The sequence below is a fragment of the Natrix helvetica genome, assembly GCF_964273705.1.
Source record: "Natrix helvetica genome assembly, chromosome: 2".
NCBI lineage: Eukaryota > Metazoa > Chordata > Lepidosauria > Squamata > Natricidae > Natrix > Natrix helvetica.
Window position 1 is genome coordinate 10,150,056 of NC_138552.1, and position 522,905 is coordinate 10,672,960.

At 44.5% G+C, this 522,905-nt stretch overlaps 5 protein-coding genes across 10 annotated transcripts in view; 1 reads left to right on the plus strand and 4 right to left on the minus strand.

Moving 5' to 3' along the window:
- Window positions 1–4,027, plus strand: part of CTIF (cap binding complex dependent translation initiation factor) — a 175,437-nt gene extending 171,410 nt beyond the window's left edge. For 2 of the 3 annotated variants that reach the window (XM_081942537.1, XM_081942538.1), the window contains exon 12: window positions 1,627–4,027. In XM_081942537.1, the coding sequence (XP_081798663.1) occupies window positions 1,627–1,842 (216 nt within the window). In that variant the 3' untranslated portion in view covers window positions 1,843–4,027. The remainder of the gene's footprint in view (window positions 1–1,626) is intronic. The other variant, XM_081942539.1, reaches the window with a different exon arrangement.
- Window positions 4,028–40,427: 36,400 nt separating this feature from the next.
- SMAD7 (SMAD family member 7) lies at window positions 40,428–94,500 on the minus strand. The gene is made up of 4 exons (XM_081942557.1): window positions 92,501–94,500; window positions 90,555–90,608; window positions 80,518–80,592; window positions 40,428–43,112 (listed from the first exon to the last, which is right to left on the minus strand). Exons 1-4 carry the CDS (start codon window positions 93,207–93,209, stop codon window positions 42,574–42,576), a joined length of 1,377 nt encoding a protein of 458 aa, XP_081798683.1. The 5' UTR covers window positions 93,210–94,500; the 3' UTR covers window positions 40,428–42,573.
- Window positions 94,501–190,118: 95,618 nt separating this feature from the next.
- DYM (dymeclin) lies at window positions 190,119–477,983 on the minus strand. Of its 3 annotated transcripts, none has more exons than XM_081942534.1 (17): window positions 477,836–477,983; window positions 454,736–454,929; window positions 411,511–411,563; window positions 407,502–407,595; window positions 404,646–404,779; window positions 396,840–396,912; window positions 382,654–382,779; window positions 380,290–380,432; window positions 330,851–331,033; window positions 329,299–329,477; window positions 326,127–326,252; window positions 320,475–320,588; window positions 318,709–318,803; window positions 276,500–276,602; window positions 253,837–254,019; window positions 242,124–242,237; window positions 190,119–190,791 (listed from the first exon to the last, which is right to left on the minus strand). In XM_081942534.1, exons 2-17 carry the CDS (start codon window positions 454,873–454,875, stop codon window positions 190,642–190,644), a joined length of 2,010 nt encoding a protein of 669 aa, XP_081798660.1. In that variant the 5' UTR covers window positions 454,876–454,929; window positions 477,836–477,983; the 3' UTR covers window positions 190,119–190,641. The 3 variants fall into 3 exon arrangements, with proteins under 3 accessions (XP_081798660.1, XP_081798661.1, XP_081798662.1); XM_081942535.1 differs by lacking the exon at window positions 477,836–477,983 and adding an exon at window positions 465,053–465,161; XM_081942536.1 differs by lacking the exon at window positions 477,836–477,983 and adding an exon at window positions 464,462–464,484.
- A 2,438-nt stretch (window positions 477,984–480,421) lies between these two features.
- Window positions 480,422–493,193, minus strand: LOC309388152 (UPF0729 protein C18orf32 homolog). Its single transcript, XM_081945215.1, has 3 exons — window positions 493,061–493,193; window positions 489,118–489,366; window positions 480,422–481,567 (listed from the first exon to the last, which is right to left on the minus strand). Exons 2-3 carry the CDS (start codon window positions 489,334–489,336, stop codon window positions 481,493–481,495), a joined length of 294 nt encoding a protein of 97 aa, XP_081801341.1. The 5' UTR covers window positions 489,337–489,366; window positions 493,061–493,193; the 3' UTR covers window positions 480,422–481,492.
- Window positions 493,194–505,985: 12,792 nt separating this feature from the next.
- On the minus strand, window positions 505,986–517,171 carry RPL17 (ribosomal protein L17). 2 transcript variants are annotated; one of them, XM_081945213.1, is made up of 7 exons: window positions 517,109–517,171; window positions 515,340–515,392; window positions 515,210–515,250; window positions 512,676–512,810; window positions 511,562–511,660; window positions 507,665–507,856; window positions 505,986–506,076 (listed from the first exon to the last, which is right to left on the minus strand). In XM_081945213.1, exons 2-7 carry the CDS (start codon window positions 515,377–515,379, stop codon window positions 506,029–506,031), a joined length of 555 nt encoding a protein of 184 aa, XP_081801339.1. In that variant the 5' UTR covers window positions 515,380–515,392; window positions 517,109–517,171; the 3' UTR covers window positions 505,986–506,028. The 2 variants fall into 2 exon arrangements, with proteins under 2 accessions (XP_081801339.1, XP_081801340.1); XM_081945214.1 differs by lacking the exon at window positions 517,109–517,171 and adding an exon at window positions 516,983–517,006.
- Between the last annotated feature and the right edge of the window lie 5,734 nt (window positions 517,172–522,905).

A 522,905-nucleotide genomic window follows, 5' to 3' on the forward strand; every position in this document is an offset into this window, starting at 1 on the left:
AGAAAGGAAAATGGAGCAAAGCTCATTTAACAACTGTCCCGCTTAGCAACAGAAATTTGTGGCTCGGTTATGGTTGTAAGTCGAGGACTGCTAGTATGTAGAAAACCAACTGAAGGGGGCATTTGTTGATATCGTATACATGTGATACCTGCGTTATTTGATGTTTACTACGGTTCCTTTATTTTTCCTTTTAACTGGCATATTGTAGCCAGAACTTGGAGAAAGACCTCAAAAGTCCAGTGAGGAAATTCATACTGTAAATTGCTTTCTAAAAAAAACAAAGAGCAAAGTCCACATTGTATTGTTCATTCTAAGTCCCTCAATCTCAGTATCCAAAATGTAACGGGAGATCTGACTCTTAATAAACATGTACCAGAGTTGACCGAGGTCTGCTTGGACCAATGTGAGGAGGGACAATTGCAAAGTTTGTTACGTCTCCTCCTTCCTCCCTCTACCCATCCAAAGCATTCAAACGGCAGAATTCATAGCACACATTTGTTGGCCTGGAAGACCCCACCCCCACCCCTCCATTCTTTTCTTAACTCTCCCGCCAGAGCTCTGTGCCGTGGGCAAAACGTTAAAATAAAACATCAGAAAAACTCTTATTTCTATACACACCTCTTCGCCTGGTATCCATTCTGATGACTCTCCTAGGGAATTTCTCACCTTTCTACCATCCTAAACTTTTATGTTATTTGCCTCGGGTTTTTAAAATGGCAGTTTACAGGGCCATGTGAAGCATAGACCATGGGTGTCCAACCATGGCTATGTTCTGACCGAGGCTTCCTAAGAGCCTGAAGCAAACTCCTTGTCCCGACAAAAAACCCTTCTATTAATTGACTGAATTCTGCTCATTCGCATCCAGCAAAGTCTTTCAAAGGAGGATTTACAGTCACAGACCTTATCTGGCTTGGAGAACTGCCAGGCCCATATCTGCAAAACTTGGCAAGGAGTCACGAACCAATTAAGCAAACTAATTGTCTCCTGCAAACTCCATTCCCCTTTCGCTCCTCTTATTTCCTCTGGGAGGGGCCATTCATTGTCCACCTGTGGCCTTACTCCCAAGTCAACCCCTGTTCTTTAGCTGTTCCCTTCATCTGGCAACTCTGCGCATGCGCACACTGGGAACAGGCTCCAGCTGTTCTTCTGCACCACTGATATCTGACTCTGAAGACAGCTGATAACTGGCATATGGCTCTGGCCCCCTCTCTGCTTCTGACACAGAGCCCTCAGCAGAGCCTTCCCCAGACTCCAGGACTAGCCCATGTTCCTCCCTCCTCACTGTCCAAGTCTGCTGCTAGCTCTGCAGGCCACTGGCGAGCCACAACAGACCACTTTAAGACCTTTGCACTTCAACTCCCAGAATTCCACTTTCCAGGAATTGGTCCCCAAGTCTTAAAATGGCAAAGGTTAGACACTCCTGGCATAGAACATAATTATTTCTAATAGAGCCGTGTGCTTCAAAGCAATAACTAAATCAAGCATGTGCAAAAGGAAGCAGAGCCTTCTTCTCTGCCTCTCTTCTTCCCATGGGGGGTGGGGGGTAGAACGGAAAGAAGAATGAGACATGGGGGGGGGAGCCAACCGGTCTGCGGCTTTTGAACGCCTTTCTTTCTTCCTCAATAGTTGCAAAGTGCCGGCCGGCTGCTGGAAGAACAGCTTCCCGAGCTGATGACGGAACTGCTGGCCATCGCTCGCGACAAGATGCTGTGTCCCTCGGAGTCCATGCTGACCCGGTCCTTGCTCCTGGAGGTCATTGAGCTGCATGCCAACAGTTGGAACCCCCTGACCCCCACCATCACGCAGTATTACAACAAGACAATCCAGAAACTGACAGCTTGAAGGCAGCAACTCGGGCACAGCCCAGTGCCCGGAGCAAGACACGCACTTTAAAAGAAACAACACAAAACACACATTCAGAATATCCTAAAAGGACGCAGGAGCGCTCGAGTTACAGGGATTGGAGAAGGAACGGCGTGACCGTCCGGTGGTCCGATTGCTAAAGAGACAGCCCGCAGCATGTTTAAGAATACGTTCATCGGGGCGAAGCATGTCTTTTTTTTTCCCAGTCGCGTCCTCAGGTGCCGCCTCCTCCTCCTTCCCTCTCCTCCTTCCCGCTGTGGTTTTGTTGGAAAGTTTCCCTTTTATGCAACCCGTGGCTCATCGGCTCAACGTCCCACCAAGCTATTGTTGGGGGCTCAAGAGGAACACGGCCCGGTTGAATAGCGACTCGGAGAGCAAGAACGGATGGTCTTCAAAGCATTGTAGCAGCTTGCATTGGCCAACTGGCGGGAGGCAGGCCACGGCAGATGTCTTTGGGGGAGCTGGGGGGGGGACGACAAAGACAGACCTGTTCCAGCCCAGATGCTGGTAACTGACAGCTTTTGTCAAGCCGAAAGGGACGTCCCCTCTTCGTCCCTCCTGTCTTCAAAGGTTGGTCTCCTCCTTAGCTGTCCTCTGTGGCGCCCCACCCCGAAGCCTCCTTCTAGATTAGACATTGAGAAGCGATAATTTTTTTTCTGCCGTTCCTTTTTCCTGGGGGGTTGGGGGGGGAAGGTATTTGCATTTGCACTGAATATTATTTCCCTTTGTGGGTTTTTTCCCCATTCTATAAATATATGTGTATACATATATATCTGTATATATATACATGCACATATTCTTATATCAGTGCTTCCCAAACCCGGGTAAATAACCCACCCGTTGGGTAAAAGTGGTTTTTCTTTTGGATAAAGGTACACAACCCCATTAACTCAATCACAAAAGGGACACTGAAATGGATGGAAAGGGTGTGTCTTTTTTAACCTACCTTGGGCTGAAAGGACTTCCGATGCGTGGTTTTTGGGAATGAAAAACAATTTGGGAAGGACTGCATTAGGTGAACTGATAGCCAGCTGTTGCGTTTTTGGAAAAAAGGAAAGTCCGTGATGTGAGATTGCAGAGAACATGCAAGGGTCTTGAAGGGAAAGGAGGTCACCAGGCCAAACATCACCCAAGAAGTATTATTGCCATTAAAATGTCTTGCCAACAGGTTTGCAGTGAAGAGTCGGATTCGGTACAGACTCTGATATAATTCTCTTCCACAGGGGCCTCCAACCTTAGCAACTTTAAGCCTGGCAGACTTGAAGTCCCAGAATTCCCCAGCCAGCTTTGCTAACCTTGGCCACTTTAAGACTTGGGGACTTCAACTCCCAAAAAGTGGAATTCTAGGAATTGAAGTCCAAAGGTCCAAAGATTTGGGAGGAACGTGGGCCAGTCCTGGAGTCTGGGGAAGGCTCTCATGAGATCTCTGTGTCGGAGGCAGAGAGGGGGACAGGGCCGTATGCCAGTGATCAGCTGCCTTCAGAGTCAGACATCAGTGAGGCAGAGGAACAGCTGGAGCCTGTTCCCAGTGTGCGCATGCACAGAGTTGTCACACGAAGGGAAGAGCTAAAGAACAGGGGTCGACTTGGGAGTAAGGCCACAGGTGGACAATGAAAGGCCCCTCCCAGAGGAAATAAAAGAGGAGGGAAAGGGGAGTGGAGTTTGCAGGAGACAATTAGCTCGCTTAATTGACTCGTGACTCTCCGAGACTCCTTGCCAAGTTTGGCAGAGATCGGCCTGGCAGCTCCCCAAGCCAGATAAGGTCTGTGACTGTAAATCCTCCCTTGAAAGACTTTGCTGGATGCGAATGAGCAGAATTCACACCTTTGCTGGCTGGGGAATTCTGAGAGTTCAAGCCTGCCAGGCTTAAAGTTGCCAAAGTTGGAGACCCCTGCTCTTCCACATATTTTCTGGGCTATACAGGTAGTCCTCAACTTGCAACCATTCAAAGTTACAACAGCAGTTTACAAAAAATTGGGAGGACTATTTTTCACAGACACAACCATTGCAGCAGCATCCCAGGGGTGGTATACAGTTAGCTTCCCTACCGGCTTGCAAATGTGAGTGTGCACATGCGCTTTGGGACAAAAAAGGAGCCTAAATGGGATGCCATAGAGCTGGGCACAGGTGGGCGGAGCCACCTGCGATTTCCGCTACCGGTTCGGGCGATATACCACCTCTGCAGCATCCCCCTAGTTCAAGGGTGTCCAAACTTGGGAACTTTAAGACTTGTGGACTTTAACTCCCAGAATTCCCCAGCCAGCCGGCTGGGGAATTCTGGGAGTTGAAGTCCACAAGTCTTAAAGTTCCCAAGTTTGGACACCCCTGCCCTAGTTACGTGATCAAAATTTGGATGCTAGGCAACTGGCCTGGGTTTACGACGGTTGCAGTGTCCCAGGATCACGTGATCCCCTCTCACCAGCAAAATCAACGGGGGGACCGACCCAGGTCCACTTAACGACCGTGTAACTCGGTTAATAACGGCAGTGATTCAACTTATCAACTGTGGCAGGAAAAGTCCTAAAATGGGAGAAAATACAACTACCTTGCTTAGCAATGGAAATGTTAGCATTAATTGTGGTCGTACGTTGAGGGTTTACCTGCATTAGCTTTTTTGCAAGGTTTTTGACCCAAGTGTAAAAAGTCTGGGAATTTCCCCCACACACACATTTCTGAATATCTTGAACCAGCTCTCTACCGTTACATCTAGTCCAGAGGTGGGGAAACCATGGGATTCTGGGAATTGAAGCCCACAAATCATAAAGGCGGCATGGTCCCCCACCCCACCCCTCATTTAGTCAATGTAAAAAAAGACCCCCTCTGATGGCCTTGCACAACTCTGCATTCCTTAAGTCAGGGGTGTCCAAACTTGGGAACTTTAAGACTTGTGGACTTCAACTCCCAGAATTCCCCAGCCAGCCTGGCTGGGGAATTCTGGGAGTTGAAGTCCACAAGTCTTAAAGTTCCCAAGTTTGGACACCCCTGCCTTAAGTAATTTCATTTTCGATAAGTGTTATTTATTTATTTTTAATAAATGGGGACCAGTCTCATCACAACACCAGTATTATTTATTCATTTAGATCAGCTCTGGCTGGGGGAATTCTGGGAATCGAAATCTCCTCATTTTAAAATTCCCCAAGGGAAAGAAACACTGATCCGAATGAAAAACGGCAGCTCCTCAGGAGCATTTAAGGCTTTAAATTTAAAGCTGGAAAATTTAATAATATTCCGGACTGAACATTTAATGTGGAAGGGGAAAATATGGTCACCCTGCCATCTGTTTTCTAAAATATCTGAATGACTGTTTAACTATTAACCTATGTAATATCAATATATCAGCTCTGCTTTGCTTAACACACTTGGGTGTTTCTCATATTAATTATAAATATATGGATTGGCTTGAATTGTGCAGAGAAGCACACAGGTGGTCCTCGATTTACAACCCTTTGTTTAGCGACTGTTAAAACAGCCCTTTAAAAAATAGTGACTTACAACCAGTCCTCACACTTATGACCATGGCAGCATAGTCATATGATCAGAATTTAGATGCTTGGCTACCCCCATGTTTTCCACTCCGTTGGAGGGTCCTGAGATCATGGGGTCGCCATTTGTGACCTTCTCTGATAAGCAAAGCTGGGGGGGGGGAGCCAGATTCGCTTAACAACTGAGGCAAAAGTGGTCCTTGCTTAATGACCGCATGGTTCACTTCTAACAACTGCAGTGATTCGCTTAACAACCCGTGGCAAAAGAAGGTCATAAAACTGGGCGCGGCGCCCTGGACTGCCTTGTTTAGCAACGGAAATTCTCTTCCTCATTGTGGTCGTAAGTCGAGGATCGCCTGTAACTTAGATGGAGACAAAAACCGAGTGCCAATTATTCTGAGAATTGACTTGCAGCAAATCCGCTGATGGTGAAGATTGGGGAGTGAGCAAAACTAATAGTAATTAAGTTGGGTTCGTGTATGAAGGAGGGATTTTAATACACCGTGGTTAAAGTTATGATAGGAGCTATACTGTCGTAGCCTAATATTAATTCAGGGAGCTCAGTAGGAATGAGGAATTAAGACTTGAAGTTCTTCAGTCATCCGATGGATAGAAGGTGAGTTGTAAGTATGTGTTAGGTGGAATTTCTGGAGTAGGAAAATGTTTCTTGTTAAGAGGTTTTTTAAAAATCCAATAATTTTTACTGTGTTGTCTTAGCCTTGGAATTTAAGGTGAAAATGTATCAGTGTTTCTCCCCCCACCCACCCATCCCCATCATGTCAGAATTTTAGTTTAAGTTTGCTCAACAAGCTGACTTGTTAAATGTTTTTTTTTTCTCCATATGAAGTGAATGGTTAATGTGAGAATACGCTATTGAGGGAAAGAATACAGAATTAACAGAGTTGGAAGGGGCCTTGGAGGTCTTCTAGTCCAACCCCCTGCTTAGGCAGGAAACCCTACACTACTTCAGATAAATGCCTGCCCAACATCTTCTCTAAAATTTCCAGTGTTGGAGCATTCAGAACTTCTGGAGGCAAGTTGTTCCACTGGTTCATTGTTCTCATTGTCAGGAAATTTCTCCTCAGTTCTAAGTTGCTTCTCTCCTTGATTAGTTTCCACCCATTGCTTCTTGTCCTGCCTTCCGGTGCTTTGGAGAATAGCTTGACTCCCTCTTCTTTGGGGCAGCCCCTGAGATATTGGAACAGATGAAAGATTCAATGACACAGACTTTGCATAGATCAGCGCTTCTCAACCGTGCCAACTTGAAGATGTGTGGACTTCAACTCCCAGAATCCCCCAGCCAGCATAGCTGGCTGGGGAATTCTGGGAGTTGAAGTCCATAAGTCTTAAAGTGACATGGTTGTACACCCCTCATCTGGTGATAAACGGATCTGCTGTCCTTTCCTAACTCTAATTTAGAAAACGGATCTTTCCCTTTCTCTTCCTTTGACCCCTGACTTCATTGTAAAATGGTCCCACTCATCTGCAGAATTCGATCTGTCTCCTAGCCTCTCGCCCAGGCCACAAAGACCCGCGCTCCTAACGTTTACATTAATTATTTTTTCCACAACAAAAACTAATTCCGATTATGCTTGTGGGCAGCCATTTGATTGCTCAAATCGGCCCCAGGATTTGCTCAACTATGTTTAGGCGTGTAGAATATCCATGTATATACATCAAACACGGTCACGTTTGCAGATGATCCACGAAAGAAAAGTGTTTGCTTTTGAAAAAGGTGGCATCTAGAGGGTATTTGTGATAAATCAGCGTCTGGATTGGATTACAAGGCTTGGTGCTACAGGAGTGGTACTAAATATCAGTGTTATCAGTGTTCAATATGTGTCATTTAAAGATGATTTGGCTTCTGGTCTTGTTCTTTTACTACTCTGTGACAAGTCCAGCCAGCAAATATTTTAATGCTCCTAATTATAAATAAAGGTACAAGTAGTCCTTCACCTATAGCTGTTCATTTAATTTAATCAATAAATTAATTTAATTTAATTGGAAGTTACAGCTGCACTGAAAAAAGTGACATGATCTTTTTTTCAAACTTTCGATCTTATCCCAATGATCTGATAGGTGTCCTTGACTTACAACGATTGGTCATTTAATGACCAAAGTTACAATGGATGGATACACACGCACACACACACACACACACACTGGTAGCACAGTGGTTTAGAATGCAGATTTTCAGGCTAACACTGCCGACTGCCAGGAGTTCAATCCTGACCAGCTCAAGTTTGACTCAACCTTCCATCCTTCGGTGGTCAATAAAATGGCGACCCAGATTGTTGGGGGCAATGTCCTGACTCTGTAAACCGCTTAGAGAGGACTGCAAAGTGGTATATAAGTCTAAGTGCTATTGCTATTCCCATTTGGACGTATAACTTTACGATCATAGTGACTCAGGTAAGGACCATTGTAAAAATGGTCGTAAAATTGAGTCTGGTTATGTGGTGACTTCACTTACAGCTGCAATATCCTACAGCCAAATTCTGGGCTCAATTGTAGTTGTAAGTCGAGGACTCACTGTGTTTTACAAGCTCTTCTTTGACTTTCCATTTCAGCTTCTATTTTTTCTTAGCCCGGGGAAAAATTATCTCCTGTAAAAACACGATTTCCTCTTCTCTTTCTACTTTTTGCAAAGGCGTCAAGTTCCTCCTGTTAAGTAGTCTCTTCTGATTTGATTAATGATGGCTTTGGGGTTTTGTTGATCTCCCTGGCTTTTGCTGTTCAGTTTTGTGTGACTAGCAGGTAGCCAAACTTGAAAAGCTAAGCAGAGTTGCGATTAGAATAAGAGACCACTAGGAGATCACAGGGTAGTAGTAGGAGATATCCTGATGGAAGGGCATGGCAAGCAGCTTCCCTTTTGTTACCAGGGAAACTAAATAGATGCATTTACAATAGTCACGAGCTCAACCTGAGATCGATTCTTGTTTCTTTTCCCCCTTTGAGTGCTCTTTGATTAAAAAAAGGTAAGGTGTGAATAGCAGAAATTAATCAGTAAAGGGGTGAGATCCTGGGGATGGTTTGTAGGAATCACCCCAGATCATTAGGAGGTCTTTCCATTGGGGACTGTTATTTCTCTCATCAGATCATTAAGATTAAGAGGCTCTTCCAGAAATGAATGAATGTAACTTAGAATATAAGCCATTTCCTTCAACTTAATACTTTTGATTCAGAATTGGGACCAACGTGAATTCTAATTTGGCAAGCAAGCCATGGTTCTTTTTTTTTTCCGCCAAGATCCCATTTCAGGCAGCCCCAGATCCCTACATCTTGGTTTTCTTCCAAGAATGCTTACAGTCTTCCAACAGTGTTAAGTTTTAAGGAGTCAAATATTTCCCTTACCGGCTGGGTAGACTTGGCTCCTTGGCTGTTTGAGGTATTTCACCTATGAGGAACTGATGGCTTAATTTTGCCTCAGAATTATGGAAGGGAGAGAAAACAGGTCCTTTGGGGTGTCCCATGGAAGTCCATAATGGATTAGAAGCCATTGTTTCATTGGATGCACCTTTCCCGATTCTCAACTGAAGCTAAAGGCTTGGGAAAGAGAGAGAGGAACAAGGACTAGACATAATGATGGGAATAATTCCATAATTTAATGAAATTATGCCTGAAGTGATATGCTAGGTGATGTCTTTCTGTCGCCAGACGTTCTCTTGGTCACTGCAAAGTTTGCCAAGACCTTATTTATCATGAGTAACAGTAACAGAGTTGGAAAGGACCTTGGAGGTCATCTAGTCCAACCCCTGCTCTCGCAGGAGACCTATACTATTTCTGATAGACTACTGTCTAGAGAGGCTCTGGAAGGTATCTCAAATACAGGTAGTCCTCGACTTACAATAGTTTGTTTAGTGACCAAAGTTAGAATGCCACAGAAAAAAAGTGACTTTATCATTGTTTTTCACTTGTTAACGTCTGCTGCAACTTCACATAATCAAAATTCAGGTGCTTGGCCATTGACTGACATTTGTGATGGTTGCAGTGTCCTGGGGTCATGTGATCACCTTTTGCAACCTTCAACGTCAAAGGGGAAGCCAGATTCACTTAACAACCGTGCCACTAACATAACAATTGCAGTGTTTCACTTAACAACTGTGGTAAGAAAGCTTGTAAAATGCGGCAAAGCTCACTTAACAAATGTTTCCCTTAGCAACATAAATTGTGCGTTCAATTGCAGTCATAAGTCGAGGACTACCTATACTTCAGAGGACCAGAATTGATGGCCTAGGCTAATGTAGAGCATGTGCTCCTTGGCCCAGTGTATTCTGGCGGTATGGCGAAGCAAAATAACAGAGTTGGACGGGACCTTGGAGGTCTTCTAGTCCAACCCCCAAGCAGGAGACCTTACACCATTTCAGACAGATGGTTGTCCAATCTCTTCTTAACACCTTTATCCTCACAGACATATTTGGATATTTGGATGTCATGGGGAAGAGCTTTTTCTTAAATGTTGGCCTTTCTTACTCAGAATGTTAATCTGGAATGATATACAATACAATACAATACAATAGCAGATGTCCCATCTGTTCTCTGTTTTCACAGTGCTTCAAAGAAGCACTTGCGTGTTTTCTCGTGTGCTTCCAGAACAATTTCGGTTCCACAAGAGATTTGCGTGAGCAGGTGAATGCGATACCTGTGTGGCTGATCTCTTGCAAAAGATAGATCCCCAAAAGCTGTGAATTAGCCCCATTGGGTTGATGAATCAGATCTAAGAGGGATTCAGATCTCTGCTTGAAGCTTTTAGATTCTTTAAAGTGGGGGAAGGGCCCACATTTTATGACTTTTAACAACGTTGAGCGAAATCTTATACTTGCTGAAGCCAGTAAAGCTCTGGTCTGTGGAAATTGGAGAAAAATCCTTTTTTTTTCCCCTCCTCAAAAATGGACAGGTTGATAGAACCGTTTTCCTCAACCTCGGACAAGACAACTTGGCTACAAAGGTGTATTTCTAGCCAGCATTTTGCAAGTTGTCCTGGCACTTCTGCACTGCACTGCAGAACTACCTGCAAAATTAGCAGCGGCACCAATTTACTGATTTCATTGCTAGGTTTGTACAGTGGCGTGTCCTCTCCCCCAAGGGGTTTAGGATGGCGGTTTTCATTCCTATTGAGGTCCCTGTGGATGTATACTCTGGTTTGATATCAAAACTATTTAATGGAAACTCATGGCTAATCATCAGTACTTCGCCAAACTCCATACATCTAGAGCTATGGTGTCCAAGCTTGGCAGTTTTAAGATTGGTAGACTTCGACACTCAGAATTGGGGAATTCTGGGAATGAAAAGTCCACCCGTCTCAAAAGTCTACCAGTGTTAAAAGTTGCCAACCTTGGATGCCCCTGCTCTCGAGTCTTCAGAACAGCTAAGCTGTGTCAAAATCCTGTGTCAAAACTGTTTTGAAAGTGATTTTCCTTAGGATGCACAGGTTAGTGCTAAAAACGGTGATCTTTTTTTAAAAGAAAAATGTGAAAATGTATTTATTTTGTTTGAAAAATCAACCTTAATTTAATCCTTTATTGTATTTATTATTATTATTATTATTATTATTATTATTACTTTGCTTTCATAAGGAAAGATTGTAAAGGGGGGGAAATGGACGTAGGAGGACCTAGAGGTTTACTAATGAGGGAAGGGCGCAGAGTTGGGTTCTTTGCTCCTGCTATTTTTGGCGTTAAGACAGAATGCTAAGGAAAAAAAAAAGAAAAAAAGACAGGACATTTTTTTTTCGTGGCAATTCTGTTTCGTTTATGGGACATCCTGAATCGCTGTATGCTGTAAAATACATCATCTGAGTAATAAAACTTTCAAACTCAATTGTTTGCCATCTTTGTTTCGGTGTCCTATCATTTCTTGTGGTCTGAAAGGAATACTTTATTTTATTTTGGCCTTAGAATGACATACAGAAGAAAGACTGTTGAGGCCCCCTCCAAATCAAGAGATACATGTTGAGGTTCTTCTAAGCCGGGGGTGTCAAACTCAAGCCCCGTGGGCCGATCAGATCTGGCCCATGGGGCCAGTCTGGAAATAGCAAAGGACCAGTCCACGGTGCCTCTCCTAGCAAAGATACTCTCCCCCCACAACCAATTTTTGGTCTCCGGAGTGCTCCCGGAGGCCTTCCATGCCCAAAATGGGGCATCCAGAGTACTCCAGGAGGCAATCCTTTACTCAGCAGGTTATAAAAGGGAGGAAAAGTAAAATATTTTACCTTTCAGACTTGCAGGATTCTGCTACTATGCCTATTGTCAATAATGTATAGTTCTAGTCTTCCTATGGAGTCAGTTTCTTGATCTGGTCTCTCATAAGTAGATCAAGTAAGTATTAAAAAAATACAAAATCACAGAAATGTACGCCTCCCTATTTTTAGAAGTTTATAAAACCATGTCTGCAGAGGTGCAATCCAATGTCGCGCCCACCATGGCCCCACCCACTATGCGGTCATGGCTACACCCACCCACCCCACCTGGCCCTCCAAGGTCAAACACAACCCTGACGCATCCCTCAATGAAATTGAGTTTGACATCCCTGTTCTAAGCACTTTCCTTGATTGTTCCGCACCTCTAGAGCTAGTCCTTGACCTACAACCATTTGTTTTGTGACCGTTCCAAGTTACAGTGGCACTGGAAAAAGTGACAGGTCTTAGGACCAGTTTTCACACTTAACAACCATTGCAACATCCCTGCAGGATGGGTGTTTGGCAACTGGCCTGTATTTTGCGATGGTTGCCGCATTCTGGGATGCTGGGGTTGTCCTTTGCAACCTTCTGACCACCAATTCAGTGAGAGAAGCCAGATTCGCTTAACGACCAAATGATTCACTTAACAGCCGCAGCAATTCGTTAACAGGCCTGGCAAAAAAGATCATAAAATGGGTCACGACCAGTGGTGGGTTTCAAAAATTTTTAGAACCTCTTCTGTAGGTGTGGCCTGCTTTGTGGGAGTGGCTTGCCAGCCATGTGACCGGGTAGGAGTGGCTTGCCAGCCATGTGATTGAGTGGGAGTGGCTTGGCAGTCGTGATGGTGGGCATGTCCAACTTGTAAAATGTGGTGAAACTCACTTAACAACGCTCTTGCTTAGCAACCAAAATGTTGGCTCAGGAACTCTGGCATTAAAGTGTGCAAGTCTTAAAGCTGTCAAGTTACAAGACCCTTGCACCCCTAACCCTTTAGAAAAAAAACCCAGGGGTGTTCAAAGTTGACAGCTTTAAGACTTGTGGACTTCAACTCCCAGAATTCCTCCTCCAGTCATGTTGGCTCAGGAACTCTGGCATTTGAAGAGTGCAAGTCTTAAAGCTGTCAAATTACAAGACCCTTGCACCCCTAACCCTTTAGAAAAAAAACCCCAGGGGTGTTTAAACTTGACAGCTTTAAGACTTTAAGGTTTAGATAGGATGCTTAGAGGCGGGCGGGGCGATTGGTGAGCCAGCCAATCAGTGAGCGGTGGGCGGGGCAAGCGTGGTGCGGACAGGCGGGGGGAGGGAGCTGGAACCAGTTCTAAATGGCACGGTAGATTGTGGAACCTCTTCTATAGAAGAGGTTAGAACTGTCAGGAACCTACCCCTGGTCACAACTCAACTTTAATAACTGCCTCGCTTAGCAAAAATTGAAATGTTGAGCTCTGTTGCGTTCGTAAGTCGAGGACTAACCTGTACGGGTATTCTCTTCAACCAGATCTATTCTGTTTGCTCCACTTAGCCCAGATGAGGCGCCACCAGTCAGATGGGGTTGATCAGGATTGCAACCAAGGCAAGCTCCATCCTCACCATACCCTCTCATTCACTTCTCCTGCCATATTGTACTTGTCTATTTGAGCAGCTAATTATTCTGGCTTTTTTTTTTTCTGGATTCAAAAGTTCAGCCAGTTGGATCTGATTAGCACTTAAATGTAGATCATCAGGGGAGCTTAAAAACTGAGACATGGTGAAAACACAGCTCAGAAAAAGGCCAGGTAAATCCCTGTTGCCAAGGAAATAGGAGTCGTCCTGAAGTCATCAGACCATTGACCTCTCTTCACGTAAAAGGTTATATTGACCGCACTCTTGTCTGCAAGTAATTTACACATCAGATCAAATCTTGGTTCCTTTATAAAAAAAAAAGGGGGGGGGGAGAAGAGCTTCCCACCAAAGCTGTTTTCTACACAATTTCCTTAGAGCAGGGGTGTCCAAACTTGGCAACTTTAAGACTTGTGGACTTCAACTCCCAGAATTCCCCAGCCAGCAGTGCTGGCTGGGGAATTCTGGGAGTTGAAGTCCACAAGTCTTAAAGTTGCCAAGTTTGGACACCCCTGCCTTACAGGTATTTCTCAGCTTTCAACCTTTTGTTTAGCAACCATTCAAAGTTTTGATAGCACCAAAAAAAGTGACTTACAACTGATTCTCACACTTCTATCTTGTCCTGTTGTGAGTCAGGACGCATGTAAGTTTCTCTCATTTGCAACTGAATTGTTTTTTTTACCCTACTAGACTGATCGAAAGCTTGATCCAAAACTGAATCTACTCTCCCATTTACACTTTTGCACTGCACTCTACATAGGGTTACCCCTAAAAAGTGGAAGCTTCAGCCGGTAGATAGATGATAGATGATAGATAGATAGATGATAGATAGATAGATAGATAGATAGATAGATAGATAGATAGATAGATAGATAGATAGATAGATAGATAGATAGATAGATAGATAGATGATAGATAGATGATAGATAGATAGATGATAGATAGATAGATAGATAGATAGATAGATAGATAGATAGATGATAGATAGATAGATAGATAGATGATAGATAGATAGATAGATAGATAGATAGATAGATAGATAGATAGATTGATAGATAGATAGATAGATAGATATGGATAGATGATAGATAGATAGATAGATAGATAGATAGATAGATAGATAGATAGATAGAGATAGATAGACAGATAGACAGACAGATAGACAGAGATAGATGATAAGAAAGATAGATGATAAGAAAGATAAAATAGACAGACAGACAGACAGATAGATACGATGGATGGATGGATGGATGGATGGATGGATGGAAGATGTGTGTGTGAGAGTGAGTGATAATAGATAGACATGATGATGAAGATGAAGATAGATACTGTAGATGATTGATAGATGTGTGTGTGTGTGTGAGAAAGATAATGGATGGATGGACGAACAGGCAGGCAGGCAGATATGATGATGGATGGAAGATGTGTGTGTGTGTGAGAAAGATAATAGATAGACAGATGAAGATAGATACTGTAGATGATTGATAGATGTATGTGTCAGAGAGAATAGATGGATAAATAGAGAGAGAGAGAGAATGATGATGATGGATCAATAGATGGATGGATGGATGGATGGATGGTAGATGTGTGTGTGTGTGTGTGTGTGTGTGTGAGAGAGAGAGAGAGAGAGAGAGAGAAAGAAAGAAAGAAAGAAAGAAAATAAAGATGAAGATATTGTAGATCATTGATAGATGTGTGTGTGTGAGAGGGATGACACATAGATAGATAGATGATAGATAGATAGATAGATAGATAGATAGATAGATAGATAGATAGATAGATAGATAGATAGATGATAGATAGATAGATAGATAGATAGATAGATGATAGATGATAGATGATTGATAGATAGATAGATAGACAGACAGACAGACAGACAGACAGACAGACAGACAGACAGACAGACAGACAGACAGACAGACAGACCAACCCCCTCCATGTTCAAATGCTAAATAGAAGGACAGCAGAGCAGAGATTCCTTCCCTCTGATTCCTCTCAGGGACTTATCCTACCTTAGTCTTTCTTAGGGGGTACAGAGCAGATTATAGGCTCACGGGCTCTGCCTCTCCCAACAACTTACTAGTTTCAAGTGTGGGTCCACTTGGGACAATGGTCTCAGCTCTCACGTCTGTCAACTTTCCCAGGTTTTTTGATTCTACCTCGGCAGCAAGGCATGTGAGGAACTCTCTTGTTCTCTCTCAATGGAGGACTTGTGATTTGACATGCCACGTTTTGCTTTTAGCTGAACCAGGACAAGAACCAGGGTTCCCCTTGCCAACACTTAGCTGCGTGGCCGAGAGCCTGTTACCCTGCCTCTGTGGCTGCTTCCTCCTTCGGCGGCCTAAGTCAAACTAGCAGAACAAGGGCAGAGACGCACAGTAAGACAATGTTCAAATTAAAACATAAGTGGCAGTAGCAAAATAACAGAGTTGGAAGGGACTTTGAAGGTCTTCTAGTCCAGCCCCTTGCTCAAGCAGGAGACGCTATACCCGTGATGGTGGCACGCGAAGCCATATCTGTGAGCACATGAGCCATTGTCCTAGCTGGCTCCAGCGCACATGCGCACGCTGGCCAGCTGATTTTTGGATGGCGCGGCCACGCTGCCCTTCCCTTCCCAGGAGTCTCCACAAGATGCTAGGTAAGTGCAGGGAGACTCTGGGAGGGTGTTTTCGGCCTCAGGAGGGGTCTCCGGGGGTGGGGGGGGGGTTGTCTCCTAGAAAGCCTATGGAGCCTGGGGAGGGCAAAAACGTGCCTACCGGGTCCACCAGAAGTCAGGAAATGGGCTGTTTCTGGTTTCCGGAGGCTTCAGGGAGGCCTGCTAGGTCAAAAACAGGGCGCAGGGGGGCATGCGCACATGCATGGGGCAGCGGTTGTGCATGCATGCGCAGGGGGTGGGGCGCGAGGGATTGAATTATGGGTGTGGGCACACATGTGTCATAGAGCACGTGGGCTTTTAGCCCCTGAAGGAAAAATGGTTCACCATCACTGCCCTATACCACTTCAGGCAAATGACTGTCCAATCTCTTCTTAAAGATTTCCAGTGTTGGGGCATTCACAATTTCTGGAGGCAACTTCTGTTCCACTGATTAATTGTTCTAACTGTCAGGAAATTTCTCCTCAGTTCTAAGTTGCTCCTCTCCTTGATTAGTTTCCACCCATTGCTTCTTGTTCTACCCTCAGGTGCCTTGGAGAATAGTTTGACTCCCTCTTCTTTGTGGCAGCCCCTGAGATATTGGAACACTGTTATCATGTCTCCCCTAGTCCTTCTTTCTATTAAATGAGACATACCCAGTTCCTGCAACCGTTCTTCATATGTTTTAGCCTCCAGTCCCCTAACCATCTTTCTTGCTCTTCTCTGCACTCTTTCTAGAGTCTCATCCAAGAGGCTTCAGAGGCAAATTGATCGACTGGAGAACAGCAAAGGGGGCCAATTGATCTGCCTGAGCAAGAGATTAGAATAAGCTGATGGCCTGTTTGCGGGACAGAGCAGGAGGCTCTGAGACATAGGCCAGTGATTAAGAGTAAGCAGACTCCAAATTTTTGTGAGAAAGGGACAGGGGGATCGGAACTCATGCAGTCTTTTCAGAGATGCTTCATCACTGGAAATTTTAAACAGTGGTGGGATTCAAATAATTTAGCAACCTGTTCTCTGCCCTAACGACCGGCTGGGTGGGCATGGGCGTGGCCAGCAGATGTGACAGGCAACACTTGGCCTCCTGCACACACACACACCCCGGGAGCAAAACCAGGCTGCAGAGGGAGGGGGCACCACCCCTCCCCCATACCTCATTTTGGGCCTAGTAGCCTCTGCAGCCTCCTGGGAGAAAAATCAGGCATCAGGGGCGGACGCACCGCCCCACCCCCCTTTTGGGGCCTAGTAAGCCTCCCTGAATTTACCTGGGAGTCAAAACGGACGTGTGGGGACTCCTGGAAGGGGCAGGGCAGGAAGGGGCGAGGCCAGCCAGCAATTTAATAACCGGTTCACTTGAACCGGACTGAACCGGCTGAATCCCACCACTGGTTTTAAAGATGAGGCTGGACATCTGAAATAGTATAGAATCTCCTGCTTGAGCAGGGGGCTGGAGTAGAAAATCTCCAAGGTCCCTTCCAGCTGTATTCTGATTCTGAGGTAGCACTACAAATGAAGATAAATGGAACAGATAAGAAGATAAATAGCTTTCTGTACTTATTAACTGAACACAGCTGTTTCCCCATATCGGTCCAACAAGTTCCTATCAATTATCTTTACTTATTCATTTTCAACTTTGCATCCTATCTCTCCGTACATGCGCTACGAAGATGCTCCAACGTTTGCAACCTACCAACCTTTCACCCTCGTCTAGACACAGCAGAAGAGCCCCTGCCTTTCTTTAATGGGCCAACGAAGCCTCCTGTGGTCATTCCGGCTGGGCACAGGAGCCAGCCAGATTTCCAGGAACAGATGGTGGGATTTTTCTGACGGCACCGAGACCACAACCTGGCAGCTCCTTCCAAACTGCCCCGGTTAAATTATTAAAGATGCAATTTCCTTTCAAGTTTCCAGTAAAATCTATCTTTGCATTGTAATCCTGTACATTACTGTCACAGCAGAGTGCACTGCGAAACGGTGTCTTCTTCTGGAGACGGTTTGCTAACATTTTATGGGATTACAGAAGATCACTTCTATCCCCGGACACAGAGAAGCCACCCCTGTTCAGCCAGAGGAGCGGACTCAATTCGTCTGCTCTTGTTTATCAAGGACCAGTGGGAATGGATCTCAAGCTTTAACTAGAGTCCTTTTTTTTCCCCAAAAAAATGACACACGGCAGAAACATACTGTGAATATGCTCAAACCGTAATTGTTCTGACAGCATCTTGATTGCCACTCTTTGACTAGGAAAATTCAAACCAAGCACTGCCTTTTCAGATGATGGACCTATTTCTTAAGTGCTTGAACGTTAATGAATAACCACAATCTGGGGTGGATTAATAACTAGGTTAACTAGGTTAAATGGGCTGTGCAAACGCAGCCGATAGATCTTAGGGCAAACTCAGCAACTTTTAACACACCTGAACTTCACGCTGGCTGGGGAATTCTGGGATTTGAAATCCACCCCCTTTTACATTGCTGAGGTTCAGGAACACTGCTCTGTAGGCAGTCCTCAACTCACGACCACGCTTGGGAGCAGGATTTCCATTGCTAAGCAGGGCAGGCGTTAAGTGAGGCGCACTCGATTTCACGACCTTTTTGCCACCATTGTTAAGAAAAGGACGGTGGTTGTTGAATGAATCACAGGGTTGTTAAGCGAGTCCAATCTCCCCCACTGACTTTACCTGTCGAAAGCTGGCTGGGAAGCTTTGCAAATGGCAATCACACCGATCCCTGGATGCGGCAACCATCATTGGCTGCCAACCATCTCAATTTTGATCACATGACTCTGGGGATGCTGCAATGTCTGCAGCGAGGACTGGCTGCAAATCCCATTTCTGGTGCTGTTATAACGTTGAGGAGTCACTAAACGAATACAGGTAGTCCTTGACTTACAACAGTTCATTTAGTGACCGTCCAAAGTTACAACAGCACTGAAAAAAGTGACTTATGATCATTTTCCACAGCCACGACAGAGATGAGTTGCTCATTATTTTACTACTCATTTGGGTACACTCCCGCGCGCGAAACCTCTGCGCAAGTGCAGAAACGTCCAAGCAGGTGGGTGGAGCCTCCTGCCGCTGCTATTACCGGTTTAGCCGATCCGGGCCAAAACAGCAAGCAAAGTCAGATTCACTTAACAACCAGGTTACTAACTTATCAGCCTCCATGATTCACTTAACAACTGAAGCAAAAAAAAAAGGGCAAAACTCACTTGACACATGTCTCACTTAACATTGGAAATCTTGGGCTCAATTGTGGTTATACGTCAAGGACTACCTGTAGTTACAAGTCAAGAACTCTCTGTAGGAGCAATTGGCATAATGAGGGGGTGGTTTGCAGGCCCGATAGAATTTAGACTCACATTGATTGGCAGCTAAACACCGCAACAGCATGGAAACTGTGATACGGAATTGGAATTGTTGCCGCCAACTTGTTGTGGCTAATTCGCAGCTGGACAACTCGCCACTGGACAAGCGTTACACTAATATCAAAGAAATATCGGAATAAAATCATTTGTAGAAGGATGCCCAAGGAGGGACAAAAGAAGGCGCGAATGACAAAAATTAAAATAATTTTTACAATTATTTTAAATTATTGAATGGACTTGTTGAATTGTCCCGTAAAAAAATTGTCCTGCAGCGAGATGGCTGAGACAAATTGGCCGCGGTGAGTTCACTGTGGCCAGTTGCCTGCGGCCAGTTGTTGTAGTGGGAGTGAAATTAACTTTGAACGGTCACTAAATGAACTCAAGGATTACCTGTATTAAATCCTTCCAAACAGTAAGAGACCCCCTTCCGCCCGCTAAAAAAAACCCCTGGCAGAGTCAGGACAAATGCTGACCACGATGGGCTGCAACGTGGCTCGAATTCAAGACTTATGTCTAATTCCAGGTGACTTCAGGGATTTCAGAATCGCCCCTGGGGAATGAATGGATGCTCCAGGTAGCAAATTTACAGGAGGGGAGAAGGTCAAAAGTTAACCAAAGCATAATTCATAAAGGAAACGCTTCTGTTGGAGCTCTCAGTACCAATCCTCCCACCCTCCCTCGGCAGAGCTCTGGAGTGCCAACGCAATGGCCTTTTGTTCCAGCATCGCGCCAGCTTCAGGGAAAGCATGAAAGACGGTCATTGTTGTACATTACTCTTGACTTCGGGACAACCAGTGTCCACACGTGACCTCTGGATTCAGGGCGTCCAGTTTTGGCACTCCTGGCCTTCAAAACAATAGGAAAAGAAAAAGCGCAAGAGAAACTGTGGCTTTGGGAGAAGGGACTCAGCCATTTCCCTGCCCTTCTCACAGTTCCCAAGGCCTTTGCCAGCACATGGGCGCATTTCACTCTCACATCAGTCAGTTGGAGGTAAAAAGAGAGGACCGCATAACAGGGGCTAAAGGAGGTAGAAACAAAAGGGGGGAGGAGAAGGAGATGGAATTCCCTGCAAACAAACAAACAAAGGTCCAGGCACACCTGTCCACCTGTGATTTGCTCCACCTCCATCTCTGCCATTGTCTCATCTCCTGCAGTCCTTACAAAGAGAACAGAAAGGTTTTAATCCTAGTAGCAGAATGCAAACTGAGATCAGCCTTTTGCAGGATCTGGATTTAAAGCTGCAAAATCCAGACAATTTAATGAGGTTAAGCTCATAAATGCTGCCAAACCTAGACAATTGGCAATTGAAGAACTGCTGTTTATTTGTTCACTGTTGTTATTATTGTTTATTATTATGGAGCAGCTTATCGGCCTGCTCAGTCACAAGGTAGGTGGCTTTCGTATTATTATTTAAGATATTATTTAAGATTATTAGTGTATCAGATGCAAAAGCCACTCTGTAATTCAAATATTCCTTGACTTACCACTCCCAACTGAGGCCAAAATTTTTGTTGCTAAGCATGACAGTTGTTCGGTGAGTTTTACCCCATTTTACAACTTTTCTTGCCACGGTTGTTAAGTGATTCACTGCAGTTGTTAAGTTAGCATCACTTCTGACAAGCAAAGTCACTGGGGAAGCCAGATTCACTTAACAACCGTGTTTCTAACGTAGCAACTGCAGTGATTCCCTTAAGAACTGTGACAAGAAATGTTGTAAAATGGGGCAAAACTGAGTATATGTCTCACTTAACAACAGTAATTTTGGGCTCAATCGTGGTCATTAGTTGAGGATACCGGTAGTTTACCTTCCCAGCTCAGAGAGTACCAAGGACCCCTCATTTCAACCCTGAGTTACTGTATAAGCAGCTTTATCGATATTTTACCTCAATAATAGTAAACCATTGTCTGGTCATATTTTACAGGTATAGGTAAATTTGTACCTGTAGAGTACAGATGCTCCTTGACTTACGACCGTAACAGAACCTGGCCATCATAAATTGTGAATGTGAGGAAAACATGTTCTCCAGGGGACTAGAAGAAAAACAGAACTATTTATAGTTTCAAAGAACTGGCAAATCTGTACTTTAGAATGATGACTTCACCTTGAGGGATTATATGAAATGGTCCTTCATTAAAAAAGCGACAAATCCTTATTTACTGAGGCTACGTGCATTCAAGCTTATAAACCCTCATAATGTGCCCTACCCAAAGGGGAGACATGAACAATTCATGTTTCTAATTTAGAATCATAGAATTCAAAAGGGCTCCAGGAGGTCATCTAGTCACTACTCCTGACAGGTGGATCTCCAGATTTCCCTTCAGCAGACCAATCACTTTTGGGGAGAATTTGTTTCAGTGTGGTTCTCTTATTGCTAAGAGATCTTTTCTTATACAGGTAGTCCTCGACTTACGACCACATCTGAGCCCAAAGTTTCTGTTGCTAAGTGAGGCGGTTATTAAGTGAATTTCTCCCCTTTTTACAACCTTCCTTGAATCACTGCAGTTGCTCAGTTAGTAATACCATTGTAAAGTCTCGTTTCCCCTTGGACTTTGCCTATCAGAAGGTCGCAAAAGACCCCAGGACACTGCAACCGTCATAAATACGAGTCCATTGCCAAGCGTCTGAATTTTGATCATGTGACTATGGAGATGCTGCAGCAGTGGTAAGTATGAAAAATGGTGGTAAATCACTTTTTATCATGCTGTTGTCACTTTGAATGGTCCGTTACAAGTCAAGAACTACCTGCATTCAGCTGGAATCTGGGTTTTATACAGTAGAACAGTGATGGCTAACCTTTTTTGTCATCGCATGCTGTAAGTGCACCCCCCCCCGCACCCACAATACAATGTGCGCACGATGTCCCCATGCGCCCCAGCTCCCTTCGCCCATTTCAGCTTCAAGGTTGGTGCAGGAGGCTTTCCAGGCCCAAAAGCCCCCTGCACCAACCTGGAAGCCAAAAATGTGGGGGCATGAGCCCTGGGATGGGGTGTCGTGCGTGCATTGCATTATGGGTGCTCCCCACGTCCTGTTTTAGGCCTGGAAGGCCTCCTGCACCAACCTGGAAGCCAAAACGGGGCACAGGAGCACTGTGTGGGTCCCCAAAATGCAATGCAAGCACCCCCCATCCATGCACTAGTCCCTCTGTGCATGCGCGTGTGCATCCCTCATATGCTCCGCGGCCCCTGCGCATGCGCAGCAGAGACATGAAGACCGACTGGCCGATGGGAGGCACGCTCGCATGCACGGTGGTGTTGGGCTGGGCTGACGGGTGGCGTGCCTGCAGAGAGCACTCTGCGTGCCATCTATGGCACCTGAGCCATAGGTTTTCCATCACGGCAGTAGAACCTCTGGTCACAACCATAATTCATTCTATACCTTTGTCCACAAACCGATTTGGTGTGACCCGAACCAAATTAAAACATAAGTGGCAGTAGCAAAATAACAGAGTTAGAAGGGACTTTGGAGGTCTTCTAGTCCAGCCCCCTTCTCAAGCAGGAGACTATACCAGTGATGCCAAACCTATAGCACGCCTGCCATAGGTGGCACATGGAGCCATATCTGTGAGCACACGAGCCATTGTCCGAGCTGGCTCCAGCGCACATGCGCACCCTTGCCGGCTAATTTTTGGCTGGCCTGCCCACGCTGCCCTTCCCTTCCCTTCCCTGTATCTTCTGCTGAATAAATCACGGTTCCTGACGGTTTGGATGAGTCTGCCTTCAAACTTCAAAAAACCCGAAGAGTTGAAGGGAAAAAAAAGGTAGTTCACACCTTTAAAATGTTCCCATGCCTAGAATTAAAGAACTTCATTTAAAAAAAAAGCCTAATCCGGAATATCTAAACCAAACTAAGATTTCCAAGATTACTCAGAAGGAATAAATAAACTTGCTTAATGATCGGACCAATAGCTTCTCTTCCACGGATCTTGTGGATTGCAAACTCCTGCGATCCCTGTCAAACTACATTGTCTGGGATTGATGGGATGTGTAGTCCTCAATTTACAGAAAACACCAGACCGGGGTAGATTTGGCACAGATCTCCTCATAGTACAGCTTTGGGCATCCTTTTGCCCTAAAAATAAATAAATAAAAGGATTAGGTGAACTGTCTGATGCAGGCACCCGGTGTAATTTCCATGAGAGAATCAAAACATGAAAGGGTTGGGCTGCAGCTTTCCCTCAACCAAATTCCCTTTCTCAGCTGGTTTTTGTTTGTTTTTGTTTTTTTTGTTCCCATTTTCTTCCTCACCAGTTAATGCAACCGGAATAAGCCAGGCGGTGAAGAAGCCTTCAGCAGGCGAGAGACACTTAACCCTTTCCTCAGCCGCTGGAGAAGTCCGGCTGATCCCCCCCTTGAAGTTCCTGTTCCCTGGAAAATATGAATTTGGAGCAGCAGATGCATTATTCAGTTGCGGCTCCCCCCCCCCCCCCATCCTGAATGCAGCAGGCAAGCCAGAACTTGGCTTCCTCCCCAGAGTTATGAGTAGAGAGAACGTTGTGGGACCAGTGGGGAAATTCAATGTTATTTACCACCGGTTCTGTGGGCGTGGCTTGGTGGGTGTGGCAGGGGAAGGATACTGCAAAATCCCCATTCCCTCCCCACTCCAGGGGGAAGGATACTGCAAAATATCCATTCCCTCCCCACTCCAGGGGAAGGATAATGCAAAATCCCCATTCCCTCCCCACTCCAGGGGAAGGATAATGCAAAATCCCCATTCCCTCCCCACTCCAGGGGAAGGATACTGCAAAATATCCATTCCCTCCCCACTCCAGGGGGAAGGATACTGCAAAATATCCATTCCCTCCCCACTCCAGGGGAAGGATAATGCAAAATCCCCATTCCCTCCCCACTCCTGGGGACGGATACTGCAAAATCCCCATTCCCTCCCCACTCCAGGGGAAGGATAATGCAAAATCCCCATTCCCTCCCCACTCCAGGGGGAAGGATACTGCAAAATCCCCATTCCCTCCCCATTCCAGGGGAAGGATACTGCAAAATCTCCATTCCCACCCCCTTCTGGGGCCAGTCAGGGGTGGTATTTGCCAGTTCTCTGAACTACTCAAAATTTCCGCTACTGGTTCTCTACTGAATTTCACCCGTGTGGGACCCTCCCTCAGAGATGGAGCACATAGGTACGAACCGAAGGCTGCAAATTGGGGCCAGGGCCGTCAGATAAACCTTCCAGAAGGGAAGATTGACAGTCTGTACAAAGAGGCCTTGCCTTGCCTCATCCATGCTGAGGATCAAAGCGCCTCCTCAGCCATTTTATGAGAGAGAGAGAGAGAGAGAGAGGAGAAGGAAGCCCAGCCGTAATGAAAATAAGAGCGGTAATTATGAAGATGTTCCTTTCATAGAATATTAGTGGTTTTTTTCATCTTAGGTGGGAATGGGCGCTTTAATGTACTGGAATGAGCCTGAAAGTTTGCTTGCCAAGAAGTAGCAACTGAAGCCTCAGCCAATGCAAAGTGTTTCTTCGCCTCCTTCTTGGTTTAATGGTTGCACTTTCCTCAGTTCTCCCTGCGACTGTCCCTTTTGTAGCAGGTTGTCCAGCTGATACCTGCAAAGGCATGGCACCAGGGGTGAAATTCAGCAGGTTCTGACATGTTCTGGAGAACCGGTACTGGAAATTTTGAGGAGTTTGGAGAACTGGCAAATACCACCTGTGACTGGCCCCAGAGTGGGGTGGGAATGGAGATTTTGCAGTATCGTTCCCCTAGAGTAGGGTGGAAATGAAGATTTTGCAGTTTGCTTTCCCTACAGTGGGAAGGGAATGAAGATTTTGCAGTATCCTTCTCCTACAGTGGGTTGGGAATGGGGATTTTGCAGTATCCTTTCCCTAGAGTGGGGTGGGAATGACGATTTTGCAGTATCCTTCTCCTACAGTGGGGAGGGAATGAAGATTTTGCAGTATCCTTCCCCTAGAGTGGGAAGGGAATGAAGATTTTGCAATATCCTTCCCCTAGAGTGGGGAGGGAATGAAGATTTTGCAATATCCTTCCCCTAGAGTGGGAAGGGAATGAAGATTTTGCAATATCCTTCCCCTAGAGTGGGGAGGGAATGAAGATTTTGCAGTATCCTTCCCCTAGAGTGGGAAGGGAATGAAGATTTTGCAATATCCTTCCCCTAGAGTGGGAAGGGAATGAAGATTTTGCAATATCCTTCCCCTAGAGTGGGGAGGGAATGAAGATTTTGCAATATCCTTCCCCTAGAGTGGGGTGGGAATGGAGATTTTGCAATATCCTTCCCCTAGAGTGGGAAGGGAATGAAGATTTTGCAATATCCTTCCCCTAGAGTGGGAAGGGAATGAAGATTTTGCAATATCCTTCCCCTAGAGTGGGGAGGGAATGAAGATTTTGCAATATCCTTCCCCTAGAGTGGGGTGGGAATGGAGATTTTGCAGTTTGCTTCCCCTAGAGTGGGAAGGGAATGGGGATTTTGCAGTATCCTTCCCCTGCCACACCCACCAAGCCATGCCCACAGAACCGGTAGTAAAAATCTTTGAACTTCATCACTGCATGACACCTTCGGCCCTTGCAAGGATTTCTGCGTGTTCCAGGTGGCAAAGATGCAGTATCCGTTCTTATAAATAAGTAAATAATAAATAAGACAGTTTGGTGTATTGGCTAAGGTGCTGACCTAGAAACCAGGGGACAGGGAATTCTTGTCCTGCATTAGGCATGAAAGCAAGCTGGGTGACTTTGTGCCAATCAGAACAAACTGAGAGTTCTAGTCCCGTCTTAGGTAAGGAAGCCGGCTGGGTGACTGGGCCAATCACCAGCAGACTGAGAGTTCTAGTCCCACCTCAGGCACGAAAGCTAGTGGGTGACTGGGCCAATCACCATCAGACTTTGAGTTCTAGTCCCACCTTACGCACAAAAGACAGCTGGGTGACTGAGCCAATCACCAGAAGACTGAGTTCTAGTCCTACCTTAAGCACGAAAGCTAGTGGGTGACTGGGCCAATCAGCAGCAGACTTTGAGTTCTGGTCCCGCCTTAGGCACAAAAGCCAGCTGGGTGACTGGGTCAATCACCAGCAGACTGACAGTTTTAGTCCCACCTCAAGCATGAAAGCCAGCTGGGTGACTTTGGGCCAGTCCCTCCCACTCAGCCCAACCTACCTCACAGGGTTGTTGTTGTGGGGAGGATGGCGCATTATGTATGTTTATTGCCTTGTGTTACTGATAAAGTAATGGAAGCAGGGTAAAAAAAAATTAAAGGGTCACTTAAGAGGCACAGGAATAAGAAAACAGTTTTGGCTTGGAAGCACCTTTTTCTGTAGCTTAGCTATTGGTTCATTCATTCCCACACATTGGGTGGGAATCCTGCCTATTATAATGCACATAATTATCTCTGGTGAATTGCGTGTGCATTATAGAAATCGTGGGTGGCAAATAAAGCCCATGAAAATGAGCACACCAGATTGCTGGAAAGGAGGGAGGAAGGAGGAAGGGAAGGGAAGGAAGATTGTGCCGAGTGTGCCGAAGGGAAAAATAGGTTAAAAGAAGAGCGCCTAACAAGGAACCTCGGTTTACCTCAGGTACCCTGTGGTGCCACGGTGGAATAATCAAGGGTATAATACTGAAAGCTTTCAAGAAGGAAAGATGATTGGGGTAAAATTGCGCAAACAGCAGGGTTGCTTGTGGTGATGGTGGTGGGGAAATATGCAGCCGACAGCAAGATTGAACTGGAAGCTTTGAAAAACAATCAAACCGAAGTGGATCCTCCTAATGAGGCCTTGACAAAGGCTCTGAAGCCAGACGTTGGCAGGATTTCTGGAGCATCGAAAAGGTCTCCACATGTGCTGGATTTCAATTTTTTTTTTTTACATTCCTAGCCTGCACAGTGATGCTTGCTAGAGATAAGAGAAACTGAGGACCGAAACAGTCTGGAAGACCTAAGATGGCAAAAGGAAGGCCTCGCCAAGTGGACAGTAGTATTTTTTATTTTATTATTTATTTATTAATTCAATTTATAGGCCGCTCCCTCTCCACAAAGGGACTCGGGGCGGCGTACAATCAAATATACAAACAAATGACGAGGAGGAGGTATATACAAAAACATTTTACAATACATAAATAAATAATCATAAGTTAAAACAACACAGTAAGATTAAAACAATTAAAATACCCCAAAAATCAGAATTAATTTAAAATTGTCCAGGGGGATTGGAGAATGTAGTTATAATTCAAGCCAGGCCGGCTAGTTGGAACAGGTGGGTCTTGAGTTTCTTGCGGAAGGAGCGGAGGTCGGTAGTTGTCCTAATGTCGGGGGGGAGGTCATTCCAGAGGGCTGGGCCCATCACAGAGAAGGCCCTACCCCTCGGCGCCGCCCTCTGGCATAGCTTAGTGGACGGCACCTGGAGGAGTCCCTCTCTGTGAGAGCGAATTGGTCGTAGTAGATGCCGTTCACAAGAATGGGGGGGAAAAACCTTACATGGAGTAGCACAACGGAGAAGTAACAGATGGAGATATATCAAGGAGAGAACCAACCTACTGTAGAACTAAGGAGAAAGGAAGGCGATTTGACTTGGTCAGTGGCTGATCAGGTTACGTAGGTTGTAGAAATAGACCCATTTAGGATAAATAGAAGTAAAATAGAGGAAGGGGCCATGGTCTAGAACCTTTAATGTTGCTTAAAGCAGGGATTTTTCGGTTTTCTGTGTTATTTAGCCTTCCGAGAATCTGGTGAAACCTGTTGAGCCTCCTCAGAATAATAACTTCTGAACAGCTTGCCTCCAGAAGTTGTGAATGCCCCAACACTGGAAGTCTTTAAGAAGATGTTGGATAGCCATTTGCCTGAAACGGTATAGGGTTTCCTGCCTAGGCAGGGGGTTGGACTAGAAGGCCTCCAAGGTCCCTTCCAACTCTACTATTGTATTGTATTAATGTGGCGCGAGGCATAAAGTGAAGTACACAAAAATAGATTGTATGGCAAAGAAAGCCAGCTATGCTCAAGGACGGTAATCACAAATGTATTTACTTAGTTGTTTATTTACATTCCATCTTTGTTATTTTTATAAGCAACTCAAGGCAGCAAACATATCTAATATTCCTATTTCCCCCACAACAGCCATGTGAGATGAGTTGGGCTGAAAGAGAGCGACTGGCCCCAAATCACCAGGCTTTCATACCTAAAGCAAGACTAGAACTCACAGACTCCTGGTCTCATCTCATCTGGTGTCATGTCATCCAGCCAGCTTTTATGCCCCAAGCAAGACCAGAACTCACAGTCTCCTAGTTTCTAGCCTGGTGCCTTAACCATCAGACCAAACTGGTTTGCCTTGCGTGTATGAAATGCAAAAGTGTGTTGATCATGAGACCTGACTCGCTTTCCAAGAACAAGATGTGTTACACAATCAAATGTCTTCTGTAATCATTATTTCAGAGAGTGAGATTAATCTCAAGAGATACTTTGGAAGTTAGAAGCCATCAATTGTTTTGCTGCCTACATTCATTGCTGAATTTCACAAAATGAAATTTTTACACTGCCATAGTTCCCAAGGTGCTTTTTTCAAACGGCTACTGGACTTTTGTTTTTCCTTGAAGACATTTTGCTTCTCATCCAAGAAGCTGCTTCAGTTCTGACTGAATGGTGGAGGATGGAAGGATTTATTCCTCTGCCATTCGGTCAGAACGGAAGAAGCTTCTTGGATGAGAAGCAAAACGTCTTCAAGGAAAAACAAAGGAAGTCCAGTTGCCTGTTGAAAGAAGCACCTTTGGGACAACCATGACCTGGATGACTGAGAATCTCCATAGATAGTTACAGTACCATTAAAAAGGGCTTTGTTCCCATGACCGCCATCTTGACTTTTTTGAACCATCTTCTGCCTGCAAACATCCCTGCATCTGGAACAACATTTTCACTCAGCTCAATGGCAAAGAGGGTTGGATAGTGAAGTGGAGCATGAGACTCAAATCTGTGGTCGTCTCTTCCCTAGGAGGTCTCCCTAGCGCTCAAATCAAGCGAAAGATTTTAATATTTTTTGTCCGCTTGGCTTTTCGCTTCTCCTTAACGCAACAACTCTTTAGTCACAGTTCTGGAATGTTTATTGCTTTCATTTCAGGGATCACAGTGGTATTTTTATTGTTTTCAGGACGCTTTTTCCAGGCACCCAGCATGGGAAAGGCAGGATAATAAAATACTTGAAACAAATAAATAACTGATAAAAGAACAAGGCCGCAAATGAGAACACTTCCCTGGCATCTGTCCTCTGATCTCTGACAAGGAAGCCATCTGTAGTGACCCTGCCGGGGTTTGTAACTCCTTCCCTTTTCAGGGTACCTCAGATTAAGCCATGAGGATTCCAGAACAGGACAAACTGTGCCAGACAGCAGGTAAATGCCCATCAAATGCTGAAAATGGAAATCAAGTAATATTCCTAAAAGTAAAATTAGCTACACCAGTCAAGAATGATTGCAGGAATTGGGTTTGTCTAGTCTAGTGAAAAGAAGGATTAGGGATGACACAATGGCAGGGCTCCAATATTTGAGGAGCTGCCACAAAGAAGGGACGCGGTGGCTCAGTGGCTAAAACACTGAGTTTGTCGATCAGAAAGGTCGGCAGTTCAGCGGTTCAAATCCCTAGCGCCACATAACAAAGTGAGCTCCCGTTACTTGTCCCAGCTTCTGCCAACCTACCAGTTCGGAAGCACGTAAAAATGCAAGTAGAAAAATAGAAACCACCTTTGGTGGGAAGATAACAGCATTCCATGCGCCTTCGGCGTTTAGTCATGCCAGCCACATGACCATGGAGACGTCTTCAGACAGCGCTGGCTCTTCGGCTTTGAAACAGAGATGACCACCGCCTCCTAGAGTTGGGGACGACTAGCACATATGTGCAAGGGGAACCTTTACCTTTACCACAAAGAAGAGGGGATCAAGCTATTATTCACAGTACTTGAAGGCAGGACAAGAAGAAATGGATGGAAACTAACCAAGGAGAGGAGCAACCTAGAATTAAGGAGAAATTTTCTGACAGTTTGGCAATTAATTGAGAATTTGTGGGTGCTCCATCAATGGAAGTTTTTAACAACAGATTGGACAACTATTTGTTTTAAATGGTATAAGGTCTCCTGCTTGAGCCAGGTTGGTCTAGGAGACCTCCAAGGTCCCTTCCCACTCTGTTTTCTGTTATTCATAGTCAACTCAAGACTGCTTTTCAGTTTAATTCACAAGCTGTTGATTCTCTACCATCCATCTGCAAAGCCATTCCAAGTTGGAGAGCAGATAAATCGGAATGTTACAATCTTTAAGATGCTTAGATTTCATCTCCCAGAATTCTCCTGATAGCATGCTGGCCTCGGTTCCTAACTACGAGGATGTCAAAATGATGAAGGATGAGTTGGGATATCATGATGTAAGCCAAGTCCTTTTTTACCTGCATTAGGTTGTCAGGATGACACACACAAATACATAAAGGGTCTGTTGTGACCTAGGCTTCCCAAGATCATGAAGCCGACTCCTCATCCAGATAAAACCCCTTTTATTTAGTTTAAAGGGAATTCCTCTCCAACAAAGTCCCAGCCAACAGTCTTTCATGAGATTTCACAACTACAGACCTTCATCAGGCTTGGAGAGCTGCGAGGCCGATATCTTCTGAACGCCACTCTGTAGCAGACAATCCTTGGCAAGGAATTAGGAACAGATCTTCACTCTAATGCATTAACTAATTGTCTCCTGCAAACTTCCCTCCCCTTTTGCTCCTCTTTATTCCCTGGGCTTTTACTCCTGAGTCAGCCCTTGTTCCTTAGCTGTTCCCTTCGTCTGGCAACTCTGCGCATGTGCACACTGGGAACAGGCTCCAGCTGTTCTTCTGCCTCACTGATCTCTGACTCTGAAGGCAGTTGATAACTGTCAAATGGCCCTGGCCCCCTCTCTGCCTCCGACACAGAGCCCTTATCAGAGCCTTCCCCAGACTCCAGGACTGGCCCATGTTCCTCCCCAACCTCCTCACTGCCGCTGGCGAGCCACAACATGGTGGAGTTCGCTTAAGGGAATCATAAATACAGGGGTGAGGAGAATCCCAGCTAATCAGAAGACTATCTTCAATATACTTATCATTGTCTATTTTGAAGAAGGAAATTGAACCAGTTTGGTCTAATGATTTTTATTGCTGTCATCCTTAAAAAAAAAAACCCATTCTTAAAATTTAAAAAAAAAATCATTTAAAAACGCTGCCTATGCTAAGCACTAAGGAAATATTTTAAATGTTTATGATGTGGAAAGCGAAGCAGGAAAGTACTGTTGACTAAATGCTGATGTGTGCCAAGCTCATTAGCCCTTTACTTTAAATCTCCAATTTCCTATTTCATGCTAAGAAAGGTATTTCATAAATGTACACAAAAATACGGGTAGGATTGCAAGATACGCGTTCCGTTCGGAATCTCCGTGTTAATCACGTCTTAGAAGCTGGATTGCTTTTGAGAAATGGTTCCAGTAACCAGGTTACTGATTTTGAAATGGCTCTAATGTGTCTCTAAAGCAGTTTTCAATTTTTAAATTCTAATTAGGAAGCCTAAGCTCTTTGAGAATGCATAGAAAGCTTTTTAAGAAAGCAATGAGGTTGCATTGCCTACTACACTCTAGTCTACACCATATACACAGGAAGTAGAATTCACACACACATACACACTCCTCTTTCTGTTGTAATACAATACACACACACACAAACAAACATGTATGTATACATACTCTGTGTGTGTGTGTGTAAACACACACACACACACATATAGATGGTGTGTGTGTGTGTATGCATATGACCTTCCTTGCCACAGTTGTTAAGTGAATCATTGCAGTGGTTAAGTTAGTCACATGGTTGTTAAGTGAATCCGGCTTCCCCATTGACTTTGCTTCTTGGAAGGTTGCAAAAGGTGAACACGTGACCTTCATAATTTTCAGTTCTGTTGTAACTTTGAATGGTCACTAAATGTATTCTTATAAGTCCCTGTAAAAGTCTGGGTTCAGACACATTAAAAATTGCTATTTAGGTACCGAACATTAGAATTTTCCTCTCCTCTCCTTTCAGTTCTCCTCCGCCGCTACCTCTCCCTCGTCCTTTCTTCCTTCCTTCTTTCTCCTTTGTCCTTCCTCACCTCTCGTCTCCCCGCCCTTCCCCTCCCCTCCTTTCCCTTCTCCTCCTAATCTATCCCTCCCTTTCTCCTTCCTTCCTTCCTTCTCCTTTATCCTTCGTCATATCTCCTCTCCCTGCCCTGATCTTCCCTTCCCCTCCTTGCTCTTCCCTTCCCCTCCTAATCCATCCATCCATCCATCCATCCATCCTTCTCCTTCCTTCTTCCTTCCTTCCTTCTCCTTTATCCTTCGTCATATCTCCTCTCCCTGCCCTGATCTTCCCTTCCACTCCTTGCTCTTCCCTTCCCCTCCTAATCCATCCATCCATCCATCCATCCATCCATCCTTCTCCTTCCTTCTTCCTTCCTTCCTTCTCCTTTATCCTTCCTCACCTCACTGCTCCTCTCCTCTCCCTACCCTGCCCCTCCCCTCCTTTCCCTTCCCTTCCCTTCTAATCCATCCATCCATCCATCCATCCATCCATCCATCCATCCATCGCTGTCAGAGTCCTCAAAACTTATGCTTTCCATTTTTTGGCACCCAGTTGAATGACTGCCACTTTCTCAACTTTAAACCTCTCATTTTTAATGGAATAAAAATCCATTTCCCATCACATCAGGCATGCAAGGAGGCCTGTCCAAGGAACCTCCCGAGCTGTGCTGAAACCACACCCTATCCCAAGTTACTTGACAAGACGGCCTCTCCTCTCCACCCTCCCCTCCTCGCTCTTGGTGCCTGAAACCTGTTCCACGACCAGCTCTTGACAATCTTTGTCTCAGGTGGTTTATCAGCTGCTTTCTTTGTGCCTATTTTTACTGCACTCTGCAATTATAGCTCAGCCAAGCTCCAGTGAGAAAGCCCCACCGTACTGTAATTTACTGAATGGGGATATATCATTAGAAGATTTAGTGCTGATTATACTGGAGTCTTGGTGGAAAGCAAAGATTACGGTCCCCGACGACATGAAAAGCGGGATGTCAGAAGTTGAACGCAAATCTGTTTCTCAAGAAGGTTGCGTACGGCTTGCCAGAAGCACCAGCTCAGTATCACTTCTTTTTTTTTGCTTCCATGAAGATTTGAGCCATGCAGAGCAGGAAGGAAATCTAGAAGAAAGCTGGTGTCCTGGTTTATGTATTGAACAACAGAATAACAGAGTTAGAAAGGGACCTTGGAGGTCTTCTAGTCCAGCCCCCTGCTCAGGTTGGAGACCCAATATCATTTCAGACAAATGGCTGTCCAGAGTCTTCTTAAAAGCCTCCAGTAACACAACACTCACAACTTCTGGTGGCAAGTTGTCCCCCTGGTTAATTGTTCCGACTGTCAGGAAGTTTCTCTGTAGTTCTAGGCAGGTTCTCGCCCCGATTAGTTTCCACCCACTGCTTCTCGTTCTGCCTTCATGTGCTTTGGGGAAGAGTTTGACCCCCTATTCTTTGTGGCCGTCCCTGAAATATTGGAATACTGCCAGTATATCCGTTGCTAAGCAAAGTGTTGTTAAGTGAGTAGCGTCCGATTTTATGACTTTGATTTGCCACTTCTGTGTAGTGAATCACGTTTGTTAAGTGAAACCACCTTCCCTCATTGACTTTGCTTGTTGGAAGCCAGCTGGGAAGGTCGGAAAAGATGAAACCAGAGGTGGTATTCAGCAGGTTCTGACCAGTTCTGGAGAACCGGTAGCAGAAATTTTGAGTAGTTCGGAAAACCGGTAAATACCACCTCTGGCTGGCCCCGCCCCCATCTATTCTCTGCCTCCCCAGTCCCAGCTGATTGGGGGGGAGTAGGGATTTTACAGTATCCTTCCACACCCACTAAGCCACGCCCACCAAGCCACGCCCACCAAGCCACGCCCACATAACCTGTAGTAAAAAAAAATTGAATCCCACCACTGGGTGAAATCCTGACCCCAGGATGGTGCAGTCATCGTAAATCCATGCTGGTTGGCAAGTCATCATGTGACCATAGAAATGCTGCAATGGACATAAGTGTGAGGACCACTCGTAAGTCACTTTTTATCTCAGGGGTTGCCACAAATATCTCAAGGGTTGCCACAAAGAAGAGGGAGTCAAACTGTTCTCCAAGGCACCTGAGTCGAACAAGAAGCAATGGGTGGAAACTAATCAAGGAGAGAAGCAACTTAGAACTAAGGAGAAATTTCCTGACAGTTAGAACAATTAATCAGTGGAACAGAAATTGCCTCCAGAAGTTGTGAATGCCCCAACACTGGAAGTCTTTAAGAAGATGTTGGATAGCCATTTGTCTGAAACTGTATATGGTTTCCTGCCTAGGCAGGGGGTTGGACTAGAAGACCTCCAAGGTCCCTTCCAACTCTACTATTGTATTATTATTTAAAAGTACTGTTGTATCTTCAAACAGTTGCTAATGAAAGGTTGTAAGCTGAGACCTACCTGTAGCAGGACAATTTTTATGTCCCTGCTTGATGAAAGTGGTTGTCAACGACCAGAAAATATACCATTTGGCCCATGAATATTATCGGAAGGGATAGAGACATAGAGGAGAACTTCACTACCAAAGATGGTCTTGCCAAACTTCTAGTTCCCTTCTGAAGTCAAGTTGGACAAGCAAAAGCCCAAAAGATATCTCAAATATTCCCAAACCAAGAGGTTGGGAAGGGGAAAAAACCTCCAAGAAAAAAAAAAACTAGGATTGGAACTCATCATCTTAAATTTTATAAGGACAATTTGTTATGCTGTAAGGAAGGTCCGTGGTGGCTCAGTGGCTAAAACACTGAGTTTGTCGATCAGAAAGGTCGGCAGTTCAGTGGTTCGAATCCCTAGTAACGGAGTGAACTCCCATTACTTGTCCCAGCTTCTGCCAACGTAGCAGTTCGAAAGCAGGTAAAAATGCAAGTAGAAAAATAGGCACCACCTTTGGTGGGAAGGTAACAGCGTTCCGTGCACCTTCGGCATTTAGTCATGCCAGCCACATGACCACAGAGACGGCGTTCGACAGCTCTGGCTTTTCGGCTTTGAAATGGAAATGAGCAGTGCCCCCTACAGCCGGGAACAACTAGCACACATCTGCAAGGGTAACCCCCTTGCAGACATTTCATTAACAAACTAGGTAACATCCTCAGTACTGTTGCCTTGTTTGGATAATGAAACCTCTGCAAAAAAACAACCCAAGCTCAGAAAGTACCAAGAGTCCAACTCCTTGACTTAAACCTTTTTAATTATTGTATTACATAATTATGATTTCTCACTTGTTACTTGTATGTACACTGAGAGCTTATGCACCGGAGACAAATTCCTTGTGTATCCAATCACACAGTCCTTGTCAGCCGTTCCAAGACGGCTCCACACCCATTTGCACTACTGGGGTGATCCTGCGGGCACAGATCAACCTCCAAGTGGCCTCAATGTCTAAACACCAGCTGTCTGCAAGGAATATAAATCCTTCCGTTCCCCACCATCCAGTCAGAATTGAAGAATCTTCTTGGATGAGAAGCGAAACGTCTTCAAGGGAAAACAAAGTCCAGTTGCCTTTTGAAGAAACACCTTTGGGACAACCGTGGCCTGGATGACTGAGACATTTAGGATTGGAATTAAACAAATCAAGATCACGTGAAGTGTTAATACCACTTATATAATGCCTTGGTAAGGCCACACTTGGAACACTGCATTCAGTTCTGGTCGCCACGATATAAAAAAGATGTGGAGACTCTAGAAAGAGTGCAGAGAAGAGCAACAAAGATGATTAGGGGACTGGAGACTAAAACATATGAAGAACGGTTGCAGGAACTGGGTATGTCTAGCTTAAGAGAAAGAAGGACTAGGGGAGACATGATAGCATTGTTCCAATATCTCAGGGGTTGCCACAAAGAAGAGGGAGTCAAACTATTCTCCAAGGCACCTGAGGGTAGAACAAGAAGCAATGGGTGGAAACTAATCAAGGAGAGAAGCAACTTGGAACTGAGGAGAAATTTCCTGACAGTTAGAACAATTAATCAGTGGAACAGAAGTTGCCTCCAGAAGATGTGAATGCCCCAACACTGGAAGTCTTTAAGAAGATGTTGGATAGCTATTTGTCTGAAATGGTATAGGGTTTCCTGCCTAGGCAGGGGGTTGGACTAGAAGACCTCCAAGGCCCCTTCCAACTCTGCTATTGTATTGTAAATGTGGAGATTACTGGCTGTCTCTTTCTCCCATATGTGAAACAGAGGTGGATCTTTGCCCATCCTTGTCTACAAGCTGTTGTTTTCAACTCGAGACAGTAGCTTTGACCTCAGAATGCTTCCCAAATGGGGCATTTTTTTTTAACAGGATGTTTTTTGCCCAATCCAAAGAAACTGTCTCAAACCTCAAATGCCCATCACAAGCCCCAAAAGGCTGTTTCCACTGTTTGGAACTCAAAATGAACTCTCCGTTTGAGTTCAAAGCCTTTCGAAAATCAGCCCGGATGTTGTGGAGGTGCTGAGTGTGTTATAAGCCTCACTACAGGTAGTCCTCGACTTACAACAGTTCCTTTAGTGATCATTTGGAGTTTCAATGGCACTGGGAAAAGCACCTTATGACCGTTTTTCATACTTACGGCCGTTGCAGCCTCCCCGTGGTCACGTGATCAAAATTCAGATGTTCGGCAACTGGTTCATATTTATGACGGTTGCAGTGTCCCAGGGTCATGTGACTACCTTTTGCGAACTTCTGACAAGCCAAGTCAACGGGGAAGCAAGATTCGCTTAACAACCTGGTTACTAATTTAACAACTGCAGCGATTCACTCAACAGGTGTGGCAAGAAAGGGCGTAAAATGGAATAAAGCTCACTTAACTGTCTTGCTTAGCAACGGAAAATTTTGGGTTCGATTGTGGTCGTAAGTCGAGGGGAGCCTGCTGGCAAATGCTGTGCCAGTTCAGGCTAAGGAAGGGGGGAATTTTGCAATTGATCTGTTATCTTCTTTAGTCTCTCTCATCTGACCCCTCCTTTCTCTTTAGGTCTTTGATGTTTGGATGTATTTGTCAAATTCGGAGGAAGAGACGATTGCCGTGCCTTGAATTCCTTGTGACAAAAGGTCCGTCCTCCTCTCATCTTGCCAAAGGAAAAGATGGGACAGGATGATTGAAGAATTCCTGATAGGAAACAACTCAAATTGAACTGAAAGCCTTAGAGGGAAATTTTCACAACCGTTCTTCCCAGCATTCCTTGATGGCAATATATGTCAGGTTAAATATTCCTCGGGCTTTTGAACTCCTCTTATGGCCACCTTCAAAACCTCAAAGGTTAGGTTTATGCGCAGTGCCCTAAACCCAAGTTAACCCACATTCCAATATTTGAGGGGCTGCCCCAGAGAGGAGGAGGGTCAAGCTATTTTCCAAAGCACCTGAAGGTCAGACCAGGAATAATGGATGGAAACTGACCAAGGAGAGATTCAACCTAGAAATAAGGAGGAATTTTCTGACAGTAAGAACAATCAACCCATGGGACAGAAGTTGCCTTCAGAAGTTGTGGGAGCTTCATCACTGGAGGCTTTCAAGAAGAGACTGGACTGCCATCTGTCAGAAATGGTGTAGGGTCTCCTGCGTGGGTGGGTGGGGGGTTGGACTAGATGATCTACAAGGTCCAGGGAGGGGTCCGGCCGCCATTACTACCGATTCAGCAGTAATTTTTTTTTGCATGTGGCCCTCCTGAGCTCTGTTTTCACTGGCAGAGGGTTGCAAGAGGCCATCACAGCCAAAAACGGAGCTCGGGAGCCAGAGATGGTATTCAGCAGGTTCTGACCAGTTCTGGAAAACCGGTCGTGGAAATTTTGAGTACTTCAGAGAACTGATAAATGCCACCTCTGACTGGCCCCGCCCCCATCTATTCCCTGCCTCCCGAGTCCCAGCTGATTGGGAGGGAATGGGGATTTTGCAGTATCCTTCCCCACGCCCACCCAGCCACGCACATCAAGCCATGCCCTGCCCACCAAGCCACACCCATAGAACCGGTAGTGCAAATTTTTGAATCCCACCACTGTTGGGAGCCTGCTTTCGCTGGCAGAGCGCACAGGCCACCACAGAATCCCCCGACATGAGCCACGCCCACTCTGTCCCTCTGAGATCAAACACAACCCTGATGCGGCCCTCAATGAAATCAAGTTTGACACCCCTGGCCTAGTGGGATGTTCCTTCAGCCAATCTTTGCGGCTTTAGAGGTTGTCTTGGGTTACGATCTCAGGTGCATCCCAAATTTCCATTTACTAAGCAAAATAGATGAGCTTTCCTCCATTTTGCGACTTTTCTTGACCCGCTTGTTAAGTGAATCGCTGGAGTTATTAACTTATTAAAATGGTTGTTGAGTGAATCTAACGACAGTGCCATTATAACTTCGGTCCCTAAATGAATAGCTAAATCAAGGACTACCTGTAGGATCGTTTTATCAATTGATCTTGTTCAATATTAAATGGCTAGGTTGCATCTTCTATTTGTTCATGTGTAGTTGAGGAAAAGGAGGCCTCCTTCCCAAGGCTGAACGAGGACTGGCCCCAAATAACCCAGCTGGCTTTGTGCCTCGGGCAGTAGTAGTAAATCTCCAGGTTACTACCACTGCACTAAACTGGCTCTTCACAACTTTTAGAAGATTCCTTTAATTAGGATCTGAGCAGCTCTGGAGTCTTTACAGAAGCTGGACAACACGAAAACACAACTGCTCTAACATCTGGCTGACCTTGGTTGTCCTTTAAGCAGGTTTTATTGTGTGATACACCTTTACGATGCTAGGGATTTGCAGCCTTTTGGACGACAGAGATTGCAGTAACCTCTCGAGTTCAAAAAGTCACAAGAGGAAGGAAGAGCCCAGAAGCTGAATTTTTGTCTCCTGAAAATAAATGTCAGTCAACCCCAGAGGGAAAAACAAAAGGCATTCTTGCATTTCAAAGCTGGACTACAAATATGACGAATAGCCTTGAAAAATAGCCTTATCAACGTATCTTGACTATTACCTGGTTGTTTTAGAAAGAATTGCACAGACTAAAAAGCTTGGGCAATATCCGATGACTTTTGCTTCCTTTACAAAAATAATAAGAAGTATTTTTCCCAATTTTTTAAAGAAAAAAATGCAAAAAAAAAGTCTTGTGACAAAAAGTAAGTTTTTTTTTCTGAATACACGTAGTCCTTGATTGACAATTGAGCCCAGAATTTCTGTGGCTAAGTGAGACATTTGTGGGAGCTTGGCCCCAATTTTATGATCTTTCTTGCTGCTATTGTTAAGTGAAACACTGCAGTTGTTAAGTAACACCGTTGTTAAGTGAATCTGGCTTCCCCATTGACTTTGCTTGTCAGAAGGTTGCAAAAGCTGATCGCATGACCCCAGGACACTGCAACCGTCATATATGTGAGTCAGTTGTCATACATCCAAATGGAAATCACGTGACCATGGGGATGCTGCAATTGTCACGAGTGTGAAAAACAATCTTAAGTTACTTTTTTCAGTGCCACTGTAACTTTGAACGGTGACTGAACATGCCGTTGTGAGTCCGGGTCTACATGCCGTTGTGAGTCCGGGTCTACCTGTATTGTCTACCTTTTCCTTAAGTTTTCCTTGTATAAGGGTTTACAACAGGGGTGTCAAACTCGATTTCGTTGAGGGCCGTGTCAAGGTTGTGTTTGACCTCGTGGGGGAGAGTGGGCGTGGCCAGCTCAACGTCACTCGTGTCAGGGCGCCTGTAGCGGCACGAGCACTTTGCTGCGAAAACGGGCTCCCAAACTCCCTTTTCACTAACAGAGGCACCTTGGGCCACTCCTTTGCTGTTTCCAGGGTTGCGGGCCAGATCCAAGCAACCCGTCGGCCATATTTGGCCCGTGGGCCTTGACACCCCTGGTTTATAACATTGATTTCAGTTCCAAAGTTGATGAGAAATGGAAGTCCTTGGAGATAACCATCCATCTCTCTCTCTCTCTCTCTCTCTCCCTCTCTCTCTCTCTCACACACACACACACACACACACACCGCCATCACCTAGCCTGGTGTCCCCTTTGGTCACAATTTCCATCTTGTACCAAGCTGAGTCCACTACCCTTTCAAGCAAGAGGCTACAAAGCAGCACACCATAAGAGAGAAAAAGGCCACCAATCATTAATTTTTTATCTTTTTTTTTTTAATTTGGCATTTTGTTATTTGCATTTATATTAAAGCAAAGTGCATCTTTTCTTATTTTTCTTGTTTATACACATTGCACAATACATAAATAATGATGCTTATAAAACGTCTTTGTATTTACAAGTAATAATATATTTATATATAACATAAAATACATTTTTCTTTAATAAATCTCAGGGTTCTTTTTTTTTTTTTAAAGAAGTCTGTTGTTATTTTTTTTCCCCAAAGCACTTCAATGCTAAAATTCCAAGGACGTTGCTTTTCTTCTTCACTTATTCCTCTTTTTTTGCATTTAGAAAAATAGCTTATGTTAAGGTCTAAACGTGCTCATTGAGCTAAGAACAGTGTAAAATTATCATACTAAGTGTATGAATCGAAGAAAAAATACTAACATACTAACCAAATGACTGCAGTTTCTGGAGGCAAACAGTTATTATCTTAAAATCTGATCAAAACAGGAGACAGGGAGTAAATACTGAATTTCAGCTTTGTCCATTGAAAAGAGAAGAGGAGGATACGAAGTCTGACTTCCAAATCCATTTAAAAAGCCCAGGCCAAATAATTTTGGGGGAGTGTTTACAGGCATTGTAAGTGATAGCAAAGCACAGAAAAATGGCTATTTCTTTCCCAAACCTGGGAAGCTCCCCCCCCGCCCCCCATCCACAAGGTCAGTCAAAAAGGTTAAAGTTGCGCGTAGATATAATAGAGAGGAAGAGGATAAAGAAACCTGTTAGCTAAAATCTTGCATTTCTGCATTCACTCCCCAGTGTGACTCTTGCGAATTGTGTCAAGTGGCTATTGGACCACCCTCCTGCCTGACCTTCCTCATACCAGCAAGGAGTTGGTTTGCTTTATTTTAATACTTTTATTTATTTCTATTTCATATTTTCTTAAACCACTCATCTCCAACCCCTGCATCTCTCTTGCAACAAAGCAAGGTGGAAAGATCCGTGGGTTTTAAGTTATTGGAAGGCAGGCATCCCGTCGAACAGGAATTCTGATCCAGAATCATTCATCTGGTTCTAGAATGGAGTGCAGGTAGTCCTTGACTTACGACCGCAATTCAGCCCCAAAGGTTCTGTCGTTAAGCAAGACAGTCTTCAGTGAGCCTGTTGGGCCCATTCAGCGACTTTTCTTCCCACTGTTGCACAGCAAATCGCTGCAGCTGCTAAGCTAGTAACATGGTTTGTTAAGTGAATTTGACTTCCCTGTACGACTATGCTTGTCAGAAAGTCCCAAAAGGGGGAATTCACATGACTCCGGGACCCTGCAACTGTCATAAATAAGAGTCCATTGCCAAGCGGCCAAATTTTGATCACGTGGCCATGGGGATGCTGCAACGGTCGTTAAGTGTGGGAAAAAAATAGACATCCCCCCCAGTGCCGTTGCAACTGGTCACTGAACAAATGGTTGTAAGTCAAGGACTAATTGTAACGGCTTGCAGGAATCTGTCCTACCAACTCCTTGCAAGCCAGATAAAACTCCAGACTTTTCTGTCCATCGATAATCACGGAAGGAAAGCAGATCTTGGTGTATATTATGGGAATTCTAAGTGTGGATTGATAAGTTCTGCTGAAATCAACAGAACACCCCAAGTGTGCAAAGGTGTGTATTTATTGGGGGGAACACGCAGGATTCTTCTGGAGGGAAGCGTGTGAGCCTTACAAAGGGAGGCGAGAAAGATCACACGACCTGAATTCAAGAAAAGGTACAAGTGAAGATGGGAAGCTGAAAATCCTGTAAATTGTGATTGAATCACAAATCGAAAAGAAATCAGAATAAGACTCTCTGTAACCGTGTCCAACTTAAACCTTTCCCAACCTTCTTCCTCCCCGGGAATCTCCTCCTCTCCTTCTGGGTTGTTGGTCATAGACATTTTTTAAAAAGTATGTCCACCTCGTCCACCCACCCCAAAATAAAAATACAGAGAAAAGGAGGGAAGGAGGGAGAAAGAAAGAAAAAAGGAAGGAAGGAGGGAAGGAAGGAAAAAAAGAAAGAAAAAAAGAAAGAAAGAAAAGAGAAATCTTCCCATAAGCTATTTCTCAAAACAGAACAAACAAACAAAAAACGTTTGCACACCATAGCAAGCACTCAAAAGGAAACGTTTTAGCAGCAAAGTCATTATAAAATGTCACTGGTTGAGCAGCGGTTCCTAAGCGTGGACACCCTGGAAGAAGGGTGGACTTCAATTCCCAGAATTCCCTTGCTGGCTGGGGAATTCTGGGAGTTGAAGTCCACACACACACACCACTCCCTTCAAGACGCCGAGCTCGGGAAGGCCTGCGGTTGAGTCGCCTCAAAGTCATCGGTTATTAAAAATAATCTCCAGCCAGCACGGACAACTGCTGATGAACTGTCTGGTGTAGCACTGGCCCCAACCTTTCACGAAGCTGATCTGCACCGTGAAACCCGTCCAAGGTTGCTGCATAAATTCGTGGTCGTTGGGCCGCTGCAAGCTGTACGCTTTCTCGTAATCGAACGCTTTGATGGAAAAGCCCGGAAACACTTTGTGAACCAACAACGTCCTGGAATCCGGGTTGTCCAGTGTGGCCGACTTGATAAAAATCGGGTAACTGCTGCGGTTGTAAAGCCATACGCCGTCGACTTCCTTGCTCAACTGGATGCCATAACCAATCTTGGCACGGACCTTCTGCACTAGATGGTTTTTATTGTCCGAATTGAGCTGTCCGAGACAGAAGCCGTTCCCCTGAGGTAGATCGTAAAAGATATCCAGGGAAGGTTCTTGGACCGAATACAGGCGTCCCACCCGAGTCTTCTCTTCCCAATAGGCCACCACGCACCAGTGTGAGAGATCCCCGGGTTCCTGTAGAACTTGAGAATCTAGGAGAAGACAAGAGAAAAGAGAGAGAATACCTCAGGTTAATCGCACAAAAGAGGCCAGCGTTTGGACTGAAACAATTGAAGAGGCCTGAATACAGGAAGTCCTCGACTTATGACAGGCCTGAATACAGGAAGTCTTTGACTTATGACAGGCCTGAATACAGGAAGTCCTCGACTTATGACACACCTGAATACAGGAAGTCCTCGACTTATGACAGACCTGAATACAGGAAGTCCTCAACTTATGACAGACCTGAATACAGGAAGTCCTCAACTTTTGGCCAGAGGACCCATCCAGAAGATACCTATCACCCGGTTATGAAGTTCCAAGCCCCCCCCCCCCCGAGTCCCATGACACCCCACCCCAATGTAGGACATTTTTGCTGAAAATCAGCATTTATTTCCAGTCTGTGACAAAAACACCCAAACAGCTGCCGTGTTTTCTTAATAGATATTGTGTTTGCTTAATGAACACTGCAAAAAGTCATAATATTGAGAGAGAATATCTCAGGCCAGTGTTTGGACTGAAACAATTGAACAGGCCTTAGGACAGCTGCTTAGTGACCAGAGTTATGATGGACTGATTCAGAAGGTACTTGTTACCCGATTCTGAAGTTCCAAGCTCACCCCCCCCCCGGTCATGTGACCCCCCCCAACTCCCCAATTTAGGATGTTTTTGCTGAAAATCAGCATTTATTTCCAGTTTGCGACAAAAACAAGTGCGGTGTTTGCTTAAGAGATGTTGTGTTTGCTTAATGATCACTGCAAGAAGCCATAATATCGGGTCAGTCGCATGGGTGATTTTATGGCTATCATGATGTATGTCCATAATGGGTATGATTGTTATCATCCTAAATCAAGGACTTCCTGTACAATGAACTGAGGGTTTTTTTGCACCCATAAACATGATTTGCTTAATGATAGAATAACAGAGAATACAGAATAAACTTGTAGCAGCGCCACTGTGATAGAGACCTTAACGCCATGTGTGTATTGATGTCATTATGTCAGTGAGGTTGGCTTTACAATCGCTCTGATTTAACGGACTTTCGTGAATAACAGACCCTCTCTGGCCCCCTTCTGTTACAATGAACTTTATACTTCTCAAAACCTTTTGAATCAAAAGGGATCGAAGTGAGAAATCTTGAAAGCATATCTGTTTTCAAACTGTACTTCGGCAACTTTTAACATTTTAAAAACACGTTTGTAAAAAATAAATAAAATCCTAGCATTTCTGTTTGAACTTGGCCAGAGGTTTACCGACTCCCTGAAAGTTCAATGGCGTCTCCACATCTTAGAACAGTCCTTCTCTCCTTTGACGACTTGAAGATGTGTAGACTTTAATTCCCAACAAAACTGGCTGGGGAATTCTGGGAATTGAAATCTACACATCTTCCAAGTTGCCAAGGTTGAGAAAAACTGCCTTAGAAGTTGTTTGCACTGTCACTTTCAAGCCTTAAAGAGTAATATTTGGCCAATGGGTCTCTTTAAGCTGATGGAGACTTCATGGCCTTACTCCCAAAGTCATAACTGATCCAATGTGAATATGGATTTGGGAGTGAACAGACTCCAATTCAGGTGACCTCTTAAACTCCCCTTAAAAAATGGAATTCTATACCGAGGGAAGAACTAAGAACATTTCTTTCTTTGCATCTCCTTTCTTCCAATTGCCAATGATTTATATTATTCATGGACCCCGGCCAGCCAAATCAGTTGTGAAAGTAATAGGCGAAGATGCTTTAAAAACTGCTTTATGCTGTGATACCTTCTATATACCATAATTCTCCCACCCACCCTGCAATCCCACCCACCCCTCTCTCTCCCCCCTCTCTTGGCAAGCCCTCGCTGCACCCTTTCAGTCCAAGCCAAGAATAAATCAATGGCAGATAACATCTTATCAAAGATCTGCTGATCAACCACAGATGTCTTTTTGTGATGTCAAATGTGTGTAAGCAGAACTGACAACACACAGCCTAACCCACTGAACAGATTATACTTTTCTTAAAAGGGAGTCCCCCCCACCCTCCATTTCCTTCGGCGTCCTTAATTTTCATCTTGCTATATCGCAAGTCATTAAAGGGCAGTTAATCAAAATTCTATCCAAACTGGAAAACGAGACCAAGATATCCCTTAATATGCAGGTAGTCCTCGATTTGCAACCCGAGGTGGTATTTAGCCGGTTCGGACTGGTTCATCCAAACCGATAGCAGCAAACTGTGTGTTCGCTGCTACTGCTTCCTCCCAGGCTCCAAAACATCCTATGTAGCCTCATTTTCGATGCCACGCACATACATGCACGCCCTCGGTGTCAGCACTGGTGAGCTAAGCTGTTGTTTAGCTCAGGTGAGGCGCAGCAATCTGCTATGCCGCGCGAATCTGCTGAGCTAAAAAAAACCAAGGTAATATAGGACAGGGAACGGCGGGGGGGCAGGCCACAGGTGGCATTTGCCGGTTCTCCAAATTACTCAAAATTTCAGCTACTGGTTCGCTAGAATACCATCTCTGCTCACGTTAAAAGAAGAGGCAAAACAATTATTACAAATTTTCCATGATGGATCTCAAAGGCCAATCCTTATTCCATATTCTTCCTCTTCAAATCCGGAGGCATCTGATTATTTTATACAGCTTTTTAAAGAACCAGGAAGATACAGGAGCTTTGCCAATGTTTGCAAGGATAATTTTACTGGAGGAACGAACAAGTTGCCCTCCTGCAAATTTTTAATCCACAGAGTGGCCAGTAGCCTAAACATTTCCGAGTTTCCTTTCGTTATTTATGTATGTATTGTCAAAGCAGGATGGATCAAATTTCCATCTAAAAATTATTTAGCCGAAGACAGAAAATGAAAATCGGTTGTGCCTCACAAGTCAAGGAAGTCCAATGTAGCATGCTTGAAAATCAGGCCAACGAAGCGAAAGAAAAATCAATACGACTTCTATCCTAGACAATCACAGTGAGCTCCACGAGCAAAGCTATGCTCGTTTTATTTATTTATAGCATTTTTGCCCTATTTTTAGTCCCGGAGATTCACAGAACGTCTGACATAGAAAAAATAAAAATGGCTGGGCTTTCACGCAGCTTAATAGTCTGGTCTCCAACCACGGCAACCTTAAGACTTGAGGACTTCAACTCCCAGAATTCCTCAGCCAGCTTTGGGTCTCCAGCCTTGGCAACTTTAAGACTTTGTGGACTTTAACTCCCAGAGTTCTTCCCAGAGCTTTGCTGGATGAATTCTGGGAGTTGAAGTCCACAAGTCTTAAAGTTGCCAAGGTTGGAGACCCCTGGTCTGGAAGATACCGCACCAAAGGAAAAGAAGCAGGAGGGAAGAGGACATTTAAAAAAAAAAATCCAAGGTGGAGAGTTTCAATACTGAGCTATGAAATTTAGGATTATATCAAAGATTTCTTTACATTCCTTCTGGGGAATTCTGGGAGTTGAAGTTCACATCTCTTAAAAGTTAGAAAAACATGGATTTAAATGAATTGGTAGGTCACACAACGTAGGCTCTCACTATCCCACTGAAACCCAGGATGGGAGAACGGAACAAGCCATGCAACAAACGACGTTTTTGCATCAGTTTGCTTTTCACCACATTCTCCAAAAATTCTACACAACGGTTCTTGCAACCTGGATAGGGAAACCTTGGTTCAATTTTACAACTATTCGGGGAGGCATTTTTTCCCCTTAAAAGGGCGGGGGGAAGTCTCTGCTTTCATGCCAAAAGCAACGGACTGCAGACAAAGAGATCGGCAGGCATGAAAATAAATTTAAAAACTGGGTAGGTTCTATGGAGATTCTCAATCATCCAAGGTCACGATTGTCCCAAAGCAGTGGTAGGTTTCACATTTCCTTACCACTGTTTCGCCGCAGGCGCATGCACCCCTTCCGCGCATGCGCTTTGATCACGCATGTGCCTTCCACGCATGCACCCGGCCTCAAAAACGTGCCTAAATTGGATGGCATAGAGCCGTGATGGCGAACCTATGGCACGCGTGCCACAAGTGGCACGCGGAGCCATTTGTCAGGGCACGCGAGGCGCTGCCCTGTCAGCTGGCCAGCGCGCATGCGCGCCCTGGCCAGCTGAGTTCACCTTTTTAAAAGCTATTTTTCGCCTTCCCCAGGCTCCAGAGGCCTTATAGGAGCCTGGGGAGGGCGAGAAGAGCCTCCCCCGCCCCCCCCCGAGGCTTCAGGGATGGTCCATTTGCTCGGAGGGTGGTTTTAAGCGCTCCGAAGGCTTCAGGGACCGTCCGAGGCTTCCCTGATGCCTTCGGAGCGCTTAAAACCACCCTCCGAGCAACCCAGAAGTCACTTCCGGTTTGCTCGGAGGGTGGTTTTAAGTGCTCCAAAGGCTTCAGGGAAGCCTCTGGACAGTCCCTGAAGCCTCCGGGGGGCCTCCGGGGGGTCGGGGGAGGCTCTTTCCACCCTCCCCAGACTCCTATAAAGCCCCTGGAGCCTGGGGAGGGCAAAAAAAATGTAAAAATTGGGGGGGGTCGCTTGTTTTGCGCGCATGCGCACTGGGGTGGTTGCGCGTTGCATTATGGGTGTGGCACGCCCGCACTCGACCCCCCCTGCGCTCCCCCCACTTGTGGCACGTGAGCCAAAAAAGGTTCGCCATCACTGGCATAGAGTCACGGCACCCGCAATTTCAGCTACCAGTTTGGGTGAACTGGGCCGAACCAGCTGAATACCACCTCTGTCCCATAGGTGTTTTTTCAAAAGGCAACTGGTCTTTGTTTTTCCTTGAAGACATTTCCCTTCTCATCCCAGAAGTTTCTCCAGTTCTGGGTATATTTTACCCAGGGTATAAATAGGGTATTATTTGTGCTGAAGGCTTTTGGGAACTGCCATATTGTAGGAAAGAAGATTCTCCAGATTGATTCTCACCTTCCCAAACCTGCGCTGATGTTGCCCCCAGCCACCCTGAGACAGACTGGTGTCGGTTAAAGAGACGTTTTTGGATTACCTTAACAGCTGGAGCCTAGATAAATTGCAGGGCTCCCTCTGGGGTGTGTGCATGTGTTTGTGCAGAAAGAGAGAAGGAGACAAACTTGTATTATATAGTTCCTTTAGAACAAAGTGGCACACCTCACAAGACACTGTGGGAGGGCTTGAGATTTCTTTCCCAAAGAGTGACCTATGATGATCCTCAACTTACGACCGTAATCGGGATGAGGATTTCTGTTGCTAAGCAAGGGGGCTTGTCGAGTGAGCCATGCCTGATTTTATGACCTTCTTGCCATGATTGTTAAGGAATCCCTGCTTAAGTTGTTAAGTGAATCCGGGGAGGCCTTATTTTCGGGGAAACAGGGTATTATAGCTAAAAATACCAGCTTAGGGTGATATATGACTCACCTATTAGTTCCATACACCTTCCAAAATATTACTCAATCGAAGATCAGAGGGAAAAATATAACGTCTAGATGTGGTGTAGAAAACAAGACCTCCGGTCTTCCTGAAGATTTTAAGAAACCCAAAGCTGTGGTAGTGCTACTTTAACGTCCTCTTCCATTCATTCACACTAACTCAATATGACAGGACTCACTCTTTGATTCAATGAACATCAAGGTGAGCTTTTATTTTTATTACAAATCCTTTACTACCTTTGAACTCCTGGAACTGGGTATGTTTAGCTTAAGAGAAAGAAGGACTAGGGGAGACATGATAGCAGTCTTCCAATATCTCAGGGGCTGCCACAAAGAAGAGGGAGTCAAACTATTCTCCAAGGCACCTGAAGGCAGAACAAGAAGCAAAGGGTGGAAACTAATCAAGGAGAGAAGCAACTTAGAACTGAGGAGAAATTTCCTGACAGTTAGAACAATTAATCAGTGGAACAGAAATTGCCTCCAGAAGTTGTGAATGCCCCAACACTGGAAGTCTTTAAGAAGATGTTGGATAGCCATTTGTCTGGAATGGTATAGGGTTTCCTGCCTAGGCAGGGGGTTGGACTAGAAGACCTCCAAGGTCCCTTCCAACTCTACTATTGTATTGTATTGTATTGTATTGTATTGTATTGTATTGTAATATACTGGAATGGTTTTCCATTAGTATCCCATATTGAGAGCTATGGTGGCCTGAGAGCCACCAGTTAATTTCAGAAATATCATCGGCCTTCTCTACTTCCCTAAAAAAAGTGAAAAATAAACTAATAGCCTTCTAGCCCAAATCCCTTCCCCACCAAAAATCGCCACTCTCATTTTTCTTCCAACGGCCAAATGTGATTGCTCCTTCTTATCTTGATCTCACTCTTTCCACCTCTCCTATAAATGCTTTCTTTTGAGGAGATCTGTCTCCTCCATTCATCATGAGAAGCCAATGAGCTACCAGAACCTATGAGAGGGGTGGGTGCAGAAAAATTAAGTTCTTAATTATAATTATGAGTTTCAATTGTACACCCATAACTACCATCCTGTCTTTGGATGCATAACAATCGGAGGGAGGGGGTGCTCCTAACCTTTTACTAGCGGTTCACTGAGAGGGTTTTGCACGCACATGCGCAGTTCACTTGAAAATTGTTCTGTGCATGCGCAAACATGCCGGCAACGGCAGAAGAGACTGGGGAACCGGTTTGTGGGTATAGCAGGCCTGGGTCGCAGTTGGTTCCAGCAACCCAGGCCGCCAAACCACTACCAGTTTGGCCAAACTGGTAGGAACGCACTTCTGATACTAATGCCTGGGAGTCAACCTTGAAGTATGTCTGGCTTTACCAATGTTGTTGTTATTGCATCCCTATGTAGAGAACAGGTAAACGTGATGTGGATGCCTCTTGATTCTGCCCCCTTTGCTCAATAATGTCAATTAGCAAGGAGGAAGGGCATGTATTACAACTTGAGGAATGCGTTAAAGCAAGGGTCTCCAACCTGGGGTTAACTTTAAGACTTGTGGACGTCAACTCCCAGAAGCAAAGCTGGCTGAGGAATTCTGGAGTTGACGTCCACAAGTCTTAAAGTTGGAGAGCTCACAGAGAGGGACTCCTCCGGGTGCCGTCCACTAAGCAGTGCCAAAGGGCGGCGCCCAGGAGTAGGGCCTTCTCTGTGATGGGCCCAGCCCTCTGGAATGACCTCCCCGCCGATATTAGGATTACCACCGACCTCCGCTCTTTCCATTCAAAACTCAAGACCCACCTTTTTCAACTAGCAGGCCTGGCTCAACCATAGTTCCATTTTATTCGCCCTGGCAATTTTTAAACTTATAATCTCTATTGGGGTTTTAATTTAACTTATTTTAATATTTATATGTTGTTATAATATTGTATTGTGTTTTATACCTCCTCTGTACAATGTGTACAATGTGTAATTTTTATAATATGTGTTTTATTTATTGTACACCGCCCCGAGTCCCTTTGTGGAGAGGGAGCGGCTAACAAATTTAATAAAAAATAAATAAATAAATAAATAAATAAATAAATAAATAAATAAATAAATAAATAAATAAATAGGTTGATGGAAATAAAGAGGTGGGTTTAGCTTCTTCCTCTTTATTTGACAGGACTGATGATCTGCCCCGTCGCAAGGGACTTGAACTGGCCAAAGAAAATTTCCAACAACAACAACAAAAAAAGCTGAATCAGAACAAGGATTAAAAGTGCAGAAAGCGAAGCTAAGTCTTCAAAGGGGAGCCAAGACAAGTGTCTACAGTCAAACATCAAAGCCATGTTCATGCCCAAGATAACAACGGCACATGGCCGTTCGGAAAATTCGGAAGCTTGGCAACCAATTCATATTTATGATGGTTGCGGTGTCCCCAGGTCACTTTTTGCAACCTTCTGACAACCAAAGTAAACGAGGAACTGCCGGGATTCACTTAACAACGGTGGCCAAGAAAGAGAGCAAACTGGGGCAAAATTCCCTTAGCAAATGTTTCACTTAGCAACAGAAAAGTAGGGGACACGGTGGCTCAGTGTCTAAGACGCCGAGCTTGTCGATCAGAAAGGTCGGCAGTTCGAATCCCTAGCGCCGCGTAACTGAGTGAGCTCCCGTTATTTGCCCCAGCTTCTGCCAACCTAGCAGTTCGAAAGCATGTAAAAATGCAAGTAGAAAAATAGGGACCACCTTTGGTGGGAAGGTAACAGCGTTCCGTGCGCCTTTGGGTGTTTAGTCATGCCGGCCACATGACCAGGGAGACATCTTTGGACAGCGCTGGCTCTTTGGCTTTGAAACGGAGATGAGCACCGCCCCCTAGAGTCGGGAACAAGCAGCATGTATGTACGAGGGGAACCTTTACCTTTAGTGGGGATGTAGGTCAAGGACTACCTGAATTTCAAAAAGCCGAGCCGTGACCCACCGAAGGGGGAAAGGAAAGGCGGTTGGAATTAAATAATTAGGCTGGCCGTATACCAAACAGCATAGAGGCCATTTACAGTAAATATTATGAATGGATCTGGCTGGGTTTCTTCATTCTCTCCCTCCCTCGCTCTCTTCCAAAACCTCTTTTCTTTTTCCTGAGCTAAGTAGAAATTTGGCCTTCAGACACGACAGTACTCTGTAATTTGCATGGCTGATGAAGTCTATAGCCTGCGACAGAGACATGGAGTCAGTTGGCTTTAGTCTAACCACTAGAGACAGGCAGGGCAGCCTTCTTTGGTGTGTGCGTTTGTGTTTTTTCTAGCTATAAAGCAAACTCATTCACGGTCTGCGTGGCTCCTGCCTGCTGGCTTTTAAAAGAAAATACAATTAGGCTTCAAAAAAAAAAAATTCTTCTCCTCCTCCTCCTCTCTCCCTCCCTCTTGCATTCTTCCTCTTTGGATTGTTTGCAACAGCAGTAATTGATTACTTGTCATAATTAGAGGGCAGCAGTGACTAATGAAGCATTTATGAATCAATTTTTGTTGGCTTTTCAAATGTTCTTGCAGACATGTATGGAGACTGGGGTCTCTCTATACTGGGGCCCTCTCTAAGTACTGTACACATAGACGGTCCTTCCCCCCAAAATAATTCTAGGCACTCCGTGCTTATTTACACATTATTGTAGTTCCATTAACCTGTAATCTAAAGCATTTACGGGTTGCTTAAACATTGCAGAGAGAACATGTTCCATCTGATCCTTATATTTGGAGATATAAAGATACCAAGTTGGAGGAAACATTTTGGACTTCCATGCAAGATGAAAAAGAATTAATATTAATTCCTAAAAATAATTTCCCCAATCACCTGGAATCTCAGACTTCTAGGCCAAAATATCTAGAAGGTAAAAGCTGGTTGGAATAACAGAGTTGGAAGGGACCTTGGAGGTCTTCTAGTCCAGCCCCTGGCTGAAGCAGGAAACCCCAAACCATTTCATTCAGACAAAATCTTCTTAAAAGCCCCCAGTGGTGGAGCATCCACAACTTTTAACTTCTATCAAGAAACTTATCCTTAGTTCTAGGCCGGTTCTCTCCTTAATCAGTTTCCATCCATTGCTTCCTCATTAATTTTGCTTGTCAGAAGGTCGCAAAAAGGGATCACACAACCCTGGGACACTGCAATCGTCACAAATATGAATTTTGATCACACGATCATCATGGAGATGCTGCAAAGGTTTGTAAAACTGTAATAAAATGATCACGGGTCATTATATTCAGTGCTGTTGTAGCTTTGGATGGCCGCTAAATGAACCGTTGCAAATTGAAGATTATCTGTCTTGAGGAAGGCAGAAAAATCCAGAGTCCAGCAATGTACAAGTGGTTTTACTGACCTCTGGAGAAAGTAGACTCTTCACAAATATCAGTAGAGTTTCAAGAAGACGTCAATGGATTTCAAAACAAAGGCCAGCAGGCAGTAAATTTAAATTTAAAGTACTACTCAATGCCATTGAGACCTAATCATTATTCTTAAGAAAAAGAGACTTCCATTTCTAAAGCCAACATTTGACAACTTTGTTCTGAATGAAACAGTGCTGTTGTAACTCCAAGTGGTCGCTTAATGAATGACTGTGAAGACTGCTGTACCTATGGGCCATTTCTTCTGGTGCCTATCAGCTCCCTTGCTCCACCTGATGTTTTACATTTCTGAAACATTCTTCTTTAATTAAAGGTAAAAGCCAGCCTCTCGTATCAACTTACATACCTCAAAACTGGTCCCTCAAGCTGCCTTAGCAAATAATTTCAAAGAAATAAATTGTGCAGGGTTGCAACCCAGCATTTGAGTAAAAGAGCACCGTTCACCTGTCTCCTAAACATCAAAGGTGAAGAGGAGAAGGAAGAAAAGCATGTGAATGTACAAGTGAGACAGGAGTGAAAGCCAGCAACCGTCTTAGGTGTGTGTTGTGTAGCTGCTTGTGTTCCCACAGTTGCCAGGTTGTCAATGCGCCCCCCAACCAATTCTTCAAATGCCAAGCAGCCCCAAGAGGCTCAGCATTTTTAAAAAAAGATATTTTGTGACCCATCATCTGAAGAGCCAAACTAAACACCATCTGAGAAGTTTTTCTCCCGGTTTCATTGAACTTGGAAAACTGAACTTGGAAAACACAGCAGAGCAGCGTAAGTCACTGCATTTTAAAACGGTTCGTTCCTTATCTTTTAAGAAAAGAACAGCCGGAATACGGCATTTGTGTATGAAGTGAATTCCGAAAGGTTTTTCTCCCTTGGGAAAATGCAACTGATAAAAATCATCTTTCCAGATCATCAGGCAAAAAGGCTTCCTAAGCAAACAAATAAATCTTGTGGCTTTTTAGTCTGCTTTTGAACTTTCGCAGGCTTTTTTTGCAAGCACCGAGCTGTTGCCGCCCTGACCACATTAAGGTCCCAGAATCGTGAAAAAAGGGGAAGGTATCCGTTGCCCCCCCCCAATCCTTTGCATTTGACAGATGACATTTCTAAAACTTTATTCACGATGCTTGCCAAAATGTCTATATTAAGGCAGCTTGTAAAAAAGACAGCCAAATCCGTCCCCTCTCCTTCCTAAACGGAGTGTAGCAATACCAGATTAATGCCAAATATTTAGCAGTGTTCATTTTTCCTCCTTCCCCTGCAGACGGCATTCCTTCCAGCTATGCTCCGATTGCACATAAGGGTGGGAGCAAAAACAGAGAAGAGAGAGAGAGGCGGCTCACTTTAACGGCTGCAACACGGGATCAAAACCTCTCCGCTTATAAGACCCCCAAAACTCAAGGATTTGCCCCAAAGCCTCTGAATTAAAACCAAGATCTCCAAAACTCAAAGAGTTTCGCCCCGAAGCCTCTCAATTAAAACAGCATTATTATTATTATTTTCCCCTAGAGAAAGCAAGGAGCCTTTTCCTTTAAAGATGGGTGGACAAGTTATTTCTGCACAATGTTTTTGGGGGATTCTTGTGCCTTATGGATCAAGGATGAGAAAGTGGGTCAGACGACACAGCTTGCTGAACGCTTACCAAAATTGCCAACCCGTTAAAAAGTTCTGTTCCCGGATTTGATAGAGGAAAAATACCCCCTGCTCTACCCCGCACGCCCTCTTTCTCCGTCAGCCTTTCTCCCTCCCTCCCTCTCCCTCCCTTCCTTCGTGCTTCCTTCCTTTACAACCTAATACCCTGTGTCTCCTCTGGCCAGGCCTCTACTTAGAGGCAAAACCAGCATTCAGCGCCAGTCTGGAGACAGACTGCAGACTGCAGAAGTTAATCATTACTTTTGTCTGCCTTCATAATCTAATCACTTCTGTGCTTCAGCGTATACAGAAAAGGCCATGTCTCTTTCTCTCACACACAGACACACACAAACAGACAGGCTCAACCGCCTTCGCCAAGCTGGTGCCCTCCGGGACGGCTGTCCTGCAGACCGGGAATCGTGGGACTTGCAGTCAGAGCACCTCAGGAAGGGCATCCAAATGAGGAAACAGGGATTTGGCCAGAAAATCCAATTTTTTTAAACTACCAGTTCTGTGGACGTGGCTTGGTAGGCAGGGCAGGGGAAGGATACTGCAAAATCTCCCTTCACTCCCCACTCCTGGGCGAAGGATACTGCAAAATCTCCATTTCATCCCCACTCAGCCAGAGGTGGCATTTGCCGTTTCTCCAAACTACTCAAAATGTCCACTACCGGTTCCTCCAGAACCTGTCAGAAGCTGCCGAATTTCACCCCTGCAAATTCGCTTCCTTTCCCCCAACTGGGAGGCTTGGTCCTTACTCCGCCACGAGAATGAAAAAATCAAGGGGGGAGAAAAAGGCTCTTCCTAAAAATAAAAGGGGAGGTTGCATTTATGATTATTTCTCCAACCCGTTGGCACACCTCCTGAACGCAGGGAGTTAACAACACTTAACGAATCTGACATCTTCGAAAGTAATTAATCCTCCCCGCATTCCTGGGAGGCTAATGGCACAAAACAAGGAATGGCGAAGGGAGAGGAATGACTTTTTAGTTTACTTTAAAAAACAGGCTAGACAGCACTTTAGCCTTATTACAAAGCTGTCCTAAAGAAGACAAGCTGGCTGATCTTTTTGCTGCTAGTAAAAACAAGACATAAAGAAGACTGTTCATCTCCAGAGTCATCGGTTATCTAGGGCTAGGATAACCCATGTGATATTCCACCTCCCCTCTTCGGTTTTTTAAAAAAAAAACTACAACAGAGGTGGTATTCAGCCGGTTCGGATTGGTTCACCCGAATCGGTAGTGGAAATCGCGGGTCCATCCGCCCCCATATCTCCTGGCGTTTGCCCAAATTCAGGTTCTAACCATCTCATTCTCTGCCATCCCTGTCTTCCTTTGTCTTCAATCTTTCCCAACTTTGGGGTCTTTTCCAACGAGTAATTTAAAGGTAAAGAGACTAGCAAATAAAATACAGGTAAGTCCTAGGGTTACAACAGCAATTGGGAATGGAATTTCCACCCCAGTGCCTTTTTAAAAACATAATGTAACATGACCAAATTGCTCAGCAATGGCAATTCCAGCACTCTCCGTTGGCTGTTGTTTAAGTGACGACCAAGTGAGTTATTAAGTGAGGACTGATGGGAGGAGGCAGGAATCTAGGCACGCCGGCCAGTGGATGAAAGCTATAGGCAACAGGCTTTATTACAGAGTGCAAAGAAGTGGTGAGTGTGTTGACTAAGTCTTAAGATTTATATGGCTGTTGAGTATGAAGAAACTTGTAAGTTGACCAATTCTACAGTCACTGCTATAGATAGACTGGCTAAACAAGTTCCTCCCAGAGGAAAGTTTCAAACCAGGAATTGCTAATTTATAGTCCAATTTCTTAGCCACTCAATTTCACTAGCTCTCGATTACTATTACGGCATAGTAAGTCTCATTAAACTCAATGGGGCCTATCTATCCAAGGAGATTTCAGAGGATTGCATTAAAAATGTCCTAACGTAGTTGGGACATGTGAATTTGCCATGTTCTCTTGGGCTTCTCATCTCGTTGACCTACTTGATGACAGTCAAATGAGAGCAGCCTTCAAACACAGCAATAGCACTTAGACTTATATACCGCCTCACAGTGCTTTAGAGCCCTCTCTAAGCGGTTTACAGAGTCAGCATGTTGCCCCCCAACAATCTGGGTCCTCATTTTACCGACCTCGGAAAGATGGAAGGCTGAGTCAACTTTGAGTGGGTGAGAATCAAGCTGCTGGTAGCCGGCAGCCAGCAGACGTAGCCTGCAGTATTGCACTCTAACCACTGCGCCACCACTGCTCTTTTAATCTTTTTTTTTTTTATCTTCCCAAATGACTCAAGTTAGGGTCTGCCGTCAGCGAGAATGGTCCATACGTCCACAATCACAGAAACATATATTTTTCTCTCTGCAGTTTTCGCTTTTCAAATCAACATGTCTAGTGAAAGTGATAAAGGCCGCCTTCCCCATAAGGCAAGGACCGGCCCTTTAAATGTTCTTTGCTTTGTGGTTCAGCGGATCAACTGCATTTATCTATTCTGACAAAAGATAACATCAAACAAGGTATCTCCAGCAAATAACTGAGACACAGAACTCAACCTACATCCATAAATGGCAACCAGAAGGAAACTATTTTATTTTGCTGCTATATATTTGGCTAAGGAGGGACATCTAGTAAATGAAAGAACATGTCAATAAGAAAAAACAATCTCTTTCAGCCATCTAAAGTGCATTAATTTGAGGAAGTCTGGTTTAGGTAATTTTCAAATATTCATCCTTGGGTAATCTTTCTATTCAATCAGGTCTGCTATGGAAATCTTTGATACCCTTAGTATTGTTAATTTACTATGGAAATATATCCATCTATCCATCCATCCATTCACCCATCTCCCACTGATCCTTAGGAGGTAAAGGAAAAATTGCCCTGAACTCTTCAACACAAACACACCCATCTATTCTGGAACAGTGTTTTTCAATCTTGGTGACTTTAAGATGTGTGGACTTCCAAATTCCAGATTTCTAGTACCTGGAGAATTCTGGGGGTTGAAGTCCAGACATCTTAAAGTCATCAAGATTTAGATGCACTGTTCTAGAATATGAACCTGGGAGACGGTTGCAGTCATGTGATCCCGGGGTCATGTGATCTCACCTTTTGCGGCCTTCTGGCAAGCAAAGTCAACGATGAAGACAGATTCACTTAACAACCATGTTACTAACTTAACCACTGCAGTGATTCCCAGTGGCAAGAAAGGTCATAAAATGGAGCAAAACTCACTTAACTACTTTCTCACTTAGCAACAGAAATGTGGGACTCAATTTGTGGGCGTAAGTCAAGGATGACCTGTATCTTTTCCCGCTATCTTGAATGTATTGTATGCACTGGAAAAGAATGTCTTTGCCCTTCCTTGATGTGTGTTAGGATTCCTCTGGAATACTTTATAGATCCTGCTGAACTTGTGATCTTGCTCAAGTTCTTGTTATTTGTCTATCAAACTTACTGAAAGTTCCAGCGCATCAAAGAGTATCTGTAAATTAAGTCCACCCACTTGCCATTCCAAGTGATACAGCCCGAGGCCATCTTTAAAAGCAATAAAGTGAAAGCTCTTTAGACATTCTCGGCTCAGGTTGATTGGGCTTCCAAAGTTAATGAGCTTCTGCCCAAGTGAGACTACGCAACTTGCCATAAAATGAATCTGGAGCTCTTTAGAAGGCGGATATTAAATTACCAGGCAACAAACCTCCATTGAAACTTGATCGCTGCCTTGACTTGGAAAAAAATTTGGACAAGAAAAAAAATATTGAACCTCTTATCAACAGAAGGGAGTCTGTGATGAGGGTCTTCAAACAAACTACAAGTAGTTATCGACGTACAAATGTTCATTTAAACGCCGTTTGAAGTTACAACGTCAGTGGGGGGAAAAGGGACTTATGACCGCTGTTCACACATGCAACCATTGCAGCATCCCCATGATGACGAATTTGGATGCTTGGTAACTGGTTCATATCTATGATGGTTTACAGTGTCCCAGGATCATGAGATCACCTTTTGGGACCTCTTGACAAGCAAAGTCAATGGGGAAGTCAAATTCACTTAACAACCGTCTTAGTAACTTAACCGCCGCAGTGATTCACTTAACAACTGTGGCAAGAAAAGTTGTAAAATGGGGCAAAACTCACTTAAACAACTGTCTTGCTTAGTAACAGAAATTTTGGGCTCCATTATGGTCATAAATTAATGACTACCTGTACCATCAGGATTAATCCATACGTGCTTATCAGATACCTTTTTTATACACATGCACATTCTGTACATAAATATTCTGTTCAGATAGATCTATTTATAGGTATAATCTTGCTTAATCTGAATAAACGAGAAAACACTCTTTTTGAGCAAGCTAGGAGAACCCGCCTGAGGAAACCATTTCTGTTCTCCAAATAGATCTCAAAACCTCCTACCAATGGGTCTTCAGTCAGCCACATTTTACACGGAAACTTCTTCTCCAATGTAATAAAAAAATAATGATTAATGATAAAAATGTAATTGACAATGATTAACAACGGAAAAGGAAAAATCTGTCAAGCAACCCAAAAGACTACGCCTAATTCTCACTTGCTGGCATGCAGTAGGTCACTAGATCGAATGCAGTCAACAAGAGAGATCCATGTTTTCTTCCTTGCGTTTGTATACATTTAAGTGGAACTTAGCCTTAAATTCCTGCCAAATCAGAATTGCGGCTGATGGTTTTTACATTTTTTTAAAATCACGCCAGGAAGAAAAGAGAACAACCAACTGGATGAAAATGTCAACTTGTAGGAACTTTTGGAACAGATAAAGCAAAATGTAGTAAGCATTATGAATTAAAGAGCGACTAACTTCACGTTTGCAAAGATTTGTCTTCTGTAAAAATGATTTAAGTATTTATTTAGACTGCCTTGACCCACCCACCCCCAAACGGGGGTTTAACATTTTAAATGTTTCTTAGGCAGCTGTGGGCAGGAGTAACATCTCTTCTATATATGGAACTTTCCAGAAACAGGAGGAATACTTCCTCATATCAGTTGGAATGTCTTTTCCTCAGTTCTCCTATAGTCTTCTCCTTTTTTGTCTACCCCATATTATAAATCAGGGGTCGGCAACCTTAAACACTCAAAGAGCCACAAAGGTCCTAACCGGAAGCCCCCCGTTCAATTCCGGAGCCGACTGGAATTCTCTATGGTTCCCCCACCATAGAGTCTCATCCTAGCGTGGAGTCCTTTTTCATCTACCTGTCCTAACTGGAGGCCCTATCAATTGTGCAGCCGACTGGCAACTGGGAGCCGCAGCAGAGGGATAAAAGAGCCACATGTGGCTCCAGAGCCGCAAATTGCTGACCCCTGCTCTAAATGGATCTCTCGACAGACTGGATGATCAGAGCTTTTTAAAGTTTGTTTGGGGCTTTCTTTTTCCTATCACATTCACCCCTCCTAATTTTTTCCCCAGTGTATCATTTTCAAATCCCAGAATTACCCAGTCAGCATGATTGTTGCTGAGAATTCTGGGACGTGAAGGTCATGCATGTCTATCTGAAGATTGGTTGACTTGGTGAATCTATTTGAAACACTGAAAATGGGACATATATATACACCAGCTCAAGGGTGGATCATATGTACAAGCTATACAAATAATAATATTTACAAAAGTGTGCTGGAAAAAGAGAAAGTGAATAGAAAAGGATTTTATAAACTTCATTCTTTAAAGACTCCCAACAAGTAAGAAATATTCCCTTTGTTATTCTCACAGAAAAGATTGCTTCAACAAGGTCGGCAATTCAGCGGTTCGAATCCCTCGTGCCACGTAACTGAGTGAGCTCCCGTTACTTGTCCCAGCTTCTGCCAACCTAGCAGTTCAAAGCACGTAAAAACGCAAATAGAAAAATAGGGAAAACCTTTGGTGGGAAGGTAACAGCGTTCTGTGCGCCTTCAGTGTTTAGTCATGCCGGCCACATGACCACGGAGACGTCTTCGGACAGCACTGGCTCTTCGGCTTAGAAACGGAGATGAGCACTGCCTCCTAGAGTCAGGAATGATTAGCACATATGTGCGAGGGGAATCTTTACCTTTACCTTATGTACATTTCATTCAGTCTAAAATTATGTATGGAGAAATTGCAGACCTAACAGTTGAAAAACAAGACGCACAATGCTAAGGTGTAGACTTTCAAATGAAGGAAGTTTCAAAATTGTGCCCGTGGGTATAGGTGGAAGGGGAAAAAATAAAATAAAAGAGCACCAATGAAACAAGCCAAGCCAACTCACTTTTTGTTCAAAAGGCCTATCTAACTCTGTGGCGTAGTGGTGCCTCGCTGTGTTTTGACAACACCTTCTCATACTGACAACAACTACAACCCCAGGCTTTCATTATTGTTATGAAAACAAACCAAGGCCAAAAAAATGAAAGAGGAAAAAAAAAAAGCCAGATCCCCCCCCCCTCCCAAAAAAAAACACCCTCTTTGCTGTCTTCTCCTACAGCAACCCTTCTCTGTGTAGAGAGCCAGTTTGCTATAGGAGTAGTGAAGATGCTGACGTAGAAAAACCAAGGGATTTCTAGCTTTAGGCATGAAAGCCATCTGGGATCACCAGTTTTAATCCTGAGTTAGGCAAGAAAGCTGGCTGGACAATGCCCAGCTAATCACTTAGAGCAGGGGTGTCCAAACTTGGCAACTTTAAGACTTGTGGACTTCAACTCCCAGAATTCCCCAGCCAGCTGCTGGCTGGGGAATTCTGGGAGTTGAAGTCCACAAGTCTTAAAGTTGCCAAGTTTGGACACCCCTGCTCTAGAGATTGTGAGTTCTAGTCCTGCCTGAAGGCTGGATGATTTAGGGGCCAATCGCTAGGTAGTTCTAGTCCTGCCTTAGGCACAAAAGCCATCTGGACAATTTGGGGCCCATCGCCGAGAGACTCTGAGTTCTAGTCCTGCCCTAGTCCTGAAAGCCGGCTGGGCGACTTTTTGTCTCTCTCAATCAGTCCAACCCACCTCACAGGGTTGTCACTGTGGGGGAAAAGAGGGGAGAGGAAGATTTTGTATTCATTTATTTTATTAAATTCACACATCGCCCATCGAACGACTCCGAACACTTTAGATACAGTGTATTATGCATGCTCGCCATCTTGAGTTACTTATGAGGTAATAAAATTGGGATAAAAATAAAATAAAACACTAAAATAAAAACTAAGTTACTTGGCTAGGAAAGACTACGTTTCTGCTTTGTGTTCACTCAAAGAAGGAAGTCAGCTCCGTAATCCAGGCAAGAAAGCATCTGGTTCTTGATGTATATGAATCTGGGAAGCCAGTCAAATTAGATGCAAATGCAAAATTAAAAAGATAGCAATAAGTAATACTCTCATCACAATCTCATTCTTCCACGTATCGGCAACTTGCCCTCAGTATCAGTCAGATCCAGGCATCCGGAACAACTGGGTTTGAACAGATAACCAAAACTCAACAGAAACTATGAGGACTAGGATATTGGTTGTCAACTCATTCATTCCAAAGGACTCTATTTGTCTTGCGCTCCAGGGGAGACTGGAATTACAGTACAAAATCAACCAAAGGGCCTAAACTCATCTGTGTGCAATAATTGCATGAAATTAAACAGCAGTTTGCATTTCATTTTTGTGAACCTAGCCAAATTATCACTGATGCGCATGCTGGTGCATTGGTTTTGGCTGAATTCTCATTCTGAAAGCTTCAAACTATCAAAAAGGACATTTTTTATCGTCTCTGGTGTTCTTGAGATAAAGCCAAGATTTTTTTTTCAAAAAAAAATATTCAGAGATTCTTAAAATAAAGACAAAACTGAAACCAGAAGTCTTCCTTTTAGGTTTGATGGACAAAGATCTTGAAAGAGAACTTGGAGTTTCATTACTATTTATGTGGACAGAAGAGAAAACCTTATATGCAGAAAGGTGGAAAGAGACACTAATTTGCACCATGGAAGAATGGATGATGAAACTGATGAATTGGCCAAGATGGCAAAACTGACTGCTTTAATTAAAGAGAGGAATGTGTCTCATTTTACTTGGAAACCGCTTATGGACTTCGTGCTCGAAACTGGGGTCTGGGGGGAATGAAACTTTGATTTTAGGTTTTGATGACTTTGTTGTTATTGAAATGACCTGAAATACTGAGAAATATAATGCAAAAGAGGTTGAGGGTGTAATTTTTTTTTGTACTTTATCCTACTGAGAAAAATTGGAAGTCACTCCCCCCCCCCTTTTCCCTTTTCTTCCAAATATCTCTTTAACTTTTCACTTTTATTTACATTTTATCTTAATCCATTTCAATTTTTTTAAAAAAAAAAAGCTTCAAAGAATGGGAATACCTGGAGAAAAACTTTTGGATTCAGACCTTCAAGTTGTGAAAATCGAGGATCTGCAGACAGGATTTCACAAATGTTGACTATCACAGCTAGACTATGAATTTTCAAAACAAATTCATCCATCTGATCGTAGACAGAAAACAGAAAACTCGCTCCATCTGTGACTAATCTTAGCCAGGCCATTTCAGTTATCTCATTCTTATCAAAGGTTAGTTTGGAATTTATCTCTAATGTGGTTTAAACTTCTCAGCAGATCTGCAAACACTTTCTTAGACATCTCACTGGAATCCAAGGCTAGCTGGAAAATGTTAGGATCTGGGAGAATGTATTGTTGTGTCCATCTGAACCTACTTCTCTCTCTTTTCCTAAGTAGTCAGAATAATAAAATCCTACCCAAAAAAAAAGCAGGAAGATTTAGGATCAAGGTCACTGCTTTGCCGATTAAGATGGAGACAAAGAAATGCGATTACATGATCATTAGCAAAGAAGCAATAATCCTCCTCTCCAAATTTGCTTATCAGAGGGGTTAATTGCAGATTTTTTGCAGACAGAGGCCAAATCCACCAAGATCTCTATAAAAGTAACTTGTAGTGTGTGTGTGTGTGTTCTGATACCGAAAAAAGCTTTCAAACGAATTCCTGGGGGGGGGGGGGGGAAACAACCAGAAAGAAAAGCAGTATAGTTCCATGCTTTTCAAGGCAAATGAGATGAAAAAGAGATGGATCCCACCCACACCCTCCTCTCTGCAAGGTTAAAAGGGTAACGAAGCACCAAGCAAATTTTTATGAAGTCTTTCCTTTCTCTCTTCCTCCCCGCCCCCCCCAAATCTGGCTCCACCGCCATCGTCGTTCTCCCCCCCCTTCTTGAAACCAAGATAATGACGCTGGGTGGGAACCAACTTTTCAGTCTCAGCAGTAACTTTTTAACGGCCTTTTGGGGGAAGGAAGCGGAGAGAAAAATGCAAAGGGGGGGGAGATTTCTCAGTAAGCTGAGACAGGAGGCGGCGGGCAGCGTTCAAGCAGAGGTGACTCTGTTATTCAAATATTTTTTGAAATAATAAAAAATAAAACCAAGCCTTTCGGACAGGCTCTCTTGCACTCTTTTTGGGAACAGCGGGGCTGTTAAGTGGTTGACCTCCCTCCTTCGGCCTTTTGTGATGCAATATCCTCTCTTTTCTCCATTTTTTAAGAATGGGGTGAAAGTTAATTTTATGTCTTTAAGCAAACATAACCCCCCCTCCTCCATTATCTCCTTAGATTGCTAACCCTCTTAACACGCTACAGGCCAGGCCCAAGAATTACATTCTAATTGCAAATAATAATAATAATAATAATACTGTTTATTTTCTTTTGACCCCCGAAATAAGCACTTGGTCTTATTTTTGGAGAGGTCTTATTATTTTTAAGGTGCAGGAGGGCTCCTTAACCTCAACCCGCAGCCTGTGGATCAGCTGATCCAGAGAGGGCCAGAAGTTCTGATTCGGTTTCTCGCACACTCTTGCCAGCCCTAGTGTCACTGGGTCTGCCGCTCTTTTGGCGGCCGCCACTAAGAGAAGGGGCACGGTAGCTAGAGTTTGCAGTAGCGGCCTCCGCGAGGCCATTCCACGTGGATGGCAGGAGCATGTGGGCACATGGGGCATGTTCCCCCTCAGGAAATGGCGGGGACTGGCTGTGTTAAAATATTTTAGGGGAGGGCTTATTTTTAGCGCATGCGTTCAAAGGCCTGATTGGGCTTATTATCCAGGGAGGGCTTATTTTCGGGGAAACAGGTTAAAACATGACTTTTTTGGGGGGGGGTCATTTGTTGGGCAAACTCTGAAGAGGCTAATGCTTGCCCCAAAATATTACAGGCTGAAGATTTGCTAACCTCTACGTTGTGTACCTTCATGGCTTTCATTGATGGATGGCCTATGTTTTTCAGATGCCTGTAGGTTTTTGATTAACCAGTCACTCAGGTCCACAAGCAAGGTTTAGGAATATGCCCTCTAATTCAGAAGGCTCATCGTGATTTGAAGAAAAATAAAAAACCAAAAGACTTACTAAATTACCACATCAAGCCACAAAACAGCCCAACCCCATTTTGTGTCTCTGTGCTGCCAGCTAAAGACATCTAGGGAGCAAATGTAAAAGCCAAGATGGCAGCTTCCATAGAGTGGCTGCCATCTTGATTTTTGACTTATCCCCTGTACTTCCGACTCTCTCTATACAATGATTGCACCTCTTTGACCATCCAAAGTTTGCACACTTTTGCATTAAAAGTAAAAGTTCCCCTCACAGATATGTACTAGTTGTTCCTGACTCTAGGGGGCGGTGCTCATCTCCGTTTCAAAGCCGAAGAGCCAGCGCTGTCCGAAGACGTCTCCATAGTCATGTGGCCGGCATGACTAACCGCCAAAGGCGCATGGAACGCTGTTACCTTCCCACCAAAGGTGGTTCCTATTTTTCTACTTGCATTTTTACATGCTTTCGAACTGCCAGGTTGGCGGAAGCTGGGACGAGGAACGGGAGCTCATTCTGTTACGCGGCGCTAGGGATTTGAACTGCCAACCTTGTGGCCACTGAGCTACCACATCCCTTTTGCATGAAGCGATGGTTAATTTCATCTTTGTTCTTATTGAAGAGATGGATTTCCTAGTCCCGGTCCTTGGTGCTTTCTGTGTTTGGTTGCTTACTTGCAGACATTGCATTATCCAACTAGGTGACATAATCAGTGCAGTAGCAAGTGGTGTTACCTTGCTGGGAAATGAAACATATTCTAAAAAAACACCCAAGCTCAGAAAGCACCACGGACCCCACAATTTTACTCTGAGCTACAAATATCCTTTTCTATTGGTTATTGAGTTTTAAACCATGGGTTTCACACATGAACTGCCAAGCTCGGTGTGTCACCCTAAGCCCAACCAAACAAGCCACACAATGTTTGAGTCATATGGGATGTCATACATAAGCTGTTAAATTCGCCTAATCTGTCTCTCCTCCACAGTTCAGCAGAGGTAGAGATTGTATCGGCAGAATGTCTCGCAACCACGTACCAAGGTTAACCTTGAAGGACATTACCTTAAGGCCCAGGCAACTGACAGCAGAGCCCCATGAATGCAGCTATTCAAATGTGACCGAGTTAAAAAATAACCAGAGAGTTCACAGAAATCAGTCCTTGCATCGTGGAGTGACTTGATTACAGATTTTTTTACATCTCTTGTTAGCTGCTTTAACCTGGAAGATTTGAATGTGATCTAAAGTTGTGAAATGGTGTTGCAGCAGGCACAGCTTCCCGTCACACAAAACAGTTGAATATGGAGCCCGCCCGCCCGCGCGCGCACGCACATACACACACACACACCTAGACTTGACAACCCCCAAAATATATATTCCATGTAGGGCATCCTGATTAAAATTCCCTTGCACGAAGCTGCAGACAATGTGGCCCCACGTGATGAAATGACTTACACATCCCCTGCAGTTTATAACACCAAACAAAATTAAGAATACACCCAAGATTGTTAATGTTGCTTAAAAGAACTAATTAAAAGCCAGCGGCTAAAGATCCCAAGAGCTGCCAAGCTTTTTCGGTTCTCACCATTTTGCCAAGTGTCCTGAAACAACACCAGCATTCTTGTTTTGAACAACGCAGTTCCTGAACGGGTGGAAAGGCTGTTCCCCCGCGACACCTTAGAACAAATTCTATGTAAGAAAAAAAACAAAAACAGAAAACCCCAACAACCAGCAGCAGCTGGCCGGTAAAATGCCCAGTTATTTGGGTAAAAAGTTAAGGAAGTCAATATGAACTTTGCTTTCTTCCTATGCCACGATTTGAATGAAAGCCAGGTAACTGCACTTAATATCATTGAACTGAAAATAAACTGCAAAGGAAACTATCTGAGACACTGGGCAGGAAGCCAACCTGCCTTCCATGGGGCACATTCAATCCGATTCAGAAACGTGGCCCTGGCTGGCATGACCTTTGTTGGGGGGTTGTTATGACTCCTTCCGGAATCTTTGGGGAAACCTGATGCCCAACAGTTAGGCATCAGTACCGAAAGGCTAGATTCCTGCAATTCTTCAACACCAACCAGTAGCGGTGGCAGCGGGAGGCTCCACCCACCTACCCGGACATCATCACGTCCCGTTTTTTATGCTCTTCACTTGTGCGAAAGGTCCTGAGCACACGCTCATATTTGCGAACCGGTAGCGAAGGTAAGTTGATTTCACCCCTGGGCTGGAGGCTAAAACATATGAAGAACAGTTGCGGTATAATGAAAAGTTTAGTTTAATGAAAAGAAGGACTAGGAATGACAGGATAGCAAGTGTTCCGATATCTGAGTGGTTGCCATAAAGAAGAGGGAATCAAACTATTCTCCAAAGCACCTGAAGGCAGGACAAGAAGCAATGGGTGGAAACTAACCAAGGAGAGAAGCAGAACTAAGGAGAACTTAATCAGAATGGCTTGCTGTCAGAAGCTGTGGGTTCTCCAACATTGGAGGTCTTTAAGAAGAGATTGGAAAACCACTTGTCTGGAATGGCATAGGAATAGCACATGTCCTGCTTGAGTGGGAGTGGACTAGAAGACCTCCAGGGTCCCTTCCAACAATTCTGAAATCCAATATTTAGACTTCAGTCAGCCAGCCACCAGGGCAGTTGCATACCACAGTCCTCAAATCAACACAACATCCACCATTACCATCCTGGAGATCCATCAATGGTCGTAGGCTGCTGATACAGCAAAGCTGAAAATCCTGGCGTAACCTCAGCTACTCGGGAACAAGAAGTCAAGAAGATTAGCACTTAGTAGAGCAGTCCCATAGGCTTTGGGAAAGATATTCAGATACCGGGATGTGTCTATGCATAAAAAGATGAAGAATTGCAAAAGCCATGACATTCCCAGGGGCACTGTGAGAAACTCAGAAAGGAGCAGAAGACAACAAATTGAGACTTTGGAACTTTGGTGTTGAAGAAGACTCCTTACCCCTACCTTGGAATATCATGGTCAGCCAAGAAAACCAACAAATGGATCATCAAACAGATCAACTCAAAAGTTCTCGCTAGAGGCACGAAGGACCAGGTTTGATTTCATCCCACTTTGGAGACATTTATGCGAAGAAGACCCAGCTCTCTGGAGAAAGCTCCGCAGAGGGCAACCAGAATCAAAGTGAGAACTGAAAGGTCAGGTCAGGACACACTAGCTAAATTCAAAGTTACCTGTTGCAACTCAAGCAACTAATTACAGACAGAAATTATAAAGCACGGAAGAATTGACTGGAAGCAAAATCCATCCGAAATTATCCCTGCAGCTTTGCATAACTAATGAAAGAAACAATGGAAGTTTCTTTGTGACACAGAATATGCCACATAAATGCATTTAGAAAAAAAACCCATGGCTGGCATTCCGGGATGGCAGTCGAACTTATTAAGAGAAACTGCAGGAAATTTCCATTGTAAATTGAGTTTATTCCATAGCTTTTGAAGAAGCTTTGAGAAGACCAAGGCTGGAAGGTTGAGACTGACTACATAATATGATCTTCTGCAGCTCAATGGATTCCAGATGGGTTGGATTTCCTTCATCCTCCAGCCACATAATTACGGACCGTAAGAACGAGGAAAGCTGAGAAAAAATTGCTTCGTGGATTGTGGGTTCTTTTTTTGACTTACTGGCAATGTTTAAAATCTCAAGATACAAGTAGCGCTCAATCCCCAATCACTCATTTAGTGACCCTTCAAAGTAACAACGGCACTGAACAAAGTGACTTATGACTGTTTTTCATACAACCGTTGCAACATTCTCCATAATCGAAATTCGGGTGCTTGGCAACTGGTTCATACTTGTGACGGTTGCAGTGTCCCAGGAATTTTGGGCTCAATCGTTGTCATAAGTCGAGGACTACCTGTATATTCTGAGTTCATCAAAGGCCATGTAGCTGCATGATAAACTTTACAGTCTTCCAGGTGAAACTATATTAGGGAGAAAGTAGAAATATATCTATTTTCTGCCAGTCACACGGCAACTTTCTTAACCTCCGACTCTTCAGGATATCGCCTCGATTCCCAGAATCTTTAGCCATGCCAGTTGCATAATTCCATAAGTGGAAGATCACACATTTGAATGCAATAAACGGACTGTCACATACTCAAGTTCTCCTTTTCCCCAATTCAATAATAGCAATAGGCCTAGTTAGCACACCTATTACAGCTTCTCCTGCATCAACAGGGGGCAGTGGTTAGAATGCAGTACTGCAGGCAAACTATGCCCACAGCCAGATGTTCGACCGTCTCAAGTTTGACTCAGCCTTCCATCTTTCCCAGGTCTGTTAAAATGAGGACCCAGATTGTTGGGGGCAATAGGCTGACTCTGTTAACTGCTTAGAGGGGGATGCAAAGCACTATGAAGAGGCTTATGTGCTATTGCTATGAAAACCACACCAGTGAACAATGGGTTCGCTTAATGACCGCAGTACTCGCTTCATCACTGCCACGGAAAAGGCCACCAAATCAGATCAAGTACGTGTCCAACCTGTTTAATGACCATTGACTTACAATCATAATGGGCAGGCTCCATTGTGGTTATAACTCAAGGACGATCTGTGTTCACACTATTTAAACCAGGGGTGGGGAACGTTATCCACTTTATGACTTGCCAACTCCCAGAAGTCCCCAAGTCCTAAAGGGGACATCATTCCCTACCTCTGAATGGAAGTGTTTTCCATCTTACACAACCAGCCACTACTTGGTTTTATTTTAAGCAGGATGGAAACCTGCCCCTATTTTCTTGAGGAAAAGGGAAACTGGGAATCTTAAGTACTGGTGAGACAGCAAGATACTGGATCCTTCTTTTAGCTCCCTCCTCTGTTCCTCTCTTGCTCGTCTCTCCAACCGCAGCTATTTAAAATTATCCATCTGACTCAATTGCCAACCCTTACATGTCGGAGGAAACCATCTCAAAATGCTGAAGTTTTCACCACTTCCTCTGGGTATATTTTATTTAGCTGGCAGATGCATAAATAAATTCAACGCTCCCAACTTTAGGACGGTGGGTGCTAAGACTTTTAAAACACACCTCTATATATCGCTGCACCAGGATCTTCGAAAAAGAAGCTTGCAGGGTCAGCAAATGCTATGAAGAAGCTTGAAAAAATTAGGAATGTGACATGTGGACAGGCGAAAAGCTGCATTCGAAAACCACTCACCAAGTTTTTACATAGCTCTTGATAGCAAGAGCTGTTTTTAACAAGAGTATGACTCCTGGCCCCCCTTTCTCTCACTGCAGGTTAAATCCAACAAATTCCCACCAAAGGCTGGCCTTTATTATTAATGGCTTCTATCCAGATATGCCATGAATTTTAGATACCCAATGAATTTTAAATTGGTTGCAACTAACTTCCACTGCTTCTACGGAATTCGAGCTATAATTCTCCACACTTACCTAGGAATCATGAAGCGTGGCCAAATATAACAACCTCCCATGCCAAGCTGGGATATTTTAAATCCCACTCTTAGTTACAAGCAACTTTAATTGGACCACAGCCAATACTATAAACAATTAAACAAAAATATTTTATCAACGGGGGTCTCATACCAGCAGGGGTGAAAAAGCCAAAATGGAATTATGCCTGCTCAACTGACACTTTAAAAAAATGTATTCCTTTTTAATGTGTCACGACACATATAAAAAGAAATAGGACTTTATTTGCACTTTTGCCGTCTTGATTTCTCCCCACTCCTTGCAGGCACCCATCTCATAAATTTCAATGAAGATGAAATCAAGAACAGCTGCAGTGGATTAATACAATCACTGAAAAATAATAATAATAATAATAATCAGAACTGGGGATTCCTTATTTAAATAACTGTTCATCAAGTTCTTCAATTTGCTTTGTTAACCCCCCAAAGGAGTATGTTAATATTTCTTCCATACTAGGACTAAAAGTTAAAAGCCCCAATATGATTCACTTTAAAAGGGAATATAGGGAGTCCATATTTATGTTGCTAAGTGAGGCATTGAAGTGAGTTTTACCCCAGCTTACGACTTTTCCTACTACAGCTGTTAAGTGAATGGCTGCAGCGGTTAAGTTAGTAACACCGTTGTTAAATGAATCTGGCTTCCCTGTTGACTTCTGCCTGTCGGAAGGTCGCCAAAGGTGACCCTTGGACACCGCAACCGTCGTACATTTGAGTCAGCACCTGAATTTGGATCACATGATCATGGGGATGCTACAATGGTCGTTTAAGTGTGAAAAACAGCTCTAAGTCACTCTTTTCACTGCCTTTGTAACTTTGAACGGTCATTAAACAAATTGTTGTAAGTGAAGGACTACCTGTATTAGCAACTCAGGGTTGAACTGTGGGGCCCTTGGTGTTTTTCAGAGATCACCAAGGATGCTATAGTTCACTTTCTATTTGTTGCTACTTTGCCGGATCCCTGGTCGTGACAAGGGAACCAGCGACATGCACCGTAAAATGCAACTCCCAATTAACTCTGGTGGAACACCAGTTCAATATCCTTACTATAGGTCTTCAATGTGTTCTTCTAACACTGTCCATGGAATCTGTGGAACATCCAAAGGTGCTTTTTCAAGAGGCAACTTGACTTTCTGGTTTTTCTTTGAAGGCGTTTCGCTTCTCGTCCAAGAAGCTTCTTTGGCTTTGAAGAACCAACCAGAAAAGTCCAGTTGCCTCTTGAAAAAGCACCTTTGGGACCATCATGACCTGGAGGATGGAGAATCTCCATAAGACAAATCTGTGGAACATTTTTACAATAAACCAGGGGGGATGTCTGTTCTACACTTCGCGCAATCTTTAAGTATAGTCTGTTATGGAAGTAACGCTGGAGGAAGAAGGGACAAAGTAAAATGAAAGTTCAGAACTCAAGAATCTACATGAAATGACTCGCCCAATTCCCAGTCTCTCTTCATACTGCTGACTTGGTTACGCTGTCACGATCAGAAGATGTATGGAGGTAATTCCTGCACTCTTCCCTGGCCTGGTAGGCATCCTGCCTTACTTCAAAGACACGGCTGCTCTTATCTGTCTCTGATAACCTTGTCCTTTTGTGGACCGACCTATTTTTTTTTTTTTTAGATAAGCCATTTCAGGTTTCTGCACACAGTTTCTTTTGCAAAAATCCAAGCAACAAGAAGAGAGCATCTCCAGCTCACTTACTTTAGAGAGTGGCTTACTTATTTGGGCATGGTGGATTTCCATCAATCTATCATCTATCTATCTATCTATCTATCTATCTATCTATCTATCTATCTATCTATCTATCATCTATCTATCTATCTATCTATCATCTATCTATCTATCTATCTATCTATCTATCTATCTATCTATCATCTATCTATCATCTATCTATCTAATTTTCTGGAAGAATTATCTTGCCCTTTTTCCCTTCTTCCCTATATCTCCCTTCTAAAGAAGTATTTATTTGACCGAAGGGTTTATTAGGTACCATGTTGCAGAGTCTTAATTCTTTTCAGTTTGTTCTTAGCATCCTGGCGCAAGATACCCTTACTGTCAGAAATGTTTTTAGATGAAGTGTTGAGTGAAGTATTAGTCACTCTAAATGCCTTATTCAGGATGTCTTCTTGTGGACTCAACTTGGTACACTGATGACTTACTCTCTGGAAACAAATACTGTGGAGGTAAGGCACCCCAAACACCCTTTGAGGTGTGTGTTCTGTTAAGAGCCTGTTGTGCCTTAAAATGACTTCTACTGTATGACGCTGCGGAGTTGCCATGGTAATGGCGTCACAGTACCACTCAAGGGGGCTCCCCGCTCTGGTAAGGAGGAAAACCCAACGTTTTGGATTGCGGAGACGTTCGTGGAAGGAGGGTTGGGATAAATAAATACCTGGACGGTGCCGTGTTATCAGCTAGTACCAAATATAGAGATTTGAGAAAGGGAAAATATAAGCGAAGACAAGGGGGTCTTTGTTTATTGCAAAGGTATCAGTTGGTGTTAACATGAAAGGGAAGAGAAAAGGCTGAGATATAATTGACATTTGTATGAGTGACATCATGTCACGCTGAATCTAAGAGCTGGACACATAGCAATCTCCACTACCCATGTGGTAGCTAAGAATGGAAAGAAAAAAAATAAGGAAATTATGGTGAAGAGACACAGACGGGCAAAGGAGATGAATGTTTATCTTTTCATAATGGGCCCAAGCAAGGATCAAAAGCCAGACAGGATTTTTCCAGAATGACTTTCCATCTCGTAATGAAAGACAACCAACCAACCAACGGCTCTTCAGAAGTTTCTTATTTAAAAAAAAAATGTGAATGGAAGAATAATTAAAGCTATGCAATGCGTGAGCCGATCTGTAATAAGGGACACCAGCTTGCAATAGATGACATCATGAGACATAGAGGTAGTCCTCAATTTATAACCATTCATTTAATGACCGCTCAAAGTTACAAGACTGAAAAAAGTGACTTATTACCGTTTTTCACGCTTACAACCATTGCAGCAATTATGATCACATCATCGGAGACTGGGCAACTGGCATGTATTTATGACGGTGTGATCCCCTTTTGCGACCTTCTGACAAGCAGTGTCAATGGAGAAGCCAGGTTCACTTAAAAACTGGGTTACCAATGTGACAACTGCAGTGATTTACTTACCAACTGTGGCAAGAAAACCCCACTTAATTGCCTCACTTAGCAATGTAAATTTCGAGGCTCAATCGTGGTCGTACGTTGAGGTCTACCGGTAGTTTTTTTCTGCCTTAACAAACAATGAGTATTTTAAGAGCAAGGCATTATGCTGGATAGAGCAGGTGCAACTTTCAAGCTACATGAAACCAGGGTTGAGGTTTTGCTATCTCACAAAACAAGTGGGGGGTAAGATAAAACAATTGTGCCCATGGAAAGCTTAACTCATTTACATTGACCCAGCTTTATTATCCTCACTTCCAACTGTCCTCATTTGCCCACGGTGACATCACTGCCTGTCGCAATACTCCCAGGTTACTTTCCCCAGAATCTCAGTCATCTTATTAATATAGTTCCAAGGAACAGTAGCAGGTGATGAACTCAGATATGTAAAAATATTTCTAAAGGAAAATCTCCCACCTATCCCAAGTAATTCTGACAAGTCTTTCCTACCCCCCAGGGAAATATCAAGTTTCAACTCAATTTCCTGGTGACTAGAGAAGATTCAACTGGACTCCCCTCTCTTCCAAGCTGCTAAATAACTCAAAAACGAGACTGGGGTGTAATTTGAAATACAATGGGAACACGCCACTGGAAATTTAAGCATTAACACGGAATGGCTGCAAACAATCTTGATAAAATAACTGTCGCCCATTCAGGCATTGCTAAAATATTGAGCGTTCCTCTGCATGCACCAGATGGCTAGATAACCTTCTTGCAACCTTGCTTGGGAATAAAACCCTGAATTTACGTTTGCAGGAGAAAAGGCAGGCTAGCTTCAAACAATGCACAGGGCACAGCTTTCGTGGGAAAGCAAATATGTGTAGACAGGCATTACTGGTCTATGAGTCAAAGACTCAGAGGATGCAAAGCTACTTCAGAAAGCCATTGGAGAGTGGTTGGCGAATACAGTTAGTCCTCGACTTTCAACCGTTCGTTTAGTGACCGTTTTCAAATTTACAAGGGCACCGGGAAAAAGTGATCGACGACCATATTTTTACACTCGCGACCACTGCAGCATCCTCATGGTTAGTTAGGTGATCCACATTTCAGATACTTGACCCCTGGCTCCTATTTTACAGCGGTTTGCAGTGTCACAGGGTCGCGCGGTTTCCTTGTGCGGCCCTCCCACAAAGCAATGTCAGCGGGGAAGCCCATTCCCCTCCCCAAAATTATTGCAGTGAATCGCTTAACGACTGTGGCTATGACTTTCTCCAGGTTGGAATCCATCACCAAGGTGGCCATGGCTCTGAAATTCAGAAAGTGGCCTGCTTTTTTAAAAAAATCAGGATAAGACAACCTCCCCCTTCCCCCCCCCAAGCGTGGGAGGTCACTGCAACCTAGGAATCTCTCCCCATAGCACTCCTCTGGACAGCACAATAAACATGATCCATTCCTGCTCCTAAGACATAAAGCAGGCATTGAATTAATGAGGGAGGGAAAGGCTAGCTTTAAAGAGAGTGATTTACCCCAGGAGGAGAGGATTAAGGGAGAAACAAAGTTGGGGGAGGAGGGGAGAAGAGAACAGATCCAAGCCGCAAATTCCACCCCTCTTTTTTTTCCCCTTCCTCCCCCCCATCCCCCGCTTCTCCTCAATTTGAGGTTTTAACCTTTTGGAAGATGCTCCATTAAGAAAACAAGAGTGAAATTGGAATTCAGTTTGGCTGGTCTGCCCAAGTTCCTTCTCCTCCCACCTATTTCCTTCCCCATTTATTTTTCCAAGCGCCCCAGATGACATGAAAGCACACCGGGGAGTGAATTAAAGGTCATTGCTGCTGGAACCGGTCCCTTTCTGAAGACCCCTACCACGACAGGATTAAAATTCTGACATCCCTCTCCTCCCAATAGGCACAGGTAGTCCCCGACTTGCAACAGTTCGTTTAGTGACCGAAGTTACAACGGCACTGGGGGAAAAAGCCACACAAGCGCGTTTCAGACTTACGACCATTGCAGCAAGCATCCCCCGCGGTCACATGTTCGAAATTCAGATGGACTCACGTTGATGACAACTAGCACCCCGGGGTCATGAGATTACACTTTGGGTGACCTTCTGGCCCACAAAGTCAATGGGCAAACCAGATTCATTTAACAACCGTGTTAGTAGTTTAATAAGGGCAGTGATTCACTTAACAGCGGCGGCAAGAAAGGTCGTAAAACGGAGCAAAAGTGACTTAACAAGGGTCTCACTTAACAACAAAGTTTTTGGGCTCAATTGTGATTGTAAGTCACAATTCTGGGAATTCTGGGAGTTGAAGTCCACAAGTCTTAAAGTTGCCAAATTTGGACACCCCTGTTGTAAGTTGAGGACTACCTGTATATATTCTGACTCCTTTTCATTTCCCCAGAGCCCCAGGCCCTCCCCCCCAAAACAAACTCCAATTTTCCAGTCTTCCCATCCTGAACTGAGCTCCATTCATTAGCCGGAAGTCCACAGCTTCTTCAACCAAGCCAGGATGGAGCACAGCAGCGAACGGAACAAGTGAAGGACAAGGTCAGGTTGGCTATTTTCAAAAGCAGCTGGGCTCTTCTGCTCGTCCTTCCAAAGCAGGTCATCCACACACACACACCCTCTGGACCCCGTCTTCCCAGCCACTCCACTCAGCCCCATCAGACAGAGCCCGTTTCTTCCTACTCTCAAGCTTCCTCTTTCCAATACGCATTCAAGATGGACAGGGGTGTGTGTGCGTTTTCATATGTATGGGTGTAAGGCTGTGGGTGTATGTGAGTGTCTATACACATACACACATGATATATATGTATGTATATATACAGCATGTGCATATGTGTGTTATGTATGTGTACACTTTTGAGAGAAGGCAACAGAATTTCATTTTTAATGTTTGCCAGTGTGCCCACAGTAAAAAAAATGGCAATAAAAGTTATCTGGTGGTCTGGTTGGTTGGTTTGCTGGTCTGTGTCTGTCTGTCTGTCTGTCTGTCTGTCTGTCTGTCTATCTATCATCTATCTATCTATTCATTCATCCATCCATCCATCCATCCAGTCTGTCTATCTGTCTGTCTATCTATCATCTGTCTGTCTGTCTATCTATCTATCGATCGATCCATCTATCTGTCTGTCTGTCTATCTATCATCTCTCTCTCTCTCTCTTGTCCATCCATCCATCCATCCATCCATCCATCCATCCATCCATCTATCTATCTTTGCTGGCTGGGGAATTCTGGGTGTTGACGTCTGCCAGGCTTAAAACTGCCACAGTTGGAGACCCCTGATTTAAGGAATTGTTGGTGAAGAGACAGCATCTGATCTAGAGCCAAAACAAGATGCCTTTTCATTTCCCAGGTTGGCATCTGTAGCAAAGGCAACCAAGGAATCTTTGTCAAAAGATCTGGTTACAATTCCGAACGCGGCCAATTCAGAAAAGGCAGTTTTCTACCCACTTCAAAAACATATGAAAGGGGGGGGGGGGGAGGAAGCAGGGGAAAGGGGGAGAATGTTTACTTTCCTGTAACCCATCCCCTATTTAAACTTCAGTAAGTTATTACAACTTTTCATTGCCGATAAAAGTAGCCCAGATCTCTGATAACCGCTCATTAAAAAAAATCCTGTTCAAATACACTTTCCAGCAAGCTATCTTAAGGGTGCAAAGACAAAAAAGAAAGAAAGAAAGCCAAGAGTCAATGAACGTTTAGCCCTTTAAAGAACTCCTATGTAAAATCTTGGTCAGTGCAGATCAACAACAGTTCCAGATTTTAAAACAGAAAACTCAGTTGTCTGTTTTAAACCTGTCTTCCACTGAGGACCTGTACACTGCACAAGTCAAAAAGAGGGCAGTGAAAATATTTACAGACCCCCTCGCATCCTGGACACAAATTGTTTCAACTCCTACCCTCAAAACAATGCTATAGAGCACTGCACACCAAGACAGCTAGACACAAGAATAGTTTTTCCCAAACACCATCCCTCTGCTAAACAAATAATTCCCTCACCACTGTCAAACTATTCACCAAGGCTGCAATACTACTACTATTAGTCTACTATTAGTTCCCATCATCCATCTCCTCCCACTTATGACTGTGGGACTATAACATGGTTGCTTGTATCCTTACCATTTATATTGATATTGTTTCCTGATTGCTTATTTGTACCCTATGACTATCATTAAGTGCTGTGCCTTATGATTCTAGACGAATGTATCTTGTCTCTTTATGTACACTGAGAGCATATGCACCAAAGGCAAATTCTATTTTATTCTATTCTGTTCTGTTCTTCTACTTATTTTTCTAGCTAGGGAAACTTTCAGATTTATCAGAATTTCCTTTGTCCGTTAAAACAATCCATCCTCTTCATTAAACATAACTGCAATATTATCATGAACCATATTAGGTTGGGTTGGGTTCATTCTAGGTTCTCTACAAGGCCAGAAACACCCAACCGACAGAGACCGTGCAGAATCAGAGAGAGAAGAGATCAAACAATTACAAGGATGAAAAACTTTCAGAGAAAACATCTTTATTATTATTTCCCCCCCTCCCCTCCCGGAAAGTTATCTAAGACTTCTCTCTTAAGAAAGCATTCTGCTACCAAGCGAGCAATGTGATTTCCTGCTGCCCACCCTCCCCCCCCAAAAAAATCCCCACCCTTCCTTTTTCATCAGCAGACCAGACAATCCGAGATGTTTATCAATTCACAAACCTTTTAAAAAGGGGCTCCTTTTAAAAGCTAATCTTCGTTTGCTTATTTCATGTGGTATCCTGCGAAACTCAACCCCACCCTGTGGCATATTTCATTTCCCCCTCCTCTCCTTTTCAACTCGTTAAGCATTCTTATTGTAGAGCCTGATTCTTCTTTTTTTGGGTAGAGTTTTTTCCCCCCCTTAAAACTTTCTTCTACACTCTGTTTCAAGAAGGTTGGAAGGGAATATATGTTTTTAAAAGCAGGGAGGGGAAAAGCCTCTTCCCTCCTCCCTTTCCTCCTGATTAATTCTTATTAGCTGCCTTTGAACACACAGAATCCTGTCCTCTCAAATAACACACTGAGGGTATATATTACATTTGGGGGTGGGGAGCAAACAAGATTCACATAAACACAAGCACGCTGAAAGCAATTCTTAAGACTGAAAAGCCCCCACATACAAAACAGACACACAAATGTTGAGCACACTTACTGGGGTGGGGGGCAGGAAGGTGGGTGGGTGGGTGGGAAAGGATAGTCTTCCCACATTCCAGTTGTAAACTAATGAATGGGAGGACGGCTCTTTTATAAATCCAACACAGATTCCTCGGCCAAAGAAAACTTAACTTTCAATAGAGGCGCAAGTCCAAACGAGTATTTTTTGGGGCATTATGCAGAAAGCTATTAAAAAGGTTTGCAAGCTGCTTCACACCAAGAGAAAAATGGGAGAACTACAATAATGCCTTCGGTGAGATGGAGGGCTGGTAATTCAAGGGTTCCTCTCTATTGTAGTTTCTCAACCTTAGGTATGTGGATTTCACCTCCCAGAATCCCCCCAGCCAGTATGGTGTTGGGGGGAGGGGAAATAATAATTTTAAGATGTTCTTTTTCCACATTGTCCTCCTCCTCCTCCTCCTCCTCCTCCTCCTCCTCCTCCTCCAGAGATCAGCCATTCCCAGATTAAATTGCAAGCCACCAAAACGCCTTACACCCAAAACCTTAATCACCAGAAGCCAGCCTCAACTTGCAAACTTGCAAAAAAGCAGGAGCCTGCTCTGGCACACCCTTCAACAGTGGACAGTATATAATTTAGCTCCCTGTGCATAAATCACATAGGCAGACGTTGCCTTCAGCAAACTGGTACTGCCAGCCTGCCAGCATCTTTTGTCTACTCTAGGCTCAGATACAGCTCTCAACAAGGGAGGACAAGATAGAAGCTTGCAAGAAATGCGATCTATGACCAACTTAATTCCAACAGCTGGTAAAACTCGGTCTTACAGCCCTGCAACCTGAGGCCAGCCAGATGTTGCGGAACTACAGTTCCCAGCATTCCCATGAATGGGGCTATTTTTGTTAAGGATACCGGGAAGTATAATTGTTCAATGAAACAAAATTGAAAGAAGACAGACCACGCTACAACAACGACAAAAAAAAGCAAAACCTCACCCATTTTCCTGACCGGTATATGACTAAAGTGCAACACATTTAAAAATGCTACGAAATCATCAAAATCTGGAACATCCAAGGTAACTTATTCTCTTGAGGCTAGATTATCATACACATTCTTATAAACTGGAAGATTTTCAGCTACGAGCCTGTGGGGGAAAGTGTCTTCCAGCAGAAAGGCAAAATAATTGTGGTCTATTTGCAACCTTTCATGAAAATGCAACAGAGGATTTCAAATCACCAGCAAAATGCAGACTGATTTATGTCTGAAAAACAGGGGAAATTCTGCACAACAAAATCCATTCCACATCTGCTCCTTGATGAGATCCATCAGTGTGCTCACACACTTCATTAGCTTGACTTTCTCTTCATTCCCAACACTGGTGAACATACAACAGCTGTCCAACCCCTGATGTCCACAGATGGTACAGCCACTTCCAAATTTTCTAACCACCGCCCCGAGGGAAAACTCCTGCTAAGATTTTCATTCCTGGAAAAGCATTTAGGTCTAGTCTACCAGGCAACAGAGGTTACATGAGGATGCTGCTTACAACACAGATTCACAACTAGGTGGCAAAGAGCCATGAAGAGGAATGTTTCTCAACCTTGTCTACTTTAAGATGCATGGACTACAGCTCCCAGAACTCCCCAGCTAGCGGGGAGATTGAGCTCCACCCATCCTAAAACCAACACAGTGAAGAAACACTGCCATAGAGTAGCGTTTCCCCATCTTGCCAACTTTAAGATAGTTGGACTTCAACTCCCAGAACTCCCCAGCCAGCTGGGAGGTTGAAGTCCACCCATCCTAAAGCCAACACAGTGAAGAAACAATGACGTAGAGTAGCGTTTCCCCAACTCACCAACTTTAAGATACAGTAGTTGACTTCAACTCCCAGAATTCCACAGCCAGGATGGCTGGCTGGGGAATTCTGGGAGTTGAAGTCCACCTATCTTAAAGTTGCCAAGGTTAGGGAACATTGCTCCAGAGGTCCAACCTCCTTTTTTTACAAGAACAACATACAAGAGAAGGGGCGCAGAAGAGATCTTGAGTCTTACCTGCGAGCCCCTCAGGGGCCAGAAAATTAGTTCCCCTCGTTTCGGTGGAAGAAGGCACAGACTCTGGACAACTCGCTGCAAAGACAAAAGCGAATGGAGAAATAAGTATGACATGACACTACCCCCCCCCCATACTTTCAAGCCCAATGCAAGGAGGTCTCTAGCTAAATGAAGCACATTCCATAGAGTTTACTAGGAAGCGATTACTAATTTGTCTGCACAGAGCTATGCTTCATGCAACATCCACCCTCCTCGGTCGTCACCACCACGTCTGCTCTATCATTAGTCAAAGAGAGGAAGATTATAGACTGGATGCTAGTCATCCTCCCTCCCAATGCAAAACCCCTTCTTCGGTTCAACTGGTTTTGTTTTCTCGGTCAAACCTGGCGACCGAATTCCCGTTTGCTGAACCGAAGCTGAAAAACCCAGAAGGAATCTTCTTTAAAAAAAAAAAAAGCATTTATTGAATTTTCCAACATTTAAAAGACAAAACACAAACATACACTTATCACAGCTTTTCCATATAGGTATGTAAAGGTACCAATACCTTTTGTAACAATCCTATTTACAAAAATGCTATCTCAATTTCACTATACTGTTATATCCTTATTTAAATTATCATAACATCAAATCAATATCATATATTCCTTATATCTTTTATGCTCTATATATTATACTTGAACATTTTATATCCTAAATTTTACTTTCACTCTCAAGCCAGGAATACCATTGATTCCAAATTTGATAGTACTCAGTTTCTTCCCTCTCCTTCATTTCCATAGACAAGTCTATCCATTTCTGCACATTCATAAATTTTCCCAGGAGGAATTTTCGTGGCTACCCAATGGCCTTGTCAATTGAAAAACTCAGCTAACCCATAATGGAGAGCATGTTGCCAAAGATGTTTCACTCCTAAAAAAAATAATCATTATCTTTTCTCATTACAGGTAGTCTTCGACGTACAACCGTTCGTTTAGTGTCCGTTCGAAGTTACAATGGCACTGAATAAAGGGGACTTATGACCGTTATTTCACATGACTGTTGCAACTGCCCCGTGGTCATGTGATCAGAATTCAACCACTTGGCAACTGACTTGTACATGTGGCAGTTGCTGGGGTCAAGTGATCCCTTTTTACGACCTTTTGACAAGCAAAGTCAGTGGGGAAGCCAGATTTACTTAACAACCGTGTTCCTAATTTAACAACTGCTGTGATTCACTTAACAACTGTGGCGAGAGGCCGTAAAATAGGGCAAAACTCACTTAACAACAGAAATTTGGGGCTCAATTGTGGTTATAAGTTGAAGACTGCCTGGGTTTCGCTGAGAATTGCCCCCTCTCCTTTTATGTTAAAGTATGATCAACTTATTCTCTCTATTCCTATTTCAAATATGCTTCCCCATCAAATCATTTGAAAGCGTAATCTTTTAAAACTGAGGCCAGGAAAAATATATAAATTAAAAGTTGATTTATCTATCACTGTGCCCAGCCAAAAACCACTGGCATTTGGTCAATATGGCTACGTAAATTTGAATGACCCGTCGGAAAAGAGATACGTACTTTAGAACGACCTATTTTTAAACAACCGAAAATTATTTTTCCGATAATTGCATTCCTTCTTTCAGTTATGGAAAGAACCCACTTTTTTTTTAATGCCCGTGACATTCCATAATCTCCTTTTTATCAGAGTTAAGTATAACCCTGAACAGGAATATACAGTTGAACAGGATGCACTTAATCAAACTGAAAACAATGGAACATACAGGAAATTGAGTTACTTGTGCAATACTGTAGACTTTCTCAATGTGTGGCATTTCAGTGGTCTAAGGAAACAGCTATTTTATAATTAAAACTTTAACAAAAGGGGGAAAGTAGCCATCAAGACAAATGCTTGGGTTGGAGACTTCCCTTAACCAAGGATGTAGGCCTCATTGAGGCAGTTTGGGTAATACCATCTCACAACAAGGGGTAAATTAATGAGAATGAAAGTCAAAAATCTTCCGCTAAGAATTCCTTAAGCAGCAATGTGTGCCAAGAAGAGAGCAACTACAAAGGGGTGTGTGTGTGTGTGTGTGTGTGTGTGTGAGAGAGAGAGAGAGAGAGAGAGAGAGAGAGAGAGAGAGGGAGGGAGGGAGGAATTTAGGCTCCTCCTCTTCGGACGTTGTGTGATGTCACATGTACAAAAGGGGTGGGGCTTATATGATGATGCTCCATCCTGCATCTTGGCCATTCTCCTCTCCCGAGACACCTGAGGCTGCATTTAACTTTGCACTCTTCAGCTATTTCATCACTTGTAACCCCCAGCCAGCACAATGTCACACACACACACAAGGTATTTGTAAACACATTTAAAATACTGGGGAAGGTCAGCCGCAGTCTCCCTCTCTCCTCTAGGCATGCCAAGACCTTTTCTTTAACGAAGTGAAAGAAATTTGGAGACCCAAATGGCACAGAGCATTCAAACTCGCAGAACCAATATAGAACTGCTTACTTAACTATTCACAAATAGTCCTCGACTTACAACAGTTTGTGACTGTTCCAAGTTAGAACTTCACCCCCAAAAAACAACTTATGACCGTTTTTCACACTACCATTGCTGCATCAAAATTCAGATGCTTGGCAACTGACTCATATTTATGACGGTTACAAGTGTCCCAGGATCATGTGGTCATCTTTTGTCACTTGGGTTGCCTAGCACCCAATTTTGACCATGTAACCTGGGATGGCTGGAATAGTTGTTAAGTGCAAATGACCTGTCATGCGTCAACTTTTTTCAATGCCGTTGTAACTTTAAATGGTTATTAAAAGATTGGTTGTAAGCCAAGAACTACCTATCACTTCCGCCCAAAATGAGGATTTGCTTTGGGTTTATGATTCCTGATTTGCATAGAAAGAGCAAATCAGTAATCAAAGTATAAAAGTCTCACTTACAAAGACTGGTTTTACATATGCAACTTTACATGAAATCAATTAAGAGTACTATTCTGAATACCTTGAAGAACATCAACTGATAACTTTCATGGTTAAATCGGCTAGGACAGATCCTAATGATACAAAGAGGACTTTCACCTAAGTAGATCTATTAGATCTGGGCTGCAAGATCTGTAGATCACTGGAGAGCAAGCAAACAATAAAGAATGTTGTTTCTCTGCTTTGCCCTGGTTTTTGACCAGAATTTAGCAGCCAGATACAGCAGCCTTACACATGAGTAACACAGTGCTAGATCAGCTTTTAACAATCAGCTTTTGCATCAAAGCGTAACCAATGAAAACACCCCAAACCATCAAGGTGAAAACAGTGAAAGTGAAAACATGAAATAACAGCATGACAAGATTTCACCCATCCTGAGAAAAATGGAAATGCACAATAATGTGGTAATACATGCACCAATTTTGTCTCTCTGCCCCTTTCAAGAAGACCACACTGCTTATCTCTTTGGTCATCTGTGCATCGTTATAATAATTTACCATCCTGCTTTGCTACTTATCTTGTCTTTTTTTTAAAAAAAAAATCCTATATGAATTGCACGTATTTGAATATTGTATTCAATTAACCTGAGATTTTACAACCTCTTTAAAAGGTTTTAGAACCCCCTGATCTGGGGAAAATACCCCATTTTTATTTATCTCACAAGAGTTGGTTATTGGCTTTATATGGTGTCCTCCAGTTGCCATTTCAAGAACAGGATTTTGTAGTGACTGCAAAACAACAACTAACATCAATGAGGTGAAAGCCTATTTTGGTAAAGAAAAATCACCAAAACAATGTCAGACAACATTTTGACTTAATTCAATGGGTTCGTTATTGGCTTACAGCAAGCAGAATTAAATCTAATTGTGCATTTCTAATTTTAATACTTTCTTTGCTTCCAGCAAAAAGTGACCTCCAACCAAGAGAGATACAGGTGTTTCTCAATTTACAATAATTCATTTAGTGACCGTTTAAAGTTAAAATGGCACTGAAAAAAGTTACTTATGACTATTTTTCATACTTAAGAAGGTTGCAGCATACTCTCTCGGTCACGTGATCTAAGTTGTAAAATGGAGCAACTCTCACAACTAATGTCTCGCTTAGCAAAATAAATTTTGAGCTCAATTCTATTCATTAAGTCACTCCTATACACTGCACTCTGTTAATATACAGACAGATGAGGCTATATTTCACCAAAAAAATCCTGATTTAATCACTGGGCAGTCCCTTATTGGTATCTGAAAACCATCCTGTTTAGACGTCACAGTTGCTAATATTAACCTCCTTAAATTAAGTGTTATGGCTTTCTTAAGAGTTCACAAGAAGTCATCCTGAATAAGGTATTTAGGGTGACTAACACTTCACTCAACACTTCATCTTAAAACTTTTCTGACAGTAAGGGTATCTTGCGCCAGGATGCTAAGAACAAACTGAAAAGAATTAAGACTCTGCAACATGGTACCTAATAAACCCTTCGGTCAAATAAATACTTCTTTAGAAGGGAGATATAGGGAAGAAGGGAAAAAGGGCAAGATAATTCTTCCAGAAAATGAGAGAGAGAGAGAGAGAGAGATAGATAGATATGCATTTACTTTAAAACACTGTTTCTCAACTTCAGCAACTTTAAGATGCATGGACTTCAACTCCCAGAATTCCCTAGCCAGCCATGAAATCCACCCAACTTAAAATCCCTGAAATTGAGTGAGTGTTGGAAGTTTGGAACTGCTAAACTCAAGAGTGTAGCTGCAGATATTTGGGGTTCAAATATCCTGACTCAAAAATATAGAACACGTCAACAACTTTTCAGATTTACTATATGTCCATTCCTGAAGCTTTGGAAACCGGGGTCTTCAAAAGGTAATCTTAAAAAAAAAACCAAAAAAAAAAAAAAACCCCAAAAGGGCAGCTTTGATTGCAGCCACATCTTGACATTTCTGAAAAAACCCATCTAGAAATCTTAACTTTTTTCTCCCTATCTTAATGCAAAATTCACCTTTTGTATTCGCACGCCAAATGCAACTTTTGCATCAATGGCTAATTAAATCCACACCATTTAGATAGAACTGGTGTCTGGCACAGTTAAAAATGTGTGAGCTAACTGCTACAAGGCCTTCATCGATAGAGCCTGGGACGGGCTTTTCCTCCATATGGTTAACAGTGCTCTATAAAAAGAGAAAAACAGCTCCGGAAATGAACTTTGAATCTTCAAAACAGGCTTACTACTACACCAGCCTGAATCCTCTTCCTATGCAGGAGAAAAGAAAACTCTGAATTCAAACCATTTCTTTAGCAGCACACTTTGGGTTTCAAGCACCCAGGGGGAGAAAAAAAAGAGACCCCCTCGCAAAATTTGCAAGAGAATAAAAGACATACAATTTCCTTACTTGCTCTCCTCACAATGGCCTTGATTAAACAGGAAGTTTGATGAGAGTCAGAGGTTATAATAACCACCTGCAGTGACAGACTTATGAATTATTTTTGTCTCCTATTCGGGGCTTCACTGCCAAATGGGTTTCTAGGAAGAGAAGGAGTTGTCCGGACGCTCCATTGCTTTTTTTACACTTCCGACTGGCTCTATTAATCACTTCCCATTAGCCGATATGCAGAACTTTTGCTTTCACAAAACCAGCATTGTCAAGGTTTGTGGTTTCTTTGACTGTTTACACACCATTCATTGCTGAATAAATATTGCTCTCCAAGAAGCAGGGCCTGCTTGTAGGCAGGAGGGAGGTTTAAACACCTGCTCGGAGGTTTTATCCTAGCATCTTTACCAAAAACAAATATGATAGCCATTATTTTTTCCGCATTGTGGCTGGCTGCAGGCCATATTTTTTTTTCTTCGAATGTCCGTGCAAAGGCAGCTGTTGCTAAAAAGGAAAATTTTAAAAAAAGAGGGGGGTTTCCTTAAAACCTCCAAAGTTTAACCACTTTTACATGTAAGCCTTGGACAGCAAAGGTGACTATCAAAAAAGTAATGGGGAGCATAACCCCAGACGTGCCACTAGAAGCAGGGGTGAAATCCAGCAGGTTCTGGAGAACCGGTAGCGGAAATTTTGAGTAGTTCGGAGAACCGGCAAATGGAAATGGAGATTTTGCAGTATTCTTCCCTTGCCACGCGCACCAAGCCGCGCCCATAGAACCAGTAGTAAAAAAAAATTTGAATTTCACCACTGACTAGAAGGCAAAATCATGAAACTTCATTTCACTTGGCCATATCATGGGAGGGAATTGACTGGGAAGAGAAATGATGCTTGGAAGAATTAGCGGTACCAGATGGTGGGACACTATCAAAGGCGGCACCAGCCAGAGCATAGAAAAACTCAAAAGAAATAGCGCAAGATCAGACGATGTGGAGGGACCTTGGGCCATTGTATCACCAAGACTCAGACACAACTAAATGGAGAACATCCTTTTCCACCTCCTCCTCCTCATCATCTGTAAAACCAATATAACAGCTAAAATGTGCGTCTAGGAAAGCAGGTTCAAATCCATTCCGTCATGCTAGATTGAGGTTGAGGTTAAAACCTAGGCAAGCACCCCTAAAATTATAAAGCTATCAAAGATGTGAGAAGGTTATGTATGCCCCCTTTTTTGGTATATTTTCATACATTTGTATTTCGTATTCCAAGCACAAATGTTTGGGATTAGTTCTTTAGCGGTCAACAGAAATCACCACAGCAGAACTGGATTGAGAAGAAATAAGCGCAGGATGAGATGAACATCTCTTGGGGTTCCCAAGGAATTCTCCTTCCCCTACAGAGCTCATCAATGTAATCCAAAACTTGGATTAACCATTACCAAATAAATTAGTTGCAGGAAGTACCATCTGATCTTAGATGGCCATCAGCTCAATGTAGGTGGAATCTTAAGGAATCTCAGGTTTTTACCCAGAAGGTTCATCAAGACCACCTACCAATAGTAGCTCAACAAAAGGAAAACTTGACCTCTCTCCTGCTTTGCATTCATTTGGTTTCAGATCTGGGGTGAATCACAGTCAACTGTGATTAATGCAATAAATCCTATTTTTAGCAAACCACGACAATCAGGCCAAGATACCCCTTTTCTGAGTGCACCAAAATTGAAATTAGTATCCTTTGCCTCTCTCTCTCTCTCTCTCACACACACACACAGAAATCTCCTCCCCAAATTCTCTTCATCATAGCAGCCTTGTTGCAAGCCAGAAATTATTTGTGATCTACTATATAAATCACACAAGGAACTACCAGAAGATCCAGATCTTCCAATCCCTGAGGCAGAGTTGCTTGATCAACTGCAATGCTGCTCCTGCCCAACAGAAAGTTCACAACGCCACAACAATGTACAGCAGACACACTTCAAACTTGTTTCAAGATCAGCAATCTTAATGAACTACAACTCTCGTTATCCACCGCAAACCTTGCCAATGGCAAAGGATGCTGGGAACTGTAGTCTAGCAGCAACCGCCTTTGCTATATTTAGGCCTGTCCAGCTTTATAATCTTTCACCTTCGGTCACCTTTTCACCTCTCTCCATAATCCTATGTAGGCAGATGCTAACCCACCTTTAAGAGAAGACCAAAAACTGCTTGCAAGTATTCTCATTTCACAAGTGGGGGTGAAGAGGAAACCATGGATAAATGGTATATCCTAAGCCAGATCTCTTAAAATTGAGGGTTCATCTACAACACGGAAATGTCACAACAGGCCATGAGATCAGGATCATGAAGAAGTCCCCAGTGAGGTTGTATACAATAGAAAAGTTTGTGGAACTCTATTCTGCAAAAGCTCAGTTGACACCTTGTGCCAAGACAGATAAAAAGATTTTCTGCAAGTGATCAACAGAACAAATGCTACCCACTCACCTAATAAAAAAATAAAGGGATGGAAATAAACTTGTTCCCAAAATTGATGCATTCAAGATGGGTCCTACAGCTACCAAAACTATCACCAAATACAGGTAGTCCTCGACTTACAAGAAGTCTTTTAGTGACCATGATTTATGGCCCTTATGACTGTTACAGCATCCTCACAGTTGCATGATCAAAATTCAGACGCTTGGCAACTGACTCATATTTATGACAGTTGCAGCATCCCGGGGTCACATTATCCCCTTTTGCCACCTTCTGACAAAGTCAACGGGGAAGCCAGATTCACTTAACAACCATGTTACTAACTTAGTAACTAAATTCACTTAACAACCATGTTACTAACTGCAGTGATTCACTTAACAAACGTGGCCAGAAAAAATAGGGCCAAACTCACTTTTAACAAATTTCCCACTTAGCAATTATGATCATAAATCGAGGACTACCTGTATTCAATAAACACATCATTTTTCCTAAGCCCAACAGTCAATAAAATTAGCTCATTCCTGGATCCTTTTTCTGGTCATTCAACAATGTGAGCAATCATTGGGAACTTGATAACCCCTAACTTGTTTCTTAGAAGGACAGATCAGCACTTCCTTCTCAAACTGTTTCATCGAACTGTAATCTTCCAGCCTTCCTACTGGATAAACTTGGCAGAAGCAGCCCCAGTTCTCATATCCTTCCTGAACACGGTCCCTTATGCCAAAGAACTCACAATGTACCATAGTATCAAAGATGGGTCACTCTGTCAAGAGCACCCAATGTTTTTCAAGGACCACGTTTAAATTGGGCAGGCTTAATCAGATCCCGAGAACAAAGCCACCGTTGTCCTTTTTTTTGGGATGAGTAAGGATGAGAAAGGTAGGTGACAAGCATGAGTTTGTAAGAGGATCTTTCGAAGCTATGCCCAACTTACCGCCTTCCCTAACATTAGGGTGCAATCTGTGCGGACAACCCCTCTGTAATCTCTATGTTTGCTCCATTAATTGTCAGAAGAGATACGAAGTGGCTTTGTGGAATTTTATTTCTCCTCCCTTTGACTGCATCCACATTTCTGAGTCCCCCCCCTCCCCACTCTCTCTCTCTCCCTCTTTTCCACAATGCCAGCCTATTTATCTAGCAGAGGGTGAGCCCGCTGCCAGCCAAGTTTATGCAGACAACCGCAAGAGCGCTTGGTGCCAGCCTCAAACGGGCTTCTACCTTGGCAGCTTGCCACTCAATTACAAGCAACAAGCATGCCGAGCAAACTGTGCTAAAAACATCCGTGCCTCTGCATTTTTTTAAAAAAAAAAATACTTTATTTGGGCCCAATGAAATGCCAAACAGACGGTTTCAGGGAATGCTGCTTACCTGAAAGTTCACTTCTTCTAGGATTAGTCATTTAAAAAAAAAATTAAAATGTTCCAGATATTATAAAAATAAAGTTGGCAGAAAGCTATGAACTTTCTTTTTGCATCTTAACAGATTATGAATTTTCTTTTCATTTTCCAAAGGAAGAGTCTGAAGCTGCAATCCTAGTCACTTAAACCTGGCAGAGGAACTATCTGAATTTACTTCTACAGCCAGAAATTCTCATAGATGATTTAAATAATTCTCCTGCATAGTGCAGAAGACTGAACTAGATTATCTTTTGAGGTCCCTTCCAACTGTAAAAAGCCATATAAAACTGCAGATGCCCTATGGCAAGAGGACCTGATTAACTAAAAAAAAGGAATAGCACCAAAGACACATCTAGAAAATCCAATTTAACACGCTTCTTCTAGAATTTATAGACTTTGACTGCAATCCTAGATCTATAGACCCAGGCATGAGCTCTTTAGAAGGTGGATTTGTGACAGTAAACAGGAATCTACAAGAGCCGTGTGAAAAGAATTCAAGACAGCGCTTTTATATTCAGCAGTCAAGCTCACTTATCATAATGGGAAATCCTTCCGATTAACTTGGCAAACCCACAGCAAATGAAGTGCTAAAAAGAGCAAAATAATAGCAGCAATGCAGTCATAAAAACTCAAGAGTTTGGAATAAGGGAGGACAACGACAGGAAAGAGAGAGAAGAAAAAGAGAGAAAGAGAAAAAGAAAGAAAAAGAGAGAGAAGAAAAAGAGAGAATAAAGAGAAAGAGAAAAGAGAGAAAGCAAAAGAAAGAAAAAGAGAGATAAAGAAAGAAAATTAAGAAACCACCCAACGCTATTTTTACTTAGTTTAAAAATGCAGTCTTACTTACCCGTTGGTTTGAGAAAATCCATTGGGTATCTGGAGTAAGGAGGAGGGGGAGACTCTGGAATTAGAAAAGTACAGAGAAAATAAAATCAGAGCCATGAGAAGGAGGGGGGAGAGAGATAGGAACTTATGATAAGAGAGGCATTCTTGTAACAAAACTGTTTGTCTTAGCCTGGCGCTTGGAGGCAGGGCAACTTGGCGGTAACTGCCTTGATATTTAACTGCCAGATAAACAAAGGGGCCTCACTGGCGCCAGGCTCTTGCGCTATCTCTGCTCCTGTAGCTGTCTCGGCAGGGGCTTTCTGGGCTGCACCTAGAGCTCCAGTCCTGGAAATCGCCCATTGATCCAGCAGCTCCCGATAATCCCAACCGGCTTACTTGCAAATGCAATTTAACAAAAAAAAATGGGGAGGGGAGGGGGGGCAGGACAGGAGGGGGGGGGAGGAAAATAGTGGGGGAGGCACGCAATACAGATGCATTGTTCTCCCTGCCTGACCCCCCACCCCTCCAATTGAAAAATCCGCCTGCACTGTTGGCCATAACACAGCGCCCAAAAAAGTTTGCAAAGGAGGGGGGCAAGGAGGGAGGGAAGAGGAGGTGGCTTTAGTATTTTTTTTTTGAATGAAGGGGAGGCAAGGCTCCCCCACTAATGGGGTTTAAACCTACCAAAGCAAGCTTCCCCCTTTCCAGATCATGAACTTAATCCCCCCGTTTTGTATTTAAAAAGGGAGGGGAAAAGACCCTTTGCAATTTCAATCATGCTGCGGGGAGATTTCTCTTTCTCCTCTCTATCCCACTTCTCCCCCCACTTTTTTTTAATTTAAAAAAAAAAAGCAATGGTGGAAACTAAAGGCAACTTGGCAAGAGGAGAAAAACAAACAAGATTGAAGGCCTGGAAATTATGTGTTCGCTTTTATATAGTTTTGAGGCAAAAGAGAGGCCCAAAGTAGGCGGGAGGGCACTGAGGATGCAAGGAGCCAGCCAAGTGGTTGGGAGGCTTTTTTGCTAAAATGGCTAGATTTGTGTATTAAAACTAGAAAATCGTGGAAGGGTTCTCCTTTTTTTTTTTTGCAAAAGCCTTCAGGTTTTTTGTTTTTAATTACACACACCCTGGCTTTTTTCTTGCACAAAACCCTGCAACTTTGCCTGCCTGGCCCCTGGTTGCATCACCATTTTAAAAATAATTTACTGTCCAATTCGGAAACATTTCTTTCCCCAAAAAAAACCTAACACATAAAGTTGCATAAAGTCTTCATCCCTTCCTCCTCCTAACCAGGATCTTTAAATGCACACATCTAGAGATTGTCTCAACCATCCCATCAGGGTTGTCCCAAAGGTGCTTTTCCAAAAGTCAATTGAGTCTTTTTTTTTTTAATTCACCGACAAAAGTGTCCAAGCGCAAGCCAATTTTCAGAAGGGACCCTAAAATCAGGACTGTCCAATTGTGCCTCCTATTCTCCTTTGCGAAATTCCACTTGGGATATTTTTTTTAAAATTAAATTAAAAGCCTCTTTGGGGGCATATATTTAAATTTTTCTATGTCTTCTCCAGAGAGGTTGGTGGGACACACACACACAGAGAGAATCTGGCTGGGACAAAACTCACATCCCAAACTTTGATCTTTCCTAACCTATAAACTGCCTTTCCCCGCACTCCTAAAGTGATGCAGGTGCAAGAGATTTAAGGATACGATCCTGGCATCCCAGGCTGGCTCACCTGAACTCCCTAATGTTAGAACCCCATCTCACCAAGGGGGAAACCCAGAGGAAGTTTCCAATCAAGGCAGCTCCCACCCACCCCCATCTCAAGTCTCAAAGAGGGTGGTGGTCTTTGTTTTGCAAACTGCGGGCATTTTGGGGAGGGGGTGGGAGGGGAGTCAGCGTAGGCAAGAGACCCCATGCAAGCCGGTGGTTTTTTGGGGGGGGGAGGGAGGTGCTGCTCCGCACGTACCTAGTTCGCAGAGTCTGCTCAGGTGGTAGGGGTTGCAGCAGGCTAAGTCCAGGTGAGTTTTCCCGTAAGATTCACAGCCACAAAGCCGCTTGACTTCCGAGCCAGGCCGGAGATCGGGCCATCGGAAGATTTTGCAGAGGAGCAGCGGGAGAGAGTACCAATGCTGGCCCAGTTTGGAGTCCACCTTGGTGGGCAGCAGGAGGCAGGAGGTCCGGGTGCCCCCGCGGGATTCGACGGCTTGGAGCAGGGTCTCCAGGTGCTTCTCCTTCAGCCGCTTCAGCACCGAGTGGGCCAGCGCTTTCAGTTCAGCCTCCGATCCGCCGTGCGCCTTGGCCGCTTTCCCCGGCTTGCCCAAGCAGCAAATCCGGCTCCCGCCTCCTCCTCCGCCGGCCCCATGAGGCCGCCCGTCCGCAGCGCCTTCTGCGACCTCGCCGGCGCCTTCCTCCCCGCCGGGCGCCCGGCTCCGCCAGAGTCTTCGGACGAGCACCGATCGTTTGGTCCTGAACATGCGGGACGAGAAGAAGGCTCCCCGGCTAAGAAACGGGCATGTCGTCCGCAATTCATGAAGGAGTCGGGAGCCGAGTCCAGGCAGCCAGGAGAAGGAGCCTGAAATGATCGGGACGAAGAGGGAGCTGGCGGGCGGCGGAGGGGGCGACGAAGACGGCGCTGCTGCTGCTGCTGGAGCGAGACCCAAAGCGAAGTGCAGCATGCGCCGGTCTCTTAGCGGAGGCTCGGCTGGAAGGCGCCCCTTCCCCTTCTCAAAGACGCCTCCGAGGGCGGCAGTTTATGGGAAGGGGGCGCCTGGAGCAGCAGACCCCGAAACGCGGCGGCGGCGGAGAAGCCCAGGATCCGCCCGCCCGGGAAAAACCGGCATGCCAAGCCGGGACTCCTCTGCTCGGTGTCGGTGGGTGGGTGGGTCGCCAAACCGAAGCGGGGGGCTCAGATCGCGCCCGGCGGAGGTTCTCTTCCGAACCCTTCCCGCCGCCGCCCCCCGCCCGTCCTCAATCCTCGCTCGTTAGATCCTCGGCGGCGATCCAGGGAGATCGAGATCCCCTCCAAAAAAAAAACCAAAGGGGGGGGGGGGGGAAACCAAGCCCAAAAAATGAAAGAAAAAGAAGTCCGAGAGATCGCTCAGGATCAGATCTTGGGGATCGAGGCAAAATCTACCTGTTTCACACGCACAAAAAAAGAAACCCACCAAAAGAGGCACCAGAGCGAAGAAGCCCCCTTTGGTGGCGCGGTCAAACCCGACGCCCGGTATCCAAGGGCCCCCAGCAGGCTGCCCAGCGGTCTCCCAGAGCTTCTCCGGGCCGGAGCCCCGTCGCCTTTTCCGTTAGCCGGGGTCTCCGAGGAGGAGGGAGGACGGGGTAGGCGCGCGTGCCTCCTCTGCCGGGGCGCCCCCTTCTCTTCTTCTTCCTCCTCTTCTTCTTCAGCCCTGGGAGTCGCCGGCTCCCTCGGGACGTGTCCGCCCTTCGCGCGGCCCGCTTTGATCTGCCTCCCGGCCCGCCGGACGGAGCCGCGCTTGTTTTGTTTCCTCGCCCGTAGACGGAGAGAGAGAGAGAGGAGAGGGGAGGCTGGAAGCGCCGCGATCTCCTCCTCCTCCTCTTGCAGCTCTCTTCTCTCCGCCCCTCCGCGCGTCTCCCCGCCGGCGCCTTCTCGCGGGCAGCCCCAGCAGCCGGAGGAGGAGGAGGGCAAGGCGGAGCGGCGTCCAAAGGGACCCCTGGCCGGGGACGGACGAACCAAAGAGGGGGGCCTGCGGCAGACTTTGCAGTCTTGGGGCAGCGGACGCTGCAGTGCTCGGTGCTCAGCAACTCCTTCTCTCCCTCTCTCTTCCCCCCCACCAGCGTCGGCTTAGCTCGCCCGCCGCCTCCGCCTCCTTCCAGTTTGTGCAGACGGGGAGGAGGAGAGGGAGGCGCGCTCCCGCCCGGCGGAATGGAAGAGGAAGGATTGCGGGCGTCGGGAAAGGGGGAGGGAGGGAGGGAAGGAATCCACCTCTCTCACTCTCTCTCCTTTCGCCTCCCCCTTTTTTTCTTCTCCTCCTCCGGCCCCCTCCCCACTTTCTGGCTCGGCTTCCCTCCTTGCCTTCCTTCCTTGCTCCGCTCCTTGCCTGCCTGCTTTCCTTTTTTTCCTCCCCTCTCCCACGAAGGTGCTTTGCACGACCTCCCCCCCGCTCGCCTCGGCTCCTTTTCTTCCCCCTCCCTCCTTTTTTTAACCCCCCCTCTCCGGATTGAGTGGGTGATGCTTGCAATTTAAGCAGCCCCTTGTCTTTCTTTGCAAGGGGCTGCTGGAGGAAGAAATCATTCAGGGCGGGGGGGGGGGAGGTTGTTGATTAGGCGAGCCGCTTCGCGAACGGCAAGAGGGCAAAGGGGGAGTGCAACGCAAAAGGGAGTGCAACGGGCCCGGCCGATCGTCCTCTGCGCTCTGGTTTTGCAGCAGCCGGCCGGCCGGCCCCAGCCAATCTCGGCCGCGCTCCCTCCCTCCCCTGGCTGGCTCGCTCGTAAGGCTGTGCAGCGGCGCTTCCCCGACGCGACCGCCCCGCCTCCTCCTCCCTCCCTCCTCTTCGCTGTGGTCACGTGGGCGTCTAGACACCCTGTCGCTTTTTTATTTAAAAAAAAAAAGAGGCTGTCTTGCGCGAAGACGGCGTCGAGTTTCTGAAAGCTATTCCCCCCCCTCCTCTTCCCTCCCCTCCGTGCAATTCCTGAGAAGGGGGAGGGGGAGGAAAGCCGTCGGGCTCGGAAAGAGGGAAGGAAGAAAAATCCTTAGGAGGAGAAGAGACGCATATGAAAAGCAGAAATTCCCCGGCGGGAGTCGCTGGGTCGTTTCTAGACGCTCACCTCACTTTGCTTTTTCTTCACTGTTTTCGATTTTCTTCACTATTTTCTTCCCACTTTTTCTTCCCTATGAAGAACGTCACGATGGGTTGGGGAAAAAAGTTTTGCAAAGTCTTGCTGACCTTTGAATAAGTCTAATAAATGCAGAAGATTCCCCCTCCCTCCCCTCTCTCTTTTACGGCCAGTTGCTAAGACACTTGAGCTTGTCGATCAGAAAGGTCGGCGGTTCGAATCCCTAGTACGGGGTTGGACTAAATGACCTCCAAGATCCCTTCCAACTCTGTTACCGTTTACTGTTTTTTTTTATTCGTTCGTTTGTTTCAAAAAATAGTTTTCGTTCTCCTGCTTGATGCGGAAAAGAGGGGGGGACTTATTGAAACTTATTTTATTTTCAGAGGCAAATCAGCAACGGGGTCTTGTGGCCCCCTTGAAAGATGAATCCAAATATTATGGCACGGTTTTTTTTTAAAAAAAATTGTAGGCAGAACTTTCGAATCCCTGTGTGAATCTCTTAATCCGCACCGGATCAGGTTGCTGGGGATTTCTGCGCCGGGTGTGTTTGGCGCTTTGCTGGATTGGGGGAGTGGAGGGGGGGAGATCGCTTTACCAAGCCTTTCCGAAGGATCCCCTTGAGATTCACGGGGCGCATCCTGACAGGCTTGACTTGGAACGCGGAGTTGGTGTAGTAGAAATGACCATGCAATAGAGAGAGATCGTGTGAATTTGTTCCGGGTTCTATTAACCTGTCCATTCCCCCCCACACACACACCATAAATTGCCCTGAAATGGAGCATGTTTTTCCCCTCTTGCAGTAGATGCTTTCACAATCCATTTTGAAATTAATAGTCTCTTCACATTCTCGAAAGCCTTGTGGAGGCCCCAATATATTGTTTTTAAAACTTGGAAACTTTAAGATGGGTGGACTTCAATTCCCAGATTTCTCTCACGCTGGCTGAGAATTAAACAGAATCTTTAAAAAGTTGCCACATTATGTCTGGGCAATTCTGGGAGTTGAAGTCCACCCATCTTTAAAATTGCAGATTCTGTCTGGGGAATTCTGGGAGCTGAAGTCCACCCATCTTTAAAGTTGCCGATTCTGTCTGGGGAATTCTGGGAGTTAAAGTCCACCCATCCTAAAATTGGCAAGTTTGAAAAGCAATAAAGATAAATACTTTGGCCACCTGATGAGAAGGAAGGGCTCACTGGAGAAGAGCCTAATGATGGGAAAGCTTTTTTCTCCATTATTATGGTAGTTTCACAACTTTGAGAAGGCAACAGAATTACTTGCCCCTCCTCGCTTTATCTGATGCCGGCATTTAACTTAATTCAGATTCATTAGCCTTCTTACTTGATGCTTTTTCTTTTAATGCAGAAAGCTTTCTGGGGTATTACAGACTGGCATGTGTAAGCTGCAGCAGTTCTGAAATTAAAAATAATCATAATTTGCTCTGCTTTGTAATGCCATTCCCCTTTATTATACAATTGAAAAATGATGATGGTTAATATGGAGCCAGACAAACCTTGGGCCTCCCCATGCTTGTCTCCAGAAATGACTACAATTCTTGGATTTGTGGGCCAAAGTGGTATTTCCAGACTCTGCTTCCCAAAGGGGCATGCTTCTGGAAATCTTAGTCCACAACTACCTTTGAAGAGTTAATGACAAGTGATAAACCTAGGTTAATTTGCAATGTAATTCAACGTTTGGCAGACAGCTGGAGCCGAGGAACTGTTAAAGTAATTGTCTAACTAACGGCACTAGGGTGTGACAATTGGAGTATAAACCAGAAAAGTAGACATGTCAGAGATATAATCCCCCCTTCAATCTCTGGCACCACAAAGAAGCAAGGAAATAATCCTTCTCCCCATCCCCGATTAAAATCACAATTCTTGTTACAAGGATCTGAGAATCTGTTCCATTAAACTAGTAGTATTTTCTCCTAAATCAACAGAATAGAACAAGGCTGTGTCCTCTTCAATGGCTAGCTCGCATCTCATAATGGGAGCTGTTTTGCCTTTAAATTGTGGCAATGCCATTCTTTGACCAATTAAAGGTTTGCAAAATCAATGCAAGGGGTTTTGTGTTTCTAAGGTTTTGTATTTCTAAGGTCCCCAACCAATTTTTGGATGAAGGGGGGGGGGGAGGGACATGGGGAAAAGATTGATTCCAATTTTTCCAACTTAATCAGACACGATGGTTAAAAATCCAGGAGGCGATGGGTTACTAGGCTTAAAGATTCAATCTCTGGGTTGCTGTGAACAAGCCCCACCAGGAAATATATTCCTGTCTAACTTCTGCAGGTATCAAATACTTTGATGATACTTCGATAAATACTTTGGCCACCTAATGAGAAGGCAGGGCTCACTGGAGAAGAGCCTCATGCTGGGAAATATTGAGGGCAAAAGAAGAAGGGGACAACAGAGAATGAGGTGGACTCCAGAGTATGGTAGAGGACAGGAAGGCCTGGAGGAACATTGTCCATGGGGTCATGATGGGTCGGACACGACTTCGCAATCACCATGAGACCATGAGTTCTAGTCCCACCTTAGGCATGAAAACCAGCTGGGTGACTTTGGGCCAGTTACTCTCTCTCAGCCAAAATCACCTCACAGGGTTGTTGCTGGGGGGAAATAAGAGGAAGGAATAATGCTTTGCTGTGCCTGTCATTCTGACTTTTTTTGACCCCCTTCCCCTAGGCCTGTGATGGCAAGCCTATGACATGCATGCCACAGGTGGCACGCAGAGCCCTCTCCTGCGGGCATCGCCCCAGCTCAGCTCCACCGTGCATGCGCGTGTGCCTCCTCTCCTGCTGGCCAGCTGATTTTTGGGTCTCTGCCACGGATGTGTGGGGGGGCAGGGGACATGCAGGAGATGCACATGCATGTGGGGGGGTCCCACAGGCGTGTGCAGGGGGTGCGGGGAACGCGGGGGAGCGCAGCGCCCTCACACAGCTCGTTTTTACTCCCAGAAGGCTGCAGAGAGGCCTACTAGGCTCAAAACGGGGCATGGGGGAGGTTGTGCATGCATGCGCTGAGGTGCGTGGGGTCACATGCGCATGGTGGGATGCATGGGGGGATTGTTGTACACCCATTGCATTACGGGTCCGGGAGGGCGCATGTGCACTGGCACCCCCAGGCGATGACCAAAAGGGGACCTTTGAAAAGATGTTTCTCCTCAGTTCTAGCTAAAATATTCTGAAGTGACTGATCACCTCGAGACCAGACAATAGTTCAGAAAAATGTCTGAATAGTTCTCAGCCTCAATATATTATTTAGGAAGATGCTTGGAAAATTGATATTATTCTTTTGTCAACTTCTTGGACAAAAATGAGACAAGCATAGGTTCCATTAATGGACCAAGGATATTGTAATATTGAAAGCAGCCAGCTCTTTCCTTTTGCTGACATGCCTCCTAAAAATTTGGACAATCATCTAAGGCTTTTTTTTTTTTTACAAAATTCAGGGCTCTTAAGTTCCACTGTCTTCCAGAGGGATGCTCATCTTTCCTATTAGATCAATGCTATTTAAAAAGACTTCCTTTGGCTGAGTCTAAGGTTTAATTTTACCCTTCTTGTTTACAGGGTAATCCCGGGACTTCCCATCCTATTTTGTTGGAAATGTGCCTCTCACTGAGAGTTGAAAAATAATAACTGGGATCAATATATTTTTTTAAAGATCAAGGCAATCTTAAAACAAGGCGGAACTTCTAAAAAGATACCATCCTGCAGTTTTCTTGACAAAGAAACCGAAATAGTTTGCCGTAGCCTTCTAATTTATTTAATCGCTTGTCTGTTTCAATAATTGGCAGTTTAACCTTTTGTACTTGTTTTTACAATGTCGTTAGCTACCCAGAGTCATTGGGCAGTGAGATGGGTAGCATATAAATGTAATCTACGTATATATATGTAGGAAGTTATCACCCAGCCCTCTCCCAGAAAAATGAAATATCCTAGGAAATATTGAAAAGGCAGAATATTATATTTCCCTGGATGTGAAAAGGAAGAAACATGTTTTAAATTGAGAATGGCTCCCTGTAGCTTCCTGCCTCCACCCACTTTATCAATGGGCCATTAAGAAGGCCAAGCCAGTCCCTTTACATAATAAAGAGTTCTCCCCTTCAGCTCCAGGTGGATGGGATTAAGGCATGATAATATTGGCCCTTCACCCAACTCCCCACATGGCATCTGAACTCAACCAAACCTGGATTCAAAACTCAGCCTAGAGCAGCGATGTGGAACCTTTTTTTGGCTCAAGTGAGACCAGTGGGGTCGTGTGCAGGCGTGCCGCACCCATAATGCAATGTGCGACCCCCCAGTGCGCATGCGCGCACTACAGGCGCGACCCCACATTTTTACATGCTTTTTTCACCCTCCCCAGGCTCCAGAGGCTTTATAGGAGCCTGGGGAGGGCGAAAACAGCCTCCCCCGCCCCTCCGGAGGCCCTCCAGAGGCTTCAGCGACCGTCCGGAGGCTTCCCTGATGCCTTTGGAGCGCTTAAAACGACCCTCCGAGCAAACCGGAAGTCACTTTCTGTCTAGTGAGAGGGAAAGTTTGTCCAAAATGTCTGTATTTTCTATATTGTAGAAGCAGCTACACACACACACACACACAGAGAGAGAGAGAGAGAGAGAGAGAGAGAGAGAGAGAGAGAGAGAGAGAGAGAGAGACTCCATTCAGAATTAGATTGAAACTATCTCCTTGACTTAACTCCACACAAAGCTTTTCCTAGGTTGATTTTTGCCCTTGCACAAAAGCCTAAGCAGTGATATCTCCCTTTTAATCCCATGGGGGAGGGTCAATTCCCCTCAGGCATTTTGAAGAGTAGCAGAAAAGATCTTCAAAACTCAAACCCTGTGACTCAAAAAAAAAATGATGCTGCCCAGTTGCCCAGTAAAGCAGGACATGTTGCACTGGTGGTCTCTGATAGGAGTCCCTGGGCTCATTGTGTGTAATTAAAAAAATATATTAAATAGCTTGTATTGCACACTAGCTAAACTCAATTTGGCCTCACTAAAATAAGAGCTAGGGCAGGTTCAAGAACTATCCCTTTGAAATGGGCAGCCTGTAACTTAAAGGAAAAGCATGGCTGTGAAGAATTTTGGGACTTCTGCTTGCTTGTAACCTGTCTGGAAGCTCATAGAAAGTGATATCAAACATCTGAAAATAATTGGCATGGTAAATTGGATATTGTAAATTTCTTTCCAGAAATTATGCCCTGGTTGCTAGACCCTCATGGTTGAAAGCTCTCTGGGAGCCACCAAAGGGATCCTTCACAATGCCTTTCCATCAGAAAAATTAAGCCTCCCTGATCTGACCAATTTTTATCTTTTGTCAAGAACATGTGCGTTCCACTCACATGTTTTGAAAAAAAAAGGAGGGATTGTAGGAAGTTATCACCCAGCCCTCTCCCAGAAAAATGAAATATCCTAGGAAATATTGAAAAGGCAGAATATTATATTTCCCTGGATGTGAAAAGGAAGAAACATGTTTTAAATTGAGAATGGCTCCCTGTAGCTTCCTGCCTCCACCCATTTTATCAATGGGCCATTAAGAAGGCCAAGCCAGTCCCTTTACATAATAAAGAGTTCTCCCCTTCAGCTCCAGGGGGATGGGATTAAGGCATGATAATATTGGCCCTTCACGCAACTCCCCACATGGCATCTGAACTCAACCAAATCTGGATTCAAAACTCAGCCTAGAGGGTTGCCCTTGCATGGGCCCATGGGAGTCTGGCAACCAATCAGAATACATTTCTTACACAGGAACAGGAAACAGATAGGTGGGGCCGAACAGATTATAAAAAGCCCTGCAAGCCCTTCTTCTCTTCTCTTCTCTTCTCTTCTCTTCTCTTCTCTTCTCTTCTCTTCTCTTTCTTCTCTTCTTTTCCCTTCTCTTCTTCTCCACCAACATTGAAGCATGTAATCACATTTTCTGTTCAGGACTCAAGCCATGTGGTCCTGTCCACCATTAAAACCATCTTTCCAAGCAGCCTCCATATCTCCAGTTTCTTTTTCCCCACTTGGAGCCGAACCCAGAAGGACATTTCTTCCAACATATATAAAAGCCAAGTACCACTCACTCATCATGAACTCTCCAGAACCATGTAAGAACTCTTGGCTTCTTGGTGCTCGCTAAGAAAGGATTTTTCGAAATGACCATCAGATCATTCGTATTTTTTTATATAGTAACACATTGATGCTAAGGAGTTCTACTCCCCCTCCCCATCTGAAAAGAACTCTGTTCCAACTGCCAGTTGCCTCATATTCCATTACCTCAGTTCAAACTGGCAGACGTTCCACTCCTTCACTCAGGAGCGGTCATGGGCTCCTTACAGTACTAACGTCGGTACCTCACCAAAATGTCTATGCCTTCCACCCATGGAACTGCTTCCGGACTCAAGGCGGCAGGAACAATATTCCCTTATGTGTTGCAATCACCAACCAGAACTGAGCCAATGCATTGTGAACTGGATTTCTCCTGCATTGCCTTATCACATAGTTTTGTCGCGAAGCACGGGTATTCAGCTAGTAAATAAATAAATATCCTCCTCCTGGATAATAATTTATTTTTTTTCTAAAACTTCTCAATCTTCCTTTCGACCCTTGATCTTCCTTTATTTAATTACAGGTGGTCCTTGGCTTCCAACCATTCGTTAATAACTGGTCGAGGTTCCAATGGCACTGAAAAAAGTGACCTGTGAACATTTCTTCACACAACCATTGCAGTCTCCCCATGGCCATGTGATCAAATTTTGGACACTTGGTAACTGGATCATATTTATGACGGTTGCAGTGTCCCGGGGTCATGTGATCACCATTTGCAACCTTCTGACAAACAAAGTCAGTGGGGAAACCAGATTCAGTTAACAACTGTGTTACTAATTTACAACTGCAAGGATTCACTTAAGAACTGTGGCAAGAAAAGGTTGCAAAATGGGGCAATATTCAGTTAACGACTGTTTTGCTTAGCAACAGAAATGTTGGGCTCTATTGCCATCGTTAAATCAAAGACTAAAAGTAAAGGTAAAGGTTCCCCTCGCAGATATGTGCTAGTCGTTCCCGACTCTAAGGGGAGGTGTTCCTCTCTGTTTCAAAGCCGAAGAACCAGAGCTGTCTGAAGACGTCTCCGTGGTCATGTGGCCGTCATGACTAAACACCAAAGGTGCACGGAACGCTGTTACCTTCCCACCAAAGGTGGTCCCTATTTTTCTACTTGCATTTTTACATGCTTTCGAACTGCTAGATTGGCAGAAGCTGGGACAAGTAACGGGAGATCCCTCCATTACGCAGCGCTAGGGATTCGAACTGCCGATCTTTCTGATCGACAAGCTCAGCATCTTAGCCACTGAGCCATCACGTCCCACAACTCAAAGACTACCTGTATTTAATTCATAAGGTGCCCGATTCCCTCACATTCCTGGTGCTTTCTTTAAGTTCTCCCCAAATGCAGCTCTTCAAGTTTATGACATCAAGATTTCAGGGTGGGGTTTTTTTTTTCCCCTCTGTGCTTTTTACTTCATTTCTTGAACTGGTCTTCTTATTCTGTACAAAACCGCAAGCCCTAAACTATGGTTCATTCTCAATGTATCCTGATGCCAAGCAGAAATTTTGGTCATCATCTTGAAGACTATGGATTTTGCTGTCTGCTTGTAGTTTGCAATGTTTATTTTAGTTAACACCAAAGACTTTAGAAATAATCCTTGACAGCCTGTATATTTTGGGCAGAACTGTTTACACATTTCCCAAAGCGTGGCTTTGCTCCCCGTTGAAAATGTCTTTGTTTTGTTGCTATTTCAACATATCATTACTCCAACACGTAAATCAGGATACACTCAAGATGGATTTTTCTCAAACTCCTCTGAAGATCGATTATTAGGAGACTTCTATTGGTTTTCTGTTTCATTAGTACAGCTGGATCTCTTTGGGTTAAAATGTAATGACTTTTTACCTCTGCAAGAGCGGGGAGGTTACGGGCATAAACATTTCCCCTGCCAACAAGGAAAGGAAGGTTGGCATTTTGAGAATTCCCACTGAATTGCCAAAAAAGCCAATAAAGTCCCTAGGCTGAATTAACAGAAGAATAGAATCAAGATCACGCTTAATAATAATACCACTTTATAATGCCTTGATAAAATCACACTTGGAATACTGCATTTACTTTGGTCGCCACTATAGAAAAAAGATGTTGAGACTCCAAAAAGAATGTAGAGAAGCGCAACAAAGATGATTAGGGGACTGGAGACTAAAACATATGAAAAACAGTTTTAGGAATTGGGTATGTCTAGTTTTAAAGAAAAGAAGGACTAGGGGAGACATGATAGCAGTCTTCCAATATCTCAGGGGTTGCCACAAAGAAGAAGGGGTCTTTTCTCCAAAGCATGTCAAGGGAGGACAAGAAGCAATGAATGGGAACTCATCAAGGAGAGAACCAACCTAGAACTAAGGAGAATTTTTCTGACAGAACAATTAATCAGTGGAACAACTTTCCTCCAGAATACAGATGGGTTGCTTACCGGTTGGGCGAACCGGTAGTGGAATGTTGGCCTCGGTTGCATAACCGGCAGCAACCCAGGCTGGCCACGCTTCCGAACTGCTTCCCCGGTTGCCACAGCATGTTTTTTTGGCATTTTTAAATGTTCTGTACATGCGCAGACCTATTTACAGGCAACTGCGCACCAAACCTGCAGTAACGCCGGCAGCAACCCAGCCCTACTCCCGAAATTGTGGATGTTTCAAACACTGAAGTTTTTAAGCAGAGATGGAAGTACCTTTTGTCTGAAATGGTATAAGGTTTCCTGCTTGAGTTATGGGGATGGGCTAGAAGACCTCCAAGGTCCCTTCCAGCTCTGTTATTCTGTTAATTGCTTGTCTGCCTCTGAAAAAGAGTCACAGTATGGACTGTTGACATTGTAAGTAGCTTCTTGCACTGAAGTGAACACATGCCCAGGAAGAAATTTTCCATAGAAATCCAATCAAACTTTAGATTTTAAATGTGTTGCAGTGATGGTGAGGGAGGCAATGAAACAGCCTTCCGTACTTTCTGAGCATCATGCATGGACCAGCAGAACATTTGTGGATGGTGAAAGGACTTCTGAAATCTATCTCAGTATAAAAGTAGACCCTTAATAGCACAATGTACATCTTGGAAACAGCCTTGGAGATTAGATTATCCATATCTTGAGTTTTCTTAGCCAAAACATCATTTGGAGAACTTTTGGTATTTGGAGTGAACTTCAATTACTGGAATATAAGGATTAAATAATATATTTGATCAAACCTGGTTGACCCTTTCTGTTCTTGCAGTTCTTAGATTATTAAATGAAAGAAGGAAGAGGGGATGTCTGGCTGAATCCAAGGAGAAAGAGAGAAAAAGAAAGATAAAGCGGGTATCAAACTCGTTTAAAAAAAAAAAAAGCAGTACTCCATCCTGAAGAAGCTTTAACCCCAATAACGTGAACAACTACAGTCCAGTGGCCAACTATTCTCTTCAATCAATCAATCAAACCTTTATTGTCAACGCACAACATGTGTACAATGAAATTGAATGAGTCTCCCTTGGTGCAGCCCACCCAAGCACACAGAATAAATCTCCATCAATCAATAAATCTTACTCTTCCTGAGTAAGATGGCCTGGAATAAGCAGCCCTTATAATTCTTATATGATTATTGAGATCCAGTGCAACAGCAACAGTGACTAACAAGCAAGTACTGGAATGCACAACATCAGAAATGTCACTAGAAGGCAAAATCACGAAACTGGGTGTCACTTACTTTGGCCCTGTCATGCAGGGGGATTCACTGGAGAAAGCAATTGTGTTTGGATGGGAGTTAGTGGCAAAAGGAAACCAGGCTCTCAAAGAACGCAGTAGCTGGACACCATCAAAGCTGACACCAGCCAGAGCATAGAAAAGCTCAAAGAAACAGTGCAAGAATGGAAGATGTGGAGAGATCTGGCCCATGGGATCACAAAGAGTCAGACATGACTGAATGGACGACATCATCATCATCATCATCATCATCAAGAATGGCCATTGATCTGATGACCATTCTTTAGATTTTTTTAAAAAATGAGGTTGGAGTGGCATCCTTTATGCCCACCATGACAGTGCTGGGCACCATGTTGAAGATCTACATCACAGGGCAGATTTTCTAGAACAGGGGTCCCCAACCCCCCCGGTTTGTGGACCGGCTTCGGGCCGCAGGATCTCAGGAACCAGGCCGAGCACACCAGGCCTGTATCTGCGGGATGCAGGCAGCATATGAAACCAGCCCCCCACACTCCCCCAGTCCACGGAAAAACCTCTCTCCATGGAACTAGTCCCTGGTACCCAAAAGTTTGGGGGCTGCTGTTCTAGAAGACCTTTCCCAGGAACTCCTGCCAAACTAAGCGAAACATTTGATTTAACCATCAAAAAGAGGGATTTTTGGCTTTCTAAGAGTTGCCTAGAACAGGGGTCTCCAACTTTGGCAACTTTAAGTCCGGTGGACTTCAGCTCCCAGAATTCCCCAGCCAGCTGGCTAGGGAATTCTGGGAGTTGAAGTCAGCCAGGCTTAATATTGCCAAAGTTGGAGCCCCCTGGCCTAGAACCATCTCTGTGATCTCTTTAGCATTGGGTGAAGATCCTCACGGCGCAAAGTATGTTCTGTACATTTTAATGTGACTTTTGCATTCTGGATTCCTCTGAGCCAGGCTATATAACGGGTTGAATTACGGGAGGCCGTGATTTGTGTCTTCTCTTTCTTTTGTTGCTTTTAATCTAATGGCTTTGCGCTCCGTTTCAGCATCCAGATTATTTTTATGTTTATGTATTGCAAATCACCCAGAGAACTTTTAAGTTATACGATCGCCTACTAATGTTGCAAATAAATAAACAAAACAAAACAAAAGTTTGCTAATGGCCCTGTAGAAGAGGTACAATCTTGCCAACACGTGCTTCTAATAAGAACAAGAGAACACATCCACATTTGAAATGCATTTTTGCACCGTTTGGGTAGGTGGCAAGTTGTAGATTTGGATTCTGTTACAGGAAGAGATTCACAGTCTCACGGAGCTGGGAAACTATGAGTCTTATGATAGGTTATCATATAACCTATCAAAATACAATTTTATTATATGTTTCAATCGTGGAGGATAAACCCCAAAATACAGTCCTCAATTGGCTGAATTGTGTTTTTACTATGCATTTACACATGCTAAATGCACCTCAATAAGTACATTTTAAGACCTCTGAAAAGGTGGCTCAGTGACTAAGATGCTGAGCTTGTCGATCAGAAAGGTCGGCAGTTCAGTGGTTCGAATCCCTAGCACCGCGTAACGGAGTGAGCTCCCAATACTTGTCCCATATTCTGCCACCCTAGTAGTTCGAAAGCATGTAAAAAAATCAAGTAGAAAAAATAGGAACCACCTTTGGTGGGAAGGTAACAGCGTTCCGTGCGCCTTCGGGGTTTAGTCATGATGATCACCTGACTACGGAGACATTTTCGGACAGCCCTGGCTCTTTGGCTTTGAAACAAAGATGACCACCGCCTCCTAGAGTTGGGAACGACTAGCACATATGTGCGAGGGGAACCTTTACCTTAAGACCTCTGAGCATTTCATGACATCAATTTTAGGATTAGCCCTGTTGGTCCACTGGGCAGTCTTATAATCAATCAACACATGGTGTTAAATTGGCATTCAGGGTAGTGTGGTTGCCTAACCCATGGATTATTATTTCAGGCAGTCCTCGATTTACAACGGTTCATTTAGTGACTGTTCAAAGTTACTAAAAGATTGTTTTTCATACTGACGATCATTGCGGGCACCCCTATGTTCACATGATCAAAATTCAGACACTTGACAACTGATTCATATTTATGACGACTGCAGTGTCTTGGGGTCATTGATCTCCTGGCGCGATCATCTGCCAAGGAAGATGAATGGGGAAGCCAGATTCACTTAACAACCGTGTTGCTAACTTAACAACTGCAGTGATTCACTTAGCAACTATGGCTGGAAAGTTCATAAAATAGACCAAAACTCACTTAACAACAGAAATTTTGTAGCAACAGAAATTTTGGACTCTGTTGTGATGATAAATTGAGGACTGCCTATATTCATTAGTAATCTGGGAAGCCGAATGGGGGATCTTCATACTGAAGGTGGTTGAATAATTCACACACACACACACACACACACACACACACACACACACACACGTCCTGCTCCCTTCTTTGCCCTCTTGTGATAATGATTTTATCTGCTCTGGGTTTTTGTTTTTTTGTTTTACGATTGACGACTTTAATGCTTTTATGTTGTAAGACGCCCAGAGTCATTGGATAAAGGACGGGAGGCAAACCTATTTTATAAGAAACAAATACATAAAATAATAAATTATATGGGTGTTGGTGATAAGAATAATTTTAAAAAAGCCAAAACTGGCCTTACAGTGAATCTACAATTGCTGATTTAAATTTGTTGCATCCTTGTCCCTCCACTCTTCCTTTTCTAAAGATACTCATCAATTTTCTGCAGCTCTCATTTAAATATTAAATAGCCCATTAAATTGCTAGACGTTGTGGCTGCAGAGATTCACAATGGAGCAGGTTGAGTCTATGGTCTTTCCACACCTTATGGAGAGAGACCAGCTAACAATAAGCAGAAAACACAATTACTGTCCTTTAATGTTGTTAACTCTGCCTGAGCTTAACTATTAAGTAGGAATATCCTGTTTTGTTTTCAACCTGGACATAGACTGGGAATTGATGGAGGAAATGGCCTATTGGTTTAGGCCTGTAGGCTTTCTAGTGTCCCTCTTACTGGAGTCATGGTCATCCCCAGGAGACACAACAGCTCCTCCAAACCGCCGCTGGCTATTCATAGACTATTCTAAAAACATTTCAGAGACTATAAAGCCCCAGTGGGCTCAGAAATTAAAATTCCCTCCTTGATTTCTAAAACTAGATGAAGTTGGGATCCTGTTTTCCTGGCTCGGTTTTATTGGTGTCTGTGGGTTTTTCAGATTAATAAAGTTGGAAGGGACCTTGTAGGTCATCTAATCCAACTCCCCCCCCCCCCCCGCTCAAACAGGAGACCCTACACCAGGGGTGTCCAAACTTGGGAACTTTAAGACTTGTGGACTTCAACTCCCAGAATTCCCCAGCCAGCCATGCTGGCTGGGGAATTCTGGGAGTTGAAGTCCACAAGTCTTAAAGTTCCCAAGTTTGGACACCCCTGCCCTACACCATTTCTGACAAACGGTGGTGCAATCTCTTCTTGAAAGTCTCAAGTGATGAAGCCCCCACAACTTCCGAAGGTAACTTCTCTTCCAGGGGTTGATTGCTCTCACTGTCAGAAAGTTCCTCATTTGTAGGTCGAATCTCTCCTTGGTCAATTCCCATCCATTATTCCTTGTCTGGCCTTCAGTTACCTTAGAAAATAGCTTGACCCCCTCCTCTTTGTGGCAGGCCCTCAAATATTTTAACCTTGCTATCATGTCTCTCCTGGTCCTTCTCTTCACTAGACTAGCCATGCCCAGTTCCTGCAACCGTTCTTCATATGTTTTAGCCTCCAGGCCCCTAATCATCCTGGTTGCTCTTCTCTGCACTTTCTCTAGAGCTTTTTTCTAAACTTTTTTTCTGTTGTTCTGTTCTGTTCTAAACACTTTTCCTGTTGTTGCTTGCTTGCTTATTTGTTTATTTTACTGTATAGTTTGTGTTAGCAGTATACAGGTATGGTTGTGTGGAAGTCCAAGTGTACAACTTTTCCAATTTGATGAAGAGCAACTGTCTAGACTAGTTGTTGAGTTCTGGGCGAAGAATGGAGATGAGGCCAGAGTGATTTCTAACAGCTCTTCATTCAGTACTGCCTGTGAGGCAACTGAACTCCCTGGCTGACACAGCTCCTTTTATATGAAACTGTTCAGCTGAATATCCAATCAGAAGAGAGTATCTTCCCGCTCCAACAGAGGACCAAAATGAGGACTTCAACTGACAACTATATACTATATAGCTGGGATAACGAACCTATGGCACGCATGCCACAGGTGGCACGCAGAGCCATTTATCAGGGCATGCAAGGTGTTGCCCTGTCAGCTAGCCAGCGTGCATGTGCGTGCTGGCCAGCTGAATTCAGACTTTTTTTGAGGCCATTTTTCGCCCACCCCAGGCTCTAGAGGCTTTATAGGAGCCTAGGGAGGGCAAAAACAGCCCCCGGAGCCTTCAGGGGCCTTCCGGAGGCTTCCCTGAAGGCTCTGGAGGGCAAAAAACAACCCTACGAGCAAACTAGAAGTCACTTCCGGTTTGTCTGTAGGGGTGTTTTTTGTTCTCCGGAGTCTTCAGGGAAGCTTCTTGAAGGTCCCTGAAGGCTCCGGAGGACTAAAACCAGCCCTACGAGCAAACCAGAAGCCCGTTCCTGAATTTCCGGTTTGCCCATAGGGCCAGTGTTTTGTGCTCCGGAGGCTTCGGGGAAGCTCCAGGGGGACGGGGCCTCCAGGGGGGCGAGGGAGGCTGTTTTCGCCTTCCCCAAGCTCCTATAAAGCCCCTGGAGCCTGGGGAGGGCGAAAAAAGCATGCCAAAAATGGGGGGGAACACTGGTCATTCATGCATGTGTGCTGGGGGTCATGCACATTGCATTATGGGTGTGACACACTCGCGTACGACACCCCCTGTGCTCCTCCCGCTTTTGGCACATGAGCCAAAAATGTTCACCATCACTGCTATATACCACACATAACACTAGTGTTTGTCCACTTCGTTAAAGTTTCAAAGGTCTGGACTTTAACTCCCAGAATTCCCTGGGTTGAAATCCATGCTGGCTGGGGAAGTCTGGGAGTTGAAGTCCAAACCTTTTAAAGTTGAGAAAAACTCGGTCTAGATTCTTGAGTGAGAGCAAAGGGAAGAACCGAAAATTACTTGGAAGGTCAGGGAAATAGGATTCTATTCTGGTTTGCTCATTCTTCAAGTCTTCTTTATTGCCCCTTCTATGCCAGGAAAGGGAAATATAGAAAGTTGCCATTGCTTGTAGGTATACATGTGCACGCACACACCCACGAAGCAAAAGACTTAAAACTCTGCCCAGGCTTGAGGTAGGTCCCTGGTGATTTAGTAAGCAGCAAGGAAGGCAATTTGGCTGTCATTCTGTGTAATGAACCGAGGGAAGATAGTCTGAAGATGAAGAGGGAAGATTATGGAGGACAAGAAGGGCCTGCAGCAGCAACTTTGCAGACAAGCCAGCCCTCCCAAGGGGGATTGTGTGGCCCAGAAGTCTGGAAGCGAGTGATCTCCGGCAGAGAGTTGGTTTTTCTCTGAATCCAGCCTTGCCCTGGCGGGAGGAGATCGGCCCCAAGCTTTGCAATGGAGGCAAAAATAGCCAAGTCCAAGGTTTAGTTTAGTTTAGTTTAGTTTAGTTTAGTTTAGTTTAGTTTAGTTTAGTTTAGTTTAGTTTAGTTTAGTTTAGTTTTAGTTCGGTTCAGTTTATTGTCATTGCATATGGTTATGATTCAGTGGGGAAATTCAATTTTTTTTACTACCGGGCATGGCTTGGTGGGCGTGGCAGGGGAAGAATACTGCAAAATCTCCATTCCTACCCCACTTTGAGGCCAGGCAAAGGTAGTATTTGCCGGTTCTCCGAACAACTCAAAATTTCCGCTACCGGTTTTCTAGAACCTGTCAGAACCTGCTGAATTTCCCCCCGGCTATGGTTTTCCCAGTTGCAATGTATGCGTGTGAAGTTTGGACCATAAGAAAGGCTGAGCGCCAAAGAATGGAGGCCTTTGAACTATGGTGCTGGATAAGACTCCTGCGAGTCCCTTGGACTGCAAGGCGATCCAACCGGTCAGGAGATCAAGGAGATCAACCCTGACTGCTCTTTAGAAGGCCAGATCCTGAAGATGAAACTCAAATCCTTTGGCCACCTAATGAGAAGGAAGGACTCACTGGAGACGAGTCTAATGCTGGGAAAGATGGAGGGCAAAAGAAGAAGGGGACGACAGAGAAGGAGGTGGCTGGATGGAGTCACAGAAGCAGTAAGTGTGAGCTTAAATGGACTCCAGAGGATGGTAGAGGACAGGAAGGCCTGGAGGAATGTTGTCCAGGGGATCGCGATGGGTTGGACACGACTTCGCAACTAACAACAACAAATTGTCATTGCACATCATACAGCGAAATTAAATGCCACCTTCAGTGTACATTATAACGATAAAAATAAAAACACAAACACACATCCTTCACATGTTATATAATTGAAATTGAAAACCCGATATTGCATTAATATTGCACTATACCGTAGAATTCAATATAGTTACTGCCCTCGGATAGAAGCTGTTTTTCAGCCTATTTGTCCTGGTTTTTATTGTCCTGTACCGGCTGCCGGATGGTAATAGTTCAAAAAAAAGAGTGCCCACGATGAGATGGATCTTTAAGACTGTTTTGAACTTTCTTAAGGCAGCGGGAGCTGTAAAGCTCTTCCAAGGAGGGCAACCAATGATCCTCTGGGCAATGACGTTGACCCTCTGGAGTGCTCTCCTATCTGCCAGTGTGCAATTGGCAAAGCATACACAGGTGCAGTAAGTTAAAATACTCTCTATGGTGCAGCAGTAGAAGATCATCAGCAGTTTTTCATTCAGTTGCTGTTTTCTGAGAAATCTCAGGCAGTGTATTCTCTGCTGGGTCCTTTTGACCAGGGCTGCAATGTTAAGCATTGCATCAATGGAAAGAGAAGGAAAACCCATTGAGAAGGTCTCTGGATTAGTTCATAACTTCAAATGGTGGTTAAACGAATGGCCATAAATCGGGGACTACCTATAATTAAAAGGGAATAATACAGTTAAATAATAAATAATACCTTGGAAGAGCCTGGAAGTTGAAATTGCTGGCCACACCAACTCCTTTCTCTTTATATCTTTTTTAAAAGGACACAGTCAATCCGGAGTTGGGGGCACCTGTCATGGCATATACATAACCTTGGTTATTATTTTCCATTTTAAAAAGACGCTTTCCCAGAAACAAACAACAAAAAAGCCGCTTATTCTGCAGCGCAGTTCCTGGATGCGAGGATATGTAGTCCTCGACTTATGACCTTAGTGGACATCAATTAAGGTCGTTAAGTCGAGGACTACCTGTATTTTAAGAGTAAGCACATACGCTGCAGTTCGCTGGAGTTCTGCAAAGGGAATTCCAGCCCTTAAAAATAAACCCCATTTTTGGTAGATGGCATGCAAAGACGCAGTTATTAAATTTGGTTTAATCAAATCATAATTAAACCCCAACTCCCTTAGGTATATAAAACCAAAGTGCTGAGTTTGGGTTTGAACTAGGCTTAACATCTCCATGAGAAAACAGAAGCATCCCATTTTGGAATTTTTGATGGAGTTATTTAATTCAAAAACCACTTTCATTTAATTTATCCCACTTACCAAGTGCTTACTACAGGATATTTCCAAGCTAATCATCTGGAAAGACACAAAAAAAATTGGCCAGCTCCCAGGGGCTGAATAAGCGATGCCTATCTGGAAAGGCAGAATTGTTAGGTGAATCACGCCGGGTGCTTACGGAGAACTCAAAACTAATTTTATTTTTATTTTTTAGTTCATGGGAGACAGAAAAAGGCAGTTTGTGCCTAGAATCTCTTTGGTTGTGTACCTTTCCTCTCCATGTACAACACCCAGATCCAAATACACATTTCCCATTTTTAAAAAAAGCTTTGGGATTCTTCAGAGGAAGCCCAAGGCTAAATAGACCTGTATGCCTTTCCTTACAGACCAAGCTTTGCCAAAGAAAATGAGGCATCATCACGGTTGGAACTTTTATCTCCCAAGGATTAAAGGAATAGCTGACTAGGATGAGTTGGTGTTTCATTCCTAATAACAAAGAGGTGAACATTCAGACGGTTGGAAGGCAGCTTTGGAGAGCGAGGAGGTTCCTTAGATGTGGAGGATGTCCCTGTTATCCTGAGGCCTTTCCAGGAAGCCCATCTGCCGACATGCCACCGTGGCATGCCAACTACTGTACAAGGAAGGACGTCGAGAGGGTAGAATTTGGGCAGCCCCTGAAGAAAGAGAGTCCCGGCGTCTAGACTGGCTTCAGCAGTGGCTGAGGGCTGTTTTTCCTAATTAAAAACAAGAAGCATTAACCACAGGCCCTTCTGAAAGCAGCCTTCAAAGGCTTTTACTGGAGTGCTTAGATTTCTTACCTTTCAGGGGAATCTAAGGCAGTCTCCCCAATTTGCTAGCGTCTCCCAAAGGATCGACTTTAATTCCTAAAAAATTCCCAAGCAAACTTGGCCCGAGAAAATCGGGAATGCTGCAATCTGCAGCTCAGTTCTCCTAGGAGCAGCCAGATCAGGAAAGGATGATCAACTTGCTTGGGCTGCAATCTACTAGGACTTCCATGGATGTCCAACCTTGGCAGCTTTAAGACTAGTGGACGTCAACTCCCAGAATTCCCCAGCCAGTCGGTTGGGAGTTGAAATCCACAAGTCTTAAAGCTGCCAAGGTTGGATACTGCTGATGTCTGCCATCCTTTTGAAAGAAGATTTTGCAGGATTCACAGCTCTACACAGCGTGCTGAACATTCCCCAAAGTGGAGACCTTCCCATCTACTATTCCCATAATCCCCTAGCCTAGCCTGCCAATTTTTCAGATGCCTGCAAGAGCCAATCCAACATACAAGTTGGAAAGGCTGACATACGGAAGAATGGAGTCTTTATCCTAACAGCTGTCCTGCACTGCAACCTATTATCACCCCTTTGCCTTGCAGAGAATGGGCGTTGGTCCTTACCTGATACACTCATTTTCTGGTAGAGTAGAGACAGCAGCCAGACTGGGTATGCTCCATCCATTAACCAATCGGACTGAGTCTACACTTATGATGTCATCGGACCCTTGTGGCTCCTCCCCAGTTTCAGATGAAGGAAAACTGTAGACTCAAGTGAGAATTGTGAGCAAAAAGTGAAAGTCCATAGTCACTGTATCTCTCTCTCTCCTCCGCACAAGGAATCCCCTCGCGTGACACATAACAGGGCAGGGCTGGCTGCTGTCTCTACTCTACCAGAAAATGAGCTTATCAGGTAAGGACCAACGCCCATTTTCCTGTTATCGTAGAGACAGCAGCCAGACTGGGACATACCAAGGACTGGGCTGTCCAGTAGGGTGGGAAATTGTAAAAAAGAAAAAAAGTCCGTTAGGGCACAAGCACTTGTTACGGCACCCTGCACCCAAAGGCTGGGTCAGACGACATATGAAGACTGTGGGAGATGCCCAGGTGGCCGCCCGGCAAACTTCTTCCAAGGTGGCTTGAGTGGACCAAGCCGCAGATGTCGCAGCGCTGCATGTAGAGTGAGCCGTAATGTCTGCAGGGACCTGTATGGATTGAAGTTCATAAGACAGTTTAATACAGGCTCTTATCCAGCGCCCCAGACTAGACGATGAAGCCTTGGTACCCAAGGAGGCCTGGCGAAAGGAGATGAAGAGAGCTTCCGAGTGGCAGAACGAGGCAGTGCGGTCGATGTAGATCTTGAGGGCACGACGTACGTCAAGAGTGTGCCACTTGCGCTCCCTCTTGTGATGGGGAAACGGACAGAAATCAGGTAAGGTCAACTCCTGACCTCAGTGGAAACAGCTATTGACCTTCAGTATGAATGTCGGGTCCACTTCTAAGACAACTTGGTCTGGATGGAACACGCACAAGTCATGCCTGACTGAAAGAGCAGCCAAATCAGAAATATGTCTGGCTGAGGTTACAACCACCAAAAACAGCATTTTAAAGGACAACAGTTTCAAAGAAGTGGATCTCATAGGTTCAAAGGGCGCAGAAGTCAAAGCCTCTAGGACACGAGGTAAGTCCCAAGTCAGATATCTATGTATGGCAGGGGGACGCAGGTTGGACGCTCCATGGAGAAATCTCCGGATCAAGGGGTGAGAAGGTAGATGTTCAGATGCCAGGCCATCCAGAACAGAGGCCAGAGCGGCCACCTGCCAGCCTAGCATGTTAGGTCCCTGATCAAGCCCCCTGTGCAGGAAGTCCAATATCTGCGGAATGGATGCCCTAAGTGGGTCAACAGTCTGGTTGGAACACCACAGAGCAAAAGTCCGCCACATGGCGTCATAAATGCGGTTAGTAGAGCTTCTGCGTGATGCCTGAATGGTAGCAATGACGTTGAGGGAGATGTTATCGGCTGTTAAGGCTTGCAGCAACTGGGGGTCGGGATGACAAACTGACCCTTGGTGTAGAGACAGGAGAGACCGTGGGATGTGCCATGGGGTGGAGATTGACAGAGTTACTAGGTCGGCATATCAAGGCCGGCGTGGCCAATTTGGCGCTAGCAGCAACAGTTCTGCCTCCTGTTCCAGCATTTTTTGAATTACCCTCTGAATGAGGGAAAGGGGAGGAAATGTGTACAGGAGACCCCTGGGCCACTGGCATCTGAGAGCGTCTACTCCTTCTGCCATGGGGTCCATGAACCTTGAGTAATACCTGGGTACCTGGTTGTTGTCTGCCGTAGCGAACAGGTCTAGGACTGGGAGGCTGAACCGTAGTGTCAGTCGATGGAAGAGGTTCGGATGGATGTTCCACTCCACCTGATCTATCGTTGTCCGGCTCAGCCAGTCTGTTGGACATTGGAGACCCCTGAGATGTGTTCTGCCCTGAGAGATGACAGGTGAGATTCCGCCCACTGGCACAACAGGTTGGACTCCTGCATCAGGGACCAGGAACGAGTTCCCCCCTGTCTGTTTATGTGTGCCTTGGTCATGGTATTGTCTGTGAGGACTAATAAGTGTCGGGCCTGAACTCTGTGGTGGAAGTGTCAGAGGGCGAGGCGAAGCACCCGCAATTCTAGCCAATTTATGCTGTTTTGTCTCTCTTTGAGGGACCACTGACCCTGAGCCACTAGGTCCTGCATGTGTGCCCCCCATCCTGTCAGACTTGCATCTGTCGTAAGTGTGAGATGGCACAGCTCTCTGAACAAGGTCCCTTGCAAAATCGCCGGGGACTGCCACCATTTGAGAGAGTGTAGTACCTGTCTGGGAAAGGGGACCCGGAGAGGAGAGCTGCCCCTGTCGGCCTTTTGATGTGGAAGCATGAACCATTGAAGGCTCCTGTTGTGAAACCTGGCCCACACAACAATCCCGAAGCAGGATACCATCTTGCCCAAGACTTGGGAGAGAAGAAGAAGGGATGCCTTGCATAGACGTAGCACCTTCCTGACAAGTTCCCTCAGACTAGGAGCACCCTCTCGGCCAGGGTCTCTATCAAGACCCCAAGGTGGAGAAGGCGAGTGCTGGGAACAAGGTGACTCTTTTTGAGATTCACTCCAAACCTGTGATTCCGCAAGGTGTGAATGGTGAGGGCGAGATCTCTTTCTGCCTGAACCGGAGACCTGGACAACAAGAGGATGTTGTCCAGGTAACAGAGAATCTGAACTGTGAATGACCTGATATGGGCAGCCAGTGCTGCCAGTACTTTTGTGAATACCCTGGGGGCAGAAGATAGACCGAACGGTAGAGCTTGGTACTGGAACTGCCTCCCCCCCATAGGAGAAGCGGAGATATTTTCGGTGGTCTATGAAGATGGGGATATGAAGGTAAGCTTCGGTCAAGTCTACTGATGTGAGAAGTCACCTTTCCTGACCGCCTGGAGGATGGTGTGCAGAGAATGCATTTTGAACCGCCGATAGATAATGTGGCGGTTCAATGTTTTTAGATCTAAAATTGCTCTCCATCCCCCGGAATTCTTCGTTACCACAAACAGGCGGGAATAAAAACCCTGCCCTTCCTGATGGGGAGGAACCAGTTGGATGGCCCGGATCTCCAACAGGTGCTGAATGGCCTGTTCCATCAGTGCCCTCTTGCGAGGACACCGAAAGACCAGGCATGGCACGAAGTGTTCCTGGGGGATGGAGAGAAATTCCAGTATGAGACCAAATTTGACAGTTTTGAGTACCCAATTGTCTGTTGTGGTCTCCTCCCAGCGGTGGGCAAAGAACACCAGGTGGCCAGATAGTCATTTCCTATGTGAAAAATGGCGGTTGCCTCCTCCACTGTAAGATTTCTTGGAGGGGAAATGCTGTGCATTTCTATTGGACCTGTCCTGGTGACATCCCTGTCTGGGAGTGTAGGATTGGCGTTGAGGACGGGGGAAGGAAGGTCCCCCATCCGCCGGTCGAAAGGGCGACCTCCTATAGAAGGGAGCGGGCCGACTGTCCTGTTTCTTGTAGATGGATGAAAGGACCTTGCGCTTGTCTTTAGATTCCGTGAGGTATGGGTCTAAGAGAGTACCAAATAATTGGGTGCCACTGAATGGGGAGGCTGCTAGGCGCCACTTGGTACGGACATCCGCCTGCCATGGCTTGAGCCAAAGCAGACGCCTGGCCATGACTGAAGAGGCCATGGCTTTAGAAGCGAATCTAGCAGCATTAAGGGGAGAATCAGCTGCAAATTCAACCGCTGCCCTGATCTTGTTGAGATCCCTATGTGATCTAGTGTCAGTAGGAGCGATGCGCTCCTGAAGCTGTTCAATCCAAACCAGGGCCGCCCTTGAGAAAAAGGAAGTGGCTGTAGAGGCCCTAACAGCCCAGGCCCTAGCCTGATAGTTTTTGACTAAGGTTTGATCTGACCTTTTCTCCTCAGGCTTGAGAACCTCCTCAGGGGCTCCCGAGACCACAGTAGGTGAAGACAGGGCTGAAACCGGTGCATCCACTGGGGAGCCTCGAACAATTTGGTGAGGTCTGGTGCAATGTTATAGAGACGTTTGTCAAGGTTGGTCGGCTATGGGCCTGTGCCTGGAGACTCCCACTGCTTCTGGATGACGTTCAGGAATATTTTGGGAACAGGGATCACCTCTTTTTCCACTGTGAGTTCAGTGAATGGGGTACTGGGACCCTCAGTTGAAGCTGGTTCTGCCGGTTTATCCTGTGAAGTAGAAGCTGAAGCAGAAGATGGTAAGTTAGCAGTTTTAATGGCCTTAAGTAGAAGGGACTTGAAACGATCAGTTTTGAATAATCCAGTAACAGCAGGGGTGTCAGGGGTGAACACCTTGTCATCAGACAGGTCTGAGTCCCGCAGGTTATCTTGTTCCCCGCCAATTGAGGCCTGAGAAGTAGAGGCAGAGGGATGAGGTTGCTGAGCCGCAGCAGAAGATTTATGCTTATGGCCATGTGATGGAGCAGGTTGAGGTTGCTGTTGTAGGTCAGCAGCCATGACCTGTTTAATGGTTTCAGCAATGATGGTTGCCATATCAGCAGGAGAGGTGTACATGGTGTGGGGGGGGGGGGGCAGAACCATGTGTAACCGGGAGGGAAGCCTGTTCAAAGGTGTACTCCCTATTGAGAGGGACATCAAAGAAATTGCCTCTGTTGTCAGGTTCCATTGAAGACGAGGACTCCGAAGAAGACAATTCCCCTTCTGAATAGGCCAGGGGGCAGTCAGGGCCCATGGGTGGCAAGAGAGGTGGAGCTGGGGACACCACTTGGTGATCCTCAGAGGGAGGGAGGGAGGGAGGGCTGGGCAGTTAGATTATGTTGTTGTTTTTGGCCCCTCTGAAATACTTTCTCAAGGGCCTTCTGCCTGCGCTCTTCTGCCCTGGTAGTCTCTTTAGAGACCTTGGGTTTTACTCCCGAGGAAGGAGCCTCTTTGGCTTGCCTCTTCTTGCTGCTCTTTGCCCTGCCTCCTCTAATCCTGCATTCGTATCCATAGCTGGATCAGCCATTTCCACAAACATAAATCAACACCCCAATAAGATAGGCAACGGTCTCACCCGTTTGCTAGCCAGGCACTCCTGATCCTGTCCACCTGGGGTGATCCCGCGTTGCTGGACACTCCAAACGGCTGCTGTAGAGTTCTCGCCTAGAGTTGGCTGCCGATACTAAGTATGGCCAGGCGATCTGCAGAATGGCCACCGGACTCGCCTGGAACCGCTGCGTGCAAAACGGGCAGTCGCACGTCCCTCCAAGGGCCCAGAATCAAGGAGCGCCGCGGGAAAACAGCCATGGAGCCGTAGCTTGTGAGCTGGCCGATCTGATTGCAAGGCAGGCTTCCTGAGTGAACTCGTGGCCGCAGGCAATCAGAGGGCTGAGGAGAGGCAGCCAGAGATCAGTTTCGAATTTCCCTCCAATTTGTAGAATAAAGGATTATTTAAGGAACCAATTTAAAGGAACAACAATTTTTTTGGGAAAAATTCACCAATTAAAGATATAATTAAATAATTTGGAGGAGATATCAATTCTCACAGCCAATCCAGGTTGGACTGAGTCTGAAACTGGGGAGGAGCCACAAGGGCCCGAGGACATCATAAGTGTAGACTCAGTCCGATTGGTTAATGGATGGTGCATATCCAGTCTGGCTGCTGTCTCTACAATCACAGGAAAATTTCTGTCGAGTTGAACGGCTTGGTTGGTACTAAGCTGTCCCTTGAATTTCCAGATCCAGGGATGATAAGCAGCTAAGGACTTTAACCCCTTGCTCAAGCAGGAGACCCTATAGAACCATGATGGTGAACCTATGGCACACGTGCCAGATGTAGCACACAGAGCTATCTCTCCGGGCACGCGAGCCATCGCCCATTGCTCTTCTAGGTTCCGGTGCGCCGGCCAGCTGGTCTTCAGGCATGCAGGAGCGCCGGAAACTGGAAGAGCAATTGCCTGGTGCGTATGCATGTGGCGGGAAGATGATTTTCCAGTTTCCGGAGCATGCATGTGCCCTGGCCAGCTGATCTTCACATGGGCACCAAAAACCGGAAGACCAGGTTGGCGGTGCACAAGTGCACACTTGAAACTGGAAGATCATCTTCCCGGCACATGCAGGCACTTCCGGTTTCCGGCATGCACACATACGCTCCCGTTTCGGCACTCAGTGCCAACACTGCTATAGAAGATGGAATCCTAAGGCTGGAAGGGCCCTCCAAGGTCTTCTAGTCCAACCCCCTGCTCCAGCAGGAGACCTTATCATTCCAGTCAAATGGCCGTTTAGTCTATTTTTGAAAACCTCCAGTGATGGGAGCACCCACATCTCCAGGAGTCAAGCTACTCCACTGATCAATTATTCTCCAAAAAAACCTTATTCTTACTTTAGGTTGGATTTCTCTTGAACAATCTTTCACCCTTTACGTCTTGCCTTGCCCTCATGGTAATATTCTTCACTCTTCACAAATTTCCTGAAGCTAGGCATAATGTTGACTTTTGGCTCCCAATAGACTTTCGTCCCTGAATTTATCCAATCTGCTTTTAAAGCCATCGAAGATATGTAAAAGCTGTAATGAATTCCACTACTTAATTGGAGGCTGGATGAAGAAGATATTTGGTTGGTGTCTTCTCCAGCGACTTCCAATCAGCTCCGATGGATAGTCCCCAAAAACAAAAATCACCCTACGCTGTATTTGATGTCTCTCTCTAAGCTGCAATTCTGCAGCCACAGCTGTAAATAGAAGATGAACAAAGGAACGTGTTAAAAAACGGCACTGAATAAATATACAGATATATAGAGATGATAGAGATGATATAGAAATAGGTGATATAGAGATGTCGATGATAGATAAGAGAGATTTTTAATTGATATAATTAAAAAGAGATTATAATATAGGCATAGACATAGATGTAGATGATAGAATATGCATGCTATTATGTATTATTCATTCTGTCTATGAGGGAAGTCAGAAAGATCAAGATGGCAGCCACTAGTTTAAGCCCCACCCCTTTTTATACACTTGTAACAAAGGATGGGGAATTCTGGGAGTTGGTCGACAGGTCTTAAAGTTACTCAGGTTAGACACCTCTGATCTAGGTCAAACCTTAGAGAAGAAAGTTAGTTCAGCCAGTCATAAGCTGCTTTCCAGAATTGTGTTAAGGAAAAGGCAAAAATGTATAAAGCCTCACCTATAGTATATTCCAACCTCTGTAAAGAAGAAATGGGATATTTGATAAATACATGTTTAAAAATCCTCTCCTCTCTTCAGTATGTTTTCTACAATGCTGCCTCTCTTGTCCCCTTCTGATTTCAACTCCTTTCAATTCTGTCTTCTTATAAAAATGACCGTTTAATTAAATCAGCAATGAATTACTTTTGACGCTTGCTCAGAGCCGTTTGTCAAGAGAAGGAATCAATTAATTCAAAGCAAAGGTTAAAAGGAAATAAAATCATAAGGATTCTGATGTTGTAGTTATTAAAAAAAAACAGGAAAGCAAAGCAAAAACCTCTGAAAACACCCACACCCACCCATAATCCACAGACACAAGCACAATTTATACTTGATGGTAGGAAAAGGCTGGAAGGCTGTAGAATATTTTAAAAGAGAAAGCCAGACAATTATTATCTTCTAAAAACCCTTACCAAAACCAGGATATTAAGAATAAATGATTTCATCTATTCAAAAACAAATGTTTTCCTGGACTGGTCAACTTTTAATCAGCACCGTCACTAAGAGCAAAGCAACATTGCAATGCTTGTAATTGCAATTAAGGGATTCTTCATCTACTGCAAAATATGCGTAGCTCAGATTTTCCACGACAATTGAATTAAACCTGTTCAAAGAGTCATATAAAAGGCAGTTTCAGAGAACCTGTTAATCAAAATAACTACGGTACAGTGGTGGGTTGCTAACCAGTTTACTACCGGTTTGCTCATGCTCGCGCATGTGTGACCGCGCAACTCTTCTGCGCATGTGCAGAAGCATCCGGATGGGTGGGTGGGCGGAGCTTCCCACCACCACCACTACCGGTTCAGCTGAATCGGGAGCAACCCAGCTCTGCTACAGTAGCTAACTGCCATAAGGGCGATGACAATTATGAGAGCCAGAAATAAGGAAAATGAGAAAAAATAATTAGAAAAGCATATTACAATAATGCTAACCCAACTATATAAATTAACAATCAACAGTGTACACTGTCCATAATATAATAATAAATAATAATAATAATAATAAATAAATTTAATTTGTTAGCCGCTCCCTCTCCACAAGGGACTCAGGGCGGCGTACAATAAAAGCACATACATATATACATATAAACATACACATACACACATACACATACACGGAGGAGGTAACAGTCATTAAATACATACAATAATAATAATAATAAAATTAGCAATTAAAATACCCCAAATTAAGAATTACGAATTTAAAAAAGGCTGTCAGGAGGAATAGGATAAAACTACGGTTGAGCCAGGCCAGCTAATTGGAAAAGGTGGGTCTTGAGCTTTACACGGAAGGAGCGGAGATCGGAGGTAATCCTGATGTCAGGGGGGAGGTCATTCCAAAGGGCTGGGCCCATCACAGAGAAGGTCCTGCTCCTGGGTGTCGCCCCCCGACACTGTTTAGTGGATGGCACCCGGAGAAGTCCCTCTCTGTGCGAGCGGATTGGTCGTAGGGATGTATGGGGCAGGATGCGATCCCGCAAGTAACTAGGTCCTGTGCCATGGAGCGCTTTGAAGATCGTAATCAAAACCTTGAAACGCACCCGATAGACCACAGGAAGCCAGTGCAGCTCGCGCAGGAGAGGTGTTACATGGGAGTACCTAGTACTCCCCATAATCACCCGCGCGGCCGCATTCTGGACCAACTGTAGTCTCCGAGTGCATCTCAAGGGAAGCCCCATGTAGAGAGCAAAGCAATTGCAAAGCAATTGTAATTAAATTCATACACAGGTAGTCCTTGAGTTATAACAGTTCATTGTGCCATGTGACTGCACCTGATGTTATGAGCTTACCACGTGGCTGCTCTGATTTTCCCATCTTTTTTGTGGTGGTTGTTAAGCAAAAGACATACTAAGCAAATCCACTGTCTGCCATGGGCATTTTTTTGCCAGAAACCAGAAGTAAATACCAGTCCTAAATCACAGTTATGTGACCATGGGACATTGCAAACGCCTGTATATGAGGACTGTTTGCTAAGCCGTTATAACTTTGAATCTGGTTCATAAGAAGCCCTGGGAAAGTCTATCGTAACTTCGAACAGTCGCTAAGCAGCTGGTTGTAAGTTGAGGACCACCTGTATGACTTTATTATGCTCATGTTGTTTAATGATTCCTTTTAGTATTCTTCTCCTGAGGAAAGGGTCCACATGCAAGCCTATCCATTATTCCCTAAAGTGAAAAAAGAATACTCTCTTAATTTAATATAATATTGGGGTATTTGCTCCACCCCACCCTACACATCAGACTCTTTTAAATGTAGGATTATGATATCTTGCCTGCCACAATCCTATTGTACACTAGGTGGAGCAAGGTAAGTGGTGGCCATACCTCTTTGCAGCCACCTAGTGGCCCTCCATGTCTTTGCAGCTCAGATCTGATTGCCCTTGCACATATTTTCAAGCTGGTTGTTTCCTGGTGTGGGAAGTTAGCACCCACCCCTCTCCTGGAAAAATGAAATATTTTAGGAAATATTAAAAGGACATAACATTTCCCCTGAAAGGGAGGCAGAAACTCAGCCCCTCACCTTTGTCAATGGCCATTAAGGCCTGAGCCAGTCAATTCTACATAACAAAGGTCTACCTCTTTCAGGCAGAGCCATAATAGGAATCCCAAAGCCCTTTCATTACATCATCACCTAGCAAGAGTCAACCAAGCCTGGGACTCAGGACAGCCTACAGAGTTGCCCTGCATGACCCCATGGGAGTCTGACAACTAATCAGAATACAAGCTCAAATTCAAAAGCCCAGAGAGGGCATAAAACCCAAGACATCCTCAAGATCTCCTCCCTTTTTCCTTCGCCCAAGATCTTCAATGCATGCGATCCTGTTCATCAACACACCTTCTTTCCAAGCAACTTCCATGAATCCAGTGTCTTTTTCCCCAATTGGAACTGAACTCGGTGTCTTCCAACACTGGATTTGGACAATTTCTTGAGCCCTAAATTATTATCCTTTTGGGGGGAGGGATTTCAAAGAGAGAAAACATTCAGAAGTATCCAGAAATCTTGCATATTTCCAAGATTTAAAGATTCAACATTTTAAGGAATAGATAGCCAGGAACTTTCTCTATAGCACATTTCCTGAAATTCTCTTATGAAAAAGCTCACAATGAATGGCCATTTCATAATAAGTTTCCAAGCGCTTTTCATATTATTTGAAAAGCACGGCAATCAATATGCAGGTTTGACTGGCTTTTTGCATAAAGACAATCATTGTCTTCGTTTCTGCATTTCCTTGCAGAGTTGAGATTCTTGAAGAATGCTTCAGGATCATGTTGGAAAGGTCAGGGATATAAATTATTCTTGCATATAAACCGTGTCTGAGTTAATTCAAACTTTTAAGGCGTGTCCATGACATCTTCCCCAGTTGGTAGATTTTCTAGCTTCTTCAACAGCTTGTTCTGGTTTGAGTTATGTCTTATCTGATCAAGAGTTCTGAAAAACCTGACAGCTTGCACATATATTTTTCTCTGTTATAATTCTGTTATAATTAAAAAGTAGTATTTAAGCTATCAAACCTTTCTATGTACCTGGATGGACATGGCTGTGATTCTGCATTCTGGATGCAGCATTCTGGAACAGCATCCCTGCATCCAGGGATGAAACGTTCTGAAGTCTGCTACCAGTTAGGTTTGTGTGCGCATCTATGCTTTGCTTTACTTTTTCAGTACTATTGTAACGTTGGTCACTAAGTGGACTGTTGTAAGTCGAGGACTACCTGCACTACTGGTAGGAGTAGCAAACTACTCAAAGAAATAGCAATAGCACTTTTCGACTTATATACTGCTTCATAGTGCTTTACGGTCCCCTCTAAGTGGTTTGCAGAGTCAGCATCTTGTCCCCAACAATCTGGGTCCTCATTTTACCGACCTCAGAAGGATGGAAAGCTGAATCAACCTTGAGTCAGTCAGGATCGAACTCCTGGCAGTCGGCAGAATTAGTTTGCAATACTGCATTTTAACCACTGGCATAGCAAACCCATTTCCCTTTTCATAAGAATTATTTTTGAGCATATCAAATTTAAAATATTGTGCAAAAGTTTGTGGGATGTTAAATTCGCTTTCCTTGGTATTGATATGTAGACTGACCTCTTCAGTCTGGTGGACATTGTGTTCTCCAGATTTGCTGATATGATTTAATTAGAACCTTCATTAATTCTTGCGTACACATTACCAAATTCAACCTGAAGCTAGCTATGAAGTTATTTGCATCAATGGTTGGGACATTGATGATTGAAGAGTATGTGGGCAACCTACAACAGAGATACTCCTTGAAAATGAGTACATAATTGATGTAAGACACGAAGCAGTATGACAACATTTCTTATCTTGTCCTCTTTAGGAGAAACACTCCATAATAACTGAAATAACTATATCAAGTTAAGTCAATCTTTAAGCTTATTGTTAAATCTAGAGTTGTAGACTATACAGCAGCATATTGTGTTATCTTTCGAGTTTTAAAGCATGGAGACTTTTCAAGAATGAGTAATAAACTCATGCCCCAGATCCTGTGTTTAAAATCCGGAGAGTCCATTTATTTTCAATCACGTAAAATTATCTTTTCTGCCATGGCCTAGATTTGATAGAGCTAAAACTCAGGAAGAGTTTCAGCAGAGTATCAACATTACATTGAGATCCTTATCCACAGTATAAATTTTCTTTTCCAAGTTGTCTTAAGATATGCAATGACTTGAAACCACAAACAAAGCTGCAGCTGTTCAAGATCAAACCATATGAGTGAAAAAAAAAACCCTAAAATTTCAGGTACCTCAGAGGTTACTAAACTGGAGCTTCTGGGCCATTCATTCTGTTTAGTTAGGTTTAGGGTTTAATGGATGCAGTGGTGAAATTCAATTTTTTTTACTACCGGTTCTGTGGGCGTGGCTTGGTGGGCATGGCAGGGGAAGGATACTGTGAAATCCACATTCCTTCCCCACTCCTGGGGGAAGGATATTGCAAAATCTCCATTCTCTCCCCACTCAGCCAGAGCTGGTATTTGCCAGTTCCCCAAACTACTCAAAATTTCTGCTACCAGTTCTCCAGAACCTGTCCGAACTTGCTGAATTTCACCCCTGCATGGATGTCATTAAGTATTTCAGATTTATGATGCAATTTACCAATATCTTTGAAACAATAGATATCAGCCAACGAATGTGTTGATTCCTTGTTTAACACAAGCAACTAACACAGGGGTGACAAACTCGATTTCATTGAGGGCCACACCAGAGTTATGTATGGTCCTGGAGGGGGGGCAGGGGAGAGGGACAGGGGCATGGCCAGCTTGACATCATTCATATCGGGGGCACTTGTGGTGGCCAAGTGCTAAGGCAGGACTTCTCTCAGACCCTCACTCACTCATTATAATCTCCTCTCAGTCCTTCCCTTCCTATCTTCCTTTATTCCTCCCTCCTTCCTTTCTTCCTTCTTTTGTTTTGTTTTTAGCATGTTTTGCTAGCCCTGTGGCCCTCCTGAGCTCCGTTTTCACTGGCAGAGGCACCACAGCAGTGGTTCCAGATCCCGTTGCAACTGATACGCTGCGCACGGGGCCGGGCGCCTCTGCCCTGCGACACCCAGTTGCTTGGTGGAGGTCGCACAGGTGGCGCACTCTGTGTGCCCGTGCACAATTGGCTGGTCGCATTATAAACAACTATGGAACGCGGGTGGGCGGGTGGGCCAAACGAGCCACCGTACCGGTACGGTAGCCGCCGCTCCTGGCTGCTACTGATACGTCCGTATCGGGCCGTACCGCCCGAAACCCACCACTGCACCATAGGCCGTTCCTTTGCTGTTTCCAGGGCAGCCCCACAGGGCAGATCTAAGCACCCCGCGGGCCAAGTTCAGCCCGGGAGCCTTGAGTTTGATATCCTTGCAAAAGAATCTTGCCTGCTGTTTTCAAATTTGGGTTATTCCACAGCCTCATATTTTCATGAGATTTCGGATGAAAGTATGTAACCTGTTCCCTATTAATAACTAAATGTACCCAGCCGGAAATAAGAATCTGCTGAGTATATCAGAATTCTAAAATGCAGGTAATCCTTGACTTACAACCGCAATTGAGCCCAAAGTGCCTATTGTTAAGTGAGACGTTGGTTAAGCGATTTTTGTCCCTGTTTTACCACTTTTCTTGCCATCGTTGTTAAGTGAATGATTGCATTTAAGTTAGTAACACAGTGGTTAAATGAATTCGGATTCCGGATTCTCTCCAAATTTATCTTGCATTTTTTAAAAGTTTAAAATAAAATAAAATAAAATAATAGACACAGGTAGGCTGCAAAATATTGGCTTCTAATGCACCTTTACACTTTACATTTCCTCCCCCCACCCCAACTTGGCACTGGGAAAATCAGAAGTGATGTTTAGATGCAACGGAGGGTTATTTTCTCAACAGTCTGCAATCAGTGTCACCCTCATGTAAAGAAATGTTGCAAAAGGAACATTTTGGGGAAATTACGGGGCATAAGAGGAAGGAAGAATTGCATAAGCTGCCGAAGTCTAAATCTGCTCTTGTCTCTGATTTGTTTTGTGAATGTCATCTATGCTTCTTATGAGCATAGGAGTGTGATGGCTAACCTTTTGTCATTGTGTGCTGAAAGCGCATGTGCCCACACCCATAATGCAATGCATCTGTGACCCAAAATGGGGTGCGGGGGGGGGCTCGTGTGGTGTCCCCACTCCCCGTTTTGGCTTCTAGGTTGGTGCAGGAGGCCTTCCAGGCCCAAAATGGGGCATGGAGGGCCTCCCTCATGCTCCATTCTGGGTCTGGAAGCCCTCCTGCACCAACCTGAAAGCCGAAATGGGGCACGGGGATGCTGTGGCACTGTGCAAGCCCCCAAAATGCAATGTGAATGCCCCCACCCCCGCACATGCGCTTCACCCCTGTGCATGCACATGCATGTCCCCCGCATGCGCCCCAGAGATCCGAAGACTAGATGGCTGGTGGGAGGCACACATGCATACGCGGTGGAGCTGGGCTAGGGCGACAGCTGGTGTACCTGCAGGGAGGGTTCTACGTGCCACCTGTTCGCCATTATGGGCAAAGGATTTTCCCTTTAATGTTTTGTTCCATTTTGTAGGTCAAAAAGGAGCTATAATTGAAGTTCTGTCTCTTTGTGTCACAATATATATATCAAAAGTTTGTATTTCACCGTTTAACTTACCGGTATTTTTGGAATTCCAGAGTCTTACTTGTGAGCATGCTTGGTATTTCATTCATTCATTCATTCATTCATTCATTCATTCATTCATTCATTCATTCATTCATTCATTCATTCATTCATATTTTTACCCCACTTTTTATTATAAGTAACTCAAGGCAGTGAGCATGCTGTAATACTTCTTCCTCCTTCTCTTTTCCCTACAAAAAACAACTCTTAAGGTGAGTTGGGCTGAGAGAGAGTGACTGGCCCAAAGTCACCTTGCTGGCTTTGGTGCCTGAAGTGTGACTAGAACTCATAATCACCTGCTAATTGGCCCAAAGACACCCAACTGTCTTTCATGCCTAAGGCAGGACTAGAACTCAAGAGTCTCCTGGTTTTTAGGCCAGCATCTTACCGGTGAATGTATTATAGTATATGTGTGTGACATACTACTGGGATACGGAGGCCTCCCGATTAGAACACAGGACTTACTTTTTACAGACACTCGTTTCCGTTTCAAATCCTATCTTTATACCTGCATATAACCACCGAGTGAATGAAAGCATTGTGTACTCACTAAAGGTTTATGATGCATGTACTGTATGCTTCAACTTTTGTCTGTCAGTTGTATGTTTACACTGATTAGACAAGTAAAATAAATAATCTACGAGGACATTGCAGCAAAGCTACCCTTAGCCTTGTGTGTGTGTGTGTGTGTGTGAGACCCAAAGTTCAATGCCATCAAGAAACCAATGACATTAAACTATTCCTTTGTTGTACATCTGACCTTTTTAGCTTGCTTACTCAGTGTCTGGCTGCAGTCATTGACGAAATGTACTTTGCTTTAATTTTTGGGAGTGCCGAGAGCAGGGATGGGCCACCATAGACAGTCCTCGACTTACAACCACAATTAAACCCAAAATTTCTGCTGCCAAGCGAGACAGTTGTTAAGTGAGTTTTGCCTCATTTCACGGCCTTTCTCACCAGTTGTTAAGTGAATCTCCGCAGTTGTTACATTAGTAACACAGCTGTAAGTGAATCTGCCTTCCCCATTGATTGTGCTTGTCAGAAGGTCACAAAAGGGGTTGCCACAAAGAAGAGGGAGTCAAACTATTCTCCAAGGCACCTGAGGGTAGAACAAGAAGCAATGGATGGAAACTAATCAAGGAGAGAAGCACCTTAGAACTGAGGAGAAATTTCCTGACAGCTAGAACAATTAATCAATGGAACAGAAGTTGCCTCCAGAAGTTGTGAATGCCCCAACACTGGAAGTCTTTAAGAAGATGTTGGATAGCCATTTGCCTGAAACGGTATAGGGTTTCCTGCCTAGGCAGGGGGTTGGACTAGAAGACCTCCAAGGTCCCTTCCAACTCTGCTATTGTATTGTATTGTATTGTAAAGGGGATCACGATGTGACCCCAGGATACTGCAACCGTCCTAAATACCAGTCAGTTGCCAACCCTTTGAATTTTGATCACGTGAGCTTAGGGATGTTGCAATGCTCATCTGAAAAATGGTCTTCAGTGCCATTGTAACTTCGAACGGTTACTCAATGCATTGATATAAGTCAAGAACTATCTGTATGGCTCCTTCATCAGTAGACTTCAACTCCCAGAATTTCTGAGGCAGCTCATAAAAGGTCCATAGTTAATAATAACAACAGAAGGGACCTTGGAGGTCTTCTAGTCCAACCCCCTGCCTAGGCAGGAAACCCTACACCATTTCAGACAAATGGCTATCCAACATCTTCTTCAAAACTTCCAGTGTTGGAGCATTCACAATTTCTGGAGGCAAGTTGTTCCACTGATTAATTGTTCTGTCATGAAATTTCTCCTCAGGTCTTAAGTTGCTTCTCTCCTTGATTAGTTTCCACCCATTGCTTCTTGTTCTACCCTCAGGTGCCTTGGAGAATAGCTTGACTCCCTCTTCTTTGTGGCAACCCCTGAGATATTGGAAGACTGCTATCATGTCTCCCCTAGTCCTTCTTTCCATTAAACTAGACATGCTCAGTTCCTGCAACTGTTCATGTTTTAGCCTTCAGTTCCTCACCCCTGGTCTGGTAAAAGGCCTGCCTTTTTTTTTTTACCCACAGAAAAGACTCAATGGTCGAGTCATTCCGACTTAAGGTGCTTCTAAGTGAGACTCTAAGGTTCAATCACCCAGCTTCAGTTAAATGATGGGCGTCAAGTCTCCACCTTCTCCTTGAAGCCCTGTTTTCATAACTCTTTCCAGTGAGCACGGATCAGTCGCTATGTCAGCTGTTTCTGGAATCACCTTCAGACACCAGACGGCTATAAAACTCTGCAGAGGCGTACCCTTTAGCTCACTCAGGGATGTCACCTCCTGAGGAAGACACCATGTTCTTGCCAAAGACATTGGTCTGGAGAATTTTGATTACCTGTATGCCATACATGAAAAGAGCCCCACCGTCTTACATTCTAACCTCACCTCCAAGGAGAAGCAGTTCATTTATTTTTTCTTTTTGCAATGTCAGGTAGCTGCATTAACATAATTCCAAGACACTTCTGCCCTCCACCCCCCCACCCCCACCCCCCCAATACAGGAAAAAACAACAACCCCAACCCTACCATTTAAATAAAGTCAGGCACTGTGAAATTTTATCACATTAAGAAACGCCACAGATTATAATTTATTGCTCTTAAGATAGATCTTAAAATCCAACCAAGTTTGAGAAAATTGTGCTTCTTGCAAGTTTGAGAAACTTATGGTTCTTACTTTTGAAATTCATTTAGATGGAGTGGCTGCATTTCAGCTTCGGAATGCAGTGGGAAATTATACAATTGTTGGGAATTGATTCCTGCTAAGGTGGCACATAAGTAGCAAAATCATTCTGCTGAATTGTCTTTAAAAAGGGGTTATTCTTTCATTTGTGGTGGTGATGTTATAAAATTACACCCTTTTTGCAAAATAATAATACAGTGAACCCACTGTTTGCTGTGCGACTTTTTTGTGAAAACAAAGGAAATGCTGGTTTTTGGAAAAAACATTAATTGTGCTCACATTTTACAGGGTGCTGAATCCACTTGTCAATGTAGGCTGGTTGGAAAGTGAACGAAATGCAGTCATGTAAGGAGGGGGGGGGCTGGCCACTGAAACTTTGGAATTGGGTCATTAAGTATCCTTGGGGAGAAGGCCATCATAAGTCGAGGATTACTTGCATCATCACTAAATAAAGAATGGAGTACTCTCTAGGGCTAAGCCTATTGCATTTCTTTTCAGGACCAAACTAACCATAAGCTTAAAAATAAAGAATTGACCAACTTTTAATTGTAGCAGCCAAAACAACAATTGTGCAACACTGGGAAACTTCAGATAACATAACAGCCGAGTTATGGATTAGTAAAGTCTCTCAAATTGCAGCGTTAACAAAAAAATCACAGATAAAGAGTCATGGGACCCCGCAGACTTCTGTGCTGCACCTCACATTCCCTGGCTGAACATTTTCTTCAAACTGCAATGTTATCGTCGCCCCTCCCTGGATGTGATTCAGTCTATCAATATGCTTTGAGTCAGCTCCATGGCAATCTATCTACCCTCAGAGGCTGCAGCACCCGTGCAGGAACTCGTGCAGGAATCCATGCAAGGACACAGTGGCATCTCCCCATCACCAGCTTTACAAAATTGTAAAGGTGGAGGGCAGAGGGGTGTCAGGTTTTCCTTCCTTCCCTCCCTTTATCACTCCTTCCTTCTCTCATCCTTCCTTCCTCATTTCTCCTTCCTTCCTTCCCCCCCACTTTCTTCCTTCTCTCGTCTTCCTCCCTTCCCTCACTGTCTTTCCCCTTTCCTTCCTTTTCTCCCTCCTCCTACTTCCTTTCCCCTTCCCTCTCTGTCCCTCCCAATTCCTTCTCTCCTTCCCCTTTCCTTCTTTCCCTTCCTTCTCTCCCTCTTCTTCCTTCCTTCCCTGTCTTCCCTCTTCCTTCCTTCCTTCCTCCTCTCTTTCCTTCCTCCCTGCTCCCTCCCCTCCTTCCTTCTCTCCCTTCCTCATCCTTTTCTTCTCTCCTTCCTTTCCTTCTTTCTGTTTCTCATCCCTTCCTCCCCTCACTCTTCTTCCTTCCTTCCCTCCTCTCCTTCCTTCCTTCTTCCCTGTCCCTCCACTTTCCTTCTCTCCTTTTCTCCCTCCCCTCCCCCTTCTTTCCCTCCATCATCCCTTCCTTCTCTCCTTCCCCTTTCCTTCTTTCCATTTCTAATCCCTTCCTTCTCTCCCTCTTCTTCCTTCCTTCCCTGTCCCTTCCCTTCTCCTTTCCTCCTCTCCCCTTCCTTCCTTCCTCCCTGTCCCTCCACTTTCCTTCTCTCCCTCCGTCCCTTTCTTCCTCCCCTTCCTTCCTTCTTTCCATTTCTAATCCCTTCCTTCTCTCCCTCTTCTTCCTTCCTTCCCTGTCCCTTCCCTTCTCCTTTCCTCCTCTCCCCTTCCTTCCTTCCTCCCTGTCCCTCCACTTTCCTTCTCTCCCTCCGTCCCTTTCTTCCTCCCCTTCCTTCCTTCTTTCCCTTCCTCATCCCTTCCTTCTCTCCCTCTTCTTCCTTCCTTCCCTGTCCCTTCCCTCCTCCTCTCTCCTTCCTTCCTTTCTCTCTGTCCCTCCACTTTCCTTCTCTCCCTCCCTCCCCTCCCTCCTTCCTTCCTTCCCTCCCTTCCTTATCCGACATTCCTTCCTTCACTCACTTCCAAGCTCCGTTTCCCCTCCCCCGCCCCAAGTCCCGGAAAACAGATTTCAGAACCTCAAAGTGTGACGGGGAAGGAGGAAGGAAGGAGCGGGGGTCTCTCCCTCCGGGCAAAAGAGGCGGATGGAGCTCTAGTTGCAGAGCCGCCTACTCCACCGCCCATCGTTCCCTGCCTCCGGCCGCTGCCTTGCACCAACAACCCCTTTCACCACGCCGGCTTAGCTCCCGCGCCGCCTCCCCGAAATGACCCGGAGGAACCTCCACCTCCCTCCCCCGTGCCGGGACTGGGGCACCAAGGCCGCCGGGCCTCCCGGAGCCTCTGCCGCCGCCCACACGGGAGCTCCGGACCGCCCCGAGCGAGCCGGGCCAGGAGAGCGCGGGGCTGCCCCGGCTGTTCCCGGGCGACCGTCCCTCCCTGCCTCCCTCCCTGGGCTGGCTGCCCTCGCCCGCCCTTTGCTCGGCTGCTCCGTCCCCGCCCCAGCGCCGGCGGCGGCTCCTCTGATGCCGATGACTCAGGCGGCGGCCGCCGCTCGGGCGATGAGTGGCTGCCGAGCCGGAGGAGGCAGGGCGGGAGAGCCGGACGGGGCCAAGCCAGGCCAAGGGCGCAGGGCGGCGCGGGCCCCGGGGGCGAGGGAGACGGCAGGCGCCGTCCGGGCCCGCTTGCGCAGCTGCCGGGCGCCCTCCAGCCCGGCGGGGGGCGGGGGCGGCTGCAGGGGGACGGGACGGGGAGCGGGGGACGCAGCCGAGGGGCCAGTCCCGTCCTGTGAAGACCGCCCGCACGGTCCCCGGTGCGAATGCTGCGCCCTCTTTCAAGACCACCTCGCAGGCTGCCTCGAAAGGGAGGGGGAAGGGCGGAGACCCCCTGGTTTAATCTGTGGTTTTAATGTATAATGTTATTTAGGTTTTCACGTGTATTGTGCTTTTATGTGTCTGTCAGCCGTCCAGTTATCTCATGGTAAGATGGGGTGGGTGGAGATAGATATAAAGTAGACCATAGACAGATTAGATAGTATACATATTTGAATACACGTGTGTGTGTGTACATACATAAATAAATAAAATTTATTGGCTACCCACCTTACTATGATACAGAAATTATTTATTATGGATGGATGGATGGATAGAGATAAAGATTAGATAGATAGATGATAGAGATAGAGAGAGATAGAGAGATGATAGATATAAAGTAGACAATAGACAGATTCGATAGTATACATATTTGTATACACGTGTGTGTACATATATAAATAAATAGAATTTATCAGCTACGCACCTAACCATGATATAGAAATTACGTATTATGGATGGGTATAAGAGAGAATAGATAGATAGATGATAGATAGATAGATAGATAGATAGATAGATAGATAGATAGATAGATGATAGATAGATAGATAGATAGATAGATAGATAGATAGATAGATAGATAGATAGATAGATAGATAGATAGAGGTAGGTAGGTAGGTGGTAGGTAGGTAGGTAGGTAAGTAGACAGTAGACAGATTCGATAGTATACATATTTGTATACACGTGTGTGTACATATATAAATAAATAGAATTTATCGGCTACACACAACCATGATATAGAAATTACGTATTATGGATGGAGATAAGAGATAAGAGAATAGATATAGATATAGATGATAGATAAGTAGACAATAGACAGATTAGATAGTATACATATTTGTATACATGTGTGTGTATACATGTATAAATAAATAGAATTTATTGCCTACCCACCTTACCATGATACAGAAATTATGTATTATGCATAGACGGATGGATATAAATACAATTCCGTGCATTATTGAACACCCATCACCAGGCACCCTCCGAATACGCAAGCAGACCCTTCTCGGATTGGGTTACCATGGGTTGGGTTACCCTGCTGGCTGGGGACCCTGAAAGGAAGGGCTACCTTAACCCGGCCAACCTGGCGCTTCTCCCCGTGACAACGTGGAAAGGCAACTCCTCCCTTATGGAGGGGTGGGGGGGACCCGCCCTGGAAGACGCTTTCCCGGCCCTGAAGGAGGTGGCGTTTTTGGGGCCCTTTTTTTGGCCTGGCTTCGAAAGCCTCGGAAAGTCGTTGGGAAAACTCCCCAAAGCCCCTGAGTGGGTATCGGGCTTCAAAGCTTGGCAGCCTCCAGAGAGGCCGAGGCAGCGCCGGTCAGCCTCCTTCGGGGTCAGAAAGTTGGGGGGGGGGGGAAGGAGGGAGGGAAGGATCGGGCTGGAGATGAAAAACCGGTTCTGCCGCTCGGGGATTGGCGGAAAGCGGCTGTGACGCCGCACCTTGGCAGATGCTGAGTTGCCATTGGCTAGAAAGAGGGAGTCGCAAAACTCTCAAGCTAGTTTGTCAAGCTAGGCCTCTTGGAAAGGTGTGGACTTCAACTCCTAGAATTCCCCAGCCAGCGAGGCTGGCTGGGGAATTCTGGGAGTTGAAGTCCAGACCTTTCCAAGAGGCCTAGCTTGACAAACACTGTATTAAAGGCAAGCACTGACCCCCACGGAGGTGGCGCTGGTGGAGTTTCCCAAAATAAAATAAAATAATAAAGCAAAGCAAAGTAAAATAAAATTGTATAATACAGTACAATACAATACAATAGTAAAGTAAAGTAAAATAATAAAATAAATAAATAAATAAAATCTAAAATAAAATAAATAAAATAAATACAATAAAATAAATAAAATAATAATAAATAAAATAAATAATAAAATAAAATAAATAAAAATAGGCCAGATTACCTGAAATGTGTGGCTAGGGAGAACCTAAAAGTAGATTTGGCCTGAAACAGAAGCAAATCTGTCTTTCAGCAGGATGGGGGGAAACAAGGGAAGCTTTACTCTCACAGAGAAATGACTCAGCTCGGACTTTGGTTCTATTTTTAGGGTGAATTACATAGTAAAAAAAAACGTGTCTGCGGTGATGGGGTGTGGGTGGGAGCCGCCGTTTCATCTCCCTCTTGCTTTGAAAACTCAAAAGTGGTTTCAGTGGTGGATTGATAACCTGCTTTCGCCTCACATCCCACTTGGCGTGCTGCAGGAGGAAGCTCTTTGCGGAGCAGCCCTTGAAGAGGGTTCAATAACAATGGGGTAAACGGCAGCAGCTTGCTTATTTCCTCAAAACAATTCAGAAACCCCCAGATAAATAGGTATCCTTGGGCCCATCCTTGAATTCTGGAAGCATTTCATCTGATTGCTTTGGGACTTTCTTCCCAAGAAGATGGACCTGAGGCTAAGAGACAGGGGTGAAATCAACTTCACTTTGCTCCCAGTTCGCAAATGTGAGCGCACGCACCACCTCTATGCATGCGCAGGACCTTCCCCGCATGCGCAGTGTCAAAACAGGACGAGCCTGCTATTGAGCCCGCCTGCAAAGGCAAGTAGAACAGCGAGGTATTTCCGACGACTCATTGCGCTAGCCGATAAAGATTAGCTGGAAAGCAGGACTTCCAATGATTCTAGCTAATATAAATCGTGCGTCACAGCTGATCATCGGAAATACCAGTTTGCCTGAACTGGTAGCATTTTTTTTTACTACCGTTTCAGGCGAACTGGTAGCATTTTTACTACCAGTTCAGGTGAACCCGTCCGAACCAGTAGCATTTCACCCTTGCTAAGAGGGCTAGAAAGGTAGTCCTCAATGTACACAATTGAGCCCAAAATTTATGTTGCCAAGTGACACATGTGTTAAGTGAGTTTCTCCCGCACGTAACGACTTTCCTTGTCATATTTGCTAAGTGAATCACTGCAGTTGTTAAATTAGTAACACAGTTTGTTAAGTGAAACTGACTTCCCCATTGACTTTACGTGTCAGAAGGTTGCAAAAGGGGATGGGTCAACCGTCATAAATGTGATTCAGATATCAAGCATCCAAATGTAAATTATGTGAACATGGGGGAATGCTGCCACGGTTATAAGTATGAAAAATGGTAAGAAGTTGCTTTTTTCAGTACCGTTGTAACTCTGAACGGTCACTAAATGAAATTGTAAGTCAAGGACTACCTGTACTTCCATTTGGTCAGACAAGGATTTTTTTGCATAATGAGGGTTTTAAAATTAAGCTAAATTTTATTTTACCTGGTTATGTGTCTTTTCACTGGCCATTGTTAAACCTTCAGTTTTACAGGTAGCCCTCAACTTACAACTACAAATGAGCCGAAAATGTATGTTGCTAAGTGAGGACATTTGTTAAGTAAGTTTTACCCCATTTTACGACCTTTCTTGTCACTGTTGTTAAGTAAAACCCTGCAGTGGTTAAGTTAGTGACATGGTTGTTAAGTGAATCGGATTTCCCCATTGACTTCTCTTGCCAGAAGGTCACAAAAGGAGATCACATAACCTCCAGGACACTGCAACCGTCATAAATATGAATCAGGGTTGGCAAACATCCCAATTTTGATCACTTAATACAATACAATAGCAGAGTTGGAAGGGACCTTGGAGGTCTTCTAGTCCAACCCCCTGCCTAGGTAGGAAACCCTATACCGTTTCAGACAAATGGCTATCCAACATCTTCTTAAAGACTTCCAGTGTTGGGGCATTCACAACTTCTGGAGGCAACTTCTGTTCCACTGATTAATTGTTCTGTCAGGAAATTTCTCCTCAGTTCTAAGTTGCTTCTCTCCTTGATTAGTTTCCATCCATTGCTTCTTGTTCTACCCTCAGGTGCCTTGGAAAATAGTTTGACTCCCTCTTCTTTGTGGCAACCCCTGAGATATTGGAAGACTGCTATCATGTCTCCCCTAGTCCTTCTTTTCATTAAACTAGACATACCCAATTCCTGCAACCGTTCTTCATATCTTTTAGCCTCCAGTCCCCTAAACATCTTTGTTGCTCTTTTCTGCCCTCTTTCTAGAGTCTCCACATCTTTTCTACATCGTGGCAACCAAAACTGAATGCAGTATTCCAAGTGTGGCCTTACCAAGGTATTATAAAGTGGTAAACCTGACCACTGGGAGGCTGCAACAGTCAGTGTGAAAATAAGTCGCTTTTTTCAATGCTGTTGCAACTTTGTATAGTCACTAAATGAATAGTTGTAAGTGAAGAACTACCTGTCTATTGTTTTATTGTTTGGGGCTGCCTTTTTCTTTTGCTACAGGTACTGCAGGAGGGTAAAGTAATAAAGTGAGATAAATGGAAACCCAAGCTGGGGACTGGAGGTGTGGACTGGGAGAATGAGCAATGAGTAGTGATCCCAGTCCTGAAGAAACTCCTTGTGTTCTGTTAAAATGCAGTCATGGATGCAATGCTTAAGGTGAAGCAACCTCAGTTCAATTTCTTTGCATAACCTCTGTCTCGTATCGCCTCCCCAGTTTCAGTTCCTGATGAGTATTTTTTAAAAAATTGATCAACCTATTGATCTTCCCATTTTATGAGCATGGTGTAAGTGCCCATTGTACAGTTAGAGCTGGAGAGAGTACTTTGCATATTTAATGATGCTATGTAAATAACATTAAACCTTCGAAACATGCCCAGGGAGTACTGCAGTTAGTCATAGGAAGACGGGACATGACATCGATGTCAGTATGTTTAAGGAAAGGAGAGTCGTTACACAGGTAATCCTTGACTTACGGTATAATAGAGGATGGAATTTCCGTCGTAAGTTGTGGAGGTCATTAAGGGGGTCACCATGAGTCCATGCCCAATCTTTTTGGGTGGCAATCCTTCAGTAAATGCTGTGGTTGTTAAACCAATGTATTGGGAAAAAACTTTGCAATTTGAAGTCGTCTGACTATGACTGGGGTGGGCTTCAAAAATTTTAGCAAGGTGTTCTCTGTCCAGTTGCTGGGTGGGTGTGGCTATGGTAGGCGTGGCTTAGTCAGCCTCCTGCACCATGGCGGAGAGGCGTTTTTGCCCTCCCCAGGCTCCGGAGGCCCTCTGGAAACCGGAAACGGACCCGTTTCCAGCCTTCATGAACTTCCAGTAGGCCCGTTTTTCGCCCTCCCTGAGCCTCCGTGCACATCCTGCACTTACCTGCATCCAAAACGGGCCGCATAGGGACTCCTGGGACAGGAGGGGAGAGTTGGGCGAGGCCAGCCAGGAGTGGGGCGTGGAGGTTCTCCGAACTGCACAGAATCTTAGCTAGAGGTTCTCCCGAACCCCTGCGAACCTCCAGCAGCCCACCCCTGGCACAGCAGCTGTCGGAACTTTGAAACCAGGTCTTAAGTGACTCTGGGGTGGTTCTGTCTTAACTTTGAATAACACTAAGTGTACATCAAGTACTTATGCCCTAAGTCCTTGGACTTACAGGTATTCTTTGACAAATGACCGTAATCGAGCCTGCCCGCTACGGTCGGATGTCATAATGGTTGGTTTTAATTTTGCAGTGGTTGCTAAGCGAATGCCGTGGTTGTGAAAGCAAATGTTGTAGTTAGTAAGTGAACACACTGCCGTTGTTATATGAATGCTGCAGTTATTAAGCAAAGCAATGGTTCTTTAAGGGCACAGTTTTGCTGAAAATGGGAAGTCAATCCCAGCTTTTGGCAAAACCGTCATTAAAATTCAGTCCTTTGACTGCAGGACGTTACAAATGGCATTACTGTGGTGCAATGGTTAGAATGTAGTACTTCTGTTGCCTGCAGTTCGGCAGTTCAAATTTCACCAGGCTCAACTGTTGACTCAACCTTCCATCCTTCCGAAGTGGGTAAAACGAGGACCCAGTTTGTTGGGGCCAACAGGCGGACTCTGTAAACCGCTTAGAGAGGGCTGTAAAGCACTGTGAAGCGGTATATAAGTCTAAGTGCTATTCCTATTGCTATAATGTGGACGTGTTAGTGAACACCCAAACTTCAATCAATTGGCCTCGGAGGGAGACCAACAGTTGCCACTTCAAATCCATTTTGTAAGTCCCCTTTTTTTGGGGGGGAGGGTGTCAATCATAATTTTGAAAGCTAGCTAAGTGACCAGTTGTACCTGTATTCTGATACACTACAAAGGTTTTGTGCATTTATTTCATCAGGGCCAAAGATCTGTGGTGACCTCCTTGGGAGTCATAAGACGAGCAATTGAATTAATAAACTCTGTTGACTGCCGGAAGTCTCACCCTATTTTTGGAATTCCACTTTTTTTGCAGATTGGAGGAATCAAAACATTTTTTTAAGGAGAGATTCTAAGGTAGATGCACCCTCACCTGCGCATCAAATGAAAATTAAAAAGGTGATCTGAATTAATGTTGCATTCTGTGAGCAATTGAAAAGCTAACCCACTAATCCTATAAAAGGTTGATGTGTTGTTTTAGGCAGAATACAAGTACTTCCCGAGTTACAACAGTCCATTTAATGACCATTAGAAGTTACTATGGTACTGGAAGAAATGATTTATGACTATTTTATGATTGTTGCAGCCTCCCCATAGTCATATGACGGTTGCTGTGTCCTGGGGTCATGTGATCCCCTTTTGCATCGATGTGACATCAGTGGAGAAGTCAGATTCACTTAACAACCCTGTTACTAACTGCAGCTGTCTAGTGAAAAGAAGGGCTAGGGATGACATGATAGCAGTGTTTATATATATATATATATATATATATATATATATATATATATATATATATATATATATGTGTGTGTGTGTGTGTGTGTGTGTGTGTGTGTGTGTGTGTGTGTGTGTGTATGTATGTTTGTGTTGTATTTGTGCTGATAAATAAATAAAGGGAGACTAGTATAGATCTATTTCAAGCTATTTAGCTCTCATCAGCTAGCCATGCCCTTACTGGGATTAAATAAGCTGATGAGTAAGGGTATGGCTAGCTGATGAGAGCTAAATAGCTTGAAATAGATCTATACTAGTCTCCCTTTATTTATTTATCAGCACAAATACAACACAAACATAGCAAAGGCAACATTAAAAATAAAAATATGGTTTTCTGCCTGGATGGTTTTCTGTAATGAGCCGAAGGACAGAAAGGGGAGTAGTGAGCTCCCTCCCATATTTGGTCATACCAGGGGCTGTAACACAAATATATATATATATATTTGGCCCATAGGTTCCTCTTGGCTTCTGGGTGATCGTTAAGAAAGTTCTTAGATCATTAGTATTTCTTATACAGTATTAGATTAACATGCTCTGATGCTAAGGAGTTAGACGTTCTACTCCCCCTCCCCACCCGAAAAGAACTCGGTTCCAACTGCCAATTGCCTTACATTAACACACTCTGATTCTAATTGTTTAAGCATCAATTTATCACACCTGACCATATAGTTTAATAGTGAAGCACAGCTATCCAGCTAGTACTTGATATTTGCCACAAAGAAGAGGGGATTAACCTATTTTCCAAAGCACCTGAAGGCAAGGCAAGAAACAATGGATGGAAACTCATCAAGGAGAGAAGCAACCAGGAACCAAGAAGAAATGTCCTGATAATGAGAACCATTAATCAATCAAATGGCTTGCATCCAGAAGTTGTAGGAGCTCCATTCCTGGAGGTTTTAAAGAAGAGATTGGACAAACATTTGTCTGGAATGGTATAGTGCAGAGCTTGGACTACTCCAAGGTCCCTTCAAAAGCTGCTATTCTGTTATTATACTGTTATTCTGGTCTTAAGATGTGGGAATGCAGCTAGTAGACTCACTTCTAACAGTTAATTTAATTAACTGCTTTAGGATTATCTGTGAACCCAGATATTTTCCCATGTGGCTCCTTTGGTATGCACTACAGCAGGGGTGTCCAAAGCATGGCTGGCTGGGGAATTCTGGGAGTCCACAAGTCTTAAAGTTCCCAAGTTTGGACACCCCTGCACTACAGGGATTGCAATTTGGTCCAAATGTTGCTTGGAGCTGAAATCACAAACACAGATCCTAGTTTCAGGGCATTTATTCTGTCAACCAGATTTGATCTCCCGACTTAATGCAAGGAGGGTTTTTTCATGTTGAATTTTGGCCTCAGGACACAAACTAATTATCTTTTCAATTCTCTACAGAGGGAAAATAGTCTATCAGGGCTAACATTTCATCTCTGCCAACATGGATTTTGAGGATGCCAAGAAATTACTTTTTAAATATATATCCTTGCTGGGTTGCTTTCATCATATATTTTATTTTTCAAATGCAGTGGGATGCTTTTGGAGGTTCACGGGATCGTACAACTGTGTTTCTCAAACTTGGCAACTTGAAAATGGGTGGACTTTGACTCCCAGAATTCTTCAATTAGCAAGGCTGTCTGCAAAATTCTGGGAGTTGAAGTGCAGGGTGCACGAAGGGCGAAAAATGGGGCCTCCCATAAATTTGGGAAGGCCGGAAACGGGCCTCCGGAGCAGAGGTGGGTTCTAGCTTCTGTTACTGCTGGTTCACTCAGGGATGCACTTCGCGTGTGTGCTTGATGTGTGCTATGCGCGCTGCACAGAAGGGAAAAAAATGCTTTTGTGCATGCACAGTAGCAAAATACAAGATGCACTGCCAATAGAACCAGTTTGGGCGTGTGTCCGCCCAAGTTACTACCTCCTCCGCCAAACCGGGCCAAGCTGGTAAGAACCCACCTCTGCTCCGGAGCATGGGGAGGCTGTTTTCACCCTCCCGGAAGCTTGAGAAAAGCCTCCCGAGCCTGGAGGGGCAAAAACGCCCCGCCCCACCATAGTGCAGGAGGCCAACTAGGCCACCCCCACCATGGTCACGTCCACCCAGCAACCAGGCAGAGAACCCCTTGCTAAAAATTTTGAAGCCCACCCTTGCTCCTAGGGACCTTAAATGTGTTTTTTTTAAAGCAGGATCTATTTCTAGGCGACATTTTCTCCAGTGTGTGAAAAAGCTATTGTATTTTTCAGACCTTCTTTTGAAGGCTGAAGCTGCCCAGCACTTTCAGTCATTCTTCTGGGTTTCCAGGGAAACGTCTAGACTGAAGCAGTTGAAATAGATACCCAGGTTCAAATTTCTTGGCCTTTCAGTATTGCACAGAACTTTGGATGAACTTGCAGGAAGTCAGAATTACCTGCATTGGCTTCAGGCCAGAAAAGGAACACACAGTAAACACCCTTAAGCTTTTGCAAAAGGAATTATTGGATCATTAACCATCTCAGCAGACAGGATGTGAACCCATGAAATCATATTACGCGTTCTTTCGCATTGCACAAGCTTGTCGCATCGCAAAAGCTTTTCCTTTCCCCTTCCACCCTGTCTGAGAAAAGGAGATTTCCCTACATACTGAAAAAACCCTCATGAATTTTTTCTCGAAATCATAATGATAAAATGACACCCAGTAAATTAAATTGCTGAGGATGCAGCTAGACAGCCACATGGGTGTGTGTGTGATAAAAAGAACATCTGCTAGGTGCTAATTAATCAAGCTGATTAAGCCTCAATTTGCAGGTTATCTTGGCAACAGGGTAGCTACTGAAAATGAGCTTTCATGCCAAGCCAGTCTGCATTGTAGTTACCAAAAAAGCATCAATAATATAACATAATATAATAATATGGGTATGAGTTTGCATGTGTCTGTATCTCTCTGTCTCTCTCTCTCTCTGTGTGTGTGTGTGAGAGAGAGAGAGAGAATGAGAGAGAGTGGAAGAGAGAGAGAAAGAGAGAGAGGGAGAAGGAAGAGAGAAAGGGAGAGGGGGGAGGAAGAGAGGGAAAAGGAAGAGAGAAAAAGAGAGGAAGAGAAAGAGGGGGAGAAGGAAGAGAGGGGGAGGAAGAGAGAGAAAAAAAGAGGAAGAGAGAGTGGAAGAGAGAGAAAGAGGGGGAAGGAAGAGAGAAAGGGAGAGGGGGGAGGAAGAGGGAAAAGGAAGAGAGAAAAAGAGGAAGAGAGAGGGGGGAGAAGGAACAGAGGGGGAGGAAGAGAGATAGAAAAAAGAGAGGAAGAGAGAGAGAGTGGAAGAGACAGAGAAAGAGGGGGAAGGAAGAGAGAGAAAGGGAGAGAGGATGAGGAAGAGAGAGAGAGAAAAAGAGGGAGGGAGGGAGGGAGGGAGACCAAGCTGATTCTTTTGATGTGGTATGGAAAGAATTAAGTCGCTCACACAACAATCAGCCTTTGCCTATTATGTCAACCATCCAACACAATCTTAATGCAGCTTCGATGGCTTAGGAAACGGCCTACAGTCGACTAGCTCTGAATTGTCTTTCTCCAAATCATTTCCAAGGAAGGGAATTCCAGAATAAATACTTATAGAACAGGAGCCTTCAATCTTGGCAACCGTAAGACTTTCTTAAAGACTTGTGGACGGCAACTCCCAGCATTCCCATGCTTGGAATTCTGGGAGTTGAAGTCCACAGGTCTTAAAGCTGCCAAAGTTGGAGACCCCTATTATAGAAGGCATTGTAGGAGGAGACCCCTATTGGTGCAGGGTAGCCAAAATTCAGGAGGCACCCAGTAGCCACTTTTCTGACTAACCCATTTTACTAAGAAAGGAGAATATTGGTGCTCTCTGAGCTCGGTTGCTTTCTTGCAGATGTTTTATTTCCAAACTAGGTAACATCACTAGCACTGATGACGTTAAACATCTGCAAGAAAACAACCGAGCTCAGAGAGCACCAAGGACCCACTGTTGGAAGAAATGTCCATCTGGGCTCAGTTCCAAGTGGGGAAAAAGACACTGGGAATATGGAGGCTCTTTGGAAAGATGGTTTAATGGTGGACAGGATAACATGCCTTGGAGCTCCTGGGTAAAAAGGGAAGAGTTGCTGAGAGTCCCTGGGTTCTATGCCCTCTCTGGGCTTTGAACTTCCTGGGGCACAGGAAGAGTATCCTGATTGGTTGCTGCCAGAGGTCAAAGCTAGCTTTGTAGGTTGTCTGTGTGCTACGTTTGGTTGAAACTTGGAGGGTGGTGCAATGAAGGGCAATGAAATGGCTCTACCTGAAGGGGGTAGATCTTTGTTATGTAGAATAGACTGGCTCAGGCCTTAATGGCCTACTGACAAAGGGGACGAATTTCTGTCTCTCTGAGTTTCCATTTCTCTTTTTAAGGAAATATTCTTCCCTTTTAATAGTTCCTAAAATATCTCATTTTCCTAGGAGAGGGGTGGGTGCTAACTTCTTACACCTTTATTTTATTACACCTACACCTACACTTTATTAAAAGGCAAACCCTTTTGAATCCGATGAAGTGCGTCTGCAGCTCATTGGCGTTTCCACCTTTTAATAAAAGGTGTTAGTTGGAAAAAGGATATTTCCTGGAAGTGTTGGTGTTTTTTTTTTAAACTCATAGAAGGGTAATAAAGATGTAGCTTGCAGCTTCTCTATTCTGAAATATTCTGAATGCCACAGGCTACCCCAAGAGACTCTGAGCACGTATTCAGGCTGGCAACTGTGATAGTCTCCAGAGAATTCAAACCATCCAAAGCCAGATGTGTAATCAAGAGGTTTAACTGTGACCAAAATGGCCTCTACTGCAGCAAAGAGATTTGAGGTCCTTTTAAGTCTGTCTGTGTGTCCATGAACATGTATGTTTACACATGTGCAAGATGTCCCATGTCGTTCACATGGGTTGAGTCTCCCCCTCACTGTTAGCCACGCATGTCGTCCTTGGTGAGAAGTCGCCTGTCCTTTGCAGTTTAGCAAGATTCTCCGTTTGAGCCAGCATTTGTAAAACGATATTTCTATATTTACTTAAACATCTATTTAAAGAGAAATCCTTCATAATTACTCACCCCCAGATAGATGATACTGTTTTGGCTGTGTTTATTTAGTTTCTATTAGCAATTGGCAAAATGTCTGCTCTGGTCTTAAAAGAAGATCTAGATGAATAGCCACTTGATCGTAAAATAAAGAATGTCCGTTCCTTTTTAATTTTTTTTTTTTTCAAAAGAGAAACTTGTGGGAAATGGCATGCAGAAGTCCACGGAGCATGGAAAAAAAAAAATCTCTCACAGGGATGGATGGATGAAGAGAAGACGCTAAAATTCTCAAATGGATCAAGTGGCATTTTAAACTGCCTAGTCGGAGGGTTCAGGCAATCGCTGAGAGAGGCCCATCTTCCTCAACCTGGTGCCCCCATGATGAGTAGGGACCACAGCACCCAGAATCCCCAGCCAACAATAGGAATCTGCTTTCCATTTTGCAATGGAAGGCAGGTGTGGACCTCGAAAGGGCCCATCTTCTACAGATGGACAAACCGTTGATATTTGGGGGGCCTAAATTTGTCTTTTTGGGGAGCAGGAAGTTGCAGCTAAGCAACCCAGAGCATGACAGAGATGTAAACAAAGTGAAGAGAGGATATTTATTGAGCGATGGGAGTTATTGGTGGGGTGTTTTGTTTTAAAAAACGATCGAGTCTATTTTAAGAGATATATCCGTGATGGCGAACCAATGGCACATGTGCCCAAAGTGACACACGGAGCAATGTCGCCTGGCAGACACACCATCTCCTGTCCCTCTTCTGGGTTTCTGGAGTGCATGTGCGCGCAACGATCAACTGGCCTTGGTGCGTGTGACAGTGCCAGAAAGTGGAAGTGCTGGTCTTCCATTTTCCAGCGTGAGCATGTGTGCTAGCCAGCTGATCGTCGTGCGCACATGTATGTCAGTAACTGGAAGACTAACTGGCTAGTGCACATGCGCCTGCCAGAAACTGGAAGTTCATTTTCTGGTGCGCATATGCCCCCTGGGAAGCTCATCTTCTGGGCTGCGGCCCAAATGAGTATGCAAGCTCCCCAGTGGTGGGTTTCAAAATATTTTAGAACCTCTTCTGTAGGTGTGGCCTGCTTTGTGGGAGTGGCTTGCTGGCCATGTGACTGGGTGGGAGTGGCTTGCCAGCCATGTGACTAGATGGGCATGGCCAACTTGTAAAATGTGGTGAAACTCACTTAACAACGCTCTTGCTTAGCAACCAAAATGTTGGCTCAGAAACTCTGGCATTTGAAGCACGCAAGTCTTAAAGCTGTCAAGTTACAAGACCCTTGCACCCCTAACCCTTTAGAAAAAACAAACCCAGGGGTGTTCAAACTTGACAGCTTTAAGACTTGTGGACTTCAACTCCCAGAATTCCTCCTCTCGCTCTTCATCTTAATGAAGTGTGGATGGGCAGGGGGGAGGGAGCTGGAACCGGTTCTAAACGGTTCTGTAGATTTGTGGAACCTCTTCTATAGAAGAGGTTAGAACTGGCAGGAACCCACCCCTGAAGCTCCCTTATTGGCACTTGATGCCGAAAAAGTTCACCATCACTAATATGTATTATTGTTTTCCAGTCCCATGTCAAACTGTAGATCACATTGCAACCAGCTGTAAGCTGAGGGCATGTACCGGTCCAATATCTTATTTGTTTAAAAAAAATATAAACAATGCTGCACTTCTAGATGGCCTAGACATTGGAATTTGAACACAGATCTTTTGAACAATTATATTTTATTGCATTTTGCGAATCTAGTTGAAATGTTGATATAGATTGCTGGTCTATGTATGATGTGCCATATGCTAAATAAATATTTTCCAAGATTTATCATAACATGCCGTAAAACGCGGACAAATGATGACAAAACATTGCAAAGAGCCGTAAATGCCAGCTGTTTGCTGAGTGTGTGGAATGCAGCCATGTGGCCAGGAGGGGTGCTGGTGGTGGCCAATGGAACTTTGCAACTGGGTCATAACTATCCCAGAGTGTCCGTTGTAGCTTTGAATGTTCACTAAGCTAATAGCGGTTGCAAGTTGAGGACTAGCTGTATGGTAGGTGCTCTGCCTTTCAGCCTTTTCTGTTTTCCTCTAGATATCTTAAGGCAGGGGTGTCCAAACTTGAGAACTTTAAGACTTGTGGAGTTCAACTCCCAGAATTCCACAACCAGCATGGCTGGTTGGAGAATTCTGGGAGTTGAAGTCCACAAGCATGGCTGGCTGGGGAATTCTAGGAGTTGAAGTCCACAAGTCTTAAAGTTTCCAAGTTTGGACACCCATGCCTTAAGGCAAGTGTTTGCCTTAAAAATATGTGGAAATAGGTTTTTTTCCATATCGCAAAGAATTTATGAGCCTGGAGAGTTAGCTTTGGGTCTTTTCCCAGAAGGAAGCCGAGAGATGTGAAATGTGCATTACTTGGAGATTGTGTCACAGTTTGGTGTGCAATAGAATAGTACACGCATCTTTGGCAGGCCCACAGAGTCTGTCTGTGGCAAAAAGAAGAACTGGGCAAAAGAGAAGAAGGGGAGATGAAGTCATGGTGACTTTCACCCTGTCCCTCCCCAGGAGGAGAACCTCCGATGAAGCACTTCAAGGAAGGTTGTTGAAACAGATGAAGAAAGAACAGGAAAATCTCAGCCTTCAGTCCTGCCACAGCTAGAGACAAAGGGAGAGTCATCCATAAATCATACCGGAGTCTCTTGCAAGATTTGAGAGTTTGGCCAAGAGAGTTTTGGTGTGTCTGAGGAGTGGGGCAGCCCTTTAGGATGGGGTTCCTTGGATAGACCAGTCATCAGTGGAAGAAGTAGGTTTGTAGGTGAAAAGGAAAGTATTTCCTCCTGATCTTTTTCTTTTCTTTTTCTCTTTCTCTCTTTCTCTTTCTTTCTTTTTTCTTTCTTTCTCTTCTTTCTCCTTCCTTCCTTCTTCCCACCCTCTCTCCTATCTCCTTTTCCTTCCTTCCTTCCTTCCTTCCTTCCTTCCTTCCTTCCTTCCTTCCTTCTTCCCACTCTCTCTCCTACCTCCTTTTCCTTCCTTCCTTCCTTCTTTTTCTTTCTCCTTCCTTCTTTCCTTCCTTCTCACCCTCTCTCCTACCTTCTTATACTTCCTTCCTTTTTCTTTTTTCTTCTTTCTCCTTCCTTCCTTCCTTCCTTCCTTTTTCTTTTTTCTTCTTTCTCCTTCCTTCTTCCTTCCTTCCTTCTTCCCACCCTCTCTCCTACCTTCTTCTTTTCCTTCCTTCCTTCTTTCCATCCATCCATCCTTCCTTCCTTTTCCCTACTTCCCTCCCTGCCTCCCCCTCCCTCTTCCCCTTCCTCTTTCCCTCCCTTCCCCATTTCCCCTTCCTTCCTTCCTCCCTCCCTCCCTCCCTTCCTCTCATTTCTCCTTCCCTGCCTCCTCCCTCCCTCTTCCCCCCCTTCCCCCCTTCCCCATTTTCCCTCCCTCTCTCTCTTGTTTCTCCTTCCTTCCCCCTTCCCTCTCTCCCTCCTTCCCTGCTTCCTCCACCCTCTTCCCCTCCTCCCCTCCCTTCCCCATTTCCCCTCCCTCCTAGGATGTTAGTCCTCAAAGGCAGGTTGCCAAGGATTTTTTTGATGCTGGCGGTCATTTGACCAACCTGCTCCAGCCAGCCTGACTCTCCTGTCCCCGTTGCCCCCCTGCCATTTCAGGCTGCTGCTAAGATGACACATTTGGAACGGGCTCCTTTCCGTAGCAGCTGCCATGGCATGTACTTGGAACCAAGCAGAGATACCAAAAGTTCTGTCCCAAAGCTTTGAATATATTAGCCTCAGGTCTCTGCACTCCTTCCCTTTTCTTACATCAGCAGCTTCCATAAACTTGGACATTTGACCACTCAATTTTATAGCTGTCCCAAACGCTAGCATTACACAGTCATGCTCTGATCAGATGCCCACCAGGAGTGCCCAACCTCATGGGCTCAGGGTGCTTTTGGCTTTTGAGAAAGGCCTCCTCCTCCAAAGTTGGCGCCAAATGAAACCTCCATTGGATTTTGGTTCCATTTCTATCTAAAGGTAATGAAAATTAGAAGCTGCTACTAGGATTATTCCACTCATGGATTGAACAGAATGACAGAGTTGGAAGGCACCTTGGAGGTCTTCTAGTCCAACCTCCTCTCAAGCAGGAAACCCTATAACTTTTCAGACAAAGGGTTGCCCAATCTCTGTGTGATATGGAGATGGGCACTTGGTCTATCTACACCTTCTCTATTTTACTGAAAAATGAGAAAGCATGCAGGTCCATGGCCTGCTTGGGATGACCACAGCATATAGATGCTTTTTTAAAAAGTCGTTCTTTTCATTTAGGTCTGTTTTCTGGAACCTCCCTAGACAAGGCATTGTAGTTTTCCTGGCAAGTGGTTTGCCCTTGCCTTCTTCCTAGGGCTGAGAGAAAGTGATTGGCCCACGGTCACCCAACTGGCTCTGTGTCCAAGGGGGGACAAGAACTCCCAGTCTCCTAGTTTGTAGCCTGATGCCTTAACCACCACATCAAACTGGCTCTCATATAGAGGACTTGTAAACAAAAGAGAGAGAGAGAGAACTGAAATAATAGAGTATGAATTAATAAAAAGGAGACCAGAAGTGAATATTTTTTTCCATAAGTGTTCCACAATTTGTTTAAAGCAGAAAAGCAGATCAAGGGTTCTTTCCCCCCGATTAGGTTCTCATCATGATTTTTGCTAACGGAATCAGAATTCAGAGGATGCCACTATTAAGATGAGCATACTCAGAGTTCTCTTTCAATAAGAATAAAAAAGGCATTAGTATCCTTCCAGATACTTTATGCAGAGCCTTAGCTCTCTAGAGAAGGTTCTAATGCTGGTGAAGATAGAAACAAAGAGAAGACAATCAGCAACAAGGTGGATGGCCCAAGTTACAATGGTGACTGATGGGTGCACTGTTGAAAGACCTGAAGGGTCCAGATTAGGACAAATCACGATGAAGAAAATCTATCAAAAAGTCTAACCCTAACCCAGCCAACCAGCCAACCAACCAAACAGCCAGCCAACCAACCAGCCAGCCAACCAAACAGCCAGCCAACCAAACCAGCCAACCAGTCAGTGAACCAAACAGCCAACCAAACAGCCAACCAAACAGCCAGCCAGCCAGCCAACCAACTAACCAACCAAACAAACAAACAAACAGCCAAACAGCCAAATAGCTAGCCAAACAACCAACCAAACAGCCAACCAAACAGCTATCCATCCAAACAGCCAGCCAACCAACCAGCCAACCAGCCAACCAAATAGCCAGCCAGCCAGCCAACCAACCAGCCAGCCAGCCAGCCAACCAACCAACCAACCAATCAACCAACCAACCAACCAATCAACCAACCAACCAACCAACCAATCAACCAAATAGCCAATCAAACATCCAGCCAACCAAATAGCCAGCCAGCCAACCAACCAACCAATCAACCAACCAACCAATCAACCAAATATCCAATCAAACATCCAGCCAACCAAATAGCCAGCCAGCCAGCCAACCAACCAACCAATCAACCAACCAACCAATCAACCAAATAGCCAATCAAACATCCAGCCAACCAAATAGCCAGCCAGCCAATCAACCAGCCAACCAACCAACCAACCAACCAAATAGCCAATCAAACATCCAGCCAAGCAAGCAGCCAGCCAGCCAACCAACCAGCCAACCAACCAACCAACCAACCAACCAATCAACCAAATAGCCAATCAAACATCCAGCCAACCAAACAGCCAGCCAGCCAACCAACCAGCCAACCAATCAACCAACCAACCAATCAACCAAATAGCCAATCAAACATCCAGCCAACCAAACAGCCAGCCTACGAAACAGCCAACCAATCAAAAACCCAGCAAACAGCCAGCCAACAAAACAGCCAACCAACCAAAAAGCCAACCAACCAAACAGCAAACCAAACCAAACAGCCAGCCAACCAAACAGCCAACCAAACAGCCAGCGAGCCAGCCAACCAAACAGTCAAACAAACAAACAACCAAACAGCCAACCAACCAACCAACCAACCAACCAACCAACCAACCAACTGTATCATACTTGTCTTTAACAGAATAACAGTTGGAAGGGACCTTGGAGGTCTTCTAATCCAACCCCTGCTCAAGTAGGAGGCCCTACACCAGAGGTGTCCAACTGGCAGCCTGTGTGGGTCTTCTGGAGGCTTAAAGATTCCCAGTTTCTGAGTCTCCCTTTGTAGAACTATGTTTTCCATCCTGATCATGCTCCTTATCCTTCCTTAAACGGAAGAATGTCAAATTAAGGTGGTCACTTCTGCTGCCTTCAGCATCTTGGCATTCTTGGTTCACTACAGCAGTTCTGTTTCTGTCTTTAATCAATAGACCACTTTGTGTTGCCTTCACTTCATCTCCAGGTATTTGTGACAATCTCTGGCAGACATAATGCTTCTGAGTAGATAGTGTAGGCTTCTTAGGAGCTTCAGGTGAGCTCATATTGGTGCAGGTTTTCCTTTCCCTAAAATTAAGCGTTCTGTGAACTCCTGCACTTGTCCTCAGGAGTTGGCATTCAAAACTTTTTCGCTTCTCACCTTTCAGAGATACGTTTTTTTTTTTGTAGGATAGCAACAAACGTCTCCTCGAGATCCAGAACAGATGTTTCAGTGCAGCCCTTATGAAATGAAAATTTGGAAATGACAATTCAAGCTGCGGTGGAAGCTGATAAAGCCAATTAGGAGGGCAGAGAATTTTCTTGTGTATTTCCACCGAAACCACTTCAGTAAAGTCAAAGCCCATTTCAAACTTTAAAGCTATTCATGGGATGCCAGCATTTTAACTACCTGTATGTAAATAATCTACCACGAGTCTTCCCTTAACCCGAATACTGTACATTCAAGGAAGCTGTCTCAGTGAATAATCAGAGGAGCCGAAATATTTAAAGTATTTACAAGGCGATGGCACCAACCCAGCACAGATATAAGCAGAGGGATGAATGAGCACATCAGAGTATTGGTTTCCTTATCTCAAGCATCTCACACACAGAGAAAATACACCCGAAACAGAGAGAGCCTCATAATTCTGCTCAATAAACTCCTACGGATATCATTTGGGCTAGCTTGGAAAATGACACACTGTTTTCTGTTAGGCGTACCTGACTCAGTCTTATGTGGAAATAGAAGTAACTTGGCGTGAGTAGGGAAGAGTGGCTGTACGAAAATGAGGATCTTTGCTATTGTTGCAACACCGTCGCATGAATACGCGAAACTCTTAGTAGTCTGTTAAAGACCTGTGGCTCATAGCTAGGCACGCAATCGTCGAAGGCGAATCTCACCTCCCCGTTTTGAAAATTGTAATAGATTCTTTCCGCATGGAAGCATAGCAACATGGACTCGGTTAATATTTAGTATCCAAATTCAGAAATCAACAAAAATGCTTGTTTGGTCTCACTGACAGCAGCACAGCACAGAGACTTGGGTAAATGGTTTGGACAATGGATCCAAGGAGGCTCTATTAACCTTAGAAGTGTAAAACAAATTCCATTGGGGTGTATTTGCTTTCGGCGTTATTTACTTGTTATTAAATACTGTGTTGTACCTTGTGTTTGAATTTACATACCAACAACTCCTTTCTGGAATAAGGAATTTTATAACTGCAACACATATTTAGATGATAGATAGATAGATAGATAGATAGATAGATAGATAGATAGATAGATAGATAGATAGATAGATAGATGATAGATAGATGATAGATAGATAGATAGATAGATAGATAGATAGATAGATGATAGATAGATAGATAGATAGATAGATAGATAGATGGATAGAGATAGATAGATAGATAGATAGATAGATAGATAGATAGATAGATAGATAGATAGATAGATAGATGATAGATAGATAGATAGATAGATAGATAGATAGATAGATGCTAGATAGACAGACGATAGATAGGTAGATGATAGATAGATAGATAGATAGATAGATAGATAGATAGATAGATAGATAGATAGATAGATAGATGATAGATAGATAGATGATAGATGATAGATAGATAGATAGATGATAGATAGATAGACGATAGATAGGTAGATAGATAGATAGATAGATAGATAGATAGATAGATAGATAGATAGATAGATGATAGATAGATAGATAGATGATAGATAGATGATAGATAGATGGATGGATGGATAGATAGATAGATAGATAGATAGATGATAGATAGATGATAGATAGATAGATAGATAGATAGATAGATAGATGATAGATAGATAGATAGATAGATAGATAGATAGATAGATAGATAGATAGATAGATAATGTTCTGGCCTCGGCTTCCTGATACAGTAAAAAGCACATGTTTAATCCCCAAAACCCTCTTTTTATTTCAAAGGCTGTAAATTATCTTCATTCCCGTAATGAGTCCTAAATAGTCCTACAGTAGACTGCCAAAGTCTTTTGGGATAAGGCTGATAAGCACCCATCTTTACCTTCCTTGAAACGCTGCCAAAGACCTAATTGGCAATTAGTTTGGCAAGGCCACATGAAGCAAAGTCAAAACGGAGCTTCAGAAGGTAAACTGACCGGCATGAACCAAGTTGTTTCCTGCAAAGGCTCACGTGCCTTTGCTCCTTCTTCATGTTCTATGGGAGGGGCCAATCACTTCCAAGCCTTACTTCCGAGTCGTCCCTTCTGTCTTAACTGTTCTTGCCTTCTGGTAGTTCTGCGCATGCGCGCACTGGGAACAGGGGGAGCCTGTTCCTCTGCCTCGCTGATGTCCAACTCAGGAGGCTCCGGAGGCAGCACATAACTCCCAGATGGCCCTGCCCCCCCCTCTGTCTCCAACACAGAGCCCTCGTCCGAGTATCCCACAGACTCCAGGACTGGCCCATGTTCCTCCCCAACCTCCTCCCTGTCCAACTCTGCTGCCAGCTCTGCAGGCCGCCAGCAGACCATGATAGATGATAGATAGATAGATAGATAGATAGATAGATAGATAGATAGATAGATAGATAGATAGATGATAGATAGATAGATAGATGATAGATAAATAGATAGATAGATAGATAGATAGATAGATAGATAGATAGATAGATAGATAGATAGATAGATAGATAAATAGATGATAGATAGATGATAGATGATAGAGAGATAGATAGATGATAGATAGATGATAGATGGATAGATAGATGATAGGTAGATAGATGATAGATGGATGGATGGATGGATGGATGAAGATGATAGATAAACAGATAGAATTAAAAATTGATAATATATAATATTTTATTTTAATATTTTACTTTTACTTAGTTTGAATACCCAAAACATCTAACAAGTCTATTACAACATGATTTAAAACCAATATAAATATAAACTGTTAAAAACATTAGTTCTTCTGGCTAGTTGGTCAGTGGACAAAAACAGAAAGATTGGGATAAACTAGGATCCATAACCATAGTTTGAAGTTGGTCAGAATCAGGTTGTTCCGACTTCCATATCTGGTGTGTTCTAGTTCAACATATAAAAAGCCTGCTATTACAAAGCTTCTCTGGTAAAGAAAGCCAAAGTCTCAAAATCTAACGTAACTGAATGCAATAAATAACAAAATATTATCTCAAAACTAAGATCTTACTACTGAAGATCTTTGACATCTGCTTTTGGGAAGAGCTGATCTCAATCCCAATTTTATAATGCAGTTTTTCCTCCTCCCAGATTTTAATATGCATTTAGAAATGTGGCTTGATTGAATACGGCTATTAAAATACCAAACTTGGTTTTTACTGGCGCTATCAGCACGAATCAGGAAGTGGGAAGTTTCTGGGTCAAGAGGCCAACATTTAAAAAATGACTGTTGAAAGGCAGGATCAGAAGATGGTGCCAACCTGCCAGCCAAGATTTTACTGGTCTGATAAGAATGGCAGCGTATTATAGTCTGCAATCTGCAAAAATAAAAAAATTGACATTGGTGTTTCTCTCTGTGTGAGTCTGGAAAGTTTTACCCATATTTATGAGGTCTCCACCGGCACAACCTTATGCATCTATGGCTAGGTTTATATAATGCATTTTAAACAAGTCCCTTAAAGCTGTTATGCATCCGAAGTTTAGCTACTTTCAACCATTTTTGTGGTTGACGAAGCTGTCCAAAATCTGGCCATTTTGTAAATTCATTTCACTATCTTATGCAAATTCATGTTAAGTATGGGGAGATTAAAACAAACAAAGAAATAGGATTCTCCCACCAATATAGGAACCAGATCACAATCAGGCAGTGATTCAAGAACACCGTACCTGATGATTTGATTGTATTTTATTTCAAATTTATTTTTATTTTATTTATTTTATGATTTTATTTTATATTATTTTTTATTATTTTATTGTATTATCTTATTGTATTTTATTATTTTATTTTATTTTATTATGTTATATTATGATGTTATGTATGTACGTTTGGTGTTATTATATATTTTTATGTTATATGCTCCATTGTACGCCGCCCCGAGTCCTACTTGGAAAGGGAGCGACTAATAAATCCAAATTTATTATTATTATTATTATTATTATTATGTTATGATATGATGTGATATGATATGATATATGATATATGATATGATATATTATTATATTGTACTGTACTGTACTGTACAATACTATACTATACTATACTATTGTATTGTATTGTATTATTATATTATATTATATTATATTATATTATATTATATTATATTATATTATATTATATTATATTATATTATATTATATTATATTATATTATATTATATTATATTATATTATATTATATTATATTATATTATATTATATTATATTATATTATATTATTATATTATATTATATTATATTATATTATAATATGTTATGTTATGTTATGTTATGTTATGTTATGTTATGTTATGTTATGTTATGTTATGTTATGTTATGTTATGTTTGTTATGTTATGTTATGTTATGTTATGTTATGTTATGTTATGTTATGTTATGTTATGTTATATTATATTATATTATATTATATTATATTATATTATATTATATTATATTATATTATATTATATTATATTATATTATATTATATTATATTATATTATATTATATTATATTATATTATATTATATTATATTATTATACTATACTATACTATATTATATTATACTATACTATATTATACTATATTATATTATTCTTATTCTTATTATTATATTCTTTTTATTTTATATTATTTACCAAATTTCTACACTGGCCATCTCACCTGAGTTACTCTGGATGGTTTAACATTCAATGGAGTTTTTAAAAAACTTCATTAAAAAAAAGATAGTTTAAAACGGAATTACAAGGGTGTTGAAGTTGTATTCCTTTATTACATTATACCAGTGATGGCTAACCTTTTCTGGACCTAATGCCCAAAATGTGTGCGTGTGAATGTGCCAAAGCCTCCAAAGTACAATATGCCCCTGTGCATGTGCTCCTCCCCCCGCTGACATGCTCCTCCCCCCTTGCGCATACCGCCCTCCCGCACATGCCTCTCTCCTGCATATGTACCTGTGGTGCCCCCACACGGCCCCACCCCTGCATGCCCGCCCCCTGACCCCCTTGAACATGCTCATGTGCCTCCCATGTGAGCCCTGCCCCCCACCCATGCTCCCTGCATGCACCTGCCTCCTTCTGCATGCGTGGCAGAGACCCGATGATCAATTGGTTGGTGGGAGGTACGCATGCATGCACAGTGCAGCTGAACTGGGGCGACGGCTGTGTGCCACCTGTGGCAATAAAGTACCGGTAGGTTGGGGGATTAAAAATAAATAAAAAAATCTTTTTGCAGGAAGAGAATGGCAAAGTCCTCACTGTTAGGAAATATCAGAGCACAATTCCTCCCTCCGGTTTCCTCCGATGTGCCTCACCAATTAAGTCTGAACCTGCTGAGGTTTCCAACTGAGACTAAAATCCTTTTGGAAGCTGAACTTTGCATGGCTGGATGCAGAAGGAAGCATGACCTGGAAATAATTCGGTTGCCATTGCTTTCCTGGGTGCAGCCTCCCAGAAAGCAGAGAAACAGCAGCTGGCAAGCAGATTGGGATAAACGAGCATCTGTGCTCTCCGAATAGGCCTTGGATGGCAGAGTCCCTTTGGGTGGCTCTATGGGTCATTTATTGGGGTTTACGGAAATGGTGCTGAGGACTCAAGCACAACACATATTCCAGATAACAGTTGGAAGAAATATCCATCTCGTTCAGTTCCAAGCTGGGAAAAAGACACTGGAAACATGGAGGCTGATTGGAAAGATGGTGTAATGGTGAAGCAGAAGCACATGGTTGGTTCTGGGCAGCTGACCACATGGAGTTGAGAGAGAGGGGTATTTATACCTTCTCTTAGGCTTTGCCCTTGAGCTTCCTGTTCCTGTGCAAGAACATGTATTCTATTGGCTGTCGTCAGACTCCCATAGGGCCCCGTAGAGGTCATGTTTGTCTGAGCTAACATTGGTTGGAGTTTGGGCTGATGCAATGAAGGGGCTTGTTGTGCCATGTGGTGAACTCTGCTGCTAGATAGGTTAATCCTATTATGTCCTGGAGGGTCCTGTCTTAATCCCAGCATCCTAGAGCTGGAGGTCTTTTGTCTTGTAGATAGGCTGTCCCAGTCTTTCTTAATGGGCACCAAGTATCTGCTGGGGGCAGGGAACTGCTCTCTGTCCTTAAAACATATTTCTTCTTTTATCACCTAGGGAAATGTAATATTCTGCCTTTTTAATATTTCTCAAAATATTTCATCCTTCTAGGAGAGGGGTGGGTACTAACTTTCTACATAACTTAGGAGCATCCATGTTTGGCTCTGGTGTTCAAGGAAGGAGGCTAATGATCACGCTGGCTGGGTAATTCTGGGAATTGAAGTCCACAAGTCTTAAAGATGCCAAGTTTGAAGACTCTTGTTCTAGGCTAGCAAGTTGATTCTCTGGATCAGGGGTGAAATGCTACCAGTTCAGGCCGGTAGTAAAAAATGCTTTAAAAAGTAAAAAAAAAAAAAAAAGTTCCAACGATCAGCTATGCTACAATCAGCTGTGCCGCGCGATCGTGGGAACTTTTTAAAAGTTTTTAAAGCATTTTTTTACTACCTATTCACCGGTAGTTAAAAAATGCTTTAAAAAAAGTTTTACAAAATTCCGACTCAGCTGTGCGACTATCAGCTGTGCCTGATTGTCTGTGAGGTTCCTGCTTGTTCCAGGGGCCACTTTGTGTGAAGCCCAGCTGCTTTTACGTTGTGGGATAGCCATTTGTGCAGCTTTTGTGTTATTTTTGTGTAAAGTGTGATAGTTGGGTTTTGAGCTCTCTGTGACTCTGCGAGGTTCCTGCTGGTCAGACTCCAGTCACATCCTGAAAAGCCACGCCCACCAAGCCATGCCCACCAAGCCACGCCCACCAAGCCATGCCCACCAAGCCACAGCCACAGACCCAGTAGGAATTTTTTTTGAATTCTACCACTGCTCTGGATGGAGGAGATTTGGCTCCAGCGTTACTGCAGAAGAAATATTGAACTGCCACGTTAGTATAGAGCAGTGATGGTGGCACGCGGAGCCATTTGTCAGGGCACGCAAGGCGCTGCCCTGTCAGCTGGCAAGCACGCATGCGCGCGCTGGCCAGCTGAGTTCACCATTTTAAAAAGGCATTTTTCACCCTCCCCAGGCTCCAGAGGCTTTATAGGAGCCTGGGGAGGGCGAAATGAGCCTCCCTCGCCCCCCCGGAGGCCACCCAGAGACTTCAGGGTCCGTCCAGAGGCATCCCTGAAGCCTTCTGAATGCTTAAAATGACCCTCCGAGCAACTTCCGGTTTGCTCGAAGGGTCGTTTTAAGTGTTCCGAAGGCTTCAGGGAAGCCTCTGGACGATCCCCGAAGCCTCCGGAGGTCCTCTGGGGAGCGGGGGAGGCTCTTTTCGCCCTCCCCAGGCTCCTATAAAGCCTCTGGAGCCTGGGGAGGGCGAAAAAAGCATGTAAAATTGCGGGGGGGGCGCATTGCATTATGGGTGTGGCACACACGCACACGACCCCCCTGAAAAAAGGTTCGCCATCGCTGGTATAGAGATTGTACACTAAACCAGAAGTGGATGCCTTCTGGTTTTTTTGACCCAGGAAACAGAGTGTCTTAGGACAGCTGTGTCTGCAAGGGTGCAGAGTTCTGATTCTCATAATATGGGTCCCAAATTGAATTATGATCAGGGCTCTGCAAATTAAAAATAACCTGTTTTCTTAAATGCAGGTAGTCCTCAATTTACAAGCATTCATGTGGTGACTACCCAAAGTTACAACAGGACTCAAAAAAGTCACTTAGACTCGGACTTCGCACTCAGGGGTGAAATTCAGCAGGTTCTGGAGAAACGGTAGCGGAAATTTTGAGTAGTTCGGAGAGCGAGCAAATACCACCTCTGGCTGACCCCAGAGTGGGGAGGGAATGGGGATTTGGCAGTATCCTTCCCCTGCCACGCCCACCAAGCCACTCCCCATCCACGAAGCCACTCCCACAGAGCAGGTAGTAATTTTTTTTTGAATTTCATCACTGCAACCACTACAGCATCCCCACGGTCACATGATCAGAATTTGGGCAATTGACAAACGGCATGGATTTACGACCGTTGCAGTGTCCCGGAGTCATGTGGGTCACCGTTTGCAAACATCCCAGGAAGGCTTCCAACAAGCAAAGTTAATTAATAATAATTTATTAAATTTCTAGACCGCCCCCTCTCCCCGGAGGGACTCGGGGCGGTGTACAGGAATAAATTTAAAACATACAAACAATCATACACATAAGTAAAAATCAGATTAAACAACCCCTGTACAATTTATAAAAATTAGAAAACAGACCTTAAAACCAATCTTAAAAAATTTAGAAATAGGACTGAGGTGGAATTAGGCCAGGCCGGCTAGCTGGAATAGGTGGGTTTTAAGTTTCTGACGGAAGGAGCGGAGATCCGTAGTCATTCTAATGTCGGGGGGGGGAGGTCATTCCAGAGGGTCGGGCCCATCACAGAGAAGGCCCTTCCCCTAGGCGTCGCCCGCTGGCACAGTCCAGTGGACGGCACCCGGAGGAGTCCCTCTCTGTGTGAGCGAATCGGCCGGAGAGTTGATGGAGAAAGCTGAATTCGCTTGACAGTATGATTCACTGAACAATGGCAGTGTTTCACTTAACAACCATGCTGACAAGGTAAAATTGGGCATGACTCGCATAACCATCTCACTTAGCAATGGAAATTCTGATCCCAATTGCGGTCGAAATTTGGAGTCTATCTGTCGTTGGGGCTTATTCATGAACAACCATTCGTCAATTATCCCAATTTTTACAATGTACCACATACTGTGTTAGATTGGGTAATGAAAGGCACAAAAGGCTAAGATAACAGCAGCTCTTTATTTGGTCAAGCACAGGCATCCACTGAGTGAGAGGTCTGGCAGCTCCCTTTTTAAAGGGGAGCTCGCCAGCGCTTCAGCCAATCAGGTCTCTCTCTGTTTCCCCCTGAAAAGAGAGGACCTGACTGGAAACTACTATTGGCCTTGCAACAACTAGAGGGGGGAGTATCTAATACAATAATGCAATAATACAATAGTAGAGTTGGAAGGGACTTTGGAGGTCTTCTAGTCCAACCCTTCCTGCCTAGGCAGGAAACCCTATACCGTTTCAGACAAATAGCTATCCAACATCTTCTTAAAGACTTCCAGTGTTGGGGCATTCACACCTTCTGGAGGCAACTTCTGTTCCACTGATTAATTGTTCTAATTGTCAGGAAATTTCTCCTCAATTCTAAGTTGCTTCTCTCCTTGATTAGTTTCCACCCATTGCTTCTTGTTCTACCCTCAGGTGCCTTGGAGAATAGTTTGACTCCCTCTTCTTTGTGGCAACCCCTGAGATATTGGAAGACTGCTATCATGGCTCCCCTAGTCCTTCTTTCTATTAAACTAGACATACCCAGTTCCTGCAACCGTTCTTCATATGTTTTAGTCTCCAGTCCCCTAATCATCCTTGTTGCTCTTCTCTGCACTCTTTCTAGAGTATCCACATCTTTTTTACATCGTGGCGACCAGAACTGAATGCAGTATTCCAAGTGTGGCCTTACCAAGGCATTATAAAGTTGTATTAACACTTCACGTGATCTTGATTCTATCCCTCTGCTGATGCAGCCTAGAACTGTGTTGGCTTTTTTGGCAGCTGCTGCACACTGCTGGCTCATATTTAAATGGTTGTCCACTAGGACTTCAAGATCCCTTTCACAGTTACTACTACTGAGCAAGGTATCATCTATACTGTACCTGTGCATTCCGTTTTTGTTGCCTAAATGTAGAACCTTACTCTTTTCACCATTGAATTTCATTTTATTAGATAGTGCCCAATGTTCAAGTTTGTCAAGATCCTTCTGTATCTAATATACTGCATTTCTATCTGATAATCGTTCATTCTATCTGATACAGTCTTAAGAGTTGAATGTTACAAGGGGAATTCGTTTGTGGAATATTTCTCTCCGCTGTAAGTATGCAACAGGTTGTAGTAGGCAGAACAAAGGTCTAATTAGGACATCAAGACAGAGTTCTCTATCACAGATGTCTGCTTGGGCGTGGTGGGGTGGGACTAGATGACCTACAAGATCCCTTCCAACTCTGTTAATCTGTGTCTGTATCGGATGCTCTCCAGATGCATTGACTTCTATCCCTAGAATTTCCCACCAAAGTGGCAGCTGTTAAGAATGGAAGTTGGTCAGATTTGAAAGGAAGCATAGGAACAAGCCATCTTGCTTCTTTGTCCATTGAACCTTTCCCCCAAATTCCTACTTGGGGAATTTGCTCTTGGCTTCTACCGAGGCTCCAGGCCATCCCAAGATCTTCATTCATAAAATTTCTAACCAAATTAACCAGGAATAGGCCAAACTCATCGCACATTCTCCATCCTCTTTCACTAACACAGCTGCAAAGAAAAATCCAGAAGTGTTGCTTCTGTTTTTTTGTTTTTGATTTTTTTTGTTAACCGCAGTGTATTGTGTCAGCCAGTTTGACAGACTGTGGTTTATATTAAAAAAAGGGAATTGAAAAGAATGGCTTGCTTCAAAGTTAAAGCTTTTGATTCCTTCTTCTAAACATCATCTCCACATGTTTCTCCTCCATTATGCTCCAAACTGGAGTGAAGGCAGTTTTCCATACAATGCAGTATCTCTTCTACAAGATTTCTTGCTTTCTGAGGTTGCCCTAATTCTCCCATTCCTCTCTCTTCCTTGAGTAATATTTCCTAACAAATTAGCTTAGTTTCATAAAAGGACTTCCCTGTCAAATCTCAGCTTTGCCTACTCTGCCTCAATGGTTTGCAGAATCACCATCAACCATGTCCATAATGCCTTCACATATCTAAAGGTTGTTGCAGGGGGGGGGGAAGCCACATCTGGAGATGTGAATATTACCCAGTTCTAGATCTGGCTAAAGAGATTCAGAATGGTGGCAAACCATGCTTACCATGGTATGGAAAACAGCCAAAGGGAATAGAAACAAGCTGCCATTTTGAATTCCCATGATGCCTTAGAACTGTGATGGAGAACCTATGGCACATGTGCCCAAAGTGGCACACGAAGACATGTCACCTGGCACGCGCAGCCTTGCCTGTTTGTCTTCCAGGTTTCTGGCACGCATGCGCGCGGGATGATCAGCTATCCTTTGCGCGTGCGGCTGTTCTGACCCTCCTCTCCACGCCTGTGAATAAACCAGAACACAGGCTTGGCTGTTTGCCACTGTTTAATTACTGAGATAACAAATCCTTTGGCTGAGGGCCCAGACAACTCATGTTCAATAGAGCAACCCAGATAATTCAAATGAAGCAACGCAGATAGTCCAAACGAGCAGACACGGCTAGAATACATAGATTTTCTTAACTACTAATTCAAATGTCCCCTCCCAACGCCTCACCTATAATCTCTCTCGGGAGGGGCCAATCCTCAACCACCTGTGCTTAATCATCTTCTGTGAGTCTGCCTACGGAGTTGCTGCTTCCGTTTCTCAGCCCTTTTCAATCTAGCATCAGGGAGAAATTGCCTTTGCTCCTCCCCACTGCTCCATACCTCAAGTGCCTCCTGGTGGCCAACCAGCCTCTCTGGTCCCTGTTCTGAGTCTGAACCCTGCACAGGGTCCTCCACATCGTCCAGGGAAGACTCATATGGTTCCTCGCTATCCGTGTCCATCAGCAGCTCAATCAGATCCTGCTGGGCCACAACAGCGGCAGTGCCAAAAACCAGTACATGCATGCATGCCAGAACCCGGGTGTTAGATTGGGTAATGGATAGGCACACATAGGCTTAACAGTAACAACAGCTCTTTATTAGGTACAACAAGTGAGAACAGTTAGAACAGTAGTTAGAACAAGTATCTAACACCGGGAGTTCAGCTTTTCTGGAGTGCGATCCCTTTTCTGGAGTGCGATCCCATTCTGGAGTGCAGTTCTAAAAACCTGCCTGTGCATGTGCGCCAGCCAGCTGATCATTGGGTGTGCATGCGCACTAGAACCTGGAAGTTTAGCTTTTCTGGAGTGGGGCCCTGATGAGCACGCACACGCACGCAACGTTTCTTCATGACCTCACCATCCTAGAACAAGAGGTCTCCAAACTGGCAACTTTAAGGCTTGTGGTGGCTGGGGAATTCTGGGAGTTGAAGTCCACAAGTCTTAAAGTTTCCAGGTTTGGAGACCCCTTCCCCTAGAAGAAAAGCACCCCCCCCCCTGTGTCCCTCCCGGATGTTTCATTCCTCAACTCCCATTAGCCTCAGCCAGTAGCTAGGCTAATGGGAGTTGCAAGCTAGTAGCAAGGAACTGTATTTAGTCCAATGCAAAGCTTGTGGAGGGCACCAAATTGCTTACCTTGTTTGAGAATCATGTTTAAATTCCTTTATTATTTGTTATTCCCGGGGTTACTTTAAAGTTTAGCTGCACTGCCCTTTTGTCCCATCACCAGAAATGACATGCAAGCATTTATGGAAAGTCGAAACAGTAATAACATCACCTTCTAGAATAGAATAGAGCAGGAAGGGACCTTGGAGGTCTCCTAGTCCAGCCCTCTGCTCAAGCAGGAGAACCAATACCAATTCAGATAAGTGACTGTCCAGTCTCATCTAACCTCCAGAGATGGAGCACTCAGAACCTCTGAAGGCAATCCGTTCCACTGGTTAATTGTCTTCACTGTTAGGAGGTTTCTCCTTAATTCCAGGTTGCTTCTCTCCTTGAGTAGTTTCCAACCAGGGGTGGGATTCAGCTGGTTTGGACTGGTTCGGGCGAACCGGTGACTCCGATGATCAGGTGGGCCCGCCTGCCCACCTCTGCGCTTTCCTTACCTACTGTATATCCTCTCAGCTGATTCACGCAGCAAAATGGATTGCCACGCTTCAGCGGTGTTACTCCCCAGAAGTAACGTGGAAGGTAAGTTTTGTTAAAACTCTGCACCCACCCCAGAGCACGCAATCCCCATCCCACCACTGTTTCCAGCCATTGTTTCTTGTCCTACCCTCCAGTGGTTTGGGAGAATAATTTTGTGAGTCAGAAATGTGACAGCATCAAGAAGTAAAGCAGAAAGCAATTTGTTGCATGTACAATACATTCTTGGAAGAATGGGTGGCTGGAATACATTTCTCCAGCTTTTTATTCCCTCCACCCCAGCTACACATCCCTCCCCAGCAGCCCCCTTTGACAAAGAACATAGGGTTACAATCTTCCCAGAACGTGTTTCTCCTCTCTATGAATTTCCCCATGCTTAATCTGTTTCCCCATCTTTTGCCCAGTTCCTCTTTTCCCAGACCAACTTTCGTCCCTTGCAGCATAAGGATAATAAATTGAGGCAAGCGGTTCATTAATGTCTCCACTTTATACTAGATGGTGTGGTTAAAACTGTTAACTAATCTGCTTGCCCAAACTGACTCGCTTATCGGAATAGCAGACCCTTCCTGTTTTCCAGTCTTGAATTCTTTACTTTTAATGTCCCAATGTCCTACTGAACTTTTAAACCCACATCTCTCAAAAATTGCTTTCTTTGCAAAAGCAACTCTGTCTCCAACAGTTTCTTACAATTTGACCCCCTCTTCTTTGTGGCAGCCCCTCAAATCCTGGAACGCTGCTATCATGTCACCCCTAGTCCTTCTTTTCTTTAGACTGGCCAGACCCAAAGCCTGCAGCCATTCTTCATATGGTTTAGTCTCCAGGGCTCTTATTAATTCCCTCCCACAATGACTTCAGGGCAGGATTTTCTGCTTCTCTTATGAAATCACTTCTCCCTGTTATGTCATTGCAAGTGTTCCCGTATGGGATAACCTGCTACTGTTTGCTGCAGCTTGAACCTGCTGGTTCACCACCTACCGTATTTTTCGGAGTATAAGACGCACCTTTTTCCCTCAAAGAAGAGGCTGAAAATCTGGGTGCATCTTATACACTGAATACAGCATTTTTTGCCTCCTGAAACCCCGCCCCTTTTGCAAAAATGGCCATGCATGGCCTTTAGGAGGCTTTCAGAGAGCTCCTGGGGGCTGGGGAGGGCAGAAATGAGCGAAAAACCGGCTGTTTTTTGCTCACTTTTGCCCCCACCCCCAGTTCCCAGGAGTACTCTATAAGCCTCCTAAAGGCTATTCATGCCCCTTTTTGACAAAAAACGGGCCACTTTTTTGCTCTTTTGACCCTCCTCAGGAGCACTCTTCAAGCCTCCTAAAGGCTATTCATGTCCTTTTTTTGAAAAAGAAATGGGCTGTTTTTGGGAGGTCTGCAGAGTGCAAAAACTTTTTTAAGTTTAATATATAAAAACCCAAATATCACTCACTCATCCCGAAATCTCCAGAACCATAAAGCCCACAAACTTGAAATTTCCTCTTGCCTTCTAGGTGCTCGCTAAGAAAGGATTTTTCGAAATGACCATCAGATCATTAGTATTTCTTATACAGTAATTAACACTGATGCTAAGGAGTTCTACTCCCCCTGCCCACCTGAAAAGAACTCTGTTCCAACTGCCAGTTGCCTCACATTCCGTTACCTTAGTTCAAATTGGCAGAAGTTCCACTCCTTCACTCATGAACGGTCTGGGCCTCCTTACAATACTAAGCATTGGTATCTCACCAAAATGTCTACACCTTCCACCTATGGAATTGGTTCCAGACTCAAGATGGCGGGAGCGATATTCCCTTATGTGTTTCATAAGAGATGAGCACCGCCCCCTAGAGTCAGGAACAGCTAGCACATATGTGCAAGGGGACCCTTTACCTTTACCTATCAATGGTAGTTTGTCCTGGATTGTCTCAAACAGCTCCCAGTGATGGGAACTATAACCCTGATGCTTAGAGCCTGGCCAGAAAAGTTGTTAGCTGTTGTTGTTTTGACTTGCATTGAGTTTTCTGTTTGGCTTCCCTCCCCTCACACACACGTATACACACACACACACATACCTTTGTTTACACTTGTGTCTTGGCTCACATGCTTGACTCTTCCCAAGGCACTTAGGTTGTTTACTTGGAATAAGCTACTTTATGGATCAAGAGAGCTAATCCTGGCTGAGGCACGTCAGATCCTCTTTTCAAGAAAAACATGGGACATTTATGATGACGGTCCAATAGCCTCATCTTTTAAGATGCATTTTTATCGATTGATTTGTACTCCTCCTTTATTCCAGGTAGTCCTCGACTTACAACAGTTTATTTAGTGACCGTTCAAAGTTACAACGGCACTGAAAAATGTGGCTTACAATCATTTTTCACAGCTACGGCCTTTGCAGTGTCCCCATGATCATGTGATCAAAATTCAGATGCTTGGCAACTGATTCATATTTGTGACGGTTGCGGTGTCCCTGGGTCCCGTGCAGTGGTGGGTTCGGGATTCCGTTCCAACTGTACTTGGAGTCACCCACATGCACGCGCATGCGTTGTAGCGTCAAATGATCCTTCCGCAAGCCTCCGCGATCCTCCAGCTGCTCGGTGGAGCGTCGCGCAGGTGCCGTATACGCCATGCACATGCGCAGAAGCGCCATAAGCTTAAAGCGCAGGTAAGGAGCTCAGGCGGGTGGGCCCTCCGGAGCTCCGTACCGTACCGGTACCCGGTGCTCCGGGCAGGATCCAGTACGCCCGTACCTGGGCGTACCGCCTGCAACCCACCACTGGTCCCGTGATCCCCTTTTGTGACTTTCTCACAAGCAAAGTCAGTGTGGATTCACTTAACAACCGAGTTACTAACTTATCAACTGCAGTGATTCACTTAACAGATATGGCAAGAAAGGTCGTAAAATGGGGCAAAAACCCACATTAACAAATGTCTCGCTTAACAACGGGAACCTTCGGCTCAATTGAGGTCGTAAGTCGAGAACTTACCTGTATTTTTACAAACAACTCAAGGTGGTGAACATATCCTTCTTCCTCCTATTTGGTCCCTGGCCCAAAGTCACCCAGCTGGCTTTCATGCCTAAGGCAGGACTAGAAATCTCTGTCTCCTAGTGATTGGCCCAAAGTCACTCCGTCAGCTTTCATGCCTGAGGCGGGACTAGAATTCCCCATCTCCTGGCCATTGGCTTTCATACCTAAGGCAGGATTTGAACTCAAGGTCTCCAACTTTCTAGCATGGTGCTTTAACCAGAATGAATGAATGAATTCTGCCAATCCTTATCCCACTATAGGTAGTCCTTGACTTTTGACCGGTTGCTTAGTAACCCTTCAAAGTTAGGATGGACTTCAAAAAAGAAACTTGTGAACCAAGTATTGATTTCTGCTTCTCTGTCACCGCAGCCACACGAGAGCCTTTTGGCCAATCAGCAGTCTACATTTCCAACCCCCTGCCATGTTGCTCATGTGACCTCAATTTTGCCATGTACTTCTGTTCTCCAGTAAAAAAATTCCCCGGGCTCACTTAACGACGGTGGCATTCACTCAACAACTGCAGTGTTGTCTTATAACCAATGTATTTACTTAATGGCTGCTGCAAAAAAAAAAGGTTAAAAAAAAATCAAATGGTGACTCTCTTTAGGACCATCACGACTTACAACCGAACTTGCGAGGCCAGTTATGGTCGTAAGTCCAGGACTACCTCTAGATGCCTGGCAAGGTGAGCACCAGGGTGCCAACACAGAACTTGGCTTTGGCTGCCTTTCCTTTCAGAAGTACCTTTGGATTTTGTCCTGGAGCCAAAGAGGCATGCATTAGCAAAATCTAATTTTATTCCATCGGTTCGTACCTCAAAGCCGTGTTAGCAGGAAACATGATTCCCTTCAAACTGTCTTGGTTAATGGCTGATTTGCTTGACTGACTTGCAGGGTAATTACACCTCTCTAGTCCAGAGATCTTTAAATTGCATCCAAGCAAAATGAATGAATTCTGACCCACTTCCTGCTTTTCAGTTCACTGGGGCATTTGTTCATTTAAGTCGTCTGCTGCTCCGGCAGACACCAATTCCAGAGTCCTCTTTACTGTACAGATATTTGGCTGTGTGCGCATGGTGGTTTGGTAATAGATAATTGGGTATGCATCCTATGTTAGTACTGTACAGGTAGTCCTCGACTTACAACAGTTCACGTAATGACCGTTCCATTCACAACGGCACAGAAAGATATGAAGAACAGTTGCTGGAATTGGGTAGGTCTAGTTTAATGAAAAGAAGGACTAGGGGAGACATGATAGCAGTCTTCCAATATCTCAGGGGTTGCCCCAAAGAAGAGGAGGATCAACCTATTCTCCAAAGCACCTGAAGGCAGGACAAGAAGCAATGGATGGAAACTAATCAAGGGGAGAAGCAACCTAGAACTAAAGAGAAATTTCATGACAGAACAATTAATCAATGGAACGACTTGCCTCCAGAAATTCTGAGTGAAATGGTTTGCTCCCTGAGCAGGGGGCTGCATTACAAGACCACCAAGATCCCATCCAACTCTTGTTATTCTGCCATTCTACACTTTCTCTATTCCATTAACGGAATGCAACCAAACCAGGATGGATTAAAACCTCTGGATTTTTCCAACCTTGGCCACTTTAGGATATATGGACTTCAACTCATCTTTACGTGACCAAGGTTAACAACTACTGCTTTACTCCAACCGCTTGCCAAGGGCAGGAATCCTCAGGCCATCCCAGATAAATAGTTGCCAGGTTTTGTTTAAAGACCCACATTGACCGAGTCCCCACAACACCAGCATTATTATCTGTTGTTGTGACCCCGTGGAAAAACAAAATCTGGTTTTTCAAGTTATCTTAGCACATTCTCTCTTTATTTTTGCTCTCTTGCCTCACTGCCTGGATCCAGCACTTAAAAGTGGTGGTTTGAGGGAGGGAGGGGGACGACAAAATAAGTGGCGTGGAGCTATTATTTTGGAAACTGTGTTTTTGTTGCTGCATTTTTCTGTTTGGCAGCCACATCACACTTCGGTCTCATATTCTGTTTGTGTTCTATTACCACGCCGTGATCTTTTCAACAAGCACAACTGCCAGAATTTTCCACTTCCTGTGTTCGCAGTGTCTGTTCAAATATGAAATGACTGAACGAAACAGGAGGCTGATATCACATTTAACTGCCAGTCGGTTTTGAGAAAATGAATTCAAAATCTGAAAAGAAAATCATTTATAATATATACCAGGGGTGTCAAATTCAAGGGCCAGGGGCCGGATTCAGCCCACGGGGTGCTTAGATCTGGCCTGTAGTGCCGCCCTGGAAATAGTGAAGAAATGGCCCGCGGTGCTTCTCCCAGTTAAAATGGAGCTTGCACAGGCCCTGCACAGACCTCTCGCACTCCGATTTTGCTGGCAGAGGGTTGCAGGAGGCCGTCGTAGCCGAAAACGGAGCTCAAGAGCCCGTTTTCACTGGGAGAGCGCTCTGGCCGCCACTGGCGCCCTCGACACAAGTGATGTCATGCTGCCCACGCCCCCCCCAGCCCCCCGAGGTCAAACACAACCCTGATGTGGCCCTCAATGAAATTGAGTTTGACACCTCTAATATATAGGTATCTCAACATCTAGGAATATACAGGTAAGTCTCGACTTACAATCATTTGTTTAATGACCGAAGTTACAACAGCACTGAAAAAAGTGACTTGACTATTTTAGCGTCCTCACCATCAGGTGATCAAAATTTGAACACTTGCCAACTGGCCTGTATTTATGACGGTTGCAGTATCCTGGGGTCATGGGATCACTTTTTTCCGACCTTCTGAGAAGCAGTAAATGGGGAAGTGGAATTCACTTAACAGCAGTGTCACTAACTTAACAAGTGCAGTGATTCAGTTAACAACTGTGGTAAGAAAGATCGTAAACTGGGGCAAGACTCCCTTAACAACTGTCTTGCTTAGCAACAGAAACTTTGGGCTCAAAAATTGAGGACTACCTACAAATAAATGCCTTGGTAAGGCCACACTTGGAATACTGCATCCAGTTTTGGTTGCCACGATGGAAAAAAGATGTGGAGACTCTAGAAAGAGTGCAGAGAAGAGCAACCAAGATGATTAGGGGACTGGAGACTAAAACATATGAAGAACGGTTGCAGGAAGTGGGTATGTCTAGTTTGATGAAAAGAAGGACAAGGGGAGACATGATGGCAGTCTTCCAATATCTCAGGGGCTGCCACAAAGAAGAGGGAGTCAAACTATTCTCCAGGGCACTTGAGGGCAGAACAAGAAGCAATGGGTGGAAACTAATTAAGGAGAGAAGCAACTTAGAACTGAGCAGAAATTTCCAGACAGTTAGAACAATTAATCAGTGGAACAGCTTGACTCCAGAAGTTGTGAATGCCCCAACACTGGAAGTCTTTAAGAAGATGTTGGATAGCCATATGTCTGAAGTAGTGTAGGGTTTCCTACCTAGGCAGGGGGTTGGACTAGAAGACCTCCAAGGTTCCTTCCAACTCTGTTATTCTATTCTATTCTATTCTATTCTATTCTAATCTATTCTATTCTATTGTAAAGGAGGTGATAGACAGACAGACAGACAGACAGACAGACAGACAGACAGACAGACAGATGACAGATGGATGGATGGATGGATGGATGGATGGATAGATAGATAGATAGATAGATAGAAAGAAAGAAAGAAAGAAAGAAAGAAAGAAAGAAAGAAAGAAAGAAAGAAAGAAAGAAAGAAAGAAAGAAAAAAGACCTATTCCCCAGGCAGGAAGCCAAATTGTAAGAGACTTTTAAAATTCTCTAGTCAAGAATACATTAATACATTAAGATTTCCATTTCCAGAATTCCCAGGCAGCCTTTTAAGTGAACCATTTCAATTGTTAAATGAATCATGTGGTCATTAAGTGAAGCTGGCTTTCTCCATTGACTTTGCTTTGTCAGGAACCGGCTAGGAAAGTCCCAAATGATTATCACGGGGACCGCAGCCAAGTACTCAACTTTGAACACGTGACCACGAGGATACCACGGTAGTCGTAAAGTGAGGACCAGCTGTAAGTCGCTTCCCCCCGCCCCCCAGTGCCTTTGTAACTTCACTAAATGAATGGTTGGGAGTATCTCTACTCAAAGGTATCTTCTAAAGCAGGGGTCTCCAACCTTGGCAACTTTAAGGCTTGTGGACTTCAACTTCCAGCTTTGCTGGCTGAAGAACTCTGGGAGTTGAAGTCCACAAGCCTTAAAGTTGCCAAGGTTGGAGACCCTTCCTTGCTCTAAAGCTTTTCTGAAATATCTTCAATTTTTCTACTTGCTTGTCAATTTTTGACACACATAAGGAGTGGGACACAACGGCTCAGTGGCTAAGACGCTGAGCTTGTCGGTCAGAAAGGTTGGCAGTTCGGCAGTTTGAATCCCTAGCACCGCGTAACGGAGTGAGCTCCCGTTACTTTCCCCAGCATCTGCCAACCAAGCAGTTCAAAAGTATGTAAAAAATGCAAGTAGAAAAATAGGGACCACTTTGGTGGGAAGGTAACAGCATTCTGTGGACCTTTGGCATTTAGTCATGCCGGCCACATGACCGCCGAGACGTCTTTTAACAGTGCGGGCTCTTTGGCTTCGAAACGGAGATGAGCAACACCTGCTAGAGTCAGGAATGACTAGCACATATGTGCGAGGGGAAACGTTACCTTTAAGGAGGGGAAAAAGTTGTCATTCTGATTTAGACTTCTGCTTGGCTTAGCATGACTAGGAGTTGACCGCTCATCTTTGAAGCCCTGAAATCTACCCAAAGTTTGGGATTATTATTGGCCAAAATGACAAAGTCATGAAAATGGAATGAAATCAGCCTAGCAGAATTTAAACTAACCCACCCACCATAACATGCAGACTGACATCACCGATATTTATTGTTGATTTATTGTTGAGCATACACAAATAACTTGTCATAAGGCTCTGTTGGGAATGGGGTGGAGATCATTGTTTAATACAGTGTTTCGCAACAACTTTGACAACTTGAAGATGTGTGGACTTCAACTCCCAGAATTCCCCAGCCAGCAAATTTTTGGCAACGGTTTGTGGTTGTTTATAGGACTGTCCTCAAGACTTCCAACAATACTGGCTTGCAATTGTCTTCTTCAGGAAGATTATTTTCCCCCCACCCCGCAACTTCCCTGTCTCGTGCACAGTCATGGGGCTTCCTGTATGTCCCCCATCCAACCACTGACCCCTTCGGCCCTTGCTTAGCTACCTACACTGGAGGGTGCTGCCCCCTGCTGGACGTAACGCATTGCAATGTTCTGAAGGAGAAGTAGCAAGTTCTGTAACGGTCCAAATGGGGTCAAAGAGGATTAAAGGTGGTTCTTGCCATAGGGGAAAGTTGTGCTCTTCACAACAACAATACAGCCCTAGGTGAGGAATGGTATGTTTTAGAACAGGGGTCTCCAACCTTGGCAACTTTAAGCCTGGCGGACTTCAACTCCCAGAATTCCCCAGCCAACTGGCTGGGGAATTCTGGGAGTTGAAGTCCACCAGGCTTAAAGTTGCCAAGGTTGGAGAATCCTGTTTTAGAAGGCATGTAATTTTCTAACCTGTCCAGATCCCAGGTTGGCTGTCAACTAATTGTCTAAATGCACCAGCTATTATAATTATATATTCATATAATATATATTATATATTAATATTAATTAATTAATATATTAATTATATATTAATACCACTTTATAATGCCTTGGTAAGGCCACACTTGGAATTCAGCATTCAGTTCTGGTCACCACGATGTAGAAAAGATGTGGAGACTCTAGAAAGAGTGCAGAGAAGAGCAACAAAGAGGATTAGGGGACTGGAGGCTAAAACATATGAAGAACGGTTGCAGGAACTGGGTATGTCTAGTTTAATAGAAAGAAGGACTAGGGGAGACATGATAGCAGTGTTCCAATATCTCAGGGGTTGCCACAAAGAAGAGGGAGTCAAACTATTCTCCAAGGCACCTGAGGGTAGAACAAGAAGCAATGGGTGGAAACTAATCAAGGAGAGAAGCAACTTAGAACTGAGGAGAAATTTCCTGACAGTTAGAACAATTAATCAGTGGAACAGCTTGCCTCCAGAAGTTGTGAATGCCCCAACATTGGAAGTCTTTAAGAAGATGTTGGATAGCTATTTGTCTGAAATGGTATAGGGTTTCCTGCCTAGGCAGGGGGTTGGACTAGAAGACCTCCAAGGTCCCTTCCAACTCTGCTATTGTATTGTATTGTATTACTGTATAAGCACCATTGTTGGATGTTGATTTTAAGCAGTGGTAGTGGGGACACACACACACACACACACATTAAAGGACTGGAAACAAAGTCCTATCGAGGCAAGTTGAAGAAGACGGAAGTGGGTGTCTATTACAAATCAAGTTGACAAGAAACAGCAAAAAAAGAAGAAGAAAAAAGCATTGCAACACCCTGATGCAAACTGTGTCCTGTCGAGCTGCAATTTTGACACTGGACATCAGAATCTAAGTCATGGGGTTTGTGTCTGGACATTTCAACACCTGTTTTGATCTTTGCTTTCTTTTGCTGCCTCGGGAAGGCCTGGATCAGGGGGTTTCCAACCTTAGCAACCGACCGGGGAAATGTGGGGGCTGAACGCCACATTATCTTAAAGTTGCCAAGGTTGGCTGCACTGAGAATGAGAGAACATAGAAGTAGCACTGCATGGACTGGGGCAAAAGCCCATGGCTACTTCTCCATCATCCCCTAATACAGGGTTACGTAAGATTAGCTCGAGAGCCAGTTTGGTATAATGGTATGGTCCAAAGTCCCTTCCAACTCTGTTATTCTGGTGAGCGTCAGGCTAGAAACTGGGAGCTGGGAATTTTAGTTCATCTTGGGCAGAAGCCTTCTGGGTGATCTTGGGACAGTCCCTCTCTCTCAACCCTAAGAAAGAGGCAATGGCATCCTACTTTCCCAAGAAAACTGCAGGGACTTATCCGGGTAGTCTCCATCAAGACACAATTGAACAGAAAGTAAAAAAACAACCACCCCAAAACCTAATAGAAACAATGGTGCTTGAAATAAAATTGTTGGTGATCCTGGAACTGGGATGGGGAACTGATGGGCCTTGAAACTTTGCTGTACAGGTAGTCCTCGACTTACGACCACAATTGAGCCCTAAATTTCTGCTGCCACACTTTTAAGTGAATCACTGCCGTTGATAAGTTAGCAACCCGGTTGTTAAGTGAATCTGACTTCCCCATTGACTTTGCTTGTCGAAAGTCACAAAAGATGATCAGAGGGATGCAGCAACAGTCGTAAGTATGAGCAAGTTGCCAAGCATCTGGATTTTGACCACATGATCCGGGGGATGCTGTAAAGGCTGTCACTGTGAAAAACAGTCCAAAGTCACTTTTTTTCAGTGCCGTTGTATCTTTGAACCATCACTAAATGAACTGATGTAAGTAGAGGACCTAATGCTACCCTCTGAAGTAGCCAATGTGAAGGATATTGGGAGGAGGAAGAGAGGAGGAGAGAGAGGAACCAACTTTGCTCCAGATATGTGGGGGAAAGAGGATTTGTATATAAATCTACCCTCAATATTTATTTGGGCTCCAATTTGGATGGTCACAGTGAATGATGTGAAGATGAAGAGGTGAAGGTTCTAAACCAGGGGTGTCCAAACTTGGGAACTTTAAGACTTGTGGACTTCAACTCCCAGAATTCCCCAGCCAGCAGAGCTTAAAGTTCCCAAGTTTGGACACCCCTGTTCTAAACAACGCATTAGATTCACAACTTATTCATTAGAGATGAAGGTTCTCTAAACCTTGAGGGAACGAGGGAATAGAAGGAGAACCAAAAGTAGACCTATAGACTGGGTGAAACCAGGCTTAAGAGCAGCAACTGTTGAGAGGGATCTTGGAGTCTTAGTGGACTGTCAATTAAATATGAGCCAGCAGTGTGCGGAGGCAGCCAAAATAGCCAATGCAATCCTAAATTGCATTAGCAGAGGGAAACAATCAAGATCAAGGGAGGTACTAATACCACTCTATAAAGCCTTAGTAAGACCACAGCCAGAATACTGCATCCAGTTTTGATCACCACACTATAAAAAGATGTGGAGACTCTAGAAAGAGTGCAGAGAAGAGCAAGAAAGATGATGAGGGGACTGGAGACTAAAACATATGAAGAACGGTTGCAGGAACTGGGCATGCCTAGTTTAATGAAAAGAAGGACCAGGGGAGACATGATAGCAGTCTTCCAATATTCAAGGGGCTGCCACAGAGAGGAGGAGGTCCAGCTATTTTCCAAGGCATCGCATGTGAAGCCACATGCACTCAAATAAATTTAACCTGGTGCCTGCATTTTTTCCCCTTGACATCATACCCTAAACCAGAAACTCTGCGGCGAAACCATCAGGGTTTGGGTAACACACCTCCACAAAGATTTTAAAAAACAAAAATCCCAAGTGCAAATGCTCTTCTCCCACTGACCTAGTTGAGCTGTGAGGGAACCTGGCAGCTCAGCCATTGGGTGCAGTTGGATTTCAATGTCCAAAACAGAGCTTGCTTGTTTGGTTGGCCCAGTCGATCTCGAGGTAGGTGGCTGAGCCTCGGAAGCCGGCAGAATAGAATAGAATAGAGTTGAAGGGATCTTGGAGGTCTCCTAGTCCAACCCCCTGCTTAGGCAGGAAACCCTGCATCACTTCAGACAAATGGTTATCCAACATCTTCTTAAAGACTTCCAGTGTTGGAGCATTCACAACTTCTGGAGGCAACTTCTGTTCCACTGATTAATTGTTCTATCATTATCTATCTATCATCTATCTATCTATCTATCTATCTATCTATCTATCTATCTATCTATCTATCATCTATCTATCTATCTATCATCTATCTATCTATCTATCTATCTATCTATCTATCTATCTATCTATCTATCTATCCATCCATCCATCGTCTGTCTGTCTGTCTATCTATCTATCTATCTATCTATCTATCTATCTATCTATCTATCTATCTATCTATCTATCTATCATCATCTATCATCTATCTATCACCTCCTTTAGAATAGAATAGAATAACAGAGTTGGAAGGGACCTTGGAGGTCTTCTAGTCCAACCCCCTGCCTAGACAGGAAACCCTACACTACTTCAGACAAATGGCTATCCAACATCTTCTTAAAGACTTCCAGTGTGGGGGCATTCCCAACTTCTGGAGGCAAGTTGTTCCACTGATTAATTGTTCTAACTGTCAGGAAGTTTCTCCTCAGTTCTAAGTGGCTTCTCTCCTTGATTAGTTTCCATCCATTGCTTCTTGTGCCTTCAGGTGCTTTGGAAAATAGTTTGACTCCCTCTTCTTTGTGGCAACCCCTGAGATATTGGAAGACTGCTATCATGTCTCCCCTAGTCCTTCTTTTCGTTAAATTAGACATCCCCAGTTCCTGCAATTGTTCTTCGTATCTTTTAGCCTGCAGTCCCCTCATCCTCTTGGTTAATCTTAGGCAAAAGAGAGCGTCGCAGCCCTCCTGCCCACCCCCGGCAAGCCGGGATCCCTTCCTCATCCGACCCGAGTGTCTGAAGGGGCGCGCGGGAGTCTGGCCGCCGGGCTGCCCTTCCCGCACGTCCCCCTCCCCGTCCCCTTTCCTTCTCTCTCTCTCCCTCTGCCCGGGCCAGCGGCTTCTGGGGGCCGGAGAGCATACGTGACTTATCGGAGCTGACCGAGAGAGGCGGCCAGCGCCGGCGGAGCCCGTCAGAAAGGCTGGGAATCTTTCCCACAGTGAGACCAGGAAGAAACGCAGACTTCCCGTCTCCAAGTCCTGTGGCTTTCAGATGCCAATCTCCTCCAACCCCCACAAGGAGCCCGGGCAGGACAAATGACCCCGGAGAACTACTGGCGGTCCCTGCCTAGGCGGCTCTGGGTGTGTGTGTGTGTCTGAGGGTGGCTGTGGAAAAAAAGAAACACGGCTGGCTACTCAGGGTGTGTGGGTGTTGTGTGTTGTGGGTGTTGTTGTTGATGTGAGGGCGGTCTTGATCTAGCACAGGGGTGTCCAAACTTGGGAACTTTAAGACTTGTGGACTTCAACTCCCAGAATTCCCCAGCCAGCTGTGCTGGCTGGGGAATTCTGGGAGTTGAAGTCCACAAGTCTTAAAGTTCCCAAGTTTGGACACCCCTGATCTACCAGGACAAGCGTCTCCTGTACTAAAGTGGAGACTCGGGGTTCTGCTGCTGCGTGGGTTTAACAGATGAACAGAGTTGGAGGTCATCTAGTCCAACCCCCCAAAAAAAGCAGGAGACGACCCCATTTCTGACAAATGGCAGCCCAGTCTTGTAGGAAGTTAAAACCCACCCCTCTGCTAGAAAACGGAAATATCCTGGGAAATATTAAGAAGGCGGAAAATTATATTTCCCTGGATGTGAAAAGGGAGAAACGTATTTTTAAAGACAGAGGAGCTCCCTGCAGCTCCCTGCCCTTTGTCAATGAGCCGTTAAAGCCTGAGTCTAGTCTACTTTACATAATAAAGGTAGGATTAGCTTCTACAGAAACTCACCACATGGCACCTGGGAACACAACCAAACTTGGATTCAAAATACAGCCTAGACAGTTGCCCCTGCATGGCCCCATGGGAGTCTGACAACCAATCAGAATACATTTCTTACACAGGAACAGGAAACAGAGGGGTGGGGTGAACAGAGTATTAAGAAACCAGCAAGACCCTTTTTCTCTCTCTTTTCTTCTTCACCCAACATCTGGAAGCATGTGATCACCTTTTCCCCCAGGGCCTCAAGCCATGTGATCCTGTCCACCATTAAACCATCTTTCCAAGCAGCCTCCATGCTTCCAGGGTCTTTTCCCCCACTTGGAACTGAAATTGGACATTTCTTCCATCAGTCTCTTCTAGAAACTCTCAAGTGATGAAGCACCCACAACGTCCGAAGGCAGTTTCATCGACTGCATTTTCATCTGTCCGTCGGCCCAAGTGTCCAAGGGCAGCACACAGAACATGGAATCAAAGGGATCATGGAAGGGGGAACCCCTGAGATCTTAATAACAGAATAACAGAGTTGAAAGGGTCCTCGAAGGTCATCTAGTCCCGCTCAAGCGGGAGACTAGACTCTACACCGTTTCTGACAGGTGGCAGTCCAGCCTCTTCTTGAAAGCTTCCAGTTTATGAAGCCCCCACAACTTCTTGAGTTTAACCTTTTTATTGAGTTATAAAACATTGTAAAATAGAAAAATAAATAGAAAAGCAGTGGGGAGGAAAAGGGGGAAGAGAAGTGAGGAAGGATAAGAAAAAGAAGCAATGACTTCTGATTCTCTCTGTTGCAGTAAAATAAGGCATTAACATCATCTGAAAGCAAGCTATCTAGGCCAACACCCTGCCCAAGGCAGAAGATCCTATCGAAGTAATCCTTGATCCTATTCATTTAGTGACCATTCAAAGATACGACGGCACTGAAAAAAGTGACTAAGGACTTTTTTTTTCACACGACCATTGCAGTATCCCCAGGGTCAGGTGATCCAAATTTGGAGGCTTGGCAAAGGTTCATATTTATGATGCTTGCAGTGTCCTGGGGTCATGTGATCATATCCATGATGGTTTACACCGTCCCAGGATCATGAGATCACCTTTTGGGACCACTCCTCTACTCACAATAAAATCCCTTATGCCACCAGGCTTGAAATCTTGGGCTTGGACGATCTGGAACTGCGCCGCCTGCAGTCTGACCTAAGCATAGTACACAAAATTGTCTGTTACAACGTCCTACCTGTCAATCACTACTTCATGCTTCAACCACAATAATTGCACGGGCAAACAATAGATACAAACTCAAAGTAAACCGCTCCAAACTCGATTGCAGAAAATACGATTTCAGCAACAGAATGGTCAACGCCTGGAATTCACTATCTGACTCTTTTGTTACATCCCCAAACCCCCATAACTTTCACCTTAACTGTCTACCTTGGACCTCACCCCATTCCTAAGAGGTCCGTAAAGGGGGCGTGCATAAGTGCACCAATGTGCCTACCATCCCTGTCCTACTGTCCCCATTTACCTGTATTTACTTCCTTTGTTCATGTTTATGTTCATACTTATGCCTGCAATCTTGTACATGTTTAACAAACTAAATAAATAAAACAAAACAGATAAATAAAAAAAATACATTTGTTTAAGAATCATCCTATGAAATTATTTTCCTCTTCCCTCCTCATCCTTTTGCTCCTCTAGTGCTGCGTCTAAAAGAGTCAGGAAGGATTTTGTAATTTTTTTGTAATTTGCACATATTACTTTGGATGGGGAGCCCAGGAAAGGGACACTTTAAAAAACCAAGTAATTAATTTCTGATGTAGAATATTGCTTACTGGATTGGTATTTGTGGCGCGCCAGGTAGGCAGTAAAATTTGTGATTCGGTGCCAACTAAAGTCCTGTCCATCCATTGATGCCAAATTAGTCTGTTTCTTTGGCTTTCTTGTTCTCTCTTTCACCCCAGTCTAGCAGCTGCTACATAATTCAGCCGCCAGGGAGTGGCTCTGCCCTCTTTGCTTCCTGATCTGGAGTAGCAGTGGGCACAGGACTGGCACCAGGAACAGCTGGCTGATGGACAATCCTGGACGTCAAGCTGTTATTTGGCAAGGAGGGTGAAGCAAACCTGCTTCCATACTTGGGGAGACACAATTTTTTCCCTTGCAGAAACCCCAAATTCTGTTTGAAATTAACCTCACCCGGGCCGAAGCTACATCTGTTCGCTTGGAAATACTTTTTGCCAAGAGCAAGGAAAGTGTGTGCCTTTGTTATAGTTATGTCTTAATGGCGACTTTTAAATATAACCTGTGTTCTATAATGACGTCTTGTAGGTCACTCTCCAAAGTCACTTTTATGTGAGCTGGGCAGCTCTACAAATGAGAAAAATAAATACATTTTTAAAAATCAAAATGTTATAATAGCAGGGGTGTCCACATTTGGAAACATCAAGACTTGTGGAGTTCAAATCCCAGACCTCTGACTGGAGAATCCTAAGACCCCAGTTATGGCTGTCTGGGGAATTCTGGAAGTTGAAGCCCGCAGGTCTTAAAGTAGCCGAGGTTGGACACTCCTGTGTTATGATGAGGAGGAACAGCAGCAGCGGTGGGTTTCATATTTCGTGACCACTGGTTCGCTCCTGATTGCACCCGCTTGCTTCGTGCATGCACCCTGCCTTCTCTGCATGCATGCATCTGGCCTCAAAAAATGTACTTAAATAGGAAGCATAGAGCCGGAGCGGGTGGGTGGGCCCACCTGGGCGGGTTCACCCACGATTTCCGCTATCGGTTCATGTGAACCGATCTGAACCGGCTGAATACCACCTCTGAACAGCAGGAATAGCTCAGGTCTTTGTAGCTGCCTCCAACAACATCTGCACAACTACCAGATTTTTCGGAGTATAAGATGCACCAAGGTTTTGAAGAGGCAAATTAGAAAAGAAACGTTTTTGCACTCTGCAGACCTCCCAAAAACGGCCCGCTTTTTGTGAAAACGGGCCTGGTTTTTTTTTTTAAAGGGCATGCATAGCCTTTAGGAGGCTTATAGAGTGCTCTTGGGGGCTGGGGGGGGGACAAAGTTGAGCACAAAAAGGCCAATTTTTTGCTCTTTTCTGCCCTCCCCAGCCTCCAGGAGCACTCTGCAAAGCTCCCAAAGGCTATGCACGGCCATTTCGGTGAAGGGGGCGGGGTTTCAGGAGGCAAGAAAATTGCTGTATTCAGTGTATAAGACCCACCCAGATTTTCAGCCTCTTTTTTGAGGGAAAAAGGTGCGTCTTATACTCTGAAAAATATGGTATTTCAGCCCCAGTGCCTCTCTATGGCTGGATTTTGGTGCCGAGAACCATCTCAGCTACACTAATTTTGAAGAACCTGAAAAATGGCTCACGGGCTGCCTCTCCCTCGGCACCTTTACATAGAAAAGGAGGGAATGGGCAGCGTCTGACAGGTTTTTTCTCCCATAAAAGAGTGTGGAAATGTTGGTGCGTCTTATGCACCGAATACAGCCATTTTTGGCCTCCCGAAGCCCCACCCCCCATTTTTGCAAAAAATGGGTGAAAATGGGCAATTTTTTGTAAAATCTGAGGCTGTTTTTCACTCTTTTTTGCAGAAACTGAGGCTTTTTTGCCTTGCCTCAGCCCCCAGCTGCACTCTGCAGGCTTCAACAGGGCTGGGACAAGGCCAAAATGCCCCCGGTTTTGTGAAAAATAGGTGAGAAATTGGTGTTTTTTTTGCAAAAACGGAGGCTTCTTTGCCTTGCCCCAGCCCCGCTGAAGCCTGCAGAGGGCTGCTGGGGGCTGAGAGAAGCCAAAAGCTTTTTTTTCTTATTTACCTCTTCGAAATCTTGGTGCGTCTTATACACGGGTGCGTCTTATAGTCCGAAAAATATGGTATTTGCTTAACCAAGCCCCCCCCCCCCCCCCAAAAAAAAATAACGGTTGCAAGATTGGGCACAACTCACTTTAAAAAAAAAGCCTTGCTTAACAAGGGGAATTCTACTCCCAGTTGTGACCGTATGTTGAGGACTACCTGTAGTTGATGAAGATGAGAGCTAAAACATTCAGAAAGTCCAGTTGTTCCAGAAAGGACAAATACAACTCATAAGTTCACTGCTAGTATTTTTTTTAAAACTCCAGGTAGTCCTTGATCTACGACCACAATTGAGCACAAAATTTCTGTTGCTAAGCAAGACAGTTGCGAAGCGAATTTTGCCCTATGATATCAATTGTCTTGTCACAGTTGTTTAGTAACACGGCTGTTGAGTGAATCCGGCTTCATTGACTTTGCTTGTCAGGTCGCAAAAGGTGATCACGTGACCCCCCCCCCAAGACGCTGCAACCGTCATAAATATGAGTCAGTTGCCAAGCATCTGAATTTTGTTCCTGTGACCCTGGAGAGCTGCCAGGGTCGTTAAGTGTGAAAAAGAGATGTCACTTTTTTTGGTTACTAAATAGATAAAGGAAGAGTCTACCAGCATCATAGAATTAGATTAAAATTCAACGAAACTTAATTATGGAATGAATTCAGTGTGTCATGGAACAAAGTGAGGAAATCCTTAGAAGATTCAGACTGTTAGATTAATATTTCTCAAACTTGGCAAGTTTGATGTGTGGACTTCAACTCCCAGAATTCCTCAGCCAGACATGATGGCTAGAGAATTATGGGAACTGAAGTCCAGGCCTCTTAAAGTGGCCAAGATTGGGAATCACTATGTTACAGACCATTGCTCTCTACTGAGAATTGGTCATTTTTTTGTCACAGTTGCGTTTTCCCTTGTGCTCAGGGTTGCCTGCAACCAGTGTCAACTCCTAAAATTGTCATGGTGAGAGAGGGGAGGGGGGAAACGCATTCCACGCATACTTTCGGCTAAAGTCAGATCTCAGATTACTGCAGCAGGCTTGGGAGGGGGGCACCTCATTGGGGAATATGATTTATGACACAGACTGAGGGGAGGGAAGGAACAGGGGTAAAGTTCAGCTATAATTCAAATGAGGTTCAGAACTGACTGCAATAAGGTCTGGCCAATGGTGCTCCTAATTAATGACTAGTTTTGTATTGAAATTTGGCTTGATACTCATGAATCAATTAGGGCATTTTTAGGAAACCTGACAATCAGACTGGCTGGGATTGATGGGTACTGCAGTCAAAATCATCTGAAAAATGCCATTAGAGAAACTGCCCTACAGTGGTTGGGCAACTGTGAGCTGGAAGGTTTGCTGGGTAAGGAAGGGGAGGCCTAATCCAGTCCTACCTGGAGTACCTGTGCAATGCACTTTTGCCTTGCTTGGACAGTGGTTTACTATTCCTGCAAATTCTTATTCCATTGCTTTGGCTGCATAGACTTAACTGCCTCTTTAATAACCTGTTCTCCCTGACCTGCTTTGATCCATCTGATTTATAGCAAAGCCACTTTGGTTGGTGCAGGAGGAAGGACACCTTGCCATAACTGCTTGACATGCCAGCTTTCTGCATTTTCATAGCTTGCCTTTCACCGAGGCTTCCCAAGAGCATGAAGCAGACTTCTTGTCTAGACAAAAAACCCTTTTATTAATTTCCTGTGAATGCTGCTCATTCACATCCAGCAAAGTCTTTCAAGGGAGGATTTACAGTCACAGACCTTACCTGGCTTGGAGAGCTGACAGGCCGAGATCTGCAAAACCTGGCAAGGAGTCTCGGAGAGTCACCAACCAATTAAGTGAACTAATTGTCTCCTGCAAACTCCACTCCCCTTTTGCTCCTCTTTTATTTCCTTTGGGAGGGGCCATTCATCATCTGGCCTTACTCCCAAGTTCTGTACCCCTGTTCTTTATTTTTTCCCTTCTCCTGGCAACTCTGGGCATGCGCACACTGGGAACAGGCTCCAGCTGTTCATCTGCCTCACTGATGTGTGACTCCGAAGGCAGCTGATAACTGGCATACTGCTCTGGCCCCCTCTCTGCCTCTGACACAGAGCCCTCATCAGAGCCTTCCCCAGACTCCAGGACTGGCCCATGTTCCTCCCCAGCCTCCTCACTGTTCGATTCTGCAGCCAGCTTTGCTGGCTGCTGGCAGGCTACAACAGCTTGCTTGTCTGGGGATGGCCCTCACAGTTGTGATATTTTAAGGTGAGATTACATACACACACACACACACACAGAGGGAAGGTAGCAAATGATAACCACAAGAGTTGGTATATTTCTTAAGTGAGTCTTAACCCCATTTTACAAACTCTCTTGCCAACGTTGTTGTGTGAGTCACTGCAGTTTTTAAGCTAGTCACACGGTTGTTAAGTGAATCCGGCTTCCCCATTGACATGGCTTGTCCGAAGGTTGTAAAAGAGGATCCCAGGATGCTGCCAACCATCATAAATATGACCCAGTTGCCAATCGTCTGAATTATGATCCTGCGATCATGGCAATGCTGCCACGGTCGTAAGTGTGAAGAATGGCCATAAGACATTTTTTTCAGGGCCGTTGTAACTTCGAAAGGTCACTAAATGAACGGTTGTAAGTCAAGGACTTGATTGTAATTTGAGTCATTATAGCAATCATAAGCAAATGGTTTAGGAAAAAAAAAATCTTCAGAGACCAACATGTCCCACCTTCCATTGAATCTTTAATCCTTTCATTTAATCTTTACACCAAATAGAATCCAGTTCTGTTCCATTTCCAGAGCGTTATTCTGCTGACGGACAATGTCCAAACTCTTTTGCAAAATTTCTTTCCAATGTTTTGGAAAAGGTTGTTCGTAGAAGTCCAACATAATCGCATCCAACTGGATGAATCAATAATCGAGATATGGCAAATTTAGTTTAAATAACTAAACGTTCAGCGGGGTTTATTTTAATTCACTCGGGTTTTGTGAAGATACTGCTTGGATGATCCTTTTTAATGATGCATTACCTTGCACGAGGTTTGACCTACACGCAGACTGGGGATGGACCCCCCAAAAGGAATCCGCCCAAAAATGAATTTTAACACAACAATGCATAAATCAGACATTAATTCTCCATAAATTTTTTCAGAGGGAGTCAACTTGCCTGAGCCAGAAAGAGAGCATTTCGTGAGAGTACAACTAAGAGAGAGCCTTTATTTCAATTTCAATGGCCGCCCAATATTCTATTCCCAACACAAAACATATTCCGCTTTACAAAACTGCCCAGAGAACAAAGATAGATTTACAATGCCATTTCCCCATGTTGTGATCTGTAAAGGTTCAAAGCAGAGATTACATAAAGTTACCGTGTTTTCTCATGTATTTTGAAAACCTCTGGCTTTGTACATATTGCCACACTTGATTTGGGTTCAACAAAAAAAGAGAGAGAAGATGCTTTGAACGAGATCGGCTCCCGGTTGGGAAAATTTGTCTTGGTTTGTTTCAAATCTCGTATTGATGGTTTTTTTTTCAACCTGGGCAATTTTGGAATAGAATAGAATAACAGAGTTGGCAGGGACCTTGGAGGTCTTCTAGTCCAACCCCCTGCTTAGGCAGGAAACCCTGCATCACTTCAGAGAAATGGTTATCCAACATCTTCTTAAAAACTTCCAGTGTTGGAGCATTCACAACTTCTGGAGGCAACTTCTGTTCCACTGATTAATTGTTCTATCTGTCAGGAAATTTCTCCTTAGTTCTAAGTTGCTTCTCTCCTTGATTAGTTTCCACCCATTGCTTCTTGTCCTACCCTCAAGTCCTTTGGAGAATAGTTTGACTGCCTCTTCTTTGTGGCAACCCCTGAGATATTGGAACACTGCTATCATGTCAGATATTGGAATTCTGCTGTCACCTAGTCCTTCTTTTCATTAAACTAGACATACCCAGTTCCTGCAACCGTTCTTCATATGTTTTATCCTCGAGCCCCCTAATCATCTTCGTTGTTCTTCCCTGCACTCGTCTCCACATCTTTTTTATATCATGGTGACCAAAACTGGACGCTGTATTCCAAGTGTGGCTTAGCAAGGCCTTATAAAGTGCTATCAATACTTCACATGATCCCTGTTCTATCCCTGTTTATGCAGCCTAGAACTGTGTTGGCTTTTTTGGCAGCTGCTGCACAATGCTGGCTCATATTTAAGTGATTGTCCACTTACTAGGACTCCAAGATCCCTTTCACAGTTACTACTGTTGACCACCTGTACTGTACCTGTGCATTTTGTTTTTCTTGCCTAAATGTAGAACCTTACTCTTTTCACCATTGAATTTCATTGTTAGATAGCGTCCAATGTTCAAGTCTATCAAGATCCTTCTGTATCTTAAGCCTGTCTTCTGGCTTCTTGCTATTTGATTATATTTCTTTAAAAGAACTTAAAAGAAATATTATCGGCGGCAAGTAATCTATTTCAGAAGATTGGTACTTCTTTCATGGGATCTTCTATTTGCTTCAAGTTGGAACCAGTATGATGTGGGGGGAAGGTGCTTATGGGGATATCCAGGCATTGCTCATCTCTTAGGCAAAGGAGCCATTGGCACCCATGGGCCAGTCCCTCCCTCTCAGCCCCACTCACCATTGGGCTCTCTGACAAGCAGTGGAATAACCAACCTCTTGTTGCATTGTGTGCCAATAATGAGGAGAGTATGCAAAGAAAAAAAAAAGGGGGACACGGTGGCTCAGTGGTTAAGCCACTGAGCTTGTCAATCAGAAAGGTCGGCACTTTGGCGGTTCAAATCCCTAGTGCCGCATAACGGAATGAGCTCCCGTTACTTGTCCCAGCTTCTGCCAACCTAGCAGTTCTAAAGCATGTAAAAATGCAAGTAGAAAAATAGGAACCACCTTTGGTGGGAAGGTAACAGCGTTCTGTGTCCCTTTGGCGTTAAGTCATGCTGTCCAACCCTCTGGAATGACCTCCCCCCCCCCGACATTAGAACCACTACTGACCTCCGCTCCTTCTGACAGAAATTGAAGACACACCTGTTCCGACTGGCTGGTCTGGCATAATTTATAACGTCTACCTCCTGGCATACACATTTTTTACTGGTTTTTAGAGGGATAGTCTCTTTTAAATTTAATCTTACATGATATTGGGATTTTAAACTTTGTATATTCTGATTTATTTACTTAGCTGTACAGTTTTGCATATTTTTTATCCTCCTCTCATATACGTATTTATGTATCTATTTATTATGTTTTAATTTGTTGTATTTTGATACGGACTGTACACCGCCCCGAGTCCCTTTCGGGAGAGGGGGCGGTCTATAAGCGCTAAGAAATAAATAAATAAATAAATAAATCCACATGACCACGGAGACGTCTTTGGACAGCGCTGGATCTTCGGCTTTGAAACTGATATCAGCGCCGCCCCCTAGAGTCGGAAACGACTAGTATGTACGTGTGAGGGGAACCTTTACCTTTATGCAAAAATTAGCCGACATTGCAAATGCAGAGAAGGACCACAAGTTTGGTTTTGATGAATCGGAAAGCAGTTGTGGCAACAGGGCCACCAATGTTGCCTGTAATGATTTAAACAAACCCTGAGAGGACTGCCAGCCATTGCCAAGGCACCTGGTTGCAGAAAATGTATTTTAATAACAACAGAAATAAAATGAAATGCAACTAACAAATAATAAACTCTGTAGCATTTGCAGCATTCACAATAGCTCGGAATCTTCCTTCTAGGTTCCGTAATCTTGACTGAGCCCATTTTGGAGGTTTAATTTTGTGGAAAAGGTAACCAAAAAGGAGATATCATCTATGAAAACACATTCTTGGGAGCTGCTTTTGTGTTTCCCCTGTAAAATGAAAGTTAAGCTAGGGAGAATTAACTGGATTGTTTGTTTTTAACTCTCTCTCGTCTTAAGGGGAAACCTTAGCCATATATCACTGGAAAGAATTCCCAGGGATGGTGCTTTATGTTGTAAAAGTCAGGAACAAATATATGGACCTGTCTCGGATTGCAGTTTCCATGCTTCGCAAAGCTTTTGTATTGCTCCGTGGAGGACATTATATCAAACTCTAATTTCTGTACAGATCTCTTTATTTGGGCCTGTTCCAGTCCTAAGCGAACTGCCCCACACTTGAAGCACAAAAAAAGTTCTTACACCAGAGAAACCATTCTTCTCGTAATAGAAATGTGTGAACCCCACCCCCCCTCCCGGCCTCCAGTGGTTTTGGAAACCTGAGACCAAGGTAGCCTTTTTAGAGCAGTGTTTCTCAGCCTAGCAATTAAAGATGGGTGGATTTCCACTTCTACAATTGCCCAGCGAGCGCAGCTGAGAAATTCTGGGAGCTGAAATCCACCCATCATTTAAGATGCCAAGATTAAGAAACGCTGCTCTAGAAGTTAAGGCTTCAGATCCCATTCAATTTTGAAAGGGGGGTTTTAGAGCACCCACCCACCCTCACCCACCCCCAACGTGTGGCCCGTGGACTGGCAGGGGGTCTCAGCATGCCAGCAATGTGGCTGTTCGAACAAGAGAAACCCCCATCTGTGGGATGCAGGCAGCACATGAAACCACGGCCTATTCCAGGGGTGTCCAAACTTGGGAACTTTAAGACTTGTGGACTTCAACTCCCAGAATTCCCCAGCCAGCACCCCTGGCCTATTCGGTCCATAGAAAAATCTCTCTCCACAGATCCGGTCCCTGGTCCCCAAAAGGTTGGGAGGGAGGTGCTGTTTTAGACCATAAACTCACATCTTGTCTGCAGCTTTTTAAAGCGGCTGCATCTTTTCTCGGGCTGATGGGGCTTCCGCTGCAGGCAACCTTAAAGATCCCGGAAACAGCCAACGCTGCTTTATAGAGCTGCAGACAGCCGCTGCACTGGCACTTCCTTCGCACTCCAACAATTTCTCCCCCAATGTGCCGCGCAGCCCAGCCTTCTCCCGTACAGCCAATAAAAGTGAAGAATTCAGCAATTTCAATTCGCACCAGGTAAAATATTCAACGGTTTTAATTTGTCATTTTAAGTTGCCCCTTTTCAAACACTGGATTTTCCACAGCTTGCAGTCAACAGTCATTTATTCGAAGGAGAGGGTTGCAGGACATTTGGCTCCTTTCAAACACCGTGTCAAATACGTCACCTGTTATCAGTTCGCCTTCTGATTTTTAAAAATCACTGCTCCTATTCCCCGCCACTCCAAGCCTGTCTCTGTGCAAAACTGAATAAACTCAATTGCTACGCAGTTTACTTTATAGCTGGAGAAGGAAGTAAATATGATTGCATTTTAAGCAGCATTTTTTTTTACAGAATAGACAGATGGGAAGGACAACACAGGTCAGGAGGTTTAAAAACCAAGCAAAATAATTTGTGAAAAGATATTTAAATGGGGGTGGGTGGGTTCCTCTTTCCCATACATTGCCCGTCTCCCATGTCGTTTTTATTCTGTATGTCCTATTTTTTTCTGTAAAAGAGTATCGTGGGCAACACAATTGTTGATCTTTTTTGTTCCTTAACTTGGCAGCCTGGCATAGGGCTGTGGTTTTGTTTTGTTTTTGAAACTAACAATCACAAGCTCTTATTGTGTGTTAATGCTAAGTGCTTTTCCCTTTTCTCTCCTGTAGCAATCCTGTTGTCAATTCTCTTTAAGGTACACAACATGGGCCATTTATTTTGAAATGTGCATACCTGCAAATTTCTATCAAAAACAATTTATCTGAAAGAAGTCTAAGAAGTGTGTGTTTCTGTGTGTGTTTCGGGGAAGGTTGAGAAGCAACAGTGAAACTCTTTGGAGAAATCGACATTTGTGTAATAGCACTTTTGAAACCATGGATCGTGAGCTGCTCTTAATCTTTTCAGACTTTTCTAGATTTGCAGAGCAAGAGGTGGTAGTTTTAGTGCCTTCCAAAATGAAGCATTTTTTTTTTAAAAAAGAAAAAAAAATATCAATGCCACAAGATTAATGTAGACATTTCAGTTACACCCAGTGTGAAAAAGGTACCAAGGCTGCAAAGATCAAGTTGGAAGCCCACAGCAAAACCTCAAAAGGTTTTTGCAGATACGCTTAAGAGTAGACAGGAAGAAAATCAGCTCGCAAACGCTGAACTTCCCAAAAACAAAATATATTTCGTTTACATTATTTTGTTTTGTTTTGTTTTTTGTTTTCAAAAGCTGATTGCTGTTAATATCTCAGTTCTTCCATCCCAATGACCAGTGTTGATGGAAAAACAATAAGAATCACCCCATCTCTTGGCTTTACAAACAGAGAGATTAAAAATTAGCATACAGTCTTAATGGAGTCCATGTGGTATTCCGGCTTCTAACGTACTCCCAGGAAAATAATAAGTGGGACTATACAATAGTAACAAGCATCCTTCTTAGGAAATCTCAGCTGGAAGAGGACTCGTTTTAGGGCAGGGGGCTGGCAAGGTAGGCTTGCGTTTCCTTTTGGCTTTCAACCCGAATCCCTCGTAAACAGCTGGATATCTTGCGGGTTCCAGTAAAGAGCCACGGCAGAGTTGTAGACGAGAGACCAAACGTACGGGATGAAGAACTCTTCGGGCTGCTCTTCCTCGACGTACTTGAACTTCAGCTCTGGGAATTTCTGCAAAGGGGAGAAAGAAAGAAGAGCGTCAAGAAGAGGGGAAGGCCTCAAGGAGTGGAGAAGTTGAAGAGCGTCTACCTATGACATCATGTTTGGGGGTGGGATCGCAAGCCTTAATGGATTCCTCTTTAGCAGGGGTGTAAAACTCAAGGCCCGGGGGCCGGATCCAGCCCACGGGGTACTTAGATCTGGCCCGCAGGGGATGCCCTGGAAACAGCAAAGGACCGACACATGGTGCCTCTGTCAGTGAAAAAAGGCTCCCAAGCTCCATTTTCACTGGCGGAGGTTGCAGGAGGCCGTAGTAGCTGAAAACGGAGCTCGGGAGCCTGTTTCCGCAGGTAGATCGCTCGGGTGACCACAGGCACCCTTGACAGGAGTGATGTCAAGCTGGCCACGCCCCCCCAAGGTCAAACACAACCCTGAGGCAGTCCCCTCAATGAAATCGAGTTTGACACCCCTACTCTTTAGGAAGGAAATCGTAGAAGATAGGATCGCACAGCTGGAAAGGACCTTGGAGGTCTTTAGGACCAACCGACTGCTCTAGGCAGGAGACCTTAACCAGGTAGTCCTTAACTTACGACCGTTCATTCAGTGACCATTCAGATTTACAACGGCGCTGAAGAAAAGTGACTTATGACCGTTTTTTAGAAAGAGCCGTAGGGTGCGCAGTGTTAGAGTGCAGTACTGCAGGCTACTTCTGCTGATCACCGGCTGCCAGCAGTTTGGCAGATCGAATCTCACCAGGCTCAAGGTTGACTCATCCTTCCATCCTTCCGAGGTCTGTAAAATGAGGACCCAGATTGTTGGAGGCAAGAGGCTGACTCTGTAAAAGCTTAGAGAGGGCAGTAAAGCACTGTGAAGCGGTATATAAGTCTAAGAGCTATTGCTATTACTATTTTCACTCTTAAGGCCATTGCAGCATCCCCACGGTCACAGTCACACCCTCAAAATTCGGACGTTTGGCAACTGACTCATAGTTATGACAGTTGCAGTGTCCCGGGGTCACGTGATCCCTTTTTGCGACCTTCGGACAAGCAAAGTCAATGGGGAAACCAGATTCTCTTAACAACCATGTTACTAACGTGAAAACTGCAGTGATTCACTGACCAATCGTGGCAAGCAAGGACGCAAAAGGGGGAAAAACCCGCTTCACAAGTGACTCGCTTAGCCACAAAACTTTGGGGCTCAATTGTGGCCGTAAGTCGAGGACTACCTGTACTGCCCTGGCCAAACGGTTGAGGGAAGACAGGACTGTGTAATGTGCCAACCACCTGTAGGGGATTTATGTTCGTGGGGGGGGGGGGGAGGAAGAGTTTCACTTAAGGATTCTCTTGCTCTCCTAGTAGGTCTCCCCCCAGATTGATGGAGGAGGAAGGAGGACAGACCAGCCTTGAATTACCTGCATGGCTCCAGTTCTCGCTCAGTTGCTGAACTCCAGCTTTTGTGACTCTGCCCAAACTCTTGATTTGTTGATATTGTTTCCCAGTTGCTTATTTGTACCCTATGACTATCACTAAGGTTTGGACCTTACGATTCTTGACGAAAGTATCTTGTCTTTTTATGTACACTGAGAGCATAGGCACCCAAGACAAATTCCTTGTGTATCCAATCACACTTGGCCAATAAAGAATTCCGTTCCGTTCCATTCCATTCCATTCCATTCCATCCCATCCCTTCCCATTCCATTCCATTCCATGTTTTCTATTCATTATTTGTCAAACACTCCCAGAGCTGATTATTCACCGCGTGAAGACTCTTCCCATCTTGCTCTTCCCTGGTCTGCAGCCAATGGCTCTGAGAAATGGCCGGGTTCTCCAATGGAGACCCTGTGATAGTGCAACCGTCATAAATGTGAGTCAGTTGCCAAGCATCTGAATTTTGAGCACGTGACCGTGGGAATGCTGCAACGGTTGCAAGCGTGAGAAACTATCGTAAACGATTTTTCGGCACCGTGGTAAGTTTGAACGGTCATTAAATGAATGGTTGCAAGTTGAGGACTACCTGTACGGGATGAAAGCTCACCATTAGGAGATTTTTCTTGCACAAGAGAAATTGGCAAAAGCAGCTGTCTCTTCGTCAAAACGGTAGAATGAGACTTCAAAAAAAAAAAACAACAATCCCTACAACCTATTCTTTCTGAACCAAAACTTTCCCGCAGAGGTGCTGTCGTGCGTGTGAGTCATAAGCACTTTGGGTCCAGACAAACTAGGCCAGTCTTAAAAGTCCCAGACCTTTGGGATGCTGTTATGACTTCTTTAATCAACCACAGAGATTTCCCCTGTCTCAGATGTCTGACTTGGTGGTTGGGACAGGAGCGGGTAGCCAGACGGGTCCAAAGTTTACCAGACTGTCTGAGCCACCGAGATTGTGATCGGATGAGCATAACCACAGGAAGTTCTAGCAAAGAGATGCAACCGAGAGACAGACATGGCTTTCCTGCTTCGGTGCATCTGAAAAGTATGAAAACAAAAGATAAAAATCTCAAAATTAGTTAAGAAAAAAAAATGTCAAATGCAGCAGCTCTGCTCACAATACGGACTCCTATAACTTGGCACCTTCCAGATACGTTGGAAATGACTTCAGTCCTTGAGTAACCTGGGGGCTGCTGGTTTTGCAGTGGTCCTGGGGTGGAGAGGCCCGATTTGATGCAGCTTAGAGTAAAAATGACCTTGGGGTATGTTCAAGATTAGATTAAAGCCTACGCCTGTGATGGCAAACCTATGGCATGCGTGCCAGAGGTGGCATGCAGAGCCTTCTCTGCGGGCATGGCAACCGTCGCCCCAGCCCGGCTCCACCGCGCATGTGCGTACGCCTCCTGCCGGCCAGCTGGTATTCGGGTCCCTGCCGTGCATGCACGGAGGATGGGGCGCATGTGGGGGATGCGTGCGTGCATGTGGGAGGGCATGTGTGTGGGGGGGCTCATATTGCATTTTGGGGCCTTGCGCAGCGCTCCTGTGCCCCGTTTTGGGCCTGTAAAGCCTCCTGCACCAACCTGGAAGCCAAAAATTGGCGAGGGGGGGCAGGGCATATGGGTGGGGTTGCGCGCACATGCGCAGGGTGCATGGGTGTTGCACATGCATGTGCAGGGGTGGGGCATGCGGGGAGTTGCACGTGCATGCATGGGGGGCATGCAGGGGAAGTCGTGCACACACTGCATTATGGGTGCGTGTGGGCATGTGTGCTGTTGTGCAAGTGCATGTGCGCACTTTTGGCACATGAGAAAAAGGTTAGCCACTATTGGCCTCCACGAAGTCCAACCCATTGGAATTTGGGCAGTGAGGTTTTAAGTTTCTACAAAGGAGTCTCAAAGGCGCTAAAGGAAGATTTCGAAAATATGAAAATTGAGACGTCATATTAAGAGACAAACAAGACGAGTCTTAAACCACACGAGCCGGAGGAAGTGCTGCTACAGGTAGTCCTTGGTTTACAAGAGTTCCTTTAGTGACTGTTCGAAGTTACAACAGCTCTGGAAGAAGTGACTTATAGGAGGTTTTCACACTTATGATCCTTGCAGCCTCCCCATGGACCTATGGTCAAAATTCAGGCCCTTGGCAACTGATTCATATTTATGACGGTTGCAGTGTCCCGGAGTCATGGTGGGCTTCTGACAAGAAAAGTCAATGGGGAAGCCAGACTCACTTAACAACGGTGATAGCAACTTAACAACTGCAGTGATTCACTTAACAACTGTGCCAGGAAAGGTCGCAAAATGGGACAAAACTCACTTACCAAATGTCATATTGTATTGTATTGTATTGTATTATTATATTGTATTGTATTATATTATAATATAATATTGTATTGTATTATTGTATTGTATTGAATTGAATTGTTTTATTATATTATATTGTACTGTATTGTATTATATTATATTGTATTGTATTGTATTGTACTGTACTGTACTGTACTGTACTATACTATACTATTATATTATATATTATATTATATTATTATATTAATTATATTAATTATATTATATTATTATATTATTATTATATTATATTATTATATTATTATTATATTATATTATATTATATTATATTATATTATATTATATTATATTATATTATATTATATTATATTATATTATATTATATTATATTATTATATTATATTATATTATTATATTATTATATTATTATATTATTATATTATTACATTACATTACATTACATTACATTACATTACATTACATTACATTACATTACATTACATTATTACATTACATTACATTACATTACATTACATTACATTATATTATATAGATATATACTGTGATGTAGGAATATGATGGCTTGGTTGAATATATTACTCATTTACAAAAAGGGAAACAAGAATGTTTGAGTATGGAAAGTCTTAAACTGATCCTGAAAAACACAAAGATTGTCTAAATGTCTGTTTGTGCCTCTCACGTACTGTTGTCAATTGCAAATTCAGAAGGTCCTCAATCTGCATAAGGATCCTCTCACTGTCCTCTTAGAATACAGATAGTCCTCAACTTACAACAGTTCACTTAGTGAACGTTCAAAGTTACAATGGCACTGGAAAAAATGGCTTATGTCCATTTTTCTCACTTATGACCGTTGCAGCATCCCCCATGGTCACATGATTTACATTTGGATGCTTGACAACTGTCTCATATTTATGACGGTTTGCAGTGCCCCGGGGTCATGGGATCCCCTTTTGCGACCTTCTGACCAGCAAAGTCAATGGGGGGGGGGGGGGGGGAACCAGATTCGTTTAACAACCATGTTACTAATTTAACAATTGCAGTGGTTCACTTAACAAATGCGGCAAGGAAAGTCATAAAATGGGGCAAAACGCACTTAACACATTTCTCACTTAGCAGTGTAAACGTTGGGCTCAATTGTGGTCATAAGTTGAGGACTCCCTGCAGTAGGCATCATTCCATTACTAACCTTGTGGAAATATTCAGCTGTATAATGTATATAACAGGGGTGTCCAAACTTGGCAACTTTAAGACTTGTGGACTTCAACTCCCAGAATTCCCCAGCCAGCAGAGCTTCTGGGAGTTGAAGTCCACAAGTCTTAAAGTTGCCAAGTTTGGACACCCCTGGTATATAAGTAATATATCTAGATAATATAACGTGGGAAATAACAAGACTTTCTCTTATATCATCATAACAAACATCCCCAGGTGAACATGAGAAAGGCTCCTTTGCAATTGCATTTGTTCTCCCTGACCTATGGAGAAGCTTTGTCCTGTGGTCGGCAAAATCGACAACTTGGTTAATCTTGAACTTCAATCTGTCCCATTATGAAAGTCCTATTTACAACAAACAATTATAAAGTCTTTTCCCGCCCTTGTGAAATCTTCATACCTTTCCGCGATTAATTCCAAGAGAACCTATTGGCCTGGTTCATTGGCATAAGGATCTTTTTAAAAAAAATTGCTTAAAAGGTAAAGGTTCCCCTCGCACATATGTGCTAGTCGTTCCCGACTCTAGGGGGCGGTGCTCATCTCCGCTTCAAAGCCGAAGAGCCAGCGCTGACGTCTCCGTGGTCATGTTTGCCGGCATGACTAAACGCCAAAGACGCACGGAACGCTGCTACCTTCCCACCAAAGGTGGTCCCCATTTTTCTACTTGCATTTTTACAAACTTTCAAACTGCTAGGTTGGCAGAAGCTGGGACAAGTAATGGGAACTCACTCTGTTACAAGGCGCTAGGGATTCGAACTGCCGAACTTCTGATCGACAAGCTCAGCGTCTTAGCCACTGAGCCACCAGACCCCTTTTAATTGCTTACATGCCCCCAACTCATTGTCAACTCTTAGCAACTTGGTTTTCTTAATGATGATTGACTCCAACCTGGTCTTTTGTTAGATTTAGAAGACTTAGGATAACTTCATTGTCACTTTGAAGATACACTAATCGGCATACATTAAAATGAAACTTCGTGGCATACTGCTCTCAAAGGGTCATCATTTCTTTGGAGTCTTTGGGAACTTCCCATTGCTACTCTGATTGACTCCATCTATCTTGCTGTAAGTCATCCTCTTCTCCTCTTTCCTTCCAACTTTCCTAGAATTAGAGCCTTTTCCAAAGAGACAGATCTTTGCATAAGGTGTCCATAATTTGAGCCTGCTAATTTGTGCCTCGATTGAGAACTTTGGATTGGTTTGTTCAACGATCCCTTTCTTTGTTTTTTTGACCGCACACAGATTTCTCACGAGTCTTCTCCAACGGCAAAGTTCAAAAGCACCAACACTCTTCCTATCTTGCTCTTTTAAAGTCCAACTTTCCCAGGGAATACGATGGTTCGCCCAGTTCTGATCTTGGCAAGTACAGAACACCTGGTCATTTTAATATTGTTTCCAAGACCTTCATGCCCGCCCCACCAAGGGCAAGTCTGCAAGGGCTATTTCTTAGGATATTCAGAAGGAAATAAGGTACAGAAAGGGAAAATTGATATACGCTGGAAAAAGCTGTAAATTTTATTTATTTTGAGTAATTCAAGCCAAATCATTCAATTCTCATACACTTGAATTTCTGGAGACTCTAGAAAAAGTGCGGAGAAGAGCAACAACGATGATTAGAGGACTGGAGGCTAAAATATACGAAGAACGGTTCCAGGAATTGGGTATGTCTAGTTTAATGAAAAGGGATGACATGATAGCAGTGTTCCAATATCTCAGAGGTTGCCACAAAGAAGAGGGAGTCAAACTATTCTCCAAGGCACCTGAGGGTAGAACAAGAAGCAATGGGTGGAAACTAATCAAGGAGAGAAGCAACTTAGAACTGAGGAGAAACTTCCTGATAGAACAATTAATCTGTGGAACAACTTGCCTCCAGAAGTTGTGTGTGCTCCCAACTCTGGAGGTTTTCAAGAAAAGATCGGACAACCCCATTTGTCTGGGATGGTACAAGGCAGTGGTTCTCAACCTGTGGGTCGGGACCTCTTTGGGGGTCGAACGATCCTTTCACAGGGGTCGCCTAAGATCATCGGAAAACACATATTTTCGATGGTCTTAGGAACCGAGACACCAATTTTACGGTTGGGGGTCACCACAACATGAGGAACTGTATTAAAGGGTCGCGGCATTGGGAAGGTTGAGAACCACTGGTATAAGGACTTCTGCCTTGGGTGGGGTGTTGGACTAGAAGACCTCCAAGCCTGTGATTATATGAACTATTAGATAACCTGGATGTCCACTGCACCTTTAAGTACTGTCCTCCCCCATTACAGTACCCACAAACAGCATCTCCCCCCCATCCTCCACCTTCGACAGAGAGTCGCCGCCACAAACACAGGGAGATGTTTCCGTTGAAGTGTCTACATGGTATGCAGCCATGCTTGCCTGATAATATCTTTATGCCTTTTTTTGGACTTAAAAGACGAGACATCAGCCATGGAAAAACTCATAGTTAAGAGAAATGAAGCAGAGCAGTGGAAATTTACAAGGCAAAGTAGCCGTCACCCGCTTTCATCTGCAGACATGCTATGGGGCTCATTATAACCTGAATGCTAAATGAATTTAAAGGACCAGCCGCATGGTTATCTCTCTCCCATACAGATATATTCAACCTCCCTCCCTCCAATAAGTCTTTCTTTAAGTAGCTTATAATTGATGCTCCTGGGACATCCTTAGGGCACGCCGTATTGGGAAGCAAAGCTACAATGCCTCCTTTGCTTTAAGAAAAGACACTGTGGTCATCGGTGAAGGCCCCAAGGTGTTTGGGGGGCTGTCGGCAAGACTTTTGCTGTGGATTTTATAAATTATTCCGACCGTTAAGGAAAGTTGCGTAAAATCATGATAGCATATGTCTTTGAAGAAATATTTGTTTGTTTCTTTTATCTTCTTCTTTTCCTGTTTGTCAAGAGGCTATCAGCTTCCTAAGCCTAACTACTCTCCCTTCTCTCTCTTCCATGATGTGAACAGAAGACGATCAGCCTTTGAGGGACTCAAATAATTGTATTTTCATGTTTTTTGGGGGGGGCACCAGAGTTCTGTTCTTGCCTCTTGGCTTATTTCATCCAGTTAGAGCATCCACATCACAGATGATGCATGACAAACATCCCCTCTCCCGGTTCTCGGCTCTCTACCCATCCATCTTTTTTTCTTTTTTGGTAATCATTTTGTATTTCTTGTTGTGTTCTTTTTCACTGTTTATTTTATTGTTCTACTAGTGGATAACCCGGCGTTGCCCAGGTATTTATTTATAGGGGGAAATTGCCCAGATGAGACATAATATCTAATGTTGGATTTTTCCCTTTACCAGAGGGAGCCCCCTTGTGGAGTACTGTGAAGCCCTTACCATGGCAACTCCACTGTGCTGTACAGTAGAAGTCATTTTAAGGCACAACAGGCTGTATCGTAACAGAACTTGAATCCAAAATGCACACTATCACTGTCAAAAGAACTGTGACTTGACACTATAGATATAATTCAGTCCTTTTCATTTCAAGCGGCCCAGGCGTTCCAGAGTTATGCTGGAAAACACACACACACACCTCTCGAGGGGTGTTAGGGATGTCATTGTTGAAACCTGTCCAGAGTAGCTCCAGGGTGAGACAGGCGGCAAAAAAATAAACAAAGAAAGAAAAACTAAAAGCTTCTGATATGAAAAGAACCATCCAAGCTGCAACTAGATGGTAAAGCAGAGGACAGGAAAAACAAATGAAGCCCCTTCCTAGCCCACTTACTTCTACAATTGACAGACTGATTGATATTAATATGATAGCAGTACCTCAGGGGCTGTCAAAAAGCAGAGGTGGGTCACCCTATTTTCCATAGCACCTGAAGGCAGGAGAAGAAGCAATGGATGGAAACTAATCAAGGAGAGAAGCAACTTAGAACTGAGGAGAAATTTCCTGACAGTTAGAACAATTAATCAGTGGAACAGAAGTTGCCTCCAGAAGTTGTGAATGCCCCAACACTGGAAGTCTTTAAGAAGATGTTGGATAGCCATTTGTCTGGAACGGTATAAGGTTTCCTGCCTAGGCAGGGGGTTGGACTAGAAGACCTCCAAGGTCCCTTCCAACTCTGTTATTCTGATTTGTCCTACATACTGGCATCAAACATGGATTTGTGTATCTATTCCATTTTGTTATCTCACCTCCAGACTCAACAGTTGTGTTGCTCAGTATGATCAAGGACAGATGGAAACGGTGACTGAAGCCTGTGAGAAGCAATGGGTTAACAATGGAGCCCATCACCGTTTTCGTTTGGGAACAATATCCAGGGTTTTTTTTTTCTTTTAAGGGGCTGTTGGTTTTGCTTCTCAATATGCCGAACCAGGAAAAAAAGACTCCATGGATAGTTAAACTCATTGTGAGAAGGAACTTTCCAAAGACCTTCTGGCAATCTGGAAATTTACAAAAGGCTCCAGCCTTCCCCTGCATGTTCTTCAGTTATTATTTATTTATTTATGACATAGGTTCTTGCCGAATCTACAATACCCAGTTAAAATATCCAGGAAGAATAAAACCTGCAAGAGAATTAAAATATCCATGGGAATTTCAACATCCACAATTCAGTCAGTATCCAAGTACATTAAGATTGACTGACTGACTGACTGACTGACTGACTGATGATGTCAGCCTTGGCACCAGGCTAGAAACCAGGGGACTGTGAGTTCTAGTCCTGCCTTAGGCACGAAAGCTAGGAGGACGACTTTGGGCCAATCGCCAGGAGACTGTGAGTTCTAGTCCTGCCTTAGGCACGAAAGCTGGGTGGATGACTTTGGGCCAATCGCCAGGAGACTGAGAGTTCTAGTCCTGCCTTAGGCACGAAAGCTGGGTGGATGACTTTGGGCCAATCGCCAGGAGACTGAGAGTTCTAGTCCTGCCTTAGGCATGAAAGCTGGGTGGATGACTTTGGGCCAATCGCCAGGAGACTGAGAGTTCTAGTCCTGCCTTAGGCATGAAAGCTGGATGGATGACTTTGGGCCAATCGCCAGGAGACTGAGAATTCTAGTCCTGCCTTAGGCATGAAAGCTGGATGGATGACTTTGGGCCATTCGCCAGGAGACTGAGAGTTCTAGTCCTGCCTTAGGCATGAAAGCTGGGTGGATGACTTTGGGCCAATCGCCAGGAGACTGAGAGTTCTAGTCCTGCCTTAGGCATGAAAGCTGGGTGGATGACTTTGGGCCATTCGCCAGGAGACTGAGAGTTCTAGTCCTGCCTTAGGCACGAAAGCTGGATGGATGACTTTGGGCCATTCGCCAGGAGACTGAGAGTTCTAGTCCTGCCTTAGGCACGAAAGCTGGGTGGATGACTTTGGGCCAATCGCCAGGAGACTGAGAGTTCTAGTCCTGCCTTAGGCATGAAAGCTGGGTGGATGACTTTGGGCCAATCGCCAGGAGACTGAGAGTTCTAGTCCTGCCTTAGGCATGAAAGCTGGCTGGATGACTTTAGGCCATTCGCCAGGAGACTGAGAGTTCTAGTCCTGCCTTAGGCACGAAAGCTGGGTGGATGACTTTGGGCCAATCGCCAGGAGACTGAGAGTTCTAGTCCTGCCTTAGGCATGAAAGCTGGGTGGATGACTTTGGGCCAATCGCCAGGAGACTGAGAGTTCTAGTCCTGCCTTAGGCATGAAAGCTGGCTGGATGACTTTAGGCCATTCGCCAGGAGACTGAGAGTTCTAGTCCTGCCTTAGGCATGAAAGCTGGGTGGATGACTTTGGGGCAATCGCCAGGCGATTGAGAGTTCTAGTCCTGCCTTAGGCATGAAAGCTGACTGGGTTATTTTGGGCCAGTCACTCTCTCTCAGCCCAACTTACCTCACAGAGTTGTTGTGGGGAAAATAGGAGGAGGAAGGGGAATTAAGTATGTTCACTGCCTTATGTTATTTATATAAAAAAGGTGGGATAAACATAAATAAATTGGTTGGGACTGCAGGGAATGCCCATGTAGCAAAGGGAGAAAAGTCATCACACACACACACAATCCTAATTTTATTTCTATGGGGACAGTAGCAAACTGAACAATAAACAGCATTTATTGAATGTGAACATTATTTAAGCTATATTTAATATGAATTGTTTTACTGTAATTTTATGTACGATTTAGTTTCATATAATGGTAGCTGTATGCAGTCGTATGAGATGCAGGCGAACAGATAAATAGAAAATTCATTTTAATTAACCTCAAAGGAACACCTGCGTAAAATAGAGAAATAAATCCATTTACTAGCTCCCTTTCCATCAGCAAAAGAACGTCTACATGCTTTATAAGACACGACATTCAATGATACTCTGAATGGAAGGTCCCTAATAAGAAGGTTGAAGGTAGATATCTTTGATATCAAAAACAGAAAAAGGAAGAACTGTGCATTTATGTAACAGAGTAAATTGGTGCTTTGTCATTTTGGGAAGGGAATTAAAATAATTTTGCGACAGGTTTATGCCCACAAGGAATGATTAAGCTATGTGACCAAAAATGTTCAGGAGGACTCTGTCTCAAGACAGATATATTGAGAAACAGTTGACGAAAATGAGAAGATGCCATTAAACAAATGTTGTAAACTACTGACAAAAAAAATGGCATAAATGGAAGTTTTAGTGCCCAACCTTGTTTAAACATTTGTGACCCCGCTAAGCACACAAAACGATTGACATTTCTGGAAGATAAGTAAAATCTCTTGGGGTGTTTCTGAGTTTGGGGAATTAAAAAATAATCGTTATGAAAAATACAGCCCCTGCCCCGACCGCCTCATCCTATTGCAGAAAGGAAGAGGAATATATTAAGGAACTATGGGAGACAACTTTTATTGACATGAAACTGAAATGAATTTCTCCCTTGTGAGGGATTTGTGTGGAAGAGCTGCCTAAGCTTTCTCAGCAAAAACATCCTTTTTTGAAAGTCCCCGTTTCCTCGCTGAAGTGCAAATATTTTGCACCGTGAATGAAGATCAACGCCTTGACTTAGATAAAGGATCCTTAGGAACTTCCTGCTCTGAACCTTGGCATCTCAAGGGGGGGGGGGGAGGAGGAAAGCATCTTGGGTACCAAAGGATAATGAAAGGGTTGATGCTCTGTAGATTCATTGTCTGATTCAGGATAAAGTACTTCAAATGCAGGTAGTCCTCAAGTTACAACAGTTCATTTAGTGCCCCAAAGGTGCTTCTCTCCCCCCCCCCCCTGACCCTCTAGGCAACTAGACTTTCTGGTTTTTCTTTGAAGATGTTTTGCTTCTCATCCAAAAAGCTTCTTCAGTTTTCATTTAGTGACTGTTTGAAGTTACAACACTGAAAAAAGTAACTTAGGACCAATTTTCATATTTACGACCGTGGCGCCATCCCCATGGTTGCATGATCAAAATTTGGATGCTTGGCAACTGACTCATATTTATGACGGTTGCCATGTCCCAGGGTCCTGTGATCCCCCCCCTTTTACGACCTGATGATAAGCAAAGTCAATGGGGAAGCCAGACTGAGTAACAACTGTGTTACTAAGTGAACGGCAGTGTTTCTCTTCATTGTGGCAAGAGAGGTTGTAAAATGGGGCAAAATTCACTTAACAACTGTCTCGCTTAGCAGTAGAAATTTTGGGCTCACTTGTGGTTGTAAGTCTCGGACTACCTGTAGATCACATAAATTCTTACCACATTATACACTGTCAGAGTTTAGGTATTATCCTCTAGGTCAGCGATGGCGAACCTTTTTTGGCTCGCGTGCCACAAGTGGGGGGAGCACAGGGGGGTCGTGTGCGGGTGTGCTGCACCCATAATGCAATGCACGACCCCCCCAAGAGGCTTTATAGGAGCCTGGGGAGGGCGAAAAGAGCCTCCCCCGCTCCCCCGGAGGCCCTCCGGAGGCTTCAAGGACCGTCCGGAGGCTTCCCTGAAGCCTTTGGAATGCTTAAAACGACCCTCCGACCAAACCGGAAGTGACTTCCGGTTTGCTCGGAGGGTCGTTTTAAGCGCTCCGAAGGCGTCAGGGAAGCCTCCGGACAGTCCCTGAAGCGCCTCGCGTACCCTGACAAATGGCTCTGCGGGCCACCTGTGGCACGCGTGCCATAGGTTTACCATCATTGCTCTAGGTCACTTTTTGCTTTCTTTACGTATTTTGTTTGTTTTAGAAATGACATTATTGGGTCTTTGAGTCTGTCTCAGTGGTGGGTTCTGGATGCGTCTTAGCGCCCCCGCGACACTCCAGCTGCTAAGCGGAGCGTTGCATAGGCGCTGTATGCGTCGTGTATGGAAGCGCCAAAGTCTTAAAAGACCAGTAAGGAGCTCGGGCAGGCGGGTGGGCCCTCCGGAGCACCGTACTGGAATGGTATCTGGTGCTCCAGGCAGGATCCGGTACCTCTGTACAGGGGCGTACCTCCTGCAACCCACCACTGGTCTGTCTTGACCCCTGGTGACTGCCAGGACAAGTCCCTGCAAGCTTTTTTTGGCAAGATTTTGGGAAGTGATTTGCTTTTGACTTCTTCTTCCTGGGAGTGTCCTAAAATTGCCCAGCTGGCTTTGTGTTTAAGGCAGGGCTAGAACTCACGGTCTCCCAGTTTCCGGACCATTTTCTTTAACCATTGCACCAAATTGGGACCCGTTATTGCTCAGTTGCTAAGTTGTGACCGACTCTTGGTGACCTCCTGGACGGATTCCCCTGTCCTCCAGTCATGTTCGTTGTATTGATGACCTATCTAACTATCTCATCCTCTGCTGTCCCCTTTTCCTTCTGCCTTCCATCTTTCCCAACATCGGGGTCTCTTCCAAGGAATCCTCTCTTCTCATTAGGTGGCCAAAGTATTTGAGCTTCAGCATCAGTATCAAACTGGTAGCATTTCACCCCTGCCTCGCTCTATGCTTTGATTCCGCTGACAATGTTTCTTGGTACGGTTATGATTTTGCGCATAAAGAACAGAAAAGACTAATGAACAAAGTGAGATAGAATTATTGGGAAAGTCAGCAATATAGTGCTTCCAGTGCAGGGTATTAATTTAAAAATGCTCTGCTGCGTAATTAGTTTTTTGCTTGCCTCCCGGATAATAATTTTATCTGTGCAGGCACCCCTGCTCTCTTCCTCTTCTGATCTGAGAGATTTATCTAAGCTAATGCTCCATAATAACCTTCTCTCACTCACATGTATTTCTCCTTTCATTGCCCTCCAAATTACCCGACTACGAACTTCACTGTAATCCCCTTCTTAAATACAGTGAAAATAAGAGCTTTTCCCTCGAATCGGCTTTTTCCATAAAATCAAGCACCTTTTTCATCCATGCTGATAATTTTGTTTTTTAAAAATCTTTTCTCAACTAAGAGGACCCCAAAGTTATAGCCTTCTCTCATATCTGAGCTAATCCTTTTCTCTACCTCTTTCATTTTCTCGTTTATAGGTAGTCTTCGACTTACAGCCATTCATTCGTAGTGACGATTTGAAGCACTGAAAAAAGCGACTTACAAATGGTCCTCACACTTAACGACCGCTGAATGGGTTGCTTGGCAACCGGCATGCATTTATGATGGTTGCAGTATCCCGGGGTCATGCGATCGCCATTTGTGACCTTCCCAGCTAGCTTCTGACAAGCGAAGACGGTAACCAGACTTGCTTAGTGACCATATGATTCACTCAATAACTGCAGTGATTCGCTTAACAACTGCAGCAAAAAAGGTTGTAAAATCAAGCATGACTCACTTAACAATTGTCTTGCTTAGCAATGGAAATTCTGGGCCCAATTGTGATTGTAAGTTAAAGGCTACCTGAGGTGTGATGAAAGGGAAGTAAACATAACATTGTGCTTCTATATTTTTTCCTAAACTTTTCATTATTGTTTTGCCTGCTGCTGCGTCTGCTGTTTCGTATTTAAACTAACTTGTTATATCTGTACTAATCATCCACCCAGTTTGCAAGATTATTCTGGAGCTCTGGGGATTTTTTTCTGTATTCTTTCTCATCCAGGGGTGTCAAACTCAAGGCCCGCGGGCAGAATCCGCAAGGTGCTTGGATCTGGCCCTAGAAACAGCAAAGGACTGACCCGCGGTGCCTCTGCCAGTGAAAACGGAGCTCAGGAGGACCACATGCAGCCTTCCTGGGCTCCGTTTTCAGCCGCGACGGCCTCCTGCAGCCCTCTTGCCAGCAAAAATGGAGCCTGGGAGGGCCACCCATGGCTCTCTTGAGCTCTGTTTTCGCTGGCAGTGGGCTGCAGGAGGCCATCACGACCGAAAAAGGAGCCTTGTTAAGTGATGTTGAGCCCCCCCCCCCCCCGAGGTCAAACAAAATCCTGATGCGGCTCTCAATGAAACTGAGTTTGACCTCCCCTGTTCTAACCCAATGGGAAAATGGGCAGAAATAATGCAGAGAGGCCTGGGACCTGTGCAAATACATTCCCAGGCCTCTCTGCATTATTTCTGCCCAAATTCTCGTTGGCTTAGAAAGAATAAGGAAAACAGCCCCAAAAGACAAGACTCTTCTCATCAGAAACCTGAATTTAAAAAAGAGATTTTTGCGGGGAGCAAAATGAAATGAAGACTGCTCTGTAAATTAAGCGTAACACATTTAGAGTGCTGCATCCCCTTTTGGTCGCCGTATTATAAAAAAGATGTTGAGACTCTGGAAAGAGTGCAGAAAAGAGCCACAAAAATGATTAGGCGACTGGAAGCGAAAACATACGAAGAACGGTTGCAGGAATTGGTATGTCTAGTCTAATGGGGGGGGGGGGGGGGAAAGGACTAGGGATGACATGATAGCGGCCTTCCAATATTTGAGAGGTTGCCACAAAGAAGAAGGGGAGTCAAACTATTCTCCAAAGCACTAGAGCAGGGGTGTCCAAACTTGGGAACTTTAAGACTTGTGGACTTCAACTCCCAGAATTCTCCAGCCAGCATAGCTGGCTGGGGAATTCTGGGAGTTGAAGTCCACAAGTCTTAAAGTTCCCAAGTTTGGACACCCCTGCACTAGAGGATAGGACAAGAAACAATGGATGGAAACTAATCAAGGAGAGAAGCAAGCTGGAATTAAGGAGAAATTTCATAACTGAGGACAATTAACCAATGGAACAGCTTGCCTCCATCACTGGAGGCTTTTAAGAAGAGACTGGCCAGCCACTTCTCTGGCATGGTATAGGATCTCTTGCCTGAGCAGGGGGTTGGACTAGAAGACCTCCAAGATCCCTTCCAACTCTGTTATTCTGTTATTCTGTTCTGGGGGATGAAGATGAAGAGAGGTTTGCTGACTTGCTGACTTGTTTCTGTGTTTGCACAGTTCCCAGGCCTCCTTGCATTATTCCTGCCCAACTTCCTATTGGGTTAGAAAGAATAAGGAAAACAGCTCAAAAAGACAGACTGTTTTCATCAGAAGCCTGAATGGGGCTTGGAAAGAGGCATTTGCGGGTAGCAAAATGAAATTAAAACTGCTCTGTAACTTATCCCAATGTGAGGACTTAACGTTCAGTAAAAAAAAAAAAAAGGCATGAAATGAACCGTAGCTGGAATCTTACCGCACAATGCTGAGTTACAGAGTCTGTGAAAAAGTTTCCCTGGTCTCTTAAGCACGGATCAATTTTTGGTGGCAGAAATCAAGAAAGCACCTTCTGGGACGATGAGGTACCCAGGCCCTGCAGTGGCGCTGTCCGAGGCCCAGAATGATCCAACGCAAGCTACTTCTGAATCACGGCTTCGGAAGAGATTGCCCAAATCCCCTTCTCTCTCAACAGCCACGGTGACGGCTCAGTGGCTAAGACGCTGAGCTTCTTGATCAGAAAGGTCAGCAGTTCAGCGGTTCGAATCCCTAGCGAAGCGTAACGGAGTGAGCTCCTGTTACTTGTCCCAGCTTCTGCCAACCTAGCAGTTCGAAAGCACGCAAAAAATGCAAGGAGAAAAATAGAGACCACCTTTAGTGGGAAGGTAACAGTGTTCTGTGCACCTTCGGTGTTTAATCATGCCGGCCACATGACCACGGAGACGTCTTGGGACAACACTGGCTCTTTGGCTTTGAAACGGAGATGAGCACCACCCCCTAGAGTCAGGAACGACTAGCACATATGTGCAAGGGGAACCTTTACCTTTAACCTTCTCTCTCGCCCTCATTTCCAACACTCCATCATCCTCTCCTTTAATGCCGCCACATGCACCTCCTATTCCCATGTCAAGATCAAAGGACGGATGGAACTTGGCTACACAGGAGAGCTGTGGATGATGGGATGTGTGTATGAACTAATCTGGGGGATGAGCATGCCAGAGACCGTTCTCCTACCACATCTACAGAGATTAAGAAAACATCCCTTTTGCAAGCTGAAAGGCTCCTTTTCTCATTTAAAAATAGCTTCTGTTTTAGGGTTGTGTTAAAAAGCCCTTTTCATGTGGAGAGGAGCTGACCGAGAAGCTACAGACACCATTCTCCAGGGAGTATTACAGCAAAGAGACCAGCGAGCCACTGCCCACTGGGTGAAAGGCAGGGGTGGGCTGCTGGGGGTTTGCAGGGGTTCGGGAGAACCTCTAGCTAAGATTCTGTGCAGTTCAGAGAACCCCCAAATCCCACTCCTGGCTGGCCCCGCCCACCCCACCCCGCCACTCCCAGGAGTCCCCATGTGGCCCATTTTGGATGCAGGTAAGTGGAGGGCTTGCACAGAGTCTCAGGAAGGGAGAAAAACGGGCCTACCGAAAGTTCAGGAAGGCTGGAAATGGGCCCATTTCTGGCCTCCAGAGCCTGGGGAGGCCGTTTTCGCCCTCCCGGAGGCTTGAGCAAAGTCTCCGGAGCCTGGGGAGCACAAAAACATCCCCGGTGCAGGAGGACGACTAGGCCACGCCCACCCAGCAACCGGGCAGAGAACCCCTTGCTAAAATTTTTGAAGCCCACCCCTGGTGAAAGGTGACGGCTGGCACTCACCCCAGCACCCATAAAGACCCCCTCTGCTGCCTGTTTCACCCTGGAGGGGGGAAAACAAGGGAGCCCCCTCTGCCTCAGTATGCCAAATCAAGAAAACTCCTGTCCTGCTCATCATCAGAAGAAAAGTCCCTCGGCCTCAGGAGTCCATTTTGGCTGCAGGAAGAAAGAGCTCAAAATGGACTTCTCTCCCTTTCCTTGTCAAAGTCTCCTGAAGCCTACGCCAAGTTCTTCCCCATTTTGCTTCCAGCGGAGACCTCCCCCCCAAAGCAAATGTCTGGGGCAAGTCATTGCAAAACTTCGCAAAGGACGACATTCTCAGATTTTGGACGTTTTAATCTGAGCAAGCCAGACCTGTAAATATTACAGAACGATAACAATCACTTAAGAAACTAGAGACAGACTTGGTGTCACCAGCTGTTAACTTTCTGATCAGGCCAGCTTAGGAAGTGGGCCCCTTATCTGTCTTAGTTCAGGACATGCTGACTAACGCCCCGAAGGAGGCAACAGACCCTTGGCTCCATAATCTTTGTGTATTGGAAAATATACCCGGCTGCCTGACCCGATTCGCTTCTAAGTAACCGAAGAGACCCAGAAGCAAATAGGGACTTGCTGCCTGAGTTCAGAAGGGCAGACGTCAAGATCGGAGAAAAATCAAATGTGGTATTTCTGTTTAGAGAAAGGAGACGAGAGCAAAGTCTCTGAGAGTTCATTTTTTTCTGAAAGAGGCAACAAGCAAAGCACAAAAAACCAAAAACCTGATAGCGATGGAAGAAGAAGAAGATGCCTTAAAGGAGGGCTGGGTGTGTTTTGTTAGTTTGCCATGACTGCGTCTTTCCAGAGTCCCCAGTGCAGAGTCATGGGATGCTAGCAACTCTCAATGTGGAGCCCCACAATGACCTGCGAGATAAGAAAAACTGCCTTTATCCGCCCCAGTTTTATATCCCAAGGCCCTTCTGTCCTTGGGGACCTTGAGACGTTAGGAGGATAACAGAATAAACTGAGCGGAATGGATGAAATAGCTCAAGCGTTGCTCATCACTTCTTTGACTACAACTGGAAAGTCAAGAATGGTTTGAAGGCAGACCTGAAGGAGGTGTGAGATTCAGCTCGCATAAAACTGCTCTTAGTTCAGTCACCGGGTTATGGTGGGAGCAGAAGTTACGATTCACAGAATTTTGGCTTCCAAGGTTCAAGCCCTCCAGTTAGCAAATTTGAGGGCTGGTTCCAGTTAGTGTTAATGGGAGGTGGAGCGAGAACAAGCCCAGGACCCTTGTTTTGGGGGGTCCTGCGGGGTTTTGAACTCTCTCCATTCCCTCCATTCCTCTCCATTCCAATACTTTGGCTGCCTAATGAGAAGGAAGGACTCACTGGAGAAGAGCCTAATGCTGGGAAAGATGGAGGGCAAAAGAAGAAGCGGAACTGTTGCAGAAAATGACAGGCTTAGACTTCTCAGGATACAGGAAAAGTTTATTTGGCAGCCAGGTTCAGAAAGCAAGCACATAGCTAGCATTGGAAATTCTGAACAATCTTTATTATCGAAGCACGCATTTTTATACATTCTCAAAGCAGCGTAACAGGGAAACACTTAACTCATTTCTTATTGGTTACCTTGAGGAAAAAACCTTATAAGGAGATGGGGGTCTTACTTCTCCTTTTGTTACAGGTAAGGGCTACGTGTCATTAACGAACTTTATTTGAACCTTGTGGTTTTGGACTTTTGACATAGGGACTTTTACTGGAACATGTTGTGGTAGAAGGTTAATGACATTTCCCTGTCCCTTTAAGCAAGTTTCCAACTGTCCCTTTTTTGCCACGTCTTCATTCTTATATTTTTAATCCATATTTTATTCCACTTTAGAATGAAGCAGTAGGCGTGAGCTTAAATGGACTCTGGGGGATGGTAGAGGACAGGAAGGCCTGGAGGAACGTTGTCCATGGGGTTGCGATGGGTCGGACACGACTTCGCAACTAACAACAACCATTCCTGTTTAATATCTACAGGAAGCTGCTGGGTAAGAGCATCCCAATGATTAGGATGAGGTATCATCGTGTCTGATAATGTCCAGCTTTATATCTTCTCTACCCTTGGCTGCCCCCCAACCGATGCTATTAACATTTTGGACTGTCTGGATGCTATGGTGATTTAGTTCAACCCTAGCAACATTGACTGGAGGTCTGGATTTCTGGTTCAGAAAGGGGCTGCACTGATCCAAGAAAATCACGATATAGAGATTGTAGAAAGAGTGCAGAGAAGAACAACAAAAACGATTAGGGGACTGGAGGCTAAAACATACGAAGAACTGTTGCAGGAATTGTGTATGTCTAACTTATTGGGGGGAAAAGGATTGATTAGAGAGTGTTCCAATAGCCAAGGGGCTGCCACAAAGAAGAGGGGGGGGGGTCAACCTATTCTCCAAAGCACCTGAAGGCAGGACCAGAAGTAATTAATGGAAATTAACCAAGGAGAGATCTAACCTAGAAATAAGGAGAAATTTCCTGACAGGGAGAACAATCAATCAGGGGAACAGCTTGCCTGCAGAAGTTGTGGATAAAGAGGATTTTAAGAAAAGACTGGACTGCTTATACAGTCTCCTGCCTAAGCAGGAGGTTGGACTAGAAGACCTCCAAGGTCCCTTCCGACTCTGTTATTCTGTTAAAAACAAGGTGCAGTGTCCTAGTTCCTGTTTGAGGAATAGGTAGCAGTTGTGAGCAGGAGATCTTTCACATCGCTTTGCTGCACATAATGGTGGCCGTTCCTTGGATGGAGAGGCTCCCATTCACTCATGCCTTAGTCCAGGGGTGTCCAAACTTGGCAACTTTAAGACTTGTGGACTTCAACTCCCAGAATTGCCAGCCGGCTGGGCAATTCTGGGAGTTGAAGTCCACAAGTCTTAAAGTTGCCAAGTTTGGACACCCCTGCCTTAGTCACTTCCCAAGCAGATTACTAAAATATGTTTATCCCTTGCAACTTCCCATTCCTACCCCCTTTCCTTGCAAATCTCATTCCCCTTTTCCTTCAAACGCCTCGACCTTCAGACACTTAAAATTATGACATGGCATTTCATACACTTCCTTGCCTCTTGCTTTGCCAAGATCTCTTCTTAGTCATTACAGTGTCTCTCAACCTCAGCGACTTGAGAGTGGGTGAACTTCAACTCCCAGAATTCCCCAGCCAGGGTGAGGCCTTTAATCTGAGCCCAAACCAAGGCTGTTTCCTTCAACTTGTCAAAGATGGATTGCAAGTTTCTTTAGAAAAGTGAACATTTCGTCCAAGCATGTTTCTATTTAAAATATTTATGTCTAGCTGACTAGGCACTTATCCATGTCAGCTCAGACAATTAGCCACAGAAAGTCCCTGCTTATAAGGACAGTATGGATTATGGAAAAACGTGAAGCACAGACCTTCCATTATACTCTGAGTGCCAATCAAGCAGGAATTTAATGCAGAGATAGAGCATTACATGAAATCTTTACTATAGGATGCACAAAACTTAAGTTTGGCATGACTTTGAGCCCTCCTAAAACGAGAACCTCTTGTAAGGAAAGATGTCCCAGAGTGACTACAGAGTAATCCTTGATTAACAACATTCCTAAGTGACTTAAGACCGGTTTTCACACTTATGACATTGGCAGCATTCCCATGGTCACATGACTACAAAGGTGCTTGGCGACAGGTTCACATTTATGGGGGTGCAGCGTCCCGTGGTCATATTTTGCAAGCTTTTGATCATCAAAGACAACGGGGAAGCCAGATTCACTTAGCAACCGTGTTGCTAATTTAACAACTGCAGTGATTCACTTAACAATGGTGGCAAGACAGCGGGTAAAACGGGGCAAAACTCACTTAGCAACTGTCTCACTTAGTGACATAGATTCTGAGCTTAATTGTGGTTGTAAGTCAAGGACTACCTGTGGTTCGGGGTCTGTTCTTGGGGTCAACTACCCCACTCCAGTTTGAAAAGGATGGATTGGAGGCTCTTGGGAAAGACGTTTAAATGAGCTCCAATGAAGTGGCCCAATGACAAAGCAATTTTTCTCCTCCGTTTCTGTAGAACTGAAGTCTTACAGCCTCTGGGATGACTCAGTGTCTGGCCATGAAAAGGGGACCCAGTTCTGGCCAAGCCAGAACGAAACTGAATGCCAACAAGATTGTGAAGTAATGATGAACTCTGCAAAACTCCATTATTTCTGCTTTTCCTAGCTTTGGAAAGACGATGACTATCTCTGCCAGGCCAGTTTTCTTCAGAAAAGGATCAGCTAAAATTTTAGTTGCAGCCTATTTGCAAAATCAGATGGCGGAGAGAGGTCTAAGAGATGCAACAGCACAGACATGCAAATTTCAAAACAGAATCTCAAGAGTTTGTAACATTCAGCAATTGCTAGATCCATTTGCCTGCCTGACCTCTGCTTGGAGCCTCCTTCCAGGGCAAATCACAGAACAAACTGTCCCTTGCTCCTTCCCAAAAAATTAAAATGTGGATTTCCAAGAAAATGCTATATATTTCATATGACTGAACAGATGTTATAGGTTAAAAACACAAACCCGCCTTGCTTAAATTAAAAGGATGTAATTTTATTCCTGACTATGGTCTTACTTTCTATGATACTCATTTTTTTAGGGTGCCTATGCATTCTTAAATATGTGTAGAGACATATGGTCCATGGTGCTTTTTATACAGGCAGTCCTCAACTTACAACCAAAGTTACAATGGCACTGAGAAAAGTGAATTATGACCGTTTTTCACACTTATGACCGTTGTGTGGCATCCCCAGGGTCGCATGATCAAAATTCAGACACTTGGAAGTAGCTCATATTTATGACAGTTGCAGGTGATGTGATCTACTTTTCAAACACTCTCGCAAGCCAAGTCCAATGGGGAAGCCAGATTCTTTCAACGACCATCTTACTAACTTAACAACTGCAGTGATTCACTTTAACAACTGCAGTAAGAAAGGTTGTAAGATGGTGCAAAACTCACCCGTCTCACTTAGCAAGGGAGATTGTGGGCTCAATTGTGGTAACAGGTTGAGGACAACTGTTAAGTTGTCTCTTAACTGAATGGCTACTTTAAACCAATGCATTTTTCCAAAAACAGATTAGGCTACTACTGCTTTTCCCCACAAAGCTTCAGCACCTCTCTATGGCTCCCAAGAAGAACTAAAAGCTGGTGAAAATGTTGGTTTCTTGTTCTAAATCTTTGTACAGCTGACGGTACAAGAAATTGAGTTTCTTCAAGCTTAAAGACACTCACATTCACCCACCCTTGTTAAGCTACAAAACGATAAATAGTTTTGTGCTGGTTGAAGGGTTTTAAAAAGGAACTATGAACGGGTGTCTAACCTTGGCAACCGTAAGATTTATGAACTTCAACTCCCAGAATTTTCCAGCCAGCCATGCTGGCTAGAGAATTCTGGGAATTGAAGTCCACAAGTCTTAGATAGATACAGATTAACAGAGTTGGAAGGGACCTTATAAGTCATCTAGTCCAACCCCCCGCTCAAGCAGGAGACCCTACACTATTTCAGACAAATGGCAGTCCAATCCCTTCTTGAAAGCCTCCTGTGATGAAGCTCCGAAGGCAACTTCTGTTCCATTGATGGATTGTTCTCACTGTCAAAAAATGTCTCATTGAAAGTTGAATCTCTCCTTTTGTCAGTTTCCATCCATGATTCCTTGTCTGGTCTTCAGGTACTTTGGAAAATAGCTTGACCCCCTCCTCTCTGTGGCAGCCCTCAACACTGCTATTATGTCTCCCCTGGTCCTTCTCTTCACTAGACTAGCCATGCCCAGTTCCTGCAACTGTTCTTCATGTGTTTTAGTCTTCAGTCCCCTAATCATCCTGGTTGCTAGAGTCTCAACATCTTTTTTATAGTGTGGTGACCAAAACTGGATGCGGTACTCTAGGTGTGGTCTTACTAAAGCTTTATAGAGTGGTATTAGTACCTCACTTGATCTTGAAGTTTCCAAAGCTGGACACCCCTGATCTATGGATACATTGCACAGAAAGCTCTGGTCTTCTAAATACTGTCACCTATGGAATGAAGATACCTCTTTTTCCCCTTTCTTCAAAGGAATTTCTTGTATATACATGTAATTAAAGGTCTGCGAAGAAGAGAGCTCTCTTTTTACCTTATTTGGGTATGTTCAAGGATTGGGATGTCATAGCAACTAGAATCTAGGCATAATCAACCTTAACTGATCCTTTAGGAGAAGTTCCCATCTGCCACTAAATCAATGAAGGTTTCTGATTCTTGTATCGTAAGAGACATTTGGTTAGAAATATCAGATGAAAAGGACCCGAAGCAGAACTCGGAGAAAGTTATGGATTCGAGTTATTATTTACACAAAGACCATACTGCATGCAGCTATCTTTAACAATTTTGTATTGAGAACGTCATTCACTAAGCCCGAACAATTCTTAATGCCCTCCTACAATTTCTCCTATTGTACATTTACCGTTCATTGCACTTATAATGCAATACTATTATTACTCACGTCATTTTCTTTGAATCAATGAATCAATGTTCTTAATAACTCCAGGCTCGGAGAATCAACTTTTCCAAAATTGCAATAAGTTGAGCCTTTCTAAAATAATCTACAGAAAAGTTTACGTACTCAAAATTGCTGCATGTTATCCTGCAATGTCAAAATATCAGCCCCATGATGCTGCTGTCATTATATAAGATGTAGCTAGGAACGTAGGGATACTTAAAATGGTTTTTCTTCTTCTTTTTTTTAAAGAAAAACAAGAACAAAAAATTGCTCAATGAATCAATGCTAAATATGTCAAATGACCTAACTATCCTGTAATAATATAAAAACCGCTAGGAAGGGTGGAAGAGAGAAAATTTGCTTCTTGGCTACTTCCAAGCAATATAATTGTTAAAATCTTGGTTGCAAGCACAGTTTTAAAACCTAGACCCGCGAACCGATGATACGCATGAGAGCCCTTTCTGCAGGCACGCCAGCCGTCGCTCCACTCCAACTCCACCACGCATGTGCTCGTGCCTTCTGCTGGCCAGCGGGTCTCTGCCGCGCATGCGGCCAGTGCATGCAGGGGACGTGCATGCACAGTGGGTGCGCATGTGTGTGGGGCACTTGCATTGCATTTTGCGGCCTTGCGCAGCGCTCCCATGCCCCATTTTGGCTTCCAGATTGGTGCAGGAGATCTTCCGAGCCCAAAATGGGGCGTGGAGGGCACGGTGCATGCATGGGGGCGGGGGAGCACACGAGGGGTTTTTTCACACGTGCATGTGGGGGGTTGCATGTGCATGCGGTGGAGCATATGGGGGGGCGCACACTTTTGGCACACAACGACAAAAAGATTTGCCATCACTGACCTAGACTGTAGTGAAGGCACATTTTGCTCACATTTGAAAAAAAGTCCCTTCCTATTATTGTACTAAACAAGCTAATTAGAGTTAATCACCCACAGCTCTATATGATTAACTGGTCTGCAAAGAAATCAGTCATACAGATGCATAGTCCTTTGCAGCCCCTTTTAAGTGGTTTACAGAGTCAGCCTATTGCCCCCAACTCTCTGGGTCCTCATTTGACCCACCTCGGAAGGATGGAATGCTGAGTCAACCTTGAGCCTGGTGAGATTCGAACTGCCCAATTGCAGGCAGTCAGCAGAATTAGCTTGCAGTACTGCATTCCAACCACAGCGCCACCAGGAGTCTTAACCACAAATTCAGAAAACACAGGTAAACAAGTGATAGGGAAGGAAACTTGTTTGCTTAAATTTTATCTTAAAAATATCCTCTCAGTTACATATGAATTACACGGCCTGATTAATGTAGGAATGGCAGGTGGAGACAAGAAGAAACTCACCATCTGGATTTAGCCAAGTTACTTGTATTTAAGGACTTGTAATAATGGCTGTATTGAAAAATGAGAATATTTCTGTGCTGCCTTGCCAGGAACATTATGTGAAGATATTCAGGATAGTTATGGAACACAGAATAACTTGGAAGGGACCTTGGAAGTCTTGTAGTCCAAACCCCTATTTAAATAGGAGACCCTATTTAAGTGATGGCGAACCTGTTCGGCACTGAGTGCTGAAAAGGGAGTGCGCGTGCGCGCATACTTCTCTGGGTTGCAACCCGGAAGAGGAGCTGCCCAGGGGGTCATGCCTGCACTGGAAAGTGAACTTCCGGTTTGTGGCGCGTGCATGCACGCCAGCCAGCTAGTTTTCAGGTTACTGGTGCGCATGCCGATCAGCTGGGCGGTGCGCATGCTCACGCTGGAAAACAGAAAACCAGCTCTTCCAGTTTCCGGCACTGGCGCTCGCACGAATGCCAGCTGATCGAAGGCATGCCAGAAACCCAGAAGAGGAATGAGTGATGCTGAGCGTGCCAGGCAATATGGCTGTGTGTGCCACTTTGGGCATGCGTGGCATAGGTTCGTCATCACGGCCCTATACTCTTTCAGGACAAATGGCTGTTCAATCTCTTTTTTAAAACCTCCAGTGATGGGAGGACAAACAACTTCTGGAGGTAAACCTCCATTGATTAACTGTTCTGTCAGGAAATGTCTATTTCTAGGCTGGATCTCTCTTTAATCATCTTCCATGCATTATTCCTTGTCTTTCCTAGAAATTATGCATTAGTAATAATTATGAAAGAGGTCTCCATTTAACAATAATCACCTCATTTGTAGAAAAATGTGGCCTCCTACATTTTTCTGGCTTATTTATTTATTTATTTATTTCTTAGATTTTTAGACCGCCCCTCTCCCAGAAAGGGACTCGGGGCGGTGTACAGTCAATACAAATAAAACCAGTCATAATAATACATTTGGAGGGGGAGATAGGCTGTACTAAGAAATAAATATATTCTAATCCTAAAAACATCACAATTAAAACCCCAAACCCTATTAAAATAAAATAAATCCCCGGGAGGTAAAACTAAGAAAGTGCCAGGCCAGCTGATTGAAATAGGTGAGTCTTTAACTTTTGCCGGAAGGAACGGAGGTCGGTGGTAGTTCGAATGTCTGGGGGGAGGTCATTCCAGAGGGTTGGGCCCATCACAGAGAAGGATCTACTCCTAGGTGTCGCCCGCTGGCATTGCCTAGCAGACGGCACCAGGAGGAGCCCCTCCCTGTGTGAGCGGATAGGTCGCAGGGACGTGTGTGGTAGGATGCGATCCTGCAGATAACTAGGTCCTATGCCATGGAGCGCTTTAAAGATGGTGATCAATACCTTGAAACGCACCCGAAAGGCCACAGGTAGCCAGTGCAGCTCGCGCAGGAGAGGTGTTACGTGGGAGTAACGTGTACTTCCCATAATAACCCGCGCGGCTGCGTTCTGAACTAGCTGCAGTCTCCGGATGCGTCCCAAGGGAAGCCCCATGTAGAGGGCATTGCAGTAGTCCAGGCGAGACGTCACCAGCGCATGAGTGACCGTGCGCAGGGCACTCCGGTCCAGTAGGGGGCGCAATTGGCGCACCAGGCGAACCTGGTGGAACGCCCCCCTTGCCACGGCTGCCACATGGTCCTCCATTGACAGCCGGGCATCGAGGAGGACGCCCAAATTGCGCGCCCGCTCCACGGGGGACAGTTGTTCGCCCCCTATGGCCAGCGATGGAGTCAGCTGGCTGAACCGAGGTGCCGGTACCCACAGCCACTCGGTCTTGGAGGGGTTGAGTTTGAGTCTGTTGTCCCCCATCCAGACCCCGACGGCTTCCAAACACCGGGACATCACTTCGACAGCCTCGTTGGGGTGGTTTGGGGTTGAAATATACAGCTGAGTATCATCAGCGTAAAGATGGTACTCAACCCCAAAACCACGGATGATCTCACCCAGCGGCTTCACATATGCGTTGAACAGGAGAGGCGAGAGGACCGACCCCTGTGGCACCCCACAAGTGAGTGGCCTCAGGGACGACCTCTGCCCCCCTGTCAACACACATTGCTTCCGGTCGGAGAGGTAGGAGCTGAACCACCGCAAAACGGTGCCTCCGACTCCCATCCCCTCCAACCGGCGCAATAGGGTACCATGGTCGATGGTATCAAAAGCCGCCGAGAGGTCTAATAGGACCAGGATAGAGGAACAACCCCTATCTCTGGCCCTCCAGAGATCATCAACCAACGCGACCAAGGCTGTCTCAGTGCTGTGCCCGGGTCGGAAGCCGGACTGGCGTGGGTCTAGATAGTCGGATTCGTCTAGGTGTCGTGGAAATTGCTGCGCCACCACATTCTCAACAACCTTCGCCAAGAAGGGGAGGTTGGAGACTGGACGATAATTAGCTAGCTCCATTGGGTCGAGCGAAGGTCTCTTGAGCAAGGGTCTCACCACCGCCTCTTTCAAGGCGGTTGGTAAGTATCCCTCACCCAATGAGGCGTTCACCAGGCCCAGGAGCCAGCCTCGTGTCACCTCCCAGGCTGCCAGTACCAGCCAGGAGGGGCACGGGTCCGTTAAACATGTGGTGGGTCGCAGCTGTCCACGCAACCTGTCCAAATCCTCGGGGGCAACAGAGTCAAACTCCTCCCAGAATGGTCTCTCAAGACTCGCTGTTGGCGGCTTGTCTGGTCCACTGACGGAGGTCCACCCGCTCCGGATCTGATCGATTTTGTCCTGAAGATATTCCCCAAACTCCTCTGCTCTACCCTGTAAGGGTGTCTCCCGCGCCCCCTGCGATAAAAGGGAGCGGGTCACCCTAAACAGGGCGGCAGGGCGGTTATCCGCGGATGCAATAAGAGCAGCACAATGTCTACGTTTGGCCGCTCTTATTGCCACAAGGTAAGTCCGCAAATAGGCTCTTACCTGTGTTCGGTCAGATTCGGAGCGTGAGGACCTCCACCTGCTCTCTAGACGTCTCCTGTGGCGCTTCATCACCCTAAGCTCCTCAGTAAACCAAGGAGCCCGGGTGGGTCGATGCCGCAGGAGAGGTCGCAAAGGCGCAACCCGGTCCAAGGCCCCAGTCGTCGCCCTATTCCAGGCAGTCACTAGGTCCTCGGAGCGGGAGCGGGACAAGGCTACAGGTATTGGCCCAAGCTCCGTCTGGAATCTATCAGATTCCATCAGGTGCCTGGGGCGGTACCAGTTTATAGAGTCTGGTTCCGCCTCCTCGTGGTGGGGGATAGCGCCAGGGAAGTCCAGCCGGAGGGATGAGTGGTCTGACCATGACAGGGGCGTGATGACTAAATCCCCTATTCCCAGATCACTCGTCCACTGTTCAGATACAAAAATGAGGTCCAGTGTGTGGCCCCCTTCGTGAGTGGGGCCCTGCACTAATTGGGTCAGGTCCATGGCCGTCATGGAAGCCATGAACTCCCGAGCCACCTCGGAAGCCGCTCCCATTGACGGCAAGTTGAAGTCCCCCATGACCAAAAGTCTGGGAGTCTCAACTGCCGTCGCTGAGATTAGCTCGAGGAGCTCGGGCAGGGCTGCTGATGCATAGCGAGGAGCCAAGTATACAATCAGCAAGCCCCACTGCCTCCCTGGGCCCCAGTTCACACCAAGGGACTCACACCCGGGTATCTGAGGGACAGTGAACTCCCTCGGCTCTAAACATTCCCGCATAACCACCACCACCCCACCACCCTTACCCAGGGCCCGAGGCTGATGGAATGCACGGAAACCCGGTGGGCACATTTCCACGAGGGGTAAACCACCCTCGTGGCCCAACCAGGTCTCCGTTATCCCTGCAAGGTCTAGCTCCCCCTCTGAGATCAACTCATTAATGAGGGGGGCCTTGTTGGTGACAGACCTTGCATTGCAAAGCATCAGCCGCAGGCCCTGGCTCTGTAGCACCTGTCCACCTAGACTGCAGGGGTTGGTACAAGCGACCGGGCGTAACCAGCAGCCGCGGTCTCCCAACCGACCTTGGGATCTTATCCTGTCCTCGCATCCCCTCCTCCCCGCGACCGTTGTAATAGGACAACCCTCTGCTTTAGTGACCTTTATATTCCCCCCCTCCACCGCATCCCCGTCCTTCCTGGACTCACCTGTCTGTCCGGCGCTGGCTTTCCTCCCGGTCTGATTAGCCCTCCCCCCCACCCTGGGCCCCCCTAAAAAAGATAAAAAACATTTTACTAAAAATCCCCTTAGCTTCCGGTTCCTGCACCTCTCGGGGTCCACGAACCCGTCCTCGAGGCGGGCCCTTGAAAGAGCCAAGGGCCAAGCCTGCGAGAGAGGGGCCTCCCGCAGGCGGAGCAAGTCTAACCTCGAATACGTTATTATTGACAAAATTCCAGTAGGGGCTAAGGTGCTGTAGATGGTAAAAAAGTCAATATGGGGGGGAGGTAGAAGGCATTAGTCCCATAAGTCAATATCAATGTGGGGGGTAAGAGGCATTGTCCTGGATAGTTCTTCAGTAATGAGTGGGGGGGGGGGAGTAGATGTCTAGATGATAGAATTAGACGGATGTGGCGATGATGGTAGAAATGGTAGAAAAGATGGTAGAAAAAATGGGTGATAGCCCCAGCAGTAAAGTTGGTGATAACCCTCCATGGTCTTAGATGGTCCTAGGTGGGGATAAGCTCAGGAACAGAGATTCAGGGTCCTTGGTGGGTGGGTGGGGGGGCAGTCTTGGCTCCAAATAACCATACTGGCTCCATATTGGCTCCAAATAACCATACGGCTTAAGGAAGTAGAGACATAACGGGGATGGACCAAGACAATATGGCCTCTAGGTTCTTTCTTAGAAAATGTCTCATCTCTCTGGACTATTTTGTCTTCAAGTACGGAGAAGGAAAGCATGTAAATCTGTTTTTAACAGCCAGGAGAGTTTTGAAAACAAGATTTTGGACCGTTTTCAACAACGTCCATGATGGATGATTACCTGGAATGACAGACTCGTTTGTTTAGCCTTCATTTTCGCTGGTTTTATCCTCGTGGGGTCTAGACTGAGCGAGGTCAGTGGTTGGCACCAGAGAAGGCCTGGTCTTTAGAGACCTCTGTAAATCCCAGGAAGCGGCAAAGAAGACAGACAGATATCTTCACTGGGTCACAGAGGAGCCGACTGAAAAAAGCAAATGTTAGGGAGATGAACTCAAGTGCAGGAGGAGAGGTTGAGCTACAACAGCCTTCGTTTTTCCACTGAGTCATTCCAAATAAACAAGCCAAAACTTCAGCATGACTGTAAAATAGCTGGGTTTCAGGAACAGATCATAAGACGAGATGAAAACTAAATGCGGCTCTTTGAGGGAAGAAAAACATGGGCATTAATGCCAGCTAGGAAGGATGAAATAAGAGTTAAAATTACGAACAGTTAGCAATGCCCTGAACAGCAGGCAGACAAAACAGAAATGAGCATTTTACCTATGTATTTGTAGCCTGCCTTTATTAATTTTTTACAAATAACTCAAAGTGGCAAATGACCTAATACTTCTTTCTCCTCCGATTTCCTGCCCCCCCCCGCAACAACAACCCCATGAGGTTGTTGTTGCGGGGTGACTAGTCCAAAGTTTGAACTGAGTGACTAGTCACTAGTCCAAAATTTGTCTGAAATGGTTTTGGTTTTCCAGCTTGAATGGGGGGTTGGACCAGAAGATCTCCAAGGTCCCTTCTAATTCTGTTAGGGCAGTGTTTCTCAAACTTGGCGACTTTAAGTCCTGTGGACTTCAACTCCCAGAATCCCCCAGCCAGCATAGCTGGCTGGGGAATTCTGGGAGTTGAAGTCCACAGGACTTAAAGTCGCCAAGTTTGAGAAACACTGTGTTAGGGTTACCTAACTGGCTTTCGTGGCTAAAGCAGAATTTGAACTCAGGGTCTCCCTGTTTCTAGCCTGGTGCCTTCACAATTAGAACAAACATCTACAAGAGGAGTGTGCAATAGGTTGAAAATAGTTGAGATGATGCAACAAATGAGGTCGGTGAAGAGGATCGGAATTTCAATTGTTTTATGGGAGACCAATGGTCAGTGCATATTTATTTCAAAACTAGGCTGCTTGGATACAAGAGTAGAATCAAGATCATATGAAGTGTTAATACCACTTTATAATGCCTTGGTAGGGCCACACTTGGAATACTGCATCCAGGTTTGGCCGCCAAGATGTAAAAAAGATGTGGAGACTCTAGAAAGAGTGCAGAGAAGAGCAACAAAGATGATTAGGGGACTGGAGACTAAAACATATGAAGAACGGTTGCAGGAACTGGGGATGTCTAGTTTAATGAAAAGAAGGACTAGGGGAGACATGATAGCAGTCTTCCGATATCTCAGGGGCTGCCACAAAGAAGGGGGAGTCAAGCTATACTCCAAAGCACCTGAGTGTAGAACAAGAAGCAATGGGTGGAAACTAATCAAGGAGAGAAGCAACTTAGAACTGAGGAGAAATTTCCTGACAGTTAGAACAATTAATCAGTGGCACAACTTGCCTCCAGAAGTTGTGAATGCTCCAACACTGGAAGTCTTTAAGAAGATGTTGGTTAATCATTTGTCGGAAGTGGTCTAGGATTTCCTGCCTAAGCAGGGGGTTAGACTAGAAGACCTCCAAGGTCCCTTCCAACACTATTCTATTCTATTCTATTTATTCTGTATATATATTACTGATGCCTTTGAAATGTCTTTTTTTGGACATGCTGATTTTTTTTAAAAAAGTGGGGAAGCTGTATTTTAAACTAATTTCTTTCATTGACTGAAACTCTGTTTCTTCCATATGTTTCTTTCCCATTTCTCTTCCCTCATTCATCTTTATGGTATATAATTTAGTTTGGATTGAGAGTATGGCTAGTTTAATGTCACCCAGTGAGTTTCCATTCCTGAAAGTGGCCTTGAAATCTGTGTTTCCTTGCCTAACTCCACATTTTAATCATTGCACTACATGCCAGAGTCTTGGTTTTATTGGTTTTTTTTTTTAATGATGTGTTATGAATCCAGGGTAAATCAAATCTTGAGTTAGTTGGGAAAGAGTAAAGTATGCACAATTCTTCCTTCTGGCAGGAGCAGCTCAACAAAACTCATATGTAACTCAAGAACTCCCAATGGGCTCTTCTTAAGAATAAACCAAAGCTTCTCACTCTGATGGGGTAATGGGTGAATAAAGTAGCTTTTGATTCACATATAACAATAAATTGTGGACAAAGCCATCAAGTTAGCCATTGCAGCTGGCAGGATGATCCAAATTAAAGAAATAACAGAGTTGGGAGAGACCTTGGAGGTATTCTAGTCCAACACCCTACTCAAGCAGGAGAGCCTATAGTTGTTCTGACGAAGGCTTCCCAAGAGCATGAAGCAAACTCCTTGTCCAGACAAAAAGCCATTTAATTAATTGACTGTGAATTCTGCTCATTCACATTCAGCAAAGTCTTTCAAGGGAGGATTTATAGTCACAGACCTTATCTGGCTTGGAGAGCTGCCAAGCCGATATCTGCAAAACCTGGCAAGGAGTCTTGGAGAGTCACAGTCCAATTAAGCTAACTAATTGTCTCCTGCAAACTCCACTCCCCTTTCGCTCCTCTTTTATTTCCTCTGGGAGGGACCATTCATCGTTCACCTGTGGCCTTACTCCCAAGTTGACCCCTGTTCTTTAGCTTTTCCCTTCGCCTGGCATCTCTGCGCATGTGCACACTGGGAACAAGCTCCAGCTGTTCCTCTGCCTCACTGATGTCTGACTCTGAAGGCAGCTGATAACTGACATATGGCTCTGCCCCCCTCTCTGCCTCTGACACAGAGCCCTCGTCAGAGCCTTCCCCAGATGCCAGGACTGGCCCATGTTCCTCCTCAACCTCCTCAACTCTCCGAATCTGCTGCCAGCTCTGCTGGCTGGCCACAACAATAGTACTATTTCAGACAAATGGTTGTCCTGAGTAATATCCTAATGTTGTAATTGCTCTTGAATACCGTAATCCAAAATTCTAAGGAAATATGATTTATCGCTGCGTACAAATGCAGCCATACCTGGCAAGAAAATGAAGATAAGCTATCTTTCTCAGGGGATATATATGTAACAAGGAAATGTGGTGAACTCTAGTAGTTTGATGAATCAATGGAGTGACAGATGCATTTGAGTGTCTGTCTAAAAAGAGAAAAGCCTACAAGATTCAAGAGTCCTAATAAGGGACTAGCACACGGAAGCAGGGGTGGGATTGAAAACTGTTAGCAACCGGATCTCTGCCTGGTTGCTGGGTGGGCGTGGTCATGGTGGGCATGACCTACTCAGCCCCCTGCACCACGGCGGGGGTGGTGGTGGTTTTCACCCTCCCCAGGATCCGGAGGCTTTCCTCGAGTCTCCGGGAAGGTGAAAACGGCCTCCTCTGGAGGCCTGAAATTGGCCCGTTTCCAGATTTCCGGGAGGCCCATTTTTCACCAAAACGGGCTGCATGGATATTCCTAGAAGGGGTGGAACGGAATGGGTGGGGCCAGCCAGTCCTTTCAACTACCGGTTCGGCGAACCAGATGTAAAATTAGCATCCGTTTCACCCAAACAGATCCAAACCGGCTGAATCCCACAGCTGCACGGGAGGCCCTGCCTACTGTTACCATCTATCTCCACTTCCATCGGTGATGAGCTTGAAAGGCGTTTCCGAGACAAAAGTCAGCGTATTAACTTCAGTATATTAACTTCATATTTAACAGCTTTGCTGGACACAGATTTTGGATTTCTTTGGAAAGTAACAAAAGGACTGTAGTTAACGTTACACCTTATGGGCTGCATTAGAACATAAGCCACTGAAACAATTCCCTGTTGGCACAGCTGTGTTCTCTGCCAGACTCTGAGGAAACTATTTTAGATTTGGAGCTCTCTGGCATATAAACGTCAGTGCCAAATAAATGATAAAATCCCAAAACATTTCCCAGTCCTTTATTTTTCATTTAGAGTATATTTTTACTGCTTGCCTAATTTATCCTGAAAACAAAGGCTACACACATCAGAGAATGGTTTGCAGATGTTGAAAATAGCATTTCGCTTGTATCTGGGGAAGCATCATGTATGTTTGCGTGTCTCTTTGTGGTTTTCTCTTTTTCTCCTTCCCTTGGAACCGAACTCTGAAGGACAAAATGCTTACATAGATATGTATATTCTGAAGAGTGCCAAACCTATAGGGCTGCCAATCACGCGTGGCTTGCCAGGAAAAGTTGTGATTTATACACATGTGCCATTCATGAGTAAATACTGTTTGCACGTACTTAACACTCAGAAAAGATAGCCAACAAATTGAGCTGTAATGCACACTGTGGCAAATGGCTTCCCAAACTACTCATCCTATGTTATCATTTTAGGGAGCAATTTTTAAAAAACTCATGACTGGTAAAACAGGGATTGGTTTATAATTTTGAATGATTTAAGTTTCATCTTTGCACAGAAACCTACTTGTTTTCATATAGACAAAGTTTCTAGAGCCGTGATGGCAAACCTATGGCATGCGTGCTACAGGTGGCACGCGGAGCCATGTTTGCTGGCACGCCAGCAGTCAGCTCTGGTGCACATACGTGTGCTGGCCAGCTGATTTTTGGTCTTCAGGAGGGCCAGGGGAGGCCGTTTTTGCCCTCCCCAGCCTCCAGAGGCTTTCCTGAAGCCCGGGGAGGGCAAAAAATGACCTCAACAGGCCAATCAGAAGTTGGGAAACAATCCATTTCTGGCTTCCGGAGGGTGTCGGGGGGGCTGGGGGAGGCCGTTTTCGTCCTCCCCAGGCTTCAGGAAAGCCTCTGGAGCCTGGAGAGGGGTTGCAACCCCCTGGGGGGGGGGTTTGCACGTATATGTGCAGGTGGGCAGGGAGGATTGAATTGGTGTGGGCACATGGACACATGCAGTTCGCCATCACTGTTCTAGAGCATTTTATTGCACCAAAATTGCAACCTTTCAGACTCTGTAAAACAGAATTACCAGGCTCAGAATCCATGGGCTACATATAATTTGAACCAGTGGTGGGATCCAAATTTTTTTACAACCAGTTCTGTGGACGTGGCTTGGTGGGCATGGCGTGACTTGGTGGGCGTGGCAGGGGAAGGTTACTGCAAAATCCCCATTCCTTCCTGATCAGCTGGGACTCGGGAAGCAGAATAATTGGAGCGGGGCCAGCCAGAGGTGGTATTTACCAGTTCTCTGAACTACTCAAAATTTCCGCTACTGGTTCTCCAGAAATGGTCAAAACCTGCCGAACACCACCTCTGATTTTGAACCCATTTTTATTTCCACCCAGAGTTGAAAAGAACCATGATGAGTGAATATGAATAACTCAAGCTCAATCTTTCCCCGCGATCATATTGGCTTTCTTCAACCTTGTCTTAACTAGGAGTTGCTTTGCTGGTGCCCTTTATTAGGAGACATTAGTACAGTGGTTCTGAAGCTTAGCATCTTTAAAATGTGTGGACTTCAATTCCCAGAATTCACCAGGCAGCATGGGGGAATTCTGGGAATTGAAGTCCACGCATCTTAAAGTGGCTAAGCTTCAGAAACACTGCTTTAACTAAACTCTAGATCCAGCATCAACAAGATCACCTGTTTCACAGAACCACTTGCTTTGGCAGCTGAGGCCTACTGGCCCAGTACAGCCAAAAAATCCTAGGTTTGCTAAGAAGGCAAGCGGTGGTGACACCATTCCACTTTCAAGGAAAAAAATATCACAACACCGAAAAAACCCAACAATTTTGATCCACCTCCAACTTCTGCATCAAAATGGTCAGGAGCATGACTTCCTTGTTCTTGTTCTTGTTTTTATTTAGAGGTAGAGAATAAATAAGGGACGCGGTGGCTCAGTGGCTAAGACCCTGAGCTTGTCAATTAGAAAAGTCGGCAGTTCAGCGGTTCGAATCCCTAGCGCCACGTAAAGGAGTGAGCTCCTGTTACTTGTCCCAGGTCCTGCCAACCTAGCAATTCGAAAGCATGTAAAAAGGCAAGTAGAAAAATAAGGACCACCTTTGGTGGGAAGGTAACAGCGCTCCGGCGTTGAGACATCTTCGGACAGCGGTGGCTCTTCGGCTTTGAAACTGAGAGGAGCACCGCCCCCTAGAGTCGGGAACGACTAGCACATATGTACGAGGGGAATCTTTATCTTTACCTTAGAAAATAAATATCAGGGCAAACGTGCTGAATCTCCTTTTTTTTTTTTTTGCACACTCAAAAGAACAGGGCTCCTGCCAGCCACATGACAAGGGAGACATCTTCGGACAGCGCTGGCTCTTCGGCTTTGAAACGGAGAGGTGCACCGCCCCCTAAAGTCAGGAACGACTAGCACATATGTGCGAGGGGAACCTTTATCTTTACCTTAGAAAATAAATATCAGGGCAAACGTGCTGAATCTCCTTTTTTTTTCTTTTTTTTTGCACACTCAAAAGAACAGGGCTCCTGTCAGAAGAGGACTTCAGAGCGCAAACGAAGCCAGAGAATGCACTCTGTAATTTCTGAAGCTGAGAGCAAACCAGATTTCGTCAGTGAGGTTTGGCAACCGAAGGCATTCTGTAACTAGTTTTCATTTCCTGATAAATGAACGGTCCGGTGGGAAAAGCCAGGCCGAGGGTTGTTTTTTTTTTTTGCAATTGTGGAGACACCACTGAAAGACTCCCTGACGGAGCCAGACTGCCGAGCCAAGCAGCACCTAACTGAGGAGGAGGAGGCTTGGAAGGCCCAGATCTCATTAAAGCTCTTACCGAAGAACAATATGTGCTTTTCACGCATGTGACAGCCTTTAAAAAATCCAGAGGGACCGAAATCCACTTCCTGTATGGCTGTGCTGAGCCACTGCACTGGAAGAAGGTGAATTAGTACCGGCGAGCTTTTAGCTACGCTTCTTAACGGAGGCATTTTAAAAAAAAATAAACCTCATACTAGGGAAAACAATTTTGAAATGTTAGCAATAAATAAATAGATAAAATCAACGTTTGGGGACGAAAGAAACTTTGGATCCTTTTTTTTTTTTAAGCCTGCCAAAAATGCAGACGAAGCTTCCAATTGGAAAGAGCAGATAGCTAGAATGCATTTTAGGAATGTTAAAAACTCAGTTTTTGGGGAATCTAACGTAGTAAATCATTAAAACCTCACATTCAAAAAATGACTGTGAATGCATCAAATGCCATTGGCCTGCCCGTCCACCCTAGCCTGAAAAGAGGAACATATTATAAACAAAAAACACTGCCACAACTTCAGGTACTTGATGACATAGGTCTCTAAGTTTAAACTATTCCACGTATGACAACAATACCAGCAGGTGCATCTGAAAAGAATGCATGTGCACTAACTCAGTGAAAACATGTTTATTTTCTGCCTCACAGCACATATAAGAGTGGCGCCGTGGCTCAGCGGTTAAGATGCTGGGCTTATCCTCTGGAAAGCCGGCAATCTAGGTTTGAGACCCAAGTGCCATGAGATGGGATGAGCTCCTGTTACTTGCCTCAGCTCCACGTGCCAGTTGCCAGAGTCTGAATATTGTTCATGTGAGGATGCAATGGTCATAAGTGAGAGGACCGTTTATAAGTCACTTTTTTCAATGCCGCTGTAACACTGAATGGTTGTTAAATTAATTGTTGTGGGTTGAGGTCTATTTAGTGTAAAGATGGTAAAATATGCTAACGATGATGTCTTCAACAAAATAGCATGCCACTTAACACCACTGTGAAGAACCAGAAGTTAATTGCCACATCAGCAATTATCTTTGCTGATAAATTAACAATTTATTAATGTATTAAATTTCAAATTAACAATTCCTTTAGTTTGCTGTTTGGCTAACTGGTGCTAATTAGGAAGATATTTCAGCTAGGAAGAACTATCATAGTTAAGGATCTTGATGTGATGCTGAGCCTTAATTATTTATTAAATTGATTGACATTTATATAGATTTATATTCCTAAAATACAGACTCTACCATGTCACGAATAGATTTTGGTTTGTAGGCCTAGGAGCATGGCAAAGAGGATAATATGATGTAACTAGAAGGCAGCTTACTTTTCTGATTTTAAGGAACAGATCCAGGAAATGAATTTGTTATCAAGCTGGAAAGTCTCTGTGATGTACAAATTGGAAGAGGACACTGTGCAGTGGCAGAAATCGGTCTATATTTAAGAATAAATGCAAGGACTGCATTAATTTTATATTGTTATCTATGGTCATCGCATGGATTATTTTTTCTTTTGCCATGTTCAGTTTCTTAATCACTATAATATATTTACGATTCCTTTTTTGGGGGGTGTACAGTCTAATCACGATATACCTTTTTTTCCTCCATTGGGGATGCAGGGTTTTTGTTTGTCATTTTGGTACTTCATTATTTCAAAATAAATAAAATGTTTTAAAAGGGCATCTCTCTCAGGAATTTTATAAGCAGAGGATGCCAAACGTAGGCACCCCCTTTCTACACCCCCCCCACAAAAAAGGTACCCTTTTATTATTATCACATTTTTCGGAGTATAAGACGCGCCACGATTTTGAAGAGGCAAATTAAAAAAAAAATGTTTTTGCACTCTGCAGACCCCCCCAAAACGGCCCTTTTTTGCGGTTTTTTTTTTGGTCAAAAAAAAGGCGTGCATAGCCTTTAGAAGGCTTGTAGCATGCTCCTGGGGGCTGCCCCCTTCCCAAAATGAGCAAAAAATGGCCAGTTTTTCACTCATTTTGCCTTCCCCAGCCCCCAGCAGCACTCTCGAAGCCTCTTAAAGGCTATGCACGGCCATTTTTGCAAAGAGGATGGGATTTCCGGAGGCCCAAAATGCTGTATTCAGTGTATAAGACGCACCCAGATTTTTACCCTCTTTTGTGAGGGAAAAAGGTGCGTCTTATAGTCTGAAAAGTACGGTATATCCAGCAATCGAAGAAAACAATTATTTTACATACAGTATATTTCTCTGGAATGTTTTCCTAAGCTATCTTTGGTCATGGCCATCATAGCACATTGCAGTTACCAACTCTGTAGGCTGAAGGAACAGTATGGCAGGCGTTACCCGTGATACTTTACCATTTCATTGGGAGAATTTTGTACTCAGATGTGAATGTTGGGGGGGGGGGGGAAGGGTGCATCATATTTTATATCCTTAGTAGAGAATATTTATAGCTCAGGGTTGAATTGTAGGGTCCTTGCTGCTCTCTGAGCTTGGTGGTTTTTCTGCAGACATTTCATTACCAAACTAGGTAACATTATGAGTGCACTGATGATGTTACCCAGTTTGGTAATGAAACATCTGCAAGAAAACCACCAAGCTCAGAGAGCACCAAGGATCTCACCGTTTACATTCATTCTGAGAAATAAACAAGTCAACAAAAACAAGACTCTTGTGGATTCTTTCCTGGTTAACACATTTATTGAAGAACAAATGGTATGCAACTAAAGCCCTGATGTGGGAAAAGCTTGTAGCACAAAGTATTTGTGCTTTTTAGCCGTAATAATAAAAATCCTCCTTATAGTACACCGATGCGTGGGTTTCTCCAAAGCTATAAAGAACCCAATTATTTGCTTGCATGAGTCAGGTGGTATATTAACTTGATTAAATATAAATAAATAGGATATTTCCTAAAGATCAAACTCCTGTTCCTTGGTAACCATTAGCGGCGGTTAGCTGCAGCTATGCAAAATGCTAAGCAACTATTCCTCACATTCTTGGATGGAGGACAAAAATAAGGTTGTTAAGTTATAAAGAAAAATGTTTTATAGAGCGCTCCCTAAAGCGGAAAAGCTGGGCAATTATGTTCTGTCACAGAACTCTGTGGCTTGCTTTCCATAAAAATTGGATACAACATGAATGAGCTTTTATGGCAGAAATTCAAGGAATTCTCGCTAATGGCCTTTGCCCACGTTGAGAGGGAAAAGTTGGGTTTACACTCCTTTTTCATCAGGGACCAAAGGGTGCTATTGAAGCATGAGAGAACTTTTTTAAAATAGCTTTAAGGCTAGAAAGACAAGTAAAATAAATCGAGTCATTCTTTCTTGCATTAGTCAGCATTTCTGCCTTAGTTTTCTTCCTCCTGAATGTCACATTCCCCTATCACTGTCTGATATCTCTTCTCCATGCCATAGATTTCTCCATCTCCCGGTGTCAGCTGGGGAATTTTGGGAGTTGAAGTCTGCAGTTGTTGAGATGGAGGAGTGCTGACAGAGATAATGTATGTATTAGATTTTATTACCTTATAAGTAATTTGAGATGGTGAATATGCCTTCTTCTTCTTCTTCTTCTTCTTCTTCTTCTTCTTCTTCTTCTTCTTCTTCTTCTTCTTCTTCTTCTTCTTCTTCTTCCTCCTCCTCTTCATCATCATCATCATCATCATCATCATCATCATCATTTAATGACCCCATAATCCCTTGCAGAGAGGAGTGTGAATAGAGCTAGCAGAGCATTTAATGGCCAGATGCCCTTCCTGTCACCAATGCGGAGTTTTGTTCAGCAGATATATTCTCATTGTGCCCAAAGAGAGAAATATCTGCCTCTATCTAGGATCAAACTCACAGCCTTCTGATTGTGAAGCGAGAGCTCCATCTCTAGGCCACCATACCACCCAGGTGGTGAACATGCCTTACTCCTCCTATTTTCCCCCAACAACAACCCTGTGAGGTGGGTTGGGTTGAAGTCACCCAGCCAGCTTTCATGCCAATGGTAAGACTAGAACTCACCATCTCCTGGTGTCTGACCCAAAATCACCTAGCTGGATTTCATGCCTAAGTCGGCACTAGAACTCACAGCCTCCTGGTTTCTAGGCCGGCACCTTAACCGCTACACTGGTTTAATTAATATGCTTAATGTTTTGATCTAAACAAAATAAGGAATATTGTTTAACTCCAGAACTGACGGCAGCTACAATATAAAAGCAAACTCCAGGTGCTTTGAATTCTCTGGTTATTCACAATTTTAAAATAAATTTCCTACAGCCCATCTGGGCGATTTCTCATTCTCCATAGTTATATTTATTGAAATACGCACTAGAGTATTTTGAGGGCTTACTGATACCTGGGGTGAGGTAAGAGTGCAAATCCCGCGTTTCAAGCATTAAGAATAATATATAAATAAGGTCATTTCAACACATGCGATCTCGCTTGCAGAATTACACAGAGGTTAGGGATGCCATGATAAACACCACTGCTGTGAAATCAAGCAATCCTTTGACCAATCTTAAACGTAACTAGGACCTTATGTGGAAAAATAACTTCTCTTTCTAGCAGCAAAATAAACTAATCCTTGCAATGAACGAGACTTTAAAAAAAAAAGAAACCCTTTTCAGGAAACTTTAAACTTCCCTGATATTTTTAAGTCAAGAAGAGATATTTTATCGGTTATGTTGATGGCGTTTTCAGTAATTCATTCTGTGGATATTTCATAGAACCACCTGCCAAAATGCAATTGCTTTAATCTTTTTTTGGAAGGTTTAGATTTCAGCAATAGGGTGTACTGAGTATTATTACAGTAATAAGGGGTCACTGAGTTCAAACCACATTCAGCGAAGAAAACCAAATTAAGATTATTTATACCCAATGCTTATCTAGGGTCTGCGTTAATATATCCTATGAAGATCTAAGACAGGGGTGTCCAAACTTGGGAACTTTAAGACTTGTGGACTTCAACTCCCAGAATTCCCCAGCCAGCCATGCTGGCTGGGGAATTCTGGGAGTTGAAGTCCACAAGTCTTAAAGTTCCCAAGTTTGGACACCCCTGATCTAAGAGTTTTCCTTACAAGACCAGATGACAGGAATCGAAGCTCATCAGATCTGCCTGCCAGCTACAGCTAAAAAAAGATAAAAAGAGAAAGATTTCCCCTCATCCCATCCCCTCCATGGCCAAAAAAAGAGAGATTATGAACTGCCCAAAGACAATGTGTAACCAGAAGGGTCGGGGGGGGGGGGGAAATCCATCTAGTAGCCCTCTTCGCATCCTGTCTAGTCCAGTGTAGACATATCATTCAAGAACGGGTAGTCCTTGACTTCCAACCACAACTGAGCCCTGAATTTATGTTGCTGAGCGAGACATTTGTTAAGTGAATCTTGCCCCGTTTTACGACCTTTCTTGCCACAGTTGTTAAGTGAATCACTGCAGTTGTTAAGTTACTTAACAACGTGCGTTCACATTTGCGAATCGGTAGGGAAGGTAGGAAGGTACGTGGTGGCTCAGTGGCTAAGATGCTGAGCTTGTCGATCAAAAGGTCGGCAGTTCAGCGGTTCGAATCCCTAGCACCGCGTAACGGAGTGAGCTCCCGTTACTTGTCCCAGCTTCTGCCAACCTAGCAGTCCGAAAGCACGTAAAAAGTAGAAAAATAGGAGCCATCTTTGGTGGGAAGGTAACAGCGTTCTGTGCACCTTTGGCATTGAGTCATTCCGGCCACATGACCACGGAGACGTCTTCGGACAGTGCTGGCTCTTTGGCTTTGAAATGGAGATGAGCACCGCCCCCTAGAGTCGGGACTGACTATCACATATGTGCAAAGAGAACCTTTACCTTTACCTTTAGGGAAGGTAAGTGAATCCCACCGCTGGTTGTCAGTATGAAAAATGGTCATAAGTCACTTTTTTCAGTGCCACTGTAACTTTGAATGTTGTAAGCAAAGGACTATCTGTACTCACAGATTCGGGAAAACCAATCCAGATTCTTCTTGAAACCATTTCACAAACCAAGCCAACCGAGCATTAGATCGACATGCCTCTCAAATTAATCTTTCTTTCTACACATTTAAATCTTAGCCGCCTATTCTCAAGCTTATCTTTCAAAATTCAAAATTGTGGTTTTTCCCCCATGAAAAAGAAGCAATATTTTTCTGTTCCTTGGCTACAATTGTTTGATGATTATAAATGCTTGCTTTTGGAGATTCTCACTCACAGACCAGGCATCGTTATCTTATCCGAAGGAATTGTACATCCATGCCGTAATATTCATTTTGGGATTAAGAATGTACTAATTCTAAGATCCTCCCTTTGGTTATTCATCCCTGTAGCTAGTTTTGGAGGGGTTTCCCCCCAACCCCTATAAAATTTAGTGCATTTGTAGCCATCTGCTAGGGGTGGGGGGAGCCAGTATTTTGGACTGCTGGAGGGAAAGAGGATTTGCATACAAATAAACTGAACAGAGCACAATTTTCCCCCTTCCTGTTTGAATTTTAAGGGACAGATTTCAATGCTCTGCTAAGAAAGATTTAACAAACATGAGCTATTCTATGCAACACTTCTTTTAAAAACAACCCTGAGCAATGGACAAATAAAATTGGGAAACTCAACGGGGGGAAAACCATTTATAAAATAAATGTTTTCTCTTCAACTAGATCAACTGGCAGGAAATGTCTTTCAAAAGCATTTGAATGCGATCTCTTTAAAGGCTACGTGAATCTCATAAAACGCAAACATCAGCTTCCAGTTAGAAAACGTCTGGCATTCGGAACAAGTTAACCCACATATTACCCCCAAAAGAGGGGGAGGGCAGCTATCTGCCTAGGCTCCACAAAAAATGCCGAGATAACTCCCAGACAGGGTTTCACTTTCCTGAGTCCCAAATGCTCAATCCAGAGATCCTTCCACCCAAAGGAAGGAAGGAAAGAAGGAAGGGGGGAGGAGAGAGAGAGAGAGGGAGAGAAAGAGAGAGAAAAGAAAGCGAGAGGGAGAGAGAGAAAGAGAGATAGATGAAAGAGAGAGGCAGAGAAAAGAGAGGGCGGGAGGGAGAGAGGAAAGAGAGGGGGAAAGAGAAAGTGGGGGGGGAGAGAAAGAGGCAGGGAGAGAGAGAAAGAGAGAGGGAAGGAGGGACAGATTAGAAAGAGAGAGAGAGAAAAGAGAAAGAGAGAAAAGAGAGAGAGGAAAGAGAGAGGGAGGGAGGGAGAGAAAAGAAAGGGGGGAGAGAAAGAGAGAGCGAAAAGAGAGATACAGGAAAGAGAAAGAGAGAGAGTGGGAGGGAGAGAAAAGAGGGAGAGAGGAAAAAGAGACGGGAAAGAGAAAGAGAGAGGGAGGGAGAAAAAGAGAGAAAGAGAGGGAGGGAGAGATTAGAAAGAAAGACAGAGATACAGGAAAGAGGGAGGAGGAGAGAGAGAGAGAAAAGAGAGAGAGAGAAAAGAGAGAGAAAGAGAGAAAAGAGAGAGGGAGGGGGAGAGTAAAGAGAGAGAGAGAGAGAGGGAGGGAAGGAGAGATTAGAAAGAGAGAGATAGAGGAAAGAGAAAGAGGGAGGCAGAGATAAGAGAGGGAGGGAGGGATGGAGAGAGAGAGAGAGAGAGAGACAGACAGACTCTGAACTTTGGAAGTGGGGAAAAAAGATAACAGGGAAGACCCAATGCGTGCTTGGACTAATCGCCCACATCTTAAAGTGCCTCCTTTTCATAATCTTCTGCCATTAAATGGAAACCCTGCAAACGTGGGCCGCCTTGTCTAGGGAAGGAGACAGCTCTATCTTTGAACGCTGCCACCTCCCCAGCCCGAGACGGGGGCCTATTAACGTGGCTTTATCTCCTCCTCCCACAAGGTGAAGGGAAAATCTTAAAGAGCTGGAGATTTCAACACCTGCCGTTTTATCTCCGGGCTCCTGCTGCTATCATCTAAGGCGGTTAATTACCCAGTTTGGACTTCTCCTGCAGGAGACGGGCAAAAAAACAGCCAGCAGCACTTTTAAACTGACAGCTAATTATGTTGCACTTATCTCGAACAGCAGTCAGAGCAAGAGGCGGCCTCACTTCCCAGTTCTCAAGACCTGGACTTGCCAAATAAAGGCCTCTTGCTCTTTGCAGGTGGGCTCCTCGACTTACGACCGCAACCGAGCCCAACGTTTCGACGGCAGCCAAGAAAGGTCATAAAAGCAAGGCAAGACGCACTCGACGACGTCTCACTTGGCAACAGAAATTCTGGGTGTTCGACTGTGGTGGTAAGTCGAGAGGGCTACCTTGTACGCGGTTAGGTATATTTGAACTTGCGGCCTTTTTCGCTACAGTTGTAAAGTGATTCACAGCAGTTGTTAAATTAGTTGGAATAGAATAGAGTTGGAAGGGACCTTGGAGGTCTTCTATTCCAACTCCCTGCTATGGAAAGATACCCTACACCACTTCAGACAAATGGCTATCCAACATCTTCTTAAAGACTTCCAGTGTTGGGGCATTCACAACTTCTGGAGGCAACTTTTGTTCCACTGATTCATTGTTCTCACTGTCAGGAAATTTCTGCTCAGTTCTAAGTTGCTTCTCTCCTTGATTAGTTCCCACCCATTGCTTCTTGTTCTACCCTCAGGTGCTTTGGAGAATAGTTTGACTCTCTCTTCTTTGTGGCAACCCCTGAGATACTGGAAGACTGCTATCATGTCTCCCCTAGTCCTTCTTTTCATTAAACTAGACATACCCAGTTCCTGCAACTGCTCTTCATATGCTTTGGTCTCCAGTCCCCAATCGTTAACACAGTTGTTAAGTGAATCTGATTTCCCCATTGCTTGTGAGAAGGTCACAAAAGGTGATCACATGACCCCAGGACACTGCAACTGTCATAAATGACAGTTCCTGTGACTTATGTTCATTTAGTGACCATTCAAAGTTCCAACTGCATTGAAAAAGGGTGACCGTTTACACACTTTTGAATGCACCCCCGTGGTCATACAATCAAAATTCGGAGGCTTGGCAACTGACTCATATTTACGACGGCTGTAGTGGTTTTAGGGGGGGGTGTCATACGATCATCTTTTGCGACCTTGCGACAAGCGAAGTCAATGGGGAAGCCAGATTTGCTTAACAACCGTGTTGCTAACTTAACAATTGAGGGATTCACTTAACATCTGTTAATGCGGGCAAAACTCACTTAACAAATGTCTCACTTAGCAGCAGAAATGTTTGGCTCGATTGTGATTGTAGGTTAAGGACTACCTGTAAGTGATTAGGTATATCTGAACTTAAAGGCTCGTAGTGGGTAGAAGGGTCTTCTGAAAGAATTGCACAAGAGTTTTTTGCAGAATCAAAAAATTGCAGCAGTTCTCCCCTTAAGGATTTGTAATAATCTAGACAGCATACTAAAAAGCAGAGACATCACCCTGACAACAAAAGTGCGTATAGTCAAGGCTATGGTTTTCCCAGTTGCAATGGATGGCTGTGAAGGTTGGACCGTAAGGAAGGCTGAGCGTCAAAGAATGGAGGCCTTTGAACTCTGGTGCTGGAGAAGACTCCTGCGAGTCCCTTGGACTGCAAGGCGATCCAACCGGTCAGTCCTAGAGGAGATCAACCCTGACTGCTCTTTAGAAGGCCAGATCCTGAAGAGGAAACTCAAGTACTTCAGCCACCTAATGAGAAGGAAGGACTCCCTGGAGAAGAGCCTCATGCTGGGAAAGATTGAGGGGAAAAGAAGGAGGGGACGACAGAGAAGGAGGTGGCTGGATGGAGTCACTGAAGCAATCGGTGTGAGCCAGAGTGGGTTCCTACTGGTTTGGCCGAGTAGGTAGTAACTTGGCTGCCCACACCTCCGAACTGGTTCTATTGGCACAGCCATAGGTGTCACCATCTTGGGTTTTTTTCATTACTGTGCATGTATGCATGTGCGTGCCCGAAGCACACCTCTGAGTGAACCAGCACTAAAAGAATCGGGAACCCACCCCTGGCATGAGCTGAAATGGACTCCAGAGGATGGTAGAGGACAGGAAGGCCCGGAGGAACGTTGTCCACGGGATCGCAATGGGTCGGACACAACTTTGCAACTAACAACCACAAATGATCCACCATTGAGCTGGAACATTCAACAAAACGTACAAACATCACACACCTTATATGTTCAGTGGGAAAGCGAGTGGACGGTCAGACATCCAAGTCTCCTTAGTTACATTTGCAGTATATAAACATTCTCTTCTCAATTATCTAAACAAATGTAAGTCCTTGTTATCTTAACTTACAGTGTGTTCCTGTGTACGATGTTACTCTAAATAGCTTATTTGAACCTCCTGCTTCTCCTAAAGGGGCAACTGTTGATTCCAAGAGGTTGTTTTGGGGTACACAAATAGTCCTCCACTTACAACAGTACCTTTAGGGACCGTTTGAAGTGACAATGGCACTGAAAAAGGGACTATTTTCCACACTTAAAACCACTGCAGTATCTCCATAGTCACGTGATCAAAATTCAGAAAGCGCATGCTTGGCAACCGGCATGTACTTATGACAGTTGCAGTGTCCTGCAACGACCTCTTGTCCTGACAAATGAAGCCAGTGGCGAAGCTGGATTCATTTTACAACCCTGTTGCTAACTTAAAAACTGCCACGTGTCAACCCTGAAGTTGGCCTGAGCGAGGCCATTTTCTAACTTCAAGGTTGCCACACAGGAGCTGAGGGCCAGGGAGGGGGAGAGGGTTTCTAGCCAAAACAAAATACTTTCTCTTGGGAACCAAGGACGGAAGTTCCCACAGGTGGTCGGAGAGAAGCAGACTGACGTTACCAGGCAACCGGATGATACGATGATTGGACTACGTGACTGACTGCTTGATGAAGGGGAAAAACTTTTACTTTTAACTTGGTGAAAACCGCGGGAATATTCAGACTCGGTTTTCACCAGCCCGTGCCAATATGATCTTTCCAATAAACCAGTTCTTTGAGGAATCTACCTGCCTTGGAGTCCTATTTATCATGAGAGTATTACTTGGAACCCTGACGCAGTGATTCACTTAACAACTGTGGCAAGAAATTTCGTAAAATGGAAGAAAACTCATTTAACAAATGTCTCACTTATCAATAGAAATGTTGGGCTCAATTGAGGTCGTAATTGTGGTACTCAATTTTATGAGGGTAGTAAGAGAGTTCCTATGACTAACGTAGCCTGTATCCTAATCTAATGGGGATGCAGCTCTCTCTCATAATAAGCAGCTACTGTTCTGACCCAGGATTCCTTCAAAAGCAAGAAGCAGAGTCTTGGTCCCGGCAAAACCCCTTTTATTTACACGACTGTGAATTCCTTTCATTCACAATCAGCAAGGCTTAGCAAACAGTCTTTCAGAGGAATGTTTATCAACACGAACCTTATCTCATTTGGAGAGCTTCCAAATAACTAATTTCCAAACACAGGGCAAGGCAAGACTTGGCACAGAGTCTCTTATAATCACAAACAGAACTTTCCACTTTTGACACAACCGAAGGAACAAATAGTTTCCTGCAAAAGCCCACTCCCCATTCCTTTTGTTTCTTATGGGAGGAGCCAATCAACTCCAAGGTGTGGCTTTACTCCTAAGTCGACCCTGCTTTCTTAGTTGTTCTTGTCTTCTGGCAGCTCTGCGCATGCGCACACTGGGAACAGGCTCCAGCTGTTCCTCTGCCTCACTGCGGTCTAACTCCCTCTCTGCCTCCAATGCAAAGCCCTCGTCTGAGCTTTCCTCAGTCCCCAGGACTGGCCCATGTTCCTCCCCAACCTCCTCACTGTCCAACTCTGCTGATAGCTTTGCTGGCCGCTGGCGGGCCACAACAGCTACCGAGATTGGAAGATGATTTTTGACCCAGCTCTTCCCTAGAGGTCCAGCTACATGTATTTTTATATTGCACAATAACAGAAGGTGGTTGATTTGCCCACATAAATAGTTCCTGCGCAAGCTGAATCCCTCCAAGACTGAGTGGCTGTGGTTTCCGTCATCCCGATTTGTGCATCTTGTTCCATCTTTGACGATAGGGGGGGAAATTTTAGCCCCCTCAGAGAGGGCCTGCAATCTGGGAGTCCTCCTGGATACGCGGCTTAGTTTAGAAGAACACCTGACGGCCGTGACCAGGGGGGCCTTTTACCAGGTTCGCCTGGTATGTCAGTTGCGCCCCTTCCTGGATCGGGATGCTCTGTGCACAGTCACTCATGCCCTCGTCCTTTCTCGCCTGGACTACTGCAACACTCTCTACATGGGGCTGCCCTTGAAGAGCACCCGGAGGCTTCAGCTGGTCTAGAATGCAGCCGCGCGGGTTATCATGGGGGTACCTAGGTGCTCCCACGTTACAGCCCTTTTAGGCGGCCTGCACTGGTTGCCGGTTGTTTTCCGGGTGCGATTCAAGGTACTAATTATGACCTTTAAAGCGCTCCATGGCTTAGGCCCAGGGTACCTGCGAGACCACCTACTGCCACCAGTAGCCTCCCACCGTCCAGTACGATCCCACAGAGTTGGCCTCCTCAGGGTGCCATCGGCCAAGCAGTGTCAGCTGGTGACCCCCAGGGGGAGAGCCTTCTCTGTGGGAGCGCCTTCCCTCTGGAATGAGCTGCCCCCGGAGCTTCGCATAATCCCTGATCTCCGGTCCTTCCGACGCGCCCTAAAAGTTGGCTTTTCCAGCAAGCCGGCCCTTTTATCTAATTTTTTAAATGTTATTGTTATATTAATTGGGTTTGTTTTTTGGGATACTTATCTAATTTCCTTTTAACTTTTGTGATATGTAGTTTTTAATGTTGTACGCCGCCCTGAGTCCTTTGGGAGAAGGGCGGCATATAAATCCAATAAATCCAATCCAATCCACAATGGTTCATGCTTGAATAGTTTTTGGATTAGATTACCTTCACGCTTTCTATTGGGGGCTGTCCTTGAAGGTGTCCCCGAAACTTCATTTCTGATCCCCACTTTATGAGCATTATGAGGTAAGACGTTTTATATCAAAATATATTTTACTCTTTATACTGTTTCCATCTTCCCTTAAAATATTAACAGAATCCACAATGGTCAGAGAATCACTGCCTTCACTAGCCAATTGATGGTCAAGCTGAAACTAAATTAATCAAGTAAAAATAGCCAACAGGGGAAAATCCCCTTCTCAAACTTCCTCAATCCCCCAAATAAATTACTCAGACCCAATCTACATATCGAAGGATATGGTCTGCAAACACAGAATTAATTAAATTAGAAATCCCAGAGGAACGGCATGTTCACAAGAATAAACATACGTGTACACCCCCACACACACACCCCGATCAAGTCTCACCCTAGAATCAGCGTGCAGACATTTCACACTCCCCCTATTAAAAAATCTGCTGCTGTACCCCATTCTCTGCACCCTGTCCTTAAAAGCAAACTGTTTTGCTTTTAGGAATAAATATTTTTTCCTTTCCTCACAGCTCTCTGGATCTCATTTTTTATTTATTCTTTTGTAATCCTGGCTTGTTGTTTTTCTGATACCAGGAACAATTATACTCTGCTCATTCTCAATAAGCGGTAATGACTGTCTATTCTAGCCCAATTCTGGGGCCTTGGTGGCCCAGCCGTTAGAATGTGCAGCATTGCAAGCAAACTCTGCCCACTGCCAGGAGTTCAATCCTGACTGGTTCAAAGTTGACTCAGCCTTCCGCCTTTCCGAGGTCGATAAAAATGAGGACCCAGATTTGTTGGAGGCAATATGCTGACATTTTAAACCCCCCCAAAGAGTGCTGTAAAGCACCGTGAAGCGGTATATAACTCTAAGTCAGGGGTGTCCAAACTTGGGAACTTTAAGACTTGTGGACTTCAACTCCCAGAATTCCCCAGCCAGCCATGCTGGCTGGGGAATTCTGGGAGTTGAAGTCCACAAGTCTTAAAGTTCTCAAGTTTGGACACCCCTGCTCTAAGTGCTATTGCTGTTGCTAATTCAAAGCACTAGCTTTAATTTATAGAGCCCTAAATAGTTGGAGGCCCTCTCTCAATGTCATCTACCATAAGAATATTAGAAGAAAGATCTCTTTTGGATATATGATGTAAAAACAAGGAAGGAAAGTTTCTCTGTGCAAGAAATTTCAGGAAACTGAAAAAGAGAAAAGTAGTCTTAAAATTGGTTTTGCCACACTCACCCGGAGCCTGTCTTTGGGTAGGGCGACAGCTCCTTGTTTGATAATCTCAAGAACCCGTTCCACTGACAGGGCAGCTCCAGGATGATCGATCCGTGAGCTAAAGAAGCTGATCACCTTGAATGAAACAGGAGATAAAGACAATAACATGATTTAATGAAGCAGCGCCAGGAATCTGCCCGCCACATTAAAAAACAAAATGTGAAAATCTGCACAACTGGGTTATGGTGATGATTGAGTAGTTTCCTAATGGGAATTCGGCAACTATATAGCTGAATGCCAGATTAAAACTAAGACTAAATATTTATAAACCGAATGAGCCAGCATTTAACTATTGTTTCAAATCTGCTTATTTGAGAATTAGGATCCATATATATATATATCTGTACAGCAATGGTTCTCATCCTCTTCTTCACCAAGGACCTTCTTTAAATACCTTTTGTGGCAATGGTGAAATTCATTTTTTTTTTGCTACTGGTTCTGTGGGCGTGACAAGGGAAGGATACTGCAAAATCCCCATTCCCTCCCCACTCCAGGGGAAGGATATTGCAAAATCTCCATTCTCTCCCCACTCCAGGGGAAGGCTACTACAAAATCTCCACCCCCACCCACTCCAGGGGAAGGACACTACAAAATCTCCATTCTCTCCCTACTCCAGGGGAAGGATACTGCAAAATCTCCGCTCCCACCCACTCCAGGGGAAGGACACTGCAAAATCTCCATTCTCTCCCCACTCCAGGGGAAGGATACTACAAAATCCCCATTTTCTCCCCACTCCAGGGGAAGGTTACTGCAAAATCTCCATTGTCTCCCCACTCCAGGGGAAGGATACTGCAAAATCCCCATTCTCTCCCTACTCTGGGGCCAGCTAAAGGTGGTATTTGCTGGTCCTCCTAACTACTCAAACTTTCCGCTATCGGCTCTCTAGAACCTGTTAGAACCTGCTGAATTTCACCCCCGTTTTGTGGCCACTGACATAGCCACGGATCCCCAAGACTTAAGACATAAATCATAATATTCCTTCAAGTCTTTGTAGCTCTCCTGTGATGACATTGCGCCTCCCCTCCAGGCGTACGCGGGCCACAGGTTGAGAAACATGTATAGCATAGAGTTCAGGTAATTAAGTTGTAAATACTCCACAGTGGTCCCCATTCAAATCTTACCATTATGTATATTCTACTGCCTTAGTCATTTAGTGCATACTTAGCACTATATACCAGTTTCTTAAAATAATTACTTTGCCACAAAATTACTTTTATGGGAGTTGTTGGGGGGGGGAGTCAAGCCTCCAAATGTTGGTCATTCGAAAACACTGCATTCACAAAAAGGTATGAAAGGCCAGGGCCACACATGAAAGTCTAATTAAACTGATTTATCAGTTTAATTTAACCATTTATCTAAAATGGTATAGGGCCGTGATGGCTAACCTGTGGCACGCAAAGCCCTCTCTGCGGGCATGCGAGTCGTCGCCCCAGCTCAGCTCCACTGTGCATGCGCATGCTCTTCCTGCCAGCCAGCTGATTTTCGGGTCTCTGCCACGCATGCGTGAGGGGCGGGGCACATGCAGATGATGTACATGCATGCGTGGGGGGTGGAGAAATCATGCATGCATGCATGAAGCGGGGGGGAGCACTGGGGGGGTGCAGTGCCCCCACCCTGTGGTCCATTGTTTGGTCCCGGGAGTCTTCAAGGAGGCTTGCTAGGCTCAAAAATGGGGTGCAGGGGAGGGTTGTGCGCGCATGCGGGGGGGAAGTGGAGCATGGGGGGTGTTATGTGCTCATGCGCAGGGGGACGGGGACGCGGAGAGGGGGTGTTGCGCGTGCATTGCATTATGGGTGTGGCAACACGCATGTGTACGCTTTCAGCACGCAACAACAAAAAGGTTAGCCATAATTGGACTAGAAGACCTCCAAGGTCCCTTCCAACTCTGTTATTCTGAAAGGGATCTCAACCAGTCCAACAATGCCTCTAAATATACACCTTATCTTGAGAAATCAGGTAGACAGGAATACTGCCCCTGCCACTGAACCTGCTAACATTCCTTTAATAATCTCCTTCAAGGACTTGGAAATGGTTTGCTGCTTGATTCCTTTGTACTCCAGTGGGTTAGACACCCACCTGGAGCCATTAAGCCTCATTAGGCCTCTGCAGCTATTAGTAAAACAAAAAGAGAGCTGATGGTCTGATTATTCAGGGATTCAAATGAGACACACCACTCCTGCAAGCAAACTACAGGCGCTGCCTCCCTAATTTGGAGCAGGAGCACCCAACAACTCTTTGGAGAAAAAAGTGCAAAGCAAATGAAAGATTCAGTAGGAAAAAAAAATGTTTACTCAGTAATGGAATCACTTTGCTGATACTAATAATTTCTTACTGCAATTCCTAAACATATTTCTTTCCAAAATGTGAAAAGCAACCAATTAGAAGTAGACTTTTTTTTTTACACTGCACTTGCAATAAAATGAATTTCTTAAGGGGGAAATAATATGCCTTTTTAATCTGTTACGTTGGTTTCAGGTTCCAAATACTTTGCCATGTTTTTCTCTAGGAAAGGGATTGGCAATGTTGGACGAAATGTCCTTCTGGGTTCAGTTCCAAGCAGGGAAAAAGACACTGGAAACATGGAGGCTGATTGGAAAGATGGTTTGTTGATGAACAGGACCACGTGGGTTTGAGAATCAGGGTTATTGATACCCTCTCTTACACCTTGCCCTTGAGCTTCCTGTTCCTGTGCAAGGAATGTCTTCTATTGGCTGTCATCAAACTCCCATGGGGCCATGTGGGGGTCATGTTTGTCTGAATCAAGTTTGGTTGAACCTTGGGCTGATACAAGGTCCTTATGAGATTCTGCAATGCAGTGAGCCCTGTTGTTGATAATCCTATTACCATATTTTTCGGATTATAAAATGCACTGGAGTATAAGACTCACCAAGATTTTGAACAGGCAAATTAAAAAAAAAGTTTTTGCACTCTGCAAACCTCCCAAAAATGGCCCATTTTCCATTCATTTTTGCCCTCCCCAGCCCCCAAGAGCACTCTGGAAGCCTCCTAAAGGCTATGCACGGACATTTTTGCAAAGGGGGTGGGGTTCGGGAGGACAAAAATGCTGTATTCAGTGTTTAAGACGCATCCAGATTTTCACCCTCTTTTTTGAGGGAAAAGGTGTGTCTTATACTCTGAAAAATACGGTATATCCTGGGGGGCGGGTGTTTCATGTCTTAATCCCATCACCCTGGAGCTGAAGGTCTTTTGTCTTGTAGATAGGCTGACCCAGTTCTTCTGGGGCTATTAAGAAAGGTGGGGGCTGCTTTCCAACAGCATTTCTCCTTTAGGGAGATATCATATTCTGCCTTTTTAATATTTCTCAAAATATTTCATTTCATTCTTCTAGAAGGGGTGACTTCCCTCAGCAACCATGGGCCTCTTTATGACCCATGGACTTCAGCTCCCAGAATTCCTGAGCCAGTCATGTGAAACTTTTTTCCCACACTTATGTCAATCACAGCATCCTGTGGTCATGTGATCAAAATTAAGCCGCTTGGCAACTGGCATATATTTATGATGGTTGCAGTGTCCCGGGTCATGTGATTTGCAACCTTCTAACGAGCAAAGTCAATGGGGAAGCCAGATTCACTTAGCAACCATGTTACTAACTTACAATTGCAGTGATTCACTTAATGCAGGTGTGGCCCTCCGCCCTTTCAAGGGCCCACCTTGATGACGGATTTATTAATCTCGAGAGGTGGAGGAAGCGGAGATTTAGGGGTTTTTTAGTTAATTGTTTTTTAAAAACTTTTAGGGGTAGGGATTCAGGGGTTGGGGGGCGGGTGGGTCAGGTCAGGAGCGATGAGAGAGCCAGGTCTCCAGGTGTGGTCGCGAGCAGAAGGAGCGGAAGGGAGGAGGAGGGGGAGGATATTGTTCCTTTACAGGGCTCGCTGATTTCAACGGTCGTAGGGAGGGGCAGATACGAGGACAGATTAAGAACTCATAGTCGGTTGGGAGACCGTGAGTGCTGGTTACACCCGGTCGCTCGTACCAACCCCCACGTTCTAGGTGGTCAGGAGCTGCAGACCAGGGCCTGAGGCTGTTGCTATGCAATGCGAGGTCCGTCGTTAATAAGGCCCCCCTCATTCACGATCTAATTTTGGAGGGGGAGCCGGACCTCGCGGGAATAACGGAGACCTGGTTGGGCCACGAGGGAGGTTTACCCCTCGTGGAGATGTGCCCACCACGCTACCGAGCATTTCACCAGCCCCGGGCCCAGGGAAGGGGCGGTGGGGTAGCAGCGATTATCCGGGAGGATTTAGAGCCAAGGGAGTCCACTGTGCCACAGACGTCCGGGTGTGAATCCCTTGTTGTGAAATGGGGCCCTGGGAGACAGTTGGGCCTGCTGATAGTATACCTGGCTCCTCGCTATACATCAGGGGCCCTGCCTGAACTCCTCGAGCTGATCGCATCGGTGGCGGTTGAGACCCCCAAACTCTTAGTGATGGGGGATTTTAACCTGCCATCGGTGGGAGAAGCATCCGAGGGGGTTCGGGAGTTCATGGCTTCCATGACAGCCATGGACCTGACTCAATTGATCCAGGGCCCGACACACGAGGGAGGACACACCCTGGACCTTGTTTTTGTCTCTGGCCAGTGGTTGAGTGATCTGGGAGGAGGGGACTTAACCATCACTCCGCTGTCATGGTCAGATCACTCACTCCTCCGACTCGACTTCCCTGGTGCTACCCCCCGCTGCGGGGAGGCAGAACCAGGAAACACTAGATGGTTCCGCCCCAGGCGCCTAATGGAACCAGATAGGTTCCAGACGGAGCTTGGGCCACCTCCTGTAACCCTGACCCGCCCCTGGGTAGAGGACCTGGGAACGCTTCGTTGAGTGAGGGGTCTCTCCCGGCCTCTTTGAAAGAGGCGGTGGTGAGACCCTTGCTCAAGAAGCCTTCCCTGGACCCTATGGAGCTGGCCAATTATCGTCCTGTCTCCAACCTTCCCTTCTTGGCGAAGGTTGTAGAGAGTGTGGTGGCTTATCAGTTTCCACAACATCTGGAGGAAGATGATTATCTAGATCCGCGCCAGTCCGGCTTCCGACCCGGGCACAGCACGGAGACGGCCTTGGTCGCGCTGGTAGATGATCTCTGGAGGGCCAGAGATAGGGGTTGTTCCTCTATCCTGGTCCTATTAGACCTCTCGGCGGCTTTTGATACCATCGACCATGGTATCCTGTTGCGCCGACTGGAGGGGTTGGGGGTCCGGGGCACCGTTTTGCGGTGGTTCGGCTCCTACCTTTCCGGTCGGACGCAACGTGTGTTGGCAGGAGAGCAGAGGTCGACCCTAAGCCCCCTTACTTGTGGGGTGCCACAGGGGTCGGTCCTCTCGCCACTCCTGTTCAACACATATATGAAGCCGTTGGGTGAGATCATCCGTGGTTTTGGGGTGGGATATCATCTGTACGCTGATGATACTCAGCTGTACATTTCCACCCCGAACCACCCCAACGAGGCCGTCGAAGTGATGTCCCGGTGTGTGGAAGCCGTACGGGTCTGGATGGATGACAACCGACTCAAGCTCAACCCCTCCAAGACGGAGTGGCTGTGGGTACCGGCTCCCCGGTTCAGCCAATTAACGCCATCTTTGGCCATCGGGGGCGTTCAACTTGCCCCCGTGGAGCGGGCGCGCAATTTGGGCGTCCTCCTGGATGCCCGGCTGTCCATGGATGACCATGTGACAGCCGTGGCAAGGGGGGCGTTCCACCAGGTTCGCCTGGTGCGCCAATTGCGCCCCCTACTGGACCGGGATGCCTTACGCACAGTCACTCATGCGCTGGTGACGTCTCGCTTGGACTACTGTAACGCTCTCTACATGGGGCTTCCCTTGAAATGCACCCGGAGGCTACAGTTGGTCCAGAATGCGGCCGCGCGGGTAATTATGGGGAGTTCTAGGTACTCCCATGTGACACCTTTCCTGCGCGAGCTGCACTGGCTTCCTGTGGTCTATCGGGTGCGTTTCAAGGTTTTGATAACGATCTTTAAAGCGCTCCATGGCTCAGGACCTAGTTACTTGCGGGATCGTATTCTGCCCCATACACCCCTGCGACCAATTCGCTCGCACAGAGAGGGACTCCTCCAGGTGCCGTCCACCAGACAGTGCCGAGGGGCGGCGCCTAGGAGTAGAGCCTTCTCTGTGGCGGGCCCAGCCCTGTGTAATGACCTCCCCCCGGATATTAGGATCACCTCTGACCTCCGCTCCTTCCGTGTAAAGCTCAAGACCCACCTATTTCAAGTAGCTGGCCTGGCTCAACCATAGTCTGAACATATCGCTCCTGACGGGTTTTTTATTTTTGTAATTTATTTAATTTACTTAGGGATTTTTAATATTGTGATTTTAATTGTCTCCATTCATTTGTCCACCTCCTCTTTGTATACGTCTTTGTATACGTCTATATTATATGTGTGTCTGTCTATACTTGTATTTTTATGTTTTTATTGTACGCCGCCCCGAGTCTTTCGGGAGAGGGTGCGGCTAAGAAATAAATATTTTTTATTATTATTATTATTATTATTATTATTATTATTATTATTATTATTATTATTATTAACGACTGTGGCAAAAAAGATTGCATTTTTTTTTTGCGGGGATCAATTGTAGTTGTAAGTTAAGAACTGTCTGTAGCAGCTGCTCAGGATAACCATCTCCCTCGTTTTAAACACAGCAGGTCCTGTTAAATCACCATTGATCATTTAAAAATAATACCTCTGCATTGTGAGTATACAAACATAATCACAAAAGTGAACAATTGACAACGGTAGCAAAAGGTTTGATTTTTCTTCACCACTTATTTAGATTTCCCTTCTAATCTCAGAGACCTTTTGTTGTTGTTGCTTATCACAATGATTAATCTAGCAGGAAAATTCTCAATACAGCAAAAGAAATAGCCAACTTTCTATTATATGCATGACTTCAGTCCAGCTTTTGCAACCGCCTGCAAGAAAAAAAACCCATCACATTTGCCAGAAAAGGAGTTCATTTAGTTCTGGAATAGACTTCAGCAATAAATGAAAACAGAATTCATACTAGCCTTGGTTATCAAGTGACCCAGATGTTTTTTTTTAATCTGCACAATATTAGAGCTATTGCAGCTCAAACCCACAAATCTAAGCAAGCGTAATTTGTTATTCTTCTGCAAATGTTAAGCCCAGCTTTAGGAATATAAGATGCATGGTGTATCTTGATCTTTTTTCTCGGCATCATTTGAAGATCATGGAGAGAAAGAGAGAGAGAGATATGAAAATGATCAGTCTTCCTTGCTCTCTTCTACAGCAAAAGGGGTGGTTAAAATCTCTTCGGCAAGGGATTACTTTATTTTATGGGTAGTCCTTGACTTACAACCATAATTGAGCCCGACATTTCTAATGCTAGGCAAGACTTTTGTTAAATATGTTCTGCCCCATTTTGTGATCTTTCTTGCCAACATTGTTAAGTGAATCACTTTACTTGTTAAGTTAGTAACATGGTTGTTAAGCGAATCTGACTTCCCCATTGCTTGCCAGAAGGTCGCAAAAAGTGATCATTTGACACCCGCCCCAGGATACCCGAACTGTCATAAATACATGCCAGTTGCCAAGCATCCAACTTACGAGCATGTGACCATGGGGATAATGCAACGGTCATAAGTGTGAAAAACAGCCATAAGTCACTTTTTTCAGTGCCGTTGTAACTTCAAACAGTCACTAAATGTAAATCGAGGTCTACCTGTACCGAAGAGTAGACTTAGAGACGCCCTCTAGTTTAGTTATTGGCTGTACCCTGTTGTGGAGGTCCTCAATTGGGCAAGATGGATTGACCATTTTTTAATCTTATTGAGATTAAAAGAGACTTGGAAGAACTCCATTTCCCATCCTGCTTCTGCTGTGAAGTCTCTAATTTGGTTCCTTCTACTGAAGAGCTCAAAGATGGTTCTATGTTCTAGTTTGGCAAAAGAGTCTCTATTGTGTTCTGGAGGAGACAAGATTGGTCTCTGGATTTTCCAACACCTTTCCTCACGTGGAGAAAAAGGATTCCAAGATGTTCCTCATGACCATGAGCCTAATCTACATATATAAAAAAGGCTCTGTGTTTGTGTGTGTGTGAGTATGTTCCAGCATAACTCTGGAACGCCTCGAGCAATTTCAATCAAATCTGGTACAAAGATGACTTACTCTCGGGAAACAAATACTGAGAGGGTAAGACCCCTTAAGACCCCTCAGTGGGGGTGGGGTGTTGTTGTTCTGTTAAGATACAGCCTGTTGTGCCTTAAAATGGCTTCTACCGTACTGCAGTAAAATGGCTTTTACTGTACAGCGCAGTGGAGTTGCCATGGTAATGGCTTCACAGTACTCCACAAGGTGGGGCTCCCTCTGGTAAGGGGAAAAAATACAACATTAGAAATTATGTTTGGTCCGGACATTTTCAACAAGGTTTTGATTATTTTTGAGGACAAACGTATGGCCATGATCAATAAAACATTACTGCAACTCGGCCTGCCTGTACCACTACAAGACCAACACGACGTACTTCACGCACATTACATACGAGAAAAGAACTAAATAAATACTGTGGCAACGCCGGGTTATCAGCTAGTTTAAAAAAGAAGAAGAAGAAGAAAAGAAGATGGCGAGGCACAACACCAAGGTACTATGGAAGATTCATTCATTATCAAAGGTCCCTTAAAAAAAGAAGTGCTTTGCTGGTAACTCACACTTTGATCATGCGACCATGGGGATGCTGCGACGGGTAAGCCTGAAAAGTGGTGATAAATCACTTTTTTCAATGCTGTTGTAACTTGGAACGATGACTAAACGAATGTTTGTAAATTGAGGACTACCTGTAGAATGAACCTGTGATGGGGAATATGAAGACTATTGGGCCAGCTGAGTCAGTCAGTAGAGCTCCGAGGAAAAGGATGTCCTCCTAATCCAAGTCCCTCTCTTCCCTGAGATGGCTTCCTCTTTCATTGTCTTCTTCTCTTCTCCATCCTTCCCTCTCAAGGAGAAGGTGGGTGGAGCTAATCCGGCCGACATTCCTTCATTACTGCTAGCAAGATCCATTCTGCTTTGCCTGCAACTCCACTCTTTAAGGAAGGCTACCTCTCAGGTGCAGAGAACATAACTTCTAGGGCCTTTGCTGCCATGGGTGTAATCCTCAAGGTAGATAATCCCCTTTGGTGGTCATCCTGAATTTCATAGCTAAATGTCTATGGGGATTCTCAATCATCCAGGTCATGATTGTCCCAACTGTCCAGCTGCCTCTTGAAAAAGCACCTTTGGGACACCCTGTCGTGGGTAAGACAGGGAAAGATGGCTGCCCACTTGTCTTGTCCAGATGATCACAAAACAGAATACTGGGAGTAAGTATTCCATTAGGTTTTTTTCCTACAGAAAGCAGGGACAGAGGGTAACAGAAGGCAGTTCGTTAAATCCTGTATCAAGAAGGGAGGCACATCTGGCCTTTATTCATGCCCTACTTCTGCAATCCTTATTTGTATGTTCCAGGACAAATTAGATTCATGGTTGGGCAATCAACCTTGACCAGAAAGATTAATCGCTCTGTACACTTTTCGCTTCCAGGTCCAATGTGAAGTGCTGATGTTGATGTTTAAAGTCTTAAATAGTCCCATCCAACATACACTATCTTGACAATCCTAAACCCTAATTTCATTTCGTCTTTTCTATCATCCAAGGCATAGCTGGTGGAGAAGATCTTCCTAGTTGTGAGATGATGGTCAACCCTGGAGCCACTTTGTTAAAACATCTTCAGGGTTGCCACATCTGGGCTTTTACTTGGAACCCTGACAATGATGGTGTCCATTCAGTTGCATTCAACTCTTGGCGATTCCTATGCACCAGGTCTCTCCATGTCTCCTGATCCTGCATTACTTCTAGGCTCTGGCTGGTCTCAGCTTTGATGGTATCCAGTCACCATTTTCCCTTTACTGCTAACTCTTCCAATCATAATTGTTGTCAGACCTGGAAGCCATCTTTTACCCTTGGGACTCAGTCCTACCACATTTTCTACTGTGGGAGGGGGCGATATACAGAGTGTGGGTGATATATAGTCAAAATAACATTCTTTCTCAGAGAGTCAAGGCCGTCTTGCCCTGCAGCTGCGATGAGGTGACTGGGAAGCACCTTTAGTTTTGGACGGTGCCTGATTGGACCATGTGATGGACATGTGGGTGCTGGGCAGGGACTTGAACTTTCTTTTGAGTGGGGAAAATCTGGACACTTTCAGATTCGGGTTTTCCCAGATGTGCCAATATGACATCTCTAATAAAATGGAACTTTGAAGAAACTCCAGCCTCGGGAGTCTTCTTTCGTTAGGGCTGTTACTTGGAACCCCGAAAATTGCTTTCTCCAGTGAATCCCCCTGCATGACATGGCCAAAGTAAGTGAGACTCAGTTTCGTGATTTTGCCTTCTAGTGACATTTCTGATGTTATGCATTCCAGTACTTGCTTGTTAGTCACCTTTGCTGTCCAAGGAATACCTAGGAGCCTTCTCCAATACCACAGCTCAAACCGACTTGTCCTGTCTTCCTTTTTTAAGGTCTAACTTTTACAACCAGACTTGTGATATATGCTTATTACACACTGGATTTCCCTAATAATGGGTTTTGGAAAGCAGTTTTTAAAAAATATTTTTTACAGGACTTTGGAAGGCCTGGCAAAAATAACTAATATTATTACTTTTTCTTTTCTGTTATTCAGGACTGTAACACTGTTCCTACGCTGGCTTTAATATAACAACATTTATTTCGATGCAAACCTCCCATGCTGATCACTTGATGAAAAGTTTGGGAAAAATATTTTAAGCAAATGCATATGAAAACATTGTTGAACAGCTTTTCAGGAAAAAAATGTATAAATTCAGTTTATCAAATAATGACAACTGACAAACTGCATTATTGAAACGTCTTTGCCAAGAATTCGTTAATAAATTCTGACTTCCAACATTTAGCGTAGATCCAGCATTTTTTAATCATTGTTATATTTGCTGATTAGCTTTTTGAGAGTATTAAAATTTATTTTTGTCTGTTACAATTCCTCTGAGCTTATTGAATAAATAAGCATGGATTTATTTCTTCCAATAAACTGATGTTCACAACTGTGTTTGTAATAAAATAATATTATATTCCAAGAGAGTTTGGCTGGAGGAAGAGCATTTTTTGGCTCATTTATTTTAAAATGTGCCTAGATTATTTTTTATATGTTTCTTTTGGTGCCCTTTGGCAGACAAAGCAGCGTATTCTCATATCAAAGCAACAACAAATAAAGAGATATCCGCTCCTGCTATAAAGCTGATATAATCTGAAGCTTTATCAACTACGTCTGATCTTTTCTCATTTTTCTGCAAGGAAATGTAGAGGCATTTTTGCCAAAGTAGGTTTTCCCATTATAAAAAAAATATTTAAATTATCCTTTGCGAGGAGCTCTCGCACACACAAGCATGCACACACACAGAGGCACACAGATATACAAGAATATGACATGCATCTATTTATGGAGTGGGAATAATCCAGAATTGTTTTTTGACGGATCTATCAGGAACTTGGGCACTGCAATTAATATAATGGGAGAACTGTGTATCTTATGTGTCAATATCTATATCTATTCTGCACGAAATAAAAATAGCTATTTTAAATTGTAAATAGCATTTTCAGAGAGGATATTAAAAACATACCAGATCTATGTTCTGCATGATATCCTGGAAAGAGGGGTGAGTTCGAAATTGCTCAAAGAGATCCCGCTTATATAGCAGGGCATACACTAAATTGGAGTTATGATGGAGGGAATTTGTTAAGCAGGAGTTGATTATTTCTAACATCATTCGAATGACTTCTTCAATCACGTTCAAATCCTGGGCCTAAGAGAAAGAAACAAAGGTATTTCTAGTCAGGACAGGTATTAACAAACATAAAACAGATATCAGAACATTTCATTACTTTTCCCCTAGGTTATCGCTCAAGAACAAATAAATTAAATTTTTAGCAGAGCACATGATTTTGATGGAACATAACACATATTTAGTTCCATATTTGATTCTCAGCAAAATCAAGTTGCCTGGCAATTTAAATAATAAATCATCCATATCAAAAGGTTCGACAGATGGACTGATTTTTTTTAAAATGTAAGCAATTGTACTGTGTTCCCCCGATAATAAGACAGGGTCTAATTTTCTTTTGACCCCCGAAATAAGCACTTGGCCTTAAATAAGGCCAAGGGAGGTCTTATTATTTTTGAGGTGCAGGAGGCGGCAAGCATGGTCACCTCATGGCTGCTGCTGTGTTGCAATATTTTCAGGGAGGGCTTATTTTGGGGGGGAAGAGCTTATGTTAGCGCATGTGCTCAAAAGTCCGATTGGGCTTATTATCCAGGGAGGTCTTATTTTCAGGAAAACAGGGCATGTGATCTTTTAGATAGCTTTAAATGCAACAAATGCAAACAAATATACATGAATCCCATCAAACTGTACAGTTCTGGGGAAATTATCAGGATTTTCTTGATAATGACCCAGAAACAATCCTAACGTAATTGTTATTATTTTATACCAACTATCCTAGGGATCTTTTTAGCATTCAGCAATCTAAATACTAAATCATGTTTGTGTGTGTGTGTGTGTGTGTGTGTGTGTGTGTGTGTGTGTGTGTGTTTCTCCAGCATAACTCTGGAATGCCTCAAGCAATTCCAACCAAACTTGGTACACAGATGACTTACTCTCTGGAAACAAATACTATAAGACACCCTTAATACAACGCCGGGTTATTATAATGGTAGCAATGGGGTAAAAAATTGGCAATGGCAAAACCACTTCTGAAATCTTGACAAGAAAACTTCAGTTGCAAGGAGTAAATACTGAAAGTACCAAATAAATAAATAAATAAATAAAATTAAGGTTGGGGGGAAATGCACAAGCTGGAATGGCCTCTTTGGCAATCATCAAAAGACAGAACTGTGATAGACGTGACAGGTCCTTTGTTGCTCTCTGAGCTTAGCTGTTTTCTTGCAGGCCATTACCTAACTAGGTAACATCATCATGCTAGGCTAGCCATTCATTCCCGTAGTTATACCCAGTGGCGAACACCATTAACGTTGACACCAGCCAGAGCACAGAAAAACTTAAAGAAGTAGTGTAAGATTAGAAGATGTGGAGAGACCTAGCCCACAGAATCGCCAAAATGCGGCTACGACTACATGGATAATATCAGTCTTCCATCCTTCTGAGGTTGGTAAAATGAAGACCCAGATTGTTGGGGGCAATAAGCTGTCTTTGTAAACTGCTTAGATCAGGGTCCCCAACCTTTTGGACTTCAGGGACCACTAAATTCGTAATTTAAAATCCCGTGGACCACTAATATGATCTGCCTAATGACCGGCTGGGTGGGCTTGGCTAGGTGATCGTGTGACTAGGTGGGCATGGCCAACTCGATGTCGCTCACGTTGAGGGGCACCTCGCCAGCCTCCACTTGCTCCTCCCCTCCCAGCCACTCCTCACCTGCCCACCCGGGCTCCTTAGGGCCCCAACAGGAAGCAGTTGTTGGAGCTAAGCAGCCACCATGACAAAGAGTTGGCAAAACAGCTCAGTTCAAATTTGACCTGACCGAGAAGGAGGCTCAGTAGAAGCACCTCACTGAGGACTACGAGCATAGGCTTTCCAAGCAGAGGGAAGACCTGCGGGAGTGCAAGGCGAGGTACCGGTGCCTGGAGGATCAGCGGGCTGAGATGGTCAGCCAGTTCCAGGCCATGATGCAGTCCCACTGGAATGAAGCTCTCCGGCTGTTTGCCACCAGCAGTTCTTCGCTCCAGCCTTCACCCAAAGCCCCACATCAGGAGGCTGAAGCAGACCCCAAGTCAGAATTTCTCCCCCCCTCCGACCCGCACAAAAATACTCCGAAAGGGGAGATTCTGCAGCAACATAAATGTTCATTGCAAGTATCCGGCCCAGGGGCTGTAGTTTTGAGGACCCCTGATTTAGTGCAATATAAAAAATGCAAATAATTTTTCTGCAGCCCACCAAAATTGTCTCGCGAACCACCAGTGGTCCACGGACTACTGGCTTAGTGACTGCTGGCTTAGAGAGGGCTGTCAAACACTATGAAGCTTTATATAAGTCTTATTGCTATCATCATCATCACTTCAGATGATTCCTCCTCAATAGAAAATAGATTCGATCGTTTTCCTGTCAGATTCATAAATAACCTTCCAAAATGATCATTATAATAACTAACCATTGCATTTAATAATATCCTTGGTGGCAGCAGGAGCTGCATGCAAAGAGGCTATAGAGATGAGAAGGGAGGTTTTACCCCCTACTATGCAGAAGGAAATGAGTGGGGTGTTAGCAGAGTAACCCTTTCTTCTATCCCCAATGTAGATATGTAGCAGAGTGCTGAGAAGAAACAGAGTTAATTTATTCCACCCTTTCAGCTAGCTAATAGTTTACTTTTGGACTTTTGGGAAACGGGAAGAAAGAAGCTAGAGAACAAGCAGAAAGTCAAGGACAAAATGTATATAATAATGGTGAAATACTATCAACAAAGAGTAGCGTTCTTCATTGTCTTAAACTATCAATACAAAGCTGAGACATCTCTGGATATAGACATGGCATTAAGGCAGATATAAACCATGTTATAAAAACATTTCACCATTACTAAAAACGTTTGGTTTTCCTGAGCAGTAACTTTCGTACCCAGCTGCAAAACAACTAAAGTACGGAACTGGGATTTCTCCTCAAGACAGAGGCTTAAGTAAGGAAGAATTTAGCAATTATCCTTCAATGCAACAGCTGCTCTCCATGTGAAAAAGATATTGTACTAGCCTAGTTATAGTTTTTGTACATCATAGCTTAGACTTCTGAAAGAATTGTGAACATTCCCCTTGTAAAAACTTTCACTTGGCTTCTAATTCCGAAATAGTAATAATACTATCTAGGTGCCAGCCTGCCATGATTTGGGTGACAAATTCTATAATATCAAAAATATTTATTTACAAAAGTAAGTTCTCTAGAAGTTACAAAGGAAGATGTGAAATCCTTCTCTAAAAAGAAACCACCCAGAATTTGGTACAGGGGAAGGAAGGAAGGAAGGAAGGAAGGAAGGAAGGAAGGAAGGAAGGAAGGAAGGAAGGAAGGAAGGAAGGAAGGAAGGAAGTTAAGAAATAAATAAAAGAGGGAGGGAGGGAAGGAAGGAGGGAAAGAAAGAAAGAAAGAAAGAAAGAAAGAAAGAAAGAAAGAAAGAAAGATTATAAGTTGATTAAAGTTAACAATCTGGTATCTACTTCATAAACATAGCAAACTCATTGATGATTGAGTAACTTGTGTACAGGATGTCTGAGGTAAACAAATGCTACTATAAGCATTTCAACCCTATATTTGAGATCACTTAGCTCTAGCAATGTGTTGCTGTAATCCAACTCCCAGATGTTTGCTACTAACCCAGCTATAAACTGGGCCAATGGTGGTTTGACCAACATGATTAGGGCACCAATGTAATCTGGACAAGGCTCTCCTGGCTGTAGCTACCATTTGGATTTCTGCTTTATCTAGAAGTATTCTTAGACTGTGGACCTGATCTTTGAAGAGTAATATAGTCCCATTCAAGACTATTCCTGGATCTGCCTGTGTCCTAACCAGGAGCCTTTTCATTCTCAAGATCTGTACCAATATTTAGCAGGTTTTGACCTGTTCTGGAGAACCGGTAGCGGACATTTTGAGTAGTTTGGAGAACCGGTAAATACCACCTCTGACTGCCTTGCCCCCATCTATTCCCTGCCTCCCAAGTCCCAGCTGATCTGGAGGAAATGGGGATTTTGCAGTAACTTTCCCCTGGAGAGGGGAGGGAATGGAGATTTTACAGTATCCTTCCCCTGCCACCCCCACCAAGCCACGCCAACAGAACCGGTAGTAAAAATTTTTGAATCCAACCACTGATCTGTACCACGATTTCTCAACCTGACCAACTTCAAGATGTGTGGACTTCAACCTCCAAAATTCCCAAGCCAGCCATTGAGAATTGAAGTTGCCAAGGTTGAGAAAAACTCATCTAAAGCTTCACCCAGCCAATTATTCCTGCATGGCATCGATATAAAAAAGAGAGGAAAACTTGGCTTAATTTAAAAGCATTAGAAAATTTGCTTTGTTTGTTTTGGGAGAAACACATACATGTCGTTTATCATCATTCTAGGAAGTTTTCAAAAGCACCCCTTGAATTTCCTATGTTTTCAATAACAACAATAACAACAACAAAAAGGTAAAGTCTTCAGTAAAATTTATGTGAGGGAGGAGAAAGGGAAATGCGCAAGTACGCTGCATTTTAAATTTAAGGTGTAATCTGTCTTCATGGGGCAACTTTTCAGTTCGTAGTTCTGCAGCGGAGTCCTTTATGTAGTTACATTTATTCATATGTACATAGAAATGTTTCCAGACAAATTACGCCATTTGCAGGATAAACAACAAAATATATTAGAAGAACAATTATCCTTTCAGAGCTATCCTGCTTTGCAACTTGAGGATTAATTTGAACGAGGTACACTACAGCATCTCCTCTGATGGTCCCTATGCCAAGTCTGAGTATCTTTAAATTGTGTATCTTTAAAGCCAGTCTGGGATTGCGTTTGCAAGAAAAAGGAAGGATTTTTTAAAGAAAGAAATATAAAGCACTCTCTTCATTACAGTGCTTGGATCAACATAAGCAAGAATATCCTCCAGGCAATGTCCTGATATGCTACTCTGTCAGGGGAAGGATATTAAGGTAATTCATCTTAAAAACAAATAGGAGCCTAACTCCTTCAAGACAAATGTTTATTTAGTGCAATAGGATGCTCCCCACAGTGACCGACTACTGTGTCTCATTCTTGGAAAGCCTGCAGGCAAGGGAAGACAGAAACCCTTTGCTGGTGCTTCCCAACAAGTGGGATTCAGTGACAAATCTTTCAACAGAGAAGCCCTTTAGGGCAGAGATGAGGAACCATGGCCCTTTCACGACTTGTGGACTTCAACTCCCAGAATTCCTCAGCCAGCTGAACCTGCCATGCCCCCGGACCGGTTCTATCGGCGGCGGCGCCATCTTGATTTTCAGTTCTGCACATGTGCAGAACAATCTTCATTGCAGAAATGTAAAAGTTTTTGTGCGCTGAACTGGCAGTAATGCCAGCAGCAACCCACCCCTGGCGCGCATACCGCTCTTTGCATGTGCATCCACACCACAAACCGGAAGACCAGGCGGCTGGTGCGCATGTGTGTGCTGGAAACCGAAAGATCATCTTCCTGGCGCATGTATGAGCACCGGGCGGTTGCTTTCTGGTTTCTGGCCCGCGTGCTCCCAGTTTGGCACTCACTACTCTTATTTTCTAGAGGAAAAAAATAACTGATGATTAGGGGACTGGGGACTAAAGGAGAACGGTTGCAGGAACTGGGTATAATTCTAGTTTAATGAAAAGAAGTACTAGGGGAGACATGATAGCAGTCTTCCAATATCTCAGGGGTTGCCACAAAGAAGAGGGAGTCAAACTATTCTCCAAGGCACCTGAGGGTAGAACAAGAAGCAATGGGTGGAAACTAATCAAGGAGAGAAGCAACTTAGAACTGAGGAGAAATTTCCTGACAGTTAGAACAATTAATCAGTGGAACAGAAGTTGCCTCCAGAAGTTGTGAATGCCCCAACACTGGAAGTCTTTAAGAAGATGTTGGATAGCCATTTGTCTGAAACGGTATAGGGTTTCCTGCCTAGGCAGGGGGTTGGACTAGAAGACCTCCAAGGTCCCTTCCAACTCTGCTATTGTATTGTATTGTAACTGTGGGAACTATGAGGGGAATGAATTCATGTTGACTGACTGAAGCTGATTCCTGCGAAATTGGGTTTCATGCCCTTCCCCTTTGGCAAATACAAAAATGGGCCCACTTTTGGCCTCCCAAACCCCCCACACATCCCAGTTTTGCCCTTCCCAGCTCCCAGGAGCACTCTGCAGGCCTCCCAAACCCTCTGTGTGCCCCGTTTTTGGTGAAAACGGGATGCACAGGGTGGGGTTATTTGGTGTATAAGACACCGACAGTTCCACCCTCTTTTAGGGGGTGGGGGAGAAAGTGTGTCTTATACTCCAAAAAGTACGGTATATAATAACAAAGTTCCAAAGTTTTTCTCTTATCATCTCTACAGTTTTGAGTGTGTTCAGTTTAAGATGGTTCCGGCCGCACAACAGGGCCAGTTGTTCAACTTCCCGTCTGCATGCAGATTTGTCATCGTCTCAAATTAAGACTAATCATAATCATCATCATTTCGATGTAGAATCTGCCTGGCCGACATGTGCAAGACGGGAAATGAAACTTAGGCTCCTGTCTCCACAATTCTCTGTAATGATTCTTCACTGTAGAAAACTTTGCTCTTCCAGATACGTCAGGCATCCTGTTTATTTACTTTCTCTAATTATGAAAATGATTTTATTTCAGTAGGCCTTTGGCAACTGACTTTTAGTATTGTTATGATTTTATGGGATTTGGGTTGCCACTTTCCTGTCAGCTGTCAACTGCTTGAAGTCTTTGAAGCTGGGTGGGATGTAAATTCATATTCACAGAGATTAATACCACAGAAAATAAATGATTTATTTGCTGGAATTCACTTTGTAAGCAATTTCCATTTTCAACCACTCCAAAAAAAAAACAAAAACAAACCTAAACTACCAGAGGAAAACATTTTAAGGAGATAAGCAGGAATGGAAAAATACAAGAATGGCCGTTTGGAAGCATGGATCGGTTTGCGGCAATAACTGGATGAGGAAGGACACATGTTTAATGTGTCTGATGGCAAAAGTTAAGCATTTTAAAAAGATCCGAAAATGGATTACAAACGTGAACATTCCTCCTCAGATACCATAAAGTCATCTCTGTTGGCTGGAGAAGATAGGTTTGTACTCAAAATATTTGGACTGGTTGGGAACGATTGCTGTAAACATTAATGAAGTAGAAAATTACATAAACGAGGAGGCAGGGGGGGAAAGCAGAGTTTAGGAATTTAACCTCATGCGTGTATGTTGTTGTTAGTTGCAAAGTCGTGTCCAACCCATCGTGACCCCATGGACAACATTTCTCCAGGCCTTCCTCTCCTCCACCATCCTCTGGAGTCCATTTAAGCTCACGCCTGCTGCTTCGGTGACTCCATCCAGCCACCTTATTCTCTGTTGTCCCCTTCTTCTTTTGCCCTCAATATTTCCCAGCATGAGGCTCTTCTCCAGTGAGTCCTTCCTTCATTAGGTGGCCAAAGGATTTGAGTTTTCTCTTCAGGATCTGGCCTTCTAAAGAGCAGTCAGGGTTGATCTCCTCTAGGACTGACTGGTTGGATCGCCTTGCAGTCCAAGGGACTGACAGGAGTCTTCTCCAGCACCAGGTGTGTCAGGGGTGGGTTGCTGCCGGTTTTACTACTGGTTCTCAACCCCTGCACACACTTACTTCGCTCGCACGCCAGACACACACTGCACATGTGTGCATTGTTCAATGTAAATTGTTCTTCGTGCATGCGCAGAACGATTAACAGTGTACTGCTCATGCACAGTCACTAAAATCCAAAATAGCGATGGCCCAGCAGCGGCAAGGGAACCAGTTCGGGGACGTGGCAGGCTTGGGTCACTGCCGGTTCTGACACCCAGGCCTGAATTCCACTTCGGCTGAACCGGGCCAAACCGGGAGCAATCCATCTCTGATGCATGTATACTCAAGGGTAAACTGTAGTAGGTGGAACTGAAGCATCTTCCTTGCTGTGGTCCCAATAGAGGAGGGAGAAGTTCTTGGTAAGAGAGCTAAAAAATTTCCCAGGTGAACAAGTCTCAGGTATGCCAAGAGTGGAGCATCATAGCTCTTACTGGCTTGAAAGATCTCCCAGAGATCCTGGCAGTAGATCTCAGAATGAATTACACAGAACTGGGACCTCAGCCCAAATTATTTCAGTAGGGTGTTCTTTCAGCTTGAAACGGCTAACTGATTTTTCTTCTTACAAACCAAGTCACAATTAGATAGCATAGAAGACTCAGACTTAGAATAACTATATTGTCACTATTAATGTATACTAATCTGTATTCGTTGCATACAGCTTTCAAAGGATCATCGCCTCCAATATTGCACTACGTAAACATGACAAAATAAATACCATACAGTAACTCAGAACGGGAAGAAGATATAACTGCATCTATTGTGATTGTTGTCAGGGGAAATTTCACCCTGAGCTAACGAGGTCTAGAATCGATGGCTTTCCAAACAGCATATCTTCAGAAAAAGCGAAAAATAAAAACCCGAGAACATGTTCTAATGAAAACAAAACTTTTAATATGAAAATAAGAAAATAAACAAATCTATCTAATTGTTACATTTTGGCAAGAGCAATTATCGTCCACCTTCGTGGCAGATGAACAGAAGATCAAAAGGGAAGAAGTCTCTGGAATGTGTGATGTATATGAAATGTGTTAAGAAGCATGCGCAGTAAATCATTGCTGATAAGGGCCTATGACCTGCGCAGTATATCTCAGTTCAGCTAGCAAACAATTAACGCAGTGACAGTGATGACTATATCAGTAGTCCTCGACTCACAGCCACAATTGAGGCCAACCTTTCTGTTGCTAAGTGAGAAACTTCTTTAGTGAATTTTGCCCCATTTTAGGACCTTGCTTACCACAGTTGTTAAGTTAGTCACACGGTTCTTAAGTGAATCTGGCTTCCCCATTGACTTTGCCTGCCAGAAGATCACAAAAGGAGATCACATGACCCCGGGATGCTGCAATTGTCATAAGTGTGAAAAGGGGTCATAAGTCCCCTTTTTTTCAGAGCTGTTGTAACTCCAAACAGAAACTAAACGTTGTAAGTTGAGAACTATCTGTATTGAGAAATATATCTAAAATAATAATCAGGAATGCAGACGCAATAACTATGCTGGCCTGTCCATAATAAAGATTAACATGTTAACTGAAAGCGCAGAACTGATTTTTTAAACTATGTATGTTTTAACACGTAGAACCTAATAAAGACATTAATAATAATTTCACATGATTCACCATGATGTGCTATTTTTGTTATTCATGTAGAGGCAACAAATACCAGACTTGCCCCTTAACGCAAAAAATACAAACAGGAAGGAAAAGATTCAATGACTTTGGAGAATTTTGAGAACAGGCACATCATACCATTGTTTGAAAGTAAGCGTTGTTTGTGACATTCCCTATTATTTTTAAAGTTTATTCTCTTTAATGCTGGATAAGAATGCTGATAAACATAAACATTTATGACGCCATTCGCCTTCCTGTCTCCTAGACGGAGAGCAAGGACTGCAAAGGGATGCACCAAAAATTAAAAAAATATAAATCCCGAAGGGAGAATATAAGACACATTCCAAAGGCCTCTTGGGAAAGTGTATAACCCGTGTTGGCGGCTATGGGAAAAAAATAGCAGTAGACTAAATAAGAATTGGAAGAGTCTAACAACTCTGCTAAGCTTCTGAGGCTGATTAGGTAAATGTGTAAACTGATGGGATCATACAGTAATTTTACTTTCAATAGTATCAATCTAAACCACATTAAAATGCACCGACCTGGTACTGTCACATCTATTTTATAAAGATCACGTTTATGCCAGAATGTACATGCTTTTGTAGCAGTCCTATATAATAAGAAACATAGAATTGTTGAGTTGGAAAGGAGTATTTAGGTCACTGAGTCCAATACCCAGCTCAGGGCAGGAATCCAAATTAAATCATCCTTGACAGATGGCTGTCTGGCCTCCTACATTCAGGGAAGGGGAGACCAACACTTTTCTAGGTTACAGCATTTAAATTGTTGCCTCCTCTTACTATGAAGAAGGTTTGAAATAGTCAGGTGGGAATTTCTAATTCCCATCCTACAAAAACTCTTTCTAGAAGTGAATTTCTAGAACTCGGAAAGGTAAGAGTGCTAGTATTTAAATTCTGGGATGAAAAAATATATATACAGGGCAGCACTCCTGGGTGCCATTAACCATCTTGCATACATCGCTTCCTAATTCTCTGCAATAAATCTACTTATCTAACTTCTTGCTGCCAGCTTACATATGTGGAATACCTGGTGGTACAACATGCTGATGTTTTTTAAGGTTAGACCAGAGATGGCTAACCTTTTTGTGTCGTGTGCCAAAACTGTGTGTGTACAAACGTAATAGTGTGCGCCTGCACCCATAATGCAATGTGTGCAAAACAGCCCCCATGCATGCGTGGGCAATCCTGCGCATGCCTGCGCAACCACTGGGCTCTCCCACCCCCGCACATGCGTCCCACCCCCCCCTCGTCCATTTTTGGCTTCCCGGTTGATGCAGGAGGCTTTCCAGGCCCAAAATCGGATGCAGGGGGGCTGGTGCCCCTGCGCCCCATTTGGGGCCTGGAAGACCTTCTGCACCAACTTGGAAGCCAAAACGGGGTGCGGGGTGCTGTGCGAGGCCCCAAAATACAATGCGAGTGCCCCCTGTGCACTCAGTTTTTAAGAAAAGTCATAAAATGGGACAGAACTCTCTTAACAAATTTCTCACTTAGCAACTGAAATAATGGGCTCAACTGTGGTCGTGAGTCGAGGACTACCTGTGTTTCCTTGGGTGATCAATTAATTTTTGTAAAAAAGGATTATTTGACTTCGCAGATGATTCATTTTAGTCGGTAACTCTTAACAGGTTTTTTTCTCCTCCTGTCTTGGTAGCCTACGTTTTTTGGGGGGGAGTATGGCCAGGCCATATGTATGCCCATATACATAAGTGTGATGTATTAATGGAGTAGGAGGAATATCCCAGTTGGGTTTCAGCTAGATTTGGCTATCCTGGTTTGACAAAACGAAGAGGTTGAGGTTGAGAAAAGAACGTAAGATAGACGAGTTCTTGAATGCTCTCTGAACTGAACAGAATAACAGTATAACAGAGTTGGAAGGGACCTTGGAGGTCTTCTAGTCCAACCCCCTGCTCAAGCAGGAGACCCTATGTCACTTCAGACAAATGACTGTCCAGTTTCTTCTTAAAAACCTCCAGTGATGGAGCGCCCACAACTTCTGAAGGAAGCCGTTCCACTGATTAATTGTTCTAGGTTGCTTCTCTCTTTGATTAGTTTCCATCCATTGCTTCTTGTCCTGCCCTCAGGTGCTTCAGAGAACAGGTTGACCCCCCCCCCACTTCTTCGTGGCAGCCTGCTATCATGTCACCCCTGGTCTTCCTTTTCATTAAACTAGACATACCCAGTTCCTGCAACCATTCTTCCTATGTTTTAGCCTCCTAATCTTCTTTGTTGCTTGCAGACATTTCATGAAACAACCAGACAGATCATCAAAAACTCCACAGTTCAACACTGAGTTACACATATTCTTTCTATTGGAATTTCCTTCCTTCCTTCCTTCCTTCCTTCCTTCCTTCCTTCCTTCCTTCCTTCCTTCCTTCCTTCCTTCCTTCCTTCCTTCCTTCCTTCCTTCCACCTTCCCTCTTTCCACCAGGAAATTAAGCACTTTAAGGTGCTGTAATGAGAACTGTCCTGGAAGCTATATTACCCCACCTTTGTAGATGTTCTTTCAAAAATGACTAAGTTAAGCATGCAGTTTGCATTCGTGAGAGACAAAACCACCACACTATCTTCTACAAATCCACTTTGGAGCCACTTAATTATCATTGAAAGAAATTCTGTCAGCCTGGGCCTGATTGCTAGCTCCTAAATTAAAAAGCGAGAACTCGAGGCTAAGATTTCTGGAGAATTTTGATTAACAGGTCATAAGATGAAACATCAATGAACAAATGAAATACGGGGCAAACAATAACACACGGCAATAATAATAACAACAATAACTCAATATTTTTGAATGCCACAGCACAGGATAGCTAACAGGAGTTACCCTGTGATTCGTATATACAAAACAAGCTGAAAAGAATCAGTGTGGGAACTGGAAAAAAATCGCAATCCTGAGGACTTCTTCATTTTCCCCAGGCTGAGGGTGTGTTGACAAATATGGCCAAACCGTGTTTCTTTTTCCCTTCTCCTTATGTGAGGAAAAGCAAAAATTAGCAGGGAGCCTTAAGAGTTTTGCCTGAGGCAACTAGGGTTTCAAGTCAACCTACTTTCTTCAGAAATACAATATTTAATTTTAAAAAAGGACTATCTACTGAAAAAGTAATTGCTTGGAGATTAACCCGCTCCTTTCCCTTATTCCCTCAAATATATATGGAGCACTTAGGTCAGGGGTGTCCAAACTTGGCAACTTTAAGACTTGTGGACTTCAACTCCCAGAATTCCCCAGCCAGCTGGCTGGGGAATTCTGGGAGTTGAAGTCCACAAGTCTTAAAGTTGCCAAGTTTGGACACCCCTGACTTAGGTCACGTGGATTGTTGCCACTAGTAAAACAAAACAAAACAAAAATTTTATTTTCTCAAGTTGTTAAAGCAGGGATGGAAAACTGTCGAAGCAAGGCTGCTGAACGTATTTTCCTGTATTCACGAGCAACAAATCCTCCCGAATTTGAACTAGCAGAAATCTGACGCAGCCATTTTTAAAAAATCCGAGTCTGAAAACTCAATTTCCCACGAAAGGAAATAGGCAATAAAAACATCAACTTCCTGCCCTTTAATGATATCCAAGTTCAACCAACTTCGGGAGCCAGCAGCCACCTCACTTTGCCCAGGAAGTCCAAATCTCTGTGGGGCAATTCAACAGGGATTAGTTCTTTTTTTATTATTCATCAAAGCATCACAAAAGCTGGTGGACATAGGAAGGATTTTCCTTTGATATAAGGGGTAAAATAATTTGGTTGAAAATGTGGTCAACAAAAATAAAAGGAATGATGCGAATTCCACAGCGAATTGTCCCACAGCAAGTTGGCCGCGCGTGGCGAGTTGGCCATGACATGTTGGTCGCGGTGAGTGGCCCATGGCCAATTGTCCCATTCCGTCTTTTGAGTTTGCTTACCAGCCAGATGAGAAGTAAGCATGGACAACCAAGAATAATAATAATAATTTAATAATTTATTAAATTTCTAGACCGCCCCCTCTCCCCGGAGGGACTCGGAGCGGTGTACAGGAATAAATTTAAAAACATACAAACAATCATATACATAGCTAAAAATCAAATCAAACAACCCCTGTACGAATTTATAAAAATTAAAAACATTAAGAACAGACCCTAAAACCAATCCTAAAAATTTAGAAATAAAACTGAGGTGGGAAAGATGGAATTAGGCCAAGCCGGCTAGCTGGAATAGGTGGGTTTTAAGTTTCTGACGGAAGGAGCGGAGATCCGTAGTCATTCTAATGTCGGGGGGGAGGTCATTCCAGAGGGTCGGGCCCATCACAGAGAAGGCCCTTCCCCTAGGCGTCACCCGCTGGCACAGCCTAGTGGACAGCACCCGGAGGAGTCCCTCTCTGTGTGAGCGAATCGGCCGAAGGGATGTATGGGGCAGGATACGATCCCGCAAATAGCTAGGTCCTGTGCCATGGAGCGCCTTAAAGATGATTGTCAACACCTTGAAACGCACCCGAAAAGCCACAGGCAGCCAGTGTAGCCCGCGCAGGAGAGGTGTTACGTGGGAGTAGCCAGAGACTCCCGAGACTGCCCGCGCGGCCGCATTCTGAACCAGCTGCAACCTTCGGGTGCATCTCAAGGGGAGCCCCATGTAGAGAGGTCAAGAGGGCCCCTTATACTCCTCAATGTATCCTATTACCAAACCTACGGTAGTAAATACACAAAATCGTGTCATGCCTCTGCAGCAGTGATGGGATTCAGCCGGTTCGCACCACTTTGGGAGAACCGGATGTTAACTTTCTGAGCAGTTTGGTGAACTGGTCGTTGGAAGAAAGCATTAGGGCAGAGAACCGGTTGTTAACCTATTTGAATCCCACCACCGCTCTGCAGGCGATATCGCCAGGCACGAGGCAAATGCGTAGAAAAACTGTCGTGTGGGAAATTTTGTACAATCGCTGCAAAACAATGTGGTGCTTTTGGCTCTTCCTCCTCCATCGAGCAAAATGGTGGGAAACAGATAAGGAGGAAGACTCTACAGACAGTGTGAGTAGGAAAATTGGAACCGGGCCCTATAGAGGCTTAGATATTTCTGGTTATATCATCTTACTTTTCCTTTTTGTGCGTGTGTGGGAATATGCTAGCATGAAGAAGCACACTTTCCGGATGAAGGTTGGACTGCATCCTTTAAGTGACAGTTCTGGTTGAAATGTCAGCTTTATTTTTCCAAGTCATTCGATATCAAGGTTGCCCCAAAAATATAGTACACACGCTGTGATATCCTACCTTTTCTTGTGGTACAGAAAACAAGTCTATTATGTGTTGTTCTATTGTTCTATGCACTTTTGTGCATAATTATAATTGTTGATGAACATCTGCCAAATCCACGTATCTGGGAGGCACATCCTCTCTCTCTCTTTTCTTCTCTCTGTGTGTATGTCTGAGTGTGTGTGTATCTCCTGCCCACCTAGCAGCTTTAAAGCATGCAAAAGTGAGGAGATAAATAGGTATCACTTTGGTGGGAAGGTAACAGCATTCTGTGCCTTTCGGCATGTAGCATTGTTGGCCACAGGGCCATGGAAGCATCCTCGGACAACGCTGGATCCATCGGCTAAGAAATGGAGATAAGCACCATTCCTAGAGTTGGAAACAACTGGACAATGTATAGTGTGTGTGTGTGTGTGTGTGTGTGTCTTGTAAGGAATTATTTGAAGACGGCATCTCTTGCAGTGATCTTTTACAGCATCTCTTACAGTGTCCTAACTCTCTCTATCATCATTCAGTTAAAAATCTGACTGACGGTCAGACCCAAGTCTCATGCATGAACTGGCTCAGCTCATGCAACTTTCTTGCAAATAAACATTATCTCAAAAACATTTTCCCATCAACCACAAGTAGACACTTAAAGCTACAGGAATAACTGGCAGACAATGAATAAATGAGTTCGCTACATTAGTCTAGTTTCATTTTTAGTGAATCAATGGTGTCTCACCGAACAAAAACACTACATCAAACCTCCATATAGGGATAATCTCTTTTCAGCTTGAGGAAATTTAGATAAAGGTGGCATGTCTCTCAACAGAGGCAAAGTCCTAACCAGAGAGCAAAGTTCCTCTCCTTTATTTCACAGATGAAATCTAGATCATAATCACCTAAGTATCACCTGCCTGAGACCCCTTGAAGGGCTCACCTCTCTCTGAGAACCTCTTTTCCAGTTATAGAGCTAGATACATTGGAAACAACTCTCTCCTACCACTCATTTGACCTCTCACTAGCTTGGTGATGACATTCTCTGTCCAAAATAGGGAGAAGAAAGGAGATAGGAGAAAGAAAAGAAAGGAGAAGAAGGCGAGAGGAGAAGGGAGGAAAAGGAAGAAGGAGAGAGAAGGGAAAGAAGGGGGGAAGGAAGAAGAAGGGGGGAGGAGTAGGGAGGAGAAGGAAGAAGAAAAGAGAAGGGAAAGAAGGGGGAAGGAAGGAGAAGGAAGAAGAAGGGGAGAGGAGTAGGGAGGAGAAGGAAGAAGAAAAGAGCAGGGGAAAAAGGGGGAAGGAAAAGAAAGAAAAAAGGGGAGGAGAAGGGAGAAGAAAGGGGAAGAGAAAAGAAGGGAGAAGAAGGGAGAAGGAAAAGAAGGAAGAAGGGAAAGAAGTGGGAAGGAAAAAGAGGAAGAAGAGGAGTAGAGAGAAGGTGGGGGGAGAGGGGAGGATGTCTGCTCCCAGAGCATCTGAATAATTGCCCATTATTCTTCATTGCCAACTAGTTTTGAAAGGTATGGCTATGTCCTGTCAACAAATTCCCATTTTTATTTTTATTTTTTAAAAAACTAGCGGATAACCCGGTGTTGCGTGGGTATTTATTTATAGGGGGGAAATGTCGGGACCAAACGTAATTTCTAATGTTGGATTTTCTGCCTTACCAGAGGGAGCCCCCTTGTTGCCACTACCATGGCAACTCCACTGCGCTGTACAATAGAAGCCATTTTACGGCAGTACAATAGAAGTCATTTGAAGGCACAACAGGCTGTATCATAACAGAACACACATCCCAAGGGATATTAGGGGTGTCTTACCACCACAGTATTTGTTTCCAGAGAGTAAGTCATCTGGGTATCAAGTTTGGTTGAAATTGCTCGAGACGTTCCAGAGTTATGCTGGAACACACACACACACACACACACCTATATCCATATCTATTCATCTATCCATCTATCCAACTATCCATCTAGCCATCTATCTATCTAGAAGAAAAAGATTAGCATTCCAGTTGCTTTTATACTGACTCAGGCAGTCTTCAACAGGGCCTAATGAAGATCGTGGGTCTACAGTTCTCTCTTCAGTAACTCCAGACAATTGTTTGCAACCTCCTGTGTTGTCTAGAATCTTCATGCAGCGAAAATGATATATTCCTTCAAAAGATATAAACGTTCGCCCTAAAACTTTTAGTTCTTCTAAAAGGCGACAGTCACGCTATCGTTGAACCAGCGGGTCCCTAGGCCAAAGCATGTAAGGGGAAATTAAATATGACTTCTAAAATACAATTTGCTTTACGGGACTCAAGTAATGTAAGGGAGCAATTTAGCATCTACCAATGCATGAACACAGTAAGATTACTGGTGTTTTGTTTTGTTTTTTGCTTCTCTGCTGGGGAAATGAAATGAAGGGCTATTTATAAAGAACTCCTTGCTTTGGCTATAATCAAATATAATAACAAGATAGAACAAAAACAATCTTTTTCTGGAAACCACCTTTGTAATACTCCTTTTTAATAACCCTCCTAATGGCCAAATTAGAAGGACCCCAACTAAAGTCATTCATCCCACATAAAACAAACATTGCCTTTTCTTCTTAGCTTTGTTTTACCAGCTATATTATTTCCAGATGATGCTTGAGGGGTTAAGGTTTTTTTTTCCAAGAGTGAGATGCTGAAACCAGCAGCTGCTTTTTATTTACTGTAAGCAAATGTAAGATGAATCTAAACTGGGGAAGGGGGTTTTCATCAGCTGTGAATGGAGCACTGGCTGGAAAAAGAGGACAGCATCTCGCCCAGCAATTACCTATATGAAATTACAGGTAGTCCTCAACCTACGGCCACAACTGAACCTAACATTTATGTTGCTAAGCGAGACGATGGTTAAGTGAATTTTGCCCCATTTTACAATAGCAATAGCACTTAGACTTACAGTGTTTCCTCCCCAATAAGTCAGGGTCTTATTCAGTGGTGAAATTCATTTCTGTTTACTACCGGTTTACTGCCGGCGTGGCTTGATGGGCGTGGTTTGGTGGACGTGGCAGAGGAAGGATACTGCAAAATCTCATTCCCACCCCACTCTGGGGCCAGCCAGAGGTGGCATTTGCCGGTTCTCCGAACTACTCAAAACTTCCGCTACCGGTTCTCTAGAACCTGCTGGATTTCACCCCTGGTCTTATTTTCTTCTGATCCCCAATATAAGCACTTGGCCTTATTTTCAGGGAGGTCTTATTATGTTTGAGCTGCAGGAGGCAGCAAGCATGGTCACCTCATGGCTAACGATGCGTTGCAAAATTTTTGGGGAGGCCTTATTTTCAAGGGAGGGCTTATTTTACTGCATGCGCTTCAAAGCCCAATTGGGCTTATTATCTGGGGAGGTCTTATTTTCGGGGAAACACAGTGTGTACTGTTTTACAGTGCTTTACAGTCCCCTCTAAGCGGTTTACAGAGTCGGCCTATCGCCCCTAACAATCTGGGTCCTCATTGTACCCACCTTGGAAGGATGGGAGGCTGAGTCAACCTTGAGCCTGGTGAGATTCGAACTGCAAATTGCAGTCAGCAGAAATAGCCTGCAATACTGCACTCTAACCACTGCGCCGCCACCGCTCATACAACCTTGCTTGCCATAATTGTTAAGTGGATTATTGCAGTTCTTAACTTAGTCACATGGTTGTTAAGTGAATCTGGCTTCCCCATTGACTTTGCTTCTCAGAAGGTCGCAAAAGGGGATCGCTTGACCCTGAGAGACACTGCAACCGTCACAAATATGTGTCCGTTGTCAAGCGTCTGAATTTTGGTCATGTGACCATGGAGATGCCGCAATGATCATTAAGTGTGAAAAACGGTTGTAAGTCACTTTTTTTCTGTGCTGTTGTAACTTGAAATGGTCATTAAATGAACTTGTTTTAAATTGAGGACCATCTGTACTTAAGAGTTTTTGATCCCAGGAAAAAATAGTAAATGCTCTTGACAGGTAACAGGTAACCAACTGTTCAGTCTAAGGATATGGCAAGGAGAAAGGATAAAAAAAAAAGAAGGGAAATCAACCATGTTCACAGATGTATCACAATCATAATATAATTTTATTTAATGCACTGTCTGGGAATTTCTCATTAAATCCCTTCCCAGGTGCAAGTCACCAAGTTCACAAAGCGTTCCATTTGTGCTTCAGGTCTGACAAAAGCTTTTTTTGATATTTTTGGGCACGCAAAGACAAACCACCTTCTAGGTTGGGCTTAATACCTGAAGGGACTAGTAGCTCAGCCTGTCTACCGCAGCTACGAATAGCTTTAAAAGACTTAAAAGAGGTTACTTAAAATTACTTAAAAGAGTAACTCCAATGAATGACTCCCTCTGAATTGGCAACGCCCTTTTTACGCCAAATACATGCAAGCCAAACACACTGCCGTGTTAAGTTACTTCATTCATTTTTCTATGTGAGATCCTGAAGACTGGAGAATCAGAAAGGTTTCCTGGCAGTCCTTGGGGTTTTCCTGTAATCTTGGCAAACAATATTTCAAAGCCACACTTGACCTTTGGAAGGTGAAACTGGTCCAGGCCGTTGATAAAATTGCCTCTGAATGACCTCTCTCATTAAGAAAAACCAAACTTGGGAATTGGAGGGGAAGCAATGAGCGGGACAAAGATTCATGTGGATGGAAAAAGTTGGGAACGGTCTGAATAAACAGGCTCCAGCTCATCTCAAGGCATACTCTGTGGTTGGGCACAATTATATTTATTCTTTCCCACTGCATTCATATTTGCAGAAAATCATTCAAGGGGGAGGTCTAATTTACTGCATTTGGCCACACCCACTCCAAAATAAATAAACATAACTTAATAGGTTGTTGTGATCTATACGAATAACACTTCCCTTGTTTCCATGCCGACCTAAATATTCAACGGATCCAGTTGAAGTCATAGATATTTTTCGGCTTATGGATGTCAATTAGTCCCCTATCCTTCCCCTTCTCTGGCTTCAATAAGTAGCCAAGAGAAAACTGTGTGAATGGGGTTAAAAGTGAATATTTGCTTGCAACAAAGAATGCTTCCATCATTCTCAAAGAGGAAAGGATTTTGTGATATAAAACCATCCCTGTAGCTCAACGCATTTATCATTTCTTAGAAGTCTCCAATATTACATTTTTGGGGAAAGGTTTGGAAATTAAAAGGGTATCTTGGCTCAAATTATTTCCAGGTAGTATAAACTATTTGGATGTATTTAGAGCATCTGACAAAGTCAAGGCAGTCATAGGCTACAGAGGGATAGAATCAAGATCATGTGAAGTATTAATGCCACTTTATAATGCTTCAGTAAGACCACACTTGGAATATTGCATCCGGTTTTGGTTGCCACAATATAAAAAAGATGTCAAGGCTCTAGAAAGAATACAGAGGAGAGGAACAAAGATGATTAGGGGACTGGAGGCTAAAACATATGAAGAACGATTGCAGGAATTGGGTACAATTTCCCCGAAAATCAGACCTCCTCGGATAATAAGCCCAATCGGGCTTCTGAGCCCATGTGCCAAAATAAGCCTTCCCCCTAAATTTTGCAACACAGCAGCAGCCATGAGGTGACCCCGCTTGCCGCCTCCTGCACCTCAAAAATAATAAAACCTCCCCCAAAATAAGGCCAAGTGCTTATTTGGGGGGGGGGGTTCAAAAGAAAATAAGATCCTGTCTTATTTTCGGGGAAACATGGTATGTCTGGTCTACTGAAAATAAGGACTAGAGGGGATGGTAACTGGTTCCAATACTTGAGGGGCTGCCACAAGGAAGACGGGATCCATGTATTCACCAAAGCAACCTCGAACTAAGGAGAAATTTCCTGGCAGTGAGACCAATTAATCAGTGGAACGACTTGCCTCCAGTAGTTGTGAATGCTCCAACACTGGATGTTTTAAAGAAGATGTTGAATAACCATTTGTCTGAAGTGGTGTAAGGTTTCCTGCTTAAGCAAGGGGTTAGACTAGAAGACCTCCAAAGTCCCTTCCAACTCTGTTATTCTGTTCTGTTAAATCTGATTTCAGTCTGGCTTGCAGCACAGAAATTGTTTTTCCTTCTAAAAACTTACTTAGGAATCTTTCTATGAAATATCTCAGTGGATTCAAACTCTGCAGTGCCATGACTCCCTGAAAATGATAAATAAATACATTTGGGTGGAACTCTTCCCCTCCCTGCCAAATAAAACTAATGATTTCATTATGATTTGGAGTTAAGAAAGAAATGCATGTAAATAATCGTTTTTAAAAATTGCATTTTAATCTAGGCATCGAATACAATGCTACAACCTTGCATCTTTATAAAATAAAACCTTCTCATCAGAAATAGACAATAAAACAATCCATTCTCAAACCATATTTTTAATGGGATGCATAAACGTGCCCAGTTTTTGCTAAGTCAGCCACTTGCAAGATTTATTTTGGATCAATGTTTGGGTTTTTTAAAATATATATATATATATATATATATATATATATATATATCAGCAACTGTAGTAACTCTGCCAACAAAAGTGCATAGAGTCAAGGCTCTGGTTTTCCCAGTTGCAATGTATGGCTGTGAAGGTTGGACCATAAGAAAAGCTGAGCGCCAAAGAATGGAGGCCTTTGAACTCTGGTGCTGGAGAAGACTCCTGCGAGTCCCTTGGACTGCAAGGCGATCAAACCGGTCAGTCCTAGAGGAGATCAACCCTGACTGCTCTTTAGAAGGCCAGATCCTGAAGAGGAAACTCAAATACTTTGGCCACCTAATGAGAAGGAAGGACTCCCTGGAGAAGAGCCTCATGCTGGGAAATATTGAGGGCAAAAGAAGAAGGGGACAACAGAGAATAAGGTGGCTGGATGGAGTCTCTGAAGCAGTCGGCATGAGTTTAACTGGACTCCAGAGGATGGTAGAAGACAGGAAGGCCTGGAGGAACGTTGTCCATGGGTTCGCGATGGGTTGGATACGACTTCGCAACTAACAACAACAAAGTAACTCATGATTTTGTAGCCAACTCATCCAGACTTAGCAGAAGTGACCAGGGGCAGCAATACTGTTTTGAATGTCCAAGCCGCCCCCCTTCCCCAAATTTGAGAAGAGGAAAACCAAGGCTGTGATGAACTAAGATATTTCCAGAAGCGCCAAAGTAGATTCTGAACCAAATCTTGCCCCCCCCCCCCCTCCCTGCCTTTGAATCAATGCTGATTCCTGGCAAATGCCTGGACAAGTCCTTGCAGTTTTCGTGAAGATTTTTGGAAGTGGTTTGCTATTGCCACCTTCCTAGGGCTGAGAGTAAGTGACTGGCCCAAAGGTGGCACTAAAACTCATACCCTCCCGGTTTCTAGACGTAATCACAACACAAATTGGCTCTTGATGCTAAATTGGAAACCAAACTGTCCTTTTGCTACCTAGGGACAGAGGCAGGGGTGGGTTTCAGCCAGTTCGGACCGGTTCGGGCAAACCGGATGTTAATTTTACGTCCGGTTGGGTGAACCAATAATTCTGATGACTGGCTGGTCCCGCCTCATCCCGCCCCTTCCCTCCCAGGAGTTCCTATGTGGCCCGTTTTGGAACCCAGGTAAGTGCAGGGGGTGCGTGGAGCCCAGGGAGGTGGAAAACGGGCCTCCCAGAGGCCCATGGAGGATGAAAACGGCCTATTTCCAGCCTCCAGAGAGCCTCTGGAGCCCGTTTTTGCTCCCAGAATGGTACAGGAGACTGCCTAGACCCCGCCCACCATGGCCACGCCCACCCAGCAACCAGGCAGAGAACCGGTTGTTAAATTATTTGAACGCCACCACTGGACAGAGGCTTGTTTAAAGGGCATGCTAGAAGCTTCACTCTTTTATCATACTGTGCCCATTGTGTTCTTCCTCCCCGTTGCAATGGGAACCATTTGCAAAAGCTCAAGATAGGAAAACGAGAGTAAAGCATTTGCTGAAAATCACCATTTTGCCTTGCAAGGTTTTTTTTTTTTTGGTTAAATACCTTTCGTGAGTTTCAGACATGATGTCACCAGCCAAACTTCCTATATTTTGGTGATGGTTGTTGCTAGGCTCTCACACTCTTTGAACAGACTTGTGCAAACCGAGGGGGATGTATTTTTTGACTTCTTCCTTAAAAGATTATATTTCGATACTCACATAATCTGGAAGTGGAGAATCCGCAGCCGACAGGGAACCTCTCAAAGACTGGGTGGCTTGTTCCAAAACTTTGTTGTGCTTTTTGGACAACAACGAAAACAAGCTGGAGGGGAAGGGAAGGAAAAACCGTTATATTGTTTTCATAGGAGTCGATCGTTCTGTTTTTATGAAGCAGGGGTGCCAATTTAGTACAGACCAATGTTTCCTAAGCATGGCAACTCGAAGATGTATGCACTGGGGAATTCTGGGAGTTGAAGTCCGTACATCTTTAAGCTGCCGGGCTTGAGAAACACTACTATAGGCCTGCGATGGCGAACCTATGGCACACTTATCACAGGTGGCACAAAGAGCTCTCTCTGTGGGCAAGCGCGCCGTCATCAGCTGCTCTCCTGGTTCCTGGTGTGCACATACAGGGTAGTTAGCTGGTCTTTGCAGGCGCTGGAGCGCCGGAAAACACCCTAAAAATGCCCCCAAAAAACAGCCGGAATGGCCCAGAAAAATGGTTAAAAAACAGGCATGTGCGCACTGGCCAGCTGGTCTTTGGGTTTCCGGTGCTCCAGCGTCAGGGCTGGGTTCCTGCCAGTTCTAACCTCTTTTATAGAAGAGGTTCCTCAAATCTACCGTGCTGTTTAGAACCGGTTCCAGCTCCCTCCCTCCTGCCTGTCCACACATCAAGATGAAGAGCGAGAGGAGGAATTCTGGGAGTTGAAGTCCACAAGTCTTAAAGCTGTCAAGTTTGAACACCCCTGGGGCTTTTTTTCTAAAGGGTTAGGGGTGCAAGGGTCTTGTAACTTGACAGCTTTAAGACTTGCACACTTCAATGCCAGAGTTTCTGAGCCAACATGACTGGAGGAGGAATTCTGGGAGTTGAAGTCCACAAGTCTTAAAGCTGTCAAGTTTGAACACCCCTGGGTTTTTTTTTTCCTAAAGGGTTAGGGGTGCGAGGGTCTTGTAACTTGACAGCTTTAAGACTTGCGTGCTTCAAATGCCAGAGTTTCTGAGCCAATATTTTGGTTGCTAAGCAAGAGCGTGGTTAAGTGAGTTTTACCATGTATTACAAGTTGGCCACACCCACCCAGTCACATGACTGCCAAGCCACTCCCACTTGGTCACATGGCTAGCAAGCCACTCCCACCCAGTCACATGGCTGGCAAACCACTCCCACAAAGCAGGCCACACCTACAGAAGAGGTTCTAAAAAAATGTGAAACACACCACTGTCCGGCGTGCACGCATGAACACACGTGCCGCGTGTTCCGGTTTGGGCACTCGGTGCTGAAAAGGTTTGCCATCACTGCTATACGTTCTGCCTTACAGAGGTAACCCCCCCCCCAAAAAAAAAGCTTATAAAGTGTTTTTTTCAGAAATTGAATTTTATAAAGCAGGGGTCTCCAACCTTGGCAACTTTAAGACTTGTGGACTTCAACTCCCAGAATTCCCTTCTCAGCCAGCAAAGCTGGGAGGAAAAGTCCACAAGTCTTAAAAGTTGCCAAGGTTGGACACCCCTGTTGTAAAGGACGTATTTATTTTGAAAGTAAAGTTGTTCACAGGACAAAGACTTGTGTTTGGACAGCATGAAAGAAAAAGTGAGTGCACTGCAAATATAAATTAATCCAGAGCCACAATTCAAGCTAAAGAATTTGGATAATTCCTGTCCTTTATAGCCCTTTTTCTTCATGAGATTTCCCATCGTCCCTGTTATCACAGTAAGTTGGGCATTTATTCTGACTTTTTGGGCACAATTTTAGGACATTCGGTGGCTGAAAAGAATATCCACCTACCACAAATGTTTTTTTTTAAATGAACCAAGGCTTAATGTTAATATATCTAATTCAAAAGCCAGCCCTACTTTTTTTCCTGCAGAACCGAGCAAAATCTTCTTGTGGAAAAATGATAAATCTGCTAACAGTTTCCTTTAGTTGCGCCCATATATTAGTTATCAAAAATGCCTTATATTCTCCATTTGCAGCCTTTAAAAATAGTGAGCTTTTTAGGCCTTCAAAAGTGTCACAAGGGAGTGGGCTTTCAAACTCTTCAGTCAAAGAATAAAGCAAAGAAATAAAACTTGAAACCCAGAGCTTTTTTGCAGGTAGTGCTCGACTTACGATGACAGTTGAGACCAAAATTACCATTGCTAAGTGAGGTGGTTCGTTAAGTGAGTTTTACCCCATTTCACGAACTTTCCCCCCACAGTTACTAAGTGAATGACTGCTGTTGTTAAGTGAATCATGCGGTCATTAAGTAAATCTGGCTTGCCTGTTGATTTTCTTGTCAGGAGGTCGCAAACGGAGACATAAACTGGGAAGGTTACAAATGGTAATTACATGGGACAGTACAACTATCATAAATGCATGCCACGTTGCCAAAGGTCTGAATTTTGGTCATGAGAACACGGGGATGCTGGAATGGTTATGTGAAAACGGTGCCATGCTGGGTTTTTTTCCAGTGCCATTGGAACTCTGAACAGTCACTAAACGAATGGTTGTAAGTCCAGGACTGCCTGTTTTAATTTTAGAAAAACAAGGCATTCAAATTTCACACTCTAAGAGAGATAAAGACATGGGAACAGGTCAGGGGTGGGGTCCTGCCAGTTCTAACCTCTTCTATAGAAGAGATTCCACAAATCTACCGTGCCGTTTAGAACCGGTTCCAGCTCCCTCCCCCCGCCTGTCCGCACCACGCTTGCCCCGCCCACCGCTCACTGATTGGCTGGCTCACCAATTGCCCCACCCGCCTCTAAGAGTCCTATCTAAACCTTAAAGTCTTAAAGCTGTTTGAACACCCCTGGTTTTTTTTTTTTCTAAAGGGTTAGGGGTGCAAGGGTCTTGTAACTTGACAGCTTTAAGACTTGCGTGCTTCAAATGCCAGAGTTTCTGAGCCAACATTTTGGTTGCTAAGCAAGAGTGTTGTTAAGTGAATTTTACCACATTTACAAGTTGGCCACGCCCACCCAGTCACATGACTGCCAAGCCACTCCCATGCGGTCACATGGCTGGCAAGCCACTCCCACAAAGCAGGCCACACCTACAAAAGAGGTTCTAAAAATTTTTGAAACCCACCACTGGAACAGGTGTAGTTTCAAAAATATCTCTGGTAGCATACATCTGCAGCAGCGGTGGGATTCACTTACCGTCCCTACCAGTTCGTAAATGTGAGCATGCATGCCTTCTGTGCATGCGCAGTGCTCACACATTACGTCGGGGCAGGTGGGCCGAGTCTCCTGCAGCCTCCGCTACTGGTTCGCCTGAACTGGAGCGAACCAGCTGTATACTACCTTTGATTTGTAGTGATTACAGATCCTGTTCCTTCCTTGACCTGGATCTGACTTAGCTCTGGTTTTTATCAACTTTTGATGCTCCTGAAAGTTGGCAAAAGATTTACAAGTGCTTCCATACTTCCGGAAGTCAGTAGCATTTTCATTGTTCTCCTCAAATTGGATAAACGCTACTGATTTCTTGGAGATTCTCAAGTCATCCAGCTCATGGTTGCGCCAAAGGTGCTTTTTCAAAAGGCAAATGGACTTTGTTTTTCCAGGAAGACGTTTCACTTCTCATCCAAGAAGCTTCTTCAGTTCTGACTCAAGAACCAAGAGCTTCTTCAAGTCGATCAGAACTGAAGAAGCTTCTTGGATGAGAAGCAAAACTGTCTTCAAGAACAAAGAAAGTCCAGTTGCCTTTTGACAAAAGCACCTTTGGGACTACTGGTTTCTTATCACTTTCTGGACCTAACTGTCTCTGCCAAAAACTACCAAGAAAACTATGTATGTGTCAGTAAAAGGTGGAGAATTAATTTCAGAAAGAAAAATGCAGCTTTGTGGGAGAAATGTGGTTGAATGTGAACCAGGAGAACCAGTTAAGGAGTTAAACTTATCATTTCTATCTCTATTTTACTGTGTATCAATTTGAATGTATCTTAATTATGCATAAGTCCAAGAAAAAGAGCACATAACTTATTCAAACTCAACCGTCAATACACAAAGTCCTGAAATTACAATAATTCCTTTAGTGACAGTTCAAAGTTACAATGGTACTAAAAAAAGTGACTTGTGGCCGTTTTTCATACTTACGACCTTTGCACCATCCCCATAGTTACGTGATCAAAATTAAGATGCTTGGCAATTAACTCATATTTATGATGCTTGCAATGTCCCGCGGTCATGTGATTTACCTTTTGGTACCTTCTGACAAGCAAAGTCAGTGGGAAAGTCAAACTCACTTAACAACTCTGTTACTAAGTTAACAACTGCAGTGATTCATCTAAGAACAGTGACAAAAAAGATCGTAAAATGAGGCAAAATCCAGGTAACTGTCTCGCTTAGCAACAGAAATTTTGGGATCCATTGTGGTCCTAAATTGAGGACTACATGTAAACATTATTTAGAATATATCGTGTTTCCCTGAAAATAAGACCCCCCCTTCTGACCCCTGAAATAAATGCTTGGCCTTATTTACGGGGAGGTCTTATTATTTTTGAGGTGCAGGAAGAGGCGAGCATGGTCACCTCATGGCTGCTGCTGTGTTGCAATATTTTCGGGGAGATCTTATTATCGGGGAAACAGGATAGTAGAATTCGCAAGATTGTTTTTGAGTTTTTGCTTTATGGATTGTAGAGTCTCTTTTGTGCAGTCCATATATCACAAGATATAGAGCTCCAAAGACAAAGATTCAATTTTATAAAAGGACAGAACGATATTCACAAACCACAAACGCAATTCCCACATGTTTCTCTGTAAAATAACCACAGCATTTGGAAGGCTTAATATTAGCATAATTTAGAAGCTAGGAGCTATTTGTTTGAACCAATCCTTCCTGTTACTCAGGTTGATCAAAGCATGCTCAGCTTTCCAAACAATTTAATTCATAGGAGAACAACTTTCTGATGGTGTTTGCAGTTAGAAGGAAAACAGAGGCGCTCCTTCCCTTTCCTTCAAATAACAACTCACAAGAAATTATTTTTCTCCTATCTACAAATGCAATGCCATTAAATAAAGTGGTTCACCAAAGTTAACAATTAACCCCAAAATATAGATCTCAGATAAAGACTTGCTGCTTAAATGAAGTCTCTCAAGCCACTCAATCAAAAAAAAGAAAAAGAAAAAAAAAGAAAAAAAAGAAACAGCATTGAGTTATAAAATGAATGACCACTATTATATACTATGTTTAGTGTATGGAAAATAAAAAGAGTTAAGCTCTTTATTTAGAACAGGAGTGTTAAACACAATTTCATTGAAGGCTGCATCAGAGTTGTGTTTGACCTCGGGGGGGGGGAAGCAGGGGGGGGGGTGCGTGGCCAGCATGACATAACTTGTGTTGGGGGCACACTTTATTTATTTATTTATTTATTAATCATTTTTATATGCCGCACGCTCTCCACCAAGGGACTCGGGGCGGCTTACAATTTACTACATAACAAATAAATGACAAGGAGGAGATATACAAAAAGCATTATACACACACAATAAATAAATAATCAATTAATTAAAAACAGCAAAAGGCAATTAAAAAACAATTAAAACACCCACTTGTGGTGGCCTGAGGGCTCTGCCAGCGAAAACGGGCTCCCAAACTCTGTTTTCGGCTGGGACATCCTCCTGCAACCCTCTGCCAGTGAAAATAGAGGTCCGGGAGGGGGGGGGTTCACGCACGTCCCTCCTGAACCGTTTCTGCCTGGGACAGCCTCCTGCAAACCTCTGCCGGCGAAAACGAAGCTCAGGGGGACCCACACGCGGCCCTCTCGAGCTCCGGTTTTGCTGGCAGAGGCACTGCGGAACCAAAAATTATTGGAAGGGGACGAGGTTTTAACGGAACAAGCCTGGAGATGAGATACAGGTAGCTCTCAACTTACAACTGTTCATTTAGTGACCATACGACGTTACAATGGCACTGAAAAATGTGATTTAGGACTGTTTTTCACCCTTCCGACTATTGCAGCATCCCTCTGGCCACGTGAAAAAAATTCAGACATTTGGCAACTGACTCATATTTATGACGGTTGCAGTGTCCCGGGATCGTGGGATCCCCTTTTGTGACCTGCTGACAAGCAAAGTCAATGGAGAAGCCAGGTTCACTTAACAACCACATTACTAACTTAACAACTGCAGTAATTCACTTAACAACTGTGGCAAGAAAGGTCGTAAAATGGAGTCAAAACTCACTTAACAAATGTCTCACCTAGCAACAGAAATTTTGGGCTCAAGGACTATCTAACCCCTCAAGACTCTGTGGGAGCCATATGTGTCATGTTAATCCTTTAAGTTCCTTTCTTTTCATCAAAACATGGACAATTATTCTTTGTAGCCCTCACACTTCCAATTTCCTAGCTATGTCTAGGAGATTAAGTGTGCAACATGGCCAAAACAAACTAAGGTACCTGCAATATTCTTCAATCAGTTGTGAATATTTGCTGTTAAAGTGAGCTCTGGATCATGTTAAGACAGTAAAAAGAACTGGCCAGAAAGAGCAAGAGAGACTTTGTCTCATGCTACCAAAGCTATGAAAGTTTTTTTCCCCATCTTTATTATCTCTGACAAAAAGTATGGAGCCCAAGGGACTCCGCTAATTAGATTGACACCGTATTCCATTTCTGTGGAAATTCATCTCATTTCCATACAAGGAACATGATATGTTCTCTGAAAACTGAAATAAAATCAGCAAAACATGACTTTAAAATGAAAACAGTCACTCTTTCGCAAATTAAATCAATCCATCAACAAGTTCATCGCATTTTGTTGTTGTTGGTTGAAAAAGAACGTATAATTCTGAATTCAATGGGTATCCAAGAAGGATTTAAAGGGTCAGCATTTTTATATAATGACAAAACAAAAATGGGTTCCAAATGTTGGATAAACGTATTTAGATCTTACAACTGCAGCAAGCATTTTTAAAAGCGATAGCTTTGGAAAAACAAAGACTTTTATATACTTGGCAGGGGATACGCCAATTTTACGACTTTATGTCTGCATTTCACAACTTCAGTTTATTATGCAAAACCAGACTCAACAGCCAAATCCTAACCTCCAGCTACTATACGCTAGAGCAGTGATCCCCAAACTTTGCAGCTCGGTGGCCCGGTTGTGGCCTATTCGCGACAGGGTCGTGCAAGTGAGCAAGTTGAGCTGCGCACGCTTGCTTGTCTGTTCCAGCCTGCCACTTGCGTAGCCTGGTAGTGGGCTGCAGTCTGGGGGTTGGGGACCCCTGTACTAGAGCAGGTGTCGGCAACCTTAAACACTCAGAGAGTCACAAAGGTCCTAACCGGAAGCCCCCCGTTCCATTCTGGAGCCAACCGGAAGTCCGGTTTCCCCACCATAGAGTCTCTTCCTAGCACAGCATCCTTTTTCCTCTGTCCTAACCGAAAGCCCTATCAGTTGTGGAGCTGACCGGAAAATCTGCCCCTTGCCGTAGAGTCTCCTCCCGCCCTCCCGCCCCTGGAAGCTCCTCTGAACATTGTGTTGCTGACTGGTGACGGGGAGCTGCAGCAGAGGGATGAAAGACCACATGCGGCTCCAGAGCCGCAGGTTGCTTACCCCTGCAGTATATGAAGACTGATCCCAGAATCCGATGGGGAAAGAAAAGATTCATGTCCCACTTTTTAAGCCAACATCTCCTTTGCAGGTGTGATGGCAGAAGCCGAAGGAAGTGGGAATACGCTCATTTGAAAAGGTGGCAGGAATCAGGAAGCCTGCGTTGCATTCGGAATGGCGGGAAATCAGTGCAACAGATTACAGGCAAGTCCTCGACTCACAACAATTGAGCCTGCCATTTTGGTTATAAGCCGCAACGGTTGTAAAATGGGTAATCACATGACTGTGCCCGATTTTACAACTTTTTTTTTTCTTCCGCTGGCTGTTAAGCAAACCCGTTGGTTTTGTATGGGTGGTTTTTTTTTGCTGGAAACCGGAAGTAAATACATATTATTGTAAAACAAAAATGTTTTAAATTGTGGTTACGACTACTGGATACTGCAAATGGATGTACATGCAGGTCAGTTGCCAAGGGCCCAAAATGCAGTCACCTGTGAACGTTCCTCCCCTCCCCCTGCCAACGTAAAATCTGGGTCGTAAATCCCTTTTCCCCTCAGTCATAACCTTGATCGGTTGTTATGCACCTGGTCATAAGGCAATTGGTCATAAGGCAGGGGTTGCCACAAAGAAGAGGGAGGCAAGGTATTCTCCGAAGCACCTGAGGGCAGGACAAGAAGCAATGGGTGGAAACTAATCAAGGAGAGAAGCAACTTAGAACTGAGGAGAAATTTCCTGACAGTTAGAACAATTAATCAGGGGAACAGAAGTTGCCTCCAGAAGTTGTGAATGCCCCAACACTGGAAGTCTTTAAGAAGATGTTGGATAGCCATTTGTCTGAAACGGTATAGGGTTTCCTCCTGCCTGAGCAGAAGACCTCCAACGTCCCTTCCAACTCTGTTATTCTATTCTGTTCAAGGACTATCTGTATACAGATTTATACCTGGGAAGGTAAATATTGTTTAAAGACAGGAACACATTAAAACAGATGATTGAAGAATGCAGCAGGATTCTTCCTTCGTTGTTTAACATGCTCAAAGTTTAATACAGTTATCCAGAAGATTGAAGAGTTCAACATAAAAGTTTTCATTTCCTCTTATTTCAGTATTGTTAATTTTCTGTCTAACCTTCTTAAACCACTGTGGAAAGACGTGCTCCAAAAACACTGTACTGCAGAGTGGTTAACATGAATGCTAAGTCACTTGAAATGTAAATAGGGAACTGAGATAAATTTAAAACATTACACTGTTTAGTATGCGTCTTTTCATTTTTCTCCCTCTGTCCTTTTCTCAGAAAGATATTTGCTTTGCTTTTAAAAACTCTATTAACCCTATTATTTAGGGATTACATTATGTTGTTGCCTGTGTGTTGCCTGAAAAATGGCTAGAATCAGTAAATGTTTTGCTTGTATTCAAAACATAATAATTCGCAGATGCTTTGTCCAGATATAACTCAAATAAGAACCACAGAGACAAAATTCACATTTTTAAATTTTCCTGCACAAGAACAGAAATTGGTCTTTTTAATTGACCCACAAAGAATAACACTTCCCAAATTGCAGAATTGTGCATAATGGCATTGCAAGGACAGCAAATTGCTACCTGTTGCCCTGCCCACCATCTTGTTCCTGTGCCTGATGTTCGGAGAAGTGGTAGGAGAAGAGGAAGAAAGACAAGGAAAAAGTTGAACCTATCAAGATTGAGGAAGTTGTTGATGGAGCCAACAGGTTTACATTTGTAGAAAAAAAAACTACAATATTTCTCCCTAGATTGCATTTAATCAGAAGGAGGCACCATTCTTTCAAAATCTATGACATCTTTTTGACTCCATAGATCAGGGGTGTCAAACTCAATACAATACAATAGCAGAGTTGGAGGTCTTCTAGTCCAACCCCCTGCCTAGGCAGGAAACCCTATACCCGTGATGGCGAACCTATGGCACGCGTGCCACAAGTGGCACACGGAGCCATTTGTCAGGGCACGCGAGGCGCTGCCCTGTCAGCTGGCCAGCGCGCATGTGCGCGCTGGCCAGTTGAGTTCACCTTTTTAAAAGCTATTTTTCGCCTTCCCCAGGCTCCAGAGGCTTTATAGGAGCCTGGGGAGGGCGAAAAGAGCCTCCCCGCCCCCCCCGGCGAAAAAAGTATGTAAAAATTGGGGGGCGCGTTGTCCGTGCATGTGCACTGGGGGGGCGCATTGCATTATGGGTGTGGCACGCCTACACATGACCCCCCCACGCTCCCCCCACTTGTGGCACACGAGCCAAAAAAGGTTCGCCATCGCTGCCCTATACCGTTTCAGACAAATGGCTATCCAACCTCTTCTTAAAGACTTCCAGTGTTGGGGCATTCACAACTTCTGGAGGCAAACTGTTCCACTGATTAATTGTTCTCACTGTCAGGAAATTTCTCCTCAGTTCTAAGTTGCTTCTCTCCTTGATTAGTTTCCACCCATTGCTTCTTGCTCTACCCTCAGGTGCCTTGGAGAATAATTTGATTCCCTCTTCTTTGTGGCAACTCCTGAGATATTGGAACACTGCTATCATGTCTCCCCTACACCTTCTTTCCGTTAAGCTAAACATACCCAGTTCCTGCAACCGTTCTTCATATGTTTTAGTCTCCAGTCCCCTAATCCTCTTTGTTGCTCTTCTCTGCACTCTTTCTAGAGTCTCCACATCTTTTCTACATCGTGGCGACCAAAACTGAATGCAGTATTCCAAGTGTGGCCTTACCAAGGCATTATAAAGTGGTATTAACACTTCACATGATCTTGATTCTATCCCTCTGTTTATGCAGCCTAGAACTGTGTTGGCTTTTTTGGCAGCTGCTGCACACGGCTGGCTCATATTTAAATGGTTGTCCACTAGGACTCCAAGATCCCTTCTCGATTTCACTGAGGGCCGCATCAGGATTGTGTTTGACCGCAGGGGGGTGGGGTGGGAGTGGCCAGGTTAAGCATGGCCAACTCAACATCACTCGTGTTGGGGGTGCCTGTTGTGGCCTGAGCGCTTTGCCAAGGAATATGGGCTCCCGAGCTCCATTTTTGCCTGCGACAGCCTCCTGCAACCTTTGTCACCGAAAACGGAGCTTGGGAGGGTCACCCACAGCCTTAGTTATCTCTGGTTTTGCTGGCAGAGGCACCATGGACCAGTCTTTCGCTGTTTCCAGGGTGGCACTACAGGCCAGATCTAAACACCCTGCGGGCCGGATCCGGCCCTCGGGCCTTGAGTTTGAACATCCCCTCCCCGCCTTAGATGCTCTTTCTATACAGATGTTTAAAAAAAACATATGCTCCCAATAATTATTGATAGGTATCCTAGACATTCTGACACTGCTTATCTCCAGTAGCTGCTTAAGGACAAACAGATTCTGATTATAGCGCAGATTCAAACGGTTGTAGGTGTGAAAAATGGTCATAAGTCGCATTTTTCAGTGCCGTTGTACCTTCACATGGTCACTAAATGAACTTTTGTAAGTCGAGGATTACCTGCATATATAATAAATATTTGGAGGACAATCGGCTTGGGAAAGATAACTCTAGAATCACTAAGAATCAGATGGCTTATACATTTAGTACATTATTCTTACAATCATTATTCTCACCTAAAGATAGGAATGGACAGTAACAATGGCCTTTCATTGTTTTAAAAAAACGAGGCGTATCACATAAATGTTGTGCTCCTTCTTTCTCAAGCATCTGTGCCTGTAGAGTGGGACAGAAGGAACAGCTGCTGCACAGCAAACCATGTCCTTTCGCAGAACAGATTATATTGATAATATCTTTATGCCAGGACAAAATTGCCTTGAAGTGCACACACAAACTCTGCATGGCCTCTTAATTTATAAGAATTGGCCTTCCCACAGCAGCCCTGGCAAAATCCTGATTTTTCTGACCTAAAGCACTGGAAAAATCCACCCAAACAGGTCTATCAGGAAAGAGAAGCTGAGTGGAATTAGTCCTGCTGTAATTGTCTTTGGAGATTCTCAGACATCTACGTTATGGTTGTCCCAAAGGTACTTTTCAAAAGGCAACTGCATTTTTGTTTTGTTTTCTTGAAGACATTTCCTTCCTCATCCAAGAAGTTCTTCTTCAGTTCTTCTTCAGTTTCAAAGAAGCTGGACTTTAGTTTTTTTTTCTTGAAGACATTTTGCTCCTCATCCAAGAATCTTCTTCACTTCTTCAGGACCTGGACAAAAATAAGTCCAGTTGCCTTTTGAAAAAGCACCTTTGGGACATCCTGCTGTAATTGGGCCCCCCTTTGCTTCTTTCTCCTTCTGTTATTTACCCAAAACTTCCAGCACAGGAGGCCTTTTAATCTAATGCCCCAAAGGGAACGCTAGCCCAGACTTATTATACCTTACCGAATCAAAAGGCTTAGCATTGGGAACACTGGAAGCAGAAAAGTGGCTGAACCAACACACTGTAGGCACATTTGTATAATTAAAAAAAGATCCTTTTAGCAGAAATGAAGCAACTAATATACAGGTTTTTTGTTTTGTTTTTGGAAATGTAATCTCATACCTTGCCTCTAGCACAATTTTGTCTGAATCACTCAAGAGAAATTTTGACAGAATGAGTCTGCTGCGTATTAGGAGGCTGCATTATTAAAGTAATTTGATGGGATTGCTCTTTTTCTGGTAATGCCTGCAGGATGCTATGAAAGCAAATTTCACTATTAGTCCCAGGCAAATATTTCAGTAGAATCTGAAGACAGCCCTCACTCCCCCTCCGAGGAAAGGTTACTGTAATTCAAATATCTGCTTTTATAAATGTGTGCAATAAAGGGGCTTGGGGTGCATAAGAATGGCTGCAAATGTTTTGTTCGGATCCATTTTTTTTTCATAATTAGGAAGATCCAACGCAACACAGGCCATGCTTTGTATCTGTATTAACAGTATATCCTAGATAAAATCTTGGACAGAACACATTTTAATATTCCAGGGTTAATGCAATTAAATCATACCCACCAAAAACATTTTAATTAATGTCCTGGTCCATAGCAATAATTAAAATAGTCCTACATTGGAATTGAATTAGGTCTGCTTTAACCCTGTCTAAATCTGGATCCAATGTACTGTACTAAAGGTGTCATGCAATGATGAGGGAGACACTCAAATTGGTTTATGCTCAATTTATATGCTTCTATTTTAACATCCACATAACCCAGTGATGTCAAACCTTTACGGCTCGGTGCGTCAAAAATTTGGAAAATGGCTGACTTGACTTTCCTGGTGTGTCACTCCAAGAAAAGAATTCTCCATCCCCTATCCCAGTGGTCGGCAAGCCGCGGCTCGCGAGCCACATGCGGCTCTTTACACACTTTAATGTGGCTCTTCTGTGTGCCGGGCGCCCGCTCCCCTCCCTCCTCTCGGGCACTTCAAAACAAGCGCCCCTTTCCCTTTTTTCTTTTCGACCCACAATGATTAGGGAGGATCCTGAAGCGAGGAGGGAGAAAAAGAGACGGAGGCCAAGGAGCTTCTCCCCCCCACCTGCAGAGGTTTGCAGGGGGGAGGAGCTCCTTGGCCTCCGTCTCTTTTTCTCCCTCCTTGCTTCTTGGGGCTCCACCAATGGGGGAGCAAGGCCCGCCCAGCGCCAGGCTTTGGGCTAACACAGAGGTCTGCAAAGTTGGCTGTTTTAAGACTGGTGGACTTCAATTCTCAGAATTCTGGGAGTTGAAGTCCACCAGTCTTAAGAGCCAATTTTGCAGATCCCTGCCTGGGCTAATATGATTGATGCCCTTGGTGGACTTCAACTCTCAGAATTCTGGGAGTTGAAGTCCACAAGTCTTCAAGCTGTCAGATTTGAAGACCCTGGTTTTTTTTTCTAAAGGGTTAGGGGTGCAAGGGTCTTGCAACTTGACAGCTTTAAGACTTGCATGCTTCAATGCCAGAGTTCCTGAGCCAACATGACTGGAGAAGGAATTCTGGGAGTTGAAGTCCACAAGTCTTCAAGCTGTCAGGTTTGAAGACCCCTTGGGGTTTTTTTCCTAAAGGGTTAGGGATGCAAGGATATTGTAACTTGACAGCTTTAAGACTTGCGTGCTTCAAATGCCAGAGTTTATTGAAACTAAAAACAGTGTACCATCCTATGTATTTTTGGTTTTAAAAATGTGGCTCTCAAAATAAATTTCAATCGTGGTTTTGGCGAGATTTGGCTCAGTTGAAAAAAAAGGTTGCCCACCACTGCCCTATCCTACCACCTATCTAGGCCACCCTGAACTGTGCCACTTGCCAACAAAGCAAAGCCTGAGCCTGCCCTGTATTTGTGCAACATTTGGAGGGTCTTCAAAACTGCCCTGCCTCTGGAATGACTTCTGGAGCAGGGGGTCTCCAACTTTGGCAACTTTAAGACTTGCGGACTTCAACTCCCAGAGTTCCTCAGCCAGCGCTGGCTGAGAAACTCTGGGAGTTGAAGTCCGCAAGTCTTAAAGTTGCCAAAGTTGGAGACCCCTGTTCTGGAGGCTGCGCAAGAGGATGGCTGGCTGGGGAATTCTGGGAATCAAAGTCCACACATCTTAAGGTTGCCAAGCTTGAAAAATATTACTCTAGTACAGGGGTGTCAAACTCAAGGCCCGGGGGCCAGATCCGGCCTGCAGGGTGCTTAGGTCTGGTTGGCGGGGCTGCCTTGGAAACAGTGAAGGACCGGTCCGCGGTTCTGCTCTGTTTTCACTGGCAGAGGGTTGCAGGAGGCTGTCCTAGCCGAAAATAAAGCTCAGGAGCCCGTTTTCACTGGCAGAGAGTTGGGCCACCACAGGCGCTCCCAACATCAGTGATGTCAAGCTGGCTACATCTCTCTCCCCCCCCCCCCGGCAACACACCCTTCTCCGAGGTCGAACAGAACCCTGATGTGGCCCTCAATGAAATTGAGTTTGACACCCCTACTCTAGTGGCTCCACTTTGTCCTTGAAGGTAAGGAATTCAAATAACTGAAGCAGATACCAAAGGGGAAATGATACTCTCAAGGAGAACTGTGGGGTTTCCTCCCCTCCCCTCTCCTGATAATGACTCAAAACCTTTTTTTAATAGTCCAAACCGTATGACTGATGGATGTGGAGGAAATTACGGATTTCTCAGTTCTGTCCCCCGTTTGCCAAGAAGCTCTCCTTCCATTAGTGTTCTGTCACAGGAAATGTGGGTTTGGAAATACGAACTGCCAAAATACTTTTCTACTTCTACCCAGAGTTTTAATGTCTAAAACGGCAGCAATGCATACCGTTCCTATTATTTTGCCACCGATACACTCAGGCGCTTGAAACGCAGAAGCTGACTTCTCATGCAATGCTTCATCTCTGTTCTGCTCTGTTTCCTTGATGTTACTAGAAATGCAAATATTTCCGATTCTTCTGAAGGCTGTCTGGAGGATGAATCATTGCAACTGGGCTAAAAAAATTGTTTTAGTTCAAAACGTACGTCGACATTTTGCAACGCACTTTGGGGAGGAAACTCAATGAGATCGGTGGTGGTGGCAGGAGCTGGTATATCCCAACGGCTCTCTGCCGAACTGCCTTGCTTTGACTGAGGAAGCTCTGGGTGGGCAGCGAAATGCTCTCCAACTATTAACAAAAATTAGTCCAGTTGCAATGATTCAAACTTCAGAGAACTTCAGAAAACCTTCAGACAATTCTACCTGGATGACTGAGAATCTTCATCGGCATTTCTGATTCTTCCTCTTAGCAACTGAAACAGACCAAAATCTTGCCTCCCACCCCCCCAAAATGGGCTTGATTCCTAGTGATCACATGGATATGTTCATCTGGTTTTCTTTGGCAAGAATGTAGAGGTTGTTGTGGCCGGCCAGCAGAGCTGGCAGTAGATTCGGGCAGTGAGGAGGTTGGGGAGGAACATGGGCTAGTCCCGGAGTCTGGAGAAGGCTCTGATGAGGGCTCTGTGTCGGAGGCAGAGAGGGGCCAGAGCCGTATGCCAGTTATCAGCTGCCTTCAGAGTAAGACATCAGTGAGGCGGCTGGAGCCTGTTCCCAGTGTGTGCATGTGCAGAGTTGCCAGAGGAAGGGAACAGCTAAAGAGCAGAAGTCGACTTGGGAGTAAGGCCATAGGTGGATGATGGATGGCCCCTCCCAGAGGAACTAAAAGAGGAGCGAAAGGGGAGTGGAGTTTGCAGGAGACAATTAGTTCGCTTAATTGGTTCATAACTCTCCGAGACTTTTTGCCAGGTTTGGCAGATATTGGCCTGGCAGCTCTCCAAGCCAGATAAGGTCTGTGACTGTAAATCCTCCCTTGACTTTGCTGTATGTGAATGAGCAGAATTCACAGCAAATTAATAAAAGGGGTTTTTGTCAGGACCAGGAGAAGCCTCACTCAGAACAATAAGCAGCAAAATGTCTCTCACACTACCGTATTTTTTAGAGTATAAGATGCACCAAGATTTTGAAGAGGCAAATTTAAAAAAAAAGTTTTTGCACTCTGCAGACCTCCCCAAAATGGCGTTTTTTTGCGAAAACGGGCCCGTTTTCTTTTCAAAAAAGGGCATGAATAGCCTTTAGGAGGCTTATAGAGTGCTCCTGGGGGGGTCCGCCCCAAAGAGCAAAAAATGGCCTGTTTTTCACGAAAATGGGCCTATTTTTGTCAAAAACACACTTATAGAGTGTTCCTGGGGGCTGGGGGGGGGCAAAAACGAGCAAAAACTGGCACATTTTTCACTCATTTCTGCCCTCCCCAGCCCCCAGGAGCATACTGAAAGCCTCCTAAAGGCAATGCACGGCCATTTTGGTGAAGGGTTGGGGTTTCGGGAGGCAAAAAATGCTGTATTCAGTGTATAAGACGCACCCAGATTTTCAGCCTCTTTTCTGAGGGGAAAAAGGTGTGTTTTATACTCCAAAAAATACGGAAACAACAAAAATTAGTCCAGTTGCAATGATTCAAACTTCAGACAACTTCAGACAACCTTCAGACAATTCTATCTGGATGATTGAGAATCTTCATCAACATTTCTGATTCTTCCTCTTAGCAGCTAAAACAGACTAAAAACCTGCCTGCCACCCCGCAAAAAATGGGCTTGATTCCTAGTGATGACATGGTTATGTTAATCTAGTTTTCTTTGGCTAGACTGTAGAAGTGATTTGCCATTGCTTGTTTCCAAAATGCTATTTTGACTTCCTGGTCTAGCCCACCACTCTAATTCTTCAGCCTTTTGAGATCTTCTAAGGTTGACCAAGTAACGCTTCACACATTAGCAGCAGTCTACCTTAATCAGATTCTCAAATCAGGAATTTCCATTGTCTCCTCCTTCCGTGCTAGCAGGGAATTCTGGGAGCCTAAATCCATTGTACCAATTATAGAAAGGTAATACGGAGTTGTATTAGAAAATAATTTTCATTCCTATTTCATCGGGGTTTCCTGACCTACCCTGAATTTAGATAAATTCAATGAAAGATTTCATTCCTACAGATGTTTGTTATTCCTGGTTTTAATCTGAACAGTACAATAACCTCTCTTACCAATACATTTTCCTCTTCTGTAAATACTTTTCTAAAAAAATTCTTTATAGGCAACTATTGTTTGTTCTTGAGCAAAGGAAGCTATTTTAAATTGCATGCCATATTTTCTTTTTCTTCCCTTGACAATCAAGCTGGTTTTATTTATGTTTACTGTGTGGTCTCTCTGCCTTACATGCTTGCATAGTCAAAATACTACTATTCCCATTATGGATGATCTCCACGTTCTGGTCAAATTTTGTCATGCAATTTTTTCCCCTTGCTCTCTCAAAATTCTTGGCACCAATCATAAAACACTAAAGAATGTGCAAAGTGAGTGTAGCATGAATCCAAATGCACTATTTTATTTGTTTTTTTGTGGGGGACCTTTAAGCATGTATAACCTCAAGGTTTTCCATAAATCTAAAAGTAACTCGATAATACTGTCAATGTTTTTTTTTAAAAAAAAAACATTTCTTATCTTAATTTGGGGAAATAATCAATTAAACAGATAGAGTCTCTCCCATTTGCACCTACCTGGTACTCATTCAATTGTTTCCCAGCGCATCCTGCTAAAACATACTTCTTGGGTATTGACCAAATCTGAACCACTTATTTCAGTCTGACTAATAGAACAATTCCATAAGAGCAAGACCAAAACAAAAAACAAAAAAACCACTGCCGTGAGATTTGCTTAATATGTTTTTCTGTCCCTTCTGACTTCATCTCTTTAAAGAAGAAACAAGTACTCTACAGCTGCAGTCCCCAATCTTTTTGGCACTAGGCACTGGTTTCGTGGAAGATAATTTTTAGGGGAAGGGGAAAGGAAGAGCTCTAGAGCAGCAGTTGGCAACCTTAAACACTCAAAGAGCCACAAGGGTCCTAACCGGAAGCCCCCCGTTCAATTCTGGAGAAACGGAAGTCCGTTTCCAGAGAGCCTCCTCCTAGTGAGGCATCATGTTTCCTCTACCTGTCCTAACCGAAAGCCCTATCAACTGTGGAGCTGACCAGCGACAGGGAGCTGCATCAGAGGGAGGAAAGAGCCACATGCGGCTCCGCGGATTGCTGACCCCTGTTCTGGAAGTTTCAAAAAATAAAAAAAGGGGGATGTCCAATTGGGGTTGAAATTTAGCCAACTAGCCTCTGCCAAGTCTTATATTCAAACCACTAGTCAATCAAGTTGCAACCATAACTATATTTTCTAAGGAAAGGAACAAAAAATACCGGCAGGCCTCCTGTTTCGTTTCCCTACACTAGTCTACTTTTCTTGTTATACACATGCAGGGCTCCTACCAGTGGTGGGTTCCGGATCCCGTTGCAACCGGTATGGTGCAAAGGGGCCCGGCGTACCCCACATGTACAGGTGAATATACGTGCAGTGCACGCATGCATCCTTACCTCCTGCAACGCCTCCGCAACGCTCCAGCTGGTCGGCGGAGTGTCGCGCAGGCACTGTACGTTCCGTGAGCGTAAGCACCAAAGAGCTCAAATACAGATAAGGAGCTTGGGCGGGTGGGTGTGCCCTTTGGAGCACTGTACCGGAACAGTACCCTGTGCTCCCGGCAGGCACTGGTACGTCCTTACTGGGGCGTACTGCCTGCAACCCACCAATGGCTCCTACTAACTCTACCTCAAGCTGAATTTTACTCTTTGCTTACTTGGCATTCTTATCACCTAAGTTCCCCCCCCCAAAAAAAAATTGGCTCAGACAAATAGGGATCCTACACAATGGCCTCCGTGTAGCTGGTGAAAAGAAGAGGGCCAACCAGGGGTGAAATGCTACCGGTTCACCCAAACATATAGTAAAAAAGATGCTACCGGTTTGCGCGGCACAGCTAATTGTCACACAGCTGATCACCGGAGCTACGCAATAGCGCCTACGGTGAAAATGCGTGCAAAGCGAACCAGTAGCAAACTTTGGAGCATTTCGCCCCTGGGGCCAACAGTGTGGATTCTTCTCACACACATCTGCGTAGGGAAATGTTTAATCATAATGAGCCATGTGGAAATAGAAGGCTTTATATTGTGGGTTTGCTTTCCCCTGCAGGTGGCAATCGATAGGAGTGTAGAAATATACAACATGGCTGCTTTGGGGAAGGAAAATAAAGAAAACTGTTGTTATTAGCACTGATGCTTTTTGAGTAGATTGTAGGTTGCAGTTTGGTCTAGTGCAGGGATGGCGAACCTTTTTTGGCTCGGGTGCCAAAAGCGGGGGGAGCGCAGGGGGGTCGTGCACAGGCGAGCCACATCCATACGGCTTTGCACACGACCCCAGCGCGCATAACCAGCGCTCCCCTCCATTTTTGGCGTGCTTTTTTCGCCCTCCCCAGGCTCGAGAGGCTTTATAGGAGCCTGGGGAGGGCGAAAAGAGCCTCCCCCACCCCGGAGGCCCTCCAGAGGCTTCAGGAGCTTCCCTGAAGCCTCCGCAGCGTGAAAAACCAGCTCTACGGGCAAACCGGAAGTTCAGGAACAGACTTCCGGTTTGCTCGTAGGGCTGGTTTTAGCCCTCTGGAGCCTTTAGGAGGCTTCCCTGAAGGCTCCGGAGGGCAAAAAACGACCCTAAGAGCAGGTTCGCCATCACGGGTCTAGTGTTTAAGGCGCCATGCTAGAAATTGAGAGATCATGAGTTCTAACCCTGCCTTACCTATAAAAGCCAGCAGGGTGACTCTGGGCCAGACCCCCTATCTCATCTCTATCATCTCACAGGGTGGTTGTGGTGGGGAAAAAACTAGATGAGGAAGGAGTATTGGATATGTTCACCACCCTGAGTTGTTTATAAAAATGATAATAGTGGGACATAAACAAAATAAACAAATGTTGCCTAGGGGAATGAAATGATTTCTAGGGGAATGAAAATATGGACTTTCCAAATAATAACTAGTTCTCTTCATGACTTGAAAATATAGAAGAGAATATAAAAGGGATTATTTATGACTATAACCATGTTGCTTGTATCTTTACATATTTATATTGTTTTATTTGTTTCCTAGTATGATTTGATTGCTTATTAGTAACCTATGACTATCACTAAGTCTTGTATCTTATGATTCTTGATTAGTGTATTCTATTTTATTTTTCTTTATGTACACTGAGAGCATATGCACCAAAGACAAATTCCTAGTGTGTCCAATCACTCTTGGCCAATAAAGAATTCTATTCTGTTCTGCTCTATTCAATTCTATTCTATTTGTAGACTGTGAAGACTTTGGTGCTTTCTGAGTTTGGTTGTTTTCCTGCAGACATTTCATTACCAAAGTAGATAACATCATCAATACACTAGTTTGGTAATGAAACATCTGCAAAAAAGCAGCTAAGCTCAGCGAGCACCAAGGATCCGTCTTGAAAATATGCTGTACAATGTAATGAAATATGAAAGGTTCAATTCTATTCCCACCTATATTAATCAGACAATAACCAGCGTGGCTACGAAAATGAAGCTGATTTGGGAAAGGAGTAATGTCATATACAGGCAGTGCTCAAGTTACCACCACAATTGAACCCAAGATTTATGTTACTAAGTGAAACATTTGTTAAGTGAATTTGCATTTTATAACCTTTCGTGCCACAGTTGTTAAGTGAATCACTGCAGTTCTTAAATTAGTAACACGGGTGTTAAGTAAATCTGGTATCCCAGTGGATCACATGACTGCGGGACACTGCAATGGTCATAAATGTGACTCAGTGGTCAAGCATCCGAATGTAAATCACATGACCATGGGGGAGGCTACAAAGGTCGTAAGTGTGAAAAACAGCTGTAAGTCACTATTTTCAGTGCCGTTGCAATGTCGAAGCATCACTAAATGAACGGTTGTTCGTCGAGGACTACTTGCACTTACAAAGGAAATCTACACTCCATTTCTGGGAAGAAAGGACACCCAGCCCAGCTCTATTTTATTCAGTGTGAAACCACAATGGGCTTCCTTTTTTATACTGTGCGGGTATGTACGTTACATGACACAAATAGCTGGTTTGTTTGTAAAAAGGTTACTGGCAATCCGAAAGCTGCCCAGCCTCCTCACCCCCACCCCCTGCCCCTCCACCACCCCTATGTCCCCTTCGTTCATGCACAGGCTGGTCACACGTGGCATGCAGCATGCAGTAAGTGGAGAGCAGAGGTTAATAACCTGGAAGCATAGGATCTGAGAATGTGAGAGCAAGTTAAAGACAAGAGTTCCTCTCCATTGTCACTGAGGCTCGAGAAGCAATGCTCCAGCGTAGAGCAGTGGGATTGGTGGGGGAAATACAATTTGTCCAAGACATAGACATATCTCCGCAAGTGGCGGCAGGTGTAACTGCAAGACAAGGGTAGAGGGAGGAAAAGAAAGAAAACAAGAAAAGAAACAAAGAAAGAGGAGTTTTCCTTTTAACAAAGCTGCACCCAAACACGATCTAAACAATGTTCAGCGGCAGATGTCAAAGAGCAAAGCAAAAAAAGTGGTACAGGCAGAAAGTCTGAGTTAATCAACCATTTGTCTGAAATGGAATAGGGCTGTGATGGCAAACTTATGGCACACGTGCCTGAAGTGGCACGCGGACCCATGTCGCCTGGCATGTGCGGTGTCCCCTGTTCCTCTTCCAGGTTTCTGCCGCGCATGCACGCACGACGATCAGCTGACCTTCGTGCCTGTGGCAGTGCTGGAAACTGGAAGAGCTGGCCTTCCGTTTTCCTGTGTGAGCATGCGTGCCGGCTGCTGATCGCCACACGCACATGCGTGCCGGAAACATGGAAGATTAGCTGGCCAGTGCACATGCCGGAAACCAGAAGTTTATTTTCGGGCATGCACATGCACCCTGGGCAATTCCTCTTCTGGGTTGCGGCCCAGACAAGTGTGCGCATGCTCGTCTGGGCCGCAACTTGATGCTGAAAAGGTTCGCCATCACTGGCCTAGGGTTTCCTGCCTGAGGAAGGGGTTGGACTAGAAGCCATCCAAGGTCCCTTCCAACTCTGTTATTCTGTTGTTAGTTTTTACACATATAATCTACACAAAAATCCAGGATGATTTCATTAGCGGCGCAAAGGAGGCTGCTGATTTTGGCAGGGTGTAAACACAAAAAGAGTTTGTCGATTTTTACTTTTTTTGAGGTAAAAAACCCAAAAAATCCAAACTATCTTTTCGTGCAACTCGAAGAGCAAGGCACTTGTGCCAAGATGTAATGTGAAATGTTATGGGAACAGTCACACAATTTGTGTGGTTTTCTACAAGCTGCCATCTACAACTACAGAAATACAAAAGCCAAATTCAGTCGTCCATTACGGCTTTCCCACCAGCTGAGAACCTTGGCAGTTAGCAATAAGTCTGCTTGCCACAGTGGTTAGGGAATTATGGGCTGGTGCAACTTGCAGCCCATGGATCATAGTCGGTGTGGCTTCTGAATTCTGGAGGGTTTGTCTTGTTTTCCAGCAAATTCCACCGTCTCGTAAAGAGAAGCTTTGCAATAAATGTTATTCAGGCGCATGCTTTCACTTTATCTGACTTTGTGCTTTGCTCCAATTGTGCTGGATCGCTCCTCCATCATCCTGAGCCGACGCAGATAGCATCGAGTTGAAAATGTATTAATTTATATTTCATATTTCTTCCCTGCCCATCTCTCTCAGAGTATTTGATTCCCCTCAACAAGTACATCAGGGTCGAAGCACACAATTTAGAGCAAGGTTATTTGCACACAGATATGTCCCTTTAAGTTCAACGGGGACACATTTTAAGCTCAAGTGGAGGTGTGTCCTTACCCCAAGTTCTGGGAATATCAAAGACTACTTCAATTTGAAGTGTATAATTTCCTCTAGGTCAGCTTTTCAATTTCAGCAAAAACAGAAAAGAATCGCCTTTTATTTCTAACAACAAAGCGTTGCACAGAGAGGAAACCCTTCGGTGGAAAACACAACGATGTGTGCGTGTGTGTGTGTCAGAGACATGACAAGGATGTCCTGTTCCTTTCCTGATAGGAATAAAATCCCTAGAGAGCTTTGCCCCTCATGACACCTGGTTTTTGTAAATATATTAAAATGGCCCTAATTTAAAAGAATGATTATAAATTATAAATATTTGGAAACATTCCTCCTACCTTGTCCAAAACTGTTGGTAATATGGCATCTTCAGCTGCCAGAACATTTGGGACACTTAGATGGTCCCCCATAGAAAATAATTACACTATTAATATGTACCCCTATGTCTCAATAGTAGTAACTGTGAGAGGGATCTTGGAGTCCTAGTAGACAACCATTTAAATAGGAGCCAGCCGTGTGCAGCAGCTGCCAAAAAAGCCAACACAGTCCTAGGCTGCATCAACAGAGGGATAGAATCAAGGTCACATGAAGTGTTAATACCACTTTATAATGCCTTGGTAAGGCCACACTTGGAATACTGCATTCAGTTTTGGTCGCCACGATGTAGAAAAGATGTGGAGACTCTAGAAAGAGTGCAGAGAAGAGCAACAAAGATGATTAGGGGACTGGAGGCTAAACATATGAAGAACGGTTGCAGGAACTGGGTATGTCTAGCTTAAGAGAAAGAAGGACTAGGGGAGACATGATAGCAGTGTTCCAATATCTCAGGGGTTGCCACAAAGAAGAGAGAGTCAAACCATTCTCCAAGGCACCTGCGGGTAGAACAAGAAGCAATGGGTGGAAACTAATCAAGGAGAGAAGCAACTTAGAACTGAGGAGAAACTTCCTGGCAGTTAGAACAATTAATCAATGGAACAGAAGTTGCCTCCAGAAGTTGTGAATGCCCCAACACTGGAAGTCTTTAAGAAGATGTTGGATAGCCATTTGTCTGAAACGGTACAGGGTTTCCTGCCTAGGCAGGGGGTTGGACTAGAAGACCTCCAATGTCCCTTCCAACTCTGCTATTGTATATTGTCTATGTTTCCCAACCTGTGCAAATTGAAGGTGAGTGGACTTCAAGTCCCAGAATTTTCAGCAATGACTATGCTGGCTGTGGAATTCTGGGATTTGATGTCCATATACAGGTGGTCCTCAACTTACAACAGTTCATTTAGTGACTGTTCAAAGTTGGAACGGCACTGAAAAAGTGACTCACGATTGTTTTACATGCTTAAGATCATTGCAGCATCCCTATGGTCATGTGATCATCATACATTCGGCTGCTTGGCAACTGACTCATATTTATGATGGTTGCAGTGTCCTGGGGTCGTGGGATCCCCTTTTGTGACCTACTGACAAGCAAAGTCAATGGAGAAGCCAGGTTCACTTAACAACCATATTACTAGCTTGACTGCAGTAATTCACGTAACAATTGTGGCAAGGAAGGTCGTAACATGGAGCAAAACTCACGTAACAAATGTCTCGCTTAGCAACGGAAATTTTGGGCTCAATTGTAGGGTGCGAGTTTGACAACCCTGGCCTAGTCACTTCAGTGTTTCTCAGCCTTAGTCGCTTGAAGATGGGTGGACTTCAACTCCCAGAATTCCCCAGCCAGTGATGCTGGCTGTGGAATTCTGGGACTTGAAGTCCATATATATATGCATATGTATATGTATATGTATATGTGTATGTATGTATGTATGTATGTATGTATGTATGTATGTATGTATGTATGTATATGTATATATATACATGAACAGCTTGCCTCCAGAAGTTGTGAATGCCCCAACACTGGAAGTCTTTAAGAAGATGTTGGATAGCCATTTGTCTGAAACGGTATAGGGTTTCCTGCCTAGGCAGGGGGTTGGACTAGAAGACCTCCAAGGTCCCTTCCAACTCTACTATTGTATTGTATTGTATTGTATATATATGTATATATGTATGTGTGTACACACACACACACACACACACACACACACACACACACACACACGGAAATTGCCACGGTTGGGAATCCTTGTCTTATGGGGAGTGAATTTCACTAAAGACTAGTGGGAGTTTTCCCCTGTGTTGATGTGTGATTTGCCTATGAAAATACACACTGGATCCAAAGCCCAAAGATATTATGGCATATTCTGTGAAGGCATCAGCCCTCAGCAAGTGCTCTCGCCTCATTCTGTTTTGTCTGCTCACAACAAACGCAGTGCCCACGGCCAATTTCCAAAGATGTCATGTTTAGTTTAATGCGAGATTGACTTGGCTTTGGTTTTATCAAGCTGTCCTGATCTCTCTCACAGGAGGGCGGGGGGGGGGGGGGAGAGAAAGAACAGATCTGAACTCCACATTTGGTAAATGCTACATAATATGATCCCGTTTTCCGTAGAGCTCTTTAAAACAGTGAACGGCTTTGGGTTGTTTTTTTTCCCCAAGAAACAAAAATACGTATTAAAATCTGCATTTTATTACCAAATCAATGAAAAGGAAGTTCTTAAGGCAAAAATAATAACATTCTCTACAACTCGACCCCCTAAAGCAGTGCTTCTCAAATAGTGGGGCGGGCCCCCCAGGGGGGGCGCGAGGCTCCGTAAAGGGGGGCTCAGCTCAAATTATTTTATATATTTTTGTTTTGCAGGTTAAAGCTTTTTTTAATATTGTATTCCTTTAAATCCTGTGCTCCTTTAAATCTTTTCTGCTACAGTTAATAAAGCTATTCTTTGTTGTAAATTGATCCACATTTCTTTCTTTTTTAATTCTCTTATACGTTAATAAGGATACAGTGTTATGCAGAGGTATACTTATAACAATTTTATAGACAAATGATACTATTTACAGTCGCGCGGGGGGCGGGCGAAATGTTTTCTTCTTCCTAGGGGGGGCATGACAGAAAATAATTGAGAAGCACTGCCCTAAAGCAACCAAGCATTCCTCTTCCTTCATAACTGAGTGAGGCAAAGCAACATGTGCTATACCCACAGCAGATTATGGGCTACACATTTCCCTCCTACAAACAGCCAGCTTAATTTCTAGCTATGTGGCAGTAAGGCACTAAAATGTTTAATATCACCATCTAAAAAGTCAGTATTCGGAACGTCTGGTTAAGTGGAGCCTGGGAAATCAATACGCGTGGTTTGGAGTTTTCCTATTGAAAACAGTTGTTCTTACTTAAGGATGAAAACTCTGCCATTTGGGGAAATAATGAAACTAATAAAATATCTCTAATGCCTTCTCGGGGTATACAATTCCCCCCCCCCCAAGGTTATGTGTTATGCGTAAATCTGAAGAGTTATTAAAAAATAAAATACTTCAATCTGTTTTATTAGCAGGAATATGAGGAGGGGGGGGGGAAATCCTTACGTTCTTGAACTACTTGCTCGGTAGGATTCAGAGTCAGCCCAGCCAAACTAATATGAAAATAATTTCTCTGGAGAATAAGTGAACAATTTCAGAAGAATCTTGAAGATCCCTCTTTCAAAAGACTGAATAATTGTGAAAAGCTACTTCTGAAAACGGATCCATCGGTTTCTAGGTGACCGGCTCCTTGAGAACATCTGCTCACATCATTCTAAATGTCCTTGTTCAATCACTACCGCAGGGGTGTCCAAACTTGGGAACTTTAAGACTTGTGGACTTCAACTCCCAGAATTCCCCAGCCAGCATGGCTGGCTGGGGAATTCTGGGAGTTGAAGTCCACAAGTCTTAAAGTTCCCAAGTTTGGACACCCCTGCACTACCGTGTTTCCCCCAAAAGAAGACTCAGTCTTATTTTCTTTTGACCCCAGGGCTTCTTTTTGGGGGGAGTTTAATGACTAACTCACCTCGCAGCAGAGCCACCAACAGCCCCACCCAGCAGGAGCCCGCTACTGACCCATGGCTAGGGCTTTCTGGAAGTATCTGATGGTGAAACAGTGTGTTGTGGCCCGCCAACAGCCAGGGAAGCTGGCAGCAGGGTTGGACAATGAGGCGGTTGAGGAGGAACATGGGCCAGTCCTGGGGGCTGAGGAAAGTTCAGACAAGGGGTCTGCGTCGGAGGGAGAAAGGGAGCTATGCAGCAGTGAAGCAGAGGAACAGCTGGAGCCTGTTCCCAGTGTGTGCATGCACAGATTAGGTTTAGGTTTATTGGACTTATATGCCGCCCTTCTCCCAAAGGACTCAGGGCGGCGTTTCAACATAAAAACACATCTTACAAAAGTTAAAAGAAAGATTAAATAGAATATCCAAAAAACCCAATAGACATTTACAATGAGATTTAGAAATTACATTAAAATTAACCATTAAAATTAATAATTTATTTTATTCAGGCCAGGCCGGCTTTCTGGAAAAGCCAACTTTTTAGGGCGTGCCGGAAGGACCGGAGGTTGGGAATTATGTGAAGCTCCGGGGGCAGCTCCTTCCAAAGGGAAGGCGCTCCCACGGAGAAGGCTGTCCCCCTGGGGGTCGCGCAGAGCTGCCGGAAGAAAAGAAAAGAACAACTCAGAAATCAGGGTCGACATTGGAGTAAAGCCACACCTTGGAGGTGACTGGCCCCTCCCATAGGAAACAAAAGAGGAGCGAACGGGGAGGGGGCTTTTGCAGGAAACAATTCGTTCATTTGATTATTTCAAGACTCTGTGCCAGGTTTTGCCTTGCCCTGCGCTTGGAAACTAGTTATTTGGCAGTTCTCCAAACGAGATAAGGTTTGTGTTAATAAACATTCCTCTGAAAGACCGTTTGCTAAGCCTTGCTGCGCTCTGAATGAAAGGAATTCACAGTCGTGTAAATAAAAGGGCCTTTGCCGGGACCAAGACTCTGCTTCTTGCTTTTGAAGGATGCCTGGGTCAGAACAGAGAGGCTGAGGGCGACATGCGCAAGTGGCAGCAAGCGGCCGCAGAAGACGTAGACCTGCAAGGCGAGTGAGATGTCGGGGTGTGCAAGGCCTGGTAAGTAGGGCAGCTCCACCTCCCCCATTCCCACCCTAGATTAATTTTGACCCGGGGGCTTGGCCCAACCCCCTGCACCGTGTGGTGGGTGGGGTCTTAATTAGGGGGTAGGGCTTAATTTTAATGCATGCATCCAAAAACATGATAGGGCTTCTTTTCGGGGTGGATCATATTTTCAGGGAAACACAGTAAGTTGTGTCTGACTCTTCACAATCCCACGGACCACAGCATGCCAGGCCCCCGTCCTCCCGTCTCCTGGAGTTTGCCCAAATTCAAGTTCATTGTGCTGATAACCCTATCTAACCAGCTCTTCCTCTTGCCGTCCCTTCTCTTTTTCCTTTCCCAACACATCTGCTCCTCACCAAAATGAAGGATCCAAACATGGATGCAATTTCCGGTTAGCAATGCAGGTCATTTGAAAATAGCCAATAGCCAATCTCCTGCATGTTCATATACCTAGTCCTCAACCAGTGGTGGGTTCTTGATTCCGTTCCAACCGGTAAGGTTGGAACGGGCCTGGCGGTGTCCACATGGATGCGTGCACTGCGCGCATGCATCTTAGTGCCTCCGTGACGCTACAGCTGCTCAGCAGAGTGTCGCACAGGCGCTGTATGTGATTGCGCGGAAGCGCCGAAGTCTTAAAAGACTGATAAGGAGCTTGGGCGGGTGCTTTACTTTACTTTACTTTATTCACACTTATAGACCGCCCCCCTCTCCCAAAAGGGACTCGGGGCGGTGTACAGTCAATACATAAAAATACATAGAATACATAAATAGTTAAAAACTTAGCTACTTAGATGGAGGAGGTTAAAAGAACTGTACATTAAAGTAAAGTATTTAAAACACAATCTTTAAAAACCCCTAAAAAATACCCCGAAAGTTGAATTTAAAATGGTTCCCCTAAAATATCAGTTAAAATATATCTGCCAGGAGATGAAAGTTATGGGTGTGCCAGGCCAGCTAATCGAAACAGGTGAGTCTTTAGTTTTTGTCGGAAGGAGCGGAAGTTGGTGGTGGTTCTAATGTCGGGGGGGGGGAGGTCATTCCAGAGGGTTGGGCCCATCACAGAGAAGGCCCTACTCCTAGGTGTCGCCCGTTGGCATTGCCTGGTGGACGGCACCAGGAGAAGTCCCTCCCTGTAAGAGCGGATTGGTCGCAGGGATGTGTGCGGCAGGATGCCCTCTGGAGCACCGTACTGGAACAGTATCCAGTGCTCCCGGCGGGCTCTGGTATGCTTGTACTGGGGCGTACCGCCTGCAAACCCACCACTGTCCTCAACTTACAAACACAATGGAGCCCAAGATTTCTGCTGCTGAGTGAGACATTTGTTAAGTGAGTTTTGCCTTAGTTTATGACCTTTCTTCCCACGGTTGTTAAGGGAATCACTGCAGTTTATTACATTCGTAACATGGTTGTGAAGTGAATCTGGCTTCCCCACGGACTTTGCTTGTCAGAAGGTCCCAAAAGGTAATCACGTGAGCCCAGGACACTGCGACTGTCATAAATATGAGTCGGTTGCCAAGGGTTTGAATTTGAATCACGTGACCATGGGGATGCTGCAACAGTTGTAAACGTGAAAAACGGTCTGATGTCATTTTTTCCAGTGCTGTTGTGACTTTGAACAGTCACTAAGCAACTGCTGTAAGTCGAGGACTTCCTGTATTAAGTGGCTACAATGCAGTGGTGGGTTCCGGATCCCGTTCCAACCGGAGGGCTTAAACCGACCCTACGAGCAAACCGGAAGTCCATTCCCAAAGTTCCTGTTTGCCCATAGGGCAGTGATGGCGAACCTTTTTTGGCTCGCGTGCCACAAGTGGGGGGAGCGCAGGGGGGTCGAGTGTGGGCGTGCCGCACCCATAATGCAACACACGACCCTCCCAGTGTGCTGTTTGCCCATAGGGCAGTGATGGCGAACCTTTTTTGGCTCGCGTGCCACAAGTGGGGGGAGCGCAGGGGGGTCGAGTGTGGGCGTGCCGCACCCATAATGCAACACACGACCCTCCCAGTGTGCATGCGCGCACAACGCGCGAACCCCCCCATTTTTACATGTTTTTTTTGCCCTCCCCAGGCTCCAGGGGCTTTATAGCAGCCTGGGGAGGGCGAAAAGAGTCACTTCCAGTTTGCTCGGAGGGTGGTTTTAAGCATTCCGAAGGCTTCAGGGACCGCCCGAGGGCCTCTGGGGAGGCTCTTTTCGCCCTCCCCAGGCTGCTATAAAGCCTCTGGAGCCTGGGGAAGGCGAAAAATAGCTTTTAAAAAGGTGACCTCAGCTGGCCAGCGTGCGCATGCGCGGTGGCCAGCTGACAGGGCAGCGCCTCGCGTGCCCTAACAAATGGCTCCGCGTGCCACTTGTGGCACGCGTGCCATAGGTTCGCCATCACGGCCATAGGGCCTTTTTTTGCGCTCCGGAGGCTTCAGGGAAGCTCCTGAAGCCTCCCGGGGGGCTCCGGATTTGGGGGGGGGCTCTTTTCGCCCTCCCCAGGCTCCTATAAAGCCTCTGGAGCCTGGGGAGGATGAAAAATGGCTTTAAAAAAGGCTGAACTCAGTTGGCCAGCGGGCGCATAGACTTTTAGTTGGCCGGTTGCTTAGGGACTGTTCAATATTACTATGCCCACCCACCCCCTGGATATTTACAACCCAATTTCAAAGTTCTCACAACTGGAACATCCGCCTCCCAATCCACTCAACAACATGGTTGCATTTATGGCCATTTGCAGCATCCCATGACTGTGATTTATATTTTAACTGAAAACAGTCAATTTACTTCCCAAAATGACCTATGATGTTGGCTTAATGGCCATGGCTTCACTTAATGGCCATGGTGATTTGCTTAACAACTGCCACAAAAAGGTTGTAAGTTCAGGTTTGGTCACAGGATGATCCATCCTGACTTACAACTGCAAGGGAAATATCCATTATGGTCGTAAACTGAGGACTATCTGTATTATTACTGTATTTTTTCGAGTACAAGACACACTGGAGTATAAGATGCACCAAGGTTTTGAAGAGGTAAATTTAAAAACAAAAAAAAAAAGGTTTTGCACTCTGCAGACATCCCAAACCCTCTGCACACCTTGTTTTTTTCTGAAAAACAGGGCATGCAGGTAGGTTGACCGGCCTGCAAAGTGCTCCTGGGGGCTGGGCAAAAAAGAGCAAAAAACCCAGCCTGTTTTTTGTGAAAACCGGTCTGTTTTTTGCAAAAAAAAAAAAAGGTCATGCATAGCCTTTTGGAGGTTTATAGAGTGTTCTTGGGGGCTGGGGGGGGAGGCAAAAACGAGCAAAACCTGGCCCATTTTTCACTCATTTCTGCCCTCCCCAGCCCCCAGGAGCATTCTGAAAGCCTCCTAAAGGCAATGCACGGCCATTTTGGTGAAGGGTTGGGGTTTCGGGAGGCAAAAAATGCTGTATTCAGTGTATAAGACGCACCCAGATTTTCAGCTTGTTTTCTGAGGGAAAAAGGTGTGTCTCATACTCCAAAAAATACGGTAACTACAAAAATTAGTCCAGTTGCAATGATTCAAACTTCAGACAACTTCAGACAATTCTATCTGGATGACTGAAAATCTTCATCAACATTTCTGATTCTTCCTCTTAGCAGCTAAAACAGACTAAAAACCTGCCTCCCACCCGGCAAAAAATGGGCTTGATTCCTAGTGATGACATGGTTATGTTAAATGGCCTGTTTTCTGCTCGTTTCTGCCCTCCCCAGCCCTCAGGAGCACTTTGCAGGTCTCCTAAACCCTCTGCAGGTCCATTTTTGCAAAGGGGGCAGGGTTCCGGGAGGTCAAAAATGCTGTATTCCGTGTATAAGATGCACCCAAATTTTCACCCTTTTTTGGGGGGGGGGAGGAAAAAAGTGCGTCTTACACTCTGAAAAATTTGTTATTTTGCTCCGTTTGACACAGAAATCCAAGAAGCTCTAAACTCTTTCAACAGAGATAGACTGTCACAATGTGCTGATGTTCAGCAGTGTATTAATATTTTGGCAGTATGGTTATAATTTGATTTATATTCCTTATCTTATTTTATGCATCTCACCCAACCTCTGAGAGAGGTTCCTTCCCCCCCCCCCCCCCGAGGTCAAACACAACCCTGACGCAGCCCTCAATGAAATCGAGTTTGACACCCCTAAGCTAGACTGAGAGCAAAATGGCAGAGATGAAAATATTTCCAATTATTACAGGTAGTCCTCGACTTACAACAGTTCATTTAGTGACCATTCAAAATGAAAAAAAAGTGACTTATGACCGTTTTTCACAGTTACGACCTTTCCAGCATCCTCGTGATCATGTGATTAAAATCCAGGTGCTGGGCAACTGGTTCACACTTATGACCACTGCAGCATCCCGGGGTCATGTGATCCCCCCTTTTGCAACCTTCTGGCAAGCATGGGGACGCCGGCTTCCCTTAACAGGTTACTAACTTATCTACTGCAGTGATTCCCTTTAGAACTGCGGCAAGAAAGGTTGTAAAAATGCGGCAAAGCTCACTTAACAACAGAAATTTTGGGCTGAATTGTGGTTGAAAATTTGAGGACTATCCGTAGTAGCATTATTATCTCTCTCCGCAGTTTGACCTGTTCTCCAAACACATGGACATAAATAGGTACCTGGTCATTATTTTCAATTACACTATCAATCCTATTTTACTTTTTGATGTGGTAGGGGAAAAAAAAGTATATTTTCATCTATTCCTTTCGGTTTTGGCTGTTAACAGCTCATATCAGAATTCACCTTTCATTCCCTTAGACGTGTAAGCTGGTAGAAACTCAAGGTCACAACAATCTGAGATGAATTTTTTTTTTCTGAAGGAGAAAATTAACTGCAGCCCTTATTAGGCAGCTCAACTGCAGAAGGTTTCATTCTCAAGTTGTATATTATAGCTCTTCCTGTTCACACATTTACTCCCAAATAAGCAACAGATGCGATTTTTATTCCTAGTGAGATCAGCTGCTTTGCATAAGATATGAAAAGGAAGGTCCCTTAACCTGCCGTAGGAAATGAAAAACCTCTTAAATATTGTTCTACTTGGCCAAAATCTTGAAACCATCTTGAAAGGATATTTATCGGGTCTTCCAAAATGTTCACTTCAAAGGCAAACAAAAAATAATTGTTTGTAGTAACTATCAAGCTGCCTCTTTGCTTACATTATCTTTCACTTAAACACTCTCCTGGAGTGTTAGCCGCAACTGTAAAAAAAATTAAAACCGATTTATGAATTTTGATGTAAACACAAATTGGGTTTGGTGCCATTTGTGGTCGATAAAGCCGCTTCACATCATAGTTTGATATTCTGATTTGGCAGCCTCGTGTACTTGTGAGTCTGTTAATCTAAATAAAACTAAAATCAAAATCATGATAACAGGGCGTTTAAAAATTAATTCACTCTCCTGTCATCAGACTAAGGCAGGGGTGTCCAAACTTGGCAACTTTAAGACTTGTGGACTTCAACTCCCAGAAACTCTGCTGGCTGGGGAATTCTGGGAGTTGAAGTCCACAAGTCTTAAAGTTGCCAAGTTTGGACACCCCTGGCCGAAGGAAAGGGCAAAGACTGGTGTTCTGGTGAGATGAATTCCACTAATCCTGGAGAAAAATCCTTCCATATTTATGAGAAGATTTTGTTTCTGGTCATCAAAGCCAAAATAATCTTCTTTTTTATCCTATGCTAGCCGATAACCCAGCATTGCCTGGGTATTTATTTATAAGGGGAAAATGTCCGGAACAAACGTAATTTCTAACGTTGGATTTTACCCCCTATCAGAGGGAGCCCCCTTATAGAATACCGTGAAGCCATTACCATGGCAACTCCACTGTGCTGTACAGCGGAAGCCTTTTTACGTCAGTACAGTAGAAGCCATTTTAAGGCACAACAGGCTGTATCTTAACGGAACACACACAAACCGGGGTGTGTGTGTGTGTGTGTTAGGGATGTCATACCCCTACAGTATTTTTCTCCAGAGAGTAAGTCATTTGTGCACCATGTTTAGCTAAAATTGCTCGAGGCGTTCCAGACTTATGCTGGAACACACACACACACTTTTATATATATAGAAGATTTTTATGAATCTTTGTGGGAAGAAAAGATGTATGCCCTGCATGTGGGCGTAATTAGTTTTTATCTCTGTATAGGGTGACTCAGAATTAAAAAGGGAGTCTGACAAGGATGCATATTACCTTCTTATCTGTTTAATTTATACAGTTATGATGGCAGGTTTTGAAATGATAGCTGGAATCAAAATGGGATGCCCAAACACTGATAATTTAAGCTAGGCAGACAACTGCTGCTTTGCTAGCCAAAAGTAAAGAAAGCGGAGAAGAGTTCACTAAGAAAGTTAAAACTGGAAAATAAAACATCTGGATTAATTGTGAACATTACAAAGAAATGATAATAATAAAAAGCCAAAAAGACCATCGACCAGCATGCTTAGTGGACTTAGAATTCACGGTGGAAAAATGATGGTGATAAAAGGACCTGAGGAAGGCTGAGATAACTCAGCTAACTATTATCAGGAGATCAGAGTAGCGACATAGAAAACTTTAGAAAACAATAGGAAGACTGGAGGCAGTTGGTTTAATGGAGGAAAGAAAGGAATTTCCTGTATCTAAGAGAAAGGAAGGAGGGAATGAGTGACTGGGCTGTGAAGTCCTGAGGGTAACATGTAAGGTGTTGGAAAAAGGTGGGGGCAATCCTGGAACAGAAAAACTAGATTCAAATGTCTATGGAGATTTTCAGTCATCCAGGTCATGGTTGTCCCAGAACAGTGTTTCTCAAACTTGGCGACTTTAAGTCCTGTGGACTTCAACTCCCAGAATCCCCCAGCCAGCTGGGGAATTCTGGGAGTTGAAGTCCACAGGACTTAAAGTCGCCAAGTTTGAGAAACACTGTCCCAGAAGGTGCTTTTTTCAAGAGGCAACTGGACTTTCTTGCTTTCCTTTCTTTCAAGAAGCTGAAGAAATTTCTTGAATGAGAAGAGAAAGATCTTCAGAGAAAAACAAGAAAGTCCAGTTGCTTCTTGAAAAAAAACACCTTTGGGATAGATTCAAATGAGTTTGCATTTTGCAATTGAAGGGTTTTTGTTTTGGGGCAACCTACTTATCCGGTAAGTAGGGCAAAGTCAGAAGACTGTGGACAGACTTGGCCCAGAGAGTCGTCAAGAGTCGGACATGACTGGGTTGATGGGATAACATCATCATCATCATCATGTTAGTGGATTTAATCCTTTAACTTCTGTCTTAAACTGCTATTTTTGAGCACCTTCAACTATGAAACATCATTTGCAAAATAGGGATAACTTGGTTTATAAAAAGACCATTAGCATATTCTTAAATTCTGAAAACATACAGATGCATATACTAAGTAGCATTATAGTTTGATATTGCAATATTATCCACTCTTATGTAAGGATAATTTAATAATTATTATGAGCTGCTGTGGTGCAGTGGCTAGAGTGCAGCATACTTCTGCCGGCTGACTGCAATTTGGCAGTTCGATTCTCATCAGCTCAAGGTCGATTCAGCCTTCCATCCTTCCGATATGGGTAAAATGAGGTCCCAGATTGTTGGGGGCAATAGCCTGAATGTGTAAACCACTTAGAGAGGGCTGCAAAGCACTGTAAAGCGGTATATAAGTCTAAGTGCTATTGCTATTATAAAGATGTCTATGTTTGAAGACACGGCCATACAAGTCATAACTTGTAGTTCATAGCCAGGAACTGAACAAAAAAGAAATACATTTATAGAACTCCATTAATAAAGTTAATGGTGAAAACTACTGGAATCAGAGGAAGATTTTCAAATTCACATAGCATTCTTTCAAGCATTTAAGCAGGAGTTATAGTTATACCAGGTACTAAAATATCTGGCAAATGTTGACTTATGCTCCTGTGCTCTCGTTACACCATGGCTAAGTAGATTTTGAGTGGAAAGTTCCATAATTATTGCAGTTAAAAAAAAACAAAGCACTGGATTCAAATTCAGCTGAATGGAATTTCCTTCACCTAAATCCTGACAAATTTGCAGTTTCGTTTGGTCTAAAATTATCCTTGTTTTTCATCTTTGTTCAGAGTCTACTGACATGCTATAATAAAAATAATTAGAATAACAGAATTGGAAGGTCTTCTCATTCAACCCCTTGCTTGAGCAGGAGATCCTATACCATTTCTGTTGTGGCTCGCCGGCGGCCAGGAGAGCTGTCAGCAGAATCGGACAGTGAGGAGGTTGGGGAGGAACATGGGCCAGTCCTGGAGTCTGCGGAAGGCTCTGATGAGGGCTCTGTCGGAGGCAGAGATAGGGCTAGGGCTGTCTGACAGTTATCAGCTGCCTTCAGAGTCAGACATCAGTGAGGCAGATGAACAGCTGGAGCCTGTTCCCAGTGTGGACATGCGAAGAGTTGCCAGACTAAGGGAACAGCTAAAGAACAGCGGTCGACTTGGGAGTAAGGCCAGATGATGAATGGCCCCTCCCAAAGGAAATAAAAGAAGAGCGAAAGGGAAGTGGAATTTGCAGGAGACAATTAGTTTGCTTAATTGGTTCCTGACTCTCCGAGACTCTTTGCCAAGTTCTGCAGATATCGGCCTGTCAGCTCTCCAAGCCAGCTAAGGTCTGTGACTGTAAATCTTCCCTTGAAAGACTTTGCTGTATGTGAATGAGCAGAATTCACAGTAAATTAATAAAAGGGTTCTTTGCCGGAACAAGGAGTTTGTTTCATGCTTCATAGGAAGCCTCATGAAGAACAATTTCAGACAAAGGGTTATCCAACATCTTCTTAAAAACCTCAATTGATGGAGCATTCATAACTTCTGGAGGCAGGTCGTTGCACTGGTTAATTGTCCTCACTGTTTGGAAATTTCTCCTTAGTTCTAGGTTGCTTCTCTCCTGGATGACTCTCCATCCATTGCTTCTTGTCCTGCCTTCAGGTGCTTTGGAAAACACGTTGACTCCCTCTTCCTCTTTGTGGCAGCCCCTCAAATATTGGAAGACTATTATCATGTCTGTCCTAGTCCTTCTTTTCACTAGCCTAGACGTACCCAATTCCTGCAACCGTTCTTCATATGCTTTAGCCTCTATCAATTTCTATCTATAATCTATCTATAATCCTCAATCTCTCACTGCTTTTCTTCCCAGCAAACTCTTCAAAGTCAGGTAATGTTCTTTCATTATAATACAGAAACATTCTTCAGGGCTGCCCAAGTCAGACAAAGAATCGAAGGCCATGGATTAAACCTGTGTTGCATTGCACACCAATGCCGTGACCTGCATACTTGCCCCAAACTAGCAATACATGAGGCACATTTACTTGATGATGTCATCACATACGTTGTCAATTTGATAGCATTGCAGTTTGCTGTGAATGCCCCTGTAAAGAATTACAGCTATTCTCACAAGATGCCAATTCTGTTATAATGAAGCATGATCAAAACACAATTAAGACTATTTTTAGACTGTATTAAGGGGTTACCAGTGCAGGAACTAACTGCTAATCTTCTATCATAAATCAGAAAAGTCTCTTTCTATGATGTTAAGAGTTTGGATCTTGAAAACAGACCAGGAAATAAAGCTAGGAAATAAGATATCTGATAACAATCTTAAGCTCTCTAGAAGGAAACGATAGCTCCAGCTGATGAAAGCCACTAAGGGATCCAAGAAACTCAGTAGGAACGCATTTTCTCCATTTATTCCTCCGCACAGGTTATTCGTTAAGGTGCTTGGTGGCTCAAACCCAGGTACAAAGCAAAGATGGAGAGAAATAATCAGTGTCATCCCCAAAATGTCATCATAACTTCAAAAATGTCATAAAAAAGCACAGCAAAGAATGTTCTTTCTGTGCCAACTCAGAAAGTTCAAACTGTCCAAAGAGCTGCTGATACAGTTTTACAGAGGAATTATTGAGTCTCTCATCTGCACCTCCATAACTGACACAGACTTCAACGGATAATTAAAACTGCAGAAAAAACAATTGCTACCAATCTGCCTTCCACTGAGGACCTGTATACTGAAGGAGTCAAAAAGAGGGCTGTGAAAATATTTACAGACCCCTCACATCCTGGACATAAATTGTTCCAACTTCTACCCTCAAAATGACGCTATAGGGCACTGCACACCAGAATAACTAGACACAAGGACAGTTTTTTCCCAAATGCCATCACTCTGCTAAACAAATAATTCCATCAACACTGTCATATTACCTACTAAGACTATATTACTATTCTTCTTCTCTTCCTTTCTAGTAACTCTCTCTTCCCACTTATGACTATAACCATGTTGCTTGTATCTTTAAAATTTATATTGTTTTGTTTGTTTCCTAGTATAATTTGATTGTTTATTAGTAACCTATAACTATCTCTAAGTATTGTGTCTTAGGATTCTTGATGAGTGTATTCTATTTTATTTTTCTTTATGTACACTGAGAGCATATGCACCAAAGGCAAATTCCTTGTGTGTCCAATGACACTTGGCCAATAGAGAATCCTGTTCTACATTATTCTAAAAAAACCAAAACTGCTTGAAGTTGAAAAATTTCATCATGGTTACCCCTCTTTCAGTACCATAATGAACATCCCTTAGGGCAAAAGATCAAACTGAGATATTCTTTGCTAGTTTAGCCAGTACAAATAAAATAGCAATAGCCCTTAGACTTATATCAGGGGTGTCCAAACTTGGGAACTTTAAGACTTGTGGACTTCAACTCCCAGAATTCCCCAGCCAGCATGTTTGGACACCCCTGACTTATATACTGCTTCACAGTGCTTTACAACCCTCTCTAAGCGGTTTACAGAGTCAGCCTATTGCCCCCAACAATTTGGGTCCTCATTTTACCCACCTCCGAAGGATGGAAGGCTGAGTCAACCTTGAGCAGGTCAGAATCGAACTGCTGAACTGCAGTCAGCAGAAATAGCTTGCAATACTGGATTCGAACAACTGCGCCACTGTGGCGCTTCATTTATACAAAGATATGTCACATCATGTTTTCTTTCATAATTCTGTTTTCTTTCATAATCTTTCATAATCTAAGACTCTCTTTCGATTACAAAAAGACAGTGGTCAAGAAATTAAATACCCCTGTATCATATACATGCAAGAGGCATTAAAGCGGTTTTTAAGACCCAGTTATTCAAATATCCGTGCTGTTTATCAGCAATCCTGGAATATAAAAGCACAAGTGGCCCTTGTTTTTCTCTCTACAGATAGCCCTCGACTTACGACCACAACTGAGCCCAAAATTTCTGTTGTTAAGTGAGACATTCGTTAAGTGAGTTTTGCCCCATTTTATGACCTTCCTTGCCACAGTTGTTAAGTGAATCACTGCAGTCGATAAGTTAGCCACACTAACTGTTAGTGTGAAGTGAAGTTACTGTTAAGTGAATCCGGCTTCCCCTTTGATTTTGCTTCTCCAAAGGTTGCAAGAGGGGATTGCGTGACCGTGGGACGCAGCAACGGTCGTAAGTACGAACCAGTGGCCAAGCCTCTGAATTTCGATCACATGATCGTGGGAATGCTACAAATGTTGTAAAAGTGAAAAACGGTCCTTTCGCCCCCCCCCCCAGCGCCATTGTAACTTTGGCCACTAAATGAACTGCTGTAAGGTGAGGACGACCCGTGTTCCAATGTTTCTCAACAGCTGTGTGGACTTCAACTCCCAGAATTCCCCAGCCAGCCTTGATGCCACAAAGGTTGAGAAAACAGTGCTCTATTCAGATGCCAGGCAGAAGCGACGGCTTCGGCCTGTGGTTTTCCTGAGAAAACGTAACACAGCACTCTACAAAACTATATAAACACGAGAAAGACTTGCTGCCGAAGTGGCAATGCTAAAAGAAACAAATAACCGATTTGAGAGCTCAGAGTAAGCCAAGTGGGAACAAACATCCTGAAGAGATTTCTAGAGACTAAGCAAATAGATTTGCAGAGCCCAGTGGAAGGCAGTAGGGACTGGCGGATTTCCTGCACCGTGTTATAATGTGATTTTCCACGATTTTAGTCAACACGATATACGTACTGTGGTTTGCAAACTCTGCCTTTCTAGCTTTAATGCAATGAGGGTAGCCAGCCGCAGCGGCCTGTTCAAAACAGCACAGTTGAAATACAGGTAATCCTGGGTTTACGGACGGTTGCTTAGCAACCATCAGAAATTAGGATGGATCTCCCTGGGAATACTTATGATCACGGCTATGATGATTGACAGCCTCCCTCCACACACACACAGTCATGTGACCGGTTTTTAGACACCAGGCAAATGGCTGTTTGCTATATCCTGGGGTCATTTGACTGTATTTTACAACGTTTTTGCAAAGAAAAAAAAAGAGCATTGATTCCCGGTTTTCAGAAATCACTCGCCCGTTGCGAAGCATTAGTTCATTTAACTAAATTTTAAAAATTAGGTTTTAAAGTTGGGTGGACCATGTTGTAGGTGACCCAATTTATGACCATCATGAATTACAGTGGGGTAGGCCAGTGATGGTGAACCTTTTCAGCACTGAGTGCCCAAACTGGAACGTGCATGCAAGTATGCGCTCCAGAGCACTGGAAACCCAAAGACCAGCTGTCCGGCATGCGCCTGCCTGTTTTCTGGCCATTTTCAAGCCGTATTTCAGGCCAATTTTGGGGCTGTTTTCAGGGCCCAAAACAGCCCAAAAAACCGCCAGAAAATAGCCCCCAAAACGGGCTGTAGTTTGGGCGTTTTTCGGGCCCTTTTCAGGCTGTTTTCTGGTGCTCCAGTGCCCGCGAAGACCAGCTGATGATGGCGCAGGTGCCCACAGAGAGGGTGCGTGCAGCAGTGTGTTCCGGATCTTAGTGCCTCCGCGACGCTCCAGCTGCTCAGCGGAGCATCGTGCAGGTGCTGTACGCGCAGTGCGCGGAAGCGCCGAAGACTTAAAAGTTCGATAAGTAGCTCGGGCGGGCGGGTGGGCCCTCCGGAGCACCGTACCAGAGCGGTATCTGGTGCTGTGGGCTGGCTCCAGTACACCCGTACCTGGGCTTCCCGCCTGCAACCCAACATTGCACGCATGCCATAGGTTCGGGTAGGCCGTAACTCAAGGATTTCTCATGTACTGTCAGTGAACCTAATTGGGTTAAAGAGTATCCTAAGTTTCAAGAGAGAGTGGGGGGAGAAGGGAGGGAGGGAGAGAGAGAGGGAGGGAGAGCGAGCAGCAAGGGCTGGCATCCAAGCATTCTAAATTGCAAATAGATCTGTGGTCATAAGTGTTTTGTTGATGACAGGTTGAGCCCGAAGGAGGGGTCAAATGCGTCATCAGTCTCAAGTCCCTTTGTGCCCACAAGCACTCTCAGTCCAGCCCACCTTAAATTCTGTTGACTCTTATCTATTGCCAACTTAGTAGTTCAAATTCCTGTAGAGAGATTTAGCATATAATAAACCTATATATTGGTCTGAACTGCCTGGACTCCTGATTTCCTTCTCTTGAAAGTCCTCAGACCAACAGGCAGAGCCAGGTCTCCAAATCCTTGCAGAAGGATTGGAGGGTGGGGGCAAATCTCACCTGGAGGGGAGGGGGGAGGCAGGATGGATAGGATAGATTATCTAGTTTTTTTTTAATTGTGTAGGTGAGATTTCCTAGATCAGTGATGGCGAAACTTTTTGCCACCAAGTGCCCAAACCAGAATGCGCATGTGCGCGCAGGCATGCACCGGAGCCCCAGATGCTCGAAGGCCAGCTGGCCGGTGCGCATGTGCATGCCAGCCAGCTGAACTTTGCATGTGCTGGAGCGCTGGAAACCGGAAGACTTGGTGGCTGGTATGCGCATGCGCGCCAGCCACCTGGTCTTCAAGCTTCTGGTGCGCACGCTCATTCGGTTTGGGCACTCGGTGCAGAAGAGCAGCTGGCCACAGGTTCACCATCGAGGACGCAGTGATATTCAAGCAATGGACTAAAGGAACTCTGAATGTTTGGGGTTCCATGTTAAGAAGATTAATTGTTCAAACAAGTTGTACTAAATTCTCCGAGTTCGGAGTCATACGGACACCCTTGCATTGGCACACGGCAACAGGTGCACCATGCAGGTCTAGTGAGGAATTGAATGTGTAGAAAATAATTGTGCACATTGCCTGGTCTTCCCAAAGCTGATTTACAGGGAAGAATTTCCTCCGCTGGCAAATCAGGTGAAGAAAATTCCTCAAAAACATTGCATTTTTAAACATTGAGAAGGGATATCATGCAGCTTCATCAATCCACATAAAATACTTCTCATAATTGCAAATAACTGCTATGATAGAGCCCTCTTTTCCTAGGCATCTGTGTAACAATCCCACTTATTCCACGTAACTCAATAGTATATTCATTGATTCAATACTGAGTAGGCATCTCTTTTTCCAACACGTTACCCACGCCTTGCTTTTTCTCAGGGTAAGCACTATTAGTGTTTGCCATCCATACCATCCGTAAACATTTACTCTAGACTCCGTGAAGCTGAACAGAACCCCTGGGTCAATATTTAAATTTAGGGATTGGAGGTAAGGGGTCTCTTTCCGGCAGAACTTGGAAACAAAACTTAGGGGAATCGTTCTGTACAAGACTTGCATTTTACCTGATGATTCTCTGTGCGGCATACTGATGAAGGGAGCGGAACTGCGCGGACATGTTGGCCAGAGCTGCCAAGCAATTTGTATGAAGGTATTTGTCCTGTTTGAGATGAGACCAGAGGGGGGGGAGGGGAAGAGGGGGAGAAATATACACACACATCAGATTATCCTTCCTGTACACTGCAAGGCCTGTTGAAAGGAAATAATTCCCTAGTCTTTTTCTGTTTACTGGAGGCAGAGTTGAAATAAAAACAAGCCAAGGCTGTGTTCTGATTCGAGGGCTAAGTCTCACTGATAGCTTAAGTCAGGGGTGTCTAACTGAAGGCCCGTGGGACGAATCCGGCCCGCAGGGTGCTTAGACCTGGCCTGTGGGCTCAGCCTGGAAACAGCGGAGGATTGACCTGCAGTGCCTCTGCCAGCGAAAACGGAGCTCGGGAGGACTATGTGCAGCGGGCTCCATTTTCGGCTATGACAGTCTCTTGCAGCCCTCTGCCAGTGAAAATGGAGCTTGGGAGGACTATGTGCAGTGCTCCGGGGTGCCGTTTTTGGCCGCGAAGGCATCCTGCAGCCCTCTGCCAGTGAAAACGGAGTTTGGGAGGACTATGTGCAGCGCTCCAGGGCGCCGTTTTTGGCTGTGAAGGTATCCTGCAGCCCTCTGCCAGTGAAAATGGAGCTTGGACCACGTGCAATCCTCCCGGGCTCCCTTTCGGCCACGATGGCCTCCTGCAGCCCTCTGCCAGGGAAAACTGAGCCCATTACTGGCAGACGGCTGCAGGAGGCCATCGTGGCCAAAAACGGAGCCACATTGAGTGATGTCGAACTACTTTCCCCTCCGCCCCCGCCCGGAAGTCAAACACAATCCTGATGCAGCCCTCAATGAAATTGAGTTGGACACCACTGGCTTAAGTCATCCTAGCTCAGTAGTTGATGTCCACGGGTCATATAGAGGCCACCCCTGCTCTAGAGTAATACAACACTGGGGTTTCATTTCAGATCTCTTTCCTTCTTAGCGCTTTAAAAAGAGAAAATTCCACAGGCTTTTAGTGTTGTTTTGTTAGGTACTTGGGTTGGTTGTGTAGAAAACAAAATATCTATTTACTTGAAATAAATTCCAACTTCATGTTGTGACCTGCCAGCGGCCTGCGAAGCTCACAGCAGAGCTGGACAGTGAGGAAATTGGGGAGGAACATGGGAAAGTCCTGGATTCTGGGGAAAGCTCGGATGAGGTCTCTGCGTCGGAGGCAGAGAGGGGGCCAGGGCCATCTGGGAGTTATATGCTGCCTCTGGAGCCTCCAGAGTCGGATAGCAGTGAGGCAGAGAAACAGGCTCCTCCTGTTCCCAGTGCGCGCATGCGCAGACCTGCCAGAAGGCAAGGAATTAGTTAAAACAGAAGGGACCACTCGGGAGTAAGGTTTGGAGGTGATTGGCCCCTCCCATAGGACATAAAGAAGGAGCAAAGGCACATGAGCTTTTGCAGGAAGCAACTTGGTTCATGCTGTTCAGTTTACCTTCTGAAGCTCCGTTTTGACTCTTTGCTTCATGTGGCCTTGCCAAGCTAATTGCCAATTAAGTCTTTGGCAGCGTTTTCAAAGAAGACAAAGGTGGATGCTTATCAGCCTTATCCTGAAAAACTTTGGCAGCATGCTGTAGAACTCCTTACTACTATTTGGGACTATAATTCACAGCCTTTGTAATAAAAAGAGGGTTTTGGACCTAATTGTGTGCTTTTTATTGTATCAGGAAGCTTAGGTCAGAACACTTCCAAACTTACCCTCGTTCTTGTCATGTTGTACTGAATGGTCCTTATCACGACAAGAATCAGAAGACTCCCCAGTGAAATTTCTGTTAGCACCCGTTCTGAGTACCAAGTAATGTTTTTCAATATCTGGAGAGAGAGAGAGAGAGAGGAACACAGCGTATTAACCTTGACAAGCGAATGTCACACTCTCCATTCAGACTCTATTTCCCAAGGTAGAGAAGTGATGAAGAAAACCTCCGGCATGATCCATATGCCAATGTAAAATATTTACAATATTTTTTAAAAAAAAAAACATCGTCTTTAAAGACGTTGAGGCCTGACCGTCACCGAAACTCCTCCCGCAGAGAAGAACTGTAAAGAAAAGCATGACTGTGTTGGTTGTTTAACGGAACGATTTGAGTAAGAGTTAATCTAATTGTGTTATATGCTGTAATTGGAAGGCCAGCCGTAGCTGGGCAAAGGCAAACTAACCACAGCTTCCATTTTCCTACTCGGAGTCTAGGGGGATCCCTAAATGGTACATCTGCTTATGTACCACTGCAGCTAACAGAGAACAAAATGACCTGTGGAAAACAGTCACACCTTCTTGGGATTCAATTTTCCACTTGTTTCTCCATATCTTTATAGCCTCCGGGCACTTAAAAGACCAAGTTTTTTAAAATATCTTTGGCTTGAGCCCAAAGAAGTATATCTGAGAATATCCTCACCCCAAATAGATGATGCCGCTTAGCAGATTCACATAGACATTGAAAAGCATGAAGGAGAGAGAGGGAGAGAGAGAGGAAGGGGGAGAGAGGGGGGGGAAGGAGGGAAAGTTTGAAAGAGGGGAGAGAGGGAGGGAGAGGGAGAAAAGGAGGTCGAGAGTGGGAGAGACAGGGGGAGAGGAAAAAAGAGGGAGAGGAGGAGGCAGGGGTGGTATAAACTTACCTTCCCTACCAATTCGCAAATGTGAGCACGTGCGGGCTTTGTTCACACGCACCACCGCCACACATGCACAGATCCTTCCGCGCATGCACTTTGGGCGGAAAAAGGTCCTAAATGGGATGCCACAGAGCCGGGTACGGGTGGATGGAGCCACCTGCAATTTCCGCTACCGGTTTGGGCGATCCAGTCTGAACTGGTAGAATACCATCTCTGGAGGGAGGGAAGGAAAGAGAGAGAGAAGGCGGGAAAGAGAGATGGAGGGAGGGAGGAGGGCGAAAGGGGGGAGGGAGTGAAAGAGGGAGGGAGGAAGAGAGGGAGGGAGGTTGGGAGTGGGAGAGAGGTGGGAGAGGGAGAAAGAGGGAGGGAGAGAGGGAGGGAAGGCTGAAAGGGGGGGAAAGAGAGAGGGAGGGAGGGAGGGAGAGAGAGGGAAGGAGAGATGGAGGGAGAAACTCCACCTCTAGGGAGCAAAAAAACAGGCCAGCCGATCGCGACTGGACTCACTCAGGATGAGCTGGAACTATAGTAATACTTGGGGGCAAAGGTGCTCGTAGGACTTGGTGCCATTGGGATACCGCTAGGTCAGTGAGTGGAGCTCAGGGGGGGTGTTGCCGGGTGGCTGCTCGTGAGCGTGGTCACCTCATGGCTGCTGTGTTGCGCTGCTGCGACAGCTGTTCACCCCTGAGGCTGTGCCTGGCTCTTTGGGAGCCTGCTCGCAAGACAGCAGCCGGCCGGCAACCCCAAAATGATAACCCCCCTCGATAATAAGGCCCAGGCCATATTTTGGGGGGCAAAAGAAAATAAAGCCCTGTCTTATTTTCGGGGAAACATGGTACCATTCATACTTGGATCTCAGACACCTCTGGGGCTTGGGGGGAGGGGCTTCAATTTCTCTGCCGTCTCCGCCCTTCCTTTTAGCCTCCACCAATCCTCTCTCATCCCCAGAGACACAGATTAATTCCAAGTCCCAAAAGACACCCTAACAAACAACTCCGAAGATACACAACCAGCACATATTTGCTTTACGTGCAAGAGTTACAGGAAAATTACTGTAAAGGAAAAGCCAGTTCGCTCTCGCATGGCATGCTTTCGTTTACTATCCGACTGTAAATCACCAAGAGATTCTGCGTTCATTGAGCAAGAGGGTACAAGCGGGAATCCTCAACAGTTAAAACTCTTAATGTGTGTTTAATTAAACATTTGACTAACTCTGGTTAATCCATCCTGAATGTGCGCTTAACGGATGAGCATCAGAAATGTCCTGTTCTCAAGCCTTTTCAAGAATGCGAGACGCTAGATTAATGAATCACCAGCTCACGATAAGCTACCTGATTCAGCTCACACACAATGTCTGTGGCCTACCCCTCCCTTCCCTTAAAATACTTGAGCAGGGAAGGATGTAGCATTTGCTTTCCAACTTAGTTAAAATAATTCTGGAAAGATAAGCAAAGGAGGAAGAGTTGATAATCTTATGGAAGATAGGATAATTATATTAGCGTGTTTGCCCGAAAATAAGACTCACCCAGAAAATAAGCCCTAGCCCTAGGGTGGTTGTAATATAAGCCCTACCCCAAAATTAAGCCCCAGTTAAGCTTGTCAGCAATACAGGACACATTTAGTACAATATTTCCCTGAAAATAAGACCTAAGCAGAAAATAAGCCCTGGTGCGTTAATCCAAGACCCAGTCTTATTTTCAGGGAAACCTGGGTATGTTCATCTCAGATCATCAATGTGCTTTTAAGGATGAGTGCTATTTTTACTCAGCCACTATTGTCAAAGTACAGGTAATCCTCACAATACAACAGTTCTTTTAGTAACTGTTCAAAATTACAAAGACATCCTGTTGTGGCCCAGCAGGATCCGGTTGAGCTGCTGATGGACTCGGATAGCGAAGGATCATTTGAGTCTGCCCTGGATGATGTGGAGGACCCTGTGCAGGGTTCAGACTCAGAGCAGGGACCAGAGAAGCTGGTTGGCCACCAGGAGGCGCCTGAGGCATGGAGCAGTGGGGAGGATCAAAGGCAGTTTGTCCCTGATGCTAGATTGAGAAGGGCTGAGAAACGGAAGCAGCAACTCCGTAGGCAGATTCACAGAAGATGATTAAGAACAGGTGGTTGTGGATTGGCCCCTCCCAAGAGAGATTATAGGTGAGGCGTTGGGAGGGGACATTTGCAGGAAACAACCGTTCGAATTAGTAGTTAAGAAAATCTACCTGTGTATTCTAGCCGTGTCTGTTCGTTTGGACTATCTGTGTTGCTTCATTTGAATTATCTGGGTTGCTCTATTGAATGTGAGTTGTCTGGGCCCTCAGCCAAAGGATTCGTTATCTCAGTAATTAAACAGTGGCAAACAGCCAAGCCTGTGCTCTGGTTTATTCACAGGTGTGGGGTGGTGGTGGTCAGAACACATCCCCATAGTCATGTGATTAAAATTCGGATGCAACTGGCCTGTACTTATGATGGTTACAATGTCCCGGGATCATGTGATCACCTTTTGGGACCTTCTGACAAGCAAAATCAATGGGGAAGCCAGCTTCACTTAACAACCTGTTACGATTCACCTGCCAACTGTGGCAGGAAAGGGCATAAAATGGGGCAAAACTTACTTAATGACTGTCTGGTTTAGGAATGGAAATTTGGGGCTCAATTGTGGTTGCAAGTCAAGGATTACCCATAATCAGTGATTTGTGAAATGGCACCTACCAAAATTAATCTAACCTCTCAAATCAATAAATGGGGGGGGGGGTTGTGAAGCCAGAAAAGGAAACTACATTCAAGGACTCTTCACAGGCAACAAAATAGAGGGACGTGCAACAAAAGGGAGAATGGAAAATCCAGCCTGAATAATGGATTATTTTTATTTTTCCTCTTTTTGACCACAAGACAAAAGCTGATCCTGTCCAAAGCTGCTTAAAATAAACAGAGCAGCTTCTAGGGAGGCCTCACTCATTCCTAGTCTTTCCAAAAAAGGGAATTCAAAAAATGGAGCTTACAGACATATACCAAATCTCATCCCAGTATAGTTCCGCTCGTCTGCCTAATGTTTATTCTCTATTCTTCCTTTAAAACAGGTACGATATTGAAGCTGCTGATCATTTTCTGTTCGTTCCCAGTACGAAAAGCACCTACGCAAAATGTTAACAGAGAATCCTTTCGTCTGTTCAATTGTTCCATCTATAAATTCTCATGTCTCACATTTGATTATTTGTAGCCTTCAGTCGGGCGAAATGCTGCATCATTGGGCAATCGTTTTGGAACCAATGAACCTCAAATTGGCCAATTTACAGATTTCATCCAAAATCCAGGCGTCGTGACTCCCAGAGGATTGAAATGTGGCAAAGTAGTGGCTGCTTTCAGTGCTGCTACACCTCTGTGGTCATGTGATCATCATGTCCGACACCCCAGTGGTGGGTTCCTACTGATTCGGACCGGTTTGGCTGAACCGGTAGTGGTTTGGCGGCCTGGGTTGCTGGAACCGGCACAGACCCAGGCCTGCCACACCCCCAAACCGGTTCTCCGGGCGCTGCCTTAGGCATCGCCATCTTGTTTTTCAGTTCTGCACATGCGCAGAACAATTTTAATTGAATTGCACATGCGCGCGCAGCGCACACCCGAGCAAAGCATGCACAAACAAAGCGTGCATGAGCAAAGTGGGCAGTAGTGCCTGCCGGAACCCACCCCTGCAACGCCACCTGCCAGCTTCCTATAACGAAACTCAATAGGGAAGCCATCAGGAAGTCGAAGGTCACGCTTTTTTGCCTCCCTGTGCTTGTTCGTTTTCTCTGCTTAAGTAAGGAAATATTTCTGAAACAATGACCCAAGAAGTCACAGGTTGTCTAGTTAAACAATAAAAGCAGAATACATGGGCTAGAATATAGCAATAGCCCTTAGACTTATATACCGCTTCGCAGTGCTTTACAGCCCTCTCTAAGCGGTTTACAGAGTCAGCCTATTGCCCCCAACAATCTGGGTCCTCATTTTACCGACTTCAGAAGGATGGAAGGCTGAGTCAACCTTGAGCCAATCAAGATCGAACTCCTGGCAGTCGGCAGAATTAGCCTGCAATACTGCATTCTAACCACTACGCCACCAACGGCTCTCTATATAAGGACTATGACATTAGTTCCATAAATCCAAAGGTTTTATAATCAGTAAGATTTTTTTTTTAAAATTGCTCTGGATTAGTGGTATTCATTTCTGTTCTTTTTCCCCTTAGCAATCTTATTATATTGTGATTTGGATGGTATTCTTAGCATTCTACATTTTTCAATTTTATTTCAAAATAAAATAAAAAGAGGGATAGTGGTCTCTAATTCCACCTCAACAAGGTTTTCGACAATCCAACTATAACAGGCCGGTCTTGCATTTAATAAGTGATGCAAAGTTGCCTTTGAAATTAAAATAACGCGAGCTAGTCATGACTAATTTTTTTAGCGGAACAATCAACTTTTTATCGTTGCATCTGCAACTGCAGTCACAACGAAGCGTAGGGCAAAAAAAAAAGCTTGCAAAAATTCTTTACTTTCAATATGTTTTTCATTAATGCCACTTAAAAGTAATGAGTACATCCGAAAAGTATTTGGAATAAAAGCTGCAAGAAGAAAAGTAAATGAGACACCCATTAAAAAAAAGCTGTATTGAGAAAATAAGACATCCAACTCATGCATTTTCATTAAGAAAGGCATTTGCTCATTATTTTGTGTTCAATTAATCATGCATGCCTTCTGAATACACATAACTTACAATTTCATGAATGGATTGATTGAAGCCATCATCTTCAGTAAGGATTAATAAAATTATCAGTGCCATATAAACGTGATGTGAATTCCTCTCTTCAACATGATAAAGAATCTCAAGAATCGGCAAAACCTCAAGAAGGAAAAAAAATGAGATATGAGTGCAAATTAATGTTAGGATTATTGAAAAAAAAAAAAATCTAGACTTTAAAATTCTCCTGATTTTACCTGAAAAGTTAGCCAGTTTGGTCTCGTGGTTAAGGTACCAGGCTAGAAACTACGTGACTTGGAGTTCGAGTCCTGCCTTAGGCATGAAAGATAGCTAGGTGATTTTTTGCCAATCACCAGGCAACTGTGAGTTCTAGTCCCACCTTAGGCATGAAATCAGCTAGGTGACTTTGGGCCAATTTCCAGGGGGCTGGAATTCTAGTTCCGCCTTACGCACAAAAACCAACTGGGTGCGTTTGGGCCAGTCCCTTTCTCTCTGCTCAGCCCACCTCGCAGGGGTTTTGTTGTGGGGAAAATAGGAAGAGGAAGGGGAAGTATACACGTTTGAGTTGTTTATAAAAATAAAAAAGGCAGGATATAAATCAATCAATAAAAAGTAGACACCCCACCCTATTCATTTAATGATTGAGTTGCCAGTCCCAATTGTAGCCGCTAAACGAAGATTACCTGTAATGAACTTAACATTTGCAATTGTTTTTTTTTTTAAAGTAAGTCAGAAAAAGCCAAACTGGCAAAATATAAAGTATGATTCAGTAGACAAGAAATAACCCAACATTTTGTCAAGAAGTTTCACGACAAGGGGGGTGGTTTTATATATATAAATATATATATTTATTTATCAGTACAAATACAACACACACACACACACACACACACACACACACACTAAAGGTCGGCTGGGATGGATTTAAATCATTTTTCTGTTTGAAGTCATGTAGCAAATAAAGGTAGTCCTTGACTTATGACTGGCTGCTTAGCGACCATTCAAAATTATGGCGGATCCCAAAAATGAGACTTACAACCCAATTTGTAAGTTCTGACAACTGCCTCTCCTACGGTCACATGATCACATTCTGGGTGTTCGGAAAACCAGCCCACATTTATGGCTGTTTGCAGCATCCGACAGTCACATGACCACAATTTATGAGGTTTTTTTCCCCCCTGGAAACTGGTATTTACTTCTGGTTTCTGGCAAAAAAACATTAACCCTGGTATTTGCTTGAAGACTGCAAAAAGGATCATCTAATTGGTCATGGGAATGTGGTGACCTGCTTAATGATCCCTACGACTTATGAGTGTAATTCCAGGCTCAATTACGGCTGTAAGTTGAGGACTATGTGTACCAGGCTTGGGTGAACAGCAATAGCTTATAGTAATAGCACTTAGACTTATATATTCTGACCTAGGCATCACAAAATCACGAAGCAGACTCCTTGTTTCAACAAAACCCCTTTTTATTGAGCTAATGTGAATTCCTCTCATTCACATCTATCAAAGTCCCGGCAAACAGTCTTTCAAGGGTGCATTGACAACCACAGACCTTATCAGGCTTGGAGAGCTGCCAGGCTGATACCTTCCAAACGCAAAGCTATACTGTCTGCCTGTGCCTTTACTCCGGAGTCAGCCCGTGTTCCTTAACTGTTCCCTTCTCCTGGCAGCCCTGCGCATGCGCACCTCAGTTGTTCTGCCGCACTGATCTCCAACTCCGAAGGCAGCTGATAACTGGCATACAGCTCTGGCCCCATCTCTGCCTCCGATGCAGAGCCCTCATCAGAGCCTTCCCCAGACTCCAGGACTGGCCCATGTTCCTCCCCAACCTCCTCACTGTCCGATTCTGCCGCCAGCTCCACAACATTATATCCCTCTTCACAGTGCTTTACAGCCTTCTCTAAGTGGTTTACACAATCAGCATCTTTCCTCCAACAATCTGGGTCCTCATTTTACCAACCTCGGAAGGACGGAAGGCTGAGTCAACCTTGACCCAGCAAGCATCGATGCTGGTTACAGGACTAGTTTAGAAGAACATCTTATGGCCGTGACAGTTGCGCCCCTTCCTGGATCGGGATGCCCTGTGCACAGTCACTAACGCCCTTGTCCTTTCTCGCCTGGACTACTGTAATGCTCTCTACATGGGGCTGCCCTTGAAGAGGACCTGGGAGCTTCAGCTGGTCCAGAATGGGGCCGCGCGGGTTGTCATGGGGGTACCTAGGTGCTCCCATGTTACACCCCTTTTAGGCGGCCTGCACTGGTTGCCGGTTGTTTTTTGGGTGCAATTCAAGGTGTTAATTATGATCTTTAATGGCTTAGGACCAGGGTACCTGCGAGACCGCCTACTGCCATCGGTAGCCTCCCACCATCCAGTACGATCCCACAGAGTTGGCCTCCTCAGGGTGCCGTCGGCCAGGCAGTGTCAGCTGGCGACCCCCAGGGGGAGAGCCTTCTCTGTGGGAGCGCCTTCCCTCTGGAATGAGCTGTCCCCGGAGTTTCGCATAATCCCTGACCTCAGGTCCTTCCGGCGTGCCCTAAAAAGTTGGCTTTTTCAGCAAGCCGGCCTGGCGTGAATAGAATAAATTAAATTATTAGTTTTAAATTGTTAATTTTAATTTAATCCTAAATTTGATTTTGTCAATTGAAGGTTATTAGATTTCCTATTTAATCTTTTTAACTTTTGTCATATGTGTTTTTATGTTGTACGCCGCCCTGAGTCCTTTGGGAGAAGGGCGGCATATAAGTCCAATAAAACCAAACCAAACCAACTAGAAAGAGATCTGGAGATTTACATTCCCTATTTCTTTCAAGGTGATTTACACTGCAATCTCCATTCATGTAACCATATAACATAATCCTAACCTGTGAGGTGGCTGGCTTAAAGACCCCAAATGACATTCGATGGCTGAGAAAGGACCAGAGTCTTGATTCCCCCCCCCCCAGTCATAACGCAACTCCTTCACCACTGAACATGCCCAGCATCCTCTAAACTCCCCACCTACCCTAAAACCCATCAGCTGCCACCGTTAGAATAGCTACAATCACTTCATTCACATGTTCAGACAAGCAGCTCCTCTCTAGCGTCTAGTTCTCTCAGCAATTCAGAATCCAACATTTCACAAGTGAGACTTCCTGTTATATTTTTGTACTTGATTAGTTACGCGAAAGGACAAAATATTTACCAGGTTTTCCATATCTGTCCGGGACAACATGTATGTTCGAACATTGCTATTCTGGTGCAAAAGAGTATACAAGAGGAGGGTGGCATGGTCGGAATTCTGTTGCTCACACAACGTGGTGTACAAACTATTAAAATTGATCTGGAAAGCGTGAGGCGTTGGCGAAGACAACGCTGTGCTATCTGGAAGGAAAACAAACAACATCAAATATAGTTTTACAGTAACACGCCATCCGTTTGACTGATGTTTTTCAACTTTTCTTCCCATCTGGTCCCAATTGAACGAAGTTAGCCTTCATGGCGTGACTCAGTAGCCTTCAAAATGCAAACGGACAGGCTTTGGCCTTGCCCAACGGGCTTCGGCCTTGCCCTTCCCAGAGACTCTGTCCATCATCCCAGGGTTTAGGGAGTTATTTCTCATTTATTGGCTCTGCGTTCGTAGGAGGAACTGATATGATTACAGATCGCTTTACGTCAACAGATGGAAGAGTGATTTAAAATACAGAATCTAATCTGTGTTCATCCTATAACCTTCTAAACGGCCAAGAACTGTGTATCTCCCAGTGAAGTTTTACAAGAAGCAGGACTGCCCAGTTTCTGTTATGCCTGGTTAAAGGCTATCGAAGAGTAGAAACTGATAATGCTGATTAGCTGGAATAGCTGATCCAACCTAGAGAAGGCAACTTGTGACTAGAAAGGCCCATGGTCTGTTTCAGGCCAGGGGAGAACTGTGTGTTATCTCTCTGCAAGGATATATTCTCAACTCCCTTAGTTGCGAAACTAAAATGTTCACACGGAGGGCACTGATAGGAGAAATAGAAGTTGGTGGGAGGAAGAGTTCCTGCAACAAATGAGGCTCCTCTGAAAATTGCCCCCTGTTCAACCGTCTCCTACCAGCAGAACTGAATTCCTATTTTGATATCCAGGCAGAGAGAAAAAAAATTAAAAGGGGAAAGGAATTTATGGGGAAAATGAACATGGGAATATGAGAAACAGTCATAGCTGTCAAATGAAACTCATAGCTATGGAAGCAATGTTGAGCCTCCATTGAGGGAGATCCAGATCTTGCCCAGATATAAGAGATAGTGCAACTCTTCCAGAGCAGACAGATTAGGGGTGAAATCCAGCAGGTTCTGACAGGTTCTGGAGAACAGGTAGCGGAAATTTTAAGTAGTTCGGAGAACTGGCAAATGCCACCTCTGGCTGGCCCCAGAGTGGGGTGGGAAAGGAGATTTTGCAATATCCTTCCCCTGGAGTGTGGTGGGAATGGAGATTTTGCAGTATCCGTCCCCTGCTGCGCCCACCAAACCACGCCCATGCCCACTGAACTGGTAGTAAAAAGAATTGAATTTCACCACTGAGACAGATCATAATTTTTTTACATACAGCCAACCAAAGAAGTGTCGTTCACTGAAGGAGTCAGAACAGCTCTTACTTTTTATGATGCTTTCCTTTAACCAAGCCATCGTTTAACTCAAATTGACAAAAATCAGGAGACAGGTGTTATTTCAGGGAAAATTTCCACAGGAAATTGGCACTTTTAAACGGATGCCTACCTTGTGTGTTCTTGAAGGAGACAACGGATTGCTTATAAGGGTTGGGTGTATCTGCAGCATCGGTCAGATTTACTAAGACGAGCAGCAACAACAGACTTTGATTAGCAAGAGGTGAAGACTCTTCCTGTTGAGAAGGCCGCTTGCTTCCTACACCTCCTAGGGTAAAGACTGTCCAGAGGCCAGCTAAATGAAGAGAGAGAGAGAGAAAATATCTGTTTTACACTCTTCAAGTTAATTTACTTTAATATTTGAATGACATTTGACCTTAAATGTAAGTTTCTTAAAAATTAAGAACTGGTAAATTAAAAAAAAAACTTACTGGAAAAAGCCAGCAGCAAACCTCTTTTGGTATCATTGTCAAAATTACATGGATGAGTCTAAGTAGTCACCAGGAATAAAGCTAAACTCAAAGAAAACCTGTTCTATACAAGTTGAGATCAAACATATCACCTCCCCGATATGGATTACTGATCAGTAATAACCAAGAATCAATATGGAATTCACCTGAACATTAGGAGCATATGAACATAAATAAGTAATTAAGTAGGCATGTAACCTACATCCACAAGCAAGTCATTGTATAATGTGAGAATATTACCATGTTTTCTTGAAAATTATTTTCTTTTGACTCCCGAAATAAGCATTTGGCCTTATTTTTTGGGGAGGGGGTTCTTATTATTTTTGAGGTACAGAAGTCAGCGAGCATGGTCACCTTATGGCTGCTGCTGTGTTGCAATATTTTCAGGGAGGGTTTATTTTGGGGGGAGGGTTTATTCTAGCGCATGCGCTCAAAAGCCCAGTTGGGCTTATTATCAGTGGAGGTTTTATTTTTGGGGAAACAGGATATGCCTATAACTTTTAAGCTTTTATTTGGGAGGGGGACCAACAGTTCCAAAGCTAACTCCCAAATTAAATGCCAAATATTGCTTGAATGCATGGCCATTACGAGACTCTTCATTACATAACACAGCTATAAGCTCACTGCCGCCTCCTTAAATTAAGACTCTCAATTTCAAACTGTAAATTTGGAAATGAAGAAAAGAGTTATCATAAATTTATAAGGCCAAAGATGAACATAAAACAACTCTCTGGATGATGCCAAGATTACAGTGTAGATTGTAAAGCCATGTCATCATATCCTATCAGACGCCAAGGTACACTGTTGTTTTTTAGTAACTTCATGGTATATTAAACATATTGGTCAGCCTATCGGTTACATGCTTTTTTCCTGATGTGCAGAAAAGCAAGCCACGCTTTATGAAAGGCAGTAACAGTAACTGAGTGGGAAGAGATCTTGGAGGTCATCTAGTCCAACCACTCTGCTCATGCTGGAGATCTATACAATTTCTGACAAATGGCTTTCCAGTCTCTTCTTAAAAGTCTCCAGTGAGGGGGCACCCACAAATTCTGAACCTATTCCACTGGTTGATTGTTCTGTTAGGAAGTTTCTCCTTAATTCCAGGTTGCTTCTCTCCTTGATTACGTTCCATCCATTGTTTCCTGTTTTGGTGCTTTGAAAAATAAGCTGACCCCCCTCTTCCTTGTGGCAGCCCTTCAAGTATTGGAAGATAGCTGTCATGTCGCTCCTAGTCCATGCAACATTATCATAACCAATGATATATTGGTTGATTATTATAACATAAAACAATGGGTGGAGAAATTTCCTGATGGATAGAACAATTAATCAGTGGAACAACTTGCCTCCTGAAGTTGTGAATGCTCCAACACTGGAAGTTTTTAAGAAGATGTTGGATAACCATTTGTCTGAAGTGGTGTAGGGTTTCGTTTCACCAGACTATGCATACCCTATTTTTACCCAGACAAAGGTTTTGATAATGGAAAACACATAGGACAGTAATTTTTAACGCTCTCTAAAGTTGCATTGCAAGACGTTTGTGAAAAGTACAGGTCAGGAAAAGTGCATATAAAATGAAATGTGAATAGAATAGAATAGAATAGGAGAGGAGAAGAGAAGTGAAGAGAAGTTGGAAGGGATCTTGGAGGTCTTCTAGTCCAACCCCCTGCCTAGGCAGGAAACCCTGCATCACTTCAGACAGATGGTTATCCAACATCTTCTTAAAAACTTCCAGTGTTGGAGCATTCACAGCTTCAGGAGGCAAGTTGTTCCACTGATTAATTGTTCTATCTGTCAGGAAATTTCTCCACCCATTGTTTTATGTTATGATAATCAACCAATATATCATTGGTTATGATAATGTTGCATGTAAACCCAATGGAGGAGGTGATTGCCAAGGAAATGGGTAAAAAGGAGCTCTTGCTTGAGAGATGAAAAACTGAATCCAACATCTCAGAATAAATACGTCATTCTAGAATAGACTCATCGTGCACTCCACAGGCCTAGCAATAGCAGTTTATTAACTACAGGTGAAACTCGAAAAATTAGAATATCGTGCAAAAGTTCATTTATTTCAGTATTGCAACTTAAAAGGTGAAACTAATATATGAGATAGACTCATTATATGCAAAGCAAGATAGTTCAAGCTGTGATTTATCATAATTGTGATGATTATGGCTTACAGCTCATGAAAACTCCAAATCCACCATCTCAGAAAATTAGAATATTACATGCAATCAATAAAACAAGAATTGTACATAGAACAATATCGGACCTCTGAAAAGTATAAGCATGCAGATGTACTCAATACTTGGTTTGGGCCCCTTTTGCAGCAATTACTGCCTCAATGCGGCGTGGCATGGAAGCTATCAGCCTGTGGCACTGCTGAGGTGTTATGGAAGACCAGGATGCTTCAATAGCGGCCTTCAGCTCTTCTGCATTGTTCGGTCTCATGTCTCTCATCTTTCTCTTGGCAATGCCCCATAGATTCTCTATGGGGCTCAGGTCAGGCGAGTTTGCTGGCCAATCAAGCACAGTAATCCCACGGTCACTGAACCAGGTTTTGGTACTTTTGGCAGTGTGGGCAGGTGCCAAGTCCTGCTGGAAAATGAAGTCAGCATCCCCATAAAGCTCATCTGCGGAAGAAAGCATGAAGTGCTCCAAAATCTCCTGGTAGACGGCTGCATTGACCCTGGACTTAATGAAGCACAGTGGACCAACACCAGCAGATGACATGGCTCCCCAAATCAACACAGACTGTGGAAACTTCACACTGGACTTCAAGCATCTTGTAGTGTGTGCCTCTCCGTCCTTCCTCCATACTCTGGGTCCTTGGTTTCCAAATGAGATGCAAAAGTTGCTCTCATCAGCAAAGAGGACTTTGGACCACTGAGCAACAGACCAGGTCTGTTTTTCTTTAGCCCAGGTAAGACGCTTCTGACGTCGTTTGTTGTTCAGGAGCGGCTTGACAAGAGGAATACGACATTTGAAGCCCATGTCCAGGATCCGTCTGTGTGTGGTGGCTCTTGATGCACTGACTCCAGCCTCAGTCCACTCCTTGTGAAAGTCCCCAAGACTTTTGAATGGCCTTTTCCTGACAATCCTCTCCAGGCTGCGGTCATCCCTGCTGCTTGTGCACCTTTTTCTTCCACACTTTTCCCTTCCACATAACTTTCTATTAATGTGCTTTGATACAGCACTTTGGGAACATCCAACTTCTTTTGCAATTACCTTTTGAGGCTTTCCCTCCTTATGAAGGGTGTCAATGATGGTTTTCTGCATAACTGTCAGGTCAGCAGTCTTTCCCATGATTGTGATTCCTACTGAACCAGACTGAGAGACCATTCAAAGGTCCAGGAACCCTTTGCAGGTATTATGGCTTAATTAGCTGCTTAGAATGGGACACTTTGAGCCTAGAATATTGCATCTTTTCACAATATTCTAATTTTCTGAGATTGTGGATTTGGGGTTTTCATGAGCTGTAAGCCATAATCATCACAATTATAACAAATCACGGCGAACTATCTTGTTTTGCATGTAATGAGTCTACCTCATATATTAGTTTCACCTTTTAAGTTGCATTACTGAAATAAATGAACTTTTGAACGATATTCTATTTTTTCGAGTTTCACCTGTATACAGACAACAACAACAATAATAATAATAATAATAATAATAATAATAATAATAATAATAATAATAATAATAATAATAATATTTTATTTGTTAGCCGCACCCTCTCCCGAAGGACTCGGGGCGGCGTACAATAAAAAACACATAAAATACAAATATGGACAATACATACACAAAAATGTAGACGTATACATGGAGGAGGTAGACAGATGAATAGAAACAATTAAAATCACAATTTAAAATCCCCTAAATAAAATTACAAAATTAAAAAACCCGTCAGGAGCGATATGATCAAACTATGGTTGAGCCAGGCCAGCTACTTGGAATAGGTGGGTCTTGAGCTTTACACGGAAGGAGCGGAGGTCAGAGGTAGTCCTAATATCCGGGGGGGAGGTCATTCCACAGGGCTGGGCCCGCCACAGAGAAGGCTCTACTCCTAGGCACCGCCCCTCGGCACTGTCTGGTGGACGGCACCTGGAGAAGTCCCTCTCTGTGCGAGCGAATTGGTCGCAGGGATGTATGGGGCAGAATACGATCCCGCAAGTAGCTAGGTCCTGAGCCATGGAGCGCTTTAAAGATCGTTATCAAAACCTTGAAACGCACCCGATAGACCACAGGAAGCCAGTGCAGCTCGTGCAGGAAAGGTGTCACATGGGAGTACCTTGTACTCCCCATAATTACCCGCGCGGCCGCATTCTGGACCAACTGTAGTCTCCGAGTGCATTTCAAGGGAAGCCCCATGTAGAGAGCGTTACAGTAGTCCAGGCGAGACGTCACCAGCGCATAAGTGATTGTGCGTAAGGCGTCCCGGTCAGGAGGGGGCGCAATTGGCGCACAAGGCGGACCTGGTGGAACGCCCCCCTTGCCACGGCTGTCACATGGTCATCCATGGACAGCCGGGCATCCAGGAGGACGCCCAAATTGCGCACCCGCTCCACGGGGGCAAGTTGTACGCCCCCGATGGCCAGAGATGGAATTAACTGGTTAAACCGGGGGGCCGGAACCCACTCCGTCTTGGAGGGGTTGAGCTTGAGTCGGTTGTCATCCATCCAGACCCGTACGGCTTCCACACACCGGGACATCACTTCGACGGCCTCGTTGGGGTGGTTCGGGGTGGAAAAGTACAGCTGAGTATCATCAGCGTACAGATGATATCCCACCCCAAAACCACGGATGATCTCACAGAGCGGCTTCATGTATGTGTTGAACAGGAGAGGCGAGAGGACCGACCCCTGTGGCACCCCACAGGTAAGGGGGCTTAGGGTCGACCTCTGCTCCCCTGCCAACACACGTTGCGTCCGGCCGGAAAGGTAGGAGCCGAACCACCGCAAAACAGTGCCCCGGACCCCCAACCCCTCCAGTCGGTGCAACAGGATACCATGGTCGATGGTATCAAAAGCCGCCGAGAGGTCTAATAGGACCAGGATAGAGGAACAACCCCTATCTCTGGCCCTCCAGAGATCATCCACCAACGCGACCAAGGCCGTGTCCGTGCTGTGCCCGGGGCGAAAGCCGGACTGGCGCGGGTCTAGATAATCATTTTCCTCCAGATGTCGTGGAAACTGATAAGCCACCACACTCTCTACAACCTTCGCCAAAAAGGGAAGGTTGGAGACAGGACGATAATTGGCCAGCTCCATAGGGTCCAGGGAAGGCATCCTGAGCAAGGGTCTCACCACCGCCTCTTTCAAGGCGGCAGGGAGAGACCCCTCACTCAACGAAGCGTTCACTAGGCCTAGGAGCCAGTCACGTGTAACCTCCCAGGATGCCAGTACAAGCCAGGAGGGGCACGGGTCCAGTAAACATGTGGTAGGTCGCAGTCGTCCACGCATTCTGTCCAAATCCTCGATGGCAACCAAGTCAAACCCCTCCCAGATTGATTCCTCAAGACTCGCCACGGACGTCTCCACTGGACCACTGAAAGGGACCCAATCCTTCCGGATTTGAGCGATTTTATCCTGCAGATATTTCCCAAATTCCTCTGCCCTACCCTGTAAAGGGGCCTCCCGCGGCCTCTGAAACAGGAGGGAGCGGGACACCCGAAACAGGGCGGCAGGGCGGTTCTCTGCGGATGCAATGAGAGCGGCACAATATTGACGTTTGGCCGCTCTCAATGCCACAAGGTACGTCCTTAAGTGGGCTCGTACCTGTGTTCGGTCAAATTCGGAACGGGAGGATCTCCAACGACTCTCTAGGCATCTCTTGCGGCGCTTCATCACCCTTAGCTCCTCGGTAAACCAAGGGGCCAGGGTGGATCGTTGCCGCCGGAGAGGCCGCAAAGGCGCCACCTGGTTCAGGGCCCCGGTAGTCGCATTGTTCCACGCGACCACCAGGTCCTCTACCTGAGGGCGGGTCAGGGCTACAGAAGGTGGCCCAAGCTCCATCTGGAACCTATCTGGTTCCATCAGGCGCCTGGGGCGGAACCATCTAGTGGTTTCCGGTTCCGCCTCCCCGCAGCGGGGGGTAGCACCAGGGAAGTCAAGTCGGAGGAGTGAGTGATCTGACCATGACAGGGGAGTGATGGTTAAGTCCCCTCCTCCCAGATCACTCAACCACTGGCCAGAGACAAAAACAAGGTCCAAGGTGTGACCTCCCTCATGTGTCGGGCCCTGAATCAATTGAGTCAGGTCCATGGCTGTCATGGAAGCCATGAACTCCCGAACCCCCTCGGATGCTTCTCCCACCGATGGCAGGTTAAACTCCCCCATCACTAAAAGTTTGGGGGTCTCAACCACCACCGATGCAATCAGCTCGAGGAGTTCAGGCAGGGCCGCTGATGTATAGCGAGGAGCCAGGTATACTATCAGCAGGCCCAACTGTCTCCCAGGGCCCCATTTCACGACAAGGGATTCACACCCGGACGTCTGTGGCACAGTGGACTCCCTCGGCTCTAAATCCTCCCGAATAATCGCTGCTACCCCATCGCCCCTTCCCTGGGCCCGGGGCTGGTGAAATGCTCGGTAGCCTAGTGGGCACATTTCCACGAGGGGTAAACCTCCCTCGTGGCCCAACCAGGTCTCCGTTATTCCCGCGAGGTCCGGCTCCCCCTCCAAAATTAGATCGTAAATGAGGGGGGCCTTATTAACAACGGACCTCGCATTGCATAACAACAGCTTCAGGCCCTGGGTCTGCAGCTCCTGACCACCTAGAACGCGGGGGTTGGTACAAGCGACCGGGTGTAACCAGCACCCACGGTCTCCCAACCGACTGTGAGTTCTTAATCTGTCCTCGTATCTGCCCCTCCCTGCGACCGTTGGAATCAAAGAGCCCTGTATTGGAACGATATCCTCCCCCTCCTCCTCCCTTCCGCTCCTTCTGCTCGTGACACCTGGCGACCTGGCTCTGTCATCGCTCCTGACCTGACCCACCCGCCCCCCAACCCCAGAACCCCTACGAGTTTTTAAAAAACATTTAACTAAAAACCCCCTAAGTCTCCGCTTCCTCCACCTCTCGAGATTAATAAATCCGTCATCAAGGTGGGCCCTCGAGAGGGCGGAGGGCCACACCTGCGAGAGGGGGGACTCCCGCAGTAGGATTAGGTCTGACCTTAAATACATATGGTCTTAAAAGTTCGTCAGGGCCTAGGATCTGTGCTGAAGATGTTCCGGCCACAATGTCATAGTCTAGTATAATTTGGAAAAGCCAGGGCTCCAGTGCGAAAAAGAATTGTCCAGTCCTAGATGGTGGTGGTGGTGGTGGTGGTAGGCTGGTTGGATGGCAATCGGTAAGTGGGGGCTAGTGGATGGTCAATGGTGGATGGCGAGGGGTAGTTAGACTATTGTTGGAATGGGCAGGGGGCAGATGGTCAGTCAAGCAGTAAGTCACAGAAGATAGGGAGGTAATCCTCTAGGGTGCACACAGATGGTAAACAGGGGCAAGTTGTTAATAAATAGACAGCAGGGGGTAGGTGGTTACAGTCAAGGAGGCAGCTGGCAGGAGGTGGATAACTCCTCTGCCAAGCCTGATGTTGGAGCCTCCTGCCAGTCCCCAACAAGCGCCCCCCCCCCCCCGGTCTCTGAGCAGCCTCCTGAGTCACAGCCCTCCTCCTACCAGGCCTTCGGCATTTAATTCCTGCCATGGCCTGCATCTTCTAGGCACCCAAACCACCATTCCAGACCCCAACGCCACTCCTACCGGCCTCCAGCCTTCCTGCTCGGCCTACCCGCTCGGCCTTCGCCGGCCTCCAGAGTCCCGGCCGGCCTCCAGCCGAGAAGCAAGCGTTGAATTTGCAAGCATGACAATGGATTTTTCAAATGGGTTTTTATTCAAAATGCATGTCCATTTAGATCAGTGTTTTTTCAAACTTGGAAACTTTGTGATGCGTGGACGTCAACTCCTAGAATTTCCCAAGCCAGGAGAAAAGAGGCCACTAATCTCTTAATCTTTTTTCAAAATTATTCTCCATCTACTCTATCAGTCCAGTCCAGTCTAGAAGCTCTGACAGATTCTGCCAAAATAAGGAGATAGAAACTGCGTGGATTTTTAAAAAAAAACCAATATAGCATATTTTCCTGAATATAAAAAGAATTTTTAAGTTGAATTTTCAACAAATAGACTAAAGTAGGGCAAACTATTAAAAGTCTCACAGCTTTTCTTTTTATTTTGAAAACACATCCTTACCTTACCTTCATCCTCCTACTGCAAAGGTCAATTCTGACTATTTTATTTCTGGAAGTTATAGATCACAGGTGTCAAAATCAAGGTCCGTAGGCTGGATTAGGCCCACAGGGTGCTTAGATCTGATCTGTGGGGCCGCCCTGGGAACAGCAAAGGACTGGTCCATGGTGCCTGCCTCTGCCATTGAAAACAGAACTTGGGGGGTTGCGTGTGGCCCCCCCTTAGCTTCATTTTTGCTGGCAGAGGGTTGCAGGAGGCCATCCTGGCCAAAAACCGGCCCCGGAGGTGGGGGGCTTCACATGGCCATCCCGAGCTCCACTTTTGCCGGCAGAGGGCTATCAAAATAAACTAAAAACAAAACAAAAGGAGAAATGTTTCCCCTTTTGCATTTGAACATGCAAGAAGGGCAGGAAAGGGGGAAGAGGAAAGAGAAAGAAAAGGAAGGAAAGCTGGGAAGAGAACAAGGAAGGAAAAATAAAGAAAGAGGGGAAGGGAAAAAAGGAGAAGGAAGAGGGAAGGAAAAGAAAAGCAAGGGAGGGAGGGGAGGGAGGAAGGAAAGTGATTATAATGAGAGTGAGTGAGGGTCTGAGGGACGTCCTGTCACCACAAGTGCCCCCCAAGAGTGTTATCGGGCTGGCCATGCCCCCCCCCCCCCCGAGGTCAAACACATCCCTGATGCGGTCCTCAATGAAATTGAGTTTGACACCCCTGTTATAGCTAATCAACTCCAACCAGAGATCAAATTTTATAATATATGTAAAATGTTCATGGCTGAAGACATGATGAACGATGCCTCCTTTGGAAAAATTATAAGCATGAAGTACTTAATTGCACTGCACACAAAGCTGGCCCACGGTTGTGTGTCAAAATGCTGACCCATTTGCCAAACCACGGCGTTCAAAAATGGAAGCGCCTGGCTGGCCACTGTGAGAACCGGGATGCTGGAAGAGATTAAAAATGTGCTAAAATTCCTTCCCTTCCACTTGGCAGAATCATTTGTCTCCTGTGAAAAGGGAACTGGAGGCAGGATTTTTTTTTTTTTTTTGAGAAGGGGTGGGAGTTTTTGAGGGGAGGGAGGGTGAGGCTTGGCCTGGCTTGGTTTTAAAGAAAGGCCCACTAAAGATTTTTAAACGCTTTCGTATGGGCCTCGTGGATTTGAACAGGCCTTCAGATGGAGCTGGCTTTTTTTTTTAAATGCCTAAATAGAGTGCAGGAAAGTGCAGAGAAGAGCAAGAAGGATGATGAGGGGACTGGAGGCTAAAACATATGAAGAACGGTTGCAGGAACTGGGCATGTCTAGTTTAATGAAAAGAAGGACCAGGGGAGACATGATAGCAGTCTTCCAATATCTCAGGGGTTGCCCCAAAGAAGAGGGAGTCAAGCTATTCTCCAAAGCACCTGAAGGCAGCACAAGAATCAATGGGTGGAAACTAATCAAGGAGAGAAGCAACTTAGAACTGAGGAGAAACTTCCTGACAGTTAGAACAATTAATCAGTGGAACAGAAGTTGCCTCCAGAAGTTGTGAATGCCCCAACACTGGAAGTCTTTAAGAAGATGTTGGATAGCCATTTGTCTGAAATGGTATAGGGTTTCCTGCCTAGGCAGGGGGTTGGACTAGAAGACCTCCAAGGTCCCTTCCAACTCTACTATTCTATTCTATTCTATTCTATTCTATTCTATTCTATTCTATTCTAGAATAGCAACGCCACATTTCCTGGCTGGGTTAATTCTTGAAGGTGCCCTCTCGATTGCTCTCCTTCTGGTGGCAAGTATTTTTGCCAAGAGTGGAGAGACTGAAAAGGCATTCACGAGCACCGGCTGTGCCATCGTTTTTTAAAGCCAATTTGTCCAACTGCCTGAGGCACGCGGACTCCCTAGGCAAGGAAACAAATCCTGCTCCTTAGGCACAGGAAGCTATCAAGGAAGCTCGTTTTTAAACTCCCATCGTCCAGGTATCGTAATCACAATATCTTCCTCATGTTCAGACATATACAGGTACCCCCGACTTACAACCGTTCATTTAGGGACTGAAGTTATAACGGCACTGAAAAAAGTGACTTATGACCCTTTTTCTGAACTTTTGTAGCATCCTCGTCATCATGTGATGAAAATTCAGAGGTTTGGCAACTGTCTCATACTTACGACTGTCACGTGATCCCCTTTTGCGACCTTCTGACGAGCCAAGTCAACGGGGAAGCCAGATTCACTTAACAACTGAGGTATTAACGTGATGAACAACAAATTCACTTAACTGTGGCAAGCAAGGTCTAAAATGGAGCAAAACTCACAAGAACTCACTTAACGACGGATGTTTTGGGCTCAGTTGTGGCCGTAAGTCGAGGACTACCTGTAAAATTGTTGCACTCTAATACAGAACCTGAAGAATTTACCTCACGGGGCCAGAAAGGCTAACAGCAACGCCGCACGGCTTTCAAAAGAGTGTCCTAAATTTTGTAACGGCTTTTACCGGGATTTTTTTTACAGTGGCTGCATTGTACAGTGTTAAAACGTTCAAGCTTAAACCAGGGCATTTGACGAAGATAATTGACCAATACCATTTGGCAAAACAGAAAAGGGACAACAGAAAACTAATTGTGAAAGGATTGTTTCTGGGCGACACGAAGTCTGGCAAAATTAAGACCAGGAAAATTAAAGCTTTAAATAATACTTAAATGCGGGTAGATTGGCTTTGCTTTGAGATATTAGCACACGAGCAGTTTTCATGCGAAGAGGACAAGATTTAAATGTATTTACACAAGCTTTAAATAGCAACAGCGTTTTACTTCGACTATGTCAAACCGGAGACTGAGATGGCCTTGGATAAGTCCAGAGATTCTTTGGTTTGGAAAAGGAAAGGAAAAGAGCAATTTGGTGTTTGTTTGTTTTTTTAATGCTTGAGAAAGTGGTCCTTTGCAGGCCATCTCTGCAAGCTTCTTTTGCTGCCGTAAAACTAGATGCGATATCGCTGTTCTTACACTAATGAGGAACTTCTTGCTGACCTTACATGATCCCGAGACTGTCCACATTTTTGAAGAACTTGACCCATAATTTTGAAATCTGGCTTATTCTTAAAAGAATCGGGTAACAGAATAACAGAGTTGGAAGTGACCTTGGAGGTCTTCTAGTCCAATTCTGGGAGTTGAAGTCCACCCATCGTCAAGTGACTAAGGCTGAGAAACACTGAAGTGACTAGGCCAGAGGTGTCAAACTCGCGGCCCACAGGCTGGATGCGTCACCTGCTGGCCACGCTCACCCCCAGTTTAACGAAGGGGGGGAGTCGTGATACGTCACGTAACGACGTGACGACGCCAATTTGACACCCCTGGACTAGGCCATTCAGAAAACAGCAGCTATGCATACCACACTATACATGACACTTATTAGAAACTGTTCACAGACTCCCCCATTACATTTGAATTTTTAAAATTAATGCCCCAAACCTCAGGAAATTGCTGAATCTCTCACATTTTCAGAATTCTTACGTGAAAATCTCTAGAAATTAGGATGAAAATACCAAAGGTGTTAAGAGCTCAAGGGACAAAGCCAAGCTCTTGAAAACATTCTGGACCCCTTCATCCCTTCTATTGCATGGCATCACACAGTGCCGTTCCCCAAAAATGTGCTACCCCCAAATTAAACTATCAATTGAGAGATGTCTTAATAATTGCACTTCTGAGCCCAAGCACAAAGATAAGCGCCATGCTTTCCACCAGGAGATAAAAAAGAATTCTGCTCTTTCTCCCAGCCACTTCAACCGAGTCTGCCTCTCTCAACAGATCTCAGGAATGTAACGTTCCCAAGAAGGATAGATTACATTTCCCTCCAGAAAACAGGATTTCCCAGATTTATTCTCGTCCTTCCTCATGGCATCCCTAGACCAGGGATGGCTATCCTATTTTTTGTTGTCACGTTCCCAAACCCATAATGCAATGCGCGTGCCCCACCCCCCACATGCCCTAACCCCTGCATATGCTTGCGCGATCTCCATGCCCCACCATGCATGCACACACGACCCACCCCCAGGTACCCTGTTTTGGGCCTAGTAGGCTCCCTGCAGCCTCCTGGGACCAAAACCAGGTTGTGTTCCCCCCCCCGGCCCCTGACACATGCGTGGCAGACACCCGAAAATCAGCTGGTTAGTGGGAGGTGTGCGCACATGCGCAGTGCAGCATAGGTTCTCCATCACAGCCCTAGACTGCAGCAGGAGGAGAGACATATTCCCTCTGTTCTGCTCACTTATACAACTTAACAACTGTGGCAAGAGAGGTCATAAAAAGGGGGCAAAACTAGCTTAACAACCGTTTCGCTTAGCCGCAGAAATTTTGACCTCAATTGTGGTTGTAAGTCGAGGACTATCTGCAGATTGCAGGAGCTGATCAACACACACACACACACACACACACACACACCTTGCAATAAGCCTGCGCTTTTTAGCCTTTACGAAGGTCAACTCCATTTCCCTAAAGGAATACTCTTGAGGTCATTTGTGGTCGTAAGTTGAGGAGTTCCTGCAGATTGCAGGAGCTGATCTAACCACACACACACACACACTCACACACTCCCTCTCTCTCAATGCAATAATCCTGCGCTTTTGAGCCTGTACGAAGGTCACTTCCCTTTCCCTCAAGGAATACCCCACAGGCTTCTTCCTGAGCCAAGAGGTTTTGCTTTTCCACCTTATTTTTACATAGTTCGTAGGAGAAAATACTCGGTTGTCATTCCGCCCTCAAACATTTATTCCTTACGTGCGCATAACTGTTGTCAGTTTCAGTTAACGTCATGCAAGGGAACGGGATAAGCCGGTATCTCTGCCAAGTCGTCTGGATCATGCATCCTCTGGCACGGCCGTTTCCAGAGCGAAGAGCTGACAGGGTGAGTTAAGATAGGGAGGTCTTGTGACCGACCCCTGCACATCAGTGGCACCAGCGAGGCTAGACCAAGGCTCCGGCTTCTCGGCTTTGGCATGCTTGTTTCCTGACTGACTGGACATATTTGCTCACCAGCCAACTCTGTTCCTAGCTGCTTCCCCCCCCCCACTGCCCCCCTCCCTTTCTCCCGCTCGCTCTCTTCTGCAAACCCAATCCCTTTTGCTCCTATAATCGTAACTGCACCGAAGGAGGGGTTTTGTCCTATCACTTTTAACGCATAATTTCAATCTCCGTACGTTAAAGGTTGGAGGATATAGGCAGCTTGTTAATTAGGCTGAAATTTCAGCCTTTTTTTTAAAAAAAAAAAAGCCTGTGGCCTTTTATAAGAAGCACTGCTGAGACAGAAATGACTTCAAGAGGAAGAAACTTTATTAAAAAAAGAAGAAGAAGTCAGCCATATATATTTCGCTGTTAAATAAATTTGATATGCCGTGCATGCACACACATCCTTTTAGAAGCAAATCAGTTCAGCTGTTATGTCAGGCAACAAGGGTGCGCCAAGACTAATTCCTTCTGCAACAATGGGCAGGGGGGTCCCTCGTGCCTATTTTGTTTAAAAAAAAAACTTTTTCTATAAATGTGTGGCTTCACTTCGTTTTATCCCAGTTTCATATTGTCTTCATTCACACAGTCTTCACACAGATTTCAGAGGAGAATCAGAACTGCAGAAAAAAACAATTACTGCCAACCTGCCTTCCATTGAGGACCTGTACACTGGACAAGTCAAAAAGAGGGTTGTGAAAATATTTACAGACCCCTCGTATCCTGGACATAAATTCTTTCAACTCCTACCCTCAAAACGACGGTATAGGGAACTGCACACCAAGACAACTAGACACAAGAACAGTTTTTTCCCGAACGCCATCACTCTGCTAAACAAATTATTCCCTCACCACTGTCAAACTATTCACCAAGGCTGCATTACTATTGCTATTAGTCTTCTCGTCATTCCTATCCCCCATCTCCTCCCACTTATGACTGCAGGACTGTAACTTTGTGGCTTGTATCCGTATGATTTGTATTGATTGTTTCCTGATTGCTTAATTGTACCCTACGACCATCATTAAGTGGTGTACCTTATGATTCTTGACGAATGTATCTTGTCTTTTTATGTACAGTGAGAGCTTCTGCACCAAAGACAAATTCCTTGTGTGTCCAATCACACTTGGCCAATAAAGAATTCTATTCTATTTATTGTTATACGTCTTGGTAGGAATGACCTTGGCAATTAAGTAATAGGACGCTAATACGGGTAGTCCTTGACTTACAACAGTTCTTAAAAGCCTTCAGTGATGGAGAACTCACAAGTTCTGAAAGCAAGTCATTCCACTGATTAATTGTTCCAACTGTCAGGAACTTTCTCCTTAGTTCTAGGTTGCTTCTCTCCCTGATTAGTTTCCACCCATTGCTTCTTGTCCTACCCTCAGGTGCTTTGGAAAATAGGTTGACCCCTTCTTTGTGACAGCCCCTGAGATATCGGAAGACTGCTGACATGTCACCCCTTCTAGTCCTTCTTTTCATCAAACTAGACATACCCAATTTCTACAACTGTTCTTCATACTCTCACACCAAAATCTCATTTGTGAACAGAGATAAAACTGGGCTGCTGCCTGAAGATGTAAAAAAAATGTTACAGGGGAAGTTTGCAGTATAGTTAGTATAGCACCACTACAGAAGAAGAAATCTAAATTACAATTTAGAAAGTTATCTTTTTTTTTCATTGTTCATTTAATTAGAATGAAGTAATAGGAAAATCACCATTGCAATCTTTACATGCCAAGGGTAAGTTGCAAGCTGAATTTTGAAAGCTTCCATCTGCCTTAGTTGGCAAAGCCTTCCTTCTACAATCTATTCAATTTTCACTGAATTTCAAATCCATTAATTTATAGTTTAAGATGTCCTCATAACAGAAGATCTTTCCAAAAATCACACATTCCATAAACTCAGCTCTTTAATTTTCAGTCATGCAAAGTTCTGGCAAATCAAAGAACTGCTGAAAATATTCCATCAGGTCACGTGACTTTCAGAAGGCAAAACTTAATGCTAATGGCTCCTGGCAACGGGGATTAAGAATAAAACTAATAGTACAAGCCCAGCTATGCAAACAAAACTTCACATCAAACAAGAATATAAAGAAAAAGAACAGGAATATACCATTTTGGTCCAACGGTTGCAACTGAACTACACTGATTTTTTTTTTTTAACAAATAAAAACCACTTTGCTTTACTAAATGCAATTATATAAATGCTGCAGTTGGCTACAAAACATAGGACAACTGACACAAATCTACTGCTATGCAAGGACAAGGTCCAGTAAAAACAACTTAAAACTATAAGTATGGAGAAAAATGAAGGAGTTCCTTCATCTTTTGCCATAGAAGATAGAAACCGTTGCTAGAAATCAACCAAGGAGTTGACTTAAGCGAGATGCTAGATCACATCATACAAGCATACAGTAGAAGACGTCATTTTGACCGCAGAGTTGAACTTATCAGGGCAGGATTTACACCAGATGATTATCTACAATCCACTTAAACGTATTTAGTAAAGCAGAATTATTACAAGTACAGAAAGAATTTTGCAAAAAAAAATATAGCGGACAAGTAAGGGAATACCATACAGGCGGTCCTTGACTTACAACCACAATTGAGCCCCAAATATCTGTTGCTATATCAGCCAGTTGTTAAGTGAGCTTTGCCCCATTTCATGACTTTTCTCACCACAGTTGTTAAGTGAGTCGCTGCTCGTTGTAACGTGAGTCATACATTTGTTAAGCGATTCTGGCTTCCCCATTGACTTTCCTTGTCAGGAGTTCGCAAAAAGGGCATCCCATGACCTTGGGACACTGTGACCGTCATAAATATGAGTCAGTTCAGAGGTGGTATTCAGCAGGTTCTGACCAGTGCTGGAAAACCGGCAGCGGAGATTTTGAGTAGTTCGGAGAACGGGCAAATACCACCTCTGGCTGGCCCCGCCCCAATCTCTTCTCTGTCTCCCGAGTCCCAGCTGATCGGGAGGGAATGGGGATTTTGCAGTATCCTTCCTCTGCCACACCCACCAAGCCATGCCTACCAAGCCACACCCACAGAACTGGTAGTAAAAAAAAATGAATCCCACCACGGAGTCAGTTGCCAAGCAACTGAATGTTGATCATGTGACCAGTGGTTGTACGGTAGGCGTGAAATACAGTTCATAGGTCAATTTTTTCAGTGTCGTTGTGTTGGGAGAAATGTCCTTCTGGGTTCGGCTCCAAGTGGGGAAAAAGACACTGGAGACATGGAAGCTGCTTGGAAAGATGGTTTTAATGGTGGACAGGACCACATGGCCTGAGCCCTGAACAGCAAAGGTGATCACATGCTTCAATGTTGGTGGAGAAGAGAAGAGAAGGGAAGAGAAGGGAAGAGAAGGACTGAAGAAGGGCTTGCAGGGATTTTTATAATCTGTTCTGTCCCACCTATCTGTTTCCTGTTCCTGTGTAAGAAATGTATTCTGATTGGTTGCCAGACTCACATGGGCCCATGCAGGGGCAACCCTCTAGGCTGTTTTGAATTCAGGTTTGATTGAGTTCAGATGCCATGTGGTCAGTTGAGTAAAGGCTTATTATCCTGCCTTAATCCCATCACAGCTGAAGAGGAGAACTCTTTATTATGTAAAGTGGACTAGCTTGGCCTTCTTAATGGCCCATTGACAAAGTGGGATGGGCTGGAAGCCGCAGGAATTTATTTTGTGTTTAAAATGTGTTTCTCCCTTTTTTCACATCCAGGAAAATATAATATTCTGCCTTATCAATATTTCCTAGGATATTTCATTTTTCTGGGAGAGGGCTAGGTGATAACTTCCTACAATCCCTCCTTTTTTTTTTCAAAAAAATGTGAGTGGAACGCACATGTTTTTGACAAAAGATAAAATTGGTCAGATCAGGGAAACTTAATTTTTCTGATGGAAAAGCATTGAAAGAGACAGCAGAAGGATCCCTTCAGTGGCTCCCAGAGAGCTTTCAACCATGAAGGTCTTAGCAACCAGGGCACAATTTCTGGAAAGAAATTTACAATATCCAATTTACCATGCCAATTATTTTCAGATGTTTGATATCACATTCTGTGAGCTTCCAGACAGGTTACAAGCAGCCACAAATCCCAAAAATCCTTCACAGCCATGGTTCTGCCTTTTAAAGAAGTACAGGCTACCCATTTTCAGGGGATGGTTCTTTAATCTGCCCTAGCTCTTATTTTAGTGAGGCCAAATTGAGATTAGCTAGTGTGCAATCCAGACTATTTAGTATTTTTAAAACTACACACAATGAGCCCTGGGATTCCTCCTCCTGAGACCACCAGTGCAACATGTCCTGCTTTACTGGGCAACATCATTTTTTGGGGGGGGGGGGGGAGTCACTGTCAGGGTTTGAGTTTTGAAGATCCTTTCTGCTACTCTTCAAGTGGGGGAATTGCCTGAGGGGAACTGACCCTCCCCCATGGGATTAAAAGGGAGATATCACTGCTTAGGCTTTTTTTTTTCCCAGGGGAAAAAAATCAACCTAAGAAAAGCTTTGTGGAGGAGATAGTTTCTGAATGGAGCCCCCCCCTCTCTCCCTCTCTCTCTCTTTTGTGTGTGTGTGTGTGTGTGTGTGTGTGTCTGCTTCAAAATACAGAAAATACAGATATTTTGGAGAAAATTTCCCTCCCACCAGCCAGAAATCTAAGGTGTTCAGATCTTGCTGTGCTAGCCATTCTCAAATACAATTCTTACATGAGTACATTAAACTGATTACAATATAAATGAGGCAAGGAAGAAAGCATAATAAATTTCTGTGAATGAAACAGAGAAAGAAAACTTTATCAAATTCCACCCTCCCCATAATCTTTTCAGCTGTCTTCTGGGAATTGAAAAGAGTCTTTTGGTCTTTACTTCTTCATCTCCTTCAGGGTTCTTTCATGTCTGCTAGGGTGGCATGCTTGGTTTGGTGGTAAGGCTGGTAAGAGTGGTCAGTCAGTCTTGGTAGTCTGTCCCAGGTTTGGCTAAGTTTTTTTCCCCTCATGTCAGGTTTTATCGGGAGGCAATCACCAGCAGCAAATTGGAGAGTTATGGTTTGAGCTAGCAGTCCTTTGTTTCCATTCTGTCCAAGTGTGGAAATCCAAACATTATTTCAGGAGGCAGACGAGGTAAATTTCATGGAACATGGCATTCCCACTGCCTGTATGATTGAAACACTTTTGCAGTAAGATGAGTAAATTTCCAAGAGGGACAACAACTTGTGTTGCAAACAAACAAACAAATAAAATATCATAGGGTAGAGCACCTTGACTCATAAGCGTTTAAAAATGCACTCAGGTGTAAAAGAGGGAGGTAAGAACAGCTTTAAAAAAATTGCAATTAAAAAAAATGTACTTTGAGTCAACACTCCAAAATATCAAATTCCATTCAGATGGAAGCAAATTCTCATTAAGTATGTTAAAACATTTACAAATGTAAGCAAAATATCTCAAAATCATTCCTTTTTATAGGTTTAATTAAGCATTTTAAACCTCAAAAATTTCCAGAAGAAAAAAAAAATCAAAATTGTATTCAGAGCAAAGAAATGTAACTGCATAATTTTATATGCAGATAAAAGATCACAATAGTGAAAGGTAAGCGGGAGCAGATCACCCATTTACTGCAAATTTCTCAGAAGAGAGGGGGGGGGAAGTGGTTAAAGTGAGGAGAAAAAATTTCAGCCTTTAATGACCCAAAAGGAAGGAGGGAAAGAAGGAGGGGGGGGAATGCCCAGAGGCATTCACAGGTATCACTGGGGCGTTTCATACACACACTCATGGTAAAAATGAGCAGACACTCATTCTCCCCGCCTTTCCTACTTCCCTCCAAAGAATGACCCAGAAGGAAGATTGGGGGGGGGGGGGGGAAATTCACACAGGCAATCACGTGGTTCTCTGGATCCCTTCACTTATCACTCCTTGGGGCATGGGGGACACATACTCATATTCATACTGCAATCAGACCTTCATGCTTGCTCATGCCAAACAATCATAGGTATTTCAAGAAGCTTTTTTTTTTTTTTTACAAGCCACCAAGCTTCATTTTCTTTTATTAGAGGATCTCACCCTCCCTTCAGGTTTGGAAATGATAACACACATGCATACACACACATACCATTAAACAACCTTGTAACTGACTGCTTCTTTATATGAAAGGGAATCAAACTACATTCATACCAACTTTACCATCAACATACTCACATTTGCACTGCAATCATTAATTTCACATACAAAAATCCCATTTCATTCTTTCTTCATGCAAGGCAGTTATTACAATTACTTCAGGGAGCTATACATAAGCCAATGAGCTCCATTTTCTATTATTAAAGGATCTCAACTTCCCTCCAGGTCTGGAAATGATCACGCACTAGATTGTTAATGCCTGTCTCTGCCCTGGGGTGTTTGTTTCTAATTTGGACCTGCCAGCGGACGCTGGCTAATTTTTAAAGATCCAAATTCTATCTTGATATCCCAGCACGCGCTGGCATTTTTAAATATCAAGATGTATAGAAACAATGTACAGAGATGTTTGTCCACACATTGTTTGCATTCAGCCAGGGTTCTAGGTTGGCGCTCCCAGCACATGCTGGCATATTTTTAAAGATCCAAGATGTATGGAGACTTTCATTAACACATCATTTGCATCTGGGTGGGGCCCTTGATTCATCTGATGGTGGCCAGAAAATTAGCAAATTTGTTGACAAAATCTAAATCAAAACTGCCTTCTGGAGGCCAGGTTTTTACTTTAGGACTAATAGAGTAGGTTGGTCAGAAAAATGTGCAGAGGGTTTTTACTCAGGTTGAAGGCAAACCTTTAGTAGGAATTTCCTTCATTTCATACATGCACACACAAGGCAACACTCTCCTCCTCCCCCCCAAAGGGAAAAAAAAATCTATACTCACCTGAAGAGTACAATCTTCTAGGGCTGAAAGACATGAGAACAAGGTTCCCTCCCCCACAGAAAAGGCATTGTTGGAGGATTAGAGGTAAGGGAGGGGCGGGGGGGGGTGTAGATAGCTTGCAGGCAGAGTTTGAAAAAATAAAACCATCAGTTACTCGGCAGATAAACAGATAAACATTATGGGGATATCACAGATGAGAAATGGGGTCTGGATTCACATGCTCCAGGAAAGAAATGAACAGGTAAAATCATTTAGACACACAATAAATGCAATACAAGGATGAAACTTTCCTTGCAAATGAGCTTAAAACATTTCCTGGGTTGTTACTTTAAGGTATAGGGAAGGAAGGAAGGAAAAAAAAAATCTTTACTCTGTTTCCGCTGGCCAGAACAGACACAAAGTAAAGACCCTTCCCAGTTTCAGTTAGTTTTCTAGGCCCAACAAACTGAGCGAAGGCAATTTCTGCCAGTTTACTCCTTTCTTTCTTTGAACACTTTAAAATTCTTGTCTTTTGGATTGGAGACATCTTAGTTACAATTACCTTGAGGGTGCACAAAGACTTAGACATACACACACAGACAAAGAGACAAAGAGGGAAAAACAAAATCATTCCCACCATGAATTTCAGTTAAATTGGGGAAGGCACAAATCTTAAGAAACAAAAACCACGTGGTTACATAGAAGACAGAGAAAGAGACAGACAAGAGAAAAAAAAAAAAAGAAATCCCACCATTTCCTTTTAAGTACCTTTTCAGCCAAATTAGTTTTTCCTGTATCATCTTTCAGCAAAGCCCATTTTCTACAATCTGCTCTTTTTTTTTCTTCATTCCGGCCAGGACGGGCATTTGCTTTTCGTCCCAGGCCCCCAACAACTCCCCTAGGGGGGTTTCCATGGCTACCCTCGAGCTACCGCTTCCCATGATCCCGTTTAGATGTGGGTTCACTTCGTCCTAGCCGGGTTTGCCACTTAGTATTTCCCCCACTTTACTTTCGCGTCCTTAGAGGACCTTTCGCGCCCTTTTGAAGGGACTTTCTCTGTTTGCCCTTCGGAGGGTCTTATTGGTGCCCTTCGGAGGGACTTTTCTGGGGGTGCCCTTCGGAGGGACTTTTGACGCGTTCCTCACCGCGGGAACCTTCTCTCGATTCGCGCCCTTTCACGCAGGGACTTTTCTTACAGTTTCAAGTCTTGGGGAAAGAGACCCGGAGGACCAGCCGCACAGTGACCCAGGAGGGGTGCTGTCGGAGCGGGTATGCGTACCTCCCTTTTTCTCACTAACTTTCTTATGGGCTTTAGCTTTTTTCTCTCACAGGACAAAAACAGCAGCAACAACAAAAAATAAAAAATCCATTCACTTTTCCATCCATTTTCACACACACTAGTCACACACAGGCAGGCATACACACATTTCCCATGCTTTAAAATTAAATTTTAGAGAATTAAAATTTAGAAGTACTCACCTTCTTTCCAGGCAGCCTTTGAGCTCAAACTCAAAACCCCTTTAAAGCCTAGATCCAAATGGCTAAGGCCAAGATAAAGTCCACCCACAGACTCAATGGGGTCTGTGCCGGCATGGGAGGCTTACCTGGGCCATATCCATTTGTTAGGCTAGCTTGGAGTCCCATCTGGGGTGCCAATTGTTGGGAGAAATGTCCTTCTGGGTTCGGCTCCAAGTGGGGAAAAAGACACTGGAGACATGGAAGCTGCTTGGAAAGATGGTTTTAATGGTGGACAGGACCACATGGCCTGAGCCCTGAACAGCAAAGGTGATCACATGCTTCAATGTTGGTGGAGAAGAGAAGAGAAGGGAAGAGAAGGGAAGAGAAGGACTGAAGAAGGGCTTGCAGGGATTTTTATAATCTGTTCTGTCCCACCTATCTGTTTCCTGTTCCTGTGTAAGAAATGTATTCTGATTGGTTGCCAGACTCACATGGGCCCATGCAGGGGCAACCCTCTAGGCTGTTTTGAATTCAGGTTTGATTGAGTTCAGATGCCATGTGGTCAGTTGAGTAAAGGCTTATTATCCTGCCTTAATCCCATCACAGCTGAAGAGGAGAACTCTTTATTATGTAAAGTGGACTAGCTTGGCCTTCTTAATGGCCCATTGACAAAGTGGGATGGGCTGGAAGCCGCAGGAATTTATTTTGTGTTTAAAATGTGTTTCTCCCTTTTTTCACATCCAGGAAAATATAATATTCTGCCTTATCAATATTTCCTAGGATATTTCATTTTTCTGGGAGAGGGCTAGGTGATAACTTCCTACAGTTGCAACTTTGAACGTCACTAAAAGAACTTCTTGTAAGTCGGGGATCGCCTATATAAGATGAAAAAGCAGTAACTATTCACATCTGAATGCACTCCAAACGGTAGCATGCTAAATCCTAAACAGCGAGGGTGAAGAAACATAGTGCACAAAGTTAACACCCACCCCTCTCCTAGAAGAATGGAATATTTTGGGAAGTATTTAAAAAGGCAGAATATTATATTTCCCTAAAGGAGAAGCAAGCTTTAGGGAAAGCAGCCCCCACCTTTCTAAATAGCCCCAGCAGGACTGGGCCGGCCTATCTACAAGACAAAAGACCTCCAGCCCCAGGGTGATGGGATTAAGACATGGACACCCCAGGACATAATAGGATTATCTAGCAGCCGGGCTCACTGCATTGCAGAATCTCCTAAGGACCTTGCATCAGCCCAAGGTTCAACCAAACTTGATTCAGACAAACTTGACCCCCACATGGCCCCATGGGAGTCTGACTACAGACAATAGAAGACATTTCTTGCACAGGAACAGGAAGCTCAAGGGCAAGGCGTAAGAGAAGCTATCAAAGCTACCCACTCTTAACTCCATGGGGTCAGCTACCCAGAATCACACATGCTTGGTGGTTTTGCTTCATCAATAAATGCACCCTCTTTCCAATCAGCCTCCAGCCGCCATTTTGTTTCCAGTGCCTTTCCTCTCAACTTGGAACTGAACCAGATGGATGTTTCTACCAACAAGAGAATGCATGGAATAGAAGAAAAATCTTTAAATATGCCCTCTATTATTTTATGTACCTCCTGATCTTTCATGAGATTCTTAGTGGCCTCCCTCTTAAGCCCACCGGCTCAGCTTCTGAAATACTAAACCATTCAGTCCCTCCAAATTATCTCTGGGCCCTTCAACAAAACAAGTCTCCCAAAACTACAAACACGATCCAAAAAGAGGAAGCAAATAACGTTTCTCTGAAGCCCTTGATGACTACAGTGGAACAATTCCCCCCCCCCCCAAGTTAGCTGCCTTTCCTTGATATATTTTGTTTTCTTTAACGTTTTTTTTCTATCTGTACGAAGCTCAGAGTGGCTATGGAGTTCGGCAGCCTTAAAAGTTAAATAATGACAAAGTATGTTTGTAGGACAAAAACTTTTAAAACACAGCCAAACAAAATTACTGTGGTATCAAGGGTGCTTTTGTACTATAGGCTTTCGTAAATACATTTTGAGCAATTAAAAGGAGTGGGGCTATTTAAGTTTGAGCAGGAAGAGAAAGGAAGCAAGTAAAAAAGAAGAGAGGAAGAATGGAAACTGGGCTGCGGAGGCATCTGACACTGTTCTAAAATACTATCTTTATAAGCAAGGCTTCTAATTAGCATGGCTGCAATGTTTTTCTCATATGGAAACAGCGTTTCTTTAAATTAATTTCAGAAACTAAATGGGGGGGGGGAGAAGCTGGCAGAAAGCAGGACTGGAGACTCTCAACAAAATCCCTTATATTTAGATCCATCAATCATGTTCCTTCTCTGTTTTCTGCTAAAATATAATACATGTCATCTTCTTCCTTCTTCACACCATCATGCCAACTCCTGAAAATAAGGCAAGTTAGTAAAATTGTTGTTAGTTGCAAAGTCGTGTCCGACCCATCATGACCCCATGGACAATGTTCCTCCAGGCCTTCCTGTCCTCTACCATCCTCTGGAGTCCATTTAAGCTCACGCCTACTGCTTCGGTGACTTCATCCAGCCACCTCCTTCTCTGTTGTCCTCTTCTTCTCTTGCCCTCAATTTTTCCCAGCATTAGGTTCTTCTCCAGTGAGTTCTTCCTTCTCATTAGGTGGCCAAAGTCTTTGAGTTTCATCTTCAGGATCCGGCCTTCTAAAGAGCAGTACGGGTTGATCTCCTCTAGGACTGACCGGTTGGATCACCTTGCAGTCCAAGGGACTTGCAGGAGTCTTCTCCAGCACCAGAGTTCAAAGGCCTCCATTCTTTGACACTCAGCCTTTCTTATAGTCCAACCTTCACAGCCATACATTGCAACTGGGAAAACCATCGCCTTGACTATACGCACTTTTGTTGGCAGGGTGACGTTTCTGCTTTTTAGTATGCTGTCTAGATTTGCCATGTTAGTAAAATAAGGCAAGTCAAATGATACACAACGTCACATTTGCAAGCTGCATCTCCCAAATCAAACATGTGAATAAAATGCAGAAAATGGGCTGCGTTTTAGAGACTGAATTATGGAACTTGGCTGGTACAACGGAGCCTTTTTCCTTTCTCATAAACATAATGCATGCACTTGCCAATTAAAAAATATCTTAACAATACTGAATAAGGACAATCTGTGTACTGATAGAATGGTATGAGGCAAATCACAAGAACTGAATAAGTAGAAATGCTTATTCCCTTGTGAGAGACATCTCAAGATAACTTCTATTTTCATGTAAAACTCCCTTTCCCCCTTCAGAATTCTAAGTATTTGAAAAATATGGAAAGGAATTCTTCTCCTCTTCATTCTTTGCCCTATATTCATATTACATCCAACTTTAAAGGCCTGAGTGAGTAACGGAGAACTTTAAAACAGATGTTTACAGCTATATTTTGCAGTTCCTTATTTTTAAAAAATATTTTTTACTGAAAATTTTAATAGCAATAAGAGAAAACAAAAACTAAATTCAGAGAGAATCAAAGAAAAAGAAAATAAAGGTGTACAGAAAAAAGAGAAAGAACGTAAGAAGTATTTGAAAGACCAGCTTCCGATCTTCGTCACAAGTACAAACTGAATAATTCATCACCTGCTATAACATGCAACTCTCTTCTTCCCATAACCCATCCTTCATCCTTACATAAATCCATGAATCATTAATTTTCTTCCCATCTCAAAAGTCTCTTCAAGGATTTGACTGACTTTAACCAGAATTATAGAAATATACCAGAAAAAACATCAGCCAGGAAACATTTCGGATTTAAATTCTGTCATTAGCATCTATTAACTTTGACTTTTGTAATGTTAAATCTCTGGATTTTATTTGGGATTTTGTGGGCCATTGAACACTAGGTGCAAGAAGTCAGGAAACAGGACCTAGTTCAAAAGACGACAAGTTTATTTCATGCTTCCTACAGTCTATTCAAGAATCTGAACTACTAACAATCAAGAGGAACTGCCACCAGATAAGAATCCATGGACTTCAAGGGAGGGATGGACTTGGGCTTCTTAGGGGCCTGTAGAGACTCTAAACTGATGATGTGTTTGACCCCGCCCACAGTCTCAGCCTGGTCATCTCCTACATCGCAAGTTTGAATGATATTGCAGTCCTCCTCCTCCTCAAAAAAAACCCGAAACCCATTTAAAAACATTGTTGAATGTACGAAGGTGTCCTGTATGAATGTGTTCACCATTGATCAAATGACTTTCAACTCCACCGACTGTTAACTCCATCCAAGGGTGGGTTGCTACCGGCATTACTGCCGGTTTGGCGCACAAAAATTGTTGAGTTCCCCGCGCGTGCACATTTGCACCTAAAAAGGCCTGCGTCAGGCCTGCAGCCAGTTCCTTTTGGGATCTTTGGCCTGCCAAACTAATATTCTATTCTACCATGCTGTTTCGTTAGTGGGGAATTAGGAGGGGGAATAGTAAGGAGTAGAATATGATGTTGTCAAAGCAAAATTCCTTTCTAGAAGCCCAAGGTCATCCTTTGTCTCTTACATCTCTGCACCTGACCGGAACTGGATGGGTGGAACTGCCAGCGTGACAGTGGAAGATTGGACCAGGGGATGGATTGGGGGGTGGGGGGGGCAGGATCTTGAACTTTCAATTGGGTGGGGAAAACCAGGAAGCTTTCAGATGTGCCAACACGACTCTCTTAATAAATTGGAACTTTGAGCAATACTTTGCCTTGGACTCTGATTTAATTTTGGATGCTATTTGGAACCCTGACAGTCTGTGCATGTGGGCCGTGAGAGGTTTAAAACCAGGGACCATGGAAAAGGCCAGCGAATGCACAAGCACACGCATCCTGAGTTGCGTGAGCAGCGGACAAGCATGAGCGTCTACGCTCCGTTTAAGTGAGCAGCAGGCATGTGCGCACGCCGCTCACAGAAATGGAGCTGAGCGCACGGGCTCGCCGGCCACTCACACGGAACTATTCCTTCTCCCCAGTCTGCAAAGCTGGAAACATAGCAATAGAAATAGCACTTAGACTTATATACCGCTTCGTAGTGCTTTTACAGCACTCTCTAAGCGGTTCACAGCATATTGCCCCCCCGCAATCTGCGTCCTCACTGGAGAACTCTGCTCTAGACTTTAACTGCTAAGCATACATTCCTGAGGTCTAACTAGTACATACTCTAAAGAATGCATTCCTGTCTATTTTTCACCAGAACAGAAGACCAGACATTAAAAAAAAAATACTTGGATTCTCAGTAAGCCGTATCAGCAATGCAGAATTCTCAGTTTGGAAGTAAAGAGTAAAGTATGACTTCAACATCGCTCCAGGAGGATTCTAAGAAAAAGCATCTTTTGACATTCGATCTGCACTGCTTCCTAGTTTTGTCCACAAAGTTGAAGCAAAGAGCAGGGATGATGTAGCTGTTGTTGTTAGTTGCGAAGTCGTGTCTGACCCATCACGACCCCATGGACAATGTTCCTCCAGGCCTTTCTCTCTTCTACCATCCTCTGGCAGGTAGCTCACATTTAAGACTCTCAATAAAATCCCTTATATTTAGATCCATCAATCATGTTCCTTCTCTGTTTTCTGCTAAAATATAATACATGTCTTCTTCCTTCTTCACACCATCATGCCAACTCCTGAAAATAAGGCAAGTTAGTAAAATTGTTGTTAGTTGCAAAGTCGTGTCCAACCCATCACGACCCCATGGACAACGTTCCTCCAGGTCTTCCTGTCCTCTACCATCCTATGGAGTCCATTTAAGCTCACGCCTACTGCTTCGGTGATCCCATCCAGCCACCTCATTCTCTGTCGTCCCCTTCTTCTTTTCCCCTCAATGGTTCCCAGCATGAGGCTCTTCTCCAGTGAGTCCTTCCTTCTCATTAGGTGGCCAAAGTCTTTGAGTTTCATCTTCAGGATCTGGCCTTCGAAAGAGCAGCCAGGGTTGATCTCCTCTAGGACTGACTGGTTTGATCGCCTTGCAGTCCAAGGGACTCGCAGGAGTCTTCTTCAGCACCAGAGTTCAAAGGCCTCAATTCTTTGGCGCTCAGCTTTTCTTATGGTCCAACTTTCACAGCTATCCATTGCAACTGAGAAAACCAGCAGGGATGATGTAGCTATAGGTCTGGTCATTTTCTTCAGGGTTTCAATGGAGGGTACCATAGATGATGGTGTGAAAGGCCATTCTGGACAGACACTCTTGCTCAACTTGTCAGACATTCTCAGTCAAAGGGAAAAGGCAAAAAAAAAAAAAAAAAAGGAAAAGGATCCCACATTGGGTCTTCCAGGAAACTCACATGTCCTCTCCGAAGGCCTCTTCTATAGCATCAGGAAGGTTATCCTGCCATTTATCCTCTGGCTTACAAATTCAAATTCCTGGTGTAGCAACACCCAGAGTTGAGCTGCCCACTTAATTAATCTAAAAGGAATGTTGTGGTCTCCAATGGAACGGGTCGATACAGTTCGATCCAGCCTCAGGCTGCATCACGGGATCCTTTTTGCAAATTGATGTTTGTTTCTGAATCATAGGTGATGTGTTTTTCTACTGGGAGGAGTGCAATTCAGGGGCCAAGAAAGTTTGGAAAGTAGAAAGACAAGAGCTTGATGGGCTTGTCAAGAATGAGCCTCCCGAGACGTAACATCCAACATGAACGAAACGATCCATCCCAGATTGATGGTTCAGTTAAAGGATAAAATTTTCCACATTGTGCTGGGTTTTTTTTGGGAGGGCTGCTTGCAGTGCAAGAGTGCCCACAAATGTATCAATAACAACAGAATGAACAAAGAACACAGAATAACAGAGTTGGAGGGGACCTTGGAGGTCTTCCAGTGGTCCAATCCACTCTACCATTTCAGATAAATCTCTTCCTATAAGTCTCCAGTGTTGGAGCTCTCACAACGTCTGGCAAGTCATTCCACTGATCAATTGTTCTAACTGTCAGAAAATTCCTAATTAGTTCTAAGTTGCTTCTCTCCTTGATTAGTTTCCACCCATTGTTTCTTGTTCTGCCCTCGGGTGCCTTGGAGAATAGTTTGACTCCCTCTTCTTTGTGGCAACCCCTGAGATATTGGAACGCTGCTATCATGTCTCCCCTAGTCCTTCTTTTCATTAAAGTAGACATACCCAATTCCTGCAATTCTTTCGTATATTTTAGTCAGTCGATCTATTGGTTCATCTGGTGATGGAAGTTACACTTGGAATTTTGTGTCTTGCGTTGGGAGAGGAGTACCAGTAAATGATAAAGAAACAGATTAACAAATGGAAGAAGAAGTGGCTGGAAATACACAGTGAATTTTGGTGTTAGAGGACGGAATGGCAGGGCTGGGGGAAGAAGTGAAAACAATGCGCAAGGGAAACATGGATATGGAAAATTTTCAGACAAAAGTAGAATTTGAAAGTATGTCCTTTTTTCTTAGATTCCAGAACTTACCAGAAACAGAGAATGAAAACCTTAAAGATATTATGAGTACAATTTTAGCAGATTATCTCAAGAGAGATAAAAAACAAGTATGGTGGGATATGGATCTAGTATATAGGATAAATTCAGCATATGCTAGAAGACACAATGTTCCGAGGGAGATACATGTTAAGTTTGTCAGGAGATCCACAAGGGACGAGGTACTTGCGACCCAAAGGGAGGGACCATTGAAATACAAGGGTGAAGAGATCACCATTCTCAAACAGATCCCGAAAAAAATAAGAGATAGAAGGAGGAAATTTTCCTCCCTAGCAAAAAAACTATATGAAAAAGGGATCTGGTTTAAATGGCTGATTCTGGAGGGGATGTTAATCTTCTGGGAGGGAAATAGGATCAGAATCAATACAGTCCAGGAGGCGGAGGCCTTCATCAAAAAGAATTTTCCACTCTCAGAGGAGGAATTGAGTGGGAGTAGTGAAAGAGACAGTAAAACACAAGATAGTAAGATCCAAGACGGGAAGGAGGGGGGCACTGAGGCTCTCTCTGGCGACAGGGAGGAAGAAGCAATATCGAAAAGGCTCAGATCTCAAAAATAAAACTATTTGGAACAATAGCAGTTAGTGATATATTAGAAAATAACAAAGAGAAACATGTAGGAACACAAGACTAACAATATAGAGTAAGATTTGGTTTAATGTTTTCTTCTATAAATTTGTTGTACGTTATATAAGTGAGTATCGTGCTGGGATCTCTACCAGCAGTATGAAAGCTGCCAAAAAATTTTGTATACCTATTTACCCTCCCCTATATATTTGAAAACCAATAAAATTTTGTTTAAAAAAAACAAAAAACAAATGGAAGAAGAGTACTGTCTAATATCTATGTACATTTACCTATGTAGTATGATTGCAGCATAAATATTATATTGCATATTATATTACATATACATTGGGAGTTTTTGTACCGGAGACAAATTCCTTGTGTGTCTACTCATTAGGTGGCATAGTGTAGTGAAGTGCAGTACTCCATTCCAGATATTTTGAGGGTAGAACAAGAAGCAATGGGTGGAAATTAATCAAGGAGAGAAGCAACTTAGAACTAAGGAGAAATTTCCTGACAGTTAGAACAATTAATCAGTGGAACAGAAGTTGCCTCCAGAGGTTGTGAATGCCCCAACACTGGACGTTTTTAAGAAGATGTTGGATAGCCGTTTGTCTGAAGTGGTGTAGGGTTTCCTGCCTAAGCAGGGGGTTGGACTAGAAGACCTCCAAGGTCCCTTCTAACTTCTATTCTATTCCTTCCTTTTCTTTTTCCTTCCCTCTTCCTTCTCTTTTCTTCTTCCTTCCCATCTTTCCTTCTTTTTCTTTCCCTTTCCTCTTTCCCTTTCTCCTTTCCTGTCCCTTCTTGCATGCTCAAAGGCAAAAGGGGGAAGCTTTTCTCGTTTCGTTTTAAGTTTGTTTTGCTAGCCCTCTGCCTGCAAAAACGGAGCCCCTGTTTGTTACCCCTGACATAAAGTCACATTTTAAAAAAAGAGTGCAACAAAAGAGCGTATTTAAGACGTACACGAGCCAGAACAAGAAGAGATAACATCAAGGTTGAACGGGCGAGAAACGAAATGTGCACTGAATGACCGTTATTAAAAAAATAACAACAACAATAATAAAAAAGAAGTGAATGACCGCTCAAAAAAGTGTGCCAAGGCATTTTGATCATACAGACAATATGAATGAAATCCAAATTGCAAAACAATATGTGAAGGAAGAGCAAACGGGTCAAGAGGAAGGGCAAGACTGAGATAGAGTCATAGTTGAAAAATGAGATCATCCCAAAGAGAGAGAAGCGAGACGTTTAAAGGACAAAAAGCAATGCGTAAGGCAGTGTACAGACATGGTGGAACCAAGGGTGGCTTGCCAAGGCAGTAAGATAAAGAGAGCTACGGCCCAGAGGGAATGGGGTTGCTGCAAACCAGATTCAGCTGATTTCCTTTCCTTTTTCTTATCTTATAGCTTTCATGTCAGCGTTCCAAGTAATGCACTTTCCATAGAAAGCAGAACTCCAAGGCTGGTAGATTCCTCAAGAGGCGGTTCATTAGAGACATCGTATTGGCACGACTGGTGAAAGCCAACTCTGAAAGTTCCTGCGATTTTCACCAGATTAAAAAGTAAAAAGTTCCCCCTTTCCCCAAATCACCAGTCACATTGGCCAATCGAGGTGCTGGAAGGTTGCTTGGTTATTCCACTCCTCCTCTCCCCAGCCACCGGACCTTGGTTCCCACAGGAAAAAAACTTTTGTTTTCACTACAAACCCCTGGGTAGTTATGTCCCCCACCCCTGTCCCTTCTTCTTCCTTGTGGCAACCCTGAAGCCTCCAAGATGGCCTCAGCCAGGTTCACTTCGGGGAGGACATTGAAGTTATTACAACTTCTTATTCCTTTTCTGCACTCATTCCTTTTCTCCGTAACATTGTGTCCTCCAAAAAGGAACGACGAGAGAGGTGGGCATGTATAACAGGGGTCTCCAACCTTGGCCATTTTTAAGACTTGTGGACTTCAGAAGTCCACAAGTCTTAAAGTGGCCAAGGTTGGAGACCCCAAATTTGTACAGGTAGTCCTTGATTTACAACAGTTTGCTTAGTGACTGTTCAGGATTACAACAGTGACTTGTGACCATTTTTCACAGTTACAACCTATGCTACATCCCCATGGTCATGTGATCAAAATTCGGACGCTTGGCAATCGGTTCATATTTAGGACGGGTTGCACTGTCCCGGGCTCATGTGACCCCCTTTTGCGACCTTCTGACAAGCAAAGGCAATGGGAGAGTCAGATTCACTTAACAGCCAAGCGACTAACTCATTAACTGCCGTGATTCACACAACTACTGAGACAAGACAAGTCGTAAAATGGGGTAAAACTCACTTAACAATTGTTTCCACCTAACAGCAGAAATTTTGGGCTCAGTTGTGATTGTAAGTCGAGGACTACCTGCGTATGACACCTGGGTCACCATACAGATTTGCTGGCAGAAAGGTGATTTTTTTTTTCATTTGGAAGAAACTCCCAAATGTTGGCTGCTAGATCAGGGGTGTCCAAACTTGGGAACTTTAAGACTTGTGGACTTCAACTCCCAGAATTCCCCAGCCAGCCTGGCTGGGGAATTCTGGGAGTTGAAGTCCACAAGTCTTAAAGTTCCCAGGTTTGGACACCCCTGTGCTAGATGGAAGCTACTAGAGTCTACATACATTTGCTTTGACTAAGCAACACAAGAAAAAAATATTTGGTCACCACAATGTAGAAAAGATGTGGAGACTCTAGAAAAAGTGCAGAGAAGAGCAACAAAGATGATTAGGGGACTGGAGACTAAAACATATGAAGAACGGTTGCAGGAAGTGGGTATGTCTAGTTTAATGGAGAGAAGGACTAGGGGAGACATGATAGCAGTGTTCCAATATCTCAGGGGTTGCCACAAAGAAGAGGGAGTCAAACTATTCTCCAAGGCACCCGAGGGCAGGACAAGAAGCAATGGGTGGAAATTAATCAAAGAGAGAAGCAACTTAGAACTGAGGAGAAACTTCCTGACAGTTAGAACAATTAATCGGTGGAACAGCTTGCCTCCAGAAGTTGTGAATGCCCCAACACTGGAAGTCTTTAAGAAGATATTGGATAACCATTTGTCTGAAATGGTATAGGGTTTCCTGCCTAGGCAGGGGGTTGGACTAGAACAGAGGTGTCCAAACTTGGCAACTTTAAGACTTGTGGACTTCAACTCCCAGAATTCCCCAGCCAGCTGGCTGGGGAATTCTGGGAGTTGAAGTCCACAAGTCTTAAAGTTGCCAAGTTTGGACACCCCTGGACTAGAAGACCTCCAAGGTCCCTTCCAACTCTGCTCTTGTATTGTATTGTAAATGAGGACCCAGTTGGTTGGGGGCAATAGGCTGACTCTGTAAACCGCTTAGAGAGGGTTGTGAAGACTGTGAAGCATTAGAAGGTATGGTAAGAGGAAAACGAATATATAAATATCTGAATTAAAATACTTGAGTTAATATGAATTATGTTTGTTGACTGTGGAAGAGATGCAGGTAAGCCTTTTTGTAACCAACTGATACACTTTCTACAGTATGTAAAGGAGGATATGTTGTGTGTGTCTTGAAAATTAAAAAAATTTCAAAAAAAGAGGAAAATGAATAGGTTAATAACATTTAATTGTTTAATATACTATAATCTTAAGATTAGAGAACTAATATTAATGTGAAGGATGTTGTAAATGCTGAAAGTTGACGCACAGAGATATTTGTACCCAGACGACACACTGTTTAAGGAAAGATAAAATGTTTGTATGTTGAAAAAAAAACTTTTAAAAAACACTGTGAAGTGGTATGTAAAAGTGCTATTGCTATTTTTCGGTGGCTTTCTAACTCTGGCCACTAAATGAATAGTTGTAAATTGAGGCCCATCTGCATGTACCATATCCTGAAAGACTGGAAATTAATAAGGAACTGGTCTGTGCAGGAGTGTCTCTGAATCAAAAGCACATGGATGCCATCTTCTCAGCTTGTAAAAGATTCTTGACAACAGAAAGGTTTGCTATTTTCCCCTCTTCCCTGGGCATTACCCAGAAGGGCTCGGCCACACTTTGATGATAGCCAAAAAATCTTAATCCACATTTCTTCCTCTGAATTCTTTATATTCTTCCCAAACACGGGGTCATTTCGCTTCCCGCCAGTCACACTAAAAAATATCACCGAAGAAACCAACAGCTCACCTTCTCCAATTTATGCTGTTGCCCCATAAAACCTCAGCTCTATTTATCTATAACAAATAGAGCCTATCTGAAAAGGAGGTGATCAAATTTAATTTCTGACAACTAAGCTATTAGCTTTATCCACACACTGCTATTTTGTTAAGTGCCGAAACACTACTTTAGACTTGCGATAATTTGGTTGGGCAAATGTTCACAGAAGAAGGGGAAAAAATGTTTTGGATGGCTTGTTCAAAAGGAAAACAGCCATTTATCAGAGGTTCTATTTAAAAAAAAAGAACTTGTGTTGGAAAGTGTAGCTTGGCAGAGTTGGTCCTTTCAAAACTTTCAGGGGAAAAAAAAATAATGTTGCTGGTTATAATCTTGCTAACCGCTTGGCTTAAATTAAAAGAAATAAATGTCAAAGCCGGAGAAACTTCCTTGCATGCTTAACCTGGCCTTAAATAAACCAAAATGAAAAGAGGAAAACTTCCCGCAAACCTTCCCATGCAAAGAGGCAAATTAGGATAAATTTCCTTCCTTCGTCACGAAGGTTGCCCAAATTCTATCAGAAGACTTTTCTTAATACTGACAGTCACTGCTGTCTTGGGCTTAGGGAGTGTTGTGTTTGTGTGTGTTTGTGTGTGTTTGTGTGTGTGTTTGTGTGTGTGTGTACTCTGTAACTCTGTCCATGTGGAAGCTGCTGAAAAACACTTTCCTGTGACCGAAACTCCATTTTGCCAGTTGAATATTTCCAGGAAAGTCTGGTTCAGCTCAAATGTTTATAACACGTCTATGGCAAGGACATGGGATGTACAATTTTGGAAAGCCTATTACTTAGCGTTGGCGAACATTTTCAGCACCGAGTGATGAAACGGGAGGGAGGGGGAGCGCCGGAATCCAGAAGAACAGTTCCCTGGTGCGTGCCGGTTACTGGTGTGTGCATGCACACTGGTCACCTGGTCTTTTGGTTTCTGGCACGCATGCGTGCTCGAAGACCATTTGTGCGCCAGAAACTGGAAGCTCAGCTTCCTGGCATGCGTATGTGAGCCAGGGAGCTGCTCTTCCCGTTTCCGGTGCTCCTGGGTGCGCGAAGACCAGCTGGTCAGCGCACATGTGCATGCCAGAACCCGGAAGAGCAACGGATAACGGCTGGCGTGCCCGGAGAGATGGCTCTGCGTGCTACTTCCAGCACGCGTGCCATATGTTCGCCATCACGGGTCTATTAGCAAACTCACAAAGTTTGGGCTGCAAACTGGGAGCAAACTGCTGGATTAGTGGGGTACTGGATCGACAAAATAACATAAAAAAGACTTATGAACATTCTGGAGAAGCAATCATCCATATTCATATTATTGGGAAGATATATCTTATATGTTTTATATCATGCGCTGCTAACGTGTCCAAAAAAAAAATCACCGAATCATTCTGAGGTTTAAAAAAACCCCAAAATATCACATGCAACATTAACAGCCTTCAAACCACGAGGAAAACACTTAGTCACGTCCCTTGGTTAACATCCCAACATTGGGAGTTGGGTGTTCTTTTAAGATAAGAACAAGTATACAATCTATAAAAGATCTGGCTTGAACTTTTGTGGATAAAGTAACTTATGGGAGGCCAAAATTTTTCTTGCCTTACTTTCTTCTTTTCATTTCTGTTTTTTCCTATCTGCTGGAGCAATCCACACCCTCAAATCCAATTTCGTCCTTTCTGTTGGCAATATGATGTATGACTAAACGCCGAAGGAGCACGAAATACAGTTACCTTCCCACCAAAGGTGGTCCCTATTTTTCTACTTGCATTTTTAAGCATGCTTTCGAACTGCTAGGTTGGCAGAAGCTGGGACAAATAACGGGAGCTCACTCTGTTACATGGTGCTTGGGATTCGAACCGCCAAACGGCCGACCTTTCTGATCGACAAGCGTCTTAGTCACTGAACCATCACGTCCGTAGAACATCCATAAATATACGCTAAAATATCCACAGCATAAATTTTAAAAAATGATAAATTACTAACTCCCAATTGCTTATAAACTCAACACTAATTGATGGTGCTAATTTATGCTCCAAACTAACTTGGCTTTTGTTTCAAGGAGCAGAGGCCCCAACCCAAAAATGGCACCTGCTAACCCTCCACCCCTCACCTAGAAGAAATGGGGGAGCCTCAAGCAGGATTACCCACAATTTCTCTGCTTGAAATGCAAGGAGACCTTTCATGTGTCTCTGCTGTGAAGTTTTATTCCAAAGGTCAAAGCCATGTGCTTTTACTGCCTCCATGAGGACAATCAAATGCACGGACAAGCTCAATTCCAAACTTCTCTTGGAAGTTAACCTGAAATTCACTTTAAACACAGTTTACAGCAAAGCAAGCACTGAAAAGATTTTATGAAAGATATAGCACTTGACACGAGCAGATTACAGGTAGTCCTCGACGTACGACCACAATTGATTCCAACCTTTCTGTTAAGTGGCACATTTGTTTAAGTGAGTTTACAACCTTCATTGCCAGAGTTGTTCAGCTGTTAAGTGAATCATTGCAGTTCTTAAGTTAGTTAAGTTGTTAAGTGGATCTGGCTTCCCCATTGACTTGGCTTGTCAGAAGGTTGCAAAAAGTGACCATATGACCCTGGGACGCTGCAACCGTCATAGATATGAGTCCATTGCCAAGCATCTAAATTTTGATCACATGACTGTGAGGATGCTGCAATGGTCATAAGTGTGAAAAACTGCAATAAGCCACTTTATTTCAGTGCTGTTGTCACTTTGAATGGTCATTAAGCAAACTGTTGTAAGCCAAGGACCACCTGTACCACCCTCCTTGCACACAATGATACCTACCGTATTTTTCGGAGTATAAGATGCACCCTTCTCCTCCCTTAAAGGAGAGTGAAAATTTGGGTGCATCTTATATGCTGAATGTAACCCCACCCACCCACCATCCCCCACCCTCTGCCTCCCAGCAATTTACCTCCTTGCAGCAAACGTGGAAAATGGGGCTTCCAGAGACTGCAATAGGCTACAGCAATCCCTGCAGCCTGAAACAGCTGATGATTGGGAGGCACGCTTAAACTCAAAGTGAAACTTGCTGTTTGCTCCACGAGGCAAATTGCTGGGAGGCAGAAGCAGATTTTTTTTTCTTGTGCTAATTAGGCTGTTTGCTGCAAGAAGGAAAGTCAATAACTATAAATGCTTATAAATATAGTAAACTATAAACAATAAATATACAATGTTCAAATTAGACTTATTTTTTGAAGACTGCTTTATTATTGTTCTAGACAGCTTAACAAAATGAAGAAGTTTTTAAAATCAATGCTTGATCTGAAGAGGCCCAGCGCTATAGTATCTTCTTTTAAATAGCAGAGAATAACTGTACTTGTGTTTGACCTTGGGGGGCTGGGGTAGGTGTGGCCAGGGCAGGTGTGGCCAGCTCAACGTCACTCGTGTTGGGGACGCCTGTGGTGGCCCGAGTGCTCTGGCAGTGAAAACGGGTTCCCGAGCTCCATTTTCAGCTGCGACCGCCTCCTACAACCTTCTGTCAGCAAAAATGGAGCTCCAGAGGGCTATGGAGCTCCATAGGGCTCCATAAGCTCCAAAAATGGAGCTCCAGAGGGCTCCATAAGCTCCAAAAATGGAGCTCCAGAGGGCCCTTTCGAGCTCCATTTTCACGGGCAGAGGCACCGCGGGCCAGTCCTTTGTTGTTTCCAGGGCGTCCCCTCAGGCCAGATCTAAGCACCCTGCAGGCCATACTGGCCCCGGGGCCTTGAGTTTGACACCCCTAGCTTACAACCTTTCATTTAGTGACGAAGTTACAATGGCACCTACAATCACTTCTCACATGACCGTTTCAGCGTTTCCCATGGTCACATGATCACAATTTGGTTGCTTAGCAACTGGCTCATCTTTATGATGGCTGCAGTGTCCCAAAGTCATGTGACCCCTTCTTGTGACTTTCTGACAAGCAAAGTCAATGGGGAAGCCAGATTCACTTAACAACCGTGTTACTAACTTAACAATTGCAGTGATTCACTTAACAATGGTGGCAAGGAAGATTGTAGAATGGGGCAAAGTCACTTAACAAATGCTTCTCTTAGCAACAGAAATTTGGGGCTCAATTGTGGTCGCAGGTCAAGTAATAACTGCAATAGTAAAGGCCAAATTATATGGGAACTCAGAGGTGGGCTACTACCAGTTCGCACCGGTTTAGGCGAACCGTTAGGGATGGCATGCTCGCCACGCCCCCGAACCAGTTCCCTGTTCCGCGCGGCATTTTTTTTTTTTTTGGCATTTTTAATCTTCTGTGCATGCGCAGACCTATTTACAGGCAACTGCGCATGCAAATCGCTCGTGCACCGAACCAGCAGTAGGACAGCAACCCACCCCTGGAGCTCCTTAAATTTCCAAGTATGAAATTCACACAGTGTCTTTAACAAGATTTATTGAAAAGAAATCATAAGGTTATAAAAATCCCAGCAATTGAAGTATTTCCCACTTAGTACCAAAATATTCCAGTGTACATTAAAGTCTGCAAACAGAATCTGAGGAGGCAGGTTTTTCCACTGATAACAGAAAGGTTTGCCAGACCATCTCTTAAATCTTTTAGCAACTCTTGCAAGAAATAACACAATATTTTTTTTAATGCATGCACAGATCTCATAAAAAGTTTTCTGGCAGCTTTCAAGAGACAACCACGAAGATGGTGAATAACTCACGCACGATACTGAGAAACACAGTATTCAAATGACATAGCGAGTGATTGATTAAAAGAAACTTCACTAGTATCAGAAAGATGTTATCTACCACACTTTCACATGGAGCATGGTCCACATTAAGAGGAATGTAAAGTTTGAGAAGCAAATTTCAAGGACGTCAGTGAGTAGACAGATATAATGATAACAACTGTAATAAAGACCTCACACTGTTATAGAAAAGAAGATGTAATTCACTGATGTGGAGATAGACGAACTGATGAAAAACAACTGGAGAAAATAAAACTATATTGTGGATAGACTTACACTGAAAATCAAACAGAAGGAAGACACAGAATCCGATCAAACATGGAATTTATTTTATCAGTGGTTGGAAAAAAAGAGGCGGAGATTAAAAGTGTAATCTGTATTGTTAAGCACATCAAATACCCAGACAACACGATATTTATTAAGCACTAACAAATGTAAACAACAGAAAATTAATAAAATTTATATATGTCAAAAAGATTGAAACATTGTACAGGAAAAAATGGAATGCAATATCAGTTGCATTGAGCTCTTGGTGCAATACCCAAAGGACTCACAAATATTTAGAAATTATAAATTTACTGGTTCCCCTCACACATATGTGCTAGTTGTTCCTGACTCTAGGGGGCGGTGCTCATCTCCATTTCAAAGCCAAAGAGCCAGCGCTGTCCAAAGACATCTCCGTGGTCATGTGGCTGACATGACTAAACGCCAAAGGCGCATGGAACGCTGTTACCTTCCCACCAAAGGTGGTTCCTATTTTTCTACTTGCATTTTTACATGCTTTCGAACTGCTAGGTTGGCAGAAACTGGGACAAGTAATGGGAGCTCACTCCGTTACGCGGTGCTAGGGATTCAAACTGCCGAACTGCCAACCTTTCTGATTGACAAGCTCAGCATCTTAGCCACTGAGCCACCGCATCCCATAATTACTGCCCTTAATACTGCTAATTTTGCAAAAGATAAACCTACTTGGAACAACATATATTTCGTGGCGATAACTTCTAGGTGCCTGGCTAGGGAACGTAACAACCTGCCCCAGCCAACTTGCCGCGAGCATGTCCCCACAGGACACCTCTCTGTGGGACAATTTAACAATTCTATTTATTTAAAACAAATAAAAGTTATTTTTAATTTTTGCCATTCAGATTTCATTCTGTCACTCATTTTGCAACCTTTCTTTAATGATTCTGTTCCATCATTTCTTTGATATTAATGTAACTTTTGTTCTGCAACGAGTTGTCCTGGGGCGGGCTGCCTATGGCAAGTTGTCCCACAGCAAGTTGACTGTGGCAAGTTAGCCGCGGCGAATTGTCATAGGGTCGCCTGGCTAGTGCCCAAACAATTGAAGTCAACACACTGTTGATTAGACAGTGATCTTCAATTGGATGAATTGAATGCCCTAAGAACAAAATTACGAAAATTCATAAAGGACAAGGACATTTCAAGGACAACCAAAAGAACAAGGACAACGATGATGTTTCTAACACAGTGTTTCTCAACCTTGGCAACTTTAAGTCCTGTGGACTTCAACTCCCAGAATCCCCCAGCCAGCTGGCTGGGGGATTCTGGGAGTTGAAGTCCACAGGACTTAAAGTTGCCAAGGTTGAGAAACACTGTTCTAACAGAAGTTAGAACATGTACATAATGTACAGTTATGACAAGTGAACAATCAGCCAGGTGATCATTACTGCCAAACCTTGAGTTTGGTGACTGTTGCTATGTGTACCATACAGCACAACGTATGCGCTAGTCGTTCCCGACTCTAGGGGGCGGTGCTCATCTCCGTTTCAAAGCCAAAGAGACAGCACTATCCGAAGACGTCTCCGTGGTCATGTGGCCGGCATGATTAAACACTGAAGGGGCACAGAATGCTGTTACCTTCCCACCAAAGGTGGTCCCTATTTTTCTACTTGCATTTTTTACGTGCTTTCGAACTGCTAGGTTGGCAGAAGCTGGGACAAGTAACCGCTGAACTGGCAACCTTTCTGATCGACGAGCTCAGTGTCTCACCCAGATGACACCCACCCACCATCACCAATCACCCTGACCCACACCTCCAGTCACACCCCCACTCAGTGTCATCATAGCCTCTTTCCTGGTTAACCGCATCTGAGCAAAGAGTTACATCAGAGGAGGCAGTTGCACCCGGGTAGAAGAGCCACATGCAGCTACAGGCTCACTCGACATCAGAGAGGCAACATCAACATGGCAGCGTTGCATGGTGGGCATGGTGATGGACAGGGTCCCCTTGGATGGCAGCCTGAGGGCTGACAAGTCACTGAGCCACCTACATGTATCATAGATCGCCGCAAAAACCAATCAATCATCTGGACTGATCCCTTAGGATCCATTTATTTATTTACACGGCCACTCATGACTCTAGGCATGTACAATAAATGAGATGATTAGTCTGCAAACAAAAATGCACACGTTTTGGACATATGAATCAAATAAGATGCGCGGCAGGCTGGAGGGCATTAAAAAAAATAGGGAGACAAAAAGATAAAATAGATGTAAGCGGATCAAATAGATGAGTTGAAAGGAGAGATTATTTAGAAGACCTTTAGGCCATGACTGAAGATTGGTTGAGATGGCAAACAGCTGTTCATGTCCGTTACTAGTTACAGACTAGTTCATTACCGTGGTCAGATTCAGAATAACAGAGTTGGAAGGGACCTCAAAGGTCTTCTAGTCCAACTTCCTCTTCAAGCAGGAAAACCCTATACCATTTCAGGCAAATGGTTGTGCAATCTTTTCTTTAAAACTTCCAATATTGGAGCATCCACATCTTCTGGAGGCAAGTGGTTCCACTGATTAATTGTTCTGTCAGGAAATTTCTCCTCAGTTCTAAGTTGCTTCTCTCCTTGATTAGTTTCCACCCATTGCTTCTTGTTCTACCCAGCAAACTAAAATTCATAGGGTTATAAATGCATGTAACATAGATGTGTGTGTGGGTAAGATTATCACTCCTGCTGTCAAGCAAAACCAAGCATGTAATAGTGATTGTCATACCATGTGCATGAATCACACAAGTGGCAAGAAAATAGGGGCAGTCAGGCATAATACAGGTTATGTAGACAGTAAACACAAGGTCAATCAAAATGGACTCAAATGTCTATATACCAATGCACAGAGTATGAGGAATAAACAGGGAGAATTAGAAATTCAAGTAAAAGAGGGCAGATATGATATTATTGCCATTACAGAAACTTGGTGGGATGAAACTGACAAATGGAACATACAGCTAGAAGGATTTAAATTATTTAAAAGAAATAGACCAAATAAAAGAGGAGGTGGAGTTGCACTATATATAAGAAATAACTATGTCTCTACAGAAATAGAGCACAACAATAATGAGAACTATCTTGAATGCATTTGGGTCAATATTAAAGGTTGTGGGGGAAATGACATTGCCATAGGTCTATACTACAGGCCACCCAACCAAGCAGAGGAAGAAGATGAACTTTTTGCTAGTCAGCTAACTAAGGTATGTAGGAAGCACACCACAATAGTAATGGGAGATTTTAACTACCCTGACATCAACTGGGAAACAAACTCTGCACCAAGTGGAAGATCCAACAGGTTCCTAACAAACCTAGCAGACAACTTTGTTTTCCAAAAAGTAGAGAAGGAAACAAGGGGATCAGCCATACTGGACTTAATTCTCACTAACAGAGAGGAAATGATAGAAGGTGTTGAAGCCATAGGAACCCTGGGGGCAAGTGACCATGCAATATTGGAATTCAACATTATCCAAACACAAGTAGTAGAACAAAGTCAAACTAGAGTCTTGGACTTTAAGAAAGCTAATTTCAATAAACTTAGAGAGAGCTTGGGAAAAATTCCATGGATGAGAATCCTCGAGGGGAAAACAACTCAAGAAGCTTGGGAAATTTTGAAAAATGAGATTAGAAAAGCCCAGTCTAACACAATACCAATGAAGAAGAAAAACAACAGCTCCCAAAAGAAACCAGCATGGCTGCATAAACAACTATCTGACAAACTGAAAGACAAAAAAAGTAAGTATAAAAAGTGGAAGGAGGGGGACATAACTAAGGCAGAATATCAGCAAATAGCCCGAGCCTGTAAAGATGAAGTGAGGAAAGCTAAGGCTCACAATGAAGAAAGGCTTGCCACAAAAGTAAAAATTAACAAAAAAAGCTTCTTCCAACATGTTAAAAACAAGAAAAAAGTTAAGGAAACAATTGGTCCATTGCTAGGAGAAAGTGGCAAGAAGGTGACAAGCAACAGGGAGAAAGCAGAACTATTTAACTCATGTTTTGCATCTGTCTTTACACAAAGGGATAAAACAGTCCAACCTATCAAAAGCAGCACCACAAAATTAGGAACACAAATTGAAATAGGGAAGAAAATGGTAAGTGAGCACCTGTCTACCCTAGATGAGTTCAAATCACCAGGACCGGATGGATTACACCCCAGAGTTCTGAAGGAACTAGCAGACGAGATCTCAGAACCACTGAATTATATCTTTCAGAGATCCTGGAACACCGGGGAACTACCAGAGGACTGGAAAAGAGCTGATGTGGTTCCCATCTTCAAAAAAGGGAAAAAATTAGATCCAGGAAACTACAGACCTATCAGCCTAACCTCAATACCAGGAAAGATTCTGGAAAAAATAATCAAGCAACGAATTTGCGAACACCTAGAAGCAAACAAAGTAATAGCCAAAAGCCAACATGGATTTGTCAAAAACAGATCATGCCAGACTAATCTTATTGCATTCTTTGATAATGTGACAAAATTAGTGGACCAGAGGAATGCCATTGATATAGTTTACTTGGACTCCAGTAAGGCTTTTGATAAGGTAGACCATAACCTACTACTAGATAAAGTAGAAGAATGTGGGTTAGACAGCATCACCACCAGATGGATTGGTAACTGGCTGACCAACCGCACTCAACGTGTAGTTCTCAATGGAACTGCATCTACATGGAGGGAAGTATGCAGTGGAGTACCCCAAGGCTCTGTTTTAGGCCCAGTACTCTTCAACATCTTCATCAATGATTTGGATGAGGGAATAAATGGGGAACTCATCAAATTTGCAGATGATACCAAGCTGGCAGGAATAGCCAACACTCCAGAAGATAGGCTTAAGATACAGAAGGATCTTGACAAACTTGAACATTGGGCACTATCTAATAAAATGAAATTCAATGGTGAAAAGAGTAAGGTTCTACATTTAGGCAACAAAAACGGAATGCACAGGTACAGTATAGGTGATACCTTACTCAGTAGTAGTAACTGTGAGAGGGATCTTGGAGTCCTAGTGGACAACCATTTAAATATGAGCCAGCAGTGTGCAGCAGCTGCCAAAAAAGCCAACACAGTTCTAGGCTGCATCAACAGAGGGATAGAATCAAGATCACGTAAAGTGTTAATACCACTTTATAATGCCTTGGTAAGGCCACACTTGGAATACTGCATTCAGTTCTGGTCGCCACGATGTAAAAAAGATGTGGAGACTCTAGAAAGAGTGCAGAGAAGAGCAACAAAGATGATTAGGGGACTGGAGACTAAAACATATGAAGAACGGTTGCAGGAACTGGGTATGTTTAGCTTAAGAGAAAGAAGGACTAGGGGAGACATGATAGCATTATTCCAATATCTCAGAGGTTGCCACAAAGAAGAGGGAGTCAAACTATTCTCCAAAGCACCTGAGGGTAGAACAAGAAGCAATGGGTGGAAACTAATCAAGGAGAGAAGCAACTTAGAACTGAGGAGAAATTTCCTGACAGTGAGAACAATTAATCAGTGGAACAGCTTGCCTCCAGAAGTTGTGAATGCCCCAACACTGGAAGTCTTTAAGAAGATGTTGGATAGCTATTTGTCTGAAACGGTATAGGGTTTCCTGCCTAGGCAGGGGGTTGGACTAGAAGACCTCCAAGGTCCCTTCCAACTCTACTATTGTATTGTATTGTATTACCCTCAGGTGCCTTGAAGAATAGTTTGACTCCCTCTTCTTTGTGGCAACCCCTGAGATATCGGAAGACTGATATCATGTCTCCCCTAGTCCTTCTTTCTCTTAAGCTAGACATACCCAGTTCCTGCAACCGTTCTTCGTATGTTTTATCCTCCAAACCTCTAATCATCTTTGTTGCTCTTCTCTGCACTCTAAAAATTAGCGTCAACTCAACGGCACTATCTAGCTCAAACAAAATGTCATATGTTCTTTAATTATCTAATTGATATTAAAACCACCCAGATTTGGACAGCACAGAAAACTGTTATGATGACAATGATGGTTGGTCACACAGTCAGCCAGATATTTAGACTCCATTTGGCCATTTTTATCCAATTATTATTATTATATTCACAAAAATATGAAACCACAGCTGCCAATTCTGTAGCTGTGCTGGCCTTCCTATGCATCAAATTATTCCTAGGATGTCCATAACATATTGGTATAATATACAGTATGTGTCGACTACTACTACTACTACTACTAATTTATTAATTAGTATGAACAATATATTGTATACAATTAATATAGAAGAGAAAGCACTGGAGAAAATAACAAAATACAAAGTAAGCAGAAGTAGAAGAACTATCCCCCCCCCCCCCAAAAAAAGCAAGGCTAGTACCAATAGTAATAAGCCCCTTGGGTGCAATCCCAAAACAACTGGAGCAGAACTTGAACATGATTGGCGTTGACCAAATCCCCATCAGTCAATTGCAAAAGGCAGCTTTCCTGGGAACAGCTTACATCCTATGACGATGCCTTTAACCCCATCAAACATCAACATCTGACTATCCCAGGTCCTTGGGGAGGACTTGATAAATGGATAAAAAAGCCAAATCTAGTCTAAGCATCTGGATGATTGTGAGAATCAAAACTGCTCTATTACCAAAGTTACTGAGGATTTTGTTGTTGTTGTTAACCTGACTTAAAACCAATAGCAGCTAAACGTAGACCTACAGATGCGTAATACTTGCATCTCAAATCATCCAAGACTCTTCTTCACTGCTTTCTATTGCCTTAAGCAAAACATTAAGGGTATAAATATGTTTAGGATTAGCATTTAGTTCATTGTGGGGTCTTTAACTAGGAGGAAGTGCAGACAATTTGGTTTAATTGTTTTTTTGTTGCAGGAGAGTTACACAGAGGGAGGAGAGAAAGAGGAAATAAAACACATATGAAGATCTTTGTACCACACACAGAGAGAATGCTGTGGTTAGGCCTTGTTAGCATTCCCTACAGACATGGAATTGATTCATGCTGAAAATAGATACCCAAACAAGCAGGGTAAACCAAATGTGATTTCTATCGCAATTCAAGGGAAGGCCAGTCCACCATATATTGTATATCGTTGTACCAGACCAGACATATGCCGACATTGTATAGAGAGTACAACTGGACGTGCAGCTGCTACCGAAATGAAACAAAAATTGTTTCATTGCCAATGCTAATTGCCAATGTTCACAAAAAGATGGTTCTTGAGATGAATTATACTACTTTTTCATGGGATTTACTAAGACGACGAAAAGGCAGTGCAAGTAGAATAATTGACATGTCCAAAATAATAGGTGTGAAAATCTCACTTGGCATTACAGTTGAAGACGTCATGATCTATGGGACCAAACATAGAGCCAATCTATTCTAGAAATTAAAGCACCAGGCTAGAAATCAGGAGAGTGTGAGTTCTAGTCCCGCCTGAGTCATGAAAACCAGCTGAGTCACCTTGGGCCAATCACCAGGGGACTGTGAGTTCTAGTCCGCCTGAGTCATGAAAACCAGCTGAGTCACCTTGGGCCAATCACCAGGGGACTGTGAGTTCTAGTCCGCCTTAGTCATGAAAGCCAGTTGAGTCACCTTGGGCCAATCACCAGGGGACTGTGAGTTCTAGTCCGCCTTAGTCATGAAAGCCAGTTGAGCCACCTTGGGCCAATCACCAGGGGACTGTGAGTTCTAGTCCGCCTTAGTCATGAAAGCCAGTTGAGCCACCTTGGGCCAATCACCAGGGGACTGTGAGTTCTAGTCCCGCCTTAGTCATGAAAGCCAGCTGAGTCACCTTGGGCCAATCACCAGGGGACTGTGAGTTCTAGTCCCGCCTTAGTCATGAAAGCCAGTTGAGTCACCTTGGGCCAATCACCAGAGGACTGTGAGTTCTAGTCCGCCTTAGTCATGAAAGCCACTTGAGTCACCTTGGGCCAATCACCAGAGGACTGTGAGTTCTAGTCCGCCTTAGTCATGAAAGCCACTTGAGTCACCTTGGGCCAATCACCAGAGGACTGTGAGTTCTAGTCCTGCCTGAGACATGAAAACCATCTGAGTCACCTTGGGCCAATCACCAGAGGACTGTGAGTTCTAGTCCCGCCTTAGTCATGAAAGCCAGTTGAGTCACCTTGGGCCAATCACCAGGGGCCTGTGAGTTCTAGTCCTGCCTGAGACATGAAAACCATCTGAGTCACCTTGGGCCAATCACCAGAGGACTGTGAGTTCTAGTCCGCCTTAGTCATGAAAGCCACTTGAGTCACCTTGGGCCAATCACCAGAGGACTGTGAGTTCTAGTCCTGCCTGAGACATGAAAACCATCTGAGTCACCTTGGGCCAATCACCAGAGGACTGTGAGTTCTAGTCCCGCCTTAGTCATGAAAGCCACTTGAGTCACCTTGGGCCAATCACCAGAGGACTGTGAGTTCTAGTCCTGCCTGAGACATGAAAACCATCTGAGTCACCTTGGGCCAATCACCAGAGGACTGTGAGTTCTAGTCCGCCTTAGTCATGAAAGCCAGTTGAGCCACCTTGGGCCAATCACCAGGGGCCTGTGAGTTCTAGTCCCGCCTTAGTCATGAAAACCATCTGAGTCACCTTGGGCCAATCACCAGAGGACTGTGAGTTCTAGTCCCGCCTTAGTCATGAAAGCCAGTTGAGCCACCTTGGGCCAATCACCAGGGGACTGTGAGTTCTAGTCCGCCTTAGTCATGAAAGCCAGTTGAGCCACCTTGGGCCAATCACCAGGGGACTGTGAGTTCTAGTCCCGCCTTAGTCATGAAAGCCAGCTGAGTCACCTTGGGCCAATCACCAGGGGACTGTGAGTTCTAGTCCCGCCTTAGTCATGAAAGCCAGTTGAGTCACCTTGGGCCAATCACCAGAGGACTGTGAGTTCTAGTCCGCCTTAGTCATGAAAGCCACTTGAGTCACCTTGGGCCAATCACCAGAGGACTGTGAGTTCTAGTCCGCCTTAGTCATGAAAGCCACTTGAGTCACCTTGGGCCAATCACCAGAGGACTGTGAGTTCTAGTCCTGCCTGAGACATGAAAACCATCTGAGTCACCTTGGGCCAATCACCAGAGGACTGTGAGTTCTAGTCCCGCCTTAGTCATGAAAGCCAGTTGAGTCACCTTGGGCCAATCACCAGGGGCCTGTGAGTTCTAGTCCTGCCTGAGACATGAAAACCATCTGAGTCACCTTGGGCCAATCACCAGAGGACTGTGAGTTCTAGTCCGCCTTAGTCATGAAAGCCACTTGAGTCACCTTGGGCCAATCACCAGAGGACTGTGAGTTCTAGTCCTGCCTGAGACATGAAAACCATCTGAGTCACCTTGGGCCAATCACCAGAGGACTGTGAGTTCTAGTCCCGCCTTAGTCATGAAAGCCACTTGAGTCACCTTGGGCCAATCACCAGAGGACTGTGAGTTCTAGTCCTGCCTGAGACATGAAAACCATCTGAGTCACCTTGGGCCAATCACCAGAGGACTGTGAGTTCTAGTCCGCCTTAGTCATGAAAGCCAGTTGAGCCACCTTGGGCCAATCACCAGGGGCCTGTGAGTTCTAGTCCCGCCTTAGTCATGAAAACCATCTGAGTCACCTTGGGCCAATCACCAGAGGACTGTGAGTTCTAGTCCCGCCTTAGTCATGAAAGTCAGCTGGGTCACCTTAGGCTAGTGTCTCTCATTCAATCTAACTCATCTCAAAGGATGGTTGTTGTAGATATAGTAGGAGGGGGAAGGAGTACAGGTAGTCCTCGACTTACAACCACCAGTGAGCTCAACATTTCTATTGCTAAATGAGCCAGTTGTTAAGTGACTTTTGTCCCCATTTCACGACCTTTCTTGCCACAGTTGTTAAACGAATCACTGCAGTTCTTAAGTTAGTAACAAGGGAATTTGGCTTCCCCAATGATTTGCTTGCCAGAAGGTCGCAAAAGACGGTCTCATGACCCTGGGACACTGCAACTGTCATAAATATGAATCAGTAGCCAAGCGGCCAAATTTTGATCATGTGACCACGGGGATGCTGCTACGGTTGCGAGAAAAGTGGTCATAACTCCCTTTTTTCAGAGATGTTGTCACTTCAAACGGTCACTAAATGAACTGTTGTAAATCGAGGACTATCTGCATTGGTTATGTTCATTGCCTTGAGTTATTTATAATAATAAAAGGCGGTGTATCAATAAATGTAAAATTACATTACCCCTGTTAACCCTGCTCTTCGAAAGCAAGGCAGAATGAAGTGAAATGACATAGGAATAGAGGTTCCAGATAACAATAAAAGATGTTACTTCTATTTCTTATAAAAGGGAGAAAAGGTTTATACCTGATTCAGATATCTGACATGCCCAAAATATATTCACAGAGAGAAATGAAAGCACTGAATGTCTGATGGGCACAGGCACAGGCAGCAATAACACCAATAAAACTCACTTGCTACTCCTGATGCAATTCCGTATAGCAATCCACCTCCTTCGGATTCAGGCTGGAAGACATGGGAACTTGGAGGAGGGCTTCGCTCTTGACGGATGAAGTTATATAACAAAGTTTTCACTAGTCGGCTGGTGTATGAGAGACTGGCAATACAAAAGAGCCACAGTTTTACGTGGATTTGGGACTACACCAGAATGCAGACAAATCATTCCTTTCCTTTCCTCTATTTTGCAAAACTATCTAAAACGCGAAAGTTTAAAAGTGCTCTTTTAAAAATGAAAACAGGTCACTAAGTGATTCATGTAATGTTAAAATCCCTAATTCAGTGTTTCTTAAGCTTGGTGACTTTAAAATGCGTGGACTTCAACTCCCAGAATTCTGCTCTCACAGAGAGGGACTCCTCCGGGTGCCGTCCACTAGGCAGTGCCAGAGGGCGGCACCCAGGGGTAGGGCCTTCTCTGTGATGGGCCCAGCCCTCTGGAATGACCTCCCCCCAGATATCAGGATAACGATGGATCTCCGCTCCTTCCGCACGAAACTCAAGACCCACCTGTTCCAACTAGCCGGCCTGGCTTAATCAGAACTTCTAACCTCCCTGGCAATTTTAAACTGTATATTTAAATCTTTTGGGTATTTTAATTGTTTTAATTGTATTAATTTTATTGTTATTTATTTTAACTTTGTGGCTTTTACTTTTTGTATTGTTAATTGTCGATGTATTTACCTCCTCCATGCCACATGTCTCTATATTTGATTGTACGTCGCCCCGAGTCCCTTCGCGGAGAGGGCGCGACTGATAAATTGAATCAAATAAAATAAATAAATAAATTTTAAAGTCACCAAGCTGGAGAAACAATGCTCTAATATGATGCCTACTTAAACACACTCAACTCTTCTGAATTTTAAAAAGGCTAATATATTTTAAATGTGTTAACAGAGGTGCTAAAAAAAGCTGCTAGTCTGTGAAAATGAACACAAGTTTCCCATAACCTTTTTAATATATTCAGAAATCAGTTATATATGACTTGGCATTTATATATTTAGAAAATAAAAATAGTTTACCACTATTTGTTCTGTTACAGGGAAATGAGTCCAAAATACTCACAGGTACTGAGCAATGAAGGGTGAATAAATGTACATATCTGTGACAACCTGCTCTTAACCTGGTTCCAGTAAATTCAAAAACTACTAATGCCTACTCTTTAGAGATTCACAGAAGGAAAAACAATAAATACTTCCCTGCAAACCAAAACTTTAGGCTTAAACAACCTGGTACATTCTAAATATTTAAAATATAGTTCCCAAAATCTCTTTTTGCCATGGCTATGTTGGCTTGGGTTGATGGAAGTTAACATCTAAAACATCTAGAAAACAATGGGTTTCTAACTGCTGCTATGAAGTTTTGTTTTTTTTTAAAAAAAATACTGTAAAAATGCAGAGCCATTCTAATTCACTCCATATCCTAAAATTATGAAGTGGAACGGCATACAATACTTTCATCTCAGCATATTTATTTAACAACCCGTTGTTTAAGTGAGATTAAAAAAAAGAAAATTCTTATTGCCCAGAGAGTCAATCTGTTATCAGCTTGGGAGATCTTTCAGGAGCGCAAATTAATCTACATCTAAATAAAAAGATTTGCTTTGACAGAATAAATGCAAGGGCTATGCTCGTTAAACTCAAGAATAAAAGCTACCTACCTGTGTTTCCCCAAAATTAAGACTCGGTCTCCTATATATATATATATTGCCTCCCAAAAAAGGCACCAGGTCTTATTTTGGGGGATATCTTCCACTGATTTACCTCGCGGTGGCGGCACTAACAGCCCCGGCCAGCAGGAGCGCACTGCTGTCCCTTTTCTTCTGTGGCCGCTCTGTGTTACTTGCGCACATTACCCCCAGTCCCTGTTTTGCTGCCAATAAAAGAGCTCTAGATTGAGCTCTTTTCTGGAAGGCCTCCGAAGGCGAAATGGAAGCCAGGGGCGTCAATCCGGAGCTCGTTTCTCCGCTGCAGAGGCCCTTCCTGGAGGTCTCTAACAGCAAAAGCGAGGTTGGGGGCGACACACGCAAGCGGTAGCTAACAGCTACAGAAGAAGTGGGCCAGCAAGGCGAGACAGGTGTCGGGGTGCGCGAGGCAGCTCCACACACCCATTCCCACCCTCACTTGACTTTTACCTGTGCGCCTCACCCCACACCGTACAGCCAGGTGCAACAGAGTGGGCGGAGTCTTAACTAGGGCTTATTTTGGGGGGATGGCTTATATTGGATGCACGTTAAAAATTCAAGCTAGGGCTGTTTTTTTCAGGATAGGGCTTATTTTGGGGGAAACACGGTACGTATAAAATAGTACTGCAGTGTAACCTACCATCGGCCATGCATAAGGTACTTATGGATGATGCTCTTCCGCAGAATTTCCTTGTGGAAAAGCTGACAGGAGAGAAAAACGACCAGTGTTGTCACAGCTTCCAGGGAAATGCTGTATGTAATGTCTCTGCAACGAATGAAGACATAAAAGTATTAATCAACACCAATGAGTACATATTTACTAGCAGTCTTTTTACACGTTATATGCAAAGATTGGCTATAATGTTGGCTATGAGCTTGGCTCAAAGAAGTCCTCGGCAAAAAAAAAACACCCCTCCCCCAATTCATACTACTGTAAGATTCTCTTCCTTATGTGTTTACAAATAAGAAAACCTGGGGGGGGGGGGGAGAAGATAAGCCAACAGCAGCACTTGGATGGACTCAAGTCCAGGAGCAATGGGTGCCTCATTGGAGGATCTGAAGAACCTGGTTGAGGATGGATCCCCTGGAGAAAAATTGATGTAGCCACTAAGAATCAACCCTGACTTTATGGCACGTAATCAATCAGATCACACCATTCAACACCATAAAACACAGAATCATAGGGCTGGAAGGGACCTTGGAGGTCTCCTAATCCAGCCCCTTACTCAAGGCAAGAGACCTTATATCATCCTGGTCAAATCACTCAATTAGAATAGAGCTGGAAGGGGCCTAGGAGGTCTTCTAGTCCAACCCCCTGCTCAAGCAGGAGACCCTATACCATTTCTGACAGGTGGCTGTCCAGTCTCTTCTTAAAAGCCTCCAGTGATGGAGAGCCCACAACTTCTGAAGGCCAGCTGTTCTCACTGTTAGGAAGTTTCTCCTTAACTCCAGGTTGCTTCTCTCCTTGATTCATTTCCATCCATGGTTTCTTGTCTTGTCTTCTGGGTGTTAAGTTTATTTTTAAAAACCTCAGGTTGCGGTCTCAAGTTTTCAAAGAAAAAACAAACAAACCAGGAAAGTCCAGTTGCCTTTTAGAAAAAGCACCTTTGGGATTCCAGCGATGGAGTACCCACAACCCTGAGAGCAAGCTGTTCCATCAATTGTTCTCACTGTCAGATAATTTCTCCTTACTTCTAGGTCGGATCTCCCTTTCATGAGCAGATTCTAACCACTGTTTCTTGTCCTGTTGTGCTACATTCTACCCTTGTAATTGCTTCCCACTGCTTTTGAATAGCCACCAAGTTTCTTACACAACTAACTAGGGAGAGGAGAATGCCTTACCGTCAGCCTAACTTCAGGTGTTAGGAGAGCTAAATAAAAACCCAAAGTAAAATATCCAGAGCTACTGCCAATGAGTTATGCGGATAATAAAGGGCCCTGGTAGAATTATTAGGGATGTGGGGGCTCATGAGGTTAGAATGGTGGGCTGATGATTGGCAGGCTAGCATTCAAGACTCACTGCTGCCACTGAGTGGAGTGAGCTCCCACCATACACTCCAGCTCCTGCCAATTCTTCACATGGAAAACAGGCATGCATGAGTAGATAAATGGCACCACTTCGGTAGGCACTTTCTTTGGGATGCGAAGGAAGCCCCCAACTGGGCATCCCCTGGGCGACAGCGCTTCCAACATGGAAGTATTAGTATAAAGTTACTGAGTTATTATGCCTTCAATTCATTGTTGACTCTGGGCAACTGTCTAGACTAGTCCCTAAAGCAGGCATGTCCAAAGTCTGGCCCGGGGGGGTGCGGGTGGCAATTGCGGCCCATTTTCAAATTTCGAGCGGCCCACAGCCTCTTCTCCCCGCCGGAGTTATTTGTTTGGCGTTTCATAAAATAGTTCATTTGTATTCAATGTTAAATGGTTCGAAGAATGTGAGGCTGAATGGTCGGCCTCACACGTTTTCACCTCGCCAAATCTGCCCCTTCTTGCAAAAAGTTTGGACACCCCTGCCCTAAAGTTTTCTTGGCAAGGTTTTAGAAGTGATGTGCCCTTGCCTTTTTCACAGGGCTGAGAGTGAATGACTGGCCCAAGGGCACCCAGCCAACTTTGCAGGCCCGAGCTGGGACTAGAACTCACCGCCTTCTGGTTTCTAACCTGATGCCTCTAATCACTAAACCGAACTGGCTCTTTCCAACCCCACAAAAAAAAAAATTTACACTTAGAGAAAATGTAAGAGCCATAGAAGTGTTGCATACTTGGAACTGTAGCAGCACAAAACAGAGTGAAATACTTTCCATATTTCATTTCCTCCTGGATACGCGGCTTAGTTTAGAAGAACACCTGACGGCCGTGACCAGGGGGGCCTTTTACCAGGTTCGCCCGGTACATCAGTTGCGCCCCTTCCTGGATCGGGATGCTCTGTGCACAGTCACTCATGCCCTCGTCCTTTCTCGCCTGGACTACTGCAAAATGCTCTCTACATGGGGCTGCCCTTGAAGAGCACCCGGAGGCTTCAGCTGGTCCAGAATGCGGCCACGCGGGTTGTCATGGGGTGCTCCCATGTTACACCCCTTTTAGGCGGCCTGCACTGGTTGCCAGTTGTTTTCCGGGTGCGATTCAAGGTATTATGACCTTTAAAGCGCTCCATGGCTTAGGCCCAGGGTACCCGCGAGACCACCTACTGCCACCAGTAGCCTCCCACCGTCCAGTATGATCCCACAGAGTTGGCCTCCTCAGGGTGCCGTCGGCCAGACAGTGTCAGCTGGCGACCCCCAGGGGGAGAGCCTTCTCTGTGGGAGCGCCTTCCCTCTGGAATGAGCTGCCCCCGGAGCTTCGCATAATCCCCGACCTCCGGTCCTTCCGACGCGCCCTAAAAAGTTGGCTTTTCCAGCAAGCCGGCCTGGCCTGTTAATTTTTAACTTATTTTAAATGTATTGTCTTTTAAATTGGGTTTGTTTTTTGGATATGGATTTAATTTTTTTTTAACTTTTGGGATGTGTTTTTTTTTAATGTTGTACGCCGCCCTGAGTCCTTTTGGAGAAGGGCGGCATATAAATCCAAACAAACAAACAAACATATCATGAAGGGCACTTGTTAAGTTGTGATTTTCATTTGTGGCTCATAAAGTCAAGCGGATGCCCCGGCGGCTGAGTATTGGCTCCAGAAGTTCAAAAGCAGGAGTGGGCTTCAGAAATTTCAGCAATGGGTTCTCCGCTTGGTTGCTGGGTGGGTGTGGCCATGGTGGGTGTGGCCTAGTCAGTCTCGTGTACCACGGCCAGGGGGTCGTTTTCACCTTCCTCAGGCTCCGGAGGCTTTCCTGAAGCCTCTGAGAGGGCAAAAACTGCCTCCCCTGGGCTCCGGAGGCCCGTTTTTCCCCCTCCCCAAGCCTCCGTGTGGGCCCTGCACTTACCTCGCATTCAAAATGAGCCACGTGTAGACTCCTGGGAGGGGGGTAGTGGGGTGGCAGCGGCAGGGCGGGTCGGGCCAGCCAGGGGTGGGATTTGGAGGTTCTCCGAAACAGTCATAATGTTAGCTACGGGTTCTCCAGAAGTAGGGCGAATCTATAGCAGCCCACCCCTGTTCAAAAGTAGGAACAGATGAGCAATGACATCTTCCTTGTTGCTTCCTACCGTGTTTCCCCGAAATTATGACATGTCCTGATAATAAGACCATGCCATATTTTTCCCGTGGGCAAAAATATACGCCCTCCCCCAATAATAAGCCCCCTGGACAACCCCCCCTCCAGCCAGGTAGAGCGCCGCTCACCAACCTAGCGATATCCCGAAGGCGCAAAGCCGCAGGAGTCGGGGGGGGAAGGCACTTTGGGGATTCTGCTAGGTTGCTGAATGGTGCTGTGCCCAGCTGGAGCAGGGGGTTGCCCCTTTCCAGCCGGGCAGAGCACCACTCACCGACCTAGTAATATCCCGAAGGCACTAAGCCACGTGGCGCTCTGTCCGGCTGGAAAGAGAGGTTGCACGAGCACTTGTTTTGCCTCCAGCTCACGTGCCTCCCTGCCTCACCATGCCCAACTCTCCCTGCAGAGCTGGGCCAGGGCACCGCCGCCGCCCTGCTGCTGCCACCGCTGCTGCCACCGCCGTCCCTGCTGCCGCCCCGCTACTGCTGCTGCCCCGCTGCCGCTGCTGCCGTCATGCTCCGAGCACAACCGGCTTCCAAACTCCGGAGATCCGCTGCCGAGTCTTCCGGAAAGCCGGTTATGTTCGGAGAATGGTGGCAGCGGTGGCGGCAGGGCCGTGGCGGTGCCCTGGCCCAGCCCTGCAGCGAGAGTTGGGCATGGTGAGGCAGGAAGGCACGCGAGCAGGAGGCAGAACAAGTGCTCACGCAACCTCTCTTTCCAGCCGGGCAGAGCGCCATGCGGCTTAGCGTCTTTGGGATATTACTGGGTCGGTGAGTGGCGCTCTGCCTGGCTGGAAAGGGACGTTGCCAGGCGGCTGCTCATGAGCGTGATCACCTCATGGCAGCTTTGTTGCGCTGCTGAGACAGCGCAACACAGCCGTTTGCCTGAGGCTGTGCCCGGCTCTTCGGGCGCCCGCTCGCAAGAGAGCAGCCACCCAGCAACCCCAAACCAATAAGCTCCCCCCCGATAGTAAGGCCCAAGCAAAATTTGGGGGGGGGGTGTCAAAAGAAAATGTCTTATTTTCGGGGAAACACGGTAGCATTTGGGTGTTTAAAGCATGCAAGTCCATGATGTCAAAGATGTTCAAATAGCAGCGTTTAGCCCTGTCCTCCATGAAAGAGAAATTTCCTAAGAGTGAGGACAATTAACCAGTGGAGCAGCTTGCCTTCAGAAGTTGTAGGTGCTCCATCACTGGAGGCTTTTAACAAGAGATTGGACAACCATTTGTCTAGCATGGTACAGGGCCTCTTGCCTGAGCAGGGGGTTGGACTAGAACACCTCCAAGATCCTGTCCAAGTCTGTTATTCAGTTTCTGAATTTGTCCGGGTTTCCCTTTAAACCCATCTAAATGGCTCTCCATTCCCATGTTTCTTGAAAGCTAAATTCTGCACTTTGAAGGTTAGAATAGAATAGAATTCTTTATTGGCCAAGTGTGATTGGCCACACAAGGAATTTGTCTTTGGTGCATCTGCACTCCATGTACATAAATAGACAAGATACATTTGTCACGAAACAAAAGGTACAGCACTTAATGATGGTCATAGGGTACAAATAAGCACCAGGAAACCATCCATATCAATATAAATCGTAAGGATACAAGCAATAAAGTCACAGTCCTGCAGTCATAAGTGGGAGGAGATGGGTGATAGGAACGATGAGAAGACTAATAGTAATAGTAATGCAGCCTTAGTTAATAGTTCGAGAGTGGTGAGGGAATTATTTGTTTAGCAGAGTGATGGCGTTCGGGAAAAAACTGTCCTTGTGTCTAGTTGTCTTGGTGCGCAGTGCTCTATAATGTCGTTTTGAGAGTAGGAGTTGAAACAATTTATGTCCAGGATGCGAGGGGGTCTGTAAATATTGTCACAGCCCACTTTTGACTTGTGCAGTATACAGGTCCTCAATTGTTGAGGAGTCCCAAATCTCTGTGTGTGTGTGTAATTTGTGTGTAGAGGGTTGAAATCCAAGTTCGGGTGTTATCTGTGTCCACCATGCCGTCTCTTATTTAGAATTTTGCAAGAATTATAGAGTTTTGCCTCAGATGCAATCCCTTTTAATCCGTTTGGCTGCCCTTTTTTTGTACCTCTTATCGGGTTCTTTAATTTCATGCGATCTGTGTGCGGTAAGTACTTCTTTATCTCGGGCTTTTCAGGCTCGCTGATCTGCGATACCAAAATGGCATCAAGGCTCAGCAGTGTTTATAGCGGGGGTTCGTAACTTGGGATGCCCACAGATGTTTTGCGCTGATAAGAACAGCAGGATAACAATATTTGGGTACCCTTGCTGGGAATCACTGACCTATAGACTCGTCCCACGTCAGCTTTTTTGAAGAAAAGCCATTTCTTACTCTTCATCTCCTAACAAGTCGAATTTCGCCGGAAGCATCCAAGGTTAAAAGTTTGCTAATTTAGGACGGTTGCCAGAAGAGACGGATTCAAGCATCAACATTCAAAGAATAAAGGAAAAGGGCCTTGATTGCCACACTTCCCGAGGAGGGTTGACCAGAAAGGTTTAAAGACGAGTTTGCCAAAAAAGGATGAAGCCAGTTCAGGATACTGAAAGGCAAAGAGCCCCCTGTTTGGGGATCTTCGGGGAACGTGATCTTTCCTCTTGGCAATGCTCTCCAAATTAACATCCACTAATGGCAACCAGGCATGCAAAGAATACACTAGCGATGCTTGTCTGAGAAACGTTTGGGGAAGTGTCTCAATTTATTTCTGAAAAAAGTAACGGGAAGCCAAAAACCCAACAGTGACCTCTTTTGCCATCCTCTTATTTGAAAAGAAAGAACAGGAAATATTCCCAGTGAATTCTTCCACCTCCTCCGTAGAAAGGAAGGGAGTGGATTCAGCAGCTACAAAAGGGAATTAAGATGTCTCGCTCATGAGTCATTCCCTGGATTGCAGACAAGGCTCAGGACGCTCAAGGCTTCCATTTCTCATCCTACCTATGTTTAGAGTCATCCGTAAAAATGAAAAAAAAAAATCTGTTAAGTCCCACAAAATTAAACTCAATTGCTAACGTTTCCACGCTTCTACCAAGTCAGCCATTCTATAAAATAAATAGAAATATCTCTTTCAGCAGCAGGATTTGCTTATAGAGAAAACCGGGTACTTTCAGATAGAATATCAAACTATAGCAGTGATGGCTAACCTTTTGATCATGCGCGAGCAACTCTCCCCGGCCCCTATACATGCAACCCTCACCACCTTATTTTGGCTTCCAGATTGCTGTAGGAGGCCTTCCAGCAGGGGTGGATTCCAGCCGCCATTACTACCGGTTTGGTGCCCCAAAAATTTTGTTCGGTCCGCGCGCGCTTACATTCACACCAGTGGTGGGATTCAGTCGGTTCGCACCTATTCGGGAGAACTGGTTGTTAACTTTCTAAGCAGTTTGGAGAACCGGTTGTTGGAAGAAATCTCCTTTTGGTTTTTTCCACTTTCCAGGGCTAATCCTGTAAGGGAGGCAGGAAGGAAACATTCTGGTGCTGTTTCTAGCCTCATCTTTATTGCCCTGCTTACAGAAACTGCCTCTCTGGTTAACCCTTGCTACATTGTAACAGCTAAGGCGAAGCGCTCATCGACATGAGAGATGTTGAGTTGGCCATACCCACCCAGTCACATGACCACCAAGCCCTGCCTACCCAGCTGGTCATTAGGGCAGAGAACCAGCTGTTAAATTATTTGAATCCCACCACTGATTTACACTTAAAATGATCTGCACATGTATACAACATTTAAAAAGCAATAAAAATTACATTTTTTCCATGAAGATTGTTCTGCGCATGTGCAGAATAGAAAATCAAGATGGCGCCGCCGAGGATAGAACCGGTAGATCCATGTGTTCGCGGGAGTTACTACCTATTCGGCCGAACCGCACCAAATAGGTAGGAACCCACCTTCCAGGCCCAAAACAGGGTGTGGAGGCGCCGCGCAAGCCCCCAAAATGCAATGCGAGTGCCCTCCCATGCATGCACCTCATCCCCGTGCATGTGCGCACACGTCCCCCACATGTGCAGCAGAGACCCGAAGACCAGCTGGGCGGCGGGAGGTGCATGCGCTTGCATGGTGTAGCTGGGCTGGAGCGACGGCTGGCATGCCCGCAGACAGGGCTCTGCGTGCCATAGGTTCACCATCACGGAACTATAGCTTGGTCTTTAGGAGCGAGAGCGAATTTGACTTGCATGTTTCTATCGTCCTCTTTGTTTTTTAAACAAGTGAGGAAATCAGAAATTTCCTTGTTTGGGTCAATGAAAAAAATACAGCTTGCAGCTACATCTTAATGGGTAGCATAGTGCCATGTGGTAAACACCATCTGTTGAATTTAGATACAGCAACAAACGATGGTTTGCTACTCATTCCAATAGGAAGCTTCTAATCCCCTCGCTTTCCAAGGGATGGAAGAACATTTAAAATTAAGGGAAACTTGTGCTAAAGCAATTTTGCATTTATGGTATAGATTTCCAAAGGTTCAAGCTGGTTTTTTAAAATTAGCTGTTTATTTTCTCAGAGAGAGAGATATCTATTCATGCTCTTTAATTTAGTTCTGCTAAAAATCTTGAAAAAGCTGGGAGTTCTATTCTCCAGGGATTTCAACAAATAAGGGACTGTAAATAGAATATAGAATCATAAGGCTGGAAGGGATCTTGAAGGTCTTCTAGTCTACACCCCCCCCCCCCCCGTTCAAAGCAGGAGACCTTATACCATCTCAAACGGTTGTTCAGTCTATTTTTGAAAATCTCTAATTGATCCAGGCAATACACTGTTCACAAAGCACTTGTATGTATGTAAACAGAAAATGCATAAACAAACTGTTAAAAAAAGATTTAAAAAGTCAAATAAACGCTACTATAGCAGTGATGGCAAACCTGTGGCATGCGTGCCACAGGTGGCACGTGAAGCCATTTGTCAGGGCACGTGCTGCGCTGCCCTGTCAGCTGGCCAGAGCGCATGTGCGGCTGGCCAGCTAAGTTCACCCTTTTTAAAAGTCATTTTTCGCCCTCCCCAGGCTCCAGAGGCTTTATAGGAGCCTGGGGAGGGCGAAAAGAGCCTCCTCCACCCACCCACCCGGAGGCCCTCCGGAGGCTTCATGAGCTTCCCTGACGCCTTCGGAGCGCTCCAAAGGCTTCAGGGACTGTCCAGAGGCTTCCCTGATGCCTCTGGAGGGCGTCCAGGGGGGGGAGGCTGTTTTCACCCTCCCCAGGCTCCTATAAAGCCTCTGGAGCCTGGGGAGGGCGAAAAAAGCATGTAAAAATGGGGAGGGGAGCGCTTGTAGTGCACGCATGCACACTGGGAGGTCGCGCATTGCATTATGGGTGCGGCACGCCCGCACATGGCCCCCCTGTGCTCCCCCCACTTATGTCACGCATGCCAAAAAAGGTTCACCATCGCTGTACTATAATCTCTGACGTTTTAAGGATTCTCCTTGTATGAACTGTCAATGATATACTATAATATACTTCAGATATTAAATAAATATGTGAAATAACAAAACATCATCGCTTTTACTTCAACTTCAAATGTAATATATGACATTCTTCGGCACAATCCAGAACACGCATAATGCATTTCTCGTAGTTTCCCAAATTTTCTCATTTAATTATTCTATATCTTAGTTCAGTGATGGTGAACCTTTTTCGGCTCGCGTGCCAAAAGTGTGTGTGTGGGAGGGGGGTCACACCCATAATGCTATGCTTCCCTGAAGCCTCCGGAGTGCAAAAAAAAGGCCCTGCGGGAAAACCGGAAATTCAGGAACAGACTTCCAATTTGCTCGAAGGGCCAGTTTTAGCCCTCGGGAGCCTTCAGGGGCCTTCAGGCTACAGAGAGGCTCCTGAAGGCTCCGGAGGGCTAAAACCGACCCTACGAGCAAACTGGAAGTCTGTTCCTGAATTTCCTGTTTGCCCATAGGGCTGGTTTTTCGCGCTCCAGTGGTTTCAGGGAAGCCTCCGGAGGGCAAAAAATGGCCTCAAAAGAAGGCCGAAGTCAGCTGGCCAGGGCGCGCATGCCTCGCATGCCCTGACAAATGGCTCCGCGTGCCACCTGTGGCACGTGTGCCATAGGTTCGCCATCACGGTCTTAGATGAATTCCTGGGCACTGTCCAGTTTTAGTCTCAGGCTGGGAGGAAAAAAAGAATCCCTTTTTGGGAATTTTAATTAGAGAAAAGTGCTCATTTGGACCAGCAAACGGCAATCCGAGAGGCAACTTTGGCTGGCATGAATTTAATGAGGGATCAAAATTCACTTTCAGCTTTGAGGCAGAGCCCATCCCTACATGAGAAACAGAAAGGACAATTTCCTGTTGGTTTCATTTGCCACATGAACCCAGCAGGAAACCCTAATCTGCCTCGCCTGCTTTTTCACTTAACATAAACAATGATTTGCTTTAGTGCAATAAATCCTAGCTAGCGATTGGCTCAAGTGTCTATTAACTGTAGCTTAGCATGATGTGAAACACACAGTGGGGACATACGCATAGTTTGGTTTTGCATGCTGCTCAAAGCTCTTCACAAACCCATCGAGATATATGGCACGAGTAGCTACCATAGAAAGGGGGGGGGGAAGCCTCAGGAATTAGCTAAGCAAGCTGTGATTATTTTGTCTACATGCAAGAGACAGGGTTAAACAATGAACAGTAACAGAGTTGGAAGGAACCTTGGAGGCCATCTAGTCCAACCCCCTGCTCACACAGGAGGATTGAGGAGTCCTTGGTGCTCCCTCAGCTGGGTTGTTTTCTTGCAGATGTTCCCTCACCCAAACTAAGTAACATCATCAGTGCTAGTCAGTCTAGTAAAGGGGTGTCAAACTCACATCGCCACGGGACGTATTGTGACTTTTCCCCCCTTTGCTAAACCAGTTGTGGGCCTGGGCAGCATGTGACGCATCCAGCCCATGGGCCACGGGTTTGACAGTCCTGGTCTAATATTTGGCGATGTTACCTAGTTTGGGTGATGATGTCTGCAAGAGAACAGAGCATCAAGGACTCCTCTTTTCAACCCTGAGCTACAAATATTCTTCTCCATGGGTAAGAGGGTTGATTAACAAGCAAGCCAATGGCTTAATGCAGGGGTGTAAAACTCAATGTCCACGGGCCGAATCCGGCCTATAGGGTGCAGAAGAGGTTCCACAAATCTCCCGTGCCGTTTAGAACCGGTTCCAGCTCCCTCACCCCACCCATCCGCACCACGCTTGCCCTGCCCACTGCTCACTGATTGGCTGGCTTACCAATCGCCCCACCCACCTCTAAGAGTCCTATCTAAGCCTTAAAGTCTTAAAGCTGTCAAACACCCCTGGGGTTTTTTTTCCTAAAGGGTTAGGGGTGCAAGGGTCTTGTAACTTGACGGCTTTAAGACTCGCACACTTCAATGCCAGAGTTCCTGAGCCAACATGACTGGAGGAGGAATTCTGGGAGTTGAAGTCCACAAGTCTTAAAGCTGTCAAGTTTGAACAACCCTGGGGGTTTTTTTTTCCTAAAGGGTTAGGGGTGCAAAGGTCTTGTAACTTGACAGCTTTAAGACTTGCGTGCTTCATATGCCAGAGTTTCTGAGCCAACATTTTGGTTGCTAAGCAAGAGCATTGTTAAGTGAGTTTCACCACATTTTACAAGTTGGCCAGGCCCACCCAGTCACATGACTGCCAAGCCACTCCCACTCAGTCACATGGCTGGCAAGCCACTCCCACCCAGTCACATGACCAGCAAGCCACTCCCACAAAGCAGGCCACACCTACAGAAGAGGTTCTAAAAAAATTTGAAACCCACCACTGATGGGGTGGCACGCGGGGCCGCCCTGGAAACAGCAAAGGACCACTTCACGGTGTCTCTACCAGCGGAAACTGAGCTCTTTTGGCCACAACTGTCTCCTGCAGCCCTCTGCCAGCGTAAACGGAGCCCGGGGAGGCCGCATGCACCCTGGCCACAGCTCCCCGAGCTCAAACACAACCCTGATGTGGCCACCAATGAAATCAAGTTTGTGATATGTGTATTTAAGGAAGACATGCACAAGGCTTGGTGTTTAGGGCAGAAAACGACTGCCTCGTAGTATCTGTTTCTAGAATATATTGTTCTGCAATGGAGCTTCTATTTTTTGACAGTCAAAGTCACTTCTGGTCAAGAAACATTTAAACACAGGCTTCTGAAACCAATTTTATAGAATTCTGGATCCTGGCTACTGATTTTACAGGAGTGGACTCTAGTTGCGGACGATGTTGTGTGTGTGATTAACACTCAACTGCCTCTTCCCTCATGCTGCCAACATTTATTAATATTTTTATATTCTTTCACCTCCAGCTTTTTTTCCTAATCTTCCACAAACAGAAATGATCACTCTCACAGGAAGCATGGACAATGGCTCTTTGCATTATCAGAAAGGCTTCTCTAAGTCTCATCACAAATTCATTAAACAGCAACTGCCCCCCTGTTAATGAACTGGCGACAAAATTAGGTTTCAAGAGCACAGCACTTCCCCCAAAAAACCAACAAAGAATCCAACTGTGCCTTTATCAAAACACTAAATGCTTGTACGGCATCCGAGGGAATGGACAATCAACAGCAAAAGGTGAAGGTTCCCCTCGCACCTATGTGCTAGTCGTTCCCGACTATAGGGGGCGGTGCTTATCTCCATTTCAAAGCCGAAGAGACAGCGCTGTCCGGAGACGTCTCTGTGGTCATGAGGCCGGCATGACTAAACGCCGAAGGCGCACGGAACGCTGTTCCCATCCTACCAAAGGTGGTTTCTATTTTTCTACTTGCTTCTACTTTTTCGTGCTTTCAAACAGCTAGGTTGGCAGAAGCTGGGACAAGTAACGGGAGCTCACTCCATTACGCGGCGCTAGGGATTCGAACTGCCGAACTGCCAACCTTTCTAATCAACAAGCTCAGCGTCTTAGCCACTGAGCCACCACGTCCCTTCAATCAATAGTACAAAATATTAAAAAGCTGTAAGAGAGTAATCTGAAATCTTAAGGCTAACTCAGAAAAATAAGAACCTCAAAACAAGTTTTGAGGGGCTGCCACAAAGAAGAGGGGGTCAACCTATTCTCCAAAGCACCTGAGGGTAAAACAAGAAGCAAGGTATGGAAATTAATCAAGGAGAGATGCAACCTGGAATTAAGGAGAAACTTCCTAACAGTGAGAACAATTAACCAAGGGAACAGAAGTTGCCTTCAAATGTTGTGGGTACTTCATCACTGGAAGTTTTTAAGGTGAGACTGGATGGATACTTGTCTCAAATTGTACAGAGTCTCTTGCTTGAGCAGAGGGTTGGACTAGAAGGCCTCCAAGGTCCCTTTCAGCTCTATTCTGGTTGCATTGTAAGTTCTGTCTATTTTGGTAAATGTCTTTGGAGATTCTCAGTCGTTCAGGTCATAGTTGTCTCAAAGGTGCTTTTTTTCAAAAGGCAACTGGGTTTTGTTTTGTTTTTTAGGAAAAAGAAAATGTTTCGCTTCACTGATGAAACTTCTCGGATGAGAAGCAAACTTCTTCTTTCTCAAAAAAAAACCCCAAACCCCCAGTCCAGCTGTCTTTTGAAAAAAGCACCTTTAAGTTCACTTTGGTAGAACATTCTGCAGCTATATAAAGACGAGGCACCAAAAATCAAAGGTAGCTATCGGGCTAATTTACTGTAAGTTAAGAAAAGTCTCTGAATTTATAAGGAAATTTATCCTGAGAAAGAAGAGAAAGTAAGTTCTAAGGCTGCCATGGGCAAAATCCTGCTAAGATTTCTGTGTACGTCAGCTTTTCTCCAGGGCAATATAGTAAAAATAATGATTGTGCTAATCCTAAGACACACACAAACAACATTTACAATTTCCCATGATTTTGCACTCAAGAACAATTCAATTCATCTGATTGTTATCAGATGGGGCATGTTTTTAAAAAAATCTCATCCCCCAACCTCCTCTTTCTTATTATCTTTTGCAAATACCATTTTGAACTTAACCTAAACATCCAGAAACAGCTCCTGACTTTACATTTAGTGGATCCAACAGAAATAAAATTTGTTCCGTGTTTTTTGACTTATTACAAATCTGATTATTATAAGATGGACTCAAATGTAACTATGGGATTCTAGAAGAATTAGTATTTTTTTATTAAAAAGGAGTTACCCTGCGTAGCCTGTAATCAATATTATGTAAAATAGATATCTGAATTTCCAATTAGCAGGGCCAGTTTTTTTGTTGTTAGCTTTATGTCCTGCTTTTTCTTCAGGAGGTCAAGGTAGTACGTGGGGATCTTCCCTTTTTAATATGACCATGAGGCCTGGGGATTATTGGTATTGTAATCACAATGCAGGGACAGGGTGACTCAGTGGCTAAGACGCTGAGTTCGCCAATCAGAAAGGTCGGCAGTTCGAATCCCTAGCGCCACGTAACGGAGTGAGCTCCCATTACTTGTCCCAGCTTCTGCCAACCTAGAAGTTCGAAAGCATGTAAAAATGCAAGTAGAAAAATAGGAACCACCTTTGGTGGGAAGGTAACAGCGTTCTGTGCGCCTTTGCCATTTAGTCATGCCAACCACATGACCGTGGAGACGTCTTCGGACAGCGTTGGGTCTTCAGCTTTGAAATGGAGATGAACACCGCCCCCTAGAGTCGGGAACAACTAACACGTATCTGCGAGGAGAACCTTTACCTTTAATCACAAACAATGCATCTGGAGGGAACCCAAATGGAAACCGAACACATGAAATCTACTTACAAAAGAGGAATCTCCACAATCAGTTGAATGAGGCAGCAGAATAATTCTTCCATAAGATCTTCATATTCAGATCCTAAAAGAAAATAAGGAAATTTTACTGGAGATGTCATCATTAGTACAGTAATCTTGCTTCCAAATTCTATCCAAATTTCCAATTATCAAAAGTTTAAACTTCACCAGCCCTTTTTTAAAAAAACAGTGTATTGTCCCTGGTCTAAGACTGTAACAAACTGATTGATTGAAAACAGTGTATTTTTAAAAATGGCTCGAAAACAGCGGGTTGAAATACAGGCTAAGACGGTGAGGTACTTGGTACCTTTTCGGTACCGAGTGCCCAAATCAGAACATGCATGCATGCGCTGAAGCGCTGGAAATCCAAAGACCAGTTGGCCAGTATGTCCATGTCTGTTTTCAGGCCACTTTCAGGCTGTTTTTCAGGATAAAAACAACCTAAAAATGACCCAGAAAACGGCACGAAAAACTGTTTTTTGGGCTGTTTTCTGGTGCTCCTGTTCTGACCCCCCTCTCTCCACACCTGTGAACAAGCCAGAACACAGGCTTGGCTGTTTGCCAGTTTAATTGCAAGATAACAAACCCTTTGGCTGAGGGCCCAGATAACTCACGTACAAGAAAAACAAACCAGATATTCCCAACGAATTAAACACAGCTCTAAGACATGGACTTTCTTCACTGCTAATTTCAAATGGTTGTTTCCTGCAAATGTCCCCTCCCAACGCCTCACCTATAAGCTCTTTTGGGAGGCGCCAATCCACAACCACCTGAGCTGAATTATCTTCTATGAGCCTGCCTATGTAATTGCTGCTTCCGTTTCTCAGCCCTTCTTACTCTAGCATCAGGGACAAACTGCCTTTGATCCTCCCCACTGCTCCATGCCTCAGGCGCCTCCTGGTGGCCAACCAGCCCCTCTGGTCCCTGCTCTGAATCTGAACCCTGCACAGGGTCCTCCACATCGTCCAGGGCAGACTCAAATGATCCCTCGCTATCCGAGTCCATCAGCAGCTCAACCGGATCCTGCTGGGCCACAACAGCTCCAGATGATAGGCTCAAGATCTACATGGATCTTGACAGACTTGAACACTAGATCTTATCCAAGAAAATGGAATTCAAGGTAGAGAAAAGTATGGCTTTACACTTAGGCAAGAAAAACCAAATGTACAGGTCCCGATTAGGTGAAACCTGGCTCAAAAGCTGTAACTGTGAGAGGGATCCTGGAGTCCTAGTGGGAGATCACTTAAACATGAGCTAGTGTGCGGCTACAGCCATAGAAGCCAATGCAGTGCAACAGAGGGATAGAATCAAGATCACGTGAAATATTTGTGACACTTTATAAAAACCTTAGTAAGATCATACCTGGAATACTGCATCCAGTTTTGGTCACCACGTTATAAAAAAAAACGTTGAGACTCTGGAAAGAGTGCAGAGGGTAGCAACCAAAGTGATTAAGGGCTTGAAGACTAAAACATGTGAAGAACGGTTGCAGGGATGGGGAAGGCTAATTTAGTGAAAAGAAGGACCAAGGATGACATAATATTAGTCTTCGAATATTTGAGGGGCTGCCAGAAAGAAGGGGGGAAGGGTCAAACTATTTTCCAAAGCACCGGAAGGTAAGACAAGAAGCATTGAATAGAAACCAATCAAGGTGAGAAGCAACCTGGAACCAAGGAGAAATTCCTAACACTGAAAATAGAATATAATTCTTTATTGGCCAAGTGTGATTGGACCCACAAGGAATTTGTCCTTGGTGCATAAGCTCTCAGTGTACATAAAAGATATAAGTGATAAATCATCAATACATTCCTCATAAATCATAAGATTCAAAACTTAGTGATAGTCATAGGATACTGAATAATCAATCAAACTCATACTAGGAAACTAAATAAAACAACATAAATCATAAAGATACAAACAACAAAGTTATAATCATAAGAAGAAAAGGAGGTAGGCAATAGGAAGGATAAGGAGAGTAATAGTAATACAGTCTTAGTAAATAGTTTGACAGTGTGGTGGGAATTAGTTGTTTAGCAGAGTGATGGCATTTGGGGAACAAACTGTCTTTGTGTCGTGTTGTTCTGGTGTGCAGTGCCCTATAGGGTCATTTTGAGGGTAGAAGTTGAAACAATTTATGTCCAGGATGTGAGGGGTCTGTAAATATTTTCACAGCCCTCTTTCTGACCCGTGCAGTATACCAAATACAGAAAACAACCAGTGGAATAGCTTGCCTTCAGAAGTTCTGTGTTCTCCATCACTCCATCTCTTTTAGAAGAGACTGTCCTAGCCGTTTGTCTGGAATGGTATAGGACCTTCTGCTTAAGCAAGGGGGTTGGACTAGATGACTTCCAAGGTCCCTTCCAACTCTGTTATGCTATTACTCTGCTCATCACAAACTACAGTATAAATAGGTTAACTTTTTGTAAGATGAATGAAAATGAAGAAAATGAAAATATACGCATCTGCTGAAAAAAATGACTGCCGTTCAGAAATAAATTAAGTTCTAGGTTTCCTTCGGTCAAGCAAGGCCGAAGCATCAGAAAGTTAAAGACGACCAACTGTTGGCCGACTGAGATGCAATTAGCAATTCTTTCAGCTTAGCCCTTCCGCACAGAATTATCGGCATTGCGCAGCTGACCAAATAAGGCCTGGAAAATGCCTTTCTCTCCAACCCAGTCATTAAGCTAAAGCCTAAAAACCCAATTGCTTTCATTTGTCTGCTTCACTGCATCCCAAAGCAACCAGATCCTGGTTCCCCCCCCCCCCTTTTACATTTTGGCTTCTCGGGAATCATCTCGGCTTCCTTTGTACCTGCAAATGTTTACAAACTTTTCGGGAAGCTTTTCAGTGCAAGGGAGTTTACAGGATTATGTCCCAGCACAAATGGAAGGTTATACGCCATCATTTTCCGAGCTTCGCCATTCGTCCCGAATAGAGGAAATTATTCCAATTTTATAGAAGGGTAAACTAAAACAGGAAACAATCAACTGGCAGAAGATCAGAGTGCAGCAGAGATCACACTGAAGAGGAATTCCAATTTCCTGGCTTCTGGATCCTGCTCCAAACCAATAGACCACACACAAGCACCTTCTTTTACTTTTCAAAGTTTTGTTTGTTAAACGGGGGGGGGGGTGGGGGGGTGGGGGGGAGAGAAATAATAATTGGCACTTTACTTCAACAAACTTAGCACTGGATGTTTTGCTGCTTTGAATAACAGGAACAATTCTTTAAAGCATTTGTCCCAAAGGTGCTTTTTTTTTTTTTTTTCAAGAAGCAACTGGATTTTCTGGTTTTTCTTTGAAGACGTTTTGCTTCTCCTGCAAGAAGCTTCTTCAGCTCTGACTGGAGGGTGGGGAATGGAAGAGCTGAAAAAGCTTCTGGGATGAGAAGCGAAAGGTCTTCAAAGAAAAAGAAGAAAGTCTCTTGAAAAAGCACTTTTGGGACAACCATGGCCTGGATGACTGAGAATCTCTATAGCAGGGGTGTCCAAACTTGGCAACTTTAAGACTTGTGGACTTCAACTCCCAGAATTCCCCAGCTGGGGAATTCTGGGAGTTGAAGTCCACAAGTCTTAAAGTTGCCAAGTTTGGACACCCCTGCTCTATAGGCTTTACTGATCTGGAACAAAATAATATAAATATTTCTTAATAATTGGGGAAGGGTTTAGTGACTCTCTCCTGTCCCCTGATTGGAACTAAGAGATGATGGGGTAAAGAAAAACAATTACAGGTAGTCCTTGACTTATGATCACGACAGAGGCCAACATTTATGGGGCTAAGCGAGACAGTGGTTAAGTGAGCTTTGCTCCATTTTAAGATCTTTCTTGCCACAGTTGTTAAGCGAATCACTGCAGTTGGCAAGTTAAGTAACCTGGTTGTTAAGTGAATCTGGCTTCCCCCTTGACTTCGCCTGTCAGAAGGTCGCAAAGGGTGATCACTGCGACCGTCATAAATATGAACCAGTTGCCAAGCATCTGGATTTTGATCACGTGACCATGGGGATGCTGCAAGAATTGTGAGAAAAATGGAAGACTGCTATCATGTCACCCCTAGCTCTCCTTTTCATTAAACTAAAAAGGTAAAGGTTCCCCTCGCACATATGTGCTAGTCGTTCCTGATTCTAAGGGACAGTGCTCATCTCCGTTTCAAAGCCGAAGAGCCAGCGCTATCTGAAGACGTCTCCGTGGTCATGTGGCTGGCATGATTAAATGCTGAAGGCGCACAGAACGCTGTTACCTTCCCACCAAAGGTGGTCCCTATTTTTCTACTTTCATTTTTACGTTCTTTCAAACTGCTAGGTTGGCAGAAACTGGGACAAGTAACGGGAGCTCACTCCATTATGCGGTGCTAGGGATTCGAACTGCCGATCTTTCTGATTGACAAGCACAGCGTCTTAGCCACCAAGCCACCACCTCCTTTCATTAAACTAGACATACCCAATTCCTGCAACCGTTCTTCCTATGTTTTAGCCTCGTCTCCTAATCGTATTTATTGCTCTTTTCTGCACTCTTTCTAGAGTCTTAACATCTTTTTCTATATCCTGGCAACCAAACTGGACACAATTTTTCAAGTGTGGTCTTCCCAAGACATTATTAAGTGATAATACTTAACCTGATCTTGATTCTATCATGTTAATGCAGCCTAGAACTGTGTTGGCTTTTTTGGCAGCTGCTGCACGCTGCTGGCTCATATTTAAGCAATTGTCCATTAGGATTCCAAAATCCCTCTCAGAGTTACTACCCTGTTTCCCCCAAAATAAGACCTCTCCGGATAATAAGCCCAATTGGGCTTTTGAGCGCATGCGCTAAAAATAAGCCCTCCTCCCAAAATAAGCCCTCCTTGAAAATATTATAACACAGCAGCCGTGAGGTGATCACGCTCGCCTCCTCCTGCACCTCAAAAATAATAAGACCTCCCCGAAAATAAGGCCAAGCACTTATTTGGGGGGGGGGGTCAAAAGAAAATAAGACCCTGTCTTATTTTCGGAGAAACATGATACTATTCAGCCATTATTGTATTACTGTTGTGAGGACGGCAAGAGTTGAGCTATAATGGAGATAAATTATACTTCATTCTTTGTACATAACAGTTGTATGCAGAAATGTGGGCACCCCAGTCAAATTATATATTTCAAAGAACCCTAATAAAAGCTGACATAATATTTGATATATAGTACAAAGTTAAATGTATTTCTTTGCAAGCTTGCATGCCATTTATAATGAGCCATGGTGGTGCAATGGTTAGAGTGCAGTACTGCAGGCTACTTCTGCTGCCTGCCGGCTGCCTGCACTTTGCCAGTTCAAATCTCACCAGGCTCAAGGTTGACTCAGCCTTCCATCCTTCCGAGGTGGGTCAAATGAGGAGCCAGGTTGTTGGGGCCAATAGGCTGACTCTGTAAACCGCTTAGAGACGGTTGTAAAGCACTGTGAAGCGGTATATAAGTCTAAGGACTATTGTAGGTGTTCACAGACTCAGACTAAAAACATAGTGTCTCTGGCAGATGCTGAAATTTCAACACCCTTTTCGTTCTGAATGATCAGCAGGCCAGCACACATTCCCACACAGTTCCACTTGTGAGCGGTGGGATGCACAAACAAGCCACTTACACAAATGGAGCACATGTGCACACGCTTGCCCACTCTTCATGCAAGTGGGGATGCCATGCACTTGCACACCTGCCACTTCCACAGTCTGGTTCCAAACGACTCAAAGCCTGGTAGTGGGCGGAAGCCTGCAGATGGGGTCCCCTCTTCTGATGCAACCCCCTGCTCAAGCAGAAGGCCCTACACCAGGGGTGTCAAACTCAAGGCTCGAGGGCCGGATGTGGCCCGCGGGGTACTTAAATCTGCTCCACCCTGGAAACAGCAAAGGACCGGCCTGCAGTGCCTCCGCCGGTGAAAATGGAGCTCTGGAGGGCCACAAACAGCACTTCCGAGCTCCGTTTTTACTAGCAGAGTAATGCAGGAGGCCGTGACAGCCGAAAACGAAGCTTGGGAGCCTGTTTTTGCTGGCAGAGTGCTCGGGCCACCGAAAGTCACCTCCAACATGAGAGACGTCAAGCTGGCCAGGCCCACCCTGGCCACGCCCACTCCCCTCCCCCCCGAGATCAAACACAATCCTGATGTGGCGCTCAATGAAATAGAGATTGACACCTCTGCCCTATACCATTTCAGACAAACAGGTGTCCAAACTCTTCTTCGAAACCTGCCGTGTTGGAATACCCACAACTTTTGCAATCAAATTGTTCCACTAATTAATTGTCCTCACTGTCAGGAAATTTCTCCTTTGCTCTAGGTGGCTTCTCTCCTTGTTTAGCTGCTTCTTGTCCTGCCTTCAGGTGCTTTGGAGAATAGGTTGGCCCCCTCTTCTTTGTGGCACTGATATTAAGGGGTTTTTGTGGCAGCCAAGTTTTTTCAGAACAGTGTTTTGCTGCAAATACCAAATTTCTGTTCCATTTCAATTTATTCGTCTCTCAAGGGACTCTGAAACATCCATTCTGACCAGGGATGCCTCAACATTTGCATACAACTCAATCTATATATATCAAAACGGCTGTGTGTGTGTGTCTGTTCCATCGTAACTCTGGAACACCTCAAGCATTTTCAACCAAACTTGGTACACAGATGACTTACTCTCTGGAAAAAAATACTGTGGGGGTAAGACACCCCTAACAGCCTTCGGGATGTGAGTTCTGTTAAGATACAGCCTGTTGTGCCTTAAAATGGATTCTACTGTACAGCACAGGAGTTGCCATGGTAACGGCTTCACAGTACTCCACAACGGGGCTCCCTCTGCTAAGGGGGAAAATCCAACACTAGAAATTCCGTTTCTGGAGGCACAGGGAAAACATTTTTAACTAATTTAATTGTCGCCGAAACCAGGGCTCAGGGAGACGGTGCTTTTGCCGTCGGCTCTTCAGGAATTGCGGCGATGTTCATGGAAGGAGGGAGGACAGCCTATTCTGCACTTATGTTGCTACTTGACATAGTCACTCCTGTCTAATACAGGATTGGGATAAATACTGGATTTTTCAGACTATAAGCTGCACCGGTGTATAAAACGCACCAAGATTTCGAAGAGGTAAGTAAGAAAAAAAAAAGTGCTTGCCTTCCCTCAACCCCCAGCAGCACTCCGCAGGCTTCAGCAGGGCTGGGGTAAGGCAAAAACGCCTCCGTTTTTCACCCGTTTTTCACAAAAACCGGGGAATTTTTTCCTTACCCCAGCCCTGCTGAAGCTTGCAGAGTGCTGCTGGGGGCTGAGGAAAGGCAAAAAAACCTCAGTTTTTCACCCATTTTCCACAAAAACGGGGGACTTTTTGCCTTACCCCAGCCCTGCTGAAGCTTGCAGAGTGCTGCTGGGGGCTGAGGAAAGGCAAAAAAACCTCAGTTTTTCACCCATTTTTCACAAAAATGGGGGACTTTTTCCTTACCCCAGCCCTGCTGAAGCTTGCAGAGTGCTGCTGGGGGCTGAGGGAAGGCAAAAACGCCTCAGTTTTTCGCAAAAATGGGATGTGGGGGGCGGGATTTAGTGAGCCCCAAAAATGTCTGTATTCGGTGTATAAGACACACCAACATTTCCATGCTCTTTTAGGGGGGGGGGGTGCATCTTACATTCCAAAAAATACAGTAAATACCCGGGCAACACCGGCTTATCAGCTACTTTAGGATAAAATGATATCTGCATGATGAATTGTGAAAGGCCAACCAGGAAGTGTAAGAACAGACATTCTGCAGAGCCATAAAACCTTTCGGCCAAGGTGTGATGCCATTTGTTTTGTTGGAATAAATTCAAGGTTTACCATAAGCGCCTGGGGTTTTTTCCTCATAGGTGAAATGAAGCTGCAGTTCCTCTTCTGACATCTGACAGATCAACACTTTCAGCAGGCAGCAGATAATGAAGAGGGCATTCTGAGCCTGCCAGATAAAGAGGTGGCTGGAAGAGAAAACAGGAGTTTCAAGAGCCTGGATATACCAAACTCTACAGGAAGAAAATAACTTTCAAGATGCAGGCAGTCCACGACTTGCAACCGTTCATTTACTGACCATCCAAAATTACAACGGCACCGGGGAAAAAAGTGACACATGGCCATTTTTCAGACTTACGACCGTTGCAGCAATCCCCGGTCATGTGATCAAAATTCAGAGGCTCAGCAACTGGCTTCTTTTTATGATGGCTGCAGTTGCCCTGAGGTTGTGACCCTCCGACAAGCGAAGTCAATGGGGAAACCAGATTCAGCTTACAATCATGTTATTAAGAACAGGCAAGAAATGTCATAAAATGGGACAAAACTCACTTAATAGCTCTCTCGTTTAGCAACAGAAATGTTGGGATCAATTGAGTTTGTAATTTGAGCACTATCTGTATTTGGTATGATACATTTGTGACATTAAATGCTCATTTATTCTTTCTATCTATCTATCTATCCATCCATCCATCCATCCATCCATCCATCCATCCATCCATCCATCCATCCATACATACATACATACATACATACATACATACATCTCTCTCACACACATATACACATCTATTAATCATCCATCCATCCATCCATCCATCCATCATTGGGTGGGTTCCGGAAGTCACTACTGCTGGTTTGCTCGTGGCTGCGCCGTGCGGTTTCCTCGGAGGGTCGTTTTAAGCGCTCTGAATGCGTCAGGGAAGCCTCCGGACGGTCCCTGAAGCCTTCGGAACGCTTAAAACGACCCTCCAAGCAATCCGGAAGTGACTTCTGGTTTGCTCGGAGGGTCGTTTTGAGCGCTCCGAAGGCGTCAGGGAAGCCTCCGGACGGTCCCTGAAGCCTTCAGAGCGCTCAAAACGATCCTCTGAGCAAACCAGAAGTCACTTCCGGTTTGCTCGGAGGGTCGTTTTAAGCGTTCCGAAGGCTTTAGGGAAGCCTCCGGATGGTCCCTGAAGCCCCCGGAGGGCCTCCGGGGGGGCGTGGGAGGCTCTTTTCGCCCTCCCCAGGCTCCTATAAAGCCTCTGGAGCCTGGGGAGGGCAAAAAAAGCATGTAAAAATGGGGGGGGGGGTTCGCGCCTGTTGTGCGCGCATGCGCACTGGGGGGGTCGCGCATTGCATTATGGGTGCGGTACGCCTGCACACGACCCCCCTGCGCTCCCCCCACTTGTGGCACGCGAGCCAAAAAAGGTTCGCCATCGCTGGGATAGAATAACTTCATTGTCACTTTGAATGTACACTAATCAGCATAGATTAAAATGTAATTTCATTTCATATAGTTCTCAAAGGGTCACCACCTCCAATTTAACTACATAACCATGACATAATAAATACGAAGCATGGGAATCATTTCACAATATTGTACAATGTTATCAAGTCGCTTTCTATAATCCATTATCTACCAAAGAAAAAATAATAATAATCACCTCCTTTCTTTGGAACTGTCAAACAGAAAAAGTTCATCTCTAATTGTAATGTCACCGGATGCAATATGACCTTAACAACGTGGCGTATTAAGGATAATTAACACCGCGCAGAAGACATTGCAATATTACTCAAGCAGGTACGTTTTTAAGAGGCTAGCATCTACTTCTCTGGAAAAGCTAAGAGTCACAGATGCTGGCAGAATTATGTACAGTATGTCTGGTCGTATTTAGACAGACGGACAGGATCAAGCAGGTTGGAATCACAGCATTGGATGGGACCCTGGAGGTCTTCTAGTCCAATCCTCTGCTCAAGCAGGAAACCCTACTGTCAAGCTTGGCCATCTTTTACAGTGGGCCTCCAGCCTGCCACATATTCTACTGTGGGAAACTGGGAGGGGGGAATTGTATGGAGGATGGGAGTTGTGTAGTCAAAACAACATTCTTTCTCAGAAAGTCAAGGTCATCTTGCCTAGGCACCTGGAGGTGGCGTCGCTGGGAGGAATCTTCCTGTGGGACACTGACTGATTGGGCCAGGTGATGGACATGTGGGTGTTGGGGTCAGGGTTTTGAACTTTCAACCCTGGTGGGGAAAAAACCTGGAAGCTCTCAGATTCAGGTTTTCCCAGATGGGCCAACATGGCTCTTCTAATACATTGGAACATTGAGGAATCTCTAGCCTCGGACGCATTTCCTTGAGGATGCTTTTTGGAACCCTTGACACCGACGCCATTTCAGACAAATGCTTGTCCAATCTCTTCTTAAAAACCTCCAGAATTCCAACTTATGGAAGCAGATTACTCCAATGATTAATTGTTCTCACTGTCAGGAAATTTCTCCTAAGTTCCAGTTTGCTTCTCTCCTTGATTGATTTCCATCCATTGCTTCTTGTCCTGCCTTTGGGTGATGGAGCATTTGACTTATTTTCTTTTTATTTATTTATTTTTTAAAAGGGGGGAATTGGGGGAATACCTATCTTGGTTTTAGAAAATGTTACCACTAAGTCAATGGATATGCTACAGTTTTTGTGTGTTGCCTGCCACAAAACAGTAGGGAACATTATCATGGCCTCCAAGCCATTTTGATGGACATGTTTACTAGAGCTGAGACCATTATAGAAGGACTCTGAGCTCAGACTTCATAAAATACTATTAGCTGTGCCCCTGAAGCAATCAGCCAGCACCCTCGGTAGCAACGACGTGCATTTCAACCAGGGATGGGTTTGTGTTTTGAAGTGACAAAAATCAGCAAGTAACGTAAAAACACTTACTTCTGACATTCTGCTGAAATTTTTAATTCTTTGGTTCTGGAAAGGAAGACTTTAATCAGTGAGGCAAGGTTTCCTGTCCGAGGATTATTCTCCACTAGAAAAAAGAGCAGGAAAAGTTAGGTAATGTTTCAGGTTCTACAATGATTACATAGAATGGAATAGAATAACAGAGTTAGAAGGGACGTTGGAGGTCTTCTAGTCCAACCCCCTGCTTAGGCAGGAAACCCTACACCACTTCAGACAATTGGATATCCAATATCTTAAAGACTTCCAGTGTTGGAGCAATCACAACTTCTGGAGGCAAGTGGTTCCACTGATTAATTGTTCTGTCAGGAAGTTTCTCCTCAGTTCTAAGTTGCTTCTCTCCTTGATTAGTTTCCACCCATTGCTTCTTGTTCTACCCTCAGGTGCTTTGGAGAATAGCTTGATTCCCTCTTCTTTGGGGCAACCTCTGAGATATAGGAAGACTGCTATCATGTCTCCCCTAGTCCTTCTTTCTCTGGGCCTGGTGAACGCTTCATTGGGTGAGGGATCCTTACCAACTGCCTTGAAAGAGGCGGTGGTGAGGCCCTTACTCAAGAGGCCTTCACTGGACCCAATGGAGCTGGCTAATTATCGTCCAGTCTCCAACCTTCCTTTTTTAGCGAAGGTTGTTGAGAATGTGGTGGCGCAGCAATTTCCACGACACCTTGACGAATCCGAATATCTAGACCCACGCCAGTCCGGCTTCCGACCCGGACATAGCACAGAGACAGCCTTGGTCGCGCTGGTTGATGATCTCTGGAGGGCCAGAGATAGAGGTTGCTCCTCTATCCTGGTCCTATTAGATCTCTCAGCGGCTTTTGATACCATCGACCATGGTATCCTATTGCGCCGGCTGGAGGGGATGGGAGTCGGAGGCACCGTTTTACGGTGGTTCGGCTCCTACCTCTCTGACCGGTCGCAATGTGTGTTGACGGGGGGGCAGAGGTTGACCCTGAGGTCACTCACTTGTGGGGTGCCGCAGGGATCGGTCCTTTTGCCCCTCCTGTTCAACGCATATGTGAAGCCGCTGGGGGAGATCATCCGTGGTTTCGGGGTTGAATACCATCTGTACGCTGATGATACTCAGCTGTACGTTTCAACCCCAAACCACCCCAGTGAGGCTGTCGAAGTGATGTCCCGGTGTTTGGAAGCCATCGGGGTCTGGATTGTCACGATGTTAAAAGGTTTGCTAGGCCTGAACTGCCTAAACTGACATTCAAGAGTTAAACTAAGAAAGCTTTATTGCGCAGGTCATAAAACAAAATGTTATCTGAAAGTGATTTATTGCGCACGCGTTACACATTCCAAATTTTTCTTCTTCTTTGTTCGGCTGCCAGCTTGGCAGACGTAGCTTTCATTATCAAAATGTAACCAATTAGTTATTTCTGTTTCATTTACTTTTATTATTTTATTATTAAAGTTTGTTTATTAATTAGAATACTTTTGAAGACTTTTATTTTTCTCAATATCTCAAAAGATATGCGGAAGGGAATCAGCCACGGTCCATTGATCTCAGATACCCAGGGCATTTTTTTTCCCTGACATGGATGGGGGACAACAGACTCAAACTCAACCCCTCCAAGACTGAGTGGCTGTGGCTACCGGCACCTCGGTTCAGTCAGCGGATTCCAGCGCTGGCCATAGGGGGCGAACAGCTGCCCCCTGTGGAACGGGCGCGCAATTTGGGCGTCCTCCTAGATGCCCGGCTGTCAATGGATGACCATGTGGCAGCCGTGGCAAGGGGGGCGTTCCACCAGGTTCGCCTGGTGCGCCAATTGCGCCCCCTCCTGGACCGAGAGGCCCTACGCACGGTCACTAATGCACTGGTGACGTCTCGCCTGGACTACTGTAATGCTCTCTACATGGGGCTTCCCTTGGGACGCGCCCGAAGACTGCACCTAGTCCAGAACGCAGCCGCGCGGGCAGTCATGGGGAGTACCAGGTACTCCCATGTAACACCGCTCCTGCGCGAGCTGCACTGGCTGCCTGTGGTCTTTCGGGTGCGTTTCAAGGTTTTGACCACCATCTTTAAAGCGCTCCATGGCATAGGGCCCAGTTACCTGCGGGATCGCGTCCTCCCACATACATCCCAGCGGCCAATTCGCTCTCACAGGGAGGGGCTTCTCCTGGTGCCATCCGCTAGGCAATGCCAGCGGGCGACGCCAAGGAGTAGGGCCTTCTCTGTGATGGGCCCAACCCTCTGGAATGACCTCCCCCCCGACATTAGAACCACCACCGACTTCCGCTCCTTCCGGCAGAAACTAAAGACTCACCTGTTCCGACTGGCTGGCCTGGCATAATTTCAACGCCTATCTCCTGGCATTTATATTTTTACTGGTTTTTAAGGGGATTATTCTGTAGACTTAATTTTATTGGGTATTGGGATTTTAATGTATGTTTATTTTAATTATTTATTAGCAATACAGTCCTGCACATCTTTTATCCTCCTCTTATCCATCTATTTTATATTTGTATATATATATTGTCCATTTAGTAATTTTAATTGTTTTAATTTTGTTCTTTGACATGGACTGTACACCGCCCCGAGTCCCTTTCGGGAGAGGGGGCGGTCTATAAGCGCTAATAAATTGAAAATTGAATTGAATCTTAAGCTAAACATACCCAGTTCCTGCAACCGTTCTTCATATGTTTTAGTCTCCAGTCCCCTAATCGTCTTTGTTGCTCTTCTCTGCACTCTTTCTAGAGTCTCCACATCTTTTCTACATCGTGGCGACCAAAACTGAATGCAGTATTCCAAGTGTGGCCTTACCAAGGCATTATAAAGTGGTATTAACACTTCACCTGATCTTGATTCTATCCCTCTGTTGATGCAGCCTACATCTAGTTCAAACATGAGGTTTGCAAGCCTATGTCCTCTTACCAGGGTCTTACACTCAAATTTAACGAAGAATGTGCCTCTTTCTTTGTCAATTTGTTCAACATATTTACTGAGCTGGTATGCTCAGCCGGGCACACCAGGAGATGTTTAGCCATCAGAGAAGCCTCAAGGCGCCACATCTCAAACAGATGAGACAATATGCTTTAAATGGGGAAAAGGGAAAACTCAAGATGTCCCAAAGGTGCTTTTTCTAAAGGCAACTGGGCTTCCTTTGTTTTTCCTTGAGGACATTTCGCTGCTTCTCATCCGAGAAGCTTCTTCAGTTCTGAACGGAGCTGAACAGTTCTGAACTGAAGAAGCTGCTGGGATGAGAAGTGAAACGTCCTCAAGGAGAAACAAAGGAAGTCCAGTTGCCTTGGGAAAAAGCACCCTTGGGACAACCATGACCTGGATGACTGAGAATCTCCATAGGAAGTTCAAGATGGAGCTCTTGATAGTAACCCTCTTGTTTCCCATGTCTGACTCTAACATTTCAAACAGTTTCATAAAGTTTTGACCAAGTCACAGATCTCAAAAATTGCTGATCTGAATCGATATACTTTGGCAGAGTTTGGAAAGCCAATTGTTTTGTTCATGTTTAAATTTCAGGGGGGGGGGGGATTTCAGAGAGGATCAACATGCAGCGTTTTGAAGAAGCATTTGACATCCCATTACCAAGCAATTATCATGTTCCATTTCTGCTTTCACCTCCTACACATACTATCTTCTGAATAAATGCATTAAAATCCTTTTTCTTTTAAAGAGGGAGAAGAAAAAAAACAACCTGTGCCACTGGAACTTAATGTAACTGCACCCAAGCCAACTTCCTGTGATATCATGCAATGTAAAGCAAAAACTTGTGAAAACGTTGGGCTCCAATCGCACATGCGGGTACAATATGACAACTTCGAGCCCTTAAAACGAAGTGTGGTTCTTTTTTAAAAAAAAAATCTCGTGCACAGGCCACAGATGGGAGATATTAAATGCATCACAAATACAAAGGGATGTTGTAGAGAAGAAGAGCAATTGGCTAGGAAAGTCAATGCACAGCAGGGGAAGAAAAATTGAAACAGGGGAAGAAAAGCTCGGCTGACTGCAGCGCCATACCTAAAGACTTGCAGACGGACGCAGAAGCTTCGTCCAAAAGTTTTAACTCGGAGCTAAAAACAAAAGAGAAAAAAAATGTTTATTAGAGCGGATGCCGTTGAGTTTGAGCTAATTCATCACCCGTCAGACACAGCGAGGTTTCGATAAAGGATTAAAGTTGTAGCTCAAGGTTGAAATGAGGAGCCAAACAACGGTCTTGGAAGGGACCTTGGAGGTCTTCTAATAGAATTCTTTATTGGCCAAGCGTGATTAGGCACACAAGGAATTTGTTTCCGGTGCGTAAGCTCTCTAATCCAATACAGGTAGTCCTCAACTACAACCACATTTGATCCCAAAATGTCTGTTGTTAAGTGAGACACTTGTTAAGTGAGTTTTGCCCCACTTTACGACCTTTCCTGCCACCGTTGCTAAGTGAATCACCGCCACTGAGAAGCTAGTAACGTGGTTCTTAAGTGAATCTGGCTTCTCCGTTGATTTTGCTTGTCAGAAGGTTGCAAAAGGGGATCACGTGACCTCGGGACACGGCAATGGTCATAAGTATGAAACAGTTGCCAAATATCTGAGCTTTGATCACTTGAATCAAGGGGCTGCTGCAAAGGTGTGCAAAATGGTCATAAGTCACTTTTTTTTCAGTGTCGTTGCTAAGTGAGAGAGTTGGGTCAGTTGCCAAGCAGCTGAATTTGGATCATAAGGATGCGGCCAAGTCAGTGAGAAGCCAGATTCATTTAACAACCATGGCATTAACTTAAACAACTCCACTGATTCACTCAACAGCTGTGGCAAGAAAGGTCGTAAAATGGGGCAACACTCACTTAACCAATGTTTTTGTAAGCTGAGGACTACCTGTATTAGGACACATTTTAGATATGAGGAATAGCAATTTATTCAGTATCACTCTGATCATGTTTAAAGTGAACGAAAAACTCATTGCAAACTAGGCAGAAGACCAAGAGAGGAGGACATCTGTAGCTCAGGGCAGAACTGTGTGCTCTTTTGAGCTTGGTTGTTTTCTTACATACATATCATTATCCAACTAGGTAACTTCAGCTAGCACTGATGATGTTACCTAGCTGGGTAATGAAACATCTGCAAGAAAATACCACCGCTCATAGAGCACTCCACAGCAGAAGAATGGCTGATATCATTAACTTAACCACCGTAATTGTTGAAGTGTTTTCCTGGTTTGGCCCATTGCAACACAGTTCAAAAGATTGACTGATTGAGTTGATTCATCCCACAAGCACATCAAGGTTTTATTGAGTTGGTTTAAAGGCTGTCATCCTTGTGGCTCGATAAAGCTATTTAATACCGAAATACCAGTATGGCTAAACGTATTGTTCGTTTGACCAAAAACCACTGCTTTGGTGTTGCTTGTTGTTTTCAGGATTTTGCAAGTTTGCAATAAATTACTCTATCTGGGAAAAAAAAATGTATCTCCCTGCAGAAAGGTTTTCACGAGAGCAACATGCTAACGGATAACGTTAGCTTTAGATTCTATCTTGAATGCAACGAAGAACACTTTCCCACAAAAAAAAATGCAAAAAAGGATCCTAGAACACAGTTGTTGTGGCCCACCAACAGCCAGTGGAGCTGGCAGCAGATTCAGACAGGGAGGAGGTTGGGGAGGAACCTGGGCCAGTCCTGGAGTCTGGGAAGGCTCTGAAGAGGGCTCTGCGTCTGAGGCAGAGAGGGGGCCAGAGCCGTATGCCAGTTACCAGCTGCCTTCAGAATCAGACATCAGTGGGGCAGAAGAACAGCTAGAGCCTATTTCCAGTGTGCGCATGCGCAAAGTTGCCAGACGAAGGGAACAGCTAAAGAACAGGGGTCGACTTGGGAATAAGGCCACAGGTGGACAATGAATGGTCCCTCCCAGAGGAAATAAAAGAGGAGCGAAAGGGGAGTGGAGTTTGCAGCAGACAATTAGTTCGCTTAATTGGTTCGTGACTCTCCGAGACTCCTTGCCAAGTTTTGCAGATATCGGCCTGTCAGCTCTCCAAGCCAGATAAGGTCTGTGACTGTAAATCCTCCCTTGAAAGACTTTGCTGGATGTGAATAAGCAGAATGCACAGTAAATTAATAAAAGGGTTTTTTTGTCGGGACAAGGAGTTTGCTTCATGCTCTTGGGAAGTCTAGGTCAGAACAACAGTATCAAATAACAGAAAGATGCTTTACTAACATCTAAACACATAGCAAACTTCTGCAAACAATTTGTCTTCGCTGCATAAAGCTATGTGATAAATCATGAGTATAGTCACCATAAAAATACATTCCTCATAGTCATAAGATACAACACTTAGTGATAGTCATAGGACACTAAATACGCAATCAACATAAATCATACTAGGAAACTAAATAAACCAATGTAAATCGCAAAGATAGAAGCAGCTAAGTTACAGTCATAAGTAGAGGAGGAGGTAGGTAACAGGAAAGATGAGAAGAATTATCTTCTCATTATAGTAAGAATTATAAGATTTATAAAATATATTTATTTATAAAATGATATAAGAATAATAAGAATTCAATTATCATTGAATTGAGTCCAAATTTTAGCCAATTCTGGTAACCACCTATCATTTGCTGATGGTAGGGCCCAATCTTTTGTTTTATGTGATGTCCTCCATGCTTAGTTTACTAATAACAGAACTCAAACCTCTGAGGAAAGATCACTTATTTCTTTGTATGGGAATACATTCTATTTTTTTAAAAAAAAACAGTTTTAATAAACTTTATTGTAAGATAAAATACACCAACAAAAATTAATAAAGTAAAAAGGAGACAGGTGACAAGAGACATAGAAAAGAACGAAAAAAGTAGTGATTTCTGACTTTTTTCATTGCAGCAGAATACAAAAAGAATTACAGTTTCAATTATTTGCTTTACCCTTCTAAATATTTCAAGCCATTTTTATAACCAGAAAAACACTCTAACCATCAAAATCCAAAACTAGCATTTCCTTCCCCCCCACCCCCCACCCCCGTTTTGAGTACAAAATTCAGAAGTGGTTTCCAAATGGAAACAAAAACTAAGTAAGTTCTTCCCTTTAATTAAAAGAGTAAATGTTGCCATCTCTGCCAACTCCATCACCTTAACCATCCATTCCTCTATTGTGGGGATTAATGCATCCTCCCATCTTTGGCCATACAACAAAGTCTTGACTTACAAGCATTCATTTAGTGACCATTTGATGTTGCAACACCCCTGAAAAAAAGTTGACTTGTGATTATTTTTCACATTTATGACTGTTGCAGCATCCCCATGGTCACATCTTCAAAATTCAGACTCTTGGCAACTGACTCAGTTTTACGACGGTTGCAATGTCATGGGATCACCTTTTGCAGCCGTCTGACAGGCAAAGTCAAGGGGGAAGCCAGATTCACTTAACAACTGTGTTATTAATTGCAACTGCAGTGATTCACTTAACAACTGTGGGAAGAAAAGTTATAAAATGGGGCAAAACTCACCTGTCTCACTTAGCAACAGAAATGTTTGGCTCTACCTATGATAGCTTGCGGGGAAAAATGTTGGATATGGGATTGAACTAGAGAAATGGGAGAGATTGTGGTCCCAAAATTATAAAAGGACAATGGCAACAGCTTATAAGGAAAATTTGTATAAGATGTTTTACAGGTGGCACCTATCCCCAACGAGAATAGCAAGAATGTCCAAAAACAAATCGGAAAAATGTTGGAAATGGTATCAGACACCGGGATCAGACTACCACATGTGGTGGACTTGCACAGAAACTAAAAGGTATTGGACTAAAATCTTCATGTGGTTGGAAAAAATGACACAGAAACGCATAGACTTTAAACCAGAGACTCTTTTATTGGGTATTATACCAGATACATACAATAAAGACTTGAAATATTTGATCGTAAGTATTTTAACGGCAGCCAGAATTGCATTTGCAAAAAATTGGAAAAATGAGAAAATACCAACGCAGGAGGAAGCTATTCAAAAAACAATGGAATGCGCTGAAATGAGTAAATTGACATTTGAAATCAGAGAACAAGAGGATGAAGAATGTTATAAGATTTGGGACTTGTTTTATCAATGGATACAATTACCATAATCTTGAATTGTAATAATAGAATGTGACAGGAGATATTATAAAGACATATTGCTTTTATATAGATTTTATAGATTTATAACAATGTAATGGAATATTGGTATATATATGAATTGAATATATAGATTCTATAGATTTATAACAAAGTAATGGAATATTGATATATATATATATATATATGAATTGAATATTTATAATATCTTGTTTAAAATGAAGAAATAATAATTGTAGTTGATTATATGAGATACAATGATAAAGATGTATTTATATACATTTAATAGATATTTTATGATTTTACATATAAATGAAAGTAATGATATGCAAATATATGTTGGTGAATCCTTTTTATATATACTGCAAGAAATATTAAAATAAGATAGATGATACAATTAAGATATGTTACTTTTTAATAGATTTACAATGATGTGACAGATAGTTAGCATATATATGAATTTAATCCTTAGAATACATATTCAAAAGAAAGAAATTATAAGAGTAAATTGAATATATGATTTACAATGATAATCAATGTACTAATGTATATTGAGCTGATAACTACTGATTTTATATGCAATTGAAAACGGTGATGCACAAATGTTTGTGACCAAACAACATGCTAAATAGATGTGGGGAGACAAGATAGCATTGTTCCAATATCTCAGGGGTTGCCACAAAGAAGAGGGAGTCAAACTATTCTCCAAGGCACCTGAGGGTAGAACAAGAAGCAATGGGTGAAAACTAATCAAGGAGAGAAGCAACTTAGAACTGAGGAGAAATTTCCTGACAGTGAGAACAATTAATCAGTGGAACAGCTTGCCTCCAGAAGTTGTGAATGCCCCAACACTGGAAGTCTTTAAGAAGATGTTGGATAGCCATCTGTCTGAAACGGTGTAGAGTTTCCTGCCTAGGCAGGGGGTTGGACTAGAAGACCTCCAAAGTCCCTTCCAACTCTACTATTGTATTGTATTGTATGCAACTGATGATATTTTTAATGTATATTTTTGTTTGTTTTTAAAATAAAAAAAATTAAAGAAATGTTTGGCTTAATGTGGCTTTGCGTCGAGGACTACCGGTATAAGATTCTCCCCACTGTTAACATATACAGTATAATAATAAAGTTTGAAGAGTCCGTCAAACCTAACGGGAAATCTTCAAAACACAAGACCTGTTGTCTGGCCAAATTCTCAAGATGCGCCAGAAATCTGGGTAGGTTGCTTTCATGTTCTCATCCAGCACAAAGGGACATATCCATGAGCGCAGTGGTGGGAATGCAGTACTGCAGGCAACTTCTGCTGACTTCTGGCTGCCTGCAATTTGGCAGTTCGAATCTCACCAGGCTCAAGATTGACTCAGCCTTCCATCCTTCTGAGGTCGGTCAAATGTGGACCCAGATTGTTGGGGGCAATCATCTGACTCTGCAAACCACTTGGAGAGGGCTGTAAAGCACTGTAAAGCGGTATATAAGTCTAAGTGATGTTGCTGTTGCTATCTTTTCTTCATACTCATCAACACAGGGAGCATTATGCCAAAAGGTATATCATGTAACATTCAAGTGGTCATCAGGAAAAAAAAATCATGGCCATCAAAATGAGCATTTTCCTTGAGTGGCCCAAGAAACTGCGTATTACATTTACATTTTCTCCATTAAGCCGTGACACATCAATCTCTCTGCAGGTAGTCCTTGACTTACGACCACAAGAGAGACCCACATTTCTGTGGTTAAACAAGACAGTTGTGAAGTTTGCTCCATCTTAGACCCTTCTTGCCACGGTTGTTAAGTGAACCACTACAGTCATTAAGTTAGTAACACGGTTGTTAAGTGAATCTGGCTTCCCCGTTGACTTTCTTTGTCAGAAGGTAGCTAAAGGGGATGGTATGACCCCGGGACTCTGCAACCGTCATGAATAGGGCCTGTTGCCACATGTCCAAATTTTGATTTGTAACCATGGGGACGCTGCAATACAATACAATAATACAATACAATACAATACAATAGTAGAGTTGGAAGGGACCTTGGAGGTCTTCTAGTCCAACCCCCTGCCTAGGCAGGAAACCCTATACCATTTCAGACAAATGGCTATCCAAAATCTTCTTAAAGACTTCCAGTGTTGGGGCATTCACAACTTCTGGAGGCAAGCTGTTCCACTGGTTAATTGTTCTCACTGTCAGGAAATATCTCCTCAGTTCTAAGTTGCTTCTCTCCTTGATTAGTTTTCACCCATTGCTTCTTGATCTACCCTCGGGTGCCTTGGAGAATAGTTTGACTCTCTCTTCTTTGTGGCAACCCCTGAGATATTGGAACACTGCTATCATGTCTCCCCTAGTCCTTCTTTTCATTAAACTAGACATACCCACTTCCTGCAACCGTTCTTCATATCTTTTAGCCTCCAGCCCCCTAATCATCTTTGTTGCTCTTCTCTGCACTCTTTCTACAGTCTCCACATCTTTTTTACATCGTGGCGACCAGAACTGAATGCAGTATTCCAAGTGTGGCCTTACCAAGGCATTATAAAGTGGTATTAACACTTCACGTGATCTTGATTATAGCCGTTAAGTGTGAAAAATGGTCGTAAGTCATTTTTTTCCCAGTGCCCTTGTAACTTCAAAGCATCACTAAATGAATGGTTATAGGTCAAGGGCTACCTGTATTTCCATGTTTGCCTTCACACGTCCTTTATTATTTTTTTTACCTGAATAGCACTTAGACTTATATACCGCATCGCAGTGCTTTACAGCCCTCTCTAAGCGGTTTACAGAGTCAGCATATTGTCCCCAACAATTTGAGTCCTCATTTTACTGACCTCGGAAGGATGGAAGGCTGAGTCAAGCTTGAGCCTGGTGAGATTTTTGAACTGCCAAATTGGAGGCAGTTGGCAATCAGCAGAAGCGGCCTGCAGTACTGCACCCTAACCACTGCGCCACCGGGGCTAATTGTTAAATGCAAATCCGCAAAGATCCCTTAGTTATTTTGAAAACCGGTGTCCAAAGTTATGTCAGGGTCTTTCCTGCTATACACACCCTTACTTGCTGCTAATATTGCTCACAGAGAGTAATGCTCAGGAAAACGCCGGTGCCAGAAGTTGTTTCTTCCCAAGTTGTTTGCCACCCACTTTGTGCAATCAAAACCACCGCAAAAGGTCAGAGTTTTCACAGAGCAGAAATCGCTTGAGAGCTATCCTGAAGCTTAAGGATACTCATGAGGTGATGTTTTTGTGCATTCCCAGTCTGCCTACTCATGGAATAATTATATATCAGCCCTCTGTGTCCTCGATAGGCTTCCATAGAGCTAGATCTACTTGATGGGCAGGCTGAGCTTCAAACCCTCTAGAGATCCACCCAGGAAAGCAAATTCATTTCAGGGTGGTCTGGTTATTACTAGTTATATATAAATAATTTTTCTTCAAAATATTTAATGAACAGTACATTGTCTGGGTCAAATTACTTTATACAAAAACTTGACATCAATGTGATGTGTGTGTGTGTGCGCGCGCGCCAAATACCACTCACTCATCACAAAATCTCCAGAACTGTACAGCCTACAAATTTGGCAAGTAGGTTCCTCTTGGCTTATAGGTGCTCGTTAAAAAAAGGAGTTTTCCAAATGACCATCAGATCATTAGTATTTTTTATACAGTAATTAACAAGCTCTGATGCTAAGGAATTCTACTCCCCCTCTCCACCTGAAAAGAACTCCCTTCCAACTTTCAGTTGTCTATTAACACACTCTGATGCTAAGGACTTCTACTCCCCCTCCCCACCTGAAAAGAAATCATTTCTAACTGCCAGTTGCCTCACATTCCGCTTCCTCAGTTCAAACTGGCAGACGTTCCACTCTTTCACTCAGGAGTGGTCTGGGGCTCCTTATAATACTAAACGTTGGTATCCCACCAAATGTCTATGGAACTGCTTCCGGACTCAAGGTGGCGGGAGCGATATTCCCTTATGTGTTTCAATCACCGACCACCACCGAGCCAATGGATTGAACTGTAGTGAACTTGATTTCTCCTGCATTGCCCGATCACATAGTTTTGGCGCAAAGCACCACTGTTAGCGAAAACGGGGCGCAGGCAGGATTTGTAGCCTGGATGGCCTCCTGCAGCACACTGCCAGACAAAACAAGTTGCAGAGGGGCCGCATGTGGCCCCCCACGCACCCTATTATAGCCAGCAAAGTGCTGCCGAAGGCCATCCATGCCAAAAATGGGGCACAGGGGGGAGGGGGAGGCAAGGTGCTGCAGGAGCCATCTGTCCCATCTGTTAAGTAAGCTCCCCGTTAGGAGGGCGAGTGCGCAACAAAGCGTAATGAGAGTGGTGTTGGAGAACACACAAACCAGCATACAGAGACATTACAGTTTAAATAGGTTTTTACTTTCGTGGAAAATAGAGGTATTCAAAGTCCAATTAAACAGTCCAAGTCACACACAGTTCAGTCAGTCAGTTATCAAATAATCAGTTCAGCACACAAAGTCGCTAACAGTAGCAAAACTCACAGTAACTCACAAGCAGTATTCACCGATCAGCATCTAACGAACAGAGAGCTAATAGTCATTCTGGCTCCCTCTAATGGCTGCTTGTGGTAAGGTCAACCAATCACATTACAGCAGTACTTAAAGCTACAGTACTACCATCATGGTTTATATATTGCTGACCCGACCGTTAGCTTACATTCCTAACACCGTCTCCCTCACCTGGCCAGCCCATGGAAAACTACAATGTGGTTGTAGTGAAGAAATCCAGTTTGCCGCCCCTGCTTTAGACCAATTAGTGCTCCATCTGCAAGTCCCCGTCTGCATTGTCGTTATAGATTTTTTTAAAGTATGCCTTCTTGAGCTTTAAAAAAAACCCACATGCGATATAAATGTAGTATAATAGAATAGTACGTCGGCTTCCTCTTCATCCTTGGATTCCCCTACCTTCGGTATGCCTGTTGGTTTTAAAAAGAGCATTAAAACTCTTTCATTTATTTATTTCATTTTTGTATAGTGCCTGAAAACTGTTTCTAAATGAGAAGCCAACGATAAAAATGGAGCTTTTATCAGACACAATGACAAACAGACACAAATTTACAATACAATACAATAGCAGAGTTGGAAGGGACCTTGGAGGTCTTCTAGTCCAACCCCCTCCCTATGCAGGAAACCCTATACCGTTTCAGACAGATGGCTATCCAACATCTTCTTAAAGACTTCCAGTGTTGGGGCATTCACAACTTCTGGAGGCAACTTCTGTTCCACTGATTAATTGTTCTGTCAGGAAATTTCTCCTCAGTTCTAAGTTGCTTCTCTCCTTGATTAGTTTCCACCCATTGCTTCTTGTTCTACCCTCAGGGGCCTTGGGGAATAGTTTGACTCCCTCTTCTTTGTGGCAATCCCTGAGATATTGGAACACTGCTATCATGTCTCCCCTAGTCCTTCTTTTCATTAAACTAGACATACCCAGTTCCTGCAACCGTTTCTCATATGTTTTAGCATCCAGTCCCCTAATCATCTTTGTTGCTCTTCTCTGCACTCTTTCTAGAGTCTCCACATCTTTTCTACCTCATGGCGACCAAAACTGAATGCAGTATTCCAAGTGTGGCCTTACCAAGGCATTATAAAGTGGTATTAACACTTCAGGTGATCTTGATTCTATCCCTCTGTTTATGTAGCCTAGAACTGTGTTGGCTTTTTTGGCAGCTGCTGCACACGGCTGGCTCATATTAAAATAGTTGTCCACTAGGACTCCAAGATCCCCCTCACAGTTACTACTGTTGAGCAAGGTACCACCTATTCTGTACCTGTGCATTTCATTTTTCTTGCCTAAATGTAGAACCTTACTCTTTTCACCATTGAATTTCATTTTATTAGATAGTGCCCAATGTTCAAGTTTGCCAAGATCCTTCTGTATCTTAAGCCTGTCTTCTGGAGTGTTGGCTATTCCTGCCAGCTTTGTGTCATCTGAAAATTTGATGAGTTCCCCATTTATTCCCTCATCCAAATCATTGATGAAGATGTTGAAGAGTACTGGGCCTAAAACAGAGCCTTGGGGTACTCCACTGCATACTTCCCTCCATGTAGATGCAGTTCCATTGAGGACTACACGTTGAGTGTGGTTGGTCAGTCAGTTATGAATCCATCTGGTGGTGATGCTGTCTAACCCACATTCTTCTACTTTATCTAGTAGTAGGTTATGGTCTACCTTATCAAATGCCTTACTGAAGTCCAAGTAAACTATATCGACAGCATTCCTCTGGCCCACTAATTTTGTCACTTTGTCAAAGAATGCAGTAAGATTAGTCTGGCATGATCTGTTTTTGACAAACCCATGTTGGCTAATTCATTGCTTGATTATCTTTTCCAGAATCTTTCCTGGTATTGAGGTCAGGCTGATAGGTCTGTAGTTTCTTGGATCTGTTTTTTTCCTTTTTTGAAGATGGGAACCACATCAGCTCTTTTCCAGTCCTCTGGTAGTTCCCCGGTGTTCCAGGATCTCTGAAAGATATAGTTCAGTGGTTCTGAGATCTCGTCTGCAAGTTCCTTCAGAACCCTGGGGTGTAATCCGTCCGGTCCTGGTGATTTGAACTCGTCTAGGATAGACAGGTGCTCATTTACAATTTTCTTCCCTATTTCAACTCGTGTTCCTAATCTGATTTTTGTGGTGCTGTTTTTGCTAGGTTGGACTGTTTTATCCCTTTGTGTAAAGACAGATGCAAAAAATGAGTTAAATAGTTCTGCTTTCTCCCTGTTGCTTGTCACTTTCTTGCCACTTTCTCCCAACAATGGACCAATTGTTTCCTCAACTTTTTTCTTGTTTTTAACATGTTGGAAGAAGCTTTTTTTGTTATCTTTTACTTTTGTGGCAAGCCTTTCTTCATTGTGAGCCTTAGCTTTCCTTACTTCATCTTTACAGGCTCGGGCTATTTGCTGATATTCTGCCTTAGTTATGTCCCCCTCTTTCTACTTTTTATACTTATCTTTTTTGTCTTTCAATTTGTCAGAGATTTCTTTATGCAGCCATGCTGGTTTCTTTTGGGAGCTGTTATTTTTCTTCTTCATTGGTATTGTGCTAGACTGAGCTTTTGTAATCTCATTTTTCAAAATTTCCCAAGCTTCTTGAGTTGTTTTCCCCTTGAGGATTCTCATCCATGGAATTCTTCCCAAGCTCTCTCTAAGTTTATTGAAATTAGCTCTCTTAAAGTCCAAGACTCTAGTTTGACTTTGTTCTACTACTTGTGTTTGCATAATGTTGAATTCCAATATTGCATGGTCACTTGCCCCCAGAGTTCCTATGGCTTCAACACCTTCTATCATTTCCTCTCTGTTAGTGAGAATTAAGTCCAATATGGCTGATCCCCTTGTTCCCTTCTCTACTTTTTGGGAAACAAAGTTGTCTGATAGGTTCCTGTTGGATCTTCCACTTGGTGCAGAGTTTGTTTCCCAGTTGATGTCAGGGTAGTTAAAATCTCCCACTACTATTATGGTGTGCTTCCTACATATCTTAGTTAGCTGACTAGCAAAAAGTTCATCTACTTCTGTGTGGCCTGTAGTATAGACCTATGGGAATGTCGTTTCTCCCCCAACCTTTAATATTGACCCAAATGCATTCAAGATAGTTCTCATCATTGTTGTGCTCTATTTCTGTAGAGACGTAGTTATTTCTTATATATAGTGCAACTCCACCTCCTCTTTTATTTGGTCTATTTCTTTTAAATAATTTAAATCCTTCTAGCTGTATGTTCCATTTGTGGGTTTCATCCCACCAAGTTAACCAAATTTAACTGACTTAGTGGTATCCTTCGAGCGTCTTTAAAATTATTTGCAATGTTACAAAATGTTGACTGGGGAATCCTAGCAGTTGGAAGTCCATACATGTTAAAAGTTGTCACGGTCGATCGAGAAATATTGCCCAAAAATGTAAGAGAGGCTATCAACGCTCAATCTGTCCCATTTTTTTTCCTGCCTTTCCAGAAATGTTCAGGCACATGGGACGGTTGCAGAGCATAGCAAGACCACTAGAAAAAGAATGCATCTTTTGGGTCTGTTGAGCCTTGCAGATATTATTTATTGCAAGTCACCGAGAGACCACAGGAACTCACCCGGCGTAACGCCGATAAATCTAGCAGGATCGCTAAAAATAATTAATAGGAGTATCTGATCATGCAAACCCATTTGAGAGGAATCATCACTCCGTGTTAAGGATTATTCTTTTTCTCTCGCGCTTAAACACAGACACCAGACAGAAGTAACAGGATGGAATAAGGAATATAAAGCCAGGAAGTCTAAAAACATACTATTGATTACACACAAGAAGTGTTGAAGCTTCATCTCCTAGGTGGTCCTTTTTCTCAACTCAAGAAGCAGACAACTATAATTAAAAACAAATGGTTAAGAAGAAGGGAAAAGAAAGAGAAGGAAAAAAGAAAAGGAAAAAAGAAGAACTGAGCACGCATCCCAGTCTCCTCAATGTAAAAATCAGAATTTCCCTAATTCGCTCCACATTTTAAAGCACTCTAGCGGGCTTCTGGTGATCAAGATGTATTCCAAACCCAGAGTAATTCAACTAACAAGCATCTCTGGGTACAGTTCAGGGGGGGAAATAGCTTTTCTGTCTTCTAAGAATAAAAAAAATGAATATATGGAGCCACATGGATGTAAGAGCTGAAAACCCTAATGCAGTGATGGCTAACCTTTTTGTAATGCAATGCGTGCGTGACTTCCACACCAGGGGTGAAATCCTACTGGTTCGGACCGGTTTGGGAGACCACTGCCACGGAATGGCTGTTTGCTTTCTTCCTTCTCCTACCACGAAACGAAAGCGAACGGCATTTCCGCGGCAGTGTTCTGGGAGGGTAGGCGGACATTTGCAGCCAGGCGGGGAGGGAAGCGAGAACGGTGGCAGGAGCCCCTTCCAAGCGCAGTACATGGAGGTGGCAGGCAAGGTAGCCCCAATGCACCTGTTACCGGGGAGGCACAGCGGTCGCTCGGCCAGGGCAGCCTCAGCGGGGGCTGCATCAGCCTCTCCACCCACGCCATGTCCCGTTCCGGCGGCCATGCAACCAGAAGTGCGGTGACATGGTGTTTGCCAAGATGAAATGCTGCCACCCAGGCCAAAGGGAAAGCGCTGCAAGGTCCATGGTGGCGGGGTCGGGCCTGGCCCTCTCCCCGCGTGGGAGGCTGAGTGATGTCAAGTTGGCCACGCCCACTCAGTCATATGCACACACACACCCAGCCACAGAACCAATAGTAACATTTTTTGAAACCCACCCCTGATGCACGCCCCCCCCCACTTTCCCTGCCCCTGTGCATGCACGCACGGCCCCCCCGCACATGCCCTGCCCCCCACGCATGTGCAGCAGAGACTCAATGACCAGCTGGCCGGCCGGAGACGTGTGCTCATAAGCAGTGAAGCTGAACTAGAGTAGCGGCTTGCATGCCCACAAAGGAGGTGCTGCGTACCACCTGTGGCACGCATGTCATAGGTTCGCCATCACAGAAATAGAATATTTTGTTTGGCCAAGTATGATTAGATATACAAGGAATCTCTCTTCAATGCAGAAGCTCTCTTTGTACACGCAAAACAACAGAGCAAATAATCATAATAACAATGCCAATAAGAGCAGGTAGTAAGGAAGATAAGAAGGATAACAATACTATAGCCCTACAACATGGGTAAATATCCTTAGGCATAAGACAGTGCTGTGGGAATTAGGTATTCAGTTGAGTGATGTCACAAGGGAAAAAACTCTCCCTGTGTCTAGTTGTTTTGGCCTGTAATGCTTAGTGCCATCTGGAGGGGAGGAGTTAAAACAGGTTATGTCCAGGATGTGAGAAGTCTATAGATAAGTTCAGGACTCCTTCTGACCTGCGCAATATATGGGTCTTCTATGGAAGGTGGGCTGGTTGAAATTGTAGTGAAAAGTAGTGAAACAATCTTCTGCAACAACATTACACAACATATCTCAACCTAACCAGGGGTGAAATCAACTTACCTTCACTACCAGTTCGCAAATGTGAGTGCATGAGCATGCGCACTTCGCTCGCACATGCCACCTCCGTGCATGCGCAAGACCTTCCACACATGTGCAGGACCTTCCATGCATGCGCAGGACCTTCCACCATCATGCCCCGTTTTTAATGCTTTGTGCATGCGCTGGAACATCCGCGCATGCACAGAGCATCAAAACCGGGACGTGATGACGTCCGGGCAGATGGGCGAAGCCTCGCACCGCCAGCGCTACCGGTTCGCCCGAACTAGTTGGAACCGGCTGAATTTCACTACTGAACCTAACCCAATACACCAAAATTTCAATTTCGCTAACATTGAAATAGTATACCCAGAATCATGGAACTCATCAACCTGGACTTTACTACCTACTTTCAGTCTGATGCACAACTATACCAACAAATCAGAGGAATACGAATAAGGTTACCACTCGCAGGACTCATAGCAGGAACTATAATGCAGCATCTAGAAACTATAATACTCCGGCACATACGACTAAAAATAAAGATCCGGTATGTGGATGAGACACTACTAGAGAAGATACATGGAATGATCAACAACATCCTCAAAGGATTAAAATTCAGAAGGGAAGAAGAAAACAACAACATACTACCCTTCCTGGATATTCTCATCAGCAGAGGAAACGGCAGCAAATTAGAAACACAAGTCTATGAAAATACGACCCACACTCGCTAAGTGGGCCACTGCAAAATTAATCCAACTTCCCGTAAGAACATACAATACAATACAATAGCAGAGTTGGAAGGGACCTTGAAGGTCTTCTAGTCCAACCCCCTGCCTAGGCAGGAAATCCTATACCGTTTCAGACAAATGGCTATCCAACATCTTCTTAAAGACTTCCAGTGTTGGGGCATTCACAACTTCTGGAGGCAAGCTGTTCCACTGATTAATTGTTCTAACTGTCAGGAAATTTCTCCTCAGTTCTAAGTTGCTTCTCTCCTTGATTAGTTTCCACCCACTGCTTCTTGTTCTACCCTCAGGTGCCTTGGAGAATAGTTTGACTCCCTCTTCTTTGTGGCAGCCCCTGAGATATTGGAAGACTGCTACCATGTCTCCCCTAGTCCTTCTTTTCATTAAACTAGACATACCCACTTCCTGCAACCGTTCTTCATATCTTTTAGCCTCCAGCCCCCTAATCATCTTGGTTGCTCTTCTCTGCACTCTTTCTAGAGTCTCCACATCTTTTCTACATCGTGGCGACCAAAACTGAATGCAGAATTCCAAGTGTGGCCTTACCAAGGCATTATAAAGTGGTATTAACCCTTCACGTGATCATGAGAAACATGAGGTTTGCAAGCCTATGTCCTCTTACAGGGTCTTACACTCAAATTTAATGAAGAATGTGCCTCTTTCTTTGTAAATTTGTTCAGCATATTTACTGAGCTGATATGCTCAGCCGGGCATTGTTTATTATTCACATTATTCAGATGAGCACTGCAGCAACCCAGAACACCAGAAAAAGGAAACAGACCTCCTTATATAACATCTTCATAACAAAATGGATACCCATGCAACTTTATCAAAAAAATCCACTGAAACTACCATCAAAGGATGCTGTACATAAAAAAAAAACAGCTCTGAAACAACCAACACACTATCACAACCACCCAGCATCACCACAGCACACAAACTAACTGAAGTCCTCCCAATCCTATTGAGTAAACCAAAAGATACATTCGCCCAAGAAAGTGTGTGTGTGGGGGGGTGTAAACAGTAGTGTCAGGGTTCCAAATAGCATCCAATATAAAATCGGAGTCGGAGGCAAAAGATTCCTCAAAGTTCCAATTTATTAAAAGAGCCATGTTGGCACATCTGGGAAAACCAGAATCTGAAAGCTTCCAGGTTTTCCCACTCAGTTGAAAGTTCAAGATCCTGCCCCAACACCCACCAGTTCATCCCATGGCCCAATCTTCCACTGCCATGAAGGCAGATTCCTCCCATCCAGTTCCGGCCAGGTGCAGAGACAAAGACCACCTTGAGTTTCTAAGAAGAATGTTATTATGGCTACATATCACCCCACTCCACATAATCTCCCCTCCCATTTTCCCATAGGAAGTGTGGCAGGCCTGACGTCCCAAAAAGAAAAGACGGCTTGTACACATGACAAGTAGTTCACCTACAACAGGGGTGTCCAAACTTGGGAACTTTAAGACTTGTGAACTTCAACTCCCAGAATTCTGGCTGGGGAATTCTGGGAGTTGAAGTCCACAAGTCTTAAAGTTCCCAAGATTGGACACCCCTGACCTACAATCTACAGTCTAGGCAGGGATGTCAAACTCGATTTCATTGATGGCTGCATCAGGATTGTGTTTGACCTTGGGGTGCGGAGGGGGGGCTGGCCAGGGTCTGCATCACTTGTGTCGAGGGCACCTGTGGTAATAATAAATAATAATAATAATAAATTTGAATTTATTAGCCGCTCCCTTTCCACACAGGACTCGGGGCGGCGTACAATAAGACATATAAAAACATAAAACATATGTGCAAACACATAAACATCCAAATACACACATATACAAAGACATACATGCACGGAGGAGGTAGCAAATTACATCACATTTGGACAGTTAAAAATCACCATTAAAAAAACCCATTAATAATAACACAATTTAAAAAATTTAAAAGGACTGTCAGGAGGAATAAGAAAAAATTTACGGTTGAGCCAGGCCAGATAATTGAAAGAGGTGGGTCTTCAGCTGTACACGGAAGGAGCGGAGATCGGAAGTAATCCTGATGTCACGGGGGAGGTCATTCCACAGGGCTGGGCCCATCACAGAGAAGGCTCTGCTCCTGGGTGTCACCCCCCGACACTGTTTAGTGGACGGCACCCGAAGAAGTCCCTCTCTGTGCGAGCGGATTGGTCGTAGGGATGTATGGGGCAGGATGCGATCCCGCAAGTAACTAGGTCCTGTGCCATGGAGCGCTTTGAAGATCGTAATCAAAACCTTGAAACGCACTCGGTAGACTACAGGAAGCCAGTGCAGCTCGCGCAGGAGAGGTGTTACAGGGGAGTATCTAGTCCTCCCCATAATCACCCGCGCGGCCGCATTCTGGACCAACTGCAGTCTCCGAGTGCATCTCAAGGGAAGCCCCATGTAGAGAGCATTGCAGTAGTCCAAGCGAGACGTCACCAGCGCGTGGGTGACTGTGCGTAGGGCATCCCGGTCCAATAAGGGGCGCAATTGGCGCATCAGGCGAACCTGATGGAACGCCCCCCTTGCCACGGCTGTTACATGGTCATCCATGGACAGCCGGGCATCCAGGAGGATGCCCAAATTGCGCACCCTTTCCACGGGGGCCAGTTGCTCGCCCCCAATGGCCAGAGATGGAAGCAACTGGTTGAACGGGAGGCCGGAAGCCACAGCCACTCCGTCTTGGAAGGGTTGAGTTTTAGTCGGTTGCCATCCATCCAGACCCGTACGGCCTCCAAACACCGGGACATCATTTCAACGGCCTCGTTGGGGTGGTTCGGGGTGGAAATGTATAGCTGAGTATCATCAGCATACAGATGATATCCCACCCCAAAACCACGGATGATCTCGCCCAGCGGTTTCATATATGTGTTGAACAGGAGAGGCGAGAGCACCGACCCCTGTGGCACCCCACATGTGAGGGGGCTCAGGGTCGATCTCTGCTCCCCTGCCAACACACGATGCATCCGGCCAGAGAGGTAGGAGCCAAACCACCGTAAAACGGTGCCCCTGACTCCCAGCCCCTCTAGCCGGTGCAACAGGATACCATGGTCGATGGTATCGAACGCCGCCGAGAGATCTAATAGGACCAGGATAGAGGAACAACCCCTATCTCTGGCCCTCCAGAGATCATCAACCAACGCGACCAAGGCCGTCTCCGTGCTGTGCCCGGGTCGGAAGCCGGACTGGCGCGGGTCTAGATGTTGGACTGGCGCGGGTCTAGATGGTGTCCCAGGTGGGGCTGGGGGGGGGGCTCCTCCTGCAACATTCTGCCATTTAAAATGAACCTTGAGAGGGCTCATGCGGCCCTCCCAGACTGTGTTTTCGGCCACGCCAGCCTCCTGCAGCCCCCTGCGCAAGGCCCTCCCGAGCTCCATTTTTGCTGGCAGAGGGCTGCAAGACGCTGTCGTGGCCAAAACTGGAGCCCGGGAGGGCCACACGCAGCCCTCCCAAGCTTCGTTTTCGCTAGCAGAGGCACCGCAGGGCGGTCCTTCACTGTTTCCAATCTGGCCCGTGGCCCTTGAGTTTGACACCCCTGGTCTAAAGGATTATAACAGCAATTGTGTAGAACAGGCAGGCAGAAGACTAGAAGACTGAACACATCCATGGATACCAACTAAAGATCGGAACAAGCAATGAAAACTGCTTCATTTCATAACACATGGCCAAACTCAACCATAGTTTCAACTGGGAATCTGTAAGTGTCCTGTTGGAAGAAATGTCCATCTGGGGTTCAGTTCCAAGTGGGGAAAAAGACACTGGAAATATGGAGGCTGTTTGGAAAGGTGGTTTAATGGTGGACAGGATCACATGCCTTGGAGCTCCTGGGTGAAAAAAGGGAAGAGATGATGAGACTCCCTGGGTTTTATGCCCTCTCTGGGCTTTGAACTTCCTGGGACACAGGAAGAATATCCTGATTGGTTGCTGCCAGAGGTCATAGCTAGCTTTGTAGGTTGTCTGTGTGCTACGTTTGGTTGAAACTTGGAGGGTGGTGCAATGAAGGGCAATTAAATGGCTCTGCCTGAAGGGGGTAAATCTTTGTTATGCAGAATAGACTGGCCCATTGACAAAGGTGGGGGAAGCGAAATTTCTGCCTCTCTGAATTCCTACTTCTCTTTTTAGGGGAAATATTCTGCCTTTTTAACATTTCCTAAAATATTTCATCTTCTAGGAGAGGGGTGGGTTTTAACTTCCTACAGTCCTAGATGAAGCTAAATCCAAAATCACTCAGGAATTCCTGGGAGCTTGGCATTTGGATAAATCAGTCATCCTTACACACAGATGTAAAACTATATTTACATACACTTCAAGGGACTCAAAAACGCTAAGAAGGAAACAAAAAGATCAGAAGACATCCTCTGAAGCAGCCAACGCCCAGATGATACGTAGGGATGAACTCCAGACAATCAAGCAGAAAACAATACCCTAATCAACGAGAAAGCCACACCCTCACCAACGCTGTCAGAGCAACCTACTGCAGCGGCCCTCAACTTTTTGGGCACCAGTTCCAACAGTTCCATGTAGAGAGGTTTTTCGGTGGTCCAGAGGAGCTGTGGTTTCTTGTGCTGCGTGCATCCTACGGATAGGGCTTCGCTTGATTGCGCGCCCTGGTCGCTGGCATGTTACGGCCCAGGGCCAGTCCAAGGACCGGGAGTTTGGCACCTCTGAGTTACTGTATATAAACAGGGAGCCAACCCCAGACTCACTAAGCCTGATGTTTATTTATTATTATTTATTTGATTTGATTTCTAGACCGCCCCCTCTCCCCGAAGGGACTCGGGGCGGTGTACAAGTACCAAATTAAAAAACCTTACAAATAATCATAAATATAGTTAAAATCGAATTAAACTTTAAACCCCTGTACAAATTTATAAAAATTAAAAGCTTAACCTAAGACCAAAATTTAAAAATACAGACTGAGGTGGGAGAGCTGGAATTAGGCCAAGCCGGCTAGATTAAACAGGTGGGTTTTGAGCTTCTTACGGAAGGAGCGGAGGTCCGTGGTTGTTCTAATATCAGGGGGAAGGTCATTCCATAGGGTCGGGCCCATCACAGAGAAGGCCCTTCCCCTGGGCGTCGCCCGCTGGCACAGCCTAGTGGAGGGCACCCGGAGGAGTCCCTCTCTGTGTGAGCGAATCGGCCGAAGGGATGTGTGGGGCAGGATACGATCCCGCAAATAACTAGGCCCTGTGCCATGGAGCGCTTTGAAGATGATAATCAGCACCTTGAAACGCACCCGAAAAGCTACAGGTAGCCAGTGCAGCCCACGCAGGAGAGGTGTTACGTGGGAGTATCTAGCGACTCCCGAGACTGCCCGCGCGGCCGCATTCTGAACCAACTGCAGTCTTCGGGTGCATCTCAAGGGGAGCCCCATGTAGAGAGCATTACAGTAGTCTAGCCGGGACGTCACAAGCGCATGGGTGACTGTGCGAGGGGCGTTCCGGTCCAATAGGGGACGCAATTGGCGCACCAGGCGAACCTGGTGAAACGCCCCCCTTGCCACGGCTGTCACATGGTCGTCCATTGACAGCCGGGCATCTAGGACGCCCAAATTGCGTACCCGATCCACGGGGGCCAGATGTTTGCCCCCAATGGCCAGTGATGGAATCAGCTGGTTGAACCGGGGTGCCGGTAGCCACAGCCACTCCGTCTTGGACGGGTTGAGCTTGAGTCCGTTACTTCCCATCCAGATCCGTACGGCTTCCAGACACCGGGACATCACTGACGGCATCGTTGGGGTGGTTCGGGGTAGAGATGTACAGCTGGGTGTCATCCGCGTACAGATGGTAATCTACCCCGAACCCACGAATGATCTCGCCCAGCGGCTTCATATATGCATTGAACAGGAGAGGCGAGAGGACCGACCCCTGTGGCACCCCACAAGTGAGCGGCCTGTTGTTACCTAGATAGGTTATAAAATGTCGCCAAGCAAAAAAAAGAAAAGAAAAGTGCAGAGAGCATTAAGGACTCCAAAAGGACAGCCACAGAATGCTGGAGGAGATGGGGAACCCACACATTTTCATTGAAAAAAAAGCAATATAACAAGCAATTAAATATCTAAATGTCTTTTTTAAAAACTGTACAATTGCATCTTAACTTTAATAAAGTTTGTCCTCATTTCTGAATATTATTTCAAGCGCTTAAGTGGCACAATACAATCAGCCACAACTGTCATGTTTTAGTTTGTTGAATAAAGTGTAGCTTACTATCATATCTGAACCCAATCAATGGCTTGGATCTCCACAGTAAAATATTATTTAGTACAGCTGGATCTAAAAATTAGCAAGGCATATACAGTATCCAGAGTCCCTTCTCAGAGTCTTATACATTCAAACATATTCCACCTTCTCCCTCCCACATTCATTGTTGGCATGTTGAATTATTCCTATTTTCAAACAAATGCAACAGTAAATAAGGAAAAAAAATGTTTTTATTCATTATTTAACCAAAGTGCGATATTGAAGTAAAAGTTATCAAGAGGAATGCATTTCATCATAATAGCTTCCAATAAGGTATTGGAATATCCATCAAGCTCAGTGGCTAAGACACTGAGGTTGTTGTCCAGAAAATCGGCAATTCCACGGTTTGAATCCCTAGCGCCGCATAACAGAGTGAGCTCCCGTGACTTGTCCCAGCTTCTGCCAACCTAGCAGTTCGAAAGCACGCAAAAAATGCAAGTAGAAAAATAGGGACCACCTTTGGTGGGAAGGTAACAGCATTCTGTGCACCTTCAGCGTTTAATCATGCCGGCCACACGACCACGGAGACATCTTCGGATAGCGATGGCTCTTTGGCTTTGGAACGGAGATGAGCACCGCCCCCTAGAGTCGGGAACAGTTAGCACATATGTGCGAGGGGAAATTTTACCTTTAAGGTATAATCATATACTTTATATAAGGTATAATCATAGTACCTTCCCATAAAGTGGGGGGAGTCTTGATTTAATTAAAAAGAACAGAGAAAATGAATGTGGAACTTTTTAAAAAGGAAAAGATTTTTAAAAAGTGAAATAGCAGCACTGCATATACAAAGTCTTACCATACGTCCCTAGAGGATTATAGTTTTACAAACCACTTTGCATAATAGATGGCCCCAGTTACTCAGTGAAGACTTAATGTTATTATCAACCTACTATGAATGAATTGCTTACACACGTGTAGTTTATATGTGGACAATTAACACGAAATCGTCTCCCGCTGCTAAGAGCTGGAGAACTAAACCTTTCAGAGCGTTGACAAGACACAACTGTCTTTGGGAACCAAAGGCAAACTTTCCAAGTCAACTGTCAGGCAATAATAATAATAATGGCTACATTTTGGAAGTGTGGGGGGGGGGGGAAGGTGCGTTTGATTTCTGGGAGAACTACAAAGGCAAAGATTTTGCCTATTTGGACAGAAAATAAGCCCATGTGTCATCTACAAAGATTCATGAAGTGGCATGAAAGCAGCAGACTCACAGTTCATTTTTATTACATTTCCTGTGCGTCATAACCCCTACAAAGGCACTGTTCCACTGAAATGAATTAATACCAAGCAAAAAAAATAAAAAAAATAAACCACGAGTTTCTTCAATATAGGTCCTTTTCATTACTCCATAGTGTGGCACTGTTAAACTTCAAGCTGCTTTCGAAAAACGTTCTAGCAACAGGGGGTAAATGGTATTTTTTCAAGCACAGAAGTGTACTCAGCAGAGATACAGCGAACATAGGGGGGGAAAAACACCCAGACTTAAAAACTAAAGACGCTACGGATTTGACCTTATTAATAGTTTTTTTTTTAAAGCAGGAAGCGTAAATATCCTCTCCAATAGGAAGCCCTAGCAACATTTGACAAAAAAAAGACACTGAGAAACAAACTTCTTGGATTCCGCCCAGGTAACTAACATGAAAAACAAATTATGTGTCCGGTTGATGGCACAGTCCTGAACTGCTAGTCTCTTCTCTTCTACAGGGAAAATAATGTCATTTGGGGGTCCTTGGTGCTGTCTGAGCTTGTTTTCTTGCAGACGTTTTTTTTACCATACTAAGTAACATCATCAGTGCTAATAGAGAGTGGGGTTTGCTCTCGTTTTATATATTAGTGACTTGTCCTGTTAATGGAAGTATTAGTGGGAGTGGTCTTGATTGGGCTGTTCTTCACTGTTAGCTTGTTTGTCTTGAGTTGGCAGTTCCCTGTTTGGAGTCTGGTATATACTCCCTGATTGTTCATCAAGAATTAATCCTTGTGTTAATTCTCTCCTTATTTGGATGTTGGTTGCTGTTGAGGAGGTGTTTTAGTCTTTTTGGATTCCTTGTTGGCTTTTTGACTCTCTCTTTTGAATGGTGTGTAGATATTGTTTATCTCAATGTGCCACTTGATGGCTGATTTGTCTTGAATGCCAGGTTTCCAGGAATTCTTTGGTGTTTTTGGACTTGGCTTGGTCTAGGACAGTGATGGTGAACCCTTTAGACACCAAGTGCCCAAACTACGCGTGCATGCTCAAATCTAAAGGTGTGCCCATGCACAAGCAGCAGACACCCGAAGACCAGCTGGCCGGTGGGAGGCAAGGCATCCCAACACCGGCAGCGTGGCAAGAGGTAAGATCTTTTTCTTTCGTGAGCTTCTGTTTCGTCATTGGCAGGGAAAGAGAAGCTCACGAAAGAAACACGCAGGTGCCAGCAGAGAAGGCTCTGTGTGCCACCTCTGGCATGCGCGCCATAGGTTCGCCATCACGGGTCTAGGATGCTCAGTTTCCCAGTTGACACTGTAGATAAATCTGTCTATATATTCTGGAGTTTTCATCATGTCTTTTGATTGCAAGTTGGTGTCCATGGATGCCATAAGCACCAACTAATGCCAAGGCTTTCCCTGCCTGGACAACAGAGAGCTAAAAAAGTTTTCTTATCTTGCCGTGAGCAGCAGGACTGCAGGGATAATGTTACAAGTGTTCCAACATCCATCCTCAGAGTAGTGATTTTTGTTTACCAATGCAAGAGGCAATTTAAAAGAGAATTTCCAAAGGATTTGTGTTCTCCGCTGTGTATATTTATACATTTGCATTCTTTCTGATAAGGCCATTCTGGGGTTAACTGAGGGGGCGTTTGCTGTTCTTGTTGCTTCTGCTGCTGTTTCTTGGCAAATCTTTGCAGAGTTTATGATAACTATCATATCTCACGGAGTTTATTAACATTCAATGTTTCACAACATTCAGCGGCAGAAAACGACTAAACGGTCAAAAGGAGGTTGAATTAAGCAACCTTTTAATTGGCCTTAAACTGACACTAACAGTTTGTTGGTGTTTTGTCTTGCCCATTGGAAGCCTTGCTTCCCAAAATAAATCGACGGGTTTGGGGACATACCATATTTTTCGGAGTATAAGACGCATCGGAGTATAAGACGCAGTAAGGTTTGAAAGAGGAAAATTTTAAAAAAAAGTTTTTGCACTCTGCAAACCACCGAAAAACGGCTCGTTTTTCACAAAAATGGGCCCATTTTTTTTTGAAAAAAAGGGCACAAATAGCCCTTACGAGGCTTGTAGAGTGCTCCTGGGGAGGGTGGGGGGCAAAAACGAGCAAAAATGGCCCATTTGTTGGGAAAACAGGCCTGTTTTTTTCAAAAAAAAAAAAAAAGAAGGGCATGGATAGCCTTTAGGAAGCTTGTAGAGTGCTGCTGGGGACTGAGGGGGGCAAAAACAGGCCATTTTTCGCTCATTTCTGCCCTCCCCAGCCCCCAGGAGCTCTCTGAAAGCCTTCTAAAAGCTATGCACAGCCATTTTGGTGAAGGGGCGGGGTTTCAGGAAACAAAACAGCCTCCCCCACCCCCACCCCGGAGGCCCTCCAGAGCGAGAAAAACAGACCCTATGGGCAAACCGGACGTTTGGGAACAGACTTCCGGTTTGCTCGTAGTGTCATTTTTTGCCCTCCGGAGCCTTCAGGGAAGCTTTCTGAGGGCTCCTGAATTCTCTGGAGGGCTAAAACAGGGCGTACGAGCAAACCGGAAGTTTGGAAACAAACTTCTGGTTTGCTCATAGGGCAGGTTTTAGCCCTCCTGAGCCTTCAGGAGCCTCCAGGAGGCTTCCCTGAAGGCTCCGGAGGGCAAAAAACAACCCTATGAGAAAACCGGAAGTGTCATTTTTTGCCCTCCGGAGCCTTCAGGGAAGCCTTCTGAGGGGTCCTGAATGCTCTGGAGGACTAAAACAGGCCCTACGAGCAAACCGGAAGTCTGTTCCTGAACTTCCGGTTTGCCTGTAGGGCTGTTTTTTTGTGCTCCAGAGGCTTCAGGGAAGCCTCTGGCAGGCGAAAAATGGCTTCAAAAGAAGGCCGAAGTCAGCTGACAGGGCAAGCTTCACGTGCCCTGACAAATGGCTCCGCGTGCCACCTGTGGCACACGTGCCATAGGTTCGCCATCACAGCTATAGGGTTTCATGCTTGAGCTGGGTTTAGACTAGAAGACCTCCAAGGTCTCTTCCAACTCTGTTATTCTGTTATGTTCTGTTATCCCCTCCTCATCTCAAAAGCCTTGTGCCCTTTTGCTGGTTCGTTTCGAGTATTACACGGCTGGGACCACTCCTTCCTATTAAGCTTTTTCAGTTCAACGGGCAGGAAAAATTGCCTTCGGCCATCTCCCACTATCAAGGCAGGAAAAATCCATTTCCTCACCCACAGCTAGTCAATCACTTCTGTCTTCTAAGATAAGTAGGCACAAGAAACTTTGCTATTATCTGTGGACTGTCGCAAAGGAAATAGTTTTGAATCTTTTTGTCCAAAAGTCACACTTGAACTCCCTGTGACCTCTGCACAAATCCAGAGCCCAGCCAAGAACCACCCAAGCAGCCTGAAGATATCTAAATGTGCAGCAACTGTCCTCACAGTATCAGTCCTTTTAAAACAGACACAGACATCATCACAGGAGGAAAAAAAGATACTGAATATTTTGCTGTATGTCAGTGTTTCTCAACTTTGGGTACTTTAAGATGGGTGGACTTCAACACTATACTGGCTGGGGAATTCTGGGAGTTAAAAGTCCACCCATACTAAAGCTGCCAAGGTTGAGAAATACTGCTTTATACAATTCCCCTTATTATGTACTTTGTACACAAAAATAAGTTAAATACCCCAACTTATTCTTAATCCTAGTCTTATCTTTTTTTTTATGAGGGATGCGGTGGCTCAGTGGCTAAGACACTGAGCTTGTTGATCAGAAAGGTCGGCCATTTGGCGGTTCGAATCCCTAGCGCCGCGTAACGGAGTGAGCTCCTGTTGCTTGCCCCAGTTTCTGCCAACCTAGCAGTTCGAAAGGACGTAAAAATGCAAGTAGAAAAAATAGGAGCCACCTTTGGTGGGAAGGTAACAGCGTTCCGTGCGCCTTTGGCGTTGAGTCATGCTGGCCACATGACCATGGAAAAGTCTTTGGACAGCACTGGCTCTTCGGCTTTGAAACGGAGATGAGCACCGCCCCCTAGAGTCAGGAACGACTAGCACATATGTGTGAGAGGAACCTTTACCTTTTATCTTTTAGCCTTAAATGAGTCTTCAAAAGTAACTTCCATGGATATTATAGTGCTTTAATTGTACCTTCCTTACGATCCTTCACACACATACAAAATAATTACCCCATTCCCTCCAGTCATATTATGAAATTATACAGACTATATTATAAACTATCTACAGGAAACTAACAATGAAATGCGCAAAACCTACCAGTAATTTATCACATTCCCTTTCTTTTAAAAACCCCTGTATTAAAGCAACATGAAAGTTAGCTATTTTTAGGATTTTCCATTAAGGGGTCAGACGTCCTGTTCTTCGACCAACCTTTTGTAAAAACCCAGGGGGAAAGAACAAAGTGAAACGGAATGCATTCAGGGAAGCATATTGTGTTGGTTTTTTTTTTAAAAAAAAATTCAGCTTTAGATTTGATACTTTCCAGCAACAAAAACAATACACCCATGTGTAAGAGCAAGTACAGGTAGTCCTCGACTTACAACCACAATCGAGCCCAAATTCTCTGTTGTTAACGTTTCTGTTGAAACCTTTGTTAAGTGAGTTTTGCCCCATTTTATGACCTTTCTTGCCACAGTTGTTAGGTGAATCGCTGCAGCGAACGAGTTAGTAACCTGCTTGTCAATTGAATCTGGCTTCCCCATTGTCAGAAGTTCGCAAAAGGGGATCACATGACCTTGGGACACTGTGGCCGTCATAAATATGAATCAGCTGCCAAGTGCCGGAATTTCACGTGATCACGGGGGATGCTGCAAAGGACATAAAAATGTGTCATAAACCACATTTTTCAGTGCCGTTGTAACTTTGAACGGTCACTAAACAAACTGTTGTAAGTCGAGGACTACCTGAATGCCACAGAAGTAATCAAGACCCAAGGAGTCTTAAGTATGTCCTTCCTCCCACCCTTCCTGCAATGTTAACATAAGGAAATAGCCAGTGGTGGGATTCAAATAATTTAACAACCGGTTCTCTGCCCTGATGACCAACTGGGTAGGCGTGGCTTGGTGGTCATGTGACTGGGTGGGTGTGGCCAACTCAAGGTCACTCAGGTCGATGGGCGCTTCGCCTTAGCTGTTCCAATGTAATAAGGGTTAACTAGAGAGGTAGTTTCTGTAAGCAGGGCAATAAAGATCAGGCTAGAAACAGCACCAGAATGTTTCCTGCCTTCCTTACAGGATTAGCCTTGTAAAGTGGGAAAAAACAAAAGATTTCTTGCAACAACCGGTTCTCCCGAATAAGTGCCAAATGACTGAATCCCACCACTGGAAATAGCAGGATAGAGATAAAGATACTTCAATAAAGTTCACAAATTAAGCACAGGTAGCATCAGAAGAGCAGGCAGGGCAGAAAACGTTGTGACCACTAAAGAGGGTAAATAAGCAGAAGCTGAGCTCTGTGCACACGGTAATCAGAAACCGGGCACAAAGAATCAGGGCCACATGTGAAGGTCTAGTTAAGCTGATGTATTGTTTATACTCATACATACACAAAATCGATCAACTAACAGCCAGCACTAAATTGGCGCTTGATAAGACTCAAGAAGACTTAGGTTTAGACCAGGGGTGTCAAACTCAATTTCATTGAAGGCCACATCAGGGCTGTGGTTGACTCAGTGGGCGTGGCCAGCTTGATGCCACTCACTGTGCATGGCCAACTGGGTGGGCGTGGCCAGCTTGATGGCACTCACTGTGCATGGCCGACAGGGTGGGCGTGGTCAGCTTGATGCCACTCACCATGCATGGCCGACTGGGTGGGTGTGGCAAGTTGGATGCCACTCCCCAAACTACCGGCATGTTTCCTCTTTGCATTGGGTAGACCGGACTGAAGTCACGCTGGCCCGATGTTTCCTCTTCGCATTGGGTACACTGGGCCGAAGCAACATGGGTAGACCGGGCCAAAGCGATACATACAATAATACAATACAATAGCAGAGTTGGAAGGCACCCTGGAGGTCTTATAGTCCAACCCCCTGCCTAGGAAGAAAACCCTATACCATTTCAGACAAATGGCTATCCAACATCTTCTTAAAGACTTCCAGTGTTGGGTTATTCACAACTTCTGGAGGCAAGGTGTTCCTCTTATTAATTGTTCTCACTGTCAGGAAATTTCTCCTTAGTTCTAAATTGCTTCTCTCCTTGATTAGTTTCCACCCATTGCTTCTTGTTCTAACCTCAGGTGCCTTGAAGAATAGTTTGACTCCCTCTTCTTTGTGGCAACCCCTGAAATATCGGAAGACTGCTATCATGCCACTCCTCGTCCTTCTTTTCATTAAACTAGACCTACCCAGTTCCTGCAACCATTCTTCATATGTTTTAAACTCCAGTCCCCTAATCCTCTTTGTTGCTCTTCTCTGCACTCTTTCTAGAGTCTCCACATCTCCGGAACAGCCCCATGGGCTGGATCCAACTACATCACGGGCTGAATGTGGCCCACAGGCCTTGAGTTTGACACCCCAGATTTCCTCCATTCATTCATTCTTCCTTTGAAAGACTGTTTGCCAGGTCTTTGCTGAATGTGAATGAGAGGAATTCACACTTGTTTAATAAAAGGGGTTTTGTCGGGACCAGGACTCTGCCTCGTGCTTTTTGGGAAAGCCTAGGTCAGAACAATTATTTTTGCATTATATTTTTATCTCACCCTCTTTAATATATATTGGGCAACTCATTTGGTCAACTTATTATCGACTGATTATTACTCACCCAAGACAAAAAGCAGTGTGACTTGAATTAAAAATAAAGCGCACACAGAGTAGGCAGAAGACTAATCTAAATAATGAACACATGAATGAATCATTACCGTTGTAAGGCCTAATATCCCCAAGGGGCGCTAAGGAAAGTTTGTTTATGGTCAAGAAGACTTGGTTAATCTTAGGATTATGTCGGGAAACCATTACTGTTTAAACAAGCTCACTTAACAAGAACGGTTCCCATACATGCAATCCATCATGTAGCCTGATAAATATAATCACTTATAGCAATACCTTGGACAATCCAGGAAGACAGAATAACAAAACAGAGTGATTCAGATGGAATGTCAAGCCCTGATCCTGCAGTAGGATGAGCAACTTTTTGATATCCAGAGCAGGGATCACCAACCTTTCGGACCTCAGGCACCACTAAATTCGTAATTTTAAATCCCACAGACCACTAATATGATTTGCCTAATGACTGGCTAGGTGGGCGTGGCTAGGTGGTCATGTGACTGGGTGGACATAGCCAACTTGATGTCACTCAAATTGATGGGTGACTTGCTGGCCTCTACTCACTCCTCCCCTCCCAGCCACTCCTTGCCCGCCCGCCCGGGCTCCTTAGGGCCCCAACAGGAAGCAGTTGCTGGAGCTAAGCAGCCACCATGAGAAAGAGTTGGCAAAACAGCTCAGTTCAACTTGGATCTGACCGAGAAGGAGGCTCAGCAGAAGCACCTCACTGAGGACTACGAGCATAGGCTTTCCAAGCAGCAGGAAGACCTACGGGAGGGCAAGGCCAGGTACCGGCGCTTGGAGGCTCAGTAGGCCGAGATGGTCAGCCAGTTCTAGGCCATGATGCAGTCCCACTGGAACAAGGCCTTCTGGTTCTTCGCCACCAGCGGCGCTTCCCTCCAGTTTTTGCCCAAAGCCCCCTACCAGGAGGCTGAAGCAGACCCCAAATCGGAATTTCTCTCTCCCACCTGACCCCTACAAAAAAACCCTGAAGGGGAAGACTCTCTGCAGCAAGACAAACGTTCATTGCACATATCTGATCCAGGGGCCGTAGTTTGACGCCCCTGATTTAATGTAATCTAAAAAATACAAATAATTTTTCTGCGGGCCACCAAAATTTTCTCACGGACCACCAGTGGTCCATGGACCATGAGTTAGTGATTGCTGATCCAGAGGGTGCACTTCGTTCAGGAAGCAGCTAGGGCTCCTGTGAATGCAGTTGTAACATGCAACCCTCTCAAAGTCTGTATGGAGATGGCAGAAGAGGAAGGCTTACCTACCTTATCCCCCATCGAAGCCCCCACCCAATGAAAAACAATGGGACACCCATTTCTGTCTGGTGGGTTGTTGCAATTTTAAAAACATGCAACGAAAAAAGTCTTTAGAATCTCAGGTTAGAATACAATAGAATAGAATAAAAGAGTTGGAAGGGACCTTGGAGGTCTTCTAGTCCAACCCCCCTGCTTAGGAAGGAAACCCTACACCACTTCAGACCAATGGTTGTCAAATCTCTTCTTAAAAACATCCAGTGTTGGAGCATTCACAACTTCTGGAGGAAAGTTGTTCCACTGATTAATTGTTTCTAACTGTCAGGAAATTTCCCCTTATTTCTAGGTTGCTTCTCTTCTTGATTAGTTTCCACCCATTGCTTTTTGTCCTGCTTGCAGGTGCCTTGGAGAATAGTTTGACTCCCTCTTCTTTGTGGCAACCCCTGAGATATCAGAACACTGCTATCATGTCTCCCCTAGTCCTTCTTTTCATGAAACTAGACCAGTGGTTCCCAAAGTGGGCAATACCACCCTCTGGGGGGCGGTGGGATGACAGGGGGGCGCTAAGAGGCAAGGGGGATGGCAGGCGGCAGAGAAGGAGCTGCGCTGAGCCTACAGTTTCAGCTGGCCAGCCTGCCATAAATGCCCTTTCTTCGTTGACCTACTCGATACTACCACTGCTGCTTCTCGCTGCTGCTGCTGTCCGCCGCGGCAACTTAAGCAACAGCAGAATCGATCCTAACTATCAGCGGCCTCAACCACCACCCAGCAAAAGAGAGAGAGAGAGAGAGAGAGAGAGAACATAAGAGAGCGTGCAACCAAGCAGAGGAGGGGAGGGAGTCAAAACAACTAAATCGGAAGACACCGAGTCACTCCCACACAGCGGCTACGCACACTCCGCTCAGGCTTTTTTCTTCCTCCCTCTCCAGACCGAGTGCCACGGCTCGGAACGTGCATGCTCCCTGAGCCCACCGCAGACATGGGCCACTCCCGTCCTCCGTCCTCCCGTCGAACGGTTGCTTCTGGCCTCTTGCATACCTTGCATTCCTCGGGGTAGCCAGTCAGTCGGCGCGCGCTCCGCCGATCCGCGTACTGTGCACCAAGGTTGGCAGTATCGCGTTCCGCAGGCAGGGAGCCCTCTTTTCTGCGGGCGTGAGAAGGGTGATCCCAAAACCGGGGATCCCCATATGTGCGTGTGGCAACTAAAATCCTCCGGCAACACAAGAAAGGGGGTGGTGGGTGGTGTTCCTTGGATGGGAAGGGGGCAGCAGGGCAATGGCCAAAGGGAATTTCGATGTAGGTGACGACGAAGCAAGTTTTGATGAACTCCAGGGGCAAACTGGTACGAAATGGGCTGCTCTTTTAAGACAAAACATCACCCAAAACTACTGGAAACTAGAGCCAGGAGTTAATGCCACCAAAAAGGCTCCTCTGATACCATAATAGGAGAGGAGAGGAAAACAGTTCTGATGCTTTTAGAGCAGTGTCTCTCAACCTTGGCAACTTGAAGATGTCTGGAAATCAACTCCCAGAATTCCCCAGCCAGTATTCCCTGGCTGGGGAATTCTGGGAGTTGAAGTCCAGACATCTTCAAGTTGCCAAGGTTGGGAAATATTGCACTCTGCTAAGTGACTGAAAACCAGACATTGGGAAATTGGTATCACTTTATCCATCACATTAAGAATTTACTGAACAGTGAAGTAGTTACTACATTTTACTGAGTTTACTAAGTTATTAGTTACTAAGGTTCTTGATAAATGACTATCAGACTTTGAAAACCTGGTACCACTGGATCACGTTCAACAATTTTGTTGAATTAACATTAACTAAAAAAAGGTTTTTAAATTGGATTTTGAATAAATGTGTAATTAATTGTTATAGTTTTGAATTTTCCTGTTACAAACCACCCAGTCACATGACCCCCCCAGCCACGCCCACCAAGCCACGCCCACAGAACCGGTAGTAAACAAAATTGAATTCCACCACTGGGTAGGGGGCATTGAGGATTAGTTTGTAGCACCAAGGGGGCAGTGGACTGAAAAAGTTTGGGAACCACTGAACTAGACATACCCAGTTCCCAGGTTGAATGCTTACTCCTGGTTTAGTGTCAGGTAAACAAACCCCACCTTCCTATGTTCCCATCCTTCTCTCCGCTCCCTGTAACACTTTCAGGTGAGGATAACCAGTGATCTCCCTGCGGAATGGGTTTACAAACCATTCAGATTGCGCAGCAGGGTTGGTTCTGAATCCAGAAGGATTTAGAAGAGATAAGAAGGAGGGTCTGTATCTATTTCATTAGAAATGTGTGTGCTGAGAAGATATCCAAGCTTGAGTACAACAGCAAAACATACGCATAGTATATACAACTGCAATTCTCAACAACTGGTATTTCATTAAGGAAACGATTTATGTTTGAAGTATCCTAACTGCGCAATTGTAACATCCACTCCAAAACTAAATTACTCACTTACCATCCATCAGCACCATCTAGTGTTCAAGATATTTTTCTGACCCTTTTTGATTCTCGAGTTATATTTAAACACAATATATATAATTACAATATAAAAAGTATTGTTAAACACATATAAACACACATAAAGAGGGCCGTGAAAATGTTGAAAGACCCCTTGCACCCTAGACATAAATTGTTTCAACTCCTACCCTCAAAACAACACTATAGGGCACTGCACACCAAGACAACTAGACAAAATGACAGTTTTTCCCCAAACACCATCACTCTGCTAAATAAATAATTCCCTCAACACTATCAAACCATTCACTAAGGCTGCATTACTATTACTATTAGTCTTCTCATCGTTCCTATCACCCATCTCCTCCCACTTATGATTGCAGGACTGTGACTATGTTGCTTGTATCCTTACAATTTATATTAATATTGATTGTTTCCTGATTGCTTATTTATACCCTATCATTATCATTAAGTGTTGTACCTTATGATTCTTGATGAATGTATCTTGTCTTTTTATGTACACTGGGAGCATCTGCACCAAAGACAAATTCCTTGTGTGTCCAATCACACTTGGCCAATAAAGAATTCTATTCTATATTGAGCACTGAGAGGGGCTGACACTGAATATATTTGTTTGTTCACAGTATAATAAGATTAAGAAATAGGACGAAAGCTGCCCATATCGGAGAAGCAGGAACAGGGTGTTGGTACTTACCTGATACGCCTCTTCTCATAGTGGGGGAGGAGTATCCAGGATGGGTTGACCTTGTCCTCTCATTGATTGGGCTGAGTCAGATAAGCTCTTTGGGCCACGCCCTGGTCACCAGGTACCACCCAGTTATCGGCGAAGGACCTTATCCAACTCGCTGTGTCATCCACTCCAGACTTTATCTAAGTTTTAACCTTTATTTATTTCTTCAACAGAACAGCTTAACCATCAAACATAACGCTCATGTTACATAACCCTATCAGGGAGGGGCTGGATACTCCTCCCCCACTATGAGATGAGGCGTATCAGGTAAGTACCAACGCCCTTTCTCCATAGTGAGGGGAGGAGTATCCAGGATGGGATGTACCAAAGCTTACACATCCCTAGGGAGGGTTACCCATGTTAAGAGTTCGCACAACCTTATGCCTGGTGATACGTCACCTCCGCCCTGTGCACAGCCTGCAACACCCTATGCCAGAATGAAGCCTCTGCAGAGGCAAAGGAGTCCAGTTTGTAGTTCCTCACGAATGGTGAGGGGGAAGACCATGTAGCTGCCCTACAGATCTCTTTCAATGAAGTCTGGGTGGCCCAGGCCGTTGAGGTGGCCGCGCTTCGTGTGGAATGTGCTGTAATAGAGCTCGGTGTTTGCAGACTCTGTGCTTGGTAGGCGGTAACAATACAGGCTCGTAACCACCTGCCTATGGTAGTGGATGTCACCTTGTTCCCCAGGGATCCCGGCTGGAAAGAGACAACCAGGGCTTCAGACTTCCTGTTCAGCCGGGTTCTTCTGGGGTAAATCCTCAGAGCCCTCCTTACATCTAGGGTGTGCCACTTCCTCTCCAACGGGAGAGAGGGGTCCGGGCTGAAATTGGGCAATATCAATTCCTGCAAGCGATGGAAGCAGGAGCACACCTTAGGGATGAAGGAGGGGTCCAACCTTAGTACCACCCTGTCCTGGTGGAACACGCAGAGATCTTCCCTGGCTGACAGAGCCTGAAGTTCGGAAACCCGCCTGGCTGAGATGATAGCCATCAGAAAGGCCACCTTAAGAGTCAAAAACTTAGGAGACACAGTTCGCAAGGGTTCGAAAGGAGGGCCTGTCAGAGCATCCAACACCTTATGCAAGTCCCAGGAGGGGTACCTGTGTACCATGGGTGACTTAAGATTGGATGCCCCCTTGAGGAATCGCCTGACCATGGGGTGGTGAGTCAAGGTCTGAGACCTACCGCGCAGAAGTATCAATGAGATGGCCGAGATCTGTCTCCTAATCGTGTTGGGAGCTAACCCTCTGTCCAGGCCCATCTGAAGGAAGTCCAGAACCTGCGGGATCATAGCTCGAACCGGATCATGGCCCCTGGAGCTGCACCATGTTGAAAAAGCACGCCATGTAGTACCATAAATGCACTCCGTGGAAGGTCTGTGAGCCGCCTGAATAGTTTGTATCACCCTGGGGGAGAAGTGGCCTTCCCTCAGGATGCTCCGCTCAAGCGCCAAGCGGTCAACTGAAGCCACTGAGGGTCCGGGTGTTCCAGCGAGAGAGATTGGAGATCGGCAAACCAAGGCCTCCGGGGCCAGTGCGGGGCAATCACCACCTCCGCCCCTTCCCGCAGGATTTTCTGTATGACCTTGGGAATCAGGGGTAATGGTGGATAGGCATAGAGGAGCCCCCAGGGCCATGGGCATCGGAGAGCGTCCACACCCTCTGCCCCCTGTGTCTGATACCTGGAATAAGACCTTGGGAGCTGGACGTTGAGAGGGGTGGCGAATAGGTCGACATCCGGGCATCCAAAGTGCCTTGCCACTTCCTCGAATATTGCAGGCTGCAACCTCCACTCTGAATTGTCTATCTCGGTCCGGCTGAGCCAGTCAGCTCTGATGTTGTCCACCCCCGCTATATGTTCTGCAGTCAATGACAGAAGGTTCCTTTCGGCCCACTGCCCCAGTCGTTTGGCCTCCTTCATGAGGGCCTTCGATCTGGTCCCCCCATCTCTTTATATCAGCCTTGATGGTGATGTTGTCTGTGAGGACTAAGATGTGGCTGCCCCTGACAAGGTGACGAAATTGAAGGAGGGCCTGGCGGACCACTCTGAGCTCGAACCAGTTTATGTCATGAGTCAGTTCCGCCTGGTTCCATTGTCCTTGCGCCATCTGAGGCCGCAGATGGGTGCCCCATCCGAACAGGCTTGCGTCCGTTGTTACCGTCACCCTGTCTGGCGTTCTGAAGATCTCGCCCTTGGAGATTGCCGGGGACGTCCACCAAGCCAGTGAGCGGGATACTTCTGTGGGCAGAAGAACCTTGGTCTGGGAGCAGCTCATGCGCTTTCGCTGGAAAGGTAAAAGGAACCATTGGAGGTCTCTGGTGTGGAACCGAGCCCAAGGGACAATGCCAATGGCAGACACCATGGTGCTAAGCAGCTTGGACAGTGTGGCTAAGGATACCCTACGCCCCCTGGCTACCTGAGCGGCTAGCTGCCTAAGAGAGGGATGTCTTTCTGATGACAGAGAAGCCGTGTCTGCCTCTGTATCTATCTGGGCTCCTAGGTGGACCAGACTAGTGGAGGGATGAAGGTGGCTTTTGGCCAGGTTTACCAAAAACCTGTGGTCTCTCAGGACTGCCATAGTAGTGTCTAGATCCCATAGCGCACCCTTGAAGGAGGACGACTGCAACAGCAGGTCATCTAAATAACATTGAATTCGAACAGGAACCTGCCTCAGGTGAGCTGCCAATGCCGCCATTACCTTCGTGAAAACTCAAGGGGCAGACGAGAACCCAAAAGGCAGGGCTCGATACTGGAAGTGGTGCCCTAGGTAGCAGAACCTGTTTATGGTGTTCCGGGGCTATGGGTATATGCAGGTAGGCCTCTGTGAGGTCTATGGAGGTGAGAAAATCTCCCTGCCCAGTCCCTTCCAGGATGGAATGCAGTTAATGCATCTTAAACCTCCGATAGCGGATGAAACGGTTCAGGCCTTTCAAGTCAAGAATCGCTCTCCAGCCGCCCGAGGTCTTAGGAATTACAAAGAGAATAGAGTAATACCCCTGGCCTTGCTGCTCTAGAGGCACTGGCTGGATGGCCCTGATGTCCAACAGGTGTTGGATGGCCTCCTGCATCAGCAACCTCTGGGTCGGGTTGCTTGAGACAGGGCAGCTCCAAAAGGAACTCGGGGGGTTGGAGAGGAACTTGAGTGAGAGACCAGACCGAATGGTGCTCTGTACCCACTTGTCGTAGGAGGTTAAGTCCCAGCGGTCGGCGAAGTACACCAAGCGTCCCCCAATGTGAGGTGAGCTAGGTCTAGTTCTTGCGGAAAGAGCGCCCGCCTCTGCCTCCTCTGCCCCCTCAAAAGGGCCTCTTCTGCTGACTGCCCCTCTGCTGTCTATCTGGGTATCTCTGCCTGGATGAAAAACCTCCCTGGTACTGCCTGGGCCCCAAGTACCCAAACTCTGACCCCCTGAAGGAATCCTGACCCCGAAGGAGACCCGTAATCCTGCCCCTGGGAGTTGGGGTGTCTAGGGTATGGCGCCGCCCTGAAGTTGGACTTCTTGTGAACGGTGGGGAGCACCTTCCACTTGTCCTTGTTCTCTACCAGGAATGATTCAAGGGCTGCTCCAAAGAGGGATTTTCCCATGAAGGGGGCCAATGCCAGGTGCCATTTGTGGCGTACTTCCACTTGCCACTGCTTCAGCCAAAGCAGTCTGCGAGATGCCACAGATGAGGCGATTGCCCTGGAGGCAAACCTGGCTGCAGCTAAGGTAGCATCAGAGGAGAATTGGGTGGCGGCCACCAGCATGTTGATATCTTGGTGGGCCCTGCTATCCGAAATGGGGATTCGCTGCTGCAGGTCTTGCAGCCACACCAGAGAAGACCGGTTGAAGAAGGTGGTGGCTGCTCTCACTGCCCAGGCCGCTGTTTGATGCGTCCTCTGTAAGGTGAGGTCAGCTTTTTTCTCTTCCACCTTCAGGGCATCCTCTGGTTCCCCTGGCATGTTAGTAGGCATATGCAGGGCCGTGACAGCCGTGTCGATGGTGGGTTGCGAAAGCACCTGGGCCATGTCCCTGTCCACGTTGAAGGTCTTGTCTGTGGAAGTGGGCATGGGGCCTGCCGTGGTAGAGGCCCATTGCTGCTTGATCATATCTAGGAAAGACTTGGGTGTGGGCACCATGTCTGCCTCGATGGCCTGCTCCTCAAAAATGTTTTCCGCTGAAAACCCCTGGGATTGTACCAGAGCTTCTGTTGGCCTGTTGCCAAGCTTGGCAGATGTCTTAGCCTTGAACAGAAGGAATTTGTACAAAGAGGGCTAGAACAATCCGGGGAAGGTAGGTTTAGGAGGAGGCATGCCTTCGTCCTCAGAGTGTCTATCCTCTCTTATTTCGCCCTCTTCGGAATCCGAATCGCTGTCCCCCTGGGAGAAGGCAAGTGATTCTGGAAAATCTTGCTCCTGAGTCTCTAGCCCTTCCAAGACCCTAAGCACGGGGGCTGCCTGGGGCTGCATCTGTGGCTGCTGAAAGGTTGCTGCCATGCACTGCTGGAAGGCCCGTATCATCATATCCTGGAAGTTGGGCATCCCTGATGTGGGTGGTATTCCCGCTCCTGTGCCAGCAGGTGTGCACGGGAAGGGCTGTGGTGAGGGTCCCGCTGCTGTGGGGCGTGGGGGTGATTGCCATCCTTGTGCAGCCCCCCAGATGCCCGAAGTATCAAAGGGAATCCTACTGTGGGGGGGTTCCCCATGTGCAGTCCTGCCAGGAGAAAAAATCCCTGGAAATCCTTCCCCAGGTTCCTGGCCAGGGGTAGCCCTCTTGCTGCTGGCCTTGTGGCAAATGAGCTCCAAGGCTCGGTGCCTCCGCCTTTCGTATTTGGAGCCAGACTTTGGGGGTTTGGGGCTGCAGCCTGCCTCTTTGGCCCCCTTGGAGGAGAGGTGCTTTCTCTTTGCCTTGCCTCCTCCTCTTCCCTTAGCAGCCTCTGTAGCAGTCTCTGACCTGGTTAGCTACTCCTCTGCTCCTCTGGTGGAGCTGCTGGCTGCTGGGCTGGAGGCTTGAGTCCTGCCGGCATCCTCTGTGCTGCTGGGCGCCGCCATCTTGGATCATGTGGTTCCAAAATGGCCACCGACTCCAAATTCAAAAAGTTCCTCTCCCTGGGAACACGTGGAAGCGGCTTGTGCCTTTGGGGCTGCCGTGCAGCTTCTGCTACCGCTGGAGAGCTCTCTCTCTCGCTTCCTCCAATCTCTTCCGAGCTTTGCGAGCCGCTATATCTCTCTGGCACTCGCAGGCAGGCGCAGGCGCTCCGCTGCATTTAAAAACACCACGGTTCGCTGCTCGACCCTCTGGGGGGGGAGTGGCGGAGCGCTCCGTGCCGGCTGAGCCTCTCCGACGTGACTGCCTTCCTGGGGCTTCCAGGGGAGCGTCCCCTCGCCCGCAGTCTCGATTAGTGCCCTAGGTCTCTCTTTATGACCTGGGTTGCACGTTGCCCTGAAGGGCTTGCTGCGCGTGCTCTCTCTCTCTCTCTCTTCCCGCTCAGGGAATCAGCCAAGAGCCAGTTACTCACTCAGGCAGGGAGGCAGCGAATGCAATCGAGTTAACAATGAGTTCAATCCTTTTTTAAAAAATTTCCAGGAGTTTGGGATGATCACAGCCACCCGTTGAGGGGCTGAGTCGATAACTGGGTGGTACCTGGTGACCAGGGCGTGGCCCAAAGAGCATATCTGACTCAGGCCAATCAATGAGAGGACAAGGTCAACCCATCCTGGATACTCCTCCCCTTACTATAGAGAAAATCAGAATTAAGAGCAAATAGTACAGTAACATTAACCACACACATTTCAAAAAGTAACGACCCCAAAATGAGAAGAAATAATTCTAATATGTAGGCAGGGAAAGATCTAAAAGGATTGAGTTTACAGGTAGTCCTCCACTTATGACTGCAACTGAGCTCCCATTTTTTGTCGTAAGTGATAAGACCATCTTAAAGTGGATCAGTACGTAACTGTGCCTGAGTTCATGACTGTCATTAAGCAAATCAGACACTCACAAACTTAACATTGCAGCCGTTAAGCAAACATTGCAGTTATTAAAAACAACAACATGCCAGTTTCTAGCAAAAACATTGGAAATCGTGGCCATATGAACCAGCGATGGGATTCGCTTACCTTCCCTACCACCCCGCAAATGTGAGCACACGCTCATTGGCGCATGTGCACCGCCTTCTGTGCATGTGCAGTGCTCGTGCATTACATGGGTGGGCGGAGCCTCCCGCAGCTGCCGCTACCAGTTCGCCCAAACCGGAGACAACCAGCTGAATACTGCCTCTGATATGACCGCAAGACACTACAAGCAGCCATAAATGTGAGCCAGTTACCAAATGCCCCAAATGCAGTCATGTGCCCGGATATCGGAACTTCAAATTCAGGTTTTCATGACCCATCGTAACTTCAGTCCCCAAGCGACTGGTCAGAAATCAAGGACTACTCATATTTAGCACCTAAAATACACAGCGGGCAGCCTAAAACGGGGAGGAGGAAGTATTTGAAAGAGAGCTGCAGGCTTGCTTTCAAGAAACCAACGATCTGCAGGCTGCCACTTAATCAACGTCTCTGCTATACACTTCAGCGATCACATAGAATGATTTTGAACTGGGAAGTTCAGAGGCTCACTGTGCAAGAAAATCCTTCCTTTTATCAGTCCACAAATCAATCATTCATCGGATGGATCTGGGTTCTAGTATTACGAGCAAGGAAGGAAAATAAATACCGTATTTTTCAGACAATAAGACGCACCAGTGTATAAGATGCACCAAGATTTCAAAGAGGTAAGTAAGAAAAAAAGTTTTTGCCTTCCCTCAGCCCCCAGCAGCCCTCTGCAGGCTTCAGCAGGGCTGGGGCAACGCAAAAAAGCCTGAGTTTTTGCGAAAAACGGACCATTTTTTTTGCCTGTTTTTTGCAAAAACTGGCATTTTTGCCTTGCCCCAGACTTGCTGAAGTCTGCAGAGGGCTGCTGGGGGCTGAGGGACAGTAAAAAGTCCTGTTTTTGCAAAGAAAATGCCCATTTTTCGCAAAAATTGGGTGCGGGGGAGGGGCCTCAGGAGGCCAAAAATGGCTGTATTCGGTGTATAAGACACACCAACATTTCCACGTTGTTGTAGGGGGTAAAAAGGTGCGTCTTATACTCTGAAAATATGGTACCTCCCATTACATTTCTCTACATTCATTATAATTTAATGCAAAGAAAGGGATTGTAAAAGGAAGCCGTACGGTCTGCTGTTGCAGGGAAATGCACTACAGGTAGGCCTCAACTTCCACCATTGAGACCAACATTTATGTTGGTAAGTGAGAAATGTGATAAGTGAGTTTGCTCCATTTCCCGACTTTTCGCACCACATTTGTTAAGCGAATCACTGCAGTTGTTAAATTAGCAACACGGCTGTTTAAGTGAATCTGGTTTCCCATTGACTTTACTGGTCAAAAGGTCGCAAAAGGGGAACGCATGACTACGGGATCCTGCAACCGTCATAAATCTGAGTCAGTTGTCAAGCGTCCGAATGTAAATCACGTGACCATGGGGATGCTGCAACAGTCATAAGTGTGAAACATGGTCATACGTCACTTTTTTCAGCGCCGTTGTAACTTGGAACAGTCACTAAGTGAACTGTTGTAAGTCGAGGATTACCTGTAAGGGATAGATATCCCTAAGGGACAGAGGGATAGAATCAAGATCACCTGAAGTGTTAATACCACTTATATAATGCCTTGGTAAGGCCACACTTGGAATACTGCATTCAGTTCTGGTCGCCACGGTGTAAAAAAGATGTGGAGACTCTAGAAAGACTGCAGAGAAGAGCAACCAAGATGATTAGGGGACTGGAGACTAAAACATATGAAGAACGGTTGCAGGAACTGGGTATGTCTAGCTTAAGAGAAAGAAGGACTAGGGGAGACATGATAGCAGTCTTCCAATATCTCAGGGGTTGCCACAAAGAAGAGGGAGTCAAGCTATTCTCCAAGGCACCTGAAGGCAGGACAAGAAGCAATGGGTGGAAACTAATCAAGGAGAGAAGCAACTTAGAACTGAGGAGAAACTTCCTGACAGCTAGAACAATTGATCAGTGGAACAGAAGTTGCCTCCAGAAGTTGTGAATGCCCCAACACTGGAAGTCTTTAAGAAGATGTTGGATAGCCATTTGTCTGAAACGGTATAGGGTTTCCTGCCTAGGCAGGGGGTTGGACTAGAAGACCTCCAAGGTCCCTTCCAACTCTGCTATTGTATTGTATTGTAATAGCAATTCTTGCAGTGTCACCTACTTGACTGACTGTCATTTTCTGGACTGAAGAAAGTCACTAAATGGTACTCAACGCATTTTGACGTGAACATTTCGTCCTGCTACTCATCGTTTGTTTGGTACTCCACGCACAAGAACTTTTGGATGTCAGCAGCCTTGGGACACACTACATTATTTCTGTTGTGGCCAGCCAGTGGCCAGCGAAAATGGCAACAGATTCAGATAGTGAGGAGATTGGGGAGGAACATGGGCCAGTCCTGGAGTCTGGGGAAGACTCTGATGAGGGCTCTATGTCGGAGGCAGAGAGGGGGCCAGAGCCATATGCCAGTTACTAGCTGCCTTCAGAGTCAGACATCAGTGAAGCAGACGAACAGCTGGAGCCTGTTCCCAGTGTGCAAATGCACAGAGTTGCCAGACAAAGGGAATAGCTAAAGAACAAGGGTCGACTTGGGAGTAAGGCCACAGGTGGACGATGAATGGCCCCTCCCAGAGGAAATAAAAGAGGAGCGAAAGGGGAGTGGAGTTTGCAGGAGACAATTAGTTCGCTTAATTGGTTCGTGACTCTCCAAGACTCCTTGCCAAGTTTTGCAGATATCTGCCTGTCAGCTCTCCAAGCCAGATAATGTCTGTGACTGTAAATCCTCCCTCGAAAGACTTTGCTGGATGTGAATGAGCAGAATTCGCAGTAAATTAATAAAAGGGGTTTTTGTCGGGACAAGGAGTTTGTTTCATGCTCTTGGGAAGCCTCGGCCAGAACAATTGCTTATGGGAAAAATATGTTTGGCACTTATCATTTTTGGTACTCATCGTGCCTGCTGGAAGCAATTAACGATGAGTTTCGAGGTAGCATTGGATTCCAAGTTAAATAATTGAGAGTTCCATTACAGAATAGTCCTCAATTTACAACTATTCCTTTAGTGATCATTTGAAGTTACATTGGCATGGAAAAAAGTGACTTATGACCAGTTTTCACACAAGACCATTGCAGCAAATCCATGGCCATGTAACCCAAATTTAGGCACTTGGCAACTGGCATGTACTTATGACAGTTGCACAGTCCTAGGGTCATGTATCAGCATTAATCATGTTAGCTCGCTTCTGACAAGCAAAGTCAATTGGGGGGGGGGGTAGCCAGATTTGCTTAATGACTGCAAGATCCACTTCACAATTGCAGTGCTTCACTTAACAACTGTGGCATATGGGTCATAAAATGGGGCAAGACTCACGTAATGTTGTCTTGCTTAGCAACAGAAAATTTGGGCTCAGTTGTGGTTGTAAGTAAAAAAGAGTCTTCAGAGTTAACAAGGATGATACTCTATGGCAGGGGTCTCCAATCTTGGCAATTTTAAGACTTGTGGAGTTCAAGTCCCAGAATTCCTCAGCCAGCAAAGCAAAGTTGGCTGAGGAACTCTGGGAATTGAAGTCCACAAGTCTTAAAATTGTCAAGGTTGAAGACCCCTGCTCTATGGCACAATGTAAGCTCTAGCTTACATTCCTAACAAGTATTACAGAATCTGGGTGTTCTGCTTTCACTTTTAAATATTATTGTTGAATGTACACTTGTATAACACTTACCTGTTTGTTGGGATAGCAAAGCTAAAAGAAAGCAACTGATTCCAAAACGGGTCATTCTCAGAGATGGCGTCTCGTCCTGAGAGTTTCTTTAAATATTCGTTTTCCGGAAGGTCACGAATGCTGCTGTTTGCTGCTCCCATCTTCTCATTAACCCACTCTTCCGTTTTTAGGATTTCATGTCATCGATGAAAATCCTGCAAACAGATTGAGGAAAGTGAAAATACAAGAACATTGTTACCTAAAGTACGTCTGGAAATACCGGTACATACCAAGTGCTATAAAAACAAGAGTTATAAAACCACAACGCAGAGCACTAAATAAGAAATCCCAAGAATTTTCCTTAAAAAAAGAAAAAAAATCCAAATTTAAGTTTCAGTAAGGTAAACGTTCCCCTCATACATATGTGCTAGCCGTTCCCGACTCTAGAGGGCGGTGCTCATCTCTGTTTCAAAGCCGAAGAGCCAGCGCTGTCTGAAGATGTCTCCATTGTGATCATGTGGCCGGCATGACTAAATGCTGAAGGCGCATGGAACGCTGTTACCTTCCCACCAAAGGTGGTTCCTATTTTTCTACTTGCATTTTTTACGTTCTTTCAAACTGCTAGGTTGGCAGAAGCTGGGACAAGTAACGGGAGCTCACTCCGTTAGGCGGCGCTACGGATTCGAACCACTGAACTGCCGACCTTCTCCTCAACAAATTCAGCGTCTTAGCCACTGAGCCACTGCGTCCCAATACCAGTACATACAAAGTACTATAAAAACAAAGAGTTATAAAACCACAATGCAGACCACCAAAATCAGAAATCACCAAATCTTCCTCAAAAACAAAAAAAGAAAAAAAAGCCCAAATTAAGAACTTATCACAAAAATAAGAATAGTTTTTCCTCATTGTAATGCCTGTTTTTAGTGGTACAACTGTTAGTAGTGTGTAGAGATTCTCAGTCATTCAGGTCATGGTTGTCCCAAAGGTGCTTTTTGGGGGAGGCAACTGGACTTTCTTGTTGTTTCTTTGAAGACGCTTCGCTTCTCATCCAAGAAGCTTCTTCAGCTCTAACTAGATAGTGGATGGTCCATTCTCCATCCTTCCACTCCCCACTATTCAGTCAGAGCTGAAGAAGCTTCTTGGATGGGAAGCGAAATGTCCTCAAGGAAAAAACAAAAAAGTCCAGTTGCCACCTTTGGTATAAATGTAGTAGTTGTAATGGTACAAAGTGTACAATTTCATGAGGGACATTTTGCTCATCATCAAGGATGATATCTCCAGAGATGCAATTTGCTGCAACTGAAAGTTATTAGCTAGAGCTTACCATAATTTGAAAACAACACCAAAGGGAGTAGAATAGCTAATACAGGTTGTCCTCAACTTACAACCTTTTGTTGAATGACTGAGTAACAGCACTGGAAAAAGTGACATGACCCTTTTTCACACTTGTGACAGTTGCAGCATCCCCTGTGGCCACACGATCAAAACTCAGATGCTTGGCAATTGACTCACCTGGGTTGCATCCCAGGGTCATGTGATCACCTTTTGCGACCTTTTGGCAGCAAAGTCAGGTGTGCCGGAGAGAATTCCTTGCTACTACCTGGCAGCCGAGAAGCACACCAAACCGCCAACCGAGGCCCAACCAAGGGGCCTGGCAGAAGCCACCATGGCGCTCAGAGGGCGACACTAGAGTCACCTACCATACGTCAATCGGCCAAGTCCGCACCAGGCGGCCAAAAAAGCTGAAGGTCACAGTCCTCATCGAGGACTCTCCATGCGAGATGGAGATCGACCCCGGGTCATCACTGACCATCATGCCGTGGTCTACCCTCAAGCAGGCTATCCCTAGCCTGAAGAAACAACATCTACGCACCCCCGACATCCGCCTACGCAATGACCAGGGCAACCGGATCCCCATTGTGGGCCAAGTCACCTTTCTGGGAGAAATTCAAGCATTTCAGCGGCCAACTCCCAGTGACAGTGATCAGCGGCAACCTGCAGAGCCTCCTGGGGCTTGACTAGTTCGAATCCCTGGACCTAGAAGTGACCGGTATCAACACCTTGAAAGATGACGGTGCCGAAGCCATTTTTAAGGAGTTCGAGGACGTCTTTGGTACTGGTCTGGGTAAGTATGTGGGGACTCCAATCTCGTTTAATTTGGACCCCAATATAGCCCCCATAAGGCTAAAACCCAGGAGTGTACCTTTTGCTCTCTGCCCCAAAATTGACGGGGAAATTGACATAGGCCAAGGAATCCTAGAGCCGGTTGATCACGCATGCTGGGAAACCCCTATTATGACACCTGTCAAATCTGACGGGTCTGTCCGCATCTGCACGGACTACAAGTGCACAATTAATAAAGCGCTACAACAAAGCGTTTACCCTGTACCCATTGTATAGCATCTACTACATTTGTTAGGCCCCGGAAAAATATTCGCAAAATTGGACATGGCGCAGGCATACCAACAATTGCCAGTAGATGGCGCTACGGTGGAGGCCCAAACCATTGTGACGCACAGGGGTGCACTCAAATGTCACCGCCTGCAATTCGGCATTAGTATCACCCCTAGACTGTTCCAAAGCGTCATGGAACGGCTTTTGCAGGGGATTCCGGGAGTCGTCTCCTATTTCGACGACATCTTGGTATCGGCTGCAAATGAGGCGCAACTTTTCAAACATGTATGAACTGTTTTGGCTCGAATTAGAGAGAAAGGCCTCCGTCTCAAGAAAGAAAAACGCCAAATTAACGTGCCAAGGGTTGAATTCTTAGGGTACCTAATCAACGGCTCTGGGATTCAACCGGCCACCCAAAAAATTCGAGCAATCCAGGACGCCCCCCCACACCTCGCAATCAAACCGAGCTGCAGGCGTTCCTCGGGCTCCTTAATTTGTACAGTGTCTTTCTTAAACAGAAAGCCACCGTTGCTGAGCTCTTATACCATCTCCTGGCTAAGAATGCGAAGTGGTCCTGGGGCAGACCCGAGGCTGCTGCATTTGCCGCGGTAAAATGACTCCTGTCGGTGGACTCCTTTCTGGTACAGTACAGCCAGACCTGTTGGTGCTGACCTGCGACGCTTCCCCATTCGGCGTCAGCGCCGTCCTCAGTCACCGCATGCCTAATGGAACCGAGGCTCCCATTGCTTTACAGGACCTTGTCTGCTGCAGAAAGGAACTACAGCCAGCTGGACCGCGAGGCTTTGGCTGCAGTGGCCGGAGTAAAGAGGTTCCATGAGTACCTATATGGCCGTGATTTCAAACTAATTACGAACCACAAGCCGTTATTGGGCTTACTGGCTGGGGACTGACCTAATCCAGTGTCATTATCTCCATGGATGATCAGATGGACCATCTTCCTAGCTGCCTACTCCTACCGCCTCATCCACCAGCCAGGCTCCACTTTGGGGCACGCTGATGCTTTAAGCCGCTGCCTGCTGCATGAACTTCTTGCTGACCCTACCCCGAGACACCAGTCCTCCTCATTGACTGCCTTGAGACTGGGCCTGTCTTGTCCAGTGATGTTGCCCGTCACTCTGTGAAGGACTCCACCATCAAACACATTTTGAACTGGGTGTGGAAGGGGTGGCCCAAGGGGCCTGTTGGGGTTGATTTCAAAATGTATTTTACCTAACGCAATGAGTTATTGGTTGTAAATGGCCGTTTACTGTGGGGGGACCGGGTCGTTGTTCCACCCAAACTGCGCATTGCAGTATTAAGAGGCTTTACACGTAGGGCATCCTGGAATTGTCAGGATGAAGTCTTTGGCTAGGAGTTACGTGTGGTGACCTAACATGGACAGGGAGATCGAAGAATGGGTGGCTACCTGCACACCGTGCCAGGAGTCCGGACCAGCTCCCCCAGAGGCACCCGCTAAGGAGTGGGAGTGACCTCAAGCACTGTGGTCTAGGGTGCACATTGATTTTGCTGGCCCAGTTCATGGCCAGACATTCCTCGTAGTTGTGGACGCCTACTCAAAATGGCTAGAGGTAATCCACTACGGCAGAAGCGGTTATCAAGGTGCTAGGGAGACTTTTCTCCATGCATGGCCTGTCCAACGTCTTGGTCTCTGACAATGGGCCCCAATTCACGACCATGCAATTTGAGACCTTCCTAGCAGCTCAGGGAATCAGGCATGGCCTGGTCGCGCCATTCCATCCGGCCTCCAATGGTCAGGCAGAGAGAATGGTGAGATCTGCAAAAGAGGCCCTCTCTAGGATGGGTCCAGGAGATTGGCAAACATGGGCTGACCACTATTTGCTAATTCAGCACATCACACCCAGTGCCACTACAGGGAGAAGCCCTTCCGAGCTTCTCATGGGTCACCGGCTAAAGTCCCACTTAGACCGACTACACCCAAACTATTCTGCCTCATCGCCCCGACTCCACAAGCAAGATTCGGACTTCTAGCGTAGGGGATTCGGTATATGCCCACAACTACGCTGGGGAAACTCTGTGGATTCCTGCCACAGTGATAGGCATCACCGGGCCTCGCTCTTACCTCTTAGAGCTCGAGGACGGTTGGAATTGGAGAAGGCACGTTGACCAACTCCGTGGCCGCCTCTCCAACTCCACTCTTAGACAACCAGAGGCAACTCCTGCACGAGTTAGCCAAAGCCCTACCCAAACGGAGCAAACACTCGCTCCTTCCACAGCCAGCTCAAGCCCGAGGGTACCGGGAAACTTATCTGGTTATGTTGCAGGCCCGCAGCGAGCTCCGAGCGAACCGGCTCTAGAAGCTCCAGCTGCGGCCTGTGAAAGGTTCAAGGAGCTTCCACCAAGCGGAGCTGCGGAGCAAACTGGTCCGTCCAACCTGTCCAAAGAACACCCTCCGACTGAACTGCACAGGTCTAGCAGAGCTACCCAAAAGCCCGCCTACCTGCGTGACTACGTAACAAGTAGGATTATTCCATCCAAGAGGGGAGGGGTGTTAGATACTTGCTTTAACTACAGTGGTTTCTACCAAGGTCCTCTGTTCCGGCGGGAACAGAGGTTTAATACTATTGGTCGAAGGGTCTGACAGCTCCCTAAAAAAGGGTGCTGTCAGACTCAACCTTTGCTGGATTGTTCTCACTTGTTGTACTTAATAAAGAGCTGTTGTTACCGTTAGCCTGTGTGTGCCTATCCATTACCCGATCTAACATTAAATCTAGGAGAGTCTAAGCAATCTGTAGAACTGAAGAGAAACTTGAAAGCGCGTCCACTGGGCTAGCTGAATTGAAAAAAACGGAAGGTGGTCAGCACCAGGGGCGTGGCTTAAAGCTTCAATTCAGTTCTGGGCAGATTGGCTGTATTTAACCCATTGCCTGGACTCTCCAGAGCAGCGCCCTGAAAAATTTAAAGGAGACAAGTGTGAGGTTCTACTGTTAAATAAAGTTCCCCTTGCACATATGTGCTAGTCATTCCCGACTCTAGGGGGCGGTGCTCATCTCTGTTTCAAAGCCGAAGAGCCAGCGCTGTCTAAAGACGTCTCCGTGATCATGTGGCTGGCATGACTAAACACCAAAGGCGTACGGAATGCTGTTACCTTCCCACCAAAGGTGGTTCCTATTTTTCTACTTGCATTTTTTACATGCTTTCAAACTGCTAGGTTGGCAGAAGCTAGGACAAGTAATGGGACCTCACTCCGTTACGCAGCGCTAGGGATTCGAACCACCGAACTGTCAACCTTTTTGATTGACAAGCTCAGCGTCAATCAGCCTCTGAGCCACCGCATTCCTCGTTCTAGAGTTAGGGCGTCAAAAGTAAAATGTACAGGCATGGTGTTAATGTTAATATCTTGGAATTCAGCAATACTTGATTATAAACCGAATACAGGTATATTTATAGGTAGGTAGAAACAGGACTGCACTATTAATGAACAAAAACAGTGTGTATGTTTAAAAAAATTATTCAGAGATGGTTCATGCCAAATGAAATTAGCACCTCACTGATAAGAGTCAAATATGCTAATAGAACCTTCTTATTCTATTTACAACAGACATTCTTAGTTGTCATTTATTAATGCTCTAGTACAGTGGTGGGCAACCTTTTTTTTCAACTGAGCCAAATCTCGCCAAAACCACGATTGAAATTTATTTGGAGAGCCGCATTTTTAAAACCGAAAATACATAGGATGGTACACTGTTTTTAGTTTCAATAAGTTTTTATTGAGAATATTCTGCACGCAAGTATCCACATAGGTTGGGAGGATACAAATAACACAACTAATAAAACAAAAACTTTAGAACGATATTATTTATCGATAACGTTAAATTCCGTAAAATTTGCCTTACAATGTAGAGAAAATTACATCCTGACAATGACTGACAAAGTCACAACCACTAATGTGAACATTGGCCTTGCATTTCCTTGGATAGTTTGAGTAAGTCAGGTTTGTATGTTGTTGATTTTAATTTCATCTCTCTCTCCCAGTTTCTTTCTTTTTTTCTTTTTCTTTCTCTCTCTCTCTCTCTGGCTCTTTGAATCTCTCTCCCTCCCTCCCTCTCTGTCTCCCTCTGTCATTTTCTCTGGGTGTCTATCTGTCTGTCTCTCTCTCTGTATCTCTCTCTCTCTCTCCTCCTTCCCCCATCTCTGTCACTCTGTGTGTGTGTGTGTCTGTCTGTCTCTCACTCTGTGTGTGTGTGTGTGTCTGTCTCTCCCTCTGTCTCTCTCCCCTCCCTTCCTCTCTCTCTGTCACTCTGTGTATGTGGGTGTGTCTGTCTCTCACTCATTCACTTAATCACTCACTCTGTGTGTGTCTCTCTCTCTGTCTGTCTATCTTTCTCTCCCTCCCTCCCCCTCTCTGTCTCTCTCTGTGTGTGTGTGTGTGTCTGTCAGTCTCTCTCTGATTCCCTCCCTCACTCCCTCTCTCTGTTCCTCTCTGTCTGTCTGTCTCATTCACACACACACACACACACACACACACACACACACACTGTGGTCACCTTGCTGAGTGTGTTTCAAATGTGATTGGAACACTCAACAAGGTGACCACAGTGTGTGTGTGTGTGAATGAGACAGACAGACAAAGAGAGGGAGTGAGAGAGGGAATCAGAGAGAGACTGACAGAGACGAATCAGAGACGTACTTTTAGCTACCTGGCAGCGGCGTTTTGCCTTGGGGGGCTCCTCAGAACTTCCCAAGACTTCGGAGGGAAGTTTACAGCCCTCCCTCGGAACGCTTCGGAGGGAAGCTTTTGCAAAAGCCCGGGCGATTGACAACAAGTCTCCCAGGCTGTAATTTTCCAAGCTGTGCGCACGCGCCTGTTTTCCACGGCGTGGAGCAGCGGCGAGATTCTGCGCAGCAAGCGATGATTCCAGGGGCCATCCGGGAAGATGAGGAACGCGAGGGGGGACCCTGCCCCCCCACTGATGGCCCCCGGAATCATCGCTCGCCGCCCAGAATGTCGCCGCTGCTCCACGCCATGGAAAACAAGCGCGCGCGTACAGCTCGGCAAATTACAGCCTGGGAGACTTGTCACTCGCCCGGGCTTTTGAAGAAGCTTCCCTCCGAAGCCCGAGAGGAGGGAGGGGTGCGGGCGCCCGGCACACAGAAGAGCCGCATTAAAATGTGTAAAGAGCCACATTTGGCTCGCGAGCCGCGGCTTGCCGACCACTGCTCTAGTATAAAGGAGGACAAAAGCTTATCATATTTAATTGAAATTTAGAATATGTGTGGGTAAAAGAAAAGAAAAGAAAAGAAATAGAGATCGTACAATTAATCTCTACCCATCGGCCAAGAATCTACACCTCTAGGATATGCAAGCACTTAACTAGGTTAGCTAGCATTCTCTGGCAGACTTACAGACGTGTCTTGAATTATTCCTTAAAAGATCCGAAGTTTCTAAAAGCATGACATTGATGGAAATGCAATCCTCCCAAGAATTCCCAGAATGTTATCACATGGATTTTATATCCAAACCAAATGCATGTACTGCAATTCTAAAACATTTGTGTATTTAACATCATGTCAGTTCTAAGAGCACGGTTGTCAACTGTTAAATCATAGAAGCAAGCCAACATACAGCTTTTAATCTCAATGTCCGGTTGAGATCATCCAAAGGAGGAAGATTCAATACTATGATGTTCAATAAATATTTAATAGAGGCTTATTAGTCCTCAGAGTTCACCAACACAATTTCTCTTGGAAAGGAAAACAAAACAAAATAAAATAAAATATAGCACAAAGTGCTTGGCTTTCCACTAAACATATATTTGGAGGCTCTAGTCCAGAGTTCCCCAACCTTTTCCTGGTTGTGACATGGAATGGGGGAAGGGGGAAAAGAAGGGATGATTTTGTGGGAAGGGCAAGCACATGTGTGTGCATACGTGCTCACAACATTTGTGGCAGCGCTCGCGTGAATGGGGCAGTAAGCACCCACGATGAGGCTGGTGTGAATGGGACTGTGCAGAGGTGCGCAGACCAGCCAGCCACTCATGCAGCCCAATGGCAATTAGCCCGTGGCCCGGTAGTGGCCCACCCCTGCTCTAGTCCAATGCTATTATGCCATATGGGACCACCTTGGTCTACCAATGGGCTTCTGGATTGAAAAGTTGGCAGTTTGAGACTCAAGCATCGCACAACTGGGTGACTCCTGTTCCTTCCCTAGCTCCTGCCCGCCTAGCAGTTTGAAAGCAATTAGATAAATAGGTACCACTTTGGTGGGAAGGTAACAGCATTCCGTGAGCCTCAGTGTATAGTTAGGTCACCCAAATGACCATGGAACATCTTTGGACAATGCTGGTCCCTCACCTAGGAAATGGAGATAAGCAATGTCCCCCCCTCCCCCCCGGGCAGATACAACTGGATCAGTGGTGGGATTCAATTTTTTTTACTACCGGTTCTGTGGGTGTGGCATGGTGGGCGTGGCATGGCTTGGTGGGCGTGGCAGGGAAAGTATACTGTGAAATCTCCATTCCCTCCCCACTCCAGGGGAAGGATACTGCAAAATCCCCATTTCCTCCCAATCAACTGGGACTTGGGAGGCAGAGAATAGATGGGGGCAGGGCCAGTCAGAGGTAGTATTTACCGGTTCTCCAAACTACTCAAAATTTCTACTACCGGTTCTCCAGAACTGGTCAGAACCTGCTGAATACCATTTATGGACTGGATAGGGGTAACTTTTACCCTTACACTTTACGCCACACAGTTATAGTCCATCTATGTAATCCTCAAATTCTTTTCCATCCAAAGGAAAGCAAAGGACCTTCTGTACAGAAATAAAGCCGAGAGAATAAAGCTGTGCTTCTTCTTTTAAACGGGGCACAGAGATAAGCAAGAGTTGCTGTTTTTTTCTCATCACGTTTTGGATGAGGTACAAAGGAAGCAAATATTTGAAGTTAGAAAAGATCATATCTGGAGCAACGAGGGAGAAATTTAAACCCAAATGAATCATAAGGGTGTGCAAAAACCTTATAAACAGCGACACTCTGGTACATCTCTTGAAGCAAAATGTTAAAACTAATACTATTCCAGCAGATTAAATTAACAGAATTGCTTGGGAGAATATGAATGAGAAATTCACCTATTTGCTTCCTGTAAAGTATGATACGGCTAAAAAGGTGACCCGGCTACACAAAACCAACAATAAAGTTGGGAAGCCCACAAAAAGCCGGAAAGCAAATGTTTCATTTCAGCAGTCACCTCCAATACATTATTTTATTGCTGTGCCTCAATGTACAGATGTTTCTTATACAAACATCCTATTTGAAGATCGTAAAACTTTTTATATAACCCCCCCACAAACACACACACACAAATCCTTCTTACCTTCTGAATTTCAGATTGATTGTCTTGCTTGGTGAATTTCAGTCTATCTGTAGAAGAGAAACCAACAACAACTATTAGGAAGTGAATCAAGCACAAGATCAAGCTTTCATTGTTAATTATGTCGGTCAACATACGGATGTCCTCATTGTAATGCATTGTACAAAAAGTCATCCTCACAACCCATCCAGAATTGCTAGATGGTTAATGAGTACTGTATTTTTCGGAGTATAAAATGCTCCGAAGTATAAGACACACCTAGATTTTGGGAAAAATATCTATCTCTGCCTCTCAGCAATTTGCCCCCTTGCAACAAACAGTACAGACAATATACACTGTTTGTAGTGTTATATTTCAGACTCTACTTGTACAGATGCTATTAAAATTGATGTGCTTTCTGGAAGTATAGTTATTCTCTGCTATTTAAAAGAATAGCCCTTTTTAAAACAATAGCACAAGGCCTCTTCAGATCAAGCATTTATTTTAAAAACCTTCTTCATTTTCTTAAGTTGTCTAGAATAATAATAAAGCAGTCTTTAAAAAATAAGTCTAATAATTTGAACATTCTATAGGCATTTATACTTGTTGACTTACCTCCTTGCAGCAAACAGCCTGATTAGCACAAGAAAAAATATCTGCCTCCCAGCAATTTGCCAAGTGGAGCAAACAGCAAGTTTCACTTTCAATTCTCTCAATCATCAGCTATTTCAGGTTGCAGGGATTGCCATAGCTTATTGAAGCCTCTGCAAGCCCTCCTTTGCTGCAAGGAGGTAAATTGCTGGGAGGCAGGGGCAGGTGGGTGGGGCTACATTCAGTGTATAAGACGCACCCAAATTTTCACCCTCTTTGGGGGGGAAAGGTGCGTCTTATACGCCAAAAAATACGGTAACTTTTCTTTAACACTCTAATGCATCTTGCCACAAACGGTTTAATGCTAATGCAAACATTACCATCGGGCACCGATATGAAAGTGTCAACGACCTTTTGTCATGATTTATCAAAGAATTCTAGAAGCTAATTTAAATAACATATCTACAACGTCTCTCTTTTGCACAAGGAAGTTGTATCAGCTGAGGCTGCAGTGCTACAAGTAGTATGTCCAAAGCTTGGATATACCCACAGGGGAGTTACAAATGAAATTGGCACACCGGTAGTCCTTGATTTACAACCATTTGCTTAGTGACCCGTTCAAAGTTAGGCTGAAAAAAAGTGACATGACTATTTTTCACACTTACAGGGGAATTCTGGGAGTTGAAGTTCACACACCTTAAAGGAGCCAAGATTAAGAAACACTGCTTTTAGAATTCAACCCTCAAATCTGAATTTTACAGCCTCAATCTCGTTTGCTAAGCCACTTTGCAAAATTAGTTTGTGAGCAATAAGCTGCCGATCTCTGGAATGCAGGGTGATTTTTTTTTTTTACAATAAAGTGATTCTATGTTTCTAAAAAAAAGGGGTGGTGGTGTGTGATTGAAATGTGTTAGTTATTGACATCCAGCATCTTTTAAGTCTCCTCTTTGCTTCATGATACCAAGAAATACAACCTCAGGCCAAGAAAAAAAAAAGCTTCAAAGAGTTCACGGTAGTTTAAAATGTACAGCAAGAACTGTAAGTTTAATATATATTACAAAGTGAATCCAAATTACACGCCAAGAATCGGAGGCTAAATTTACAAAGAGCACTGCATCTAAAACCTGTTTGCTAGGAGTTTTATGCATTTACCATTCTAGATGCCATATACCAGTATTTCTTGACCACTTGAAAAGGTGTGGAGTTCAACTCCCTGGCTGGCTGGAGAATTCTGGGAGTTGAAGTCCATACCTCAAGTGGCCAAGGTTGAGAAATACTGCCATATACTATTTTGGATACAAGTTCCCATTAATTCTTATTATAAGATAAAGCAAAATGTTCATAGGTATAACTCACTCACTCTCTCTCGATACACACACACACACACACACACAAATATATATTATATATATATATGCTAGTCTTGTTGTATTCGGGTCTTTTCCCATGTAAGATTGAGATTGTCTTGGCAACGTTTCAGCGAGATCTCACTCGCCATCTTCAGGCTGGTGTTTTCGGCTTCGTGCTTGTGCGAGTAAAGCACCTCGCCAAAACGTTGCCAAGACAATCTCAATCTTACACGGGAAAAGACTCGAATACAACAAGACCAGCATACCTGTACTGTGAAAATCTACAAAAACATATTGTGTGTGGGGGGGGGGTGTTCGTAGATTTTCACAGTACAGGTATGCAGGTCTTGGCGTATTCGGGTCTTTTCCCGTGTAAGATTGAGAGTATCTTGGCGACGTTTCAACGAGGTCCCACTAACTATCTTCAGGCTGGTGCCTTCGGCTTCATGCCTGTGCGAGCAAAGCATTACCAACCTAATCCAAAGGGAGACTCCCCCCAAGAACCAAGACACAGAACAGGATAACAGCATCGCCCTCCTCCCTTACATCAAAGGCACCACAGATAAAATCAGCAAAATTCTCCACAAGCACAATATCAAGACAGCCTTCAACACTGACCAAAAAATAGCCAACATCTTAAGAAACCCCAAAGACAAAAATCCAGCTAGAAAACCAAGGAGTCTACGAAATACCATGCAAAATCTGCCCTGCAACATACATAGGACAAACAAACAGGAGAATAAATGCATGCATCGCATAACACAAGAACGCAGTCAGAAAAAAAGAAAAAACTTCCTCCCTTTCCCAGCACCTTAAAGCTACAGGACATGAAATTAATCTCCAAAACTGAACACTTCAATAAGAAAATAATTATGTAAGCTATCGAAATAGAGAAACACCCCCACAACATGAATAAACATGACAATACCTCCCGCCTACCAGACATCTGGAAACCAGCCCTAGTCAACAAACGAGCCCCACCCACCACCTAGGCCGTTACAACACAAAACAACAACAGACACACAGCCAGCACCAATCAGCACCAATCTACCAATCATGATACAACTACACAGCCAATCAATCCAGTTACTGAAACAAAGCCAGCACTCCACACACCCCCACCAAGATTTATAGAAAGACGGCAGCTCCGACCACGCTTTAAGCTGAAAACACCAGCCTGAAGATGGCAAGTGAGACCTCGCCGAAACGTTGCCAAGACAATCTCAATCTTACACGGGAAAAGACCCGAATACAACAAGACCAGCATACCTACACCCGTGAAAATCTACAAATATGTGTGTGTGTTGTGTACATACATAATACATACTACATACGTACATACATACATACATACATACATATATATATGATGTAACTATAAGTATGTAAGGGATGTATATTAGTGATCTAGACATTTTTCTCTTTTTTTCTTTAATAAAATGTTTTCAGAGGCCAAGGTTTATCAGCAACAGCAGCTTAATGTTATATCTGATTATTGCAATATCACACAGATGTAGGCAGTTCTGAGCCTCTTAGATAAATTGTATCGGCCACACGATCAACATATTTAAATATCTTGAATACCATTTTTCAGTTCTGCAAATGTGAATATTATTTTTACAGATAATTTAACACTGGATTATGGCTGAGTTAAAGAGCTAAGTACTGGTAGTCTTCAATTTATGACCACAATTGAGCCCAAAATTTCTATTGTTACACAAGACATTTGTTAAGTGCGTTCTGCCCATTTATGACCTTTCTTATCACAGTTAAATGAATCACTGCAATGATTGGTTAGTAACAAGGTTGTTAAGTGACAACCTATAGTCACTTTGCTATACTTATCAATCAGAATAGAGCTGGAAGGGACCTTGGAGGTCTTCTAGTCCAACCTCCTGCCACCCTATACCAGGAGTGTCAAACTCATGTCGTCTCGGCATCGTCACGTGACGTATCGGAGCGTTTTTCCTTCGCTAAACTGGGTGGAGGCGGAGCCAGCATGTGACGCATCTGGCCCGCAGGCCGCGAGTTTGACACCCCTGCGGTATACCATTTCAGACAGGTACTCTGTCCAGTTTCTTCTTAAAAACTTCCAGTAATGAAGCATCTACAACTTCTGAAGGCAACTTCTGTTCCACTGGTTAATTGTCCACACTGTCAGGAAATTTCTCCTTAATTCCAGGTTGCTTCCCTCCTTGATGAGTTTTCATCCATTGTTTCTTGTCCTGCCTATAGGTGCTTTGGTAAACAAGTTGACCCCCTCTTCTTTGTGGCAACCTCTCAAACAATGGAATACTGCTATTATGTCATTCCTAGTCCTTTTTTTCCCCTAGATTAGCCAAACCCGCATATTTTAGTCTCCAGGCCTTTGATCACCTTAGTTGCTCTTTTTTACACTTCTTCCAAAGTCTCAACGTCTTTTTCGTAACGTGGCGGCCAAAACTGGATGCAGTATTCCATGTGTGGCCTCACTAAGGCTTTATAAAATGGTACTAATAATTCATGTGATCTTAATTCTGTCTCTGTTACACAACAAAGGATTGTACTAGCTTTATTGACTGTTGCCGCACACTGCTGGCTGATATTTAAGTGATCGTCAACTAGGACTCCAAGATCCTCCCCAGCAATGGGTGGAAACTAATCAAGGAGAGAAGCAACTTAGAACTGAGGAGAAATTTCCTGACAGTTAGAACAATTAATCAGTGGAACAGAAGTTGCCTCCAGAAGTTGTGAATGCCCCAACACTGGAAGTCTTTAAGAAGATGTTGGATAGCCATCTGTCTGAAGTGGTTTAGGGTTTCCTCTCTAGGTAGGGGGTTGGACTAGAAGATCTCCAAGGTCCCTTCCAACTCTGTTATTCTATTCTATCTCTCTCACAGAGAGTTTTTGAGCCAGGTTTCGCCTAATCTGTACTTGAACCTTTATACAACTTTTTAGTTATATTGACTCTATAAAATTATATATATTATATTGATTGCATAACTCAAGAGTTATAGAATTGTATTCCTGAACAAGCTACTGTATCCTTAAATAAAAAAATGCCACCCTGAATCAATCATACACTTCCTGTCATGATTCAATTTTCTTCCTTTGGAATGTGTTTTTTTTTTTTAATTCAGAAAAGAAAACATGTTGTTTCAACAACAAGATGTCAATTGGCATATTTTGGCTGGGAAGCCACAGAAATGCAAGTGGGGTATCCTTGGCAACCAGCTGCAGCGTCTGTGGATGTCATTTCTGCCAGAATGAATAGATGGTGGGAGAATTTATCCAATTTTTAGTCTCTAAAAATTTATCTGCAGCAAATGGGGAATGAACATTTAGGCCTGTAGACCACCGTGTTTCAGTCACTTGAGGGAACAAGGACTCCGGGAGGTCTTAAGTGATTTCCATGGTTTCGTTGACAACTTTTAGGGCAGCAAGGAAAGTAATATGCTATGTACACATACTGTGAGTTAAACTATAACGGGATTTATGTTGTGAACTGAAGCGGAAGCCATGGTTTGTCAAGGTGCAGTGTTTCACAACCTTGGCAACTTGAAGATGTGTGGACTTCAACTCCCAGGAATGTGAAGTTCACACATCTTCAAGTAGTAGCTACCGTAGTATTTGTTCCAAGGAAGAGTGTGCTTGAACAAATGAAAAGGTTTAAGATATTAGGAAAAGCTTGGCAACAAGCAGCCTAATTTGTGTCAATGTCGAAAGAAAGAAAGAAAGAAAGAAAGAAAGAAAGAAAGAAAGAAAGAAAGAAAGAAAGAGCACATCCATCCCCTTTTGCGATATGGTTTTATCAGCATCTACTTGTTGCTGGAATTTATTCTTTACCTAGGTATCTTTTTCATCATTAATTTCCTCTTTAGCTAAAATATTATGGGTATTGAACTAAATGGAAAGGCCTCCTTTGGAACGCTTAAAACGACCCTTCGAGCAAACTGGAAGTCACTTCCGGTTTGCTCGGAGGGTCGTTTTGAGTGCTCCAAAGGCTTCAGGGAAGCCTCCGGACGGTCCCTGAAGCCTCCGGAGGGCCTCCGGGGGGGCGGGGGAGGCTCTTTTCGCCCTCCCCAGGCTCCTATAAAGGCTCTGGAGTCTGGGGAGGGCAAAAAATGGCTTTAAAAAAGGGTGAACTCAGCTGGCCAGTGCGCGCATGCACGCTGGCAAGCTGACAGGGCAGCGCCTCGCGTGCCCTGACAAATGGTTCTGCATGCCACCTGTGGCAGGCGTGCCATAGGTTCGCCATCACTGATATAAGGGAACAAAAGACGGCATTAAGCCAATTCTCATGGCTCAAAGGTGATGTATAACTTCTTGCATCAAGGATCCAGCAGAAGAGAACTAATCAACACAGCGAGCAGATTATCACATTATGCAACAGGCATTCTTTCTAATAATGAACTGACAAACGTTTATAAACTGTAAACATTATACAATGCAAAGCTTGTATGCACTACCCTTATCAATGTGCCCCAATTTTGCCACTGGCTTCCTCATTCTTAGATTACAGCTACTGTGTTGTGGCCCGCCAGCAGCCTGTGGAGCTGGCAGCAGAGTCAGACAGTGAGGAGGTTGGGGAGAAACATGGGCCAGTCCTGGGGGCTGAGGGAAGCTAAGATGAGGTCTATGCGTCGGAGGCAGAAAGGGAGTTAGACCGCAGTGAGGCAGAGGAACAGCTGGAGCCTGTTCCCAGTGTGCGCATGCGCAGAGCTGCCAGAAGACAAGAACTAAGAAAGCAGGGTCGACTTAGGAGTAAAGCCACACCTTGGAGGTGATTGGACCCTCCCATAGGAAACAAAAGAGGAGCGAATGGGGAGTGGGCTTTTGCAGGAAACAATTCGTTCTTTCGGTCGTTTCGAAAGTGGAAAGTCTGTTTGTGACTATAAGAGACTCAGTGCCAAGTGTTGCCTTGCCCTGCATTTGGAAACTAGCTATCTGGCAGCTTGCCAAGCAAGATAAGGTTCGTGTTCATAAATATTCCTCTGAAAGACTGTTTGCCAAGGCTTGCTGACTGTGAATGAAAGGAATTCACAGTCGTGTAAATAAAAGAGGTTTTGCTGGGACCCAGACTTTGCTTCATGCATTTTAAAGAAGCCTAGGTCAGAACATACTGCATACAGGTGAAACTCGAAAAATTAGAATATTGTGCAAAAGTTCATTTATTTCAGTAATGCAACTTAAAAGGTGAAACTAATATATGAGGTAGACTCATTACATGCAAAGCAAGATAGTTCAAGCCATGATTTCTCATAATTGTGATGATTATGGTTTACAGCTCATGAAAACCCCAAATCCACAATCTCAGAAAATTAGAATATTGTGAAAAGGTGCAATATTCTAGGCTCAAAGTGTCCCACTCTAAGCAGCTAATTAAGCCATAACACCTGCAAAGGATTCCTGGGCCTTTAAATGGTCTCTCAGGAAAAAAATAAGGTTTTGCACTCTGCAAACCTCCCAAAAATGGCCCGTTTTTTCCCAAAAAAAGGTATGAATAGCCGGCCGGGGGGTGGGGGGGAGCTTGTAGAATGCTCGGGGGGAGGGCAAAAATGAGCAAAAAATGGCCCATTTTTCGCAAAAACGGGCCCGTTTAAAAATTGCATGCATAGCCTTATGGAGGCTTATAGAGTGCTGCTGGGGGCTGGGGGGGGGGCACAAAAACCGGCTTGTTTGTTGCTCGTTTCTGCCCTCCCCAGCCCCGAGGAGCTCTCTGGAAGCCTCCATAAGGGTATGCACGGCCATTTTGGTGAAGGGGCTTCGGGAGGCAAAAAAATGCTGTATTCAGTGTATAAGACGCACCCAGATTTTCAGCCTCTTTTCTGAGGGAAAAAGGTGCATCTTATACTTCGAAAAATACGGTTTATAAAAGCCAAATACCACCCACTCATCACGAAATCTCCAGAACCGTAAAGCCTACAAACTTGAAATTTGGCACATATGTTCCTCTTGGCTTCTAGGTACTCGCTAATGTAGAATTTTTTGAAATGACCGTCAGATTATTAGTTTTTCTAATGCAGTAATTAACACGCTCTGATGCTAAGGAGTTCTACCCCCGCTCCCCACCTGAAAAGAACTCTGTTCCAACTGCCAATTGTCTTGTATTTACATGCTCTGATGCTAAGGAGTTAGACATTCTACTCCCCCTCTGAAAAGAACTCTGTTCCAACTGCCAGTTGCCTCACTTTCCGTTACCTCAGTTCAAACTGGCGGACGTTCCAGTCCTTCACTCAGGAGCGGTCTTTGGGCTCCTTACAGTACTAAACGTCAGTACCTCACCAAAATGTCTACGCCTTCCACCCATGGAACTGTTTCTGGACTTAAGACAGAGAGAGCAATATTCCCTTATGTGTTTCAATCACTGACCACCACTGAGGCAACGGATTGAACCGGACTTCTCCTGCATTGCCTGATCACATAGTTTTGTCACAAAGTACGGATATCCAGCAAGATATATATATTTGTACAGTAGAAATTAATTCTACACTGATTGAATCAATTCATTTTCAGCCATCGTGAAAGTACTGGTAGTCCTTGACTTATGACCACAATGGAGCCCAAAATGCTAAGCAAAACAGTTGTTAACTGAACGATGCACGATTTTATTATCTTTATGCCACAGTTAAGCAAATCACTGAAGTTGCTAAATGGATCATGCAGTCGTTAAGCAAATCTGGTTTCTGTCATTGATTTTTGCTTGTTAGAAATCGGCTGAGAAGATAACAAATGGGGAGCACCTGAACCCGGAACACTGCAACTCCCATAAATACACGCCAGGTACAAGTGCCCCAATTTTGATTACATGATCATGGAGATGCCGCAACAGACGAAGTGTGAAAAAAGGGTCATCAGTCACTTTTTCAATGCTGCTGTAACACTGAATGATCACTAAATAACTGATTGTAATTTGAAGAGTACCTGTAACACTGTGGTAGCCATTATACATAATCCTGTATATCAGGATTCTAGGTAAATGATAAAATCATTAATCTTCTAAGATGCAGTGTTATTTTTAGACAATTCACAACCATAATTGCAAAAGTATTCTAGTCTCATAGACGCCACATGCAAAGTAACCATGTAAAATCTGATATCTGTTCTGTTTAAACTAATCATCAAGTGACTAAACTAATTCTTTCTTTGCATAATCTCTCTTTGGAACCGATGATAGAAGAATGTAAGAGCACAGATGTCACGCCTTCTCCTAAGCGGAGACATATTCATATTAAACCTCATGTTTAAATTTTAAAATGCATATTTCCAGAAAGAATCTGAGAGAAGGAATTGACAGCAACAGAAACATAGCAAGTAGCAGAGAAAGAAATTAACATAAAATTGAAAATATTTGTTAAAGTAACCTTGTAGATTATGAGACTATGAAGACTGTTTCATATTTTCAAGACTATATTAGGAATAGTTCACTAACCATCCAGAAAAAAAGCATTGGGTGATCAAGGAGAATTAAAAAACTAAGCAGCATAATTCTTGCTTTTCCCCCACTATTAAGAAAAACAGAAGAAATACTACAGAACAGAAAATGTTACATACACGAGTCGGCATATAATTTGTAGAACTCCCTAGGAATATGGAACATAGGAAGACATATAAATGACCCCACAAAAAAGATGCCAAACTTTAAATTACGTCAGCAACGGACAACCCTGAATAGGATTCACACCTCTCTGTATAAAGAGGGTATAGCATCCTCCCCTCAGTGTGACTGCAGGGTCCCACATCAAACTGTACAACAAATCATGACCCAGCTGTATACTGGTCCAATATCTGATATATATATATATGATGCTGTGCTTCAGTGGTTAGTGGCCTAGACCAATGATGGTGAACCTTTTCAGCACCGAGCGCTGAAAAGGGAGTGCGTGTGCGCACTCATCGGGACCACAACCTGGAAGAGGAGCTGTCCAGATGGCATGCATGTGCAGGAAAATAAATTTCCAGTTTCCGGCACACGCATGCACACCTGCCAGCTAGTCTTCCATGCGTGTGTGAAGATCAGCTGGCTGACACATGTTAACGCTGGAAAACAGAAGGCCAGCTCTTCCAGTTTCTGGCATGCCACACAAACAAAGGCCACCGGATTGTCAAGCGCGCATGCGTGCCAGAAACCCAAAAGAGGAACGGGCGACGACGCGCATGTCAGGCAACATGGCTCCGTTTGCTACTTTGGGCACATGTGCCATAGGTTCGCCATCACAGGCCTAGACATTGGTAATTGAACACAGATCTTTTTAACATTTATATTTTATTGTGTTACTAATTTAGGTGAAATCATCATATATATTGCTAGTCCGTGTATGATATGCCATACACTAAATAAATTTTAAAAAACGCATGGCAGGAAATGACTGAACACAGAGCATGCAACTTTTAGGCAACCAGGAGCCATTTTTTTTAATTAAAAAAAAAACACAATACTGCAATGGCTTAGGACAGGGGTGTCAAACTCGTGGCCCAAGGGAGAATAACAGTTTGGTCTAGTGGTTAAGGCATCAGACTAGAAAGGGGGAGATGGTAAGTTCAAATCTTGCCTTAACCATGAACCAGCTGGGTGATTTTGGGCCAGTCCCTCTTTCTCAGCCCACCTCACAGGGTTGCTATGTGGGGGAAAAGTGGAGGAGGAAGGAGGTGTGTTGGATATGTTTACCACCATGAGTTATTTATAAAATAAAACCAAGATATATAAAAATAAATACACAAAAATAAAAATAAATTACCAGGGCGATAAGCATAAGCCAACCAGAGATTTAACGCACATGTACCTATTTTATGCAACAAACTCTTAGAAATTCAAAGCCACATATAGGTTCCCCAAAATTAGTTTATGGTAGGAAAGACTGGGTTGTGATATAAGGGATCTTTTCTCAATTACATATCAGAAGGAAGCAAAAGGGTGATTTCTCTGCTTAATCATGGCTACACATTGCCTTCACATTAACTTGGGCTTGATGTGCATACCAGGATAGGTTTTCAAATTTCCCACAGCCTCAATGACTCAATAAAACAATTGTGTTCACACCACAAACTAATTCAACTTTCCAGAATTAGTTCAATGGTCTGCTTATTTTTTTGATTCACTTAACTTAATAACATTTTACCCTACATGACCTTCGTTATGGATTATTTCTACATATCTTATCTAGACTTTGGAGGTGCATGAACCAAATTGCCATGAAAATTCATTTCTCTGGAGTTTTATTTACACACAGAACACTCAAAGGAAACACCATAAAAACGAGGCCACAATTCCACAGCAGTTATTCTTTTCTTAGGGTTGATATATGACTTCCCAGCTCCAGGTGGACGGAGCTTGGAGAAAAGAACTACCGTGTTTCCCCGAAAATAAGACAGGGTCTTATTTTCTTTTGACCCCCGAAATAAGCACTTGGCTTTATTTTCGGGGAGGTCTGATTCTTTTTTAGGTGCAGGAGGCGGCGAACATGGTCACCTCATGGGTGCTGCTGTGTTGCAATATTTTCGGGGAGGGCTTATTTTTGGGGAGGGGTTATTTTAGCGCATGCACTCAAAAGCCCGATTGGGCTTATTACCCAGGGAGATCTTATTTTCAGGGAAACAGGGTAGCATTTGAATTCACAATTGGCATTTTTTTAGGGTCCACAAAGCTAGTGGCCAGGTTTGAAAATTTAAATTAAACAATTGACAAATCGCACTATCCATATAGTAGGTTAACTTCAAACCAATTACCGATATGTTTTAGCATGTTATGCAAAGGAGGCCACAACCAGTCAGGTTTGCCTCCGTTGTGCTTTCTGATTCCAAATTCAATTTGCAATGTAGCTTTCCTTGATATGGATTCTGTGGCCCTCCCCAAAGACCATCATTCTGGGATTGGTCATTCTGTTTACATTCATGTGACCTTTAACCTTTCAGAGGCAGGAGAGCCCTGAGCTCTCCAGCTCAGATCAAATCCCAACAGAACTGATTATAGCAGTGACAACCAGGTCTATGGAGATCCTCAATCAAGTCATGGCTGTCCCAATGGTGCTTTTCCCAAAGACAATCGGACTTTTCTTGGGTTTTTTTCTTTGAAAATGTTTTGTTTCTCGGAACTGAAGAAGCCTCTTGGATACGAAGCGAAAACGTTTTTAAAGGAAAAAAAAACCCAAGAAAAGTCCAGTTGCCTTTTGGAACAGTGCCATTGGGTCAGTGACCAGCAACATATATACTGCTCTGAACAGAGCTCAAGGAGAACCCAGAATCCACAACAAGTACAAATAATCCTTGATTTACAACAGTTCACGTAGTGATTGTTCAAAGTTACAACTAAAAAAGTTCTGACCATTTTTCACACTTAAGACCATCTTAGCATCCCTATGGTCACATGATTTACAGTTGGATTTTATGCGATTTTACTCCGGATTAACTCAAGCTACGCTATCTGAAATACTGATCCTATCAGTAAACCCAGTTAAGTGGTTTCATCACGGTTCGCTTATTCAACTTCTACAACCACCCATCTCAGACAAGTGATTCAGAGCGGTGAACCTATCTACATATAAAAACAGTTAGAACCAGTACAGGCACCATACCTTTATACATAAAGGTAAAGGTTCTCCTTGCACATACGTGCTAGTCGTTCCCGACTTTAGGGGGCAGTGCTTATCTCCGTTTTCAAAGCCAAAGAACCAGCACTGTCCGAAGACGTTTCCGTGGTCATGTGGCCGGCATGACTAAACGCCAAAGGCGCACAGAACGCTGTTATCTTCCCACCAAAGGTGGTTCCTATTTTTCTACTTGCATTTTTACTTGCTTTCGAACTACTAGGGTTGGCAGAAGCTGGGACAAGTAACCGAAGCTCATTCCATTACGAGGCACTAGGGATTCGAACTGCCAACTTTTCTGATCGACAACCTCAGCATCTTAGCCACACTTGCAATACAGCCAAATTAATTCATATTTTATCTACCTCTCAAGAGAGCAAGAAACATTAAGACCATGAATATCAATACAATCCCAAAAACGGGGCTCAGGCTTTTACAATAAAGTGTTGCCTCAAACGCACACCGAATCGTGCAAGATGTGACAACAACCCCACGCCCCACCCCAGGCTGCCCTCCACTGGAGGGGTGTCTGCCTAGGTCCCTTAAAGCGCTGCTGGGTTAAACAGGGGATGCGTCCACAAGTGCTAAATACACCGGGGTTTAAGCTCACATAGCACACGAAGCACTAAAACCCGCGTTGGCCAAGCAATGTCTGGACCCAAATAGCTCGTTTAGCACTTTTGGAGATGTAGGACCTCCGCCGGGGAGAGGGGGGTATCCCGGGGGCACCGGCATTTCTTCTCCCCCTGCAGCAACCATTTGCTAGCCCCGCTCTCCCTGACCCGCTGCCTTCCCCAATGGTCCATATCCCTGCCGCCCCACCTTTCCAAGGCTAGCGGGGCAAAAAAGAGGACACCCGGCCCCGTTAACAACCCCTTCCGGCGGTACCGACTCACCGGCTCCGGTTTCCTGGGGGAAGAAAAAGGCGGTGCACGCTGTCACCCCCTCTCTCTCCGCGCGCGGCCCCCCACCCGGATCTCTTCTGGGACCTGTCGCGCGTCTCCACCGCTGACTTGCGACCGTGCGCGCTCCCGACGCCCGGATTTCCCACCCACCCCCTGCGCGCGGCCGTTTTCTAGCCACGCCCTCCGTCGGCGATCTCCATCTTTTCACGTCGTCACCACTTTTCCCTTCTGGAGGGGAGGGGGGGCGAGTTCGCGGAGGTCACGTACCCGGAGGGCTCGGGTCGATCACGTGGAACCGGAGCTGCATGTCGGGAAATGAAGTCCGCCTGAGCTCGCAGTGGGAGTGATTTCATGTTCTCCCGCCTACGCAGAAGCAGTGTTGTTTCCTAGGCTACCTGCGGAGTTCAGAGCTGCTTGTTTAAACACTTGTACGCCTCTAGTGGGTTTGACCTAGTGGGACCAGGGGTGGCCTGGTTTTTGCAAATGCAAACTCACGTTTTAAAACATACCGTCTAATGTCCCAGGTGAAACCCATTTCATAGAGGGGCAAGTTGATGTAACTAAAACACAAGTCATTTCCCTGCAAATGAACACACAACAGACAGCGTAACAGCCCCGTGGGATCCCAAAGGTGTTTCAAAAGACACTGGGATTTTCTTAGGTTTAGTTGGTTGGTTGGTTGGTTAATTTGTCACTCATGTACAAGATAACCAGGAATAAGAATAAACATGAATAAGAACACAGGAAATGGGTACCAATAAATGGGGACAGTGAGACTTTAAAATGTTTTGCTTTTCATCCAAGAAGCTTCTTCGGTTCTTAGACCAGAAGCGAAATGTGGTTTTTTTTTTTTTGGGGGGGGGGGGGGGGAGAGACACTCCCAAGAAAGTCCAGTTGTCTTTTCAAAAGTCAAATCTTTGGGACTAGAGATTCTTCGTCATCAGGGTTGTCCCAAAAGTGTCTTTTCAGGAGGCAACTGGACTTTGGGTTTTTTTTTTCCCTTTTGAAGATGTTTCACTTCTCATCCAAGAAGCTTCTTCAGCACTGACACAGGATAGTGGGAAATGGAAGGATTTATACTTGCAGACAGCTGGTCATTTGCATCCTTTTAGAAATTTAGAAGGTCCTTGAAGCACTTGGAGGCTTGTCTGTGTCCTCAAGGTCTCTTGAGTGGTGCAAATGGTTCCTGTAGTCTGCAATTTTTTCCCCTCTGGAAATCCATTCCTGCTCCCACACCATTCAATGGGTGACCATCCCAAATTGTATAGCTGAAAGTCTGTAGAGATTTTTCATCATCCAGGTCAAGGTTGTCCCAAAAGTGGTTTTTCAGGAGGTTACTAGACTTCCTTATTTTTTTCCCCTTTTGAAAATGTTTCGTTTCTCATCCAAGAAGCTGCTTCAGCACTGAAACAGGATAGTGAGGAATGGAAGGATTTATACTCCTTGCAGAAAACTGGTCATTTGCATCCTTTAGGCTCTAAAGTTTAGAGGGTCACTGAAGCAAAAGGGGGGGGAACCAAGGAAGTCCAGTTGCCTCCTGAAAAAGCACTTTTGGGATCACCATGACCTGGATGACAGAGAATCTCTACAGAATTTTGGCTATACAATTTGGGATGGACACCCTTGGAATGGTGTGGGAGTAGGAATGGATTTCTTTTAAAAATGCAAACTACAGGAATCAAGAGCACTGCTCAGGTGACCCTGAGGACACAGACAAACCCCTAAGTGCTTCATGGACCCCCTAAAAGGATGCAAATGACCAGCTGTCTGCAAGGAATATAAATCCTTCCATTCCCCACTATACTGTCAGAGCAGAAGGAGCTTCTTGGATGAGAAATGAAATGTCTTCAAAAGGGGTAAAAAACAAAGTCCAGTTGCCTTGGGTCATCTTTGGGACAATCATGACTTGAGTGATTGAGAAGCTCCATAGACAGCCCTGGGAGATCAGACTAAAATTGCCCTCCCAGGATCAAATGTCATAAATATATTTTTGAATGGTCATTAAAGTTGTAATGTTGTAAAAGCTGAGGACTACCTGTAGGTTAAAGGGACATGGTGGCTCAGTGGCTAAGACAATGAGCTTGTCAATCAAGAAAGGTTGGCAGTTTGGCGGTTCGAATCCCTAGCGTTGCATAACGGGGTGAGCTCCCGTTATTTGTGCCAGCTTCTGCCAACCTAGCAGTTCAAAAGTATGTAAAAATGCAAGTAGAAAAATAGGAACCACCTTGGTGGGAAGGTAACAATGTTCCGTGCGCCTTCGGCATTTAGTCATGACAGCCACATGACCACGGAGACATCTTCGGACAGCACTGGCTCTTCGGTTTTGAAACGGAGATAAGCACTGCCCCTAGAGTTGGGAATGCCCATTATATCTGCAGCAAAGCTAGGTATTTTGAATTGCATTTAATACAGGGCCAAAAAAAATTCAATTTTGAAGATATATGGACTTCAACTTCCAGAGTGCAAGAAGACAGCAAACTCCACTTAGCTGGTGTGTTTGTAACCTACACTTAGTGTCTTAATTTTGGTATGAAAAAAAGGGGAGAGGGAGAAAAGTGGGACTCAGAACATAATGTGTGTATTGCTTGCACACTTTATTCAAATTCTAAATCAGTTAAATTTGCATTTTTCCTAGGCAAAGGGTTGTAATCTGCTTATTCACTAAAATAGATCTCAGATTAATAATAAACTCTCTATCCGCAGAGAACATTTCCCATTCACCCATCTGTTCTCTGTAAAAATGCCTTAAATTGAAAGGAAGTCATGAGCATATCCTAAGGTGCGATCTTTACTTCATATGGGAGACAGTACTCCTCTATTACTTTACGAAAAACATACATGGATCTTAGAATGCACCAACTGAAAATCTACATTGCAGACAAAATAATACAGTTACAACAATAAGCAGTAAGGTTTATTTGCTATGGCAGTCTTGGGGGTTATTCTAATTAGGGAGGTAGACATTCTCAACCAAAATACAGGAATTTGCATAAAGAGTTATGTTTGTTTATCAGCTTTAGCTTTTTTTCTCCTTTAGAAGTTTAAAAACTTCAAAAAAAGGACACTTTCCCCTCGTGGCATTGTATTGGTATTGTCTCCTCCATGTATAATATCTGCGTTTAAAAAAAATTTCTATACCATCGTGAGGAATCAGCAAAAGGGCAGCTCTCTAGATGCTAATTTAGAAAAAGCAAATTAGTAGCTTATCAATACATTCACCATTAGTGTTCAAATATTTACAATGCTGTTTTCTTTTTAGCTACTGTAAGTATGATCTCTTGCTTAAAAAAACAAACAAACCTATGAGTCATCATAATGAAGGATTTTAGGATTTTTTTTTTCGAAACAAGTAGCAAAATTGACAGTTACGGTTTTAATAAAATGGACACTAAAACTGTTAACACTCTTCAATTGCACTGCACATTAGGGTTCCAATCACCCCAATTTTCAACAACAGCAAGACAATGTATTAAAAACTATTTTCAAGGACACAGCTAGAATTATTCCAAGTCTCCCTGGAGTGGATGGCTGTCTATACATATTCCAAATTTCCATTCAGATAAATGTGCAATCAGTAAAATATCCATGTGGGGGCAACACTGTGAGTTCATTTCCTATAACAGCCTTGATCCCACAGCAGGAGCGTGACTAATCTGTTTTTTTGTCGGAGTCTTCTTTGGGTCCAATTCCAGAAAATCCATTTGCAATGCCATTACTTTTGGTCTGAAAGACAGGGAGGGGGGGGGGAGAGAGATTTTTAAATGCACATTCATTCATTCCATCACAGTTTTGAAAGAGAAAAACCAGAATGGTGACTAGCTGGGCCTAAGATGCCTTTCTTGGTCCTAAAAAAGATCAGGTTCCTTTTAGATCAGTGGTACTGTGGCCCACCAGCAACCAAAAGGGCTGGCAGCAGATTTGGGCAGTGTGGAGGTTGGGGAGGAACATGGGCCCGTCCTGGATTCTGGGGAAGGCTCGGACGAGGGCTCTGTGACAGAGGCAGAGAGGGGATCCAAGCCATCTGGTAGTTATTTGCTGCCTCCGAAGCCCCCGGAGTCTGACATCAGCGAAACAGAAGAACAGCAGGAGCCTGTTCCCAGTGTGCGCATGCGCAGAGCTGCCAGAAGGCAAAAACAGTTAAGAAAACAGGGTCGACTTGGGAGTAAGGCTTGGAGATGATTGGACCCCCCCCCATAAGACATAAAAGAGGAGTGAACAGGATGTGAGCTGCAGGAAGCAATTAGTTCATCTAGTCAGTTCAAGCTTTGAAAAGTTCTGTTTGGTCTTGCTCTGCAGTTGGCAATTAGGACTCTGGCAGCATCCAAAGGGAGATAAGTTGGGTGTTTATCAACATTCCCCTGAAAGACTATGGCAACTCAAGCAGACATCTGTCGGAATCTTCATGGATTGTTTGTGAAGCCTTGCGGACTGGGAATTACCATGATTTCCAGCCGTATAAATAAAAAGTCCTATTCGGAGTCCTATTCGGAAAGGGAGCGGCTAATAAATTTAAATTGAAAAATTGAAAATTGAAAAAGAGGGTTTTTCAGAATAAGATTGTAATTTATGCTTTCTCAGGAAGCTTAGATCAGAACCAGTAGTCCCCAACTGTTTTGGCACCAGGGACTAGTCTGATGGAAGACAATTTTTCCACAGACTGGGACCGGGGGGGGGGGGAGAGGGGGCGGTACTGGTCCACAGCTGAGGTTGGGGACCCATTTTACATCATGCTTAAGACAGCCTTGGGGATAGAAGGGAGCTGAGTTGGATTCATCATTAATTGGAGTCATAACTTTATTGTTTATTTACAGATCCTTGCTTAATGACTGGTTGCTTAATGACCATTCCAAGTTACGGCAGACCTCCCCCCAAAAGGTACTTCTGAACCAGGTTACATGATGTGATGTACAATGTCTTTTGCCAGCAGATGACACCCCCGGGAATGCTTTGACTCGCTTAGCGATGAACGTTTGCTTAGCAACTGCTGCATTCACTTTACAGCCACAGCAACCCCTTAACAACCAACACAAACAAGGTTGCAAAATCGGATCTGTCACGTGGGTGTCTCAACATACGGCCACCATGACTTATAATGACCATCCGGGCTCCATTACGTTCATAAGTCAAGGACAACCTGTAATATGCTTAAGCCACTTCACTTGCAGCCATGTATGCCCAGGGGTGGGATTCTACCAGTTCGTTCGAACTGGTGCTCCCACTATCAACTGGGAGTGAACCGGTTCGCTCCAACTTTGAAGTGGGCCCTCCTGTCCTCCCCTGCACTATAATCACCTACACTATATTGCCAAGAGTATTCGCTCCCCCATCCAAATAATCAGAATCAGGTGTTCCAATCCCTTCCATGGCCACAGGCGTATAAAATCAAGTCCCTAGGCACGCAGGCTGTGTTTACAAACATTTGTGAAAGAAGTGGTCGCTCTCAGGAGCTCAGTGAATTCCAGCGTGGAACTGTGCTAGGATGCCACCTGTGCAACAAATCCAGTCGTGACATTTCCTCACTTCTAAATATTCCACAGTCAACTGTCAGCTGTACTATAAGAACGTGGAAGTGTTTGGGAACGACAGCAACTCAGCCACAAAGTGGTAGGCCACATAAACTCATCCAACATCAGTGTGTGACCTCACAAATGCGCTTCTGGAAGAATGGTGACAAATTCCCATCAACACACACCTGAATCTTGTGGACAGCCTTCCCAGAAGAGTTGAAGCTGTGATAGCTGCAAAGGGTGGACCGACGTCATATTGATCCCTATGGATTAGGCATGGGATGTCACGTACAGTAAGTTCATAGGCAAGTAAAGGCAGGTGAGCGAATACTTTTGGCAATATAGTGAATATTTCCTATTCCGAAGCCCAGCTGATTGGCGCAGCAGAGTGATTTGCCGCGCCTCGGCTGTTTTCTTCGCCAGCAGTATCGCTGAAGGTGAGATTTCGGTAAACTGTACACGTGCACACAGAGCCCATCCAGCAGCTTCGGCGGCAAGAGGTGGCAAGAGCTCTGGACGAGAATTTAATGGAGTCGAGGGTGGCGTCCGCCGAGAACTGTGTGGCTGAAATAATTTTGGCGAGGTCTTGATGAAGACGCTCATCTTCCAGAGGTATGCGGTCTTGCAGCTGTCGGAGCCACATGACTGAGGTGCGATTAAAGTAAGAGGCTGCCGCGGCTGCTTTAATAGCCCAGGCCGAAGCGTTGAAATTTTTGCGCAGGGCTAGTTCCGCCCGCTTGTCCTCCGGTTTCAATTTATCGGCCACATCGCCCGTGACTACGGAGGAAGCGTTGGCTAACAGGGCAACCGGAGCGTCTACTGTGGGCAGCTGAAGAGCCTGCGCAAAGGCTTGCTCCATATTGTAGTAACGTTTGTCGTTACCACCCGGGTTAGGTAAAGAAGAAGGTTTAGCCCACTGATCCTGAACTACCTCCAGAAAAAGGGGAGGAGCTGGCACCTTCTCCTTCTCCGTGTTGGGGTTAATAAACATTGCCAGATTTGGGTCCTTACGTTGAAAGGCCGGGGGGGGGGCGTGCCAATCTGCGTGGTCTTTTTGGCCTTGCGCAGCATAGGTTTAAATGCTGGAGGGGGAAAAAGACCGGGAAAAACCGGTGTCTCGGGAGAATCCTCCTCATCCTCAGAAAACCCCAGAGCAACATGAGCAGGTTCCCCCAAAAAGGAACCCTCGCTGACAATCGAAGGAGAAGGCGCCCTGGTCATCTCCAGACTTCTATCAGCAATCGGAGGTCTGCTTCTGGCAGCAGCCACAGGATGAGGCCTACCCTGGGATGGATCTCTGTGAGCTAGGCCTGAGGAGATACCCTTATAAATTGCAGTAGAAATGAGCCTTTTAATATTGGGAGGCAAGTTCTCTAATTCCTCCAGATCCTCCCCTGAAGGACCACGGGAGGGATCCTGTGGTGCCAATTGAGCTGGTGGCAAATAGTCTCCAGATCCCCCTTCTCTTGGATCCTCCATCCTTGACCTGTAACTTCTGGGGGAAATGGATGGAGAAGGGGAGGTCACTTTCCTCCTGGGCCTGGCCGGGGAGACTGAAGGGGAAGAAGGACTGTAGCCCCTGGTAGGAGAATCTGAGGCCTGAGACCGTGCCCCAATAGGAGACCTAGATCTGTTGGGGGAGTTAGGCCTAGATGCCTGTGCTCACCGTTCGGCCCTGGCCACCTGTTTTTCCAGGGCCCTTTGTCTCCTAGACTCGTCCCTGGCAGTTGCTCTGGAAGGGTGTTGCTCAGCAGAAGGCTTGGGGCCTGCTGTTCTGGGCCTAAGCCTGCCCTGGGTCTCCTCCACCCCTTCGCCGGCCTGTGCATCTGAGGTAGTGGAGGCCATGCCTCACTCACGTGTCCTGTAGAGCTGTGTGCTGGTCTCAGGAAAAAACCTCGTTGCAGCCGCTCCACGAGGCTCAGCGTGCCTCTCCCCAGTCGTTGTAGGCCTGCTCGACCAGTTTCTGCGCGCGGGAATGAGGCCGCCGCCCATGAGGTCGCACCAAAATGGCCGCCGCGCCTCGTGGGTGAAGAAATCAAACTTTCCGGCTCAAAGGAATGGCTCTGAGGGGATTAGCCTCGCTACGAGCCTAAACGACTGCCCGGGAAGTTCTTCAGCTGACTCGCCGGCTGCGAGCAGCACTTAAACGAAAGGGGAAGTCGCGCGGCAGCTCTTTGAAGCCGCGGCAAGCCGATCGGGCAGATAAGAGCCTCCGCGACGTTCCAAGCCGCCGCAAGGATCCAGGCGGCGCGAAAAGCCGATCAGAGGCTTTCCTGCACTATCGGGCTGAAGCCTCAAAGGCAAAAGCCCCGCTCTTTCCCGGCGCCACAAGGACGGCGCTCCTGAAGAGCCCCCGCCCTCAGGAATTTCCTGAGAGCCTGATTAAACCCCTTCGCTTTAAGGCAGAGGTTTAAGTTATAATTTTAGAAAATCCAATTAATATATATACTAAACTTCAACCTCACAGGAGCCAAACTAGCTTGGACCAAAGACTGAGGGAACTGGGAACCAGGAGGGAAAGGAGGATACTTAAAGAAAAATCCCTCAGTCTTTGGACCAATCAGGCTGTATCAAACCCGGCTGTAGCCCCTCCCACCGAAACCACTGGAAAACTTATGGTTTTCAATTCATCCCCTTCAAACCCTAAAACCGAAACCGTTTACAAAATGGGGTGGGGGGGGTGGGAGGAAATGTAGCTCATGTGAGACAATAAAGAAAATTTAAGAGGGGCTCAGTCCATGGACTATTAATTATTAATATTATTTAATAATTGTTAATGATACTGATGATGGTTGTTAATTATTAATAGTATTATTTTGGAGACTGTTTAGGTGCAGCCAGCCAGCCGTCCTGGCACCTATAGGCCCGATGTTGCTAATCCTCACCCTAAAGCACGACGATATTTGCTTTCACACAAGCATTTTAAACAGGATGCTTGTACAGTACGTTCAAGCTTGTAGAGGGGCTTCAACCACTGCCAAGCCAAGCTGCTTCCAATTCTCTGCAGCGTTTGTGTTGCCTTAACTTAAGAGGCAATCTCCATTCCATTATGAATATTCATTGGTAAATATGCGCAAGATGTAAACAGCAGAGAGAAAAAAACCACAGGTAGTGAATGAGACCACTGCCAAAGCCTTCAAGCTTAAAATTCATCCCGGAGCAAAATTCAAAATGAATAGCTTCCTTTTCTTAGGTCAGGGGTGCCCAAACTTGGGAACTTTAAGACTTGTGGACTTCAACTCCCAGAATTCCCCAGCCAGCTGGCTGGGGAATTCTGGGAGTTGAAGTCCACAAGTCTTAAAGTTCCCAAGTTTGGACACCCCTGTCTTAGGTATATTCCAGATGCCTAAGAGCCACAGTGACACAGTGGTTAGAGTGCAGTACTGCAGGGCACTTCTGCCGACTACCAGCTGTTCGGGTCTCACCAGATCAAGGTTGACTCAGCCTTCCATCCTTCCAAGGTGGGTAAAATGAGGGCCCTGATTGTTGGGGGCAATAGGCTGACTCTGCAAACCACTTAGAGAGGGCTGTAAAGCGGTATGTAAATGCTAATGCTATTGCTACTCCAAGGAATGCATGGCTCATGCAGGAATGAAAAACAGAGAAACTGGTCTATCAGAATGACTGCATTTAAGCAAGCAAGACCTGTTTGCAACTAGCAAACCTGTATGAATCACATATCCCTTTTGTGATCCTATTGTTTTCTTTGCGTCTGTTGGGACGTTTGTACAGATAGTCCTCGACTTACAACCATTAGTTTAGTGACTGTTCGAAATTGCAGCAGCACTGAAAGAGGGGACTTACGAGCAGTTTTCACGCTTACAAAGGTTGCAGCATCTCCATGGCCACGGGAAAAGAAGAGGGGGTCAAGTTAGTCTCCAAAGCACCAGAGAACAGGACAAGAAACAATGGTTGGAAACTAATCAAAGAAAGAAGCAACCTGGAATTAAGGAGAAACTTCCTAACAGGGAGGACAATTAACCAGCGGAACAACTTGCCTTCAGAAATTGTGGGTGCTCCATCACTAGATGCTTTTAAGAAAAGTCTAGACCAGGGGTGTCAAACTCAAGGCCCGGGGGCCGGATCTGGCCCTCGATGCCTCTGCCAGCTAAAACAGAGGGGCTGTATGCGAGTCTCCCCGAGGTCCGTTTTCACTGGCAGAGGGTTGCAGGAGTCCATCGCAGCCAAAAACGGAGCTCGGCAGCCCATTTTCTCTGGCAGAGTGCATGGGCCACCACAGGCACCGACATGAATGATGTTGAGCTGGCCATGCCCACTCCAGCCCCCCGCCCTGAGGTCAAACACAACCCCTCAATAAAATCGAGTTTGACACCCCTGCTCTAGACAGTCACCTATCTGAAATGGTATTAAGTTCTCCTGCTTGAGCAGGGGGCAGGACTAGAAGACCTCCAAGGTCCCTTCCGTTCTATTCTACATCCGGTGATCAAAATTCAGGGACTTTGCAACTAGCATGTATGACAGTTGCACCGTCCTGGGGTCATAAGATCCCCATTAGCAATTTTCCCAGACAGCTTCCAATGGAAGCAAAGTCAAGGGGGGAAGCCATATTCACTTAATGACTGCATCACTGAATAACAATTGCTGATTCACAACTGTGGCAAAGGAAAGGTTATAAAATGAGGCGCAACTACTTAGCCGTCTCACTTAGCAATGGAAAATTTGGGGCTCAACTGCGGTCTTAAGTCAAGGACTACCTGCATTCATTTCATCTATCTGATATGGTCAACTGACTAAATGAATAAAGTCTCTACCGGAAGTCCTTACAAGAGTTCATTTAGTGACCGTTCAGAGTTACCGGGCAGTCAAAAAAGAGACTTGTGACCATTTTTTACACTTACAACAACTGCAGCATCCCCATGGTCGTATGATCAAAATCCAGATGCCTGGCAATTGGTTCGTATTTACGACGGGGGTCACGCAATCCCCTTTTGTCACATTCTGACGAGCAAAGTCAACGGGGAAACCAGTTTCACTCAACAGCTGTTACAAATTTACCAACTGCAGTGATTCATTTAACAGCGGTGCCAAGAAAAATCGCAAAATGGAGCCAAAGTCATTTAACAAATGTTTCACTTAACAACAGAAATGTGGGGCTTAATTGTGGTGGTAAGTTGAAGAGTATCTGGATTTTATTCTTATCCATTTCTAACGGGGCTCCTCAAAACATACCGTATTTTTCGGACTATAAGATGGATCTTTTTCCCTCAAAAAAAGAGGGTGAAAATCGGGGTGCATCTTATACATTGAATACAGCCTTTTTGGCCTCCCGAAACCCCACCCGCTTTGCAAAAATGGCCGTACACAGCCTTTAGGAGGCTTCCAGAGTACTCGGGAGGCTGGGGAGGGCAAAATGAGCAAAAAATGGGCCGTTTTTTGTTCAGATTGCCCCCCCCCCCCAGCCCCCAGCACTCTATAATTCTTCTAAAGGTTATTCATGGTCTTTTTTTGACAAAAAACAGGCCCATTTTCACGAGAAAGTGGCCATTTTTTGCTCGTTTTCGCCCTGCCCCCCCCCCCCCGCCCCTAGGAGCACTCTACAAGCCTCCTAAAGGTTATTCATGCTTTTTTGACGAAAAATGGCCCCGTGTTTGTAAAAAACGAGTCGTTTTTGGGAGGTCTGCAGAGCGCAAAAACTTTTTTTTTTTAATTTGCCTCTTCAAAATCTTGGTGTGTCTTATACTCCAGTGCATCTTATATTCCAAAAAATACGGTATGGCAGAAATGTTTTGCCTGGGTAATACTTACTTTACAAACATCTGGCTGATCGCTGGAGGAATCCTGCTTCACAAAACCATGCCCATTTTCAGAGCTGTTGTTTTGGTCTTGCTTTGCCGTTTCCTGCACTGCTTTCTTGGGCCAAATGCGCTTAACGAACGGAGCGATGAAGGGATAGAGATATGGCTCCAGGAACCGTTTGTAGACCCACAGCAGAACTGGAATGACGATGCATGGAATGCACACCATGGTTCTTTTGTAGCGTGCTTTACAAATGTGCTGGAGGAAGAAATGCAACAGGTTGAAACCATTATGTAGATAAGGTTCATCCTCACCAATTATTTTTTTTGGGGGGGGGGGGGATACACTTTCCAAATCCATATGTATGGCAACCTTTTCCACCTTGAAGCATCATACAAAGGCTGGACTTCAACTCCCATAACCCTCGGGGTGGAGGCCATGCAAGGCTTCAATTATGTGGTTATGGCTGCTTTGTTGATCTTTCACATACACGCAAGACACACCCTGGGCTACCAAGTACCATTTTGTATGATACAAAATGATGAAATCAGGCCTAGAGATTTCAGAGTGACGTTTTGACAACCAATGGCTTATTTTTTGATTAGTTAAAAGTGTATTCTACGAACCTGTTTGCCTGCCAATCAAAAGAATGCAAAGCTACCTGCAAGGAGTATAAAACCTTCCATTCCCCCCCACCACCACCCATTCAGAGCTGAAGAAGCTTCTTGGATGAGAAGCAAAACATCTTCAAAGAAAAACCAGAAAGTCCAGTTGCCACTTGGAAAAAAAAAGCACTTTTGACTTTGGATGGCTGAGAATCTCCATAGACGTTTAACGATGCCAATCAAAACTTTATAAAGGGACGGTAGTGACCTAGCTCTCTAACTGTAACTACTCTCCAAGGAAAACGATGGTTATTTTTATTATAAATGGTAATGGATAGGGGTTTATTTTCTTCTATTTTGGGGTTGTAGATCACAACTCGTTCAAATGTTTTGCTTTTCATATGTTTAAATGCAATTATTATACTGTTTTAGTTTTTAAAAGCTAAGACACCGTTACAGGGAGTTGCAACATTTCAGTTTTATTTGCATTTTGATGAAAACAACAATGATTGGCTGCCCTGAGACAATTCAGTCAGTTAATTATAACTTGTTCTTCCTCATGTTTCCTAGGTCAACACCTGAGTTGTGTACCAACTACTGAAAAGAGGATTGCAATCTTCATTAGTTAACCAGACCAAACCTGAGGTAATCAGGTTTAGAAGTTAGAAGCGTGAATTACTCCATGGATTTTAAAACACTATAATATTATACCAGGCTAAAGACGAGGAAAAGGTACAATAAATGCGTCACTGTAAAGAAAAGAAAATGGGTCTGGAAATTTTATCATGAAATATGGCAAAACACCAATTGCAAAAAAGTCCTCAAAATGAAAATTCAAAAGCTGACAATCATTGCATGTCACCCATCCATCACTACAAATCAAATACAGAATGTTTCTTCTTATGCATTATAAGCAGACGTGGGTTCTTACCGGTTCGGCCCACGTGAGGCGTTGTCCTGTCAGCTGGCCAGCGCGCATGTGACTTCCGGTTTGCTCGGAGGGTCGTTTTAAGCGTTCCGGAGGCTTCCCTGAAGCCTCCGGAGGGCCTCCGGGGGGGACGGGGGAGGCTCTTTTCGCCCTCCCCAGGCTCCTATAAAGCCTCTGGAGCATGGGGAGGGCGAAAAAAGCATGTAAAATGGGGGGGGCGTTGTGCGCACATGCGCACTGGGGGGGGCGCACCTTGCATTATGGGTGCGGCACACCCGCACACAACCCCCCTGCGCTCCCCCCACTTGTGGCACGCGAGCCAAAAAAGGTTCGCCATCGCTGAACTATAATGTAACTTTGTTGCTTGTATCCTTAAGATTTATATTGATATTGTTTCCTGATTGCTTATTTGTACCCTATGACTATTAATAAGTATTGTACCTTATGATTCTTGGCAAATGTATCTTGTCTTTTTATGTATACTGAGAGCATATGCACAAAAGACAAATTCCTTGTGTGTACAATTACAGTTGGCCAATAAATAATTCTATTCCATTCTATTAATGAACACCAATTAATATATTATTAATTGAAAAGCCATAGATGGAGAGATAGAGACAGGTAGACAGAGAGACAGGAAGGAAGGAAGCCAGCAGGGATGAGCTTTCATATTGAGGTCATTCAATGATCGAAAGCAACCTCTCAAATTTGCAGATGACACTAAGCTGGCAGGAATAGCCAACTCCCCAAAAGACAAGCTCAAGATCCAAAATGATCTTGACAGACTTGAACAATGGGCTCATTCCAACAAAATGAAATTTAATGTGGAGAAAAGCAAGGTTGTACATCAGGGCAGGAAAAACCAAAGGTACAACTACAAATTAGATGAAATCTGGCTTTAAAACAGTACCTGTTGAGAGGAACCTTGGAGTCCTACTGGAAGATCACTTAAACATGAGCCAGAAGTGTGTGGCGGCAGCCAAAAAAGCTAATACAATCCTTGGTTGTATAAACAGGCATAGAATCGAAATCATGTGAAGTATTAATACCGCTTTATAAATCTTAGTAAGACCACACCTGGAATACTGCATCCAGTTTTGGTCACATTATTACAAAAAAGATGTTGAGACTTTGAAAAAAAAAGTGCAAAGTAGAGCAACTAAGATGATTAAAGGCCTGGAGACCAAAACATATGAAGAACAGTTGCCGGATTTGGGTTTGGCTAGTCAAGAGAAAAGTGTTGGGGCTTGCCAGCAGAACTGGTAGCAGACTCAGACAGTGAGGAGGTTGGGTAGGAACATGGGCCTGTGCTGGAGTCTGGGGAAGGCTCTGATGAGGGCTCTGCCTTGGAGGCAGAGATTGGGCCAGGGCTGTCCAACAATTATCAGCTGCCTTCTGAGTCGGAGATCAATGGGGCAGAAGAACAGCTGGAGTCTGTTCCCGATGTGCGCTTGCACAGAGCTGCCAGGAGAAGGGAACAGTTAAGGAACAAGGGCCGATTTAGGAGTAAAACCACAGGTGGCCGGTGAATGGCCCCTCCCATAGGGAATAAAGAGGAGCAAAAGGGGAGGGGAGTTTGCAGGAGACAATTAGTTTAATTAATTAGTGTGAAGATTTGTTCGTGACTCTAAGAGACTCCTTGCCAAGTATTTTCTTGTACAGCATTAGGAAGATATTGACCTGGCAGCTCTCCAAGCCTGATAAGGTCTGTGGTTGTAAATTCCCCCTTGAAAGACTGTTTGCTGAGACTTTGCTGAATGTGAGTGAGAGGAATTCACATTAGCTTAATAAAAGGGGGTTTTGTGGAGAAAAGGAGCCTGCTTTGTGATTTTGTGAAGCCTAGGTCACAACAAAAAGGACTATGGATGACATGATAACAATGTTCCAGTATTTGAGGAGCTGCTACAAAAAAGAGGGGCAGGGGGGTGTTTCCAATTTATTTTCCAAAGCACCAGAAGGCAAGATAAGAAACAATGGGTGGAAACTAATCCAGGAGAGAAGCAACCTGGAACTAAGGAGAAACTTTCTAACAGGGAGGAAAATTAACCAGTGGAACAGAAGTTGCCTTCAGAAGTCGTGGGTACTTCATCACTGGAGCTTTTAAAGAAGAGACTAGATAGTCAAATTTGAAATATTATAGGTTGTCCTGCTTGAGCAGGGGGCTGGACTAGAAGACCTCCAAGGTCCCTTCCCAGCTCCATTCTGACTCTGTGATTTAAAGGGAAACCTGCCCCTCCCACACACTTTTAAAGTGACCGTTTCAAACAAAACTGTCAAATCGGTTGGGGGCTTTACCTTAGCCTCGAAGAGGGACGCATTAGCCAGAAGGCGACAGGAAGGAAGAACGGCGCCTAGGCTTCCCACACACACACACACACACACCTCCCTCACCTGCCCCACCGCCCCGCGTCTCACTTACCTGCGCGAACCTCCAACGATTCCAGGTATGAAGAGGGAAGCCGCTTCACTTCCGGGAAAGACGAAAGAAAAAAGCCGTCACTTCGCGACCACCAATGGGAGAGGAGGAGGCGCGTGACGCAAGGGAAAGGCTCCGCCCTGACGTTGCTCCCGCGGGGAGCGCCATGACAGGCGAGGCACAGCAGCCTCGGGTCGCGCGTGCGCTCAGAGCGATGCTCTTTTGCAGTCACTAAGTCCTTTAAGGCAGAGGTCTCCAAACTTGGCTACTTGAAGACTTGTGGACTTCAACTCCCAGAATTCAGCTTTGCTGGCTGAGGAATTCTGGGAGTTGAAGTCCACAAGTCTTCAAGTGGCCAAGCTTGGAGACCCCTGGCCTTAAGGAACAAATATACACACACAACACACACACACATGTGTGTGTGTTGTGTGTCCCACATTTTTTCCTTAAAGCTAGAAACTCCTCAAGGGCCTGTGTGTGTGTTCCACCGCCTTTTCCTATCTCAATAGTTATCTCAATTTTTTTTTTTACTGGAGTATTGCAAAGGGTGAAAAAATAAAAATTCAAAAACTCCAGAGAAACAAACGATTAAGAGGGAAATGATCTCTCTCTCTCTCTCTCTCTCTCTCTCTCTCACACACACACACACACACACACACCCCTCTTGGTATTTTTCCTACAATGTTTGGAGACTGAAATAATGGCAGAAGAGGATTGGAATTTAGATTTGCTGCAGACAAAGCTTGTGTAGTAGCCCCACTGTGAAATAGGCAGCAAATAAATGTAAAAACTAAATAGTAAATAAACAGATGCAGTTTTATTTTTTACTTTGCTTCTACTTACACTCAGTAAAAGGGTTCTCCACTTAAGGTAAAGGTTCCCCTCGCACACAGGTGCTAGTCGTTCCTGACTCTAGGGGGCAGTACTCATCTCCGTTTCAAAGCTGAAGAGCCAGCGCTGTCTGAAGACGTCTCCGTGGTCATGTGGCCGGCATGACTCCATTTACAACAGTTCATTTAGTGACCATTCAATACAATACAATACAATAGTAGAGTTGGAAGGGACCTTGGAGGTCTTCTAGTCCAACCCCCTGCCTAGGCAGGAAACCCTATACAGTTTCAGACAGATGGCTATCCAACATCTTCTTAAAGACTTCCAGTGTTGGGGCATTCACAACTTCTGGAGGCAAGCTGTTCCACTGATTAATTGTTCTAACTGTCAGAAAAGTTCTCCTCAGTTCTAAGTTGCTTCTCTCCTTGATTAGTTTCCACCCATTGCTTCTTGTTTTACACTCAGGTGCCTTGGAGAATAGTTTGACTCCCTCTTCTTTGTGGCAGCCCCTGAGATATTGGAAGACTGCTATCATGTCTCCCCTAGTCCTTCTTTTCATTAAACTAGACATACCCAGTTCCTGCAACAGTTCTTCATATGTTTTAGCCTCCAGTCCCCTAATCATCTTGGTTGCTCTTCTCTGCACTCTTTCTAGAGTCTCCACATCTTTTCTACATCATGGCGACCAAAACTGAATGCAGTATTCCAAGTGTGGCCTTACCAAGGCATTATAAAGTGGTATTAACACTTCACATGATCTTGATTCTATCCCTCTGTTTATGCAGCCTAGAACTGTGTTGGCTTTTTGGCAGCTGCTGCACACGGCTGGCTCCTATTTAAATGTTTGTCCCCTAGGACTCCAAGATCCCTCTCACAGTTACTACTATTGAGCAAAGTACCACAAATACCTGTGCATTTCGTTTAGAGGGTTAATCCTACCATGTCCTGAGGGCCGTGACTTAATCCCATCACCCTGCACCTGAATGGGGGGGGGGGGGGAGGAGAGACAGGGAGCTGCAAGGAGCTGCTTTGTCTTTAAAACACGTTTCTCCTTTTCTCATCCAGGGAAACATAATATTCTGCCTTTTTAATATTTCCTAAAATATTCCACTCCTCTAGGTGGGTGCTAACTTCCTACAATCTCCTGCAATCCAAATTGAGCTTGTCTGCATCTGAAAATTGTCCAGTTCTCTCCACCCTCGAAATACAAATTTGTATACTTGTAATGCAAGTTTGACATTGTGTCATCCACATGACATTGATCAAGCCATCTTTTACGTGTTAGAGCCAATTTTGGGCACTGTGCTTTTTAGATGGATTGGAAAAAAAGTGGAAAAGGTTAAGACCCTATACAGTGTTTCTCAACCTTGGCAACTTTAAGATGTCTAGATTTCAAGTCCCAAAATTCCCCACTTCGTTTTTAAGAACATCCAAGAAGAAACACAGTGTATTAGTCAATGTGCAACTAGCAAGCAGATTTCATAATGTGGAAATGCCCAGTTTTGAAGCATCTTTCTAGAGTAGGACTGTATTTTTACACCCTTCCAGTCCTGAAAATGTGTTGCACACCTACATGATGGATTAAGTTATAGGGAAGCAGATCTTGAATGTTTAAGGAGTAGAATTAACAGCACTTGCAGCCCTTCCAATTCTTGAAATTCCAGTATTTGGGTTACATTTTAAAAAAAAGATGATACCATAAGGACATCACTGTACCTATTGCCCAAATGTGAAACTCCATTTGCTTTTTTAGACTGCTGTGAGGGCTACTCCATCTTTAAGGATTGCCTGAGGAAATCCAGAAATACAACCAAATGTTCCCAGGGTAGTCAGTGCGGAAGACCATTGTTATTTCGAGAGGTTCAGTGATATGTTTTGATTTCTCCTCCAGGTTAGGAAAAATCTGGAACTTTAGAGCTCCTTCTGAGCCAGCCTGCTTGGGTTTTTTTTTCACCCTTGTTTATTAAATAAAGGAGAAGAGGGAGGGATATTCTCATAGCTTCAAAGCTTTTCCCGCTGTGAACGTCTCTGACTTTTGATTCCCATCCCAGGATTACGTGCCAGACGGTCAAGGTTAGGTCTTGTACTCTCCTGACTGCATCAAGGCTCTGAAGTCCTGGTCCCAAGTTTTGATTTAAAAAAAAAACAACTTTGGGGTTATTTGTTGGTAGCTTCTGCGCAGATTAGCATTGGGTATTGTGGAAACTGGCCATCTCTGCTCTCATTATTAAGGAGCTCCTGTCAGTCCGTAAGACATTTGGTTATCATCTTACTTGGTATGTATGTCTTTTATGCTATGCTTTTACATCTGTTTGCTTGTGTTGTTCCCAAAACTGGGCTCTTGTTTGTTGTCGAAGCCGATAAGTCACCGGACACAAGGGGTGATCCAGAATTATACTTTTATTTTGGTACCAAGATACAAGGACCCCCGTTTGAAAAGCTAACCAAGGGCCAAGATTAGATCTTACAGCAGTTTTTATAGTCAAAGGATGGTCACATTCAATCCTTTGTCCTTCCCCTAATAATGCATACATAATAGATAATATTGATTGGTTATTTGGATTTCAGCCCCCCCCCAAGCCCTTACAATTGTTATGTTAAATGGCTAAGTGTCACATCACCTGTTTTTCCGCCTTCCGCCAGAAACTTAAAACCCACCTATTCCAGCTAGCCGGCTTGGCATAATTCCACCTATCCCACCTCAGTTCTATTTCTAAATTTTTAAGATTGGTTTTAGGGTTTGTTTTTTAATTTTTATAAATTGTACAGGGGTTGTTTAATTTGATTTTTATCTATTTGTATGATTGTCTGTATGTTTTAAATTTATTCCTGTACACCGCCCCGAGTCCCTCCAGGGAGAGGGGGCGGTCTAGAAATTTAATAAATTATTATTATTTATTATTATTATTTCATCCCAGGTCACAGGTATCTTTCCAAGTGTGCCAGCTATGTGGGTTTTGGGTTTTTTCTTATAAGTGAGCTATTCTTGTTCCTAATATCCTGGCTAGTGGTTTTAAGGTGCTAACTTCTGTCTCGCTGTTAATGTGCATCCCCCCCCCCTTCCTGTTGCAGAGCAGAATAAAAGAGCAAACAGTTTTTATCTGAGGCAGCGACCCCGCAACCCCCTCCCTCCACAGAGAAAAGTAAAAGCAGTTTAAAACTTTTGTCTAAGGCAGCAATACCCCCCCCTCCACTCCCCCGCTTGCCTCTGCAGTGAGAGAGACGGGAAAAGAGCAAAGCTCTTAATTGTCCAGGCAAAGACATGAAGACAAGAGAAAATGTTTTGTCAGAATTCATATTCCTCACTCTCATGTCCATTCCATCCACACCTGGGTCCTATCTCAACATGTGACCCATCCTCTGATCCACAGGACTTCCATCTGTGCATACATCCCATCATCTGATCCTTCACTTGAGCAAATGATAATGCTTAAAATCCCTTGTTTTCTACTGTGCCTATTATTTCTGGATCCAAGAGGACCAATTGCCCTTTGATTTGATCGGTGCCTTAATACATTGAAAAACATTATTAACAACAAATATGGGATCCAACGATGTGAGCATCTAGAATATTTTATTTGAAAATGAAGGAATAATATTTTTGTTTGAATGTATGATATACAAGGATAACAATGAACATAAACACATTTGATGGATGACTAATGGGATTATGCATAATTGAAAGCAGTGATATATAAACATAAATAGTTGGGGGGGATTTTTTTACACTGTAAAAATAATTAGAATGAGATAAGTGATTACATAAAGGTATATTGTTATGAAATAGATAATTAAAAATGCAAGGGGGCTAGGCTTGTTGAAAGGAAAGAAATTTTAAATTGTAATTGATCACAAGATGCAAAATGAAAGTAAGGTACCTTATTCATATTAGATGAAAAATGTATGAGTGTATAGGTAATTGAAAATATGGATGCACAAAGCTTGTAACCAAACGACATGCTGTACGTAATGGTTGAGAATTTTCTATGTTGTTTTTCTTTTATGTTTAAAAAATAATATATATATATATATAAAAAAAAGATGGGATCCAGCGATAATATGCTGATAGTGGGGAAGAAAATCTGCTAAACAAGGGTAGTGTGGCCAGAATTATATTCCTAGTGGGTCCAGCACAAACATCTGGAGGCCAGTGGCTCAAATATTAAACGGGGGTGACCGGACTGGTGTCATGCCAGCATGAGTTGGCACACTTTGGAGATTTGATTCCTGATGCAGGGCTTAAATGAATGCAGTTTCTGGAAAAGGGAGAGAGAAAGGAGTAAGAGTCTGTAGGTGGACTTAGGTGGGTCTTTCTCACTGTGTTCCATCATGTCTGGAAGTAGCCACTCAGAGAAAGGTAAAGCAGCAAGCCGAAGAAGTGATTATTTTGAAAAGTCAGTTGGCTTTTATCAAAGAGAGATGCAAACTAGAATTTTTATTTATTTTTAATAAAGTTTTTTATTTTGTCATTTTCATACAAATAACCACACGTATACCATTACATAACCAACACTATTTTGTATTATTAAATATTATGTCAATTTGTCTTACCATCAATCTCCAAGAACTATCATTGGCTCTCCTGCTCTTCATACACCATATTTATACCCTATCCATCACTTTCTTTTCCCTCTCTCCTCCTCCCTGCCTCCTTTCTTCCCTCTGTCATCCTTCTCTTCTCTACTTCCCCTTCCTCTCTCCTCCTCCTCTCTCCTCTTTCCACTCCTTCTTTCTCTTCTCCTCTCCCCCCCCCCTCTTCTCTCTCTCTTAACCCTCTCCTTTTCCTCTTGCCTCTCTCCTCTCTTCCACACTCTTCATCTCATTTACATGGTATATTTCAGCAAGAGATGCAACCTAGAATTAAAGAGAAATTTCCAGACACTTATAAGAACTAATCAGTGGAACAGCTTGTCACCAGAAGCTATGGGTGTTCTAATACTGGAGGCCTTTAAGCCATGGTTCTCCAATCTTGACAACTTTAAGACATAGCTTAGCAATCACTCCCAAGGGTGTGCATAGAAGGCAGCCTAGGGAGATCAGTTTGCCCAAGGCTATTTTGAGTGGGAGGGCTTTGATTAATTACTTGATTAATTTCTTGATTAATAAAAACACACAACTTGCACACACAACTTAGTCAGGGTTGACTGAGTCAATGGTCTCCAACCTTAAGACTTCTGGATTTCAACTCCCAGAATTCCCCAGCCAGCCATGGGGAATTCCTGGAGTTGAAGTCCACAAAGTCTTAACGTTGCCAAGGCTGGAGATCCCTGTTTTAAGCCATTTGTCCGGAATGATACAGTGTCTCCTGCTTGAGTGGGGTTTGAAGTAGAAGACCTCAAAGGTCCCTTCCAACTCTGTTATTCTGTAGTCTGTGTTCTGGATGAGATGGATGGAGCTCAGGGAGACATACCAGGTCGTCTATCCACATCACACTTCAGTTCAGTTGTGGCTTCACCAGTTAGAAATGGCTAGGGGTTTGGTGTATATGTGCTTCCAACGTCCTACTGGAGATTAGGCAGTGCCTGGAAATTTACTGTGTAAAAAAAATTGGTTGATATTTGTATTTTTTGTACAATTATACAAAGGAATAAAAGAGATGAAGCTTGATATGCTTCTGCTTTGTGAGTGTTAAGATAAAATTCAGTTTGTACATTTGGTTCTCCTTGCGCTTGCAAAGGATGGGGTTAGCAGATTGTTGTCAAATGTGTGTATTTTTTTTCCTTCCTTCTTTTTTTAAAGCCATGGAAAGGAAGGGCTAACAATCTTTTTGTAGAGAGGAGGTTTTGTGTAATGTTTAACGGTACCAGGCTAGAAATTGTAAAGTTCTGGTTTTGCCTTCTTTTCACGACATCCAATTTGGTGAAACTGGGTTTCTGTTTGGAAACTGGGAGGCTGTTTGGAAAGATGGTTTAATGGTGGACAGGATCACATGCCTTGGAGCTCCTGGGTGAAAAGGGAAGAGATGCTGAGAGTCCCTGAGTTTTATGCCCTCTCTGGGCTTTGAACTTCCTGGGGCACAGGAAGAGTATCCTGATTGGTTGCTGTCAGAGGTCATAGCTAGCTTTGTAGGTTGTCTGTGTGCTAAGTCTGGTTGAAACTTGGTGGGTGGTGCGATGAAGGGCAATGAAATGGCTCTGCATGAAGGAGGTAGATCTTTGTTATGTAGAATAGACTGGCCCAGGCCTCCATGGCCCATTGACAAAGGGGGAGAGGCTACTAAGAGTGATGTCAGGTTCCAAATAGCATCCAGAAGTAAATCAGAGTCCAAGGCAAAGTATTGCTCAAAGTTCCAATTTATTAAGAGAATCGTGTTGGCACATCTGGGAAAACCCGAATCTGAAAGCTTCCCGGTTTTCCCCACCCAGTTGAAAGTTCAAGATCTTGCCCCCACACCCACAAGTCCATCCCGTGCTCCAATCTTCCACTGCCATGCTGGCAGTTCCACCCATCTAGTTCCGGTCAGGTGCAGAAGTGCAAAGACAAAGGATGACCTTGGCTTTCTAGAAAGAATTTTGTTATGGCTACATAGCATCTAACTCCGTACAATCCCCCCTCCCATTTTCCCACAATAGAAAATGCACAGTAGAATAATAGAAAGTGTGGCAGGCCAAAGATCCAGAAGAAAAGATGGCTGCAGGCCTTACAGTGAGTCTGTTTCCTGCCTAAAAACATGTTTCTCCATTTCTCATATAGGGAAATATAATATTCTGCCTTTTTAATATTTCCTAGGATATTTCATTTTTCTATTAGAGGGGTGGGTGCTAACTTCCTTCATGGTGTTTCCCAGGAGCAAACTGTCAGTCTGGGAAGATTCCTGTGAAATACTGTAGGTATCTAAGGAACAATAAAGCAGCTGGTTTAAACTTCTCACGTGTGAATCTACTGCAGTTGTTCATGCCTGACATTAATCTTCCCAATCTCATTAACATTTACTCCCCAGGAGCAAGGACAGTGACCAGGATGGCGACCTTCCCCCAAGCAGCAGCAGCAACAGCAGACCAAGGTTTAATGGCTGCTGTTCTATACCATCAGGATAGACTGCAGAGTGAAGTGGGGGATTTGCCACAAAATGTACATCAGCTAATGCAAGGGGTGCAAAACATAAACCTCACACCCGCTCCAGCCACTCCAGTGGTGCAACCCGTTTTGCACACAAGCCAGGTGAGTCTGCCAGAAAGATTTGGAGGAAAATCAAAGAAGATGAGAATCTTCATCACTCAATGCGAGTTGTTCATGAGAATCCAACCGGCAGCATTTCCGACAGACCGTTCAAAGGTTTCCTTCATATTAAGCCTGTTAAAGGCCTCGGCGGCTCGGTGGGCACGCTCAATCATTGAACAGAATGACCCAATCATGGACAACTACCAGGACTTCATGGATAACTTCAGAGTTCATTTCAGTGACCCGACACCAGCTATCCACCGGATCACACAGCTTAACCAGGGTAACCAAGGGATCAGGTGGTACATAGACCAGTTCAAATTACTTGCAGCAGGACTGCACTGGAGCGAAACATGGCTAATTTCTACGTTTAGAGACGGACTGGACCCTGAAATAGAGGATGAACTGAGACTACTAGGAGCTCCCCAGAGGTTGGTTCAGTTATATGAGCGCTGTATCTTTATCGAGACATTTCTGGGAGACGTTCAATGGTTTTTCAGACATCCGGAGGGACCGAGCTCGAGATCTCGATTCACAGCCTGTTCCCCACCCCCGGCGGCAGGAACCGAGTCGGAAGAAGAGGAACACACGCCAAGAAGAGCAAGGAGGAGATCGGCAACAGCTAAGGAAAGACAGAGGCGTCGGGACCTGGCACTGTGTTTTTACTGTGGAGAATCTGGTCATATGGTAAGAACCTGCCCAACCAAACCTTCCTGACGGGAGGGAAGACCGTCCCGAAAGCAGAGCACAGGCAGAGGGAAACAACAACAGCCCCCCTTGCTCGGATCGGGCCATTGATTCACCAAATACGTTACGGATGTTTCCCGTTACTTTGTCTTTAAAACACGGGCGGGAAGAACATCTCACGGCTTTAGTTGTTTCTGGAGAAATTGCCAATTTTATAGAGTCAGCAATTTCTATTTACTTGGCTGTTTTGTCAAATTAAAAAAAAAAGATGAAACTTTGCTTTTAGATTTTGACAATTAGAATGATGTTGCTATAGAAATGGCTTAGAGTAGAGTAGAGTAGAGTAGAGTAGAGTAGAGTAGGGTAGGGTAGGGTAGGGTAGGGTAGGGTAGGGTAGGGTAGGGTAGAGTAGAGTAGAGTAGAGTAGAGTAGAATGGAATTCTTTATTGGCCAAGTGTGATTGGACACACAAGGAATTTGGAAATATAAAGCAAAAGGTTTGAGGTTGTAATTATTTTTTTATATTCTACTGCAAAAAGGTGGAAGTCACTACATTTTTTTCTTTCTTTGCTTTTTCGCCCTTCATTCTTCTCGTAGCTTAACTTTTATATTTGTATTTTTATCTTATAATAAATTTCTATCTATCTATCTATCTATCATCTATCTATCTATCTATCTATCTATCTATCTATCTATCATCTATCTATCATCTATCTATCTATCTATCTATCTATCTATCTATCTATCTATCTATCTATCTATCTATCTATCTATAAATAAATAAACAATGGAGGCTAATTATGACCAATATTTTAAATTTGGCATAGCATCCAATAATTATTTTTCGAATGGTTATATTGATGCATCCTTTGCATGTTAAAGTGAAATGATTGCATGCAAACGTACAATTTACTATTTGAAAACTGGGAATCATACTAAGCAACATGAAGGGAAGTTAAAATATGTTAGGGGTGAAATGTAGTGGCAAGCCACTGTTATTTCAAGTTTAAGAACATGGTTTGATTTCTCCTTTGTATTAAGAAAAGTCTAGACATTTAAGGCTGATTCTTAGCTGCCCTGCTTATTTTATATTCTTGCTTGGTGAATAAAGTGTGTCAGGGGAGGGGGGGAATCTTCACATACCTGTAAATGTTTAACAATTTCAAGACTTTTGAGTCATGTACTAGTCAAACATACGTAGGTGCCAGGTTTTGATAAAAAAAAATTTTTTTGTAGTTCTGGTAGTTTGTGAGAAGTTTCTGTACAGAATTTAGCATTGAGTATGGCAGAAAACTGCCTGTTCTTAAGATATCTCTGCTGTCATTATTAAGGAGATCCTGGCAGTTTGTAAGAGATTTTGGGTATCATATTGTGTGGTATGTATGCGTTTTATGTTATGCTTTTAACTCTGCTTGAACTAATAATAAAGATTAAAATCCCTTTACTGACTGGTGTGTTTATTGTCTCTGGATCGGGGGTGGGTTGCGGATCCCGCCGCAACCGGTACATATGCGCACCCACCGCCCTGCGATACTCCAGCTGCTCTGCGGAGGTTGCGCAGGTGACGTATGCTGCGCATGCGTGCGCGAATGGCCCAGTTGGCTTAAATACAGGTAAGGAACGTGGGCGGGTGGGCAGGTGGGCAGGCCCTCCAAAACACTGTTCCGGTACGGTGGCCGCTGCTCCCAGCTGCCACGGGTACCCACCACTGCTCTGGATCATAAAGAACTGATTGCCTGGACCTTTGATCACTGCCCTGACACTTGACAAAATATACCCTGATGTGGAATCGCTACGTATCATTGTACAATGTTTAAAGATAAACTCAGTTTTTGTAAGACAATGCAAGGAAGGATTTTTGGGCTCCGACTAAGAAAATTATACCGTGTTTCCCCCAAAATAAGACAGGGTCTTATTTTCTTTTGACCCCCCCCCCCGAAATAAGCTTGGCCTTATTTTCAGGGAGGTCTTATTATTTTTGAGGTGCAGGAGGCCCCTTAACCTCAGCCCGCGGATCATCTGATCCAGAGAGGATCGGAAGTTCTGTCTCAGTTTCTGGCACATTCTGGCCAGCCTTAGTGTCGCTGGACTTGATGCTCTTTTTGTGGCTGCCACTAAGAGAAGTGGCGCAATAGCTAGGGTTTGCGGCAGCGGCCTCCACGAGGCTGTTCCATGTGGACGGCAGGGGCATGTGGGGTGCATGCGCCATGTTTCCCCCCTAGGAAATGGTGGGGACCAGCTGTGCATGCATTTAAATATTTTAGGGGAAGGCTTATTTTAGCGCATGCACTCAAAAGCCCAATTGGGCTTATTATCCAGGGAGGTCTTATTTTTGGGGGAACAAGGTATCTGGAAAATGGATCCCTTCCTCAAGCTCTTCACATTAGTCACCATAGCTGGCTGTAGCTTTTATGGCTTATTTTGAGTTATCTATGTATCACTGTTCAGTGTTAGATCAAAGCTTCAGCAACATTCCCGCAACCCTATTTAATTTAGACCAGTGTTCCTGGCAAATTTAAGATGGACTTCCACTCCCAGAATCCCCCAACCAGCATTTGGAAAAACACTGATTTAGACCATGTTCCAAATAGGAGAAGCATGCCCACTTTTGAGCTGTGTCTGGGATGCAAAGTGTAGCTGGCCAATAAAAGGCACCAGAGGTATTTTTGTTTGAATTACTAGATTCAGTATCCCTAGCAAAGCAATGTCTCTATTAATGGCCACACATAAGAGTATGTTTATGAGCCTTTGGGATTACAGCTAGCCCCTATTCAAGTCTTAATCCTGAAGGACGTTTCATACTGCGGAATGTACCAAAACAAATCTTGCATGTTTATTATTAACAATCTGTAGTTAACAATCTGTGTTAATTTTATCTTTTGAACATGCCATTTGCATATGCAAACCAGATTATTTCTGGGAGGACTGTTTTTTTTTTAAAAATAGTGCTTAATTATAAATTTAAGGCAGAAAACATAGCTATTACTTTCTCCCTATTTTCCCCACAACCATCCTGTAAAATGGACTGTCACCAGTCATCCAGGCAGCTTTCATGTCTAAGGCAGGACTAGAACTCAAGTTTCTTAGTTTCTAGCCCAGTGCCTTAAACCACCTAGTCCTAGACCAAACTTCCTCTCACAATGTTGCCAAGAAAAAACATGTTTGTATTGTACACAACTGTTCAGAAAATTCTCCCAATAAGCTCTTCTCTTAGGACACGTACAACAGCTGTCTTGTACATTAATTGAACAGCAAATTTAAATGATTAAACTCTTGACAGGTTTGATGTCAATCAATGGGAAGTCCCGGTAATGACCTACTAACAGGCTGAACTGCTTGTTCCATCACCTGGTTTTCATGTGAGAAAAATCTTTTAAACCTGTTTTGTCAGCAGGTCTGTTCTAAATAACATTCTTAGGTTGTGCCTCCTTGTGAAATCAATTGTTGCTGGATTTTTTTTAAGGGAAAAATAGTTTTAGAGCCACTGCTTGCAAAACTAACATCTAAATCCAGTTGTTTATTAATTAAAAGGAGGAATGCTCTTATTACTTCTATGGAAAGGCTACTTATTTCTCTTTTTCAAAATTGTGGTACCGGTAGACCTTGACTTATGACAATTGAGCACATTTTTGTTGCTAAGTGAGACAGTTCTTGAGTTTTGCCGCATTTTAGGACTTTTCTTGCTACTGTGATTAAGTGAATTGCTGCAGTTGCTAACTTTGTAACATGGTTACTTAAGTGAATCTGGTTTCCCCATTGACTTGGCTGGTCAGAAGGTCACAAAAGGGGATCCCATGACCCCAGGACACTGCAATCGTCATAAACATGAATCAATTGCTAAGCTTCCAAATTTTGATCATGTGATCCTAAGGATGCTGCAACTATTGTGTGAAAAACGATCATAAATAACTTTTTTCAATGCCACTGTAATTTCAAATGGTCACTAAACAAATAGTTCCAAGTTGAGGATTACCTGTATTATTCTAGCGTTGGGAAATATTGCTGCTGTATTACGGAGAAAGAAATGATAAATTGAATGGCCAAATATTACAACTAATTCACCAGCCAATGTATCACATTTCGAAGCAACCCAAGAAGCAAGAAAATGGAATTTCATATCTGCCTTAGAGCAGTTATATTTGACAAAATATTGTTACATTTATGCCATACTTAAAAGAAGCTCAGTTAAAACTGAGATCAACTGTGAAGTATAGTCTTCTCAAAAAAATTAAACAGAAAGTTGCAGAAATTGGAAATAAAATTGCAGTTTTATTTATAAGTTGCATCAATGTTTATTCCCGAGCCATTAGTTTCTGCTTCTTCAATTTCTTTTGGGATATCTGGAAAAAAAGATAATGCAACAAATCAGTACCAATTTGCCACAATCATAATACATTTGCAGAATGTTCCAATAAGTCACTAATCAGCCATGAAATGCATTTACGCGTCACATCAAGCCAGAATTCTCCACATTTTTAGCAAGCATGCAGGCAATCAATCCCAGTTAGTTTTTCATGCAAGCCATGAAACATACACACAGCAGGATAATTCATGTGTTTATATGCAAAGGAGGATGCCTGGCTTTTGATTCTTGCTACAAACCAAAATAAAACAAGGCATGAATATGCTGGAGAATTTTTTTTAAAAAAAATGGAAATTAAGATTCTGTTTTTGATATTAATGTATGAAATTAGATATTTTAAAATTCCCATTAGACTTCATAAATCCCTATATTTTTGAATCTTTATGTCAGTGTTCCCAAACCTTATCCACTTTCAGATATGGACTTCAACTCCCAGAAAACTCTAGCTAGCAGAGTTGAACGTCACACATCTTAAAATGGCTATAGTTGGGCAGCACCGTGTTAGGCTGTTGGGATAATGAACGAGCCCATTGCAAGGCACTTTATACATGGAAACGTTTTGTTGAGTGTGAAAGATACGGAGTCTCTTGACTTCTGCCTTAGGCCTGAAAGCTGGATGACTTTGGGCCAGTCAAATCTGTCTCAGCCTAACCCACCTCACAGGGTGGTTGTTGTGGTGAAAAAAGGGAGCAAGGAGGAGTATTAGGTTATGTTTGCCGTCTTGAATTATTGATAAAAAATAACGAAGGTGAAATATATACGTATGTACGTGTGTGTGTGTGCATGTATGTATATCTGCCATTGCAAGGACATGGATAATAAATTATGGCCCTTTTAACAGATTGACCTAAGTCAGGGGTGTCCAAACTTGGCAACTTTAAGACTTGTGGACTTCAACTCCCAGAATTCCCCAGCCAGCTCTGCTGGCTGGGGAATTCTGGGAGTTGAAGTCCACAAGTCTTAAAGTTGCCAAGTTTGGACACCCCTGATCTAAGTCAACATGTCTAAAATAAAATATTTAAACAAGTTGCCAGGACTGTTATCTGGGTGCTCCAGCCATGCTTCGCCAGATGTCATAGTCTATGGGGGAAGGGCGCTAGGGGGAATCGTAACTACTCTTCCTGCCCTCCTGCGACACCAGGTGGCTGCCTCAAGGTCAAGAGCTTGGGAATGGAATCCAACACGGTCAGGCTGCCAAGACAGGGGATGTAACCAAAACAATCTGAACGTAATTGGGCAATGTGAGATAACCAGGGGGAAAGATGGGAAAAGGAAGAGTTAACCAGGGAGCTTTGCTACATTGGAACTACTTGTAATTTAGTACTTGCATTAGTAATACTTGCGTTAGTAAAAGTATACTTTCGCTGAGTCGAGTCTTTCTTTCCTAAGTGACCAAATCGGGATGACTGGCAATCGTTTTAATTATTGAATGCAATAAAGTGGCTCCCCACCCCCTGCCACTTAGAAAAGGTTTGTTTATTCATTTAAAACATTTTTATGGCTGCCCATCTTAAAAACAAATTCTCTCAATCAAATCTTGGTGGGGAGAGGTAGAGGTGCCTTACCTTCTTCTTCTGAGCAACTTCTTCTTCTGGCTTAGGGACAATCTGCTCCTTTTCTGTGAGGATCATTTCAATGTGGCAGGGAGAACTCATGTATGGATTGATGCGCCCGTGAGCTCGGTAAGTGCGCCTCCGCATTTTGGGGGCTTTGTTAACCTGGATGTGCTCAATTACCAGAGAATCAACATCCAGACCCTGGAGGGGAAAACATTTTGGAAAGCTCGTTTGACAATCACAATTTGCAACAGTTCAGTCTAAATCAGGGGTGTCAAACTCAAGGCCCAGATTCGGCCCGCGGGGTACTTAGATCTGGCCCGCGGGGCTGCCCTGGAAACAGCGGGGGACCGGCCCGCGGTGCTTCTGCCAGAGAAAACAGGCTCCCAAGCACTGTTTTCGGCTGCCATGGCCTCCTGCCATCTTCTGCCAGTTCATACGCCCCTCCTGAGCTCCGTTTTCACTGGAAGAGGGTGGCAGGAGGCCCTTGCAGTCGAAAATTGAGCTCGGGAGCCTGTTTTCGCTGGCAGAGCACTTAGGCCACCACAGCCCCCCCCCAAAACACGTCAAGCTGGCCACACCCACCCTGACCACGCCCCCCCGGCCCCCAAGGTCAAACACAATCCTGATGAAATAGTTTGACGCCCCTGGTCTACATCATATCTTTTCTCAAATCTCAGTCACACTTACCTAGAGAAAGGACCAAAACTCTTATTTTTAATTATAATGTAGTATAATCCATACTTATGCCAATTATTCCAATAAATGTCCATGGTTGCCTCTAACATTGAAGGCAATTTTCCTTCAATTTCATATTCAGCAATCCTTCCCTCAAAGTCTCTTCTACTCTACATAGATCTTCCCTTCTCCCTTATATTATAAATAAAATATACACAGGTGAAACTCGAAAAATTAGAATATTGTGCAAAAGTTCATTAATGCAACTTAAAAGGTGAAACTAATATATGAGATAGACTCATTTATATGCAAAGCAAGGTAGTTCAAGCCGTGATTTGTCATAATTGTGATGATTATGGCTTACAGCTCATGAAAACCCCAAATCGACCATCTCAGAAAATTAGAATATTACATGCAATCAATAAAACAAGGATTGTACATAGAACAATATCGGACCTCTGAAAAGTATAAGCATGCATATGTACTCAGTACTTGGTTTGGGCCCCTTTTGCAGCAATTACTACCTCAATGCGCCGTGGCATGGAAGCTATCAGCCTGTGGCACTGCTGAGGTGTTATGGAAGACAGGATGCTTCAATAGCGGCCTTCAGCTCTTCTGCATTGTTCGGTCTCATGTCTCTCATCTTTCTCTTGGCAATGCCCCATAGATTCTCTATGGGGTTCAGGTCAGGCGAGTTTGCTGGCCAATCAAGCACAATAATCCCATGGTCATTGAACCAGGTTTTGGTGCTTTTGGCAGTATGGGCAGGTGCCAGGTCCTGCTGGAAAATGAAGCTCATCTGCAGAAGGAAGCATGAAGTGCTCCAAAATCTCCTGGTAGACGGCTGCGTTGACCCTGGACTTAATGAAGCACAGTGGACCAACACCAACAGATGACATGGCTCCCCAAATCAACACAGACTGTGGAAACTTCACACTGGACTTCAAGCATCTTGCAGTGTGTGCCTCTCCATTCTTCCTCCATACTCTGGGTCCTTGGTTTCCAAATGAGATGCAAAAGTTGCTCTCATCAGAAAAGAGGACTTTGGGCCACTGAGCAATTTCATCTTTTAAGTTGCATTACTGAAATAAATGAACGTTTGCACGATATTCTAATTTTTCGAGTTTCACCTGTATCTTTGCTTCCCATTCAACACGGTCACCATCCTCTTCTGGAATTATTTCACTTGTTCCATTGAGCAAAAACCTAAAGTACAGGTAAGCCTTTGATGCACAACCACAATTGGGGCCAGGATTTGTCGTGAAGTGAGCTATGCTCAGTTTTAAAAGCTGTTCTGCCACTGAAGCAAATCCCTGCAGTTGTTAAGGGAATCGTGTGGTCGTTAAGCAAGTCCGGCTTCTCCCATTGATTTGGCTGGTTGAAAGCTGGCTGGGAAATCACATGATCCTGGAATGCTGCCGCAATTGTAAATACATGCTGCTTGCCAACTGCCTGAATTTTTATCACTTGAACCTGGAGGCGTGGCAGATTGTTGTTAAGTGCGAGGTTGCATTTACATTTTATAAAATGCTGTTGTATATTTGGTCGCTAAACAAATGGTTGTAAGTTGAGGACTACCTACAACCGTGATGGCAAACCTATGGCACGCGTGCCACAGGTGATATGTAGAGCCATTTGTTAGGGCATGCGAGGCGTTGCCCTGTCAGCTCCAGCACACATGCATGCTCTGGCCAGCTGACTTCAGCCTTCTTTTAAGGCCGTTTTTCACCTCCGGAGGCTTCCGGTTTGCTTGTAGGGCCGTTTTTCGCCCTCCGGAGCCTTTAGGCAGGTTCTCGGAAGGCTCGAGGGCCTGTGTGTGTGTGTGTGTGTGTGTGTGTGTGTGTGTTTTGCCCTCCACAGGCTCCTAGACAGCCTCTGGAGTTGGGGGGGGGGGTTTGAGCACATAGTATTATGGGTGTGGGCACACCCGCGCACAACCCCCCTGCGCTCCCCCCATTTTTGGCAAGTGATCCAAAAAAGGTTAGCCATCACTGACCTATAATGTCCTAGCTTCAAGCACTGCAGTATAGAAAGAATCTCAGATACCAGAGTTGAGAAAGACCTAAAAAAGAATAAGCCCCTTAAGTTTCTCTTTGCTCCCTAGAGTTGATTACAGGTAGTCCTCAACTTACAACAGTCCAATGAGTGACTGTTTAAAGTTACAACAGCACTGAAAAAAGTGACTTATTTTTCACGCTTACGACCTTTACAGCATCCCGATGATCGTGAGAGCAAAAATAGGATGCTTAGCAACGGGTTCAAATTTATGACGGTCAGTGTCCTGGGGTCATGTGATCACCTATGGCGACCTTCTGACAAGCCAAGTCAAGGGGAAAGCCAGATTCACTTAACAACCGGGTGTGTTACTAACGTAACTCTAGTGATTCACTTAACAGCTGAGGCAAAAATGGTCGTAAAAAACCCACTTAACAAATGTCTCACTTAAAAACAACTTTGGGGCTCAATTGTGGTCACAAGTCAAGGACTACCCATATAACATTGTTCTTCCTTGCTAACCATTCCCCAATGAATGCAAAACGAAGGGGATTTCCATTAGAACTCAGAACACTTGCTACAAACTCAGTTCACACAGAAATATTAAGCTATACTTGTGTCAGCCTCTCCTTTGCTTGCTTGCTTTTGGCTGCCATAGAAACAGGGAGGGAGGGGGCTTGAGGTATTTGGGATGAGGAATTTATGGTGCTGAAGGAAGTATCAGGAGGGAGTTTGGTTCCCACCAGAAGATCTTCTGCGCAGGCTGATGGCCTGTGTTTGGACTTGGTCAAGGTCAACCATCTCTGCATACCAACTGAATGAGGCTTTTTGAAAATGCACCCCACACGACACCTGAAGGAGTTGCAGATTGGTCACTGGGTTGGGATGATTGGGGGGGAGGGTGCTGGGCAAATGTTTGATATGTATATGTTCACGCCTTTTTGGCTCAGATCTTGCTTTCTTTTCATAACCAGTAAAAACATCTTTATCTCTACAAAAATGGAGTTGGGAGTAGCAAATGCCAGCTGTCACAATATAGTTCAGAGGTTCCAAATCCCCGGTCTGTGGAATGCGAGAAACTGGGCCACACAAACAAACGAAGCTCCATCCGTGCGATGCATGAGAAACCATGGGAAAAAATTCTCCCCACTGAATTGGGTCCCTGGTACCCCAAAGGTTGAGGGGCCTCTGATATAGTTAACATTACACGAAATCCAGCATTTAATGTTTTACCTTCAGCTCAGCATTGCTCTCTGCATTTTTGAGCATGTGCAGGAGGAACTCGGCACTCTTTTTTGGCCAACGGCCCTGGGTCCAACCCCACTGCTTGGCCTGCAAGAGGAGAAAAGTAAGGTCAATTTCCCTATCAATGAAGACGTTCTCAAGCTTTCAGCTTGTACAGGTTGCTCAGAATCAAGGTTATTTTCATGGTTAATCCAAAGGTGTCCTAAGAATGTCATCACAGCAACCCTAAAAACGAGTGAGGGAACACAGAAAAGATTCTAAATACATCACATCCAAACAACTTGAGAATCTACCGTATTTTTTGCACTGTAAGACCCTCTGGACCATAAGATGCATCTAGCTTTTGGGGAGGAAAACAATAATTTAAAACATCTGCCTCTCAGCAATTTGCCTCCTTGCAGCAAACAGCCTGGTCAGCTACAGCACAGCCCGATTTAGCACGAGCAGCTGATCGGCGGTTGGATCGGCATCCCGGAATACCGACAATCAGCTGTTCCAGGCTGTGGGGATTGCCGCCATCTGGAACAGGCTGAAAATGGGGCACGCGAAGGTCAAAAATGGGGCACACCGAGACAGCCATAGGTGGCGGCGATCGAAACCAAAGGGTGGGGTCTTATAGACCAAAAAACACAGTATTTAAATTTTACCAGGGTTTTATATAAAATCCAAATAATATGTCTGCCTTTATCTTTCCACCTCAGGAATCCAGATATAAACAAAGGACAATGCAATCCAGAGATATGTTTTACCACATGCACTAAATCAGGGTTTCTCAACCTTGCAACCTTTAATATGCAGGAACTTCAGTTCCCAGAATCCACCAGCCAGCATAATTGAAGTCTTGTGTCTTGAAAATCGCCAAGGTTGGGAAAACCCTGCACTAAATAAATACCCTCTATTTCCTACAACAAAAGCAACTTTGGGGACACATCAAAACTCCAATCTCTAAACTCCAACAAGATACGAAAAATGTAGTGTCATTTATTGCTATTCTCCTCTCTAGACATGAAAGAACTGCTCGTTAAGAATGTTTTTCCTGAAATCTATATTATTCGCACAGATCTGCGCACACACACACACCTAAGCTGTTTCAGAGCCATACCTGTGCACACCTGCCAACGCCCCCGTTGTAACGTCGGAATGGAACACACTGCTTCTTCAGAGTCACGTCCTTTAAATATTTGGTGGCCTTCCGAATGTGCATCCCCTTGATAGCTTGGGCAGTCTCACGCGTGTTCTAAAGAAAATGGAACAATTCAAGGGGCTGATTAGCACTTTTAAAGCCCTTCATGGCTTGGGATCGCACTTCAACCATTATTCCATCCATCCAACCCACCAGAATGGGAAAGCAGGGTATTTTATGCGTCCCATCGATTAGGGATGTACATCTGGTAGGATTGTGAGGCTTCTCAGTGTTGGCCCCTTCTGTATGGAATTATCCTTCTTGCTGAAATAGTTGGCCTCTACCCTTTTAAAGACTTTTCTGAAAAGCCCTAAAAACATGCTTTTGTCAGTGGGTCTGGTAACCCCAAATGAAGCTGATCAAGTGGTTAATTTGACTGCGTTGTTGCTGCCATGTGGATGAAGTTTATAACCTTAAAGCCCCCTTAAATGATGTTGTAGGGAAAGTACAAAATAATTTTGTTAAGCAACTGCTCAGAACCAGTTCGATTGTTTTCATGACAAATCCAAAGGTGTCCTAAGATGGTCATCACTGCAGTTACGACACATGTTCCCCTCAGCTCCTCAAAATAAACAATCATGCTCCATATTAGTTGATCCCAAGAATTTCAAGCAGGCAATCCAAGAACCATTATTAACTGGCTGCCTTACCATGGGAAAATCAATAAAGGAAGTGTCATATTAAGACAAGCAAGAGGTTTTATTTCATTAGAATTTGATCTCACTTTTAATACTTTAAAAATAACTGAAGGCAGCAAACATTCATTAACACTCCTCTTCTTTTCCCCTCTAACAACAGCACTGTGGCTTTCATACCTAAGGTGAAACTAGAACTCACAATCTCCTGGTTTCTAGGCCAGTGCCTTAAGCACTATCCCAATTATTTTGCCCCCAAACAACAATAATCATGAAAGATATAAGGAAAGTGTAAGTGAGAAAAGCAATGGGGAAAAAAGGGGGTGGGTGGGAATGCATCTACAGGAAGTCCTCGACTTATAACACTCCACTTAGTAACCATTCAAAGCTACAACAGCACTAAAACAGTGACTTATGACTATTTTTCACTAATGACTATTTTTCACTATTGTCATGTGACAAAAATACGGATGCTTAGCAACTGACTCACATTTATGATGGTTGCAGCATCCCCAGGGTCATGTGTTTACTTTTTGTGATCTTCTGACAAGCAAAGTCAAGGTGGAAGCCAGATTCACTTAACAACCATGTTACCAACTTAACAATTGCAGTGATTCACTTAGCAACTGTGGCAAGAAAGGTCGTAAAATGGTGCAAAGCTCACTTAACAAATGTTTCATTTAACCAACAAAAATGTTGGGCTCAACTGTGGTCATAAGTAGAGGACTACCAGTATTATGGAGCTTCCCCACCCATGAGATCTCTGAGGAACAAAAACCAGAACTGCTAATTAGTGAAGTCTCTATGGATAGGGAGCATAGTGCCTTCTGGCAAATGAGAATGGAATTAGAAAGTTACTAGTCCTGAGACTGAACACAATCTAAGGCAGGGGTGTCCAAAGTTGGCAACTTTAAGACTTGTGGACTTAAACTCCCAGAATTCCTCCCAGCTGGCTGGGGAATTCTGGGAGTTGAAGTCCACAAGTCTTAAAGTTGCCAACTTTGGACACCCCTGATCTAAGGCAATGAACTCCCTATTAAAATACAGGTAGTTCTCAATTTATAATCAATCAAGCCCAATGTTTCTGTTGCTAAGCAAGGCAGCTGCTAAGTGAGTTTGGGGCCGCCATTATACAACCTTTCTTGCCACAGTTGTTAAAAGAATCAATGAAGTATTGAGTTAGTAACCTAGTTAAGTGCGATTCTGCTTTCCCTAGTGGCTTTGCTTGCTAGAACAGGGGTATCCAAACTTGGGAACTTTTAAGACTTGTGGACTTCAACTCCCAGAATTCCCAGCCAGCATGGGGAATTCTGGGAGTTAAAGTCCACAAGTCTTAAAAGTTCCCAAGTTTGGATACCCTGTGCTAGAAGCTTAAAAAAACATGACCACTCGATCCTGGGAGACTTGTAACCGTCATCAATATAAGCCAGTTGGCCAAGCGCCCAAATTATGACCATGAGGATGCTGCAGTAATTGTTAAGTATGAAGAAAAGGTCATTAGTTACTGTTTTCAGTGCCACAGTAACTTTGAATTAGTAGCACAATTGACCTCATGGACGTTGCTTGTGAGAAGGTTGCAAAAAGGATCACATGGTCCTAGAAGACTGCAACCATCCTAAATATAAGTTAGCGGGCAAGCATCTAAATTCTGACCATGGCTGCAACGGTTGCAAGCATGAGAAAAGGCGGGAAGTCACTTTTTTCAGTGCCATTTTATCTTTGAGCAGTCACTAAACAAATTGTCCTAAGTCGAGGGCTACCTATTTACACTTCTACCCATTCCTCTTATTGCCAGAGGCAAGACCCAAAATTACGCACCTTGAAATGGACGCGAAGGTTGGAACCCCTGGACTTGCATGCTACAAGAAGAAAACAAGCAAAAGTTAAAACTCTTTTGATCTTGAGACCGAAACCTGTGAAATAAAACTCTTGAGAGAAAGTTACTTACATTTGGTGGGGTTCTCTGGGTCCAGTGAGTAGCGAACCATTTTCAAAGCTCACCTAGGCAAAATTCGGAAACAGAACAATGAGTTTCGGACTTGAAATAGTAACTGATGTATGCCTTCCTGTGCTGCTAGAAAAAAAAAGCTGCTCAGAATTGATAGTATTTTCATTATTTACATCCAAAGGTGTCCTAAGATAGTCATCACCGCAGCTTCGGGTTTCACCCTAGAGAACACCGTATCCCGCCCAGTGTCCCTTCTTTCCCCTTAACGAATCACATATAAAATTGTAAGATTTATAAAAGAATTGCAACACTGTAAAATTTCATCCTTGTTATATCTCAATTGGATTATCCTAGAACCAGGTGGTTTTAATTAAATGCCATGAATTAAAATGTTACACTGACGGGTTATTAAAACAATGATAAATAGTTTTTTATTTTTCTGTTCCTATTTTAAATGTCAAGCCAACACAAAGTAGAATTAAAATTATAAGACAGCTTGATTGGCACATTCTACTAGGGAAAGTGGAATGTGCAAAACTGAATTTGGATTCTGGTGATTTGATGGATCCATCTATATAATTTCCTTGAAAGAGGCAGTTTTTTTGCCAATATCTTCAAAGTTCTTTCTTTGGTTCTTAATAAAAAATAATAACCACTCTTACTATTTGAATATTAAGTCCATTCCTGCTTCACCTTTTGAGGTCAGACAAGGTAAACTACAGTACCCGGAGTCAATGTCAGGCTAAATTATGATTGGGGAATTTATTGATTGTGGGAAACCCAGCATTTTCTTAGCAATTTTTGTGACCCAACCTAGTAAACTCATTATAATACAATTTAACTCTCTGTGGCCTGTTATACAAAGACCCCATCTGTGTTTGATTAGTTCAGATTTAACATACTGTATACATACATTACAGCCCAAAATGTTTACATTCCCTCTTCTCTCCACAAACCAGTCCTATTTCTACTTAGGAAATCAGTTCAATATCAGAGAGATCTGCATTGCAAAAGGTACCAATTAAAAAAAAGAGAGAGCTGAACTGGTATTTTCTTCTCACCCAGATTTCCTTGAAATCTATTCTTTCCCATTTAAGACCTGGGCATCTATAACCTCTCAGCCCCGCAAATCATCACACGAGAAACTTTAAAAGGCCCAAATTCTTAGAATCAATAAAAGCAACGACTCCTGTAACCTCCAGATTGCATTTATGCATCTTTTAACCCTTTTCTATGGGAGAAGGATGATACAATGACAGCATCCTCTCCCCCCTCCCCCTTTCCTAAATTGCAATTTTCAGGAGCTTCCAGACAGCCAACTCCAGGATGAGCCCTACTAGGAGTTGCAACTTAGCAACACGTGGAGAACCCTAGCTTCACCCTAAGGATGCCAACGTCAACGTCCATTGCTTTTGGGGCAACGCAAACAGAAGCTACGCCTGCATCCCACCCTCTCGACGGCTGCAAAATTATTCCTCCGCGGGAGGAAAAATGATATGCAGAAATCCCACCCACCCTTTTAGCCAAACGGAATGGTTTCTTCCATCGACTTACATCCGGGGCACTTGTTCACAACATTCCCCCCTATTCCCGTTTCCATTCGTCCACTTTCCCTCTTCCCCGTTCCCAAAACGTGGAAATACCGCAACGGTCGTCCATCTTGAGCCCTCCCTTCTCGGTACGGGCCGGTGTCAGGGGATCTCATAAGTGGATGGCGCCCCACGACCACGGATTAAACCGAAGGCCCGGCGCAGCGCCGAAATGCTCACCTTAAGACGGCCACCACCGCCGGGAAAAAGGAAGGGCAGAGGATTCTGGGTGGCGTATGCGTCACTTCCGAGTCTCCCCGAGCTGACGTCATTACTCCGTCGAAGCGGACTAGGAAGGGACCGTCGAGAAACTCCCTTATCGAGAATGAAGCGAAGAAGATTTCCAGGGGTCGTGTAGCTTCTTTATGGGACTGCATATCAATGGCGGAAGTTGATGCATAGATATTGAATTGATCATTGTTTGCTGTTCTCTGATGAACTTCCCTTGCAGTACCGTTTCTAAAGGAAAATTTAAGCTGTAATGAAATCAAGAAAACGGTTAGAAAAATCACAACATTGAGCCCCAAATTTCTGCTACTGTGAAACAGTTGTTAAGTGAGTTTTACTCTATGTTACAACCTTACTTGCCCCAGTTAAGTGAATCAGGGCAGCTATTCAGTGAGTAACATGGTTGTTAAGTGAGTCCATTGACTTTGCTTGTCAGAGAGTCGCTGGAGGTGATTTCATGACCCCAGGACACTGCAACCGTCATAAGTATGAATCTTTTGCCAAGCGGCTGAATTTTGATCACATGACCATGGGGATATTGCAATGGTCGTACATGTGGAAAATGGGCATAACTGACTTTTTTTCAGTGCTATTGTAACTTCGAATAGTCATTAAAATGAACTGTTTTAAATTGAGGACTACCTGAATTGATGTAGAGCAGTGTTTCTCAACCTGGGTGAATTTAACACTTGTGGACTTCAACTCCCAGAATTCCCCAGCTAACTCTAACTCAGAATATGACTCACTAAACCGTAGAAGGCCAGTTAATGAATCCAACCATCTCACATGTCTGCCGTTACACAAATAACACCATTGCATGCCACTTTTTATGCAGAGTAAATTATTGTACATTCTACTATTTGGATCCAGTCTAAAACCTCTCTGGAAGCTTTTTTTTAATTAAATAGTAAAAGGTTATTAAAATAATAGGATAAAACTGATATATAATCCAGGTAATAATGAATCTGGCCACATGGGTAGGAAAGCATATGCACTTTACTCCTTAACTGATTTGTTCCTTCAATTAAATGCCTTGAAAATCCAATAGAAATATATTTGTATAAAGGTTCCCCTTGAACATATGTGCTGGTCGTTCCTGACTCTAGGGGGTGGTAGTCATCACAGTTTCAAAGCTGAAAAGTCAGCGTTGTCCGAAGATGTCTCCGTATTCATGTGGCCAGCATGACTAAACGCAGAAGGCGCATAGAACGCTGTTACCTTCCCACCAAATGTTTTTTCTATGTTTCTGCTTGCATTTTACATGCTTTTGAACTGCTAGGTTGGCAGAAGCTGGGACAAATAACGGGAGCTCACTCCATTATGCGGCACTAGAGATTGAAACCGCCAAACTAGTCTTAGCCACTGAACCCTCAAAGTATACAAAGTATATTTGTATACTTGCCACTATTGCAAATAGATTTGTTTTCAGACATGGGCCAATTAACAATCTACCACAGGATGGCGGTGTTTGCTATGAATTTGTCATTTTGTCATTGTTCCCCTTAATAAACTTTCTACTTCTGCAGCACTCTCACTTTTCCATTCTAAAAAAAAACGGAAACCGTACAGTAATTAGATCTGCATTAATTTTACTTCTTCTGATTCATTAAATGTGTACTTCTTTTTTCAAGTGCCTTTAGTTGCATTATAGAAACCACATAATTTCATTAGAATTAGAATGCCAGGAATGGATTCGCCCCCCCGGCCCCCTTGACATGGACTAACCATAACCTGCCTTGTTTGGTTTGGTGTCACTTTGTGTGAATCCAAGCATTGTGGCCTGTAAGCTCCGTTTTATGCTTTAATGTGATGTTATGAATCATGATTTATCTAGCAAATCATGGTTGAACAAACCATAGAATTTTGCAGTGTGTGTCTGTGTTCAGGAATGTGTGTCATGCTGTATCAGTACAAACTGAACTACAAGCTGTGGGCAGCTGTAATGCAACTTACAGAAGTTGGTCTTCATTTCCTTATTTTACACATTCCACTTCTCCTTGTATTGAACAGCTAATGATTGATATTGAATCCTGTTCTTTGGCCCAGCTCAATTATCCTTAGAGCAAGAGTCCCGACCATGGGTGGGTTGCTGCTGGCATTACTGCTATTGGCCAGTTCTCTGAACGACTAAAAATTTCCGCTACCAGTTCTCCAGAACCTGTCAGAACCTGCTGAATTTCACCCCCGCTCCCACTTCCACCGCTACTGGTTCGCCCGAACCTGATAGAACCGGCTAAATAGCACTACTGTTGTATATATGTATTGTTTATATTTTGTAGAGCCAGATTAATTTAATGATTAAACTACCACTAGACTACTAGACGGTGAGTTCTAGTCCTGCCTTAGGCATGAAAGCCATCTAGGTGACTTTGGGCCAGTCACTGTTTCTCAAACCCAACCCACTTCACAGGATGGTGGTTGGGTTGAAAATAGGAAGAAGAAGAAGAAGAAGAAGAAGAAGAAGAAGAAGAAGAAGAAGAAGAAGAAGAAGAAGAAGAAGAAGAAGAAGAAGAAGAAGAAGAAGAAGAAGAAGAAGAAGAAGAAGAAGAAGAAGAAGAAGAAGAAATATTACCTTGGTTTGCCACCTTGAATGATATATAAAAAATACAAAAGGGAAATAAAAATAAATATTTGCAGTTGCAGACACATTGATAGTAAGCAATGGTCCTTTGAGTTAACTAACATATCTAAAATAAAGTTGTTGTTGAGAAAATAGGAGAAGGAAAATAGGAGAAGGAAGGAGTATTATTTATGCATGTTTGTCTCATTGAGTTACTTATAAAGTAACAAAGGCAGGATAACAAATCTAATCAATAAATTCATTTTAGAAAAACTCCCAAAGGAGATTATTTTTACGCTGTAACCTGGAACCAAACAATAGGGTACAATAAATTGCTTTAGTTAAAGAGTGGCATGCATGTGAGGCTGTAGGATAGATAGCTGATCTCAATCTCTGTCTCCCAGAAACCCTCAAGGTCTCCATGCCCTGGAGACACCCCCTTGAAGTATCTGGTTTGCTACCTTCAACTGCCAGTAGCTCTCTTCTAAGGATGCTTTTTACCTGTGGTCCTCCATGTAACCCTGCTGATGGAGGGAGATAGGGCTCTGACCCCTTGGGCTACCTTTATGGCACTTCAAAGGAAAACCATGAAATAGCAATAGCACTAATATATGCCTTCACCGTGCTTTTACAGCCCTTTCTAAGTGGTTTACAGAGTCAGCCTATTGCCCCCAACAATCTGCGTCCTCATTTTACCAACATCGGAAGGATGGAAGGCTGACTCAACCTTGATCTGGTGAGACCCGAACTGCCAAATTGCAGTTAGCTGGGAGTCAGCAGAAGTACCCTGCAGTACTGCACTAACCACTGTGTCACTGTGACTCTTAGGATTGAACTTGTGGCAGCGGGCAGAGTTTATTTGCAATACTGCATTCTAACCACTGTGCCATTAAAGCTTCAAATTGTTTTCTTACAATGTAGCTGGCTGGCTACATAGAGGTAGGTCCTCAACTTATGACCATAATGGAGCCAGCCGTGATGGTTGAAAAGGGGCTGCTTTTATGGTGTGTGTGTGTGTGTGTGTGTGTGTGTGTGTGTAAATCATTTATGTTTACGGTTGTAAAAAAACAACCCCATAGGTTAGTTTTGCCCAAAACTGAAAGTAAATGATGGTTTTTGTCAAAAACCAGACATAGGACTACAAATCCCATATTGCCCAGCCACATCTGCGTTTGGTTCTGTCGATTGGAAATAACAAGAGTTCCTAATCTAGAAGAACTTTCTGGAAGTTACCAGGTTAGACAAAGCTAAGTGACTGTTAGGGAGACAAACTCAGGAATCAAATTTCTATTCCTCCTCCTCCTCTTCCTCCTCCTCCTTCTCCCATATCTGGAGGCCTCAATCATTGTTATTTGATGCTGTTTGTGGTGTCTCTCTGATATTGTCTCTCCATCTTATTCTGGGTCTGCCTCATGTTCTTTTCCATACTCAAATTTCCATGCAAATTTCCATACTAAGATGGCAAATTTGTCGTGTTCTAGTAGAACATCCGATCCTTCCATGGATTTCCCATTGACATCCCCCCTCCATCCCCTCACACACACCCCTCAAAGGCTCCCACCCCTGGGGGCAAGTTTGCATTTCTAAGAAAAGTTAAGCACGCCACTGACTTCACAAAGGAATGATTGACGCAAATCAATCTGGGAATAACACAGCTTCGAGCTCCAATGAGAATCTGTGTTAGCTAACCGAAGTTAATTATCAATCATTCTCAATTCTAAGGGGTGGATCTGTTGGGTCTGCCTTAGGAGTGGCAGGAGGCAAGCCTTTTCATGTCATCGCTGTACTTGTAGTCCTCTCCGGGATCTCTTTGTGTATCTTTTGAGGTTAATTCAGAATTTTGTTCCTGGATTCTAGTGCCCCTCCCTCGTTCTCTCTCAGGATCACTTTATAAACTCTCATTTCCAGGTAAGAGAATTTGGGATTGCTTCAAATTGAGGTAGTCCTCGACTTACGACCTCAATTGAGCCCAACATTTTTTGTCGCTAAGTGAAATGTTTGTTAAGTGAGCTTTGCCTCACTTTCTTGACACAGTCTTTAAGTGAATCACTGCAGTGGTTAAGTGAATCACATGGTTGTTAAGGGAATCTGGTTTCCCCATTGGTTTTGCTTGTCAAAAGATCACACAAAGGGATCATGAGGGACCCTGCAACCGTCACAAATATGAACCAGTTGTCAAACATTGGAATGTAAATCACATGACCAAGGGGATGCTGCAATGGTCGCATGTATGAAAAATGGCTGTGTCACTTTTTGCACTGCAAAAAATGACCTCACACGGTCACTAAATGAACTGTTATAAGTTGAGGACAACTTGTACAATTCTGAAGACTTATGAGATGTTCGGCATACACCAGTGGTGGATTGCCGGCGGTACGACCCTGTACGGGCATACTGGTGCCTGCCCGGAGCACCGAGTACCGTTCTGGTACGGTGCCCGCCTGAGCTCCTTACCTGTATTTGAGCTCTTCGGCGCTTCCGCGCACGGAGTGCATGGTGCCTGCGCGACGCTCCACTGAGCAGCTGGAGCGTCACGGAGGTTCACTGAGGCGTCACAAGAGATAAGGGCACATGCGCACGCTGCGCTCATTCATGTAGTGCACGCTAGGCCCTGTTGCAACCGTACTGGTTGCAACAGGATCCAGAACCCACCACTGGCATACACAGGCTTCATTTTCACATATAAACCAAGATTAATTGTCGGACGAAGCAGTGGCTTATTTATTCAGGATCTATTGCAGCGATGACCGATTTTGGATTATGTGCCAAAAGCGGGGGAAGCGCAGGGGGGGTCGTGCACCAGTGTGCCCACACCTATAATGCTATGCGTGAGACCCTGCTCAACGCTATCCCCCTTGCTTTTGGCACGTTTTTTTCACTCTCCCCAGCCTCCAGAGGCTTTATAGGAGCCTGGAGAGGGAGAAAACAGCTTCCCCCGCCTCCCTGGAGGCTCTCCGGAGGCTTTTAGGAGGTTCCCTGAAGCCTCTGAAGGGCGAAAAATGGCTCAATAGGCTACCCAGAAGTTTGGGAACCATCACTTCCGGTTTGGTCATAGGGTCGTTTTTTGCCTTCCGGAGCCTCTTGAAGGCTCTAGAGGGCGAAGAACAGCCCTACAAGCAAACCGGAAGTCCGTTCCTGAACTTCTGGTTTGCCCAGAGGGCATGTTTTTCGCGCTTAAAAGAAACAACC

Excerpts from the sequence above, each read along its gene's own strand:
- SMAD7 (XM_081942557.1), bottom strand. The coding sequence starts at position 93,209 with ATGCTGCACTTCGCTTTGGGTCTCGCTCCAGCAGCAGCAGCAGCGCCG. Across the intron at positions 90,609-92,500 it reads GAGCAGACTCTGCGAACTAG|AGTCTCCCCCTCCTCCTTAC; the intron begins GTACGTGCGGAG and ends TTCTAATTCCAG. Across the intron at positions 80,593-90,554 it reads GGATTTTCTCAAACCAACGG|CGAGTTGTCCAGAGTCTGTG; the intron begins GTAAGTAAGACT and ends TTGTCTTTGCAG.
- DYM (XM_081942534.1), bottom strand. The coding sequence starts at position 454,875 with ATGGGAGCAGCAAACAGCAGCATTCGTGACCTTCCGGAAAACGAATAT. Across the intron at positions 380,433-382,653 it reads TACCTTATGCATGGCCGATG|TCTCTCATACACCAGCCGAC; the intron begins GTAGGTTACACT and ends TTGTATTGCCAG. Across the intron at positions 254,020-276,499 it reads ATTCTCCACTTCCAGATTAT|GCCCAGGATTTGAACGTGAT; the intron begins GTGAGTATCGAA and ends TCTTTCTCTTAG.
- LOC309388152 (XM_081945215.1), bottom strand. The coding sequence starts at position 489,336 with ATGGTGTGCATTCCATGCATCGTCATTCCAGTTCTGCTGTGGGTCTAC. Across the intron at positions 481,568-489,117 it reads ATCAGCCAGATGTTTGTAAA|ACCAAAAGTAATGGCATTGC; the intron begins GTAAGTATTACC and ends CCTGTCTTTCAG.
- RPL17 (XM_081945213.1), bottom strand. The coding sequence starts at position 515,379 with ATGGTTCGCTACTCACTGGACCCAGAGAACCCCACCAAAT. Across the intron at positions 511,661-512,675 it reads GCGTTGGCAGGTGTGCACAG|GCCAAGCAGTGGGGTTGGAC; the intron begins GTATGGCTCTGA and ends CTCCTCTTGCAG. Across the intron at positions 507,857-511,561 it reads AGAGCAATGCTGAGCTGAAG|GGTCTGGATGTTGATTCTCT; the intron begins GTAAAACATTAA and ends TTTCCCCTCCAG.